The 558906-nt window shown below is 37.5% G+C and overlaps 4 protein-coding genes and 1 pseudogene across 14 annotated transcripts; 2 read left to right on the top strand and 3 right to left on the bottom strand.

The window, feature by feature from the left end:
* Positions 1-18533: 18533 nt before the first annotated feature.
* RFTN2 (raftlin family member 2) lies at positions 18534-86735 on the bottom strand. 3 transcript variants are annotated; one of them, XM_058710190.1, is made up of 10 exons: positions 86611-86735; positions 85123-85327; positions 64536-64719; positions 62950-63064; positions 59060-59339; positions 56805-57008; positions 48570-48691; positions 47208-47311; positions 32075-32153; positions 18534-20072 (listed from the first exon to the last, which is right to left on the bottom strand). In XM_058710190.1, the coding sequence occupies exons 2-10, from the start codon at positions 85259-85261 to the stop codon at positions 19800-19802; spliced, it is 1500 nt and encodes a 499-aa protein (XP_058566173.1). In that variant the 5' UTR covers positions 85262-85327; positions 86611-86735; the 3' UTR covers positions 18534-19799. The 3 variants fall into 3 exon arrangements, with proteins under 3 accessions (XP_058566173.1, XP_058566165.1, XP_058566180.1); XM_058710182.1 differs by lacking the exon at positions 86611-86735 and having other exon boundaries at positions 85123-85573; XM_058710197.1 differs by lacking the exons at positions 32075-32153; positions 86611-86735 and having other exon boundaries at positions 85123-85573.
* A 7776-nt stretch (positions 86736-94511) lies between these two features.
* On the top strand, positions 94512-134727 carry MARS2 (methionyl-tRNA synthetase 2, mitochondrial). 5 transcript variants are annotated; one of them, XM_058710170.1, is made up of 4 exons: positions 94512-96641; positions 97625-97727; positions 100452-100587; positions 134527-134727. In XM_058710170.1, the coding sequence occupies exon 1, from the start codon at positions 94613-94615 to the stop codon at positions 96392-96394; it is 1782 nt and encodes a 593-aa protein (XP_058566153.1). In that variant the 5' UTR covers positions 94512-94612; the 3' UTR covers positions 96395-96641; positions 97625-97727; positions 100452-100587; positions 134527-134727. The 5 variants fall into 5 exon arrangements, with proteins under 5 accessions (XP_058566153.1, XP_058566143.1, XP_058566135.1 ...); XM_058710160.1 differs by having other exon boundaries at positions 100452-100849; XM_058710152.1 differs by having other exon boundaries at positions 100452-100914.
* Positions 115264-159400, bottom strand: BOLL (boule homolog, RNA binding protein). Of its 3 annotated transcripts, none has more exons than XM_058710226.1 (11): positions 159263-159400; positions 155287-155430; positions 152675-152766; positions 150744-150798; positions 148715-148790; positions 145619-145746; positions 138961-139032; positions 136736-136783; positions 135590-135718; positions 133802-133900; positions 115264-117468 (listed from the first exon to the last, which is right to left on the bottom strand). In XM_058710226.1, exons 1-11 carry the CDS (start codon positions 159281-159283, stop codon positions 117445-117447), a joined length of 888 nt encoding a protein of 295 aa, XP_058566209.1. In that variant the 5' UTR covers positions 159284-159400; the 3' UTR covers positions 115264-117444. The 3 variants fall into 3 exon arrangements, with proteins under 3 accessions (XP_058566209.1, XP_058566193.1, XP_058566201.1); XM_058710210.1 differs by lacking the exon at positions 115264-117468 and adding an exon at positions 117689-117770; XM_058710218.1 differs by lacking the exons at positions 115264-117468; positions 159263-159400 and adding exons at positions 117689-117770; positions 158260-158374.
* A 17582-nt stretch (positions 159401-176982) lies between these two features.
* On the top strand, positions 176983-510514 carry PLCL1 (phospholipase C like 1 (inactive)). 3 transcript variants are annotated; one of them, XM_058710083.1, is made up of 6 exons: positions 176983-177344; positions 435871-438345; positions 441153-441356; positions 459776-459851; positions 462181-462290; positions 508818-510514. In XM_058710083.1, the coding sequence occupies exons 1-6, from the start codon at positions 177102-177104 to the stop codon at positions 508998-509000; spliced, it is 3291 nt and encodes a 1096-aa protein (XP_058566066.1). In that variant the 5' UTR covers positions 176983-177101; the 3' UTR covers positions 509001-510514. The 3 variants fall into 3 exon arrangements, with proteins under 3 accessions (XP_058566066.1, XP_058566077.1, XP_058566087.1); XM_058710094.1 differs by lacking the exon at positions 508818-510514 and adding an exon at positions 495681-495784; XM_058710104.1 differs by lacking the exon at positions 176983-177344 and adding an exon at positions 268679-268848.
* LOC131500722 (small ribosomal subunit protein eS25-like) lies at positions 305246-305631 on the bottom strand (annotated as a pseudogene).
* Positions 510515-558906: the final 48392 nt, after the last annotated feature.

The following is a 558906-nucleotide window of genomic DNA, read 5'->3' as shown; positions in this document are numbered from 1 at the left end:
ATTAAAAAAAAATTAATCCATGATTACATTGTTAGCAAGGATAATGTTAGTTTTTCTAACTTGTTTTATTTTTTATTTTTAAAAATTTACATCCAAATTAGCATATAGTGCAACAGTGATTTCAGGAGTAGATTCCTCAGTGCCCCTTACCCAAATTTAGCCCATCCCCCTCCCACAACCCCTCCAGCAACCCTCAGTTTGTTCTCCATATTTCTGAGTTTCTTCTGTTTTGTCCCCCTCCCTGTTTTTATATTATTTTTGTTTCCCTTCCCTTATGTTCATCTGTTTTGTCTCTTAAAGTTCTCATGAATGAAGTCATGACATTTGTCTTTCTCTGACTAATTTCACTTAGCATAATACCCTCCAGTTCCAACCACGTAGTTGCAAATGGCAAGTTCATTTCATTCTTTTTGATTGCCGAGTAATACTCTGTTGTATATATACACCACATCTTCTTTATCCATTCATCCATCGATGGACATTTGGGCTCTTTCCATACTTTGGCTATTGTTGATAGTGCTGCTAGAAACGTTGGGGTGCACATGTCCCTTCGAAACAGCACACCTGTATCCCTTGGATAAATACCTAGTAGTATAATTGCTGGGTCGTAGGGTAGTTCTATTTTTAGTTTTTTGAGGAAACTCCATACTGTTTTCCAGAGTGGCTGCACCAGCTTGCATTCCCAGGGTAATGTTACAGTTTTAAACCCACTAACGGATGTTAAATTCATTGTAATAGAACTAATTTTTTCCCTGGGTATTTTGCCCCGTGATGACAGCTTTTTGCCTGAACGCTTCCTATAATTTTATTTGCACAAATTCTACATTTTGTTTATATACCTTTTGAATACTTCTTAAGTGTAGTTAAAAGGTTTCTTGGTGTTTTTCCTTGCTATGCAAATGTTTTAGTAAAAGTTGATTTTCATTTCTTGGATGCAGCTAATTGTTGACAAAGACACTACCGATGTTGAACACATTTAGGTACTTATTTGAGATGGTCTAAAGATCTAAATGTGGCTTCTGAAAAAATAGGCATTATTAGTGTGGTATACACAATAAAACCAGATAACTGCCAAGTGAAACAACTAGAGGGTTAGATTACTCATCTAAAAGATTTGATTAGGAGCCTCACTCTTAACATTTGGGGACACCTGGTATTTTATGTGGACTGGAAATCTAACTGCTTCATTTGTTTGATTTTTCTGCTATTTACATTTATTTTTATAATACTCAAAGCTTTATATCAAATGGGAGAACCTAATATAATTAAGCAGAGAATACTAATTTTGACAACCTACATTCCCAAAAGTTAAATACAATTGACATCCTGCACTTCTATCCATGAAGTTAGTAAGAAAATGTTTATTATTATTATTTTTTAATGCTTTATACATTGTTTTAAAAGATATTAGGGGCGCCTGGGTGGCTCAGTGGGTCGCATGTCCAGCTCTTGATTTTGGCTCAGGTCATGATCTCAGGGTTGTAGCCACACATCAGGCTCTGTGCTGAGTCTGGAGCCTACTTGAGATTCTCCTTCTGCCTCTCCCCTGATCTCTCTCTCTGTATCGCTCTCTCATACATTTTAAAAAGTAAGAGGTTGGGGTGCTTGGGTGGCTCAGTCGGTTAAGCATCCGACTTTGGCCAAGGTCATGATCTCACTGGTCCCAAGTTCGAACCCCAGATCGGGCTCTGTGCTGACCACTCAGAGCCTGGAGCCTGAGATTCTGTGTCTGCCTCTCTGCTCCTCCCCCACTCACACTGTTTCTCTCTCAAAAATAAACATTAAAAAAAAAATTTTTTTTAAGTAAGTTTAAATCAAGTAGGAATGACGGGATTGTGTCCTCATATTTTTCTATCATATCCCTCAGAGATAAACTGGAGGAGTTAAAGGAATAGTAAAACTCCTAAGATGAGAAAAGGGTGGGTATGGTCACTATTACAAATGAGATCCAATTCCGGTAACTTATTTATTTATTTATTTATTTATTTATTTAGAGAGAACAAGCATGTGCGTGCGTGCATGGGTGCCTGTGAATGAGGGAGGGGCAGAGGGAGAGAAAAACTCAAGCAGGCTGCATGCACACCCAGCTCGGAGCCCAACAGGGGCTCAATTTCAGGATCATGAGATCATGACCTGAGCCAAAATCAAGAGTCAGGTGCTTAATGGACTGAGCCACCCAGGTGCCCCTTCAGTAATTCAATGGAATCCTTTTGATTTTTTAGGGAAATCCCTACTTCTCTGCCCCTGCCCAAAGTTACAGTGTTTTTTGTTGTTAATATAATTTATTGTCAAATTGGCTAACATACAGTGTGTAAAGTGTGCTCTTGGTTTTGGGTGTAGATTCCCGTGATTCATTGCTTACATCCAACACCCAGTGCTCATCCCAAGTGCCCTAAATGCCAGTCACCCATTTTCCCCTCTCCCCCACTGCCCCGATTAACCCTGTTTGTTCTTATGTATTTAAGAGTCTCTTATGGTTTGCCTCCCTCCCTCTCTGTTTGTAACTATTTTTTCCCCTCCCCTCCCCCCATGGTCTTCTGTTAAGTTTCTCGAGATCCACATATGAATGAAAACATGATCTCTTTCTAAGTTACGGTGTTTTAAAACCAGGTGTGCATAGGAAAAAATATATGCTTGCCTTGATTTGGGTAGTATTTAAACCACTTTAAAAATACTTGGTGCTTCTGGTTTTTTTAAACATAATTTTGCAAAGCAAATGCAGATCTTGGATTCTGATCCTTGAGTCAGTGATTGTATTAATTTTTGAAGTCTGCTGTAGTAGATTTAGTGGCTTAATATAAATTTCTTCTCTTACAGTTCTTGAGGTCAGAAGCTTGAAATCAGTTTTATTAGGGCTAAAAATAGGTTCCTGTTTCTTTTTAGAGGCTCAGGGGAAAATCCATTCCTTGCCTCTTTTATTGGCTGGAGGCTGCTGGCAGGCATTCTCTGGCTTGTGGCCACATCATACTACTCTCTCCTTCCATCATTACTAATGCCTGCTCTTCTGTAGTGATCTCTCTGCTTGCTTCTTCTCAGGACATTTGTGATTATGTCATTGGGCCCACCTGGATAATCCAGGATAATTTCCCCAATGCAAAATCCTTAATCACATTTGCAAAGTCCCTTTTGTATACAAATTAATATTCACAGGTTCTGGGATTAAGAAGTGGACATTTTAGTGGACTTTAATAAAGTGGACTTTATTCAGCCTACCACAACAATCTTTCAAATTCATTGTTAATTCTCCATTTTATGTGCTTAATTTTTAATCTGATTATGGTACTTTTTATTTCTTGTATGTTATGTACTTGAGATGAACTTGGAATTTCTGCAATGGCAGCAATCTGACTCTGTAAGCAACCAAACATTCCAGGCCTGTTAAAATTTACCTGGTTTTCCTCAATCAAATCAACCCAAAATGCAAGAGGGTTATCCTCTCTAATGCCACAGTTAAAAGTTCTCGTATTAGTGTCATTATAAAACAAGGCTTTTGAATTCCACCAAATTATAAGATTCAACATGTTTCAAATAGGCTCTCACATTTATTTATTTTTTTTAACGTTTATTTATTTTTGGGACAGAGAGAGACAGAGCATGAACAGGGGAGGGGCAGAGAGAGAGGGAGACACAGAATCGGAAGCAGGCTCCAGGCTCTGAGCCATCAGCCCAGAGCCCGACGCGGGGCTCGAACTCACGGACCGCGAGATTGTGACCAGACCTGAAGTCAGATGCTTAACCGACTGAGCCACCCAGGCGCCCCAGGCTCTCACATTTAAACAAAACAAGGTAACTGCCAACTCTTGCAACAAAGCTGTTTAGAGGGAGGTCAGCTGAGGGCTACCCTCTTTCTCTGTTTTCCTCTTTATGTAGCTTTCATCATCCTCTGTGACCCGGGGAAATGCAGGTGGTATGTCCCAACCCCACTCCTTCCTCTAGGAACTTACCCAAAGTGAATGTTGTTGCTTTCACCAGATTTATCTCCCCCTCAAGAAAATATTTAACAATTACTGTTTATTGATTTGAAAGAAGTGTACCTTTTACCTCACCTCCTACATTTCCCAGTGGTTTCCCCAATGGATGGCATATCAGAGTCATTTGTGAAGCTTTTACAACTCACGTCTTCCAAAAAGAAAATCTAAACTGCAATTGCCTCTATCCCCATACGTGAGTGTGCCCCATACCTGTTGGTCTGGAATCTTTAGGACACTTAGTAGGGCCATCAGGTGTGTGCAGTCTTGCTTAGCATATTCTAGACCAAGGAACGTATTTATCTATTTGGGAGCAACACAGACATTGAATCAGCCTTCATATCACCACTTAATTTGGGTGATTTGCTTAATTTTGGGAACTGAATCTAAAGTAACAGCTCTTGTTAGCACAACCAAAGGGCTCTGTGGTGCTGGTATTAGCAAATCCCAAGGAGAAAGATGAGAAAATATATTTAGAGCTAGAAAAGAACCTTAGGAATTACTGAGTTGAGCCTCCTTTTTCTTGTCCTCTTGTTTTATCGATAAAAAAACAAAACAAAAAACCTCAACAAGAAACCAAGGCCACAGAAATTAAATACTTGTTCAGAATTTCCACAGACAGATAGTGCAGAGCTGGGGCCTCAGATCCCTCAACGGTGTGGAACTTAATGTAGAAAAGACGAAGAGGGGCGCATGGGTGGCTCAGTCGGTTAAGCGGCCGACTTTGGCTCAGGTCATGATCTCGCGGTCTGTGAGTTTGAGCCCCTCGTCGGACTCTGTGCTGACAGCTCAGAGCCTGGAGCCTGTTTCAGATTCTGTGTCTCCCTCTCTCTCTGACCCTCCCCCGTTCATGCTCTGTCTCTCTCTGTCTCAAAAAAAAAAACAAACAAACAAAAAACAAAAAAAAAGTTAAAAAAAAAAAAGACGGAGAAAGGAGAAAAGTTCATCTGATGGGATCTAGGAAACCAGCATCCCCTGCCACATGACTTCTCAGTAGTACAGTACCATAAACATGGGCCATCAGGTGATTGCCATTCTTAAAACACCCAAGTTAAAGTGCATGTTAGGATTCTCTAGCTGGGTCCTAAAGTACTTCTTGGGGCCAGAGCTTAACAAGGCAGTCTTTATCTTAGTCTCTGGGAGCAGGTTAGAGTCAGGGAATTGTGTGAAATTTTTTCATTTAATAGAGTATTTGGTACATCTGAGTGTAGTACACTAAATAGTTGGGAGGTTTGGGGGCTTCCAAAACCCCTGATCTATTTCCAGGGCATATCTTAATGACTACTGTGATTTGGGCTGATTATAAACAGCCCCTTCTCCTGCTTACAATTCTAAATTAAAAGTAGGTCAGTCATCAACTGGCTAAAATCCCATTTGCCTTCAGCTTTCACTAGCTAATTTACAAGTATGCCAAAAGCTTCACAATGTACTCATTCTTCCCAAGGGCTTCCTATACAACCAACCACTAACCTGATGGATCTCTCAAGTTCGACCAAAATGTGCTTCTTTGAGTTAGAATTGTACATTGCAGGTGTTGTCACTTGGCTATAGCCTTCTCTGTTTATGTAGCAAGTGATTTAATACAAAATACGGAAATTCAAATCATCACCCTTCAAAAATTCAGTCTATGATAATCTAGATCCAGTTGAGTGAATAAGCTGAGATGTTGTAAGCTATTAATGCAGAGGACATATTTCATGAGTGGTTTCTCTTAAAAGAAGCCCTTTTTTTCTGGTGAAAAATACATTTGCATCTGTCTAGGTAAATGAATGCAGCATTCTAAGGACTGTATGATCTTGAAAGCAAATTATAAAATAAACTTTAGATAACAGCTATGTAAACATCACAGTTTTTGGAAACCAGAAATGAGACTGCTGGAGAAGAAACAAAGAAAATGTGAGATGTCTGTGACCTTCAAGCATAGAGGAGTAAGTTATAGAAAATTGCATCTTTAACTATAGATATTCAATTTCTCCCTTACTAAATTTGGATTATCTTATAATATATAGTTTTTTAGTTCTACATTCTAGCATTACTTTGAGAAAACTGCCTTTATAATGTTAAAAAAATTTCACTGAGTAGGGGCACCTGGGTGGCTCAGTCGGTTAAGTATCCGATTCTTGGTTTCAGCTCAGGTCATGATCTCACAGTTCATGGGTTTGAGCCCCAAATCGGGCTCTGCACTGACAGCTGGAAACCTGCTTGGACTTCTCTCTCTCTCCCGCTCTCTCTCCCTTTCCCTCCCCCACTCTCTCCCGCTCTCTCTCCCTTTCCCTCCCCCACTCTCTCTCTGTCTCTCTCAAAATAAACATTAAAAAAATTTTCACTGAGTATCTGAAGGTCCTCAGTCTCATAAAAAATTTCAGTGAACAACATGCAAATTTTGTGTGTGATAATACAGTAGTTCTCCCCCACCCTCATCCCCACCGTATCTGTGGTTTCGCTTCCTGCAGTTTCACTATCCTGGGGTCAACTGCAGGCTGGAAGCAGATGATCCTCCCGACATCTTCAGAAGGTCATTAGTAGCCTACTGCTGCATCACAGAGCCTATGTCATTCACCGCACTTCATCTCATTATGTATTTTATCTTCTCGCATCATCACAAGAAGGGTGATTACGGTGTAAGAGGAGACCCCATTCACCTAACTTTCATTACGGTGTACCGTTATCATTATTTGTTAATTGTTGTTAATCTCTTGCTGTGCCTAATAAGTTAAACTTTATCATGGGTATATATGTATAGGAAAAAAATACACTACATAGGGTTCAGTACTCTCCATGATTTCAGGCATCCACTAGGGCTGTTAGAATGTATCCCTTGCAGATAAGGGGGGGCTACTGTAATGGCTTATACTAATGTCCTATCCTGTCTAAAAAGGCTAGGACTTGTCAACAACCTCTGTTAAAATATTTTTGCTTATTCATATTAATAGGAAGTTTTTTCTAACCTATATTCATACCTTGTCCATTTATCAATCAATTTTCTTGGTGGTGTATTTATGTATAGTTATTTTTAACATCTGAACATAGTTAAATTTGTTAATACAACAGGATTTAAAATAACTAGTGATGATTTAGGGGAATTAGGAGGAGAGGGAGTTTTCAAGCATTGCTTGGGGCAAGGGAAATATGGTGTGTGGCAGAATGAGCTTGGTGGTGAGAGCATTATGGGTGGAATGAATGAGGTTTGCTGTTTCTGATTGAGATATCCACCTTTAGGGCAAGGGTGGAGACTAATAAGTTTTTATTATTATAATTCAATACGAGTTCCAGATATAGAGCAATCACTCTGAGAAGAACCCATCAGTACAGAATGGACAGCTCAGATTTAGCAAGATAATAGCAAGTTGAATGTAACTATATTGATCGATGTCACATTTCTGGGGCATGAGGAGAGGCCTGTCTGTGAAGTAAGGGGTTAAGTGGCAGAAGGGTGGGCCTCATTAGAAGGAGTTGCCTCTCAAGGGTGTCTTTCTGGCTGTCAGGGCCCTCCAAATGGAAGGCATCATTATCTCTGCCACTTCTCAGACACCACTCAGTTGCAAAATTCAAGGGCTCACCAGTACCCTAGAGCTTATTATGTACTCACGCAAAAATAAAAATCATTGCTTAGCTGGAATCAAAATGGAGTGTGAAAAGTGGTCAAAGATGTGGCCCGGAAATGTAGTGGTGATGGTGAATGGGATGCCAGGTGGATATCGACAGGACTAGACTTCTCTTGATGTCAGTGTCCTCTCAACCTGTGAGTTCCCGATTGCCTACTCTCTTCCAGTGCCTGTGACATCCTGTATCTACTGATAAGGGCCCATCTGTAACCCCTAATCTCAGGTCCTGACACAGCCATGTGCTACTTTGCATGGTCTGAGATCCTGTGCCCTGAACTTCTGAAGACCTTAAAATCAGAGAATTTTAAGATCTTTGTAAGTTAATAGATTCTACCCTGCACAAGACCAAATAAATTAAAATGTAATCCCATTTCAAATTAAATGCAATTTTTATATTTAAAAATATAAATTTGAACAGCTTTTTGTAATTGATTTTAAGAATTGGGCTCTCTGTTGGTCACTTAGTTACAATAGGCTGTGGTTTCTCATCAGTAATCACACATTCTCTGGGATTTCTTGGAATTGAGAAAAGCTAATTTACACATTATTTTCAAAATTAATGACATTTTTATGAATATGAAAGGAAATAATGTTGCTAAATTTCATATTTTATAGCTGTTTAAATATTTTAGTTTTGCAGTTTTATTTTTTGAGCCATCATATTTTTTTAACTGGTTTCAAACCTTTTTTGGGATCCCTGAAAAGTTCATAGTTCTTCATGTTTAAAATGATCTGTTTATAATTTTCTAACACAAACACAGGCTATTATTAGAAATATTGTCATTATTTCATCAAGTATCATTTGCTTAGGGAAGCCTTCCCTGACCTTGAATATGTTAGGTTTGTCTGCTATATGCTCTCCTAGCAAATTTTGCTTTCTGTAAGAGTTATTTCCTTCCATCAACTACAATTATATGATTATTTCTATTATTATTCATCTTTCTCCTCTGCTACCCTGCTGATCCCATAAGGGCAAGACTGCCTGTTTGTTCTCTAGTCCCTAGCATGGCATCTGACCAAGAATCAATAAATATGAATGAGTGGATGAAAGCGTGAACCTGCAACTTCTTACAGGGGTTCTGTTTCAGGAGGAGGGCTTCATCGCTGACAAGGGCCTGAGCACTGAAAACTAAAAAGCATTCTTAAAATATATCCTCCTCCATCTTTTATTAAAGATGTCTGCCTTTAACAGCACTTGTTCTTGGCTGCTTGGCGTCCGGCCCTGGATATCTGGCTCTTCTGGAGATCCTGGGAACTACCTCATATACTTGACAAAGTAGTGAAGAAACTTTTTTTTTTTTTTAATTTTTTTTTTTTAACGTTTATTTATTTTTGAGACAGAGAGAGACAGAGAGAGACAGAGCATGAACAGGGGAGGAGCAGAGAGAGAGGGAGACACAGAATCTGAAACAGGCTCCAGGCTCTGAGCTGTCAGCACAGAGCCCGACGCGGGGCTCGAACCCACGGACCGTGAGATCATGACCTAAGCTGAAGTCGGACGCTTAACCGACCAAGCCACCCAGGCGCCCCAATGAAGAAACTTTTTATTAGCTACTTAGAAATATATTTAAATCCTTGGGGATATTTAAAATTTAAAGATGCCCTATGTTTATTCTGGAGTTTCCTGGGAGTAATCTTGTTCACCACACTAAAAGGAACTTTTTTGAAAACTTAAAATTAGACATTAAAAAAAAAAATAAGGATTTCAATTTATTGAGCACGTAACTAGGTGTCACAAACTGTGGTAAGTACGTTCCCACATGATCCCACTTAATCTTCATACAATTTAATTTGTTTGTTGCTCTCCCAATTTTACATACAAGTAAACTGAGCTTCAAGGTGGTTGTTCAGTGTATACAGGAACAGGTGGTAGGGCCAGGATATGAACTCAGTCCTGGCTCCAAAGCTCAGGCCTCTCCATTTTGCTATGCCAGCTCATATGTTTCTGAGCATTGCTGCTACCATTTTTGGAACACCCTGTTAGTCCTTGTTTGAGTAGGATCGCATTAGGCAGTATGTGTTGAAATGGAGTGACTTACCCAAATGAGGTATTGCTTTTCTTTGTAACAAGCCCGCGGGTCAGCAGTCCTAGACTAGTGCAGCGGCTCCCAGTCCTTCATCCGTGTCCCAGGCTCCTTCTTTCTTTCTATCCCTTCATCCTCCGGGCCTGCATCCTTAAGGCTAATTCACGGTTTCTCCGCGAGAAGGCTGCTCCTTTCCAGGCTCCACACGCTGGCCTACACTGGGCATTATCAATCTTTTTAAGACTCTGCCAATTCAGTGAAAAGAAAAATGACATCTTTTGGGCGTGTTTTGCAGTATTTTATTAGTGAGTTGAAATCATCACTTTTTTTTGTTATTTATGCTTTTTTAAAACTATTTGTCTTTGTGTTTGCATTTTTTTTTTCTATTTGGCTCTACATCTGTTTTTTTTTATATATGTCATAACGTATTTATTTATTTATTTATTTATTTTAGTGGTTCATTTCTTTAATTGAGACATAATTGATATACAACATCATATTGGTTTCAGGTGTGCAACATGACAATTCAATATTTGTATCTATTACAAAGTGATTGCCACACTACGTCCAGTTATCTACACACAGTTACACATTTTTTTTCTTGTGATGAGAACTTTTAAGATTTATTTTCTTAGCAACTTTCAAATATATAATACAGTATGTCAACTATAGCCATCATGCAGTACATTACATCCCCAGGACTTTTTTTTTTTATATATATATAATTTATTTTCAAGTTGGTTTCCATTGTACATCTGTTTTTTATTAACATCTCTTTGTGTATTTAGAATATTGGCCCTTTGTCACTTGATCATTTCTTGATTCCAGTTTTTTGTTTACCTTTTGATGTTGTTAATGGAGTGTTTTTCTGTGTAAGTTTTAAATATTTAGTCTTGGCATTTACATAGTCTTTTCTGGTTTTGAATTATGCTTTAAATATTTGCTCATATATGTGCTTTTATAGTTTTGTTTTTTACATTTAAATCTTTAATTCATCTGGAAGATATTTTGGAATAAGGAATGAATCTTGTTCATTGTAACTTGGTCTGTAGACATAGCTTTTTACATGAAGATGTGGGGAAAAAAAAGGAGGAATATACACAGATTGTCAGACTGGCTGTATCATTAAAGCTGGACATTTAAAAAAAAATGGAGGGGCGCCTGGGTGGCTTGGTCGGTTAAGCGTCCGACTTCGGCTCAGGTCATGATCTCACGGTCTGTGAGTTCGAGCCCTGCGTCGGGCTCTGTGCTGACAGCTCAGAGCCTGGAGCCTGTTTCAGATTCTGTGTCTCCCTCTCTCTCTGCTCCTCCCCTGTTCATGCTCTGTCTCTCTCTGTCTCAAAAATAAATAAACGTTAAAAAAAAAAAAAATTTTTTTTAAATTAAAAAAATAAAAAAATAAAAAATAAATGGAATCCTAACTAATACTTTTGGAGGGGATTAAAAAATAAAAATTTTGAGGGGCATCTGAGTGGCTCAGTTGGTTAAGCCTCTGACTCTTGATATCAGCTCAGGTCATGATCTCGTGGTCTTGGGATCAAGCACTGTGTCAGGCTCCATGCTGAACAAGCCTGCTTGGGATTCTCCCTCTCTCTCTGCCTTTCCCCCATTTGTTCTCTCTCTCTAAATAAATAAATAAACATAAAAAAAAAGAATAAAAATCTTGAGACATATGGTTTCCCAGAAGAACAAATTCAAAAGAATGATATGTGGTTAAGGAACTAATGTTTTCAGAGAAAATACTGAAATGTTAACACCCACTTTTCTATGTATAGTGTAAACATTAAACTATGCCTCTAGTCTGGGAAAGAAAAAGGAAATGTAAATATCCAAATTTGGTGTGTTTCAGTTTTATATTAATTACTGAAATGAAAAGACATGCTTTAAGAAATTAAAAGTCACTGTGCTAACCACATCTATTACAGTGATGTGAGTGGTTCTCTATTTGAAATTTTAACATGTTGAAAACAACTTTGTCCCTGATTAGCATGCCCATTAAATTACATGTGTGTATTTAGTAGTTTTTTTCTCATAACCAACAAAAGAAATTCTTACATTAGAAATCCTGGACTTCAGGTTTCCCAGATGTCTATTTGGGTGGGTCTTGGCCAACCCAAGCCAGGGAGCCAGGTCTACCTGCCCAAGGGCAGCAATGATTAACTGTGAGGGCATAATGAACACTCGATTGAAACTCGTTGGTCCATTCAAACTTTCTTTCCACACAGGCAAGTCTTTTAATTCCACCCCAGAAAAAGTTCATGAGACAGTGTAGCAGCAGTGCCTCAGGGATTATGGGAAATCACAACACACATCTGGCACCAGGCTTCACCCCCAATGACCTTGTTCCAGCACCAGCGAATGTGGCCGTTTTCTGGGGTCTGCTGGGCCCAGGTGGCCTCACAGCCTCTACCAAATGTCCTTCCAGCAGTGGAACTGCTTCTCCCCATGTGGCCCAAGAACCTCCTGGACTCCACTCTGCTCCTGGGGATTTGCCCTTCCCACCAGAGCACTGCCAGGTATCGAACTGTGGAGTTTCAGACTCTGCACTCCCCCTGTTTACAGTCTTAATGGAATTTAAATCCTCTCCTTTCTCCCCTTTTAGTTCACTCCCTGCGGCTGTTTCCAATTTTCCACTTTCTCTCCAGCTGCTTTTGGGAAGGCGTGTTTTCCCGTATTCTCCCCCCCCCCCCCCCCGCCCCCAGGCTCAATCCTCTCTCCACACGCAAAAGCAGCTCCCTGCCCTCCGCGGCTTCTCTCTCCCCAAGTTCCCCTCTCCACCCCACGTACCTGCTGAATTCTGTGGTTCAGGTTGTGCAGATTGTTGTGTTAATCCTCAGATCAGTTTTCTAGGTGTGCAGGATGGCTTAGTGTTGGTGTTGCTGTATTTCACAGATGTGAGGCACACAAAAAACTTCCATGCTGTTCCACCATCTTGGCTCCTCTTGGGAGAGAGAGCATCTTAAGCAGGATTTGTGCCCAGTGGGGAGCCCCATGAAGGGCTCAATGTCAGGAACCCACGAGATCATGACCTGAGTCAAAATGAAGAGTGGGATGCTCAACTGACTGAGCCACCCAGGCATCCCTCTAATCACTTCTTAATGATCGGTGGACTTGGAATCAAGCCAGATTCTGAATTCTAGTTTCCCTACTTCAAAGCTGTGTATCATTAGCAATTTGCTGTAACTTTCTAAGTCTCAGTTTTCCCATCTGTGAACTGGAATCAACCCCAATTTAGGTGATTGTGGTGAGGATGAAACCACCGGATCTGGTAAATATAAGCCCCTTAACAGTTTTAGTCTCTTCCCTTCCTTTAGGGCTTGACATCTTTTGGTAGAAAATTTTAGAGGCTTTAATACAAATATTTTATAGCATTCTTAATATCCTTTTAACATGCTGTAAGAATTCTGGGTAGAATATGCAGGATCCTTAACTAAATTGGTAGAAAGGATAAGCTTTATCTAGCCATCATACCAGGTGTTAGTCCCTAAGTGAGGCCCATAATGAAGATCTTCTGAGTCATGTGTTTGCTGTTTTATAGTGACCATCACTGAAAGCTACTATTTGTAGTAATCATGTGTTATGTTTTCTGGCTGACTGGACTGGCATCTTTTCTTTCTTTTTTTCGAACTTTTTATTGGATACAATTTCAAACTTACAAACAAGTTGCCAGAAGACTAAAAAAGAATTCTCTCTCTCTCTCTCACACACACACACACACACACACACACACACACACACCACAACTCATGGGGGCCCCTGGTTGGCTCAGTCAGTATACCCTGTGACTCTTGATCCCAGGGTCATGAGTTTGAGCCCCACGCTGGGTGTAGAATATACTTTAAAAAAAAATGAACTGTTGCATACTCTTTATCCAGACTCACCAATTGTTTACATTTTGCCCCATTTGCTTTATCAAACTTTCCATCTCTCTGTCTCTGTCTCTCAACATAGATACACACATACTTTTTTTTTCTGAACCATTTGAGAATAAGTGGCAGGTATTAGTCCCTTTGTACCTAAATATTTTTGTATTTCATAAGAATTTTTTTTACACAGCTACAGAACTATAACCAAAATCAAGAAATTTAACATTGATAACAATATCATGATCTAATCAGCAGTCCATAGTCCCAGTTATGTTATGTAACTTTTGACTGACGCACCAGCCACCCCTCCTCTCCATCTAGGATGCAGTCCAGGGTCATGTATTGCAATTAGTTATTATGTCTCTCTAGTTTCCTGGAATGTGGAACAGTTCCTGTTGTCTTTCATGTCCTTTGACCTTGATATTTTTTGTCTTTCATGACCTTGACATTTTTTTAAACTATGTAGGCCAGTTGTTTTATAGAATGTTTGGGTTCATGTGGCATTTCCTAATGATTTCATTCAGGTTGTGTGTTTTTTGCCAGGAGTACCGCAGAAATGATATTGTGTCCTGTGTCAGGGACATTGGTTTGTTCCATTATTGGTGATGTTAACTTTTGATCATTTGCTTCAGGTCCAATCAGAGTTTGACTTGGCACCATGAATAAACATGTGCACTGTGTTCGGAGGATCTTGAGCCTGATGAGTGCTGCCCTGCCCAGTCCTTACAATACTCATATTTTGCATTCTCATTCCCAAGCTGGAGCACAGTTTCACCCGCGTGAGATGCCGATTCACAAGCGAGTCATGAGAAGAAGAAAGTTGAGCAAACGGCAGTCATTTTGCTGAAAAGAATGGCAGCAGAAACATTTGGGTTTGGGGCTGCAGGTCCCGAAAACAGTTGCAGCTGTCCACCGGAAAGCTGGCTTCCTGGCAGGGCTGCTCGGTGCCTCGCCAGGTTTGGTGAGTTCTCTTGTGTAGGTTTGTTCTTTGTCCTGAAGCTTAGCATTGAGCTTGGGTCTTTAGTCCTCCCAACAACTCTATAAATTCTTCAATCAGCATTTCTTCCATTAAGACACAATTTACACATAGTAAGATGTGCCTATCTTAAGTATATAGTTCAAAGGGTTTTGACAATTGCATATACTTGTGTTACTTTCAACCAAATAAAGATATAGAAAATTTCTGTTACCATAGAAAGTTCCCCTATGTGCCTTTATAGTTGCTACATACCGAGTGTCTGTGTCTCCCTAACGTTCAGATGTTGAAATCCTCATCCCCCGTGTGATGGTATTGAGAGGTGGGCCTTTGGTAGGTGATTGAGTCATGAGGGTGGAGCCCTCATGAATGGGATTTATGCCCATACAAAAGAGAGCCCTGAGAGCTCCCTTGCCCTTTCTACCCTGTGAAGTTACGGCCAGAAGACAGCCGTCTATGAACAAGGAAGTTGGCTCTCACCAGACACTGAATCTGCTGGCACCTTGATCTTAGACTTCAAGCCTTCAGAACTGTGAGAAGTAAATTTCTATTGTTTAAAAGCCACCCTGTCTGTGGTATTCTCAGCCTGAACGGACTGAGTCAATAGTCACACCCTAACCCCAACCCCACAAGCAGCTCTTACTCTGATTTTCGTCACTATAGATTAGTTTCACCTTCTTAAATCTGTAAGTTTATGTCTCTGACCAGATTTGGAAATTTTCAGCAACCCCATTCCCTTTCTCCAATCCTCCCCCCAGAACACTAATGACAGGAATATTACATCTTTTGTTGTTTTGTTATAGTCCAAAGCCCTGAAGGGGCTGTTTTTGTTTTTTGTTTTTTTAAGTCTATTTTCTCTCTGTTGTTAAGATTTGGTCATTTTTGCTCTTTCAGTTCATAGATACTCTTTCTTTTGTCCCCTTCATTCTGCTGTTGAGCCCATCCAATGACCTTTTTATTTTGGTATTGCATTTCTCAGTTCTAAAATTTCCATTTGGGTCTTCTTTATGTCTTCTTTATCTTTGCTGATGTTTTCTATTTTTGTCATTTGTTTTAAGCACATTCATAATTGTTTGTTGAAGCATCTTCATCGTAGGTGCTCCAAAACCTTTTAAAGTTAATTCTGACATCACTATATTGTTGGCATCTATTTTTTGCATTTTTTTCATTTAGTTTGGGATCTTTCTGGTTCTTGGTTTTTATTATTTTCTATTGAAACTAGGTATTTTCATATTATGAGATTATAGATCTTAAATATTTATACCTTCTATGTTAGCTGGCTTTTTTCTGACACTACTCCAGTTCAGGAATGGGAGGTACCATCTACTCAGTTCTGAGTGGAGCTAGAAGACCAAGTTCCCCACTCAACCTCTGTTTGACACATGAGAGGGGTGTTCTTCCCTACTGCTGGGCACAGGTGGGGGGTCCAGTTCTCTATGTGGTCTCCACTGACAACTCTGTGGAAGTGGTCTCATTACCACTGGGCAATAAAGTCCTGACTCTTCACTAATCTTCCTCTGATACCATAATGGGGAAGGAGAGAGATGCCTCATTACTACTGGATGGAGGTGAAGTTCAAGCTTCTCACAGGACCTCCACTAACACTTTGGGGTGAAGGCTGCAGGGCCAGTGGGGATGAAATTATGATTCCTTGCTCGTCTTTCTCTGACATCACCCTAGCCAATGTATAATCAATCTATGCTTCCCACTCCATCTGTACTGGTGTAGGTTGGGGTGAGGTCGTAGGTTTTTCTTTGGTGTTTGGCTGGGGTAGAGTGGTTATAGTTTAAATATTTGCTGTCTTGGTAGGCGTTTGTTAGGGTTTTTTGATCGGCAACACTGGCATTTCAAGATTGCTGGCTTCTTCAGGTCTCAAGTCTGAGATACGTGAGGCAAAAATAAAATCAAGGAACTTGCCACTGGTCATCTTATGTTTGTTTTATGTGTAATGCTCAGGGTTTCAGTTATACATACTTCATGGGAGGAATCTACTCCCATCTTTCTGCAAGCAGAAGTCTCTATATTTTCTTTCATTAAGTGTTTAAGCCTTTTGCCCATTTACAATTGGGTGCTGGGGTTTTTTGTTATTGATTTATTGGAGCCATTTACATATTCTTATTATGAATCTTTTGCCAGGTATGTGCTTTGCAAACATATTCTCCCAGTCTGCAGCTTGCATTTTCATTTATTAAACCATGAGTTTAATGAACAGAAGTTTTAAATTTTGATGAAGTCCAATTCTAGCTACATTTTGAACTAAACTCCTTTAATGCTAAATGAACCAAGGTCAATTTCTGTTGCTTGCAACTAAGAGTATTGGTTGATATAAGCCTACAAAGAATCACCTTGATACTTACACATACCATGATATTAATGCCCAAAACATTTTTGGAATCCATTTTTGGAATTGGCTCCACAAGAAGTTTATGACCATAGCAGAAACCAGGCTCATTACTTTAGAGCTTCGCCTAATATTCCACCATCAAACACCATCTGAGAACTTAATCATATGTCAGAACTGGCTGTATAAACTTTAGGTAATTGCACAATAAATTTCACTCTCAAGGTGTGATAAGTTGCACAACAAATATTAGTTAAATGGACGTGCCCTAAATTCTGGTAGTTTGCATTAAGCTAGTTTTCCTACATACCCAGGAGTATATTGATTTAACATGTTTAGTTACAGACCTTCACCACTGTTAGCACCTATTCCATTTGAATTCTCACTTGATTAGCCTTTTCATACAAGGATACTCTGGGGCCCTGAGGAGTTGAGAGAAGGAAATCTTTTTTAGCCTGATGCTGAAAGAGCCACAGTCCTTCCAGCCCTGAGAGAATGGGAGTGACGAATCAGGGTAGTCAGTCAAGGCCAGGAAAATGAGACAGTCCTCAGCTCGTCCAGAATGAAAGAAATGAAAACACATCTGGTACATTTATATTCAAATATATAAACAACCGCTCCTGATAAAAGATTTGGAGATAGCTGTGATCTGGATTGACTATAGCTCTGCCTCCTGCTTTTATGGGTGTCTGAAGATTCTTGAAAGCCTGTTAATTTTTCCATTTATTTTATACTGAAGGGAATTGTTGTGGTATTGATAGAGCTGCTCATCAGCTCAGTGGTGATTTTTCTGGTGAGTAGGTGTTAAATATTGCCATGAAAGATAACAGGGTGGCATTCAATCCAAATGGGAAAGCCCTAACAGGTGGTTATTGAGACCTAAGACAGGAGATACTGCATCAAGGAAAATGGCAGAACTTCACACCCACATCTATGATCTTGATGTTTTATAATTATAACTTATAGGTATTACAAATTCATATGCCAGGCCTCTAGAATTACATAGTATTATGAAAAGAACCAAATATATAGTTGACAGATAATGATTGGTCGCATCTAACTCCTTAGTCATATAGAGTCCAAGTTTTGTTACTTTTTTTTTGTTTTTAAAGAATAGACTCAAAGCTACTTATATGTATTTTAAATGCTCTAAAACCTTGGTCATTATTTCATTCTAATACAGATTAAAAGCAAACTGTAAAAAAAAAAAAGATGATTAACACAAATTAAAAAACTTAAAAGTGATCGATAAATTCCTGACTTTTCCTTTAAATTTGAAATATAAATTTCTATCTGTGTTTAATATTTCAAATCCCCTCTATATACTGACAGAATGACATAGGAGTGTCCACCTCTTGTAGACCCTGGCATTGTGAAAACTGACGTTTCTGAGAACACTCCCTGTTTCATAACTCATGACATTGTGTGGGCTGCAGAAGTAATGCTTGTTTCTACCAAAAACTTACCAACCCTTGAATATGGGACTCAGGTTCATCTGAAAATTAAAACAAAGAAAACATTTCTGCAAATATTATTAATAGCCATTTCCAAAGAATAATACTAAGCAAAATCTTCTTAAGTTCCTTTATACTTATCAAGATAATGCTTCTGCATGGTAGAAGTGGGATAATTCCCTGTTAATCTTATCAACAATTCATGGAGATTGTCCTAGTTTAGTAATACATGTAATATGTACCTGTCATATGTATAAAATATATAATGAGCATTTGTGTTCAAGAAAACGATAACCCAATAACAAATGACATTTTATTATTCAAATGATCTTATAATGTCAACACCAATGCTAATAAAAATATATAATATGCTAAATTCATCAATGGCAAAGTCAGTTGTAATTCCCTCGAAGATTCCCACATTTCCACAGATAAATGAAGATCCTCTATTATGTAGAATTTTTCATCTTTAACTGTTAAAGGCTGGGAAAGGCAAAGCCATCCCTATTAGGAGAGCAAGAAAAGCAGAGATGGAACAGATGGGTCTCCATACATATGAAGCTGTAAGTACCTTTCTGCTCTTCATATTATCTGCAATTTAAAATAAAGAAATTCTTTCTTTCTATCAAGGTTTCTAAATGTTGAGATTGTGGGTTCTTTTCATATTGAATTTTAAGGGATGCTGCTTTGCTCTATTTCTAAGCTATTGGAAGCAATAAAGTTTAAGCTCAGTGAATCAGTATGGAGTTGGTAACATGGTGACCCTTTTTTTAAAAGCAAAGACGTACAGGGGCACCTGGGTAGCTCAGTTGGTTGAATGTCCAACTCTTGATTTCGGCTCAGGTCACAATCCCAGAGTCTTGGGATCGAGCCCCATGTAGGGCTCCATGCTAAGTGTGGAGCCTGTTTAAACTTTTTCTCTCTCCCTCTGCCCCTCTGTCCCTCTGCCCTATTTATATGCTCTTGCTCTCTCTCTCTCCCAAAAAAAAGACAAACAAAAAGGATTTTTTTTGGAAGAATATTTTCACAAACAGGGGCTTGCTTTGTATATACATGTTATAGTTAAAGACAAAATTTGGATTATTGTTATATTCAGGAAATAGGTATTTCATTAATTAGCCCTTTACATGTATGTGAAAGAGAGGGGGATTGAAAGAGAGAGAGATTGCTTGTCAGCTTAAGTAAGATTTTGACTTCCTGAGAACTTTCTAATTAGGTGAAATACTGGCTAATATATTTAGTATTCTTACCAGGAAATGAATGAAAAGTACATCTTGTACATTCATGAGAAACTGAAGTAGATTATTGGTTAATAACCTAATGAGACATCTGTTTAAACAGATGTTTTAGTTGAGAGAAGTGTAAACATGATTCTAAATTTACAAATACGTTGGTTATTCTTCCTTGTCTGGGAGGTTGAGCCAAAGTTTATGCAGATTAGAGGAAAGCCAGAATCTGGAAAAATTCAAAGTATTACATAAATGCAGATAAAGTAATACAATAAAGTCAGTTGGCAATTATTTTAATAGTTATTTACAGGGCCTTCCATTGCTTTACTTCATTGCTCACATACAAGTGACCTGAGTTACTCCATCTTCCTGGTCAAACTGACCGTCGTCTAATTCCCGTAGGACACTGTCATTGCTGCTGAAGCCGGAGAAGCTGCTGTACTGTGTCGGCCTCCTCTCTCTTGTCCAACACTCTCCAGAAGGAGAGAGGAGGCACTCTGCAGGTGGGTTTCTGCTGTCCATTGGTTGTGATGTGGCTGTGTCCAAACCGATGCTCCTGCTGGTGACTTTGTTCCTGTCTTCACCTTTTGTATGCCGGCTGGCTTTCCTCTGGAACACAAGAGATTGGCAACCAGGAATTAAAAAGAGGGGTGCTTTCCTGTCCTTTTGATCTAGCACATACTGTACTCGGCCTGAAACGTCTCTTCCTTGCTTCTCTTCCAGATCCTGCTCATCTTTAAGGACCAACTGAGAGCCACCCTTCACAGTCTCTCCTCCTCCCAGGTAAGAATGAGCTGCCTCTCTCTTTCACAATCTTTAGTAGCTTCTTGGCACATCCTTCTCCTCACTGACAGATTGGTTGTGTACATATCTGGGCCCTCAGTGATATCTCTGGGAGAGAGAAACCTGTTGAGATCATACTTTGGGGGAACAAAGTAGGGTAGAAATACACTGAAGGTTCTATTTTTCTTCTTGGTGTTAGTTGAGATACAGACAGCAGGAAAAGTGCTTCATTGGCCACCTCATACCCATTTCACACAGGAATAGGCTGCACAGAAGAGTCACAAATAATTCTGATCATGCTTATACTGAAAGAATGCCTGGAGCGTCTTCCTAGGTCAAGCAGACCACTCTCTCTGTCCTGGTTCAAACTACTTCTGCCTGACATGGTAGGAATGCTCAGCAACCAGACCACCTTAAGCTGCAGATGCTTCTGCTGTGAAATATTTACTGAGGGCTGACAATGTCCTTGGTGCAGTTCAGAGTAGAGGACATGGTCTTTGCCAAGGTAATAAGTCAAAATAAGATATCTAAGCCAATAAAAGGAAATCTCAAGAAGAAAACTGTAGCAACTCAACAGGTAGATGTTCAGAATCCTGATGAGATTTCCTTACCAGGGTGTCTTTAATACTGATAACATGACATATTAGAATGTGATCATTTACTCTTAGGAACAAAAATCTGAACAAGGATAAACAAAAAAGAGATAAAATTTAAAAAGATAAAAAAGCACACTGATTTCCCAATTTACACAGAGTTTATTATTTGGAAGTTCATTTATATGTTAGATGGAAATTAAGACTTCATTTTCCTAAACGCAACAGATATAATTATAAAACTTAGGGAAAAAATATAGAAGTCAGATGCCCATGCCCAGGCTAGTCTTATAAAAGTTTATTAACTCAGAAGTTAGTTGAACTGTAATATATAAAATACAGAGGTATATTCTACTGACTTTCATGGCAAATATACAAAGCAAACAAACAGGTTTACTAAATCAGATTTAATGTGCTACCATGGAATGCAACCACGGTCTATGACATTGTTTGTATAGGAACATTGCAGTCCTCAGCATGTTGCATAGAAAGGCGTATGTTGGCAGCTCTTTTTCTTGGCTGAGTTACTGGAGTCCTTGGGCAAGTTTAAGTTTATGGGTCCTGCCTCAACAAGACCTTTCATGGTCCCAAGTCAGAGATAGTTGTGGTGGTGACATTTCCATTGGCCCCCTTGTATTCATCAGATGCAAATATCAGATCTCAAATCCTTTTCTTTTTATTGTTATTGACTAGAAGCATTAAATTTATTTTTTATTTTTTTACATTTATTTATTTTTGAGAGAGAGAGTGCACGCATGAGTGGGGGAGGGGCAGAGAACGTGGGAGACACAGAATCTGAAGCAGGCTCCAGGCTCTGAACTGTCAGCACGGAGCCCAAAGCGGGGTTCCAACCCATGAACTGCGAGATCATGACCTGAGCTGAAGTCAGATGCTTAACTGACTGAGCCACCCAGGCGCCCCAGTAGTATTAAATTTAATACAAGCATTGGAACCTGACAGATCTACTCTTCAGGTACTGGATTTGAGAATGGCACATTTTCTCTGGCATTGGGACACTCATCAGTGAGGAGATAGCCTTTTGGCTGCAAGAAGGGCTGACGGGTACTGCCAGACTGGGCTCCTTTCTCATGCCTGGCTACTGGCTCTTTCCCACATGTATAAAGAATTCATTCACTCTTGAATGACCTTTCAATGCTGACTGAAAGAAAATAGGAAGGCAGGGGTGCCTGGGAGCACTTGGCTGCCTAGATCTTTCCTTCTTCACCAATGCCAGGGCCAAAAGTAAATTTTGCAATAAATTCCTTATTGCATGCCAGCCAATAGAGGCCAACTCTCACATACTCAGTGAGAATTTACTTTTTAAAAAAATTTTTTTAATGTTTATTTATTTTTGAGAAAGAGAGACAGACAGACAGACAGAGCATGAGCAGGGAAGCAACAGAGACAAAGGGAGACACAGAATCCAAAGCAGGCTCAAGGCTCCAAGCTGTCAGCACAGAGCCTGACACAGGGCTTGAAATCATGAACCGTGAGATCATGACCGGAGCCAAAGTGGGACACCCAAGCGACTGAGCCACCCAGGTGCCCCACAGTGAGAATTTTCCTAATAAAATGTGGGTATTATTCAGAATAATAAGATATTCTTGGTAATTCACTTATAGATAAGTATTAATAAGTAAACAGCCACCAAATGTAAATTTCACATATTAAAAGATAACACAATACCTAGCAACTCTAGGTTGCTAGGTAACTCTAAAAAAGATTTCAGAACAAACACTTTTATTTTCTTTTTTTACCACATGACTCTTAATAAATACATCTTCAGCAATGATATTGCCTCCCCTACTCTACTCTCACTCCACATGAAGGAATAGCTTTTACAGCAGATCAAATTGCAATGTTCTTCTAACGTAGACGGTAGGAGTCTGAAGCTCAACCAGTCCTGAGAGGTCATCTGCTTTAACCCCTCATTCTACGGAGGTAGGACCCAGGCCAAGAAGGAAGATAGGATTTGTCCAAGGTTAGGGAGTTTCTGGCCTTGAACTGGAGCCCAAGGATCCTATTTCATTCCCTTCACACTACACTATCCACAGCTACAAATTTATGAGTAGACTTAATGGTCAAAGATTTGTGTGTTTTCCAAATAAAATTTTTCTTCAGTTACAAAAATAATACATGTTCAGTGTAGAAAACTTGGCAAAAACAAAGAAAAAAGCACAACCTACCCACAATCCTATCTTGCAGAGATACCACTGTTAAAATCTGGTGTATTTTACTATTTCTTTCTCTAAATATGTATGTATTTGCTTTATGTCCACATAAATGTATACAGCTCACTTTTCTACTTAGCACTGTATTTTGAATATTTCTCTAAATCAATAAGGAGAAATTTTCCATGCTACATTGCCAGGCTTATTCATATATCTTCTCACTTTTCTCTGATATTTTCACTATAAAATTGGAGGTAATTATACCAACATCTGGATGCAAATGTCATCCTTGATAATGTCATCCTTGATAAAATCCATTAACTTTTGAGAATCATTCTCATTTGCTAAAAATGGGTGATTCATTTCAAATATATGAGACCCAGTGACAAGTCAGTTGATTTTAAGAGTATCCTGCCATTCTGGCTTCCATTTTTCACTGTCAGTGTCTTAAAAACAAAAACAAAAGAATGAAGTCAGAATTACACCAGTAATCATAAGACATGGTCAGTGTTGTGATGAACAGGGTAGAAGAAGAGCTAAAAGATATGGTTTAGAAATAAAAACAAGGAGTGGACATTCAGGACTTCTCTTCCTTGTATGTCTCAGGCTTGGGAGAAGATCTCCCATACCTTGCCTCTGTATGTCTCAAGCTGAAGTGTAGCTCTAGTACCATTTGGAAGAGTTAGAGAAACATGCAGAGACACTACCCCAGCTTGCTTACAGAATTTGTTCCTGGGTCATTCCAGCTTGAGGTTGTCAGAATCATTCAAAACTGGTAAGGAAAGGGGTAGTGGACAACTACCTTTCCAGTCAGTTTTCCTATCCACCTTCTTCTCTGCCGTAGTGTGGGCACATGACCCAATCAGATCCAATCAGAGTCCTTCCCTGGGATTGCTATATGGACTCTAGGATAAAGAAGCTCTTTCTTTTTGATGAAGTGGCCACACTCACCTCATTAGAAGCCCTCTGCACATATGCACCTAGAAGCTGAAATAAACAGATGAAAGAGAACACCCTGGTAATGTGGAATCTCTGGTGTCAGTGCCTGAGGGCTTGGTTCTTATAGCTCTTTTTTTTTTTTTTTTTTAATTTTTATTTAATCTTGAGAGAGAAAGAGACAGAGCGCGAGCAGGGGAGGAACAGAGAGAGAGGGAGACACAGAATCCGAAGCAGGTTCCAGGCTCTGAGCTCTCAGCACAGAGCCCGATGTGGGGCTCGAACTCACAAACCGTGAGATCAGGAGCTGAGCCGAAGTCAGCCGCTTAACCGACTGAGCCACCCAGGCACCCCCGTATAGCTCTTTATTGATGTTGTAAGCTATGCTGGTATCCTTTCCACCTAGAAGCTAGTAAATTCCCTGATATACACACAGGCTAATCTGAGCAGGGTTTCTGTCCCTTACATTCCCAGGGACACCAATAGATAAGAACACAGGTGGCCTAGAAGAGAGCTGTTTTCCAGCCTGAACATTGTCCTGTGGCAACAGGGACCACTCTTTCTCTTCTGCTCACACCAGGAAAAAAACCCATTTACTTTAAGTGGAAAGCATTCCCTAGATGAAGAATCTCGTTAATGATAAAAGCAAAATGCTTTCATCTTGATTTTTGCATAATTTTCTTTGAGATACTCGACGCCCTCTATTTACCTAGCACTTGATTTGATTTCACATGGATTTCAATCAAGGATACTGACAGCTAATGAATTAAGTATGACCCTTATGGTTTTCAAATAATTTCAAATCAACTTCAAATGACTGAAAAAGTAAGAACTAAGTTTAATAATTGTCTCACTGTAAGGTAAAAAAAAAAGTTAATGTGTACATTAATATTTCTTAGTATTCATATATGATTTTATTGTAGCTACCTTGGAAAAGATCTGATTTAGAACATTTTTCTGGCTGCTGCTCCTTCACTTCTTGGTTTGTGTTAGAGAACTGATTCAACAGATGTGTCCAAGAAGTCTTTACCTCTTGAAATCATTCATTTTGAGATATATTTAAAGATAAGAATATTATTTGAATATTATTTTGCTCTCAAGAAGAAAAATAAATTAAAATGGAAACCATTAAAATTAAACTCCTGTCTCCCCAGGATCTATTCTCTCCATTTTTCTTTTAATAACAGAACTCCTCCCGGCAGTGCCTCGCAGTTTTGAGCTGGCCATGTGCTATTTCACCATGGTACCAACTCCCGGTTTCCCAGATTACATTTCCCAGTCTCCCTTGCAGATACCTGTGGTGACATAAATAAGTTCAGGTCAATAGGATGTGAGAAGAAATACGTGACTTGGGGGTCAGTGCCTTAGAAGCATGCCTGGGACTCCTCTTTCCTCCTTCTTGCAGGCTGAACACAGCAACAACTGTGGCAGCAGCCCTGGGTCCAGAGGCAGAAGCCAAATGTGGAGGGCGGCAGAGCTGACCTGTCATGAAGCAGAGCCTCGCCCCACCCTAGAGGACCTGCTCAGCTTCAGACTATGATGACAGAGAGACCCTTCTGTTGTGTTTAAATCATTCCTTATGGGTCTTTTTTTGGTATAGCATCTTAGTAACTAGTTACCAATTAATAATGAATGAATAAGTTGTTGGGTGACTAATGCTTTTCAGCTTAATTTTCCCCAACTTTCATATTAAGAAAAATTTCAAGTATACAGAAAGTTTAAAGGACAGTACAACAAACACCATATACTCACTACCTAATTCTAAACTTGTTGATACTGTGCTATATTTCTCATATATACATATGTTTTTTACAACATCAAAAAACATTCCCGGGGCACCTAGATAGCTCAGTTGGTTGAGCGTCCTACTCTTGATTTGTGCTCAGGTCATGATCCCAGGGTTGTGGGATCAAGCCGCTCATTGGGCTCTATGCTAAGTGTGGACCCTTCTTAAGACTCTCTCTCTCTCTCTCTCTCTCTCTCTCTCTCTCTCGGCGCCTGGGTGGCTCAGTCGGTTAAGTGTCTGACTTCAGCTCAGGTCATGATTTCACAGTCTGTGAGTTCAAGCCCTGCGTTGGACTCTGTGCTGACAGCTCAGGGAGGCTGCTTCAGATTCTGTGTCTCCCTCTCTCTCTGCACCTCCCCTGCTCATGCTCTGTCTCTTTCTGTCTCAAAAATAAATAAAAACATTAAAAAAAATTAAAAAGATTCTCTCTCTCTCCCTCTGCCCCTCCCTCTCTCTCTCTCTAAAATAAAAAAAGAAAAAGTTAAAACAAATTAAAAAAAAGATTTCCTGCATACTAGCTGAAAGCAATTTTTAGCTGGAGAAAATGGAGGGTCGTTAGGCATTTCTAGATTCTTCTTCAATTTCTCCATAGAGTTAGTAGTGATTAATCATCTAGTATTGAAAGAAAAACATTCCTACTGAAAACAAAAGCAACATTTCACTTCTCATGACAAGGCAATGTGGCAAGCCCACTACATGTTTTCTTACTGAATCCTCCTCACAATCCTGTGGTAAGTACCAATGTTGTCCATCTTTTACGGATGAGGACACGGAGGCTTGCAGATTGTGACAGACACACACACACACACACACACACACACACACTATCCCCTGGCATCCTTTTCATGTTTTGTTTTCTACTCCTAAGAACACCACAGAATGGAAACTCTATTCTGAATTAGTGGAAACTAAATACTTTTAAATGACCTTTGTTTCTTTTAAATAATTATCAAAGGGAAGTGGGCTGAAGAATTTAACTGAAATAGAGATTTTTAGGTAAAAAAAAATCAATGAATTTTGAGTATTCAAAATAAACAAAAAAGTTAAGAAAAATATTTTGGAAGAAAAGTTGGGAACATTTTAATAGATGGAGGTAAAATCCTGGTTGGAGTCTTTTATTCTACTGAATGTAAAATAATTGAATTTATTTAGAGGCCTCTCTCCAAAATAAAGAAAAATACAAATAGATGAAAGGAACAAGACAGAAAGACCTTGGTTTATCATCCTGTGTAGCCTTACTTCATAAGAATTTCATTACCCAAGGACAGTCTTTAATGAAGGACAAAGATGTAAAAAATTTAGTCTGTGTGATTTATAAAGCAATCTTTTAATTTTTAAATTATTATATACTAGGGGTGCCTGGGTGGCTCAGTCGGTTAAGCATCCGACTTCGGCTCAGGTCGTGATCTCGTGGTCCGTGAGTTCAAGCCCCGCGTTGGGCTCTGTGCTGACAGCTCAGAACCTGAAGCCTGCTTCTGATTCTGTCTCCCTCTCTCTCTGACCCTCCCTCCATTCATGCTCTGTCTCTCTCTCTCTCAAAAATAAACGTTAAAAAAAATTAAAAAAAATTATTATATACTAAAAGTGTATAGTTCTATAAATTTCAACACTTATGTATAGTTTTGTGTAACTATAATAGGACATGTAACAGTTTCATTACCTCTTGCAAACTCCCTGTGTGATCCCTTTATCACTTCCCTTCCCCAAATCCCTAATTCCTAGCAACCACTGACCTGTTCTCCACATTATATCATTATCTCTTTGAGACTATCATATAAATGGAATATTTTTTATTATTTCTAAATTGCAATATGATTAACATACAGAGCTATATTAATTTCAGGTGTACAAACAGTGATTCAACAATTGTATACATTACTCAGTGCTCATCATGATAAGTGTACTCTTTTTTTAAATATGAAATTTATTGTCAGATTGGTTTCCATACAACACCCAGTGCTCATCCCAACAGGTGCCCTCCCCAACACCCACCACCCACCTTCGCCTCCCTTGATAAGTGTACTCTTAACCCCCCATCATCTATTTCATCCATCCCCCTTCCCCCAGCCTCTCCTCCGCTAACCACCAGTTTGTTCTCTATATATAGGAGCCTGTTTTTTTGTTTGTCTCTTTTTTTCTTTGTTCATTTGTTTTGTTTTTTAAATTCTACTTATGAGTGAAATCATACAGCATTTGTCTTTCTCAGACTTATTTCACTTAGCATCATACTGTCAAGATCTATCCATGTTGTTGCTAATGGCAAGACTTTGTTCTTTTTTATGGCTGAGTAATACTCCATTGTATGTATATACCACACCTTCTCTCTCTACTCATCTATTGATGGACACTTAGGTTGCTTCCATATCTTGGCTATTGTAAACAATGCTGCAATAGATATAGGGGTACATATCTCTTTTTGAATTAGTGTTTTCATATTTGTGGGGTAAATGCCCAGAAGTGGAATTACTGGATCATAATGGTATTTCTATTTTTAAGTTTTTGAGGAACTTCCATACAGTTTTCCACAGAGGCTGCACCAATTTATACTCCCACCAATAGTGCACAAGGATTCCTTATTATTCACATCCTTGCCAATACTTGTTATTTCTTATCTTTTTTATATTAGCCATTCTGACTGGTATGAGGCGATCTCTCACTGTGGCTTTGATGGCATTTCCCTGATGATGAGTGATGTTGAGCATCTTTCCATGTGTGTGTGGGACATCTGTATGCTTCTTTGGAGAAATGTCAGTCTTCTGCCCATTTTTAATTGGATTATTTGTTTTTGTGCGTGTGTTGTGTAGGTTCTTTATATATATTTTGGATAGTAAACTTTTATCAGATATGTCTTTTGCAAATATCTCCTCCAATTCAGTAGGTTACCTTTTTTTTTTTCTTTTTTTTTTGGTAAATTTTTCAGTCTGTAACCTTTTGAAACTGACTTCTTTTTTTTTTTTTTTTTTAATTTTTTTTTTCAACGTTTTTTATTTATTTTTGGGACAGAGAGAGACAGAGCATGAACGGGGGAGGGGCAGAGAGAGAGGGAGACACAGAATCGGAAACAGGCTCCAGGCTCCGAGCCATCAGCCCAGAGCCTGACGCGGGGCTCGAACTCACGGACCGCGAGATCGTGACCTGGCTGAAGTCGGACGCTTAACCGACTGCGCCACCCAGGCGCCCCAAAACTGACTTCTTTTAATCAGCATGCTTTTGCAATTAATTCAACTCCTTGTGTATATAATTATTTCATTCCTTTTTATTTCTGAGTGGTATTTTATTGTATGAATGTACCATAGTTGTTTAGCCATTCACCTGTTGAAGACACTTGAATTGTTTCCAGTTTTTGGAGATTATGAATAGAACTGACATAAACATTTCTGTTCCATTTATATTTCAATTTCTATTTCTCTAGGGTGAATACCCAAGAGTGGTTTTGCTGGGTCATATTGTAAGTGTGTGTTTAACCTCAAAAGAAGTTGCCAATTGTTTTTCCAGAGTGGTTGTATCATTCTGCATTCCTACTAGCTTTGAATGTTCCAATTGCCCTTCTCCTTTACTAGTTCTTGGTATTGTCAGTATTTTTTATTTTAGTCATTCTCAATGGTGCAGAGTAGTATCTCATTATGGTTTTCATTGCATTTCCCTAATGGCTAATGATTTAAATGACTTTTTAAGTGCTTATTTCTCATCTACATCCTTGTTGGTGAGGTGTCCAAGTCTCTACGCTATTTTTTAGAGTTGTTTGTTCAGTTTTTAGAGTTCTTGGTACATTCAAGATACAAGTTCTCTGTTATATATGTGATTTCAAGGTTTTTTTTCTCCTAATCCATGGTTCGCTTTTTCACTTTCTTAAAAAATTCTCAAGCTATCTGGAAAATTTATTAAAACATATCTGTGAAATAAAAAACCAAATTCTAAAAGTAAAGGTCTTAAACTCAAAATGGATTAAAGACCTAAATGTAGGATCTGAAACCATACAAACTTCTAAAAGAAAACATAGGCAGTAATCTCTTGGACGTTGATCTGAACAACATTTTCCTGGATATGTCTCATCAAGCAAGGATAACAAAAGCAAAAATAAACTATTGGGATTACATCAAACTAGAAAGCTTTAGCACAGCAAAGGAAATCATCGGCAAAATGAAAAGGCAACCTACTTAGAGGGAGAAGATATTTACAAATGATATATAGGATAAGAAGTTAACATCTAAAATATATAAAGAATGCATACAACTCAACACCAAAAAAATAAATAAATAAAAGTGTGATTAAAAAATGGGCAGAGGACCTGAACAGACATTTCTCCAAAGAAGACATATAGATGTCCAACACACACATAAAAAGATGGCTCAACATTCACCATCAGGGAAGTAGAACTCAAAGCCAGACACCAGTCAAATTGGCAAGGATGTGGAGAATAAGGAATCCTTGTGCATTGTTGGTAGGAGTGTAAATTGGTGTAGCCACTGTGGAAGACTGTACGGAGGTTCTTCAAAAACTTAAAAATAGAAATACCATTATGATCCACTAATTCCACTTCTGGGCATTTACCCCACAAATATGAAGACACAAATTCAAAAAGAGATATGTACCCCTATGTCTATTGCAGCATTATTTACAATAGCCAAGGTATGGAAGCAACCCAAGCATCCACTGATAAATGAATAGATAAGGAAGGTGTGGTATACACACACAATGGAATATTGCTTGGCCATAAAAAAGAACAAAGTCTTGCCATTAGCAACAACATGGATAGATGTAGAGAGTATAACGCTAAGTAAGATAAGTCAAAGACAATACCATATGATTTCACTTATATGTGGAATCTAAAAAACAAAACAAACAAAAAATTTAGAACACAGAGAATAATAAATACAGAAAGCAAATTGGTGGTTGACAGTGAGAAAGGGGTGGAAGGATGGGCAAAATAGGTGAAGGGGATTAAGGTATAAACTCCAGTTATAAAGTAAGTAAGTCATGAAGATGAAAAGTACAACATAGGAAAGAGAGTCAATAGCATTGTAATAATGTTGTATGGTGACAGATGGTAACTACACTTACGGTGGTAATCACTGCATAATGTATAGAATTGCTGAATCGCTAAGTTGTGCACCTGAAACTAATATAACCTATGTCAACTATACTTCAATATTAAATATAAAATAATAAATAAAAGCTAAAATTAAGGATGAAAAAAAGTAGCTTCAGAGGTCAAGACAGAGAAGATTGCACAGGTGTGTTGCAATATTAGGCACACCCACTTCCAAAAAACTTTTCCTTTACCCTCTTATTTCAGCACCTGAGGCCTACAAATTAAACTAAAAAAAGATAGATTAAGAGGAGAAAAGATTTATTTTGGATGTACATGGGGCTTCACAGAGAAAAAGTGAAAACCCAAAGAGGCAGTTAGACTGAAAGCTTATACATGATTTTAACAAAGGATGATAGATTGTGGAGAAGTGACTAGACAAAGGAACAGGGTTTTGAGCTTCTATGGGCAGCAAATTGTGGAAAGGTAAGTATATGGGGAACCTAAGGGAAGATCAAGGTTATTTTAGTAAGATTTATTTATGTAGACCCAAGTCAGTGCTGTCTCCAGTGAGGAATCATCTCTAGTGATTAGGAGTCTTCTCCTATTCCTGGTATAGGAGAGGAGGACAACTTTACAAATGGAAATTTATGTTACCTTTTTTAAAAAAAGATTTTATTTTTAAGTAATCTCTACACCCAATGTGGGGGTTGAACTTACAATACAAGAGTCACCTGCTCTACCGACTGAGCCAGCCAGGTACCCTTACATTAACTTTAAAAAGGGAAATTTATGCCCCGTTTTTATGAGAAAGGGAGAGGGTAGAAAGTTACTCCTATGTCTGTGTTTCTTAATTACCTTCAGCTCAAAATAATCCTTTGCCAAAGTGGCAAATTTGGGGGTAACATATTTTGATCCCCTTTGGAACTGTCTCATGTCACCTGTTACTGGCACATTTCCTTTGTTGTTATGTTGTTTTGGAGACTATTTCCATATGGAGTCCACATTTCCTCATCTGTATTCACCATTTTGAATTACAACGTGAGTTTAAGGATTAACTGCTTCCATAGAACATTTGGTTAATAAAGCATTGGGACACCTGGGACTCAGTTGGTTAAGCGTCTGATTCTTGATTTTGGCTCAGGTCATGCTCTCACGTTCGTTTGTGGGACTGAGCCCAGTGTTGGGCTCTACACCACCGCTTGGGATTCTCTCTCTGCCCCTCCTCCACTCGAGCCCAACTTTGAGTGTGTGCACTCTCTCTCTCTCAAAATAAATAAATAAACTTAAAAAAAAACATCAGTTTTACTCACTTCTGGTGTTTGAGCAGCTGAATTCCACATAACTGGTCTCTGAAGGAACACAACCTGCTTTGTAGCCAAATTCCCTTCACTGCAAATTAAAACAATAGCATTAGTATTTGCAAATTAGTAATCCTCTATATTTCGTACTTGGCTAGAATATTCCACCTGTATTCTTTGTAAAATAATCTTCTTATTCAAAAATGATTATAAATATGATTCTATATAAATATGATTCTATTTGATTCCTAAGGAAAAACAAGAAAAAATGCCTAAAAAATGAATACAGTCATTACAAAACAAAAATTTATTTAAAAGTTGTAATCTCAATGTGCTAACGTAACTATTTTATCTTCTTTTGCCCCCTCCTAATCTTCTTTATCAACATGTGAATTTCTGCAGATCTGTAACCGCTACATATTTGCATTTCTGTGTTCTATACTTTTCACTGAACACCCTTTCCTTGTTTGTGCACTGGTGATCGTATTCTTAATAGCTTCAGATTATCTCAAAGAATTAAGATACTAAAATGTATTAAGTCTTTCCTATGTGACTGGAAAATTAGGTTGTTTCCAGTTTTTTTGCTACTTTTAAATAACGTTGCTATAAGACATGTATAGTCTTCCTTATTCTTATGACTTATTTCCTTGAGATAAATTCTTAGGAGTAGGATTATTAGGTCAAAAGGGTATGATTTAAGCTTCTTGGTATGCATTGTCAAATTTGCCTTATAAAAAGAAGAGACCAATTTGGGCTGCCACATGTGAGAGATTGTATATACATTTTCAATTGAAGGACTTGAGCCACAGCTAGTTTTATTTTCAGATGCTTCTTTGTAGTCAGCTACTCAGTATTCTCCTTATTTAACTATCATCATGGCAAATTACCCCTTGCCAAAGACTACTTGGGGTTTGTATTTCTCTGAAATGCTTTTCACAGTCTCCATGGATTTATGGGGAGGAGTGTCTGTAGCTAATGTTGCTCAGTTACGACTTTTATTATGCAAAAAACCCAAACAAAACCTCACTATTAGCTGCATTTTATGCTGAGCTCTTTTTCTGGAAAACAAACGCAACATTGAAACTCTGGCCCTAGTGGTATATGTCAGCCCCACACCATTTGAAAATCCCCAGTTTACTGATACTGTTGAATTTTGAGAAACCGCAAAATTTCCCCCAGAGTGTTACTGAGAGACTGCTGCTTTTTTATTTTTATTTTTAAAAGAATGCTTCTGGTCTAATCTCATTTTAGTTTGATCTTATCTTCGATTAGAAGAAAAGATTTGGTATGAAGTACAGTTGACCCTTGAACAACGAGGGGGTTAGGGGCATTAACCCCTCCCTGCCACAGTAAAAAATCCATGTATAACTTTTGATTACCCCAAAACTTAACTACTAATAGCCTGCTGTCGACTAGAAGCCTTACTGATTATATAAACAATCAACACATATTTTGTATGTGGTGTGTATCATATACTGTATTCCTACAATAAAGTAAACTAGAGAAAAGAAAATGTCGTGAAGAAAATTATAAGGAAGAGAAAATACATTTACGGTTTTGTACTATATTTATCAAAACAAACCTGCTTATAAGTGGACCTGTGCAATTCAAACCCATTGTAGTTCAAGGGTCAACTGTATATTGTAACTTTTGAGAACAATCATCAGGACACATGGGTTATGACACAGGCATACAGGGAAGGAACTAGCAGTGTACAGAATAGGCTGTCTGTTTGGGAGGTACAGAATATGCTGGAAAAGGCTGAGGCTTTGGAGCCTAAGAGTTCCTGGGTTCAATCCCAACTGTACCATAATAGCTGATGAGACCACCTAATAGCTGGTAAAATTTGGCAAAATTTTAGGCTCTCTGCACTTCATTTCCTATCATGACTTTGTGAAGGATAGATATGTTGATGTGCATGAACACCTTCACTGTGCCTGGCACTAGAAGAAGTACAACAAATGTGATTTCCTTCTACTTTTTCTATCTGTTTAATGAAATGTAGGGTGGAGTTAAGTGGGAGGGAAATGTCTCAGAATCAAAAATCCCTTCCAGAGAGAAAAGTCAAGGGAGGGAGAGGGTACCCGAGAATACAGAGGACATTTCTGGGTAATGGTCAAAGTGTGTGATTCAGGTAGAGAAAGCCACGAGAGGACCAGGCCTCAAGCTATGGAAAGATGAGAAACCATCAGGGCAGAATTACTCTTCTTGAATAGAAAGCAGGAGAAGGTCAAGGTAGGGATTGTGAGTGACCCTGGAGTGAGTACTTTCCAACACATTACAGGATGTGAATATACATGAAATCTGAATGTCCTAGGGTGTGATGTTTGACTTAGAGCAGGCTTCTCAACCTTTACTAATGGGGTAAAATAGTAAATGCAGAGATAGCTTCTTTGCTGACTGTAATAGGACAGTCTTCACATGCCCAGATAAGGCTGTGGAAGGTCAGCATCTTCCCATCTCTTGGGGAGGTCCTTAGAACAAGTTCTTCGGTTCGAAATATGTCTGAGATTGCTATGTCCCTAGTTTTCCGAGGTCCATTCTGATTTATTTTTTTTTACAGTGTTAAGTTTTATTTTTAAATTATTTTTAAGTTTATTTATTTGAGAAAATCTCTATACCCAACATGAGGCTTGAACTCACAACCCAGAGATCAAGAGTTGCATGCTCTTCTGACTGAGCCAGCCAGGCACCCTAAGGCCATTCTGATTTAAAATAGGTCCTACTAGGGGCGCCTGGGTGGCGCAGTCGGTTAAGCGGCCGACTTCAGCCAGGTCACGATCTCGCGTCTGTGAGTTCGAGCCCCGCGTCGGGCTCTGTGCTGACAGCTCGGAGCCTGGAGCCTGTTTCCAATTCTGTGTCTCCCTCTCTCTCTGCCCCTCCCCCGTTCATGCTCTGTGTCTCTCTGTCCCAAAAATAAATTAAAAACATTGAAAAAAAAAATTTTTTTAAAAATAAAATTAAAAAAAAAAAAAAATAGGTCCTACTAATTATCAACAGTAGTGGAACTGTGGAAAGAGCCTAAATGTCCATGGACTGATAAATGGAAAGAAGGTTTGGCATGCATATATATATATATATATATATATATATATATGATGGAATATTACTTAGCCATCAAAAAGAATGAAATCTTGGGACTGGGTGGCTCAGTCGATTGAGTGGATGACTTCAGGTCAGGTCATGACCTCCCAGTTTGTGAGTTGGAGCTCCACATCAGGCTCACTGCTGACAGTGCAGAGCCTGCTTTAGATCCTCCTTCCCTCTCTCTTTGCCCCTCCCCGACTCGTGCTATCTCTTTCTCTCAAAAATAAATAAGCATTAAAAAAAAAAGAATGAAATCTTGCCATTTGCAATGACGTGGATGGAGCTAAAGTATATTATGCTATGCGAAGTAAGTCAGAGAAAGACAAATGTATGATTTCACTCATATGCAGAATTTAAGAAACAAAACATGAACATATGGGAAAGGGAAAAAAAAGAGAGTGAGAGGGAAACAAACTATAAGAGATTCTTAAATACAGAGAACAAACTGAGGGTTGATGGAGGGAGGTGGGTGGGGGATGGGCTAGAAGAGTGATGGGTGTTAAGGAGGGCACTAGTGACAAGCCCTGGGTGTTGTATGTAAATGCTGAATCACTAAATTCTACTCCTGAAACTAATATTGCACTGTATGTTAATGAACTAGAATTTAAATTTGAAAAAGAAAAAAGAAAATAGGTCCTGCTATTTTCAGAACATCTGTGAGACATGGAACTCCTTTTGGTTTAGAGAATCTAAGCATGGTAGAACTAAGGGACAGAAGCCTGACAGAGCAACAACTATCTGAAAGGGTGAGTGCCTCACAGTCTCAGTGGCTCTGGAGGTAATTCTGTCTGCTGAGCTGGGATAGGATATTTGTCCTGTAGCACAGTTTCTGAAAGGATTTGACTGGTGGTGTCATTACTTGACCAGGGAGGGTTCGCATGCCCTGGATACTCAGAGGACAGGGCTTACATCTCCTATTCCCTACAGCAATTTTCATCCAAAAAGTGTTAGTTAACTGAATAACTTGGTATTTTTCTGAGAGGAATTTAAAACTCTTCACATCCTCTTCCAGACTATTATTAGTGGGCAATCATGCTTTGAGGTCATAGAAAATGAACACGGCTTCTGAGAAATGGCAGATTTTCACAGAAGTGCTGAAAGAGTTCTGGCACAACCTGTGTTGGTCAAGAGCATAAGCTTCAAGGATAAGCTGGCCAAGGAAATGGTCTGCAAAGGTGTAAAACCATCCACTAGTTCTTCCTTTCTGAGGGCAGCAAATAATCCCTTGTGCCACTGTCAGCATGAGGGACGGGTCAGCCACTTCAGGCCTGGAGAGGCTAAGTTCCCTGCAGGCAATGATGGGGAGCAGGGTGAGGTATAAAATGGCCCAGATGGGGGAAGGGAAAGGAGGGTCATTAGTACAGAAGGACCAGGAAAGTATCATGACTCTAGAGGCCAAAGTCCATGTGCGACCTGAGGCATTGGTCCAAACTGAAGGAGATAAAACACAAGGTCGGATCTGTGAGGCCTAGCGGAAAATGTAGTTGGTGGGAGAAGCCAGTGTCAGATCCACGCATCTCACCAGACCGAACCAGGCAAAGTAGAGTGAAAGGGTAAAGCCTGAGTCAGTGTCAGGTTCACACCTAGAATCAGACAAACACCAGAGGGCAGGTGTGGACCTAGAGGAAGCAGGAGAGGCCACCAGTATTGCTGTTGTCCCTGGGACATGGGCTCTTTTGCTCTTTGTCTTGGTATTATGCTCACCTCTTAATGTGGGCATACACTACTATAGGGTCTGGGGAGTGAGCATAAGCGTAAGGAATCAGGCCACAGATGGGAAAGAAAGTGGGTTTTTGACCAGTTCTACAGCTTTACACTACAAAATGTGGGGACACATCCTTTTTCTGTGATATATTTATTGGAGAGGATGTTGAGTGTGGGGGAAACAGCATGTATATGACTTTATTTTTTTTTTTTTATTTATTTTTTTTATTTATTTTTGGGACAGAGAGAGACAGAGCATGAACGGGGGAGGGGCAGAGAGAGAGGGAGGCACAGAATCGGAAACAGGCTCCAGGCTCTGAGCCATCAGCCCAGAGCCTGACGCGGGGCTCGAACTCACGGACCACGAGATCGTGACCTGGCTGAAGTCGGACGCTTAACCGACTGCGCCACCCAGGCGCCCCTTACTTTAGAGTCAGATCAATGCTGGGTTTCCATCTGAGTTTTGCTGCTTACTAGCTATGTGACGCTGAGCTAGTTACTCAGACTTTCTGAGCCTCCCATTTCTCTTCTGTAAAACAGGTGGTCCAAACAATATCTGTGAGGTGATGGAAGTAAAGTTCTTAGCACAGATCCTGGAGCACAGTAGATGCTTTATAAATGTTTCCTTCTCTCTTCCCTACCTTCTTCTATGCCTTTCATATGAAAGCAAAAAGAAGACTTTCCATTTGGGTGTTGTTTAAAGGAGAGACGTTTGCTATGGTATCAACAGACTACTAAGAAAGAGACTAGCTTCCCAACAACAGAAGATCTCATGGACTAAAGTAAGAAGGGTAACTTGGAGGGGCGCCGGGGTGGCTCAGTTGGTTGAGCGGCTGACTTTGGCTCAGGTCATGGTCTCACGGTTCGTGAATTTGGGCTCTGTGCTAACAGCTCGGAGCCTGGAGCCTGCTTCAGATTCTGTGTCTCCCTCTCTCTCTGCCCCTCTCCTGCTCACACTGTCTCTCTCTCTCAAAAATAAATATAGGTTAAAAGAAAAAAGAAGGGTAACTTGGATTTGTGTAGTGCTTTTGGTACACTATTTTCCTTGTTAATGAGCACTTTTGCTTCTTATGATAGCCACCCCCCTTTTTAAAAAGGCTTGATTTTTAAGTAATCTCTACACCCAATGTGGGGCTTGAACCTAGAACCCAGAGATCAAGAGTCACATGCTCCACCGACAGAGCTGGTCAGGTGTCCCTCTTATGATAGCCCTTTGAGGTGCGCAGAGAAGATATTATTTTATCCATTTTATGGATAAGGAAATTGAGACTCAGAGTTTTTAAGAGTTTTGTTTTGGGTCTTCTCTATTTCCCACAACACCATACTATCTCTACAACAAGTGTAGAATGAATTCAGTAAAGCTCTGACTACAGAGAAGAGTGGCCTACTTTAATTCTATTCTGCTGGAACACTTTATAATGAATGGATAAGCATAGACTACTTTGCAAAAGTTCAGATTTTTATGTAGCTTCTCCCAAATGAATAATTCCAGCTTATAATGTGCAGGGGTTGTAGTGGAGAATAGTGAAGAAAATAAAAACAAGTGTTCATTTTCTTCTGGGCCAATTAGATTAATTTAAACAGACCACACAGGTCCCGGTGTTCATATGGTGAGAGAAGGAGAGAGAGGGCAAGTTCTTGACTCTCGGCATTTAAGCACCACATATAAGATGGATCATTGAAAGCTTTTCCTTAAAAAAATTCCCCCTTTGGGGGCACCTGGCTGGCTCAGTTGGTTAAATGTCGGACTCTTGATTTTGGCTCAGGTCATGATCTCATGGTTTGTGAGATTGAACCCCATGTCGGGCTCTGTGCTCACAGCGTGGAGCCTGCTTGGGATTCTCTCTCTCCCTCTCTCTCTGCCCCTCTCCCACTTGTGCTCTCTTTCAAGATAAATAAACATTAAAAAAACATCTCCCCATGAATTCAGTTAAGAGTGAACAGCACTACTTAAAACAAGCAAGCAACAAAAACAAAATTAAAAAGCAGTTCTATCACAGTTTGATAACATCTTTAGTGGTATTTAAGCTTTTAGGTTATTTTTGCAGGAAGTTATTTATAAGGACAACATTGGGCAAAAGATTTAAATAGGTGCTTTACAAAAGAAACATCCAAATGGCCAATAAACATATGAAAATGTGCTCAATCTCAGTAGTAACTAGGTAAATACAAATTAAAACCACACCGACATCATAGTGTATATGCACTAGGATGGCAAAATTTAAAAATCTGACAATATTTTTTGTTGGAGCAATGGGAACTTCATATTCTGCTGTTAGGAGTGTAAACTGCAGCATTCTAGTTGGAAAGAGTCTGGCATTTATCTAATAAAGCTAAAGAAATGCCCTATGACCCAGCAACACCACTTCCAGATCTATTCGCTTGAGAAACTCATGCCCATGTCCACTAGGATCCCTGCTCATGTTCAGGATAGCGCTGCTTGTCATAATCAACCATTGGAGCCAAACATAAAATTCCATTTGTGTAAAATTCAAAAACGGGCAAAACTGAACTGTATACAGTTTAGATACACATGCAAGAGTGATAAAACTCTTGGGCAAAGCAAGGAAGTGATTATCCTAAAAGTTGGGATGTTACTCTGAGTGAAGGGAGTAGATGTGATGGGGAAATACGTGGAGGGCTTTCAAGGTTCCGATATTGTTTCTTGTCCAGTAGAAACTACACAAGTGTTTACAATTATACCCATTTGTGTTTTGTGCACTTTATACTTGTATATTTAAGAAAAATTGTTTTATGAGTACAGGTAATGGTGACATGAAGGAGAATGGTTGTAGATTTACACATGATAAAAATGATCCCTCCCCTTTCACATTTATTCTTTGGTAAAAATCAGTCTTGAATTCTTTGGGTTTGATTAGAAGAGGTCTTTAGGAATTCATTCACATGTACTAACTTTCCCTGGAATATATCTTGCATTTTCCTGTGTTTTTGCTTAAGATTTCCAGAGAAAGGAAATAATTTGTGGTACCCATACTTCAACTTTCTACCTTCTATGCACATAGCAGGCATCACTAATTGATTGATCACTGCATTCTTTTTTGCTGAGCCTGGTTCTAGTCTCAGAATCCTTGGTTTTATAGTGTTCCAGGCAGCCACTACCAACAGTCTAGTGCTGCTACATGAGATGAAACGGAATAGTAAATAGTCCTATTTGCTACAGGGAGTATTCTCCTCTCTAAAACTGCTTTCAGAAGATCTGTTCTTCCCTAAAGTTCCCCTTCAGACACACAGCTTTCGCAGACCTGCCCTCCTCCTTCAATGAAGTCCCCTAGCATATTCACCTGCTTTATATGCAACTCTTCATTATTGCTTCCCCAAAAAAGACTTTTTAGATATTTCTCCCCAAATTCCCCCCAATCCCATTAAATTTTAATCCTAAAGATATGCTGTGTTTGTGTTTATGTACCGTGACCTTTTGGAGGGCCACAAACCACTGTAGTATTTAAGATTTTTTTAACCTCCCCTTATAACTAATTTTCACCCCCTTGGGGCAGTATCACCCCTATTGAGAATACATGCTCTAGACCTCCACTGCAGGACTTGTCATGAGCTGTTCTGCATTAGTTATTTGTAATGGTGTTGCGTCTCAAAGCTGACTATGAGTTCCTTCCTGGAAGCCAGAGTCAGCCCCTAGAGTGAGTAAAATATTGCTGTGTACATATCAGGCACTCAATAGATATTTGAGTTGAACTGAAAGAACATTTTCAAATAAAATGCAAAAATGTGATTCAGTTTGAATACAACTGAAATGGTTCTAAATGAGTGGCTTATCTGTAGCTGTTTAGTCATTTGTGGGATAAAAATACTCTTGGGGCGCCAGGGTGGTTCAGTTGGTTAAGCATCTGACTCTTGATTTTGGTTAAGGTCATGATTTCAGATCTCGAGACCAAGTCCCGCATCGGGCTCTGTGCTGACAGCATGCAGCCTGATTGGGATTCTCTCTCTCCCTTTCTCTGACCCTCCCCACCCCCCCACTCATGCACCCACTCTCTTAAAATAAATAAATAAATTAAAAAAAAAAACTTTTATAAAGAGCTTTCATTTATGATTGTAGAGTTAGACTAGAGGAAACAGAATTGTTAGGTTAATTTGTATTTTCTGATCAGTTTTGTATCATCTAATTAATTAATTAATTAATTGCCATGTTTAATGTTGCAACTCAAAAATAAATGAATAAATTCTTGCTTTTAAAATATAAAATAAAATTCATTTTGGAAGCAAAATTATAAAATTAATTTTCGCATGCACCTTTATAGCTATGTGCTTGGTCACCGTTCCTTTGGCTTATGACCCTGATTTGTTTTTCAGGTATTAATATGAGTGTATTAAAAACTAAAAAGAGCACTCCCACAGTTTAGTTTCTCCCAACCCCCCTGCCTGACAAAATGTCAAAAATTGAAGTTCAGATGAGGAAGTGATAACTGGAAGTATCTACAATAGACAAATTGACTATTTTGAAAAATGTGGCCTTGGGGCACAGTCGGTTAAGGGTCCAACTCTTGATTTCATCCCTGCCTTGGACTCTGTGCTGATAGTGTGGAGCCTGCTCGGATTCTCTCTCCCTCTGTCTCTCTGCCCCTCCCTCCCGCTTATGCGTGCTCTATCTCTGTCTCTGAAAATAAATAAACTTGTTTAAAAAGTGGCCTTATCAAAATGCTGCTCACTGCAAGATTACTATGAGCGTAACTAGGAATTACACCATACTGTTTCTACAGAATTTAAATTAGGAAGGGAAGAGAAGCACATTAAAATGAACTAAACACGAAACCCTAGCCTTTCCCTGACTGTGTATAAATATGCAGCTCTGCTTTGGCTGCCACTTGAGGATTGAGAGGAAATCATTGGTACACGAAAGTGTCTCAAGTGACTGCACAGACTTACTCATGCTTCTGGGCTGTGGCGACCACAAGGCTGTGGAGCCTTTTCTGCAAGGGCTGCAGAAAATGGAAGAGGGAGCAGGACTGCCAGCATCACAGTGAGAAGACAATTTTCTCTTTTTGTTATTCAGATCTTGTTCTTAAGGATCAGATGTTTTTATATTCTCAGAACAGTATAACATGATTCATTGTACCCCCAAACCCCTGCTTTTCAATTCTGTCTTCTGAGATATAAATGAAGGTGTGTATCTTTCTTCTATATTGTATTCTAAAATGCTTTCATGGTCCCTCTGCAAGATTATACTTCAGTGTTTTTCTGAAAGCACATCAGAATTACCGTGGGTTCCTGTTAAGATGCCCCCTTCCCCCATCCCTTTCCAGATGATTATTCAGGGAGAGGGGGATGACCTTATTGGTTTGAGGGAGCCAAACAGAGGGAACTTTGGCTCCCCTTCCATTTTATTCTGGTCATTATTTTAAGGGCAGCAATATTAGCTGCTAGTTCAGCTAATTTGATCCCCTACCAGATTTTTCCTGAATTGTTTAATGTCAATTTTCATGTTGATTTCTTGAAAAGAAAAGGATTGGGCCCATTTGTATAATTACATAGTGATAACGATTAAGAAGGGATTCTGGCAAGTTTTCACAGCTGACAGCAATAATCCTGGAATAATGTAGTGTTATCTGATTACCACATTATCATGTTTCCATGGCAATGTGGCTTTCAGCCTTGGTGGTGTGATATTGCCTAGGATGATGAAGCAACAACCTCAGTGTAAGGACACATTGGGAAAATATTTTTATGTCATCCAATGACATATTTGAGTAATGAAAGAAATGAAGGGAAAATACCTTATCTACAGACCACTCAAGTAATGGTTTAGGTGATAGAAGAGTGGGGAAAAGTTGAAATTGCCAAAGACATGATTGTGTACAAGATGAAAATATTTAAGGAAGAAAGTTTTCACTGACAATGGTTCTAACTCATGTTTTCAGACATGTGGGCCCCAAAAGAAAGGTCATGACAGTTATTTGTTTTTCTGGGTATGAGTATATGTGTAAGCTTATGTATCTTTATAGTGATGTTATTTATTTCTGCTCCTTTACTGACTTGTAATCATCAGTGCTGATTTAGTATATAGTGAATCACAGTATTTACATTTTCTGAAATATCCTGATTTATGACAGGCTGAGTGATCACGCTTGCATAACTGGTTTCAACTTCAGGATTTTGGTTCTGCTAAAGGATTAGTTCCTATAGAATAGTTTGGTTCACATCCCAGACTCTTCTTCTAGACTAAAAATTTTTAGGCTCTATCCTCCACTTGGACCAAGATGAATTGTATGTGGTATCTTCTTTTTTTTTTTTTTTTTTTTGTATTTAAATGGTATTTTTCTTTATATTTAAAGATGACATGACTGACAGTGAGTACTATCTTTGTGTGTACTACAGCAGCTAAGACAAGCATGTGACTGACAGAGATAGCACATTTGGACAAGAACAAGAAGGCAGAGGATAAACCGGTTTTATCAACCATCTTTGTTACTGGATAGTAACAATGAACCTTGACTTTCAGCCTATAGCATCTACCTTGCAGGCACTTGGAAGAACACAAGTTATAAGACATAAAGGATTAAAATAAACATCAATATTGCACAATATTCCTGAGTACAAAAGAACAGTAGACACTGTTTGTTCTAGTGTGCCTTGTTGCAAACGGGTGATTACTGCTAAAAAGTATTTTTCTACTATTTTCATTTATTTATCTATTTATTTATTTTTAGAGAGGGAGTGTGCATGTGCGCACACATACTCTAGACCTCTTCTTTACCACCTTTGGTCTCAATCCTGTCTTCAGTCCCAAATCAACCAGGTGGGGCAGAGACAGAGGGAGAGAGCAAATCCCAAGCAGGCTCCATACTGCCAGCACAGAGCCAGACATTGGCAGCACAGAGTCGGACATGGGCAGCACAGAGCTGGACATGGGGCTTGACCCCATGAATCATAAGATCATGACCTGAGCTGAAATCAAGAGTCAGACACTTAACTGACAGAGCCACCCAGGTGCCCCTGTACTATCTCCCATCCAGGGTAAACAGCAGATTCTAAATGGAGACCTGCTAAATGGTGATGCTGCTTTTTAAACTCATTTTAAACTTCACTCAGGTGAAGATTCCGTCTAGCTTCGACAGTCTTTACTCCTCTTTTTAACGCTGCTGTACAACCTATACGTGCTCAGGTATGTAAGTTTGACCTGCCATAACGCAAGTGCAAGCCTGGTTATATACTAAATTTAAGCTTAACCAGACACAGGCTCCTTCACGGCAGATACAGCTGTCACATCTTTTTAGTAATTGATTGATTTTTTTACTCTTTAAAATTAGTTTGTTTTTTTTTTTAAATCACAGAATATTCCTTGTAGAAAGTCAAATAGCAGAAAATGTATAAAGACAAAGCAGAAACGCCCGCTTTCCCTGTCCCCTACCCGTAGTCCCAGAGCTAATCATTCACTAGAATTTGCTATGTAGCTTTTTAGCCTTAACACACACCATTCCTAGTGACAGACATCTATACTGTGTCCATTTTTTTTTGCTGTTCGAAATAGTCGCTGTTCGAACAAGTCAAATAGCAGAAAATGTATAAAGACAAAGCAGAAACGCCCGCTTTCCCTGTCCCCTACCCGTAGTCCCAGAGCTAATCATTCACTAGAATTTGCTATGTAGCTTTTTAGCCTTAACACACACCATTCCTAGTGACAGACATCTATACTGTGTCCATTTTTTTTTGCTGTTCGAAATAGTCGCTTTATGAGCAGTCCAGCAACTAGCCCTTTTGTTATTTTAATTACACATGAAGATAAGCCTTCACAAGGAGGGTGTGAAAGGCCTACTGTGACCCCACAGCACCTCAAGGGGAACAGGGGTACAGGAGAATCTAGAACAGTGGAGAGGCAGTGGTGTTATCTCTGCTTCAAAGACAATGTACAGCTACTCCTTGTTCCAGTGAGCCCTCTCCTCACCAGGGAAGCCTGTGACTTCATACAGTCTGACATGCAGGACAAGGTGGTCCAGTCAAGTGTGGCTCCGGTTTCCACAACCCTCCCCCTTCACATTATACTCGGTCTCAATCCTGTCCTCAATCCTAAACCAACCAGAAGCAGGAGATGCTGAAGGAGCTTCAGCTTGTGTTTTCTGGCTCAGCACCCAGCCCAGCAGACTTGCTATCTAATCAGTGCCCAAGCAGTCACTCATACTTCAAGACAAAACTATTTTTTTTTTTGCATTTTAATTTTAAATAAGCTCCATGCCCAGTGTGGGGCTTGAACTCGCAGCCCTGAGATTAAGAGTCACATACTCTACCAATGGAGCCAGTCAGGCATCCCAAGAAAAATTTAGGCTCACGAGAGTAGAATCCCTGAGTGAATGGGAGGGAGGAATGATGAATATATTTTTCACTGGGGAAAAAGGAACACGAAAGGTTCAGAACTCAAGAGTACTCTTAGGAAGAGCTAACTGTAATGGGCCAGATGATATCCTAAATTACACACCAATGAGAACCATAAAAAAGAGATGAGAAGGCCAAATACACAAGTTATTCTGAGGGAGAGTGGGGAGTGGGATAGGCCAATGCTTGGGCATGGCTATGAGGGGTAGAAAGGCAGGGAAGAGGAGTTCCTTTCTCACTACCTCCTGCACAATTCTTCTAATGTTAACGAGTTTCAGAGGCTTGTGAAAGTGCAGATTCATGGTTTCACCCTCAGAGCTTCTGACTGTTCCACTGGGGTGGCCCTCCGGCATTTGTAGGTGCATAGGCTCCCCAGGTGTTTCATATTGCTTCGTTTAAAGACCAAATCTTGCGAATTACCACTGTATTGTGACCTGACAGCTATGTCACAGATTTAAACAGTTGGGAACTAATGCTTCAGGATGTTGTCATTCACAACTTGAGTACAGTTACCAATAGATCCCGGAGAAGAAAAGCAGATTAATTGCTTATTTCTAACCCCTCCTTTTAAAGCTTGAGTATCTTTACTCTGTATCAGTCTTTGTCTCTCTTCCCACCTGAAGAAGATGCAGCTTTAATATAAAGCCATGCCAATCAAATGTTTTTACAGTGTGGGGGGAAGTTGGGATACTGGACAGGGGTAGGTTGCAAAACTGGGAAAACCAGAGGAGGCAGGAGGGTGGGTGAGACTGAGAAAGGAGGAGCTGCCTCCTTCAGCTACACCTGACAATTACTCAAGAGTGTTGAACCGCAGTTGACGCTGCTAAAGGGTAAGGCCACGTGGTACTGTGCTGTCCTTGGCAGGTAGTCACTGGCCCAGGCAGGACCACGTTGGCACTCGATCATTTTCTGGAAGCCAAAGAAGGTAGAGGGAACATCTCTGTGTCCAGGGGACAGCAAAGCTCTTTACACAGAAGACTTAATTGGTTTCTCTCGTTCTGTCTCTAAAAAAAAAAGTACGATTGACTAAAGGAGAAAAGGAAAGGTTGGTATTTGTGAAATGATGGCACTTTGGTTCTAATGTAGGCAGTTTATTTTAGTGGAAACAGCTAATGAGTTCGTGCTCCAGGGGAGAGCTCAGCCACCTTACCAGAGGGGAGAGGTGAAGGCAGCAGTGCCTGGGCTCCTGCCTCCCTTGGTTTGCGCGCACAGTGCGGAGGGGGAGGACAAGAGGTCTACAGAGGGGCCTGAGTTGTTCTGTTTGCAGAGTTACATCAACTCAGTCTTCACTGTAGACATTTTTTTTTTTTAAATTTTTTTAACGTTTATTTATTTTTGAGACAGAGAGAGACAGAGCATGAACAGGGGAGGGGCAGAGAGAGAGGGAGACACAGAATCTGAAACAGGCTCCAGGTTCTGAGCTGTCAGCACAGAGCCCGACGCGGGGCTCGAACTCACGGACCGTGAGATCATGACCTGAGCTGAAGTCGGACGCTCAACCGATCAAGCCACCCAGGCGCCCCTAGACATTTTTTTTTTTAAGCTTATTTATTTACTTTCAGAGAAAGACAGCACGAGCTGGGGAGGGGCAGAGGGAGGGAGAGACAGAACTCCAAGAAGGCTCCACACTCAGCAGAGAGCCTGATGTGGGGCTCGAATTCACCGACTGTGAGATCATGACCTGAGCCGAAATCCAGGTTTGGATGCTCAACCGACTGAACCACCCAGGCGCCCCTTGACTCCAGGCATTTTGAGCTGCCCTGAGCTGGGAGTGGGTCTTGCGCCCCTGCCTGGCTCTGCTTGCATGCCCTTGGGGAGGAGATGTTATAGTTTGTACATCTATAACTTGAGGGGATTAGATTAGCTGATCTCCAAGGTCCATGAAATCAGATTAGAAGTTCAGTGAAATGCTTTTTGTAGGCATTAAATAAGCATTTGCTGAATTGAGTTATCTAACAAATGAACTATATTTTGAGTTAAATGAGAGTTTGTAAGGCTACTCTGGCATTACCTGTCATGTCGCAGTATAGGTGTAGGCAACACGCTTGTCAGGAGCCATCCAAACTCAGCCAGAGTGTGCAGCAGAGGGCCATAATCCGTTTTGATTTCACAGCCCTGCATGAATAAGCATAAGAGCTCATAGCCTTAATGGCAAGATGACCAGCAACACAAGTGATTACAATAAAGGGTGATGGGTGTTACAATAAAGGGAGTTCATGCTCCATTAAGTACAGTTTCATCAGCTGCAGTCTTCGTGGGCTTCATTTTCTGCTACTTGCTGCGTTCTAACCATTAAACCAAAGTAGAGACACTGGGGATCAGAGTGGAGAGAGGTTTCCATCTGGTTCTCCAGAGTTTGGGCCTGCCTTCCTTTATGTTCCCTCAATCTTGTTCAGGCATCAGACTTTAAGGTATGGGGCTAGGGGATCTGCGTTTAGAAAAGCTCCCTAGTGATGTGGATCCAAGTAGTTTACAGACCATACTGGTTAGAAACACTGGGCCAGGGGTTGGGAAGTGAGGATAAGAGTAGGAAGTGAAGATCAGGAAGTAAAAGGCGAGTGGGGCTTAGATGCTGAGTTGTTTCCCTGCTTTTTATTCATGTGGAATTGATTTTTACTAGGAGCTTTACCTCTCCCCCCAAATCCTTTTCTCCCCCCTCATTGGGATTTCTAGTTTATTTGAAAATGAGCTATGCCTCTCTGTATGCCTTTATAAGGCCAGAAAGGCACATGTGTCTATGAAACAGCCTGTCAGTGAGGGCCTCATACACACAACACAATATACCTGAATTCAGTCTGTACACCTCAAGGGCAGTCCATTCGGTGACATCTGAATTCAGAGTGCACAACATCAGCAGCAATGTCATCTCTGATTAGGAAGGACAATGCTGTGTGTACATATTTGGCCTGGTGAGAGAGAGAACACCTTTTGGATATTTTTGCCTTTGAAAGTCAATTCACAAGGTAAAATAAATAAATAAATAAATAAATAAAAGTCAGTCACATTGGTTTCTTGGAGATAAAATAGTAGTTATTGACTGAGTTTTTTTTCAGTTTCAACCAGTTGTCATGGCATGTGTAAAGAGAGTCTCAGTGCCTGGGAACTTTATTCAGGATTATAATGCCAAATCCTTGGGAATCTACTGCTGTTTAGGTACAGGTAATTATTGTACTATCTTATCACGGAGTTGAACATGGAGTAAAGGAAATCACCTTTTCACAAATCTATACAGTTTGTTTACGCATTTGTGATAAAATTCTGAACTCTGCACAAACGTGTTTGAAGGATACTGCAGGTATTAGGCAATGAAGATCTTTAACATGTAAAACTAAATAGAAAAGTAAAGCTAAACTGTCAGAAAACTGCAGTTTACCTCAATAACAGTCCATTGTTCTACTACGATGGCATCATTTCCTTTCCTACTGGAACCTGGAACTCCAGAACCTTCTTCTTCATAGATAAAGAATCCTTCCAAAGATTTAGGCAAATGGTCCCCTGTGAGGAAAAGGATGCAATTAAGAAGAGTGGCAAATACTGAGTGTCTCCTAAAATCATCTAAATCCTTAGATAACCCTTTTAGGAAGCTGAAAGAAAAGCATATAAATTAATCAGCACTTGTTTTGGCTGAATCAATAACATCCTCCTCTTTGAGAGTTGTTATTGTTACAGGGTTTTTTGGGGAAGGTCAAGACAATTTTGTACTTCACTGAATTAAAATCAAACTGTAAATATGAAAACTACAAACACAAAAACAAGATAAAATAATATCATACAGTGAGAAACAAGTGGATTTCCTAAGTCTAAAAAGCACTGGGAACTGACCTTCACCCTGAAATCAAATTTTGGTTTCTGACCTATATGTTTATGCACATTATGCACCACTAGGAGAGAAAACATAAAAATGTATATTCTTGAAAATATAGGTGTGATATTCAAACTAATGTGAGGTAAGATTACTTCAAAAAAATATAAACACGAAACAATTCTTTACCTCAATGATGCTTTTAAAAAAATAATGAAAGAATGGTAACAGGAAAATCCTAAACAGAAGTCATTGTCAAAAGAATTCCTGCTGGGAAGGAAGTTTTAAGGGAGGGCCTCTCTGACATTTTCTTGAATAGTTGACAATAACCAGCTGGCGAAAACTAAACTGATTTTATGGACGTTCTTTTGTCTCCTATTTTGCAATAGGAGACAATTTTCCCATGGTCACGTGCTGGCTAAACAGTTTGGTTTTTATACAGTATAATGTCGCATCAAAGTCTCTGCTGAACATTTATCTAAATTATAGCCTACAACATTTTCAAGTGATCTATTAAGCTTAAAGATAAAGAAGCCAAACATAATTTCAATGTAATTTTTGGTTTTGATTTTTATTAACAGGCTATAAGCTTTAGGAGAAAATCATCATCATTATTATTTACATCATTTACAATTAGGGCAGAATACCGTGAAGAATTTACCTTGTTCAGATTGGTTCCCTCAAACCCAGTAAAGTTTAATTTACTAGTTAGAGTTAGTTTTCTAATTACAGTGTATGTTCCACTTCCTTTAAATGTACTTGTCCACTGTCATACCAAAGTGACCAGTGGAAGTAAATCTTTTTATCATAAGTTTACAGCTTCACAAAACTGTCTTTAAAAATATGTATGTCCCAAGTCCTTTTTTAGAAAGGGGGTATGAATTTTAGAAATAATTATATACTGTGATAATTATGTAGTTAATTATAATCTGCTTCTTATTTACTTTGGGATTACAATGTGGTTTTGTGGCTCTGTGTCTGTTTTCTTATTCTCAATATTGGGGTACCCTAGTACTTCTAAATTTCTTTTGGTTTAAAAGACTGAAACCATGGTACACTCAAAAAATGCCACACAAGAATAAAAAAGTAAGACTCACTGCTATGTAGCAACATGGATGAATTTCAGAAACTATGTTGAGAAAAGAAGCCAGACACAAAAGAGTAAATACTGTATACTTCAACATATGTGAAGTTCAAAAACAGGCAAAATTAATCTATGGGGATGGACGTTAGAATAATTCTTTCTCTGGGTGGGAGGATATTGACTGGGGAGGGTCATGAGGTGGCCTCTGGGATGTGGGAAATGTTCTGTACCTTTTTCCCCACCTCTGAATTCTTTCCTCCCCAGCTTTATTGAGCTATAACTGATATATAAAGAGATGCTCTATATCTTGAATGTTTGTTTTTATTCAGCTGTATGCATAAGATTAATGCACTTTTCTATACGTGTATTATACTTATGTCCCTCCCTTCTCACTTTAGAGCTCCCAAGGTCCTGGCCGACCTTCTTAGCTCCCGTGCCAGTCCCCAGAGCCACAGATGAATGAAGCTTACACAGGAGAAAGTATTTAATATCTCCTGAAAAATTCTCCCTAACAGAAGTGGAGGCGAGGCCGGGTGTCAGGGAAGGTCCCATGGGGAGTGGCTGTTTGGGTGCTTGGTGTGTTAAATCTTCCAGGTAATGGATGAGTTGATAATTGTAAACGGTTACTTAATAACTGTTCCCGAACTGAGTCACTTTTTTAAAAAAAATTTTTAAACATTTTTATTTATTTTTGAGACAGAGAAAGAGTGTGAGCAGAAGAGGGACACAGAGAGAGGAAGACACAGAATCCACAGCTGAGCTGTCAGCAGAGCCTAACACAGGGCTCAAACCCATGAACCATGAGATCATGACCTGAGCCAAAGTCTGACACTTAACCTACTGAGCCACCCAGGCACCTATAGAACTGAGTCACTTCTTAACAGTACATATTCCAGAGTTTCCCACCCAGTATGTCTTGGCCCATTGGTGTTCTGAGAACCCCTTCCAGAAGTGCCAAGATATGGGATGCCCCCTCCTGCTCAGAGAAGCTTTATCTTCTTGTACCCATGTGCCTTATTATCTTATCATTTTCTATGTGTGCATAATATGAAAATGAAAAGCATTGACCTGACCCACTGCTTCTTAATTTTTTTAGCCAAATACCATCAGTAGCAAAGGAAAGTATATCTGTACCCTTGAAGGATGGTCTCCAAGTACAGTTTGAATTGATTTGTGGCAAGAATAAGGTTTCTTTAACGTCTTAATGTTTATATCTTAAAATCCATGCAATATTTGCATTCCTTTCAAATATATTATGTAAAAAAGTAAAGTTCTCCAACTCCCCATATTAAGTAATATTGACATTCTATCCTTTGAACCTGTGTACTCCCTAGCACAAGGCTGCATACCCTCAGGGTACTTGGGCCCTGGTTTAAGAAGCACAAGCTTAACAAATTCTCAGGGAGTGGCTTACTTGTCTGGCCATGTGCTCTGACACATTCATTTCAGCTATATATGACAGTAGCATTCATGTAAATGTGAGGAAAGGTAACATTCCATTTTAGTATTTTTGGTCCATGTGTCATTTTTGGCATCAAACTGCCTAGAGGTAGGCCTGGAGGGCACATATGGAGTCTCCCATTTTGTACCTCATTCATGAACATTCTGTCTCCAAAACAAGTCTCAGCCTCTTGACAGCAACCACCCCCCCCCCCCCAAAACGCTTCCACTCTTACCCTCTCTAATCCACTTCCCAAAATGAGGCCGAAGAAGTTATTTTAAGAATGCATATCAGGTCATAACTCCCTCTTTTATTATTTATTTATCTATTTATTTAACTTTTAAAAATGTTTATTTTTGAAAGAGAGAGCGAGAAAGTGAGCCTAAGTGGGGGAGGGGCAGAGAGAGAGGGAGACACAGAATCTGAAGCAGGCTCCAGGCTCTGAGCTGTTAGCCCAGAGCCTGACACAGGGCTCAGACTCATGAAACGTGAGATCATAACCTGAGCCCAAGTCAGACGCTTAACTGACTGAGCTACCCAGGCACCTCCATAACTCCCTTTTTAAATCTTCAGTGAATGACTTGGAATAAAAATCCTGGCAGGATGTTTAAAGTTTTTGCTTAGGAGCACACACTCCACCTAGGTGCCCCCTGCCCCACTTTCTAATTGCACGAAAATGGGCACATTTTAAAATATTTCTGTGCCTCAGCTTCCTCATCTACAAAAAGGGAATAATCATACTAACCCCACAGGGTTGCTGTGGGATTAAGTGAGTTAATAAATTTAAAGTGCTTAGAACAATGCTGGTGTATAGTAAGTACAAATACATGTTAGCTCTTGTTGCATTATTTATAAGATTGGCTGCTGCTTACCACTTCTACCTTGTATGGAGCCATTCTCTCTTCATACCTGGCTCCAGCACACAGACCTTTTCCCTGTTCCTCTTTCCTGCCCTAGGGTTTTTGTACATCTGGGGGTGTTTCCTCTGCCTAGAACGGTCTGCCTGTGGCTCTAGAATGCTGGCTTTCCAGTCTCAGTGTGATTGGTGCCTTGTCAGGCGGGACCTCCTGATCCCTCCTTACAATATGGTGTTAGGTAATGTCACAACACTTTTCTCCAGTTTGAAATTAGATACATATGTTTCTGTACCCGTTACCGCCTGACTGCCTGATGCCGCAGGGCCAGCTTTTTGAGAGTAGGGAAGATGTCCATTTTGCTCATCATTGTAAATCCAGTGCCTGGCATAGGGCCTGGCATACACATATTTGTGGTGAATAAATACATTTTCTTTGTCAGTACTCTACCTCACTCCTCATTCTGATACACCTTGCCTGTCAGCTCCACATAAGCATTTTTTTAATTTTTTATTTAAAAAAAAATTTTATTTTTGAGACAGAGAGAGAGAGACAGAGCATGAACAGGGGAGGGGCAGAGAGAGAGGGAGACACAGAATCCGAAGCAGGCTCCAGGCTCTGAGCCATCAGCCCAGAGCCCGACGCGGGGCTCAAACCCACGGACCGTGAGATCGTGACCTGAGCTGAAGTCGGCCGCTCAACCGACTGAGCCACCCAGGTGCCCCTCCACATAAGCATTTTTATAGGGGTGAAGAGTTCGAAATGAACTTAAGTCTAAAAATTCATAAAAAGTCAAAATGTAGCCTTAAGATGTGGGTGAACTAAAGGTGGGAAGAGACTATTCTCTGAGGATAATGGGGGCATTTGTAGGCTAGTAGAGTACGGGGACTCATGGGTGTATATGTGTCTGTGTCTGTGTCTGTGTCTGTGTGTGTGTTTTATATCAGCTGGCAAAGCTGCTCATCTCAACCCATGCCAACTGCCCACTGGATTCTACACATTCTGGTAAAATAAAGTGTTTTATCTTTGTTGGCTCAATTGGGACCAGTTGGGAGTTCTTTGCCCTATAGTGCAAGCCTCTGTGCGTGTGCAGTGATTCCAGCAGAGGACCGGTTTGGTGAGGACCCAACAATGCTGGAGAATGTCAGATACAGGAAACCATTGCAGTGGGAACCCTCAGGCTGCAAGAACAGCAAGACGGCCCGCTGGGTACCTCTCCTGTGGGGCTTTTCGAAGCAGAAGGCTTTGAGAGTGCGTGGGAAAGGGCACTGAAGAGGAATTTCACAGTCCTTATAACCTCTCCACCGTGACCCCACCAAAGGAGAAAACTTGTTAAAAGTTTTGTTCCCCCTCTCCCTCTTTCTAGAGGAAGATATTTTATGAGATTTGTGGAGTAAGGTATTTAAATGTCTGTGCAATGTCTGGTTTTGTGCTTTTATTTCTCATGGTGAGCGGACTTCTGACAATATTTTGGAAGAGGATGGAAGCAAGACAAAACAAAATACGCATTGTCCCCTATGTGCTTTAGCTGTCAGGCATCAAATGTCCCAGAACAAAGCAACCAATTCAGCCCTGCTTCCTCCGACTTGCTTCTCACAGTGACACAGGCATGGGTCACAATTTCCCCTCTGCAGCTTCCCTGTGTACTCCTAGGGAAGTCCCAAGAGACACACCCAATTGCCAGGCCCCACAGACCGTGGTGGCTCATTAGGGGCTTGGCATGGCCTGCAATGTAAAATGTCTAATGAGACATTCCAGAGCTGCTGAGAGGGAGAGATTCTCCCCTGAGCTCTCTAAATAGCTTCTGAGGCTTTATGAACAAAAGCTCTACAGAGTCTCTGGCTGGCAACTGCTGTGGCTAATTTTATTTTCATCAGGCAAGGCCCAAGGCAGGGATGCCTGAACGAGATTCTGAAAAGAGTATTTCTCGTTTTTCCTTCAGCAGTTAGTAACAAACCAAATTTTGAAATGTCTCCAACTAGACTTTTTGGAAGGAAGAGAAGAGAGAAAGAAATATATGAAGCATAAACTGACCTCCAAGTAGCTGATCCATACTAAAAGTACTGTAGCTGCACACAAGTTGCAGGAAAGAAAACTAACTCCAGAAAATAAGCTCTGACAGTGGGTAAGGCACTGTGGGAGTCATTTTGTACATACTGCATCTTATCAAATTTTTATAGCAGTAAAGTAGGGAGTATTTTTACTCCCCTTATAGGAAACTGTGGCTCAGTGAGCTCACCTAACTTCCCCAGATCACCCAGCTAATAAGTAGAGAACATAGGATTCAAACCCTGGTCTATCTCATCCTAAAGTCCATGCTCTTCTTAGATTTTGCTGTTTCTGGGGCACCTGGATGGCTCAGTCAGTAAGGGCATGAGACTCTTGATCTTGGGGTGTAAGTTTGAGCCCCATGTTGGGTGTAGAGATTACTTAAAAATAAAAATCTTATGGGTGCCTGGGTGGCTCAGTTGGTTGAGCATCTGCCTCTCGGTTTCACTCATGTCATGATCTCACAGTTCGTGGCATCAAGCCTGGAGTCGAGCTCTGTGCTGAGCATGGAGACTGCTTGGGATTCTCTCTCTCTCTCTCTCTCTCTCTCTCTTTCTCCCCCTTTCTTCCCTTCTCTCCCCCTCCCCTGTTTGTGCATATGCATGCACTCTCTCTGTCTCTTTCTGAAAATAAATAAACTTGTGCTTGCTTCGGCAGCACATATACTGAAAATAAATAAACTTAAAGAAAAAAGATTTTGCTGTTTCCGTAAAAGACCACCTTGGAGGAAGTTTCCAATAACCAAAATACTAAGAACTATCTATTGAGCACCTGCTATGGGCTGTGTGCTATGGGCCATATTTCTGAGTAGTTCAATAGGCTAGATCCTTACTCTTGGTTGCTAGTTAAAAGAACTTATTGGACCATGACTCTTGATAATTTTATTTATTTTTGAAGGAGAGAGAGAGAGACAGAGCATGAGTGGGGGAGGGGCAGAGAGAGAGGGGGAGACACAGAATCCGAAGCAGGCTCCAGGCGCCGAGCTGTCAGCACAGAGCCTGACGCGGGGCTTGAACTCACGAACCGCGAGATCATGACCTGAGCCGAAGTCGGACGCTCAACCGACTGAGCCACCCAGGCACCCCATGACTCTTGATAATTTTAAATAATCATCCAAAGTCTTTAGTTCTATTAGTTAAGGTATCCCTGATGTAATAGGCTGACTTAATGATAGTAAAGAATACTGATATCTCATTTGCTTTTTTTGTTCTTTCCTCTAGCCTCATTGAGTTAGTTAATCTTGGTTTTCATAGCCTTCATCCTTCCTAATGCAATTTTCAAGTCTCCTAACTATGAGTTTTTCTTTTAGCACTGATCTCTTTTTTATTTTTATTTTTTTGAGAGAGAGAGAGAGGGACAGCGTGTGTATGTGCATGTGCACGTGGGTGGGGAAGGGACTGAGGGAGAGAGAGAAAGAATCTTAAGCCATCTCCATGCCCAGGGCAGAGCCTGATGCAGAGCTCAGTTGTGAGATCATTACCTGAGATGAAATCAAGAGTTGGAGGCTTAACCAACTGAGCTACCCAGGTGCTCCAGCACCAATTTCTTTTTTAAAACACTTTCCCTAGAAAGTAACTTTTGGAAAGTTTTGTTTGTTTTTGTGATAGACATGAGTGATTACATATCCCATCGTAACTAAAAGAGGAAGACTAGGGAAAGTTGAAAGATAAAGGGAAGGCAGAAAAAATAGAGTAAATATCATTTTCTAAACCAAAGATTATTTTTCTATACAAATTTTAGAGTCAGATATAGATTGGAGTACATGGTTAGATAGTGTCCAAATCTGGGATAGTGTAATAAGTTTGGAGAGTAACTATCAAATGCCACTATAATCCTTTTAACTGGACTGTTATAATACATCTTATTTGGAAAATCCTACTAGTCAATCACACAGTGGTTTGTCTATACCTGATAGTTACAACCCGACAGCAAACATTACATTATAATTCTACCACACACTATGATTAAGCTTTTATTTATTTATTAAAAAATTTTTAATGTTTATTTTTGAGAGAGAGAGAGAGAGACAGAGCATGAGTACGGGAGGGGCAGAGAGAGGGAGACACAGAATCAGAAGCAGGCTTCAGGCTGTCAGCACAGAGCCCAACACAGGGCTCGAATTCACAAACTGTGAGGTCATGACTTGAGCTGAGGTCTGACGCTTAACCGACTGAGCCACCCAGGAGCCCCTAAACTTTTAAATTAAAGCTGCATAGCTGTGTAATAATTGGAATCTAATTCCTAATGAATTTTATAATGAATAATAATGAATAATTCCTGTCCTTTTAGCCATAGATCTTGAGAGGCAAAAACATTTCCACCAACTCTGATACAGGTCAAATTTTTTAGGTATCAATATATTATAATATAAAACATACCTTTAGATGTTTCCCAGCATACAAAAGAATCAATTAAAGACAAGCCTTGTTTATAATAAAATGTAGTTAACTCCAGCCAATCGGCATCAAGTGTACTAATGACAGATCCTTTTCTTGTTACTTTCATTGACAGGATGCCTTCCTGATAGGTCCAGCAGGTTGATTCATCATCGAAAACATTGAATATTGTATACAACTTGTTTTCTGGGGATAGGCATTCAGAAAGAAGAAAGATTATTTATTTATTAATTTACTTATTGAAAAGATTCCTAAACATTTTTTTATTACTCATGTATTTCAGGCATACAGACAAACATGGAGAATAATAAAATTACCCACCACTCAGCTTTATTAAATGTTGACCTTGTGCCATGTTTCCTTCAGATTTGTTTTTCCAGAAAATGAGAGATGGATGTAGTTGAGGCTTACTATGTAGTCTTCCCTAATCCAGTTCTCCCGAAATAGGTACTATAATAATTTGGTGTTTATTATTCTCATGCAAGCTTTTATTCTTTTAATATACTTTTATATACCCATTAATATATGTATATGTATATCCAAATGTCCATCGACGGATGAATGGATAAAGAAGATGTGGTATATATATACAACGGAGTATTACTCGGCAATCTAAAAGAATGAAATCTTGCCATTTGCAACCATGTGGTTGGAACTGGAGGGTATTACGCTAAGTGAAATTAGTCAGAGAAAGACAAAAATCATATGACTTCACTCATATGAGGACTTTAAGAGACAAAACAGATGAACATAAGGGAAGGGAAACAAAAATAACATAAAAACAGGGAGGGGGACAAAACAGAAGAGACTCATAAATATGGAGAATAAACAGAGGGTTACTGGAGGGGTTGTAGGAGGGGAAGTGGGCTAAATGGGTAAGGGGCATTAAGGAATCTACTCCTGAATTCACTGTTGCACTATATGCTAATTTGAGGTAAATTTAAAAATATATAAAAATAAAATTAAAAAAAATAAAGATTGTTAATTAAATTAAGTAGGTAGCATTTTGGATTTAGAATTTAAAAGGGCTAGAAATAGACACTTGATCTAATCAGGTCGGGATGGGAACCAGCGGTTGTTTAAAGGTAGCATTGGGTAGCAGATAGCAAATAGGTCTCTGACCATATCTTCAACAACTCTTGTTCTTAAAATTTTTACACTGCAAGAAAATCAGGGTGATTGTTAGTTAAGGAGCTGGTGAGAAAATAGGAGGGTGGCGGTGGCAATGAGGAAGGATGAGACGATGAATTAGGAAGTGCTCCTGGCTTGTTCATAAAAAGATTGTGCTGACCATGGTTGATGGGTCTCTGCTAGGCTCACGAGATTGAGCACATCTCATTACAACCAGAAAGCCAATGTGCATGTGTGCAGTGTGTTACACGAGTGGGTACAGCTTCAGCACTAACTTAGATCAAAAGGTCAGCCAATAGCAGCTAAATTAATCCAGAATTTATTCTGTGGCAGGCACAGTGCCTTATCTTTTAGCTACTTCTCACAACAACTCCCTTTCTATAAAGAAATTGAGGCAGCCTGACTCCAGAGCTCTTAACAGTAAGGTATACATAGTCTTTGACTTTCTCTAACAGTGCTTTTTAAAAGCATGCTTGCAAAGATATCAGAAAACTCTGAGCAGGCCAAGATGCATGAGGAAGTGGTCTCAATTGCTTGGGAAGAGTTGCTAGTTGGCAAAGTAGAATAAAACTAATGGTTAAAGTTATTTTCGGATGCAGGCACTATTGTTATATTAATTGCTTCATCATGGTGTGCATTTTCATATTCTAATTGATCATCAAAGAAAGTCAATTAACTTCAAGGGCAAAAACCATCCATGAAATGGGAGAGGCCAAAACTAAAATTCTCATACTCCGTTTGCAAAAAACAAACATAAATCAGAACAGCTTTCTATATTTATAAAATCACTTTCTGTATACACGCATAGCCTCCATTTTACAGGGGAGTTGGTGAATGACTAAAATGGAAACCAAGTTTCAAACCAAGTTTCATTATATGGATGGTATTGTATGACCATGCCCGGGACAACTGTTTGAAAAACTGCCTTACCTTATTTCTGGCTGTAATAATTAAAAACAAAATCAAGATGAGTGTAATATATTAGTTTATTCGGTTTTTGTAATTTTAGAAATTTACTTTGTCTCATATTTCCAAAAAAACCCCTCAGAAACTTATTTTTACTAAATTGAAACTAATATACTATTTCTACTCATCTTGTCTATTACCTTCTCCCTTTCTTGATTTAGAATAACTGGGGCTGCCATCTCGGTCCATCTGACACTGTTCACTTTCATGATGAAGTTCTTCCTCAATTCCACTCTCAGATGATTGCCCACTTAATGTTCCTTCATTCCAACTTTTACAGTTTTCATCTGAAGTGTGTCTCAGAGGCAGCGCTGACTCTACATCTTCATCATGGTTGGTTCCGTTGCAGAATTTAAGTGGTGAATAAGGTTGTGATATGAATCCAACAAATTTCATTCCTCTCTTAGCAGCTATATTAATCTAAAAGAGATTGTAGAGCAAGATGTAAAATTCATTTACATTGATCACTTTATCAGTTAACCTGTAGGTTTATTAAGGAAATTCATAAGAAGAAGTAAATTGACCACTAACTAAAGACCCATTCATAAACAAATTAATAACCTGTAACAAAGCACTACTCCTAAGTCTATGTCACAGTATTATTGTGACTTCTTCAAACAGAACTGATACACTTTAGAAATTATGAAAAGAAGCAGATGCTGGGGAGCTCAGTCTGTTGAGCGTTAACTCTTGATTTCAGCTCAGGTCATGAGCCTAGGGTTGTGAGATTGAGCCCTGTGTTGGCTCTGCACTGAGCATGGAGCCTGCTTGAGATTCTCTCTCTCTCTCTCTCTCTCTCTCTCTCTCTCCCTCCTTCTCTTTGTCTCTCTGTTTCTCTCTTTCCCTCTGCCCCTTTCCCTGCTCTCATGTACTCTTTTTCTCTCTCAAATAAAATTAAAAAATAAAAATAAAAGAAATTATGAAAACAGGAATCATATTTTTCTTCAAAAGGTTACTATTTGAGAAGAACTAATAATTCTATAACATGATTTTTGCAGGCCTGTTAACAATGGTCTCTCCCACTGAGGCAAAATTAAAAGCTATTCCAAGAAATCCTCAAAAATAACATGACCAAATACATCTTAATTAACAAAGCAAAAACATTAAAAGCAAAAACATACAGAATTGCTTGCTTGATGTGGGTAAAGAAAAATGTTAGAAGTCTAATTCTTGACAAATGTGTGCATGTAATGCATAGGCCCAATTCACTCTTAGGAAGTTTTCCCATCTATTTATATCTTGATGCTATTGTCTCCTATCAGGCCAAATGCACATGATCAGATTCAATCGTATAAGTTAAAGAATAGGATTCAGAAGAACATTACATAATGCCAGTGAAATAATTTGAGACGTTAAGAGTGGTTATTTTCATGCCCAGCACTTTCCCCTTTCTCTGCTTTTTCTACATTTCTTTGTTCTTTTTGTGTCCACGTCTTTCTCCTCTGTTAAGCTGACAATTCTTTTGAGGGCAAGGACTGTGTCTTAATCATTTTTGTATTGTGCCGTTTTGTACCTACAGGTGCTCTATAAGTATTGGTTAAATAGGTAAAAATGAAGAAATAGCAACATCTTTAATTTGGCCACTGTTTTAAACATTTAAACTACATGTTTTAAATGCTACCCTGGGAGGAGAAGAAAGAGTTATGATGGAGGTTGCAATGAAAAGGGCCGGGAAGAACTGGGGCAAAACCAGAGAGCAATACCCACTCAAAGGGGACAATGGTCACTCAGCTTAGTCAGCGAGGAAAATTCTGGGCAGGACAGAGGTGATAGGTGTGTGGAGCTAAGACAGAGGATAGTGCTGATGCAGTATCATTTACTCCTATACATGGACATGTTGAGATTGTAACAATGCATGAAGCCTTAAAAATAACCACAAATTGTCCTTTATATCAGGTGTCCTGGGAGAGAAGAGGGAGTGGTAAGGGGGCATGATGTTTTTGCAGGTGGATATGGGTAAATTTATTGTCAGTTCTTTCTCTAGGTCTTATTAGTTGATTTGGGTGAAAAAGTACAGAAGGCTTTTTCTATTACTAGAAAGTTTTAGCTGGAAACATTTGGTAGCAAATATAGTGTTAATGTTTTTTTCCAGTTTTTAAATCGGAAGATTGATATTTTTAAATGTTATTTTTACTTTAAAATCCTGAGAAAAACACTTATAAATCTAATTTTAAACATAAAACAAATATTGATCTAAAGTTAAAATGACTTAAAATCTAGCTATTCAACAATAAACTCTTTATGTAAGACAATTGTTCCAAAATAACATTTGGCATTCATCTACTGCTCTTGTTCATACATGGGGCAATGTTCAAATAGTTCATGTGCTATGTTTCCTGAAGATTTTCTCTTCATGAAATAAATCCATTACTCTGATTGCTGAAATAACAGTACTTTCCTGTTTAAATAGATCTTTAACTGTGTCCAGGAAGTCAAATGCAAAACAAGGGCTCTGATGGTGATCTATTAAGACTAAATTAGTAGTTACATTTTGTTTCAAAATAAATTTTCTGGAGGGGATTTATTCCCAGAAAAACAAGTTGAAATCTCCCAGATTAGTAGTAGTAAACAGTATGCGTAGCTTGTTTATTAAAATCTAGTCTCAAAGACTGTTCCTCAAAACCTTATTGAATGGTGACTTTATACGTAAAAGAGAAATATCATTAGCAGCTCTAACTGGCTATATACAAATTATAGACACTCTGACACACAAGACCACTTAAACCTTGGGAACAATACTAGAAACAGTGAGCAAACCTTAGTTTCTTACTTGAAAGGAAATGCCTTAGGTTTTTGGCTATATTCATTTAAATAAAACCTAAACCCTACAAATGTGTCAATGCAACTAAGAGAAACTTTCACTTAAAATCCCATCAATTTAGAACACTTATAAATGTACAATTTTTCTTGGTCTTAATCAATATGCATATAGTGTTCAATTTTTTGTTTAAGTTTCAATTAAGTTATTTTGTATAGACTTTTCTATCTCAACAGTCAATATAGTTGTTACGTTTAGTCCCCATAAAATATTGCATTGTATGGATGTACCATTGCTATCTCCTCAATTTTCCAATTATTGAGAATCTGGCCCCTTTATTCACTGTTGATTAAACTACTTTGTATAAAAATGACTTTCCCCCTTTTCAATTAATTTCTTGGAATAGATTCTAAAGAATAAAATGGTATTTATGATTTTTTTGACCAGATTGATATCCAGAAACACCTAATTTACTACAATGTACTAATTTATTACGATGCCAGTTGCGATATATGAATGTTTTCTTAAAGCTCTTCCAACACTGGATTTAATACCTTCAATTTAATTTCTCAGTTAATATTGGTGAGGTATTAAATCTCAGTTTTATTTTAAAAATTATTAGTTAGGTTGAACCTTTTTCCAAAGGTCTGTAGTTTATGTTTCCTTTTGTATTTTGCTGTCTGTGGATTCTGTCTGTCCATTCAAGACTGGACATTACTTTCATGCATTTGTATTCATTTTATATATTTTTTAAATAAACCCCCCTAAGACACATTTATTGGAGATCCCCCCCACACTGATTCTTTTTTTAAGCTTAATTTTCCTAATATATAAGTTATATTTATATTCTCAAACTCCTCAACTTATTCATAATTCAGTATGTCTATTCTTTTGTTTTCTTCTGTATTTTTTATAGGTAAAAAAATTTACCTCTTTATCTCATTTGAAATGTGTGGAGTCTATTTTACACAGAGCAAATTGTCCATTTCCCCAGCAGTTGTTTTCTGGGATGGTTGTTTTCCCACTTTATTTCATTGGGTTTGTTTCCAAACTTCTTATAGGTGTGTAAATTTATTGCTGGCATTTCCATTGACCTGTATTTCTGTTTCTAACTCTGTATAACTTAGTATGTGTGCTTCAATATGTTTTAACTTCTGGAAGAATAAGTCACTTACCATTTCCCTGTTCTTTTTAAGGTAAGAAAGGAGATTGATGAAGAAGAAATACCAAATATTTCTCAATATCACATGAAAAAATGTATACATTTAGTACCTTTTCTATCAGCTCTTTTGCTATGTCATTTGTTTGTGTCTCATAAGTTAGAGGACATTCCTCAATCACGAGCCTTGGGCGTCTTTGTCCACTGGATGCTGCCGAATGCTTCAGGCTGTAACAGAGAATATACCCATGGTTGGAAGTCAATTGATCATTTTCAGCTAATATGCTCATGTAAAATTGAGAGAGTAACTCACAAATAAGGTCAAGGCAATCTTTTTGTTGTTGTTATTTCAAACTTAATAATGGTGGTCTTCTTAGGTAAAAATACCAGAAAAACAGGTTGAATTTTCTTAATATAAACCTCTATTAATATAATTTCTGATTTGATATGGAAGAAAAAATTCATCAGCGGTTTTAATAAAATTGTAAGAAATGATTTTAGATCACTGTTACACTTGGTTATTGTACAAAAACGTTAGTCAAGGTCCTCTTTAAATGCAAATAAATATTTTCCTGTCTTCTTCCTTTTTTTTCTTTTCTGATCATTACCCCTTGCTTATTCTTAGCCTTGTCAGAGCACTACTAAGTCCATTTGAAATAATGTTAAAAAAGACAAAATAATTTATACATGGTTTATAAGATTTATAATTAGAAGTGTTGCTACTGTGTGATAAAATGACATGTTTATTTAATAATGCTTGGAGTATCTGATCAAATTCGATCTCATGGTGAAAGCTGACGCCTGTACAAACCCTCTCAGACATGTATAAATAGGCTTATACTGATAAGTAGCAGGCAGTGTCCCTTAAAAGCACCTTTCTTTGCTTAGCCCTTTCTTAGTTAAAGCAATCAATTGTTAGGCCATCACTAAAAAGAGAAAACGGTTTTTACCCTGGTATTTGGGATGGATTGATATAGTTAAAGAGTTGGGTGAAAAAACTTAATGTGTTAATCAAAGACATTGATTTGGTTATTTTCGCTCCTCACTGGAAAGGGCAATTGTATTTTGAAAACTATCAAACTTACAAGCTAGGCTGGCAAAAATGGTTGCAGTATTATTTGGGAAAGCAGCTACCAAAAAAAGTGAAAAAAATGAACTAAAATGGATGGTCTTTACACTCCCCCTTTTTTTTTTTGAAAAGGCTGAAGTCTATCAATTTGTGAGAACTCGGCATGTAGGCCTTTCTGCTGTAAACTGCTTAGAAGGTAGAGCTAGTTTCTGTTGCCACTATTATTAAGATAGTATAGGACAGTTAAAAAAAACACTCAGTGAAAGTGGACTTCATTGGTCCAGTCATCTCTTTTAGCCCAGTGACAGGACCTGTAGCTGACAACTACTCCCTCATCTGCTGAAGCTTCTAGGTGCTTCTTGAATCTATCTTCCTTTTCCTTTGTTCACCGACATCCTCATCTAGGACCCATTTGTCTGCAAGGGGCTAAAATCAAGGAAGAGTTTTAAAAAGGAGAGAGGTGTAAGTTTCCTTCTTTCATTCCAGGTTTAACCACTAGAAAATGTGCTCTCAACCAACCCCCCTAAATATCCTTTATTCCCCATCATTACGTTCAAACTTTCTTTTCTTTTAACCAAAGAAAACTGTCTCGACAGCTTCTTAGTCTGTTTCCTTGAGCACTAGGCTTACCTTAACTTCAAGCGCAATAGCACTACCCTGTACAGGTAACTTGCAGGTAGGTGTTTTCGCTGCCCCACAGGTTGTATAACAGGATGAATAGCCCCAACAATATATCCTTTAAGATAGTAGTCTTCAACTTTTGTTACTATATCCGGAATTGAATTTATCTTGATGACTTCTGGGTTTGGCGAGGCTGAAATATCAAATGCAATGAGAAATCGCACATTTATAAAATTGAATTATATGTTACTTCTATTTATGTGTGACAATAATTAATGAATGGAAAGCATATCCATGTGACTTAATCTCAAAGTTACACTAACATGTATTATATGTTTTCTAAATTAATTTCAGAAAAAAGCAAAAGTAACCTTATAAGCTGGTAAATATGTAATATTACCAATATGTCTTATTGATAAGGTAAGAAATGCCTTATATTTACTTTTTCAATTAAGGCAGCTTTATTTTTTAGAATTTCATTTTGAGTAATGGTATTCCATTAATAGATATGGAAGACATACATATGAGAAACAATATTAAGTTGGAGAGCCAACTGTTTTTATAATTCTGAACATGCTGAGATGCATCGTTGTTAAAAATAAAATTCATACAAATTTAAAAATTAAAAGTGGGTGTAATGATATTTGTTAAGCAAAAATTGTCAAGTGCTTTCTTATTTCCAATTACACTTCAAAAGCATCATGTTTTAAGTTTCTTTGGGAAACTAAACATGATTTCTTACGGCACTTATATAAATGCTTGAGTGGAGGAATTAAAAAAGGAAAGGTATCCAGAAGTTCTTTTTAATAAGTAAAATTTCTAAATGTAGAGGAATTTTAAATGCAATAGTGATATGTAATTGAACTAGCCCTTTGAAGCAGGGCAAATCTGTAAAAACTATAGAGTAGTACAATGTGTACAGTTTTTAGTAAAAGGAAAAGGGTGTGTTATTTGGGAAAATGTTCTTAATGTTCAAGCAGAGTTAATTTAAAAAACAACTTTATTTTCTGTAACAATATTTCTCATTTTCTGGAGAGCAGTCAAGAATTAATATCTAGAAATAGACCTGCAATTTGATTATCTCTTGAGTAACAAAACATATGAACTTAATTCCAGGCGTGAGCAGTGCTGGCTGTTGGCCATCTGTCAGTCTGGTCCATGGTGTCCAGCAAAGAACTGTGGCTAATTGCCTGAACACAGGAAGGAGGTTAAGAAGCAGACAAGGAAGAAGGGTCAGAGGAAATCCCCGCCTCCTCTTACATTAGTATCCACATGATGGAACAAAAATCCAACACTGGGTATTCATGCCAATGTCTCAAAAGAAAACAAAACCCTCAATAGAAAAGTTATATAAATTAAGACAAATCCATTTCCTCAAAGTCTCTTTCTCTTTTGGATTTACACTAATTTATTTACAATGTATTTTCTTCATCATTATGTATAGGGAGAAATACCAAAGAGAATGATCCTGGACTTGGAAGGAAACAGCTGGGTTTCATCGTCCAATGGCCCTGTGCTGCGTGGTTGTGTGGCAATCACTCCATTTTTCATTTGGTTTTACTTTTTCAGTATTTTAACTACCAATCCTATTCCCAAACAAAGAAACTGAAAAACTGTAAAACACAATAAACTGTTAAGACTAAGGAATGATACATACATAACCCAAACCTATTTTTAGGATTATATACTAATTCCACAAAATTTTTTCAAAATGAGGCCTTTTTAATGGATCTTGCTGTTTATTATAGGAAGTGGAAATGCCTTACTTAGCATGATACTGAAGAATCTTCATAGTCTGGCCTCTTTCTACTTATTCAGCCTTCACTGTTGTCATCTGTTTTCTTGTAGGTCTTGCTTTGGCAGGCCTGTACTACTGCAGTTCCTGAACCTCACATGCTATTTCATGCCACCAGGCCTTCACTTCCTTTCCTGCTCCCTGAGGCTGGTTAATCACTTCTTCCTCTGTGTGTGCATTCTACTAGTTCCTTTTCAGACTTTATTATAGTTGCTTGTTTATATGTTTGTGTCTGCTATTAGACTAAGAATTCCTTAATGGCAACGAACCTACCTTATTTTTCTTTCTATGCCTAGCATTTTCCTTAGGTTATTATTATGTTAAGTTGGAAATACTGTTCATTAGGGAAACTATGAAGTAAAATTATTGCATAAAGGAGGGAAAGCCATCAAGGTTAGCTGGTAAATTCAGGAACAAATGTACACATTATCTAGGACTTGTTGGAGAGAGACACAACAGGGAAAGAACACACAAAAAGTGTTGCAAAACTGTTACTCTTTTGATTATAAAAGTGAAGGTGGTCAAGAACCTAGTGAGAATCCAACCAGGTAGAGTTAAATGTCATATTCACTTCTGAATGTTCTAGCTTCGGGCCCCATTTTAGGTTCCTTAAATTAATCATATTGCAATGAGAAAATGACAAAGAAAATGAGGTAAAAAGTAATGAGAAGTGGAACCACACTGGATGTAATTAGCTCCACCTTGGAGTGAAATCTGGAGAGAAATTTGGGAGACCTTATCACATACAAAGAATGAGATTGTAGGCTTGGAGAGCTTCAGGATCCCGCTGGGCTTGCTTCCCTTGCTGACTTGGTTGGAGTCACTGTTTGGTCCAATGTTGTCTTACCTAAGTCTACTCTCATACCATTGCTTGGAAGGAAACCCCAGAAGTCAAGAACTGAGGATTGGGAAGAGGCTGACTACTTTAGTTGCTTTATACAAGTAAAATCATACATTACGGTTGACCCTTGAGCAACATGGGGGTTGCGGCACCAACTCCCATGGTCAAAAATCTACGTATAACTTTTGACTCCCTAAAAACTTAATTACTAATAGCCTACCGTCAACTGGAAGCCTCACCAATAACATAGTCAATTAACGCATATATATATATATATATATATATATACACACACACACACACACACACATATATATATATTATATACTGTATTCTTATAATAAAGTAAGCTAGGAAAAAGAAAATGTTATGAAGAAAATCATAAGGAAGAGAAATAAATTTACAGTACTATACTGTATTTATCTAAAAAAATCTGTGTGTAAGTGAACCTGTGCAGTTCAAATCCTTCTTGTTGGGTCAACTCTATTTTTTTGTCTTTTTGTGACTGGCTTATTTCACTTAATACAATATCCTCATGGTTCATCCATGTTGTAGCATATGACAGGATTTCCTTTTTAAGACTGAATAAGATTCCATTGTATATATATACCATATTTTGTTTATCCATTCATCCATCAATGGATATTTGAGTTGGTTCCACTTCTTGGCTATTGTGAATAGTACTGCTATGAATGTGGACATGCTAATATCTGTATGAGATACTGCTTTCAATGCTTTTGGATGTATACCCAGAAGTGTGATTGCTGAATTATACGGTAATTCTATTTTTTAAAAATGTTTATTCATTTTGAGAGAGAGAGCACATGTGAACAGGGAGGGGTAGAGAGAGGGGAAGAGAGAGAATTCCAAGTGGGCTCTGTGCTGTCAGCACAGAGCCTGACGTAGGTCTCTATCACACGAACTATGACATCATGACCTGAGTCAAAATCAAGAGCCAGATGCTTAATGGATTGAGCCACCCAGGTGTCCCTGGTAATTCTATTTTTAAGTATTTGAGGAACGGCCATATTGGTTTCTATAGTGGATGCACCATTTTACATCCCCATCAACAGTGTACAAGTTTTCTAATTTCTCTACATTCTTGCCAACACTTGTTTTCTATTCTTTTTTTTTTAAATAGTAGCCATCCTAATGGGTATGATATTTCATTGTGGTTTTGATTTGTATTTCCCTATTAGTGATGTTGAACATCATATGCTCATTGGCCATTTGTGTATCATTTTTGGAGAAATGCCTTTTCAAGTCCTTTGCCCATTTTTAAATTGGGTTATTTTTGTTCTCAATAAGAGTTCTTTATATATTCTGGATATAATATTTACTTCCATTTCATAGGTTGACTTTTCACTCTGTTGATTGTGTCCTTTGATACACAGAAGTTTTTAGGTTTGATGTAGTCACATTACCTATTTTTGCTTTTGTTGCCTTTGCTTTTTGTGTCATATCCAAAAAATCTTTGCCAAATTCAATGTCATGAAAGTTCTACCCTATGTTTTCTTCTAGGAATTTGATAGCTTAGGCTAATCTTTAAAGACTTTTTTTTTGAAAAGTACAATAGCACTAGATTATTGGTTTAAATTTTTTTTTTAACATTTATTTATTTTTGAGACAGAGAGAGACAGAGCATGAATGGGGGAGGGTCAGAGAGAGAGGGAGACACAGAATCTGAAACAGGCTCCAGGCTCTGAGCCATCAGCACAGAGCCTGACACGGGGCTTGAACTCACGAACCGCGAGATCATAACCTGAGCTGAAGTCGGACACTTAACTGACTGAGCCACCCAGGCGCCCCTAGATTATTGGTTTAAAAAGGTATGCTATGCCTTCTTTCTCAAAATGATGCCAGAAAAATGAAAAACTTTGATACTTTCACATTGGCTTTACATGATTATTTTAGGTAAGGTAAGTTATAAAATGAATACATAAAAATCATGGAAGTATAAGAAATTTTAAAGTTTATTGAAAAAATACTATTTACCTGACAAAAGTGAAACACAAAAGAATGTAGATTGTAGTTTATAACTTAAAATAATATATGAGTGGAGATGAGCATTTCATCTTATGAAAGCGTGTCTTTGTAAATTATACAATTCAATATAAGAATGAGGGATGTGTGTTGGCTTGGAAATTTCTCCTGGCATTTTAACCACTCCCACTGGCCAGGTGTAATTATAGTGGGTATCACAAGCTGTGTGAAGTTGGTTGTTTTTCCATATGGCATGACTAGAGAGAGTGCTTGAGGTTTCAGTCAACAAACCATTCAAGGATCACTTGAATTATAACTGTGAGTTCTGGTTTCCTGGTTGTTGCCTGAAAACTTGCCATTGTTAACCTCTGGCAATATCAAGAGAGCCCCAATCTCAGAATGGGTGTCAGGTACTTCAGAGAAAAGCCCAGGACTCTTTTAAGAAATGTGGCATTTCCAATACTCCTGACATCCCAGAGGAAAAAGTTCTGTGGAAAAAAGGGGACACAAGGGGTCTGAATCTGAAAGTGATTTAGAAGAATTGAGGCCTGAGTGTAAAGAAGTTTTAGGAATATTTTTATTGCACTTAGTGTTCCTTTTTTATGTATGGAGGAGAGATAGAAGGAATAATTGACGTTTATTTTATTTTATTTTACATTTTTTTTTAACGTTTATTTATTTTTGAGACAGAGAGAGAGCATGAACAGGGGAGGGGCAGAGAGAGAGGAAGACACAGAATCCGAAGCAGGCTCCAGGCTCTGAGCTGTCAGCACAGAGCCCGACGCGGGGCTCGAACTCACGGACCGTGAGATCACGACCTGAGCCGAAGTCGGACGCTTAACCGACAAAGCCACCCAGGCACCCCAATAATTGACGTTTAAAAATGTCTCAAAGAGCTTTTACCATTGGTAAGAATTAAAATCCTGAGAAAGTAGTAAGTCATAGTTTAATTTGTGATTTTTTTCTCTCTTAGCAGTACATACAGTAATGGTGTGTTTTACAATCAACAATGTTTTGGAGTCAATGAAGAATGATAATTATATAGCAAAGAAGTGGTTGCAAATACATTGGCTAAGAGAATGAGGATTTGGGGCACCTGGGTGGTTCAGTCAGTTGAGAGCCTGACTCTTGATTTTGGCTTAGGTCATGATCCCAGGGTCATGGGATTAAGCCCGCGTTGGGCTATGCACTGAGTGTGGAGCCTGCTTGAGATTCTTTCTCTCTCTCCCTCTGCCCTCCTCTCCCACTTGTACACTCACTCTTTCTCAAATAAAAAATAAAATAAATTAAAAAATAAACATAAAAAAAAGAGAATGAGGATTTGAAGAACTCTTTGTTTGGTAGTATATATGTTCCCACCCCCCACCCACCCAAATTTGAACAGGGATAAATTCTTAGTTCTTTTCATAGTTCAAAACACAGAATGAGAGAAATCTGATTTAACACATGTTCATTTGGTGGGGGAAGGAGGAAACCCTAGAGACTTTAGCTGCCCACAAATTAATTATAAGTTAGCAGTTAACCTAATGTGATCATAGTCATCTGAAAGAAAACGGTTTCCAAACTGGCTCACTGAATTCTGTGCTGAGCAGACCACCATTGGTATACTTCCTGTTTATTTTCCTTCCCTTTCATATTTATCACCACCTAAATAATAATCAGAATATACTAGTATATTCACCTAATTATCTTATTTAATATCTGCCTCCCTCACCAAAATGAAAGCTTCATGAAGGTGGGGATATTCACATTTTGTTCACCTCTATTTCTTTATACCTAGAACAGCACCTACCACATCAATAGTTAGTTAATATTTGTTGAATTAATAATTGGATTGTGTTCAGTTTAAGGGCCAAATTAGAGACAGACAGTTTGAAGCTGGATTATGTTCAAAAAAAGTGCTCAGGATAGCAAGGGGTCTGAAGACCCTTACAGGTGTTCTTCAACTATGTGCTAAATAAGTGAGGGATAGGATACCATCTGGATATATGTCAAGGGCTATCGCACAAAGAAGCTGGCAGGTTTGACACTGACTGAACAGTGGAGGAGACAGGTACACAGAGGAGTATTCACCCAAACTGCAGGTGGCAGGGAAGAAAAATAGGACTCTGACATGCTCAGTTGTTTAAATCTATGTATGGTAAAGACATATGGCAAAAAATTAGAGGTAAGAGACTTTTGCTCCATGTAACTGGAAAGCAGACTGCCAGCAGCCTCAAAAACCTAGTACTCAAATAAACCCTCAGCTTACCAAAAAAGTTCTCACAAAGCATCCACTTCTTCATGAGAGGCATGGAGCTCCCTTCAGCTCCCCTCACTACCATGTGTGTGTTGGACTGGGGTAGCATATCCCAAACTTAAGTCATTGAGCACACTTTCAGTTTTTGTCTTATCTGAGTACCATCTGTACTTCCATATCATTACAGTTCCTCTTTAAATTTTCATTTTAATCTTAAACTTATTTCAGGGGTTTCATGGGTGGCTCTGTCAGTTGAGAATCCGACTTCGGCTCAGGTCTTGATCTCACAGTTTGCGAGTTTGAGTCCCACATCAGGCTCGCTGCTGTCAGTGCAGAGCCTGCTTTGGATCCTCTGTCCCCCTCTATATCTGCCCCTCCCCTGCCTTCCCCCTCTCTCAAAAATAAATAAACATTAAAAAATATTTAAACTTAAACTAATTTCAAAAGGAATTTATATTTCTCATAGGACTGTAAAAGCAGAATTACTTACCATGAGCAGAAAGTTGTCATACAAATAAATACAGCAAAAACACATTATATTCTAGCTTGATACTGTTATCTACCAAAGATTCTGAGCCACAGCTCTATTCTCTCTTTGTTGAAAAGTAAAATTAGCCATTAGAGATGTGTTAAAGATATATTAACTCCAAGCTGATTGGAAGGCTTAAAAAGAATTGAAAAGAGCACAACGTTCTGAGACTCAATGTTATTTAATTCTGTGCCTGTATGCACAACTTGAAAGCATCTCATATCCAGTGCCAAGTGATTTTGTAGAGGCTTGGAGACCCACTAAGAAGGAGCAAGGACATAACAATAGTAGCAAGGAGACAGAGGACATCAGAGGGAATAAAATGAATTACAAAACTAGATAAAAGAACTATTAAAACTTTACATACAGTCTGGGGTCTCTTAACAGGCTTTCTACACTTCACTGTCCCAAATTGATTATTATAATGAACTCATTCCCTCCATTCTCTTGTTTCAGAACATGGTTTTCAAAGGCAGAGTTATGTAACATATTAAAAACAATCGCCAAGAAGATAGCTATGACAGACTAACATTGGTGCTTAAGGGGGTTCCTGTTCAGGTGGAGAATGTATTTCTTTTTTTTTTTTTCAACGTTTTTTAAAATTTATTTTTGGGACAGAGAGACAGAGCATGAACGGGGGAGGGGCAGAGAGAGAGGGAGACACAGAATCGGAAACAGGCTCCAGGCTCTGAGCCATCAGCCCAGAGCCCGACGCGGGGCTCGAACTCACGGACCGCGAGATCGTGACCTGGCTGAAGTCGGACGCTTAACCGACTGTGCCACCCAGGCGCCCGGAGAATGTATTTCTAAGGAACACCTCATTCTCTGGTGATGTCAATGGAATAAATCCGGGTTTCCAGGTCAACTCCACACCCTCTTGCACTCTCACTAAAGTAAGGTCTTGCATCTCAAAGCAAAAGAAATGTTAATGCATTAAACACACACACACACACACACACACACACACACACACAGTAGTTTTGGGAGGAATAACAAACTGAGAAATCTAGAAAAGTTAGGGAGGGAGAAAAAATTGTATAAATATATTTTAACATAAGTTTATGTGAAGATCATGTTTGTTTTGGGCTCAGTGCCTTACATTAATTATTCAACTGTCTCAAGTGTGTATATTCTTCTATCTGAAGGTCTGTGTCTTTTGATAAATAGCACTCATTAGAGACATAACAATTATGGTAAGTGCTTAAAAATATTTATTAAAGGATCAACAAATGAAAAATTAGGTGTAACATTAACATATTTAATTAACAGAGCTTCAGGGTGCTCATGGAACATCAGTTTAGAAAACAGACTCTAGAATCTGGGTGCAAATCCCAGGTCTGCCATTTACTAGGTACTTTGCACCCATGTTCCTTAGTTTCCTTATCTGCAAAGTGAGAGTAATAATAGGATCCACCCTATAGGATTGTCAGAAGGATGAAATAAGTTAATGTTTGTTCCTAGAAAGTATCTGGCATGCAGTATGTGCTATATAACTGTTGGTTGCTTTGTTAAATAAACTCCTCTCCTTTGCAAAGAGAGGAAATGCAGTATCCTTACTAAGAGCATTAGGCTTTGGAAGCAAATCACCTGGGTTCAAGTCAAGGTTATACCATTTACTAGATCTGAAACAAGTTACTTTGTCTTTCTGAGACAAGGATAAATAATAGTAGTAACTCCATAGAGTTCCTCAATAGTAACTGTAAAACAGGAGCCCAGTGCCTAGCACAAAGTAAACCCTCATAGGTGTGCCTATTGGTGATCCAGTCAGAAAAGAGAGCTTCAAATGAAGTTGCCTTCAGAGATACATCATTGTTGGTTTTTAAAAGCTCCTGAAAGATTGTTTTAGAGATTTGGGTTTATTCCAAGCACATGGCCTGCTCCCATCCTGTAGAATTCTAGAGGTCCCTAACTCAATCACTGGATCAGAGGCCCTAACACATGCTCTAGATCTCATGTCCGTAACTCACCCTGTGGATTAGGCATCCCTAGCTCACACTCCATATCAGGGGTTCCTAACTCACTGACCTATTACACTGAGTTTTGGACTCAAATGCCTGAAGGCTCTAGGCTGATAAAACAAAGAGAGGAGCTGTTCTGGAGGAGGCTGTGGGACCTGGAAAAAACTCAGAACTTCATCCAAAGACAGCAGTAGCCCTGGCTGAGGGGTGCCATATGGGCAGGCGAGCCTGGCTGTTATTGGATCTTCTAATTTTTAAGAAGACCCTCAAATCCAGATTCTTATGTAATATTTGCCAATTTAAAAAAAAAACAACAACAGTTAATTCATATTTTAACACTGTACACACCAAGTGAAACCTGTCTGAAGGCTGAATATGGCCCACGTCTCCTTGGCTTGCAACTTCTGCTCTGGGTCACCCCAGGGACTGCAGACTGGAGCCTGCTCAGGTCCAGGCCAGGCCACCTAGATCATGTTAGACAGTGTTCAGCATCCTAGGACACAGAAGAACGATCTGATTCTTCCTCATTAGTGGGAAGAAGAGAAGAATGGTGATAGAAAGGCTGGAGTTCACTCTTTTTAACAAACTGTTCTCATCTGACATAGAGACGTACTTTAAACATGCCAGCATCATACCCAGGAGCAAAAAGAGGAAAAATAAATCTGGGAATTTTTTTGAGAACTTCCCTTCATGTAATTCCCTCAATTCTTACTAATGTTTTAAGCTGTGCTGAAAGGAGACTAGAAGCCTGATTCAGTCGAGACATGTGAGGAAGGGGAGAGCTAGGCACACAGAGTGAGGAATTTTCATCAGTACTCACCAGAGTGAGTAATCAAATTTCCGCAACAGGTTTGATGTTTGAGGCCAAGACTTTGATTTGATGTCTTTATACTGGGGCAGTAATATCAGAGGTTCAATTACTTTTTTTAAAAAAATATCTTATTATTTTTTTTTTTTAAATTTTTTTTTCAACGTTTTTTATTTATTTTTGGGACAGAGAGAGACAGAGCATGAACAGGGGAGGTGCAGAGAGAGGGAGACACAGAATCGGAAACAGGCTCCAGGCTCCGAGCCATCAGCCCAGAGCCTGACGCGGGGCTCAAACTCACGGACCGCGAGGTCGTGACCTGGCTGAAGTCGGACGCTTAACCGACTGCGCCACCCAGGCGCCCCGAAAAAAAAAATCTTATTTTTAAGGAACCTCTATACCTAACACGGGGCTCGAACTCACAACCCCAAGATGAGGAGTCGCATGCTCTACTGACTGAGCCAGCCAGATGTCCCGTGGCTCTATTACTTTTTAAACCAGGAAATTCAGGGGGAGGTGGTGGTAGTTTTGGCTAGAATTTGAATAGCACAGGTGGTTAGCAGCAGCTGCAAGCCATCCGTCTTGTTCTTCCTAGCTCCCAGGCCACCATCAATTCTTTTTCAGCTCTTTGGGAGAAGGAGCAAATGGTACTGTTCATAGCATTATTGGGTGTGGTTGATTACTGTTAAATTGATGCTACATAATTTTTAAATGCTTTATTATGCTTTACAAGACTATTGTGAATAACTGATGAAAGTGTTTGTAATTGCTTTGAAAACTATATACCAATGCAAAGTGGATTTTTATAACTAAAACTGAAACACATTGAAGGTCAAGCAACATTCTATCACGTATAGTTTTAAAAAATAAAATGTTAATAGACTTTTTAAAAAATAATTCTTTTAATGTTTATTTATTTTTGAGAGAGGGAGGGAGACAGAGCACGAGTGGGGGAGGGGCAGAGAGAGAGGGAGACAGAATCCGAAGCAGGTTCCAGGCTCTGAGCTGTCAACACAGAGCCTGATGCAGGGCTCGAACTTAGAAACCGTGAGATCATGACCTGAGACAAAGTTGGACTTTTAACTGACTGAGCCACCCAGGTGCCCCATTAATAGACTTTTTTACACTCATTTGCTTAAAAGCTTCATAGACAAAGATCAAATTTTAAAAATAGAAAAATTCACCATCCAGTATAAAGCTATGAAATTGCTCAATGTCGAAAGCTTTGCTCTGATGATGTAACTCTATGAAAACTGTCCAAGACGTGTATGTTCTTTCCACCAATTTACTTCTGAAGATTGGTATGTGTTTTTGAAATATTTATGAAACATTGTTTCCTCAGATAAACATACAATGTACAAACACTGGCAGTAATTTTATCATATTTTCAAAAGGCAATAAGACTGTCAATCTCCATAGATATCTAGCAATTATAGTAAAAATTAATAAGTAACATATACCAAGTGCATATTTTGTGCCAGGCACTTATGTGAAATGCTTTACATGCCTAATCTTGATTAACCCTTACAAAAACTTCATAAGGTAGATATTATCATTATTCTCAGATGAGGAAACTCAGGAAGAGAGAAATTTGGTAACTTGCCCAAACTGCTAGTAAGTGGGTAGGCTGTGATCAAACCAGACAGAATGACTCCACAGCCATACACTCTGGTGCCTATAGGAAAGTAAAACTTCATTGATTTGGATCATGTTAATATAGAATTTGTGAAAATTCAGATATGAGCTAGGCTACAGTTTTTGAACTATAATAAATTGTTAAGCAATTTAATGTATGGATATTAAAGGGATATTTGGTTTAATTATCAACATGCTTAAAATTATTTAGAAATATGAACTGCTAGATGAACAATATCCAAATTATGTAAGCTTTTATGTTTTCAATGAAAGATTCCATTTTGGTAGTCACTCTTAGTTGAGGTAATATAACTGTACTTTTAAATATGGCAAAATTCTACTGAACTACATGGTTCATTATTATAGGCAGATATATGAAAGATCAAATTATGACCATTTCACACTCCTGCAGCCTTAATTTCATTGCTGCCTGCGTCATGTGCTACTCTCTATCCGTGCTGTTTTATTAGTGGGCCTCAGACAGACCATGTAATTTTCTCTCATTTCCAAGTCTGTATGTCTTGTCTTTCAGCCTTGTTTGCCTTACCCACACTTTCTACTTAGTTTTCTTTTTTAAAAGAAGCCCAATCATGAACTCAAGCAGGTTCCACAATGTCAGCACAGAGCCTGATGTGGGGCTTGATCCCATGAACTGTGAGATCAACCTAAGCAGAATTCTGAGTCTGACGTCCAACTGACTGAGCCACCCAGGCGCCCCCTAGTCTTTTTTTTTCATCTTTTAAAAATTTGGGGGTAGGGGTTGAACTATCACATACAAACAAAACAAAACAAAACATAACACTATCAACACTTGGGTAACCATCATTCGTTCAAAAATCAGAAAATGGTGGGCATTCCAGAAGTCTCCCATTTTGCCTTTTCCAATCACAGTCTCCCTCTCCCCTCTGTACTACCTTGAGTTTTATGGTCATCATTTCCTTTCTCTTCTTTTAGTTTACTATCCAAGAATGCAGCCTTAAACACTATAGTTCAATTTTGCTAGTTTTTCAAGTTTTATATAAATGGAATCATAAGGCATATACTTTTGTGTCTGTCTTCTTTTTTAGTTTTTATTTTTATTTTCTTTAAAGTAATCTCTACACCCAATATGGGGCTCAAACTCACAACCCCAGGATCAAGAGTCATATGCTCTACTGACTGAGCCAACCAGGCACCCCCTGTGTCTGCCTTCTTTCATTCAACATTATGCCTGTGAGATTCACCTTGTGTAGCTTGTGTAGTTGTAGTTCATTCATTTTCATCGAAGTATAGTTGAGGTTGGCAAAGTACTGCCTATGGCCTATTTTATAATGAATGGTAAGTTGGTACTACAATGGCAGAGCGGAGTAATTGTGATGGAGACCACACGGCTTGTAAAGCCTAAAATATTTACTATCTGGTCCCTTACAGAAAAAGTTTGCTGACTTTTGCAGTATAGTGTTCCATTGTGCAAGTGTACCACAATTTATTTTTCTAGTCTCTTGTTCTTGGATTTCTGTGTTGTTTATACTTTTGGGTTATTAAGATCTATAAAGAACTTATCAAACTCAACAACCAAAAAATAAATAATCCAGTTAAGAAATAAGCAGAAGACATGAACATTTTTCCAAAGAAGACATCCAGATGGCTAACAGACACATGAAAAGATGCTCAACATCACTCATCATCAGGGAAGTACAAATCAAACATGATGAGATACCACCTCACACCTGTCAGAATGGCCAAAATTAACAACACAGGAAATGACAGATGTTGGTGAGAATGTGGAGAAAGGGGAGCCCTCTTATACTGTTGGTGGGAATGCAAACATGGAGGTTCCTCAAAAAGTTAAAAATAGAACAACCCTTTGATCCAGCAATTGAACTACTAGATACTTACTTGAAGGATATAAAATACTGATTTGAGGGGGCACATGCACCCCGATGTTTATAGCAGCATTATCAACAATAGCCAAATTATGGAAAGAGCTCAAATGCCCATCAATTGATGAACGGGTAAAAAAGATGTTGTGTGTATGGAATATTACTCAACTATAAAAAATGAAACCCTGCCATTTGCATTGACCTGGATGGAGCTAGAGTGCATTATGCTAAATGAAATAAGTTAGTCAGAGAAAGACAAATACCATATAATTTCACTCCTATGTGGAACTTTAGGAAAAAAAAAAACAGATGAACATATGGGGGAGAAAAGAGGAGGGCAAAAAAAGGGACTCTTAACTATAGAGAATAAACTGATGGCTACCAGAGGGGAGGTGGGTGGGGGATGGGTCAAATAAGTGATGGGTATTAAAAAGGGCACTTTTTTTAATTAAAATTTTTTTTAATGTTTATTTATTTTTGAGAGAGAGAGAGAGAGAGAGAGAGAGAGAGAGAGAGAGAGGTAGGAGCAGAGAGAGAGGGAGATACAGAATCCAAAGCAGGCTCCAGGCTCTGAGCTGTCAGCACAGAGCCCAATGTGGGGATCGAACTCACAAACCGTGAGATCATGACCTGAGTTGATGTTGGACGCTTAACCCACTGAGCCACCCAGGCGCCCCCCTTTAAAAAAAATTTTTTTTAATGTTTACTTATTTTTGAGAGAGAGAGAAAAAGGGCACTTGTTATGATTAGCTCTAGGTGTTATATGTAAGTGATGAATCACTAAATTCGATTCCTGAAACCAGCATTACACTATATCTTAACTAACTAGAATTTAAATAAAAACTTAAAAAAATATATAAATAACACTTTTATGAACATTGTTATATGAGCCTCATGGTACACATGTGCACACATTTATATTAGGTATATATTTAGCTAACTAGATAATGCCAAAGCATTTGTTTTTCCAAACGGTTGTACCAATTTACTAAAACATGATATTAGCAGTCTTTTAAAATTTACGCCATTTTGGATGTTTTGAAGTAGCGTCTCAGTGTGGTTTTTGTTTGCTTGTTTATTTTTGGAGAAACAGAGCACAAGCGGGGGAGGGGCAGAGAGAGAGGGAGACACAAAATCCGAAGCAGGATCCAGGTTCTGAGCTATCAGACACACAGAGCCCAATGCGGGGCTTGAACCCACCAACTGTGAGATCATGACCTGAGCTGAAGTCAGACGCCTAACCTACTGAGCCACCCAGGCGCACCTCACTGTGGTTTTAACATGCATTTTCCTGGTTACTGATAAGGTTGAGCACAGCATCATACGTCTATTTGATATGGTCATTGGATTAACTAGTTTGTGAATTGCATGTCCAAATTCCTTGTGCATTTTCCTATTGAGTTGTTTGGTTTTTCCTTATCAATTTGCAGTTGTATTTTCTATATTCTGGATACAAACCTTTGTCTAAGTCCCACTCATTCTTTTCATCTCAGATGAGTTGACCCTTCTTTTAAGGAATCTTTCTGGATCCCATCAATCAGGTAGAGGTGTTCTTCTTTTTCTCCTATAACCCTCATAACTCATAACTCATAACTTCTAGCATAGCCTGTATCATAGTGTATAGCGTACATACACATTATAACTAAATGTTTATTTATCAGTGTCCCTCAGTAGGATGCTCACTAGAGTGCAGGTTCATAACAGCAGGGACTAGGCTTTATTTATCTTTATATCCTAGCTCTTAGCTCAGTAGATACTCAATAAATATTAGCTCAATTAATGAGTAAATGTCCAGCCAGATATAAGAAGTATATGTAGGATAGAAAACATAATTTAGATTGTCAATATCAATGTATATGTATTTTCTTTCAACATCAATATTTAGGTTGATCAACTCTGCTATTATCAGAGATTCTCTTCTTTTTCAGTCTAGAATGGGATATTTTTCTCCCCCAGTGGTATTTGTGAGGTTTTATTATTATTCTAGACCAAAATATCTCACCATTTCAAACATAACAGAACTCGTTGTATAGGTTTATTCACCTGGTAGGAATTTGGGCTAGGCACTACAACGGGGATTATGTTGATGCCTGATTAAATTTAGTCGCTTTTATTGTAAGTTCCTTTAATGTAGCACTTTACCTTTGAAAATCTTTTGACTGTTTGGGAAATGCTCAGGAATTTATTAGATTCAGACAGATACAGAAAATTTAGTGGGACCCACTCTTCCTTTCTCTCTTCCTTCCTTCCTCCTTCCTTCCCTCATTTCTTCAAAAAAAATTTTTTTTAAATGTTTATTTATTTTTCAGACAGAGAGAGACAGAGCATGAACGGGGCAGGGCCAGAGAGAGAGGGAGACACAGAATCAGAAGCAGGCTCCAGGCTGTCAGCACAGAGCCCGACATGGGGCTCGAACCCACAAACTGTGAGATCATGACCTGAGCTGAAGTTGAAAGCTCAACCAACTGAACCACCCAGGCGCCCCTTCCTTCCCTCATTTCTGATCCTTTATTCAGTTCTGGTTGATTCTCTAATGCTCTACAGTGCTGCATCTTCATTCTTCTTACAAGTTCTTTACCACTTGAAATTACTGACCACTTCTTGCTTTTTGAAACCCTCCCTTTCCTGTGTTCTCTGGTGTATGTAGTCCTGTCTTCATTCTCAGTCATTTTTACTGAAATTGTCTTCAATATGGCTAAATATGCCTGACAACTCAGCCCAAGATGCTTATACTCTGCTCACGTTCATGATCTTTAAGACTTTAACTATTTCAGTTCCTCCTGGAAATCATCATCTCCAGCTATGTATCTGTAAGAATCTCTACCAGGATGTCCACTGCCCCCTCAAATGGAACATGCCTGTGATGGAACTGCTGTTTTACACACTGACTCTCTTTGGGCTGCCCCTTCCATGGTAAGAGGCATCATTATTTCCACAGTTACTCAGGCTCAGTTACACAGTTACTCAGAAGTGGGAAGGCATCTTGGACTCCTCATTCTTTCTGTTCCTTCAAAACCAGCCAACGCACGCTAGTAAGTTCCTCCTTCATAATGTCTGTTATATTTGCCCCTTGCATTCTATCCTATTGCTGCCCCCCAATATGCAGGTCCTCATGGTCCACTGGTAGCCTTGACCACTACAAGCAGCCTTCTAAATAAATAATCTCACTCTCATCTCTCTTCACTGCAATCTCACATTAATCTTCTAAAAAAACCTTCTCTGTACCTATCAACTACTCGTTCAAAAGCCTTTACAGCTGCTTAATTCCCATAGAATCAAGGAGTCATTCCTTAGCCAGGTCAGAGCATTTCATACTCCACTTATTTCCAACCTTATTCTCTCCTTTTCTCCAACAAAACCTCCCTTAGCTCACTGCTCTAGTCAACAGCTTTTGAGTATGCTTCAACCTCTTAATCGTTTTCTGATAATCTAAGCCCTACTTTTCTTCAGAGTCAGTTAAAGTCCTAATTCCAGTTCTAACTGATCCTACTCAAAATTGATTTTACCTCTTGTATCTTGTATGATAACTTTTCATTCATTAATTCAACAAAGCTTATTGGCCATTGTTCACAGACCAAACACTGTACTAGATAGGGGGATACAAAGGTGGGTAAGAAATAGTTCCTGACCCTGAGGAGTTTAGGGTCTTGTCTAGTTTGACCATTTAGAACATAAAATACTTGAGGGCAGAAACTGTCTTATTCCTCTTTGTATTCCTAGTACTTATCAGTATCTTTTACAAAATCCATATGTCATATGTATTTATTGCTGTCAACAGTAGTGGTAAAAGACAATGAGAGTTTCTTGTTTTAATAATAAGGAAGCAAGTTAGGGACCAGAAAAATTTTCCTTAATATATTTTACATAATTTTACTAGAAATTCAAAGCTACCATCTGTCCTTCTTTCTATTGGGTTTTAGTAAAACTCCTTTAATCATAAAGCTCTATGTGCTTTAAAAATCCTTAAGGCTATTATTATTCAGATTCTTTTCTGGGATTTAAGGATGAAACTAACACTTTTGGATAATTTGCAGAGTTAATTTAACTATTCTATTCTATTAAGAAATTCTGTAACATAGTCGTATACACACTCACTCTCATAAATACACATTCACAGAAAACAAAAATTGTACCAAAATCTCACTAGTGCAGTTGGTAGACCTGGCACAAAGCTAGGAGGGATAATAATAGTTAACTTTTATTAAATGGATTATCTTGTATTATCCTCCTTAATCCTCAAAACAACTCCATTATGTAAGTACCATCAGAATCCTTATTTTTCAGATGGGGAAACCGAGATACAGCAACATTTATAAACCTGACATAGTGAGTGAAAGAGCCTAGATTCAGAATCCAGGAACTCTGACTCCAGAGTCTTATGTTCTTCATGACTATGCTATTATTTCTCCCATAGAGATGTAAATAATGGCTCAAAGTCCCCCTGCACCGCCAGCCTCCCCCCCACCCCCCAAGTAGGGAAGCAAAGAGAGAAAGAAAGGAAGGGAGGAAGGAAGGAAGAAAGAAAGAAAAGAAAGAAAGAAAAGAAAAAGAAAGAAAGAAAGAAAGAAAGAAAGAAAGAAAGAAAGAAAGAAAGAAAAAAAGAAAGAAAAAAAGAAAGAAAGAGAAAAAGAAAGAGAATAAATAAAAGAATGAAAATAAGTAAGTTGTTCAGGATCATTAGCCATCCTAACACAGGGCACTGGAAATTTCAAAGGGTCTCCTTTTGCCCACTGAGACTTTCTCTCTGTCTCATGTCCTCTATTTGGAAAAAACGGAGGAAAACAAGGTAAGAGACAGGCTCATCATGAGCACACACAGCTGTCACCAGACCATTTTATTTCCTGAACAGTTGCTCACAGTGGCTTCTGAGAAATAGGAGGTGTCACTATTCAGTACTTAGAGCAATCCCAGGACAGAACTGCCAGTGTTAAATAGAAGACTGGCATGTTTTAACTACCACCCCCCCCCCCACCCCAACTCACTCCTCTATACACTGGAGTGGCAGGTGGACGTCAGAAACAACAGAATAAAGAAAGGTGGTTTGTGCACTTGGGGTGATACAGAGTCTTGGCTTCTGACGCAAAGGCAAAGACAAAAACAAAACAAAACACAACAAAAAATGTGGAAGAATTGGACAGAAAGGGGCACCAGGAGACTAGGCGCCTCATCCAAATAGGAACCAGATGCAACTTTAAAACTTTAAAAGCTAGCACACTGCTTTCTGTGCTAGCATTTGTAATGTGTGCCCATACTTACACTTCATAGTGTAACACTATTACCTCCACCAAACACCTAGAGTAGAGGTAGTAATTATACTACTTTCATGGAGAGAAGTGCTTCTGATAACAAAACCAAAATCACTTCTGACGAAAGCTGTAGATGTTTCTGATTCAAGCATGACTGCATGTATGCATATTTGTTTGAGACTGCTAACATTGTGAAAAGGAAATAAATCAGAAAAAAAAATTCCAGTTATTTTAAGCCTTATGATCCCATGGTGGATTGTGCAGCAAATCTTAAAGTGCAGATCAAAATGGCTCTGGCCTAAAGTTTATGAGTAGACAAGGTTTTTAGGTTAAGGAGAGTGTGTGTTTGCATCCTATGGATTGACAGAAACTAGTCCTAAAAATAATTGACAAGAACAGTCAATGCAGAAAACACAGCACCACATCAGAAATATTTTCTCAAATGATGGTTTTTGAAAAAGTATAGAAAAAAATTCACATGATTGGTTAGTTCTCTGATTATCACTATTATCTTAATCCACTTTTAACTTTCATAATTAAAAAGAAAATTAAGAATATTGACATTTTCACCTTTGGTAGCCTTAGCCTTAGATAAAAATAGAAATGTGAATATATTGAAAGTATGTGTTAGGATTTTGTGTACGTCCCTGGAAGGGAGTTTGCTTGCTGGCTAGCTCAATTTTTGACAAAGAAAAATGGGCTGCTCTTGCTTCTCGCACAAAGATGCACTGTTCACAGAGGAAACCAAAAAATGGGGAATTTGTGTTTAAGTTGAAAAGAATTTAATACCCAACATGATCATATATTTAGTATAAACTTTCTATTCACTGATAAAATGTGTGGCTTATTAGAATTAAAAGTGTAACTTTGTAATAAGAACTTAAAATACTGATATCTGGAAAGTCTAACAGCAAGCAAGACATTCGAAATTTCATTTTCAGTACCCCATAGTTAAAGATATTGCTCTGGTTTTTAAAAACTCAGTTTTATCCATGCAGTTGTACACCCTGAAGTTCCAAAAGAAGTGAGGCAAAGTATTTGTGAGTTTGAGCTGCCTCTGTTCTTTCCACAGGGCTGCCATCTGGGCTTGTTTATTTGTGTTTCCAACTTTCTGGAACAGGGAGTTTCTCTGTTAGGGACAGGGCACCAAGCAAAGGAAATGTCTTACAGAAAGACTATCTTTTTTTTTTTTTTTCTTTTTTACTGTATTTTCAAACTTCAAGTTTAGCTTGGTTAAAAATATCAAATGACTATTACAATCACAAAATTTTACATAGTTGGAAACCTCAGAATTATCTTAGCAAATACTCTTCCACACCATGCAAATCATATTCCCTACAAGCTACCTTCTTGTGACTTTAAGATCTTTTTCAAGACCCAACTGTCATTAAGGCTATAGCTATTAGGTTGAGAAATCAAACATTTTTATCTATCCTTCTACAAATAAGCATTTGATTTAAAAATGAAAAATAATTCCAAGCAGTTTTTCTAATTTTATAAAGTATATATGAGCCATATTATAAAAAAATGAAGCAAACGAAACAAAAACCTTTCAAAATATAATTAAGAAACAAAGCATTATTGTTAAATTTACACAATCTGTGAAGAATAGTTTAAAAATTCACAAGCAACACTTAAAAAAACTGGTGCCTTCTCTTTGAGAGATTTCATGTAACAAATAAAATAGAAGCAAAAATTACCTTGTAAAGTGAAATCCAGCAATACATATTCGTAAGCAAATTCTGTCTTTGTTTCCACTTGCGGTCTCTTCAGGGTAGAAAATATTTTTCCAGGGCTGCTATCATCAGGGTCTTCTAGCTTTCTAAGTCCGCACCCCATGGCAAAATCTGTAAGGAATTAAATTGCAGGATAGGGGAGGGAGAGCAGCAAATTCTGTTGTTTAAGCTGCAAAAAGAAAGTTACAGACTTAACTGCTTTGATTTTTTCAGCTAAACCATAGATAGTCAAAAAGAAAACATTTGAGTCCAAAGAAAGGAGCTGAAGACATTTTCTATCCATTTTTCTGTAAAGTCGTTGAACCCATGATGATTAAGCCACAGCTCTGGGAGGCTGGGCTTGATCTTAGGAGAAACATGCAAGCTGCTACAACTTAGCGGAGAATTTCCATGCCACGTCAATTTACAGCCAGCCCCCTACCAGAGTTCTGTCGCTCAGGGCACCAACAGTGCTTTGTCTGTCCCAGTTGGCTGGATGATAAAGGAGGTGTCCAAAAACGGAAATAAAAAGGCAAAAGTGCAACTCGGATGGAATTATCTACAAGTAGAGGATATATTCAGGCATAGTGGCATGCAATTCTTTTTCTGTTTTCTTTTTTCCCTCTTTGCTGTGCCCACCCCCTCTTTCCTCTCTGCTACTACCAGAAAAGCAAAAGGAGGGAGGAAGGGAGGGAGGAAGGAAAGAATGAGAGAGAGAAGGAATGAAAAAAAAAAAATGGATTCTCAACATGGTTGGAAACAAAAATCATTTCCAGAAAGGAAGTCAGCTTTAGGAGGAAACTGTTTCTGGAGTCTAAAAGGAGAAAAGTAAAGCTTTTTTTTTTTTTTTTTTTTTTTTTTTTTAAACAAACACTTGAATCTTTAGGTAGCACTGTGGATTTCTTTCCACAGGAAGACTCTTTCCATATACTAATCATATACTAATTAAAACTGCTAAATATAAAAAAAATTAAGATATTTTAGGAGCGCCTGGGTGGTTCAGTCGGTTGAGTGTCCCACTTTGGCTCAGGTCATGATCTCTCCTTCTGTGGGTTCAAGCCCCAGGTTGGGCTCTGTGCTGACAGCTCAGAGCCTGGATTCTGCTTTGGATTCTATATCTCCCTCTCTCTCTGCCCCTCCCCTGCTTATGCTCTCTCTCTCTGTCTCTCTTAAAAATAAATAAACATTAAAAAATATATTTTAATGATAAGATTTTATTTCTCTTATGTGGATAGCATCCTTAAAGTTTAAAGTACTCCACTATTAGCAGGCTTTTGAGAGGAACTGTTAACACTTTTACAGGTCCCAAAGTATCCTTAATTAAAAAAAAAAAAGCAACAAAACTGACAACTTGATTATTCAGTCTTATAAATTGCCATTTACCTGAAGTCAGGAACAATTTATAATGGACCAATTGTAATGAGTGTTCACTGCACATTACCATGTACAGCTCAGGTAGTATGGTGCACTCACCAAAGCTGGGAGCCCTGGAATCAGACTGCTTGGCTTCAAATCCTGCTTCTAATGCCTACTACAGACGTGATCTTGGCAAGTTACTTGATCTCTTCAAGTTTCAATTTCCTCCCCTAACAAAATGCAGTTAATAATAGTACTTACTTCATAGGCTTGTTATGAAGGTTGAGTGGAATAATCTTATTTCATATCTTAACACTATGCTTGGCTAATAGCACAAAATAAATTTGTTAATGTGCTTCCATTATAAAACAGTGTTGAAAATAGTAATAGCAAGGAAGTGTTTCTGCCACAACTCTCATTATTTACAGAATAAACCTGATCACATATCAGACTCTAGAGAACACAAGCCTGTAGAGGTTTTTTCAATCATATTGAAGAGTGCATATCAAGACTCTCAAAGGGGGGGGAATGGATGAGTTTGTAGATCACTATGACCTCTTGTCTCTTCAGTCTGCCTACTTGTCTTTCAATAGTCACTTCTCAGAAGTGATTTTAACAGAGGAAAATTCTACCATTCTTCATTCTCATGGATGAGCATGGTTGGTGGTAGGCAATTTCAATTTGGCTAAGAAGACAGCAGACTCTCACCCAGTTTGACTCATTTCACTAGTCACAGTGCTTTCATGCCTGTCATTTCTCATGTCCTCTTTTGTATGGTGGGCTGTGAGCTACTGGGTGGCAGAAATGGAATATATGAAGTTCACTAGTCCCTGGTGCAGTACCCAGAAGATGGCTTATTAAGTACTCATTATATTTACTAAATGCCTGCTATATTCCAGGAGCTGGCTAGGTACACAAGATGACTAAACATGGCTTCTCCTAAAGAAACTTATGGTTTAATGGAGAAGACAGACTTATAAACAGATAATTTCAATATGATTTGGTAGCTGATGAGATAGAAGTATGCATATGATGCTACAGAAACCCAAGAAGGGGACTCTAACTCAGCTTGGAGGATGGTATCTGACCTGTCTTGAAGGATGAATATGCATAAGATAGATAAAGGTGGGGAGCATGTGCCAGGGAAAGGGAAAAGCTTGAGCAATGTCACAAAATCATGAAATAGCATGGCATGAACTTTAAAGAACATGAAGCAGTTGCAAATTACTAGAACATAAAATTTGAAAGACAACTAAGCTGTAAGAGAGGCAAGAGCTAAGTTGTAATGGATCTTATGTCCCATACAAAGGGAATTTGGACTTTATTTTGTAGGCAACAAAGGAGAATTAAATAATCAAGTAGAAAATCAAAGGAGTAGTTTGAAACAGGCAACTAACATCACTTTGTATTTCTAATGGATCACTATGGCTGTTTTGAGGAAAATGGTTTTAATGGGAGCAAGAATGGAGGGAGACCCAGTCAGGAGAGTATTGCAGTAGTCCAGTTGAGTGCTGACAACTTAGATGAATGAATATGGGACATCATTATGTCCTTAAATACTTTTTAAAATCTTTTAGTAAAAAAAACCCTATAGTTCCTTTAGTTCATTATTTGAGCCATCACTATTTTTTTTCTCCAAAAGTTGAACAAAATAAAATTTTATTTGACACATCATTATCACCTAGAGTCCATAGTGTACATCATGGCTCACTACTGGTATTGTACATTCTATGGGTTTTGACAAATGTATGACATGGACCCACCATTATAGTATCATACAGAATAGTTTCACTGTCCTGAAAATCTGTGCTCCTCCTATTCATCCCATCCTTACTTCTTATTTAACTCTGATGCATCTGGCAATTGTAATATAAAGGGTAAAATATGGATCAAAGTCAGTTTTTCCCACACTGACATTCAACTGTCACAACTGCATTTGTTTTCCTAGATAATTTTTTTTTTTTTTTTTTTTTTTTACCAATCATGTTTCCCCAGGCTTGTCATACATATATTGAGTACCTATAGTAATTAGGATAAATATTTGGAATAAATGTTTTCTATCATTGGTCATTTTTTTCTGTATGGAATTATGTTTTCATTTCTGTATTGCAAATAGGGCTTCTCCAAGTGCAGACTCTTATGTGGCTGTATATGATGAAGATATATTATCAATTCTTGTCTATGTTCTAGAATGGGCTCACTTAGTCCTTGAATTAATGAGTGAACCTTATAAAAATATTCTCCATAACTGATAGCAAATTATTTTCATAGTTACTATGCAAGTTTAGATCACCTAAGCTCACTAAAGTTTTAAAGCTTCTAAGAGATAATTACATATTATCCAGTCCATGCCTTACAAAATCTTTCCATAATAGTAACTTTTAAATCTAATTTATTTTATGTGGCCCTGATCCAAAGAAGCAAATTCAAAAATAATTCAACAAGTTTTTATGGAGCACTGACTACGTATTTAGGGCACATGTAGACACAAAGATAAAAATACCAATTTATGTCCTTAGACATCATAAGCTAGCAGGCTAGCATTGAATTTTAACCTAATGCACTGCTAGTTTCATAATGTAGTCAAATTTCCTAAGTAATTAATGACTTATTGAAAGCACTACTTATTGAAAGAAGTATTTTTTTTTTTTTAAATTTTTTTGTCAACGTTTTTTATTTATTTTTGGGACAGAGAGAGACAGAGCATGAACGGGGGAGGGGCAGAGAGAGAGGGAGACACAGAATCGGAAACAGGCTCCAGGCTCCGAGCCATCAGCCCAGAGCCTGATGCGGGGCTCGAACTCACGGACCGCGAGATCGTGACCTGGCTGAAGTCGGACGCTTAACCGACTGCGCCACCCAGGTGCCCCTGAAAGAAGTATTTTTAAAAATATTTTTAAATGCTTATTTTTGAGAGAGAGAAAAAAGTGGGGGAGGGGCAGAGAAAGAGGGAGAGAGAATCCCAAGGAGAATCCATGCTGTTAGCACAGAGCCTGATGTGGGGCTCGAACTCACAAACTGCGAGATTGTGACCTCAGCTGAGATCGAGAGTCAGATGCCTAACTGACTGAGCCAACCAGGCACCCTAAAAAAAGTCTTTCTTTAATGATTAGAAATGCCATACTCATCACATACTTAATCATTGTATAGACTAAGATTTTATTTTTACTTTTAATTTTTCTCAATAGTCTGGCTTCTTCATATTACATATTTAAAAATTTTTAATGCCTCTATAATCTTTCACTGTCCAGCAGTTCACAATATTATTATTCTTTTAAAAAAATTGTTGACTACTCTTAACTGTTCATTCTTCTAGATTACAAGTTTTCAAACTATGTGTGGCAGAGCTCCCTGGTTCCGAAGAGGTGTCAGTTTTGGAAGAGAGGGGGCTTTGATCATGAGGGGAGGCCAGGCAGGCAGGGCTCTGGGTCCATCACACCACTCTTTCTTCAAACAGAATAGTGTAGATTTTGTCAGTTTCATATACCAGTAACAAACAAACCCCCATAATTTTCAGAAAAGGAAAACAGGTACATTACCAATTAACTATGTTGTTTCTAGGAATAAATCTACTGAATATAAGCCAGACTTGTATATGTAAAACTATGCAACTTTACTGAACAGCGTGAAAGGAGAGGCAAGTAAATGGAGAGATATACATATACATTTTTAGGAACACTTAATATTGTAATTATCTCTCTAGCTATTCCTTGACACCTGTCATTGAGCTGTAGATTTAATGCAATGGTGACCTTATCCCTAACAGATTTTTCGCATGGAATCCCTCAGGTCAATTTAATTTGATTTGATTTTTTAAAGTTTATTTATTTATTTTGGGGGGGGGTGGGCAGAGAGAGAGGGAGAGAGAGAATCCCAAGCAGGCTCTGCACTGTCAGCATACAGCCTTATGTGGGGCTCAATTTCACAATTTGTAAGACTCTTCACCTGAGCCAAAATCAAGACTCAGACACTTAACTGACTGAGCCACCCAGGCATCCTCAAGTTGATTTTAATATATATGTGGAAGACAAAAAGACCAAGAATGTCTAAGATACTTCTGAAGGAGAATAAGGAGATATAAAAACTATATATTAAGACTTATTATAAAGCTATAGTAATTAAATCTGGTTTTTAGCAAGGTATAGACAAATTAACCAATACAACAGAATAAAAAGCCCAGAAACAGAAACCTGCATATGTGGAAATTTAACATATGAGGGAGGTGGCATGGCAGATCAGTGGAGAAAGTGGAGCTGGGACATTTGATTATCTATATGGGGATGAAATTGGATCCCTACCTCAATTTTACATGAAGAATTTGAACATCAAAAGAAAACTTTACATTTTTATATGAAAATATGGATAAATATTTATTCTGACGCAAGAGTACTAAAAACTATTTTTAAAGCAAAAAGATAATCAGAAAATAATCATCATTAATCATAAAATAACAATCATGGGGTGCCTGGGTGGCTCAGTTGGTTGAGTGTCCGACTTCGACTCATGTTGTGATCTCGCAGCTTGTGAGTTCGAACCCTGTGTCGGCTCTGTGCTGGCAGCTTGGAGCCTGGAGCCTGTTTTGGATTCTGTATCTCCCTCTCTCTGCCTCTTCCCCAGCTCATACTCTGTCTCTCTGTCTCTCTCTCTCAAAAATAAATAAACATTAAAAATTTTTTTAAATAAAATAACAATCATTAGATAAATTTTCATAAATCCTACGATATTAAAATTAAGAATTTCTATTAAGTGTAATGTGAAAGGACAAGATACAATTTGGTAAATGATATTTGTCAAATATCAACCAATAAAGGAACAGCATCAAGAATATATAAAAACCTGAAAATAAAGAAAAAAAAAGCCAATAGACAAACAGACACAAAATATAAATAGGCACTTCACAGGCAAGGAAACATATATGGTTAATAAACACACACAGAGATGCTTAACTTCACCTTCTATTTGGGAAATTGCAAATTAAGACCACAGTGAGATTATATTGTATTGTGGTAAAATACACATAAAATTGATCATTTTAACCATTTTAAAGTGTATAATTCAGTGGCATTAAGTACATTCACAATACTGTATGATAATCATCACTATCTAGCTCCAGATTTCTCTCATCACTTCATGAGGGAAACCCATATCCTTTAAGCATTCACTCTCCATTGCGATTTTCCCCCAGCTCCTGGCAACCACTCATCTCCTTTCTATCTCTATGCATTTATCTATTCTGGATATTTCATGTAAGTGGAACCTACAATATGTGGTCTTTGGTGTCTGGATTATTTCATTTACCATAATGTTTTAAAGGTTTACTTATGTGATAGCATGTTATCAGTACTTCATTCTTTTTTATGGCTGAATAATATTCCATTGTATGGATATGCCACATTTGTTTATCCATTCATCAGATGATAGGCATTTGGGGTATTTCTATCTTTTGGCTATTGGGGATAATGTTTCTATGAACATTAGTGAGATAATGTTTTATACTTATTTAACTGGCAAAAAATTAAGAAATAGCTAATATCAAGTATTGGAGAGACCTCTTTAATTGTATGTTGCTGATGGGGGTGTAATTTGCTTAACCATGTTGGAAAACAACTTGACATTATCTTGTGAAATTGAACTTTCACATACTGTATGATCCAGAAATATTACTCCTAGATACATACCTAGAGAAAGTTTAGCATGTAAGTACCAGAAGATTTATACAAGAAAGTTAACAGTAGTACTATTCTTTTTTTTTTTTTTTTTTTTTCAACGTTTTTTAATTTATTTTTGGGACAGAGAGAGACAGAGCATGAACGGGGGAGGGGCAGAGAGAGAGGGAGACACAGAATCGGAAACAGGCTCCAGGCTCCGAGCCGTCAGCCCAGAGCCTGACGCGGGGCTCGAACTCACGGACCACGAGATCGTGACCTGGCTGAAGTCGGACGCTTAACCGACTGCGCCACCCAGGCGCCCCCAGTAGTACTATTCTTAAGAGCAAACAACTTGAACCACTCAGATGTGCATCAATAGGCATTTCTTTTAAGGAGTCTGCTATAAAGGGAAGGAAAGTAATGGAGGAGTAGTGGGGGTTGAGAGTTTTTTTTCCTGATTAAAACAGGAGAAAAATTACATATTGCATATGCTAAAGAATTAATGCCATGGAAAAGGGGTGTGGGGTGGAGAACTACTGGAAAACTTGGTTTCTCAGACATTTAATCTGAATTTACCTCCTAGTTCTGGAGGGTGCTGTATATACCCTCCAGTTTTAGGTTTTACCTATTCTTCACTTTCTCTTCGTAAACTGCTAGATCAAATAGAGCATATCAACTAAGTACTCAAAGAATTATCTGTTGTTCCTATTGTAACATCTATGGAGAATTTGATTGATCCACTTTCCATATCACCACATAAATAAGATCCAACTCACCAAACGCTCCCATTCATAAATTATTCTCCAAAATGAAGTAACTAGAGTTATAGAAAGAAACATGGATTGGGGCGCCTGGGTGGCGCAGTCGGTTAAGCGTCCGACTTCAGCCAGGTCACGATCTTGCGGTCTGTGAGTTCGAGCCCCGCGTCAGGCTCTGGGCTGACGGCTCGGAGCCTGGAGCCTGTTTCCGATTCTGTGTCTCCCTCTCTCTCTGCCCCTCCCCCGTTCATGCTCTGTCTCTCTCTGTCCCAAAAATAAATAAAAAACGTTGAAAAAAAAAATTAAAAAAAAAAAAAAAAAAAAGAAAGAAACATGGATGAATCTTAGTAACAAAATGTTGAGTGAAAATGGCCAGTGGAAGAAGACCACATGTAGTATGATATCCTTTTTTAGACTGTTTAAATACAATTAAAATTAACTTGTGATGACAATAATGGAAAAGTACAGAACTTAGGACAACGATTACCTCTGGGAGGAAAACAGAGAGAAAAGGAGCACATAGATCTAAATCATTGGTAATCTTCCAGTTCAGTGGTTCTCAAACTTGAATCTTCATCAGAATCACCTGGAGAGCTCATTAAAACCTAGGCTGCTGGTTTCCACCCCCAGAATCGGTGGAAGGGTTTGTTTGGGTGTGGGGCCTAAAACATGGGTTTCTAACAAAGTCCCAGGTGCTGCTAATGCTGTTCTTCTGGGACCACACATAGATAACCACACCTAGTTCTTAGGTTGGGTTGTGGGTTCACTGGTGTTGCACTGCATTTTGTTATGAAATGAATGTAGTATTTAAATTAAATGGGGAAAAAAAAAAAAAGATAGTCATAGACCAAAGCAAAGATGAGAGTGTTTTATGAAGCAAGGATTAATATTAATCCAGTTCTGGGCTCCAGAAGCATTCACCCAAAAAGAGGTAGAGTTCCACCACTAAACGCAAACTTGGCAAAACACTGCTTTAGAAGTGTTGCTAACTACTTTGAGAAATAAAGTTGAAGGTTGATTCTTCCTTACCAGTGACAACAGCCTTCTTTCACTGTTTCACTTCTCTGGATCTCAATAATCTTTGGCACGTAAGATATCTACATCCTTGGTTGATTCAAGATTGTGTTTAGAGAAAACATTTCCCTTACTTTGCATGTTCTTACTCTTCCCTCAAGTGCCCTAGGTAATTATTTTTCTTACTTTCTACCTCCCTCTTCCAGATTTATTGTGTCTAGCTGCTAGGTTCTGAGATAAAATTTAGATATTTCAGATCTCTACATTGAGCAGGGCATATGTAAAGCGCATACTGTTGTGTCCAGCAACGTGCCGGCCACTGACTGGGTTTGAGAAATGCCTGAACATAAAATTCTTGCCTCACAAGCAAGTCAGCCTAGAGAGGAAAAAAGATCCACAAATATAAAATTACAACCCAAAGCAAGGCGCATAGGACGTCAGAGAAAGATTTATCTGCTTTCAGAACCTCCCCTAAACCCAGCTCCTTTAAGCTTTCTCACGCGCTTCCACTTTCACCGCCCCAACGTCCAACGCGGGCGCAGAGAGGAGGGGCGGGCGGGGCGGGAGAGGGCCGGCGTTACAGACTCCACCTCATTGGCTTTCCGGCCGGCCGGAAGCGGCGGTGCACTTCGGCTGCGCATGCGCTCCTCACACGTGCTTCCAGAACGCCCCCTCCGCTGCCGCGGCTAGGTCGGCATCATGGTGCAGATTTCTGCCCTGCGGCTGCTAAGACGGCCGGGGACGAGAGGAGTCTCGCTCCTGGAGTACTCAAGTCCCCGCCACTACAGTTCGGGCCCTCTCCGTGCCCGCGACGATGCTCGCGACGCGCGCGCTTTCTTCACGACACCCATTTTCTACGTGAACGCGGCGCCGCACATCGGGCACCTGTACTCGGCGCTACTGGCAGACGCCTTGTGCCGCCACCGTCGCCTCCGAGTTCCCAGCGCCGCCGCCACGCGATTCTCCACTGGTACCGACGAGCATGGCCTGAAGATTCAGCAAGCAGCAGCCGCTGCGGGCCTGGCCCCGACCGAGCTGTGCGACCGAGTCTCTGCCCAGTTCCAGCAGCTTTTTCGGGAGGCTGGCATCTCCTCTACCGACTTCATCCGCACCACCGAAGTCCGGCACCGGATCGCTGTGCAGCATTTCTGGGGATTGCTGAAGGCCCGGGGTCTGCTCTACAAGGGTCTCTATGAAGGTTGGTATTGCGCCTCCGAAGAGTGCTTCCTGCCTGAGGCCAAGGTCACCAGGCAGCCGAGTTCCTCGGGGAATTCGTGTCCTGTGTCTTTAGAGAGTGGGCATCCCGTAGTCTGGACCAAGGAAGAAAACTACATTTTCAGGCTTTCTCAGTTCCGAGAGCCTCTTCAGCAGTGGCTGCGGGGCGACCCTCAGGCAATCACCCCTGAGCCATTTCATCACGCAGTTCTTCAGTGGCTAGAGGAGGAGCTGCCAGACCTGTCAGTCTCTCGAAGGAGCAGCCACTTGCATTGGGGCATTCCTGTGCCCGGGGACGAGTCGCAGACCATCTACGTATGGCTGGATGCCTTGGTCAACTACCTTACTGTAATTGGCTACCCAAATGCTGAGTTCAAATCTTGGTGGCCAACCACCTCTCATATCATAGGCAAGGACATTCTTAAATTCCACGCTATCTATTGGCCTGCCCTCCTCTTAGGGGCCGGCATGAGCCCACCACACCGCATCTATGTCCACTCACACTGGACGGTCTGTGGCCAAAAGATGTCCAAAAGCTTGGGCAACGTGGTGGATCCCAGGACTTGCCTTGATCGCTATACTGTGGATGGCTTCCGATACTTTCTTCTTCGGCAGGGCGTCCCCAACTGGGACTGTGATTACTATGATGAAAAGGTGGTTAAGTTGCTAGATTCCGAGTTGGCAGATGCTTTGGGAGGTCTCTTGAACCGGTGTACTGCCAATAGAATAAATCCTTCTGGGACCTATCCGGTTTTCTGCACTACCTGCTTTCCCAGTGAGCCAGGGTTGGTGGGGCCGTCAGTTCGTGCTCAGGCAGAGGACTATGCTTTGGTGAATGCAGTGGCCACTCTGCCCAAGCAGGTAGCCGACCACTACGATAACTTTCAGATCTATAAAGCTCTGGAGGCAGTGTCCAGCTGTGTCCGGCAAACTAATGGCTTTGTCCAAAGGCATGCACCATGGAAGTTGAACTGGGAGAGCCCAGTGGATGCCCCCTGGCTGGGTACTGTGCTTCATGTAGCCTTGGAATGTTTGCGAGTCTTTGGAACTTTGCTCCAGCCTGTCACCCCAAGCCTAGCTGATAAGCTGCTATCCAGGTTGGGGGTGTCTGCCACAGAGAGGGGCCTTGGAGAGCTCTGTTTCTTGCCTCGATTCTATGGACATCCATGTCCTTTTGAAGGGAGGAGGCTGGGACCTGAAACTGGGCTCTTGTTTCCAAGACTAGACCAGTCTAGGGCCTGGCTGGTAAAAGCCCATAGGACCTAGAAACTTAGTTTTTAAATTGGCTTGTGGTAAAAAAGCAAATGTGTTATTTTCTTATTTTGCGTTTTTAGGAAAATTATGCTAATGTTTTCTAAAGTGTTGCATCATATGAGCACATAAACAGTGTCACTGTGATAAGAGGTTTGTAGCCTTTCAGGTGCCTCCCCTCCTAGTCTTCAGTTCTCTGTGCCCATTAACCACTATCCTTTGTACACCGGTGTCTCTAAGATGTCTCCAGGGTCAAAGATGGGTGAGAGACAACTTTGCTGATACTATTCCTTCTCATTGTGCCTCCTTCCAAACCACAGTTAATGTTATTTGCCCAGACTACCTCTTATGGCTTGTTTTCCATTGGCCTGGCCTCTGCTGGGCAAATTAGTGAAGATTGGGGGTTGGAGGCCCCCTACCTCAGCTTTTACATAGTAGTCCTACTTTGTTATATATGTTGGGTTTCCTATTAAAAATAAACAGGTTTCTTTATTAAGCCTTTAAAAACCAGTGTCCTAGACAAGATGGTTTTTGCCCACGTTTATATTTTCATTTCTTACAACTATGACTCCCTACCTACTCTGTTAATAGTCTGATAGTTGTGCTTTGTAACATTACACTTCAACCAGTAGATGGCTCTACAGTTTCACATATTTGATTACCTAACATTGACATTTCAGAATATTTAGGATAAATTTGTTTTCTGCTAATTTGGCAGAATTTAAAGAAAAATTTTATTGCTTTTCTTAACATAAGGGAAGACTGTAACCACTGCTGTTTTACATAAAGCAATAAAAAAAGATCAGAATCCTGTTTTTTCAAACTACTAAAAAAGGACATTTACTCTATTAAACGTTTAGTAAGGTAATAAGTAAATGTACCAAATGCGTTTGGACTATCCGTGATAAATTATAAAGCTCTCGAGTTGGTTATGTTAAAAATTTTAAACTTTAATAACAGGTTTACAGGTATGATTTAAAAAATTTGTAAACAGCTCAAAATGGTTATATTTTCTTTTTATTTCTGAATCATAATTTTGTTACCACATACATAATTTACCTTATGTGATCTCTTTTGGCAAATCAGAATCTATAATACAATATAGACATTGTGGAATAGTTATAAATGTTAATACATATACTTTCAAGTACTTTTTACCGATTATTTCTTTTGCTGTCTTAAGTTATTAAAGTTTAAAAGTCTGTGAGTACCTTATTCAGATCTGTTCTGTTGAATTTGTTGAAGGTGATGGTGAAGGGAGGAAATGATCAATGCTCCAAGAATCTCAAACTGGATTTAGGGATCTCTCCAAGGCTCCGTAAGAGAATATCACAGAGAAGATGTTGAGGTATCAATTTATTCAATGACTACAACACAGTAAGCCAGCATAATACTTCATAGGTGATTGGATAGCTAGGCCAAAGTTTAAAATGAGAACTTGCCTTGAAATATTCATTCTCATCATGGTAGCAAGCAGAGAGAGCTCACTATGAAGTCAACTATTGTGCTGGTAGTTCCCCCAGATTTATTCTAGGTGCTACTATTCAGCTCCAGTTTCTGTTTATTAATCAATATGGTGAGAGATTTCTGGTTGCTTGGAAACATTGCTTAGAAAAGAATGCTTGAAGGCATTCTAAAGGTGGAAGGACCGTTTCTACAAATGTTCCTTCAGACCCTCCTCTTCATAATGGAAACCTGGGCTTTCCACATGACATAGTCTAGCTATCTTCTGGGATTGGTAGGGCAGATTACTGGGGTGTAGGAGGGGTATAATCTCTCCTAGGGCTGGATAGAGCAGAGTGGTAAAAGAAATGAGATGTGTTTATATGAATGAACAAAAACAGATTTGGAAAACCAGTGGTATGATAACCTCTGCTGTTGAAGTGCCTTGATAGCAATTTTTCTGTTCCTATTATGAAAGGACATTCACTTCCACTTGAATGATCTTTCCTATGGCCTAGTGCTGGTCAATACAGTGGATCTTGACTTGCTGGGTGTTAATGGAGTTCCTTTTGTGCAGCTTGTCATTTATAGAGGCACTTAACTGGCTACCAGGATATTTATGGTACCACAGGGCACAAGAAAATAGAGAATCGAAAGAGGAGAGGGCATAATTAGTACAGATACATAATTAATAAAGGATACTCTGAAGAAGTGGGGATCTAAGTTACTCTGTGGTAATATGGAAGATGAACCAGTTGGATTCTCTGTCAGGGGCAAGGTATGTAAAACAAGTATCCTTTGGGTACTTAGTTGATGTGTTCAATTTGATCCAACAGTTTAGGAATGGCAAGTGGAGGAAAGGTGAAACTTAAAACTGAAGAGATGGCATCTTATGCATCCTTTGACAGAACAGAGGTTTCTCCCAAACTACTACCTTGAGGCTCCTAAATATTCATTTTGGGGTTCTTGGGGGCATAGTTGCAGAAGGGGATAGACCAGGTGTTCACAATGTATCATGTTAAAGTAATAACGTAGCTGTCAACTCAGCAGGCTACAGTCCTATCAATGAAGTCATGCAAGAAGTTGTGGTCAATGTATATGTTAGGTGCATCACTGTATATTGGAGAGCCATTCTACAAGTGAACTTAGAGCTTAGGCACCTCAGAAGTCATAAGACCTGTGGCTATATATGGAGATCAAGAATAGGCAGGAAGAACAAATAGATACCATCTCTGATTTCACTGATATCTCAAAGTTATTCTGGAAGTAGGCCTCATTATTTTTCTTAACGACCTATATGACCCCTATAGGGGCTGAGAAGAGCCGGATAAGTTGAATATTAAGTTGATGCCAAAGTACTCATGAAGGCCTAGGCTGGAACATGGACACAGGTCTTTTTTTGCACAGTTGGACCTGTGGTTGGGACATAGCTCTTTATTTTTAATTTTTAAGTAAGTTCTACAACCAATGTGGGGTTTGAACTTAAAAGCCCAAGATCAAGAGTTGCATGCTTTGACTAAGCCAGCCAGGCACTCCAGGAAATAGCTCTTTAGATATGGGAAGTTCCAAAACTGAAGTAAAGCCAGTAGTTGGTTAGGTTGGGTGGGCCTCCATCTAGGATGCCTTATGATCATGATGTAGCTTGAGTAGCAAGTGGCAGTATGAAGCATTTAGCAGATTACTCCTTGGGCATTATGTAGGGCTGGTTTCTTAGATCTCTGACTGCCCTACCCCTGGTAAGTATGTAGTTGCATTGTTGGCCTACATTAGTGTAACCCGAAGTTATGGGGGAGGCCATGCCTCTTGACTGAGACTTGGTTCATAAAGCTGCTATATGATGATCTAAAATAGTCTCCTGGAGGCAATTCCCCACTATCCATAGTTCTACCAAATATAGAACAACTGTTCTGGTGGGTGAGATCAAGGTTGCTGTAAACGTTGGTGGGTCCTTGCCCTCATCTTTTGCCTGAGTGAATAACATCAGTGGACCTAAAAGGGTGTGGATGTATTGACAGCCATAAGTCTATTTTTGCAGCAAAGGTTTACGAGTTCTGAGAGCTTGGAGGGAGCTCCACCATAGATTTGGGTAACCAAGAGCACAGGTTAGGGGGATCAGTCTTAGAAGAAAGGCTTTGAGTCCCTTGCGAAATGAAACCAGTATGAAATATGTCATTTCAGCACAACTCAGATGGTCCTGACCCTTCCTCTTACAGGAAGGAGCTTTAGATAGCATTGGTCATCTTTTATCAATAGGAGCACACCAAATTTGGGGGTTAATATTGCTGGAAGGGCCAAACAGTAACAACCAAGCTAATTTAGATTAATTAATGGGGATTTTAACCTTCTTAGAGAATGTCTTATTCTTTTTTGAGACTGAGGATAAGAGAAGCTCAGCCTAAGCTACTTTCCTTTATCACCAAGAACTACTTTGAGCTGAGGGGAAGGGACTAACCAGTTTAAAGGGGAAATTGCTGCTTTCTCTTAGTTTTTTGGTAGTCCTAGGTTACCTAGTATTATAGATTCTCTGAATTATGGGAACCACCTAACAGGGAATAGTTGACCATATTTAAAATACCCTGCTTAAGATTATGTCATATTAATCAGTTTCTACTTATATTTTCATGACAAGGGAAGGGAATTGGGAAGAGCTACACACCAGGAGGTTCTTCCTATAGCATTGACAACTAGAAATAATATACTTTCTACTGCATCTTTTCATGAATAGCTATTGGGAGTTTTAGCCATACTTGGATCTTCAAAGTAAGGTAAGGCTAAGTACGGAAGTTCCATCCTTGGCTGTTAACTAAATATCATTTGGTTTATGGCACAGACTACTCACCATAGATTTTAAAGTCCACAGCTCCTCACTTAAGAACTGGAAGGTATGAGATGTCAGGATGTTTCAGGAAACCAAGTGTGCCATCTGCAAGAAGAAAATTATAGCTCCAAGGAGAGATGAGCCCTGCCTTCAAGTCATGAAGAATATTTTGGATGAAGCATCTGCAGAGGGCCTGGAAGACTCACTGGGTAAAGCTGGAGGGACAGCTCTAGGAATAACTGGAAATGGATGATACCACCTTTCTTAGTGTATGGTATGGGAAAAATGGTTCTATCCTCTCTATACTACCATTCCTAACGTCATTCATGCCTTGTGCATGTATCCCTCATTAGTTGATAGTCACTGGTTTGTGCGATTTAACATGAAGATGTACTTTCAAAAAGTAGTTTATTCTGATTTATAGATTAGAATTTCTGTTTTCTTAATACATTCAATAAAAATATGACCAACTGCACATTTTTTCTCCAAATATTTTAAAAAATGTAGTAACTTTTATGTTGGAAAACATTAAGATAGTTTCAGTAATTTGGCTTTCCTTGAACTAGTCTAGAAGAGTCTGCTGGTTAAAAAGCTATAAATACTAAAAATATAAAGTTAATAAGCATGTTACACATTTTAGGTTAAATCAGTACAATAATACAAATACAATGTATTTCTTTCAAACCACATGAAAAGAAATGTTAAAGAAAATTCAAAAGAAGACAGGAAGGAGAAAAAGGGGCAAAGAAAAATGAAAAATATGGTAAAAGAAAACCCATAATAAGACAGTAGAAATGATTATAATTACAAATATCTCAGAATTGTAATGAACATCAAAGGATAAACCTTCTGTCAAAAGACAGCCATGTTCATTCTTTAAAAAAATTTTTTTTTCAATGTTTATTTATTTTTGAGAGAGCGTGAGTAGGGAAGGGGCAGAGAGGGAGACACAGAATTCAAAGCAGGCTCCAGGCTCTGAGCTGTCAGCACAGAGCCCGATGTGGGGCTCGAACCCACAAACCGTGAGATCATGACCTGGGCCAAAGTCGGATACCCAACTGACTGAGCCACCCAGGTGCCCCAGCAATGTTCATTCTTAATAAAAAGTTAGCTATATGTAGTTAAAAGGCATATACTTACAAGAGAAAATGAGACATGAAGAAATACTGGGCATATAAATAAACCAAAAGAAAGCTGGTATTGTATTATTAATAGTAGGCAGTCTATATTGAGAGGGGAAACCATTACTGAAGATAAAGTGAGGCTTAATATAAAAGGAATAATGCAGCAGCAAGTTATAACAATTAGGAAATTGTATGATCTAACAACATATTCTCAAAATATAAAAGGATAAAATTAACAAGAAATGTTCAAGTCTGCAAAAAAACGAAATTGCCATTCATGAGTTAAAGAAACTAGGCAATGAGAAAGTAAAAACTTACACTACACATCAGCACTTCAGTCTGTAATGCTCACTACCACGTGTATCATTGCTAAGTGTAGAAAAATAAAAATTTTATAGCAGGTAAGGTTTTGTGACTCTAAAACCTTGACTTTTTCCATATATGCCTCTGTGAAAATAATAACTTGCTTTTTGAATAGATATGTCAGCAAATATACCTGTTCAGGAAGTCCTCTCTTTGGATTATTAAAAGGGGAGAATCCCATGGCTATAATTTTGCCAAAAATTTTCATTGTTAGTTCGGTAATAAGCAAAGGTGAAAGGAGAGAACCAATAGTTCTGTGTTCCTTAATTATGTTCTCTCATTTACTTTTCTCATCAACTCTGAGGTATTTTTGTTTCTCTGTTTAGCTGATGAGAAGTTGAGGCAGAGATTAAGTAACTTGGCCAGGGTTATAGTTTGTAAAACAGAAGAGCCTAGACTCAGATTTATCTTGATGCCAGAGCCTCAGCACCAACACCACAATCAATCACTGAGTATATACTGAGGGCAGTGTATTACGGGGAAGAGGAAGTAGTATAATCAGAACCAAAGATTTGAAGATGAAAAGTCTAAAAAAGACCCCTTAATTGAAATACAGCAATGAGTGTTTCAAGGTGGGGGATTATTCTTGATAGCTAGATTATGAAATAGATGAGTGCCAAAATAGAAACTTAGAAAAACTACTTACCTTTATCGTGAAATATTTCTCTCTTGCTTTCAATAGTTCCCTTTATATCCTAAGCCTGCTTATGTGTGCTGGTATAAATTTGTTAAAAATTTTAATAACTCTATAGTCTGTATTTTTTTTCCTTAAGATTATTTTGTTCCTCATTTTCAGAACAGTGTTCCAAATTCTTGAATCCAGTAGTTCTCCTCTAAATGAAAGTTATGCTTTCATAAATTTATGAATCTAAGTATTTTGAAATAACATTTTACAAATACTTTAGATAATACATTTATCTCTAAACATGAAAACATATCAATACTCAAAAGTTTTATTTGACTTGACTTATAGTAACAAAGCCAGAGAATTTTATTCAAGCTCACAAACACTGAAACTTTTTCATTTCATACATACAGTTTTAATATAAATGAACTTATGAAAAGACTCATCTATTTACTAACAATTTAAGTTCTATAAATTTACTGAACATTTATTACTGTATTCTTATGACATCTTTCCTAATAAGCCTGCAGAAATCAGGTTAACTGACTCCACAGTTATTACCAAAGCAAATCCCACTCTAACTAAAATGCTACATATTGAATAATTCCTGGTAAATTATCTCATACATGACAGTCAAGACATGTTCTAACTTCCCCTAATTAGAGATTTTGTTATGAACTGCACAAAATGTCATGTTTTACATTTTTAATGAAATGTAGCTATTATGTTGGACATGGGCTACACCTTGAAGTGTGATGAAACCTATTTTTATATAGGTCTTTAAGCTATCATCTAAATTGTATTTAAAAAAAAAATTTTTTTTAACGTTTATTTATTTTTGAGACAGAGACAGAGCATGAATGGGGGAGGGGCAGAGAGAGAGGGAGACACAGAATCGGAAGCAGGCTCCAGGCTCTGAGCCATTAGCCCAGAGCCCGATGCGGGGCTCGAACTCACGGACCGTGAGATCATGACCTGAGCTGAAGTCGGACGCTTAACCGACTGAGCCACCCAGGCGCCCCTCTAAATTGTATTTTTAAAAATGTATAAAAAAGTATTAAGGGCCTTGCTAACTTGGAAGCCATGAACACCTACATCTCTGTTCTATGTTTTAAATAATTTCTTCAAACTATGTTTAAATTCAAGTTACAAAGTCCCAAGTTAGCAAGGCATGATGGGTACTTCTGCAGTATTTTTTGCATGGTAGCTTATGACTTATTAACATAATCAGACTGGTACATTATAAAAAATATCCTATATAGCATTTTTCAGATTATCCTTAAAAATCACTTACTAAAGCAATTTATAAAGGCTTTCATAAGGTAAAGAATCTTCAATCCTGGTAAAATGAATTTATTGCATTAACTTTTATATTTAAGTTTCTGTAAAACTTACTTTATGGGAACTCCCTACATTTTTAAAAAGCAAACCTTTTATTCCTGAGTTCAGTTTCATTTAATAATTCATTACTGGAATGTAATTAAATAAGTCAAGTAACGATGTGTAAAAAGCTTATTTTGGTATTATAGAAGAAAACCATAAGTACTAAAATGAATTACTGAAACTATGTATGGTTCATTGTGTGAACATTGATGGTTGGATTTTTACACCATTTTAAAATATGGAAGGAGTATTTTTTGCTGAATATAAAGGAAAAATTGTAACGTTCATTATGACACTGTCTGACCTAGAATTAAAAAGTAATCTAACAATTAATAATCCTCAGTTAATAATCCACAAACTAGAAAGATTTTTTTTTTAATTTTAATGTTGCCCACATAAAAATCAGCCTTTATTACATAAAAATAAGGTAATTAATTCAAAACAAATTTTAAATAAAACATTTTGGATGTAGCTGATACCATAAAATTAGTTTTCTAGCCTAAGGAGAATATATAGGACTTCTTCCTTTTTCCATAATTTATGGAGACCATCTAAAAGTACAGCTATCCATTCAGGGGCACAAAAACCAATATAAATATATAACTGTGTGTAGCTAAGTGTAAAAAATTAGTAAATCAACCTGATCTTAGAAAAGCAAAGGAGAAATAGTGAAACTTATTGTTTAACATCTTAGAAAAGCAAAGGAAAAATAGTGAAACTTACTGTTTAACTAGAAGGGGACTAGCCAAAGTCAACCAAGTTATCAAAACCCATCATTGGTAAGTCTGTAGAGGTAGATGTTTTAAATATTCAACATGTGAAGGTAGGTTAAGTTTGAGCTCAAGAGTTTTAAACAAGTCATTGTCTAAAGATAGACACATAGTTAGGGCACGGGCATAAAAATCTAACTGGTAAACATAGGATTGTTGCTTAATTTATTTTCATTTTTCCTTTGGCATAGACATTAGGATATTATATGTGTTCTTTTAACTGAAAGCTATTCTCACAAACAGTTGGATATAGCCTGAATAAAATAATCCTAAGGTTAACGTAGAGTCAGCATTTGAATAGCGCAGGAGGAATTTACTTGTATTAGTATCTTTTAAAAATAATTTGTATTGTAGGTCAGCTACTAATAGGGATTTTAGAAGATTTCTTTTATGTGTGGTGAAAAATATGTTCTGTAAGTGGATATTGTATAGATTTCTTTGGTATCAGGTTAAAAAAAAAAAATCCTAAATGGGATTAGCAAGAAACACATTGAGAATATTAAAATCATCTCAAATTGTTGATGTGTACTTTAAAATTTTTATCCTTTAGGTGTTTTCTCCAAAACACGTAAAGGAAAAAAAATTCATGTTTTCGGCAATACTTTATGTTAATTAGCATTTCCTTTCTTTGTTATCATTGGTCATTTCAGAATTATATGAGGCTAAGGAAGAGGGTTTAGTTTCCATACCTTTGTCCATTTTTATATCCTGACTTGCAGGAAAAAGGACCTTGATAGTTAAGAGCTAAAATTTATCTCTTATATGGTATTAAATCTGTTTATGCTATTATTGCTATCTTACATTCTCTATAAAATAAGAGCCAAATATCACAACCTAAGCAAAACAGAATTTTTTTGGGGGGGGTACATTAATGATTTTTGTACCATCTCCATTTTTCTGTAATTTATATCTGGAGAGAAAAATAAAGTAATACAATCTTTATAGAATTGAATGAATGCACTGTGAAAGTACATCAGTACATTTTGGTAAAGAGCACAGTTACCTAAAATAAATTAACTAAGAAAAACACTTCAAACAGAAATTTGTTTTTGAAGGAAAATGCGATTACCCTTGGACTCTTGAAATTTACAAAAGTTTTAGAACAAAAATGCTTTGGTATATACTGAATTAGCCTGAATAACAAATACAGGATTAAAATGAAAATGCCAGACAAGTGGAATATTAAATAGAATGTGTCATGTTATTTTTGACGAGGGCTCTATTTGTAGAATACTGGATCTTAACATATAGCATGTTACTTTCAGAATAAAGGTAGCAAAACAAAAGTATTACCAATAGGTGGAGTGGCCTTAGTATGTGCCAGAGTAATTAATATATAACTATATTATTACATTTTATTCCTCCACCTGAATATTTTAGCCCAGAAACATTTTAGCAATATACACAAAAAGTAGATACATTAATGGATAGTTCATTATCCTTTATGAGGCAGGATAAAAAAAGATGATATAATTGGATTATCATCTTCCTAACATTATAAGAAGGTTTTGATATATAATTCCTACTCTTTTACAACAGAAGTACAAATTAGCTTTAGTTTTTGGAGAAGATGTGAAATTAAAATAGTGAAAAAAATAAGACTCTTATTCTAATATTGTACAATCAAATTTCAATAAATGCTAGAATAAACTTACATGTAGTTAATTTAAATGTTGCTTATTTATATAACTTTTAATTGTTTTATTATTAGTCTAGCCTTGTATATAAGGAATATAATGTTCTTAGAGAAGAAAGTTGGGATATACATTAAATAGGCAGCATTTAAAGAAGAGTTGGCCATTTTTTTATTTTAAGAAGGTCTACCTATTGCTGCATTTTTTAATTTAAAAAAACTGAATTCTGTAAGAGCAGATAGTCATAATATCTTTGTATTCAAAAGGTGAAATATAATGTTATGGGTAAGTTTTATTCAAATTTAATGCTTTGAAAGGCTAGAAACGTCACAAACTAAGACCTGAATGAAAGATAAAAGGGAATAATGACAGTGTTACAGTATTAAAGGAAGAAATATGTACTGAATCTGGGGTGACATATGCAGTGAATGCTTATACTTGCTAAGATGCTGTAAGAACCCTTATACTTTTGGTATGGATGACAAAAGAGGGTCAGAAATATAGAGAGAGATACATTTAAGTATATTTAAGAATAGTGTCTACTCTGGTCATAGTAACTGGTATAAAATAAGTGGTCATAATAGGACAGGTTTCCAGATATTATATATATAAATTATCTTTACATGTATTAATATCTGTCAAAATTCCTAATGTAAATCTAGAGTTTGAAATGTTTTATAAAAAATATTTTATGTCAGTAAAATATACACTAACCAATATATAGAAAAGTCAAAATAATGTGGAAGCTAAAATCTTCTACACACATTATCTCTCTAGCAAGAGAGTGTTTTTTTTTTTTTAATTTACCATATTACAACAAATGGCCTGTTGCTATTGTATATTCTGTATATGGCATGGCTATGTCTACAGATATGAAACATCTAGAACAAATCTGAAAAATCCAAACATCAAAGGTGTTTTTAAGTGCTTAGACATTATCATGTCGATAATATAGCCAGATATGACCAAAGTTTTCAAACTTTACCAAGGTATTTGTTGTTTTATAGATACAGCATTTGTTCTATTTACTAGAATTATAAGTCTATCTTACTTAAGTGTGTGTAAATTCATAAGGGAAGCCATAGTTTTCTCCTGCATCTCCAATATTTTGGCTACTAGGATTTCTTTAATGCCCTTAAAAAAGCAAAAGCATTTAATGTTAGGCATATCCAAACCCCTCACATTTGTTGTCAGACCACACATAGGGCTAATTGTTTTCTATTATTGGATAAAATAGTTATCCAAGACTTTACTTAACAGAATCAATTAAGGTGGAGTAAGAATTGAATGCTCTGAAATCTTTCCTAGGATGAAAGTGTGGTGTTCGAGAATATCAAGGTTTCAAACCTACAGATGAAGGTTGAGAAAAGCTTCTTCTCACAGAATGTAACCTTGGTTCCTATTAAGAGATTTAAAGAAAACTAGGGTTTTAATGCATTTTAAATGGCTCTTGTAAGTAAGGGAAAGATTTAAAAAATACTAACTGGGCCTGGATTCTGAGGAGAGGTGTGCTTTAGGAAATTCGCACTATTAAGAGTATGTAGGCTACCTTAAAACCTATTGCTGGACAAGGAGGAAACCTAGGGCAATAACGAAGACTCACTACAAAGGATCTGAGAATGGCCATATCTAATGGTATTTTCTCAATTATTAGGTTATATTCTTTTGTGTCATTCCTGAACCTTGGTAAAGATATGTTTAAAAGAAAAATTTATGTACTCAGTGATATATAAAATTAGAGTCAGAAAGGCACTTAAGCCTATGGTTAAGAAAGCCACTATCCAGAGAAAATCAAGGAATTATTAATAAACTTTTATATTAATAGAGTAACATTTTATTCTGTTAAGTAAAATATCCAATGAATGGACTCTGTGTTCCAACAAATGATTTTTATTTGATCCACTGCTGAATATAATGATTTTTAGAAGATACTGCTTTGCTCAAGATGGTTGAGAATAGGAAGATTTCAGCTAAGGTGTTTTTATAATGAGTAAATGCCTACTTCAGAGTGTCAGTGTTTAGCCAAATCCTTTTGCCTAAAAAATCTCATCTTTTGTTCTGTCCTCTTCAGATTATCTGAGTTTGAATGTTGTGATTCAAGAAGAATGCATGCATCAAGCCTGAGTTTATCTAATAAAGCTGATTAAAACTTTGGAAGTAGCATGAAGGCTAACCAGTTGCCCAGCCTGAATCTGACAACAGAAAGTTAATGCCAAGTTTTGAAGTTGTTCTTCTAAATACTTAAATAGCAGCTTATATGTAGTTAAGGGAAATGAACTGAAGCTTCTAAGATAAAGGGCAAAACTTCTCTAAAGAGGCACTGTTGATTATGTATTGTGTTTTCCCTAATTTGGGCACAGATGCCACTCTACTGACCTAGCAAGACTCTGAGCATGTATACTAACAATGTAACAACTTGCCAATGCTAGAATAGGTTAATTATTAGGAGTAAGTCATAAAAACAATGAATAATTTTACAGCGTATGAAACCTAGGTGCTCCTAGGGTTAAAAATGTTTTTAAAATGTGGGGTTACTGAGAGTTTATTCGTATCACTTTAGGATACTTTGTGAAGGTACAAAATAGTCTTCTAACCAGAAAAGGACCATTTATAAAGTATTGTAAAATATGTTAGTTATCAAAATCAGTGTTTGAGAAAATTCCCTGTAATGACATCAGGCTGTATTTAACTTTAGGCACTGTTACAATTTTTGAGCTAAGTTGACTTTAGTAGGCAATTATGATTATGATCCATTTATCTTAGAAACACACACATTTTATCAGTATAAAGAGTGGCATGAGTTTGGCCCCTTGGATTAGGATGTAAAAAAAGAAAACTTGAATAGCCCTTTCTCAAAATAGCAAATAATACATGTAGGGTCTATACAAACACTGATAAATGCCTACACTGCAGTTATTAGCAAGAAAATGGGAAGGCAGAAGCAAAGCAACCAAAGGTTCATTTGTTTTTGTTGGTGGACTTTATGCTTCCAAAAACATGTGGAAATGTGTTACATTCCCAAAATATAAAGAGTAGGTGGCTCCACTTATAGGTATCTTTTGCTTATCAGAGGGATTAAAGTTTTCAGGGATAACTTAAAAGGCCTTTCTTCTTACCTTGTGTTCCTTCTTATATTTCTCCGAATGCTGAATTACACAGCACATTTGAAGAAAATTTTTGATTAACATCTAAAAATTAAATTCTATGGCAATTCTGTTTCTCCCTTTTATTAGGAAACTTCATACTTCAGTTACTTGATAAAAGCATGATTAAACAGTTTCGTGTTTATCAGAATTTGTTTACTTTAGAATTGAAATATTTTCTGATTCTGAGTCTGAGATGCTTAAGGGAGTAGAATAGACATTTTGTGTCTAAGATTTAATTTGTGTAAGATTTAATTTTAGTGATTCAATGAAAGATGGTCCATAACTCTTAGAAGGGGCAAAAATTATTTCTGAAAAGTGTTCTCTAAGGATCTTCCCCTCTTAGTTCCCATACTCCCCAGAAATCATTTGCTTCCGTACTGGTGTAATTTATTAGTAATCAAAACCCTGGGTTCTACCACTTAATAGTAATGTCATTTTGGGCAGTTCTCTTACTCTTTCACAGCCTTACTTCTCTTATAAAAAAGTTGTCGATTATTTCTCAAATATATTGAGTGGACAAAATAAGATAATATATGTATTGTGCTTATAAATTATAAAGTGCTATAAAAATAAGTGTTATTCTTGCCTTGGAAGAATACAGTAAGCACAAATGTGATATACTAAGCATGACTTTATAGCAAATTATTAACAGAGTTAATACAGTTTTTATAAGGAATATTATGGACTTTAAATAATCTTCAATGACTAAACCAAAGATTTTCTTGAGAATTACCTCATTATTCTATACCAAATTTAGTTTCAAGTTACCAATATTTTAAGACTAATATCTTAAGAATATTCCATAGTTTTGGGGCGCCTGGGTGGCTCAGTCGGTTAAGCGTCCGACTTCGGCTCAGGTCACAATCTCACGGTCCGTGAGTTCGAGCCCCGCGTCGGGCTCTGTGCGGGCCTGGAGCCCGTTTCAGATTCTGTGTCTCCCTCTCTCTCTCTGACCCTCCCCCGTTCATCCTCTCTCTCTCTGTCTCAAAAGTAAATAAACGTTAAAAAAAATTAAGAATATTCCATAGTTTTATTAGACGTTATAGTTTTCAAGTTGATATGATTCTGTGGTTTCGTGTTTGTAACTTGAGAAAGGGTCTTATCCCTGAACATATTCATTGAACTTATTTATATAGTTGTATCAACGGCTAAACCAGAAATCATAAAGCTTCAAGGGCTAAAGTAATAGAGTAATTCAGGCCTATCCTTTATGGCTTAATCCCTTTCAGACTATACTTTTTTGATCTCAGTGTAATGTTACATTCATTTTATAATATTTTAATAGGGTTAACAACATTCCAATTTCCCTGGGACAGTCTAGTTTATGCATACTGTATTATTAGAATTTTGGTTTTGAAAAATAGTCTTTGAATAGAATGGTTTATGGGTCTGTTAATATGATAAACTTCTTTGTTGGTTAGTAAGTATATACTTCAAAAATTAGATCATTTTAATTATTTTTAGTGCCCCTTTTCATTCTTAAGTGTACTGATTTAATTATGAATATATCACTTCCACATATAAGAAGAACTTGGAGCCCCTAGCAAAGTCAAGAACTTTCTGACTCCTATAAGGAACAGAAGTGAAGCAGAACTTAGTATGGGCCTTGTCCACAGTGAAACAGGCTTGATTTCTGTAAATATAATCAAATCAAGTCAGTCTGCTCCTTATCAATGAAGTTGGGAGTGCAATTTCAAAGGAAATAAGTGCTGGAGAATAAGGACTCCTCTAATTCTGAATCCATATAATTGTGTTTCAGAGAAGGTTAAGCTAATATTCATATTGGAACTTGGCAAATCTCTGAGTATGTAATTATTTCTGAGAAAAAAAATGTAGTTACATTCTCACACATGACTCTATTCAGATGGACCCTAATTACAACTTTGTCTTATTAAAATATAATGAACTGTACATTATTAATGATAGAGACAAGATTCTTTTGAACTGCATGACTTGAGATTAAATCATGTCAGTGAAAACTATTGTTAGCTACCTTTCCTACATAGAGTGAAGATGTTTGGTTTGAAGGATGTTTAATAAAGAAAGAGCAAGTGGATGATTTCATATGAAGAAACGACCATTAGAATGAATTTTGGGTTATTTCCCCAAATAATTTATCACTTAGAAGAAAATAGGAAAGCTAAATTCTTGTATTGGGTATACAGCATTTATGAAAAGGTGACAGTGATTTAGAAAGAATTTTCAAGAAGCAAGTGGATGATTAAGATGAGTTGTATAGTGTTAGGTTTACATCCGAAATCAGAGAATCCTTAAAATAAATTTTTAACTTCAAAAATACAAATCTGCTGAAGTTCAACACAGAATGTTTATCTTTCATTATTATTTAGGGTTGCACCTATAAAATCCTTTGAGGAAACAGGATAGCCTTTTTGAAATCAAGAATAAGATATAGAGAGATGTACAAAAAGATGTGTATTAAGTAGCATTCTCTATAGTTGCATCTGATCTTTAGGAATTAGACACAAAGGTAAGTAACTCTTTTCCTGATCGTCATCTTTTAAAATTTCCTTTTATAATCTTTATTTTAAAGCAAAAGAAATTGAAGATTAAAGGATGTAATATTCCACGTTAAGCAAAAGCTATCTTGGCTCTCTTCCAAAATGCTCACTCTGTTATTGGGAACCACTGTGAGAAACGTGGAACTTTGAGTACCAATGAGTTCAGAAATAAGAGAAGGACAGAATCTGTGAAAACTAAGGATTATACTCTCTTAAGCATGAATTAGCTACTTTTAAGCTGGATTCCTTAAGCCAAAACATCTTTCTCCACATTGCCTGATTTTTTTTCATGTTAGATTACACTGTTGGAAATTCTATCAAATCAGATTGTTTGGGTTAATAGGAATTCTCTTTATTCCTGTTCTTAGGCAAGTCAAGGCCAGGAAAGATCCTTTTTTTTCCTCTTGCCATTATTCCCCAAATCTAGAAGTCAGGTTAGTATTATTAGGTTTATATATTTAGGCCAGTATAGATAGCTGTTATAGGAATATGCTGTGAATTTAAACATCATTAAATATGTTGAAGCTGGGAAAAACTCTTCCAAAATTAAGTGTATCTGATTGCATTTCTTTTCTTTCAGTTTAGAGCCACATGTGAAAATGAAACCATAAATAATGACTACACAGTAAATATCCTTAAACCCTACCATTTTAAGTACAAGAAAGTTAATTGAGTTGGGTGGATAATAAAAGAGTCAGGGTCTCTAAAAATCTGGAGAAATTCTATACAAAATACAAAATAGAGGTCCCTCAGAATGCTAATAGCCAGAATGGGGGAAAACCAGATGGAGGTCTTTCTCTTTGTTAGCACACTCAGGTCTTTGTTTTTGTTTTTGTTTTAAGTGATTCAAACAACAAGGACATGGTACTTGGAAAACAAGTTGGAAAGTAGATATTAAGATGAATACACAGGGAATTCTTTCCAGATTGGAAGAGGACAACTGGTAGACTTAGGGAATTCATGGGACAGGAAGAGTATAGTTGGAGATTTAGCTTGGAATTTACCAAAGAGAAAACTCCTTTTTAAAGTACTGAAACCCATCAAAGACAAAGATCTAGAGGAAATGCCACAGAACTTGATAATGGTAAGGGGAAGAAAATGCTAAGAGCTTTGAGACACTTTGAAGGCTTTATACTTTAGAGGAGAATCTTGACTCTCTTATAAAACAAAATAGCAACACAAAAAATTATCATCTTCTCAAAAGCATTACTTTCCCCAGGAAAGAAAAATTCTGAGAGATGTATTTTATCCTCTTTTTCATAAAGGAAGACATAAAGAAAAAAGTCTAATCAAAGGACATTCTTATTAGAAATCCTCTCTCTAGGCCTACGGGTATACTGGGATCTTGTAGGACGTCCAAAAGTGTGAGGATCTAGGGCTCTCCAAATTTTCTCTGATGAGAAACAAAAACCAGTCAGTAAAAGGGTTGAAGTGAGGAAAAAAACTTTAGCAGGCAAGGAAGGGGAGGGATTTAGTTCCTAGGTATAGAATGGCAGCTTTCCACAGCCTTGTTTTCCAAAGGAAAAAAGTACACCAAGATGTTTGATTCATATCCTCTTTAGAGAAGTACTAAATGACATTGACTCGTGGGTATATACCTTGACAGAAATGCAAAACTGAGATTAACACATACTAGCCTCACTAAAATTATGTACCAAAATATTAGTAAATAATCAAGTATTGGCTTCTTTTAACTAAGAAATACGCATCAAATGAGTAAAACTGACAAATCAGTAGATGGAAAAATTTTTAATTACATGTTTTAAAAACAAGTCAGATGTCAAAATGGTATCACTTACTAGCTTAAATAAAATGTTTTAATGACTATTCAGCCTGTTACTGTGTATCTTTACTTCAATACAGTCAGGCTTGGTAATATATTAGTTGATACTATTTTAAGGAGCATAACTAAAAAGAATGATAAAACTGGAAAACTTTAATCTGTTAGTTTACAAATTTAAAATTGATGACTGTTATTTTATTTCTAGATTCTGACAGGTCATAAAGTAGGTATCAAGGTAACCATGAAACTAGTATAACAGAAAACTGAAGGATTATATTACATGGAAAGGACAAAAATGACAATGTGAAATAAAACAAGTGGTCTTGAATGGCACTTGATTTTTGAGAGGAATCATGAGAATGCAGAAAGTATCAGTAAATTTATGCAATACATAAAAGCAAAGAGACAAAAACACCTAGAGCAGGTGAAACAAACAGCAATAACTGTAGCTGCTAATCAGAGAGTGGTACTAAACATGGAAGAACAGAAGCTGGTAGCATATTTTTTTAGGAATTTATGCACTAGGAATGAAAACACTGAATAGAGTTGAAAGAAACAGCACCAATTATGATTATTATGCCCATCTTTTTTGAAAAATTTGCTCCTTTCTACTGAAGTCTATAGAGATTTCAGAATAAATTTTAGTCAAAGTATAGGTCTAGGGGCCAGCAATTTACTATTTTAACAACAGGGCATGTTGAAACATGATATCAAAGTTGGATTGAATGCCCCTGTAAAGTCTTTTCTAATCCTTTGATTCTACATTTTAATACTATCCAAGCACTACTTCTGAGAGAGATACAAAGATTTTTTTGTGTATGTGGCCCCAATTCATTATTTTTCTTTTTTTTTTTTTTTAAATTTTTTTTTTTTTTTTTATAATGTTTTTTATTTATTTTTGGGACAGACAGAGAGCATGAACGGGGGAGGGGCAGAGAGAGAGGGAGACACAGAATCGGAAACAGGCTCCAGGCTCCGAGCCATCAGCCCAGAGCCCGACGCGGGGCTCGAACTCACGGACTGCGAGATCGTGACCTGGCTGAAGTCGGACGCTTAACCGACTGCGCCACCCAGGCGCCCCTCATTATTTTTCTTAAATACACCACAAACCCATGAAACACACTCCTACATCTGGGACTTATGTATAAATTTGTTTGAAAATATTGTACTGTCATTATTGGCAGAAATTTATAAAGTATTGTTATAAACTAAATCATACCTCTTTTTCTAAGCCATTCTTGTGAAATTGGCTGACAGGAAAGAAATTAAAGTCTGTATTTTCCAAGATCCTTTATTTTTTGACATGCTACCATCTTTCTATCTCTGATTATATTAGAGATTTGGGGAAAACAGGTTGCAAAGTTATTTGTGATTTTGGTACATGTGATGATACTAATATTTGTATTATCCATTTCACTCTAACCCAGTGAATTTCCTCAGATGTCTTCAGATTGGCCTTTCAAAATAGGAACTAAATGGAAACTTCAAATTTATCTATAGATGATATAATACAAAAAAGAGAAAAATAAAATGGCTTTTACCTAGTTATATAAGGAGAATTTTTATCGTCTCAATCTGGTTTTAGAAATAACCTGTTTGGGCTATCAAACTAGGTCGTAAAGAAAGTTGATGATGTCCTCCATATATTCTGGTTGACAGTGAATTCCACAGTTTTAATTAGCTTCACAAAATGAAGCTAAATTCTAAGAAAGTGTGTATATGAATTGTATGTATATATAATGTGCATGTGTATATAATCTATATATGTGTGTGTGTGTGTGTGTGTGTACATAGTATATGTGTGTACGCAGATCTCTATAGTTTTGTGGAAGAAACACACTTGGGTATCAATTATTATCAAAATTCCTTATCCAATAATACATCATTAACTTTTATTAACAGTCCAGGATTTGTTTAGCATCATGTTAAACATTTTGAAAATCAAGGAGAGTGCTATTAAAATATCTCTAACATCAGTGGTCAATCATTTTTACTTACAGAACAAAAACTTTTGAAATTTCATTGTGGGACTTATTAGTCTATTTATATTTCTAAAAACAGAATAATTAATGTGCATGGGATACTTGTAGGCTAATATATAATCATATAGTCCTACTGTTTATTATGGTTTCAAAAGAAACACCCTATTTGACTCATCAGGAAAATCTTTGGGATCTAAGTCTTATTATTTCTGCTTATGCTGTTGAACATGTAATACATTTGGGCATAGAAAAGGAGAGAGGAGAGATAAATTAGGGTAATGCCAGTATTTATGGATTTTCCTCTTCTCACCTAAAATTAGGAAGTCAAGTAAAAGAATTGCAAATGAATGTAAAGTGGATTTTTTAATACTATTACAGAAATTACAGTGATGAAAATAATTTGTTCTGTAACTTTTGAACAATGGCTTTTCCTCCCTACCTATTTTCTAATTTTATAATAAGATTGGCTTTAGAATCAGAATTTAAAGTTTTCCTTTGGTGTAAGAAATAGCTTTGCTTTTTATGAAAATAACTGTCTTTTAAAATATTAATAACATATAATTGAATATATTGGTAACATATAAGAATAAAAAGTCAAAATATTAAAGCAGTAGAGGATACCAAAATATAGTGGGGTATCAGTCAGTATTATGGGATGTCAGAGGTGAGCCCTTCTTTTATCAAAACAATTCTACTAGGTGAACCGTATTATATAAATTTGGGTACCAAATGGCTTATATTATAAAAGGCTTCAGCATTATCACAAATATTAGAGTAAAAATTTAATATAGTCAAATTAATCATATGAAAAGGTAAGAAAACTGATCATGTTGAAGTGTTTCTAATATTTGGAAAATGTTATAAAAAAAGTATAAATATTACTCAAATTTTGAAAACCATGGCAGAAGCAAAATTAAATAAGGAATAGCAGTAATAAATAAAAACTCAGTCAAAAACATATTAAATGATAAAATAGCCAGTATTAGAACTGAATCATTAAGATCAAATGTACTTATACCACAAGGCATGAAAGTATTAAAAATTCTATTAGCATTAGAGAGGACTCTTATCCTAAATACTAAAATAAATAGTAATGACTATTAAACATTACTCCTAAAAGATTGAGAGGAAAAGAAATAACACAAAGCAGAGAAAATGAAAGACACCTCACTATTCCCAATGTGGTTATTATTTATGGAATGGATAAAACATGTAGAAAATTCACTACAGTTAGATTAACACATAAACAAACCAACATGCCACAACTACCTAAATAGTTTTGTAGAACAGCTGAAAAAGCAAATTTCATCGAATTTAGACAGCTTATAATGGAATAAATAAGTATGGCGAGGTATTAACTAACCCTAAGTGTCACAATGGGCAGCTTCTAGACCGTTCGTTGAAGCTGGATCTTGGCCACACAAGGATCATTGGACAAGAAATCAGTTGAGCTGGACTAGAGCTGCCCAGTTGTCTTAATAATGAATGCTCCACACTGTCTGTTAAGTAAAAAGAGAAAATATAGATCAGAAATGAACAGGAAAGAAAAAGAACAAATTAGAGTAAATGAATGTAGGACATCAATGAACATTTACACAATACTTGCAGAACATGTGTACTAATTTTATTGAGTATTAAGAAGTGAGAGAAGTTGAATAGTATCAGTCCTCCAACTTTGTTCTTTCCTTTTAACACTGTGATGGTTATTCTGGGTGTTTTGCCTTTCCATATAAACTTTAAAATCAGTTTGTCAATATCCACGAAATAACTTGCCGAGATTTTGACTAGGATTGTGTTGAACCTGTAGATAAAGTTGGGAAGAATTGACATCTTGACAATATGATGTCTTCCTATCCATACACATGGACTATTTCTCCATTTATTTAATTCTTTGATTTCTTTTATCAGAGTTTTATACTTTTTCTCATCTAGATCTTGTACACATTTTGTTAGATTTATACCTAAGTATTTCATTTTTAATTTATTGCTGGTAAGCGGAAAAGCAATTGACTTTTGCATATTAACCCTGTATCCTACAGCCTTGCTATAATTGCTTATTAGTTCCAGAAGTTTCTTGGTCAATTCTTTTGGATTTTCTACATAGACGATCATGTCATCTGCAAACAAAGGCAGTTTTATTTCTGCCTTCCCAATCTGTATACTTTTGTTTCCTTTTCTTGTCTTTCTGCATTAGCTAGGACTTCCAGTACAGTGTTGAAATGGAGAAATGAAATGGACATTCTTGCCTTGTTCCCCATTACTAATTTTAATACATTTAAAAACACCTTTGAGTCCACCAAGTATTCACACAAGAAAATTTTTTTTTAATGTAACATTATATTACAAGTAAGTTAGGATTAGGAAAAGACTATAGGCTCAGCTGAATGTAATCTTAAGGGTGGTGTTACTAACTATACATACAGCACTTCAAATATTATTTTTCAAGTGTAATGTTCAATAAATGCTTGGTGAAATGAACTACTGAGAATGAATTGTTACTTAAAACTTGTCATATGGTAGAGTCCATATGACATGTTTATGCAAGGGCCAACTTATTTATGTGATTTATTAATTAGCTAATGGCCCATAGTTCATTTAGATTCTGCCAGATTTGACAGTACCTACAAATATGAGTCAGAAACAGTAATGTATAGTTTTTATCCATAATAATTTAAAGTTTTATTTTAGCTATAGTTTTTATTTCAATCTCAATTAAATCTTTGTCAAGATTAGAAGGGTAAACAAACTGATTTGACTTTGACTCTTTTTAAAGAAACTTTCTTAAAGAGCATTCAAAAAAGGAAAAAAAACCCCAACAGATAGAAAGTGAAAATAAATGAGTTGAGGTAACCTGCAGGTAGTATACGCACAAGGAAATGATGTAAATTGGTATATATGAAAAAGACCAAATTGACAGTATAAAAGAGAAAATATATCCTATAAATATTTTTCAAGTAAAAATTGTTTTAGCCAATTTTTAAATTTTTTTTTTTCAACTTTTTTTTTTTTTTTTTATTTATTTTTGGACAGAGAGAGACACAGCATGAACGGGGGAGGGGCAGAGAGAGAGGGAGACACAGAATCGGAAACAGGCTCCAGGCTCCGAGCCATCAGCCCAGAGCCTGACGCGGGGCTCGAATTTAGCCAATTTTTAAAGTTGAGAGAGGAGGGTTTTAAATAAATCCTGGTTAAAATTTTCAGAATGACATAAAGGTCTTTTCCTTAAAGGTTTACAACATGAAACAGGAGGCTTTTTCCATCTTGCAATGAAAAGCTAATAGAGTTCAGGTTAAGAACATTTCATTGCAGAAAGAATGAAGGAAGATAAGGTGGTTAGCAGTTTACAAATACTTTAAGATCCGTCCCTAATGTGTTTATTCTGAAGTTTTAAAGATCAGCAACAATTACATGCTTTTAAACAACACTGTTTCATGAAAGGTATAACTAAAGTCTGAAGTACTCAAGAAAGAATGGCTAAGTGAATGTATAAGAGATTTCAGTGTATTTTATCTGATTTAGTTGTGGGAGAAAACTAACTCAAATTGATAGAAACTTATCTTAAGTCTGAGTAATGGAAAAGTAAGCAAAAATAACTGCTTTGGTAATGCAAAGCTATAGAAGACATTTCTAAGTGGACCACTAATGTACAGCATTACTATACTGTGACTATAATGTAGGTAACTATAATTAATAATACTGTATTGCATATTTGAAAGCTGCTGAGAAAGTAGATCTTAAGAAATTTCTTACCACAAGGAAAAAATTTGTTAAGTATGTGAAGTTTTGTGGATGTTAACTAGACTTACTGTGATGACCATTTCATAGTATATACATACACTGTACACCTGAAACTAATGTTATATGTCAATTATATCTCATTGCTATTTCTGTCACATATTACTTTATTGTGTTGTTCTCAGATGTTTTGTGGTTTTTGCCTTCATAAAATTTTCTCCTGAGATCATCATCAGCTAAGATGTTTGGTAATATTTACATGCGTGGGAAAAAAAAATGGAAGAGTAGAGAGTGGTCTTAGCTCATGCTGTGGTTTAAGAAGGAGTAGGCGTTGTCTTGCCCAGGACAGAGAGCCCTTAGGCATCACCATCATCTAGGCTATAACAACCTTTTGTTGCCATTTCAGTAGGCAACTCTGCCTATTAGGGGTCAGTCTCTCAATACTTCTGCCCTGCACAATGCTCTCCTTTCTTATACATAATTCATTATAGTCAGTGACATTTGTCCAGGACCACTTTATTGAATTTATAGAGATTTATGTTGTGACCAAAACATTACCAACTTTTGTAAATGTTAGAAAAGAAATAGCTTTCTCTTTGCAAGGCACAAAATTCAATATGTATTATTTATATATATGTCTTTAGATCTTATTTATCCAAACATGAGTTATGATTATGATATTAAAGTTTCCTATCACAGCTGTGTTTCTTTCTCTTGGTATTTCTAGCAGTTTTTACTTTGTATATATTTTTTAAGTTTTTTAATTTTTATTAAGTAATCTCTACACCCAAGATGAGCTTGAATTTATGATCTTGAGATCAAGAGTCGCATGCTCTTCTGACTGAGCCAGGCAGGCAACCCTACTTTATAGTTTTGATGTTACATTATTAGACTTACTTATTCATTTTAGATTTAACTTTTTATCACAACAAACTAATCTTCCCTGTCTTGTTTAATGCTTTTTACTTTGAAATTTACTTTCTTATTAGTATCATCTTGGGTTTTTTCCCTACTATTGTTCACATTTGCCTGATATATCTTGGCTTGAAACAATCTGGAGTACATAGCACTTTTGAAATTAATTTTTATTTTTGTTAAAGTAACTATAGGGGTGCCTGGGTGGCTCAGTCAGTTAAGTGTCTGACTTTGGCTCAGGTCATGATCTCATGGGTTGTGAGTTTGAGCCCTGCATCAGGGTCTGTGTTGACATTGTGGAGCCTGCTAGGGATTCTCTCTCTCTCCTTCTCTCTGCCCCTCCACGCTCATGCTCTCTAAATAAATAAATAAATAAATAATAAGGTAATTACATACTTAGTTTTAAAAATCGAATAGTGGTTAAAGGGAAAAATGGCTTCAACACATTCCCCCTCCCCTGCCACTCCACTCCTGTCCCACTTCACTTTTTCAGAGATGGCCACATTCATTTGTTTAAGTTGTTTCTTCTAGTATTTGTTTCCCTATTTCTATCTACATTAACTGAACAATTTCATTATTTAACGACTTCTTTATGGTAGATAAGGATTTTAACTCTTTTATATCTTTTATTACATCTTTTATTGCCTTGCCCATCCTTTTTATAATCATAAGTTTTGCTTAAATTTGTTAATTATTATTTTTTTTTCTAAATTTTTTTTTTTAACGTTTATTTATTTTTGAGACAGAGACAGAGCATGAACGGGGGAGGGGCAGATAGAGAGGGAGACACAGAATCTGAAACAGGCTCCAGGCTCTGAGCCATCAGGCCAGAGCCCGACGCGGGGCTTGAACTCACGTACTGCGAGATCGTGACCTGAGCTGAAGTTGGGTGCTTAACCGACTGAGCCACCCAGGTGCCCCAAATTTGGTAATTATTTTAATTATTATGCTTAAGTAAATATTATTCACTAATAAGCCAAGTGGTGCATTATAATTACATTTTCTTTCTTGAACACCTTTTGGGTTTTCACTGATTTCTTCATTTCCCCCATTCATTTAGTTTTATTCAGACCTAAAGCCAAGTCTCTCCATATCTTTAAACAGCTCTGTAAGATTCTTAATACAAGTTTCTACACAAATAAAACTTATTTTTCCTGCAGAGAACAATCTAATTCTGGACTGATTGCTCTTTAAACCATCTAAACAGCCATCATCCCAAGACCTCTTTTTGTTGTCATCCTTAGCCTCTGCCTTGCATTAGATGTTTGTTTCATTTTCATTTTCTGCTCTTTTGTTTTTATCCCATGTCTTTTCCTAGTTTATTCTCTTGTTTTGGTGAAATACACATTTAGTAGCACCCCAAGAAAGGATGCACGTGAGGTAAATTGTTTGAGACTCTACTGTATGAAAATATATTTTTTTCATTTATACTTGTCTATTATAGAATCCTAGATTAAAACTTTCATTAAATATTTTTAAGCTTTGCTCCATTGTTTTCTAGCTTTCAGTGTTGCTGATTCTTAGTCTGTGATCTATTTTCTCACTTAGGTTTATTTTTTAAATCCCTGCCATTCTGAAATTTCAGAATAATAAAAATAAAATTCAGAATAATGTGCCTAAACTGTGAGTCTTTTACAGCAATTGTGCCAAGTAGTTGGTAGGCCCTTTTATTTATTTATTTATTTATTTATTTAGGGCACAAGTGAGCTAGGAGCTGAGAGAGAGATAGAGAGAGAGAGAGAGAGAGAGAGAGAGAGAGAGAGAGACATTCCCAGGAAGGGCAGAGGGAGAGAAGAGAGAGGGAGAGAGAGAGAGAAAGAGAGAGAGAAAGCCGGGCTCACCTGAAGCAGAGTTCATGTTTTACCCGATGGGGGCTCATGTTCATCTGATGTGGAGCTCGAGCTCACCTGATGCAGGGCTTACCCGATGTGGGACTTGAATTCATGAACCTGATGCAGGGCTTACCTGGTGTGGTACTCAAACTCACAAACCATGGTATCAGTACCTGAGCCAAAATCAGATGCTTAACAACTGAGCCACCAAGGCGCCCCTAGGGCCTTTTAATCTAGAGATTCTTGTCCTTAACTTCCTAGGGAATTTTCTTGTGTTAACTTTTTGCTAATTTCCTTCAAACCATTTTCTTTTTCTGGAATTAATATTTGACTTCTTGGATCAACCTAATTTTATCTTTTTCTCTATTATCATTTACCTCTTTTTTCTATTTTCTGAAAGCTTTTGATTGTAATGTTTAACCCTTTCACATTTGATTTATTTCAGCTACCTCATTAGTGTAAAAACTAATAAAATTTGAGTAAGGTATATAGTTAGGTTAAGAGGACATATTAGTGTTCATTTTCTCTACCAATGCCCTCCAGTCAAAGAACAGGAGGATGAAGGATATACAGAAACTCTATTATTTCTATAACTTTTCTGTAAATCGGAAATTACTTCAAAATACAAAGTTAAAAAAAAAAAGTTAAAAGGGGCAATATGTTTGATAAAAATGAAGTGTTTGCTAGGATCTCTATGCATGGAACACTTCTTATTTTCTCTTATTTTTAAGTGGATATTAATTATAGTTTGATATTTTCTTCTGCTTTCTGCATTATATGTTTCTTTCTGTTTATTATGATCTCTCATTCTGAAGGTTTTCTTCTAACGTGACTGCATATCCATATTTAAGGAGGAAGCACTAAAATCCTAATGGGAAGTTCTTTATGCATGGATAGTTTTATCAATGAGCTTTACTGTTAGGGATTTCATAGGGCCAGCTAAGTTTTTCTCTTGTTAGAAAGCATGCTTCTGTTAGACTCCTGGATCTGCTTATTTAGGTAATTTACTTCTCATGCTTAAAGTGATCAAGGTTAATAGTACCAGTAATCAGATATACTGGCATCTTGTATCCCTTGAAATGATACACTGAGAAGGGCACATCACTTCTGTGATATTTTTTTTCCCCAAATGCATAACTTCTATTTTTTTTTTTTAGGTTTTATTTTTTTTAAAGTAATTTCTACATCCAACGTGAGGCTCAAATTTATAACCATGAGATCAAGAGTCACGTGCTGTACCAACTGAGCCAGCTAGGCACCCCTGCATAACTTCTATTTAATCAAGAGAAATTACCAGACAAACTCATATTGACGGATTATCAACAAAATAACTGACCAGTACTCTTTAAAAGTATCAAGGTCATGAAAGACAGGGAAAGACTGTAAATTTCACAGATTGGAGGAGAGTAGGAGAGATGACAAATTAATGTAATGTGGGATTCTTGGGTTAGATCCTGGAGCAGAAAAAGAACATTTGTGGAAAACTGGTGAAGTTTAAATAGTGCTTGTAGTTTATAATATTGTACTATTGCTAATTTTTGTTTTTCCTAATTGTTCTATGATTACATAAGTTGTTAAATTAGGATAAGCTGGGTGAAGGGATACATAAACTCTTATTTTTTGCAACTTTTCTTTAACTCTAAAATTATTTAAAAATAAATGGTTAAAAAAAAGTTAAAAGGACCAGGATGTTTGAAGGAGAGAAATGGATATTTCCCAGCATATTTATACATGGATTATCTCTCATTAATTAGGCTTGAAGGATGGTGAATCCTTTTTGACTTTTAAATTCAAACAAATCAAGGGTATTTTTATTTTTGTTTTACTATTAAAATGTGTGTTCATTCTTTTTGTCTTTTTTGTATTCCTTTTGAGAGTTACTCCTTTTTTGGCTGGACTTGTGTCTGTTCTCTCTATTCTAGCATTTTATTTTTCATCATTTTATCCTTCATGTTACTTTCCTCTGTATTCTGGGAAGATTTCAAAAAATTCTTTCTACATCAAGGAATTATTTTTATGTAGTAATTACTGGTCCTTTACAGCCGAGACAAATTTGATTTTTTCCATCATATCAATAGTTTCATATGGTGTCTTCTTACACTGACTAGCAACCATTTCATCTCTCCTGTTTTTCAGTCTGTAATTACTAGGAACATGGGATATGTTTTTATAACTTTATTTAATTTCCTCTTGTATATATGTTCTTATGCATATATACATATATATGCTATTTATCCTTGCCTTCAATGTAGTGCCATATACAAAAATATTTTCATGGGACCCATATAATGTATACTTTTCTGTTTAACTTATCCTTGAATGTAGATCTATCCATGAAAATTCTAAAAGATCCATTTCATGAGTTCTTGTTTCTCTTACCGTCCTCTGTCCCATCTCTTAGGTTTGTAGCAAGAAAGAGGCTTGGTACACATACAACCTATGCAATTTCTAGTGCCTCTAGATTGGTAATCTTTTTTGCTTCTGGTGCCTAGTTCTCTGTTGAGTAAAATAATTTATTCTGCAGAATGTGAGACTATGTATAGTTTGACTTTGTACAGTACATAAAAATTTATACCCTCCTGTATGTTCATAGCTGCAAAGCACAGACTTTTCCTGTTCCTGCCCTCTACAATGCAGTGCTTTACAGTTTTCATCCTCTACTCTGAGGACTTGCTGAATATGTGGAAATTTTAGTCTCTAAATTGCTTTATGAGAAGTGTTAATGATACCGAAATGACGAAATGTTTAGGAAGAAGATAGTAATGGAATGATTCTGTAAAGTAAAGGTAAGTTGCTAATTTTTAGTTTAAGTGTACGTTATGGGTCTCTGAGCTAGAAACAGACAGTGGTAACAGGTCAAGTCCTTTTCTAATTTACTCTGGAATCACTGTGTCTTTCTAAAAGGTAACATATAATACATAAATAGCTGTGTTTCTCATTCAAGTCCAATTGGTGCTTTAATTAGAAGAAATTCCTCAGGGGTACCTGGTGGCTCAGCCTGTTAAGCATCCAACTCTTGATTTCGGCTCAGGTCATGATCTCACAGTTTGTGAGATCAAGCCCTGTGTTGGGCTCTACACTGACAGTGTGGAGCCTGCTTGGGATTTTCTCTCTCCCTCTTTCTCTGCCCCTCCCCTGCTTGCACGTGCTCTCTTTCTCTCAAAAATAAATAACCATTCTCCCTTCAAAATGACAAAATGAAGGAATTCACCCCAAAAGAAAGAGCACGAAGAAATGACAGCCAGGAATTTAACCAACACAGATATAAGCAAGATGTCTGAACCAGAATTTAGAATCACGATAATAAGAATACTAGCTGGAGTCTTCTGCTGAGATAAAAGAAGTAAAAAATAGCCAGAATGAAATTAAAAATGCTATAACTGAGCTGCAATCATGATGGATGCAGCGGCGGCAAGGATGGATGAAGCAGAACAGAGACTCAGCGATATAGAGGACAAACTTATAGAGAATAATGAAGCAGAAAAAAAGAGGGAGATTCAGGCAAAAGAGCACGATTTAAAAATTAGAGAAATCAGTGACTCATTAAAAAGGAACAACATCAGAATCATAGGGGTCCCAGAAAAGAAAGAGAGAGAAGTAGGGGTAGAAGGGTTATGTGAGCAAATCATAGTGGAAAACTTTCCTAACTTGAGGAAAGACACAGACATCAAAATCCAGGAAGCACAGAGGAACCCCATTAGATTCAACAAAAACCGACCATCAACAAGGCATATCATAGTCAAATTCACAAAATACTCAGGCAAGGAGAGAATCATGAAAGCAGCAAGGGAAAAAAAAAATCCCTAACTTACAAGGGAAAACAGATCAGGTTTGCAGCAGACCTATCCACAGAAACTTGGCAGGCCAGAAAGGAGTGGCAGGATATATTCAGTGTGCTGAATCAGAAAAATACGCAGCCAAGAATTCTTTATCCAGCAAGGCTGTCATTCAAAATAGAAGGAGAGATAAAAAGTTTCCCAGACAAACAAAAATTAAAGGAGTTTGTGACCACTGAACCAGCCCTGCAAGAATTTTAAGGGGGACTCTCTGAGGGGAGAGAAGATGAAAATATATATATATTTTAAATATATATAACATATACATATACATTTTACACACACACACACACATATATGTGTGTGTGTGTGTGTATATATATATATATATATATATATATGGGGGTATATATATATATATAAATACCAAAAGCAACAAAGATTAGAAAGGACCAGAGAACACCACCAGAAACCCCAACTCTACAAGCATCAAAATGGCAATAAATTCATATCTTTCAGTAGTCACTCTAAACGTCAATGGACTCAATGCTCCAATCAAAAGACATAGGGTAACAGAATGGATAAGAAAACAAGATCCATTGATATGCTGTTTACAAAAGACCCACTTTAGACCTAAAGACACCTTCAGATTGAAAATAAGGGGATGGAGAACCATCTATCATGCTAACGGTCAACAAAAGAAAGCCGAAGTAGCCATACTTATATCAGACAATCTAGACTTTAAAATAAAGACTGTATCAAGAGATGCAGAAGGGCATTATATCATAATCAAGAGGTCTATCCACCAAGAATACCTAACAATTGTAAATATTTATGCACCAAATGTGAGAGCACCCAAATATATAAATCAATTAATCACAAACATAAAGAAACTCATCGATAGTAATACCATAATAGTAGGAGACTTCAGGGGCGCCTGGGTGGCGCAGTCGGTTAAGCGTCCGACTTCAGCCAGGTCACGATCTCGCGGTCTGTGAGTTCGAGCCCCGCGTCAGGCTCTGGGCTGATGGCTCGGAGCCTGGAGCCTGTTTCCGATTCTGTGTCTCCCTCTCTCTCTGCCCCTCCCCCGTTCATGCTCTGTCTCTCTCTGTCCCAAAAATAAATAAAAAACGTTGAAAAAAAAAAATTTTAAAAATAGTAGGAGACTTCAACACCCCACTCACAGCAATGGACAGATCATCTAATCAAAAAATCAACAAGGAAACAATGGCTTTGAATGACACACTGGACCAGATGGACTTAACAGATATATTCAGAACATTTCATCCTAAAGCAGCAGAATATACATTCTCCAGTGCATATGGAACGTTCTCCAGAATAGACCATATACTGGGACACAAATCAGCCCTAAGTAAGTACAAAAAGATTGAGATCATACCGTGCATATTTTCAGACCACAACACTATGAAACTCGAAATCAACCACAGGAAAAAATTTGGAAAGGTAACAAATACTTGGAGACTGAAGAATATCCTACTAAAGAATGAATGGGCTAGCCAAGCAGTTAAAGAGGAAATGAAAAAGTATATGGAAGTCAATGAAAATGATAACACCACAACCCAAAACCTCTGGGATGCAGCAAAGGCAGTCATAAGAGGAAAGTATATAGCAATCCAGGCCTTCCTAAAGAAGGAAGAAAGATCTCAGATACACAACCTAACCTTATGCCTTAAAGAGCTGGAAAAAGAACAGAAAATAAAACCCAAAACCAGTAGAATACAGGAAATAACAAAGATTAGAGCAGAAATTAATGCTATCGAAACCAAAAAAACCAGTAGAACAGATCAATGAAACCAGAAGCTGGTTCTTTGAAAGAATTAACAAAATTGATAAACCACTAGCCAGTTTGATTAAAAAGAAAAAGGAAAGGACCCAAATAATAAAATCAAGAATGAAAGAGGAGAGATCACAACCAACACAGCATAAATAAAAACAATAATAAGAGAATATTATGAGCAATTATATGCCAATAAAATGGGCAATCTGGAAGAAATGGACAAATTCCTAGAAACATATACACTACCAAAACTGAAACAAGAAGAAATAGAAAATTTGAACAGACCCATAACCAGTAAGGAAATCGAATTAGTAATAAAAAATCTGCCAAAAAACAAGAGTCCAGGGCCAGATGGCTTTCCAGGGGAATTCTACCAAACATTTAAGGAAGAGTTAACACCTATTCTCTTGAAGCTATTCCAAAAAATAGAAATGGAAGGAAAACTTCCAAATTCTTTCTATGAAGCCAGCATGACCTTGATTCCAAAACCAGACAGACACCCCACTAAAAAGGAGAACTATAGACCAATTTCCCTAATGAAAATGGATGCAAATATCCTCAACAAGATATTAGCCAACTAGATGCAACAATACATTAAAAAAATTATTCACCACGACCAAGTGGGATTTATACCTGGGATGCAGGGCTGGTTTCATATCCGCAAAACAATTAACGTGATTCATCACATCAATAAAAGGACAAGAACCACATGATCCTCTCAATAGATGCAGAGAAAGCATTTGACAAAATACATCATCCTTTCTTGTTAAAAACCCTCAAGAAAGTAGGGATAGAAGGAGCATACCTCGAGATCATAAAAGCCATATATGAATGACTCAATGCTAATATCATCCTCAATGGGGAAAAACTGAGAGCTTTCCCCCTAAGGTTAGGAACACGACAGGGATGTCCACTGTCACCACTGTTATTCAGCATAGTATTGGAAGTTTTAGCCTCTGCAATCAGACAACTCCAAATCGGCCAGGAGGAGGTCAAACTTTCACTCTTCATAGATGACATGATACTCTATATGGAAAACCCAAAAGATCCCACCAAAAAACTGTAGAATTGATTCATGAATTCAGCAAAGTTGCAGGATATAAAATCAACACACACTGGGGCGCCTGGGTGGCTCAGTCGGTTAAGTGTCCGACTTCAGCTCAGGTCACGATCTTGTGGTTTGTGAGTTTGAGCCCCGCGTCGGGCTCTGGGCTGATGGCTCAGAGCCTGGAGCCTGCTTCCGATTCTGTGTCTCCCTCTCTCTCTGCCCCTCCCCCGTTCATGCTCTGTCTCTCTCTGTCCCAAAAATAAATAAATGTTAAAATAAATAAATAAAATAAAATAAAATAAAATAAAATCAACACACAGACATCAGTTGCATTCCTATACACCAACAATGAAACGACAGAAAGAGAAATCAAGGAATTGATCCCATTTACAGTTGCACCAAAAACCATAAAATACCTAGGAATAAATCTAACCAAAGAGGTGAAAAATCTATATACTGAAAACTACAGAAAGCTTATGAGAGAAATTGTAGAAGACACAAAAAAAATGGAAAAAGATCCCATGCTCCTGGATAGGAAGAACAGATACTGTTAAAATGTCGGTACTATCCAAAGCAATCTACATATTCAATGCAATCCCTATCAAACTAACACCAGCATTCTTCACAGAGCTAGAACAAATAATCCTAAAATTTGTATGGAAACAGAAAAGACCCCGACTAGCCAAAGCAATCTTGAAAAAGAAAATCAAAGCAGGAGGCATCACAATCCCAGACTTCAAGCTATACTACAAAGCTGTACTCATTAAGACAGTATGGTACTGGCACAAGAAAAATAACCATTAAAAAAAGAAGAAGAAGAAATTCCTCATAGGCTGGCAAATAGTTAAATATTATTAACATTAAATATTTTCATGAATAGCTATTATACATTGGAATTAAATAAAATGAACATTTAATTTAAAGGTGAACTTAAAACTATAATTTCCCCAGTTTCTAGTATTTCAATTAATCCTCATAACAAATTTATTGGACACATATTAATGCAAAAATGGAAAAACACTGTAAAACATAAACACTTCATAATTTTCTACTTATACATTTCTTACCCTGGGATCTGATACTGATCTTAAAAGCATAATAGTTCAAATGCCCAGATACACAAAGATTTTCCTTTTGTTTTTTCCTGTAGTCTAGCTCAATGGGCTAATTTTGACATTCTGTGATTTGCTTTATTGACTTCCAAACTCAGTTATGTATAAGATGTGGCTCTGCTGAATTAAAAAATGATACCCTAATTAATACCTTATTCATGGGGCGCCTGGGTGGCGCAGTCGGTTAAGCGTCCGACTTCAGCCAGGTCACGATCTCGCGGTCCGTGAGTTCGAGCCCCGCGTCAGGCTCTGGGCTGATGGCTCGGAGCCTGGAGCCTGTTTCCGATTCTGTGTCTCCCTCTCTCTCTGCCCCTCCCCCGTTCATGCTCTGTCTCTCTCTCTGTCCCAAAAATAAATAAAAAACGTTGAAAAAAAAAAAAAAAGAATACCTTATTCATCTAGTAGTTTCTATATTGGTAGTAGCGTGTGCCTTACAGTCAATGAGTGATTTCTAGCAAACAGTCTTTTACAGCAGTTAGACCTTTGCTCTGAGCCCTGAATAAGGTCTCTATTTTATTGATTAGATTTGATGCTTCAAGATAGTTTTGACATCTGAAATTGCTACTTTGGAATATATCCAGTTAACACCCTTAAAATTATAATCATTAGAGCTCAAATTATTCTTTTTTAAAAATTTTTTTTGGTAATGTTTTTATTTATTTTTGAAGGAGAGAGACAGAGAATGAGTGGCGGAGGAGCAGAGAGAGAGGGAGACAGAGAATCTGAAGCAGACTCCAGGCTCTGAGCCGTCAGCACAGAGCCTGATGCAGGGCTCGAACCCACAAACTGTGAGATCATGACCCGAGCCGAAGCCGGAAGCTCAACCGACTGAGCCACTCAGGCACCCCGAGCTCACATTATTCTAAGGAATATTTCTACCTTTTTCTTTTAACTCATCAAGGTATTTGGTACACCAGAGAAAATTTGCATAATAAGAACGAAGGCTAATGTTTCAAATGTCAATATTTTAATATTAGTGTACTTAATATGTTTTAGGAAAAGATCATCAACTAATGATATAACAGTTGTGTATTAAGACTTCTATGTTATAATACAAATGTACTATAAACAACAGGAGATAATTTTCCATACAGTAAAACTTGAATATTAAAGCATTTCTATAGGATTGTATAGTTTTAGAAAACTATGGGAGTGTTTTTAGAGTTTCTGTCCCTAGGTGGGGTAGCATTTTCTATTGAGGGCCATCAAATCACCTAAAGAAAATTATTGGGCATAAAATACACAGAACATTAGACCTTAAAAAATAAAAACTGGAAATATAAAACTGTATACAATAGCCCTGTGTTTCAGTTTTGACTTTTAAAGTTTATTAAATTAAACTTTCTTTTTTTCCTCATCTCTAACAAAAGAGGATTTTTGGGTTTTCTTCCCCATCCCTCTCAACTTTGTATCTCTAAGTATAAAAGGTTAAATTCCACTGATACTGAGACATTGCATTCCTTAAAGCATTTCATACTTCAAAACCTCTGAGTAAGGATACGTTTACAATTGATGGCAATGTTTTTTTCCTTCATGGTGATAAATAATGGTGTGTCTTATAATCCATGATGTTGCAGATTCAATGAAATCTGATACTAGGTTGTGTGAGACATGATGGGTTTTGGAGTAAGCTAGTTAAGCATAGTTCATAGCTCTTCAATTCTTCTCTAATCCTTAAATCTTAATTTGAATAGGACTAAAACATTCTCTAGGATGCATCCCATGTGATAACCAGAATTATTATAACCCTTAATGAGACAGATTAAATTGAAACAAGTCAGTAGTTTTCTTCCCCTTTGGCCTGTGGCATAGTAAAGCAAAGATCTGCATCAGGATAGAATGGGGAAAGTTCCTTCTAGCAGCATTTCTTTAGACATGAAGAGACAGGTTACTGATTCCAGTTTTAGGCTTATATATGAAAAAAGAGAAGATACCTACCTTTTCATGACTGTTATGATTTATATGCAACATAAATGTACTTTTTATGTGACTAAGGAGTAAGATACTAGTTTCTCTGTATAACTTCTTTCATTTCTTATTCATAGATTTAAGAAAATGTAGAAAAGTGTTTACTCTTAAACTAGAGGAATTAAACTTTAAATTAGCATGTGTAACATTAGGGGTGCCTGTGTAGCTCAGTTGGTTAAGTGTCTGACTCTAGATTTTGGCTCAGGTCATGATCTCACGGTGTGTGAGTTAGAGCCCCACATCAGGCTCTGCACTGGCAGTGTGGAGCCTGCTTGGTATTCTATTCTCTCTCTCTCTCCCCCTCTCTCTGCCCCTGCCCAGCTAGCGCTCTCTCTCTAAGTAAATAAACAAACTTAAAAAAAAAAAAAAGAATGTGTAACATTAACATTCTTTGGAAATTTCTTCTAGTACCACTCAAGCAATAAAACTTCAATCCTGTGTGTTTATATATATAGTGTATATAATCAGTAACTGAAAGTAATTAGTACTTGCTTAATATGGCTAATCTCTTTCAGCTATTCCTAGAGAAGTATATTAGGAGAAAATGTTAACACCAGAGGAAATCTGTTTTAGAAAATTTTGATAGTATAATAACTCTATAAATAAAGTTTAGGAACACTCTAGGCTTTGACACTAGGTCACCATTATGGTTTTATTTCATGTGTACAGTACAGTAGTAATAGCAGTGAAAGGATGCAGTGAGTGGTAATGGGATGAGGGGATATGAGAGAGTGGGGAGGCTCCTTAAAGTAGACTGTCTTGGTACCAAGTTCTAACACATGGGATGGCTCAGAAGCATAAATATGACTGTGAAATAGCTAATCTCCATCATTTTGTCATAGAATATGCCTACATTCCTTACCAAAGTACACTGCAAGCAAGATTCATGTTACCATCACAATAGTTAATCAATCTGTGATTCTTCACTTAGAGATGTAGTCCCAATTCCCCAAGTAATGATGAAGAGTTTCAATAAGAAACTTTTATTGAAGGTCATAAGGGAATAAGAAGAATTTAGTTGAAATATATTGAATATATCCATGCATCTAACTAGATTCCCACTCTTTGGCATGCATCTGATTTAGGATGCATGAGCAGTTCCCAAACTAGCTGAATAGATTGTTAACTGTTTTTATCTCCCATATAAATGCCACATTCCATTAACACACATAACCAAAATCTGAGTATATGAAATATCTAGGCAAATTCAGTGAGACAAAAAGTAGATTAGAGGTTACCAGGGATTTGTAGGGAGAGAATAATTGGAAATTATTGCTTCACGGGTACAGATTTTCTATTTGGGGTAATGAAAAAGTGTGGAAATAGATAGTGGTAATGGTTGCACGGCATTGTGGATGTAATTAATTAACACTTAGGTGTACACTTAAAATGGCAAATTTTAAGTTATATGTATTTTACTACAGTAAATAAAACATTTTTGACCATGTATGGTTTATAACTTGTTCAAAACTAATAAATAAAAATTATAATTTAGAATTGTACATCCTTCACATGAAAAAGTTCATTAATTCTGTTCTTCTGATCACAAATGTGATCTAAATATCCAAAGTTGTTCCTTTTCAGAAAATAAATTTGAAAAACTTGAAATGACTGAAAAAACACCAAAAAATCAAAACAAACTTCTTACTTTAATTGGCTCAGGCTGCATCACAGGTGTAGGCATAGCGATGGCACTTGGAGCATAAACCTGGTGATATGTTGCTTGAACTCCATGATCAGAATATGGCTGTTAACAAAAAAGGAAAAAAAAATTATTGCCTTTCATTTATTAATTCAAAGTATTTATTCAGCGTTACAATGTACAGGAATTTTGCTACCTAATAGAGGAACACAAATGAAAAACACACTCTCTATCTTTAATTAATTTATAGACTGATTGGGGATAGCTGAGTAGCCAAAATTACCATAAATCCTATGAAACGTATAGGAGAAAAGAAAAGAACTACTTGATTTAGCTTAAGAAAGTCAGGGAGGTAGTCAGGAAGTTTTCTAGTGGAATTGATGCTTGAATTTGAAGAATTAGGGAAAGAAGATGGGAATAGTATGTACAAAGACAACTAAGAACACACCTCACTTCTCCAGGTATGCAAGAAGAAAAAGCAAATTATGTACCAGGGAGAAAATCAGGCTGGCTTCAAACTTCTTAACACCAGAGAAGAGTACACCAGAAGTTCTATAATTAAATAGTGTTGTTAAGGGTTGAATTGTGTTCCCTCAAATCTTCTGTTTTGAAGTCGTAACCTCTATTACATCAGAGCGTGACCTTATTTGTAGACAGGGTATTTATAGAGATAATCAAGTTAAATGGACATTAAGGTGGAACCTAATCCAGTATGACTGCTATCCTCACAGAATCGAGAAATTTGGACACAGAGACACAAAGATAATGTGAAGACACAGGGGAAAGATGGCCATCTATAAGTTAAGAAGAGAAGCCTGAAACAAATGCTTCCCTCATGGCCCTCAGACTGAACCAATCCTGCCAACATCTTGGTCTTCAACTTTGAGTCTCTAGAACTCTAAGACAATAAATGTCTGTTGTTTAAGCCATAATTTGTTGTACTTTGTTCTGGCAGTATGATGTAGCTATTTTATAGCTAGTGTAACTGTCTTTCAGATTTATAGACAACAATATTCAACAAACAAGTATGTAAGAAATCTCTTAAGAGAATGTAACAACCACAAGCTTTCTTTAACAATGAGTTCTTGAAGAGTCAGTCAACCAGGTGATGGAGGGTAAGATGAAAAATGGAGAAATCCTAGAAGTAGTGATAGTAACATTAAGATCCAATTGTGGAAATTATTGTTCCAGAATGTCATCATAATGTTATAAACATTAGTAATATAAAAAAGTAATATAATACACTCTAATTGGGAGGTGGGTGTTAATTTTCTAATCTTTCATAACACTGATTTAAAACATACCTGTACAGTTCCTGGCACATAGGTGGTAAGGTAAGTAATGATTTGGAAATGTAGTTTAAAGACACTGAACATGATATTTACAATTTGTAGTTATGAAGTATTTTTGATTTACATTTTAAAGGAAGATTTTTTTAGATTATTTTCTTCTTTAATTTTTATATGCTTTTAATTGACAGAATGTTAATAACAATACAGATTGACAGGCAAACCAAAAGAAAGAGAAGTATTTGGTACCTTACTCTTTCAAGCAGATCAACTCAGAGATTAGCCTAGTACAGTGAACAGCTAATTTCAGAAATGGTTCAGAACTAGTTAATGAAGAAGTCTAAGTTGGAGCATTCTTAGATATTAAAGAGGAAAAGATGTGAATAAATCAAAGAAAAAAGATATGCAGCTTCCATGAGGGTCTTAAATATCTTTAGAAAAGAAAAAGAAATACAATATAACGATGAGGTAGTTATAGGTAATTTACTTTGAGACTAATACATACCTCTGGAACTGAGGCTTCCATCAGAGACAGTGGAGGAGGGACACATCCACCATCTTGTGCGATTTCCACCGGTTGATAAATAACCTCAGAAGGTTGCAGGTATAAGAATGGAGCAGAAGATGCAGGAGACTAAAACACAAAGCCATATTTCCAAATCAAATATGATTCCAGTTAAACCAAATAACTTACCCAACAGATGACAGAAATATTTGTTTCATAATTTGCTGAAGTTCTTTTCCAAGAATAGAAGTATCTTAACAACAAATAAGGAGTTCTTGGTTATTATAAATTCCAATTGTGTAGATGTGATCAAAGAACTTTATCACTGGTAAATACTAAAGTTTCTTAATGCTTCACAACCTCATTTATAAATTCAGATAATAATGATATTAAGATCACTATTGAAGGTTGTAATAATATAGCTTACAATGTTTAAATTGGCACAGATACCTATTCTCAGCTTTGTGACTTCACATGGGAATGCAAAATGTCATTAAATAGTCTTTTTGGTGGTATACTGTTTGTATCAAAAATTGAGAAATGGAATTTTACTAAGGAGCATAGTCAAACTGAAGAAAAATTTGAAGTAAAACTGGAAAAATGCTACATTTCCCCATAATATTAATAATAAAAAGTAGGGGCGCCTGGGTGGCTCAGTCGGTTAGTCGGCCGACTTCGGCTCAGGTCATGATCTCGTGGTCCGTGAGTTCAAGCCCCGCGTTGGGCTCTGTGCTGACAGCTCAGAGCCCGGAGCCTGTTTCAGATTCTGTGTCTCCCTCTCTCTCTCTGACCCTCCCCCGTTCACGCTCTCTCTCTGTCTCAAAAATAAATAAACGTAAAAAAAAAATTAAAACAAAATAATAAAAAGTAATTTTGCATGTTTATATAAGTACTCACTTTTTAATAAAATGCTTTCACTAACACGATCTCATGTGATCTTCACAAAGATCAGGTAAACAAACTTACAAAGGTATGGTATCATTACTTCCATGTTACAAATGGGGAAGCTAAGAAATATAGTAATTAAATAAACTGCCACAGGTATCACAGTTACTAAATAGAAAAGGAACATCTCAAATCTAGTTCTCCTGACCTTAATATTCATATAGTCTTCATAAAAATACAATTAAAAAAGTTAATATTTACCTGAGGAACGCCCCACTGCCACTGTCCTGGTAGGCACTGTGCAGGGGCCTAAAATGAAAAACAGAGACAAACCCACCCACATTATAAACAGGGGTCAAAACTGGATACCTACATGCAAATAGAATGAAGTTGGATCCCTACACCTCAAACTATATACAAAAATTAACTCAAGTTGGGTCAAAGATCTAAAAATGTAAGAGCTAAAACTATAAAACTCTTAGAAGAAAATATGTGTAAATCTTTGTGGGTTCGAATTAGGCAATTAAAAAAAAAATATATGACATGTAGCATTCTTTCTCACCCCCTGACACTTTAAAAGCACTGGGTTGAGCTTTTCTTCCTTGACCCTAGATAAAAATTAGGACAGAGCACTTCTTGGGGTGTGGCAGATTCCAAATGCGGACTCTCTAGTTAGGTAGTTTACTGGATTCTTTGGTGATCTCCCTGCTGAGAACTTCTAATTACATTTCTAGCCCTTGATTCTAGAAGTCTATTTCACACATATTCTTTCTTTATTGGGGTCATCTTAAAGTTTTTTGAAAAGGGTCTCTTCTGTGAGGTTCACATCTTGCTCTTGGGACATATAAACCTTTCTTGTTGTGAGTAAAAGTTCAACACATTCCCACTGTAGCCTTCTCTCCAGGCTCTGCCTCCAGAGGCTAGTTCAGCTGCTTCTTTGAACTTTTTCAGTCCAAAGTCAGGTGCATTAAGCTTTCTTAGTCATTCTCTGATGTCCTCTTTACTTGGTTGAGAAGAAGGGGAAATGCCATAGCATTCTAACAACTCTTTTATTCAAGAAAACCTTGTTACCAATCTCCCTCAGCAATCTCAGCTTTCCCTCATTGTGTTCAAGGTGGACAATAAGCTAAGGGTCCTCAAACTGGTTTCACAATATTTGGCTGGTTGTGGTAAAAGCTGTGGTACCTAATGTTTTGTCTTTGAGGCTTCTGCTAAACTTTTGAGGCAGCTTAGAAAAAGTGATACCACATATGTATTTTAAATATATGCCATTAAGTTATTTTCATATTTAGTAAATGAAGGAAATACTTTAGATATTTTATATTTAGCATGCTAATAGAATTGATAACTTTATTTTAAAATAAGCAATATAGCATAATAATATAATATACACTAGAGTGCCTGGGTGGCTCAATTGGTTAAGTGCTAGACTTCAGCTCAAGTCATGACCTCATGGTCATGTTTGTGGGTTCGAGCCTCACATCAGGGTCTGTGCTGACAGCTCAAAGCCTGGAGCCTGCTTTGGATTCTGGGTCTCCCTCTCTCTCTGCCCCTCCCCTGCTTGCACTCTGTCTCTGTCTCTCTCTCAAAAATAAACATTAAAAAAATATATATATACATTAACATATGATAATATAACAAATTTAAATAAATTTAAATTTTAAATTCTATCTAAAATAACCCTCCCTCCCAAAACTGAGTCTAATACTAAAAAGAATTCCAGTAAACTTAACACTTGATGTGGGTGTATTTTAAAAGTTAAAAAAAAAAAAAAAAGAAAGAAACAAATTCTCTTCCAATATTCCAGAAGTAAGAAAGAATGTGATTTTATTTGTGAATGCTATAGATCAGAGGTTGGCAAGTAAAGGGCCAGAGAGTAAATATTTTAAGCTTTGCAGTCCATAATATCTCTGTTAGAACTACTAAACTCTGTCATTGTAGTACAAAAGCAGCCAGAGACAGTATGTAAACAAATACAAGATATGTAATACAAATACAAGATATGTAAACAAATCTTTATTTGCAAAACACCAAAATAGTCTGGCATTATGGATCACTTATCACCAATCTCCCACAGAATTAACAGAAGAGTGTTGGTTAACTAAAAGAGGCTTATTTTAATATAGATTATGTTAAATATAATAGCAAGGAAGTAATATAATGTTAACAATAACATTAAAAAATTAGCCTGTGACCCTGAATGTGTTATCTGTATGTTGCTTTGGGAATTTCTAAAGACTTTTGAGATTAAATGTTAGCCAAATGGAGCAAAACTGACCTCATTACATTTGGTTAAATGAAGCAAACATTCTACCTTCTTGTATGATATTGTTTAGTTCCCCATAAGAAAAAAAACCCCACTGTTATCAAGGCTTAAGTATCTCATTTTAATTACTAGAGTTATTGCATGAGAAAGAATACAATGAAATTTACCCAAAAAGGACTGAAGGTATTACAGAGAATTTTAATTGTAATTTCATGTTTACCTGATAGTGATACGCAGGTTGCTGATAAACTGGCTGAGCTACCATCACAGGGGAACTAGATACAGAACGTGACTATAAGAGGAAAAAAAAAAAGTGAAAAATTATTTTAGGCCTAAGCAAAATTCTTTAAAATAGTTTTTACAAAATTTATCCCGAATTGTTACCTAAACCCAGTCAAACTGTGGTCTATGATTGGAAATGTCATTTTTCTATCTGTTATTGATAGAATTACCAACCCCACTTAAGTCTACTAAAATCATCACAGTAGTCCCACTTTTATTTGGTTTCATTTCCATGGTAATGCTAAAACCACCACCAGAAAAGTTGTTTCGTCCAGACTATAAAAATATGGTTCTAAGAGAATTTTTTAAAAGAAAATGGCAGCTGGACTTAAGGTGATGATGCCTATTTCCATCATGAGACCAGCAATAGATAATGTTAACATATAGAACTGAATGAATAATCACATCCAATTTTGCCACTGATTTCCCACTACTTACAAATAATTAAATCTTATTCCTTTGTTATACATTTAATTAAGGCAAATACATTTCTTATTGAAGCATTTATCAAATTCTGTTTTATTAATTTGACACTTAAATGAGTTAATCATCCGGGGTGCCTAGGTAGCTCAGTTGGTTAAGCGGCCGACTCTTGATTTTGGCTCAGGTCATGATTTCCTAGTTCGTGGGATCAAGCCCCACGTCCAGCTCTATGCTGACAGTGTGGAGCCTGCTTGGGATTCTCTCTCTCCCTCTCTCTCTGCCCCTTCCCTGCTTGCTTTCATGTGCACATGTGCTCTCTTTCTCTCTCTCTCTCTCTCAATTAATAAACATTAAAAAAAAATAAATGAGTTAATCATCCAATAAACTTCAAGTGATTTCTCTATGTTTGAAAAAGTACACATAACACTTAATTATTCAAAGTAATAGAGTAAACCCAAAATTAGGTTATTTAAAATCAGACTAATAAAACAGGCAAATTGTATTACAAGATAGTTAAAATAAGCTTTAATGATAGCAGTTAAAATTCAGTTTCCAATATGGGATCTAACTTATGTTGTTTTATTTTAATTCTCACTGTACCACCCCACCCACAAAATGAAAAAAGTATCATTGTACAATTTTCAGACTATCATGTTAATAAAATTGTAAAGAGATTAACATTAGAAAATAATAATGTAATTTACTATATTAATTTATTTAATTTCTAATAACAAAGGGGGAAAAATCTCAGCAGACATAGAAAAAGCATTTGTTAAAATTCAATACCCCTTATGCTAAGCGAAATTAGTCAGAGAAAGACAAATAACGTATGACTTCACTCATATGAGGAATTTAAGATACAAAACAGATCAACGTAAGGAAAGCATAAAGAATATAAAAACAGGAAGGAGGATACAACATAAGAGACTCTTAAATATAGAGAACAAACAGAGGGTTGCTGGAGGGGTGGTGGGAGGGGGAATGGGCTAAATGGGTCAGAGGCATTAAGAAACCTACTCTTGAAATCATTATTGCACTATATGCTAACTAACTTGGATGTAAATTAAAAAATAAATAATTAATTAAAAAATAAATATGTCTGGGGTGCCTGGGTGGCTCAGTCGGTTGAGCATCCGACTTCAGCTCAGGTCATGATCTTGCAGTGTGTGAGTTCAAGCCCCTCTTCGGGCTCTGTGCTGACAGCTTGGAGCCTGGAGCCTGCTTGGCATTCTGTGTCTCCCTCGCTCTCTGCCCCTCCCCCACTCATGCTCTCTCTCTCTCCCTCTCTCTCTCTCTGTCAAAAATACATAAACATGGGGCGCCTGGGTGGCGCAGTCGGTTAAGCGTCCGACTTCAGCCAGGTCACGATCTCGCGGTCCGTGAGTTCGAGCCCCGCGTCGGGCTCTGGGCTGATGGCTCGGAGCCTGGAGCCTGTTTCCGATTCTGTGTCTCCCTCTCTCTCTGCTCCTCCCCCGTTCATGCTCTGTCTCTCTCTGTCCCAAAAATAAATAAAAAACGTTGGAAAAAAAAAATTAAAAAAAAATACATAAACATTAAAAAAATTAAAAAAATAGATATGTTTAAGGAAAAATATTCAATACTCTTTCATGATAAATTTAATACTCTTTCTTTCTTAGCAAACAGAATGTAAAACACCTTTCTTAATTGATCAGGTGTGACTTTGTCCCTCTAGGGAACATTTGACAATACTTTTGGTTTTTATAGATGTGAGGAGGCTAGGACACTGCTAAACATCCAATGTACATGACAGCCTCCAACAACAAAGAATCATCTGGCCCCAAATGTCTGGTGCTGAGGTTGAGAAACCTTCGTTAAATCTAAGATTATCTTCCAAAATCTACAGTATATGTATACAAAACTTAATGGTGAATCACTGAACTTGTTTCCTTTTTCAAGGACAAGGGCATGTTGTTATATAAATACTGTAGCAGAGACAATGCCAGTGCAATAACTCAATGGGAAAAAAAATGAGAAAAGAGCAGAAAAAAATAACTATACTGAATAATAAATGATTGTCTATATAAGAGTTTTGAAGGATTACTGATAGAATATGAACACTTAAAAATCAAAAGCATTACTACCTATGAGTCTCAACCTATTAGGAAATGTGATTAAAAAAATGTCATTCTTAAAATCAACAAAAACCATAAAGTACTTAAGAATAAATCCAACAAAAGATGTACTAAACTATTTCCTGGAGAAAGAAAATTTTGTGGATAGATGGAAATAAAAAACCTAACGAAATGTTTGTGGATGTTAAAATTCAGTATTATACACAAATTAATCTACATATTTAATGCAATTATAATAAACACCCAACAAAGGCTTTTCACAGAATTGAACAAGCTGGATTATAACATTTATATTTATAAAAATGAAGACTTAAGGATAGATGAGAGACACCTGAAGAAAAAAGTGATAGGGTTGCCCTACCAGATTTTAACTAGTTCTAAAGCAACAGGACCTAAAAGAGAATTGGGCAGGGCAAACAAATACACCAGTGGAATAGAACTGAGAGCCCAGAAGAAGACCCCACTCCACCTACACTCCAGAAATGTGGCATTTCACAGAGGATTCATTTCAAAACAGTGGAAGATGATGAATTAGTCAATATATGAACTCCAGATTTAAGATCTAGATGTGAAAAACAGCAACACTATAGTATTTTACAAATAAAATATAAAATATCTATATTTGAGTAATAAGGAAGTGTTTTTTTTTAATTAAAAAATTTTTGTTAATGTTTATTTTTAAGAGAGAGAGAGAGAAACAGAGAGAGAGAGAAGAGAATGAGCAGAGGAGGGGCAGAGAGAGGGGGAGACACAGAATCCAAGCAGGCTCCATGCTCTGAAGCTGTCAGCACAGAGCCTGACGTGGGGCTCGAACTCACAGACTGTGAGATCATGACCTGAGCTGAAGTCAGATGCTCAACCGACTGAGCTATCCAGGCGCCCCAGGAAGTGTTTTGGTTTTTTTTTTTTTAAACAAGATACTAAAAGATGAAGCCATAAAGGAAAACATTAATATATTTTTTAACATTAAAAGAACTAGCATGTGACAAAGACAAAACTTATAAAGTTAATGGACAAGCCACAAACTAGAACTCACAAAATTCATACATGAACTCAAGAAAAAGACAATAATCCCCAATGGAAAAAAATAAGTAACCCCACTGGACAAAGGATATGAAGAGGCACCTCAGAGAAGAAAGTAGAATGGCAAATAAATACATGAAATGTTAAATCTTACCAATGATTAAATAAAAAAACAACATACTATTTCATAATAACATTGGCAAAAATGTAAAATTAAAGGGTTGGCAGATTATGGAGAAATTGCAGCTTTCATAAACTGTAGCTAAAGTGTATATTTGGAAAGCCATTTGGCAACATTTAGTCAAAGATGTTTATACTTTATAATGTGAAATTTTACTTCTATGCATATATTGTAGCCTAGACCAAGTTAGTGTGGTAGGGACCCCTCCCTAAGGAGAGAAAAAAAAAAAAAAAAAGAGAGAGAGAGAAAAGGAAAAAAAAAAAAAACACAAAAAACAAGGTAACCTGGCTATGTGTCTATGTGACAACATCCCTCATGACGTTGTAAACTGAGAACACTTAATCAGACTACATGTGTGTGTATGTTACCATATATGGGAGACAAAGAAATAGAAAATGCATAAAAAACCTATGCTACATGATGTTTGGTGCTCAGTTTTTTGGGTATGAACCCAACTGATTGGTGGTGGCACGAATAAAGTTGCTTTCTGGAAATTAAAAAGCCTCGGTGCCACGACTCTGTGTGAGAATCCTGCTACAGCAGGAGAATACAGAATTTTTCCAGTGGTACGTAAGCATGAATAAGTTTAAGAGTATTAATTTTTTTTCTTATAAGTTTATTTATTTATTTGGAGAGAGAGGGAGAGAGAACGTGAGTGTGTGAGCAGGGGAGGAGAGAGAGAGAGGGTGAGAGAGAAATCCCAAGCAGGCTTCGCACTGTCAACACAGAGCCCTACGTGGGGCTTGTACTTACAAACTGTGAGATTATGATCTGACCTCAAATCAAGAGTCAGATGCTTAACCAACTGAGTCATCCAGGTGCTCCAAGAGTATTAATTTTTATGTACTCCTTCCTGATTTGATCTGTGAATGTGTCTGTGTACTATGTGTCTGTCTTCTTTTCATAACTCTCCTTTCACAATTACCCTTCTCCTTCACAATGAAAGACACACTTCTCAATCATCCTGGATCTGTTATAGTGCTTTGTTCTGGAATATAAATACCAACAGGGCATGAAACAATTCAAGAAGGCAATGCCCTTAAAAAATAGGAGATAGCAAAGCAAAAAGAGTTTATATAAGAAATATTAAAGAGGAGGAGTGCCTGGGTGGCTCAGTTGGTTAAGTAACCGACTCTTGATTTTCACTCGGGTCATAATCTCAAGGTTGTGGGACTGAGCCCTGTGGCAGGCTCTGTGCTGACAGCTTGGAGCCTGCTTGGGATTCTTGCTCTCCTGTCTCTCTGCTCCTCCCCTGTTGTCTCTCTCAAAATAAATAAACTTAAAAAAAAAAAGAAATATTAAAGGGGAGATGGTCCCTTATTTCATCGAGGGAACAAAATAAGTTACATGATCGTCACAGGAATACATACTAACTCATTCATTTGAACTTAAACATTATAAAAATATTAAAGGTCAGAATTTTCTAATAGAAACAAAGTTTTATTTGGCTGACTAATTTTGTTAACTGAGTTTTAGAGCAGACATTTTCCATCCTTTTTTTAAAAAAGATTTTTTTTAAGTTTATTTATTTTTGAGAGAGAGAGAGAGAGAGAGAGAGAGAGACAGAGAGACAGAGCGTGAGAGAGAGAGAGAGAGAGAGAGAAAGAGAGAGAGACAGAGCGTGAGTGGGGGTGGGTGGCAGAGAGAGAGGGAGACACAGAATCTGAAGGAGGCGCCAGGCTCTGAGCTGTCAGCACAGAGCCTGAGGTGGGGCTCAAACTCACAGACTGTGAGCAGTCTGGGGCTCACTGGGGCAGAGCAAGAGAGAGAGAGAGAGAAGTAAGGCTTGATCCCATGACCCTGGGATCATGACCTGAGCCAAAATCAAGAGTCAGCCCCTCGACTTAGTCTCCCAAGCACCCCACAACACTTCTTCTTAAATGAAATATACAGCTACAAAGTTTTATAAAAATGTATCTAAAATAAATCTATAATACTCCACAATATATAATATTCCTACATTATTTAAAATTTCAGGGGCTCCTGGGTAGTTCAGTTGGTTAAGTGTCTGACTTTGGCTCAGGTCATGATCCCACAGTTTGTGAGTTCAAGTCCTGTGTCAGGCTCTGTGCTGACAACTCAGAGCCTAAGGCCTGCTTCAGATTCTGTGTCTCCCTCTCTCTCTGCCCATCCCTTACTCACACTCTGTCTCTCTTTCTGTCAAAAATAAGCAAACATTAAAAAATTAAAAAAATAAAATTATGACAAATTTAAGGTGTCAACTTAAAAATGAGTGAGAGACTATTTATAATTTTTCAGAAAATTTTTAGAGGCTGTAGAAGAAAAAACTTTGAAGACCACTTTCCTAGACAAACTCTCACACAATACATACAAGAGCTAGATGTTCACTGCACTCTTGATTACAGAAAAAAAACTTAAAATGTCCATCAATAGGGGAATATACACTGATATAATGGAATATTATAAAATATTAAAAGTGAATTAGATATACTAGCATCAGCATGGTTTAATCTCTAAAAAATAATGTTGAATAGAAAAACTAGATTATTTACATAGTGTTTAAAAACCACCCAAAGTAATACTACCTATTGTTTAAGGACACCTACATGTGTAGAAAAACCATAAAATGATAGGAAAGACATTCTGGTTATATATTCTGGATATATCTGAGGAGAAAAAGAGAGTAAGAATGTGGGGGCAAGGAGACTTTACCTGAATTTCTCATATTTTATTTCCCCCTATTAAATGAACTTAAGTAAATATGGCAAAATGTTAACATCTGTTAAATTTAAGTGGTAGCTACATGGCGATTATATTATTATTCGTGCTTGTCTGTGGTTGAAATATCTCAGAAATAAATATTTTACAAAATCAATAGAATAGATGGAAAACCTTCTAAGATGAAAATTACTTACAGGCCAAGGTGGTGGAACAGAAGTTACCTCTGGAGTATGAAAATAAGCAACACCATTATGATAAGTGTAAGGATATCCAGTTGAAGTTGTTAGATACATTGTTCCAGCTGCAGGCATTATACTGGAACCTAAAGCAAAGATTAAATAATAACAATAACTAAAATGTTCAATTTTCTTTTAAAATGGTAATTTCTGAACATTTGAAAATGTTTATCTTAACACACCTATATAGTTATGGTAAAAATTGAATGTTGCAAATTAAAAAAAAATTCCATACGTTAAAGTATCTTTGAAATATATGTTTTCAAACTTACTATCTTAGAGCTTTTATTACTTTAAGGTGAATAAGAGAAAAAGAAACAAGTTCAAAAAAGAATACTAAAAATTCATTAACTTAGATTTTAGTACCAATGTAACAAAACACAAAGCTTAACAATTTAAATTATTATCAGCAAGGCCATTATTTTTATAAATATAAATTATAAAGTTAACTGAAGATTATAGACACTATAATAAAGTTCCTAAGACCTTAGTAAGACCTTTTATTAGTAAAAGGCCAAAGATGATGAAATCAGTGAGGTTGGAAAAGATTCCATACTTTCCTGAAGGGATTTTGGTTCTACCCCACAAATTCTTTGGATCTACTCTCACAAGAATTCATTGACACTGTAACTCTTATTCTCTAGCTTCCCTTTGCTGTAACTGCTGCTGCTGCAAACATGACCATAAATCTTCCATGTGGCTAGTTCTGGGTCCCCATCTCTTTTCTCAGATCAAGTTATTACACTCCTCCCCCCAAATTAAAAAATATGTATGTTTTTGTCAGGAGAACACTTGGAAAATTTATATAAGCCAAGTTAGATTAAGTACTTGACCAGCAAATTTATGTAAATTACTGGAACTGGCAATCCTTCTTCCAGTATATCAGTGATTCTCAAAACTTAACATACATTAGAATCACCTAGATAGCTTATTATCCAGGGCCACATTTGCAGAGATTTAGATTCAGTAAGTCTGGGATAGGGCCTGAGGATCTGCATTTTGACAGATTCCAAGTGAACTGTTACTGGCTGCAAACCACTGTGAGTAGCACTGGCCTACCATTTTAAGCAGCACTACTGCTTCTCAGCCTTTATATTTTCACTGTATTTCATCTAGAGTTGTTACTGCTTACTTTAGTGATTCTTAATCCCATCCTTTTGAGAATCTGATGAAAGTTATGGAGTCTTTTCTCAGAGATATATACTGAAACAAAATTTTGCACACAATTCATGAAGTTCATGGATTTCCCTCCAAAGATAATCAAGGAACCACAGGTTTATCTGCTAAATGAATGAATGAAGTCAGTACAGTTACAGGGCATTGAACTTGGGTGGTGATACAGCCAAAAAGAAAAAAGAAAAAAATTGGACATACCGTATTGAAGTTAGGCTCTGGTGGGAAAGATAGTTATTAGGTAACTACACAATTAATCAATTAAGACAATTTTGATAAATACATTAAGACGTAGTGTAGTCTATTATACTAGGTAGTATGAATGTTCCAATTGTATTTAATTTGTGAGGAAATGATGTTTGGGCTGAGCTTTAAAGAATGAATGGGATTTTAATGGAATGGCAAAGAGCATTCTAGGTAGTGTATATTAGGAGTACGGTATGTTCTGGAACTGAGATGAGGCTAGATGGCTAAAGCATGGGAAGAAAAATAAAGGACAGTTCAAAAATAAGCAGAAAATAACTTAAGATGTGCACTTTTGAAAGATTACTCCGGCTTCCCTGTGTATGATAGGTTGGAAGGTACCAAGACTGGATTCAGAAAGACCAGTTAGGAGGCTTTTCCAGTGATCAAGGCAAGGAAAGTGGGTAGCTCAGACTAGAATGTTGGTAATGGAGATGGGAAAAAAAGCAACAGATCTGAGAAAAAATTGAGATAAGAATCCCCTGTATCTTGAGAATCTACTTTTATACTTAATATTTATTTGCAGAAAAGTATAATGAGCTTTGGAGTCAACCTGTCCTGGATTTGAAGGCTAATGCCACTATTTGGTTATATAGTTATTTAACCCTATACTTTTCAAATTCACCACCTGATTGAAAGCATTCAGCATAGTGATTCATGGTTTTGTTTTTTTTTTTTTTTTTTAGCAACTTGTGGGTCATAATATGAACATTACTACTTATACCTACTGCTGGTGATAAAAAATGGTTACTACGTGTCAACAGCTTAATTCTTAGAACAAGAAAGAAGTATTAATCTACTGAGGACACTTCAGTTATCTTCTAAATTAACAAATAACTAAGTCAAAATTAAACTTGATTAACTTCTAAATTAAAATAGACCACCCAAATGAGTACAACTATTAATTTGTTAACAGATGTACAATAAACATCTAATGTTTTACACATCCCAGTGGACACTAGGACACAGCTAAGGAAGAATAAGAAAATTCAGTTGTGAATTTTCTAGCCAAAGACTGTTATAGAGTTTAATAAATATTTAGGTAAAAAGCAAACTGTAAAGATGCCTAATACAATAAATAGGAAGATTGAGAAAAAAAGAAGAGTAGAGTTGAAAACCTTGCAGAAATTTGAGAAAGGCACATAATTTAGCCAATTATTAAAGCTTTAGGAATTGTTCCCTCTGATAATTATGACACATCTAGTTGGGTTATAGTACCTACCATGCAACTAGAGTTTCTGATATTGGTTCTTTATTTTTATTTTCAGTATTTTAAATTTAAATTTCTAATTTTAAATTACTTTTCTAATTATAAAAATTTCCAATTCATAATGCCAAATTACTTCTAATTACCTTTGTAATTTTAAATTATATTTTTATTTTAGAAGAGTTTTCCTTTAAAGATGTAATTATATGTAATATATGTAAGCACCATTATTTATGTAAAATTTTCCCTACCCCCTGAAAATCTAACATACATTAATTTGTAAGAAATATTCATTTGATCACCAACTTTGCTGAAATAACTTTATTAAATTAAAGAAGTCTGACCTTCTAATTAAATTCTAGAAAAAGTCTAATATTTCAAAAAAGAACCATGTAAAAATACTGGAAAATGCATTAGTTCTCAATACATACGAGGAATTCCTACTTGTTGTTTTCTTATTGCTGGACCAATGTTCAGTTTCTTATCTTTATAATTAAGTTTTTCAGCCTAGAATAAAAAAAATTTTTTTATTATTTTGGCACTACTGTTTTATAAAACCAATAGTGAAAAACTAGTGAGAAACATTTTTAAAATTCAGACTATAATAGTTTTGAAAGCAGCAAAGAATACTGGAAAGGACAAAGTCTTTGAATATTAAAGATATGGGTTTGAATCTTGGTTCCAATGCTTTGACCCTAGTTCTTTAATGGGAATACAGTCAAGCTTCTACTCATAGATCCCATATTTGGGAATTCACCTATTCATTAAAATTATTTGTAACCCCCAAATCAATACTTGTAGCAATTTAGTGATTACTAGTGGACATGAGCAGAGAGGTGAAAATTTTTAATTGCCTGACATATATGGTCCCAGCTAAGGTCAAACAAGGGAATACTCTGTCCATTCTTGTTTCAGCTCTTACGGTGAAAACAAGAGTCCGTTTCATGTTCTGTTTAGTGCCATGTTTTTTGCATTTTTGTGTTTTATGTTGGTGATTTCGCTATCTTTTTTATTTTGCTATTTAAGATAGCCCTCAAGTGTAGTGCTGAGGTACTGGCTAGTATTCCCAAGCACAAGAATAATGTCATTTGCCTTATGGAGAAAATATGTGTTACATGAATTTAATTCAGGCATGTGTTACATAATGCTGTTGAACAGGAGTTCCATGTTAATGAATCAACAATATATATTTAACATGAAGTCTTTAAACAGAAACACACATAAAACAAAGTTATGTATTAATTGGTTAATGCAAATAACGTAGGGGCATCTGGGTGACTCAGTTGGTGAGGTGTCCAACTTCAGCTCGGGTCAGATCTCACAAGTTCGTGAGTTTAAGCCCCGCACTGACAGCTCAGAGCCTGCTTTAGATTCACTGTCTCCCTCTCTTTCTGCCCTTCCCCTGCTTGTGCTCTCTCAGAAATAAATAAACATTAAAAAAAAGCAAAGAAGAAAATAATGTAACCAGAAACTTGTGGGAACCTAGTCTTGTATTTCTTCTAGGAACAGCAGTCCAATATTTGCCAATTCAGTGTTCATGGTGACTTTAAAGAACATAACTAGTATGAATAGTGGGGATCAGCTGCATGTGATTTAATATATAATTCAAACTATTTTTTTCCTTAAAAAATTAACTAACATTTACCAAATTTAGTTATTACACTGAACTGCAGGCTATAGACTTTTTGTATGAATGTTCTTAGTTTATATAATGTTTTTCACAAGAGGGAAGTAATCTCAGATAATTTCACTCTAGTGTTGTAGTGTTTGTAGGAATTCAAAGTGCTATCAACTAACACTTGAGAAAAGATATATCCCCGAGTTCTTAGTTTAAGCAAATAAAGTAAAAAATTATATTACAACTTGACAAACAAACACATGCAATGATTTAGAATTTGCTTTTCTATTGATAAAAATCTATGCTTAATCTTTTTTAAAAAGATTTTTAAAAATATGTTTTTAAAAGTAATCTCTACACCCAACCTGGGGCTCAGACCTATAGACCTGAGATCAAGAAATACATGCTCCACTGACTCAGCCAGCCAGGCACCCCTGTTTAATCTTAAAAAAAAGCCAACAACTTTTTTTAAAAAAAAAATTTAGAGAGAGAGAGAGAGAGAGCAAGAGTGTGTGAGCAGGGTAGTGGCCAGAAGGAGAGAGAGAGAATGGCGAGCAGGCTTCACGCTCAGTGTGGAGCCTGACGCAGGGATTGATCCCATGACCCTGGGATTATGACCTGAGCCAAAATCAAGAGTTGACCACTCAACTGACTGAGCCACCTAGGCGCCCTTAATCTTTTTTAAATTCAATTTTTTTGGAGACCAATGTCACTCTTAAGATGCAAATAAGTTAACATTTTTTTTCTAGCAATTGATCATTGTACTGGAATGCTAATACTAAAACAAATATCCTAAAGGATTAGTTTCAAAAAAGGAAGTTGAATACATTAAGAGATCTTACCTCTTGTAAAATTTTTTGTGCATCTTCTTGTGTTTCAAAAGTGATGAAACCATACCTAAAAAAATGCATTAATTATTTTCTTTAGAACATTAGAGTTATACTAAGATTATTTTTTTTTCTTTTAAGCATGGGCCACTGTAGTAGTGAGCAGTTTTCTAAGGTGCCCAGCATGCAAAATTTAAGAGAATCATTCACAGCTTAACACTGTCACCTCCTCTTAGAGTCAGGACACTAAAAAAAAAAAAAAACCAACAAACCAGGATCTTCAAACAGTTTCATATCTGACTTGTATATAAATCAGGAAAGCATGAAAGATTCAAGTTCTGGCTTACAAATTAGGATGCAATAAATTTTGGTACAGAGACATAATCACCTTTTAAAATAATAGAAGTTTGGCTTAAATAGGAATCAGAGTAGGGAAAAAAATTTCAACTCAAAATTTTTTTAAATTGGTAAATGTTTATTTATATGGATGTATTATTATTAGCACATCTAAACTGATAATGCAATTACTAGTATTTCCCAAAGACAAATAAAAAATATGTACATCCCAGACTTTCTACCTGCTGTTTGCATGCATAATTGTTACCTCCAGAGTACAATTCATATAATATTCAAGATACAAATATATTTTGAATGCAATGTCCAAAAAGCCAAAACAGATAGACAAAAAGATATGAAAGAGATAAAACAGTATATCCCCCTGCCAAGCATAATTTCTACTTAGGTAACTTAAGGAAACTAGAGTAGTGTTAAATATCTTGACTATTTTCTTCAATTCATAGTTACTGTATTATACAAAAAGTTTCTTCCTCTACCAAAGAATTTCTCTTTTTCTATTTGCCCAAACATTAAACAAGGATTAAGGAAATACTTTTACACTAAATTTTTGATAGAACACATACACCACCCAGTGGAAAAGGCATAAAATACAGTTTACATATCTATGTTTTTAGTGGTAAAAAGTGGATATTACCAAAATATTGCAAATTCTATTAACCAAATACAAGAGCTACAATTTCACTTCTTCCTAATACTATTTGTCAGTCTGAGAAGTATCTCATTTGTTTAAAAATAACATCTCTCCAGGAACCCATCTCTTCCAAAGTGCTCACTTGACATTCTTACAAGTTGCTTCCCTCTAGTAGAATTTTCTATCTACCTTGTGAGTCCTTTCTCTTATGTATGTCCTGCCTCTCTTTCAAGAAAATGGACATAATCCTTCACTGATCTCCACTTTTTTTCTCCCATTTTTTTCCCATGGATATTTTATTTTATTTTTTAAAATTTTATTTTTTATTTTTTAAAATTTACAGCCAAGTTCTGTCTTACCCATTTTTAACTTTGCTATCAAACTTAAGTAAGTACACTATGTAAACTACCTCTTCTCTGAGATTTGGCTTTTGTATAAACCAGTCCACTGCAATGGCTCTAAGGTCGTTAGCCATTTCTAGACAAATCCTCCTGATTTCTTCTCAATTTTTATTCTCTTTGATTTGGCAATTAAAAATCATTCTCTTTAGAGTTATATTTCTCAGGTTAGTTCCTTATCTCTGTGTCTAAAGCAGGCACACAATTCCAAGAGCATCTGATTCCTTTAGCTTCTGGTTCCTTAGCTACTGGACGTTAGTTACCCAACATTAAATGCTTGCTACATAACATTGAATAGTTCCTCAGCCAATGCAAGAATAGCTTCCTAACAAATTAAGGAATATTATAGTGTCCTCCCCCATGCCAAAATACACACACACATACACACACACACACACACACACACACACACACACAATGCAGATTAAAGGCAAGAAGAAAGAAGAGAGCATGAAATTCTCTTTTTAAAAAATGGAATCAAAATAAGTTAGCATACCAAATCTAGTAAGCCAATAAAAATACAATTGTTAATTCTATGTACTATCTATAGCAATACTAACCCTTTGGACACTCCAGCTCTGTCATTTACAATCTTCACTTCTTTTACAGACCCATACTGGGAAAAAAATTTTCTTAAATCGTTTTCATTTGTCTAATGGCATAAAAGGAAAACACAAAAAATTGCTTTTAATAGCTTTTAATGGCTTTTAAAATATCCTCTAATTGCTAAAAAATGAAACAAGTCTTATGCTTGTTTTGGAGACAGAAAAGATTGTAAACAAATAGTAATATAAACGTAAGAATGCCTCTCAGCATAAAAACAGTATATAAAACCACTAAATTATTAAAACCAATGTAAATACATTGCTTTATGCAGTAACTATGATGTTAGACTATTATAATCAATGAAAAAAATTTAAGCTGAATTGCTTTAAAAACAAAAAGAAAGTTCACTCATATTTAAAGGAATTCTTGTTGGCCAGTTAAAAAAATAGCTTGAATTAGGCATGGCTATAACTATAGTAAGGGCATATTACTATTGGTTTTTGTGGCTCAGAGAGGCCCATGGTCATGGCAGTGGAACTAAGTTGTTGGTGCATACCAGTCCCTCTATTTTAATCAGCAGTCTCCAGGAACAGTAAGGTCTTAGGAAAGGAATACATTTCTAAAAGTACTTGAACTCAATTTGTGATGTCAATGAAGTAGCTACAAGATTTAGAGTTTTTAGATAGTTTATCTGTACTCAACATACATTTCAGCTAAATAATGACATCATAATATTCAAAATAAAAATTTGAATCATCATTGGACTATTATACACAAGATATCTACAAAGATGGTTTTAACTGCAGTAGTCTCATAATACACTCATTTTATCTTTTCCTACAATATTCACACTAAATTCACTGTAATTTCATTTTCTGGTTCAGGTATAACTACCCCATGGAAACTTTAAATATCTTTAGAAAAGAATTTCTTTATATACACAGAAAAAGGCATTCCCAACAGCAGTGCTATGCCTCTTATATACATTATCAGGTTTTAGTTGGTAGCCTACAGCCTGGTAAATTGGATGATGACAAATACTGAGATAATCTTAAGAATAACTAAATTCCTCTTATTTCAATAAACTCAAATGGAACCAATGCCAGAAGAATTTCTGTTAGAGATTTGAAAACAATTCAAACTATTCTCTGATAGAAGAATCACTAGTTCAATTTTGCAGCTCTACTTCCTAGTTGAAAAATAAGGAGACAAAGTCAAGATGATTAAGTATCAAGAGGGATGGGCTATAAGCTTCCAAAAAGAAGAGTTTTAAAAAGTTTGACACTGTTTGCTACTACAGAAACCCATCCAGGAACCCATCTCTGGATGGTTCATTTCCTCGTTGTCATTTGTCTATGGTTTTGGAAACGGTATAAGTATCAGGGAGGGAACCCTAGCCGTTACCTTAAAGGTACAACTGTGTTCTCACAATGGTCTCTTAAGTTCATAACGTAGCTGATAAAATTCAATAACCTAGAATAGCCTAACCATATGAATATTTCCATTTATTGATAATTTATTTAAAAATATACTGTTTATGATATAAATTAATTCTGAACAAAAATACTCAACTCGAATATTTATGGTCAGCCATTAATATTTTTCATAGAAACAGAAAATCTTTTTAAAAATTAGCATTTCATTAAAAATAATTTTTATTCATGTTTAGTGAACCAATGACATACTTGCTTAAAAATCATTATTTTGACAAATACACAAATACAGTATGTGTATCATTTCTCTTGAGAAGAAAAAAAGTATTTTCATCCAAATTGCAAAAGATTGATTATAGGGAAATAGTGAGTAATAAATGTCAAATTTATTTGACACATCTTTGGCACAAAGATTTTTTTTAATTAAGAAAGACAACTATCCCTGTAATTTTCAATATATAATATGGAAACTTGGAAATCTTTCTACATATCCACTTAGAAGTAAGGATATTCCACTTAAAATAGCATGCAGACCTTTCCTATAGGTGTTTACTACTACCTCCCAAATGGGGGTGCTAAAACATCTCACAAACTAAGCTTCTTTGAAAGAGTGGAATGACTGATTACATTATTAAAGTGTATTAATGTTAAGATGTTTTATTCTGACATTTTTTTTTTGTGATCAGATTCTAAATTAGATGGCGGAAAGCAATTTTGATGGAAGTTTAGGAGGTTATTCAATAGGAACTTGAGAGTAAAGTTGGGATAAAGAAACAAATTCATAGGACTAAATTTTGTGTTTTTTAAAAAAATTGCGTTTTCTTTCGAAATTATTACCATGCATTATTTTTTTTTGGAGTATGACATAATAAAGTATAATTAGTGTGGTATGGTGAAATAAGGAATATGGAACTATGAGTCAAAATAGTGGGATGCTAGTCTTCACTCTGTCACGAAGAAGCTAGGAGCCTACAGATATATCAGTGAGCCTCAATTTCCTTGTATGGGAAATTACACATATTCTTTTTAACCAACACTGGTATTGAAAAGATTCTTTATAGTAAGACAATGTGAAACCTACTAATCATTATGGAAATAGCAATTGTTATTTTTGCAGTTGTACAAAAATTTTCTGAGAAATAAAATAACTTCTAATGCAAAAAATACACTATGTTACATGCATAAATAGGTACCTTAAAGTCAATTCCTCCTACAAAGATGCGATTAGGGATCACTGTTCCATATCTTGGGGCACTTGTTGGGTTATTCAAAGGCACAGGTGATACAGGATTAGGGGATGGAGATAATGAATCTGTTTGCGTCTGATTTGATGTTTGCTGTAAAATAAAATTCTTTTAAACTTTTAGCATTGGGTAGAAGTTTGATGCAGGCTGAAAACAATATCTTTCAAAAAGATGAGTCATTTAGACAAAATGTAATATTTTAGACTTTAATTTTAGTCTATTATTATGATTATAATTAGAACTAATACTTTTTTTGGAGCAATAAAAATATGGGAAATGTAGAATCTACTCCACTACAGAGAAAATCTTAATTACTTAAAATGTTTCTGTGAATTATAATTAAATATACAATTTAAATATTATAAATATTGAGGAATATTAAACTCAAAAAACAGAAAGAGAAAAGCAGCCCTGACAGCTGGGAACTGGCTTTGTTCTGGTGTTGTTAGGAGTTGGCCTCGAACTCACAGCTAGGCTGTTCTGGTTGTTCTCTTGTTAACAGGCATTAGGCAAAGTTACTCTGTGATTGTGACGGATCACACCAAAAACAAGACCATTCCATAACCATGTCTGAACGCTGACAAAAACAAAAGCATTGTCCAAACCATAAGAATGTCCAAACAGCCCTCTATTCTGGCTGATATGTATAACTGCTCCATCTTTATCAATCACAGCTTTGGCTTCAATCTATTTTTCTTGCCTTCTAGATAAGAATTAGCAGAATTACTCCCACTTTCTGACAACATGCATCTCACAGTAAAGCCGTTCTTCCTTAAACCCTATCTAAAAAGAGCTTAACACAAGTCTAAATCCCATAGTAAGTTCTTTTCTAGCACCCTCTTACCAAAAGGCTCCATGGTGCATGCTCTTCCTTGTGGCAACAATTCAATACACCCAACTTTAGTGAACTACAGTATGTTCCTGGTAGTCTTTGGCTAAAGGGCACTGACAAGTTGATAAATTCTGACATTCAAGTTCACTGTTTTTTAGCTCTAAAGTCAAAGTTTTAAATGCACTTGTCAATTTGAAGATTGAACTGATTTTGTAAAGAAAAGAGAAATTTACATACCTATATCTCATAGGCATAAATTTTTATACCGAAGATTGAACTCAGTACATACATGTTCATAATTCTAAGTTGGGGGCCTAATTTAGATTCTAATTAAACATATATTAACATATATGCCTTTGCACAATGGCAAGATGGTAAGCTCTTAACCTACATCTGAAAAAAACAAGACTTGAGAAGAATTTTGATAGCAGTTTTTTTTTTAATTTTTTTTTTTTTACGTTTATTTATTTTTGAGACAGAGAGAGAGCATGAACGGGGGAGGGTCAGAGAGCAAGGGAGACACAGAATCTGAAATAGGCTCCAGGCTCTAAGCTGTCCGCACAGAGCCCAATGCGGGGCTCGAACTCACAGACTGTGAGATCATGACCTGAGCCGAAGTCGGTCGCCCAACCGACTGAGCCACCCAGGCGCCCCGAGGATAGAATTTTGAAGAGAAACCAATTTAAGCACTTGCTTATTATTTTCCTTCTGGGAACATTAAACAGGCTTCTCAGACAGTCTAACGTACTAAATGAGTATGCCTCAAAAATCTTCAAAAATCAATTCTCTGAGAAACAAATACATGAAAATAAATTTCCAACACAGATAATGAGTTGTTCTTTTTCATACTTGCTCTCCTGTCTCACTTAATTGGCCAATAAAACCATGATCCCTAAGTCAATCCTTCAAGATATACAGAGAAATGACTAGGCCAGTAGTGACTACAGGGCTACAGGCTGGACCTCATTGGGTTCTATTCTGCATCTAGTGTTAAGGGGGAACAACACAAATTCCTAAAAAGGGAGTTCATAAAAACACCTATTAACCCACAGAAAAATCATCACATTTAATAACTGCTATGTTGTAGTTTCCAATTAAAGAAATTGGGGAACCAATCTTAAAAGCATTCTCTCTGGGCATTTGGAGGTTATTTGTAACTTCAGTCACTTTACTTCTAGGATGTAGTGCAGAGAATGATGATTTTGGGATGCTTAGTTTTATTTTTCAACTGTGGATTTGCATTGCTAGAGATAATAGCATAGCTCTAGTAGATACAATCTTGTCTGTTTACAGATTGTAAAATTTTAAAAATCAGTTTTCATGAAATTTTCTTCTGAAAAACAAGTTCGACAGATGAATTCATTTGTTCTCCAATTTGTTTAAATAAAAGTCAATTCCATTATTTTTCACAGAGAAAGGACATGAACAAAAGTGAACAGGTGCTTTATTTCCAATCTTGAGAAACTAGTTAGATGATACCGAGAAAGGAAAAACATCAACTTTTTATATCCTGTTCATTTCATTCTCATTTCTAAGGCTCCTGCTGTACTGTGGGTTCCTACTGCCTTATTTTTCTTCTTACCACTTATCACTTTCCAACATACTATATAGTTTACATATGTTTATTGCTTACCACTTTCCAATGTAGTGCAATGTTCATATGGGAAGGGATTTTGCCTATTTTGTTCACTGATCATTTAAAGTGGGGATGGTACATAGCAGGTGTTCAATAAATAATTTGTTGAACAAACGAATGAATCACTTCTCCCTGCTCATGATATCCCAACCATTAGGCAGAGGGTTTAAGAATACAATATGAAAAGAACCTAGAAAATATCTTAATGTTAGTAGTGACAAGGCTTAAGCAGAAATCTCTCAATTCCTCAGAGAAGGTTGGCGATGCACTGAGCTAATAAAGCCTCAGATTCCACCGGCAATAATTTTGCAAATGTATGAAAAGCACTTAGGCAGGTGTTGTTAGATTAGAAGTAAGGGTTCTTAGTTTAGCAAAACTTCCTGCACTAAAGAGTTTATTAAAAATTTCCTTCAAAGTAATGTGCCCTCACTGCCTCCATCCCTTGAGAATTAACCTCGAAATCTATCATCCACTTTGCCAGCGAAGACAACGGGAAGAGGGCAGGCTAACCGTCGCAGTCAAGGCCTCGAAGCTCCTTCCCCTCCGAGGCCAGCAAGCTGAGGCGCTGGAGGATATGGCCGCTGCGACAATTTCCTCGGGTTCTCTCGGGTCATCGTGAACTTGGGCACTGACACGAGGATCCACCCCCTCCCCACCAAAGTGCGGGAGGGAAAAGAAGGCTAGCCAGCGAGAAATTTTGACCCGCAAACCCGCCAGCAGCAGTGGCTGGAACCCTCAACGGCACCGACCCGACGGTGGCCTCGAGCGTCGGCAACAACTCGGCACTCACGTGGCGCGCGCTGATTGGCTGCCAGCGGGGCGGGGGCGGGGCACAGTGGCACCTCGCCTCAGCGCCTCGGCTCCTCAGGCCTGCTTCGTCTCCCGCCCCTCCCCCACCCGGCCCTCAGCGTCTCGGGCGCACACCCGGTATTAAAGTGTCCGGGTCCGTCCAGGGCCAAGGTGCCCCACCCCTCCCTCCAGGTCTCTCCGGCCTTCCGGTCCCCACTGACTAGCCAGGGAGAGGCGGTGTTAGCCGCCCTGGCAATCCCTTGCGGTGGGCGTCTGGGCGGAGTCCGGCCCGAGCAGGCGTCAAAGACGGGGCCGAGCCCAGTTTCGGCGGGAAAGCTGTTTTTCTAGCCCAGCCCCGCCTGTTGTACAGGACCCGGCCACCCGCCGCCTCCTGAAACCTTCCGGCCATTTCCGAGGTCCCCAGCCAGCCTACACCCGGTCCTGGCCCGGTGGTCCCACCTTCCCGACCCCACCACCCGACCCGACGGGGCCTGCAGGGAGGCCGCTCTTCGCGGTGGTCGATGGGGCATCCTGTCCACGTTTCTTCCCGAAAAAATAGCGGGCGTTTGGGCCCTAGACTTCACAATTCCAGCCCCTCAGGAAACGGAGTCCACGTTGCTCCTTCCCCTTGCTATCCCGGGGCCGGAGGCCCTGACTGCCGTACTCACCGCCCCGGACTCGGTCTCCATCTTCCTCTACGCTCTTCAGAACCCAGGGGAAAGGATCAGAAACCTGAAGTTTGAAAGCACCTTCACACCAAGGAAGCAACACCACGTTTCCCGACGGACACTCCCCCTGGCGGCGACGGCGGCAGTGGCAGCTGCAGGGGCGCAGGCTCGGACCCGGGACCTGAACCTGCCACCCGGTAGGGGGGGGTGGGGAGGAGCAGGCGAAGTCGCCTCGGGCGGCGGGGCGGGCGGGCGCAGCAAGCCGGGGAGCGGCGCGGGCGGGCGGTTTCGGCTGTGGCCCGTGGTCGCGGAGCTGGGCCGTCTGGGGAGGGAAGAGCGTGCAGCAAGTCGGGGCGGACGTGTGGTGTGCAGACGAGGGCTCGGCTCTGGGGCCACTCTCGCCTGCTTTCGGACGGCTGGGGAGGAGAGAGCGAACGGTTATGCAAAGCACCATGCACCGCACACTTTCCTCTCTTCTCCCCTTTGGAGGAAAGTCGGCGTCTGGGACTGGTGGGTTTCGAGAGGTTGACGTGACCTCAGGCTTTACTAAGCAGCAAGAGGCCGGTTGAGGGGTGACTTCGGAAGGCTGGTGCAGGGCCAGGAGGACGGTTTCCAGAGTCAAACTCTGACCCCCCGGGCCTGACGCGCCAAACTCGGGGACTCCCGAGAAGCCTGGGACTCCGCGCTGCACCTGTTGTCGCCGTCACTCATCCCCGCTAGCGGGCGGGGCGGCGCGGGCGCTTGGCCGGGACCCGCCGCGCAGCCCAGTCTGGGCCTAGGCGCCCGGAGCAGCTCCCGCGGGCCCCTCGCGGCTGAGCACCGCCCGGCCGGCCGCAGCAACAGCCTTGGGAGCCGGTCTGCGACGAGGCCACCCGCTCGCCAGAGGGGGTGAGCACTGTGCGGCTTGACTGGAGCGGCTCTGGCGGCCTTGGGATAGATAGCCTTTGAAAGAGTACTTTGTAAAAAATATTTGTGAAAGGTAGCTGAGAGTTCTGTATATCGCCGCTATAATGCATAATGTAATATTATACACACATATATATGGTATATAAATATATAAGCGGTATATAATATATAATCAAGTTGTAAATAATTACAACTAAGTAAACATGTAATAATGCTGATGATTATTGCACCTGCCATTTATCAAGAATTCATTTTGTGCCAGTCACAGTGCTTTATAATCAATATCATTTCATTGTTCTCACAGAAACCCTTCAAATAGATACTACTGTATCTATAGATACAGAGCTAAAGCTATAAGAGAGTTAACTATAAGAGCTAAAGAGCTAAAGCTCTTAAGAGCTAAAGCTATAAGAGATTTAACTGGGATCTCTCTGACGATTCATGAGCTTAACATTAAAAAAATGAAAAAACAATTTTAATGTTTTACTTATTTTTGAGACAGAGAGAGACAGAGCGTGAACGGGGGAGGGTCAGAGAGAGGGAGACACAGAATCTGAAACAGGCTCCAGGCTCTGAGCTGTCAGCACAGAGCCCAACGCAGGGCTCGAACTCACGAACCATAAGATCGTGACCTGAACCGAAGTCGGATGCTCAACCGACTGAGCCACCCAGGCGCCCCTAAAAATTTTTTTTTTTAAATATTTATTTATTCTTGAAGGAGAGAGAGAGCGAGCAGAGGAGCGAGACCCAGAATCTGAAGCAGGCTCCACCGCTCTAAGCTGTCAGCACAGAGCCCAACTCCGGGCTTCAGCTCATGAGCAGTGAGATCTTGACCTGAGCCAGAGTCCGATGGTCGACTGACTGAGCCACCCAGGTGCCCAATGAGCTTAACCATTTTGACATGTGCTTTTAAAAAGTTAGCAGTAACAACTGTTAAAAGTGACATTAATAATAACTTCTGTACTCTCTGTTATAAAAGTTTGTGTTATTTTACTTTAAAGATAAACGTTTAAAAATATGCAGTATGGCTTAATTTGTAATCTGTACAGAGATTAGCTCTTCATATTATTTACCAAAAATAAAATGGGAAGCATAATTTTTTCACTGAATACAGTTATTCAGTCATTAGTTTTGCATGCAATTTAAGCTCATTTTAGGTTTTAGTTTCTGTGGAAACAGAAAAGACAAACCTATTCAAATTAATACTCACATTCTAGAGCAAAATAGTTTTGCTGTTCAATAACAGAACTGATTTTGTTCTTTTTTTTTTTTCCCCAATAGTAATGATGGGTGTGAGTAGTTATTACTATCCCCTCTTTTGCCCAAGTCTTTAATTGGCTGAAAACCCTTCCTTTTGAAGACTGTCTTCACCATAAAAGGTGGTCAGTGTGTAATACACAAATTAATCAACACAATTTAGGGGATATTAACTGTATTTCAAGGCCCCTGTTAGGTACTAGGGGGATATACTGTATTTACAGTAGATAATTATTCTGCTTCTCTTTTCATTGTTAAAGCAAAAGGAATTTTTGGTTTTAAAATTTGGATAAATCATGTAAAAGTATACAATTCAACTAGTAGACATTATAGAGTTCCTATTGTGTGTAGGACCTAATATTAGGCTGTATGTTATGGGAGATAGGAGGATGAAGAAGATCAAATCCTCATCTTGCGTGTTTTTCAATCTAGAAGGGGAGAAAAGACTAGTTGCTCAAAAATAGTAATGATACCTAAATGTGCTTATAATTAATAAGACATAAGCAGAACAGGATAAGTGACATATGAACTGTGATCAAAGATCTATGGGAGCATAGAGGACCATATAGTGGAGCACAATGTCCAGGGCTGGGTAAAAGCTCCATCAGAACTGATATTCTGGTCTGGGTGGGAAGGTGAAAGGAAAGATAATGAATCCCTGTTATCTATTCAGCATTAGGCTAGGCTAGGCACATTCTTTTTTAATCTTTTTAGTTACCATTCTTGCTCGCTTTCTCTCTCTCTCTTTGGAAATCTAAGCCTTGGAAAGGTAAAAGTGACTCAGGTAGTTACATTGTTAGTAACTGGTAGATACAGTTTTCAAAACTTGGTTCTATTTGACTCCATTTGCCCATACATAGTGTACTCTGCCATGTTATTTATACCGTGGTAATGACTTAGAATTTTATTCTGGAGACTTTGCAAATAAAGAGCCATTGAAGGTTGTTGAATCAGGAAGTTACAAAATCAGAGCCAAAATTTATATTCTCAGATTAGAGGAACAGTTTTTAAAAGACTGGAAACAGAATTGAGTTAGGTGCATACTACTCTAGTGAAAAATAATGGGGATCTAAACAAAAGTAGCAGCTCTGAGAATAAAATACTGGGAAAGGGTTAAGGAGAAACCAGAGAAGAACTGAAACTTGGACGTGGTGATGATGGGGAGGGATTGGTGAGGATGGTTCAGAAGTCTCAAGTTTCAAATCCTGGAGATGTCATTGACAAAGATAAATATAAAAGTGCAACACATAACAAATTGCAAACCTAATATCCCATTTGCTTATATTTTCGGCCAGCATCCCAACATCTCTCATCTTTTTGTTTCACACAGTCTGTTAAGAGTATAGTTCCTGTTTCAGAGATTTACCCAAAGCTGCCTTCCCTCTTGCTTGCCTTCCATTACTGGCAGTTTTCCCATTACTGCCTCTTGAGTCTTCTAGCCACAGATTCTAACTCCTAATATCTATTTTAGGCAGTCCTTTTCTCAATAACCCTTTGGATGTGTGCTCTAACTTATAGGCCTAGAAACCATTTGTGGGCCTCCTGTGTACCAGGCTTTACCCTAAGGCAGGGTCTATGGCTATGATGAAGATGTGGTTCTTGCTCTCCAACAGCCTGTGGTCTAGTGCCAGAAGGAGCTAAGTAAATAGAAAGTTCATACATTCAATGTGCTAAGCGTAGCAGTAGAAGAGTTGCTAAGCGCAGAGATAGCCCAGACCAGGAGTGACTTGGTAGAAAAACAACATGAAAAGTCATGTTTAGAAGATGCCTCTACTTCCATTTTATTTCTTTCTAGTCCCAAGTCTATTAACCTGTTGTTGTGTTTTGGAGGATGATCAGATGCTTTCTTTTTCTCTGTGATGATTGGATATTTGAAATGGGAGAGGTGAGGGATAGGATGTTTATTTATTTATTTATTTATTTATTTATTTATTTATTTTATTATTATTATTTTTTAGGATAGAATTTTTAAAAATCTGCCTTAAGGAAGCAAAGAGTCCAGTGCAGATCTTCTTTTCCTTTACAGAGTGTAATACTTACATTTAGAGAGGGTGTTACAGAGCTAGTCTAGACTGAAACAGTAACTGATTTATTGGAAAATTCCTTATAAAATTCTTTTATTTGGTTATGCTGTTTACTTTGAGCAACTATTTAGATACAAGAGTATACAATATAGAATTGACTGTTCAAGATAAGGTAGGAGCTCAGTAAATAGTTATAAAATAAGAGACTAAATGAATAGGCACCCTCTCTCCACTTTCCATTTTATCCCCACCCCTTACCATTTTACTCTTACTTCTGAAATAAGAGTGAAAAACAATCATTGTCAGAGAATCTTTTTCTCGATCTACTTACACAAGTATGGTTTAATAATTATGCACGTTTTCGGTTGCTTTTTAGGGGAAGACCTTGTGTTTGGAACATCCCACCTGCAAAATCCTTTGAATATTCACAGATATTTCCTTAAGAGCAAATGATACACCATTTACAAAAATAAGACCTGTGAAGTAAGACTTCAGTGTAAGAATGATTGTCCTAAACTTACTGTCCACTTGTAGATTCAGGCCTTTGCCTTGGCTTGCCCCTTTATTTTACCTTTGCTTGCTCTCACCTTCTGACCACCAACTGCTGTTTTTTTTAACCTCTTTCCATTGTTATTTCATCCTTAGACTTTATCTTTCTGGGAGGAAAACATTTTCATCAACCCTTTTAGGGTCCCTGGCTGGGTCTGAAAATTAAACTGACAGTGATTAACAGGAGAAAAGCATACAAATTTTACTGAATTTTTACATGTACATGGGGGTCTTCATGAGGGAATGAAGACCTAAGAACTGGCCAGAGTAGGAAGCTTTTGCATCTTTTGGACAAAGAAACAATAAATTTATGAGTAATTGACAAGACAAAAGGGTTTAGGCTAGAGATAGTAAATGGTGAAGAAATAACTAGAAAGATAAGGGTTAGTTTATCAAGGTTAGTCTGAAGTTCCTCTGGTGCCCTGTCTCTGGGCTGATAAGAGTCTGTCTCCAGTAAAAGAATTTATTTCCTGTCTTTAGGCAGAAAAGGGGGAACTTTTTCTATGTTTACTGCTTCTTAATTGCTTTCAACCCCAAATAATTAGTATGTCAAAGAGGCATGTTTTGGGGTGACATATTCTGGTTTCCTTCATATGCATGAGGCGTTTTCACAGGTACTATCATGACATCTCTTAATTCATGTTTCTCCTACCCATAGGCGTCTTGGCAATACTTCATGTCCCTAATGTCCTCCTATTCATGACGTTTCAAACATCTTTGTGTAAACATTTCTTTAATTGTCACTTGTCCACTCCTCCAGCAACTATGTTTTTGAGTAGTGAGCAATTGTTGCCTTGGTGCACTCTTATCTTTTGAATCTAAGAAAGGCCACCATGTACCGTTGCATTGGTTACTCAGTACATAAGGGTATCTGGCCAAAGGACTAGCAGGCTAAGATCCAGCTCTTGCTGCTCCACTCACAGAACCATGTAGCCACAGGCCCCTCCATTCAATGGGAGTGCCTTTTTCCAATTCATAAAAAGATGCTGAATGTACTGGTGGCAGTCCTACCTAATTATAGCTCCTGCACCATAAGATGGTATCAAGAAACACTGGTTTATGTTCATCATGTTTTACTATCATATTCTTAGACATCGGTGACTCCTTGACATTTGGGAAAACTTTTCATCTTGGTAAATGCTGCAAGTGGGTTCCTCAGGAAACAGACTGAGATTTGCATGCAGTGGTTTTGGGGAATCTTGAGTTTGGGAACAATACCTGAGAAGAAGGAGGGAAGCAGGGCTGGGCAGAAAAAGTTGAATTGTGATTTTTGCAACAGAGTCCCAGCAATCCTAGGATGACCTTCAGAGTTGTTCCTAGAGACCAGGGTTCCCCTCCCCACTGCATCCCATATCCCCAGGTACCCATCCATAGACATTGGATACAGGCTGCTCTCAGAGAGAAGTCAGGACTTTAGACAAGATTCTCTTTGGCTGAGGGCAGTTTCTGGAGAGGGACTCAGCTGAGAACAGCCCACACTCCCAGCATCTGGTGGAACAATGGCTCGGTCCTCAAGGGGGATTTGGGCAAATGACAGCATATACAAAAGTGAGTTCATAACCATCGAATGACTTTTTTTCTACAATAGGGTTAAGCAGGTTTTTAACACTTGCTTTGGGTTGAAGGAAAGCATGACAAAAACAGAATAACTCCAGGAAAAATTCAAACTTGTTTTTTCTTAGAGAGGGTACCTCAGAGATTGCACGTGGGACAAATACCAGGAGCATGGATCTGGTAACCTAAGACTGTGACATTGAAAGTTTAGGTTGCAATTGTGTTTAATGATTGCAGGCTAAAAAACAACTTTCTATGAGTTTGCCTTCTGTTGGTTCTGTGCTCAAGAAAATATCCGTATTGGTCATCATTGGGGAAATATAATTAAAACACAAAGTCATTTCCCAATTCAGAAAACCTCTCCACAAAGATATAGAGACAGAAACCAGTTTCATCGTTAAGTAAGCATGAAATCTGTGGTGCACACCTCAGGCAATTGACTAAGACATTGCAAAGACACAACAAAGAAAGGAATCTCACCCATTTATATTGCCAAGCAGACATAACCCATTGCATCACACATAGTTCACCGTAACCTTACCTAGTGATTGGGGTCACCATCTTATTGGCTTTAACCAGAGGAAAAACAAACTTCTCATATCTTTATAACAGGAGGTAGTTTTGTGAACTGGAGCAAGGCAAGCACCAAAGTTAGGCTCTTATTCTTACTGGAACTGGGAAATAGAACTATCTTTCTTAATGTTTGCATTTCAAAAAGATGGTTTTTGAGGAAACATTCTTGAGTTGTGATACTGGCAAGATGCCTAGTTAGCCATTATAAAGGTTTACATACATGTGAAAAAGAGAAAGAAATTCTAGAAAAAAAAATTGGGGGGGGTGGGGAGATGGGGAAGTCTTTTTCCTTATTTCTACCGGGAGAATTAAGCCTATTTTTTTTTTTAAAGAATCTCTACACCCAACATGGAGCTCAAACGCACAACCCCCAGATCAAGAGTTTCACGCTCTACCAATTGAGCCAGCCAGGCACCCCAAGCCTATTATTTTTAATCTGTATTTGCTCTTACATTATATATCCGGATCTCTTTAAGGTTGGGTCTTCCCGAAGCACTGAAACATTTTAGAAGCAACTAAAATTCAAAGCTATTATTTAAACATCTGGAGTAGGAAGAGAAGTGGAGTAGTCAGGAAGGAAACCAGGGAAGTAGACAAGAGCCATGGCCACATGTGCCAAAAAGCCTACATCCTATTCTGCTGGTACTGGGAGGCCAATAAAGCTTTGTAATGGGGAGTCAGACTTGTAGTTTAGGTAAATTCCTCTAGCTACAATGTGGAGGGAGTATGGATATTTGAACATGCTATAAGGTCACTATAATCAAATTAATATGGTATTGAATGGGAATCAGAACAGATAACCTGGAAGCAGATTGAAGTACATGTGAGAATTTAACCTATGACAAGAGGAATAATTCAATTCATTGAGAAAAGAATAGATTATTTAATGAAGAAAATAAAAGCAGCCCAGCATCTTATTTAAAAAATTTTATGTAAATTCTTGTATATACATATAAGATAAATTAGAAAATGCAGTATAGAAAGACCAAACATGTTAAAAAAAAATAAAATTCTTCTAAGAAAATGTAGGAGATTACACATACAACCTAGGGGTTGGAAAGTGCTTCTTAATGCTGAAAAGAAGAGAGACATATTGGATTATATGAAAATTAATGTAGATACCATAAACAAAGTAATAAACAATAGTTCTGGAAAAAATACTAAAGCAGATGACATAATAAGGATAACATCTATAATATACTGGTTGGGTTCTCTGAGAAGCATTTGGAGTTAGAGGTGAAAAATTAATTGGAAAGTAACACATGTGGAGGGACAATGGAGGAGCAGGATTGGGCAGGAGGAGTTCAGATACAGACATGACAAAATCTCAACCAGCCCAAGGGGCAGCTGGAACAATGATTGCCTGTTGGAGGAGTCCTGCCATATTGGAAATGGCTAGGGTCCACTGGCTGGAGATTGCCCAGAGAATAGAAGAGTTTGCTCTTAACTATCAACACCTAACCAATTCACTGGCAAGGGGCCACCCCAAGAAGAACATGACCTTGGTTCAAAAGTTGAGGTGAACCCTGAGTACTTGAACAGCTGAAGGCTGTCAGTGAACCATATGCCTTGAAGCAGGAGAGTGAGCCCTTTACTGAAGCAGGGTCTCAGTGTGGCATCTCTGTGTTTGCTGTAGAACTCTTACAAACTAAGAAAAAAAGGCATTCAGTCCAATGGAAAATTAGGCAAAGCACATGTGCAGACGGTTTACTGAAGACTGAGTCCAAATGACCAAAAATGTTTGAAATGATGCTTGGTAATCTGGAAAGTAAAATTAAAATAACAATGGAATCTAATTTTATGCCTATAAGACAGGCAGAAATTAAAAAGAACTACAATACGTATTAAGAGGAAACGTATTCTGATTCTTTGGGAAATCAATCTAGCATTATCTATTAAAATGAAAAATACATACATCCTTAGACCCAAAAATGCTATTCTTGGGAATTTATCTGATGGAAATTAAACAATTGGTTCATAAAAATGTGTACAGAAATGATAATTACAATGTCATTAGTAGTGGTGAAAAACTAGAAATAAGCTGAATACACCAAATAGAGCAATGACTAACCAAATTATGATATATCTATACCATGGAATATTTGCATTTATTTAGAAGAATGAATGAGTAGATGTTGCAGATGAGGTGGTGGAATTCTTACCAGGTATTGTTGAATGAGAAAAGGAAGATGCAGAAAAGTATGTATAAAATATGTCTTCCCACCTCTTCTCTTTTTAGTAAATCTAACGATGACAAACACACATGCTTTCTCTCTCTCCCTCTACACACATACACACACACACACACACGTATACTAAAGCTGAAAAGATGCGTTAACTTGGCAACTCAAGTTGTTAATTTGAGTTACCTTCAAGGAGTGGAAGAGTTGATTTGGGTGGAGGAGGAGAGAAGTGTTCAAGACAGGTAAAAGAAAAAAAATTATACCAAAAGAATATGCATATGCTCACATTTATGCTGTCATTTCTAAATCTAATAAGAAAGGCAGAATCAGGGGTTTACATAATTTATAGGAAAGAAATAAATAGAAAAATATGTCATAGAAATAGAACAAACTATACACAATTTTTGGAAATCCAAAATTTTTTAGTTTTTACTAGTTTAGTAGATGCCAGGAATGTTTATTTGCTGTATAAATCAAATAGTATCCAGTCATATGAACCAATAGCATTGTTGTAGAAAACATAGGGCTTTCAGTGAACTTATGTATCTGTATCAGTCAGGAGAAACTCAGTAATACTGCAGTAAAAGAGCATCCCAAAATCTGAGTGGCTTGCCACAGAGGTTGCCTTCTTGTTCGTGTTACACATCCATCGTAGATTGGCTTGAGCTCTGCCCCATGCCATTTTCACTTAGGATCTGAGTAGTCTTTGGTAGAGGAAAATAAGATCATGGTTAAGCATACACTGGTTCTTGAAGCTTCTGTGCAGAAGGGGCTCTTTCACTCATCTTTCATTGGCTAAAGCAAATCACATGGCTGAGCCTGCTGTCAATGGTACGAGGAGGCATAAACTCTTCCACAGGGAGAATTAGTGAACATCCCCCTGAGTTTGAAGATTGTCTTTAAATTTTTTTAAATGTTTATTTATATTTTGAGAGAGAGAGAGAAAGACAGACAGAGTGCGAGTTGGGGGAGGGCAGAGAGAGAGGGAGACACAGAATCTGAAGGAGGCTCCAGGCTCTGAGCTGTCAGCATCAGAGCCTGATGCGGGGCTGATGGGAGGGGTGGGGGGGGTGCTGGAACTCAAGAGCCGTGAGATCATGACCTGAGCCAAGTCAGAAGTTCAACTGACTGAGCCTCCCAGGCACCCTGAAGATTATCTTTAAAACAAAGAGTGTTAATGAAGTATTTCCATGTGAATCATACCTAATGGATGTCATTAATGATTGGTGAGTAAGGAGAATTAAGATGAGAAGTAAGAGAAAATACTTTTTTTCTAATTAAATAAATGCTATTTTTTTCATCTACTGGGTGTACAGGTAAGAAGTACTCCTTTTGACTTTAGTTCCAATCACAGATCACACACCATTCTTTACATTTTCAGGAAACAAACAAACAAAAACCCGTTTAATCTGTACGTTGAAGACAAGAAAAATTAATGTAGATAGAAGGAGTAAGATTCTATTTTATCCATATATTTTATTTTTCTGAAGTTCAGAATTTATAGCAGTATGTTGATGAGAAATATAAAATCTATCAAAATCAGAAAAATATCCTTTCCTTTAGAAATAAGTCTAAAAATATTGATGTTTAATGCTTTTCCTCTGGAGTTTAAGTATTGCTCATAAGGAATCTTCCAAATGAATTCTGTCTGCAGCCATCGGTTTAGTTACTAAAATCCCATTTTAGTTAGGTGAAAATTTAAAGAAAGCTCTATAACCTCTCATTACACTAAATGTAGTATTGTCCAATGTTGCTTATTATCCCACTTTACAGTTTAAGTTAAATTTGAGTTCTTTGCTGCTGCTTAATATGTTAGATGATTCCTGCAACATGCTTCCCCCCATCTTTCAAAAACAATTGTGATATCATCTGAACATTTTCACCAGTACATTTTATATAGAACAGAGAATGGCAAACATCCCAAGTGTAGTTTAGCAGCTGTTGTTCCTCCTCTGTGGGTAAGGGAGGAAGCAGTTGTATCCATGGTGACCTATATGAGTCAGTGAGGGTGGGAACTGGGGGATTTTCACAGGGGTTAATGACCGAGCAAATGTTAGCAATCCAGCTTTCACTAGACATTTGGCCTCAAATGGAATTTTTTTTTAGGGACTCACATTCTATAACTTTTCATTTTGTAAAGCAGATAAACTTACATTATGCTTAATGAAAGAACTATTCACCTGAAAACTTACTGGGAACTAAAACTTACAGAAGAGACTGTACTTTATTCCTGTCTTCTATTTTAATTTAGAGCATGCATTAAAATTTTGTTTATTTAAATATTCCACTCTGCTTCTTCCTCTTAAAAGATTTGAGGTAGAATGCCACAAAGGCATATCAATAGGGTTAACCCAATAGGTGTAAGGCTGATGATACATCATGACCAAAAGGAGTGGTTAGGGAAAGAAATATGATTCTTCATTCTCTTCCAAAGGGTCTTAAGATGCTAAAAAAAATTAGTAAAAAAACCCAAAACATTTATATCTTGGCATAAATTGGAGAAAACCCCCCTACTATATGCAGATGAAGTAGATTTGGGGTATGTACCTGGATGGGGAGAGGAGGAGGAACCAAACCTGTATTTACCCCTGAATCCCAAGTGTTAGGCATTGTGAGTATGTTTCATTTGAAGAGGTTTCTAGTATAACTTCACACCTGGAAAAGATCCAAGTTGTCAAATAAGATAGAAAAAGAAGAGAAACAAGTTTTCATGTGGGCCTCGTTGGTGCCATTCCAGTGGTAGTTTTCATAAATACCTCTGTGGTTTCTGCATTAGTGGGGAACATAATGATGATACGAGTTCCATCTCCAGGATCTATGTCAAAGTCAGTTAATACATAGAAAATAAATCAACACTGCCTATCTCATTTTATTTATTATTTGTTCAACACTGCCTATTTTAAAAAGACATTTGCCTTCCACATACAGACTTTCCCAGATGATTGGTCTGGGGCTCCTAATACTGTATCTTAGCCTCATTGTCTGCATGATTCCAAAGAGGGCAGTGTTAATGGACAGACATCCAGGCATCCTGCTTTCATGAAGGTAGTAGAGGTTTCCCAACATAGGAAAGAAGCAGCAGCCATCAGACATTGAAGAACATTGGCTGTAATTCAAGGTTTCTTAAATGTATTGCTTTTCAGTACTTTGAAGATTTACTAATGTGGGGAATCTAGATTTATTCTAAATAATTTGTAACTTCTCATTTTTGTAGGGCCATTATCATGACATGGATTACTTGTACTTTTAGATGAAATTAGTTGACTTTTACGTTTTAGTTACAGAAATTTCCTACTTACTTGCTAACATAAGGGAGAAAAGATATACCTTTGAAGAAAAAAATAAACCAAGAATTTTAAGAGGGCATATTGACTCTGTATATATTTACTCCACTATAATATTTATATTACAAATTACCCTGCAAGTTGTTTTCTTAAACCAGCAAATTGAAGTGATTACAGTGTGTATTGGAGAGTGTTATGACTGAATATAAAGATATATGTAACTCAGTTGAAAATCCCCCTACTCATGTTTAGTGCATCTTTGAACTTATCAGGAGAATTGGCTCTTAATGTCAAAATATTTTTTTTTACACATATGTGAACAAGAGAATAAATGTGTTTCCTCACACACTGATGAATCAGTAAGCCTCACCCTCTGTCAAGATGACATAGAGGTAATGCTGATGTTATGAGGAAAGGTTGTCATGTCTAATGTGATGTGCAGGAGTGGCTCATCAGAATAAGTGAAGTCTGCAGGACTTCACTGAACTTGCACCCTATGAGAGCCTCATACAGCAGGAAGAGCACAAGCTTCGAAGTCATTGACTAGGACTTAAATACTGGTTCCACTTCCTGTTGGCTCTGATACTGAGCAAGCTAATTGACCCTTTTGATTCTTATCTGTAAAGTGGAGATCAAAATACTTCATAGAGGATTATCAAGTATATAGAAAGCAGGTGTCAGTTCTCTTCCGCCACTGTGATTTCCTGGTAGTGTATGGAAAGTCTTAATATTCTCACAGGATTTTTCTTAGGCCCAGGGCTCTGTGGTGACTTCTCTGGGCTGGAAGAACTACATTGACATATCTGGTCATTGATTCTGGACTAGTTGGTTAGGTTCCTATCAATTGTCTTTCAGTCTAATTCTAGATTTCAAGTTATTCTGATTTATAAGCATCCTTTGACTTTTGCAACTGCTTGCTTTGGGTATGCTCTGATTTCTGCCCTAGGATGGAATTCTAGGATCCCAGAGGATGAGAAGTCCTATAGTATGGGCAGTGACAGAGCCTTTAAAAAAAGAATCAGGTGTTTCTGGGTGGTTCAGTTAGTTAAGTGTTGGTTTGTCTAGGTTTTGGTTTAGGTCATGATCTCATGGTTTGTGAGTTTGAGCCCCACGTCGGGCTCTGTGCTGACAGTGTGGAGCCTGCTTGGGATTCTCTCTCTCTTCCACTCTCTGCCCCTTTTCCACTGGCATTGTGTCTGTCTCTATCAAAATAAATAAACTTTAAAAAAATTAAAAAATTTAAAAAAATAAGATGTTTTTTATTTAGTCAGAGGATTGCAAAGATGAAGATTCTGTCCATAAATATTTATTGAGCACCTCTTCTGTGCCAGGCATGGTTCTGGGAGCTGGAGATAAAGCAATGAACAAGGTCTTTTGCACCTAGAGATTACATTCTCTCTCCATTTTAGTGGGGCAGAGATAGGAGGTCAGTATGACAGAATATATAAGTAAACAATTCCACGGACAGGACAGTTTATTCCCAGTGATAAAATGCTATCAGAAAGCAAAACAGAATAATATGAGTAGGATGATATGTATGTGGGGTTGAGGGAGCAACTTGAGATTTGTGATCAGAGAACACCTTTCTGAGGTGGTGACTTTTGAACGTTTTTTTTTATTTTTTATTTTTTTATTTTTTTTGGGACAGAGAGAGACAGGGCATGAACGGGGGAGGGGCAGAGAGAGAGGGAGACACAGAATCGGAAACAGGCTCCGAGCCATCAGCCCAGAGCCCGACGCGGGGCTCGAACTCACCGACCGCGAGATCGTGACCTGGCTGAAGTTGGACGCTTAACCGACTGCGCCACCCAGGCGCCCCTCTAAGGTGGTGACTTTTGAATTGCTAATGAATTATTCTTATTCACATCCCTTCCCCCACCCACATCCCCACCCCGACTCCAGCTTCCAATTTGCCAGTCAAGTGATTGCTGCCTTATTTGGTAAAAGGTTGAGAGGCAAGAATTGTGGGTGATATTAATTTGGCTAAGGGTGTTTATTAATGGTGAGGGAGGAATGTGTCCATGGCTACTGACTTAACCAAATCTGGCTTAACCTTTCTCTCAGTTTTGGGAGTGGGGCCACAGAACAGAATCTGTTGCCAGGTAGGAGCAGATTCAGTGGAGTTCTTTTTTTTTTTTTTTTTTTTTTAACTGTAAATATGAGTATCAGGAAAAGCCTATTGAGCTTATGATAGAAGACAATAGTATGGGGGTGCCTGGGTGGCTCAGTCGGTTGAGCGTCTGACTTCAGCTCAGGTCATGATCTCATAGCTCATGAGTTCGAGCCCTGCGTTGGGCCCTGTGCTGGACAGCTCAAAGTGTGGAGCCTGCTTCAGATTCTGTGTCTCCCTCTCTGCCCCTAACCCACTCGCATTTTGTCACTGTCTCTCTCAAAAATAAACATTAAAAAAAACTTTAAAAAATAAAAAAAAGAAGACAATAGTATGAAAGACTTGTTAGACTAGGGTTCAACTAGTTTCTCAAAGCAGAATGAATTACCTAACAGCCTTTATGAACAGATGCTCAGAGCAAAAGATTTAGTACGAGGTGTGTGTGTATATGTGCGTGTGTGTGTGTGTGTGAGAGAGAGAGAGAGAGAGAGAGAGAGAGAGAGAGAGAGAGAAGGAGAAAGGGCTGAGACGTGTGTGTGTGTATGTGTGTGTGTGTGTGTGTGTGTGTTTGCCTTCACATGAGGGTGACAGAGAAGGCTGCTAAGCATCTAGTTGAAACAAAAAATTTTGTATTCTTACATGCTACACTTTCTGGCAGCTGCTTCTGCTCCTCCTCCTCCTCCACCTCCTCCTTTTCCTTCTTTGAAGACTACTGACCTTAAATGTTAGTAAGGTGACACTAATTTTAATACCTTAAAAAACAAAATATTGGGGCACCTGGATGGCTCAGTAGTTTGGGCATCTGACTTCGGCTCAGGTCATGATCTCAAGGCTTGTGAGTTCAAGCTCCATGTCAGGCTCTATGCTGACAGCTCAGAGCCTGGAGCCTGCTTCCGATTCTGTCTCTCTCTCTCTGTGTCTCTCTCTCTCTTTCTCCCCCTCCCCCACTTGTTCTCTTTCTTTCTCTCTCTCTCTCTCTCAAAAATAAACATTAAAAAATTAAAAAAAACCCAAATTCTTATCAGAATAATATACAAATCTTTAGGGTGGGAAATCTTTGTAAATGATACTAATATTGTAAAACAAGATAATGAGTAAGATAACTGCTGTTTACATTTCTTGGAGGACAATCCAATAATGGAATTTTTACTAGGGTAACAAGGAAAAATTAAGCTCTGAAAGTAACTTTATAAGATAAAAATAAAAGATAGTAATAGTTGAATATCAAAGAAAAAAATGATAGCCTAAAATAGGTTATATTTGTAAGGATAGCAAGTAAAAATATTTCCTGTGCAAGAAAGGTAAGAATTCCCTGAACTAATGGAGATGAAGGACAAGTATGGTTGTTTTAAGTCTGGGGACCCTTTTACTTTCTGAGTAATAAAGGCAGGTCACTTGAAAAGGAAACTTTGAGTTTCCCTTCCCGTAAAGCATTTGCTATTACAGATGCAGTTCTTAGAATCTCACTAGAGGGTGGTGTTGGTTCTAAAACCAGAGGTTGCCAATCTACAGTATGTTCATTACTGGGCTGCATTTATATTTAAAGAAAAGGTAAACTGGGGCTTTCTCAGTCTTACCTAAAAGTTGACAGATGTCAAGTCTGAAACCTCCCAGGGGCCTTATCCAGTTCTGGCTGCTTGCAGCCCCAGAGGAGCCAGATAAAGTAGCTGAGATTACAGGAGGAGTTAAGTGGTAGATTCTAATTTCAGCTCCTGCACTAAGTAGTAGACAAGAAACTAAAGCTTCCTGGGCCTTCGTCTCATCTGTAAAACGAAAAGTCTGCCCTAGATGATCCCTTAATCTCCTTGCATCTCTAAAATTCTGAAATTGTAATAAATTCTCGGTCTAAAACCCTGAAGAATTTCTCATGTCCTTGGCCAGACAAAGGAACAAGTATCTCAAATTATCAAATTATTAATAATTAAAATATAATTTAATGTTATACATGAGGTTTAACACGGAAAAGCCTTTAAATCAACTTGTCATCTTCCGTCCTTTCGGGGAAGCTCAGAGCCATCTTTTACATCTACCTGAGCATTCTGTGGTAAATTTCAGTGACAATGCATCATCCATAGGTGTCTCTCTTCTTGGTTGCTAACTTGCTGGAAAGGAGCAAAATATGTTTATATAGGATTATCTAGAGAGAGAAGGTTGAACCATAATCAAATAGGGATGTTTCAGGACAGAGACGAAATCCCCCATCTCATCTTGTACTTGGCCAACTTCCATCATATCCTATCTGTAGCTTTGCTAGGGGTCGCTCTCCAAAGGGATTTAGTTGGTTCAGTTTCCTATTACCCTCACCTCTTCTATTCCCATTACCCTCACCTCTTTTTATCTGATTCCCTTTCCTTGTTGTGTTTTTTCACATTGTAGAGTGAACTGAAGATCATTTTATGGAACCTGAAGCAAATTACCCAACTCCAAAGTCTCAGTTTATGTCTGCATGGATTTGACTTCAAAGGGTTGGTGTAAACCCCTGATGGTGCGAAGCTGCGCTCTGTCACCTCAAACACTTTGACGTTAGGGCTCAACACCTCCTTTTCTCCAAATTGCTTTGTTTTGCCAAAGGTTTCCTTCCCCCGCCCCCTCCCCCAGCCCCGGATTTTGTTGCATCTGCAGGCTCATTTCGAACATCTAAACTTCCTAAAATGTACACGGAGCGCCTGAGGGTGCGCACACGCGCGCGCGCTCACACCTTCGCTCGAGTACACGAGCTCTGCTGGGCCGGCTCCCAGTTACAGAACACATTCTTCCATTCTTCGCGCTTGGGCACACCCCTTTGCAGTGGGGATTGGTCGGGCCGACCCCTCCTCGGCGACGCTAGGCTCCTCAGAGGCCCAGGCGCCTGCCAATCCCCACGGGCTGTCAAAACAAGTCTTCCCTCCCTGTCACAACAGAGCGGAGTGGAGGCCGCCGCCGCCGCCGCCGCCGCCGCCGCCGCACTTCCTGGGGCCGCTGCGCCGCGGTCCGCGGGCAGGTGGCGGGTGCGCCGGGCCGCGGTCGTCTGGCTCCGGCCCCCTCAGGCCGCGCGCGTCCCGGCCTCGGAGGCCGCCCGGCCAGCCGCCGGGGGGCCTTTTGTCTGGCGCAGAGCAGGCGTTCGCATCACATTTCGGACACCTCCCTCTCCTTTTCGCCTCTCCTTCTCCCTCCCGCTCGCATCTCCTTCCCCATTCCCGCCGCCCTACCCCAGCGGACTGCCGGCTTCCTGGACCAAAGCCCGCGGACGTCTCTACCCAAGCGATGTCTCCTCTCCAGAAAGTTGCCGCCGCCGCCGCCCCCGGGCGGTGAAACAAAGTGTGGCGGGGCCGCCTCCGGGTGCAGGAGCGCACTCGTGCCCAGAGGCTGGACTCCGCTGCCGGGCGTGCCGTCTCCCCCCGAGAGCCCGATTCGCCGGCCATGGCCGAGGGCGCGGCGGGCAGGGAGGGTCCCGCGCAGCCGGACGCAGCCGGGTGCGAAGACGACCCCCGAGTGGGCCCGGACGCCCCCTCCGGGGACGGAGCGGCTGTGGCCCCTGGGGGCCGGTGGAGGGATCGTCGCAGCGGGGTCGCGCTGACGGGCTCTGCAGGGGCCCCGGCTGACAGCGAGGCTGGCCTCCTGGAGGCGGCGCGGGCGACCCCCCGGCGCAGCAGCATCATCAAGGTGAGCGAGGCCGCGCCACCCGGGGAGCGTGGGTGTGGGTGGCGTGTGGGTCGGGGATCCAGGCAGGATGTACGTACGGTTTGTCCGGAGGCATCGCAGGCTCGGCATTGTTTTCTCCCACCTCCCTCATTACCAAACCTTCCTTCCTCGTCCGGAGGTTCCCAGACTCAGCTCTTGGCCGTGAGAAGCAGAAGTGACTTTTTTTTCCCCCCTGACAGCAGAGGAAAAGTTCCACTCTGCGTCTTTGCGTTTTGATGGATGCTTTCCCTCATTTTCTCTGAAAGCTTCACTAAACCGTTGATGGAAGGAGGAAGGGAGGATTCAATATAAATGCAAACCACAGGATGGTTGTGCACTGCTCTCCAGAGAAAGGTTAGCTTAATCCCCCCTCCACCCCCCCCCCCCCAGTAAAGGAAATGCACAGTTAACCCTCAAGTGAAAGAAAAAACAAAAACAAAAACAAAAAACAAACAGCTTCCTCCCCACCCCAAGAACAACCCTCCAGATTCCAATGATCCTGAAATCCCAAGAAGCGTGAACTTTCCCGGTAGACAGGCAGAGTTTTCAGTGGACCCTGTGACCAAGTGGAGAGCGATGGTGGAGCCCAGAGTTTCTGCACTGCAGAAAGCGCCAGCACAAAGCAGTCAATAAATACCCCGAGCATCATCCCAGGTCTTTGTGGTTACCACCGCAGGAAGGGAAAATGCTTCCTGACCGCTCGACCACCAGACAATATTTCTCTTCATCTATTTGGCAAGAAATTTGTAAGCCTTTTCCCTGCTTTATCTCTTTCTGTCTTCCTTCCGCTCGGGGCTTGCCTCCTGTTAGAGATTTCATCTTTTGGGTGCATGACATGTGGTTACGTATCCTGGAAGTCAGAACTCTCCCTTAGGCTTTGGAAAAGGGCCTCAGCATAAACGAACGTGAGTAATCATATGCATGTGAGATCAAAATTGATTTTGGTAGAGTAGCCAGTATGAAATTGTGTGTGTGTGTATTGCCAAAGATGAGACTGAAAGATGGACTTGAAACTACTTACTATTCAATTTACTTGGTGTGCTAATACATTCAAGACCATTGTTCAGGGTTGAGCTGTGTAACCAGCTCCTAATGCCCAAGCCCCAGCTCCCCTTGCCAGTGTGGGGAGACTGTGCCCACAGTACATCCACCTAGCTCCTAGTATTGTCTGGGCTATTCCCCAACACTGACACATGGAAGTTTAAAATGAACAGGAAGATTTCTATATAAAAAGAAGAGTGGGTGGTAGTTGCAAATGACTTGTAGTAGTTTCTGTTATTCTGTGCCTTTTAGATGATTTGAAAAGGAGTGTTCCATTCCGGGTGTGAATTTGGATAAAAAGGGAGTGATCACTTTTTTTTTCTTTTAACCCACAGGTCAGAAAACATATTATTCTGAAACTTAAAAAACAGCACAATTAGGAAACAATTACATTTTGGATTCTAAGATATTGATACTACATGTGTTCCCTGTGTGTGAAAACAAACACCACAAGATAGTTTAAAATATACCATCACAAAAAGTGGGCTCTATAGTGTTGTAAAAAATAAAAGTAACAGAGTGTAAGGAATATATAAATGCTTGCAACTAAATTGCAGTTTCTAAATTGTATTATGTTCTGGTTTATATTCTCAGAAGGACCCTTGCTGAGTAATTGTGCCTTTTTGGTTTTGAGATTTATTTTTGTGGCAAAAGAGGGAGGCAACAGAATATCAACTTGATCTTTCCCCTATTTAATAGTAAAATAAGCATTTAATAAATGGTTTTTATAATTAAAGGTACTAGAAAATAAGTAAATTGGTATTATTTTAAAGTAGGTTTTATTGAAAAAATAATATAAGCAGATGAGAAAAAAAATCAAATGTTGCAAAGGAGCATGAAGGGAAGACTCCCAGCCTCTCCACACTCCCACTTACATAGTCCGCCCCCATAGCTGTTAACACTTTCTTAAGTATCCTTCCAGAAATATTCCATGCATATGTAAGCATATGTATCTGTATATATCTGTGGTGAACTATTGACGTTCTTGATTTATATAATAAAATTTAACTGAAGTTTATAGGCCTCATATTTTCAAATTTGCTTCAAGTGCTTTTGATTCCTAGTGGGTTGTCCAAAATCATTCTGATGTGTCAGTTAATTTTCAAGAATAACCTGGTGGATCATTGGTGAGCATGGGTCCTTAGGGTCTGTTCCCAGAGGCCTTCATTCTCTTCCAATGGGGAAAGAAGCAGGTGGTGGGGTTCTGTTCCACACCATCTCTGAGATCAAGGAAGGACCTTTCTGTTGGCATCTGTTGAATCTGCTGCCCCATGGTTTGTTCACTTTAGCAAAGTAAAAAGGAGAGTCTCTAAAAACGGTCTAGATCATATAATAAATATGTAGCACATATCCTATATTGAGAGAAAAACACATTCTTCAGAGTTTGGCCAAGCATTCTTTTTATTTAGCATTAAAACATACGTAAAAAATAAAGGCTGTAGTACATTTTATGTTAATCAAACTATTAAATGCAGTTCCAAATAGCCTTAGTATTGTGATAATTGATATTCATGATCATAACTCTGAGCCACTGGAAGGTTGTAAATCATCAAATATTAAATTATTTTCAGCTCAACTTAGAATATTCTCTATTAACTTGAATATTAGACAAATCAGAATAGTGCATTCCTCTATCATACCAGGAAACAGACTGTCTTGTATATTAATAAAAGAAATGTCTTGTATATTAATAAAAGAAATGTTTTCAGTAAATTTGCCCTCTCTAATTTGTGAAAACATGATTTTAGTTGAGAAAACAGTTTCCTTCTGAGCGGATGAAAACAATAACAACAATTGTCTTTACACATCTTTGTAGCGTCTACTATAGCTGTTTTTCTACTATAGTTGTGTTTTCTCCCTTATATGCCAAGTCCTAAGTTTTAAAAAATTTAACGGGGGGCTTAAACTTGGTTTTCTTTAATCCATCCATTTTTTGCCCGTGTTTTTCTGTATTATTATTTTCGACAGCATTGACATTGATAAATGCTTCACGTTTTTGGTAAGTGCATTGTTGAATACCAGTATCGCAATAGACTCCATCTTAACTGCTTCTTGATGACTTGGGGTTGAAAACGACAAGTTATTTACATGCAAGTTTGATTATATAAAACAATTATGTACTATTCTGCATATGAATATATTTCTATTTAAGATATGAGACCATTTTTCTATCTAATTTTTGATATCAAACTTATAAGTTTAAAATATTTAATACTGTCGATTATAGTTTATAGCTCTTTAACTCTGCAATGATTTGGAAATAGAAAGCAGCATATCTCATTCCTTATAGTAATGATGGGAACTGAAATACATACATGTTTTCTAAATAGCTGCTTTTTCTTCCATTGTATGTAACATATTGAAGGGTTCTATGTTTTCTTTTCAATTCTACTAAAATATAAATTCTCTAGAAGAAATCATCATTTGGATGTCATGGACATAGGTGTGTTGGATGAAGATAGGAGATGGGAATGACGTGCTGATACCTGAACTGAAATCGTGAAAGTAATTGCTTTGGTATTTTTTGTGTCTCATTATTTTATGTCATGGCCAGTCTTATTCTGTCATGTTCATTTTGGGGCTAGTGTGGTGGGTTTCTGAGCTGTAGCCTCAAAGATGTGCCTTGGGTACCTGTTGACACATATCAAAATTATGGCTCTCTTCCGTGGGGCAAAAGGAGTTTTATTTTATTATGAAGTATTGCCTACTGTGAGTCAGGTACTGTAAACTAGGAGCTTTCATACATTATGTCACTTGATCCTCACAGCAAACCCTCTAAAGTAGAGAAGAAGGGTGCCTGGGTGGCTCAGTAGGTTAAGCATCTGACTTTGGCTCAGGTCATAATCTCGTGGTTCATGAGTTCGAGCCCCACGTTGGGCTCTGTGTTGACAGCTCAGAGCCTGGAGCCTTCTTTAGGGTCTGGTCTTCCTCTCTCTCTGCCCTCCACCACTTGTGCACAGTCTCTATGTCTTTCTCAGAAATAATAAATGAAAGTAGAGAACAGAGGCACAGAAAACTACTGATTCACGATGTGGAGTTAGGATTCATACCCATGTCTGGTTAACTCCAGGGCTTGTGCTCTTATGCTGACTCTCAGAGGCAGGAAGGCCACAGTCTGAATACTTTCTAGGTTCGAAACAACATGAACCTGTTAAAAGAGTGGCAGAAGAGTCTGAATCTTGGGCCCTATGGCTTGCAGGGGAAATTTCCCTTTCTCTGCTCCCCCCACTTCCCAACCCAGAACACCTAGAGATGGATGGCTCTAGAAAGGGATTGCAGACCTTCCTGTCTTTAGTCATTTTGTGAGGCCTGTGCTGTATTTTAAAAGGCATAGCAATTTGGCAGATGTCCTCCATGTTGCCAGTACACATCTGTTGTTTTACACCAGGCTGCTTCTCCCGTGCCCTACATGTAGGTGAGGTTGTGAGGGCTTGTATTCTCTTTTAGACTGATACAGAAAGGAAACAAGTACCTTGGGCATAGGAAGATGCATTATTCTAGGAGAGTGATGAAGTAGGGGCTCTGAAGCTAGAGCTCTGAAAGCATTTTGTATTACAGTTATGAAGGGTAACTAAATATGATTGAAAAATAACAATTTTAGGCACACTATAAGCTAAACAGGCTTCTGTAGATGAGCTTGGGAATGAATCAGCATTTGTAGACTTATTTCTTTCTTTGCCCATAGAAGTATGTGTTAAAAGTTCCAAATAACTAACTTATGAGTACATTTTGGAAAAACAACCTGATTGTAGAGTGGAGCTGGTCAGCCTTTACTATAAGGGGTGCCGTGCGCATGCCCTGGTGGCTTTAGTTGGAGGTGCCCCTCCTAAGGTATGATTCAGCTATATTAATAGTGTTGAACCTCTTAGGTTGATCTGGTTTATTATCCCAGCAACTTCAGTCACAGTGTTTACTTCCTCTGAAATTGCCATAGAAACATGGACACATTTCACCTTAGAAGTGGTTGCCTGTCACTGTGGTCCCTTTCTGATGTGATTGCTTATAATGCCTCTTAAGAATATTAGGAATAAAATTTGGATAAAGAGCTTTGTCCTGTTTTGAGGAAAGGTTTTAGAAGTGCCTATGAATTAGTGTTTGCTATTGCTGTGTGAATTCACACTATTTGTTTTCCTTCTTGGAAAATATTTTAAGGTTCAAAAAGTATAAGTTAACTATGTAGTCATTGAGAGGTTAAATATACATTGCAATTTAGACTAAATAGTTTTTTTCTCAGCCTTTTCCTTTTTATAGTAGAGAAAACAGATAATTAAATTTTGTACTGTAAAATGTCAGTTGAACGTATATTGCCAAATAACACCTGAGGCACAGCAGGGCGCCTTGAAGAGACATTAGGAGACAGCCAGCTTTACCTTCATTGTGATTGAACAAAGATCCATTATTGCTTCTAGGTAATGCCAGAGCAACTGGTCAGGCTGGCCTGCTCTTCCATCACTTTTGTTCAGCTTGAATAATAATGAAATAGAATCCCATTTTCAGGAGTGATGTCCAACCTGAGACGTATAAGATTGTACATTTAAAACAGCTGCCCAATTGGGGCTCCTGAGTGATTTAGTCAGTTGAGCGGTGGACTTTTGATTTTGGCTTGGGTTATGATCTCACTGGTTGGTGAGTTCAAGCCCCACGTCAGGCTCTGCGCTGACAGCATGGGGGGCCTGCTTGGGATTATCTGCCTCCCTCTCTCTCTTCCCCTCCCTTGCTCTCTCTCTCTCAAATAAATAAACATTAAAAAAGAATAAAACAATTGTCAAACTTAAAATGACTTAACAACAGTACGAGGGAGGAGCAATTTTTTGTCTCCCATCTTAGCACCAGTAAATGAACCATTGGTTATTAGATGGGAAGAAAGAAAAATTTGATTGAACTTTCTATCTAAATCTAAGGTAATAAATTAGTAAATCTTATTATAGTAAAACCTGTCAGTTCTATGAAATCTTATATTTTGATAAGTGTTTTAATAATGTCAAGAGGATTTATTTGTAGTTTCATTGAATTTTATTTATCTCTGTATCCCGGTTCCTATAAAAGGGTACATAGACAAAATTTATTGTGATTATTGAGTATGCTAAAGGTGATAATAAAAATTAGCACCAAATGGTCAACTTCTATAACAACAGTTTTTTGTTTTAAGTTGTCACCAATGTACTATGCATTTGAGCTAACACTTGATGGCAATAAAATCATAGTATGTGAAAATATTGGAGTAGTTCCTTGGATTTAAAATTAAATTGGATTTGTCCTTTTGTTTGTAGCATCTTATATGGATGTGTTTAAGAGAGATATAATCTAGTTCATTTTCTATTGTACCATTTTAACTCACCTCACTAATACTAGCATTACTTTGAGAAAAGTGGGTTTGAACATGGTGCGCAGAAAGGAATCATTACTTATGTTATCATTAGCACTGTAGGAAGAAGAAAGGCAGGTTAAATTTGAAAGTAGAACAATCCATCCGAAATGAAACAAAACAACATGAAAACTAAACTATTTTAGAAAGTGTGCTTAGTTTCCAAAGATGTCTTAATTTCTATAAGTGTATGAAAGTGTGTAGTGATTATAGGCAAGGATATTGTGCTTTTCCTTAACAATACAATGTTGTATTCAAAAGATTAAAACACCTTTGAAAGATAATTTCTGCTTTGCTAATTGTTTCATGCTGACCTTTCAATTCTTTCAAGAGCCTTTTAAAAGATGCTAAGTCTGTACTAGACTAAGCACAGGAAGTATGTACAAATTGGCAAACTTGTATTATTGTGTGGTACAATGTGAAGGTTAGAAATGATCATGAGGTTGTATTCAGAATACCTTCTGAAGTATTGTGGGAGATAAATGCACAAGGAAGGCAAAAAGAGGCAAAAGAAACACTACCATTAGCTAGGACTGAGATTTCAAAGCAGAACTCTAGAAGGTTGGAACTGATCATGTTGTAAGGGCTTTTCCCTAAAACACAAGTGATTTCAGACCAAAGCAGGCCAAATAGCCTGTGTGCTCAAAGCCCACACCCTCCATCCTAGATCTGACAGCCAATGATGAGAATGGGAGGCTCAGGAGCACAACTCCCAGGGCCAAAGAGTAAGGTGGCAGCAGAAGCAGAATGTGCTAAGGCTTCCTTGACCCAGGTTGGGTTAGGGTCTGGCTTGGAAAAGGGCACCTGTGTTGGAAGAGCAAGTGCAAATGGCAGCGTTCTGTTCTCCTTCAGGTCAACACTTGTTGGGTTCAGGACAGAGAGAGACAGGACACCATGCTATGTGCACGCTGATTTTTTTCTCCTTTGAAAAATTTCACTTCCATAAAACATAGCTCGTTATTGTCCTTGGACTTGCAGTTTCTTAATTATTGCAACTAATTTTTGGAGGAGGAGGTAGGGGTTGGGACAGAGGCGGGGGGGGGGCGGGGGGGTAAGGGACAGAGTTTGTGCTCCCCCTAGAGGCTGACATATAAGATACAAAGACATCTTCAGCATTTGATGAACTATTTTGAAATATTTTAGAATGAGTCTATGCTATAATTAAATATTATACATTTAGAAATGTTATTAGTAATTAAATAGATTTGTTTTTACATTTAATCTAATAGATAAAACATCTTGAATAGTTGTGACATCTTGAAGAGATTTTCCTACTGAGACATTTTCTTTACAATAATAACAAAAGCTTACATACTGTATTATAGTCCAGCATTGTTCCAAGCACTTCATGTGTGTTAATTCAGTCAACCCTTAACAATAACCATTAAGTAAGTATTTATTATTATTATTTCCATTTTTATAGATGGAGAGGTAAGTGACTTGCCCAAGGTCACATAGGTAGTAAATGGCAGAGCCAGGAAATGGACTCAAATAGTCTAGCTCTACAGGTTGCTTTAATCGTTATGTTATACATCCTCTTAAATCATACTGATTTAAACCTTAGACACTGGATGAAATGGCAGACATTTTATGCTTACCTTAGAAACTAAGTTTAGCTGATAAATCTATAAAAAGTGATTCTGAAAACAATTTTGGGAAGTTGTTAAAGATTGAATACATTTTCAAAAATACATTTTTGAAGTTTCATAATTTTTATGTAAAATACCTATAACTTTATGTTAGTATTGCATTCCACTTTACCTTTAGAGGAGTGGGCTCCTATTAGCATATTTTTACTCTTTGAACAGAATTAGCATATTTTACTGTGAGACAAGAGTTTATGATCCAACTTTGGTATAAATTATACAGACTAAGGATGGACTGTTACTTAATCACTTGCAACTTGATATGATTTATTTTATAGTTTGATAGTTTGTCTTCCAGCATCAATAAATCAATAAGGAGTATTTGACTTTCTAACCCAAGGAAGTTGAAATTTTGTTAAGTGGTAGTGGCTATGATGTTGTATGATTGAGATTTCCTTCCAATTACATTTGAGGTAGTGTTGTTCCTCACCCATAGGAGGGACCTGGCAAATATTTGTGGAATTTCATTAAACTTAAAGTCTGTCTAGTCATTTCATTTTTTTTTTTTTGAGGGGGGATAGAAATTCCGGAGTTACCATGTGGGAAATTCAAATACATAATTATTTCAAGAAATTACTGTGCTTATGGCTGCTTTATTGTGTTAAAGGTAATGAGTCTATTCCACTGTTCAGAGATATAGTACGGTGGCCAGATGATACCCAGAGGTTTGTCCTCATCATTTGGAGACTGGCTAGGTATTAAAGGCACAGTCAGCTCTTTTGTTGAAACACTCATATGTTAGTTTTTATTATCTATCTGCGGTTATGTTAAATCCTTGAAAAGACATTGGACCTTGGCTTTTTCTTCCTCTTTCACTCTCTTTTCCTGTTGCAGCATTTGCACTATGAGATATTTGGTCCCATTCTCTTAAAGTGGATTTTTTTTTTTGAAGGAAAAAAGAAAGCTTTCCCCAAACATCTGAAACTTAAAATAATTATTTTTCCTAATACTTCCTCATGTTCAGATAGTGTGGGATCAAGCTAGTTTTGTGATAAATGCAGTGGTGTGTACATTGTGTGTATATGTGCACACACACTTGTGCTAGACACACTGGAAGTCAGAAGCCTCAATAGCAGGTGACCTTTTGATCCTATAGCTGTCTGTGTTCTAGACATCTGGAGTGATGGTCTTTTTTTTTTTTTTTTAATTTTTTTAATGTTTTTTATTTTATTTTTGGGACAGAGAGAGACAGAGCATGAACGGGGGAGGGGCAGAGAGAGAGGGAGACACAGAATCGGAAACAGGCTCCAGGCTCTGAGCCATCAGCCCAGAGCCTGACGCGGGGCTCGAACTCACGGACCGCGAGATCGTGACCTGGCTGAAGTCGGACGCTTAACCGACTGCGCCACCCAGGCGCCCCTGGAGTGATGGTCTTTATACAAAGACATGTTTGTCACAGAAGTAGCTGCATGGACTGTGAGAAGTCATACTCAGAAGTGTTAGCAGTTAAGTTTGACCAGACATTGAGATTTCTGGGGTTTGAGAGAGAAGAGAAAGAGAAGGATCAAGGTGTGTTAGAGGGGAATGGAGTCAGATGGGACCATATTTATAAATGGACAGGGTAAATAGCTTAGCAAGTGTCTTTTTACCTGGAGCATTCTGCCAGAACTTGTATATTTGGAAATTCAGATTTTTTTGATTTTGAAGGCTTTTAAAATTTTTCTGGGAAGCTTTTAACTAACACCTCACACCTTAAACACCTACCAGTAATTTCTGGGCACAAAGCCCTTTGAGCTGAGAGATTCCTGGGAAGGATCTAGGAAGGATTGGTCTGGGTTGTTGGGCAGAACGTTTGGCATTAAAGATGAGTTTTGTCTACTTTTCTAGCCCTAGCCCCAGTAAAGTCCAAGAAAATTCTTCATTGTTGCATCCTCAGCATGACAGTTTCACCAATACAGAGAAATGGTTCTGACAAACAAGTTAATATAGAAATTAGTGTAACAAGATGGAAGCAGCTGGGAGCACTGGAATTAACCATCACAGCTTAAAATAAAATTCCAACAAAGGTCTAGCTTCAGGAGACCGTGAACTGCTGTGTTCAGGCACCAGGCTTGGTCTTATAGTGTGGTTTTCACTACTGCCCTTGCTCACCCCTCTTCCCCAGGCTAAATAAGAAGAGGCCTGAGAGGGAGGAGGTAGCCTTGGAGGGATGTTATGGTTCCTGAAAAGCCTGCTCCTTCCACTTTCCTCATTGTTGGGAGGAAGAGCTCATGACCTTTTTCTGAGGCTGAGAAAGAAAGGACTCAAGAGAATGTGTAATGGTGGTGGCATCTAACAGTCCCCCTCTCTACCAAGTCTCCCTATAGGTTGGGACTGATGCTCATCTCCCCTCTGGAAGGTACTGAGTTATACCATCAGATCCCCTAATGCTGTCCCAGGTGTGGAGAAAGGGGACACGATGGAAAATGGCCAGGCCTCTTGCTGGTGTCCTACCCAAAGAAGCCATCTGGGGTAGAGGGACTCCTAACAAAATGCTGGGGCAGGGACTGGGTGAGGTGAGAGGTAGAGGTCAGTGTCCAAGTCAGACCTCTGATGATGAATATGGAGGAAAGGAGACTGTGGAGAAGCAGCAACTCCAGAGAGTCTGCATTTGTATGCCTCCCCACAGAGAGAGCCAAGGGTCAGTTTAGTGTTAACCTGAGGAGCAGAGAAAGCCAACCCAGTAGGGCCTGCAACATCCCTCTGGGACTATCTATGGGGAGACCTTGGCCTCTCCTATCCTTCCTCCAGCCAAGCTCTAGTAGGGAAGTGTCAAGAGGAAGAGAAAGGGAGAAGTGGGTTGAGTAGACCCACCCCCCACCCAGCTCCAACCACTATAGCCACCATTCTAGCTTGCCATGTGGGCAATGAGGCAGAGAAGAGGATTTTGAATTGAATGTGAGGTTGAAGTTTTAAAATGAACAGGACTGAGTTTTTAAGAACTTGAAAGGACCCTTCTAATAATTGGGAGAGATTGAAACATTATGGAATCTGAGTGAGCTATTAGTAATAACCAGAGTACCCAGGGACAAAGGGGGATCCAAGATGGTATAGTTGGGAGGAAGCAGTTGAGGGGAAAATGAAACTCACATGTTCACATTCTACCAATTTGACACTGTTTAATTGTCAATTACATTATTATAGGATTGGTGAGCTTAGAGATCATTCTCTAACTTTGCCCTTTCATTTACTAAGTATGGCTGTCCACCATCTCTTCCATTTATCCAGGGCACCATTATAGAGAACTGTTTGTGATACCATGGATAGAGAATGGGGGATTTTTTAAAGATTTCGTCGTGTAGAACAATTACAGGTAGTAATATAGTCAAAATCCTATGTTATCTTTAATTCTTTTTTTTTTTAATATTTATTTATTTTTGAGACAGAGAGAGACAGAGCATGAGCAGGGAAGAGGCAGAGAGAGAGGGAGACACAGAATGTGAAGCAGGCTCCAGGCTCTGAGCTGTCAGCACAGAGCCTGATGCAGGGCTTGAACTCATGAACTGTGAGATCATGACCTGAGCCGAAGTCAGATGCTTAACCGACTGAGCCACCCAGGCACCCCTCTTTAATTCTTATGATAGCTTGGCAAGCTCTCTTTATCATTTCAACCTTAGAGATGAGGAAGTTGAGGCTCTGAGAGGTGTGGAAACTTGTTTTAGGTCTCACAGCTATTAAAGTGGAGGGAGGGGAGAATTTTTCTTCCCTATTTTCTTTTATCCTCCAAACCTGCAACTCCAATACTCCAAATTCCCACAGCCAGTGATATAAGAACATACTGATCTGATTGGAATGGGGCCAGGCAGAAAACAAAGTTAAAGGTAGTTCAACCTCACATCGTTCTGCAATAAAGGCAACCACCATTTATTGAGCTAGGTGCACACACATTCTTTCACTTAAGTTGGAGTCAGAGGGATCTAAGAAACAGCAATAGATCAAAGGTGATTGTTTTGGCACACCTCCTAGATTGGGGGTTTGGGTTTCTTACTCTTTAAAACCTACATTTTAGAAGTCCTAAGTATATTGGTGCTTAAACAAATTACCACAAGCTTAGTGGCTTCAAGCAACTCAGATTTATTATCTTATGGTTCTAGAGGTCTGAAGTCTGAAATTTGCCTCCCTTGGCTAAAATCAAGGTATTATCAGGGCTGTGTTCCTTTTTGGAAGTTCTGGGGAAAAATCTGTTTTCTTGCTCCCTTTAGCATCTAGAATCTGCCCCCCTTTTTTTTATTTTTGGATCATAGATCCTTCCATTTTCAAAACCAACGGTGGCCTGTGGAGTCTTTGATTTTCTACCTTGTCCCCTTCTAACTCTTATGTCTCCTTCTTTTACATTAGAGGATCCTTGGTATTACATTAGGCTAACCCAGACAATCCAGGATAATCTTCCTATTTTGACGTTGGTTGATGAGCAACCTTAATTCCATGTGTAGGCTTAATTCCCCATTGCCATGGATATATATTCACCTGGAATATATTCACAGGTTCTGGGGAATAGGACATAAACATATTTGGGAGTGAAGATTCTATCCCATCCTAGTTTCAGAACAAGGTAATGACTATAGTGATGATTTTATCCAACTCCAGATTAATTTTATTAGATTCTTTAAGCAAAAAGATAATTTGTCAATAAATATGCATAGTTCGTTGGGTTTTAAAGAAAAACAATTTATGGATTTTAAGAACGTTTCCTTTCTAAGTGCATCTGCAGTTTTACATGGTCTACTTTTTTATGCTTAATTTAAAATAGAGCTTTCATAGCAAATTGAACTGAAAGAATCCTTAGAGTTTACTTCATAATAGTTGCATTTACCTCTTTGCAGATTTGGTTATTTACCTCTTTGAGACTTAGGTTACAGACTTCCTCAAATTATAAAGCAAATTGGTGGAGAACTGCTTCCTATGATCTTACAAGATTTAAAAAGAAGAGGATTCAGGTTTCTGGATTTATTCTTAATGTATCCTTCACAACAATTGAAGGATGATTTTCAGGTTGTCACAACATTCTTGTGTGTTTGATTTGATTCTGAGTAGAATATACCTGAGACTCCCTAGGAAAATAGATTCCACTTATCTCTATATTTGGGCAGCTATCCACCTCTACCCTCATTGTTAAAAGTATAAAATTTATCAAATCATAATTGAGACAAAAGAGATGATGTTGTAGACAGAGGAAGATCTTCTGTGGTGAAGATGTGGGTAGTTTTGTCAGAGAATGAGACTTTGTTTTAATTTTTTCCTAAAGAGGTGTTTTGATAAGTCCTGGTGGCTAGTTTGTAAAATCAACTATTTATTTTACCTTTTTCAACTTTAGTGAATAAGATTCACTAGAAGAATCATATTGTAGACACTGTTTGTAACACGTATACAAAATACATACTGACCTGGGCCTTGGGTCATTCCTTACTGTGCATGTATTGTCAGTGTTAAGTCCAGCCGTGTGGCAATGTAAGGTGTGAAAATAAGAATAAAGTCCATAGTCTCCTGAGTGCTGCATATATTAAAGTGTAATTTCCATGCAAACTAACACCATAGAGAACCAATTGCTGTCTGGTTTCATAGATAATAAGACTGGCTTATGGAATGCTTTCTATTGTATAAAGCCTCTTAAAAGCCAGAAGAGAAAGACAGTACTCTTCAGTGACTTTGGGATCAACTGAGGACATAAAATCTTTATGTAGTGGGTTTAGTGGCATTAAACAAGATAAAAAAAAGCTGAAATTATAATTTTAAAAATTCCTGGATGTGGATATTAAATATTTATTTATGTAAAATGAAAACACTGCACAGGATATTTTTGTTGTTCTGAACTCCTTCAAGAAAAGTCTGGAGGAAACCAAAATGTGACTTAGATCCTTTAACAACTATGACTAATACCTTACTATCTTTTAAAAATTTGTTTTTTGTTACAAAGTACAAAACTTTGCTCTGAGGTTTCTTATGGACATAAAAGCTTAACTTTGTGTTTATCTGATTATGCCTTAAATCTTTCTGAACTCTTATTCATGGTTTCGATTTTGATTTTCGGTTTTTACAGTTGAAAATTATTTGAATATTTTATTTTAAAGTATTTGCTCTTTCTTTTTTTTTAATGTTTATTTTTGAGAGAGAGAGAGAGAGAGAATGAGAGAGAGAGAGAGAACAGGGGAAGGGCAGAGAGAGAAAGAGAGAGAGCGTCTTAAGTAGGCTCTGCACTGTCAGCACAGAGCCTGACAAGGGGCTGGGGCCCACGAACTGCAAGATCATGACCTGAGTCTAGATCAAGAGTCAGATGCTTAACTGAGTGAGACACCCAGACGCCTCTGGTTTGAACATTTTAAAGACCCACTAGATGACTAAGGTAGATTATTTATCTTATTCCTATAAGGATCTTGGTGCTATGACCCTCAAGGGATTGTCTTTGTAGTTTTTTTCAAGTGTTTTTCTTCTTCTATCATTTGGGTCTTTTCCTTCCTAAACTATTCTGTCTCCAGCTTTCAGAGTGTACCATTGGTGGTGGTACCCAGCCCTTGAAAGTATTGCTTGCTTTAGATGGTTGGTTTGTTCTATACTAGAATTTAAAATTTCACTCTAAGCTTTATTAAAGGTAGAATTTTGCTGAGAATATTTGTACACAAATATCTGAGCCTTTGAAATTAGGGAGTTTACTTTCCATATTTATAAATACTTTTTCATTGCTAGGAAGCTAAATTGCTCAAACAAAGAGATGCAAACATGTAGTGGCTTTAAGAAGGTGGAAGCTTTTTTTTCTCTAATAAGGAACATCCCACCAGTAGGCAGGTTAGGTAACTGGCTCTGCTCCATAAAGTAATTCAGAGATCCAGGTTTTTTTGTCTTCTTTTGGAGCCATCCTCTAGCATGTTTGTTTTCTTGTACCTTTGATTAGATTGACCCACCACCATCCCACCCTCCTTCTAGCCTATAGGAAGGAGGAAAACACAAGTGGAGGGCAAGTAGCTTGTTTAAAGGAAGTGACCTGTAAGTTGCACATATCACTTCTACTCATATCCCATTGATCCATTATTATTATTATTACTATTATATAAATACTGGTTAGTTAACATATAATGTTGTAATGGTTTCAGGAGTTTCAGAGAATTTAGTGATTCATCACTTACATATAACACCTAGTGCTTATCCCAAAAATGCCCTCCTTAATGCCCATCACCCATTTAGTCCATCCCCCCACCCACCTCCCCTCCAGCCACCCTCAGTTTGTTCTCTGTATTTAAGAATCTCTTATGGTTTGCCTCTCTCACTGTTTTTATCTTATTTTTCCTTCTCTTCCCCTATGTTCATCTGTTTTGTTTATTTAATTCCACATATGAGTGAAATCATAAGATATTTATCTTTCTCTGACTTCTTTCACTTAGCATAATATGCTCTAGTTCCATCTATGTGGTTGCAAATGACAAGATTTCATTCTTTTTGGTTGCTGACTAATATTCCATTATATATATATAAAACATATAATTTTCCATTATATATATAAAATATATAAATAAAATATTCCAATATATACATATAAAATATATATTACATATATTATAATATATAATAAAATCTATAATATATAATTATATATATAATTATATATAAAATATATAATTTTATACATATAATATATAATTTTATATATATAATGGAATATTAGTCAGCAACCAAAAAGAAAAAAATATATATATATTTGGGATATAAGGGAGTTCAACATTACTCTAATATGTTTTTGGATTCACATTGTTTGATTTGGTTAGGGCAACTAATGAGAACACATGAGCTATGTGTTCATTAGTTGTATGAAATAATCTAACTTCAAAATTATGTCTCACAGAGTCAACTTTTTATCTTGACTTGCAAATGCATATGATATGTGAATCATAGAGAAACGCCAAACAAGAACAATATAGTATATCTTGAAAAACTACTGTGTGCCACACACTGTGGGAAAGAATCTAATGGAGTATCTTCAGTGAGCCTTTGGAGGTCATCATGTACAGTTAATCACACTAGAGCTAGAGCCCCTGTACATGCATAGATCTTGGCCTCTAGTCAGCAGGGAGCTCCCTCTCCCCAAGGGAGCCAATCGCATTTTCAGGCTGCTTTTGTTGTTTGCAAATATTCGTATGTTGAGCCCAAATAAATTTCTTCTCTGATGCATTTCTTAGTCAGTTTATCTCAGGAACTAGAAAGAGTAAGTTTAATTACTCATGTGACAACTTTTGACATATTTGAAAGGACTTAGGTGGCTGTTTCCTCCCACACTCCCACCATAATGATAATTCCTGACACTTATTGAGTGCTTACAGTCTTACTGTTCCAAGCATTTTCCATGTATTAACTCACATAAGTCTCACTAGAGTTATGAATTAGGGACTGTCTATCCCATTTCATTGATGAGGAAATTGAGGCACAGGAAGGTTAAATCACCCAGATTCACCCAGCAAGTAAGTGGCATGTTCTTCTTTACAAGTATTTTGTTTAAAGCATTGTTCTTAGACCACAACACTGGTTGCTGTGCTAGTTTCACTGTGGTTAACTATATTAGACTTTCACGTCCCTTTTTCTGGATGCTATATTTCTATGAATGTAACCACGAGGGGAATTTTCCTTCTGAGGAAAAAAAACAAAAACCATATATTTCCGTGATAGCAGGTCAGCAAGTTGTCTTTGTTTTTGTTTGTTTTTTGTTTTTAATTTTTTTTAATCCTTCAACATTTTAAAAAGTTTATTTATTTATTTTGAAAGAAAGAAAGAGAGAGAGAAAGAGAGAGTGAAGGAGGGGCAGAGAGACACACAGAGAGAGAATTCCAAGCAGGCTGTGTTCGGTCAGCGTGGAGCCCGATGTGGGACTCAAACTCACAAATTGCGAGACCATGACCTGAGCCGAAACCAAGAGCTGGACGCTCAACTGACTGAGCTACCCAGGCACCCCTCAAGTTGTCTTTGTATTCTAGAGGCTATGTTCCTGATTTTGAAAGGATCTGGTGGGTTGACTGAACACAAGCTTGTTGGCAGCTGCATTAAATTTAATATGCTATGTATTGCCTTTGTACTTTTTTTTTTAATGGGGAAGTAACTGGTAAAAAAAAAAGTTAAGAAACATTTCCTTAATAGCCATGTGAAACAATGGAGATGAATTATGGATTAAGTGAATGGCTGGAAGCTTCTACAATTAGGTGCTAGGTTCAGGAGGTAATGTAACAGTGCCATTCAAGGGTATGTCCTAGAATTAGACAATCAGGATTGGAGTCCTGATTCTGTGTTTTTTTAGCTATGTGGTGTCAGGCAGGTTACCTAATCTCTTTAGCCCTCAGCTTCACCATTGTAGCAGATCCTACCTCATAGGGTGTTTGGGAGGATTAAGTGAGAGAATTCATAAATTGCTTAGCAAAGTAGTTGGCACATGGTAGATAGTCAATAAATGTTAGTTATTATTATTTAGAAATGGAAAAGAAAATCTGAGACTAGTGTTGAAGTAGGAATTGTTAGGACTTTTCATAGATATAAAGGAATCAATAAGTAAAAATAATTCCAAAGATTTTGATCATGGAGGTCTTTGAATAGAGTGGTATTTTTGACTTAGGGGCAAAACTATTCTTCTAGCTATTGTGTATAATCTAATTGGGGTTGGGATGGTCTTCAATGTCTCTGCTCATGTGTTTGGAGTTGTAGATATTTTTCTGACTTTTTGCAGCAGAGGATTAAGTTTGTGTGAATGACTAAAACTTCCTCAAATTCTAGAGGAAAAGAATGAGCTACATTTGAGTTTAGTGTAGCTCCATTTAGTTCAGCAAATGATTTTTTAAGTACCTATTGCATTCGATACACTGCTGTGTGCTCAGTTTTGATCATTCTCTTGTCTAAAATCTCATTTTAATGAACAGTAAGTATATAATGGGGCTCCTTTTTTTTTTGCTTCAAGTTGATTTAAATTTGATTTATTTTTTATTTTTATTAAATTTGTTTTTAACGTTTATTCATTTTTGAGAGACAGAGCCCAAGCAGGGTGAGGAGCAGAGAGAGAGGGAGACACAGAATCTGAAGTAGGCTCCAGCTCTGAGCTGTCAGCATAGAGCCCGATGTTGGGCTCCAACTCATGCACTGTGAGATCATGACCTGAGCCAAAGTTGGATGCTTAACTGACTGAGCCACCCAGGCACACCGAGTTGATTTAAATTTTAGAAGAAGTCCCTTATAACCCCATCTTGGCACTAACTCAGCCCAAGGAATACCTGAAATTTGGTAAAGGTAGGTATTAGAAATAGCTTCCTCATGAATTTAGCTGAACCGGTTTCACCTTACAATTCAACTAAATCTGCTTTTTATTGAACAAAAGACCTCTGCTAATTACTTCAGAGTCCTTTTTTTTCTCCTGGAATGAGGCTCATCTTGGGAAAGTTTGTGAATATATACAAAATGTGAATGAAAACTTGAAAGTATTAAAAAAGTCATGTCTGACTCAGACTCTGGTTTTCTCTTCTGTTTTCTGTGTTAGACTGTGAATTCCTTAAAAGCAAGAACTCTTTCAAACTGTTTGGTTTGTGGTCCTTGGAAGGCACCACAAAAGGAGAGAGAGTATAATGCTTTGTAAAGATGGGGACTTTAAATAAATAATGACCAGTCTTTAAATAAATCCTTAAAATTAAGGACAGAAATGAACCATAACATTGGCAGCTATTACTCAATTTATTGTGAGTAATAGTATGGTTAAGGGGCAATGCTGTTTGTTTTTTTTCTGCAGGCTTTTCAAGCAAGGCTGCTGAGAACCCAAGGAGCTTCCTCCTTGTCTTCTGTCTTAGGTGTGGCCACTTGCCAGGTTTCTTATGGGTGAGGTGCAAGTCAGTAGTTAGAAGATATGTAACATTTTCTGCCTTCTTGTGTTTATTAGATTTAAACCACAGCTTCCTTTATTATTATTATTATTATTATTAGGTATGTTTTTGTTTTATTGACATATAATTGACATATGATATATTAGTTTCACATGTACAACATAATGATTTAATATTTGTATATTGTAAAATGATCACCACAATAAGTTTAGCTAACATCCATCACCACACATAGTTAACAATTTTTTTTTCTTGTGATGAGAACTTTTACGATGTACTCTCTTAGCAAGTTTCAAATATATAATACAGATTATTAACTATAGTCACCATGCTGGACAGTACATTACTAGGACTTACTTTATAACTGGAAGTTTGTACCTGTTGACCACCTTTACCCGTTTCATCCCCCCCCCACCCCCACTACCCTACCTCTGGCAACTACCAATCTGTTTTCTGTATTTAAGAGTTTGACCTTTTTTAAGAATGCACATATAAGTGAGATATTTGTCTTTCTCTATCTGACTCATTTCATTTCCCATAATGCCCTTGGGGTCTCCATCCATGTTGTCTAAAATGGCATAGCTTCCTTCTTTTTTATGGCAGAATAATATTCCATTGTGTGTGTGTGTGTGTGTGTGTGTGTGTGTCACATTTTTTTAATCCATTCATTCATTAATGGATGCTTAGGTTGTTTCCATGTCTTAGCTAATGTAAATAATGCTTCAATTAACATAGGGTGCATGTGTCTTTTTGAGTTAGTATTTCATTTCTTTTAGATAAATACCCAGATTTGCTGGTATCCACATCTTCCATTATTAAGACATCCTGAATATTTGGAATTTTGGCTAGAATTCTTGTGCCAACCAATGGATTTAATCTGAAAAGTTGTAATAAGAACTAAAGATAATGTATCGCTGCTGAATGACCTTGGGCCCAATTCTAGCACACCTACCAGTAAACTTACTTGAGGGGCCAGTGTTCCTGAAAGTTTAAAGGCTGTAAGCTCTTTTAGTAGAACATACAGGCAGTATTATTTAAGCTGATCAGCTATTACTTTGATTTTGGCAAAAAGAAATAAATTAGAACCTATCCTATAAACGACTGGGAAATAACAGCATCCTTTGTTTATTCTTAGTAGTTTCATCTCACTAATTCTGACAAGAGAGACCACATTTTAGATTTTTCTCATGTCCTCTATAGCTCCTACTAAGTGTTAGGCACAGTCTTGATTTCTCTTCCCAGACTGAATCAAGATCACTTATTCTTTTCTCTTTTTATCCTCAAAGAAGTCTTCACCTGAGTTAATGTAGTCTACTATTGCTAGGTTCACTTTACTTAATAGGTACTTAAATCTTTGGGAGTCAGCTTGGAAAGAGAAGGGGACACAGACTTGAGAATTTGATCTGGGATCTTGGAATCTCAGCTTTGCTACTTAAAGATTGTGTGATCATGAGCAAGTTTTAAAACTTTTTCTAAGCTTCAGTTTCTTCCTTGGTAAAATGGAAATTATGATGCCTGTCCTTCAAGTTTGCTATAAGGCCTGGAGGTAAGGAATACAACATGTCTATGTAGATATATTTAAGATTTATTTTAGGCTGTGCCTAAAAAAGAAAAGACTTGACAAGACATTTAACTAGCAGCTCCTCTAATAAAAATACTTACCATTGGATAATAACGAGAAGTCTAGAATTCTATAAAAATTTTTATAGCACAGTTTATATGCTTTCCCAGCAGCTTGGTCAGTATTTCTTTCTGAATGGCTTTTCACCCATCCTCACAACAGCAGTGTGCCAGTGTCAAAAGAAACAATCCTATGGGCTGCCACCATCTCTTAATCAAGCCATGTATGGCATTCATTCAGTCAGATTATCCTTCTGTTATAAGATGCTTTGCCCACAGTCATTTAAGTTAAGATGTGTGAACGTGGGCCACGCATGTGTGGCATCCGAGTCCTGCTACCTATACCTCATTTTGTGAATTATAACTAAAATAAAAATAAAATTAATTTTTTCAGCAATTATATGTAATGGAATTTCTTAGTTGTGACAAATTTTGTCTCTTTCATTCAAATATTGAAAATTAATCTGATATATAATACCTTATATGTCAGGGTGGGGAGGAATGTGGCCCTAGTGTCTCATTATTCAATGTTTTATATTATTGTATCTTTAAACATATACTTAATATCACGGCCGGGGTGCCAAGGCCACTGAAATTTGACTCTACTAACTGGCTTTTTTGGCAATGCTCATCAATTTTTTTTATGCTATAATACATTTGGCAGAGTTATTTTTAATGATTGATTCATTCAACTGTTCATTGATGCTTCTGCTATTTGTAACAAGAATATGCTTTGAAATAGAAATTTGAAGATGATGGAGACATACTTTTACCCAATTTATTAAAACTATAATCTCATATAGAAAATATGTATAGATCCCAGCTCTAAGATAGGGGCTTAAAAATGCTCAATAAATGAATAAATGAATCTAGGCCTGTATATATGTTTGCTGGATATTTCCACATTCCTAGATTTGCCCTTTTCTGTGTTGCGCATCTCCCCAGTTGCCCTTGTAGCAATCTGGACATCATCTTTGTCTCCTTCTCCCCTTCCCTTTAATACCCAGTTTGTTCTCACATTCTATTGGTTTTACCTCCTGAACCTGCTATCTACTCTAAGTTTTAGCTACCTCCATGCTTGGCTTCTATCACCATAGTGTCTTCTTAGCTAGGTTTTTGTCCCAACCACCTTGTTTTTCCTAATCCATTCACCATAATAGTAGCTAGAGTCTCATTTCTAAAAGGCAAATCTAATTGTATCATATTCCTGCTTAAAACTTTTTGATGACTTCCCACTGCCGTAGGAATAAAATACAAATCTCTTTACATGGTTCAGGAGGCCAGGTATATTGTGGATCTTGTTAATCTTTCCAGCTCAATCTCCTACCATATCCTACCTCTCACATTCTCTTCTATGAGATGACACTATGTTAGATAGCATAGTGCCCTGCCCATAGCTGCTCAGTATACATTAGCTATTCTAGTTATTCTTAATGTGTCTTCTCTGAAAGGGGAACAACTGGAAAAATGTTTTTAGGAGCGTTAAAGGGAAGGGAGAAAAGCTCAGAGTTGACAAGAGGATATAATAAAATAATCTAGGTGCTGGCTACTAATTGGGATGGATACTATGATAGAGATTAAGAAATTGTTTAATCCATTAAACTTTTGAAAATTATTTTTTAGGGGTTATTTTGAAAAATAATTTAGTGTAGCATATAAAAAGGACTCTGCTGGATTTTAAATTTATTGTTTCCTGAGATTATGATCTAGTTTAGCAAAGTTGCCAGGTATTCACTCTTCAAGACTTACATTGTTTTCCAGTGTCCCCAAATGGTTATGGCACTGTTGTTAAGTGTTTAGTTGGCTACAGAATTTCCTTAAATTGTGATTTTTAGTCAATGGAATATGATGACTCACAAGGAATGTAACTGTTTTCTGTCTTAGTTTACTGATATTTATCTTTATGTGGTCAAAAGTCTATGTTTCTGTTACTCTCACAGATTACCAAATGTGTTGGTGTATAAGGGAGGAAATGAAATGTAATTTAGCTAACATTTTGTGTCTAGCATGACAAATGTTATTAATAACTTGAGGTTGAATCATTTAAGGTCATGATTTAGAGACAAAGACAAGTTTTTCCCCACTGTTTTTCTGTAGTATTATTATACTTTGGGTTGAAAGATCCATTTTCATTAGTTTAAATAGATCTTTTGAAAATATCAATATTTTGGTGATTTAATGGCACCTTTTGCAAGAGATTGGTTGGTTTATCTGATGACTATTGTCAAATATCTTTGGAATAATATAAATGCTACATAAAGGATTTTCTTATACTATTGACATGTTTTGATGATGAAAATTACCTTTGATGATCAAAATTACTGTCAGAAAACTGACAGTAAAACAAAACAAAACATTTTATTTTGTACCTTTGAATTTTTAAATTGGATTCAAAGTTTTATTTTTTTTCTAACTGCATGTATATGTTTGATTAGGTAAAATTGTTTATCTGGCATGGGATTTAAAAATTCTTAACACTAGATTATTATCACTTGAGTACGGATTTTTGTAAAACATTTAGTAATGGTGATTTGGAAGGTTAGAATAAGTCTTTTAAAACTTGTCATCACTTTGCAATGTCAGGAGAGCCTTTGTAAAAGTATCCACATCGTGATGTGAAATGCACTTGTATGGGCAGAACATTGATTGCTGTGATTAATTTTATAATTATGTACATAATCCATAATTGAATGTTGCAATCATTGCTATTTGAGTAAAAACTGTTATGCCCTCTTAAGAAACATATCAAGAGTAGATGGAAAGTCTTTAACTGTCCTGAAACAATACTATAAATGGTTACCACTTTCTTTCAAAAGTTAGTAATCCTATTGAATTCATTTCAGTTCTCTACATAGCCTGCCAGCTGATTGTATAATTACATGCCATATAGCACAAAGCATGATTTATGATACTATTGTTATAGTGTGCTTACTAAATAGAAGAATGAAAAATTGAAAGTAAAGGATAAGTAGAAGTACTCTAGTAGGGTTGTCAAAGTATAGGACACCCAGTTAAATCTGTGTTTCAGATAAACAACATGTAAGTTTTCAGTATAAGTGTTCTATTCAAAAATTATTCCTTATTTATCCGAAATTCAAATTCAACTGGGTATCCTATATTTTTATTTGTTAAAACTGGCAATTCTAGTTGTAGATGATTGGGTAAAATATGTAATAGTAAAGAAAAGATTTTTCTAATGGAACAGAATTTTTCCTTAAAATTCCTCAAAAATCAAATAAAAAATATTTCGGTCATCCAACTGGCAAGTCAATTTGGAGCTTGCATTTGAACCCAGGGACTTATCCTCAAGAACCATGCTCTGTCACTGTCTTTCATATACTAGTGTTGTTATTAGTGAAATTAAAAGTAATTCTGATGTCCCACTTTATTTCATTCTGTATTATACCGAAGTTTTGCATCATTAAGGTCATTAAATATGTATTTATTTTATATTAAGAAATTAATTTAGTTAATAAATTGAATTATTTTCTTTTCTAAAGTTAAGTATTTTTGACTTGAGAATTTTCAAGAAAAATGTAGATTGTTGCTGTTCTCTTTTAAGTGGTGTTCATTAGTTTAACCAAATGTTTTTGTTTGCTGTATGATTAATGGTGCTTTGCTTTTAATTTTCTTGTTAAGACCAGATTACAGTGTTTGCACCAAGCAACTGGGAAGCAGCCATGATTTGATGCTGCACACTGTTCTGCTTGTTTCTTTAGCTTGGCTAGCCTGTCTTTTCTGCTGTAGCCATCAATCATCCAGTGCTCTTTCCATGCTTTAGGACACATTTTCTCCCCCCCATGAGTGACAGTGGTTGCCTTTTATGACTTAGCCCTCATTAATAATTAGGCATGTACCACATATGAGATCTTGCAATAATTCATGATCTGCATTCATTCATTTATAAATATAAATGCATAAAATCTAACAGTCATAAAAGACTTAGAGCTTGAACTTCTTAAATACAAAGATGAAAACATTGCAAGCTATACTCATTAAAAATAAGCTCTGAATTGGGGCGCCTGGGTGGCGCAGTCGGTTAAGCGTCCGACTTCAGCCAGGTCACGATCTTGCAGTCCGTGAGTTCGAGCCCCGCGTCGGGCTCTGGGCTGATGGCTCGGAGCCTGGAGCCTGTTTCCGATTCTGTGTCTCCCTCTCTCTGCACCTCCCCCGTTCATGCTCTGTCTGTCTCTCTCTGTCCCAAAAATAAATAAAAAACGTTGGAAAAAAAAAATTTTAAAAAATAAGCTCTGAATGAAATGATTTAGGCTTGATTTTTATTTTTTAACATCTTTTTTTTAAGCTGTAATGGAAACTTTCTTCATAAGAATAATCAATAGTAATGCCAATTTAGAATATTGAAGCGTAGAGAAGGAGATAATTTGATTAAATAATAGAAAAACAGACTAGGAACTATTTAGAAAGATGATAAAGGGCTTAATAACTAATTAATATGAACACAGGGATATTGGATTACAGCAGTAAATGGACTAATGTTTTTCTGAGTTTTTTTTTCCTAGTTTATATTTTATATTTTAAAAACAAACCTTGTGAGGGGCGCCTGGATGGCTCGGTTGGTTAAGTGTCCAACTTTGGCCCAGGTCATGATCTCACCTCTTGTGAGTTTGAGCCCCACAAGACTGTGCTGACAAGCTCAGAGCCTGGAGCCTGCTAAGGATTCTGTCTCCCTCGCTCTCTGCCCCTCCCCCATTCACACTCTGTCTCTCTCTTTCACTCTCAAAAATAAATAAACATTAAAAAAACCCACAAAACTTGTGAAATAACCTAATGAGATTCTAATAGTAGTATAAAAATATCAATTGCAGTGATAACAATATTTGCATTTAAAAATGTTTATCATTATTTCAACCTGCACTTCAAATTATTTTTATATATCCCATCATGACAATTATATAACTGAAACATCCGTGATTTTTTTTTTTTTTTAGGTTTTATTTATTTCTGAGAGACAAGGAGAGACAGAGCACAAGTGGAGGAGGGGCAGAGAGAGAGGGAGACACAGAATCTGAAGCAGGCTCCAGGCTCTGAGCTGTCAGCATGGAGCCCCACGCAGGGCTCGAACTCATGAGCTTCTAGATCATGGCCTAAGCCAAAGTGGGCAGCTTAACTGACTGAGCCACCCAGGTGTCCTATGAAATGTCCATGATTTTAAAGTCTTCTGAACTCTGTATTAAACGTATAGATTTGTAGGAAATCAACAAAATGGGTATGATGTTGAATGCTGTATTTTTTATGGTGGTAAAATATACATAACAAATTTACCACTTTAACCATTTTGAAATACACAGTTCGGTGACATTAAGTACATTTACATTATTGCACAACCATCACCACTGTCTATCTTCTGAACTTTTGCATCATCCCAAATGGAAACTCTTCACCCATTTAATGGTAACTCCTCATTCCCTCCTGCTCCCAGCCCCTGGCCACCATCCTTGCACTTTCTGTCTCTGATTTTGTGAAGGTCATTCTTAATAGTGTTAAAAATTGATACCCACTATTAATAGGAGGTGCATGAGAAAATGGGAAAAATCTGGGACTGTAGTCATACCCTTTCTGCCATTTTCCAGTTTGTCATCTGGATTAAATTGTCTGACTTCTCTGAGTATCAGCTTCCTCACCTTCAAAATGGAACTAGAGGGGCGCCTGGGTGGCTCAGTCTGTTAAGCTGCCGACTTTGGCTCTGGTCATGATCCCATGGTTACATAAACACTTAAAAAAAATTGAAATGGAACTGGTAATTTTTGTGCTGTTTTTTTTGGGGGGGGGCAAAGATGAGATAATGTATATAAAGCATCTGCTCATTTTAGGCATTTAATAAATAATATTATCACAGATATAGAATGTTCTTAAAATATTAATTCATTTCAGTGACTTCTGCAAGAGCTCGTAAAAAATAGTTTAATATTAGGGTGTTATGAATTCAGATCTACTTACTTCCATCTGGTTTCAATAGGTTACAAATGACTTTTTTTTTACCTTGGAAAATAGAAATTGCAAATTATTGCATATCACAAATTGAAATTTTTAAAAAACTTTTTAAATGTTTATTTATTTTTGAGAGAGAGAGAGAGGGGAGCATGAGCGGAGGAGGGGCAGGGAGAGAGGGAGACAGAATCTGAAGCAGGCTCCAGGCTCGGGAGCTGTCAGCACAGAGCCCAAATGTGGGGCTAGAACTCGAACTATGAGATAATGACCTGAGCCCTGAGCCAAAGTGGGAAGCTTAACTGACTGAGCCATTCACGTACCCCCTCAAATTGAAGTTTTAAAAAGTGTTTTAATATATCTATAAAAACAAAATTTTTAGCTATTGCCGGTTGAAAAGTAAATAGTGAGTTAATTTAGGTACTTTTGGTCGGTGTTTTTTTTTTTTTTTTTCTAAATCATTTTCTATTTTTCCTAATCAAATTATCCTGTTTGAAAACAATCCATGTTCTTTTGTCTTGTTTATTATTTGTCATTTCCATCTTAGAACATATAGAAAAAATAAAAGGAGGTTTAACTTAAGTTTGCCAAAATGTTGTTAGTTCTGGTAAAGATTTATAAAACGGGTCTTCTGTATTACAGGAATCAAAGAATATGTTAAACTGCCCAAATAATCAAGTTGTACACACTAGACAAATTCCTATATTGTTAAGTTACATACTTAACTATTTTTAAGTATTGACAAATAGTTACTTAGCACCTTTTTATAGTAAAGTATTAAAGAGTGGTTTCTATGAAGGATTTTAAAAAGCTTAAATTATGGTGTCTTCCCTCAAAGGGTGTACAATTTCCTTGGGAAGGGAGGCCACCGGTGCATTAAGGTTTAAGGTTTTAGTTCAGTAAGTTCAGGGGCATGGGTTTTGAGAGAAAGATGACAATTTAGGCTCTACCCATGTTGTATCTGAGTTGAAGACAGAATATCCTAATTTAAATGAGGCTCTGGGTCTCATAACAAAAGATGGGAGAGGAAGCTATGTAAAAGGTTTATACACATTAATGAAAAAAAAAACAATGTTGACACAATTTATAAACCTCACTCCCTAAGTAGTAAGTACATTTTAAAAGTGTTCAACAAACTGATCAAGTTTAATAGTTTTTAGTTTCTACCTCTCCCTGTGGTCTCCACTTGCTTAGCCATTTTCTCAAAATCACTGGCTTCTTAAAGGTAGAGGAATCTGTTTGAAGGGCATTGGGAATATAATTAAGATTGCACCCCAAGCTCAGTGCACTTCAGGCTGCATATCTTCATCATTTCCTCTGGACAGATGGATGCCAAAAATCTAACTTGGCTGCATTAAGGGGGGAATGTAAGGATGGGAGATGGAGAAATAGAATTGAGGTGGGTAGACGAAAAAAGGCTTGCAGTAGTGTCCAGGGGATGAACCATTGACTACAGACTGAGCCAGCCAGGTGCTCCTCTCCTAGTTAGAATGTTATGCAATTTAGCATCACCAGGGAAGGGAAACAGTAGCAATATTTCTGTTGGAAATGGAGGGCTTCTTTACTCAATTACATTTTTCAAAAGTTGTTATAATCTGTGACTTTTTTAAAGAACAAAATGTCATTAGTGAATTGAATACAGCCATGGAATTAGTAATTCTTGTATTCTTAAATTTGCATGTGATGCATAAGGTTTCTTTTCTGAGTGGCTTAAATTGGTAGATTGAGTTAAAGGTGAAAATACCTTGTATGGAAACTGGTCTTAGAGGAGACAGTTGTTTTTGAAGAAGCTCACCCCAGGATCTGTGAATGTTTTAATTCTATTGTTACTTGCAATGCTGGCCAGTCATCTTTCAGGATTTTAGTTTCCTGTTGGTTCTCTCAAAAGGTAGAGTTTGATAAACTGCCTTTTGCTTTCTTCACTTAGATAAGGAAAGGCCCATGTAATTCTACATTTGAAGAGCTTTTAGCTTCTCCAAAGAAATGCACTTAAGCAACTAATGAATCTTGAGAGTCCTAATGTTTTTCATTGTTAATATTTAAATTTTACTTCCTAGAGGCAGAGAAATCTAGATAGCAGTTATTTCTTCGATTTTAGCCTTGGGAAAGGATAATGTTGAGATTTTCAGATGAATGACTTTCTAACTTGAGACGTATTGGGTCACAAAGAATAGAAGTATGCTTTCAGTTTCTTCTAGAAAAAAATTCATGAACTGAAAAACTCTTAAAAAGCCTTCTGTTTATGCTAAGTACTTCTATACCATTAGGACCTAAGTCTGGGGACACTGTTCAAAGGAAATATAAACATATGCATCACAGAATGGTTGACATTTGACCTAAAGGGCTGAGTAGCAGTGGAGCTTCTGCTGGGTACTCTTCCTGTTTCAAAGGGGAGGATGGAATTGGCAGTACAGGAACTGACTTGGTTCTACATGGATATGTCAGTAACCTGAGCCAGAGGTGGGCCACATCCTGACCCACAGTAGAACCAAGGGTTCAGTTGTAATTGATCTGTGAATAATTTCTTCCCTGATTCATCCGAAGAGGCCACTAAGAATTCTCTTAGGAACTTACTTTATCTTCAAAATATGACAACTAGTAAAACTGTAAAAATGACCAATCCATTGTTTTGGTTCATATACATTTAAATAGAAAACCATTCAGTATTGCCTAATATATCCATTCTCTTCAGTTTGAATCCCTAATGCTGTTGTCAACTTTTATAAAAGATATGTTGAATACCACATTATTTCTTATATCTATTTTTGAAGACAGTCTTTTTCAACACTACCCTAAATACTTAAAAAGAAAAACATTTCACTAACACAGACTTATTATTTATAATCTACCTGTCAATAGTGTACAGGGTAGTTTTATGAAAAACTTTGAAAACAACCATGAGAAATAGTACAGTCACAGAGTTCATGTCAAACGGACTTAACGCTCTAAATTATAATTCTAACAAGCTACCTTAATATGATATTCAAGAACACAGTGCATTATGGAGTAAAATGTTTAAAGAAGCAAGTTTTATATTTCATATCTCTAGGGAGTCCTTTAAGCCAGTTAGACTATTCAGAAAAATTACTCATATATTATTTTACAGAATTGCATTAGTATGTTCCAAAGCTGCATTTTCTTTTTCTTTTCCTGTGTGTGTGTGTGTGTGTGTGTGTGTGTGTGTGTGTGTTTAACTTTTGTAGAGTACAGCTAGAAATACTATTAGAGATGAATTCTAGGAAAATAAATATAAACAGAAACACTGAATTTATTTTTCTTCTCTACAAGAACTGTTTAAAGCCTGGCAGCAGAAGACCATTCTCTGTTTACAAAATATTATAATAAAAATGCAAGGTCATCTTTAAATACAAAAGACTCTAGATTTTTATGGAAAGAATGTATCTTAAGAAAGGTAAATTAAATAGTTGGCTAGAGGGGAAAGGAAATTTCCTTATTTCACCCTGAAATGTGGCAGCATTTTGAAAACAGAGCTTGAAACTTCTGGATGAATTGAAGATAGTTTGGTTCACCTTCTTCAGAAGCTTTTCTGCATCCAATTTACTTTTCCCATATCACATCAGTAAGGTATTTCATCTTCAGAGATTTTGCAAAACTTCATTGGCTGATTAAAATGCAAATAGCAACCTTTTGGTGAGAAAATAATTTCAGTTTTGTCAGCTTAAGAGATCTTTCCACATACACCATCGGTGAGATAAAATATGTTTTATGTTTTCAAATCTGAATTTTAATGTAGCCTTGTTCATTCGCTTCTGTTTGTCAATTGAAGCCCACTCTTTCAAGATACTTTGCTTTGTGTATTATGGGAAGACTGAGGATGGGTGAGTAAGAGATTCTGGCACAGCTCAAGCTGTTCAATTTTATTTCAAACAAGTTCCAATGAAAGGGAGAGTCCCGATAAAGAAATTCTTGTAAAATGTATGCAAAGTAAGGAAGGAAAGGATAGAGGCTCATATGTATATCTGGATCCAGAGACCATGTATAGATAGGTAGAGAGGTAGCTATATGTATAGATCTGAATATACAGATAGATATAGAGATAGAGATATATGCATAGATGTAGCTATACATACAGATTCATAACTGTTCAGTTCAAGGCAGATAGGTGAATGTTTAGGTGCTGCATATATAGGCTATAAGAGATTAAAAAGCAGTCAATTTTATTGCCTTGTTTTCAGATTTAAATCATTTAATGTTTGTAAAAATTTCATAAGATAAAAAATCAAGATATAAGGAAAGAAAATGACATAGGAGCTCTAATTCCTGCCTTTGAGGAAGAGTATATAGTTTAGTCAGAAGAATGACAAATATGAATAAGAGAACATCCCCTAGACCTCAAGGAGCTGACAAATTCAGTAAAGAGCTCAGTATAATTGGGATTAAAGGTAAGATATTTTGTGATGCATTTAGTGCTCCACAATTTACAAAATAATTATTTCCTAATTTAATTTTACATTGATAAGAAAGAATTAGTGCAAATATTTAAGGCAAAGAAGAAAAGCTGCATAAATGTAGTGGTTTGATGATAAATGTTGGCAAAGCAGAGCTATATATAGATGCTAGACCCTCAGAGATGTTTTATGGGTTTAATATATTGATGATGAAAAGTAGGTCCTGTTCTTTAGGGAAAGATCTCCGGAATTGTGCAGTTGTACTGCTGGTATGAGGCTTATGGCTTCTTTTTCCACATTTTATAACTATGAAGTAGAGGGCTGGGTCATTGAGCAAATGTGTGTTCTTTGGTTTGCATGAATGGTATGTACTTTGAATTCTCAAAATAGAACTCCAGTTTATTTTCTCAGTACTCCCAGTGAGAAAAGCTATATTTCTTAAATATGGTCAGAAAGTACTTGGGGAGGAATGTTTACTGAAGGAACCTGTGATTATCTGCAGGCACCAGCATAAATACATTTCCATTCCTGAGCCCAGGGGGATAATCTCATTAAACCTGTGCAACATTCAAGTCAGTCTATTTCTTAATGCTTGTTTTAATATTGCAAAAGTAACAAGTGAACATGAAAAAATTTGATATAATGTAATAATATAATATAATATAAATATAATAATATAATATGAGTAAGCCCCAGATCCCCAGTACTGCAGAGGCAACTACTGTTACCAGTTTCTAGTGGTCTTTCACACAATGGACATATATAATTTTATACTTTTGTAAAACGTTTTCAAGTTAAAAAATTTTTTATTTTAGAGAGAAAGAGAGTATAAGCAGGGGAGAAGGGCAGAGGGAGAGGGGGAGAGAGAGAGAATCTTAAGCAGCCTACATGCCTAACATGGAGCTTGATCCCACGACCCTGGATTCATGACCTGGCTGAAGTCAAAAGTCAGATTCTCAAATGACTGAGCCACCCAGGAGCCCCACAATGTATATTTTTATTTTTATAGTGAGAATGAATTTTATTTTACCTCTGGACAACATAATGTAACTATAGTTCCCCAGAAATGCAGTCAGTAAATGATCTTTCACTTTTCCTTCCAAGGCAACTTTGAAAAACGAGTTTTCAGGAAGGGGATTAAGCACTCTGACCAAAGAAATAGATACTTCAATTTCTGTGAATTTCTGTGAAGACACATCTCCACTGATACTGACATTTGGAAGAACTACAATTAATAGTCATTTTTCTCCTCCTGCTGAAACATGGGAGTTAAATGGTTTGGCTCTGATTATTTTTTTTAATTTCATTTTTCATTTTAAAATAAACATTTTAGACTGCCAGAATTCTTCTCCTCACTCACAGGTCTCTCTCCCCATTGTACTTGTGCTGAAATGACAGGCTGCATTTAAGACAGTAGAAGAGTTGGCAGTATCTGTCTTAGAATAAGCTTTCACATGCAGCTTCAAACACCTTTGTGGTTTGGGTTGTATTTTGACAGTTGCTAGGTAGCTTGAATCAGAGAGTGCAGCTGTGCAACTTAACATGATTTTTCCTATCCCAGACTCTAAAGAGAGCTAAATGAAGTGAAACTATAAAAAGACTTCTAAAGTGTTAAAATTGACCAAACTACTTAGTAGTCACACAATAGAACAAAATGAATGAATTCTACTAACACACATAAATGTATTAAAGTATACCAGGGAATTTAGGTCAGATCAAAGTAGGTAGGCTCAGTGTAAACAGATGAATTTCTGAAATTTCTGAACTGTTTCATTGAAAGGAAAACACTGGGTTTGGAGCACGCAGACCTCTTGGCCCAGGTGAGGGTTTGGCACTCATTAACCATGAAATTCCACGTGAACATGCTGTTTGTGATGAAGAATCATGGAGAGAGACTAAGATTTCTGAAAAGAAAGAGTAGAAGAAAACGTAGAAATCCAAGTCACCCAATAAAATGAGAACATTTTAGGATTTGAATCTCAGAAATGGGTTCTTGTGAAAGGAGGTAAAAAGTGAGCTTGTTGAAGCCTTCCCATTCTGAGGGTTTTTCTTGTTGATTTGACAAGGACTAAGCTGAGGTATGTTTGATGTAAATGGGGACAATCATTTGTTACAAACTGTAATAAACTGCTGTTGGAGAACAGCGTTCACAAAAGAAACAGAGAAGGAAAATAAACAAACACTTTGTGGAAAGTTATCCAGGGCAGAGCCTGCAGAAGGGCGGATTGAGAAGATAAACCAGAACAAATGGCTATGGAAACAGACAAGGTCAACACTTTTCAAGGCAAGCAGACCGTCAAACCAGCTAACACCAGACATGCTGGTTTGGGCCTGATCCTTGTGATGGTGTTTGGAAAGCCAGATCTTTACCCGGAGAAATAGAAGGCCATGGACACGTGAGAAATGCTGCCTGCCCTGGGGATAGAGCAGGAATCAAGAGAAGAAAAATTCCTTTCTTAACTAGTTAAACTAGTGAAACTAGAGGTAATGGCTCCTGCAGTCAAACAGTATACTCGTAGGTCTGTGTATCTCTGTGTTCTGATATACTTTACAAGGTATCCTTTATGCCATAGGTGCTTCACTGAGTTGATGCTGAAGATTTGGTATTGAGGGAATTGAAGGCCAGGCTCTGTTCCCAAGGTCACAGTCCACAGAGTATAACCCTCTTCCCTGCCACTTTTAATCCCTGGATGATGGTAGCAGGCAAGAGAGAAGCAAATGCAGGGACCCGTAGGTTTGCCATACTGTTGGCATTCTTCCATATATGTGATTTAAAAATTACAACAAAACAATAATAGATAAGAAAATAGCTTTATTTGTGGGGAGAGTCTTTCTTAAACTTTGCCTTGAATTTTAAAGATATTTGCTGATCTCCATCTGACTAATTATGAGATGTCCAGTTAATACAGAGTAATAGAGATTTAAAAATATATCAGTATTTTTTCCCTCCAATTTCAAGAGTAATACAGGCTTAATGCAAGAGATTTAGGAAAACATAATAGTAGAAGAGTGACATTGTAAAGTACAATATTTTTTTCTTAAAATATTCCATGGTGGGGTGGGGTAGGCTGGGAAGAGGGGAAGAAACTTCACACGGCGGGATTCAGGAGGGTTCAAAGAGTAATAAAGAAGATTGGACACATCTTTTAGGGTGTGTGAACTGGCCTTAAGTCAATTCTAGCAAATGTGGAAAAATCTGCCAGAGGAAGACCTCTCCAGAGGGATCATTAAAATGAGAGTAGATTATCATTTGAGAGGCTGGTTCAAGTTCTCTCACTGCTTCTGAAGTGCCACTGACTGTTGAAGTACATGCATATCTGACGTTACCTTCTCACCCGAATTTTCATTGCTTCCATTAGACACAAACATGTGTGCACATATTGGCTGCCAGGAAGCCTGGCCCACTTACCAGGTAATGGCATTCCCTTGGCAAATAATTTAACCTTTCTGAAGTTTAGCAGTTTCTTCATTAGCAGCAGCATGACAAGATAGAATCAGATTTTCTCCAAGGTTCCATTCAGCTCTAACCCTTTTGTTCTAGGGCATTGATCTCATTCTCTCTCTCTGTTTCACCCCGTCATTCCCTTGCCTTCAATGTAATTAAACTTTTCTCAGTTCAGACAGTGAGCTAAGTTCTTTTCGAAACATATGAACTTAAAGGAGTGCAGGAAAGATTTGAGAAAGTATAAATCCTGCCTGGAATCCAGAATATGTGATTGCCAAATTGTCTTAATATATATATGTGTGTTTGTGTGAGATAGAGAACACTTACAGAAGATGGGAACTGATGAACCAGCTGACAATTTTTAGTAGTATTTGGAATGAGAAAAACTAGTATTGTACAGTACTTGATGAGAATATGGGTCTTATAAAGAGAATAAACCGGAAGGCCATATGCATATTGACAGTAAAGTAACTCTACTGAGTTACTTTTTGCTTATACTTTTCTCTCCCATCTGATCCTGAAGAAGATACGTCATACTGTCTATATAACAGCTATACCTAGCTACTCACGGTCTTCCTCATGTGTTCTATTTGAATATAATTTTTGTGATGTGAAGATAGGGTTTCTGGAAACTTCAGACTTTGGGAGCATTTCTAAATACAGAAATTAAAAAAAAAACACAGATGTTTTTGGTAGTGAAGTGGCTTATGAATATTAAGTGACAAACAACCTACAACCTGCCATTTTTTTCTATGGCACACTGATGGAACTGTTGTTTAACTAGTTGCAGTGGAAAACAGTGTTGTGCCTGGCAGCAGGGGTCTTTATTTGAAAACACACATGAAACAATTGGTGTTTATGAGAAAAATGTGGTGCCCTGAACCACCATGTTTAATGTCATTGCTCTGGGAAATGTTTTCCATGATCCAAGTCATAACAAGAAAGACTTTTCCAGTGCTATCTAAAACCTGGGTATGACTGAGAGGTGATAGAAGAGACAAGAATGAGGGAAAGTGGTGAAAAGCAGCAGAGGCAGTGGGGAAGAAAAGACAGTGGCTCCAGGGGGAGCAACTTCACGTCTCCCACCCCTTACCTGGCAGTCCTGGTTCAAAAAAAGGCATGTCAGGGGAGGCCAGGAGAGTAGGAGGGGTTACAGCTTTGGATGAAGTTCAAAGGGCCTTTAAACCTACACAAGGTGAAAAAGGAGAACTGGCACCTGCCTCCATTCACCTGACTCCCTTTCCCCTAAGTTCTGACAATTATATATTAGGAGAGTTTCTGCACTAGTGTGAGGCCACGTGAAAAATCGCTCATGGCCTGGCATTTGGATTTGCCATTAGCAATGAAAGGTGAATGTAGAACAACTTCCAAATGACACTTCCCTCATGTGTAAATAAGGATAGTTGGCATTTGATTTTGCTGTGTATTTGGAAGCTGTAGCAAATGCAGTGAATGAATTCAGTGATGGCTTTGGCCGTGTTTTTGATGTACTGGGTGGTGTTCGTTGGAGGTAGGAGAGACATAACAGCGTGTAGAATGAGGGCAAAAATGTCGTTCAAGGCAGTGTGCTTCTCAGTTCCTGGCAACCCCCCCCCCCCCAACCCAGCTGCACAGCTGCCATGTGGCAGGGAAGGGGAGGAGAGGGGGCAGGGAGAATGCCGGGGGATGGCACCACTGAGTGCAGCAGTCTGCCCTGCTTGCCAGACCGACACATCAGCTGCAGAGTGCCCGTCCTGAGTCTGGGTGTCATGGGGCTACATACTCTTCTACCACCTTTGTAATTGTTATCTGCTTGTTATGCCTTTTGAATAAGTCTTCGTATATGTAGGGATTAAAAGGTAGGTGGCACTTAATAGGCTCACTCATCTACATTGATGGTAGAATAGAAGAGGAGATGAAAGTCTGTAACCATCCTTTTAAATCAGTTTGCTTTCAGGATTAATGCATTGCATTGCTTCTTTTCATTTAAAAATTTCATCATTGCATTGACTGATTTTTTTCTTCAATATTCAGATACATAGAGAATGCTGGTGAGTGCAAGTCACTGATAATTAATATTATGATTCTAAGGTAGTGGGGTTGTTGGTAGCTTTGGCCAAACTCGTTAAAAACCTCTTTTATTTTGGCCCTGAGGTTGAAACTAGTTAGTCTGTCTAGGAAACAGAACTGTGCTTCAATCCCAGTGCAGCCACTAGGACAAACGTTAAAAAAAAACAAAAAACAAAAAAAAAGACCTTAAAAAAATTTTTTTTTAATGCTTATTTATTTTTTGAGAGAGAGAGAGAGAGAGAGACAGGGCACAAGCAAGGGAGGGACAAAGAGAGAAGGAGACACAGAATCCAAAGCAGGCTCCAGGCTCTGAGCCGTCAGCACAGAGCCTGATGCAGGGCTCGGACCCACAAAGTGTGAGATCATGACCTGAGCTGAAGTCTGGTGCTTAACCAACTGAGCCACCCAGGCGCCCCCCAAAAAAACCCTTTTAAAAAAGTGTGGTAGAATAGGCATAACAAAATTCACAATTTTAACTATTTTTAGGTGTATAGTTCTGTGACAGTAAGTACATTCATACTGTGGCATAACCATCAACACCATCCATCTCCAAAACTGTTTTATCTGAAACTCTGTGCCCATTAAACACAGAGTCCCTAAGCCTCCCTCCCTCCCTCCCCCAGTCCCTGGCAATCACTATTCTGTTTTCTTTCTTTATGAATTTAACTACTCTATAAATACCTCATTTAAGTGGAATCATACAATATTTGTTCTTTCGTGACTGGCTCGTTTCACTTAGCAAAATATCTTCAGGGTTCATCCATGTTGTAGCATATATCAGAATTTCCTTCTTTCTTAAGGCTGAATGATGAATTCCATTCTAGGTATGTATCACATTTTGTTTATCCATTCATCTGTTGATGGACACTTGGATTGTTTCCATCTTTTGGCTATTGTCAACAATGCTGTTGTGAACATGGGTGTACCAGTATCTTTTCAAATCTCTGCTCTCAATTATTTTGCATATATATGTATATGTGTGTGTGTGTGTGTGTGTGTGTGTGTGTGTGTGTATTCAGAAGTGAAATTGCTGGATCATATGGTAATTCAATGTGTAATTTTCTGAGGCACTGCCTGTCTTAGTTTGGGCTGCTATTACAGAATATTAGAGGCTGGGTATCTTATAAACAATAGAAATTTATTTCTCACCATCCTGGAGGCTGGGAGTCTGAGATCACAATGCCGGACAGTTGGACTCTTGTAAGGGCCCTCTTCCTGGCTGCAGACTCCTATCTTAGTGTTCTCACATGGTGGAAGGGGAGAGAGAGCTATCTCTTTGTGCTCTCTTTTATAAGGACACTATTCTCAAGCATAAGGCTTCTACTTCATGACCTAATCACTTCCCAAAGGCCCACCTCCAAACACGATCACATTGGGGGTTAGAATTTCAACATACGGATTTTGGGGGAACAGAAGCATTCAGTCCATGACACTGGCAGACTGTTTCCTAAAACGAGTTTAATCTTTCTGAGCCTCACTTTCTCTTTCATAAAATAGGAATAATAATCCTTCCTCTGAAGTGGGGTAAGGTTAGAGACAATATAGGTGAAACTTAAGCATCATTTCTTGCCTCAAGAGACTATAGCAGTGATAAGTGTATTTTCTGCCCAAACCTTGCTGTTTATCACCTGTCTTTGTTCTTGCTGCCTCACTATAATATCCTCTCTTGCAGGCTCCCTCCCACTTACTCACAAGACTAGCTCAGGAACTGAAGTTACCCTGTTTCTCCCTGAGCTGTGTTACATGCTCCCTTTCATTCTTTTTATAGTTTATAATAATATAAAATGCTACCTACCTTATTGTATAAGGATTGCCTCTTCATTCCTCCATCTCCTGCTTGTAGATTCATTTAATACATACTAAAATATTTACTATGTGCTCGGTGCTGGGGATTTAGCTGTGAAGGACATATATAGAATCTCTCTGGACTTATATTGGAGCTCTGTCTGGACCAGTATCTCAGGGTGTGGTCAAAAAGACCACCTGCAGCAGAATCATTTGGAAATTTTGGTGACTTACTCTGGGCCCTGGCAACTGAAATGTTAACGTTCACTGGGGGTGAATGCTGGGAGATTCCATTAAGGTGGGACCTTTGTCAGTTCAGCACCTCATTTTTTTTAAATTAAAAAAATGTTTATTGTAAGAGAGAGAGCGTGCAACCGTGCGCGAGTGGGGATAGGGGCAGAGAGAGAGAGAGAGAGAGAGAGAGAGAGAGAGAGAGGAGACAGAATCCCAAGCAGAGTCCATGCTGTCAGCACAGAGCCTTACTCCAGGCTCAGTCCCACAAACCATGGGATCATGAGCTGAGTCTAAACCAAGAGTCGGGTGCTTAACCAACTGAGCCACCCAGGCACCCCAGCAGCTCATCTTTAGCTCTGAGCACAATTCCTGGCACAAGTAGGTATGCAGAAAATTTTTGTTGCAGAAATAGGGTATTCTGAACTGAAATGAGGTTGGAACAATATGGGCTTCTTATGCATTAGGCATGGCTAGCCACAGTGTGGGGTGTGGATTAACTCTACCTTTTCCTAACGAGTGAAGCACCAAGTCAGTCCAGGAGTTCTAAACATTTATTGATTTCTTGCGGAGTGGGGCCTCTCTCTGCCTCAGCCTAGTCTCTAGATTTCTAAAGGAAGGAGATGGGCCATTTTTACCTTAAATTACCTCAGATTCATGTCAGTCTTTTAAATGCTAATGCTGCTTTAGCTCCCAGGGAAAAAAAAAATCTTTTAAAATTAGCTTTTATTAAGCGTTACAGTCCTTGAAAAGGTGTATCTTGTAAGAATTTGAAATTAAGTTGTCTAGATGACACAAATTATGTTGAAATTTATATATGCAGGAATTGTTTATATGCACCTAATATAAAAACTTGTATACGGGGATGACCCCGTATAGTAGGACTTGTAGACTACACTCTTTTGCTGAAATGTAGAAGAGACAGGTTTATTTTTGAGCATAAGTGTGAAGGAGAAAAGGTGGGTAGATATGAATTATTTAAAGGCCTGAAATTACTAGCAGTCAAGATCTACTTGAGTTAATTATGGAGTGGCTCGATTGGATGCCATGTCACTTTTTTTGGTATTAATAAAATGCTATGCTTTCCTCCCTCTTAGGTTTCTTGGTTTAGAGCTTAAGTTGAATACCATTCTGAAAATTACTTGTGTTTAAGATAAAGACACAACTTTTGCAGCCAGTCTTATGGCTGTGAGTATTCTTTTAGATAATGGAATTGGCCAGGCACTAGGATAAATATCTCTATGGTAGCTGAGACCCTCTTTCAGCTAATATCCTGGGAGCAAATAACTTAATAAAAACTCAGAACTATTCAGGTCAGTTAAGCTGATTTCCTTATTTAGTTTAAGGAAAATGTGGAAAGAATTTTGATAAACTAAGCATTGGACTAGGAGAATAAGGTCTTTCCTTGCATCAGTGCTTCTGATTGGCACCTGACATTAATTTCCTCTCATTTGAAATGCTTACCCCTTCTTCTCCATCTGACTAAATCCTCTCTTCACTTTAGCTTTCTCAACACTGCTATTTTTTTTTTCAGAGCTGAAGCCACTTAATCTTCACCTGTAAGTTCTGCCATATTTTAGGTTTTGGTAACAATACTGTTTTTAGTCAGGGATTTAATCTGGTTGTTCACAAGAAATCAATTTTCCATTGGTTTTGCGATGGCTTTGTCTGATTCTGATAATAGACTTTTTTCTTGTTCCTTCTGACCAAAACTTTTCTATTATTGCCCTCCTTCCACCTTATCTGGTAGTCTAGTTATTCTGGGCTTCGGTTCCTACTTGGTTTCTCTGGAACTGCCTAGTTGGTTGGGTTTTAATTTATCTGCTAATACATCCTGCTAATGCCAAGAGTTTAGTTACTCAGACCTTTATCTAACGCTACTGGTTGCCTACATAGACTTGTCGCCTTGATGTTCTTCACTCAAGGACAAAATATCTTCCCACTGGGTCAGTCTATTTAGTCTTCCTCAATATGGCTCATACTGCTTCAGCTGAGTCCTGATTTGGAGAACCAATGCCTAATTCAGTGGCTAATTTGTCAACAGCTCTGCTTCTGATCACTGAACCATAAACGTCCTGGATAACCTCTATTTCTCAACCAGTTGTTTCAAATGGCACAATTTGACAATAAAATAATATCATTTCAGAATGTTACTTAGTAGGGGTATCTGTTTTAGTCTAGCTGTCTATTTTTGATCTAAACGAGAATTCAGTCATATCTAAGCAAGAGTCACCAACAATTATCTCCCATTGCATAAGCCTTACCTTCTAAGGTGATTATGAACTCACCTTTCAAAGCACAGCAAGCAATTTGGATTTGGTTGATTAATTGTACTTTTCATTGTATTGATCCTGGAGAAAATGCACATATACACAGTATTTTGTATATAAATTTAGAAGTTCATAGACTCCTTAGAGGTTAATAGGCCCAGCACAATAGGCCATGGTAATGCTGTGATGCAACTTTCCCTTACTCTCTTGATGGTCATATAAACCATGTAAAGGCAATCTATAAATGAGATGGAAATGGATTTTCTTGATTAAAGGTCTCTCAGGTGAAAAAAGAAGATGAAAGTTGAAATATGTTAGAGGAGAATGATGCTAACATTTCTTTAGCATTATATGTTCTTGGATTTATGCTATTTGGCTTATTGTTACTACAGTGATAGTTTTATGAATGTTACTTTTTAAAAACAATCTCTCAAAAGCTACATATGCATGGAAGGAATGTAAAAAAATAAGAAAAGCATTTATTTTGAACAGAATGTTATTGTCAAAACATTTTTCATTTATTGTATATATGCAGTTACAAATGACATAAAAATGAATTTTTGGCCAGGGACCAAAGATGATGTTTTATTTAAATCATTTGGAATTTTATTAAAGTTTAGATCTGGAATATTTTAATTGGACATTGAAGAATTATAGCTAGCCCAGTGGCTTATATAACATATAAAATATGAAAACCTCTTTAAAGGACATTTCATTGATTTGTTGCCAAGTTTCTATAACAAACCTAGAGATAAAGATTTCACCATTATTTGCAGTATGACTTAGCATTTATTACTTACATTAAACTGTTCTTTAAACTATTTGTCGAAATACATTTTGTCGAGGCTGTTTGAAGTTTTTTCAAAGTGGTCCAACTTTGAGAAGGTTGTAGATTTAGCATTCCCATACTTTAAAAGTATTTATTGAAAATTGAACATTTAAAAAAAAAATCACTCTATAAGGATAAAGGAGAAAGTCAGTAGTAGATTCATAGACTTTTACAGCTGAAGGGACTAGAAAGGTCACCTGGACCAACTGTCTCAGGTGGAGACTCAGAGATGGCAGGTGGCTAGTTGAAATCTCTGACCCCTTCCTGCATTCTTTGTGCTACATCAGGCTGCCTGGCATGCTCTTAAATCACCACGAGTGCAACCTCTGCAGAGAGCTGCAGCTATTTTCCTCAGCAACTTTATTTTTCTCCCAAGGTTAAACCTTACAGAGAAACTTTGTTCTCCGATAGGAATAGGTACATTGAACAACTACTGCATAACTGGCAATCAGGACTTCTGACCTTGACACTGAGGTGCAAAACAAATGGTCAGCTGATTGGATTAGCTTACTGAGGTGAAAAGCTAGGAATTCAATGCAAACAGCCTATGTAAATGTTAAATGAGAAGAAATCTGGTTTCCTGGTTGTAGTAATGATTCACCAAATTTTAGTGGAGGTCATTTGGAAGGAAAGGGAGTAGTGGTAGATATAGCTGGACAAAGAAGGATTAGAAATTTTTAAAATCTGGCTTCATTTAGGGCTTATTCTACATAGGCAAGTTTGGATATGTTCTTGTAGGGACTTGATATAAATAGATCAGGCATGAGGAGACCATTCTAGGAAATGAATAGAGAGGTGCAGTGGCAATGGCATATACCTGGTAGGAGAACAAGATAGCTGTACTCAGTGTTTTTGGCACTTTATAACTTTGCCTATGAGGAAGTTGACATCTAGTAATTGATCCTGAAAGAAAGGAAGCTGAAAGAGTCCCCGATTGTTTAGGGCATTCACTCTGCAGTTTCTTCATCTAATCAGAGAAGGCAGGTCCTCCTGCCCCTGCTTCATAAGGCTGTTGAGCATACTTCATGGAATGAAAAATGCTTAGATGGGCTCTTTTGGAGAGCTTTCATTTCCATGGGCATACTTGGGGATACTGAAGTAGAAGTGTTTTCAATTGATATAGAACTTGGTGTGGAGTAGATCACAAGGTAAAAATGAAAACATAGAGTAGTGCAAAGAGCTCATGTTTTGGAAACAAAAGAATCTGAGCTCAGATGCTGGCTCTTCAGCCCACCATCCACCCGTACCTAAGACAAGTGACAGCCACTCAGAGCTGTAGCTCCTCTTTGCAAGATGGATTAGTAATGTTAACTGTTGAAGTGAATTTCCTGTGAAATTAGTGAAACTTAGTTAATGAAACCACCTGGGAAGGGCACCTGCCATGTGTTCCCTTGTCATAAGTTTTTAAAAAAAATTTTTTTTAACATTTTATTTTATTATTTAGAGACGGAGACAGAGCATGAGCATGGGAGGGGCAGAGAGAGGGGGAGACACAGAATCCGAAGTAGGCTCCAGGCTCTGAGCCATCAGCATGGAGCCTGACGCGGGGCTTGAACTCACAAACCGCAAGATCATGACCTGAACTGAAGTTGGATGCTTAACTGACTGAGCCACCCAGGCGCCCCGGTTGTCATATGTTTTTAAGCCTCTTTCTGTTCTGATTTATCCTCTATCACACTTCCCCTTGTGTGGGGTGGCATTAGAGTAGCTATGGACATTTTTGGGTATAGTGCTAAATATTTATGTCCTTTGTGCTTATCATTTTGTAGTATTTTCTTATTTTTGTATACTCTGTGCTATTTTTCTTAAGGAGAACACTCTAAATTGCATCAACTTTATGCCTCACAAAACCTGGGTTTGCCCTGGTTCACTTCATAGGATTCTTACTAAGAGTACATGAAATAACCATGTAAAGTACTGTATCAGTTATTTATTGCTGAAAGCAAGTCCCCCCCCACCCCCCCCCCCATTTAGTGGCTCAGAACAACAGCAGTTGATCAGAACTTTGGCCTTGGCTTCAACTGGGTGGTTCTTCTGTTGGTCTCTCCTGGGCTCCATTCTATGGTAGCAGTCATTGGTGGCTTGGTAGGGACTGGATGGTCTAAGATGGCTTTACTCAAATGTCTGGCAGTTGTCTGGCTGTCACTTGGATTACCTTGTTTCTCCTCTGGGGCCCTTCTAGCTCAGAGCTGTTCATGCGTCACAGCATTCCAAGAGGGCGAGATTGGAAGCTGCAAGGCCTACAGCTCTCAGAGCTGCTTATGTGGCATTCTACTTGTGAAAGCAAGTCACAACGTCACCCAGATTTAAGGGGTGGAGAAATAGACTCCACTCCTTGATAGAAAGAGCTGCAAAGGATTCGTGGCCATTTTTAATCTACTGCAAAGTCTGTGCCTGAAATAGAAGGTGCTGATATATGTTAGCTTTCTTTTCTTCTTCCACTTCCAACTTTGCTTCTCATTTCTGCTAAAGTAAATAAGCATTAATTGAGGAGAGACTTCCAGGGAAGAAGAGAAGGAATAAATGAGGCTTCTACCAATGTGTCTGAGATTTAATTTTGTAAATTCTATTTTTCCCCAGTTTTATTGAGATATAATTGATATGTAGCACTGTGTAAGTGTAGAGTATACAACATAATGGTTTGACTTATATATATCATAAAATGAGTACCACAGTAAGTTTAGTTAACATCCATCTCCTAGGAAATACATATATATGATGGAATATATATATTATAATATAGTTCTCATCACAAGGGGGAAAAATAATATAATATATACTTTTTCCCCTTGTGATGAGAACTCTTAGAATTTATTTTCTTAAAACTTTCCTGTATATCATATAGCAGTGTTAACTATAGTCATCATGTTGCACGTTATATCCCTAGTACTTATTTACCTTATAACTGCATGTTTATGCTTTTTGACCATCTTCATTCAATTCCCCCTCCTGTAAATTCTTAATCTGTTATTTAAGTTAGATAGAATTTTAAATCTATTCATGCCTTTTAAAAAATGCTTAGAATTTTTATGGTGTTTTAAAAAACTTTTTTATTTTGAGAGAAAGCAAGAATGTGAGCTGGGAAGGGGCAGAGAGAGATGGAGAGAGAGAATTCCAAGGAGGCTTTATGCTGTCAGCTCTCAAAAGCCATGACATAGTGACCTGAGCCAAAATCAGGAGTCAGATGCTTAACCAACTGAGCTACTCAGGCACCCCTTCGAATTTTTATGGTATTTTAATAACATATTTATATGGGACATTAAATGTCTTGCTTTTATTCAGTTTATATCGAAGAATTTGCTAAAGAAAGTTTAGTTTTGTAATGTAATTGTATTAATAACTGAAATACAGAAAAGTGATATATTTAGCAGTTTATTAATAAAAGTTTATGACACTCTTCTAGTTTGGTGGAGTTGTACACATGGCATTAGAACAATCCAATAAAGCAAAATTCTAGGATATTCCTCTGTAAGTGGTGGTTAATTGTCTGCTCATTGAGTAATTAAACCAATCAGTCTAATGATAGATGCTGTGTTTAATGGTTAAACAGCATCTATAACTTTTAAAAGGCTATTAAATGGTTGTAAGAGTCAACTAAGTCCTCCTGAGGATGTATGATCATAATAATCATTATCACGACTAAAAACAATCATTTGGAGAATGAGTTTGAAACACTTGGTTTTTATATAGTTGACAATAATGTTGCAACAATAAATGTTTCTCTTATGAAGACTAACTTGACTTTATGATTATTGAAGAGATAGTAATGAGTGAAAAGATATACAGAAATAAAAGGAAAAGGAAATACAAGCTTTAATTAGTTGTCTTTAGTTTCTTAAGTTGCAAAGGACAAAAAACAAAAAATGGGAAATTACTCATTCATGTGAAGGGAGAGTCAAGGGGAAGACATTTAGGTACAGCTGGATGCAGGGGACCTCATAGGAAATCAGGACCCAGTTTTTCTCTCTACATGATTTGTGTCTCTTTCATCTGTGTTGGTGTCAGTCTCAGGCTTGATATGGGAACAATTTGGCTGTAGTAGTTTAAATCCTTGTATCCTCTTAGGTTTAAGTACAGTGGAAAAGAGTGGTTGTTTAGGAAAAGCTTCAGAGATTAGTTCTGATTAGTTGTACTGGGTTTGGTATGAGTCACGTGTTTGTCCATCCCCAGACAAACTGGTATGACCAGGAGGATGGAATACATTAATTATATCAGGCCTCTCTCATGCTTCACATGCTTTTCTTTTGGAGCTCATTCCAGCAGCACAGACTGAGGTTGAGAAACAGTAGATCCTAAACAACTGGGGGCTTGCTAGAACCAAGATAAAGCTATGATGGCAAGCCAACAAGAGCTAAAGTCTATTACAAATGTAATGTGCATATTCCTGGCAAATAGTAGAAACTCCATAATATGTTTTGAATTAGAGATGGCTGTAAGCAAAGAATATTTTAGGTACTTTTTCTGTGTAGCTATTTTGCTTTCATGTCTCTGCAAAGTAGATACAGATAAGAATTTTCACTTTTATCCCAAAGCATTTACTAATGGTTATATTCTTTCCACCTGGTTATTTAGCAATAATAGTGTTCCTATTTTACAGATGGAAGACACTGTATATGATGAAAAGGCTTGATGCTATTTATAAAATGCAGTATTGGACAAATTTACAGTTTCTTTTTAAAATATTTATTTTGAGAGACAGAGAGAGAAGGAGACAGCAGGGGAAGGGCAGAGACAGAGGGAGAGAGAGAATTCCAAGCAGGCTCCATGCTGTTTGTACAGAGCCCGATGCAGGGCTCAATCTCACCAACTGTGAGATCATGACCTGAGCCTAAGTCCAGAGTCAGAGGCTTAGCCAGCTGAGCCACCCAGGTGCCCCAGTGTTGAACAAATTTAGAAGAAAATGTTTTCTCCATTAGGAAATTTTATAAACTGTGTTTAAAAAGTACTCAAAATAGATAGCTATATTTATTATATTGACTCAAATAAATTTTTAAAGATAGTCTGTGACAGTTTAGTCTGATACCAGATAGCTATGTAGGATATATTATTCCATGCCTTTGGAAAGCTTGTTGTATACAATTTATAGAACATTTGGACACAATTGATTAGAATAGATTCTAATTTATTTTAGCTATTGGTAAAATTCAAGTCAGACATGAATCAGCTTCTGCCAACTTGGCTTTAGAATTTTTTTTAATGTTTTTTTTTATTTTAGAGAGAGACAGAGTGCAAGCAGGGGAGGGGCAGAGAGAGAGGGAAACAGAATGGAAGCAGGCTCTAGGCTCTAAGTTGTTAGCACAGAGCCCAACGCAGGGCTTGAACCCATGAACCCTGAGATCATGAACTGAGCCGAAGTTGGCTGCTCAACTGACTGAGCCACCCAGGTGCCCCTGCCAACTTGGCTTTTTAAAGAAGTTTAGGGGCTTTATACCATATGTATCATGAAATTGCCTTTTCTATTGTCACAGATTACAGTGTAAGTAGGTGATATATAGTCAATCATCTAAACCAGGACATTGATGTGAATGAACAGGGAAAATTACACTGGGAGACCAAGTGTAATCTAGACAAACCAGGGCTTATAGTTGCCTTATGTATAACCAGTATAATTTTTATTAACTGTGAAGTTAATATTAGATTCTATATATGAGAATCAGAAAAGGAAAACAACTTGTTATATACAAGGGAACCCCAATAAAACTATCAGCAGATTTTTCTTAAATTTCTTTTTTTTGAGTTTATTTATCTATTTTGAGAGAGAGAGACAGCATGAGCAGGAGAGGGGTGGAGAGAGGAAGAGAGAGGGGGAGAGAATCCCAAGGAGGCTCTGTGCTATCAATGAGGAGCCCGATGCGGGGCTTGAACTCATGAAATGGGAGATCATGACCTGAGTTGAAACTAAGAGTTGGACACTTAACTGACTGAGCCCCTCAGGCTCTCTTATAAGCAGATATTTTAGCAGAAACTTTGTATGCCAGAAAGGAGTGGCATGATATGTTCTAAGTGCTGGAAAAACAAACAAACAAACAAACAGCCAATCAAGAATACTCTACCTGGCAAGGTTGTCATTCAGAAATGAAGGAGAGAAAAAGAATATTCCAGATGAACAAAAACTAAGAGTTCATCATCACTAAACTGGTCTTGCTAAAAATGTTAAAGGGACTTTTTTAAGCTGAAAAGAAAGAGTGGTAATTAGAAACAAGAACACATATGAAAGAATAAATATCATTGGACAGGTAAGCATATAGTAAAGGTAGTGGATTAATGACTTATAAAACTAGCTCGAAGGTTGAAAGACAAAAGTAGTAAAAATAACTATGATTACAGTAATGAGTTAAGGGATACACAAGATGAAAAGATGTAAAATATGACATCAAAAACATAAAACACAGAGGGAGACAGTAATAATGCTGACTTTACAGTGGGATCAAACAAGTTGGTATCAACTTAAAATAAATTGCTATAGATATAAGTTGTTATATATAAGCCTTACGGTAACCACAAGGCAAAAACTGATAGTAAATATACAAAAGATAAAGAGAAAGGAGTATAAGCCTACCACTGAAGAAATTTATGGAACCACAAAGGAAGAAAGTGAGAGAAGAAAGGAATAGAGAGGAACTACAAAAAGTTAAAAATTTTAACAAAATGGCAATAAGCACATACCCATCAATAATTACTTTAAATGTAAATGGACTAAATTCTCCAATCAAAAGACATGGAGTGGCTGAATGGATTAAAAAACAAGACTCATCTATATGCTGCCTACAAGACTCACTTTAGATGTAAGTCCACACACAGAGTGAAAGTGAAGGGATGGATAAACATATTCTATGCAAATAGAGACAAAAAGAAAATTGGAGTAGCTATACTTACATCAGATAAAATAGATTTTAAAACAATAAAGGACACAATGAAGATCATTACATTATGATAAAGGGATCAATCCAACAAGAGGATATAACATTTATAAATATTTGTGCATCCAACATAGAAGCGCCTAAATATATAAAACAAGTATTGACAGATTTAAAGGAAGAGATAGCAATACAATACTAGGGGACTTTAATATCCCACTTACATCAATGGATAGATCATTCAGACAGAAAAATCAATAAGGAAACATCAGCCTTAAATGACACATTACACAAGATGGCCTTAACAGATATTTATAGGATGTTCAAACCAAAAGCAAAAGAATGCATATTCTTCTCAAGTGCACATGGAACCTTTTTCCAAGGCCATCAAAACAAATTTTAACAAAATTTTAAAGGATTGAAATTATATCAAGCATCTTTTCTGACACACTGGTATAAAACTAGAAATTAATTACATGAAAAAACCTGGAAAATTCACAAAACATGTAAGGATTAAGCAGTGTGCTACTGAACAACCAAAGGGCCAAAGAAGAAATCAAGAGGGAAATAAAAAAAATACCTTGAGAAAATGAAAATGGAAATGTAGCATACCAAAATTTATGGGATGCAGCAAAAGCAGTTCTAAGATGGAAGTTCATAACGTATATACCTACCTCAAGAAACAAGAAAAGTCTCAAATAAACAACCTAACTTTACACCTCAAGAACTAGAAAAAAGAAGATTAATAAAGCCCAAAGTTAGTAGAAGGAAGGAAATAACAAAGATTAGACAAGAAATAAATGAAATAGAGACTAAAAACGTAATAGAAAAGATAAATGAAAGTAAGAGCTGTTTCTTTTAAAAGATAAACAATTATTTTTTGTTTAAAAAACTATATAAATCTTTAAATAGACTCACCACGAAAAAAAAGAGAGGACTTAGATTGAAAAAAAACCTCAAATAAAGGAGATGTTACAACTATAGAATACAAAGGATCATGAGACTACTATGAACAATTATATGCTAACAAACTGGACAACTTAGAGGAAATGGATAAATTCCCAGAAACATACAACTTACCAAGACTAGATCATGATGAAATATAAAACCCAAACAGACCAATTACTCAGTTACTAAATAATAAACAAACAAACAATTACTAAATAAGGAAACTGAACCAGTAATCAAAAATGTTTCAACAAATAGAAGTCCAGGAGTAGACAACTTCACTGGTGAATTCTACCAAACATTCAAAGAAGAGTTAACACCAATCCTTCTCAAACTCTTCTAAATATTAGAAGAATAAAGAACTCTACCAAACATTTTTTTGAGGTCAGTGTTACCCTGATACCAAAACCAGACAAAGAAGCCACAAGAGTATTACAGGCCAATATTCCTGATGAACATAAATGCAAAAATTCTCAACAAAATGTTAGCAAACTGAATTTGCCAATACATTAAAAGAATCATATACCATCATCAAGTGAGATTTGTTCCAGGGATGCAAGGATGGTTCAACATTTGCAAATTAGTCAATATGATAAACCACATTAACAAAATGAAGGATAAAAATCATATGATCATCTAATAGATACAAAAAAAGCATTTGACAAAATTCAGCACTGGTTTATGATAAAAACTCTCAACAAAGTGGGTATAGAGGGAATGTACTTCAACATAATAAAGGTTATATATGACAAGCCCACTGCCAGCATGATACTCAATGATGAGAAGCTGAAACCTTTTCTTTATGATCAGGAATAAGATGGGGTGCCTGGGCGGCTCAGTCAGTTAAGTGTCTGACTCTTGATTACTGCTCAGGTCATGATGTCGTGGTTTGTGAGTTTGAGCCTGTGTAGGCAAGCAAAAGAAATAAAAAGCATCCAGGGGCACCTGGGTGGCTGAGTTGGTTAAGTGTCCAGCTTCAGTTCTGTTCATAATCTCATGGTTTGTGAGTTTGAAGCCCACATTGGTCTCTCTGCTGTCAGCACAGAGCCTGCTTTGGATCTCTGCTCCCCTCTCTCTCTGCCCTTCCCCCACTTGTGCTGTCTCTGTCTCTCTGAAAATAAATACATAAAAAAAAGAAATAAAAGGAAAAAGTAAAAGTGCCACTATTTGCAGATGACATGATGTCATAGGTAGAAAACCCTGAAGACTCCATCAGAAAACTTTTAGAATTAATAAATAAAGTGGCAGGATACAAAATTAATACTTTTCAAATTTGTTGCATTTATATTCACTAATAATGAACTATCAGAGAGATTAAGAAAACAATTGAATCAAAAAGAATAAAATACCTAGGAATAAATTTAACCAAGGGGGTGAAAGACCTGTATATTGAAAACTATGAGACATTAGTGAAAGAGACTAAAGAAGACACAAATACATGGAAAGATATTCTGTGCTGATGGATTGGAAGAATAAATATTTTCAAAATTCCCATACTACCCAAAGCAATATATGGATTCAATGGAATATCTATCAAAATTGTGTTTTTCATAGAAATGGAACAAACAGCCCTAAAATTTGTTTGGAACCATAAAAGATCCTGAATAGCCAAAGCAATCTTGAAAAAGAACAAAGCTGAAGGCATCATGCTTACTGATATCAAACTCTATTACAAAGATATGGTAATTAAAAGAGTGTGGTATTGGCATAACAACAGACCCATAGATCAATGAAACATAATGAGAGCCCAGAAATAAACCTAGGTGTATGTTGTTAATTAATTTATGACAAAGGAGCCAAGAATATACAAGGATAAAGGACAATCTCTTTAATAAGTGATGCTGGAAAACATGCAAAGAATGAAACTGGACAATCTTATGCCATACACAAAAATGAAGTCAAAATGGATGAAAGGCTTGAATGTAAGACCTGAAACCATAAAACTCCTAGAAGAAAGCATAGGTGGTATGCTCCTTGACATAGGTCTTGGTGATGACTTTTTGAATCTGATATGAAAAGCCAGTGCAAAAATAAACAAGTGCCACTATATCAAACTAAAAAGCTTCAGCATGGCAAAAGAAGACATCAACAGAATGAAAAGGTGACCTACTGATTGGGAGAAAATATTTGCAAATTATATATCTGATAAGGAGCTACTATTCAGAATATATAAAGAACTCATACCAAACAATCCTATTAAAGAATTGGCAGACTCTCTGAATAGACATTTTCCCAAAGAAGATATACAGTTGGCCGACAGGCATGTGAAAAGCTGTTGTATATCATTAATAATTAGGAAAAATTAAATCAAAACCACAATGAGATATCACCACACACCTGTTAGAGTGGCTATTATCAAAAAGATAAGAAATAACCACTGTTGGCAAGGATGTGGAGAAAAGGAAACCTTGTACACTGCTCATGAGAATGTACATTGCTGCAGCCACTATGGAAAACAGTATGTAGGTTCCTCAAAAAATTAAAATCACAACTACAGTATGATCCCGCAACTCAACAATTCAACTTCTGGTATTTATCTGAAGAAAATGAAAACACTAATTTGAAAAGATTTATGGTCATTGTTCATTATATGCTCCATGTTCACTACAATATTAATTCTAAAACTAAGTTATGGAAACAATCTGATTGTTCACTGATGGATGAATGGATAAAGAAATTGTGGTATATATATATATATATATATATACACACACACACACATATATATATGTATTCATGCTCTGTCTCTGTCTCAAAAATAAATAAACGTTGAAAAAAAGACTTATAAATAAATAAATACTTAAAAAAACATAAATATAAATATATATTTAAATATATAAATATAAATATATATATAAATAAACAAATACTTAAAAATAAATATAAATATATACATTTAAATATATAAATATATATAAATAAATACTTTAAAAATAAATAAATAATATATATATATTTTTAAAGTATTTATGTGTAAGTTTTTTTTTCAACGTTTATTTATTTTAGAGACAGAGAGACAGAGCATGAATGGGGGAGGGTCAGAGAGAGAGGGAGACACAGAATCTGAAACAGGCTCCAGGCTCTGAGCTGTCAGCACAGAGCCCAACGCGGGGCTCAAACTCACGGACTGCGAGATCATGACCTGAGCCAAAGTCGGACACCCAATCGACTGAGCCACCCAGGTGCCCCATTTATTTGATAAGTTTATTTTGAGAGAGAATGTGAGCGGGGAAGGGGCATAGAGAGAGGAAGAGAGAGAATTCCAAGCAGGCTCTGAGCTGTCAGCACAGAGCTCAACGGGAGGCTTGATCTCACGAACTGTGAGATTATAACCTGAGCTGAAATCAACAGCTGGGTGCTCAACCAACTAAGCCACCCAGGCGCCCCTAAAGATTTTACTTTTAAGTAATCTCTACAGCCAATGTGGGACTTGAACTTACAACCCCAGGATCAAGAGCCACATGCTCTACTGACTAAACCAGCCAGGCTCTCCTTTAGGATATCTTTTTAAAATAATGAACAAATGTTTTACATTTTTATGGAGTCAAATCTATCAGTCTGTTTCTGTATGACAAATTCTGCTTTTACATGTGTGTTGAAAAAGGCCTTTAAAATTTTTTTTTCTTGTTTATTTATTTTGAGAGAAAGCTAAAGGGTGAGTGGGGGAGGGGCAGAGAGAGAGGGAGAAAGAGAATCCCAAGCAGGCTCCTTGCAGCCAGCACAGAGCCCAACACAGGGCTTGATACCAGGAATTGTGAGATCATGACCTGAACCACCCAGGCACCCCTAAAATTAAAAAAAAAAGATATACACTTACCTATATTTTTTCTAGCTTTAAATGCACACACACACACACACACACACACACACACACATACACACATACACACACTTTTTACATTTATCTCTAGAATCCATCTGGAATTTACTTAGGAGTATAATATGAGTTAGTTATATAAATTAGTCTTCCTCCAAATAGGTAAATGTCAGCCACAGGCTATATAATGAAAAATTCATCCTTCTCTTCTGATTTGAAAAGTGAATTCCATCATATGTTAATTTCTTTTTTTTTTTTTAATTTTTTTTACGTTTATTTATTTTTGAGACAGAGAGAGACAAAGCATGAACGGGGGAGGGTCAGAGAGAGAGAGAGAGACACAGAATCTGAAACAGGCTCCAGGCTCTGAGCTGTCAGCACAGAGCCCGACGCGGGGCTCGAACTCACGGACTGTGAGATCATGACCTGAGCCGAAGTCGGCCGCTTAACCGACTGAGCCACCCAGGCGCCCCAATTTCTTATGTATAGTAACTGTACTACTACTTGTTGCTAGGTTTCCATTTAGTTCCATTGATTTTCCCAACTTTTCTACTATCTAAAATTGCCTATTATCCCAATTTTGAAAAGGAAGTCTTGTTTTGCAGCATGGTTAGTGGGGAGAGTGAGGGTTTTAGAGAGGTCCTTTAGAGAGGTCCCTTTGATGAGTGGGGCCCAAGATTCCCACCTGTAAAATGGGAATAATAGGTATCTGTCTACTTTGCAGGATGCCTGAACATCATGGATAATTTTGTTAAATGCTTAGTGTGTAGATACTATTCTTATACTACTTTTCCTAAGAGAGTGCTCAGACACCTATAGGTGTTTTGCCTTTTCTGTTTGGCTTACAAGGGCCGATCAATCTGACCTTCCTCTATGCCTATGACTCTGTTTCCGTTGCTTATTCAGCATGTCATCTTACCATGTGGCAGGCATGTGCCAGGCACCATTCTAGAGTCTAGCAAGAAGTGATAAAGAAGGCAAAGGGGACCTCTGCCTTTGTGGAATTTACCTTTTAGTGGCATAGATTAAATTAATTAAGAATATTTCCAACTGGGCTAAATACCACAGGAAGACAAAACAGGATTTTATGCTCAGAGTGGTCGACATCTGAGCTAAGATCTGAATGCAGAGATGGGGGAGCGTCGCCAAGATCCAGAGAAGAGTAGTCCAGGCAGAGCGAACAGGAGGCACAAAGGACTGAGGCAGGAACAGAAATCAGACCAGAAGGACTGGAACAGAGAAAGTGATGGAAAAAAAAAACATAGACGATGGACTCATAGAGACAGATAGGGGCCAGATTTTATAATTTCCCAATCTGTATCCCAGTCCCCTTTCAGACAGTCTTCTCACTGGTCTCTACCCAGTCAAGCCCCCACGAGGCCTTTGCTCTTGCTGTTTTCCGTTTAACTGAAATGTTTTCTCCTTTCTGTGTTTCCAAATTCTGTCCATTCTTAAAAGCCTGGCTTAGGTCTCATTTTGAATGAGCATAGCCCAATTGGTCTCTTTCTTGGATTTCCTGTTGCTCTTTTGGTCCTATTCATAGTTTTATGTATGGTTTCCCCCTGCTTTCCCCGGCCCTATCTCTACTGGCTAAACTGTGATCTCTTTGAGAGTAGGGAGGGTGATCTAACACTTCTTTTGTGTCCCTCTTTAAATGTTTGGTATAGTGTTGGGAATGCATTGGACACATCTTTTGATATTCTAGATCGAAGTTTATCATCAGTGAATATTTCTTGGGTTTACCCTACTTAAATCTTTAAAAACAATTTTGATGAAAAGAAGCTCAAGTATAGATGGAAAACACTAATGAAACATATCAACAGAACCAAACTTCATACTTCAGATGATATATTTTAATATTTTAAATATTTATTATAAATTAACACTGACAAAATTGAATAGCTGGACAGAAATTTATGATAGCTTTTCTTAGACTCAACGCTAAAAATATCTTGAACATTTGCGTTGGCTGAAAATGTTCTGAAAAAATGTCAGTTTTCATTATTTTTTTAAAAAAAGAATCTGTAATATTTCTTAGTACTTTCACATTGAATTAATTTGTCACTCATTCTAGTGGACAAACAAAAATAGCTAATTTACGGGAATGTTGTCATGGCAGATGCTGCCGGCACCCACCCTTATCTCTGGGACCTTTCATTCTGCTCCACTGGGCTTCCAGCTGTCAGCATCTGCTTCTCTGTGTCTGAGGGTTGCCCCCCAAAGGCCACTTTGTCCATGGTCAGCAGGTTGGTTCTGGGGAATTAATATTCCTCCTTCCTCAGTGGGCCTCATCCTATAACTCTCTGGGGCTGGCATATAAAATACCCCAGCTCCCTTACTCTCAGATGAGATAAGCCTGAGACTGTTTTGCACCATTTCCCAAGGTTTCCTTGGGGAATTCACCTCCAGGCACCCACCCTAATAGCTGATTTGAAGGCTCACTCTTTATTAGGTGCCTTCCCTTTTTTTTCTCTCTTCCCCACTTCCCTATCATTGTCCCCTACACCTCCCGAATAAACAGTTTGCACTTGAATTCTTGTCCTGGTGTCTGCTTCTAGACAACCCAAACTAAACCACAGCATTACACACTACCATGATCATACTTCCAAGCACCTTCTAGATTAACCCTGTGGGGTTCATGGTTCAGGAGATCTCAAGTGTTTTTCATAAAAGTCATTGTTCTTAAAGCTAAAGAAGGCCTTGCAGGATCAATAGTGTGCACTAATGGATTGGAGGAGTTATCTAGCTTGACCCGAGATGCATTAACAAACACAAGAAGAAGCCTCTGACCTGAGCCTGGAGAGTTAGACTCCAGTTAGTGATGAACCTTCCTTATGCTATGTCAGCATTGCTCTGGATTTGCTGTGGAGCTAGTCTGGAGAAGAAGATTTCTGCAATGGCTTCTTTCCCTCTTGCCTGACTGATGTTGGTAATGATCTCTTCGTATTATTTATTCCTAAATCCAGTGCCATATACACAGACAGTGAACACTTGTTGATTAATGGGCTGCTATGTGCTGAACATTGTGCTGTCAGGAACTATATCAAATTTTGTGATGTCAGTTACTCTTAAAGTCTGTGGGTCTCTTTTGGACCATAAAGCTGCTGGTCTTTGTTGCTGTTACATATAGAACATTGTCAAATATTCCAAGGAGTCCTTGGCAAGATTAGCTTCTAATTATTTATTTTTGAAAAGCAGAGATAAAATAGTAGTGAAATAAGTACTACTTCTGACCTCTGTTTGAACTCTCATTAGTTCTGTGCAAAGTCTTGTGAGTGGGAACCTTTACATGCTAAGGAGATATTCCAGCTTTCAGTGGCAGCAGTCTGGCCAGCTGTTGCTGACACACCCCAGTCTGCACCTCGCTGTTCTGGCTGTGGTTTGCTGGAATGCCCAGGGTAGTAGTTAGGTGAAAGCTATCATCCTATCATCCTCTCCCCTGCTCTGCTCAAGGATTTCCAGCATGGCTCACCATGCCCAACCAGATGTCCTTATCACTGATTCCTTAGAGATGTCAATGTCACACTGATCTCACAGAAATGCTCATAAAATATTTGAGAATTGCTGTATGCCATGAATTGCTTTTCTCAGTTTGGAGTCATACCTCTTTAACTGCTCTTAATCATTTTAGTGTATGAGTATACTGTATACTTTAAATATGACAATGATTGATCCTATAGGTAAAATACCAAATGACAGTTGAAAACAAGGGACAAGGATTTTTATAAATGACAAGACTCTCTGTCCCATTACCACTGCATTATTCATTAGAAATGGGTATTGCCTTAGCTATTATAACTCCTTCTGGAAGTTCTGCGAACCTTTTGTGTCTAGTCAAAACTCTATACTCTGCATATGCTGTTGAATATTGCTTCAAGTGAAAGAAGTGTTCATTATCTATTTTTCCATTTAAATACATTGTAAGGCATTTACTGGCAAGTAAATTGATTATGGCAGCATCTTTCTTATCAGCTGTTGCTTATCTGCAACCTCAACTAGGTGGAACCTAGCCAAGAAACAGGTAAGAAGCTGAATTTATCTTGTGAGATGACCTATGTGATATCCTAGTGTCTATGCAATACCTATTCTTGCATACTTTATTCACTAAAGAGCCCTTTGAAGACCTCCATGCAAAATCTTTTCTTTTGTATTTTATTTTATTTATTTAAAATTTTTAAATTTTAATTCCAGAAGAGGTAAAATTCAGTGTTATATTTGTTTGAGGTGTATAATACAGTGATTCAACATTTCTGTATATTACTCATCAAGATAAGTGTACTCTTAATCTCCTTCACCTATTTCACCCATACAACACCACCTACCTCCCTCTGGTAACCATTTGTTCTCGATAGTTAAGTGTCTGTTTTTTTTTGGTTTGTCTTTTTTTTCTTTGTTCATTTGTTTTGTTTCTTAAATTCCACCTATGAATGAAATCATATGGTGTTTGTCTTTCTCTGACTGACTTATTTCACTTAGCATAACACCCTCTAGGTCCATCCATGTTGTTGCACATGGCAGATTTCATTTATTTTATGCCTGAGTAATATTCCATAGTATGTTTCCAACACATGTTCTTTATCTATTTACCTATCACTGGACACTTGGATCACTTTCATAATTTGGCTATTATAAATAATGTTGCAATAAACACAGAGGTGCATGTATCTTTTTGAATCAGTGTTTTCATATTCTTTGGGCAAATACCCTGTAGTGGAATTACTGGATCATAGGTTAGTTCTATTTTTAACTTTTTGAGGAAACTCCCTATTGTTTTCCACAGTGGTTGCACCAGTTTACATTCCCACCAACAGTGCAAATAATGGTTCATTTTTCTCTACATCCTCACCAACACTTGTTGTTTCATGTGTTTTTGATTTTAGCCATGCTGACAGGTGTTAAAGTATAGCTCATTGTGGTTTTGACTTGCATTTTTCTGATGATGAATGATGTTGACCACTTTTCATGTGTCTGTTGGTCATCTGAAATTTTTTTAAAGTTTTTTTTAATGTTTATTTAAACATTATTTTTGACAGAGAGAGAGAGAGAGAGAGAGCGAGCGAGCAGGGGAGGGGCAGAGAGAGGGAAACAGAAATCGAAGCAGGCCTCAGGCTCTAAGCACAGAGCCCGACATAGGACTGGAGCCCTATTTATTAGAAACAGCCCTGCCTGTTTTTAAATTAGGTTATTTGTTTTTTTGGTGTTGAGTTTTAGAAGTTCTTTATATATTTTGTATACTAACCCTTTATCAGATATGTCATTTGCAAATATCTTCTCCCATTCAGTTTATTATCTTTTAGTTTCATTGATTGTTTGCTTTCTGTGCAGAAGCTTTTTATTTTGCTGTAGTCCCACTAGTTTATTTTTGCTTTTGTTTCTCTTACCTCAGGAGACATATCTAGAAAAATGTTCTTATGGCTGATATCAGAGAAATTACTGTATGTGCTTTTCTTCTAGGATATCTGTTTTCAGGTCTCACATTTAGATCCTTGATCCATTTTGAGTTTATTTTTGTGTATGGTATAAGAAAGTGTTATTTTTTTTTAAATTTTACATGATTTTAACAGGTGTGGTCTAGTTATATGATTTTCTGGTTAGTAGCAAATGTGAAGAAGGAGAATAGATAACCAGAAAAAAAAAACACTAAGAGATTATACTTTGTTAATGTTTAAAGTAGATTGTTAAGTTTAGTGGAAGAATGGATTTTATTCAAATATAATTGTAAAACCAGTAACAGTTGTGTTGGAAGGCTTCAAAGTGACCATTTATCGAATACCTGTTAACATGACAAGCAATGCCATGCTCTCTTTACTAATGTCTTCTGTCTTTGAGATAGACATTGTTATTGCAATTTTAGAAAATAAGAAAACTGAGGCTCACCTGAGTGAAATGGTTTGCTCAAAGCCAAGTAGTAAGTGACTGAACCAGAATTAAACCTAGTACTGTCTGATTTAAAATTCTCTGTTGTTTCTGTCATACCAAGTTACTTCCAAATGGAAACAACTGTTGTATTTAATGGAATTATTTTTTTTAAGAGAAATACCCTCTTTAGAAGGATTTAATGGTATCCCTCTGACTCTCTTGATTTTATATCTTGTCTTTTTTTGCCCCTGAATGGATATATAGAAATCTTTGGTTTCTGTATGTATAAACAACTTTCCCAGTTTGTGCAGATTCAATTCGTACCTCTAATAATACTGTTTCTGGCCTGAGACCTGATGCTTTTTGACTCACGGAGGTGTATACTCACCCTTTGAATATGGTAAGGGATTGTGTGAAGGAAGGGACCTCCAGGAAAGCATCAGAACTCTTTTCAACATAATGGTGGCAATGGCTACTGGTGGTAGAGTGATTAAAGAGAACCAATAGTTATGTAAATGTAGATTCTTTGCTGAGCCATCACGGAGGCAGAGAGCAAAATAACAAAGACAGATGTGACTGATGAAGTTTTGATGTTATTGTAGTGCTTGGTTTTAATCTCTCCTCAGCTTTTAATACTATTGATTTTTATCTATCATGTGAAACCGGTGGTGACAACCTATAGTACAAGGTATGCTGCAATAGCAAGTTTCATGGTGAGACTTACAGAGGTCGCATGAAAGAAAACCACATTATTTTCTAGCTCTTATCTGATTTAGTAAAAAGATTTGGAACATACATTTTTTTCATGGTATTATTTATCATAAATCATAAGTGGTAGGAACCAAACTTTGTCAAACATGAAAGATAATAAAAATTATAGTGTGGCTGGGACACCATGAAGCACTATAGAGCTTTTGTTTTGTTTTTCTCTGGGGTTAACTGATTTTAGTACTTCTACTGAACTTTAGTTAAAAATGAGTTAAAAAAAAAAAAAAAAAGCTAATTAGAGTTGGTTTATGCCAGAATTAGGATCAGGAAAGCATGAAGAAATTGGAGTAAACCTTAAAGGGATGACTTCCTATTTTTAGAATCTTTGATCTGTTGTGACTTTTGATGTGGTCACTTACTACCATCAATCCATTTGATTCCAGAAGGACACTATGCAAGAAGCACTCAAGCACATGTAGACTCCAAACCTCTATCATGAGCCACATTGATCTTGTATTTTAAGTTTAGCATAAAATGTAGGCTGGGGTTCTATTTAAGTTATTTATTCTGTATTTCCTTTTACTGGCGTTGCAGCCCCACCTTTGACCTGTTGAATCAGAATCTTTTGAAATGTCTATTTTAAATATAATCCCCAGGTGAGTCTCATGAATGTTTCAGAACTGCTGCATAGGCCTCTTGAGTATGATAGCACCTCCCAAATATGTGGCACTTTTTAAAAAAAAAATTTTTTTTTTCAACGTTTTTTTAAAATTTATTTTTGGGACAGAGAGAGACAGAGCATGAATGGGGGAGGGTCAGAGAGAGGGAGACACAGAATCGGAAACAGGCTCCAGGCTCCGAGCCATCAGCCCAGAGCCTGACGCGGGGCTCGAACTCACGGACCGCGAGATCGTGACCTGGCTGAAGTCGGATGCCCAACCGACTGCGCCACCCAGGCGCCCCTAAAAAATTTTTTTAATGTTTATTTTTGAGACAGAGAGAGACAGAGTGCAAGTGGGGGAGGGGTAGAGAGAGAGGGAGACACAGAATCTGAAACAGGCTCCAGGCTCTGAGCTGTCAGCACAGAGCCCGATGCGGGGCTCGAACCCACGGACTGTGAGATCATGACCTGAGCCGAAGTCATATGCTCAACTGACTGAGCCACCCAGGCGCCCCAATATGTGGCACTCTTATGCTTCTGAGAATGTTACTATATTTGTTGGGAGGGAGGAATGAGAGAAAAGTGTCAACCTGAAACACACGGCACTTTGAACCTCTTTATTTTATTTCCAGATAGAATATTTCCAAACGTTTCAAACCCAACTGTCTTGGCCTAATTGTGTTTCTTTAAGATTCATATTTCCTTACGTTATAATAGAGTTCTTTCTCCTTAGGTATGGGATTGAGGTGGAGTGGATGGGCATGACACTCTTCCTAGAGCAGAGATTCTTAAACAATATTAAAAAAAGAAAAAGACCAGCTGCCCCTGTACCTTTCCCCCTCTCTCATTCTGAGCATTCTGATTCACTATTTCTTGTCTCGGTCTTGCATGTCTTTGTCTGTTTGAGCTGCTATAAAAAAGTGCCTTAGACTGGGTAGCTTATAAACAACAGAAATTTATTTCTCATAGTTCTGGAGGCTGGGAAGCCCAAGATCAAGTTGCTAGCAGATTCCAGGTCTGTTGAGAGCCCTTTTCCTGGTGTTCAGATGGCCATTTTCCCTCTGTACCTTCACATGACAGATAGAAAGCAAGAGAGCTCTCTGGGGTCCTTTTTATAAGGGCACTAATCCCATTCCTGAAGGATTCACCTTTATGATCTCATATAATCTTTATATCCCAAAGGTCCCATCTTCTAATACCATCACATTGGTGGGTAGGGTTTTATTGTATGCATTTGTGGGGAGCACGAACATCCAATCCTTAGTAGAGCTGTTTTTCTAGAGATTGGAGTGTGTGACCAAGAATGAACATATTGTATTTTTATAAAATTCCACATTTGGTCTGGTGCTAGAGACGGGAGTACTTTCCTGGATCTACCATGAAACAATGAGGTTTGACACTTACCCTCAAGTAGAATAAGGAGACACATTCAAATTTCTGAGCCCTAATTTAGACTTCTTCTGGAGACTTAGTTGAGGTATGTGAAGGGCCTATGGAGCTGCAAACTCACTGGCTTGACCCCAAGCAGATTTCATATTGAGTCTGGGAAGAAATCCCTGGCCTTCTCCATAGCCCTGGCTTCAGATGTCTGTTGGACCCATTCTCTAAATGATGGTCATAAAGAGAAGGGTAGCCTCCTGAGGCCATAGGGCAGAAGTTCTGCTGTGCTTATGGGCACCAGAATCACCTGAGGAGCTTGGCAAAATGGATTCCCAGACACAAACCTGGATCTCCTAAGGGTGGTGTGTTTGTTTCCTAAGGCTGCCATGACATATTAACCAGAAACTTGGTGGCAGAAGTTTATTCTTTTACAGTTTTGGAGGTGGAAATCAAAGTTTCAGTAGGGTTGGTTCCTTCTGAAGTCTCTGAGAGAATCTACCCCATATCTCTCTCCTTGCTTCTGGTGGCACCTGGAAATCCTTTGTGTTCCTTGGCTTGTAGATGCATCTTTTCAATCTCTGACTCTGACTTCATATCCCCTTTTCCTTTGCGTGTCTTCTGCCCTTCTTGTCTAAGGGCCACAAGTCATTGATTTATTATATTCCCCTCTCCCCCCAATCCAGGATAATCTCATTTTGAGATCCTTTATTAATTATATCTACAAAAACCCTTTTCCCAGTTAAGATCACACTCACATCTTCTGGGTGGACGTATCTTTTGGGGGTCATTATTCAGCCCACTACAGGTAGTATCTAGGGGCCTGCATTTAAACAAATTTTCTAGTGATTCTGACACTGATGCTTTTAGGACAACATTTTGAGAAATGGTGGAATGGGCATGTCAGTTGCTGGGACTTCCCAGGATGGATTCTTTTGTACCATAAATGATTGAAAAATCAAATCATTGTTGGAGTTTTCTATGATAGTAGCCCCCAATTATTAACTGCTGTTAAATGCTTTAATGTACATGATTTTGTTTAATATTCACAATACTCTGAGAGAGATATTATGGTCTCATTTCAAATGGTTAAGGAACTGCCAGCCACTTACTTAGTAAGTGACAGTGTGAGGATTTGGACCTAGTGTTTTCTGATAGCTAAGCCAGAACCCTGAATCATTTTGCTATGCAATCTCTAAACACTTCATTCATTTTAGGCATAACCTCCTCAGGAAACCTTTGCACTCTCTCCCCTCACCCCCCCCCCCCCAACAACATAAAAACAACAAAATCTACAACCTAAATTAAGTTAGGTCCTTAGTGGCCCCTTCCTCCAGTGCTCTACATGTGTAAGTCTCTGATCAGTCTGGTTGTCTCCACTCAGTTGACAACTGGAACTACAGTGCAGATGTGTCTGACAAGGAAACCTGTGCTCTCCCCTCTGTACAACATCACCCACCACCCCACCAAGGCCCTGAGAAGCTCTTAAGCCAGGTCAACCCTATGACCTTTCCAAGCACTTGCCTTCAGTAGGTGAGAAGCTGGGACCAGTGCTTAGATCCTCTGACTTCCCGTTTGCTCAGCTGTGCCTCAGCTTTGTTGCTGTCAGTACTAAATTCCAGTCTGTCTTAAAAGCATTTTGTGAACAACTCTTTGACTAATATTTACAATGCAGGAAGACATAAAATTAAAAAAATGTCAGTTGACCTGAAATAGTTTGCTGGGTTTTCTTCCCTGGCCTAATGTAAGAGCTTTCTGCTTAGTTTATCAGGTTCTTTGGTGAACTTAGTTTAGTTTAGGTAGCAGATTTCCTGCTCTGTGCTAGCAGAGGAAGTTCTTTGAGTTAAATTCAGCAAAATTAACATCATACCAACCACCTAATTAATTCCTTTATGCGAAGTCTGGAAGGCAGTTAGGGTCTTGAATCTCTTTTCCTGCCTGCTTCCTCTCTCTCTCAGCATTTATGTTCTCTCTCTGTTTTACTTAAAACTGTTGGTAGACATCAATGCCAACCATACCTGTACACCAAACATATGATTGGCATCCCTTGTTGGGAGCTATGATGCCCTCGTGGTTAAGGGCTATGGCACAGATCCAGGTTTGATTCTGGTTCTACCATTTACTAGCTTGTGACCTTGGGCAGGTTATTTGACCTCAAAGCTTCAGTTTTCCCATCTGAGAAATAGGGACAATGATAATGATGGTGATAATACTAATACCTACCTCACAGGATGACAGAAGATTAGATGAGGTAATCCATATAAAGTAGTTGGCATGTAATAAGCTCTCAGTAAGTGTTAGGTACTTTTGTGATAACTATTATTATAATAATTATTATTTTATCATTGGTGCTATTGTTTAAACTCTGCTTTCTCTGTTTAAAATATATATAAGATGCATTTGAAAAATATTTCTCACATTAGAAAAGAAGCCAGTGACCATAGGATGATAGAGTATAATTATTTGGATAGCAATGAACATTGATTAGGCTCTCAATAGAAGTCAGCATCATTCTAGAGCGTCTCATGTATGAGCTCATTTAATCATCCTAGTATGGTAAGAACTGTTACTATTGCTCCTTTTTCTTTTTTTAAATTAAAAAAAAATTTTTTTTTTTAACATTTATTTATTTTTGAGACAGAGAGAGACAGAGCATGAACGGGGGAGGGTCAGAGAGAGGGACACACAGAATCTGAAACAGGTTCCAGGCTTCGAGCTGTCAGCACAGAGCCCGACGCGGGGCTCGAACTCACGGACCGCGAGATCATGACCTGAGCTGAAGTCGGCCGCTTAACCGACTGAGCCACCCAGGTGCCCCTATTGCTCCTTTTTCATGAGGAGGAAACAAGCACAGAGAGATCAAATAACTTGTTCAAAATTTCTACAATGTACCATGTTACATTGTACTCCACTGGTTACAGTCACTCCACTGGTTTCAACAGAATAATAGAGGGGGCACTTCCAAATTACTTATTTTTACTATAGAATTGTTTAATGTGGAGTTTGTTTGTTTAATAAAAATTGTTCACTACAAAAATTCAAAAAACTTTTCTATTAATACACACATAACAAACACATGTCCTTTGGGGATGGTAAAAAGCCTTAGTATCCTAACCTCTAGGTGGGGGCCTACAGGCATGGAGTGATCTTTTCTCTCCGGTGGCTGACGAGGGCACGTAACCAACATGACCTCCATGTGCCAGTGGCCAGTGGAGGAGCAGCAAGGACCTTGCAGTGAGACTGTGCCATCAAGCTGTGGGGGTCAAGTTCCTAAACCTTGTGGTGGAGAACTCCCTTGCTTGGAGAGGCTCTTCTGGGCTGTTGCTGCTCATAGCCAGGCTATAATTGGCCTCTGCAAAGTAGCAAGCATGTGGGCTCTGCTACCCCCCCACCCATCTGGCTGTGAGTTTTACGCATATGCAAATAATGGAACCCTTATTTGTGGCTATCCCTGGGACTTATGAGTCACAACTCATGCATCCATATGGTCTCCAATGCCACACAGCTAGGGTTGGGGGTTGGGGAGTAGAGCATTCAGATTCAGGCAGTCTGTCTTCATTACCTCTGAGCCTTACCACTGTATCAGATCACCTTTCTTGAATAGGAAAATCTTAAAAAATTAAATAAATAAAAGACCTGAATTGGTGTTTCAATCTTTGCCAGGTTGTTGGCACACCACAATCAGGGCTTAAATTGTGATGCAAAACATTCTGGACAAAACTTCACTAGACTGAAAAAATGAAAACAAATCTTTGAAGTTCAATGCCTTAGCATTTCTAGTTGTTTACTTATTTGTTTGTTTGTTTCTTATTGATCTCCCAGTGTAGTTCATTTCATTTTCATACTCAATTGCTAACTGATAACACTTTCTTCTTGCAGGAAACAATTTTTATATGTGCTAGCATTGACATGAATAAGATGATACTATTAATAGCATCTAGATTGGTTCTGTAACCAAAATGTAAGCATAATTTCAAAGCAAGCTTTTGAAATTTTACTTGTAAATTTTTTTGCCCCTTTCAAAGATGGAAATAAACGGGAAAACCATTTATCTGTTGATTTATCCAAACATTTACACTTTATTCAGTGGGGAAAGGAAACTAGGTTATTTCTGAATATTGTGATTTGAAGACTGATAATTTATGAAGATACATTAAAGAAAAAAAGTAAGGTATAATAGTTAAAGTTTAGAATTTTTAGAATATATAGATAAGCAAGGAGAAGAAAATAAGATAAGAATCTCTTCACCCAGAGAAAACCATTGTTAATGCTTGGTTTTTAAAAATGAAATGATTTTTTAGAAATTATATTTATTACAAGAAAATATATTGACAGAAAATGAGACTATCTGTTTAGACTAACCATGATAAATTTTTCAAAACAGGTCTGAGGCCTACAAACTGCTAAAAAAATTAAGAAAATCTTACCTGAATTTAAAATCAAAAGCAAAGCAAATTAAATATTAGAGATTTCTTACATAGCTGTCTTAGATTTAGATTAAGCTAATGATTCAATAATGAAATTTTGTGTTATGTAGCATAGTTTTGTGTTGGAATACAATTTGCATACGATATGCTGAGGCTTCCTATGCGTTTATAGTACATAGTATACTTGTGCCTGCTTTCTAAGATTTGGAGTATAATTTTATTAATTTAAATTTATAATAGTCAAACAGTCTTTAACAGTAGAATAGATAAATAGTGGCTTACATTATTATATGAAATACTATGCAGCAATGAAAGTAAATAAACTATAGCCATGAAGAACAACATAGATAAGTCTCACAAATATTATGTTGTCTGAAAGAATCCAGACACAAGATAATACATGAGCTGTGTGACTATATTTATGTAAAGTTCAAAAAAATATGTAACTAACCTACAGTTGGGGTTATCAGGATAGTTAGGAAATCAAGTATAGTTAGGAAATCAGGATAGTTGTTACTTTGGGAGGTAGAAGTGATTAGTGATTGGGAAAGGCAGAGGGGGACATCAAAATGATTCATTTGTTGGTCTGGGTGGTGCCTATAGGTGTATTCACTTTTAAAAATAACTCATTGAGCTTCATTTACATTTTGTGTACTTTGCTGTATGTATGATATACTTCAATATAAAAATATCAATAATTATTAAAGAAGTCATATTTATTTGATGTCTACTCTTTGCTGGCTATATAACATTCAATGGTCATATCATTTCTTCAGGGAAATTGAGCTACTTTACTGTTATTCATTCATGGTTTCCAGAATGCATTGGGGTTAAAAAAAAAAAAGTAGAAATGCAACCATTTGTATTTTCTCTATTGCAATAAAATTTCCAAGTTATTCAAATATTTTCTAGATAGTTGATAAATTTTATTAATTTTTGTGCACAGCAGATGTGTGAGGCTGGCATTGCTGTCTCCATTGTTTAGATAAGGAGAGTAGACACAGGGAGGATGAATGTTTGGCCAAGCCTGGAGTTGGAATGCAGTTCTTTTGACATTTCTCTGTGCTGTCTGATTATAGAGCTCTGCTACAGTCATAGATATCTCAGAATTTCCCAAAACCCTGGACTCTCAGGGAAAAAAGATTTCCATGAGCACGTACAGGCATGAAGTATAAAAATATTTTTGTAGATTAAATTTACATTTGTATCTAAGAATAATGAACAAGCACATAGCAAGTGTGGGAAAGGTACTTCTTGATTCAATAAACATTTCTGAGTATAGGATATTGTGCCCACTTCTGGGGGGAACAGACCCAGGGGTATGAGCATAATACAATGTGATAAGTGAAATGATGGAGGTTTACACAGGACTTGGAGGACCACAGAGGAAGGGCCAGAGACCAGCTTCATATGAAAAGAATATCTGGGAAGTCTTATGAAGGAAGGGATGCTTGAATCTAATCTTAAGTATATAAAGTTGTTTTTAAAACTAGATAGATCAGTTTGATTTCCTACGTTTCTCCCTTGTGATATTTCCATTTCCCAATTTTAGGAAGCTTTAGATTCTCAGAGAACATACATGTTTCTGAATTTGAAAAAAAAAAAGAAATACCAGATTGAAATTTCATTTATTATTATTACTTTTTTAAAAAGTGTATTTATTGTGAGAGAGACAGAGAAAGAGAGCATGAGCAGGGGAGGGGCAGAGAGAGAATCCCAAGCAGGCTCTGCACCATCAGCATAGAGTCTGACGCTGGGCTTGAACCCATGAACTGTGAGATCATGACCTGAGCTGAAATGAAGAGTTGGACACCTAACTGACTGAGCCACCCGGGCACCTCCCAGATAGAATTTTAAAAAATGGCAGCTGGAATGTAAGCTTCTTATTAATACTATGTTTTCCCCATAGGATCCAGCAACATTAAGGTCATTGTGGAGCTGGTTTTTTAAAGACTTAATTTTTTTTTAAGTTTATTTGTTTATTTTGAGAGAGACAGAGAGTACTCCTGTGTGTGAAAGCAGGGGAGGGTCAGAAAGAGGGGGAGAGAAAGAATCTCAAGAAGTTTCCATGCTGTCAGTGCAGAGCCTGACTTGGAGCTCAATCTCATGACTATGAGATTATGACCTGAACCAATATCAAGAGTTAGATGCTTAACAGACTGAGCTACCCAGGCACCCCCAAGACTCAATTTTTAAAAGCAGTTTTAGATTCACAGCACAACTGAGAAGTTACAGAGATTTCCCACTTATCCACTTCCCCAACACTTGCATAGCCTTCCTTGTGATCAAAATCCCCCACCAGAGTAGTACAATTTTTACAATTGATGAACCTATACTGACACATCATAATCTCCGAAAGTTCATAGTTAACATTAAGGTTCACACTTCGTGTTGTACATTCTATGGGTTTGTACAAATATATAATGACATGGATTCATCATTATAGTATCATATATTTTACTCCCCTAAAAATCCTCTGTGTTCTGTGAGAGGAGCTAATTTTGGTAGGAATAATTTCTTTAGTTTTATAACATATTTGCTTTATTTGTCAGCAAATCTAAAGTGCTGAGCTGTTTGGTTCAATATTGTTCAGATGTTTTATTTAGGCCAATTTCTAATACCATCAAATCATACATACCAAAATTCAACTGCAAAAAAAATTCAGTTAAGCTGCATAGTGCCTTTTGATGGTAATAAATTTTAAAAATAGGCTATGCCATAGATTTCATTTATAGGCATTTAAATGAGCTTAAAGTTCCCAGAGGAAAAAAAATCTCATGTATATAACATATTGCCAAAACAGGCACTCTCCCAAGGTTGACATTTTTGTTTTTCAGATCTGATGTCTGTATCATCTTATTCTTTTTATTAGGTTTAGTACATGATCTCTTGTTTGTAAACTGAGGTCAGACCTAACCAAATCTCAGCAATGAGATTCAGTTACAGAAAGAGAATATAATAGCATCAAAACCTTTATTCAGAAGTGTTATTTTGCATTTCCCAATAGATATATCCTTACATCTCTAATGCCATTAACTAAGATGGCTCTCTGAAATATTTTATTTATACCGCTAGAGTAGTTAGGTAATAAACAGGTAACTCCTTAAATCCTGTCTCTTTTTTAGTAGGAGTGCATTGAAAGTTCAGGTGGGAGAGAGGAGGATGATAAAGCAAAAGACTCTTGAGGGCTCTGTGTTTATTCATGGATTTTGAAATTGTTTATGCCATTAAAAATAAAAGTAAAATGGAAAATATTGGCCCATCTTACATGGTAGGTGAGGGAACTATCATTTGACAGCAATACTCTTAAACTTTGCACCTTCCCATAACACCTATATATTTGTAACAACCTAATAATACAAAGGAAAAGCACTTATGATTTAATAGATTTGGGTTGTCTCTTTAATTCATGAGTCTGCAATAAAAAAGCATACATTTTAGCAAGTGAACGGTAACCTATTCTTAGCCAAAACAATAGTCTAATTTATCTGCTTAGGCCTGATTGCTTTAAAAATGATTATAATTCTCAAACATGAAATATATATAAACAACAGAGAAAGTGCTTGCAAATATACTGCCTTAATTTCTTAGAGCATGTCCCGAAATAAATATTCTTGGGAGACTAGCATAAATTAAACAAAAATGAAATTATAGTGGTTTTGCAGTAGAGTTCTTAAATGAGGGCCCTCGGGTAGACTTCTTCAAGGAGTCCTTAAATTCCTTGAAACTGTGTGCAAAATGTGGTAAATCTAAGCATTTTTTTTCAGGGGCACTTGGGTGGTTCAGTAGGTTGAGCATCTGATTCTTGATTTTGGCTCAGGTCATGATCCCAGGGTCATGGGATCAAGGTCCGCATTGGGCTCCACATTCATGCTCTCTCTCTAAAATAAAATAAAAAACAAAAAACAAAGCATTTTTTTCAGGGGCAGGGTGAGTCCTCTACTTTTATTAGGTTCTTTAAAGAGTTAAGAACCATTGGTTAAACCAATGTGAGCAGTGTGTGTGTTTATTAGAGATAGTAGGTAAATAGTTGGAAAATATAACAAGCCTGTAAAATACATCTATGTATATGGCAATAAAGGTACTTATGTTTCTGGGAATGCAATAAAATGATGCCTATGTTATTCAAATGTCTGCATAGATTACTTTATTCTCTGGGTTGAGAAGCAAAATTTTATTCTCCTCTGTGCCATGTTGTCTTGTCTTGTAAACAGTGAGAAATAACATTGTTCATTATCAGAGATGTGTGCAAATCAAAAGTTTGGACTTTTCTGGTTTATTCTTGTCCTGTTACCACACTTTGCTTGTACAGCATCACAGACTGGATGATGAATAAAGCAAGGGCGACCTGGGAGCAGCAAGCATTTTACTTGTCAGTGAGAATGAGCTTTTTAGATTTTGAATGGGTTACTTCATACCTCTGAGAACAATTTGCAGCTGTTAAATACATTTTGCTTTTTGTTAAGAGCAAAGACAACTGTAATTAAGGTCAGCCTATCTTTTGGGATATAAATGTGTTTTAATGGATTTCCACTTTCTTGGGTACATACAAGCATGGTTTATCTTTTAACTCAGTGATAGAAGCGCTTTAGAAAGGATTTGTAATCCTGGATCTGTGAAAAAAAAATTGTGTGTTTGTGTGTGTAAAGTTGGTTAAAAAAGAGTATGGTAGAAAAGTAGTGTCTCCCTTAGGATCAAATTAAAGTCTCCAAAGCATCTTTAATCCTCCTTTGACTAGACTCCCACAGTGATCTCCAAGACTGCATTACCAAGTTGGCGAAGGGAGAGTCAAGGAAATATTTTACTTCTTCCATTCTCCATAGTTTCCCTGAGATCTCAAACTGGCAGCCAGCTGGCTGAATCTGCCCACAGACTTGTTTTATTTGGCCCATGCAGTGCTTTTAACATTTTTTGCCAACATTTTAATAGGAAGGTTTCACATTTCTGGCTTGTCTTGAGAAATCATAAGATAAGGGAACAATTGGCTAGAGCTCAGGGACAGCCAATCCCCAACCCCCTGGGCCACAGGGGGTTCTTCTGCAGCCCTTTCAAGTATCCCTACTCTGGCAATGCACTTGTGTGGTTATTTACCTGCTGGACTGCTGGAGGCATCTGAGTTTGAGACTGGTCTAAGGCTGCCTTTGAGACCACCTTAGTTTTCTGATAGGTTTTGTATAATAGCTATCTTCTTGATCCTCAAGAGCCTTATTATTTATTGTAACCTTGACACCTGTCCATCATATCTAATAATTTTCAGGTTCAAAGGATTTAGAGTTCCTAATATGGGCCTAGGATGGGCAGTAAGTACAGATAAAGAGAACATAAATACCTAAAATGCGTATCTTCCCTAACAAACATCCGATTTCTGTTGTTGTCTACCAAAACTGGCTGGAAGCTCTAATTTTAGTGGTGCTATAACTAAATTGTACTTGTTGTTTTTGGAATTTCATCATGAATTTTTTTTGGTGTTAAGAAAAATAGTTGAATCATTTAAAAGTCATTGAAGCATGTAGATTCCTAGGACATTATAATTTCCTTATGCTTTGAAGTACAATGGACAAAATCCTGAGAAAAATTTAATAGATTTTGGGTTGTCTCCTTAATTCATGAGGCTGCAAATTTCTAATTTATAAACTTTCAATTATTTTGGTCAAAATGAAGGGGTAGGAAAATTCGGGCAGCCTTTCTTTCCAGTTTTTCCAAATAGCCCTTTTTGGTGAAGACAGAGAAATCTTGCCAAAACTCCTATTCAACTTATTGGAAGGCTAGCCTTTATCTTGTTATCTAAAGTCTATGCAAATCATTTAAAAAATTTAAAAATCCCAGTAAATTATGAAGATTAGTTAAGATAGAGGGTCGGGAACATGAAGTGTTTAGTAATGTAATGCATGTAAAGGTAATTAGTATTTAATTTTTGAAAGAAAAAATAAAAACTTTCCAAGTGTAGTAACTTGGAACAGTTGTATCTCCTTCAAAACAATTTGGTTTTTATATACTGCTGGAATAGCAATGCAATAGAAACTTAATAGCGTAAAAACTCAGGATTTGAATGTAGAAATGGGTAAATGTTTTATAATGAGAGAAAAAATTATTGTCCAAGTTTAGGAATAAAAGCTCCACAGAACAATCAATGTCCAAATCAGTAACATTTTTTTAATATCTGTAAATCACTTTGACAATACTTATTTATGAACAGAGAAGTGATTTAATGATTATGAAATTAGGTGTCTTGATTTTTTCTTTTTCTTTCTTTCTTTCTTTCTTTCTTTCTTTCTTTCTTTCTTTCTTTTTTTCTTTTCTTTTCCTTTCTTTCCTTCCTTCCTTCCTCCTCCCTCCCTCCACCACCCCCTGTGTTTCTTTTCTTTTCTTTTCTTTTCCTTTCTTTTCTTTTCTTCTTTCTTTCTTTCTTTCTTTCTTTCTTTCTTTCTTTCTTTCTTTCTTTCTTTCTTTCTTTCTTTCTTCTTTCTCTTCATACAGACCACCAAGGGACTTTGAGCAAACTACTTTAATTTGCTAAATTTCCCTTAATAATGAAATTTTTGGAAATGTGGTAAAATGTTCTGAGTACAATTTATATTATTTCTGTGAATTTTTAGACTGATCAGAGGATACATCTATTTTTTTGTGAAAAGTAAAAACAAGATGCCTTAAGAGAGTTGATTTTTTTTACTGCTTTTTCATTTTTTAAAATTATATTATTGTTTTCCTTGTCTTCAGATATTCTAATGTGCAGTCAAAAACAAAAGAAAAACATTGGATTCCTTTCCCCGTCTATTAGGGTAAAGGCAATCTATTCCAAAAGAACTACAGGTGAGAATGTGCCTAGTTAAGGTTTTATCTAGCAGATCTGGGGGTGAGCATGAAAAACATTTATAAATAGAAGGAAAATGGAACATTTATGGTATATGCAATTTATTTATTTATTTATTTAATTTTTTAACATTTATTTTTTTGAGACAGAGAGAGAGAGCATGAACGAGGAAGGGTCAGAGAAAGAGGGAGACATAGAATCTGAAACAGGCTCCAGGCTCTGAGCTGTCAGCACAGAGCCTGACGTGGGGCTCGAACCCGTGGACCACGAGATCATGACCTGAGCCGAAGTCGGATGCTTAACCGACTAAGCCACCCAGGCGCCCCGGTATATGCAATTTAGTCTTGCTTTGCTCCTTCACTCATGAAATGTTAATTAAGTACATTTATAATCTAATTCTAGTTTGTCTTACAAGGACTAAAACATGGACTTTGTCCTTGAAACTCACTCATATAGCTCCCTTTTGGGAACATCACCTGGGAATGTATTCAAAGTCTAGGTACCATGGTCAAAAGCAAACATGTACCAATGCCTGACTGTTTTTGGATTCATATAGGTACCTTATTAGTGCCTCACAGTTTATTGGTTGGAGTAGAACCATATATAGTTTACTTATTTACTTATTTTTTAAATGTTTATTTATTTTTGAGAGAGAGAGAGAGAGTGGGGGAGGTGCAGAGACCGAGGGAGACACAAAATCTGGAGGAGGCTTCAGGCTCTGAACTGTCAGCACAGAGCCCGATGCGGGGCTCGAACTCATAGACTGCAAATTCATGAGCCAAAATTGTATGCTTAACTGGCTGAGCCACCCAGGCACCCCTCTGGTTTACTTATTTATGGTGGTTTATTTCTTTAAAATTATGTACATCTGAAATGTGTAAATGTGCACATTTACCTTTAAAAGTAAAGGTAAACCAAGCCGAATCTGGAGCTATAATAGGAAATTTAGATTGCTAGAGAACCCTGTGGTTGTCCTTCAGAATTATTGGATTAATGATTCCCTGCCAGTCTATGAGCTCCCCAAGGGCAGGGACTGTGATTATTTATCTCTGCAGAACCTCCAACTCCTAACACATTTATTTCTTGGCAATATAGAAAATGTTTGCTATATCTCGTCTGCCTGACAAGTGGTTGGGTAGTCAGCTGCTCATATGTGTAGGTCTCAGCACCGAGTGAGGACCTGTGTGACTTTAGGAGAGACAAGGTTAACTCAACAATCATGCAAAGAAACATGAAAGTCTTGCCTTACTAATCAGATTTGCTCTCTTTTGTAAGGGAGACAAGCCCTCTTTGGTTTTGCAAGCAGATCACAATTTGTGAACTAGCCTGTGATTTTCAGCCCTAGGTAGTGTCTCTTTTGTTTGAATTCTTATGCATCTAGTTTGGACAAGCTTCATGGCTTTTCCTGTATACTACTGCATTGCAGCAGTCTGGCCAGAAGAGCAATGCCTGTGTGTGTGTGTGTGTGTGTGTGTGTGTGTGAGAAACCTCATTTTAAGTATCACTTTGCCACCAACCATGTGACCTTGGCAAGTCACTTAATCTGTAGACTTCAGAGCACTTCTTTCTGGGAGTTGTCTTGATTTTAGAATGCCAGGCTTCAGATTCATAACTGCTCTGGCCCCTTTAAATTCCAGTTGGCTATTTGAGTGTATATATTCATGTTTCTATTAGTCTGTAGGCTTCTGGAGGTCAGAGGCCATCTTACACATTTTTTGTGTGTGTATTTAAAACAATTTTTTTTATCATAGAGAACTTTGAACACACATAAAAGCAGATAGATCAGCTTAATGAGCCCCCTAGGATTCATCCACCAACTCCAACAATCTATCCATCAACTTATGGCCAATCCTGCCCCCATCATGTCCATTTTCTTACTCTTCTTTATTTGGAAGCAAATTGTAGATATATGTCATTTAATCTGTAAATATTTCGTATTTGTGAATTTTGCCTTTCAGGCATCCTAACACAGAGCCTTGTACACATTACATGACAAGATGATAAATTTTTTTAAATGTTTATTTATTTTTGAGAGAGAGAGAGAGAGAGAGTGAGCGAGCATAAATTGTGGAGCGACAGAGAGAGAGGGAGACACAGAATCTGAAGGCTCCAGGCTCTGAGCTGTCAGCACAGACTCTGAAGCGGGGCTCGAACCCACAAATCGTGAGATCATGACCTGAGCTGAATCGGATGCTTAACCAACTGAACCACCCAGGCACCCCAACAGACTCTTAATAAGATGATAAATTTTGAATAAATGAACGAGAATGGCCTGGGAAAGTGGAAGAAGTTCGACTCCCCAACCCACACCCAAGATCATATGTATTTTAAATATTTAATAGAATTTGTTAACCTTCAATTTCTCAGAGTAGAGGGGGAGGAGAGGCCAAGACTTCCAGTTATTGGAAATCCTTTTGTGGTTGGAATATTTAAGGACTTCTTTACCTATTACAGGTAATTATCCTTCACTAGGAACCCTCCATTCTCCAAGAAGTGAAGGTACATGCCAAAGATCAGCAAAAAGCCATCCAACTTTATGGGTGCATCCTGAGGAATTATCTTAGCAGTAATCGGTGGTACATCCTAAAGGACTGACTGTGATTATCTAATTCATTGGGGACCTGAAAATTCATAGGAAGGACTTCAGCTACTTCTCTTTATTTTACATTTTCTATTACCTGTTTCCTAAGCCCTCCATATCTCCTTCAAACAGCCTCTACCCCCCTTTGTTTTCATTATTTTCCAAACAATGCTCATGTCCTCATGGGAGTTTTGCTCAGAGCATTGAATTAGGCACAATACATTTTAGCCAAAGTGTGTGTGCTTGCTTTGGATGTATTACTCTCAAATGTGTAGGCAATGTAGTTTGTGTAACACCACGAATAAAACAAAAGCAAGAACAAAAAGGCAAAGTAAAAATCCCCCTTTGTATACACTAAAAGACTTGACAAGAATGTTCAGAGTAGCATTATTTATAATACTTAAAACTGCAAATAATTCAAATGTCCATTAACAGAATAGATAAATAGAATATTATACACTAATTAAAAAGAATAAACTAGGGGTGCGTTCCTGGGTGGCTCAGTTGTTTAAACCTCTGACTTCGGCTCAGGTAATGATCTTGCTGTTTGTGGGTTTGAGCCCCGTCTCTGGCTCTGTGATGACAGCTCAGAGCCTGGACCCTCCTTCGTACTTTGTGTGTCCCTTTCTCTCTGCCCCTCCCCTGCTTGTGTTCTGTCTTTCTCTCTCTCAAAAATAAAAAAACAGTAAAAAAATAAAAAGAATAAACTATGGCTATCTGGAACAATATGGGTGATTTTTACCTATATAAAGTTAAGGGAAAGATTATTGTGTTGTTCTGTTTATAACCAGGCAAAGTGAATCTGTGGGGTCAGAAGTCAGGATAGTGGTTAACTTTATAGGGGGGATAGGGGATGACTGGAAGATCATGGGGAAGATTCTGGGTACTGGAAGTGTCCTGTAACATGAACTGGGTGGTTGCCACACAAGTGTGTTCAATTTGTAAAATTATATCAAGTTGTCTGTTTAAGATCTGTATACCTCAGAGTATGTATATTATACTTCAGCGAAAGAATAAAAGAAGAAAAATCTTCTCTTTTGACTACTTAGGAATATCTAAAGTTTAAGCCAGTCATCTACCTGACCTTATAAGAAACAAGATTTGCCTCAGTAGTTTGATTGTTTCTTTTATAGAACAGAACTGGTAGATTGAGATTGAGAAAGAAGTGATAGATGCATAATGTTTTTATTGTACAAAACATCTGTTTCTCTGTTGCATGAGGTAATCATCAATAAACTGAAACTGTGGTCAAGATGAACTGCTAGTCAGATCTGCCAGTGTTGAGAGCTCTGCAGGCCTTATCAGTGTTATCTTACAACAGGCATAATTAATGGGTCACGTAAGGGAAAGTCTTGATTTAGTATTGGAGTATGTATTAGAATCCAGAAATACCTTAGTATGACAAGAGAAATTCAGAATGAAGTTCAACATATATTTAATTGCAAGACAGTGCTTCGGGGTACCTGGGTGGCTCAGTTGGTAAGTGACTTCAGCTCAGGTCATGATCTTGTGGTTCATGAGTTGGAGCCCCGCGTCGGGCTCTGTGCTGACAGCTCAGAGCCTGGAGCCTGCTTCGGATTCTGTGTCTCCCACACTCTCTGTCCCTCTCCCCCTCTTTCAAAAATAAACATTAAAAAAAATTAAAAAAGACAGTGCTTCAATATATGTAGCATTTAAATAGCATAAATAAAAGGAGCATTTTAATACAATAGAAATAAATCCAGAGTTGAGTGGATCAGGTGAATGTGGTTAAACATACACTGCCTTTAAAAAAAAAAGAGTAAAGCAAGCATGATACAATACTGATGTCATGTAAATAGTAAAACTTTTATATAGGTGATTATTCTTCCTTATATCAGACTGAATAGGGCTATTTTGGGGTACCAAGTGCAGAACTGATTCTAGACACGATTGTGCTTTTGGAAACATTTGACTCTGGTGCTTTCTTTCTCCTTTTCTTTTTCAGTACAGGATGGTATCCTGTCAACATATAAACTTTAAAGTCAGACTGCCTTTTAAATCTTGCTTCTATCTCAAGCTGTTTGACTTTGGGTAAATAACTTCTTTGACATTTAGTTTTCTCATCCCAAAAATGGGGACTCAACCTAACTGGGATATTTAATAGGCATATCCTATCTATCTTTACATCTCTGTATAACTTAGGATCTTGTTTGGCCACAGGATCAGAAAACTCAAAATAATTATAAAAACACAAGGATTAATTCCACCTAAAAGAAGCCCAGGGATAGGCAGTCCAGCACTGGTGTGTCTGCTCCCTGAAGTCAACAGCCATTTAGGCTCCATTTAAACTCTTTAATCTGCTATATTCAACATATAAGTTCCATTCTGAAGGTTATCTTATGACTCAGATGGCTGCTGGAGCTCTGTCCATCTTTCTCGTTATAGGCAGCAAGAACAAACTTGGAGCATGGGGCAGAAACAGTTCAATTTCCAGCGGAGTTAGCTCTCTTGCAGTTGTCCTAGAAGTCCTATAAATACTTATTTAAAATTTTTTCTTTTATGTTTATTTATTTTTGAGAGAGGCAAAGCACATGTGAAGGAGGGACAGAGAGGGAGAGAGGCAGAATCCAAAGCAGGCTCCAGGCTCCAAGCTGTCAGTCCAGAGCCCGAGGTGGGGCTCGAACTCATGAATTGTGAGATCATGACCTAAGCCAAAACCAAGAGTTGGATGCTTAACTGACTGAGCCTCCCAGGCACCCCTAGAAGTCCTATAAATACTTCTACTTATTTCTTACTATCCAGAATTTATTGTCCATCTTTCACTTAACAGTAGAAAGATGGTGGGAAATGTAGTTTTTTGACTGAAATGAAATTGGGGTTTGATTACTCATGAAGAAGTAGAAAGTGCATTTTGGATGGTAATTAGGGGGCCTCAGCTACAATGTTCACAATGGAACGCTCCTCCCCTCCTCTCCCTATCTTTGTAAATGATACCACTGTCCTCCAGATAGCTTAATCTGAGAATCTAGGATTAATTCAACTTATTCCCCATATCCTAATTATCACCAAGTCCCACAGTTCTGAAATCTGAATCATCTCTCCATCTCCACCATAAAACCCACAATTCAAGTTACCATTATCTCTCATCTGAATTCTTTTTTTAAAAAATATTTATTTATTTTGAGAGAGAGAGAAAGAGAGAGAGAGAGAGAGAGAAAGAGAGCGAGCACATGCTTACATGAATGGGGGAGGGGCCGAGAAAGGGAGAGAAGAGAGTCTGAAGCAGACTCCACACTCAGAGTGGAGTCTGACACGGGGCTTGAAACCAAGAGTCAGACGCTTACCTGACTGAGGCATCCAGGCATCCCTCTCATCTGGATTCTTTCAATTGTTTCTTGAATAGTCTTTTTGCTTTTTGTCTTGCCTCTCTGCAAAACATTGCCCACACAGTATGATTTTCTCAAAAAATAGGAGATCATATCATCCTCCTGCCTAAAGCCCTCTAAGAGCTTCCCATCCCAATAAAAATAAATGTCACCTTCTTACATTGTCCTACAAGGCCTGTCTCTCTATGCTCATTGTCTACCCCTACCCCCAGGTTCTCATATTCTGATCATAGTGGCCACCTTTCTGTCCCTTGAATGTACCAAGTATGTGCTATCTCAGACTTCTGCCCCAGGACATTCTTCCCTATTTTTGTATGGCCAACCCCTTACCATAGTTTGCATCTCAGCTCAGATAGCCCTCCCTCAAGTAGGCCTTCACTAACCACTCAGCTAAAGTAGTTCCTTTTAGCCCATGTTGAAGCATCCTCTGTCTTATCATCTAATTATATTAATTCTACCCTGCTCTGCTAGCTAGACAAAAAATATGGTCATATGCTGAATTGACCATGGTGTGGGGAAAGAAACATTCTCATACACCATCTGTGGAGAATGCACTGCTTAAAACCTGTTTGAAGAGCTATTTACAGTATCTGTTAGAACTTAAAACTATAGTTTCATGAGGGCAAATCAGTTCTGAGGATTAAATCCCTTAAAGTCAAATTCCTCAAACGGGTGTATCCAAATTTCTGGAATAAGACCTCAGGCTTAGTCTAGTGGATCTTCTTGGAGTATCAATTTTATTTGAGGTATGGTGAGAAAGCAATATTTTTTCTATCAGTAGAAATATAGACATATTAATAGTTTGAAGGCCTTCTAGGTCCCTGGGGGACTGAGCTCAATATCTTTGACATTAGGGGAAATTTGGTGGAGAGGTTCTAGAAACACTGCTTCAAGGTGTCACCTCTTGGGTGAATATTTGCATTCTAATAGATAATTCTTTAATTCATCATGAACTGTCTATTGAGGAACTGTGCCTACTGGGTCTAGCAGTAGGTGCTGGGCAATCAAAAGTCTTCCTTAACTGTACATTTCTATTTTCTCTTCCATTGGCAAAATGCTTTAACATACATTATTTTATCTAATTGGATTTTTACCTTGGCTAAGCTGAGTGTAAGCATGGAAACTGCCTGCAGCCCACAAATAACTACTAAGCATGAACAGGATTAAACACTTCAAACAGTATTACATTGTAGAAAACTGAAATGTAAGTCCTGCTCCCAAATCAGACTCTTGAATGCTCATTTCCCTTCTCTATAGGGAATTTCTTAGGTATCTTTCCAGAGATATGTTAAGCACTCACATCCATGTCTTAGGGTATGATCTCCTCTCATTCTTTTTTTTTTTTTTCCTCTCTCATTTTTTTTTTTCGTACACACATGAGAAGTATACAATACTATTCTTTTTTTTTTTTTAAGTGTTTTGCATTTGAGTATAGTGTTCTATTGTATGAGGTACACCAAATAGTTAATTACTTCTCATGGATGGATATTTGGATTGTCTTCAGTATTTTGCTGCAATAACCAATTTCTCAGAAACATCCTTCACATGATGAACATTTTTTTCTTTCCCTACATAAATAAGATAAATAATAAATAAGTTCCTAGGAGTAGAATTGCTGTGTCAAAGACTGTATGTTTTTAATTCCACTAAATAAAATTGCCCTTCAAAGAGGTTTTAACTGGTGTATTTCCCACTGATGGTATAGGAGAACAATTTTTTTTCCCCACACTGTGATTATTTTAGTATATGACTAATTTTTAAAGTTTTATTAATAAGAAAGTGAGAAAAAAGTTTAATTTTACCTGCAATTCCTTAATTGACTGAGATTGAGCCTTTTTACTTAAATTATTTCAAACTGATTTGCGTTGAATTTTTTTCATAAACTCTCTATCTTTGTCTCCTCAATTTTCAGTTTTGAGTTCAACTCAAACTTTGAGTTGAAATTGAGTTCAGCTCAATTTTCAGTTGAGTTGCTGGTCTTTTTTTTTTTTATTTTATAAGCCATAACATATATTAAGAATAGGAAATTAACACTTTTCTGTCACATAGGTTTTAACTATGGTGTTTATGAACAGCCATCTACTTTAAATTAGGTGAAAATATGCTTCATTTGAAACATTACATATTTATGAACTGGCAGAATGTCACAGACTGAGAGCAAAAGATTCAGAAGAAAAGGTCAGGAGGTTGAGTCATGAATCTGGTGATTTCTAGCCTTACGACCTTGGACAATTACTTAATGCCAGGGAATCTCAGTTTCCTCAACTATAGAGTGGGGATGATCAGAATCTTACTTGATCATAGAGTCATGAAGATTTGATCATGCAAATGAAAGTGTTCTATAAATGTACTCAGAAAATTTTAGCTTTTATTTCTGGTTTGATAACTGAGCTGTTTTGTACATTAGAATATATTTGGGACAGTGGGATTTCTGCCTATAGTTAATTTTTTTTTTTTTTTTTTTGGAAAACAAAACTAATTATCATTATGTCTCAGATATTTTTCTGCCTTTAGCTCATCTCATGATTCCTGTTGATTTAATAGTTAGGAAAGGCAATTTTTTTTTTCTCTAGTCATGCATGGGACTAGAAAAATATGGTTTAATAATGCTAATGAGTAGTAAAGGATGATACTAATATTAAAAAGTGAAATAATTATGTTAAAATGGTAGAATTATCTCTTCTTTCCTTTTTTAAAATCTTGGTAGAAAAAATCTAAAATGCAGTTCCTTTATTTGTGGCTTTCATATAAAAATACAGTATTTTAAGGTTAGATATGTGTGGCAAGAATGTGTAGGATTAGAGCTTAAAAAGTTTTGATCTGGAAAGAACTGAGACATCATCTAGGCCAATGCCTGTTTTTACAGATGAGGAAGTCAGAAATTCCGAGAAGCAAATTAAGTAGCTTGAGTCATGTGGTCACTGCAGAACAAAAGGGGAGAACTCATTCTGTCTCCTCTCTTCCCGCTTTGAGACTTTTTCACTATCTTGTGATATTTTGGGTGCATAGGTTGTATGTCTCTGTGTGGTTTATGACAATAGCTGTACTTCTAAACTTGTTAAACGAGTAGCCATGTTTCTTGAACCTAAGGGGTAATAAGTTATAGTCATATTTTGCCTTTTTGGAGAGATTATTTTGAACTAGGTTAAAAAAAAGCTGGCTTTAAAAAATTCTTATATGTCAATTTATTCTGAATTTTAATATTCTAGCAAGCCTCTGAAAGGTTTTTTTCCTCTTTATTTTATGTTTTCATGTAGTAAGGACATTTAAGGAGAACCCAAATAGGAAATGTGTTCAAGTTATTAAGCTTTAATAATACATATTTTTCTGTTGATATTGTTCAAACAGAATATATGTTTAAAACACTTACAATTAGTCCAAACTGTAATATCATTCTCATAATGACTAATACAATTATTTTATTTTTTCTTTGTAAATCTTTGTTTTGCTTTTGCTTTGAGGTAAATGTTGAAATAATGAAAAAAAATACCAGATTGACATGTTCTTCCAGTTGTTGGAGGTGTGATTTTAATTCATTTTAGTTATTTTTCTTTAAATAATCTTCATTTCATGTAAAATATTAATTGAAATAAATTTTGTTTGGATGTTTTTCTTCTACTGGAAGAAAAAAGGCTGGAGGCATCCCTCCATCCTGCTTATTCACCCTTCTCATAGTAGAAGCAATTTGGTGATAGTAACTGAAAGTCATTGACATCAGCTAGCACATCCAGTTTTGGTATCATGCTGAATAGAGTAAAACATAGTATTTAACAAATTCATCTTGGACAGTGAACATTCTGAAAAGTGAGAAAGAGCCAACTGGGAAGTGAGATGGGGTTGGAAGCTGATTTTCACAACTGAAAAATTGACAACAGATAGTTTCTTTATACTGAGACTAATTGATATTGTCAAAATTGTTTCTACTGGAAGGCATAGTTTTTATTAGAGAAGTGTTATATAATAAGATATTAAATATTTTTCTAAATTCCAGATAATAGGAGGAACACTGGGGAGAGCCAGTTGCTAAGGGCTACCCATTTCCTACTTTCTCCTTCTTAGCAACAATATTGCCAACCTTTGGATTGTTGCCAACCTTTGGATCATTGCCAACCTTTGGAAATCCCTGTCCTTGGAAGCTGAATAAGTGAAGCTATCATTTACTATAACAACATTCATTCCCTAAGCACTTAAAATGTATAATAGCTTTAAGAAATGTAAAAAAGTTACACATGCTAATTGTAAAAAGTTCAAATGATAGATATAAAGAAGAGAATAATGTTTTTCATAATCCCACTACTCAGAGATAACCACCGTTAACATTTTGGTATATATTCTTCCAGATCATTTAATATTAATGTTTATAATTTGCCTTTTTAGCTTTATATATCCTAGGTATCCTTCCAATCAATAAATAATCAGTATCATCATTTTTAATGAACACATAGCATTCCACTGCATGGTCGTACTATAATTAATTTAGGTAGTTTCCAAATGACGGAGCCTAAGGTTGTTTCAACTTCTTTTTTCCTAGTTTAAATAATGCTTCAGTAAATCAGCAAATAGTGAATACTTACTCTGCCAGACAATGTGCTGGATGTTAGGTATACAGGGGTACATAGTACATATTTCCTCCATTCAAGGACTCAAAGGGGAAGCATGCATGGAAACATGTAATTGCAATACTTTTTAAGGTGGATAACAACAGACCTGCCTATGGGGCCGGTGTGAGTACTAAGGATGGAGTGACCCTTTCTTTTTTTTCCCTATAATTGATTTTCTATAATTTATATCCAAGTTAGTTAGCACATGGTGCAATAATGATTTCTGGAGTAGATTCCTTAAGCCCTTACCCATTTAGCCTATCCTCCCTTCCCACAAACCCTCCAGCAGCCCTAAGAGTCTCTTATGTTTTGTCCCCATCCCTGTTTTTATATTTTTGCTTCCCTTCCCTTATGTTCATCTGTTTTGTATCTTAAATTTCTCATATGAGTGAAGTCATATGACATTTGTCTTTCTCTGACTGACCAATTTCGCTTAGCATAATACCTTCTAGTTCCATCCACATAGGTGCAAATGACAAGCATTCTTTTTGATTGCTGAGTAATACTCCATTGTATATATATACCACCTCTTCTTTATCCATTCATCCATTGATGGACATTTGGGCTCTTTCCATACTTTGGCTGTTGTTGATAGTGCTGCTGTAAACATTGGGGTGCATGTGCCTCTTCGAAACAGCATACCTGTATTCCTTGGATAAATACCTAGTAGTGCAATTGCTGGGGTCATAGGGTAGTTCTATTTTTAATTTTTTGAGGAAACTCATACTGTTTTCCAGAGTGGCTGCACCAGTTTGCATTCCTACCAGCAGCACAAAAGAGATCCTCTTTCTCCGCATTCTCATCCTCGCCAACATCTGTTGTTGCCTAAGTTGTTAATGTTAGCCATTCTGACAGGTGTGAGGTGGTATCTCATTGTGGTTTTGATTTGTATTTCCTGGATGATGAGTGATGTTGAGCATGTTTTCATGTGTCAGTTGGCCATCTGGATGCCTTCTTGGGAGAAGTATCTATTCATGTTTTTTGCCCATTTCTTCACCGGATTATTTGTTTTTGGGTGTTGAGTTTGATAAGTTCTCTATAGATTTTGGATACTAACCCTTTATCTGATATGTCGTTTGCAAGTATCTTCTCCCATTCCATTGGTTGCATTTTAGTTTTGCTGATTGTTTACCTCACTGTGCAGAAACCTTTTATTTTGATGAGATCCCAATAGTTCATTTTTGCTTTGGTTTCCCTTGCCTCTGGAGATGTGTTGAGTAAGAAGTTGCTGTAGCCAAGGTCAAAGAGGTTTTGCCTGCTTTCTCCTCAAGGATTTTGATGGCTTCCGGTCTTTCATCCATTTTGAGTTTATTTTTGTGTATGGTGTAAGAAAGTGGTCCAGGTTCATTTTTCTGCATGTCGCTGTCTGGTTTTCCCAGCACCACTTGCTAAAGAGACTGTCTTTATTCTATTGGCTATTCTTTCCTGCTTTGTCAAAGATTAGTTGGCCATATGTTTGTGGGTCCATTTTATCTTTATTCTGTTCCATTGATCTGAGTGTCTGTTTTTGTGCCATGGAGTGATCCTTTCTGCTTGAATGTATTAGGAGAAACTTGACCAAGCATGAGAGACCTAGGCTGACAGGATGGGCAGATGTTTCCTAAGAATTACCATGGAAAACTGGTTAAGATTGCTTCTTCCCAGTTTTATCTTATAGAGAATGTGATCCATAAGGTCAAGGGTGCAGCTCCAGGTGGTTCTGTTGCAAGTGGTCTCTTTACACATTGAGAAATAGTCACAGAGCATGTGAAGAGGCTGAGGTGGAATACCAAATTGGAAAGGGGGTTGCTGTCAGATGACAGAGGACCTTGGCTATAGAACTAAGGGCTTTAGACTCTTTGGTAGGTGATGGGAAATCATTGAAGGTTTTGAGTGTCATTACTAGAACTGTGTTTCAGGTAAACTAATCTGACAGAATATTATGGAAGTGTTTTCCCAGCTCCTTGTGTAGAGGTAATGAATACTTCTTGGTCTGCTGTGTTTTTTTTTTTTTTTTTTTTTGTCAATAATAAATCAGATCCAAATGCTGGCTGGACAAGGATCTGTGTTTCTCAAACTTTAATGTGCCTCTGAATCACTTGGAAACTTGTTAAAATGTGGGTTCTTGATCAGTAGGTCAGGTGGGGGAAGTGCACCGAGATTCTAGTTTTCTTTCTTTCTTTCTTTCTTTCTTTCTTTCTTTCTTTCTTTCTTTCTTTCTTTCTTTCTTTCTTTCTTTCTCTCTTTCTTTCTTTCTTTCTTTTTCTTCTTTTTTTTAAGTTTATTTATTTATTTTGAGACAGAGAGAGACAATGCAAGTGGTTGGGGGGGTGGTGCAGAAAGAGAGGGAGACAGAGAACCCCAAGCAGTCTCCCACTGTCAGTGCAGAGCTGGATGTGGGGCTCGAACCCATGAACCATGAGATCATGACCTGAACCGAAACCAAGAGTCAGATGCTTAACCTACTGAGCCACCCAGGGGCCCTGAGATTCTGCTTTTCTAACAAGCTCCCAGGTGATGTTGATGGCTATGATCTGTGGACTATATTAGCATAGAAGATGTGTTCATAGAGGGTTTTTAATCAAGTGAGGATTTCCATTTTAGTCTTTGCATGTGAGTGTAACCGTCTGATCTTAGGGCTTCAATACATTCACTTTGCAATCTGTCATGGTAATAGCTCCAACAGTTATATTTCAGTTGAACCTCTTTATCAATGCAAATAACTTCCTGTTTACTCATGATTTACTATGTGAAAGCTTTGTAGAGCCAATCAATATATGTATTTAACTCAGTCAATTTTTGAGATAAATCTTAAGCTTGTCAAATAACTGGAAAATACTACTGGGTTTTCACAGAGCCAGTGGTTTGAAGTTGGTTAATTGTATTGATTCACAAAGCCTTTGTTGCTTTTTTTTTAAATTTTTTAAATGTTTGTTTTTGAGAGAGATAGAGAGACAGAGTGCAAACAAGGGAGGGGCAGAGAGAGAGAGGGAGACACAGAATCCAAAGCAGGCTTCAGGCTCTCAGGTGTCAGTACAGAGCCTGATGTGGGGCTTGGACTCACAAACCATGAAATCATGGCCTAAACTGAAGTTGATGCTTAACGGACTGAGCCCCCCAGAGCCCCCCCCCCCCCCCCGCCTCTTTTTAAAAAGTTTATTTATTTATTTTGAGAGAGAGAGAGCAAGGAGGAGAGGGGCAGAGAAGAGAGAGAGAGAATCCCAAGCTGGCTCTGCATTGTGGAGCCTGATGCAAGTCTTGAACTCACTAACTGTTAAGATCATGACCTTAGCCGAAATCCACAGTTGGATGCTCAATCACCTGAGCCACCCAGGCACTGCTTATTTAGTTTCCTTAATCAAATTCAACCAACAGATGAATTAAAGAGTAAGATTTAGAATATCTGTAACTTTAGAGTACGTCTTTTGTTTGCCTTGACTACGCTTATCCTGTCATTGGATTTGAACGCCTTCTGGTGTGTGGATTCTGTGTTGGCTAGAGAGGTAGCATAAACATCTTCTAGGGAAGAGCAATTAAAAAATTTAGTAAGTAGTATCTTGTTTACTGTTGTTCAGTAAAGTCAGTGCCACAGTATATTTGCTGTAGGATTTGTGGGTAGGGGAGGTGGCAACTAAATTTACACAAGAATCACACAACTTTTACATTCATGTAGCACTTTAGAGTTTATTCAGAGTCAAGTCCTTCATTTGATTCCCATAACAATCATGTGTGATGGGCAGGGCAGGCCTCATAGTACCCATTTTACAAATGTGAGAAGACGGCTCAGAGAGGTGAAATGATTTGCCCAAGGTCAAAACTAAGCCATTGTCAATGCCTGGTTTAGAGTTCCATGTATTATCCATCTCAGCATGCAAAACACAAACTCAAAGTTAGATGCTTAAATGCTGTAGGTTAGCTGGGATTAAAGTAGCTACTTACTACTGACATTGTATGTGTTAAACACATGTTCAACTTGCAGGAACAAAAAGCTTGACTTAAAGTGGCTTGAACAAATAAGGGTTCAATGTTTTCATATAACAAGAATCCTGGAGGTAGGCAGTTACTGGTGCTGGTTCTGCTCTTCAATGATTCAGACTCTTTCTGACTTTTTGCTCTGCTGTTCCTGTATTTATTGACTTTTGTTCTCATGCTTAGCACATGGTTGCAAGATGGCTGTTCTAGCTTTGGGTAGAAAGCGGATGGAGTATGTGCAGTGGGTGTGTGTGTTGGGGGGGTGGATGCTAGTTTCATCTATTCCTCTTTTCAGGAAAAATAAGTTGCCCAGAAATTCTACTTAAAAAACTTCTGTTTAAGTTGGCTAGAGAGTTGGCCCATGTCCCTGAGTCCCCTATACCCTCTTCCACCTTACAAAGAGGCAGGAAAAATCAATGTTTAGCCTTGTCAACCTTAAGAGTAGAGATAGACAAAGGGAAAAGGTAGTCTGCAATGGGTTTTGAATGAGTCAGCCTACAGTGTCTGTCACAGTCTTACTGTAATTCCATTTGGAACAAAGAACATTGAGTGAACATCCCTATACATTCCTGTGACTGCATGAATTTTGTGATGTTTGTTTCTGAGTGCTAGGCAGCTTTTTCCTGATCATCTCCTGAGAAAGTCAAATTTAAATAACACCCGTTTCATCTTTTTTGGTGTAATTACTTTGAGTGCGGGTGTTGGTGGGAGGTTGGGTTGTTTGTTTCTGCTTAGCAGTTCTTTGCTAGCATATCTATTTCGTGAATTATTTGTGAGTTACACATCTACTTTATCATCCTTTGTCAACATTCATTTTCTGCATGCTTGTAAATTAATAAAGAAGAGGAATCAACATGTGTTTCTCATCTCTAAGAATGGTTATATAGGATCTGTAGGACTTGCATTAGGTTGCTTGCTTAGACGAAGTGTAAGCCTGTTCAAGAAGATACCTTAAGTTGCAGCAAAGTGATAGATAGCACTTATTACTTTTTCCAGTTTAGTGGAGTAGAAAGAGAAGATTTGGAGTCAGACGGACTAGTGTTATAGTCCTGGATCACCTCTGGAACCAGTCCCCTCAGTGAGGGTAACACTGCTCACTCAGAGCTATGGGGATTCATGATGTGACCAATATGATTGGCAGCACTGTGGGGCTGGGTTAGAGAAGGTGTTTGTTGTGTTTTAGGTCCCCTTTGTCTTTCTAGTTCCTTGGGTCCCCTATAATACCCTGCCTTGTTAAACTTGGAAGCAGTTTATCTATTTCCCTTGATAAAAAGGTTTAGTGTTTATTTTTTACAGAAAGGGGAAGTAATTAAAAAATTTTGGCCCAGTGGACTTCCCTTCTGATTCAATATGCAGCCATCATATCTAATGAAAGAACGGCAAGTACCCAATTAAATATCACAGAGTTATCACGTTGAAGAAAAGATATTCTGTAGCCAGGATAAAAGTGCCCTCAAAATGGAATCCATGCCCTCTTTCCCTACTCTTCTTTCTCTTCATCCTGCCCTTCCTTTATAAGCTATCTTGAGTCAGAGAAAGCAAAAAGTGCCATTCTAAGATGCTTTTGAAAGGAAACCGCTAATTTGGACGTCTGAATCTGAAGAGAGAATATAGGTAAATCAAAGATCATTTTAATTTTTCTTTTTGTTGTATATTTCTCATACATGTGTCACCAAATTTTCATATACAGAAATTCATCTAATTCTTGGGGCATTAGGGTGCCTCAGTTGGTTGAACATCTGACTCTTGATTTCAGCGCAGGTCATGATCCCAGGATCATGGGTTGTAGCCCCATGTTGGGCTCTGCGATGTGTGGAGCCTGCTTAAGATTCTCTCTTTCTCTGTCTCTCTCTCTCTCTCTCCCTCTGCCCCCCCACTCTTTCTTTCTCTCTAAAATTAAAAAAAAAAGGAAATTCATCTATTTCTTAGTGAAGTCTACTTTCTGACACAGTGGTTTTATGGTATTTATGAAACAGGTTATAAAATGTAATTAAATTCTGCCATCCCTTTGGTTTGTTAGTTCTGATGAGCATTTCAAAAAACTGCATTATATTTGAACAGTGTAGTTTGAAAACATTTTTTTTACCCAACTTTGGTAAACAACCAGTAAGCACTTCAGTAATAAGTTGGATCACACCATACAAAGGTTGTTTGTATTTGGTAGAATCAAAGTGTGAGACTTTGTAATTTAGTGTCATAGAACAACCATGAGAATGACATGTGAAATATAAGCAGTGAGTAAGAAGGCATGAGGGAAAATGAAACACACCAGTGAGTCCTAAGGTGTGGCAGCTTAAAGCTAGTTGGGACCATATCCTGCAATTCCTATTGACTTGGTCATTTTTTGGTGACACTGCCACAAATAACAAAGTATTTTTTTTTCAGTAATCGCTGTCCCTATTCAAGGATTATATATCCTCCTTTGTTTTACAGGCCAAAATGAATTTTTGAAATGGCTAGCTGAGATTAGAATGATAAATTTGAGGAACAGAACAAATCAAAATAGGTCTCAAAAAAAATGGAACCTATGACTTTGACCTAGTTGTCTCAGGCTTTCACTGAATGAAATGAGGCAGATTATAAACCGTACACTGTTTAGTGGAGGCATTTGTATTCTCACAATCTGAGTTTTAAATTGTTGACAGAGATTATTTTATGTGGTGTTCAAATATACACTAAAATGAACCCAAGTGTAATATACACTTTAAAACTGTTAATCAGATTAAAAAACCCCTTTATTATGGGACATGTAGGATATATGCAAAAATTAGTAGAATAGCATAAATAAAGCATAAAGCGAACCATGTAGAGAACACTCATGTACCTACTCCCCATTTTCAACAATTTACAGCCAATTCATGCCATATCTTGTTTCATCTATTCCTCCTTCCCCTCCTCCCCTTTTTTCGATCCATATTATTTTGACACAAATCATATAATTTTATCCATGAATATTTCAGTCTGTGACTCTGATAGATAAAGACTATTTCCAATATTAAACAGTTTAAAATGGCTTTTTTATATGGTAGAAATGTAAAACATGAGAATGATACTTGGCAATGCAAGCTGGTGCAGCCACTCTGGAAAACAGTATGGAGGTTCCTCCAAAAAGTAAAATAGAACTACCCTATGACCCAGCAATTGCACTACTAGGTATTTATCCAAGGCATACAGGTGTGCTGTTTCGCAGGGACACATGCACCCCAACGTTTATAGGAGCACTATCAACAATAGCCAAAGTATGGAAAGGAAAGAGCCCAAATGGCCATCGATGGATGAATGGATAAAGAAGATGTGATACACACACACACACACACACACACACACACACACACACACACACAACGGAGTATTATTCGACAATCAAAAAGAATGAAATCTTGCTATTTGCAACTACGTGGATGGAACTGGAGGATATTATGCTAAGTGAAATTAGTCAGAGAAAGACAAAAATCATATGGCTTTGCTCATATGAGGACTTTAAGAGACAAAACAGATGAACGTAAGGGAGGGAAGCAAAAATAATATAAAAACCGGGAGGGGGACAAAACAGAAGAGACTCATAAATACGGAGAACAAACTGAGGGTTACTGGAGGGGTTGTGGGAGGAGGGGATGGGCTAAATGGGTAAGGGCATTAAGGAATATACTCCTGAAATCGTTTCACTATATGCTAACTACTTTGGATGTAAATTTTAAAAAAATAAAAAATAAAATAAAAAAACCCCATGAGAATGATACTTAGCATCAAGCTTATTAAATTTCACGTCCACATGTTTTTCACACATCTATGTCCAAGCTTATTTTCTGCAAACCACCACTTTTGCTGCTTAATGTTTAGTGGTTGTTGTATAGATGTAATTTAGTTAAAATGTTAAAACAGCTTTGAATTTTTTTCCTTTCATTGGTGACTTTTTTTCCAGATGGAAATTTTTGTCTCCGCTGAGTAGTTGATCTTGTTTTACATGGAAATATTATCTCTGAGGATGGTTCTACATGACCTCTGATGACTCCCCATGAGTGCTCTTCTGTCTTGAAACCACCCCCCTGTATTTGAGAGCAGCTGGAAAGAAGATAAAAATCCCTAAATTTAAGGTTTGGGATTTAATACAGTTATGCCATTTTTATTTGGAAACTGTATATTGCTTTTAATACTTTCTGATCAAACTATGATGAATACTTGATCATTTTCATAACACTTTTGGAAACAGGATTATGATGCTCTTGTTTTTGGCTAACTGTCTTATGTGCAGTATGTAGCTGTGTTGGATTAGAGGATTTGATTTGACATGTATGGATTTGCAGATGAACATGTAAGGACATACATTATAATGAAGTTTTATTTTTGTAGAGAAGAATGGCGGTGCTGTTGTGAGTTTGTAGTTCAGATTGTGGTTTCTGGTGTCTAATTGCCCAGAGTTTGAGTACCTGCTCCACCAACTAACAGCCATGTGGTCTTGCCTCAGTCACACAACTTCTTGAAGCCTCAGTTTTCTAATCTGTAATATGGAGATAATAAAAATACCTCCTATATTTTTCTTTTTTTGCATATGGGTTGAATGAGATAAAAAGAAACAAAAATATCATTAATTTTGGCTTAAACTCAATTGAGATATATATTTGTTTCTGAAACACTTTTTTTTTTTAATACTGTGATTACTTGTTGAAAGACCTAAAACTTGAGGATTATTGGTTTCTGGATGTCAGGTGAATGTGTATTATGAGTTAAAAAGTAGTAAGAGGCAAATTTGTTACTCTGAGGTTTGCTAGCTACTGAATATTTTCTATGAGAAGTTCCATACATTTCAGATCTTTAGTTCCTTCAGTTCTGGTGCTGCATATACAATGTTGCCTTCCAAAACATGTCATGGGAGTTGAAGCTGATCTTTGTCATCTTGGAAGTGGCCCTAGTTTGCCTTAAAACTCGTTTAGATTCACTTAAGAACCTCTTACACATGTTTATATTTTTGGTTTGTGCCTTATGTTCTAGCAATGAGTTCAACAGGTTTACCCTCTCTGCAGAGCAGTCAGGCGCTTTAGCTGAAAAAGCTTCTATCCACTGTGAGGAGGTACAGTTTAGCGGCAGTGTTCTGGCATTTGCTCCCTTGGAAATAGGCCTTGCTGGGTTCTTTCTACCCCACAGGGATTGATATCCTACTCTGAATCCCAAGCCTTTGATAAGTAGAATTTCTGTTCTTGGCTGGCTTGTGGGTCTGTGGGACCTTTAGCCTTCACTTTGCCATGGGCTAGGTTACCAGGCTCAAGGGCCTCAATAGGTCAGAGAACTGTAGACACACTGAAACCAGGAAGCAATACTGAAATAGAAATTGGAGAGATGTCTACCTGCTGCTTGGAGTTGCCAGATCCCATTCTTGGGCCCTGTGAACTTATAGTTCGTCACTCTCTAAGTATACTTTGTTTTATTTTTGTCAGGTTGGCATTTCACACCCCAGAGATGCTTACTGTGTCATTTGCAAAATTTGAAACATCAGATTACTCAGTCTCTTCTAGTCCATTTATAAAATGCACAGCGAGGCTGGTCTTGGCATCACTCCGAGAACCCTCATGTTTTCCCTTCTTCCATCTGAGAAGTACCTGTTTGTCCCTAACATTGTGCTCTCATCCTGCTTCATGTTCTTGTAGAACACTTCCCATATATCTATAATTTATTAAAATAAGGTGTGTGTGTGTGTGTATGTGTGTGTGTGTGTGTGTGTGTGTGTGTGTGTTTCCTTGCTCTATATTCAAACATCCTGGGCTTAAATCTGAGCTCTGGAACTTATAATTTGGTCACATTTACCCCTCTCAGCCTCGGTTTCCTCAACTGTAACAGAAGGATAACAATAGTACCTACTTCATGAAATTGTACATACTGTTTAGCACAGTGCCTGTCATCCCTTGTGGACTCACAAAAATATTACAAGTTTTATTATAGTCATCCCCACACCAACATATCCTCTCTTTTACCAAAATAACACAGCATGTTTCTGTCTCCTTTTGGTCACTTTCCTATTTGCCCTTCAGTATTTATTGAGTGTATAGTGCATAGCACAGGTACTGTTTTCTAGGCACTGAGAATAATGTTGAGCAAAACAGAGTCTCCACTGAAATCAAGATTTGGCTTCTACTATTTTGGTAAAATTGCATCAATAAACATCTCCAGTGAACTTTTTTTTTTGCCAAATCTACAGGATTCTTTGGTCTTGTTTTTATTTGATGTCTTCTAATATTAAAAACTGTTAATTATTCCCTTTAAAAAATTCTCTCTTCCCTTGAATGCGTTGATACCCTGTTTTCTTTTGAGTCTCTTCCTAATTTTCTGACTCTTCTCTTTGACCCTGTACCTAATTTCTTCAACTGCTCTTTAAATTATTCCCTTGTTTTCTGTTCCCAATTTATTTTCTTCTCTCTTTCTCTTCTCAGAGATTATGAACTGATGTCCTACTCACAAATCCAGTATGCTTTTGTGCTTTCTTGGCCTGAACAGAATTTCAAAAGCATTTTTAATGAGTTGTTAACTTACAAAAATTGAGAGATTTCATATAACAATTTGAATTTTGAAAAATTTAAATTCACTTGCTTTTGAAGAAAGCACATCTCACCCCCCCCTCCCATAGCTTCTAGTACTAATTACATGTTATGAGACCAACATATTTTTCCTTATACTTGATGTTCTGTAGCCATCACAGACTTAATCTGTTCAAAATTGAACTCATTATAAATTTTGTTTTGTCTTTTCTAGTGTAGTTAATAGAGTGCTAACTACTGAAGCATTCAAGCCAGAACCTGATGAGTGAGAAGTCTATGGTAGGACCTACATCACCTAACTTGGATGTCCTTCCCACTATACTTTGCTATCATGGCTTCCCTGGTTCTTCTCATGAACTCTATCCACTGTGTTGCACCATGGGATTCATACTGGTAGATCTCTAGCTCCCTGACATGCTTCTTATTTTAAATGTGATTTATGTGTCCTGGTTATCACATTAGTAATTTTAGCCTTCATTTGATTCCTTTAAGAATTATTTATTATTTCAACAAATATTTATTGAGTGCCTAATAAACAACCCAGGTACTTTTTCTAGGCACCAGGGATAGCATATTGAACAAAACAGATCCTCTGCTTTCATGGAGCTTACATTCTGGAGGAAAAAGACAATACATAAATAAGTATAAAGTTAGTAGTGATAAGTATGATGAAGAATTCTTAGAAATTTATCTAGTAATTTATATACATTTAGGTCGTCATTTTATTTACTTTGACAAGAATAAGAACAGGACTTTGGAGGAACTGAATTATTATCTCACAAAGTCATAAGTCACATCTAAGATGGTCTAAATCCAGGATCTGGTTTTGTCCATCTGGAACTACTTGAATGCCTGATAGTACTAAGCAATAACTAATTTTTGAGCATAGTGTAGTTTAGATTATTTTTCATGTCATATGACCATTTCTACTGGGAAAGTCATTTAAAAAATAGTCGACTTAAAAACAGAACAAACTGAGGGTTGATGGAGGGTGGGAGGGAGGGGAGGGTGTGTGATGGGTATTGAGGAGGGCACCTTTTGGGATGAGCACTGGTGTTGTATGGAAACCAATTTGACAATAAATTTCGTATTAAAAAAATAAAATAAAAAATAGTTGAAAGCTTATGAACGTTAATTAAGTGAAATCTTTAGCTGGTGTAATCTGATGAGCTGTATTTTCCTGATTATTGCTATTCCTTGACAGACCAAGCAAGCTTCTGCCTCAGGCTCTTGGCACTTAAGTACTTACTCCCAAAAATGTTCTTTTTTTTTAAAAATTTATTTACTTTTGAGAGAGAGAGAGAGAGAGAGAACACAAGTAAGGGAGGGGCAGAGAGAAAGGGGAGGCAGAGGATCTGAAGCAGGCTTTGCACAGACAGTCTTGAACTCATGAACTATGAGATCATGACCCAAGCCAAAGGCAGATGCTTAACCTTCCAGGAGCCCCTATACCAGGAATGTTCTTCTAGGTTTTTGTAAGGTTTGCTTCCCACTTTACTCTTTATCATGCTGCCAAAACTAGCCCTTTCTAATTTCTTACCCTGCTTCATTTTTCTTTATGGCACCAAACACTTCCTGATATACATGTCTGTTATTTGTATCCCCCACTAAAATGTAAGCTTACTGAGAGCAAGAATTGTGTTTTGATCATTGCCATATTTCTTACACCTAGAGTAGTGAATGGCATATAGTAAGTGGTCAATACATATGCACTAAGTGAATAAATAAATGCAAAAGAGTTTGCTGACTTTGCAGAGGAAATGTTTTAGAATGTAGTAAGTAGGACAGATTAAATTATAAGTTTAAGTGAAATGTAGCTAAAGATCAAGACTGCTTTCATAAGAAGAGTAAGGCAAATACTGATTAACATGAAATGGAATGGACCCCTGGAGGAAATGAAGTAAATCTTATTTGGAGAAATTTAAAAAAATGAGAAAAATGAATGGTTTGGCAATTTAGTGTTATTCATATGAATACATTGTCCAAGAGTACAAATATTCAGAAATATTTTAGTGCACAAGATGCTGTGGCTCTCATGAGTATGTGCAAGAACAAACAGTCCTTGGACTTTGGGATCATTGTCTGACTTAGCTTTGATACGAAATCTCTGAAGAATCTGGGCAAGATAAATTGAGCAATTGGTGTCTCATTTTAGTTTTTATTACTACCTCTTAGTCTTCTGTGCTCTTATTGGTAAGTTTTTATGTCTCACCAAACTCATATTTATTGGTTGCTTACAAAGTAAAAGGGTTGCCATAGATAACTTTTTTCAAAACAAGAGAAATATTTAATTTCCAACAACCAGTAAAACCTAAAGGCTGGAGAATGACTGTTTGAAGGTGCAAGAGAAAGTTGATTGAAGTGGATATCCTGTCACTACATTCAAAGTTTTCACATCTACAATGATTTTTCTCCAAAGATTATAAACATTCTTTTTTTTGTTTTAAAGCTCTGTATTGCCAGCCTCTCTTTTACTCCACTTTATCTGCTGGGATTTTGAAAAAACATTCTCTAAACTAGAGAAACAGAAAAATGGATTAGGTACATACACATTCAGATGTGATGTCTTTGGAGGTTGAATCTGTGACTGGAAGGTAATTTACCCAATAATGAAGGTACATGTTTCTAAAGAGTATGCCATTCCTGGTAGGAACTACAGACAGTAGTAATTAAGCTTTTACTAATCAGAATCTATAAAGTGTACATGAGGAGACTTTAAATCTATTTTACTCATCATTATTCAGTCAGTACAGGTTGAATACTTATTATGTGTGAGATGTTATAAGGTATACAAAGTTGAGTAAGAAATAAGTTTATAATCTAACAGAAAGGATAAGGCAAATATACAATTCATTCATACTAATAAATGAATAAAATAAAAGTTTATGAGTTGCATAAGACAAAGGGATTCCTCCTAGTTAAGATTTAGAAAAGGCAAAAGGCAGGCAGTGGTGTTGTGCTGGATCTTGAATAAGATTTTCCGATGAATGGATTGGCAATCCATATGAGCAGAGACATGGAAGTGGAAAATTATGGGTTGTGTTAAAGCAATAGCAGTATTCCAGAAGAGGCAGAAGGGGATGAAATTGAGTTAGGGTGGAAAATTTACCTGTGATAAGAAAGAAGGATACTTCCAATTTAGAGAGAGAAACACAGACCTACTGGGTGAATCTTAAGAGCAATTCGAGGTAGAGGAGTAGAGGAAATCCTTTCTTAGCTTCGACCTCTTTAGATTAGGGGGCAAGGTCATCTGTTGAGGAGGAGGGGGATGGAATTTATCTTTGGATCCACTTATTCCAAGAACTTTACTTCAGAGGCATGTCTTGAGAGGTTATGGCTTTGTCCAAGGAGACTGATTATATAGGAAACTAGAGTCCAGGTTTTATGATTTCAACTCCATGTATTCTTTCTTGGCAAAATTCAAAATCCCCCTAAGACCTATATACCAAAAATAATTTTCTAAGTTAAGCATTTCTCATCAAGTAACTTTGATCTGAGAACGTGATAATTCAAGCTATAAAAGAAATCAGATGAATCCTTATAAATATCTCTTTTTAGAGGAAAACAAAGGAGATTTATTGCTTTCAACTGAAACACTGCAACAGAAGCACTGTGTGTTAAATAAGGACAGCCTCCAGTCTGTGGCTCAAGAGACTACTGTGGTCTACTAAGTAGCCCCATTTTCTTTATGATCACTTTGTTTTTGTAGGCCTGGTATCTAGATATCCTGGTACAACCAAGAAAGAGAACTTTGGATCTCATACTCTTAAGGATCTACAGATCCTAAAATGGATAGTTCCAAACAATGTATTAGTTTTGATTAGCTTCAAGGGTTTTGCATACTTGGAAGTTAGACATTCAAAATGATTTCTGGTCATTCATGCCACTTGATCATCCAAGGATGGGGTGGTGACATCAATGTTTCTTGGACATCAGACAGCATGGCAAGTTTGGGGTTGACAGATGTCAGTCTCATGTGTGAATGCAATGTTGCATCACTGGCATCACAGGAGGGCTTGGAAGAAAACAAGGAGTTAAGTTTATAGAGGAATAAGGTTTGGTAGACAATCTTTCCCTCCTTTTTGTCTCTGGCAGAGGCAGTTCTCCGATAGTTTTATAGGCTGAAGGACTATTTGCACAAATATAAAAATGAACTTACTGGAATGAAAAGCAGAATGGACGTACTACCTTTGTCATTTAAAAATGACAAATGCTAGGCTTTTCTATGTGCATGCATGTGTGTGTTAAGAGACTGAAAGTCTCCATGAGATATTCCTTGGGCCAGCGTATGGGGAAACATGGGATTGACTCCTGGGATTGAACCTCTCTGATTCTAAGTAAGCCAAGACTCTTTGCAAGAGTGGGTGTTTTAGGTTCTGAGATTTCCCAAACAGGATTTCAGTTATGAGATTTAGTTTTAGAGACGGACCTTAGCATCCAGGGAAGGAGACTGCTGATGCTGCTGTTGTGTTACTATTGATCTAGAGGAAACTGCATTTTGTACAAAATTTGTGTCAAAAACCTGTAGATACGGTTTATGAGATTTTACAGTCTGTGGGGCAGTTAATCTAAACAAATCATTTATGAGAAGGACTCCAAAGAAATTTTCGTTAATTAGTGGGCCAACCGATGTTAGCATGTTTTGAAACTATTTTTTTCTTAGTATCAGTCTATGTTAGTTAGGAGAATTCATGTTTGGGGGTCTTTCCTTAAAGGACCAGATAGCAAATATTTTAGGATTTACAGGCTGTACGGTTGCTATTGCAAGTACTTAATGTTAGCTACTGTATTAATGCAAAAGCAACTACAGACAATACGCAGACAAATGGGCTTAGTTATGTTCCAATAAATCTTTATTTATCAAAGCAGGTGGTGAGCCATAGTTTGGTGACTGTTGCTCTAGTCCCATGACTGTATTTTACTAATCCCGGAAATGTCTGGCTAAAGGTCACACAATGGCAGAATTGGGGCAGAAATCTACACATCTTCCTTTCTACTCCATTAAAAATTTAAAAAATGGTCTTAATTATTAGGTAATTACAAAGTAATATTCATTGGATATATAGAAGGTGTAAAGAATAACAATAAAATGAACATCTGTGTTACTATCACAAAGTCAGTTTAAGAAAGAGGACATTACCATTTCTTTTGAAGCTCTGTGTGTGCTCCTCCCCAGTCCCTTCCCTTTTTCTCTCCACCCTAGAGGTATTCACCTGCCTGAATTTGGGGTTTTTTATTCTCGTTTTTCTTCATGGTTTTACCAATATATTTATATCCTTCTTGTAGTGTTTAAAAAGTCATTCTAAGATGGTTTTATTTCATTTCTCTTGTGTTAGAAAGTTTAGAAAAAGATAGCCACATCTTGCTTTGTGAATAGTTGTACATTCTCTTTGGGTTTATTCTTGGCAATATGCTGAGAAGGTCCAGGGAGCCAGAGTAGAGTCCCTATATTATTTAATTTTAATTCATTTCGTGGCCAAATCTTGGGTTTCTTGCACTGAGACGAGAACATCACGGGCTGACAGACAAGTGTAGGAGTTTAGTGGCTGTCTACTCCCACCCCCTTCTTGAGGAAATTGCTGTGGTAAATCAGGGCTGTTTCTAGGAATGGTAAGGTCTATTTAGTCTGACAGTGATTTTATTTTTGAATTAAATGCATATGATAGTACCATAAATTTTCCAAGTTATAGAATTTGGAGAAATTTTGTTAATAAAAAATTTTGCTTTTGTGGCACATAATAATAAAGGTCAATCTCAAAAGTAATATTTGGTTAACATTCAAAACCATAGTTAATTCTATTTGCAAACATTGGATATGTGAATATTAGCTATTAGAATGGTTTTGATGGATACATTTCCTTGCTTTCTAGGTACCTAAAACATTTTCAGAATCTAATTTTTAAGGTGTCTTTGGTGACTCTGAAAGCATTTTTGAATCTCCTTTTACAAATGCTCTATTTCTTTTCTTTTCCTTCTTTTCTTTTCTCTTCTTTCTTTTTCTTTCTTTTTTTTTTTTTTGGTACATCTGTAGATAATTTATCTGGCTCACTGTGGGTTATTTTAAGGGCTAGTACAACATTTGAGCTAATCCACTCACACATCTTTGCCTGGTCCCCTCTGTGAGATGATTGGTTAGTGGGTTATATTGCTGGCCATTGCATGGGGTAAAAAGAACTGGAGTTTTGCCATGAGAGGTTGGCACCATTCTCCAATGTCTCTTTCAGTTACCTCAAAATATTTTTTTCAGATTGCCATCCCAATTGCAACTTCCCTAGACTATCATTTCATAGTTCAATTACTTTAATACCTTCCTGTCTGGCCTCCTTGCCTCTTTATCAGTGGTTCTTAGTTCTGGCTGCATATTGGAATCACCTGAGGTTTTAAAAAATACTAATGCCTGGTCAATCCCACAGTGACTTTGATTTAATTGCTCTGGGGTACAGTCTGGGCAAATTAAAATCATATTACATTAAAAAAATAAAATCATATTACACAAAAAATAAAATCATATTACATTTTTAAAAGCTCTCTAAATGAGTCTAATGAGCAACTAAGGACAAGAGTCACTGCTCTCGTACAAGAGGATCATCTGTTTTATTTTTATTTATTTATTTTATTATTATTATTATTATTTTTTAATACGAAACGTATTGTCAAATTGGTTTCCATACCACACCCAGTGCTCCTCCCAACAGGTGCCCTCAATGCCCATCACCCACCTACCCCCCCCCCCCACTTCCCATTAGCCCTCAGTTTATTCTCAGTTTTTAAGAGTCTCTTATGGTTTGACTCTCTGTTTTAACCTATCATTGATGTAAGAGATGTTTGGGAGGGAGAATGGATAGAGCTTGGGGAGTGATGACATGTTTGGGATGAGGAAGAGGGATGTGCATAGGATGTAGCTTAGGTTTGGGGCTAGTTCAATAGATGAATGATGGTGCCATTTACTGAGATAGCAAAAATAGGCATGCGCTTAGGAGAGAAAATGATGATTCAGTTTTGGATTGAGAATTTGAGCAACCCAAGAGACATCCATTTGGAGACAAGAAAGAACACTTGAAATATTAGAGCTGACCAAAATTGCAATAGGAGTTTATTCTTTATTGCTAAATATATTAAAGACTCTCTGACAGATACTTATCAACTTTTGCTTAAATATTTCGAGCAATGGAGAATGAATGACCAATTCTTTCTTTGAACAGCTAAAGTAATTCAGAAGTCCTTCCTTATACTGATGCCAAAACTGCCTTGCTCCCAACCTCTATCTAGTAATCCTGTCTCTGCTTCTGGAGCTGTTTGTAACAAGTCCACTTTCTCTTCCATACCTCAGAAGAAATTTATTCTTAAATGTTCTTTTCCTTGGGCTCAAGGTTACCAGTTCCTCATTTAACTGCTCGAAATAGCCATACTTTCTAGCATATCTTCTTACCAAGCCGGCTAAAACATGAATGTTAATTAAATACCTTAAACTTGATTAGTAAAGGGAACAAGCATTTCTTGATCAGTCTTCATCTACTGACATTAAATATCATAATTCTTTTAAAAAAAACCTCTATGTTTGCAGTGTAGAAGAGGTGATACTCTTTTCTGAAACATGTGTTTTTCTTTCTTTCTATACCCCATTACATTTAGACAAACAATTAGGTTTAAAGAGAAAATTTATGTAAAATGTGCTACACTTTGTTGAATGAAAGATCACTTATAACTATCTTAACAGTTTATCTCAGTGTGGAAAAACACTTGACCTCTTTGTTTCAAGAGTGAAGATGGTGGTCATTTAAAGGTCTGTAAAGTTATAGGAAAGTGTAGTCATTTAAAAAAAGGCCAAACATGAGATTTTTGCTATTCCTCTCATGGCAGATTTAATCTTCGAGGATTAATGTGGCATTCAGTTTCCCACTGCTTCTATTCCAGAAGGTATGCACACATTTGGATAAGTGATCTCCCTTTTCTTCCCTTGGAAGCTGTTTTGAGCTTGGAATTTGCTGTTTAGATCATGATTCATACGTCAGAGAAGAATTAGAGAGTCTCCTTTAGGTACTTGGCAGAGCCGGGACGTGTTTCCATATATAGCTGAAAAAAACCTTTGTCACCCATTCTGGCTTGAAAGAATGTCATTAAAAGCTCATTCCTGAGTTCTTTTTTGCCAAGGAACAGCAGTGGGCAGTGAAAAGTTTGTGCCTGGAAGCGCTGAGGTTTGCTCCAATATAGAGGCCTGGCTCTGTGTTCTGAGAACCTTCCCTAGGTGTCCTCGGTCACTCTGCTCAAAGCACTTACATGTACATCTGTGGGTGGCAGTTGTTGATTCCTTCCTGGCCCACTTCCTACTCATGGCCCTGGGGAAGCCCCATGAGCAGGCTTTACAGAGATGAATCAAGGCAGTGCCTCATCTCCTGAGTCATGGCCAGAGGCTCCTCACTTACTCTCTGAGGATGGGAGCTGTTTACCTCAGAGTTGCCTCTCTGAGAGGATATTTGGAATTTTGGATGGTGGCCTGGAATTTTGGAGAGTGGAGTTCTCTAGGGAAAAGTTATGCTGGTAGCAGTCAGCTTATAAAGTTTATACTGTCTGCCCTTTGATAAGGGTCATATGATGTAGTAAATATTCTTTGGGAAAATGGAAAATCAAGTAGATCTTCAATTCTGTCTTTGCACATACTGAGACCTCCAGGCATTGGTATGGGGAAATGAGAAGGGAGCTCTTTTTTTACCCTTCCTTCCATCTCCACCTCCTGCAGTTCTAGTAGTTTTCAAGCTCATATTCAAGTCAAAGAGAAACAGACCTGTGTTTGAATCCGGGTCCTTACCCAAAGTATAGAGTGTTGGTCAGGTCTTCATTTGTTTTTTTTTTTTTTTTTTTTTAAATTTTTTTTTAACGTTTATTTATTTTTGAGACAGAGAGAGACAGAGCATGAACAGGGGAGGGGCAGAGAGAGAGGGAGACACAGAATCGGAAGCAAGCTCCAGGCTCTGAGCCATCAGCCCAGAGCCCGACGTGGGGCTTGAACTCACAGACCGCGAGATCGTGACCTGAGCTGAAGTTGGACGCCTAACCGACTGCGCCACCCAGGCGCCCCATGTCAGGTCTTCATTTGTAAAAGGGGCGTTAACAATGCCTATTGCACAGGGCTTTAGGTGAGGATTAAATTGGGTTAGTGGGTTAATGTATAGAAAGTGATTAGTAAATCTTCTCAGGAAAGCAAGTTTTTAGTCAAAAGGACATGAACTTTGGAACCATTCACATTCGGGTTCTATTCTGTTCTGTTCTTCCCTAGCTGCATGATCTTTAGCTGAAGACATCTAAGCATTTACATTCTGTAATCCTCACCTTCATTCTATGTACAGCTGTATCATACTCAGAGGACTGTTTCAAGATTCAAGTGGACCACCTTGTCCATCTTACATGGGCAGTAGTTAGAGGGCTCTCAACAAATGTCAGCTTCACTTGTCATTCCCCTTGTCCAAAGGCCTTTCCCAAGCCCTCCCTCTATCCCACCCCTATTCTTTGTCTTGCCCTTTTTTTTTTTAATAATCTTACCTCATAACTTACTTTATTCTGTTTCTCACTACATGTCTCTCTCTTCTCTACTTGATGGCAATTAGTTGGAAACACTCTTCATTTCTTTGTTTCAATAGATCTCAGATATTGAACCTTATTTTTTTTTCAGCCACCTGGAAAAATCCCCTTAAATTATCTTAAACTTGAATTCCAGCTTAATTCAGAGTTAATTTCTAAATCTTTTTTGCCAACTCAAATATCCTACAGTAAATCACTAGAGAAGTAAATAGCTTTGTGTTCAATGTAATATGTATTACACTTGGTATTTACTTCTAAGTCCAGTAACTTAGTACCTTTATGTCTTTATTGTTGGTCTGCAAAACTGTAAGAGAGGCTAGAATAAAAACTACCCAGAAATAAAAGCTTTACATTTTGATGTAAAATTAATGGACATGGTGTTCATTTAAAACAAACTAAATTTGTACACACTGTAAAATAAATCATAATCCAGAATGTTGATATCTTAGGTACAATGCATCTTATTTGAAAGCCCCAAGAACACATATTTGTGATATTGATTCAGTGATCTTATTAATAATAATTTAGCAATTTGGAAAAGAGAAGTTTTTGAGAGAATATCCAAAAATCAAATTTTTGACAATAGTGGGAAAAAAATCAGGTTTTCTTAGAGGTGATAAAAGTTTAAATACAATTTAGAACTGTATGACAGTATATTTTATTTGCCTTTTGAAGATCATCCAGTGTTTGCAGGCATCATGAGTATTAGGTAGGCAAAATTTGGGAATTTCTGTTATTCTTAACCATGCCCCTCTTCCTCCTCTTCTTTCTCTAGCATCCTACTTAATTTGCATGGAATGCAGAATATCCCGAATCTGGTATCTGAGCACTTTTGGGATATAATGTTGATTGGGACAACAGGTCAAGAGTAGTTTTCAGTAAAACATTGGGCATTTGCTCAATGACCTGTAACATAGCCTGTGCCTTTGTCCCAGCCTCTAGTATCTGCTGCCCCTGAGTTCCTGCCAGAACACACAGAGAAGCATTCCAGACCCCCCTAGAATGCATTCCTTACATGCATAGCGATCTCTGGAAAGTTATGCTTTTGAAGAAAATGGAGAGAGGTGTTACGACTTCATAAATCCTAACAGTTCCAGGGCTATTTCCTAATACCAGACCCTGTAGGGGCCTCATTAAAAATAAATTTGAGTGGCACCATTGGGGACTGCTGCAGGGAATATTGAAGCTATATTCATTTCCTTGCTATCACATGGAGTGTGATATTGAAGAAGAGGGTACTGTCTGAACAATCAACTTGGTTTTCTGATTAGCCAAGGGATATTACAACATTTCTCTTTTTTCCTGGACCTCTTGATTTTGGTTTGGGAAAGGTCCTTTGACTTCAACAATGTAGGCTCAAACACATTGAGGTGAAACGATGGGAGCAAAGCTGAAACTGTGCATTTTAGCATAAAATACAGGAAGTGAACAGCTTTCCCTGTGGTGTGACTTCATGGATCTGCCCCACTCTTTCCTTCTGATGGCAAAGTTCGCTTATGGTTACTAGGCAAAAAATGCCTTGTGAAGACTGGAGAGGTTTTCATGTATGTTTAATCATACTTGGTTCTTCAAGTATTACTTTGCCAAGTTATAATCCCACACCCTAATGAGGTTGCTAATTATGTTCTCCATCAGTGATATTTAGCTGTAGAAAAGACTGCTTCATAGTTAAAGCTTTCTTAGGATAAAGTGCAAATGAAATATAAGAAGCAGCAAACAGCAACCAGTTTGCAGGGGTGTTGCAAAGTGACCTAAGCCAGTGTGTTATGTAGGACTATTAGGTTTATTTATGTGTTTATGTATTCATGTATTTATTTACTTAGAGTGAGGTGTAAGCACAGAGCCTGACTTGGGGCTTGATCCCACAAACTGTGAGATCATGACCTGAGTGAAACCAAGAGTCGGACGCTTACCCAAATGAGCCACCCAGACGCCCCAGGTCCTTTTTGATAGATAGCAACTCCGGTAGTTAGGGACGGGCAAAGGGTAGCTTCTCCACTACACTACCTAACCAGGTTACAATGCAAGTAAGACTTGACCAAATTCCATCACACACACAGACGACTTTTAGATAAACATTTATTAGACAACTCGTTCAACTTGTTGATGAAGTTGCAAGAAATCAGGGAAGAAATGCTTTGTCCACACATTTACTCAAGGCAAAAAGACAATGTTCTAGGGGGAGGATTCAGTTAACTCCTCTCCAGAATCCTCCAAACCTATGGCTGAACACAGTATTGTTCAGGGATCAGTCTTCAGTGCCATCTTGGAGGGCGGAGGTGAAGAGTCTTCTAGGTTCCTATGCCCTTTTCATCCAAGGATGGAGAGTGTCTCTAGTATTTTCATGCCCATTCGTATATCTTGAATATCACAAATTTTGCCAGTGACATTCCATTCTTCACACCCCTTACACTAAATAATAAGACATTGTTTTTACTTATGAAAATTCATTTCTAACATTCATTATGCTAATTAGTAAAGCCTCTGCTTACAACCAGATGTAAAGAGATTGGAAGTATTTGTGGTAGCCACTGATGGTGTGGCCTTTCTGATTAAATGTTAGCTAACCTTCCCAGGAGTGTGAGTCCCTGTTTAAGGGTAACTGAAACACTTTAGCTTCAGGTAATTCACACATTCATAATGTTAAAGCATTTGAGAGCAAATTATGAACCTTGTGAAATGGGGTATAAGGAAAAAGAGAAAAGCGAATAAAATATCTGATTTATATTTTTGTGCAAATGCATATGTCCTATTTGCTTTTGTATTATATTTTTATGTTGACATATGTTCCCAGCACATGAAAGAACTATTGTGAAACAGATTTATTAAACGAGAACTCTGTGTGTCTCAGGCTGACTTCTTAAGTCAATTAATTAAAAATACTGAGTGCTTACTCGGTGCAGGGGATAGAGATGAAAGGGGCTGTTCTTGCCCTCTGCCCACTTCTACAGTACAGATAGGGTCATGATGTAATGCAATGGCTGTACAATTCCAGGAGTCACCACTTGTTATAAGTGAACCACAGGCCCTGGTGTAGTACCCAGCGTGTTGGAGGGGCAGCACAGTGGCTGAGCACAGCTTGTTGTTTCCTCCTAAAATCTCCTGGAACATGATGCCTCTTGTTGGAAGTAAGAGTTGGAGAAAGGAGCATTTGTTGAAAACATTGTCAGGACATGGAACTCTTCCCAAGGAGCCAAAATACCATTTAGAGTTCCAGAGATCCTGAATTCTTGTTTTGGCCGCACTCCCTAGCTTGCAGTTCAAGTAAGAACAATCCCATATTTTTAATGAGATTGAAGTAATTAATAAACTGGGAGCTGAGAGGAGTTTATTCTCCAACTAACCTGCTAACTTTTTTTTTTTAATGTTTGGAAATGGTAATGATTCACATGATTAAAGCTGATCTTAAGGATCATCCAGTGAAGAAAAGTCATGGCAGCTTCAACAATGCAGTATAGAGCAGCAGGATTTGCATGTACACAATCCCATTTTACAGAAAGCCAGGAAGTCTGAACCTTACTTCCTGACCATAAATATGGAGAATGAGTTCAGGGGGGATTTTAAGTGTCAAGGATGAAATAAAAAAGAGAAATAGTCAGAAGACACTCTTTTCAAGAACTCTGTGGATGCAAGGAAGTTTTTGCCCAAACTTAAAATATTACTTTCTAGAAGGAGATTAAAAAGGAAAAAAAAGCCCTGGTGATGGGAGGGTATGAAGTGTCCAGTTAAGTGGTGCTAAAATGCTAAGCAGAGGAAGGTAGAGAATCTTTCTTCTTCATAGCATGTGCGCCTTTCACAGAAGTGGCTGTCTAATCCTCAGTGAGGATTTGAGACAGCCTAATACTGATTTCCAGCCCAGCAGCATTCACTTCCATGAGGTGCTGATACCCTCTTGGGTCTGACAAGGGGGGCAATTTCCCCTTCAAGTCAAAGCTCCAACTCACATGGCTAGAGGGGTTTGATGGTGAGGAGGCTGGGAGATATTGATGGGTCATTCTTTTGCCAGTGATGCTTCCTGAGGTATCTTAGTTTCTATAATTTCTAGAATTAGTATAAGATTTTTCAGAGGACAATGGAGAAATGGCTAAGTTAGTATCAAACAATATAGCAGCTTTAGTTGCTATAGCTGAGGAACCTTGTAAGCATAGGTCTGTGCTGCTTGTGTTCATATAATTGCTGTGACTTGGAAATGTTGAAACCTTCCTTTGTGCTAAGCATGACATCTTTGAGGCACTGACTGTACCTCTCTGCATCTGACTCAGTAGCAATACATTTCTAGCATTAAGATACATTCTTTTGACTATTCATTAATTGTTTGTGGAGATGAGTGGTTGTTTCGTTCCTGTTTCATAGGTAGTGATGATTTTAAAAATAGTTTTCAAAAATAACTGGTCTGGTGTCTGAAATGAAATATTTTAAGATCTGGGAACAAATAGAAATTGTTTCTAACTTTTTATCTTTTAGTTTCTACGTAGTGTGAATTTTCCATAACAATTAAGATCACAAACTTTAGACTCAACCTTCCTGATTCAAATAGTGGCTCAAATTGCTTACTAACTATGAATTGGGGTAAATTTCTTAACGTTCCTTAAGTCTCAGTTTCCTAATTTATGGGACAGGGATACTGATAGTATCTACCTTTTAGGATTGTTGTGAAGAATAAATGAAATAATCCATGTGTTGTACTTAAAGTATCTGGCATATAGCTAGCACTCAAAACATATTAACATCATCATTGTCATAACACATCATCATCATTATTATCATCACCAGCTGAAGCAGCTTAGAGGACAGGAACAATAATTGTTAACCGTGTAGGAGTGAAGGCCAATTCAAACTGCATATTAGATACTGCCCCAAACTAGGGTGAAGAGAAAATCAAGGGTGGGCTCTGATACTCAGTGCCCAGGAAAATAATGTATACTAAAAAGCTATTGCTGAACAGATACTTCACTAAAGAAGATATACAGATGACAAATTAGCATATGAGAATATGCTTGAAATCATTTGTCGTAAGGGAATTACAAGTTAAAGCAACAATATGATGCCACTACACATCTTTTAGAATGGCAAAAATCCAAAAAAAAACTGACAATACTAATTGCTGGCAAGGATGTGGAACAGCAGTAACTCTCATTCATTGTCGGTGGGAGACAGTCTGGCAGTGTCCTACAAAGCTAAAAATGGTCTTATGCAATCCAGCAATTAAACTCCTGGGCATTTACCAAACTGATTTGAAAACTTATGTCTACATAAAATCCTACATGTGAATGTTTATGGTAACATTCATTATGTTTATGGTAGTTTTAATAATAGTCACCAAAAACTGGAGTCAACCAACATGTCCTCCAACTGGTGAATGGATAAACAAACTGTGGTATATGTGTACAATGAAATATTGTTCAATGGTAAAAAGTGAGCCATCAAGCCACAAAAAGACATGGATTAGTCCTTAATGCATATTGGTAGGTAAAAGGCTACATACAGTATGATTCCTATTATACAACATTCTGGAAAAGGTAAAATTATATTGACAGTAAAACTATCAATGGTTTCTAGGAGGGAGGGGCTCAGGATTGAATAGGTGAAGCACAGGGGATTTTTCAGGCTGGTGAAACTATTTTGTACGATGCTGTAATTGTGGACACACGATACTGTGCATTTGTTAAAACCTATAGAAATTTATAGCACGAAGAATAAACCTTGATTTGTGAAAAAAATCATTTAAGAGGTCAGGGGACCTCAGGATTGAATGCAGAATGTGACAAAACAATCTAACTGTATTACAAATGTGTAAAACAACTTCACCAAAGGGAGTGATGAAAAAGGGTGCTGACCGAAATAACTTTGGAAATGAGTGTTTAAAGCTAGAATAATTCAAATAATTAGGAGGCTAATGGATGAAGGTTGGAGACCTCAGTATGAACTCATGTTTAGCTTAGTGTAGATAAAGAGGATACATCTAGTAATATTTATAGATATGTATATATTCATGTGGGTTAATTTATGCACTTGTATCTCCTTACTCTGACAGCTGAGAGTACCTAGAAACAATGACATGTGGTAGGAACAAGCACACCTAGTGCCACATCTTGGTTTCTTTTTCTTTTTTTTTAAGTTTTTTTTCAGTGTTTTTATTTATTTTTGAGATAGAGAGAGCAGAGCATGAGCAGGGGAGGGGCAGAGAGAGGGGGAGACACAGAATCTGAAGCAGCTCCAGGCTCTGAGCTGTCAGCACAGAGCCCAACGCGGGGCTCGAACTCACGGAGTGTGAGATCATGACCTGAGCTGAAGTCAGACTCTTAACTGACTGAGCCACCCAGGCACCCCCAGATCTTGGTTTCTAATACCACTCTCCAATAAAAGGAACCAGGGCTCCTTAGAGAGATGGGTGGTTCTAGGACTGGGCAGGAGGTATACAAGTGGGGCCTGTAAGCATCCTGTGGTGCCAGAAAGTGAGGAAGGGCCCAAAACAAAACAGAACAAAACAAAACAAAACACAATGACAACAACAAAAGCAAGTGGCAAAAAAATCCCAAAGCATCAACAAAAAAACAAACCCACAATGATGGATTATATCAAAGGGACACAGGAGCCAACTGAAAGACTCCCAGTTGCCAAGCTAGAACTGTTTGAGCAGCAAAAGAAAATAAAGTAGTATTGAGTTATAATCCATAATATCAATATCTATGAGTCCATACTGATATTAAGAGAACAGTATGGAAAGGAGGGTAAAAGTGACTTTATAATGAAGTGACCTAGAGAATATTAACCAAGTGATCAAGGTCAACATCAGCAGTGAAAGGTCACTTGATAGTATGTATTTTTTATATGCTGTGATAAAAATGGTACTTTGCCTCTGTAATCTTCCTTCTCAAAACCTGTAACTCCAGTGTGATCATGAGAGAAATATCGGTCAAATCCCAATCAAAGGAGATTTACAAAATGCTTGACTAGTTTTCCTCAAAACTATCAATGCCATCAAAAGCAAGGATGTCTGAGAAAGTATCACAGCCACGGGGCGCCTGGGTGGCGCAGTCGGTTAAGCGTCCGACTTCAGCCAGGTCACGATCTCGCGGTCCGTGAGTTCGAGCCCCGCGTCAGGCTCTGGGCCGATGGCTCGGAGCCTGGAGCCTGTTTCCGATTCTGTGTCTCCCTCTCTCTCTGCCCCTCCCCCGTTCATGCTCTGTCTCTCTCTGTCCCAAAAATAAAATAAAAAATGTTGAAAAAAAAAAAATTAAAAAAAAAAAAAAAAAAAAAAGAAAGTATCACAGCCAAGAGGAGCCAAAGGAGACTTGATATTAAGTGTAATGTAGTATTCTAGATGGGGTCCTGGAACAGAAAAGAGACATTAGGTGAAAACAAAGGAATTGAATAAAGTATGGACTTCAGTTAATAATAATGTATCTGTAATTAGTCATTAACTGTAAAAAAAAATGTACCATTCTAATGTAAGATGTTAATAGATGAAATTGAATGTGGGGTATATAGGAATTCTGTACTATCTTCATAATTTTCTATAAAACAGTTTTGGAAATTAAAGTTTATTATAAAAATAATTGGTTTAGTTAAAAGAATTTTTAAAAAGGTAAAATCATGACTCTCATGCAGATATAAAAGTTAGAGTGTTGAAGATTTTGTTTAACTCATTATGAGGAAGCCAGGATGATGCTATAACCATTTAAAGAAGAATCTAAATATCAGACACGTTTATAAAGAATATTGAAATGAATGTGCAAATGGAGGCAAAACTAGCCTTTTTTTACCATGAGAGAGATAAGTCACATTTTTTTTAATTAAAAAAATTTTTTTTTATTTTTGAGAGAGAGAGAGAGAGAAAAAGAGACAGAGCATCAGTAAGGGAGGAACAGAGAGAGAGAGAGAGACACAGAATCCGAAGCAGGCTCCAAGCTCTGAGCTGTCAGCACTGAGCCTAACGTGGGGCTTGAACCCACAAACCATGAAATCATGACCTGAGCCAAACTTGGATGCTTAACTAACTGAGCCATCCAGGCACCCTGGGAGATAAGTCAGTTTAACCTCTACTGGACAAGACAGAATTTACAAGTCTATAGACAAGAATTATTTTCCATTGCAGTTATCTGCAGTTTACAGAGTTGTTAAGTAACACCCATAAAATCAGAATCAGATAACCCAGGGGGTATTTTCTAGACAACGCACAGTTGTTTTCCCTCTGGAGCATTTTCCCCACATACCATTTGTCATAACAGTATTTCTTTTCTTTTTTTTTTTTTAATTTTTTAATGTTTATTTATTTTTGAGACAGAGAGAGACAGAGCATGAATGGGGGAGGGGCAGAGAGAAAGGGAGACACAGAATCGGAAGCAGGCTCCAGGCTCTGAGCCATCAGCCCAGAGCCTGACGCGGGGCTCCAACCCACCAACGGTGAGATCGCGACCTGAGCTGAAGTCGGACGCTCAACCGATTGGGCCACCCAGGCACCCCAACAGTATTTCCACATAACTCAAAAATATTGAGGTCATTCTTGGGGGTTCCACCTTCTCTCCAATTCTAATGTTATTCCCTTTGTCTTTGAAACCTTTATTCATTAACTTCCTTTACGATTGTCATTAGTTCTGTTCCAAAATATTTTGGCTCTCAGCCTTTTTGGCACATGGTAAGATTGCAATTCCCCTCTCCTTTGAAGTTTGGCATAGCCATATGACTTGTGATGACCAATGAAATGAAAGAGGAAATGACTTATGTTCTTTCCTGGAGGAAGTTTTAAGAGCTGATGTGAGATTTGTCAGATTTCCTTTTCCTGCTTTCATTAGTGAGGAAATATGTGTCTATTTTCTGTATACCTCCTGTATGCCTAATTCTCTGAGAGACTATGAAGAGCAGAGCTTCCCTGATGACCTGTATTAGACTTGCAGCATAAATGAGAAATAAACTTTTATTATGTTAAGTCACTAAAAGAAAAATGGTAAGTTCTTAAGTTAAATTGCTTAGGTTTGAATCTTGGCCACATCATTTACTAGTTTAATGATTGTAGGGAAGCCCTTTAACCTCTCTATGTTTTAATTTCCTCATGTGTAAAATGAGGATAATAATGTCTATGACGTAAGATCATTGTGATGACTAATTAAGATAATATATGCCATCTCTTGACACAAAGTTAATAACAATTGGGTTCTTGTTTATCCTTTGACCTTTTTGGTTCTGTAACTCAAAATTTGTTATTGGTTTCTCAAATTGTACTTTTGAATGTAATATATTAAGTATCTTGCTGTTGAGAATAGTACAGCTATTCCTATAGGGGAATGTCATAGAGACAACTGTTTCACTAGCTCTCTCAGAATGCTCCCTGGGAAGCTTGCTTGTATCATCTTTCCTGCTAGTGCTTTTTATGTTGAGTGGTTTGTGAAACGTGAGGAAACTGGATAGCACACTCCAGAATGAAGTGCTACATCAGCGACAGGCTGAGGACAGACCACCTGAGGAATACTGTGACTTCTTTCTCGGAATTGGAATTATTACTATTTTTCTAGTTCCTGAAACAGTATCCTTACCGTTTTTAAAATTATTATTTACCAAATGGCTGCTTCACTTTCTTGTAACATTTCTGCTAAGTAATTAAAATTAATGAAATGATTATAAGGTAGAGAAAATATAAAATAAAATATGATAAAATATCTAAGGTTGCTCACATAGGTTATGCATATTCAAATTATTATTGTGGACAATGTATAGTATCAAAAGATACACTTGCTCTGGTCTTGTGTCCTCTGGGAGAATATATATATCTAAGAGTGAAATGAGTTGACGTATTTTCTATAAATTTCTTGCAGCCATTTTCCAAAATTGGAAGAATATCCAGCATTATTTGCAAGCCAATTTAATGTTCATTGCAAACCAAAGCATGTAAACCCTTTGTATTTTGATTTATGAGCAGTTTAATTTCCCAGCTTAATGAAAAAGGATATAGAAATGAAATTGAAGGTGTATTTACTCCTTTAGTATCTAGTGGTTATATTTCTTCAGAAAAGTTGGTTTATATTGAATAATACCAAGTATTTTACTTAGTCCATTTGGGCTGCTCTAAGAGACTACCATAAACTAGGTGCTTACAAACAACAGTAATTTTCTTCTCACACTTCTGGAAGCTAGGAAGTCCAAGATCAAGGTGTCAACAGATTTGGCATATGGTGAAAGGTAACTTCCTGATTCATAGAAGACTGTCTTCTTGCTATAACCTCACAGGACAAAGGGGCAAGGGAGCTCTTTGGGGCCTCTTTCATAAGGGTAGTAGTCCCATTCGTGAGGATTCTGCCCTCACTACTTAATTGCCTTCCAAAGGCACCTCCTACAAATACTATCACATTGGGTATTAGGTTTCAATGTATGAATTTCAGGGAACACTCAGATTATGGTAGGCAACTATTATTTGTTGAGTGTTAAAATGGAGTGGAACTCATGAAATACAAAAATAAGAGGTACCTTTATCAATCAGGGACCTTTTCAAAGTTTGGGGGGTGAAAAGCTTTTGGATGTGGTAAGAATGTATGCCTTGATTATCAGTATTGACATGCAGAAAATGTACACATATTTAATCTTTACAAATGTAAGCTTCTAATAAAGACAATTAATTAAACAGGTAAAAGTTGAAGATGAAAATATAAGTAAAATTTTAATGAATAAACAAGTATTCCTTTAGCTTATGCTCAGAGAAACATACCTATACTTCCCAACCAAGATCTCTCCACTTTTGTCACTTAATTTTTATGCGTGCTCTACTCTTGTTCCTACTTGTGTACTTTTGATTGATGAAATGCACTTCTTTGAGCTTAAGGTCTAATAGAAATTGTGTATCTTTTCCAAAATATTGGCTGACTTCTCTGGCCCACACTGATATTTCTCAGAATTTCTACAAATATTATACTTTGTATTTTATAATCTAACAATTATGCAGTCTTGCATTATTATCTCTATATTTTATGTGTCTGTATTTTTTCCCCTTTGCATTTGGGCTGTGTTATTTAAGGAGTACAGCTTCTATCCAGAATTCTGGACACTGATGGAGATATCAAGTATAGGATGATGGATAAATTCTTAAATGCTGGGGAATTGAAAGCAGTTGTGTTACAATGCACAAAGATGTTTTCAGCTGGAATCTTCATTGATATTGACAGTGAATGAAGTTATGATATATTCATCTTTAGATTTATTTTTGATTGTGGTATATTCTAACAACAACAACAATAAGAGTAGCAGCTAAAATTTATGTAGTGCTTACCTGGCCATGCAATATGTGAAGTATGTTACATATATCACTCTGTTTAGTCCTTACAACAACCCCATGAGCAATACTATTATTGTCAACACTTCACAGACAAGGAAACTGAAGCACGGAGGGCTTATGATCTTTACTGAAGGTCCCACAGGGCTCGGACTGATTCCAGAGCCACACTGTCAAGCACTGTGCTGACCTGCCAATCACCATGGGGCAGGTGGGAACTCAGTTAAACATGCTTTTCATTTTGTGGGTCATAAGTACAAAAATATTCATATTCTGAGGACTTCAGTGGTTGAATGAAAATTTTGAGTACTTACAAATTAAACATTTAGGATTTCCATAATAAATGGAGATGATCTAGGATTGAACATAGAATAAAGTGAAAGGAATATCCATTTCTAGCTCTGGTTTTCCTACCAATTTGTTGAATAAATTAGGGCAGTAGGCCATCCTGAGATGAGCATTAAATAGCTATTTTTAAGATGGAAAAGTGGCTTATCAATAAAAAGATTAAGAATCCCTCTTGACTTTTCCTGATAGACTTTTGTGAATAGTGATGTAATTCTTAATAATGTTAATAATTTATAAAAAATGAATTTATGAATATACTGGCTAAGAAATTATGAACAACACATGCAGTTTCCCACACTGAAAACACTTAGGCATTTAGAAAAAAATCTGCAAATATTTGAGTGATAAAGTAGGAAATATGAAATACAGTTTTCAGTGTTGTGAAGGATTTGTTTATATGCTAAGAAAGTATGTTGGGGGAAGTTTTAAAAATCATTTGGCTAAAAACATCAGTTAACTTGAATTTTGGGTGGGATAGCTAAATTCTAGCCAGTGGATTGCTTAATCAGTCATCAGTGTTCAGCTTCTGGGAAGAAACTTCTTCCCAACTGAATACAGTAGACTCTTGGCTTTCCCAGATTTAAAATTTTTGGTTTCCAGTATTTGGGAATGGACCTTAAGCTCAGCAATGCAGTGATTTACAATTCTGTCCAATTTTAAATATGACATTGAGAATGCAAGGCTAGTGTGTTGGAGACACTCACAGCCAAGGACAGTCTGTAACCACATCTTCTAAGTGTGTATTTTATGGAGGAAATCATATGCTCTTTTGGTAACTACAAAAGCCTGAGGATGTCCATCACTAATGTTAATGGTCTACTAGTTCTACTTCAGTAACAATTTTTTCCATTCACTCACTCACTCTCTCACTCACCCACTCACTGAGACTGCCTCTGTGCCCGCAAAACCTCCAGCTAAACCTTTCCCACACCTTTGCCATTAGTCTCTTCTCATTTTGATTTCTCTTCTAACCAATGGCCTGATTTTTCTGCTCAGTCTTGAATGCTCTTAAATATATTTAAAGTTGTTTCTTTCATAACACATCCATTTTCTTTCTTTCTGTATTCCAAACACTTTCTGAATCAAAGTCAATATTATTTTGAAGGTCATCTTTCATTGTATTCAAACTATGTTGTCTGCCTATTATGATTTTTGGTTTGTCTTTGCTTTCTCTCTCATCTTCATGAATCTTGTTTTCTCCTTCATCTTTATGGATCCTTATTTGCCACTTTGTAACATAAGTGAGCTTCCTGTTCATAGTATGTCAGCAAATAACTTATCAAATTTCTGTGGACATTTTGTGATTTATTTTAACCTCTAAAGAGCACATGGAATAAACAATATGAGGACAGCAGTGCCACAGAGCCCCCAAACAACCCCTGTGGGAGAGGTCAGAGTTGCCTTCAGATCCTGCCATGAAAACTCAGGAGTAAGTGGTGACATCTGAACAGAGAACATCAGACCATGTCAAGCATAGGCTGAACCCACTTCTGAATATTACACTGTCATTTTGCCTTTCCTAAACACAATCACATTTCTGTTTTCTGATCCTAGTTTCTTTTTTTTAGGATCTTTCCATGTTAACATTCTTCATCTTTTTGTGTAATGTTTCTCAAATGACAAGCATTCACAGTCATGTATTTTGTTTTAAGCTTTCAAACTCAAATCGTAATTAACTTGATACCTTAAAAATTTGTCTAACCTAAATATATTCATTTGAAGCTTCCCTTTCTGATCATTACCATAAATAAGAAACACACTATCAATTGCTGTAAGCATAAATGAGATTAAAGGAAAACAGTCTTTTGGGGTATCTGGGTAGCTCAGTCAGTTAAGCCTCTGGCTTAATTTCAGCTCAGGTCACGATCTTGTGACTTGTGAGTTTGAGCCCTGCATTGACGTCTGCACCGAGAAAGGAGCCTGCTTGGGATTCTCTCTCTTCCTCTTTATCTCCCCCTCCACTACTCACACACTTGTGCTTGCTCTCAGAATAAATAAATAAACGTTAAAAAAATAAAACATTCTTTTTGTATATTCTAGTATTGGCCTGTGTACTTGCTAAACCTGAGCTTATTCTCTTTTTATTTGGGAAAGGGAGAGCAGGAAGTGTCTGGTTATCAGTTGCTGTGAAACAATTCACCTCAAATTTAGTGGCTTAAAGTAACATTTTCTTACTACCTCTCATGGTTTTGTGGGTTGACTTGGGTCATCTGTTCTCACTTTGTGGTCTCTCATGAGATTTCGGTCAGCAGCTGGGAGAAGTCATCTAAAGGTTTGTTTGGGTGGGATGCCATGATGGCTCTTGGTCAGCTGGGCAATAGATGTTGCCTATTTGCTGAGACTTTTTCTGGGACTGTTTACTGTAGTGTTTACCCATTGCTTCTTCATGTGGTATGTCCTTCTCACACATGACAGCTGGGTTCCAACAGTAAGTGTTCAAAGAGGTCTAGGTAGACACTATGGGAGCTTCTTATGACCTAACCTCTGAAGTCCCATAACACCTTAGTTACTTTCTATTGGTTAAGAAGTCACTAAGGCCAGGCCAGATTCAAGGAGGAGAATGGCAAATCATTTTTAATCTATCACAGCTTGTAGTAGAGTGGTGTTAAAAACTGGCACCAAACTTAGATATTCTCTATGATGTAATCAGTATTGAAAGTAAATTGAAAGGGGAATGAATTTCTCCCTATGTAATTTAATGTTATGAAATTCTGACTCCATTCATCACCTAAACTCATCTTGCTGCTGCCAATAGCAGTGAACCCCTCCCCAGTATTCACCTTCTAGTGTGTGTCTCGTGCCTTTGAGATTTCAAGTATTAGTTTGTTGGTATGTCCTCACATTCTCATTCTGAGGGTAACCTTCTGCCTTTTGTTAATGGTAGCAATACAATGTAGAAAGATAGAAAGCCAAAAGGAGCATTGTAATGAACAATATTAGATTTTTTGAGGCAAACATCCAGATATATGTAAGTCAATGTAGAGAACGTCTTTACAAAAATTCTGGAGAAATAGCTACACTGGTTTGTAGATTTAGAAACTTCTTTGGCTCATTAGGAAGGACTATTTGAGAGGAGGGACTCTCAGTAGACATCTTTCTTCATGGGTCAGATTTCCGGTTCAAATGTGTGTGGGTGAAATATCAATATTTTTCCCCAGGGGATAGGTGGTGTGGTTCTGCTTCTAAGATGAAATAATTTGAGCACCAACATCTGTGTGTATTTTGGAAAAATTTAATGTTATGCAGTTTGTTGGGAATAATAACCTAAATACTTATAATCAGCATTAGTGAGGTTATGGAAAACTATTTTAAAAACTGATAAACAGGGGCGCCTGGGTGGCGCAGTCGGTTAAGCGTCCGACTTCAGCCAGGTCACGATCTCGCGGTCCGTGAGTTCGAGCCCCGCGTCGGGCTCTGGGCCGATGGCTCGGAGCCTGGAGCCTGTTTCGGATTCTGTGTCTCCCTCTCTCTCTGCCCCTCCCCCGTTCATGCTCTGTCTCTCTCTGTCCCAAAAATAAAATAAAAAATGTTGAAAAAAATTAAAAAAAAAAAACTGATAAACAAATAAGGTGTAGTTTTTTTCTTTTTTAGGAAAAGCATATAAAATAACCAATTTTTTTTTGAGAAATGCACAAAGCTTAAATTTGGAACCAAAGGTCATTCATACCACTTGATGGTATGAAGTTTTTTTGACTTGGTGTATTGCTCTATATCTGCATCTAGTTATTCTGTGCATGTATTTCAACCAAAGATATACAGTTTCAGAAACTTCCTTTCATACAAGTGTAAGGTTTTCCTTTAGCATTGCTCAGTAAACATGCTGAATGATAAATTAGTTCATTTTGAACAAGCAATTTTTTCTAATTTATATTATCATTCAGCACAAATGGCTTAACTGTCAAGATCAACTCTCCTTGGCTCTGTGCTCAATGGCATTAAACAAGCAAATGTTTATTTGGTATTAAGTCCTAACTGTAAAGAGCTGTTCAGACTTTCAGGCAGTTTCTGATACAAAAATTCTCTCTTGACTCCAGTAGATTTTTAAAAAGGCAAGATAGATACTAGTCAGTTCTTGAGATATGTTTTAGATAAATATTTGAGGTGCTCTGATTGGACTCCATGCTAACATTATTGTTGCTGGGACAGTTTTTAGCTCTGAAGTTTTCTGAAATGGGTTATTTTTTTAAAGTTGTTAAGCAATGAAAGGGAACTCTCTCTCTTTCTGTCTCATAAATTACAGTAGATTCCACAGTTTGAAAAGGATTTATGAGAACAATATGATGAAGTGTTAATGAAGGAAATGTATCCTTGAACTTTCTTTTGTGTTTGTGTGTGTATGTAATCACTGATGAGTCACTCTCTCTACTTTTGCTTAATTTCAAGATTAAATTCATTCATAAACATGATATTTATAGAACTGTTAATAACAGATGTTGCAACAGTAAATGAAAGAAAGGATCCACAATTAGGTACGCATCTGGGTACAACAATGCAAAAATAATACAACTAGAAAGATATCTGAAGAAAATATACCAGCATGTCAATAATCTTAATATGCTTAATATGTTTAGATGATATTTTTTCCCTTTAGTGATTTTTTTTCTTTATAGCTCTTTGTAATTTTAACTTTTCTAGAATGAGAACATTTTAGCATGGACAAGTGTCAAATAACTAAATGAGATACTGTAATTGCTAATGTTTATTCCTCATCTTGATTGTTAGTTTTAAAATTATGTTCATGAATAAACAAATAAAGAAAAAGTTTCTAGATCATTCATGTTCTGGCTTCATTTGTGCCATAGTGACATTTTTTATACACACTTCCCCCTTTTTAGTTTATACATTTACGTCAGTGGTCTTATAAACATTCCCGGGGAAACAGCTCCACCCTCCAGGTGATGAAGCAGTATGTTCCCCTCCTGGTGTGTGCAAATGCTTCCCTCTTTCACTCTTCCTTCTGTGGCCAGGAAGGTTTTCATTTTTCATTTGGAAATGATGCAGCTCTGTTGTTAGCAGACCAGCAGAAGCAGGCTGGCCCATTTCTGTGACTCACAGAGGCTCATTGGGATCCTCAGCAAAAATTCCTTCCCTTGCTCTTGTCAGCTTTCAGGAGCTTCAGAGTTTAGGTAGAAGGGATGTGAGTGATTGAAGGATATTTTACAGGAATAATTGAAAGCTGAGCATTATATATATATATTTTTTTAATTAAAAAATTTTTTTTAAGTTTATTTATTTTGAGAGAGACAGAGACAGCATGAGTGGAGGAGAGGCAGAGAGAGAATCCCATGCAGGCTCTATGCTGCCAGGCAGAGCCCGACGTGGGGCTCGAACTCACAAAACTGTGAGAGCATGACCTGAGCCAAAATCAATAGTCAGATGCTTAACCGACTAAGCCACTCAGTTGCCCCTTATATACTTTAATTCTGGAGTAGAGGATGGGAAAGCTATGCATTTGGATTCCGTACAGATGCAAATTCTCATGAGTAACCATGGAAAAGGTAAAAACAATGCAAAATAAATGATACAGAAGACTTTTTCCTTGTGCTTCTTCCATCTTTATTACTCATTCTTTGACTTGTATCATCTCTCATCCTTTCTCTATCATGTAAGGCTAGAGAATAATGGAAAAAAGAGAAAACAATATACTTCATACAATCCATTTATTGAATTAAACCTATTGCCTAAACTTGTTCCATTGCTATTTTTGTCCTGTCCCGTTGAGTTAGAGAGAAGAGGAAGTCATTCCCAGGGGCTGAATGTGCATGGAAGAGTATGCAGTAATTTGTGCAAATTTATGCAAATGACTATTAATCATAGAACTTCTGGAGTAGAGAAAAATTCATTACTACTACTTAAGGTAAAAGCAGTAAAAGTAATTGAAAGTAGTTCAAAATGGAATATGTGCTACTTAGGTTATTTTAAGCAGATTATGCCTTTAGAAGAGAAGATAGTGGCTTTCTAGCATATAAAACTTACCACACATCCCAACCTCCCCATAATCCCCATTTTAGAGAATTCTCTTAAAAAAATTTTTTTTGAACATTTATTCATTTCTGAGAGAGAGATCTTGAGTGGGGGAGGGGCAGAGAACGAGGGAGACAGAATCTGAAGCAGGCTCCAGGTTCTGAGCTGTCAGCACAGAGCCCCATGCAGGGCTCAAATTCACAGACCACAAGATCATGACCCGAGCCGAAGTCTAAGGCTCAACCGACTGAGCCACCCAGGTGCCCCTCCACCTCCCATTTTAAAGAGATGCCTTTAAAAATATCAGTCAAGGAGAATCTTCAATTACTACATTGCTTCAAGAAACCATACAATTTTGGTTGTTAGAAACACTACCCCATTTATCAGTTGATGGACATTTAGGCTCTTTCCATAATTTAGCTATTGTTGAAAGTGCTGCTATAAACATTGGGGTACAAGTGCCCCTATGCATCAGCACTCCTGTATCCCTTGGGTAAATCCTAGCAGTGCTATTGCTGGGTCATGGGGTAGATCTACTTTTAATTTTTTGAGGAACCTCCACACTGTTTTCCAGAGTGGCTGCACCAGTTTGCTTTCCCACCAACAGTGCAAGAGGGTTCCCATTTCTTCACATCCTCGCCAGCATCTATAGTCTCCTGATTTGTTCATTTTAGCCACTCTGACTGGCGTGAGGTATCACTGGCGTGAGATATCTCAGTGTGATTTTGATTTGTATTTCCCTGATGAGGAGTGACGTTGAGCATCTTTTCATGTGCCTGTTGGCCATCTGGATGTCTTCTTTAGAGAAGTGTCTATTCATGTTTTCTGCCCATTTCTTCACTGGATTATCTGTTTTTTGGGTGTGTTTTTTTTCGGGTGGGAGTTTGGTGAGTTCTTTATAGATTTTGGATACTAGCCCTTTGTCCGATATGTCATTTGCAGATATCTTTTCCCATTCTGTCGGTTGCCTTTTAGTTTTGTTGATTGTTTCCTTTGCCATGCAGAAGCTTTTTATCTTCATGAGGTCCCAATAGTTCATTTTTGCTTTTAATTCCCTTGCCTTTGGAGATGTGTCAACTGATGAATGGATAAAGAAATTGTGGTTTATATATACAATGGAATACTACTTAGCAATGAGAAAGAATGAAATATGGCCTTTTGTAGCAATGTGGATGGAACTGGAGAGTGTTATGCTAAGTGAAATAAGTCATACAGAGGAAGACAGATACCATATGTTTTCACTCTTATGTGGATCCTGAGAAACTTAACAGAAGACCATGGGGGAGAGGAAGGGAAAAAAAAAGTTAGAGGGAGGGAGCCAAAGCATAAGAGACTCTTAAAAACTGAGAATAATCTGAGGGTTGATGGGGGTGGGAAGGAGGGGAAAGTGGGTGATGGGCATTGAGGAGGGCACCTGTTGGGATGAGCACTGGGTGTTGTATGGAAACCAATTTGACAATAAATTTCATATTAAAATAAAATTAAAAAAAGAAGCACTACTCCAACAGATGTGGTCTTCACAAAATACAACACATGCAAATGATGTGACTGAACTAACCCTCAGGTGTTTTGCATTTGAGTTGTTTAATGCCATATCTTGAGAAAAAAAAATGTTTGGATTCTTTTACATATGACTGTGTGAAAATTAAGGGGTTAAAAATAAAATGAAATAACTGAGCCTTTTATTTTTCTTCCTAATAGTTTATTGTGTAAAGAGACTTTATTTTCCTACCATACCTTATTATTCAATACCTTCCATTTCTTTGTACGCTTAGGAAAAGTGATGTATGTTCATAGATCTTAATTTATTGATTTGTATCAAACAGCTGCTTGTATCAGTGGTCAGGCCTGCTGAGCTACAAAGTACAAACATCAAAATTTCTAAACTCTAATCCAGTAGGTAGGTCGTCTGCCTCCATAATTTTTAGAGAACCATTTTGCCCTACCAGGACACATCTGCAATGTTTGGAGTTTTATTATTTACATTTGTAACTCACAGAAATTCTTACATAAGGAGAAGTTCTTACAAAGTTCCTCAAGGTTTGTGAAAGTTTTTTTTATTATATCTGGAAAAGGTTTATTTGGTTTATTGTATCTTCTGTTATCTCCTTTTCAATAAAATGGTCTGCTGAATTATGTAGAAAGTTACTCTTTATAATATTCATGCTTTACTCTGTATCAAAGCTTTGAGAGAGCAGAGGCTATGGACATCAGGGTTATGGGGGACAGGTTGGCTGGAGATTGGCAGGGAAAGTAAGGGAGGCATTTGGGCCAAGTCACAAGTCCCATTCTGTGCTTGCTCTCTAAAATTTCACATGGGTAAATTCTGGCTGGAATGAAAATAAGGGCCACCTTGACAGGTAAATGAAAGTGTGAGGTCTCAGAAGGGAAGATAGAGACTAGGCAGACAATGTCTGTTGCCAGCAGCCATGCCCAGGCTCTCTTGTCCCTAGAAAAGTGTTTAGACCAGGCCTGTGGAAGTCATTTTCATTATATACTTTCCTGTTACCTCACTCACTGCAGAGCAGCAGTTTGGAATAGTTGCTATAATTTATACTACTCAGAGGATATTTCATTGTTTGAAAGAGAAAAGAGGATAAAGAATTAACCTGGACTAGACTTACAGGGGGCTCAGCTGTTGCTGTGGGCAGCAACTTATAAGGCTGGTCCTTAATTACATTACTAATTTCTCCACCCACATTCTACCCATTCTTTTCTCTTTCATGGCAGAAGCTACCAGTACCTTCACACAAATGGTCCTGGTGGGGTTTCTGTCTTCCTGCTCAGAGATGACCTTATTGAGTATGATTTCAGGGGTATTTGAATGGTCCTTTTGCTCTCCTCCAACTGACCTACCTACCAATTAACCAACAAACCAACTCACTGACCGATCTTTTTACCATGGAACAGAGCCCTTTATTCACAGGTGTAAAACCACAGGTGTAGAAGTATAAATGACTATGGTAAAATTCTTTCTTGAATGTTTCTGCTACTACCAGGTTGGTTGAATAAGGCAGGGGAAACAGAGAAGTTAAAGGTGTTTAGGGAAGTTACTGAAACGAGAGGGCGATGGTCATTTTACATGTATATTCCCAATTTTGGTTAGGGCTAGACTATTAAATATCTCTCATGGATCAGAACTATGCTATTTTTAGAATGAATTCTCTTGAATGGTGAATGAGTAACACACATGTGACTAAAGACTCCAAAAAATCCCAAATTCTTTGTTTTAGGTCTGGGAACCTCCCCATACTTTCTCTCCTTAGGCCATTGCTACTTATATTGATTGCAGGGCCCTTTCTCATTTCCCCATTATATAGACTCACAGTCTGATGAGATGTGGTTATTTTCCATGCTCTGGTCCTAAGAAAGAGGGTTGTACTGAGAACTTAGGTATTTATTTTCTTTAGCTTGTGATGGTTTAGCAACTGCTATGCTGAGACACCTCTACCACACTGGATTCAGTTATTCTCCATTTCTAGATACTTTTACTTTCTTGATAACTCACTGTTGTCTGTGTATGTGTGTGCAGAGAAGTGTTTTTAAAACAGTTTCATTCAAGAGCTATTCCTTAGTCCCCTACTATGGGTAAGACACTTTCCCAGGCATTACAGGGATTTGGAGTGAGGCATAGACTGGCTTTGAGTTAATATATTTACATTTTTTCTTTTTTGAGAGAGAGAGAGAGAGAGAGAGAATGAGCAAACAGGGGAGGGGCAGAGAAAGAGAGAGAATCCATGCTGACAGCGTGGAGCCCATTATGGGGCTCTCCCATGAACTGCAAGATCATGACCTGAGTGAAAACCAAGAGTTGGTTGCTTAAATGACTGAGCCACCCAGGCATCCCTTGAGTAAATATTAAAGTGGTATGAGGCAATGGGGTTAGGAATGGTGAAGAAATAGAAGATAGCATTTTAAAACATTTGCTGTGAGTGTTAAAAAGAAAGGAAGATCCCATCTGTTAGGGAAAGTATCCTGATTTGCTCAGGTCTGCTGGTTTTGTTTTGTTTTCTCTTTTTCCTTCTTTGGTGAAGCTTAGGATCAATGTATAAAAAGTGAAAAATTAATAAAGGAAATATTTTAAGGCACCTGCTCCTAGGAACAAAGCATGTATGAGTGGAACAGTTACTGGCTCTTTAAAGGACTTGCCCTTGACTTAGAAGATAACTTTTTAAAAAATTAAGTGAATGGGGTTGGCACCATTACTTAGCTGATTCTTAATTATTCAGGAACTCATTATCTAGTTGGAGAATTATCTAAGTTGCCCTATTTTTCTCCTCCTTTTATTTTTGCCTCTCATCTGGTCTTTATGTCCTTTTTACGTGTTAATCCCTCCATGGCTGGTAGGAAGAAAAATAAAAAAGATCAATTGCAAATCTTTAGACAGATTGGTTAGGGAAAGGCTCTGATGTTTGGACAAAATGAGGATAATTGGTAAATTGTCTATTTGTACTGGTTCATCGTCACCAGGGTAATGACTGATGGAAACCAAAGAAGCTGGGCCTGCTGAACAACTTAAAATCAAGGTGTAGGAGGAAGGTTCTTGATGTTCATAGCTTTTCCTTATTTTAATTTTTTTTAACATTTATTCATTTTTGAGAGACAGAAAGAGACAGAGTGTGAGTGGGGGAGGGGCAGAGAGAGAGAGGGAGACACAGAATCCGAAGCAGGCTCCAGGCTCTAAGCTCTGAGCTGTCAGCGGGGCTTGAACCCATGGACTATGAGATCATGACCTGAGCCAAAGTCAGATGCTCAACCCACTGAGCTATGCAGCCACCCCGGTTTTTCCTTATTTTACACATTGTCCCAATATCCTGCATTATATAATGATTTTGTAAAGTCTTTATACTTTTTTTTTTTTTGAGTAAGTGCAGTATTTAAATTTCATAGCCTAAAATAAACTTCCTGGAAGAGTAAGCTGGGTTAAAATGGTTATAGCTGCAAGGATACATGCTGTGATATGCTTCCAGAAATCTGTAAGACAACTATGAAAGTATTTTTGCTCTAATGCATCTTAGCCAATTAGAGTTTACGGCAGCTGTCATTCAATATTAGTGGCCTATGGTTAAAAGATGAATACTTTAAAATGGATGCATTTATGGTCCCTTCTCTTGTCTCAGAATAAGTGATTTGGCTTGCCAACAAGTGGTTTTTGTTAGGGTCCCTTCTAGGATATAAATGGATGGGAAGTGGTCTTCCAAGGGATTTCTTTCTTCAGCTCTTTTAAAAGTAGTGTTAGCAAGGGATAATAAGATAAAATGCTTAATGGATCCCTAAACCCACTTTCACTGAGTTCAGGGACATTTATAAATGTACAGCTGGGGAGTGTTCTTTACAGCCAAGAAGATTACTGTTCATGCTTTTGACTTTGTGAAGGCAGCACATCCACCATACCTCAATGCCTTTCCCATAACCACAACAATCAAATCAGAAGTTTCTTTCTTATATTCAAAAGCACTATTGAGATGATTGATACAATTTGAACGAGTACTTTCAGAGGAGAGAGGCAGAAGTCAAAATTCTGTCTTCTAGGGGCACCTGGGTGGCTCAGACGGTTATGCGTCCAACTCTTGACTTTGGCTCAGGTCAGGATTTCACGGCTAGTGTTCGAGCCCCACTTCAGGCTCTGCTTTGACAGTGGGCACTTGCTTGGGATTCTCTTTCTCTCCCTCTCTTTCCCTCCACCACTCATGTTTTCTCTATCTCAAAATAAATAAAAAAAATTCTGACTTCGGGATAAAATGTTAGAAATCCCCTTTCTCTCCTTGTCTGAATTCCCTTACTAGCTCCTTTTATAGATTGTGATCACCTAGTACTCCATGATGTTCCCTGCCATATTGGCATCCAAATATTGCAGAGATTTTTTGGATAAAGATATTTTAGAAATAAACTTTAGACAGAATTTTGAAAACATGCATAAACTATACACATTAAAATGAAAGATTAAATGGAAATCAATCAAATGTTTGACATAAGGATTAAAGAATGTATTAAAGTCAATTAACCCCAGAAAGAAAAGGCTACAAAACAAAACCAATGGAAATATCAGAAGAATTATGATTTTTCCTTGTGGAGAAAAGATTGACCTGGTGCCTCATACTGTTCCCTAAATATTTAGGATGGTATTTGGATGGCTGTGCTTGTTTTGTGCTTTGTACTTGGGATAGGTTGGGCAATGATCCCAAGGCTAATGATGAAAAGAAAAGTTACTTTCAAATCACCTCTGGAAAAAACTTGTTTGAATTTCAGACTCATCCCTTCAACTCTGATGTGACAACTCCATGTTTGTGTCTCACAGATACCTCAAGTTTTATATGTTTAAAGTCTTGGTCTTCCCCTAGAAATATGCTTCTCTTCTAGTCTGCATGAGTAAATAATGCCTCTATCATCTTATAACATTGGGAGCCATTTTTGATGACTCTCTCTACATTTAGTGCATCATTAATTCACTTTGATTGCACTTCCAAAGTGTATTTCTTCTAAAAAGTTTTTATTTAAATTCCAGTTAGTTAACATACAGTATATTAGTTTCAGGTGTACAATATAGTGATTTAACACTTCCATACAACATCTGGTGCTCATCACAACATGTGCACTCCTTGATCTCCATCACCTATTTAACTCATCCCCCCAGAATATACCTTTACTCCACCAACTTCCCGATTGTACCTCCATTGCTAGTGTTAGTCCAAGCCACCAACTCCTGAGCCTGGACTTCTGCAGTAACTTCCTAACTGATTTTATAACTCCCACATTTTTCTATCTCTTTTTTTGATTTAATGAGGTTTTTATTTTTCAAAATGTATAGTTGGTGGGATCTGTTCACGCATCTTCACCAGTAGCTGGGATATCTCCACCATTGGTGTTTCTGGTGTAAATTACTTGAGCTGTGTGCTTTGAAACCAGTTTAGTGAGTCCTTTACTAAGGAGCTCCTGAAGGGCTGCCCTGGCCAGGGAACCTTGAACCATTAGTCTCTGAGAGACCATGGCTGGGGTTATAAGCTTATAGTTGGGAACTTCCTTACAGAGTTTGTCATATGTCACTTTGTCAAACAAGACCAGATTTTTAAGCTTGTCCTGAACTTTGCCTTTGGACCACTTCTTCTTTTTTTGGCCTTGCCCTCAGGTTTGTTAACTGGGTCTTTGTCTTTTTTGTCCGCCTTTCCGGTATCTTTCTTCTTCTTGTCATGCTTGGGTGGCATTGTGAAGCTTGGAGAGCAGCGACCACTCCTGCAGCCTCACTGAGATGTCAGACACAAAAAAGCTAACTTCCATGTTTTTTTCTTCTTCAAACTCTTCTCCACACAATGGTTAGAATATGGTACAAGCCATGCCACTGTAATGTGGTATCCCCAAAACAGAGTGTTTCAGCAAAGGTAGACATTGAATTCTCTCTCAAGTAATATTTGAGGTGGGAGTTTTCAGCTAATGGGCTGTTCTACTATTGTCAAAACATCATTTCTATTTTGGGCCCCAGACTTCTACCAGCAGGTAGGAGGGAAAGGGCCAGCGGAACACATACCTTGTCTTTTTAGGGAGACTGCCTGGAAGTTTGGAGAGTTTATAAAACTTCCTGAAGGCCACACAGCTATTTGATGGCAGAGCTGATTGGATCCGAGTTTTGCGTGACTCAGAAGCTGTGAAACTACTCTTAGGGGGAAAGAAAATGTATAGCAGTTGCCTTCTAAATTAACATTGAGCCTGTTAAAATTCATATTTTGAAATAATTATGTAAAGTTTTCAATGATATAGAGTATGGCAGTATGAAGAGTGGAAGGATAAATAGAAATAAGAATATTTGAAAACCGTATCTGTGGAGATAGGAAACAAATATACCACCACCATAAGGAAAAAAATATTCACCTTCCGCTGATGGTGTTAGAAACAGTTGAGAAAGAGAGTTTCTCTTGTGAGAGTTCTTAATTGCAAGGAGCAAAGCCCTCAATAAAATGAAAACCTTAATTTTCTATTCTTATCTTGGTTGCATTTACTAAATAGCTTTAATAGGAAGGTGTTACAAAGTGTAAACAGCTGCTCTCTCAAGCTAACATCAAGTGGAGAACAGGTGAAGTCAGACTTCAGGATACCTAAAGTCATGGCGTTAGCCCTGGATGCTGATCCCTGGCTACACCCATGCCTGTGAGATCAGAATTCTGAGGATGGGCCCTGTTTTAGTTTGCTAAGATTGCCAGAACAAAGTATTACTGTGTAAGTGGCTCATGATTATTTATTTTCTACAATTTATTTTCTCATGATTCTGGAGGCTAAAAGTCAGAGATCAAGGTGTCCGAGGGTTAGTTGCTTTTGAGGACTCTCCTCTGGGCTTGTAGATAGTATTCTTTTCCTCCCTGTTCCTTCGCATGGTTTTCCCTCTGTACTGGTCTATATCCTAATCTCTCCTCACTTTCTTCCCTATTCTTATAAGGATTAGGGGCCCACCCTCATGGCCTCATTTCACCTCTTTAAAAAACTCATCTCCAAGTACATTCACATTCTGAGGATCTAGGTGTAGGACTTCAACATATGAATTTTGGAGGGACACAATTCAGCTCATAACAGGACCAAAGAACCACTGTTTTTAACTCCTGCCCCAAGTTGTTCCAATGTGCAGCCAAATTTGAGAGTCCACGCCCTATGTAGGATTCTCAAACCTGGCTCCATTAGAATCACCCATGTAGGTTTAAAAAAGTAAAACAAAACAAAACAAAACAAAACAAAACACCAGTACTTAGGCATCACCCTCAGAGGACTGATTTGATCTGTGTGGGCTGGGGTATTGTTAGTTTCTAAAAGGTCCCTGGTGACTTAAATATGTAGCCAGGTTTGAACACCGCTGTCCTAATGTACGTGTTTCTTAACTGTGTAAATAAAAGCATATCTTATCTTTCTTTATTTTTTCCTTTGGAAATTCATAAGAAACAGTTTCTTTTTGTGAAAGATGTATGTGCAACATAGTATTCATGTCTAAAAAAAGAGCTAAATATTTCTAAGGTGCTATAGTTTCAAATGTCAAGCACTGATTTTATAATATAGTTTTACATTAGACTTACTGTTTTTTTTTATGCTTAATGAACACAAATCAAAGCAACTTGGGTATGTCACTCAGAAAGCCAATGAAGTTAGGTAACTGACACTTTAATGATTAAGATGACTAAAATGTCATAACTTTTATCACGGATTTTTTTTTAATGTAGCTTTTTTGTGCTTTATTCTTTTTTAGATCACAGAATTTCCCTTCCAGCAAATGCAATGTTTACAAAAATTTATTATTGAAATATAGTTGACATACAGTATTATATTAGTTGCAGGTGTACAACATCGTGATTTGACAATTCTATATGTTGCTCAATGCTCACCACGATAAGTGTTATTACCATCTGTCACCATACAACGTTATTACAATGTTATTGACTATATCCAGGGCTGTACTTTTCATCTCTGTGACTTATTTATTTTATAACTGGAAGTTTGTACCTCTTAATCCCTTTACCTATTTCTAGTGAGGAAATTTCTTGATTAAAGAAGTGATGGTTTTCAGCTTTCAGAAGGAGGTTGGATTTTCCTTTCCAGATGATATCAAAATCTGATAGAAAGTCATTGATTTACTCAGGCCAATTTCTGTGTTTTGAAGTGAAGCCACTTATCTGGCATTTTTCATTAAGGCTTGAAAACAGCTGGCTGCTTCCCAGAATGCAGTACTGTGACAGAGATTATTTTATGAAGTCATGGATCAGCTTCCTTTGTAACTTGCTTTAGTTGATTATGTGTACATTTCTTCATTCTCTGGGCTTAAATGAAGGCTGCACTTGGGTGAGGAAACAGTGTTATTGTTTCAATGATAAAAGACCATTTCTATCTTGCTATGTTCCATTGTCTTTCCCATTGCACCTTAATAATATTTTTGGTTTCAGTTTTTTTTCTGAACGTCATTTTTAAATACTATAAATACTGTGCTTTGAATTATGTAGTTTTAGAAACAGTATTTAAGATCATAAAACATCGTTTGAACTATATAAATATACTGTTCCAGGAGTGTAGTTCGTTTTTATTTGTCCTTTCCCTCTTGATTTCTGACAGAGAGATCTGGGAAAGTGAGCTTTTTTTTTTTTTTTTTAATTTTTTTTTTTTTTAATTTTATTTATTTTTGGGACAGAGAGAGACAGAGCATGAACGGGGGAGGGGCAGAGAGAGAGGGAGACACAGAATCCGAAACAGGCTCCAGGCTCCGAGCTATCAGCCCAGAGCCTGACGCGGGGCTCGAACTCACGGACCGCGAGATCGTGACCTGGCTGAAGTCGGACGCTTAACCGACTGCGCCACCCAGGCGCCCCCTGGGAAAGTGAGCTTTTAACGAAAACAAAACAAATTAAGAAAAAAACCCTACTGTTATTACAAATGTACAGTATGTAATCACTTTCTAAAGTTGTGGGGTACCATGTCTGTCTGAAACAGAAAGAATTCTAAGGGCTGAGACTAAACTAGACTTAAGTATATCAGTAAGTGTAGACACCTTTTTTTAAGAGCACTTAAGAGCGTAGCCCTAGAAATTCATTAGCAAAGACTCCCAAACCGAGGAATCAAATAGTATGTTTTTCTTTTACTCAAACTGGGGACTGACCTGGGACACAAGTGCCCACATAGAATGAGGCAATGATTGTCTCAATGAAGGGAGCTACTTTTGGTTGAAAATTGAATAACAAAGAATGAGAAATGAGGTTTTGTGTTTCGGTTTTAATCATTTTTGCCGTGGAACCAGGAGGTGAGATTTGGTCAGCAATTTAACGCTGCTGTAATTCTCAGTTGTTGTGTGGATTATTAGCCCTCACAATTCTACTTTCTCTCTTCCTTTTGCTGACAGAGGAAATAACAAAACCCCATAGATAATGGCTCATGACAAACATTTATACTTTGGCTTCACTTGTGCCTTTTAATACTGTTTTATCTGTATCTTGGGGATCACTATTAAGTGGCTTCCAGACTTAACTACTCATAAAGATCTCTTGGGAAGCCTTTAAAAATTGATCTCCCAGTTTCCTCCTGGACCTGTTGAATCAGAAATACTGAGTATGAGGATGTGGAATCTTTGTTTGACACCCTTCCTGAGTGATTCTTGATATGGCCAACCTTTTCCTTGTCCAGGAATGGTCTCTGGGGACTCATGGTGGTCCAATTTTGGAAGATGACTGTTCTCAATTCCTTCCACTCTTCTAAGTTTCCAGTCCTAACTTCCTCATCAGAAGATGACTGGGTCCTTCCTTTCAGTCAAAAAGTAAGGCCATTCTGGATATATTCCTCATGTTCCCTTTTGTTTCTCTCAGAATCGTGTCTCTGGTTATTGTCTTCCTTTGAATTTCACAGGAAAGAGCTCCTGGTTGAAAAGTAAACTCCACTTTTGTTTTTCAGTTTATTCATTTTCAATTAAAAAAAATTATTTTAGAGAGAGAGTGAGAGCGTGCAAATGGGGGAGAGGGGCAGAATGAGATCGAGAATTCCAAGCATACCCCACACCCAGCGTGGAACCTGAAGTGGGGTTTGACATGGGGCTCGATCCCATGACCCTGGGATCATGATCTGAACTGAAATCAAGTGTGGGATGCTCAACCAATTGAGCCACCCAGGTGCCCCTATCTATTTTCGTCTTTAATTTCCCTTCATACCACATCTGATCCCTCTCTCCCTTTTTTAAATTACATAGTTTCTCTTTGCCTTTGAAGAACACAGATTTTTCCTATCTGGAAAATTTTTGCCCCATAATCCCTGATACCATTGAATTTCTGTCTTTTCCCCACCAAAATTCCAGAAAGACCAATGTAGTTCTTCCTCGCCACTAAGCTTTGGGGCTCTTGTTTCTACCATTCTACACCTCCCCCTGCCTCCTCAGTAATTTCCTCTAATTATGAAATCAATTTTCTTTTCTGGAAGTTAGATTGGCATTTCAAAGCAGGAAATAAAAAGTATGAGGAGAACTATAAGGAAATTTTTTTTCCATCTTCTTTAGAAAATGAAATTAGAAATACACAAAGGATACATAACCTATCTATTACAAACATTTGGTAAGTAAGTATAGTTGTACCAATAAAAATTCTGGCCTCCCTTAAAAGATAAGATCAGAAGATAAATCTGTCCAAATTTATCCTTGACATATCACAAATTCTTTTGTCTAATGGTTCATAACTAAGGCTTTGATTATAGTACCTCGTGATGGATACTTAGATAGTTTATTGCAAGATGTTTTAAACAGACCTCTCCCAATTTGGAAATTTTTTTGTCTTGTATAATGTAGGCATCTCATTATTACTGGAATATCAGAATAATTGCCACATTCTCTGGAGTTGCCCATAATTTATAAACTATTTTATTTTTCTTTATTTCCTAATTATTTAAGTTAAAAATTATGGTGAAAGTATTACATAAAAATTATTAAGTCAAATAACTTTTATAGTGCATATAACAAAAAAAACGATATTCTTTTTTCTCTTACCACCTTGTTTCACTTAATAGAAGAACCATCTCAGTGTTTTTAGCTGTTTATTCTGGCATTTACTTCCCTATTTGAAAATAATATGATTGATTTTCATTGATTAATCATTTTTACTCTCTTCTAGGGTATTTGAGGATCCTTAGTTTTACCTCCTCTTTAAGTTCAAAATCCCACATGAATTACTGTTATTTCCAAGCATCTGAAATGTGATTAACTTCACTAAATAATTTGGTTTATGTAGTAAAGTAAAAAATTTACTTCCTCCTTACATAATTTATTATGTCTAAATTTCTGTATTTTTTTTTTAAAGTTTATTTTGAGAGAGAGAGAGAGTGAATGAGTGCAGGGGGTGGGGGTGGACAGAGCGACGGAGAGATTCCAAGGAGGCTCTGCGCTGACAGCATGGAACCTGATATGGGGCTTGCACTCACAAACCATGAGATCATGACCTGAGCTGAAATCAAGAGTTGGATGCTTAGCCTACTGAGCTACCCAGACGCTCCTATTATGTTTGAAATTTTAGTTACATCTTTTCCCAGTATCTTCTTATAACTATGTAAGTGCTTTCCACAGTTGAGTGATCTACTGTGTGATTGCATTTCTTTTCTTATTTTTGTTGTTATTTTACCTGGAGTTAATAATTGCCTCATTTTTTTCCCTTTAATTTTTCTGGAATGCTATGTCTTCTAACACCCTCTAACAGTTCTGCAAAATATCTCTCAGTACAGTGTTCTATATGCTCAAGCAGCCAGATAATTTACCAACTCCTTTTTTTCCTGCTTCTTGGAGGCCCTCTGCCTCCTGCCCCAGTGCACACAGTGCATGGGGTCTGAGGCACAGCTATCATTCTGGGATTGCCTACTGTGTCTCTCTATGTTTCCTAAATCCACATTGTCTTTCTTCTTATATATTTTTTTGTGTTTGGAAAGGCATATCCTTTAGTGACCTCTTGAAAAAGTGTGTTTGGAAATGAATTTTTGGGCTTTGCATGTCTAAGTGGACTAATTCACTGTAGGATGATCAGACAAGTTAGTCAGATCTTTTGTTGAGGGGCCCACCCACTCATAAAATAACATTATACATAAATCTTTTCTCTTGGGTAGTTCAGTATCATCAGAGAAGGATCTTCAGTCACTTGACAAGGGGAATGCAACCTGAATACTAATGTTCTGGAGTTGAAGGAACTCTGTGATCACTGTACAGATTTTCAAATATTAGACCTGTTTCAGCATTGGACGTTTCACTTGCCCTCTTTTGTGACTGCTGTACCTGAGTCTGAAACCCCACTGTCCATTTTCTCTGGAAAATAAACTTCGGATTTCTAGTGGGTGCTGAATTTGCGAGCGGTGGTATGCTGGTAGATGTTTAACAACTAGCTCTCTGAAAAAAATCAAAACAGAACAAAACACGGATTTATTGAATTTGCCAGCTTCTCGCAAATGCTCAAACTATAGTTGATTTCAAGCTACCAATGTGAGGTCACTGCAGAGTTCACTCTTGCAAGCTGGTACGAGCCAGCTGCAGCCCACCAGTGATTGAGAGTTTAAAAATCCCTTCATTTTAGCAACTGCCGTTACTTTCATCTTCCAAAGTACCCAGCATCTCCATTTCATAAGCATTTCCAGGGGCAAATTGGCTTGCTTCTTGTAGTCATTGGCTTGACTTTTCTCCTCTCTGCTAAAATGTTTCCTCCATCTGCTTTCCATCTTCAAATGTTGGACTATAGTCACTTCTTCATTTCACTAAAGTTGGAGTTTGTGTTTTTGTTTCCTGTCATCTTTGTGGTTTTAGAATTTTGAGACCAGAAGGGAGCAAAAATGCCTTTACTTTGCCATCAGGAAACCAAAAGTTCTACTCATTTTTCTAAATAAAAACTAGAGTTACAAAATGACACCTGTTGTTAATAGTATTTTTAATAATCTGGTCTAAATCTTTAAGAACCTAATTCATAATATAAGTTGCTGAGAAGTAATTTTTTACTTTGCTACATAGAGCAAATTATTTAGTGCAGCTCTGTAGTACATACATTTCAGATCAGGGCATGCTTGAAGTTAAGCAATTTGTGGTGGGATTTTGAACTTAAAAGATGTGAAGGAATGTGGGTTAGTGGAGAGAGAGATCAAGTGTTGAGTTAGTTACCTTGTGTTGGACTGTCATAGGTCCTTTATCAGATATTATAGCCAAAGGCAATATTGAGCTCTGAGGAAGGTAATTTTTGGGAGAGGTTGGGTAAGGGTGGGGATGGGGGCATGTTTATTCAATTTCCAGGTTAGAAATACAGAATTAGAAATATACAATATCCTAATAAAATGTGTATACCTTTTAGATGTTAATAGCAAAACCATCCTGTTAGTTTTTTTTTTTTTTTTCTATTTTATGGTCAGCAGTGATCTGTGAGCCAGAATAACGTAGGGGTAAAGCATAGAATCCTCTGTGTTTCTGTCTCAGAGTGTGACTCTGCCAATTGCTAGTCACGGGATTTGAGCAAGTTTCTTTATCTCTTAGTGCCTCAGAATTCTCATCTATAAAATTAAGATCGGAATAGAAACTCCTCTTAGGCTTGTTTTGAGGTTTAAGTAAGTTTACATTAAGGCAGTTATAATGTATGAAGCATAGTAAGTGCTTGATAAATGATAGTTATAATTAATGTTACTGTTGCTCCTGGGACTAGTTGGCATTGGTTAATACCTGTCTACTTGCTTATTAAAATAAACATTAATATGCATTAATGTCACATTAAAGTCATAATGCACACACATTTCATTGGAATGTTCTTTTGTAACTTCATCACCCTTCCAATAATTTAGCAGACATAAATGCAGCACCAACTATGTATAATTTTACTGGGCTAAATGCTGAGGTTATAAAGTTTCCTAAATGGACTTGTTATTTGGACAAAAATTAATATTAGAACCTTTCCTCATTCTTCACAGCAAAATACACTCCAGGTGGATCAAATAGTTAAACCTAAAAAAAAAATAGAGCAATAGAAGTACTGATGGGAGATATGACTGAGTATTTTAATATATTTGGAGTAGAAGAAGCTTTTCTATTTACTGACATAAAATCAGAAACATTAACACTAAAGATGGGTACATTTTACAAAATAAAAATTTAAGTTCTGACTGAGGGAGGAATCACCAAAACAAAGTCAAGAGTGAAATGCAAACTGGGAAAAATAATGACAGCACATATGATAGATAGGAGTAAATTTAATTGCCAATTAACTGGAAAATGGCAGACAGCCTAAAAGAAAACTACAAGAACAGGCCACTCACAGAAAAAGATGTTACAAATGTAAAGATATGCAAAATAAAGATATGCAAGGTTGTTCACTAAAATTTAAAGAAATTTAAATCAAACAAAAGATATTTTTCATTTATTGGGAATAGTGGTGTGGGTAGAGTGGGAGGAGACATATACACAAACATAAAACCACCATTTCCAGAGTTCTGAGTCAAGAGAGAATAGACTTTGGGTGGTGAGATTATTTTGGCTTCTGACTTCAGTGCCCAGCCCCCTCCTTACCTCTTTCAATATACCTTCTTGAGTGCTCATTTCTTCCAGTTTTGTTTCCTTGGAAAAATGCGTTGGCAGATTACCTGAGGTTTAACGAGGCCTTCCAGCTGTGCATTAGTCATAGGTAGCGATTACTTCACACTCCTATGAGCCAAGCATGTTCAACATTTTAAAAAAACCTCCCTTCTGAAGAGCTAGAGTTGGTTGATGTGTGGCCATGTGGTTTGATTTTGATATTGTTTTCTGAGACCTTCTGCTGTAGATCCCTATACACATCGTCCTCAGAGGCACTGTTTCTAGAGAAAAACAAACCCTTAGAGCTTCTAGGGGAGAAAGGGACTAGATTGGTTTGTTTGTGGGTTCATTTATTCAGTAAATATTTGTTGAATACTTAGTATATGTCAGATAGTATTCTAATCATTGGGCATGTAAGAGTGAACATAAGTTTTCATGGAGCTTATTTTTAGAACGGGACAATTTAAAAAGTTAAATAAAAATTTCAGATGGCTGTTGTGAAGAAGGTAAAGTCAGGTAAATAAAGAGTAGAAGGATGTAGGTGGTCAGATAAATATATACATATGTACATGTATTATGCACACACTATAATAGTGCTTCTCAAACTTTACTGTATATCAGAATCAACTGTAGGGCTTATTTATTGTTATTATTTATTATTTATTTTTAATTTATTTAACAAAGAGAGAGCACAAGTGGAGAGAGAGAGAGAGAGAGAGAGAGAGAGAGAGAGAGAGTGAGAGGGAGAGAGAATTCTAAGCAGGCTCCACACTCAGCGTATGGCCTGATTGTGGGGCTTGATCCCACAACCCCGAGATCATGATCTGTGCTGAAATCAAGAGGTGGACCTCAGTCAACTGAGCCACCCAGGCGCCCTACCTGTGGGACTTATTAAAACATTAAGATTGTTGTGCTCTTTCCTTCAGAGGTTTTGATTTCATAGGGGCCTGATATGGGACCTGGGAATTTACACTTTTAACAAATTGTGAAGTGTTGCTGCTATAGAGACTATACCTTGAGAGCCACTGGTGTAGGTTATTTGGTGGTCCCAGAAAGCCTCCAAAGAGGTGATATATTTGGGCAGAGACCTGAATGATGGGAAGGAACCAGTGAGATGAAGATGGTCAGTGGTGGGGGGTAGAGGGTGGGAATGAAGAGCTTTCCAGATGAAGCAGACAAACTGTGGTTTGAAGAAAGCCGAGAGACTAGTGAGGCTGCAGGGTAATGAATGGAGGGGATGGAGGCAAGAGATGGAATCAGAGAGGGCAGACCGTGGAGAGCAAGGCTGAGAATGATAGATTTAGACCCTTTGTAACTGTATAAAATTAAGATTTTATTTCAAGTATGATGGAAAGCCATGGAGAAGTAGAGGACATAACTAGGTTTATTTTTTAGTGCTAGAATGGATTTTGTAAGAGGTTAAAAGTGAATGAGGAGACCAGTTAGAAAGTGTTACGATTATCCAGGATAAAAGTGATATTGGCTTTGTTTAGGCTATAGTGGTGGGGATGGTGAAAAATGGAATACAGATGGTGGATGGGATTTCAGGTAAAACAGAAGGGACTTGCTGGTGGATTGGATAATGAGAAGTGAGAAAGAGGGAGCAGGCTCAACTATGATTCCAACGTCACCTTTCAACTAGTGAAAGGTGACACCAGTAACTGTGAACATTGGAGTAGAAACAGATTTGGGGAGAAATAAAAAAGCTTTTATTTATTTATATTTTTTTAATTCAAAGATGCCTTTAAGAATGGTGAAGAACCAGATATTTTTAGGGAAAGAGAGTGGGAATGAGGGTGAACCCATGCCTTGTTCCTTTGACAGGTCTGTTGTGATAGCTGACTAGGACAGGATTATTGTTCATGTGGATGTCACATACATCTTGGAAGCTGTAGCTTCTGTAATGTGTGGCTTTTTAAATGGGTGAATAGAATCATGGCAGGAGCTTTCTAGAAAACCGTAAGCTTGAGCTGGTGGGCGCATGGTAGGCACTCAATAAACATTTAAAAAAATTTTTTTAATGTTTTTATTTTTATTTTTGAGACAGAGAGAGACAGAGCAGGGGAGGGGCAGAGAGAGGGGGAGACCCAGAATCCGAAGCAGGCTCCAGGCTCTGAGCTGTCAGCACAGAGCCCGATGCGGGGCTTGAACTCATGGAGTGTGAGATAATGACCTGAGCTGAGCCACCCAGGCGCCCCAATAAACATTTGTTAAATTAATGAATGAATGAGTGAACTGGGAACTTTTATATATCAAGCCTATTTATCATTCTGATGGGTGATGTGTCTTCAGATTTCATTATGTAGGGAATATCAAATATCCACTGGTAAAGATTATGTCTCAATTAGATTATCATAAAATATTTAACTGGTCAGATGAATCCAAATGGGTAGAGGGTTTTTGGTGTAAGCAGTGTTGTGTTTCTTGTGATACCTAAGGCAAAGAGTCAGTAAGTTGGTCTAAGACCTGTCTGGATTTCTAGTTCCATGTCTGTTTATCTTTTTGCTTTTTCTCATGAGCCAGTGCCATCTATGGTTTTAGCAGAATCAGACCAGATTTGGAACCTGGCTTCACAGAAAGATCTCCTGTTTCTCTGTAGGCCAATATGAAGAGAGGTTTCAGGGCAAGAACTCCTGTAAACCAGCTTGGTGCAGTGTGTAATATGGGATCATAGGGGACTTAACTGAGATTTCAGAGATGATCAATATCTGCCTATAAGTGCCTTTTCTGATGAACCAAAAGTCAGAATTTGTTTCTGAAAAGGAGAGTCAGTTGCCATAGGTAGAGAAATCAGAGAAGAGGTTGAGAATGGTTGTCAGACTGTATTCAGATGCCCAAACTTGTGAATGAGCAGATGGCCCCTAAATCATGGAGTGGATAGCTTTCCAAACTCATTTCTCCTTACTAGCTCCATTCGGGACCAATGATTCCACTTTAGTCTTGTGAAATGGGAATTGCAAGTTAAATCCAGTGGTGCCTGGGTGGCTGTCAGTTAAGGGTCTGACTTCAGCTCAAGCCATGATCTCATGGTTCGTGGGTTCAAGCCCTGTGTTGGGTTCTGTGCTGACAGCTCAGAGCCTGGATCGTGCTTCAGATTCTGTGCCTCTGTCTCTCTCTGCCCCTGCCCCATGCACACTCTTTCTCAAAAATAAACATTATAAAAAATAAAAGAAGTTAAATCCATATCTTAACTATCATCCAAGTTCTTCTGAAGGGAGGAAAACTGTAATAATAGCCTGATGATTCACTTAGGGACATAATTGAAGCTGGAGAACATGTTGGAGGCTAGACCCAAGGTCACAGAGGAGAAAGGGTAAGTTGACATCCTGCTATAAGGAAGGGAGTTGATTGCGCTCTTTCCAAGCAGGTAAATAGAAAAAGAGAGGAGAGAGAAGTTGCAGATGCTGCAAAGCTAGGTGAAGGGACCTGTGGAAATAGTCCAGTGGTAGGATGGCCAAAAGATAATTTAAGAAGAGATGCTCAGTGTTTAATTTGAAATAGTTTGCTTTGCTCTCATGTAAACTCCTTTTACGTCTCCCTTTAAATAATTGACAAAGTCTCTTGTATTCATGGAAGCTTAATGTGAGTGGGGTATTGGGTGGGGAACTCAAGGAAGCTTGAGTTTGGCATTGGGTCTAATGGTGGAGGGAAGACAGGATGTAGGAGTTGAAATGACCTCAAGAATGCAAGTTCTGTCCCATCTGCATCCTCTACACACCTAAGGAATCCTCAGTAATTTGGGGCAGGACTTTGGTGAGAGACCCAAACCCCAGGTGACTCTTGAGTTGTAAAATTTTGGATAGCAAAGATGATTTCTCTTGAAAAATTTAGAATTTTTGCTCTTTTAAAGTGATTTGGACCCCATAGCTCTTCTTCATCTTTACTAGATGTTTCATTAACCCATGTTCCTGACTTATGGTTTTTTTTCACTATCTGCTTCTCTAACTAGTGCAGTCTCTTTTGTCTGATCTACCTTTGTTTTGGATCTGGCTCTTTCCCTCACTCTTATGGCCTTGTGGGAAATGAATTATTCACTTCTGTACCTGGGTAAGGGACTGTTGTGCCCTGCCTAGCACCTGAACCCGGAAGACCTCTGATCACCCAGGAAGGAAGAGCAGACATGACTAATATTCTGGAAATTGTTTTCCTAAGTGTGAGTATGGGTAGACATTTGTTTTTCAAAAGTCACGTATGCCATGATCACATGGATTTAAACAGGTAAGGCTTTATGGCACTTTAAATGATATTAAGAGATCATTTCACTTAAGAGAGAAAAAAGGCAATAAAAGATTCATTATTAGCCATATTGTAAACCCTAGAGCCAATGCCTTGAAAATACTTTGTATACTGCTAACATCAAAGTCAGCACATATGCTTTTGGAGGAAATAATTAAAAATACTAATATAAGATAGTTTAAAAAATATTTTAATACTTCTACTAAGTCTATTTTGCTACTTCAGAATTTGCTAAATAGAAGCAAGCAGAATTTTAAGCTAGGAATGTGGTTTATGTGTGGATACTGACCTTTTGACCTCATTCTAACAGTTGCTTAATATTCTCCTCTAATGAAATTGTTTCCAGTAATAAAATTGCATTGCAAAAACTTCTTAGGTTATCTAAGGCCAAAATTAGACACCTAGAATAACAAGAAAATAATTCTTGCCTGAGGACTGCTCTAGACAAGAGAAGCATGGTTGTGAAATCATTGTAAATGCATTTCTTCCTGTAGAATTTGCTAGGAAGGAGGTTCATTATGTTTCAGCTAAGAGTCTGGAAGTGGGAATGGTGGAAACAGTGGGCTGAGAAGATCAGGGATACAATAAGTTAGTTGACTTGAACGGCTATACAATTTATGGTCCGTGGTTAAGTTTGGTGAAGGTTTAGTAAGGAAATGACAAACATATGTTTTCATACCATGCTGACTGTTGAAAAAAATTGCCTATAAATACCTGTAGTGGTCTGCCCTTGTTGTCTATCCAACACCATCCTCAGTCTTTCTTTTGGGAACAGCACCTTCTTACCTTTGGAAATGACTCAAGCTTCATTCTAAAAGTGTTCCTTTGGGTTGGGGAATTTATAAAGTGTGAAACCAAGGAGATTCTGATGGCCAGGTTTGCTGCCCAAAGGAGGAAAGCAGTCTACAGGGAAAGGGTCAGTTTGCAGTTCTTGCAGTCTGAGTGTTCAGTCCCTTAATAACGAAGGACACTTTAGTGTGCTTCCTGTATATTTTTACTTTGCTTAAACTGATCTAAACTTTGTTTCTGTTACTTAGCAAAAAGAATCCTGATGAACACATAGACGCTATAGGTAGGAAAGATGCTTTATTAAAGGCTGGAAGGCTGGCACCAAAGTAACTCTGAGGTTTATAACCCTCTGAATTAATTGGTTGTTGGACATGACTGAGGAACATAGACTTGGGTTGGTAGAAGTTCCATTGGTTAAGTGATGGATTATTTTCTGATAAATATTTAATGGTCCACAAGACCAGTCAAGGGACCTAAAGACTAATCAGTCCCTTTTGGTTGGTTAGAACAGTTGTCCAAACTCATTTTGTTTGTGTGATGAGTGTTCATGAATGACTGGGACTGATAGGACCCTATCACTGTGTCCCCTACTTGAGCAAATAGGTCCTTTCTGAAGCCCGAGTCAGGACAGCTTTGGAGTATACACTTGACAATATGGTCAAGTAGTGAAAGTTGATGCCCTGTCTTAAACCTTCCCAGTTCTTTTTTTTTATTTTTATTTTTTTTAAACATTTATTCACTTTTGAGAGACAAAGAAAGACAGAGCATGAGTAGGGGAGGGGCAGAGAGAAAGGGAGACACAGAATCCAAAGCAGGCTCCAGGCTCTGAGCTGTCAGCACAAAGCCTGATGTGGGGATCATGACCTGAGTTGAAGTCAGATGCTTAACCGACTGAGCCACCCAGGCCCCCTAAACCTTCCTAGTTCTAAGTCCATACCCTCTTGCTCATCGGCCAAAGAATTTAATAAACTATTCTCTGTTGAAGTGAAATTCATTGATAAAGGCTTCTTTTGTTTCCCTTTCCAGTTAGTACTTACCTTTAAATGCACCGGAGCAAGCTAGTTGTGGATTTAATGTACTATGGTAAGAAGAGGGGAGAAATGACATTTTTGTGGAAGCACCACCCAGTTACCAGTAGGAGAAGCCATTACATTTATTAATGCTGGAATTCTTCCTAGCAGTGAGTCTCCATAGAGCATAACCACTCTTTGTAAATAGTATTTTATACCATCTATTCTGATGTGAATCCTACATTATTGCTTTTATGTGAATGAATCATACTTCCACATAGTACAATAATATGTACCATTTGTAGAGAGCTGCCATGTGCTAGATACTGCTGGTGCTTTCACACACTGTATCTCATTGAATTCATCTTCAGAACAATGTTATTTTACAAAAGAGAAAAACTAAGCACAGAGAAGTTAAGCAGCTTGGCTAAAGTCATAAGTCTAATGAGAGGGCATAACTCAGAAGACACACACCAATGTTGCATTTTTTAAATTGGACTCCTTGCCTGTATGAGTTACCTCCTTACCTGCCTTTCTTAGGTGGGGAGTGGGATGTGGTTGCCATCACAATCTCAAGGGAGAAGAAGGCCTTTGGGCAGCTTGCATGGATCATGATCTAACCCAGCTGTGGAAGAATCTTTTCTCTCTCTCTCTTCTTTAAAATTTATTTTATTTTGAGAAAGAGAGGTGGGGAGAGGGGGAGAGAATCCCAAGCAGACTCTGCACTGTCAGCTCATATCCTGACATGGGGTTTGAACTCATGAACTGTGAGATCATGACCTGAGTCAAAATCAGGAGTAGAATGTTTAACTTACTGAGCTACCCAGATGCCCCAAGAATCTTGATATCAAGTAAGGATCACTAAATGTTACACATAGACTGAGTTCAGGTTGATTATCTCCTATTTTTATCAGAGGGTAATTCCTTGGGGTTTTTGGGAAATATTACATGGTACCTTATGGTGATTGAGTTACTGATTGAGAATCTATGGGTCTATTAATAATGTCTTATGATTCTGATTCCTAGAGGTATGTCAGATGTAGTTCATACCTGAAAGTTATAAATGGACTAGATTATACTCTTGCTTAATATGTTAATATATTAATAATTGACATCTCACCAGTAACTCCATTTTAGAGGCATCTGGATTAATGTACTGATACTCTCCTACTAAATTGAATTAGGTCTTTAAGGATCAAAATCTTTTCTAAATATTTTATTGTATTTTCGAAGTGTTTTTAATAACACTTTGTATATTCCAGATTTTTAAAAAAAATTTTGTTCTGTTTTTTCTAACTTCCTAAGTAAACACCAGTGCCATTGTAGGGTAAATCTGCATGAATCTTGACTGGTTCACAATCTGGAAATAGTATACAACTCCGTGAGGGGACAAAACTCAAGCTATCTTGCCCTATGTGTATATGGCTGATCTTTTATTTTTCTGCCTTGACTGTGTCCCAGTATGTAACACTGGTGTTGGTACCCCATCATTTGGGTACATGAATAGTTAGAAATAAAGGTGTGTAAGAGAGCTTTGCTATACCAGATGTAGGACCTTAATCCTTACTTTTCTAGACCTTAGAATGAGGTGACTGAGAGAAATTATCTGCAGGTTTTATTCCAACTTAAAAGCTGGAATTTTCTAATGCTGGAGAATTAGAGATTTGTTTTCTGGTGTCTGACCACAAAGCCTTTTGGAGGTAGAATAAAACACCACAAATTATGTTGTTCACTGTGTTGGGATAGAAGTTGAAGGCAGGAAGGCGTGCAGAGAGCCTTGATTTAGTTTCTCAGATGGCTTGCCCCCTGTTTCCTTCAAAATGATGGGCAGAGATTTTAATGTTTATCATGTTTTGACAATCTGTGATTTCTTTTATAAGCAATCATCATAGTGGATGTCAAGAACTATGTGGTAATTGACAATTATTCTGTGGTATCACGTAATATGTGTGCATCTGGGAATAAAGGTTTTAGAGAATTTTTTGGCTAAAGTATGGTTACACTCAGAAAGGAGGAGCTTTGTAAGTGAGAGCAGCTCCAGACTTCTATAAATTTCATGTTTAAGTTCATTAATGGCAGGGACTGTTTTTGGTATTCTGCAATGTGCACTATTCCTTTGTCTTTCTATATGCCAATTATGGGAGAAGGTGATAGTGGTGATTTATTTTAATTTAGATGCCAAAGAGTATTGAAATAACTTTTTTCTTTGAGAAGAAACATTTCAGAAATGTTTTAAGAATTTGAGAATGGTGGGGCGCCTAGGTGGCTCAGTCAGTTAAGCATCTGACTTTTGGTTTTGGCTCAGGTCGTGATCTCACAGCTTTGTGGGTTCGAGTCTTGCATTGGGTTCTGTGCTGACAGTGTGGAGCCTGCTTGAGATTCTTTCTCTCTCTCTCTCTCTCTCTCTCTCTCTCTCTCTCTCGAGAGTGGGGTCCCTCCCCCACTCATGCTGTTTCTGTCTCTCTCAAAATAAATAAATAAATAAATGTAAAAAAAGAATTTAAGAATGGTATGTCAAGAATTACTATACTGAAATTGGGAATAGTTACTAATTATAATGGGAATATATATACACACACACCTACACTCATTTTCTAGGTGTATATGCTAATTAATATCAGAACATTCTACATTTTAGGAACAGATACCCTTACCACTTCTATTAATCTTTTCCTTCCCATACCTACACCCATTAGCTTAATTAAGGCATTTATCACCACCCTTCTGGATTATTTTAAGAGTCACCTTGCTTTTCTCCTGGCTCTCACTCTTTTCTAAATACCACTCTGTACCAGATAGAGCAAATCAGCTACAATCAGATTAAAGCCTTAAGTGGCTTCCTACTGTCTAGCAAATAAAATCCAAACACTTGTAGCTTAGCAGTGAAGATCCTTGAAAGCCTGCGGGGAGTCCAACCTTGTTCCCTATAACTCTCCAGCCAGTATTCTATGTCCTAGTGGATTCAACTACTTGCTTTACTTTTTGTTCTTGTGTTTTTTCCTTCACAGTCATTTGCTTGTGCTGCTTCTTTATATATTAGTCTCCTAATAATCTCCTAATAATATAGTCTCTCTTATAATCAAGTCAGGATTGACTGTCCAGGCCTTCTCAAAAACCTAAGTCCATTCATTCCTTCTAATTCACTTCCATGAAAGTAATCTTTCTTTCCTTTAACTCTGCTAGAATACTGAAACTCAAACATTATGAATATTCCTTTGTGTTACTGTTGTTTCTTATATACATGTTCTTTATGTTATGTCCTTTGATTATATTCTAACTTTTGGGGGCAGAGACCATGTCTTTTGTTTTTTTTCCTTGAACAGTACCTTGTACAGGGTTGGCCATGGTAACTGCTAGTTGAATGAGCCAATGGATGAAGGGTTCTGGTAAAACCCCTTCCCTTGCTGTTTCTTTATTCTTTCTTTGATTTAGAAATCTCTCACTAATGTGAAGTGTGTGTGTTTTGTGTGACACTGGGTACGTGTAGATGTGTTAGTCCATCCTTAGGCTGGTAAATTGTGACCACTGGTGTTCTCGTGCTGAATCTAGTGCTTAGATTGCTGATGTCCTCACATATTCTGAGATCATCTCCTCTATAGAGAACAGCCACTTCACTTTTGGCCTATCTGCCTCTGTTCAAATGGGAAACTCCCTCCTGGAGAGCCCTTCCTTCTGATTCAAGCACTAAATGGAAGAATAACATTTTTTATGCCCAAAGCCTTATTTTGCCCACATCCTTATTTTCTTGGACATATTCCCTCTCTTCTAAGTCAAATATTTCAGTAAATGTTGGTTTCCCTTATTTTTATTTTTCACCTTCAATTAATTCCTTAATTGTGCCACATAGGTTCTGCAAAATATTTCCCATATTTTAAGTTGTCCTAAAGCAGATCCACTCTGTTAAAAGACCGTTTTTAATCTTCTCAAATTCAAACACAAAGAGACTCAAATTTCTATCCAGTTCTAAATGATCAAAAAGACTTCCATATTTCTGCCCTCTCTCAATTGTCTCTTGTATGGCTTCCCTTTACTTGTGTGCTAGCTGCTGTATTTGGGTAGGTTCAGTTTATTAGCTGATAACTGCTCTCTGGTTAAGAGTTTGGTGGGATAAAAGGTTAAACTACAAGTGAATTGGACTTTTTTGGGGGGAAGCATGGGGATCACTTAAATATTCCACGAGTCCATATTCTTTCTGGCCTGTTGTATGTATATTCTTCTTTAGATATTGCATGAGAATTTGCTGGTGGAGGAATGTTGGATCAAAGCCATTATATTAGTGTGAAAATTTAATTCAAGAAATAATTTATTTTGAATAACTATTATGGAGGCTTTGTGAGCTAGGAGCTAGAGAGGTAAAACATAAATAAAATATAGCATCAACCCTTACAGAAATAGATAAGAGATCAGTGGATCTCAGAAAGACCATACAACTTAAGAAGATTTCTCTGTCTTCACACTACATGGTGCACATACACAGTAGACTCTCTGTTACATGTTATAGTCAAATGTGGTATTCAGGCTAATCTAATGTTTTAATATCCAGAAAGCTACTGTAAATGTTATATGCAAATCACCAAGTTACAAAGCATTTGCGTAAAATGAAACGCTCAGCATCTAACCACACCGATCTTTGCTTTAGAAAGTATATCAAGATCTTAAAGTGCCACTATGATCATCACTATAAATATTGATTAGCATGATATTGAAATTGTGCCAAAATACCTGTGATGAGAGAGTTTACTAGTAATAACTGCCATTAATTAAATGCTAATTATGTGTAAGTGTTTAGAACCTTTCTTTGTTCAATCCTCACATCATCTGTATAACTGGCCCAAGGTCACTCACATAGTAAGTGGTGGGGTTGGGCCTCACACCCAGGGAATTTGCCTTCAGAATCCATGTTCTTAACCACTAGTCTGTATTGCTTCTTAATTACTTTGGTGTTTTCAAATTTTGGTGTGCATAGGAATAATCTTAAGGAACTTCCAATTCGCCGATTCCTGGAGTCCCATCCTAGAGACCTAGATTCAGTAGATCTGAAGTTAGGCCTGGAAATCTGCATATAAGCAAGCACCTATATGATTCTGTGGTGCTGCAGTTACACTCTGAGAAATATGTGTTGTCTGTACTGTCTCAGGATTTAGTAATGTATATACAAGCACATAGGCATATCTGTAATGTCTTTTCTCACTGCACCAGGATTACAACTCCAGTACCGTATACTGGAACATATTCTAGCCAGAGTTAGAATAATTATTTCCCCTACCTGTCCTGAAACTAGTTATGTGACTTTGGCCAAAGTCATATATCTATATATCTATATATCTATATATATATCTATCTATATATATATATCTTATATGAGATTTATTATAAAGAATTGGTTTATGGATTATGGAGGCTGGTGAGCCTATAGTGTGGGCCAGCAGGTTTGGGACCCAGGAATGCTGATGGTACAGATAAAATCCAAAAGCAATCTTCTGGAGAGTTCTCCAGAAATGTTCTGGAGTCTTCTGGCTCAGGGAGGCCACTCTTTTTGTTCATTTCAGGTCCTCAAGTGATTGCACATTATGGAGGGCAACCTGCTTTACCAGAAATTCACTGATTGATTGATTTCTTTTTTTCTTTTCGTTTTTTTTGTTTGTTTGGGGGGGGGGGGGAGAGAACGCATGAGCGAGGGAGAGGGACAGAGGGAAAGAGAAAAAATCTCAAGCAGGCTCCATGCTCAGTGCAGAGTCCAACACAGGGCTCTATCCCTGACCCTGGGACCATGACCTGAGCTGAAATCAAGACTCTGATACTCAATTGGCTGAACCACCCAGATGCTCTCTAAACTCAGTGATTTAAATGTTAATCCCGTCCCAAAACATGGTCCAAGAGGCCACATAAAATTAACCATCATATTACTCAATTTCTCTGGGTTCCATAGGTAAAATCCCTTTGATAAAATCATCAGGGAACTGAACCAAGTGATCATAACTATATAAAAGTGTCTCTAAATGAGTGACCAATGGGACACACCCTGGCAGCTGATGCCTTTAGTTTGGCTCAAAGTTGTCTTATCGAATATTTTTAAAAATTTTAATTACTGGTAGTTTCTAACAAATTTCACATGAAAATCTGTATTTCTGGTTGCTTCAAAAAAATCAATGATTTTGCAACATTGCATGGCCACAGTGTAGCTGAGTCACAGATGTCACCTGTAGGAGGATTTTGCTACCTCCTTGTATCTCACTCTCTGTATCTCACTCTCTCAGTCCACGGATTTAATTTCCGTGAGCTGCTGAGCCCCTATAGGGATTTGAGTTTTTGACCATTGCCTTCCTAGCTACTAAACATTTGTTGCAGCTCCACCTCCCTGATTAAATATGACAAAGGGAGAAGTTGGATTTCTGAAACACATGAAAGCTTATGCCAGGAAATCACTATTTCTTCATCGTGTGCAGTATGGTTTATCACCTCTCCCAGGGTTACCTTCTCTGGGCTCCACAGATCACTAACTTCTTTTGAATTAACAAAAGGGATGCTTTTATATTTTTGTGTACTTTCTTGGTAGGAGATGTTAGAAACTATGAAGTGGGTTCTTCAGTCACTGAATGGCATCAACCAGATTAAAAAGACAGAGGAACATTGATATAAAAAGAGAACCTGCTACTTTTGTACAGAGTTGAAATAGTTTAGGAAGCAGTTTCAAATGTGTAGGTTATCTTTCCTATAGCAAGACTGGCTTTATAGGAAAAAGAATGGGCAGTTGTTTAATAGTGAGATTTCAAAGGTATAATAGCTTCATAACTTCCCCAGTTGCTCTCTGAATGCTGAAATTACTTCAACCAGGACAAAGTCTTTTATTTCATAATGGTAGAGAAAGCAGAAACCTTTGAGAATAGCAACACAAGGCCTAAGGAACAAAGTGGTGATATTAGATCCATATTGCAAATACATTTTGATAGGGGACTAGGGAAAAGATGAAACCCAGGGGCCTTGTAGGTCTGAAAATAGTTGAGGGAGAAAGAGTACAGTAAAGAATTTACTCTACTGATTGTTTAGTCTTTTTCTCCCCCCCCATATAAACATGCCTGTGGCCACTTTTTTTCTGACAAAATATGTATAAATTGCCTTTAAGACTTTGAAAATTAATTCCATCAGGCATATGGTTTGCAAACATGCTCTCCTTTTCTGTGTTTAAAAAAATATATTTCAGATGTATAGCATTATTATTATGGCTTCTCTAGAAGTCATCCTTCATAAAAGTAATTCAGGAATGTTAGAATCTTTGTCAGTTTCTTGGCAAACAGTATTCGATTCTATATTCATACTCCATAGGACACACAATTTTAGAGGTATTCTGGAATGTTTCCAAATTTTATTTTGGAACTCAGCACTTCATTATCTTTATTAATTCTAATCAATAATAGTTTATAATAGTCCTGAATATGTTAGCTGTAAATCGCTACTGTATTCCATTCAGCGAGAATGTTCTTGCTCTTCTTTTTCCCAGAGTATATATTTGAATGTTGACTTTTGTGTGCCAGGCTTTTTTTTCTGATACTTGGATTCCTGTGGATAATTTGTAAGAAGATCATCCAGAGAGAGAATGCCTAGGTTTTAATGTCTAATGTTAGATTTTCCACTTGGGAGGCAAATGCTTGCCTCCTGATTTTCCATCTTAAGAATTTCCTATTACTTTTCTTTTTTCTTTCTATTAATTTTGAACATATTAAGGTCATCATTTACTCTATCCAGTTGCTTATTTTCATCTTGAATTGATTTGTAGTTTTCTTACTTTTAAATCCACCTAGTAGTTTATTTCTAAGTCCCTTTTCCTTAAGTCATAGAAAGAGAAATATTATACTTAGCAAAAGTTTTATGCTTCCTATGCTGTCTTTTGGAGTAATTTTAGAAAATTACTGACTATAGCTCTTAGAAAATTGCTTATTATGCCATTCCCTTGTTTGGCTCAGAGACAAAATAAGCTTAGGTCCTAGGGCCGTGGCAGTTTTTTCCCTCTGCCAGATAATAGTCTCTATATGAAACTTCAGACTTCAGGGAGTTATTTCTGATCTTCAAGGATAGGTGATAATGGTGCTTTCTCTTGGCTCAAAGGCTGGGATACTTCCTGCTTTCCAATGCAGGTAAAGGGTGGAAAGTAGCAAGAAATATATTCTATTTTGGAAAAACAAATCAATGGACTTAGAGGAAGACTGTATGTGTTGAAAGTAGTTATTGTATTATAATTGGAAACATGAATAATTTGTATTTGAATAATAGAAATGATTAAACTGTCCTTGGAGTTTATATGGCATATTATATAGTAAAGTTTTTTTTAAATGAGAGAAAAATAAATTGTACAGGAATCCCATGTTATCAGAATAGCTTGCAGATTTTGTTCATAATGCCTCTATCTTCAGTCTTGTCCTCCTCCTTTTAAAGATATATAAACACAGACTAAAAGATGGTATGTATATTGATGAGTCATTTAAGGTGACAATGGAAAGACCACCCAGTGGACCCATGAGCAGACTGATGATGGTCAGTGTCACCACCTTCAGTTTGGGGCGTTTAAAGAAAAGGAATATACATATGGTTTGTCTGTGTTAATCCCTTGATTAATCACAGGTGGGTTATCCATGGTGGTTTTTAAATCTCTGGTTAGTTTTTTCTGTGGCTCAGAGTTCTTTTTTTTTTTTTTTTACTTTTTTTAATGTTTATTTATTTTTTGAGAGAGAGATTGACAGAGTGTGAGCAGGGGAGGGGCAGAGAGAGAGAGAGAGAGAGAGAGAGAGAGAGAGAAAGACACAGAATTTGAAGCAGGCTCCAGGCTCTGGGCTGTCAGCACAGAGCCCGATGCGGGGCTCGAACCCACGAACCATGAGATCATGACCTGAGCTGAAGTCAGATGCTCAACCTGTGGCTCAGCATTCTTGTGAACCACGTGTCATTGTGTGCCAACTAATGCCAATTAATTTCCTGTACCAGCCTAGGCCCTCGAGTTGTTTCAGTCTGGGACAGAACCAGACTTGGGGGAGGAGATTCCTGCTCCAGTGTGGAAACTAGAGGGGTGGATTGCTGAGCAGGTGTTGACATTGTGGAATGTCTGGTCCTTGCAGCCTTGGGAAAACCTGCTGTTGTACTACGTGGGAGAATCTCCCTTTATGTTAGAGGTTTTGTTCACTTTCTGTTCACTCTTTGATAACTGTCCTAAGTTTAGAAGCGACTTGGGTGTCATTACATACATACTGGAAACTAGAATAAATTCTAATCTGAGTAGTTAGAACTGAAATAGTCTGCTCAAAGGTAGAACACATTTCATTTGTTCATTTGTCCATTTCATTTGTTCGTTTATTTGGGGGGTTTCTCTAGTGACTGCCTGATGACCTACATACATGTTCATTATCTACTTGATAGTTCAAAAGGTGGTCAGAAACGTTATGTCTCTCTCATGATCCTAAATGGAAAGGTAAGAAACCCAGAGGAAAAATGACATCTTCCCTCTTGGCTTATTTTTAATATTAATATAATGTCAGTGTTTTTTAAATGCTGAACTTTGTAATGCATGTGTGCTTTGAATTATTTTGTTCAATGTAGAACTGTGGAAAAATTACATGCGTACTCATGTCACTCAACGGCCTGATCCATCAGAGCTGGAAAAATTACAGTCATCTTGGGTGACTTTGAGTTTCTCCCTTGTTCTTATAAGGCTCACACTCTTCCATACACTAATATTCTCTAACAGCTTCCCACTGGTAATGCGTGTCTGGCTAAGTGACTTCTAGTGAATGTAGCTATTATTGTGCTTAATTGTCTTTCACTTATTATTCCAGTGGCGTACTACGACATCAAGATAACTTAACAAGTCTAATTTACCCACGTGGATATTGCTTTTGTGCTTTACATTGTGCTCTAGAATTTCAAGGCTCTGAAATTATTTTCTAATTTTTAGGGGTCCAAAAGTCAAGTTGTTTTCTGTTATCTTCTTTAATTTTCACAAGTAAATTGTGTTAAGTTGGATGGACCCCTGGTCTTTGGAGAGCTAAGCCCAAGTGGTCACATAAAATCCAGACTATCGAGGCCCCGAGAGGCTAATCCAGAGGTCCCCTCAAGGTGAATGTGTAGCATTCAATTATCAGAGACCTCCTAATAATGCTAATAATGAGAACAATTGTCATTTTGGGGGTGCTTACTAGGTTTGGGACTATATATATTATCCTAAGGTAATAAATTGGGAAGGTAGGATACAGTTCAAACTCCTTTTCTTTCTTTGCATTGAAAGGCTTTCTGCATATCTGTTCTGCTGTCCTCTACTATTAATTTTCTGGTCAGAATGGTCTATTTATAGTTCTCTACAGACATACCTTGCCTTTTTAAAAAAAACACAGATTTATTCACATATAGTTCACATAAGCATGCAATTCACCTCTTTAAAGTGTACAACTCAATGGTTTTTAGTATATTTATAAAGATGTGCAACTGTGAGCACAAGTTTAGAATATTCTCATCACCTACCCCCCCCCAAAAAAAAAAAAACCATATCCATTAGCAGTCACTCCCTTTCTTCCTTCTGCCCACCCTTCTATAAGCTACTAATCTACTATTAGTCTCTATAGAGTCACCTATTTTGGTCATGTCAAGTAAATGGAGCCATACCATATGTGGTCGTTTTGTGACGGACTTCTTTCACTTAGCATGATGTTTTCAAAGTTCATCCATATTGTAACATGTGTCAGTACTTCATTTCTTTTTATTGCCAAATAATATTTTATTGTATGAATATGCCATATTTATCCATTATCCATTTTTCAGTTGATGGACATGTGGTTTGTTTCTACTCTTTGGATATTATGAATGTGCTTCTATGACTATTCATGTTCAAGTTTTTGTGTGGATACATGTTTTTATTTTTTTGGGGGGAGGGTATATATCAAGGAGTGTTAATCCTGGGTCATATGGTAATTCTGTGTTTAACCTTTTGAGGAAGTACTGGACTGGTTTCCACACCAGCTACAGCACTACAGCACTTTACGTTCTCACCAGCAGTTCCTAAGGGTTCTAATTCCTCCACACTCTTGCCTTTATTATTATCTTGCCTTGTTATTATCTGTTTTTTGATTATATCCATGCTAATGGGTATGAAATGGTATCACACAGTAGTTTTTATATGTATTTTCCTGATGACTAACGATGGTGAACATCTCTCCATGTGTTTATTGATCTCTTGTGTATCTTCTTTGGAGACATATCTATGTATACTCTTTTCCCATCTTCAAAATGGATTTGTGTTTATATTTATATTTATATTATTGAGTTATAAGAATTTTTTTATGTATTCCAGATAAAGGTCCCTTATCAGTTATATGAGTTTCAATATTTTCTCTCCTGTGGGTTGTCATTTCAGTTTTTTAATGATTAACCACAAAAGTTTTAAATTTTGATGAAGTCCAGTATATCTATTTTTTCTTTTTTTTGTTTGTGCCTTTGTTTTCATAATTAAAATGCCATTGTCTAATCTGAGGTCATGAAGATTTACCCCCTCCCCCCTTTTTCTTCTAAGGGTTTTATAGTTTTATCTCTTACATTTATGTCTTTTATCTGTTTTGAGCTAATTTTTGTATATGGTGTGAGATAGGGATCCGACTTCATTCTTTTGCATAGGTATGTCCAATTATTTCAGCACAATCTTGCATTTTTGAACTTTTATTTATTCCCAGAATGCTCTTCTATCTTCTTCTTGGCTGTTGAAATCCTTCGAGTCAGCTCACCTTCTGCTTCCTATAAGAGGTCTTTTGACCACCTTAGCTTAAAGTGATTTCTCTCCTTTTAACTTGTCATCTTTTCATGGGTATGTACCTTTTCTCTCTGCATAACTAGGGCATGAAACTATATCTTATACCTATCACTTGACCTATGAAGTGTCAATTATCAGTGTCCCCTATTGCCACTGTAAAAGTCAGTGGAAGGCTGGAAGAGTAATCGGTTTTGGCCCTCTAACTCTGACATCCTTAATAGTTTCATATGTGACTATATTTGAGTTGTAGGAGGTAATCAGAGGTGTTATAGCTTTATGATGGTGATATTCTATAGATTCTTATGACCTTATCAACAATTATATTAAGTACATTAAAAATTCTAGTACCTACTATAATTTATTTATTTATTTATTTATTTATTTATTTATAAATGTTATTTACTTTTGAAAGGGAGAGAGAGGGAGGGGAGGGACACAGAGAGAATCCCAAGCTCACTGTGGAGCCTGGCACAGGGCTTGATCCCATGACCATGAGATCATGATATGAGCCAAAATCAAAAGTTGGAGGCTTAACTGACTGAATCACACAGTCGCCCCATGTCTACTGCATTTTAAAGAACAACAATATTGATATTATATAAAGTTTTTAGGATTTAGTAAATAACTGTCTAATATTTGCTTTTTGTGTGAAAAGAATTCGGGCATAAGGTCTGTTTTCATCAAAAATTCTCTGTTATTATGAACATCTAATATGCTTTTACCTTAAATGATTCACAGAATGAGATGCAGTTTTTGTAACATTGTAGATCAATGGATATTCTGCAAATTGGTATTTTTTTTCCGAATTATACATTGGTGACCCTGCTATTTCCAGGTTTAATAGAGAATTGACTGTCATTTGGTTTCTCAGTGAGGATATAGTTTTGGGAATAAGGTTATATTTCAGGAGAAATTCTGTAAGTTGTTTTGAATATCTAATATGCTCCCTTTAGTGACTGATAGAATCGGATGTGTCTTATGTAACATATGGCAAATCAGTAGATATTCTACAAGAGTAGATTTTCTATGGTTTATAATACTGAATCATCCACCTATTCAGACATATGAGAACAGGTTTTCCATGAGGTATTCTTGGGAAGGTGGAATCCATGGGTTCTACTTTCCTTTATACTTTTATTTATTTTTTTAATTTTTAAATGTTTTTTTTAATTTATTTATGAGACAGAGAAAGACAGAGCATGAGCAGGGGAGGGGCAGAGAGAGAGGGAGACACAGAATCTGAAGCAGGCTCCAGGCTCTGAGCTGTCAGCACAGAGCCCGAGGCGGGGCTTGAACTCACAGACTGTGAGATCATGACCTGAGCTGAAGTCAGATGCTTAACTGACTGAGCCACCCAGGTGCCCCATTCCTTTATACTTTTAAATCCAGTAATCTTACAACTCTGTAATATATATAAAATATCCCCAGATATAGCTAGTTCCTTTCCAAATGGCCAGGGAAAGATAGAAGAGCAAGGAGAAGATCTCGTAACCAAACAGTCTTTCAACAACTTCACTAGATTTTGCTTAGGAAATTGAAATTGTCTTTTGGTACTATGCTTTTTCATTTGCATTTCTTGTTCTGCTGGAGGTTTCCAGAATATAGTGCGGGGTTAGTAATTGCACGTTACTTCTTTCCCTACTCCTTTTCTGAGCTATTAGAATGGTCTGGGTGATCTGATGGCTGTTTTATTATTTTGCAGTGAGTGGCTTAAAAGGATAATTTACACAGAATTACCCTTAAAGTGCATGTGTAAGTTTAATATATGTTGTACTCTGCATTTTTACAGGATGTGTGCAGTGGCAATTTGTACTCTGTAATAGAGAAGAGATATCTAGTTTCTCAAGGCTAGACTCTGAGTTAATTAGGTGGAACTGTCTTCCAGATGTGTCAGATAGTTAGTAACTATTTATAGTTGCTGTTCTTTTGGTACCAGAAGTAACTTTGCTCTCCCCTGAATTCCCTTAGCATTTTATCTGTCCCTTACTGCTCTCATCACCTTCCACCCCCTGTTGTAGGTTAGCTCTAGCTATCTACCTTTTTTTATCTCCCTGCTTCCTTTTCACATAGTTTGACTCATGATGTTCACTTAATAGATGTGGTAATACTGGTGTTGGGAAGCAAATATTCCAGCTTTTAGCTCTCTGAGCAGGTGATAGGATCACACCTCCCACCACCTTTGGCTACGTGACTCGCTTTGGCATAGAAGTAATGCATGTCACTTTCAGGGGAAAGTATTTAATAGCCAGTGTTCAACTCCTACTTTTCCTTCCTCTTAACTATGATTGTATCTTGGGATGGAGCCTGAGTCCCTGAATGACTTGGAAGACCAGAGCCCCCTGCTGACCTGCAAAAGACATGTAGCTTAAGTAAGAGATATATTTTTGAGGCTTTAAACAGCTGAGATGTTGGGTTATTTTTTTGTGCACATCATAACCTAGCCTGTTCTGGCAGATGAAGTAAACCTGCATTTCCAATACGAGAGCCACCAGCCACATGTGGCTATTGAACCCTTGAAATATGGCTAGTCCAGTTGGAGATGTGCCATATGTATAAAACACATACTGGATTTTGAATACTTAGTATGAAAAAGGTATGTAAAATATTCCATTAGTGATTTTTAAATGTTTACACGTTGAAATGATATTTTGGGCATAGGGGATTAAACAAAATATATTATTAAAATTCATCCCACCTGTTTACTTTAAAAAAAATTATACATGTGATTGCATTATCATTCTCTTGGACAATGCTGCACTGAATGATAAACTTACTGAAGACACAAGCTCTATCTTTCACCCTTATTCTCTCATAGCATCCCATAGTGGTCTGGTATATGGGATATGTTAAATAAATATAAGTTTAATGAGTGAACTATGTCTCCACTTATATTTTGTTTAACATTAAAAAATAATGCAATATTCAACATGAAGCTTATTTGTATTTTTGTGTTTAATAATTTCCTCTTTTAATTCCTTTGGCTAAAGAATAAAATCTCTTTAAATCAGGAAATTTAATGGTATGTTTTAATGTTATGTTTGTGTTATGTTAATGTTTTAAAATGTTGCACACTGCAAAAATGCTGGGCTTCTGGTCATTAAATACATGACCTAATCAAAAACTTAGCATGGTTAATCCCAATGGCTAGCATTTTTTAACATTGCAAAAATAACCAAGAAGTCCCTGTCTGTTTAGTCATATTGTGACCTTTATTTATTTACCAATGTCATCCATTTTCATTATTTACATTATTGTTTTCCCCTTTGCATGAGGCCTTATGCTACAAATCAAAAGGAAACAGGGAGAAGCAGAGCAACCTTGAGGGCCTTTTGCCACATCAGATGTGGATGACCCCTCACATGAGGAAGCAGGGCTTTCAGGTTCTAGATGAATGAGACAGAAAGCAAAATAAGTGGTGCAAGGAGCCCTGGAAAGTAATATGACTTTAAGAAATAAAGGGTGGAGCATAGGAAATATAGTCAATGGTGTTGTAATAGCGTTGTATGGTGACAGGTGGTAGCTTTACTTGTGGTGAGCAGAGCAAAAATTAGATTTAAGCTTAAACGTAGATTTGTGGAGTCACTATGTTGAACATCTGAAACTAACATAACATTGTGTGTTAACTCTACAAACAAACAAACCAAAAGTGAGATGAAACTTTTAGTGAAAAAAAAAACCAAAAAAAAACAGGTGGAGAAAACAAAGTAACAAAGATGCTGGAAAAAATTACAAGCACTTGTAAATTATAGCTATTGGCATAAGAGTAGAGGGAGTTATGGAAGGCTCCCTCTTCCTACTAGGCTGTTCCATTGGCTAAAGAGGCACAGGGGAAGGAGAGATAGACGCCTCCACCAAAAGACTGTAGGATAAGCAAGGACATGTCCACACACCAATTTATCCATAATTTGCACAAAACTCTATGTTATGTGTACATGCATAGAAAGACATATGACACGGTGGTTACCAAAATATTAGTGGTACTTTACTTTCTGGGTCATGGCTGAATTTCAGATAATTTTACTTTCTTTGTTATACATTTGACTTTTTTCCCAAATGGGCATTTTGTATCATCAGTAAATAACCTGATCAGCATTTTTGCATTTATGAGTAACATGAAGACAGAGTTTAAGGATCCAATCAGAAGTTGTCTATATTATTTGTATTCCATTGAAACAACTGTCAAGTTATTATAAATAAAAAAGAGGAGTAATTAGAAGTGTATTAAGTATATGTGTTCATTTCAATTACCAGAGAATATTTAAATATACCTATTAATAGGTATGGTATACTCTTCTGTGAGTTAGGCTTCAGTTTCCTTCCTAACTGACAAAGTGAAATAGCTTGTTCAGATTATGGAAGTGTCTTATCTGAAAGTGAACATTTATTCAGAAAGAAAGAAAATGCTTTTATAAGATTATAAAGGATTTGGGAATTATGCCATGAGGGCACATGCTGAGTAATGTCAGTTTTTCAGGCAGGGTGCCAAGTTTTGTCAAAGAAAGGCAAATATGGGATTTATTTTGCAATATCTGGAAAACTTAGAACTCTAATTTCTTGGAAAATCTTTCCAAGATAAATTTAATGTGACGGCATTCTACTTCAAAAAATTACATATAGCAAGAGGAAAGGAAAAACAAAGTACAACAAGATGTTAGATGAGAAAAGGAGGTTTTTCTTCCCCCAAAGAGATTGTGACCTTGCTGAATTCAATTATGTGTCTGACAGCCTCACAGAAAACATCCTTGTAAGGTTAATTTTGCTGAAACTCCTGAGCAAGGGTAAAGTAAAAAAATGATCTTTTACCATCAGTTCACTTTTCTTCATCTTTAAAAATGTGCAAAAGATGAGGTGTTATGTGTTCAAAAGTGTTCTGAGTCTGTGGGGGATCCTGAACAAGTCACTGAAACTTTCTTGGTCCCATTTTTCTCATTTGTCTAATATTTAGTCTTTGGACTATACAACATTCCATGTTTTCTCCTAGGTTTTATTTTTAAAAATAAAATGAAACTATTTTATGATTTTTGATATGTTTATATACTGTCTGATGTATATCAGTAAAAACTTTTTTTTTTAAAAATTAAGGTCTGGTTCTTCTATGATATAAAAAGCATTGTTCTTCTATGATATAAAAAGTTGGTGAGTTTATATATAGCATTACCTAGAACTATGACTTCCCCCAAAGTCCCTTTGAGGTTTCCACACACTTTGAAAGCTTGGTTGCCACAAGGGTCATGGTGATTGACAGGGAGAATTCAACTGATACAGGTTCATGTCTGTATCTGTAAGATGGCTGTGCAGACTTGGAGACTTCAAAACATCCTCTCCATTGCAGGATAAGTATCCCTTGCCCTCAAGTCTTCTTGGAGCCATCCTGCTGATGGTGACTCTGCCTGCCTTGGGTGGGACATCTGCTCAGGTTCTCGGACCTTTATTAGGCATGTTCCAGCTGCTCTGAGAGGCTCCTAGACAGAACAGTGCATGTAAGTGTGAACTATGAAGCTGCAGCAGGCAATGAGTGCATTTTGCTCTGTGACTGTTTCCCTCCATTCCTCCTCATCAGCTTTGGAGTTGGTGGGGGTCAATCCAGCAGATTTTTTTTAAAGTTTATTTATTTATTTTGAGAGAGAGAGAGTGAACAGTGGAGGGATAGAGAGGGTAGAAGAGAGAGAATCCCAAGCAGGGTCCACACTGTCAGCACAGAGCCCAACGCAGGGCTTGATTTCACAAACCAAACTGTGAGAGCATGACCCAAGCTGAGATCAAGAGTTAGACACTTAACCAACTGAGCCACCCAGGTGCCCCAATTCAGGAAATTTTTGAACAACTTTTTAATTGAAGGTGAATTCTAGGTGACCTTGTGACTTGACTGTCCAAAGTAGGGTGTTTTAAGCCTATATGATGTGTTTACTATACTCCCAGTGAAGAAAAATTGTGAATGGTTTATTCATTTATTCTACATTTATTGAGTGCCTACCAAATGCCATCTTGGGGACAACAAATATGAAAAAGCAAAATATAATGCAGTAAGGACTAGGAGATACTAATTAAGGAACTAATTAAGGATTCGGACAACTTCAATGAGGAGGTATTATTTTCTCCTTGGTGAAAAGAAGGAGCCAGCCATGAAAAGGCCTGGTGTTAGGATATTTTGGGCAGAGGGACTAGTCTCTGGAAATGTGGGGACGAGTTTCATATGTTCAAAGAACAGAAAGAAGGCCAGCATGGCCAGAGTGCAGTGCGTGCTGGAGAGAATGACAGGAGTTGAAGTACAGAGATGGGTGGGTGTGAGGTCAGGTGAGCCTTGCAGGGAAAAGTTTGGATTTTATTGTAAGAGCAGTAAACTGGAGGGTTTAAGCAAGAGAAGGACACCTTCTGATTTCTGCTTTTCATAATTCCTCCATCTGTTTGGTGGAGAATGGATGGTTGGAAGAGTATGCAGGATTAGGGTATTAGTAATCCAGTATTCCATGTAAGAGATGATGGTGACTCAGACACGATTAGCAGCGATTGAGAAGGAGAGAAATGTCATGGCTTTGGGACATGTTCTGGGGGAATGCCCATGAGGTTTATTAATGGATGCTTGTAGGAGAATAAGGAAAAGCATGAATCAATGATGATTCCTGTGTTGTGGGCTTGAATAAATGGGTGGATGATGTGCCATTTACTGGAGACGGACTGGTCTGGAGGCATATGGAAGAATTCTGTTTTTGCTGTAAAGTTTGAGCTGCCCATTAGATATTGAAAGGGAGATGTTAGAGAGGTCACTTGAGACCTCAATGTAAAGACTCAGACTGGAGACTTAAATTTGGGAATCATTGGCACTGACTTAGTATGAATTGTGAAAAACTAGATAAAATTGTAAACCAGTCCTATAATTTATCTTGGGTGTGTGCTATTTTCCAGTCAGAAAAAAAAATCTTTCATAAAATGATATGGTAATTATTACTTATTACTTAGGCTTTTTGTAGTAGTTGATTATCAGGCAGTTAGAATAACCACATCACTTTTATCTGATAATTAGAGTTAATTTGCAAGTACTGATAATAGGCTGACTCACTGAATAAACAAAATACAGAGCACAAAGTTTGTCTTTTACAATCATGTGTGTGAAGTTCCTTTTCATGTCTTTTAGGCTTGGGTTGCTGAATTCTTGAGCGTTTAATTCAGAATTTTCATTCTTTTTCATTGCCAAGCCAATGGCTTTATTGTATTGTGTTCTTCTGGTGAAATGCTGCTGGGGAAAATTATTACTCCTCCCCCACCCTCATCTGAACAGTACTTTTTTTTTTAAATTTAATTTATTGTCAAATTGACTAACATACAGTGTGTACAGTGTGCTCTTGGTTTTGGGGGTAGATTCCCGTGGTTCATCGCTTACATACAACACCCAGTACTCTTTCCAACAAGTGCCTTCCTTGGTCTCAATGCCCATCACCCATTTCCTCCCAGTCTACCCTCAGTTTGTTCTCTGAATTTAAGAGTCTCCCATGGTTTGCCTCCCTCCCTCTGTTTGTAACTATTTTTTTCCCATTCCTTTCCCCCAGGTCTTCTGTTAAGTTTCTCAAGTTCCACATATGAGTGAAAACATATGAATGGTACTTTTGAAAGCTGGTTGCACTGGCAGGCCTCGAAGCTTGGAAGCTAGCTGTGATTATAGAGATGCTTCACCTTATTGAGAATCTACCAAATGTCTGTCAAGGTGCTGGTTGTTTTGCATAGGTTGTCTTGAAATTTGATTAAGCCCCTTCCAATGTAGGCATTTTTATTTCCATTTTAATGGTGAATAAACAAAAGCTCAAGGTCACCTGGCTAGCAAATGGCAGGGTCAGGACTAACATCTAAGTCTGTCTGGTTCCAAACTCATTTATAGTTTTTATTCTGCCAGGCTGTTAAACTACCAAAATTCCCCTTAGTTTATTCTCCCAGTCCTGTTTTCCCCTATCAATTCTTTTATATCTTTCTGGCCAACTACCCAAGTAGCTACCACCCACATTTCCTGTTTTAAAAATGATCACGGGAGATGCACATGCCCACCCCCTGATACTTCTGCTTTCTATCTATAGATTTCAGCCCCTGCCATACCTGCCTTCTCCTCAACCATGCCCTTCTATTACTCTTTAGTATTCTATTAGTTAAGCAGACTTCACATTCTTTAACCTTTCCCTTCAACATTTCCCTATACTCTTGCCAAAACTCAGTCTTGGCTTTATTCTAAGTTATAAGTTCCTGAGCCAAATTCGTCACTAGTGGTCAGTTCTTCCACTTTTTCTGGCTCTCAGACTGAGGAACAGAGGTCAGCAAATTTCCTGCTTCCCATCACACCCAGACTATTGTTTTCTCATTGTCTCTCAAGAACTTGTGTTTTGAACTGTCCTCCATCCTTGTATGCCACACTTTTTCCATCTTATCTTCAACTCACACCTTCTGATTGTTTCTCACCCCATTGAGAGTCTGCTTTGGCTGACTTCCTCTCTTTCTTCTAGCATCCCAGGAACCTAAATAACTTATCTACTGTTCCAGTCCCTGTCTTCACAGATCTTTGGCCTCTGGACCTTAAGCAACTTTATCTCTGTGACGTTCTTGCTCCTTATAGGCACTGCCACACTTCTCATCTGAAATGGTCTTCTCAGGTGATATTGCTTATGGTTCTACCTTGTCTCAATCTTCTCTCCTATTAAATCTTGGCTTTATTTTCATTGTCAAAGCTCCTTGCCCCATCTGTTTCCTTGACATGCCACACTGGCCTCTCCCACCTTCCTATGCATAGGGACTTTTTGATCCACCATTTAAACTCAGGTCTTGCTAGCTTCATGGCTTTCAGGCTCTGGTCTCATTTTACTTGCCTTGCAAATCTACAATTCTGAGTAGACTCCACCATCTGATTTCTATATTCCTGAGCTAAAAAAAGTCACAAACCCTGATTTTTTTTTTTTACAATAGGAAAATTTATTATAGCATTTTAGCACATAGTCAAAATTCCCATGGTTACTTAAATCAGTAACTCAATAACGTCATCAAAGACCTGGGATCTCTCCCCGTCTGTTGCTTCTATTAGGTTAGCTTCGGTCTGACTAGTTATCTTCATGATTGCAGGACAGCTGCTATAGTTCCAAGGACCATACAGAGATAGCACTCAGCAGAAAAATTGGTCTAATTGATCTTGCCACAATTATCAACCCATAATTAGACCTCTGGCTCTATTGCAATCTCATTGCTAATTAGCTCCCACATGTGTTCCCCACTGGGACTAGTCTGAGTTTTTTCAAACCCCAGTCTTATCAAGCCTTACCTACTTCCTTTTTTTGCCTCAATATTTTCTCCCACTTCTGTTCCTATTACCAGTATCCTTTGGTCCCATCCATTCACTCCATATTATCTACCCCTGATAATAATTCTTCCTGAAGCATGGTGCTGAGTATATTACCTTTTGCAACCCACTTGCAGTGGATCCCTTGAGTTTAGACTCCTTTGTGTGACATTCAAGGTCCATCATGGCTTGGCCCTATACCACGTTTCTAATTTTAACTTCCATTATTCCTGTTCATATACCCAATGAGCCAATCAAACTGAAAATTCCTGACCATTCCTTCAATGCTCCCAGATTTTCCCACCCCTATTTTTGTTCCTTATTTCTGAAGAGGACGTCTCCTCAACTCTGCAAATGAAATTAGTACATACTTTAAGGTCTAACTCCATTGTTATTTGCTATCAAAGGTTTCCTGATTTCTCTCATTCCCAGCAAGAAATTATAGTCTTTTCTGAATTTTAAAGTTGCTTATCTTTGGCCATTCTTTATTTTGTATGATTATTTTTATATACCTCCATATCAGTTGCTCTATAGCCCCAGTTTTCAATATTTCCCACTGATATCATTTGAACAAATCTTTAAGAGTTTGATGGTTTAGTTGTTGTTTAGACTTTTTTTTTCTGGCCTCTGATCCTAGTATCTGTTGTGTGCTTAGAGGACATCCGGCTTTGGGGCCCTCTGGGACTGTACATAATTTTGCCTGGAAAAAAGACCAAACACTATAACAAAAATTGTTCCCCTGGGCATTTAGTTCTATCGATATGAGGTTGTTTGTGTCTTTTCAGTTTAACAGAGTGTTTTAATTAAGAAACATAGCAAAAAAGATTTTTTTAAATTTTTTATTTTATTTTATTTTATTTTTTATTTTTTTTTAAATGTTTATTTTTGAGAGAGAGAAACAGAGCGTTGGTGGGGGAGGGGCAGAGAGAGAGGGAGACACAGACTCTGAAGCAGGCTCCAGGCTCTGAGCTGTCTGCACAGAGCCTGATGTGGGGCTCGAACCCACGAACCGTGAGATCATGACCTGAGCTGAAGTCAGTTGCCCAACTGACTGAGCCACCCAGGTGCCCCAAAAGATTTTTTTTTTAATGTTTATTTATTTTTGAGACAGAGAGAGACAGAGCATGAATGGGGGAGGGTCAGAGAGAGGGAGACACAGAATCTGAAACAGGCTCCAGGCTCTGAGCTGTCAGAACAGAGCCCGACGCGGGGCTCGAACTCACGGACCGTGAGATCATGACCTGAGCCGAAGTCGGCCACTTAACCAACTGAACCACCCAGGCGCCCCAAAAAAGATTTAAACAAGTATCATCAGGTTAACATTGAGGTACCCAGTTTTTAAAAATATCATTTTATTGTATTGATCCTACCTTTAAAGTACCTGTGAAATCTATCTCCTCTCCATTCATACTGCTGGTGCCTCATTTCTGATGCCCACCACCTTTCTTTGCCACTAGATTCTTCCCACTGCTATTTGTCCATAGCAGAGTTGTCTCCATCCTAAACAAATCTTGTGATGCCATTCCTCTGCTTCTACACATTTTCTGATTCTCGTCACTTCTAGGAGTAAGTCCAAATTCATTTGCAGGACTTTAAATTCCCTTTAGATACCCAATTGCCTTCCTCAGGTTCATCTCTTGCTGCTTACTTAGTAGTATTTCCTGTCTCAGCTATTCTGAGAGTTTCACTCTTCTCAGAAAAGCCCATGATTTTCTGAGGGCTGAAATATCCTCATTTCTTACCCTGGCCAATTCCCATTGATCATTTAAGGCCAGTTCAAACACCACCCTGTCTGTGAGACTTTTTCTGCCATCCTCAGAGAATGGATCTTTTTCTGTACTAGTCATTCATTCATTCATTCATTCATGTATTAAAATCCAGGTGGTGAGAAATGCTGGTATACAACACAGAAGTCTTTATTTTAATATTTTAGGTTTTTATTTAAATTCTAGTAATTAACATATAGTGTAGTATTAGTTTCAGGAGTAGAATTTAGTGATTCATCACTTACATATAACACCCAGTCTTTAAATATGGACTGTATGAGGCTATACAAGAAAATCTATATACAAGAAAATGCATATACAAGAAAATGTATAGGGAACTGTGTAAGAAAATGACAATATTGAAGGAATGGAGGGGATAAAATGTGAAAAACTCCCAATGCATTAGAAAGAAATACTAAGACTTAATGCCTGATTAGATGGGGTGGAATGCAGAAAGTGGAAGAGAATAGAATAATCCCCAAATTTCTATCTTAAGTGACACAGTAGGTATATGAGCATCCAAAGAGATAAGAAAAAATAGGAAAGAGCATGTCAGGTGGGTAGTATGAGTTTAGTTTTGACATACCTCTAGGATATCTGAGTGGACATGCTCAGCACACAGTGGGATATGTGGATTAGTCAGTGTGGGCTGCCATAACAAAATACCATAGACTAGATGAATTAAACAACAGAAATTTATTTTCTTACTGTTCTGGAGGCTGGAAATCTATGGTTAAGGTGCTAGCAGTTTGGTGTCTGGTGAGAGCTCTCCTTTTGGGTTACAGATGTTTGCCTCAGTATGCTCACATGGTCTTACTTTGGTGTGTGCACATTGATAGAATGAGCCAGTGAGCTTTCTGGTGTCTTTTCTTACATGGACACTGATCATCTGGGATTGGGGGCTCACCCTTATGATCTCATTTAATCTTAATTACTTCCTGAAAGTCTCCATCTCCAAATACAGTTACAGTGGAGCTAGGGCTTCAACATAGGAATTTGTAGCGGGCAGGGGAGGCACAAACACTCAGTCAATAACATATATAGAAGTCTAAAACTGACAAAGTAAAAAGATAATGAACATTAAGGGGTCCTGTATATTTCTACTATCCTTTTGGCTTCCTATTTCCACTTCTATTGATGCCCACTTTGCAAATTTAAGTGCATAATACCAGAGAATAGTTAGGATTTTGCCGAAGGACAATAGGGAAAGCTATACTTTGAATAGTCTTTAAACTTCATCCATGAAAACAACCTAAATTCAATGGATCAATGAATAAAGAAAATGTGGTATATACATAGGATGGAATACCATTCAGCCTTTGAAAAGAAGGAACTCATGCCATATGTGACAATATGGATGAACCTAGAAGACATTATGCTAAGTGAAATAAGTCACAAAGGACAAATGCTGCAAGATTCCACTTATATAAGGTATCTAAAATAGTTAACTTTGTAGAACAGAGAGTAGAATGGTAGGGGCTGTGGGGAAGGAGCAATGGGGAATTACTATTCAATGGGTATAAAGTTTCAGTTATACAAAATAAGTTCTAGAGATCTGTTGTACAACACTATGCCTATAGTTAACAGTACTGTATTATGCACTTAAACATTAGTTAGGAAGGTAGATCTCATGTTAACTGTTCTTACCACAATAATAATAAAACTCTCTTTTGTGCTAAGAAATTAACCTTTTTCTATTTTTTATTTCATTTTGTCTGTTTCATCAGGTATTTGGCCAACTCGTGGAATTCTCCTGCAGTTTAATCCAAATTTTATAGCTCTATAAAATGTAGATACAGTTAATAGTACATAGTCTATAGTTCATAGATCTTAAAAGTTTGAAACCTACTGACCATTCTGGGTAATAATCGGTTATGGGACTCTTACATGTATAAACTTTAATATACCACTTCATATATTAAGTGGACTTTACCATTGCTTTGCTTCCTTTGTGATACGAATGTGAGGTAGCCTGAGCTGTTGAGAAAGTAGCTGTGGTCCAGATGTGAGTTGAGTGACTCACCCAGGATACTACAAACCAGGGTGGGAGCCTGTATGACCTTGCTTCCATCCTTAGCTACAAGCCAACTGGCTTCTCTTAAGAAAAGAAAAGCCGCAACAATTTGTTGATCCAAGCCTTTTAAATATCATTATTTCTCCATTCATTATTTTATTCCTCTAAACTTTAAGGTATGATCTTTCTTTTAGATAAATGCTGCTTAATTTTAAAGAGGAAATATAAAAAATTGGTTTATAAATTAACCATTCTTGATAGAATAGAGTTTAGTTTATCATTTAAATATTTTAAATATTTTCCTTCCTCATTACACTTCTGTTCAAATGAGGAGGTAGGGAGGGGAGTGATTATTTGCAATGCTAAGCTTCTCTTAGGTTTATAAATTGGCTTGCTGAGGAACTTCTTGCAAGAGTGAACTCATTTCATTTATAGTATGATTATAAATATATAGGTTAATATAGCTTTTCATTTATTTGAAACGTACTTAACAATATCAGGTTGTTTGAGGCTGAAATAAGCATTTTCTGTAAAAGACTTATTAGCACAGAACCTGGCATATGGAGAGGATAGAACTAATGTTAGGTGTTTTTACTATTATGATTGCCAGACTCCGTGTTAGGCACTGAAGATAGAAAGAAGATAAAAGGACACTATAACGAGATTAAAGTCTGGTATGAGGCCTGCAGGGAAGGAGTTGGAATTACCATTGTTCTCTGAGAATAGAATTTTGGCTATTTTGTAGGTTGGATCTAGAGCCTTCTGCCAGCTTACACTCCAGGTCTGTGCATCTACTCTCACGAAATAGGCAGATCTGCAAAATGCACAAAGGATTACAGGGGATGAATGAAGCGTAGTATTTTTACATGGCATGGCATTAGACACCAGCATTCTCTAGTTTAAAAGCTCAAGTATGCTTCCCAGGCTTTGATTTCACTTTATCTGTTGCATCTTCCCTGCCCCTTCAAGGGGAGAGAGCATAGCTGAAACACAACTACCAGTTGTTATTTATGTCAAGCTTCATCTCTTTGATTATCAAAGCACAAATCTTGCTTTGCTGAAGAACTTTTTAGATTTGTTTTTATTAGTGTAGTGATTAAGCGGATCTGTGGAAAATGGGTACTTTCCAATTTCTTGGAAGTCTAAACATGTTTTAATGGTTTGTTTCAACATGTTTTACTTTCTATGTTTCAGTAGCTTAAGGCGTATTACTGATTAGAAGACAAAGAAACTTTTTTTGAATTACTTTATTAACCTTACATTTACCACTTATGGTAATTTATAGTTAGAAAATTTGGTTATCTTAAAAACATTTGAAACTAATTTTTCTTAGCACCTAAAATGGTAATGTTCAGATGTGTCACAAAACTTTCAATCATAACTGGCTTTGATTTCCTAACAAGTTAAGGTACAATTACCTCCTTAGAAATCAGAGCCAGTAGTTTGGATTTTACAAATGATGAAACTAAAATCTATTGAAAACATTTTCAATATTAAGAAAATAAATTTAAAAAAATCTATTTAAGTATATTTTACCAGATGTTCAATAGAAAGAGTATCATGTTCATGCATTCTTCCTGCTAAATGTTTGGATTTTTAAATAATAGGGTTCTTTCTTTCTAATAGTTGTCTCCTGGGTGGTCCATAATACTGACTTTGTTAGATTTGCAAAATTGATCTATATTTCAAACTTAAGTGCAGGAAAACGCAAAACATGTTTCTAGTGACAATGTTTATAGAAAGAGAGTGAGAAGGCCCAGTGGAAATTCCAGAAAATGATTTATCTTATCTAGAAAAATTAGAAGTGGTCCTGTTATTACTTCATTGGCTTCTTCTACAAGAGAGTGTGTAAATAAAATTTTGCAGGCCTAATTGAAAATAAAAGGATAGTGAATGGAATTTAGCTCTGGTAGTCCTGTTTTATTAAAGCATGGCTTGTTTCAGCTAAAATTTTTAAAACATCTTCATTATGAACATTCTTTCATGGAAGCTTAATGGAAGAGTATCTATATCTCAGGTTAGCTCAGAAATTTTTGGAGGCATTCAGTAATTCCTAAGTATCCCACATAGATAGCTGCATGCTTTGGTGGAAGGGCGAGGTAGGATCAGAGAAATCTGGGATGAAATCCTGGCTCTGTCGCCTACCAGCAGTGTCACTCTGACCCAGCTGATTAAGCTTGCTGCATCTCAGTCTCCTCACTTATAAAACGGGGAGCAAAATAACCAACTCCTAAGGTTGTGTTGAGAGGAAAGTGAAATCCATTATGTAGAGCGTCTGGTAGTGTTTTGTTAGTTTTACTTGGCATCTTTTTTCATAAAAATAATTCTCCTTCCAAACTTTGATATTATCTGATATAGAATATAACTCACAGAATGAAGTGAATGGTCTAAGTCAGGGGTTGGCCAACCATGGCCTTCTGCCTTTTTGGTAAATATAATTTGACCGCAGCATAGCTCCATGCATTCATTCATTTAGGTATAGTCCATGACTGCTTTTGTACTACCAAAGCAATGTAGTTGCAACAGAGACCTTGTGGCCCATAAAACCTACAATATTTACTGTCTGACCTTTTACAGAAAGTTTGCCAACCCCTGCTGTAAGTTGTTGTCAAGAGATTGCTTAATTGATATGATGAAGTGTCATGGTTTGGGCAAGTGGGAGGATCCATTTTAAGTGAGGTACCATGGGAGTAGACTACAGTATTACTTAGCTATTCCTAGGGTTAAGAGAAATCTACAGATTATCTGTGATTAGTGCTGAAGTCTCCTGGAATAGTTGGGAATAACAAATGTAAGCCTTATAGAAGGGGATTTGGATGAGACTGAAATTCTTCTCATGATTCAGTTTCAGAGTAGAGAAGAACTAGAGACTGCTATCAGATCTCATCATATGGTGTCCTTTATCAGCCTATTTCTATGAAATTGTTCAGAGCTCTCATTATACAGTTTGGATTCAGTCATTCTCAACATATCCTTGTGTATCATTCTAAGACCTGAATTGTAAGATTGCTACCAAGTGTCTGAGACCTTGAATTGAGTGGATTTTTCCTGGTTATCGGAGTGGGATTCTCCAAGTGCTGGAGTGGGCCAAAGCAGGTAAGGCTGTGTGTGCTACTTATTACCTGAAGGTTCAAAACTACTTTCCACTTAATTCAATAATTTTGATAGATTTAATATCAGAACAATTGTTGGCCTCTACTGGAATTTCTGAGAAGTACCTTTCATTTTTCACAGTAAGTTAGATTTGGCTAGTCTCAAAATCTGTTTTTTGTCCTGAGTTGATCTTTGGGAAGTTAGACCATACAATAATCACTCCTGAAAGCTGTTTAGTGCTTTAGAGTTTACCAACGGCTTCCATTTACACAATTTCACTCAAATATCACCATCACCATACAAGTTAGAAGGACTGGAATTATCCTTCTTTTGTAAATGATGAAAACTTCAGGTTCCAGGAAGTTAAGCCAGTTGCCAAAAGCCATATAGCTCTAAACGGTGAAGAGGGCCTTGAATTTGTCTTCTGACTTCGTATCCTATGTTTGCTCTACCACGTCATTTTGTCTGATGTTCCCTCTTAAACAAATTTATTGAAAAATGGGTAAAACATAAAATCCCATTAGTTTACAAAAGAGACATCTAGAGAAGAGAACATAGTGAATTTCATATTAGAAAGCAAGAAAGATCATCTGAACCTGAGGTTGTAAACTATTGGCCCATAAGTCTTATTTGGTCTGCAGATATATTTGGCTTAGCCTATATGATATCGGCCTATATATGGTTTTATTAAAAAAAAAAAAAAGACACAGTGGGGCACCTGGGTGGCTCAGTCGGTTAAGCATCCAACTCCTGATTTCAGCTCAGGTCATGATCCCAGGGTTTTGGCATCTAGTCCCTTAGGATTCTCTTTCTCTCTTCCCCTCTGCCCCTCTCCCCTGCTTGCACACACTCTGTCTCTAAAAATAAAATTAAAAAAAATACATGGAATTAGCTATCGATTAATAGCACAAATAAGTCCTAGTTTCCAGATCTTAGGAAGATCTGGCTGTACTGGACCCACATTCCTATCTGGCAATAGACTAGATTGAAACACTGAAACCCTTGCCTCCTTTGGAGCCGATCATCTGCTTTCCAGGTCTCTCTCACTCTGTCTTGTCTTCCCAGCCACCCTTGCTTTCATCATTTATAATACTTATCTGGCTCATTTAGGCATTTGAATTTGTGACCACTGATAGCATACTCAGTTTATGAAGGAGGAAATTAAATTTGAATAGTAGGGCAATTTGGTGGCACCAAGATTAGACCTTGTTTCTCTCAGATAGAGCCCTTGGGCTCTCTGGCACCATGTCTGTATTATTACTAAATTATTACTAAAGAATAATAGAACAGCAAGGGAATAGTAATTAGTTAAGAAATTATATATACTTTTTAATCCATTAATAATGTTTAATGAAGGTCTACTATATGTTTTATATTTATGTTCTATGAGGTAGATTTCAAATTTTTTTTTTTATCAGACTATGGTTTGTAGCTTTCAGTTAAAAAAACACGGCCATGCAAATTGCAGGAATGAACTTCATTTTTTTTTTTTTTTTGTATCGGAGGAGTTGGGGAGAGGGTGCATTTTTTTTATTGAAGTATAATGGGCATGTAACATTATATTAGTTTCAGGTGTATAACATGTTGGTGTGATATTTGTATACATTGCGAAATTATCACCACAATAAGTCTAGTTACCATCTGCAGAGGGTGCATTTTGAATGGATTTGGTGGAGACTAAGTTTCAGTTTTAGAAGCAGAAGTATGTTTTTTCCCTTCTGTGTGATGGAAGCATCATCAGGCATGTAATAAATGCCTCCTTAGTGGAAACCCTCAAGATAGACAATAGTGTATGTTAAAGAGAAACAGGGAAGAGAGGCAACTATATGTACAGGAATTGTGGGTATGTACTGAGAGACTGGAAAGAGAAGTGCAGGCGGGGGCAGACTGGCATGCTATCACAGGAGGAGTCTGCAGGGGCTGAGAGAGTGTAGGCGGTTTAAAGGAGTTGATGGTGATGCGTACCCAGTGATAAGAAAAGGTGGCAGGTATACAAATGGGTTGAATGAAGCGTAGTGTTTATCATTTATTTTTTTCTGAAGTGTAATTTCTAGGATGGATTATATAGTTTAAATCGAAAGGGATAAATTATATTCTATTGAGTGAAACAACTAACTGGGGAACTTGCCAAAGATAACTATAATAAACAATGGATAGTTGACATTCTTGTTTGAGTGAACCTTTAAAATCCATAAAACAAATGTTAGATGAATATATTTCTGGATAGTTATGATTGCTGTTCTTGTTATTCATTCATTCATTCATTCATTCATTGTTTATGAAAATTTGCTATTTGATAAGTAGTGGGGAATATCCAAAGATGAAATCATTACGCCATGCCTTTGCTCTCAACCTAGCTGGGGAGTTGAGATAGGAAGATAGGAAAAATGTTATATAAGACAAGCCCGCATGAGTGCATGTTTTGGCTGTTTAGGGAAAGAGACACCACTTTTCCTGGCTTGATCTGGAGACTTTTTAAGGGATGAGGACTAGGGATTTGAAGCAGACCTTGAAGGATGAGTAGGACTAGAAATGGTAGAAGCTTCTTTAGAGACGGGTAGTGGAAGAACAAAGGCCAGATGGCAGAGAGCAATAAGGAGACAAACGTGACAGAAACACGTGAACTTCCTGGCAGAGTAGGAGAGAGCTGGACAGGGTGGAAGGTGACAAATTGTAAAGGGTCTTGACTCCCAGGCTAGAAACTTGCATTTTATTTATTTATTTATTTATTTATTTATTTATTTATTATAAATTTTTAAATAAAAATTACTTTATATAAAAATAATGTTTTTATCTTTGAGAGAGAAAGTACTAGTGTGGGAGGGGCACAGAGAGAGCAGGCAGAGGATCTGAAGCTGGCTCTGCACTGACAACAGTGAGCCTGATTGTGGGGCTCGAACTCAGGAATTAAGAGATCATGACCTGAGCAGACGTTGGATGCTCAACTGACTGAGCCACTCACTTAATTACCCAGTCAGCCCAAAACCTTGCATTTTATTTATTTAATTTATTTATTATTATTATTATTTTTAATGTTTTTATTTTATTTTATTTTTTTTGAGAGAGAGGGAAAGAGACAGAATGTGAGTTGGGGAGGGGCAGAGAGAGAGAGAGGGAGATGCAGAATCTGAAGCAGGCTCCAGGCTCCCAGCTGTCAGCACAGAGCCTGACGCGAGGCTCGAACTCACAGACTGCAAGATCATGACACGAGCTGAAGTCAGATGCTTAATCCAATTAGCCACCCAGGCGCCCCAAGAAATTGCATTTTAAAGATATGGTTTCCATAGTTGACCAGGGGATCTTGATGCCAAGATTATGGTATATATTAAACAGTGTTTGAAATGGATAACTCTGTAGAGTTTGTAAAATGCCTTTGTTAATAGTTGCAGTTTAGAAGACATTTTGCTCAGGAGAGAATCCAAACCTTCCTAAGGAGAAAGAAATCCCCAGACTCTCACTTGGAGTTCACTTGGAGACTCTCCAAGGCATAACATAGGATGTGCAGACTGGTACACCACACCAGGGGGAAATGTACAGAAGAATGTCTGTCAAGAGCAGATTATAGCTGGAGAATCCTATTTTGCGAAAGACAGTATTGAGTCTGGAATGTTGTTTTATTTTTAGTTCTGTATATGCCTATGGAAGTCACCTTATATTGGAGTCCTTATAAAGCCTCTCATGTTACAGGACACTCACTCAATTATCTCATTTGGAACAGCAAAGTACTATTTGGGGAAGACACATTACACTGCAATGACCTCAATCAGTGCTATTTTTATTTGCTCATAGAGGTATGCTGACATGGTGGGTAAAAAAGGAGGCAAGGAAATTTAATACGCTTTCTGTTATTATTCCTGGAGGCATGAGTTTGCAATGGCAGGTGCCGGATGTAATTCTAAATTGCCTTTTAAAGCCATATAGTAGGTATTTATGCTGTGGACATCATGAATATATGCCTCAGGACAAAAGATAAACAGCTCCCTAATTTAATATGACTAGGAACTCATGGCTTGTAATAAAATTTCCAGAAAGGGTAGATTCAGAAAATGTTTCTCTAGCACTGAGGCAGATGTGAAGATGTACTTTTTGGAAAACTGTTTGATGTCTTAAAGTTGGGGTAGAAATGGAGAGTCTGGAGAAAATTGTTTCATGAAATTTGCAACATTCCAAAATTAATAGTTAGTTTTATAGGATGTGTTTTAAAATATGAACAATTAATCATACAACCATTAGGCTTGAACAAGTATTATTCATGGAGGGTAATCATAAAGCAACCGAATTTTTAGTCATCCACTGTTCTTTTAAATTTATTCGTGCTCCTACTTATTCTTCTTGGTCTTGTTTGAAGTTTAAATATTGCCTCATGACTCTTCCAGTCATTTCCACTTCCTCTGGAAGTTTATGAAACACAGTCTCTGTTTAGTAACTAGTGTATCCAATCCAGGTGTTTATCCCAGACCTCACATTTTCTTGAAGTTAAAGCTTCACCTGTTTTCCCAGTGCAGGGCTGTTGCAGATTGTCCTCTCTAGTGGGAGATGCACTGAGAAGCTTTTCTCTTTCCCACTCGGTGCTTCTATTTCTTCTCTTCTCCCAGCTTGCTAACTTTGAAGCATAGTGGGGTATGTAATCAAAGAGAAAAGATTGGAGCAGAAAAGTACTCATTATCTTCTGTGGGTTCTGGAAATCTTTCCATCACTAGGGATCACTTATCTATAATTTTCTTACATGGTGAAAGCATTTCTTCAGGATGGTCCCTCAAGATGTTTTGGTCATCTTTTAGGCTTCTGGCCATATACCTACAGTTCCTTTTGTTGAGGCCCCTCACCTGCTTATCATCTCAGGCATTTTAAGTACACAGTTGTGTGGCTTTAAATACACCCACACTGTGGTACATCTATACCACCATACCTCCCCAGAACTTTTTTATCTTTCCAAAATGAAACAGTGGACCTATTAAATACTCACTTCCTATTGCCCCCTCCCCCATTTTACCTTCTGTCTCTATGAATTTGATTACTGTAGGTGTCTCATATAAGAAGAACCATACAGTCTTTGTGACTAACTTATTTCATTTAGCATCATGCTCTCAAGGTTTATTTCTGTTGTAGAATGTGATCGAATTCTCTTCCTTTTTAAGACTAAATAGTATTCTATTGTATGTATATGTCCTATTCTGCTTATCCATTCATATGTTGGTAGACACTTAGGTTGCTTCCACCTTTTGTCTGTTATGAATAATACTGCTATGAATATGGGTATACAAGTATCTCTTCAACTCTCTGCTTTCACTTTTTTGAGTATATGTTCATAAGTTAAATTGCTGGAACATGTGGTAATTCTGTGTTTACTTTTTTTAGGAACTGCCATGTTGTCTTCCGCAGTGGCTGCATCATTTTACAGTGTGCACCACTAATGCACAAGGGGTCCTCACCAACACTTGTTATTTTCCACTTTTATTGTTACTGTGTTTGATAATAGCCATTTTAACGGATGTGAAGTGGTATCACATTGTGGTTTTGATTTTTGATTTGCATTTCCCTAGTGACTGGTGATGTCAAGCATCTTTTAATGTGCTTATTGGCCATTTGTATAGCCTCTTTGAAAAATGTCTATTCAAGCCCTTGGCTCATTTTTGAATTGGGTTGTTTGTATTTTTGTTGTTGAGCAGCAGCATCCTTGGATAGGATTGAAGGTGACCTATTTTCAGGTCCTGTGTGTTGTATCATCAAAATCTTGAAGGACGGGGTGCCTGGATGGCTCACCTGAGCCATGGCTCACCTGGCTCACCTGGTTGAACACCTGACTTCAGCTCAGGTCATGATCTCACAGTTCGTTCAAGCCCTGTGTCGGGCTCTGTACTGACAGCTCAGAGCCTGGAGCCTGCTTTGGGTTCTGGGTCTCCCTCTCTCTCTGCCCTCCCCTGCTCGTGCTCTGTCTCTCTCTCTCAAAAATAAATAAACTTAAAAAAAATTAAAAATAAAGATCTTAGAAGGACATAGATGGCACACTCCAACAGGAGAACTGAGGAAAGTTTGGTGAGGTGTGTGCAGGTTTATGGCACACCAGTAAAGTATGTACAATATCCCTTGTTAACAATTTAGAACCATCATTGCCCCTGGGCCTGGGGGGACAAGGGGGATGAGTAGTGACAGCCTAGAGAGAACCATATCCATGGGAAAGGATGGCCCAGCAGGAGCTATGGGCTTCACTCCAGCCTCCATTAACTTTCAGCCAGCAGGGAGGGAAATGGAGAAATAAATAGCCCATTTTATCCCTCTTCCCTTGCTCTGATCTCTTGCTGTTACCTTTCATTGGCCAGCCCTGTCCTACAGCCTGGTTGATGCAGTCCACAGAGGTCAGCCTTTAGGACATGAAACAGGATGGTTAAATGTGGAGGCTGGATCTGAATTGGTAAACAAGACATCCAGCTCATGTGCGGCGTTCCCATATGGTCCACAGGACCTTCTATCTATCTTTGGAGTACAGTTAGTTCTCAGACCAGAGTCCCTCCTTTGCTGCCCCAGGCTGCTTCAGTCAGCCTCTTGAATTCTCAGGTGTGTGAGTCCATTGCCATTTCACCACCTCCAGGAAACATGTGTTGCTCTAAGTAGTTCTGTTGAAGTTGCTTACCCCAGACTTGAAGTAAGGGGTAAGTCCTACCCTGGCCTCTTTCTCTTGTGGGGAGGATAAGGCTCTCAGTACACCAACAGCTTTCTCCATATATTCTCCTTTGCTTTCCAATCACCTGCCCTTTTATACCCTCCATGTAGGTGTGGAAAGGGGTTAAAGCCATGAAAGTGTGGGCCGTGCATAGTGATCTGACTCCTCTTTCCAGAATATAACAGCTATGGTTTAAGGACTTCAGAACCTGGGACTGAATTAGTTAGCTATATTTTAACATCCTGTTACAAACATCATATTCAATATGTATTCCTAAAAGTTTGTGTATTTGGGTTAATGTAAACACATTTTTTTCAAGTTCTCTCAGTGGGAAATGGGGAAGACTGCTTTATATTTGGGATCACTTTATCACTTTATACTTGGGGATATAAGGTACGCTTTATTTGGAAACTTTTCTGATGTAGAAACACAGATCAATTAGGATAGTTCATAATTTCCATGACATTTACCCTAGTATATACTTAGCTGTGAACAGCTAAATCCAAAATTAAGTAAATCAAAAAAGATTTCAAATTTAGTAAGGTGCACCTAAGTGAAAAATAAGTTTCATTCTAGAAATATTCTTGTTCAGTTCCTGGTAAGTTCAATAAATATCTTCCTTGGAATAAATAGTTTCACATCTGATTTGTTTATACTTTTAATTTGTTCTAACTGTGAAGGCCTAATTTTAATTGATTTTAGAATGAGCTTTAAACCATTCTTCTTTTCACATTTATGGTCACTCAAAGCAGATGTGTTCTGGGAACTGGTTTCCTTATCTCGGCAGAATAGTAGTGGAGAAGAGTATCCAACATCTGCACTCAGAAACAAGGCATTAAGCTGTCATTTCTTAAAGTATTCTCTTAATACTTGCCCCATAATTTTCAGGTTTTAAATGAGTTCAGGAGAACTCTGAAGACTTAACTTGTGACATATATCTATGGCTCTAATAAATTACAAATATTAAATTTTGTCTTCTGGTGCAAATGTGTTGTCACTGTGCTCCGTTTGCACTTGTAACTTCAGCCTTCTTTATAGTATTGACATAGTTTCATGTGCTATCATTTTAAGTAAAGACTTTCCTGTTTTCTCTTGTGAATCTTCCACGAATGGACCCAGTGGTTCCTGGGACCTCAAGGGGGAGGGAACAGGGCATTTTTAGGGCAGTGAAACTATTCTGTATGAGACTGTAATGGTGGATTTTTGACATTATGTATTTGGCAAAATCTAATACAACTGTACAATGCAAAGAATGAACCCTAATATAAACTATGGCCTTTAGTTAATAATAATCTATAAATATGGGTTTGTGTACCACACATGGACAAATGTACTACCCTAATGCTAACAGCAGGGGAAGCTGTGTGAGGGAAAGGCAGTATATGGGAACTCTGTACTTCCTGAACAATTTTTCTGTAAATCTAAAACTGCTCCCCAAAAGTCTGTTATTTAAAAAAAAATTGCGTGTGAAGATTAGTTACATGCATAGCCACTTTACTTTTGTAGAATCTCTTTGGTGAGCATACTTGTTTCAAGCTTACATAATATAGTTAAAAAAATGACTCTCTTCTCAAAGAGAAATAATCAGTTGAACAAATCGGTAGTTATCAGAATGCAGTCTGTAGTACATCCTGTTTTTCTAACTTCTCCAATTTAAGTAAAACAATCCAAATTTCACGGAGGAAGGGAGGATGCTACTTGGTTTTAAGGCTGCATTAACGCTGTTAGGGTCCCCTCAGAATACGGGAGGAAAGCCTTCAGCACATATACCAGATTCTAGCATTGAGAGAGGGAGAAAGTGAGAGAGAGAGAAAGAGAGAGAGAGACCATTTTATTGCTTATTTTATTACTTGCAGGAGACTCAACTGTAAAATATTCTTAGTGTAGTTATTTGTGCTTGCTGAATACCAAGTAGTCACCGTGTGCCAGGCCATTCCAAATTCCTTCTCTTTTCTGGTCCAGATATGGCAGCTGAGTGGCTTCTTATGGTCTGCTGAGGTCAGCCTCCAATTATCAGAAGAGATAGGTGATGACTTTCCCTTCTTAGTCTGCAACTGATCTGTGTCCTTTGATATGTCACACGCCTCCAGTTCTGAAACAATGTGTAACAGAAATGGTCATTTGTTAATGGAGCTTGTTCTCAGCACTGGATGTTCTCAGCGCTGATTCACACCCAAGAGAGGCCTTTACTTGGCTGTGCATATGCTGTTTCAGATAGAACATTCTAGTAGGCCAGGGACTTGAATCTCTTCAGTTTTATGTGTGAAGGGAATACCTGGTTTCTTGAATTCAGCTAGGTTGGCTTGAATCTGTTACATTGTAGGTTTGAAGAAGCATGCCATTCCTGATTTTCATTTCCCATTTCATGAACCCTCAGAGTAGAGCCATTAAGGACTGGAAAAAAAAAGGAAGAAAGAAAGCCTTCCATTAGTCTGATGAGGTTGTACCCCTCATGCAGTGAAATTTCAGGAGCTGCAAGAAGGGTCTCTTTGCTCCCCCAAAAGTACGCTGAAGTCTGGTTCCTTTAATTTTATAATTAATAATGCATTTAGTAACACTAGATCAAGGATGATCTTATGTTAAAATGTAAATATTTCATGGGTATTACTCTTTTCAGTCATACTCTTTATGGTGAGCTGCTAAGAGCTCAGATACTTGTAAGGCAAAGAGAGGAGAAAGATTGAGGGTTTGGTGGCCTGATTTGGGTGGGAAGGGTGGAGCATGACACTGAGGGACACAGACAATGAAAACTCAGGCCAGACGATAAATGGTCCTTGTTTATTCGGTTTTCCCTTGGAGTTTTCTTGAGAGGAATTGAGCAGGGTTGGTACATGTTGTATGAGAGATTGTGTGTGTGTGTGTGTGTGTGAAAGAGAGAGAGAGGTGATATGTTAAGGGTACAGTGGGAAGGTTGGGATAGGAATTGGTAGCTTTATTATGGACTAGACTTAAGTGAGACCATTTGTTTTGTCACAGTCATACTTGTAGGTGTGAATTTATAGCTGCATGCCTCTTTAATTTGGACAGATGGAAATGTGCAGAATTGTAGTTTCAACTGTGCAGAATTCTATAGATTAGATGCATAGGGCATCACAGCCCTAATGTATTCATAACAAAGAAATACCCACTCTGTTCCTTTGTCAAGTTATACCTCAAATACTGAAAGTATTATTTCCAATAACTTCTTCCCTGTCATTAAATTGATGACAGTTTTATGCTGGAAGTAGAAGCTTTTTGTGCACCTATAGTGTTTCTTAAATTACCTATAAGAAAGGTGGTACCAGAGTAGTTTAAGGAGTGAGGCTTTGGTTTTGTCCCAGTTCAGTACATTATAATTGCAATGCTATGCACTCCACAGATACTAGTGAGTGCAGAGGTAAGTGCTTAGTTTAGAGTTTTGGAAGAAAGAGCTAATGAGATTCAATGTAGCATTAGAAATATCTCCTTCTCCCTCAGGCCAACTTTGTGAGCCCCAGGTTGATAAAGTAAAGCTATAATAGGATTATGTACTTTTCAGAAGTACTTTGACATTTAATATCCATTTGTGGGGTCTTTTGTGGTCATAGAGGCCTAATATATTACATTTTTAAGGGATCAGAGGAGTTATATGGTTTAAACCATCACGTTTTGAGTGAGGAAACTGATGCCCCTAGGTGACTTTTTTAAGGTCACAGTACTGGTGAGCTAGAGAACAACCAGCTATCACTTTATTTACTTTGCTCTTATTTTGGAGATTTTATTAAAAAGAACCATTCAAATTTTCTTTTAGGCCCATATTGATGAGGTCTTAGTGTTCTAATTTGGTTATTCATTTGAAAATATTTGTTAATCTTCTATTATGTGCTGGGTACTGAGCTAGGTACAGAATCTATATATATATAGTTGTGAAAAAAACATCCATGGTTTCTGCTCTCATGGCTGCAACTGACTTGTGGATATTTATCCTGTAGAATATAAATCATCATAGTAAATTATTTACTAGTAGCTTACCATCTGCTAGGCACTAAGTTACACAAATATAAAAGCAGGAGTTGAGTGCTATAGGCATCCTCTTAGAATTATTTAACTCTAGGAGAACTTTGTAATAGAGACGCCTCTAACACTAACCATGAGGCGTTGGTGAGATCAGACTCCACAGGCATGATGGGTTGTACATGGTATGGGGTTAATTTTGCTCTGCAAAGACCATGAACTGAGAATTAGAAGACTGGGGTAGTAATAATTGAGCTACTTAAGCTGACTCAGATAAACTAATTCACATTTTATAGCCTTAAGTTTCCTCTAGACCCAGCAAACTTTATTAGTAAAAAGTTGGGCTTTGAAGGTAGAAAGGTGTGGTTTGAGTTCTGGTTTTTCTGTTTACTAGCTGTGTAACCAACTTATAGAGGAATAACAGTCTTCTTGTGGGGTTGTTTAGAGGATAAAAATGAAGTAGCCTACATAAAGTCTGTGATGTTTATTCCATTCCTACCACACCTTCCACCACATAGGATTGTGATTGCCCTGGAGACAGCAATGGGAAGGAATACCATAAACAATGAACCATCAATGTTATAGTGCTTATTGAGGAGGATTTTTGAAGTGTATGTAGGTATTTTAATATAAGCTTTCTTTGAAACTTAACATGTATGCAGAAAAGTATACACATCATTAGTGTAGAACTCAATGAATTTTTACAAAGTAAACATACCCAGGTAACCAGAACCCAGATGATGAAATAGTACATCCTAGAAGGCCTTGTGGCACCCTCACTACCTCACAACAAAAATGATTATCTTGACTTTTAACTCATAGATTAGTTTTTCCTATTTTGGAATTTTCAGAATCTGAAAATTTGTTTGGGCATGTGTTCCAGTTGGTAGTTCTGCCTTGTGCTTTGTTAAACATTTGATTACCACCTCTACTTAATGGGAGTTATGCTTTGCAAGCAATTATCAGGATGCCAGCCTTCTATCTGAACTATCTACCATTCCTAAGCCAATCAGCCTGCTCCAAGGAGCAGGTGTATATACCAGCTAGCCTTCTAGATTTGGGGATTAATGGATAATCTTCATTTATACTAGATACTAGATGAATTACACAGAATCATAAGAAAGTCATAAGATTTTAACAATCATTGCTTTGAACTAACAACATGAAATATTGTTTTTATAAAAAACATCTTTTAAAAAAATTAAAGATGTTTATTTTTTTTTAAAGTAATCTCTATACCCAACATGAGGCTCAAATTTATAACCTGAGATCAAGAGTCTCCTTCTCTACCAGCTGAGCCAGCCAGGTGCCCCTACAATAAACATCTTAATGCAGACCTCTACTAACACTTACTAATCCTTTTATGGTTCTTTATAGCTTAAAAAACAAGGGGTAGGGCTTACCATCTTGTGCTAACTTAGTCTCTGCTAATTCAACTAGTCTCTGTCAAGGAAGGTATCTATAATGGGGTGGGGGTGGGGTAGGGAAGGTAGGTCTAAACAGTTTTGTACTTAATAGGCAAATTAATGAATAATAGAGATGCTCCTTATGGGACCTAGGCATTAAAACCATTCTTTTTTTTTTTTTTTTAATGTTTATTTATTTATTTTCAGAGATAGAGAGAGAGAGTGATAGGGGAGGGACAGAGGGAGAGGGAGAGAAGGAATCCCAAGCAAGCCCCATGCTGTCAGCACAGAGCCTGATGTGGGACCCCATCTTGCAAATTGTGAGATCATTACCCGAGCCAAAATCAAGAGTCAGACACTTAACTGACTGAGCCACCCAGGCACCGCTGAAAACCATTCCTGAAACTGCCACATCTTGAAGTTATCTTCTGGAATCCTTTATTGGTTCAGTGGGTTTAGTTGTAATGTGGGACGTGATAGCCAAAAATGTATACTCTTGCTTCTAGCTTTTAGACTCTCTATTCAAGATTGAAAGAGATCTATTTCACCTCATCTACCTTATAATATTACAGATAATTTCCCTGGGGTATTTTATTGGCCCAACTTATGCTTGATGTTTTTATCCAATGTCCACTCTGTCATCATTGGTGGTTTGCAGAAGAATATATGACCTATGCAAAAAAACTTCTTACTTTACACTCTTTATATAGACCTATGCAAGCATTCCCATAGCACTTTTGAACTGGAGATGGAACCACTACAAAAGTGCTGTGGTTGGGAAAGTTTGGACTTCTGATGAGTTCAAGTGATTCTTCAAGACCTCTTTCTACCACAGGCACACAACTAAAGATCCTCATTAGAGACTCCATTAAAAAGAACTTGACCTAGTCTATGGCTTAATTTATATGTGTGATACTTTTTCTGAGAGTGAAGTGATTAATATTAGTCAGTGCATGCCCGGGACCAGAAAGTCTTGTTCTAATAAGTTATTAAACTAACCGGGTAATTAAAAATTAGAACTAAAATGTCATTTCACTGCTGTATTCCTATAAATTAAATTAAACTTTAAGCATTATTTAAGGCTTAAATGTAATATATTTGGCTTTTTTTTCTAAAGGCATGGCTGGAAGCTGGGCCTATTTCTATAAATGTTCTGCTCAGTAGCCTTTGGTGGAAACAGTAGATTTTAAACATTTGGCTCATTTAAATTACTCTTCTTTTTGCTTTCAAAAAAAGATTGAAAAAGGTTAGAGGGAAGTTTAGTGGATTAGTCATTCAATTCCTTGATGGATCATTCACATGTACCAATGCCAGGGAACATTTAACTGATTAAAATGTTCTGAATGAATTTGTCATTTGAGAGTACTCTTTGAATGAATGTCTTTATTATACTGAATGTATCTTACTGATGTTATTTAGGCTTGTTTCCAATATTCATAAGAGGCTCTGGCTGACTTATCCATAGAATTATATATCCAAGTCAAGTGCATTCTGTATGTGGTTAAAGAACCTTTGTGGCTCTTGAAAGAATTGCAAGGATTTAGTAGTCATTATTGTTTTTAAAATCTAGAGTGGTCATGTTTAAATGATAAATTTAAAAATAAGATGATTAATTTTACAACTTCTTCAATCATTAAGCCTTAAGTATTAGAAAGGATAGATTCTTTAAGAAACCCCTAATCCTTAACATCCAAGTATTTAAACATATATCAGCAGCCTTCATCTTATACGCAAACAACTAAACTTGCAGCATTGTTTACCAGCAAAAGCCTCTTCTGCATCTTTTTGTATAGGGTTTCTTGAGAGAGAGTAGATTTGCCATGTCAGACTGATTATTTGAAATCAAAGTTCTGTTTCCAATTTCAGATTCGTAAAAAGGTCCAGTGTAGCCAGTGAACATAAAAGTACTTACTGCTCACTTAGCTGTAGAACATGAAAGGAAATCATGAGGCCATTAACACATCTAGAAATAGTCCTATTCTAGCTTTCGGTTCCTAAGATAGCTTAGGATAAAATATTCAGATAAGATAGGGTAGGATTGTGAGTTTAAAAATTATTTTCTTTTTTAAACTTTTCTTCCTTCCCGCCCTCACTTCCACCCCTTCTTTATTTTTCTTTCTCCTTCTCCATCTTCACATTCAAGATCTTCCAAGTGCTATGTTGGGAGAACGGTGAAATACACACTTTATCCTTGCATATGCAATGAGTTAGAAAGATGGGAAATTATAGCAAATTCATCAGCAGATTTCAAAGGTGAAAGTGCCCTTCTTGTACTAGGGTTTGACGTGACCTTCAGCAGAATGTGCACACTGTTGATGGGGAAAGGAGAGCTCTCCTTAAGTGGCTGAAATGCAGACTGCACTTTACTTATACCCCGAGAGTCCCTTCAGGCAAGTGCTCAAGAAAGATCTTTATTTCCTTCATTTTTTTTTTCTTTATTACAGAATATTTATTGACTGCCTACCTTATGTTAGGCACTGAGCTAGGTCCTGGGGTCCTATCCAAAAGATTAAAATGATGAAGGAGAGGTAGAGGAAGACATTAATTAAAGACTCATAAAAAGAGCGCCTGGGCAGCTTAGTCAGTTGAGTGTCCAACTCTTAATTTTGGCTCACGTCATGATCCCAGGGATCATGGGATTAAACCTTGCATCAGCTCCATGCTGTGCATGGAGTCTGCTTGGGATTCTCTGTCTTTCTCTTTTTCTCTCCCTCTTCCTCTACCCCTCTCCCCTGCTCACGCATGCCCTATCTCTCTCTCTCAAAAAAAAAGACTCATACAAATATCAAGATACACAATATGATGGAATGTGATGGAAAGTATATGTGATGTCATGAGAATGTGTAACAGGTGTGGGAAGAGGTCAGGGAAGCCTGAATCTGATTAACTGGGCAAAGGAGGCAGAGAAAAAGGCCCCAGGCACATACCCTGAGGAGGGAGAGTCAAGGCTAGTGGCCAGGAAAGTGGACTGTTGCACAAAGCTATGCCAGAAGACGTGGGGGACTGAGGGCCTCTTTTCAGCTGGGCAAATGTTGCAGATTTCTTTAAGACAGACTGTTCCTTTTCTAATACAATGGGAATATTTGCATCTGTATAACACAGCCCATGTGTGTATATAATAGCTGCTTAATAAATATTTATTGAAATAGGAGAGCTGATTAAGGCACTTAGGCCAATGGTTGAAGGATGCTTTACACATTCAGAGATGATTCCTGGGTGACTAGTTTAACAGTTTAAACAGTTTAACAGTTTCTCTCTTTCAAAGGAAGTAACATAAAAAGACTGGGGTTGCTGATAGTGGGAGTGAGATGTCTCATGACAGAAAACATAAGAAAATTAAGTTAGTGATGATATGATTCAGAAGTAAGTTATTAGCATTATTTTTATCAAGGATAATGGCATTGATTTTATGAAGATTGGTCATTTTCTTTTCCTGTTAAGTATCGAGGTGTGTGTGTGTGTGTGTGTGTGTGTGTGTGCGTGCGCGTGTGTGTACACGTGTACATGCATACTTGAAGCCAAGGTAAATTTTGGTAAAAGAGGGTAGGGTTGCCAGATTTAGTACGTAAAATATTAGATGCCTATACATTTGGATTTCAGGTGAACAAAGAATAACTTTTAGTTTACATATGTCCCAGTTCCCCAACAAGATGGGCATTTTCCTCTAAGAACTTTAGGGGTGAGCTGTTCCTTTCCCCATATTTTAAGCCATTGAACATACAATATTTATGTTTATTTATTCTCAGCTCATTACTGCCACATATATTTTTAGAATCTGAATTTTCCCAACAGTCTGGAAACTTTCGTGAGGGTTTAGTAACACAATGAAGGATCCCTTTCCTGGGAAACCTGCTCACTTATAGCTGAGGCTCAGCCTCCTTGCTTTAAGCTTCTGTCTCTCTGGTGTTACTATTTCAAGAATGAGGCTGCAACATTTTACTGAGTGTGATGCCCTTTGGATCATTGAAACTGAGGGCTACAAAGGCCCCATGAAATGATCATTAATCTGCCTTTTAGAAACTGAACTGTGACTCAAAGACTCTTAACCAGTTTGGAAAGACATCTGCTGCTACTTCTTAGGAAGATATTAAGTAAGCAGTGGGCACCTGCATAGCTCTGCAATACCAAGCAAACAGTTCACTGTGTGTAGATACCATGAAAGAGAAACAGATCCATGAAGAAAAGATTAGAAGGTAATCTACACAATGAAAACAACTGTTTCTTTGGATGGCAGGATTTTAAGTGTACCTCAATATTGATAATGATGATGATGTTGATAAATGAAAAAAAAAAGGATCTGATTAGGACACATAGAAGCAGCTATCCTATGCAGAAGAGTCTGTTTTTCTAAAGAGGAAAGTAGAAATTTGAAAGCTGGGATGTTGATATGAGGATTGATGTGTCCGATGAAACACTGTCTATAAAAATGCTTTAGGAGCTATGACATATTTACACCCCTACAATTTAAAGGCAACACATCATTAGAATTAATAAATGCCCTAAAGTGAGTAAGGTTTTTTGCTTTAAATGTTAGGACATTTCGAATGAAAATGGTAAACCATCAAAGCCAGCAAGTGGTATTAAATTTTTCTGGTTCTTATTTTCTTGATGAGGCTCAGAGAAGAGAAATGATTTGTTTTAAGATCACCTACCTGCCAAGAGCCTGGTATAGAATCCAGATTTCTAGATAAAGTCTCTAGTTCTCTTCCTTCACTTCCTTCACCTGCTTCACTTGGCCTTTACCTGCTTCACTTGGGCCTCAAATCTGTGTTGTTGAAATGTTCATACAAGGAACTGGTTACTTAGCATTTTCACATACAGCACAGATTATAGTCCAAAGGCATTACATGGTATATGAGATTCCTGAGACTGTTGTAACAAATTGTCATAAATTTGGTGACTCAACACAATACTAACTTGTTTTCCCAAAGCTCTAGAAGCCAAAATCTGAAATCAAGGTGTCAGCAAATTATACTCCTCCCAGAGGCTCTAGGGGAGTATCTGTTCCTTGTCTCTTCCAGCTTCTGATGGCTGTTTGCATTCCTTGACTTGTGGCTTCATTACCCCAAGCTCTGCCTCTGTCTTCACATTGTCTTCTCTGTGTGTATCTTATCTCCTTCTGCCTCTCTCTTAAAAGGATACTTGTGATGGCATTTAGTCCCGGCAAGATAATCCAGGATGATATCCTCATATCAAAAACCTTTTATTCACATCTGCAGAAACTACCATATAAGATAATAATATTATTCATGGCTTCTAGACAACTGACATCTTTTGGGAGTCATCATTCAGTCCACTATATTCAGTAAATAAAGTAAAAGTCCTTGGAAACCTAGAAATTGAACAAAAAAAAATTGAATTCCTCTCATTCATCTCAGTTTACTTCTGATAGCTTACCAACTGCTTAGGTATGTTACAAAGTGGTTTTGGAGGTCGAAAACCCATACAGAATAGCTAGAATTACCAGTCACAACACTAACAACTGATATACATGTATGTAATTCAATACCTGCATTAAAAATACTAAACTGACAATATTACAGGCAAAACGGAGCCCACTGATAGGAAATTTCAGTGAAATGGTGCAAAGAAAAGATGTTAATTAAATTATCAGTATTTCTCAAAGCAAAGAAAACCATTGCATTAGTGGAATGTTAGCCCTCTCTTTTATGAGTCAGTTGTGTCAATTTCATCAAGAACCTTAAAAAAATACGTTTAGCACCTGGATGTACTAAGGATTTGTATAACTGTTTTCATCAGGCAGGTGTCTAAAGTTCAGATGGCCCTCATCATCCTCCACAACCATTGATATTTCCTAATTTATATATAATTTACACTCTGCTTGCCTCCAAGAACTGTATGAAGTGGCTTATCATGAGAGATGTATGTAGCTAGCAGTAAAATTTCAAGCAGTTATAGACAGAAGGGGAAATAAATATGCCTCCTAAACCTACGCTAATACATTAATCGAGAATGAGTACTAACACTTATTTCTAAGCTTCCTGGCAGACAAGACAAAAGAGATCTCCAATAATATAACTTAATACTCATTATTTGTTTTTACTTTTACTGCTTCTCCCCATCCCAAGCTGAGATTGTTACAGAAATGTTAGTGATCACCTCCAGTCTTAGTTATTATCTCCAGAAACAAAGTTATTTTTGATTTACAATCACAATGCACTCTTCCAATTTTTGCATACTATATATTACATTTGCTTGAATAATTCTTTGGGCCTGCTTTTAGATTTTATGTGGTGATATTAGAAATCACTAGGTGATAGTAAGGGCTATGCTTGAATGATACCGTCATCATCGTCATCATCCTTTAACTGTGGACATTTTATTAGGATCGGTGCTTTCCCTTCAGGTCTTTCTTTGTTTCCAGTTGAATCCCATTAATTGACTCAAGTCACCCCTTGAGAAAAACTTCTTACCCAGAGACTCTACTTTTGTCTATTGCCATGTACATAAATACTACACTGGCAAGTGGTTTGCTGTTTTATTCAACCGTAGCTTAACTACAAATCTGATGACTTTCACCAAGAAAATCTGAGAAAGCATTCCATAGGTAGTCTGAACTTAAGGCAAATATGGGCAGTGATTAGACAAATTATAGATAAATGGGTAAGGAAGTTGTGAGAATGTGTGGGAGATGACTCATTATTAAATACCAGGAAACCAGCACAGTTGGGGAATTAGACATCTATGTGGGCTTAATGTATCATTTTATATAACTGAACCAAATTAAAGCTTTGTGTGAGCATTAAACTTTCCTCTCCTAAGGCTGAATACTCTGAGGATTTGACATAATAGAATTACTAATTTTCAGACCAATAGTTCACACTTCTACTGAGATCTTAATGTCATTTGTGGCCAGTTGAGCATGTGAGGCTGTGAAGCAATGAACTCTGCTTTCCTTGTGGCCACAGTTTTTGCCCCTAATTCCTGGCCTATTTCAACCTGTGTGTCACTGCTCCCAGGCTGAATTAGGTAGAACGTCACGTCTAGAAAAGCATCTCAGGACATATTTTATATCAATGATTGGTTAACAAAGTAAGCTTTTTATTTTATAGGAAGCAGCACAGTTTAGTATAGTGAACCTATGAGGACATGCTCTGGCTTAACGATTTGTTGGCTGTCTTAGAAAAGTTTGGGTTTGAAAGAAAAGTGGTATTTGTTTCAAAGGAATGGAAATGCTCAGGGTTTAACTATAGTTTATTAGTTAAGAGCTTAACTCTGGCTCAAGTGTGAGACTGCTTGAGTTCAAATTCAAGTTGCTCAATTTACTGTCTATGTGACTGTGGTCAAGTTAGTTCTCTAATCATGAGTTTACTCATCTATCAAATGGGCATAGTGATAGGACCACAGTACACTTGGTTCTGATTAGAATATGTGCTACTCTGTGTAAAGCAATGATGGGAACACTGCCTGGCATATGAGCAGCTCTCAAAGGTATTAGCTCTTCTTGTTATTTTTGTTGTTAATTTATCTTCATTATTATCATTGGGAAATTTTGTGCTAAATAATAAATGATACTGTTTTTTTTTTGTTTTGTTTTAGAGAAGTTGTGATAGCATCTGTGGTGAGTACATAAACAATTCTTGCATTTCTCCAAGTGCTTAGTTCATGTAAATGAAAGATTCATGACTCAGTTCAAATGTACAGCAGATTAGTCTTTGCATATAATTCACATAACACCAGCTCCTATATGTAGCCATTGTCTTAATCTTGATATCTGGGGGCGGGGTGGTGTACAGAGTGAGGGTCTACCTGTCCTAATTGCTTTCCTTTTTATTTCATAGGTTGATTACAGGAGTTTTTTTTCTTCCAAAGATTTTTGAACCTCATGAAATTTTATATAGCTATAGCCAGCAAAGTTATCCTTGTTGCTTTTTGTGGGGTAGTCACGACTCATTTTGTCTTAATGTTTCAGAATTATTGTCTGCTTTACCCTTGGCAGTTACATGTTTGGAGGTTCAGAAGAAATAAAATGAAGGAATTCTTATTCCCACCCCACTAGAAACAGGACAGCCAAAAAGTGACAAGACATATATCTTGTTTTCCTTTTCATTTCATCAAATCTGAAATCTTGGGGAGATTATGGCTCATGTTGGGCATGTTACTGCTCATGCATGCCTCTCTCTCTCTCTTTATCTATCTACTTACCTAATCTATATCATTGTTTTAGGTGCACAAAGAGGAGTTTAATAGGACTACAAAAGTGGAGTGAAAAGGGTCTTTGGAAGGTATATTTACAAGACAGAGAAATAGTAACTACTTAGTAAAAGAAATATAAAACATTATGTCATATGGCATCATTTTTTACAAATTATTCGCATTTTAAGCAATCATTTGAAAAATCAGAACCCAAAATTTATTTGGCTTCGATCTAGTTTGGTTTTGGTGAGCAATCCGTTAACAGACGTTAAGAAATAACTAAGTAAGAGATATATAGACTGTGTTTCTTGGTGTGGAAATTATTTATTAAACACATATTTATTGAGCAGGCTGGATACTATTTTAAACACTGGTAATACAAGAGGTGAATAGAATAGTGTATAGTCCAATGGGGGAAACAGACAGTGCTAAGTTAACAAATAAACATATATATATATATATTCTCTCTTTGAAGGGAGACTTATCTTATATCTTTACCTGACATGATCTTTCCAAGATTATGATGGATTTTATGTGCTGGAAAACATTTATGTGAAATGTACAAATGAGTCTGACATGTGGATTATTATTATTATTATTATTTTACTTGTGAAATTGCCACTCTTCCGTGTAATATCAAGTAAAATAGTGACACAAATGCCTTGCTCAGTGGGGAGGCAGATGCTTCTGGGGAGGAACAGATGAATAGTTCCAGTTGGTAGCAGCACACTTGAAGTTTTGGTTGATCAGTGGAGTCTTTCACTTCTAGGGTCAAGGTGTAACAGCCAATTAATAGGAGCACAGGCTGGGAAAAGTATAAAAGATCTACATGCTAGTGTTACTTGTGCTGCTCACGAAAAGCAAACCGGTTTTGTGTGACAAAGTTGTTCTCCCCTGACTTGAAAGCACTAAAGATTTGCTCCCCCTGGAGCTTTCTTGGATACTCCTCCCTTCAAGTCCCACATGGTGATCTTCTTTCTAAGAAAGCCTTTTATAAGCTGCATTTCTCTATGCCATGGTAAGCACCAGAGGCAATGGCCTAGTGGAAATGTTTTGGAGTCATAGATAGTTCTGAATTTAAATCTCAGTTATGACTCTTTCCAGCTGTGTGACTTAAATAAGTTATTTAACTTCCTGGACTCAGAAATAGGGGAGAATAAAACCTTCCTTGTAAGATTTGTGAGGAGTAACAACATGACCATAAGTAAGGTGTCTTGTACTGTGTCTGGCACTTAGCTGGTTCTGCTTAATACTTGAGGCTTGACTCCAAAAGCAGTTGAGGTTACAAAGCTCTGTATGAGGTTATTTCATGTTGTTTCATCTGTAGGTATCATTTCCCCCATAGTGTGGTGAGAATCTTGAGGGCAGGAAACATATTTTGTGCTTCCTTTCTACCTTCCATTGCACCTTGCAGAGTTCTCAGCACCAAGTCAGCACTTAATCAATGTTTATATTGCCACTTCTGGATGTCTTTCAAAAAGCTACTTAAAATTAGGGACCCTAAAGTGTTTTTCATAGTATGCTTGTAGATTTTGGTGATCAGGGGGAATGGGGGGGAAGACAATGGCACTACGTGAAATCAACTCTTAGAACCATGATGGGGAGTAGGAAAAGAAAATGTGCCATATTGTTTGAGAATCCCTATGTGTAGCCAAAATTGCATAATGTATTTTATTATGATTAAAACCACAATGAAATATGTGATATCTATTTAGCATGCTCTAAAATACAATGGGGGGGCGCCTGGGTGGCGCAGTCGGTTAAGCGTCCGACTTCAGCCAGGTCACGATCTCGCGGTCCGTGGGTTCGAGCCCCGCGTCAGGCTCTGGGCTGATGGCTCGGAGCCTGGAGCCTGTTTCCGATTCTGTGTCTCCCTCTCTCTCTGCCCCTCCCCCGTTCATGCTCTGTCTCTCTCTGTCCCAAATAAATAAATAAATAAAAAATGTTGAAAAAAATTTAAAAAAAATAAAAATAAAAAAAAAAAATAAAATACAATGGGAATTCACCTTCATAAAGAACAATAGTCATGGGGCCAAGACCTTGGATTCTGGCCAATTTTAAACATCTGCTTCCTCCTGACACAGTCTGGAATTATCTTAAGGGATTCAGCCTTAGAACTGGGCTTGGGAGCAAAGGGCTTAGTTTAGTTTTGTCTGAGGAGACCCAGGTTGGTTGAACATGTAGGATGGCTGTGCCCTTTTTCCACTAAATCTGCACAGGCTGTACTGTGTCCTAAGGTGGAGTTTTTCTAGGCTCTTTGGTCAGCATTTTAGTTATTTACCGTAATAAAGGAATCTAAGAAAAAACTTCCACATAGTAGATCCTCTATACCATTTTTAATGAATGAAAGGTGGGGGTGGGGGAAAGATGTTCTCTGTGTATATCTTTATGTAACAATAACGTTTTCAAGGTGATTTTTGCCTTTATTCTAACACAGTGTAAAGATAGGGACAGACCCCTGCAGGATGAGGTTATTTCATGTTTCTTCTGTAGGTATCATTTCCCCCATAGAGTATTGGCTGTTTTTCTCAGCTCTAAGGAAATTTTAGCTTCTGGCAATAGGGACAGATAATGGTGTTCTTCTCTTCAATGCTTTAGCAATAATGTAGTTGTCCAAAATGCTAAATTTTATTCTGCAAAGTTATAATCCAAAATAGATTTTAAAGTTTATATGTATTCTTTGAGCAACACTGGTCAGACATTCATTCATTCAACATTAAACATTTATTTAAGTGCACACATATGCTGGTCTACGTTGTGTGGGAGTTTTAAGGATCAAAGAGATGATATCTTTGCCACTTAAGACATTACAATTATATGTAGACGTATAATTTCATTTCTTAAAGCAATTGATGGTGAAGAATTACTGTGAGTGGTAACTGTTTTTTAAAAATTTTATTTATTTATTTATTTATTTTTAGAGAGAGAGAGAGGCAAAGAGAGAGGGAGACAGGGAATCCTAAGCAGGCTCCACACTGTCAGCACAGAGCCCAACTTGGGGCTCCAACCCCCAAACTGTGAGATCATGACCTGAGCTGACATCAAGAGTCAGATGCTTAACTGGCTGAGCCATCCCGGTGCCCCTCCAATGAGTACTAAATAGTTTTACACTAATATCTCCTTTAGATGGCATCATGAGAAATTCTGAACAGATGGATTTCCCTAATTACATAATTCCATTATTCCTAGAGGCTTTAACATAATTTCTAATGATAGTACCATAAATGATAGGACTACCAAACACAGTTTTCAAGATTTCTTTGTGGTTCTTTTTATTTTTAGGATATTTTCCACTGAGATGTATAGTCAAAATTGTTGGCATTTTAAATTGAACTTGATACACAATTATATGCGTTTGTTTCAGTTTGTTTTTTATTTCTTTAAAAAAAATTTTTTTTTTAATGTTTATTTATTTTTGAGACAGAGACAGAGCATGAACGGGGGAGGGTCAGAGAGAGTGGGAGACACAGAATCCGAAGCAGGCTCCAGGCTCTGAGCTGTCAGCACAGAGCCCGACGCAGGGCTCAAACTCACAGACCGTGAGATCATGACCTGAGCCAAAGTCGGACGCTTAACCGACTGAGCCACGCAGGCGCCCCAGTTTGTTTTTTATTTCTAAAGATTGCCTTATTTTTTCCTTTTGATTTAACTTTGTTTTTTAATTATCTAAAAACTTGTACATGGTTCTATAATCAAAATTATAAAACAAGGTACAAATAGAGAAATCATTCTTGTCCATTCTCTATACCTATTTAAAAAACTATTTTTAAAATTAATTTTTATTTTATTTTATTTGTTTCGTTTGTTCCTTTTGATAAATAAAAGCTAATATACACATACATATAAAAATAAAAGATAAGTATATGAATATATATGTATACAAATTCATAAATCCTTTCCCATTGTTACACAAATATATTAGACACACTCTTTTGGACCTTGCTTTTTTCACCTAACAATAGATCCTGAAGATCACTCCATTTCTTTTTACAGCTGCACAGTACCATATTATGTGGTGACTTAATATTTTATTCATTAGGTTGCCTATTGATAGACATATGGCTTGTCATATCAGACTTTAAATAATATTTCCCATGTAGGAAAGGAAATATGCTGATCAGCTGATCAGTATGTCTATCCCATAGGTGGTTATGTTTCTCATTGCCCACAAATACTTAGTGTAAATCAGTTTGTATGAGTTTGAATATCATTTTTTCAGTGGCACAACTCTGAGGAAAATACTAGACCCCCAGACTTTTGTATCCGTGCAACCAGCTACTAAGACACAATGCTCTGCAGAAGACTTATCCCGGATAGCTTGGGAAAATCCAGTCTTAAGTGTTTAGAACCCAGAAAGGAGAATGTTTGGGAGTAGTTATTATCACTTAGGACTTCTCTTTTTTTTTTAAATTTTTTTTTTCAACGTTTTTTTATTTATTTTTGGGACAGAGAGAGACAGAGCATGAACGGGGGAGGGGCAGAGAGAGAGGGAGACACAGAATCGGAAACAGGCTCCAGGCTCCGAGCCATCAGCCCAGAGCCTGACGCGGGGCTCGAACTCACGGACCGCGAGATCGTGACCTGGCTGAAGTCGGACGCTTAACCGACTGCGCCACCCAGGCGCCCCAGGACTTCTCTTTTCTGAAAATCTGAAAACTGCTAGGTTATGAAATTTTAAAATAGGTTTTAATAACCTGCTTAAGTGACGTTTTCATGAGTCATTGGACCAAAGTTTTGTTTAAATTGAAACTTAAGTAGAGTTTATCAAATTTGTGATGAGATCATTAGTTGTTTGGTTTTATTTATGAGACTGTCATTATTAGAGCTTCTTAAAGAAACTCTGCTGGGCAGTGTCTGAGATGTTGGTGGAGGCAACCGTGTGGATGGTGGTGGGTGTGGGTTTCAGGGACTCATGCAGTACTTGCCACCGTGTCCTCTGGGGAACAAACATATACCTGGGAAACAGAATTCCGTGACCAACATTTGAAAAATTTCGAACTAAATTTGAAAAATTCTGGCTTAGACAGGTTTCTTAAAGGCAAGGTTTTTTAGGGTCTTTAATAACTAATATATGTGTGATTTCCCAAGACAGATATAAAATGTTGCTTTTCTCATGCTATTTTCTTTATGGATCTTTTTTTTTTTCTTTTAATGGAGCAAATTTTAGAAAATTTGGTGTAACAGTTAAGCTTTTTATAGTTATGAATGATTCAGAGAGTGAGTTGGAGGGAAAGAGAATCAACTGAACAGGGTAGTTATCATTCCTGTGTTGCAGGGGATAAAACTGAGGCTCAAGTGTTAGTGATATGCCTGTTGTAGGTTGAAGACAGCTCATCACCATATGTACAGATCTGAGGAAATAAAATATCTAGAAAGTTTAGTGATTTTCTTAAAAATATCAGTTGCTGTGTCTAAAGTTTTTCTAATCTCACTAGCACTCTTATTTTAACAGTAAAAAAATTTTGGGGGCACCTGGGTGGCTCAGTCAGTGAAGTGTCTGACTTTGACTCAGGTCAGGATCTCATGGTTCATGGGTTTGAGCTCTGTGCTGACAGCTCAGAGCCTGGAGCCTACTTCAGATTCTGGGTCTCCCTCGCTCTCTGCTCCTCCCCTGCTTGTGCGCGCACGTTCTCTTTCTCTCTCTTGCTCAAAAATAAATAAATAAACAAAAAAATAAATTTTTTTTTTTAAAGTCTAAAAAATGTTCTAGGCCATGTATAATTTCAGTAGAATGAGATCGGGATTGCCGCCGGCCTTCCTTTTTCTACATGAAATTTTAAATGAACGTATACATATCAGATGGTGCTTTCTGTGTTTCAGATGCCTTCTGGTCAAAACCCTGATAGGATTTATCCTGTTTTCAATTTAGTAAAAATAAGAAATTATTTTTATCCTTCAAACAGTTTCTTTTTTCCCCACTCTGAGTATTTCCAATTCCTTATTCCCCCCCCCCCGACTAAAGTAAAACTAGTTATCCTTCATGTGACACAAAGAGAGAAAGGTCATAGTCATCTTCTTATTACACAAACCTTCTGTACCTCATAGCACTGTTGACCTTTTTCTATTCAGAGAGAAGGGTATTAATTGCCTGCTCACCAAGTTTCTAAGCATTTGATGTTCAGAGTTGTTATAAAAGCAAATTTGAAGTTTCATGGAATTGTTTTCTTTGATTGAAGTGATGGGCTCCTAATGTGGCTTCTACCTGGCCTCTTCCTACAAACGGTTCTATCTTGGAACTTGCTTTTACTTTTTACAGAACATACATTTTAAGTCTATTCTAAGAGAAGAGATTGCAAACAAATACACAATGATTTTCAAACATTCTACAATTGGATACAGTTAGGTTTAGAGAAATTGAATAAATAAATGAAAAAAGAAATGAGTGACAGTTTTTAATTTGGTATATTTACAGCATAGCAATGAAGGAGTAACTAGCTTTACTTCATTATTCACACCATGGTCATGAAATTTAGCTGGTGTTTAACTCTCTGATGTTTAGGCTAAGACTAACTTAATTTCCTAAAGACTTTCTGTCTGGAGGAAGGTGATGCTTCCTGTCTGGCTTTTCTGATGGTCTCACAACTTAATTATTTCTGTCATGTCCCATTGCTTACTGCATGTCATTGTAAAGGTCCAGCACTAGAAAGTGCAGATTAATTTTTGTCTGTCTTATCAAGTTTAGGAGATGTAATTATTTTAGAGTATAATTTAAAAATTCTCACAAGCACATAACAACTCTTCTACTGGCACCATTAGAAATTAAATACTTTCTGTGGCCAGGATGAGAATTACATTAGGTTTGGGATCTAAATTGCTTTGGTGGTAGGCAGTTTTATGTGTTGTTGTTACTGTACCTTTGAGGAACAATCAGAACACAGGATGAGCAGTATTTTAGACAAATAGATAGAGGGATATCCCTTGTGGGTCAGTAGCTACACTTGGCATTACCAAATGGAGACTTGACATCGCCAGATGGAACCCTTTTCTAAGTATAGGCTAATGGAAGCCCCCTGTAGCCAGTGCTGGAGTGGCTTATCACTCTTCCAGTCTCGTCTCTTTCTCCCTTGTTTTTGTTGAGCTAGGGAAGGGGAATACTGCCTGGTGATGGTGATGGCATCTCACTTTGTCCTCCAAAGTTTTGGATTTCAAAATTACTAATATTAAAAGGCTTTCCTCAAACTGGGGGCAGGAAGACAAAAGAAATTCAGAAGAGAGCAAAGAAGGTGGAAACAGAGTTATTAATAGCCTTCCCCTGATTGTATGGGATTCATATGGTTATCGAATGTATATGTACAAATGCAACTTACTGGCAATAATATGATGATAAAAGTGGTAGTTATCACTTATTGGGCACTTGCTATATGCTTGATGCCCATAGTAACTGTCTTAATTCATTATTGTAGTTAATTTCCTTGACTGCTCTATGAGGAAGTGCACTGTTACTGGAGCTTAGAGAGTTTAGTGCAGCAACATAACCACATTTATAGAGTTGGTGATTTGCAGAGGCAGAGATCTGAACAAGGTGTTTTCTACTCTATTTTCTCTGCTTTGACCTAGGAGGCATGTTAGGTATTTGTACAAGAACTAGTGAGTGTTGTTATAGAGACCATAGACTTGCCATGTTCCTAGGGCACATCTGCCAAAGATTTCCTCTTTTGCTTCGTTTCACATTTTGTTCAAGGGTTCAAAATTAACAAATTTAAGTAAAATATCAGTTCGTTAATAAGGTACCCTAAAACATGTTTGAATAAAAGCCCACATATAATGCCTTAGTTGCTTTAGTAATGTAATGTTAAATAAATATTTTCTACTTTTTGTGATTGTATCATTATTGAATTTTTAAAAATATAATTTGTTTTTAACATGATTTAACATGATTGGCTCATCTCCTGGGGGTACAGTTATCAGAATCTTTTGAGTAAATGGGTATGTAGTTTCGAACAACATTTTTAGTATTATAATTGGTTGTTTTTAAATTATGATGTCTACTTTATTTAGAAACATCAGGAATGTTAAAGGAAGGGAAAATTTTATATTTATCAATTCTAAGGATTAACTATTCAGCAGTAATTTTCTTTACCTCTTCTTACACAACACTTTTGGTTTCTATTACTGTTACTTATATTTATGTATTATTTTCCCCCTTGAATTGGAAGCTCTTTGAGTTTTGTTTTGTTTTGTTTTGTTTTGTTTTCATATCATGGGCCCTCGATAAATATTTGTGTCACAGATGGCTGAATGTTTACTTGTTACTATTAAACTTGTGCCTCTCAATATGTTGGGTGACAATCAGAAACTGATGATAATTATTGTATTAAAAACAATCTAAGAGCACACATCCATCCTATGGCATTGTTATGTAAGGACAGAACCAACAGATTTAGGTTCTCTCTCATTCTTTGGGCATGTAAATGAATCTGTAAAACTCAGTGGAAGTGAAGCCTATTTCTGCATGTGTATTTAGAGAGACAAGATATTGATTCTCCTCCTTGGAAAAAAAAGAAAAGGTGATGACTAAAATTTTTTTGTGATCTCTATGACAGTTTTATCACATATATCTCCAAAAAAACTAATTATTTTCTAAGAACACATCTTTCTGTGTGCTAACAGAATATGAAACCCTATCAGTTGCTTTTCTTTCCTTTTCTTTTGTCTTCTTTTTTTAAACCAAAAGCCAAAAGAAGTCAGTCTTTAAATATTTGGATGTTTTTCTCTGAGATAGGGCTGTACTAGGCAAATACACTGGCGTTAACATTTCTAAAGCAGGCTCAAAATAAATGAGATTAAGAAAAAACAAAACAAACTCCTTCCTATCTTTATGTGAATTGTCATTTTAATTAAAGCTGTGTGTCATCAGTGACAGGAGATTGCCCCAGAAAGATAAAGTCAGCCTGTGTCTGTCTTTGTCTTTCATGAAGGCAAAAGGAATATGAAAGAAACCAAATAGCTAGATAAACTTGCCATTACAATTAAAAAAATAATTTGCTAAGCATGAGGTGAATTGCATTATTAGTTGATTAACATCCTTTTCTTTAGATTATTACATTTCCTAATCTAATTTATGGGTGGATTTCCTGGTTTGGGGGCTTAAGCTAGTTTGTGCTAGACTCCTCTCACAGGCTGTTTTATGGAGATAAAGGAATCTGGAAACGGAAATCACTTTTTTTGTGGCTTTTGATTTGAATTTTTATTTATTCAGGTTAGTACAAGGTTGTGAGATCAAATAAGAACATACTTGAAAGAACTTTATAAAATGTAAAGTATTACTTGTTATTACCTTAATTATTATTATCTGGACAACAAAGTAAAATGCCTGCGTTTATTTATCCCCTCCTTCTGACCCACATTGTTCTCCTAGGAAATTGGGACTTTTCTTTGGTGTGTTTACTTAGAAGCTAAGAACTGTGACTTGAGGTTTGCTTTTCAAGGGGCCTTAGTCCAAAATCAAACAAATACAGGATCATCAGGTGGCACACAGAGAGCAACGTCATCATCCTTCTCAGTGCTTGGGCCAAGTTGAAAATGTGCTTTATTGTGGAATAGGTAAAACTTGAATCTTGTTAATGGAGAAGAGAAGAATAATTTTAGTGATGAAGGCAAACCTGAATCTGAAGCTCACAGATCAAATGCAATCAGAGAAGCAATGAGGACTATTCAGTGCACTTAACACACAAAAATACCAGGAGCAGCATTAACATCTTTCTAAGGCCTTGTCATAGTTAAACCCAGTCATCTGAAATGACTTCGGTGACTTTTCTCCCCCCAAAAGTTCACATTCCCTGCTGCAGGGAGAGCCCTATTTTCCAAAGAATTGCCCCATTACTGGAGAGAACCCAGACAGAGGGGCCTGGAACTAACTGGCTTCAAGACTGCTCCAAATGAGAGCACCGTGAAGATGGAGATTCAGAGATATCAGGTGTTCTTAAATGAGACACATTGTACTGGTGTTGTTTCCTCATAGGAGCCACTACAGTGTAAGCCCCTTGAGGACAGCATGTGAGTTTCTGTATTTCCATCATACATACCCAAGTTTCTTATATTCACCACATACATATGGTTGAATGAATGAGTACCCCTATGTCCACACTGCCAGCATGTAGAACTCTTTATCCAACCTCATCTTGCTTCCTTTGTGCAACATTGGACAAACACCTTTCCTGTTTGCCACTATTCTTCTTAACTTTCCTGATTGTCCTTTTACATGATGTATTGCTACTTCTTCCTTTCTCTGAGTCCCAGTCCCCACCCCTTCAAGCTGGCTATTGCCTATGATTCTGTTCCCAGCCCTCTTCTTTAGATTTTTTGTCTGTCTGTGCATTAGAATCACCTACTGCTCTGACCCTGCAATAACACTTGTGCATGAGTGTGTGCATGTGTGTGTGTGTGTGTGTGTGGTGCATACTTTTGTGAAATGTTGGTAAGTTACAGACTTAATGTCCCTTTATACATCAGTGTATATTTCTAAAACCAGAAACATTCTTTCATATAACAATTATCATGATCAGAAAATTAACATCAATAATACTATCTAACCTACAGACTTCCTTCAAATTCTGTCACTAGGACACTAATGTCCTTTATAGCAAAAGGAAAAAAAAAGCCACAATTTTTGTGGTCTAGGAATTCAATCCAGGATCACAAGTTGTGTTTTATTCTCATTTTTTTTGTAGTCTCTTTTAATTTGGAGTTCTTCAGTATTTCTTTGTTTTTCATGACCTTGACATTTTTGAAGTGTACAGGCCAGTTATTTTGGGTTTGTCTGATGTTTCCTAATGATTAGATTTAGATTTTACATTTTTGGCAGGAATAGCACAGAAATGATGTGCTCTTTTTAATGTCTCTCTCAGGGGCACATGATATCTACTTGTGACATTATTTGTGGTCACTTAGTTGATGTGTTGTCTGTCATATCTCTGTGCTGTAAAATTATTCTCTTCCTCTTATATTTAATAGCTGTCTTGTGGGGAGATACTTTGAGACTCCAAGAATAAATACATATTGTGGATAATGAAAAGTCAGGTTTCTCATTGTTGGAAAAGGGCAACACGAATGTAGAAAGGTAGACGTTTAGAATGAACCCATGTGGTGTTGGATTGGATTAGAGACAATAGTATGAACTCCTGGTTTTTATATCTATATAGATATGTCCTTCCATCCATCCTCCTAGCTCTGTCCTCTGAGAGGATAAATAGGTAATAATAACTTAGTAACAATGGGCACAACTAATATTCTATCTTGTTTTCCAAATGCCATTCTCCAATAAAAACTGACCAAGGAAAGAACAAGATAAGCCTGGAACAGCTTGTTTTACCAGAAAGTAGGGAAGTGAGCAAGAATGATAGAGGCATGTCAAAAGGCCACAGGAGCCAGCTTGAAGGGCTACTCCCACTGAACATAAAAGTAATTGATGGTAAACAGACAGAATAAAATAAGAATTCATGAATCTGAACACAAGCAAACAAATAAATGAGAAAGGAAAGTTATTCCTTACAACAGAATTCCAACAAATAAATGTAGGAGAAATGACTGAATGAAAATCACCACGAGTCAGCTACCATAGTAACTTCTTGGAGGCAAGAAACATCAATGGATTCTTCCCACATTTAATAATGTTAGGTATGCTCTTCCTGACTCCTCCCACCCATTCAGCATACGGCGTTCAGCACACGATTATGTCAAATCTCTTCATAAGCTGGCCTTCCTTCTGCCCATCCTGTCATGTGCCCGAGTATCTAAGACAAGAAATAAATACCCTGCTTTCTCACTATTGATTAATATCTTATCCCATTATTTAGGTTTTCCAAGAAAACATTTAGCTTATATTATATCAGTCCATAACAAGATAAGAGCTAGAGAAATTCCCTGGAAACGTCTTCCCCTGACAACTAATGCAACTGTATTTTCAAACACACCATTGGGGAAATATAGAAAGGTAAGAGGGGGCTGTCTGTCTGGAAAGCAGTCAAAATGGAATCTGTTGGGGGCAAATAAAACTTTCTGGGCCTACTCTCATATCTTAAGATACATTGGTAGGCAATTTCTTTGGCCTTGGAGAAAGGTATTAAGAACTGACCTAAGATGATGGTCATGCGTAGCCCTTAGTGTTTTTAAAAATTTTGTTTTGTTTTGCTTTTTTCCCTTTGCTTCACAGTCATCAGACACAGAATGTGAAGGAGTTTCAGGAATATTTTAACCAGTTTTTTGCTTATAGTTTCCTTTTTATGTATGCACAACAGTGGTATTTGATAATGTGTCTAAGTAGGTCTAAAAAAGCTTTCTCGAGAAGTATAAAGAAAAATTCTAAGTGATTAGAAAGTGAGCTGTAGTATAGTTGGCAGCCTATCTTATTTTTTAATGGTGCATAAAATAATGGCTTATCTTACAAGTGATGGCATCTCAGATGCTATTAAAGCTGATCTTTGCAGCTTTTGTATGTTGGCTTTTCAGCCAGGGAGAGACGAAAGAGCAGGCAGGAAAGAATATTAAATATATAACAGTAATACTATTTATTGAGTAGCTACTATAGGCCAGTGTTATGCTAAGTGCCTTATGTATATCAATACATGTAATTCTCTCCAAAAAGTCTGAGAGAGAGAGTTATTGGTTCATAATTCACAAGAGATTTGAGGTATCATCTACTGCAAACTTTGCTACTATATATATATATATATATATATATATATATATATATATAATAAAAGTAAGTCTCAGACTAAATACTTCTATACACAGAAACATTTACTAAATAAACACTTATTAGCAAGCAAGGAAGAAAGAAAAACAAAACAGTTTATATGGCTTGTTTTATGCTTGTTGGGAAGCCCCAGTTCTACTACTTTGCGTAAAGCTTACTTCATGCACATAAAGATTCAGAAGCTGATTTCTGTTACCCTTATTACAACTATTGGGCAACCTCAAATCTTTTTAAACCAACAGGTGGATACAAGGTCATGTAGAGATCAAGTCTCAGGTCCATCCCCATGGGGAGAATCTCTATGAATGGTTGGTTATATTCTGTTCACACTAGAGTAGAGGGTGTCTCTAAAATATTTTTTGTTGCTCCACTATTCTTAACTGTCTTTAATTTTAATTATAAGAGTCTGTTTCTATAGTCTAAAAATTAATCAGCCATTAGATTCACCAAGTAAAATACATTGCTAACTTTCATTACATTGATGATCAGGGTCTTAGGTGTTAATATAGGTAATAGAAATCCTTAGACTGTAATAAAAATGTGGCTAATAGAAGTTTTTATAGTAGTTGCCTCTAGAGTGTTCTCTTTCCAGTTAGATGTGGGCTGAATGTGGAATCTTGCTTAGGGCAACCTACTACTGCAGAGTTAAAAATTGAACTAACTAGCATGTGCACAATATCACACTGCCCATGCAGGAGTTTTGAACATCGAGTACCTACGTTGTAATGGAACTAGGGGAGGAGGAGATGGTCTCCTACATCCTAGGATGTACCTAGGAATCCTAGTCCCATGAGGTCCTTGATGAAAACAAAGTCCTTGATCAAATGCACTGGGAAAAACCTACATTCTGTAGTACCATCGCAGAAATTAAAAATGCACATTAGCGGGGCGCCTGGGTGGCTCAGTCGGTTAAGCGGCCGACTTCGGCTCAGGTCATGATCTCGCAGTCCGTGAGTTTGAGCCCCACATCAAGCAAGCTCTGTGCCACACATCAGGCTTTGTGCCCCACATGGGGCTCTGTGCTGACAGCTCAGAGCCTGGAGCCTATTTCAGATTCTGTGTCTCCCTCTCTCTGACCCTCCCCCGTTCATGCTTTGTCTCTCTCTGTCTCAAAAATAAATAAACGTAAAAAAAAAATTTAAAAAAAATGCACATTAGCTATTAAGTGGTCACTTTCCTGCAATAAAGGAAACTGCTTAGCTTTGTTTGACCCTGCATTTCCCAAACTTAGTAGACCACAGAGTCCTGTTGTTCATTGCATCCCTGAAATTAGTTTTCCTTGGGGCACACTTTAGAAAATACTGCTCTAGAGATTATAGAAGACACTTTTTTTTTTTTTTAACGTTTACTTTTGAGAGAGAGACAGAGCATGAGCAGGGAGAGGGAGAGGGGGAGACACAGAATCTGAAGCAGGCTGCAAGCTTTGAGCTGTCAGCACAGAGCCCCATGTGGGGCACAAAGCCTGATGTGGGGCACAGAGCTTGCTTGATGTGGGGCTCGAACTTACGAACCATGAGATCATGACCTGAGCCGAAGTCAGATGCTTAACTGACTGAGCCACCCAGGCACCCTTAGAAGAAAGTTTTCTTAACCAACACCCACTCAACTGACATTCCTTTCCTAAAACTTGAGATAGCAGTCTCCTCTCTACCATGCTCTCCTATCACTGGAGTTGTTTGCTTACAAAGAGTCAATTGAGTTTTTTTCCAAAACCTAGTTATTCCATTTGTAATTGTAATTACAATTACATAACTTAATTAAATATTACATAATCCTGTGACTTGTGAGTATAAATATAAAGAGTTAATTGTTTCTCTGAAAAATAAATTGAATGCTTCAGAAAGGGGACTAGTTGCAAGTATTGTTAAATTAGATGATAGGAAGATAACTATTAAAGATTTGGGAAAAAATAATAAAAAAATTATTTTTAGATTTTTTTGCAAGTATCTTTTAAGTTACTGATGCATTTTAAAGACTGAAATATATCATTATTCAAGAAAGATTAAATGGAGAACATAAATTAGTGGAACCATACTCAAGTGTAAGGCTTTGAGTATGGTTCCACTAATTTATTACATAAATTAAATTTTTATTATTTCCTGATTTTACTGAATTTTTTGATTAAGTGACTAATTACAATTTCTGTAGGTGTCAGATAAAAGGGCTGTATCCTAGTGAAAGAGAATTGAAGAGTTTTGTATATACCCTATGGTATGTTTTTAAATATTTAAGACAGATTTTGTCCATGTCTCTCAAGCTAGTCTCAGTTGTCTTTAGAACCTTCTTTACTTGCTACCTTATTATTATTATTATTTTTTGGCTTTATTGCAAATCCATGGGTTTGCTTAGTGCCCATAATGCTGTTTAAAAATGAGGGTTAAATTTTAATTTCTCTCTGGGAGTTATCCATACATATACACATGTGCATCTTTTTGAATTCTGTCCTCTGTTTTTGGTTTCTGTGGGGACAAATTTTATTTATCTTATTTATGTATTTTTCAGTATTATTTTATAGTCAAAGTTCTTGAAAGAATGTGCAGCAAATTACATTTGATTTCTATCTGGATTCTCTTAGGCTTGGTCCCATGGCAGAGCCTATAATTTAAGTTAAGGTTATGTTGCTATTTAAGAATTTTTAGCATCTGTACTCATATGTGCTATGCAAACAAAACAATTATTCTATTGTGGACCAATTTTTTCTTCTGAAATGTGTAACACAACAGTTATTTTTCTAGTTTAATTAGGGCTGTGTTTGTATAAAGATCTACAGTTTATAAAAGCAGTGAAGCAAAGACAATGTGGAAAAGAAAAAGAGAAAGTATTGCCTGATTCTTTCATTAAAGAAAAAAAAGGGGAGGATTCAGACAAATTTGGAATTCACTCAGTTTTTTATCTTATATTTTTTTTCACAAGTACCAGACATGGAGCTGTAAGATAGTAATTTGTCAAACCACATATTAAGCTGGTATTTGATATGAAAAGAATATTTCCACCCAGTATAATATTGCTTTTTTAAAACATTAAAAACCCTTATATTAGGGTGGTAATTGAGTGAATACTTTACAAAAAACCCTGTGTGCTTCATTATGACACATTTCCTGTGCATTTTTTGGGAGGGCAACCATGTCAGAATGTGGAGGGACCGAATAGAGGTATAGAGCCATCTCTTTTCACTCCGGAGTAGTAGTTGGTATGAATGTTTTGGTATCTGCAGGTAGTTGTTTTAAACTCAATATGGAAGAATCGGGGTGTCTGGGTGGCTCAGTTGCTTGAGTGTCTAACTCTTGATTTTGGCTCGGGTCATGCATGATCTCATAGTCATAAGATCAAGCTCGGTGTTGGGCTCAGCCCCGGACAGGGAGCATGCTTGGGATTCTCTCACTCTGTTCTTCACTGCTCACACTCTCTCTCAAAACAAACAACAAACATGGAAAAATTATTTTATTTTATTTTATTTTTCAATATATGAAATTTATTGTCAAATTGGTTTCCATACAACACCCAGTGCTCATCCCAAAAGGTGTCCTCCTCAATACCCATCACCCACCCTACCCTCCCTCCCACCCCCCATCAACCCTCAGTTTGTTCTCAGTTTTTAAGAGTCTCTTATGCTTGACTCTCTCCCACTCTAACCTCTTTTTTTTTCCTTCCCCTCCCCCATGGGTTTCTCAGGATCCACATAAGAGTGAAAACATATGGTATCTGTCTTTCTCTGTATGGCTTATTTCACTTAGCATAACACTCTCCAGTTCCATCCACGTTGCTACAAAGGGCCATATTTCGTTCTTTCTCATTGCCACGTAGTACTCCATTGTGTATATAAACCTCAATTTCTTTATCCATTCATCAGTTGATGGACATTTAGGCTCTTTCCATCATTTGGCTATTGTTGAGAGTGCTGCTGTAAACATTGGGGTACCAGTGCCCCTATGCATCAGTCCTCCTGTATCCCTTGGGTAAATTCCTAGCAGTACTATTGCTGGGTCATAGGGTAGGTCTATTTTTAATTTTCTGAGGAACCTCCACACTGTTTTCCAGAGTGGCTGCACCAGTTTGCATTCCCACCAACAGTGCAAGAGGCTTCCCGTTTCTCCACATCCTCTCCAGCATCTATAGTCTCCTGATTTGTTCATTTTAGCCACTCTGACTGGCGTGAGGTGATATGAGTCTGGTTTTGATTTGTATTTCCCTGATAAGGAGTGACGTTGAGCATATGGAAAAATTATTTTAAACTGTAGTGATTTCCCTGCCTACACTTCATTGTAAGCAGCATGGATTATTTCCTATCAGAGCCTAGAGACATTTTAGGAGGCTTTTTGATATTATGTTGAAATCTTGTAGTTAGTGACATAATTTTCTATCACGCCTTTTGTGGAATTGATACATAATGACTTCTCAGAATTTGTTTATTATTGTAACAATTGAATCCTTTCTTGTTTTTCAGTACACCTCCATATACTGTTTTCTTTTTTTTTTTTTAATTTTTTTAATGTTTAGTTTTGAGAGAGAGAGAGACAGAGACAGAGACAGAGACAAAGAGGGAGATGGAGTGTGAGTGGGGAAGGTCAGAGAGAGAGGGCAGAATCTGAAACAGGCTCCAGGCTCTGAGCTGTCATCACAGAGCCTGACGTGGGTCTCAAACCCATGGACTGCGAGATCATGACCTGAGCAGAAGTTGGATGCTTAACCGACTGAGCCACCCGGGTGCCCCTGTTTTCTTTATTTTGTAAGTCCATGAAGGAGAGATGACTTCTATTTTTGTACCATTGTAACTGAACTCTTGAACCTCCCCTTCTTAGGGGTTTTTCATGTTTCTGATCATTTTGTTGTGGCTACCAGATTTCTTTTTGCTTCTTTAGGGTTGATTTATAGGATCACAATAGTACTTTGAGAAACTTGGGGAGCTTTTATGATGTAGGAAGAGTAGAGATTTTAAATGTTAAATCACATTGCTCGTTCACTCATTTGGTAAACATTTATGAGTCAAATAACTGCTAAGAACTAGAGATACTAAGATGAATGAGAGAACTTTCAAAAGTTTGCTCAATATTCCTTCTCAGTTGCTACTATCTAGAAAATGTATAGTAAGTACTATACAAAAATGTAGCTGAAATGGAGAAACAAGGTTGTTTGCTAGAATGGGCAAACATATCTCTTGATCTCCATGAAAACCATGAGGGTGACATTGAGATTAGAGTTACAGAGAGGGAATGGACATTGTATCCTAAAGAGTGCTCCAGAAGTAATATTTGCAGTAATATTTTCTTCAGGTGTACCTCCTTTTTTGACTCTTATCTTGTAATAGAAGTCATAAGACATGCTGATGATCCCAGCATTGAGGGCTAATTGAGGAACACAGGGGAAAATAGAGGCAAAATGGGACAGGAATTTTATTGGGTGAGCATTAGCTTATTTGAAAAATGGGCTTTTGGGCTTCATGTTTTGGACAATCAGCATAGTGGTTTGTTTCAATGATTATTTCATAGGAGGTAATATTTGTAACTTTTGCTCTCTTGGAGAATGCAACCATTGTAATACTCTGACATGGTGTTGAGGGCAATAAGTAGGGAAAGGAAGCCTCTTTTCATCTCTGCTCCAAGGTCGGTTATTGGGCCTTCCTTGGCCTGGTGGAGACAGAGGGGAAACAAACAGACCCCTAGTGCCCAGCAATGGTGTAATGCTTTCAGACTACTGCGCCATGGTGGGTGGAATTTCACTTTCTGGCGAGGACCTGAAGAGGTTTATGAGCTTTCCTATGAATTGCTTTCTTTTCCCAACTTCTGAAAGGTTGTCCTCATTGAGGCCAAGAGGAATGAGGCAAAATGTGGCACACCTTTCTATTCTATAGAATAGAATTTCTATTCTATAGGCTCCATGATGAGTCAAAATGATGAAGCTGATGGCTTTCTAGTTGGAGATAACATTTTAGGTTGTCCTCTCAGCAAACAGGATAAGGAGAGGGCAACAAGCAGATTATAAGGATTATTTAAAATCCTGGTTGGTAGGGAGTTGGGGGTTTTGTGTCTCTTGCATACGTTGCACCTGGTTTGAAATCTTCTCAGTACACTCCCAAAGCTGCTGTGTGGCTGGCAGCGCTGTCGGGTGGAGATCTCTTAATCCCCACACAGATCAGCATCTCTCCAGAATAAATCACTTGTCTTTTTCCTGCCTAACGTTGCAGGGGATGGCTTAGAAGGCTAACCCTCAGATTTGAAAAGTCTGCAGATTGCTTCTCTACTTGACAATCTTGAATTTTACTTTGCTGTGCTGGTCTTCTTAGTTTTCTCCAAGGAAATGGATTATATTTTGCTACTGAAGTGCAAATATAATCATTGTTATTTTCTTGTCTTGTGGAGTATATTTTGACTGGAATAAGTAGATAATGTACTGTTTTCAAAGTACCAACCACAGTGGTTTTTTTATTTTAACATTAAGTAATTCATGTATTATTCTTTCTAGGCAATTATAGAATTTTTTAGTTGCTCAGTAGTTTACTAAGCACATATATTTTCAGCACTGTGCAAGGAACTGGGGCAGACAAAAGAAATCTGAGGCACAGTTCCTATCTTCATGTAGGATAGTATTTGTAAAGAAGTGAAACTGAGTCAGAGGAAACAAAGAACAATTAAATGGCCAGCTGTGTAGTGCTCTCTATAGGAACCATATGTAATTTAAAAAAATGAATATAGATGAATGAATAAATGAATGAATGAATTGACAAAAAAGTGTTTGTTCAAGGAAGAAATCATTGTGGACTGCAATCTGTCATGGAGTAGCAGGGATATGAGCAGAGCCACAAACGATGAATAGGATTTGGCAAATAGAGGGAAATGGAGGAAAGATGTTTGAGGTAAAGAGAGCAAAGGTCCGAAGGTAGAGGTGAACATGGCATATGTTTGGGACAGTGAGAGAAAAGGCCAGGCTGACCGGAGGACAAGCGTTGTATGGGAGGAATAAAACATAAAAATAAAGTTGGGCGTCTCCCCTTCTTCCTTGGTGAGTGAACCTGAATTTTGTGCCTACCCCCAAGCGATGAATTGTGATTGGTCTAATCCACTCATGGAAATTCTATTCCCTACTTTCCCAGTCTCCTTTGCAGATAGGACAGCTCTGGACCTCACTCTGGCCAAGCTAAAGAATGCTGATGGTATTTCTGGAAATGTTTTTGCTCTCTTGATAAAATGTTGGAACTCTCTTTTCCCCTCTTTCCACCCTTTAATGAAGATGGAAAGCCTAGAGTCATGCAGCAACTAGGTCCCATGAGGAAAAGGCTGAGAAGTATTCTCTCTGACACTGCTGAAGTGCTTTACCCCACCAACAGCTGTCTGCTTCTAGACTTCCTGTTATGTGAGAAAAACCAACCTATGTTTATGTAAAACACTCTAAGTCATGGGTTTTAAAGTTATTTGATATTATTTTAAGAAGGTTAATCGGTAATAGTGTATAAAGTGAATTGGAAGGGAATAAAAATTGAGGTCATTATCATAACATTATAGGCCTGAGGTAAAGAGGTTTTGGACAAGATTTATGGCAAGGGGAGTAGGAGACAGACAGACATCTCAGAGAAGAAGCAAAAAGATTCAGTACAGATTCAGCAAGGAGATAAGAAGCCACATAACTTTGAAGTTTCTAAACAGGAAGGTAAGTGGGATTGCCATACAGCTTTAGGGATAGGCAAATGATGATAAAAATGAATTCTCTTCTAAAGTATGTAGAGTTTTAGTTAATGATGGGACATCCAAGTGGAAATATTTAGAAATATAGCATTTGAGTTCAGGTGAGTCTATAAGGTAGCTATGACCTCAGGCATGGACAGAAAGAAAAACATTCGATGATGCCTCCAGTTATGAATTGAGAGGAAGAAAAGTGGTTAGCTGTATAACATGGAAACAGAAAAAGGAGATAACACAGGGTTAGAAGATTAAGCAGGATGCAGTGCCATCAAAGCCAAGGGCACATAGTGGGCACCAATAAATGCATGTTTCAGGGAGGAATGAGGTTGTCATCAGTATCCAATGCCCTAGAGAGGTCAAGGAAGATGAGTTCTGAGGAGCAAAGTGAATCTAGTAAAAGTAGGACACCAATGATCTCTAAGATTTACAAGACAGGGATTTCTACAGACTTGAGGGCCATATATCATCTGCCCAGATCTGCAAAGAAGACGGGGCAGTGATTGAAGGGAAGGGAGTAGAAGCTCAAGGTGATAGAGAAAGATCATTCATTGAAGAATTTGGGAATTGAGAAGAAGGGCTGATCCTTGCAAGGGTAGTAGACTTAGCAGAAGCACTGAAAACCAAGAGAGAAGAAGTTAGTGGAAAGGTCCAAACACAAAGCAAAAGTAAGGCCATAGGTGGTACTGGAAAGAGGCTCACATGCTCCTCTGAAGTTGGAGGCAAGGACGACAAGGCAGCTGTATAAACTAGTCTGTGGAAGCAAATACACTTTGGTCCGTCTGTCCCCACAGGGTAGGTGAAGTCAGGTATTAAGAGCTGGGCTGGTGGAGGGAAGAAGTGGAGGGGGGCCCTGGGGAGGGAGGAGGGTGAGAAGGCTAGTGTGCCAGCAAGAGGATCTCCAGAGGACAGAGAACAGATCTGAAGAAAAGTAGGAGAGTAAGGGGGGGGGGGGGCGGTGGTGGTCTGAGAAGAGTAAATGCAGATCTCAGACTTGGAGTGGGACCTTGAGATGGTGAGACTCAGGCATTGCCTGTTAGTGGCCAGACATTTGTTACACTTGTAACACTTGTGACTTGTTATAAGTAGAGATTTGATTCTTGTTCTAATATTATCATTTTTTGTAGAAAACACATAAGCAAAATTATATGGGATTTATTCATTATTATTATTTTTTAATGTTTATTTATTTTTGAGAGAGAGAGAGGGCGAGAGCACAAGCAGGGCAGGGCCAGAGAGAGAGGGAGACAGAGGATCTAAAGTGGGTTGTGTGCTGACAGCAGCAAGCCCAATGTGGATCTCGAACATGTGAACTGCGAGATCATGACCTGAACCGAAGTTGGATGCTCAACGAACTGAGTCACCTGGGTGCCCCTTATATGTCATTTATTAAAAAATATACTTAGAAATACAATTTATGCTGAGTGTAAGGTACAAATCTAATGGGCTTTATCTCACTTTGGTAAGACTTTCTCAATATGTAATAAAAAGTTATCTGTGTTCCAATCGTGGCAATATTTTGCCCGTCCACATATTCATCTATATTCTTCTTGGACTCAGCATTGGATTTCTGACAGTGTTTGTTGAAACCTGCCATCCATCCATTCACAGCAGCTTCTCCTAGTAATCTCTAAGGAACACAATTTTTAAACGTCCTTAAAAAAAAGCATACTACTCTAATGAAATGGCAGATGGTGTGTTGCATGATTTCCTAACCGGCGTTACTTCCACACTGTAATTGAACTATATAAAGAACTTTGCTCTCAACTCAGGAGGAATCCTGTGAAACTCAAGTTTTTGTTAACTTATAAAAGGATCATTTCTGTAATACTGGGATTGACTTTCATATGTGTGTGTTCTAACACTAGTTTTATTATGTAAAACTACACATAAATCTTGAGAGATAAAAATGATGGATACAAATTGTGAGGACTACACAACATCCTTATTTTCTTCTAATTTTTAAAAGTGGGGCATTATCATGGTAGACAATTGTAAAAATAGGGAAAAGGAGAAAGGAAGTAAAATTTGCTCCAACTTCCTGGAGATAAACACTATTAGCTTATTTTTTGGTGGTGTGAGTACCACTTTTTTCCCCCTGAAACTGGGATCATATTAAGCATACTTCTGTTTTCTACTTTGGTAGATCAATTCACTTCTAATTTTAGTTTCATTTTCTGAAAACTCTCAGGTCAGCGAGAAAAGGTGTTCAAAGGAAGTAGTATGCAACATAAGAGTTAACAGAAGGCACAATTTCTGTGCTTGTGTGTGCAGATAGAGAACCTGACTCATTTGTGACCTTCACTAACTTTCTATCCAAAAACTGTGGTTGCAGTGAGTAAAGTCTCCATTGCCCCTAATCTTCAGAAGATAATGATTTAACCTTTTATGATTTATATTATGTCCTTTTCAGGATTAACTGTAAGTATAGAAAAATCTTAGTTTTATACCTTGATTATAGTTATTTACTTACAGCTTAAAATATATGAATTAATTTTCGGTGATAAGTCTTTTTATGTTGTGAGGTTATTTTTCTTTTAATATTTGTATATAGTTTTTGCATTACATTTTCCAATGGAAATCAAATGTCTATTAGAGTGAATGAACTGAGTGGTCAAGTCAGATTTGCTTTAATCTTCCAGGGATTTTTTAGTTTTATTTAATACTGTAGTCTTATAAGGGTTATGTGTCGTAGGAATGTAGAGAAATGAAACATACTGCATTCTTTTAGACAGAAAGTTAAACTGTTTGTAATTAGGATATACTATCCTAATTTTTACTACATAGGATATTTTTACTGTTACTTTAACTGTGGTAATATTCATTTGTCAATTCATCTTGTTTCATAGACTTTCCATTTTGAAACAATGAAAAGGAATAATTATTTTGCATGAACTTATATTTAATAAAAGCACTTGAGAAGTAACCAGAAGTAGGAGAGAAAGGATATGCATTCTGGAGTAATGAATTTTAATTACCAGAATTCAGTGGGTCAGTCAAAGACTCAAATGTTAATTTTTTAATAAATAGACATTTATTTAGGAATTGATTTCTTTGGACTCAGAACATAAAAACAATTGAAAGTTGTCAATAGTAGTACATAGTCACCTGTTTGAGTTTAGCTATCATTATTTCCAGAATAAAATACTCAGGAATAAGGTGAGATATAAGGGGGCACAAAATCTTGGAAGTGAGCCCTACCAGAACACAAATGTACCACTTAATTTCACAGAGATCTTTATTGAGGTATATATGTGTTACCACCCTTAATTTCAATTTAGTGACCAGTCAAAACCTCTTGTTGGGTTGAGTTTGAATTATAGTGGTGACTGGTGGAGTGTTTATATATCATTTGTCTCTTTTGATGTCATATTTTAAGTTTGAGGTCAGCAAACTATGCCCCACAGGCCTAGTCCAGCCTACAGTCTGTTTTTATAAATAAAGCTTTATTAGAACATAGCCACACTCATTTGTTTATGTACTGTTTATACTGTAATGGTAGAATTAAGTAGTCTCAACAGAAGCCATATGGATGACAAAGATTAAAATATTGACTATGTAGTTTTTTATGAAAAGCTTGCTAACTCCTAGTTTAAGTCAAACTTTTCCCTTGTAGTATTCTTCATACTTCATACCTGACAGCATATTATTGTTTACTCATCAATATGGAATCAAATTACCAAGATGCTAAGGGAAATTAGAAAAGAAGTGAAAGGTCTGCATCCTGCCTTGAACTTTTCAGACAAGACATGTATGAAATAACCAGAAAAAATATGACTCTTTATAATCAAGAACTAACTTGTGTGATGGTAGCAAAAACCCTCCTACATTCTATAACATAAATATATGTGAATTGAAAGTCATTTAAATCTGGTCAGAGCCAGAGCTTTCAAAACTACAATGTGAGCATACTAATATATTAGGGTATTTTTTGACTTCGTGACTTAGAAGTGGGAGCACTAACTTTTTGTCACAGTTATGTGGTTGGGTGTAGGTTAGTCAGAGTTCCAAAGGAGTCTGTGGCTTTTCTAGAAATTATAGAGTCCGGAAGGATGATGTACTGTAAGGCTTTCTTCAGTATGGACTAGGAAAGAAGTAGTTACTTCTGGATAGTTCTGTGGTCAGTGTTTAGGGATGCCCTCACAAGGGGCAGAACATAATTTTAATAAGGATCTAGGTGGAAAGACTTGGGATCAAAACATACCAGATTTCTATCTTCAAAGATTAAATGGAGCTGACAGAAATAACCTGGCACACAAATAAACATATGTGGGGAAAAGAGTGAAATTGGAAGGGGCACCAGAAACAATTATAAATTGGTCTGGACTTACGTGCAACCATGAGCAACACAAGATGGTGTAATTATAATTTGTTTCATTTACTTTTAGTTTTGTACCTTGACTCTCTTGCCTTATGATAAAGCAGGCCCCAGCTTTAGACAGTGAAGTATTTCTGTTCTATATTGAAATGGCTGTTACAGGGAAGTTAAAATCAGAGAGTAAGATACCCACTCAACTTGCATAACTCTTCCATGTGAATGTTGGCAGATTAAGAACCTTCTATAGTAGAACTACTTTGTCACACTGTACCAACTATAAAATGCCATAGAAATCAAAAGAAAGGAAAGGTCAGTTGGTAGCCTGGACCAGCTGGGAAAAATGTGGTGGAAAACATTGGATTTGATCTCAGTTTTGGAGATAAGTATGAATTTGGTTTGACAGAGAAACAGGATGGTAACTCTGAGATTTAAAAGAGCATGGTTTGGGGCGCCTGGGTGGCGCAGTCGGTTAAGCGTCCGACTTCAGCCAGGTCACGATCTCGGGGTCTGTGAGTTCGAGCCCCGTGTCGGGCTCTGGGCTGATGGCTCAGAGCCTGGAGCCTGTTTCCGATTCTGTGTCTCCCTCTCTCTCTGCCCCTCCCCTGTTCATGCTCTGTCTCTCTCTGTCCCAAAAATAAAAATAAAAAAAAAAAACGTTGAAAAAAAAAAAATTAAAAAAAAAAAAAAAAAAAAAAAGAGCATGGTTTGTGTGGAAGAAGAGCTTGGATGGAGCGAATGGTTTGTGCCTAGAATTAGTAGATTAGTTGAGTAGTAAGAAAGGTGGAGAGAGGTGAAGGTGGGTGGGTGGCAGATCATACAGGAACTAAGGTCCATTTTGGTCAGCCTGGTTTCTGTGATTCCATTGCATTATCGGGGTGCATGTTTAGTGCTCAGAAGCATTACCTGAATATAGCAAGAGAGGTCAGGTGGTGTGAGTAGATCTTCGTGGTTTGGGAATCACTGGGATTGTTTTGTCTGCTCCTAGTTGTAACTGATGGCAAATCACATTCCCAGAGAGAAAGAACATCAAGTGACTAAAATACAACAGCATAAATCCTCACTCTTAACAGGAAGCACCTGTAGCTTCTGGTCCTCTGCTGTAAACCTTTTATAGAAGATAGGGTATAAATACTAAATAAATAAAATTACTTCCTGATTTTATTTTACTGTACACCTCGTTAGACAAAGAGAACAAAGAAAAGATAGAACCCTTTCTCTCATTTTCTCCAGTGGACTTCCCTGATGAGTGTTGCCTTTTTAATGAGATCGATGGCAGAGCAAACTTTTCAATGTAGTTTAGCCATAAATTCTCCTAACAGGGAGGGGTGCTGTCCAATACTCCAGGGCATGGTGGTGGAGTTGGCCCAGACTACGGAAGCAGCAGGTGCTTACAGGCCCAGAAATGCCCCGCTCATTAGGACTGTTGTAAATCACAGCATCTTTCACGCTTTTTGAGTGAAACTTGGCACCTCCAGTTTACTACTGTGTGGTGGTCACACCGTCCCTGACTGCAAAAATATTAATAGATGGCACCTTCCACACAATGAAACTGGGCATGCCTGCATCAGTAATGATGGACTAGGAGCCTGAAAGATTCTGCAGAGAGGAGAACAAGAGGATACCAAGGAAGCTTTCTTTTCATAACTAAATACTGGTAAATAGAAAGAGTTGATGGGCACATCTATTACCCACAGTGTCACTGTATCCTGGAAGAACTTATATGAAAGTTGTGAGAGAGGCCTTGGCAAGAAGGACTGTCCCAGCACCTGAATCAGCATGGGCCTCGTGGGCTGGGCTGGTTGGGGAGGGCGAGGATTGAGATTTGTGACTCACAGGCTGGCCTCCTGTCATCTTCAGTCTGTTGTGGAAAAGGTTCTGGCTCACACTGGTTTGGTTGAGCCATGGAAATGATTCTCGCTTAATATTCGGGGCCTCTGTCTGCCAAAGCCTGTTTGTTTTCCTTCTTTTTTCTTTATGGCTGTCATTGTACACAGACAGTGGTAGATGAGATTTGAGACTTAAGGAAATAGACTTTACTAAAAAAGAAAAAGTAACTCTTTTCAGTTCCAATAGCATGGCTAATATTACAGAGCCTTTATTCCTCCTGCATCTTGGGAGGTGGTGGGTTGTGAGGAGCAATCGGGGGAGAAAGAAAAAGAAAAGAAAAAAAGATGTCTTATATTTGAATGTATAAAGTGAAGATCTAGGAAAGTATCATTTTGGGAACCTTAAGACTGATAAAAAGAAAAGAAGACAACACTTAATAGAACTCTTTCAGTGTAAAGTTGAATTTTAAAGGATTATTTTGTCTGATGTGTGCCATGGGAAGAAACATAAATCTGATAGCATTCCTTGGACTTCAGTGGTATTTAAGTGAAGACTTACATATTCCAAGTATTATTCACTTGTCCAGTTTGGTTGATATGAAGTGATCTCGAACTAAAAATTCCTCTCTCTAGCTCTTCCCCTAAAAAGTCTCTGTCTTCTTGTACCATTTTGCTTTCATTTGCCACTTCTTCCCTAATTCTTCCTTTATTTTCTCTCAGATGCCAACAACATCTGGAAACTCTCTCTTTAGAGGCTTCTGTGATCCTAGATCATGCAGTTACCCAGTCAACACCTTTGTGAGCTAGTTTTGATTTTGAGAAATTGGTGTTCTTCAAATAGTTTTATTTGAAAGTACTATGCAATATAATTCTATGAAGGGGAAGCATTTTAACATGGTACAACCACAATGTAGAGAGTGGAAATTAAGTTGAATGAGTTCTATCTCTTTCAAGTTCAGATTGCTAGATTTTTCTGGCTTGGACACAAAATGAAATCAAAATTAAGGATCAGGGATGACAAGAAAGCTATGAGGAGAAAAAGATGGGCCTTGGGAAGGGCACGGAATAATGGATACCAAGAGGAACAAACAAGACGAGTCTTCACATAGATGGAAAGGCATTCCATATGTAATATGGAGACATTAAACATACAGTAGATTTTTAAAAATACACTTTTCATTTTGAAAAAGTTTTATTTTTTTATTTTTGGGTGTTTTCTTTTTGCGATATTTTTAGCTTAATAGAAAAGTTGCAAAGATAGTATAGGTAGTTCTTGTATAGACCCTTTACCCAGCTTTCTCTAATGTTAACATCTTATAGTTCTATATTTTTAATGGTTATGATAAACATGAGTCTGTGGTTTATAGATGTCACTATTTTCTTATATTATTAGAAAAAAAATTAGAAGTAAGAAATTTTCTCCTCAAAACATCATGTTCTTGTTTACACTTTGAGACTCTGTAATAGCTTCTGGGGCTTCTAGTGCCCATAAGGTGTGGTCTGTGAGATTTGGGGAGGGAGAATTGTCTTTCTCACTCCATGACAAATCTTCTGACTTTCCACAAGAGTAAAGTGGGTAAAGTTTGTTTCGGGGCTTTTATCATTCTGTTTTGGACCTTTTCCGTTTGTTAATGGTAACTCCTCCTCTGTTTTATAATTAGACTGAGGCTCTCAACATCTCTTCTTTCTCCACTGTTAAAACCTGCTCGTAGGAAAGACTCTCAATTGGATTCAGACCAAGACAAATTAAAAAACAAATGTGACAATAGCTTAAAGAAACTGTCCTTCTTCAGAGCTATTTACATTTTAGCAGGGATGCAAAGTTTTAGGCACAAGCTTCCTAAATTTAGGTATGTTACCATGACATAGTATCCTGGAAAGTTGCTTCTACTAGAACTTTTTTTAGGGGGAAAAAATCTCATTTTTATAATAAAATGCACATGAAATTATGGTAGAGTATAATGTAAAATTCATGCAGTTTTTAAAGTAAAATTTGTCTTAAATTGGGACTTTTTGGTGGTCTCTGACTTCAGACCCTAGAGATAGTTCACTCTACCTTGAATTATATCTATTATGTTGAAAAGAAAAATTGAAAAGCTACTGCCTTATGCTAACTGATCTAAACTTTGGAAGTGAAATTTTAGCACCAACCAGTACAAATACCCCAGTCTCTAATAACTCATCTTCCCTTTTGATGAACATTTAAAAATGATATATACACACCCAGAGTCCGATTAACCCTCTCTTATCAGATACCATTGAATGTGTATATTTCTGCATTTGATAAACATTTTTTAAATAAACAAATGAATGAAAAGTTGGGGTATTATTTTGCAATGTGGGGCCTTTCCTGTTTCCTGAAATCCCACCCTGGAAGTATTCACTTATTCCAGGAAAGCCAGGCCCTGCTAATCAATCCCTCTTGTTCTTCTGGGTCTTGGCCTGGCAGGGGAGAACGGATTGACCAGTGCATGAAATGACTTAAGGTGTTGGGGGCCCCTTAGTAAGATGCAGTACTAAACTCTTCATTTCTAGTTTTGGAGAAGTTGGGTGCCCTGAGATTAGAGTTATAGTGTCTATTTATTATTTAGAAGTAATCAAACACTATATCCCTTTATGGTGTAAATGTTATAGCTGAAGAATAGCCAGCAAGAGAAGGCAGCAACGGGTGGGGAAGAAAAAGGGGTTTAGAGTTGGAAAGATCAAGGCTCAAAACTTGGCTGTACCATTTGCCCCAGGTTATGGTACGTATCCTCATGAGACTTAATTTCCTAGTATGGAAGGTGAAGACTATCAGTTATCCTCTGTGAAAACTAAATAGAGTATAGTTAGCTCATGAGCTGGTCCTTGGCCTTTTTGCTATTAGAACTATTCCTTGTCTCCCACTCTCCCACTATCTATGACAGAGGCTTCAATTCCTGCAGGCTGATTTCCCAGGTCTGATTCCAGCCACGCGGAGGTACTGGTTGGAGAGGAGAGAGTGCTGTAGGTGTGTTTGCTTTGTGCCTTCAGCTTCTGCAGGACAGGCCCACTGTGGTTCCAGCTTTTTCCATGACTCTGGCCTTGGTGCTAGGAACACCACCTACTCCATTTGTCCTTCCAGCCAGGAGTATTGCTAATCTCTGGGTTGCCTCATTGTTCACTCTTTGCTTCTCAGCTCTTCCAGCACTTGTGTATCCATTCTCTGTATTAAATTCCCTCATTTTAAACACTTGGAATGGTTTCTATTTAGCTCAGTAGATGGACCCTTATTGATACAGCCCATTGAAGTAACCTGTGAGCTGAGGGGAGCTTCAGCTAGGCTGGTTGTGATAGGAATAGAACAGAAGGAGAGATGTGCCCGAAGAAGAGGAAGGAAAAAGGGCAAAACAGTGACCGACTAGGTAGAAGAGGTGAAGGTCAGGAGAAATCAGGCAGTTCAGATAATAAAGACTGCCACTGATGGAGACAGGCCATTGGAATGGGAGCTTCTTTTGAGGGTTTGGTGTAGAACACGCTAGGGAAGAAACGTCATGATGTCACTGTCTCTGCACTCTGCCTTTCACACTTAAGTGTACTGCAGCTGCAGGGATATTTATGGAGTTGTCTTTCTCTCTTGGGAAAGGGTAAGGGGAGAAGTTCAGAGGGAAGAGAGAAGGGCAGTGTGTGGCCCAGAAGGGAATGCCCTCTGGCACCTTGCTGAGCTTGGAACGTGTCTCTCCAGCATCATGACTCCAGCCTCACCACTGTAACCTTTTCAGGGACTAGAACAGGAGGCTGGCTGCTTACAACCCATTCTTTGCTAGTTGGGCAGCAGCTCTTCCCCAAAGGGACTTGAGATGAGCAGGCTCTTCCTCTTGCCAGTGCAACATTTGCAAGAGGAGTGCTGTGGGAGGAGATAAAAATTGACTTCCACATGGCCTGCAGACATCAGGAGACATTTTGGGGACCATTTTTAGGTCCAAACTCAATAATCTAAACAGCAGATGCTTGAGTTGTGATTTCCCCATGGGTTAAGATAGTTCATAGTGGGGACAGTCAACATTGCTGCAGCAGGCTGGAATCCACTTCCTTAATGTAGTATGGCATTATGAGAATGATCTCTGAGGGAGAGAACCAAGTTCACATCTTCAGGAACAACGTCTAGATATATTAAGAAATGACCTCAGATGAAAAACAAACAAAATCATTCTGGCAAATCAGAGAGAGCACATTACATGGCATTCATGATGTGTTTTATACGTGCATTGGGAAAGAGGAGAGTCTAATAAATGGAGACAAACAGGAACTCTCTTCTCAAACTTACTTTTCCCAAACTTTCTTCCCAGATACTTTTCAGTCACGTTGTGCAGGTCGAAGGTTCTGGGAAGAAACGGCTAGTACTCTGACCTGCCCTCTGCAAATATAACATTTCCTGTTTTGTAGGAGCTTGAGGCTGAAAAATGCACAAACCAACTGATTTAAACTCTTAAACTCCTAATACACGCAAACCTCAAGGTTGAAAGCTGTGTGTGTGTGTGTGTGTGTGAGAGAGAGAGAGAGAGAGAGAGAGAGAGAGAGAGAGGAGGAAGAGGGATTCCAGATGTTCTTGGAGTGTCATATTATATCTAAATTCCAGATAATCTCCAGTTAATTGAATAATTGATTCAATTAAATATTAAATGCATCAATATTTTATATTTCCCCAAACTAACCTTTTATTTTCTATGGCCTTTTTCAATTCTGAGTGAATTTGGTTTGGCTGAAGAAAACCATTCTTGTTATGTCCTTTAAAATGTGGTGAGGTGAAGCAGGGTACTCCTTGGACTGATGTTCACATTAATAAAGCCTTTTATTCACAAGAACTTAGATAATATAAAATTGAAATTAACTGCTGACCTCAGGGAGCAAGCAGATTTTTTGGTAAGGATTCTATAGCCACCTTTACATTTCTTCCTTCCTTTTTAATAAATGATGAAAGCTGCAGTGTTATCATAAAATCACATTTATTTATAGTGATAAGGATGAAGCTAATCCCTGTTTCATCACTCTGATCAGCGGTCACACAAACACAATGGAACCTGACATGCTGGCAGCCTCTGCTCATTACAGCCTTCCAACCAACCTCCAAGCTCATGGCTGGGAGTCAGATGGGGTGGGCTGCTTCCAAGTAAGAAAGAAAAATAATTGGTTTTGGAGATAAAGGGATTACTAAAATTTCCATATGAAATTTCTACCACCTCTTGGCTTCCAATGGAATAAGACTTATACTAAGATGCCTGTGTTTCAATTCTGAAATTAAAAGTTCAGAAAAATGGAGAATATTATTAGAGACAACAACAATCACTTCCATAGCAGTTTCTTGTGTTCATGTTGTTTATCCCAATGACCTACTAATTAAAAACAAAATAACTAGGAAAAGTCTAGTAACAAAGTTTTTCATCAGGGAAGTTTTTTGGCTAAAGCATTGTTTCGTATCCTTACAATTTCAAGCTGTTTTCCCACCCAAAAGGGATTGATTATTTTTTCTAATTGATGTAGACATCAGGGGAAAAGCATAATGCGTTGTTTAAAACAGTGTGGACAAAGGCAACTTTTCTGGCCATCTGGTCTTTAGAAACAAACACTCTGCAGTCCAACAGACTCCGGCTTAACTGTTCAATGATCTCTTTTTTGATCTACAGTTGAATCTCAAGTCATCTCTGCTGTGTGATTGTGGGCAGGTTACTTAATCTCTCTAAGCCTCACTTTCTCCATCTGCAAAATAGGAGTAATGAAAGTACCAGGAGGACCTGTCATGAGGGAAAAATAAGGAAATGCATGTAAAGACCTTCCATATTAGAGAGGCTGGCACATATTAAGATTCAAGCCATACTAGCAGGGTTTTTTAATTTGTTTTTTTAAATTACACGGTCTATTTGCTTTTGTGACTGTTAGCATTTGGCAGTCTGCTTACTGTGTTACTAAATTTTGTCTTTGTAGAGCAGTCCCTGAGTGATGGTTGAGATCAGGTTAGATAGAATTGTGAAGTGTTGTGTGTTGCTGACTCATTTGGACCCTTGGATATCGCATTAGGTACCTCTATAACTTTAGCAGCAATGACAAAAAATAAATCCCATTTCAATCAGTGTTACAATCCTTGGTTTTGACTTTTTGCATAAAAATAGGATTTTATATTTGAGGTTATAACACCCTTTGAGCTGCTGAGTGAGACTGCACCTGGCTTGTGTGTGTACCATGGTGAAAATCCAGGGGCAAGGTGGGGGTTGCCTTTCATTATATTTTTAATAAAACTTAGCAAGTAGCAGAATTAAGCTTGTTAATCATTTTAACAACTCTTTTTCTTAATGGAGATGAGCCTCTTTATATCTTGGTAGTTAATACTTTGTGGTTCTAAATTAGGATCCTTGATGTGATTGTACTCTTCTCAAACATTATTAAGACTCATTTTACAATGGAGAGGCTTGTAATTCAAGCAGTTAGGGGGGCAAGGCATTCTAGGCTTTTGGTGGCATTGAGTTGAAGGAGAGGATGAGCTGGTTGGGATATGGCCAGGACATGCTCCCTAGTGTAGGGACAGGTAGGGAGGAAACTGTCATTTTTTGACTGTGTACTAGAAGCTTTGCCTATATTGTTTCACTTAGTCTTCCCAGTGCTCTTTAAGGCATGCATTATCATGCCCATTTCATATGCTCAGAAAGATAATTTGTCCAAGGTTATATAATAAATAGAAAAGCAGTATTAAAAGAATACCAGTTCTGTTCACACAGTGTATTCTGTGAAAGCCTATGAAGATGTATACTTGTAATTTGTGCACTGTTTTGTGCATATGCCACATACATTTCAATAAAGTTACTTATCAAAACAAATAGGTCTGCCTGGCTCAAAGTCTATGCCCTTTTCTCTCTATTGTGCTGTTTTCAAAGAAGCATGTTGATGGATGGAACCCCAAGGAATTTCCCTCCATCAGTTACAGCTGGTTGTGGCCAGAAATAATGACTAGAACTGGCTTTAAAGACTTGGATATTTCCAAGGGAAGATACACTCAGAGGAGTGCCGTATCCTAAAATTGAAGATGTGTATGCGTTAGATTTAGAAGAAAATTTCGAATGATGTTCTGAAAATGCACTCAGCTTTTTGCAGAGTCCTTCACAATAGTGAAAAAGCAACAGGAATCCCTGAAATATACATCAAACAGGAGTTAAATAAATAAATACTATGTGGTTTTAAAAACTGCTTATTTTGAATGATATTCATGATATGTGGTGGAGTGAAAAATGATCATGGAACTGCATATATAGTAGGGTGACACTTTTGTAATTTTTTTGTTTATATACTTATGTTTATATAAGTGCCTGGAAAGATGTTTGCTAAAATACCAGTAGTGGTATCTCTCTGCATTTTGTAATATTGGTTGAAATTTACTTTCTTTTTTTATGTCTTTCGATATTGTTTGACATTGTTTTCCTACAATTCTATAAAACAAATTTTGCTTTATTTTTTTCTCAATATTTATTTATGTATTTATTTATTTATTTATTTTGAGAGACAGACACAGAGTGTGAGCTGGGGAGGGGCAGAGAGAGCGGGAGACACAGAATCCAAAGCAGGTTCTAGGCTCTGAGCTGTCAGCACAGAGCCTGACACAGGGCTCGAACCCACGAACTGTGATTCAGGACCTGAGCCGGAGTCGGAAACTTAACCGACTGAGCCACCCAGGCACCCCTTGTTTTAATTTTTAATAAAATGATACTTTAAGCAAAGCCTGCATCCTGAATTAAATATATCCTTTCTCAAGTTGTCACCTTCAGGAGGAAACACTCAATTTACTGTGTGAGTTCTGACACATTAAAGCAATATTATATTACCATATAGTCAAACCAGAGAAGAACATTTTCAGGAGTAAAAAGATGTATTTTGTAAGATCAAACACATGGAATTACCAGACTGCTTGGCTTGTTTAAGCCTTTAAAAACATTAAAATTTATAAAATATTTTAATTATATTCTATGTTCTACTTCCTTCTTGAAAAATAGTTGTTTTACCTACCCAAATATATGTCTTGAAAAGCTCAGTTTTGAAAATTCTCCATTCTCTTTAGATTTTAGTGTAATGATCAAGACACATGATTGCTCTATTTTGTTTTATTCCATTTTACTTCATTCTAGTGATTTTCTTCCTTCAATCAGGCTAATGACAGAATTGAAATCATACAGATTACACATTCATGCAAAAACAGATAAGAGAGCAAGATACGACTTTCCTTTTTGTCCTTTTCTGTAAGATTCTCAAGAACTAGCATAAGAGAATCCTGAGTACATCTCCATGTGTTGTTAATATATGGAAGTTCATTACCTATAAACCCCAACACATATTGTGAGATCTGGCCAAGTGCAGATAATTACTACCCTCTGAACAATTAGCAGTCTCAACAACATTCTCTCCTTTAGATAGGTAGGTGCCCCAAACTGGAATATTCTCCTTCCCACTTATCTGAACCTGATGAACAGAGACCAGCTTACGCCTTTTGGGCCACAGCAAACTCTCTCTTTTGAACACATATAACTATGAAAATGGGCAACGTGATCTAATAAAATTCTGTTTGTGAATTGATTTGTATGAAAAGACTTAGAACGTGTAAAAAGAGGGGTGCCTGGGTGGCTCAGTCGGTTGAGCATCTGACTTTGGAATTTGTGAGTTTGAGCCCCACATTGGGCTCACTGCTGTCAGTGAAGAGCAGAACCCGGTTTAGATTCTCTGTCCAACCTCTTTTTCTGCCCCTCTCCCGCTCGCACGCTCTCTCTCAAAAATGAATAAATATTAAAAAAAAGAATGTGTAAAAAGAAGACCAAAGTTTGTACTTAACAAATTTCACTTATTAAAAAGAATGTATGAAGAATTAGGATTTTTTTTTTTCTGGAAAATCTAGCTGTTTGGCTTTGTACAGTGCCAGTAAAATTGGCTTTTTGGTACTCTTAAAAAAATCATTATCAAAATACAGTTAACATACAATTTTATATTAGTGTACCACATAGTGATGGGACAATTCTATGCATTAGTCAGTGCTACTAAGATAAGGGTAGTCACCATCTGTCACCATACAATGTTATTACAACATTGTTGATTGTATTCTCTATGCTGTCGTTTTCATCTCCATGATTTATTTGTTTTAAACTGGAGGTTTGTATCTCTTAATCCCCTTCACCTATTTCAGCCATCCCCCTCACCCAACTCCTTTTTGGCAATCACCAGTTTGTCTTCTGTATTTTAGAGTGTTTGTTTTTTGCTTATTTGTTTGTTTTGCTTTTTTATATTCTACATATAAGTGAAATCATATGGTATTTGTCTTTCTCTGCCTGACTTATTTCACTTAGCATAATAGCCTCTAGGTCCATCCATGTGGTCACAAATGGCAGGATTTCATTCTTTTTTTATGGCTGAGTAATATTCCATTGTATATATACACCACATCTTCTTTATCCATTCATTTGTCGATGGACACTTGGGTTGCTTCCATATCTTGGCTATTGTAAATAGTGCTGCAATAAACATAGGGGTGCATATATCTTTTTGAACTAGTATTTTCTTTTCCTTTGAGTAAAATACCCAGTAGGGGGATTACTGGATCATATGATAATTCTATTTTTAATTGTTTGAGGAATATCAATACTGTTTTCCATAGTGGTTGTACCAATTTACATTCCCACCAACAGTATCCTTGCTGAAACTTGTAATTTCTTGTCTTATTTATCCAATCTAGCTGTTTGGTTTCTGTAGTACCAGTAAAGTTGATTTTATATTGTATTTTATGTTGTATTTTTGACATATCATGAGGTAGGAAAATATCCTTAGATAGAACTATATGAGAGGCATTTTCTCTTTTGCTTAAATAAGGCATTTTGTTTGGAGAGAAAGGAATATTTTACTTCCCAGAGAAAGAAGAAACCTTAAGAAGTTTATGCATATAGTTGGAAGAAAGTAGCTCTAATTTTGAGGGAGGAGAAATTTGAGAGAGGAAAGGGAGAATGAGGCTGGAGCCAATGAAACAGCTGTCAGTTAATTCCCCTGCTTCCTCTGCCCAGGACACCTACCCTCAGAATCTTAAGTAAAATCATGAAGTTTATTTATGTGTGGATTTCAGAGGAATCTGGGAAAAGTTATGAATTCTTTGTTTTGCATGCAGAGATTTTCTAGAATAGAGGTAATGTAGGCAAACAGAGACAGGCGACAGAAGGATGTGTGAGGGCATTCATGTTGCAGGAATTGAATGTAATATTCAATTAGATATATTCATTTATACATTTAATTATATAATATTCAATATATATATTTTCATGCTGAAATGCATGTGAACAGGAGATCTTTGGGCTGTCATGGACTGTAGAAATGAATCTAGGCGATCCTAAACCCCATTTCTGAGGGTGTCAGATATGCAGGGCTGGGAAAGAGTGTCTGCTCACGATGTTACAGGTAGGGTATGTATCCTCTCAATGTATACATGCAGGAGTAATGTGCCACTGAGAGCTTGCAAGCCTCTGATATCCTACTGGACTTGAGTATTTTTTTTTTTTTTTTTGAGAGAGAGAGAACATGAGGGAGGGGCGGGGGGGGGGAAGAGAGAGAGAGAGAGAGAGAGAGAGAGAGAGAGAGAGAGAGAGAGAATCCTAAGCAGGCTCTACTCCCAGTGTGGAGCCCAACTCAGGGCTTGATCTCACAATTGTGATAGACAGATGCTCAACTGGTTGAACCATCCAGGTGCCCCTGGATTTGGAGTCTTTTTAAAAAGATCACTAGTCAGCTTTTCTTACTCGTCTTTCCTTAAAAACGAAGAAATCAGAGATTACCAGGCAGCTGAAAATGCACAGAAATAAAGCCTTTGATGGTCTGTCAGTTCATTTCCTGCCATCTTTACAACAGAAAAATGTATTAACCTTAAGCAACTAAGGTAAGTATAATGGACTGAAGTTCAATATTCAACAGAAATTCATTATCTAATTTTGATAAAGATGCATGGATTAGGTAGTGAGTTGAAGTTGTTTCTGTGTAAATAATCACTACAGATGTTAAATTTAGCATAGACATGGAAACTCCTGGGTTTGGAGAATGCAGAGTATTGTAATGTTAAACACTCCCACTCAAATGAATTGCTTGTTGAGTTGGTCTCAGATGTATTTTCCTGCTGAGTTGCAACAGTAGCTGTGGATGAGTCGGACAGCTCAGTCCTACAGTTCACCATCATGCTGCTCATTTGTCCATGGAGACGGCTTACGAGAATGCATGAACACATATACATGCTCTTGAAATCTTGACGGAGTTCATATTTTTCTTCCTCCTCACCCCCAAATCTTCATAAAAACTTTTTGATTAACACATTTCAAGTTATGTTTCGAATATAAATAAATTAGGTTTAATTGATAAGAGCTTTGTACCTTTACATTGCTTTTTTTTTTTTTTTTTAAGTTGAATTTATTGTTGTAAGATAGTGGTAGATTTCATTTTCTGAGGTGACTTGAAATTAGTCTTTCTCATGTCACCTTCTTTAAAGTGCCATTAAGTAAAATGAACATAAGATTGTTTCAGGATCATTGTACCAGTATTGATGAATCAAACATTAGGGTTATTAGCGGAAAGCATTTATCAACACTATTGGGTATAAAAGACCCAGACCCACTTTTGAAAATACATCGGTAGCTCTATGGAACTTTCCATTTAACTTTCTTAGTTAAGCTACTTTGGATTTAAATGAGTATCAGTTGGAAGTATGGACTACAAAGTTGACCTAGTAAGTATAATGATTAGCATTGGAAATGTCCCACTGTGGAATTCTAGTTCCATCTGCTTGTGAAAAAAAAGGTTAGGGGTAATTATAATTAGGAATTCAGTGTGTAGCAGTGGATTAGATGTGAAAGGAATGATTGTCGGAACCCACTGATAATAGGGAGGGGGAATAAGGAATGTGAAAGTTTCACCTGTAACCTATGCAGTACGCTTTGTTAATTAGTGACTCTTAATGTGTTTATATCCTGCTGATAGAATTTCTCTTATTCCTTGAATGCTGGGCTGTGAATAATGTTTCCTGGTAGAATTTTTACTATCTACACATCTTAAAGGGATATTACTCATTCACATCCTCTATAATGGCCCCTGACAGTGAAGGATAGTGGGGGTGGGGGGTGAGGTGGGGGGAACCTCCGTCCTATTATTGCTTTAGGAACCATCAAAACTTTCCTCTATTTCAAATGCATTATTAGGTTAATAGGTATGTTGATTCTTTCTTTTTTCCACCCCATACATATTGTGTGATACTGAGGGAAAAGGTATTCTACCCTATCTGGCATGACAGTGCTTAGACTTGAATAAATGACAGCTCCCTTTTTCATCATTTGAGTATATTTAACAGCTACAACCCATTAACCAGAAATTTGAATTATCCAGAACATGGTGAGGCACTGGAGTTTACTGCTTAGGACCTAAAAGCGGAGGTTTAAAGTAAGCCCCAAACAGCCATTCACATTGTATTTATAAGTTTGCCTTAGTTACACAAAACTATATTTTTGTATATGTGAAATGGCAAAGGTTATCCTTTCTGGAAAATTGTGTGCATTACAAACAAACAAACAAACAAACAAACAAACAAACTTTTAGCTACACTGGAAGAGCTCCAGATTTATAGAAGACTGTTGTGGTGAACTTCCTTAAGGCAAGATATCCTTTATAACACAATAAAAAAACATTTATTAATTTCTCCGCATTTGAATGGATATTGGGCTTTTCTTTCTTTTTTTTTTTTTTTTTCCAACGTTTTTTATTTATTTTTGGGACAGAGAGAGACAGAGCATGAACGGGGGAGGGGCAGAGAGAGGGAGACACAGAATCGGAAACAGGCTCCAGGCTCCGAGCCATCAGCCCAGAGCCTGACGCGGGGCTCGAACTCACGGACCGCGAGATCGTGACCTGGCTGAAGTCGGACGCTTAACCGACTGCGCCACCCAGGCGCCCCGATATTGGGCTTTTCTTAAAGTTGCCTGCAATTATATGTAGCTATTAATGTCTGGAGTCCTGAAATTATATTAATTCTCTAGAACTGCTTATCTAAAGTAGTATTTACTAACATTTTCAAATGGTGACTCCCTATTACTTTACTTGATTTTGTAATACCCTTCTTCTTCTTCCTGAACTAATAATAGGATGTAAAATGTTGAAAAAATATGGTTTCAATATACAGATATTTTTAACATGGAACTATCACATAATTACATGTAATATCTACTTTAAAAAAAGTATACAAGGTTAATATCCTGATTTGGTGCAAATTTCTCTGGCCATGAGAATAAATTGGGGGTGGCACTTAGATATCATTTGTTAAAAATATGTATTCCTGGGGGCGCCTGGGTGGCGCAGTCGGTTAAGCGTCCGACTTCAGCCAGGTCACGATCTCACGGTCCGTGAGTTCGAGCCCCGCGTCAGGCTCTGGGCTGATGGCTCGGAGCCTGGAGCCTGTTTCCGATTCTTCTCCCTCTCTCTCTGCCCCTCCCCCGTTCATGCTCTGTCTCTCTCTGTCCCAAAAATAAATAAAAAACGTTGAAAAAAAAAATTAAAAAAAAAAAAATGTATTCCTGGGATCTACCTACCTGCTGAGTCAGATGGGTAGGACCTGGGAATATATTATCTAAATGAACAATCTTAGGTAATTCTTGTGGTCAAGTGAAATTGGGACCAATGATGTTATGTAGGAAAACTTTAGGGTGCATCAGAATCACCCTTGTTTTATTAAAACTGAAATTTCTAGACTCCATCCCAGATTCAGTGGGTCTTGGGTAAAGTCTGAAAATCTGCATTTTTGACAAATTCCCTGGTGATGCTGTTGCTGCTGGTTCAGGCACCATGCTTTGAGAACCATTGATATAGTGGAAAGAATATAGATTTGAGACCAGATACATTTGGGTTCCAATCACATTTATCAGCTGGGAAGCTTTAGTATAGCTATTTAATAATCCTTACCTTTTTTCCCCTTCTTTCTCTATTTTCTTTTTTTTTTGGCATATACTTAAATTTTAATAAATTTATATATACATTACACACACATATAATACTGGGGAAGTATAATATAATTTCACTGGTTAAATATGGAGTACACATAGAAATCAAGAAACAGGCAGAAATGAGAGTAAGAGGAGGCTGATAAGTAGGTAAGAGGGAGGGTGCATGCTCAGCAAAGTAGTAACAGTATCCTGGAATAACCAAATTCTAGTAAACAACGTAATTTGAGTTCAACTCAAGAATAAAAAGTGAATCTATATTAGAAGTCCAGCTGACCAGTTAATTTTATGAGAAGAGAAAGTTCATTTAGCTGTATGAGTTTGATAGCGTTGATTCATTTGAATGCTTTGTCTGAATCATTGCTGTCGAGATTGTGAAGTTCAGATACTGAAGAGAAGAAAATAATGTTGAAATGGAGAAACCAGTCATCTTAGAGCTGTTTCCCATGTCAGCTGAGGATAAATAATTGCTACCTGCTCCCCTTATACAAATGAGTCGTGACATATTTGTAAATTCCGTTGTGTTCTAAGAAAGAAATATGGTCATCACATTAAGGGTTCAAACACCATTATTTAAATATGGCTACTTTGTTCCATAGCTTTCCATGGAAGTCAAACATTTAAGAAACATTTTTTTTTTTCTGATGATATGCAAAATAAAAGCCAATTTGAGTGTCAGAGCCCAATGTCCATGTAGAAGCTATATATGGAGACAGTATTTTCATGGAATTGAACTCCTGGAGAATCAGTTAAGAAAGAAAAAGGGCCCATGGGGCGCCTGGGTGGCTAGTCAGTTAAGCGTCCGACTTCAGCTCAGGTCACGATCTCACAGTCCGTGAGTTCGAGCCCCGCGTCGGGCTCTGGGCTGATGGCTCAGAGCCTGGAGCCTGCTTCGGATTCTGTGTCTCCCTCTCTCTCTGCCCCTCCCCCGTTCATGCTCTGTCTCTCTCTGTCTCAAAAATAAATAAACGTTAAAAAAAATAAAAAAAATTAAAAAAGAAAGAAAGAAAAAGGGCCCAGGAGTCAGATGCTTGCATTCAAATCTTGCTTCTACCTCTTGGGCAGGGCCCTCAGCACAGTGCCCACACCCTAGTAAATGCTCAATAAGTGAATAATAATCATAGCATGCAGCTATGGAATTTCTATAAGCTTTTATTCAATAAATATCTGTCTAGTGCCTCCACAGTGCCAGGCATTATCCCAGGTACTGAGGACATCTACTCTCAGGGAACTTTGGGAGATGGGCAATGAACTTGTGAATAAGACAGTTGCTATAATAATATTAGATGCCAAGGATGGAGCAAATGAGCAAAATGAAAATGAAGTCCCTATCTTTGTGAACTTCCATTACAGCACCTTACAATTAAGTTTTGGGCACACTATTCTGGCTCATTATAGGTAGCATAGCTTAGATTTCTTGACTAGAATTTCCTGCTTTAGCCAAACCATCAGGCTGAGTTCCTTAATGCAATGATTTAACAGAGTTTAGCTTGCAACTTAACAAAAATTTTTCATCTTTGTCTTCTCTTACGCATTAACAGTTTTGGTCCATGTCACCAGAGCAAGTAATGGTGAATTTCCTATGTTTTTATTCTCTATTTGATGTAGCTGTAATTTAAGTCAGACACAATTAAAGTATTATAACTAGAAATCTAAAATTTATGTTCATTTTATTAGGAGTTTTATTTGTAATTTAGTAACTTTCACTTTACTGAGGATAGATTTTGATTACAAAATCTAGGAAACTATTGATTCCTACTAACCTCATCATTTTCATGATGTTATGTTTGAAAATTTAAGTGAAATTTGTTTCCTGGGCCAAAAGAAGTGCTATCTTAGTCTTGTCAAAATATGCCAAAATTGTGTTAATTATTAACTGTGACTTTATTTCTTCTATAAGATTGTAAATAATTCAAAGAAAACCTGGATGAAAGTCTTTATGTTTTTTAGACAAGAGAGCAGCCATTTGCCTTCAGGTATGAGTTGTCGGATCACATCATTATAAGAGATGTTTGGCAGGGAAGATTATAGAGGCAGAATCATTAATGGGCTGGGCAGATTTCTTTCTGGCCCAAGGATGAACACCAGTTTTTCTGTGACACAAAGAAGACATTGCTCTACAATCTATCCATCTGGAGCATTTTTAGCATGGTAAGTAAAATACTTTAGATGGATAGATTCACTTGTGGACATGAGTGTTGAAAACTAACAGAGCCCCATGGGAGCCCAATCAGAGTGCAAAAGCCAGCATAGTGATCACAAGAAAACACAATATTAAAAACTTTAAAGCTTAACGTAGGTCTGCAAAACTATGATGGAAAGTAATTTAGGGTTGTGATGAGAGTTGGAATAACTCCGTACATAAGTGAGATACAAAACCAGTATCATAAAAGATATGTAACAAGAACTATTCTGTCTAGGAGCCTTGAGACCTCTTCACTATACTTAGTACTGGTGTGATCACTAATGATTTGTCCAAGTAAGTAAAATGCTTGTTTAGAAGGAACCTGAAAGCTTCAGAAACTAGGAATCATGAGGAAAATGAAAGGCATTAAGCTTTTTGAAATGCAAAATAAAAGTCTGAGGGGCAGCAAAGATTTCTTCTTTCATAACGTATGTGCGCATGCACACTTGCCCATTATGCGGACCCTGCAGTGTTGGGGAAGAATGGAATGCTCAGAATCCTCCAAGATTAGAAGAGAGAGATATGCTTTCTCATTTGAAGGATGGAGGAAGTGACGCTAGGAGAGAAATTTTGCATCTTCATCTCTGGTGGTTCTCTCTGGATTGCTTTAAGTGTCACCTTGCAGAAAACCTCTTTAGGAAAATTTCTTAGAAAACTTCTTTAGTTTTAGAGTCTAGGAGTACTCTGAATCCAGAGTTGGTAAGACTCATCACTTTCCTAGTCCAAATGAATAAGAAAGTCAGAGCTATTTCAAATCCTGATAGTGTAATTCTTATGGAATTCTCTCTAATAATTACTTGATCAATGTCAGTTCAATGAAATTGCTTTTGTATTTAGAATCTTGGTTAAAAAAAATTCAGTATTTTTCAGAGTAGTATTTATTTAAATATTTTTTATTTAAATACATATTTAATATTTTTGGGAGAGGGATGGGGAAGGGCAGAGAGAGAGGGAGACACAGAATCTGAAGCAGGTTCCAGGCTCTGAGCTCTCAGCATAGAGCCCAACATGGGGTTCGAACTCATGGATGGCAAAATCATGACCTGAACTGAAGCCTGAAGCTTAACCGACTGAGCTACCCAGGTGCTCCAGAGTAGTTCTTTCTAAAGCTTCACCAAATATTTGGCTTCTCAATGACTTATTATTTTGTCACCCTATTAATGTATGTTTCTGTTGTCATTCAAAAAAAGGTTGTATTGTTTGACTTGATGCAAGGATGCTGATTGAGCACCTGCAAATGTTTGCTTTATTGGCATTGTGAGAGAAGAGAGAAAATTATTTCTTTCACTGACAATGAATTACTGCATCTGTTTGTGTCTGTTAAATAATTTAATAGAATTTATAGGGCCTGTTTTCTGTTGGCTGAACTGTAGGCAAGTATCGGTCTCTGCCTCATCTTAGATACACTTAAAAGAAAGCCATTTTCTTAATTTGTCTTTTTGCCAGTTTAGATGTTGATAAGATACAGAGTGACCTTATGTGATTCTTGCATTTAAGTTGAATGTATCTTTAATTTAAACTTTAGACAAAGGGAAGATTGTTACATAGCAAAAAAGGGTGAGGTACAAAGATTTCTCCCACACATGCATAACCTCCCCCACAGACTGGTATATTTGTTACAATCTATGAACCTACATTGACACATCATCACTCAAAGTCCAGAGTTTACATTAAGATTCACTCTTGGGTGTTGCACATTCTAAGGACTGAGACAGATGTGTGATAATAGGTATCCATCATTATAGTATCACACAGAATCTTTTCACTTCCCTGAAAATCTGTGCTCTGTCTATTCATCCTTCCCCTACCCCCAACTGCTGGCAACCGCTGATCTTTTTACTGTCTTCATAGTGTTGCCTTTTCCAAAACATCATATAGTTGGGATCTTACAGTCTGTAGCCCTTTCAGATTGACTTCTTTCACTTAGTAATATGCCCTTAAAATTCTTCCATGGTTTTTCATGGCCTGATAGCTCATTTCTTTTTAGTGCTGTCTAATATACTCCATTGTCTGGATGTATCACAGTTTTTACTTTTCTATTCCTCTACTGAAGGACATCTTGGTTGCCTCCAACTTTGGCAATTATGAATAAAGCTGCTATAAATATCCATGTGCAGGTGTTTATGTGGGCCTAAGTTTTCAACTCCTTTGGGTATTTGCTAAGGGGTATGATCACTAGATCATATGGTAAGAGTATGTTGAGCTTCATAAGAGACTGTCACAATGTCTTCCAAAGTAGCCATACCATTTTGTATTCCCACCAGCAGTGGAATACTGTCACTCTACATCCTTGCCGGCATTTGGTGTTGCCAGTGTTCTGAATTTTGGCCATTCTAATAGGTGTGTAGTGGCATCTCATTGCTGTTTTAATTTGCATTTCTCTTATGACTTGTCATGTTGGACATGTACTTGTGTGCTTGTTTTTCATCTGTGTATCTTTGGTGAGATGTCTGTTAAGGTCTTTGGCCCATTTGTAAATAGACTGTGTTTTTTCTCATTGATTTTTAAGAGTTCTTTGTATATTTTGGATAATGGTCCTATATCAGATGTGTCTTTTGCAAACATTTTCCCCCAGACTATATAACTTGTCTTCTCATCCTCTTATATTACTTGTGTGTTTAAATTACCTACTTGTTTTTGTTATATAACAGTAATAATTATATCAAATTGCTAACTGTACTGAGTATTAAAAGATTAGGTATTATTACTGAAAATTTCAAAGAATTTGATTTGTTTAGCAGAAATCCTGAGGTTAGTGATATCAGCATAAATTCATGATAACCAGCAACTGAATGGACCCTTGGCAATGTCTGACAGTCATTTCTCTAGTGAGTTATTCTCCTGCTCACCACAAGGATTTTCACTGTATCAGTCAGGATACCTTCGCTTGCAAGGGTCAACAGTCCAACTGGAATACTTACATTCTTTGTATTGGAGGTATTGACTCCGAAAATGATGTCTGGGAGTATCTAGCTGAATTCAGGACAACAAAAATCATTGGGACCTCTTTTTCTTTCTATCTTTTAGCTCTGTGTTCTTCAGGTTTGCTTCCCAGATGTGATGAAGGTGGTTCCAGTGGTTCCAGACTTACATCCTACCATGTGAGGAGCCCCGGAGGAAAAAGCATGCATTTTTTTTCCTCAGGGGCTTCTTCTTTCCCAGTGGTTTCAATGAAAGTTCTGGGGTTGGGTTTCACTGGGTTCAAGCAATGACTAATGCAAAGGTGATGAATGCTTTAGTTGGCGAGACCTCAGCATTCCCACTCCAGGATCTAGGTTGTTGGTGAAAGTAATGGGGGTGGGAAGGGAGAGGAAACTGGTGTCAGCTCCATCTCAAGATCATACAGTAAGAATGGGGAACAGTGGTTCCCTAAGGAAAACACTGTTAATAGAAATGTGAATGGAGGATGAACCAGTAAAAACAAATGAAGGTGGCTCTTCTCCACTCTCGTAAAACCTCTGATTTTTAATACTTCCTTCTCTATCCTCAACAAAAGACTTTGCCTTATTCTTTGGAGATAAAATAGAAGCCACCAGATTGGAATTCCTCTTTTTTACCACTACTCATTTCTCCAATCTACTTCTTTCTGTACTCGTCCTCTTTTTCCCTCTTGTTACAATGGAGGAAGGATTTCTACCAGCAAAGCTGTTCCCTTATATGAGCCCTGGATCTGGTTTTCTACCTCTTCTCAGTTATCTTTCCTCCACCCTCACATTTTCCTTATCTTCAATTGTTCTCTCTTTCCCCTTAGTACAATAGCAAAAACAAAAAAAAAAAAACCCTTTGATTCCTATTTCTCTCCGGCCATTGTTCTGTCTCTTTGTTTCCCTCCTCAATCACACTCTTGTATTCTCTACACATTTATTCTTTAATCTACTGCTTTCTACTCTCTAGATCCACCAATGATAATGCTCTAAGTATCACATCCATTGGACACCTTTCTTCATCCTGTAAGACTTCTTACTGGCATTCACTACAGCTGACCACCCCTTCCTTCTTGCAATGTTCTGCTCTCTTGGCTATCATGACAACTTACTCTTCTGGTTTCCTCCTACAGCTTTGGGGTTCATTATCTATCTTCTTTGTAAGCTTTTCTTCTTCTAACTGATCTCAAAATGTACTTTCACAAAGGTCAGTGTTAGATATATTTCTCTTTTTATTCTTTGTAAGTTATCTCATCTAGTCCTATGCTTCAGATATCACAGATAATCTGACTGTTCCTGGTGCCCAGATTTATATCTTGAAGCCAGATGCCTATCCTGGGATCTAGTCCCATTGTGCAACTGCATTCTCAACACCTCCAGAGCCACTCATAAATCTGTTCCTTCTCTAGGCTTTTCTACTTCTACAAATGGCTCCTATGGCCTCTCAGTAGCTCAGACCAGAGCTCTGGGGGTCATTCATAGTAGCCCCATCTTCTTCCCAGTGCTCCGAGTCCACTGTCAATAAGTCTTCAAATAAAACTGTTTCTCTTGTTCCCATCTCAGGTCATTATACTCTGGTTTCTTCTGTATTCACCATCTGAGAGGTACCTCCTTAAGAGTTCTGTATTCCAAATCCATTCTCTAACAGCTAGAGATATTTTTTTGAGTAGGAACTTTCACCTCTCTGACTTAAAATCTCCACAGAATAAATCCCAGGTTTTTTAGAAATGGCTTTCACAGCCCCACCTGGTCTGCCTTCTGCCTGACCCTCCAGCTTCATTTTATTTTTTCCCTTCTGTCACTGTGCATTTGCTACACAGGCCTGCTGTTAGTGTAGTTTCTTCAGGATCTTTCCTTGTTTTTCTTCTGCACAGAGTGTTCTTCCCACACTATTTGCCTGGCAGTCTGCCTAGTTTAAATGTCAGTTCCTCAGGAGACCTATAAGACCCCAGTCCAATCTAAATTAGCCCCCCTACCTAAAATATTTTCTTTCAGTGCATTTCTTATAATCTTTAATTATATGTTTGTGTGGTTGTCCTCTAAAATATCTTTCTACTACAAGTGATCTCATAGTACACCTACTACCTAGCTGAGTCCATACCTGCTCACCTAGATGAGTTCCTGGCACAAAATTATGGCTCTATAAATGTATGTTGAAAGAATTGAAAATATTCCAAAATTATGAAGAATTTTCCATGCCATATCCTCTTTTTTAGGGGCATTGTTGCCAAGTAATATAGCACTGTTGGGAAGAAATAACTAGAATAAGTGACATTCCCCTTTATCCAACATTCAGTGAGAAAAAAATAGCTAGAGTTGTAAAACGTGCATTCCTTACCATGGCGAAGGGGTGAGAAAATACTCTGCGAACTAGAAAAATATAGTAGTAAAATGCAGAGGTGGTATGAGCCCATAGATATAAATTCAACCAAGAATAGGAATATCTGGGATTGACATCCAGCTCTGCCACTGATTTGTATGTTTTTGGCAAGGTATTGGGTCTCTTTGTGTCCTGGATTTTCTCATCCTTAAAATCTTGTGGAGACCTCATGAAAAATAAATGTGGAAGCCCTTTGAAAGGTATAAAACTTGTTAGAAATGTGAGATGCTGTTACTCTCCTTATTTTGACTTTCATTTATGAACATAAAGCGACTTTACTTGGAAGTTGTTACAATGATAATGAACTCGGTCACTCTCATAGGTAGGACTATCTATGACTTTCTCTCAATTTATAAAAGTTGTTATGAAGAAACCACCTAGGGATGATAATATGAAAGTAAGTGTTGTGAATTCATTATGGATTTCCTCTGTAATTCTTTGCATGCTTTCCTGATAGCAAGGCTAATTAAATTTAAATATATTGGGGTGTCAAATCTCTTTTTCTAAGAGATTAATTAGAGATTAGTCTCTAAGCTATTTGTAAATTGCCATGCTTTTTCACTGTAAAGTGTTTAGTAGAATTGCTGTTTTAGGAAAATGATTATATATTATAAATAATTTTATTTAGTATTTTATTTCTCTGTCATTCTACCAGTTTTATAGTAATAAATGATTTTAATGTCCTTTTTCACTGATAATTTAAATGAGATTTAAGAGATGAAACATTATTTTGAAACACGTTGAATTTAATTGACCCAGCACAGCTTGGAATTTTTGCTGCCCACGATCCTTTTATGATTAAATACTAAAGAATCTGTAATGTGAATACTTTTCTTTTCTTTTTTCAACATGGGATTCACACTCCCTAGGATAAAATATCTTATCCTTTTCAGAGAACATTAGTAGACATTTTAGAAATTTATCCTCTTAGGAGTTGTACATTTCATCAACAAATAGGAATTTGAAGTCCTTTAGTAAAACTGATGACCTAATATAATAATAATAACAACCCCCCCCCGCCCCAGACAATTCGCTGTCTCTTAAATATCTTTGTGCTCACACAAACTGATAGCCTAGAGAACAGTATGTGTTAATATATAGAGTCCTGCAAAGGCTGTGATGTTCATCCCATTTTTAAAACTGCTAAGATGAGCAAGTCTAACTATTTCCAATTTTACAGGGTTTTGTAAACTCTAAGTGCCATGAAAACAAGCCACCTGGCAGTTTTTTAAAAACAGTGAGCCAGTGCTTAAGAATATGCATCAGAATTGTTAGTATTTCAACTGAATTTGGCTCAGATATACATGGGATATGAGAGCATTTCTAGTCTAGTTACCATTTTTTAATTTTCTTATGATTATATTCTCATGCTGCAAATTGCATTCTCATGAGGCAGCCATTCTGGTGGTGAGTGAGCAGATTTAGTATGTTTTAATATATTGACAACCAGTATTTTTTCCTGAAAGTGCAAAAATGACTTGGAAAAATACTTATCATTTTAAGTAGCATTCAAGGTAGAATGTTGAGTTCCCTAGTTGAATTTCCTAAGGTTCACAAGTCAAATGTAGAATTACGTATAGTTGGTAGATAAGTGTTTACGTGGCAAGGATAGACAGGCATTACTAAATGTGTTGGCATAAGGAATCTCTATTAAATTATAAACTTGATAGCTATAATTAAAGGATTAAAGGAATGTAGGTTCAGTCACAATGAAACATACATTTTGTGCATCGTAATATATTTTCTGAAGACATGAGAGTGTGTGAAAGAGGACATAATACAAAAGTAAATTTGGAATCACGTATCTAGACAAGAAAATAGAGGGTTAGGCTAAGGCTCGCTATGGAGAATTTTGAAGGCTACCCTTTGTACCTGATGAAAATGGTTGACATTTTTATAATTACCATGTGTGCTCTGAAAGATTAAAGTTCTTGTAACCTATATGGAGTTCTTGCTGAATCCAATTTCTTCAAAATATATTTAAGTCCTAATTTAATGCAGCAGGTTCGAATCTCATTATGGATGGAGTGCATTTAATTGAAATCAAATTGATTTAAGCAACTAGTCAAGAAATCCCAGCATAATCCCTTTTCTTCCTCTGGGAACATTCATCTACTTATATGTGTTCTCAAAACTTAGAGGTAGCAGAAGTTTGATGTAAGAAGAGACATACTGTATATTTTCATTTAAATTGTTTAAGTAGTTATGAGATTAATTTTATAGATACATTAGAAAATTCAATTGTGTTTTGGATATTCTTTTCACCAAGGCTAATTAGAGTCAGTAGTTCTAAAATGTAAGATTCTAAAATAATTTCCAAATCACAGATTTATCTTGATACTTAAAGGATATTTTGTTATACTGTAATAGGGATGCATTGACCAGTCTCAAGAATAATACACATTTAAAATATTATATTTAATTATGATAACATTGGTGTAATATTTTAATAAAAATAAGCACATGCACTTTGAAATTATCACTGTTTTAGTTATACTTCAAGTGAGTCTTAAGACTGATATCATTAATTATCTCTACAAAGCATAACGTTCTGATAAGTAATGAGGTAATTATAGGTCTAATGCTATGGAAATGTCTTTAACATGTTCTCTCATAATATATGCTAATGTATGTTAATTTTAAGTAATTTGAGCAGTACAGAGAAAACTAATTCCATAATTTTGCTAGAGATAACTACTTTTACCAATTGGCATATATCCTTCCAGATTTGCCATGTATAAATAATGAGATCTCAGACTGTAAGTACTCTTCTGTAATGCCTACTTTTTAAGTACACACACACAGATTATCCACTTATAGATCTAGGTCATCCATTATTAGTGCTGCATAGAATCCTGTGGCATTAATGTACCATACTTTATTTTGCCAGTCCCTGCTAGAGATAGATGTTATTAGTTTACTAATAATCTTTTTGATATCATCAACAGAGTGGCATTGAACCCCCTGTATTTATATCTGTGCTCATTTGCTCAAATGTTTTCTTAAGATGAGTTTTCAAAAATGATATCGCTAGATCAAAGTAGATGCATCCTTAACATTTTAAAACATATTGCCACATTGCTTTCCAGAAAAGTACCAATTTATGTTCAACGTAACATGGAAAATTCCCATTTTCCCATAACTTCACATCTTTAACCTTTGATAGTCTGACAGGAAAAAATAATAGTTTTATTATTTATTTGCTTAATAAAATTTTATTTATTTATAAAATGTGTTTGAACATCTTTTTGTATAATTTTGAAGCAGTCATATAATTTTGTAAATCTATCTTTTCCAAAATTAGTTTGGGAACACTTTTGTAAATTAAAAAACATATAGCAAATATTTTCCATTTTGAGGTTTTGTTTGTTTTTTAATTTGGACATGGTTTTAAGTTTTTATGTGGTCAATTTTATGAGTATTTTACTGTGTGTTTTTTGGCCTTGATATATTTGTTAAGAGATTTACCCCCCTGCCAAATAATACAAACAAATGGTTACATTTTTTTTCTAGTACTTATATTTCTTATTTAATCTTTATATAAAATTATTTTTTGACTTGGCATAAAGCAGAAATCTATATTTTTTTGTTCAAATGGATAGTGAATTTTTTTAGCATTAATAATTGAATAATACTGTTTCCTTTGTTATTTGAGATGCCACTTCCACCCCTACCTCTTGAAATAATCCGTTTGGGCTTTTTATAATAAGTTCATTGTATTTGTCTGTGAATTAGTGGAATTTTGCCAATGTTATCTTTCTAGTTAGTATTTTTTATATTTTTATTTATTTGATCCTTCTTTTTTGACTTTAAATGAAATAAAAACATATATAATTTTTGCACATATCACGTTTATTCTTGGCTTGATTATAATATCTGTTGTTAATTTGAGTGGGAGTTGCCTCACCTCTACCCACTCATGCCATTACCTTTGGAAGCAGGCTTGTATATGAGGCAGCTATTAATTTTTTTATTTAAAAATATTATTTTTTATTGAAATATAACTTTTCAATGGATCATTTTGGATTTCTAGGTAAATAATTATATTCTCTGCAAGTAGAAATGATCTTTCACCTCTTTTACACTTAATTTCTTATCCTGGCCTTATTGCTTTGGCTTAAATATCCAATATTATGTTCAAATATAGAGCAGATAATAGGCTTTTTGTTTTGTTTCTTTTTTATTTTAATAAGAATGCTTCTAAATCTTTACCAGTTGGCATGATATTTCCTTTAGGATTCTTGCAAAATAGGATTTTGATCAAGTTAAGGAAGTTTTCTTCTCTTCCCATTTTACAGAGAGTGTTGTTGGAAATTAATGTTGTATTTTATCAGTTGCCTTTGGGGAATTTATAGGTATAATCTTATTGTTTTTCTCTCTTAGTCTATTTATTTATTGAAGTACATTGATGGCTTGCCTAATGTTGATCCATTCTTACATTCCTGGAATAAACTTGACTTTCTGAAGAATTTCTTGCTCTTTTAATACATTGCAATGTTTTACTTATATTCTTAACTAAGATGTATTGATAATTCTGTTTTGGAATTGTATCCTTTTCAAAGTGCTTTAGCATGCTTTATTTCCTTTGATCCTTGAGATAGCCCTATGATCAGGCTAGAAATTATATTCTTTTGACAAATAAAAACATTAGATATAGAACAATAGACATAGAACTTTTTGCACAAATTTATGAATGTAGATGGAGATGGTGGGAGTAAAAACCATTAGTCCCTAATCTAATGCTTTGGAGAGAAGAAATTTAATTATTTCAGTAATTTCTATCAATAAGGTACTTAGGGATACCGAGTTTTATTATCTCGAATAAAAACTATCCTTACATAGTTTCCTTTTACATTTTTCTAAATTAACACAGTAATTTGTTCCACTTTGACCATGGTGCCTTCACTGGGTTTTGGGAGGGCATTCACCCCAAGATTCTCTCTGCAATGCATTTTCTGAGATCGGCCATCTGTTTGTGCACATGGACAGATGCTGATGTTCAGTTAATCAGAGTCATACAATAAGGATTAAAGTGTTAGATGGTTCTAACCCATTCCGGAAGTTATGGATAAAACTTGAAACCTTTAATCCGATTCATCTTGATGTTCAGGTCAAGTTGTCAATTTGAGCCAAAGCTTTTATATCTCTAAGGTCATTAATCCTGAAAAGCATATTCTATTATTACTGTAAGAGAGAAAAAATATTAAGGATGTGTTTGCACATTGCATTGGGTCATGAGAATTTTTGCTTTATTTGTAATTCAGGGATATACCTTATAAGAAGCTTAGAGATTTCTTTTAGGTATTTATTGCAGAAAAATATTCATTTGGGAAGTTTAGTGTAATTTAAATGTAAGTTTTAGAATGTATACATATACAGATTTAATACAAATGGAAGAAGTGGTCCATTTGCTTAAATATACATATATTTATTAAACAGCAGACTAGACTTCTCCAAGCCCAGAAAAAGTAGAATTAGACTATAAATGAATTGTTTAAGTTTGAATAAAATTTTATTAAGTTGACATTTAATCTCCATGTCCCAAATTGCACAAATTTACAAAATTAAAAAAAAAAAATAAATTCATTGTTTTTAAATCTCCTGTAAGATTTTTTTTTCTTACTGAGAAACCTATATGTATCTGTTACTATATGGGACAATGCCACTAATTCCATCTCTAAGAATACTATTAATAGTTATATGTTTTATACATACTTTAATTGGAATTTGTAAATGATACATAGAGTCTGAAATCTTGTGCTTACCAAATATTGCACTAAAAACTATGAATTCCTGGAAGTTGACCATTTTTTAATTCTATTTTTGTTAACAAACTTTTATGATCTGAAGCAAGGCTGATTATATCTATTTCCATTTAAGATTATATAACTCTAAATGGTTTTTAAAAAAAATTTTTTTTAAACGTTTATTTATTTTTGAGACAGAGAGAGACAGAGCATGAACAGGGGAGGGGCAGAGAGAGAGGGAGACACAGAATCTGAAACAGGCTCCAGGCTCTGAGCTGTCAGCACAGAGCCCGACGCAGGGCTCGAACTCACGGACTGTGAGATCATGACCTGAGCCGAAGTCAGACACACTCAACCGACCAAGCCACCCAGGCGCCCCTAAATGGTTTTTTTTTTTAAATTGAGATACAGTTGACATATAACATTGTTTTAGTTTTAGGTGTACAATGTAATGATTTGATATGTGTATATCTGAAATGATCACTAGAATAAGCATAGTTAACATCTATCACCACACATAGTTACAGTTTTTTTCTTGTGGTGAGAACTTTTAAGATCTACTCTTACTAGCAACCTTCAAATTCTGATTTGTTTTGTTTTTGTAAATCTGTTTCTGAAACTCAGCTCTCCTAACACCTTATGATAAATAATGGTAGGACTCACAAAGTAATGATATACTTTTTGCTTTTAAATATGCTTTGTTCAGCCTGGGTGGCTCAGTCAGTTGAGCATCTGACTTCAGCTCAGGTCATGATCTCACAGCTCGTGAGTTTGAGTCCTGCGTCAGGCTCTGAGCTGAGCCTGTTTCAGATTCTGTGTCTCCTTCTCTCTGCCCCTCCCCCCAGCTCACACTCTGTCTCTCTCAAAAACAAATAAACATAAAAAAAACATGTTTTGTTCAAATTCAGATGATTAGATGTAATTCTGAAGTGACTAAAATCAATGTAAATAATATACTGGTTCTCATATTTGATGGTAAATATTTCCATTAAAAGTTGAGAAGTCACAATGGAGAAACTATTCTGTGAACTGGTTATTTAGCACCAAAAGGAAAATGGAAAATTTTGTCAGGAACGTTTTTGAAATGAACTCTAAGAACGTTCCACTACTGTTGGTATTTTAATTTTTCAGCTTAAGTAGTTTAAATATGCAACATTAGTTGAAATAAAAAAATTATGCATGCATAATTATGCATTTAAAATTATGCATAGATTTGAAGGCCTAACTAATTATTTATCAGTTTCTGATGGATATCCTAGTTAAGCATCAAGTTATACACTTATACCTATGAAATATCAGGGCATTGCATTTAATCTCTACAATAAGACACTGAAGGAGATGCATTAGATATACATTTTAAAAGTATACATTTACATATTCTTCATTATAGAGATTTCCCTTCTTTAGGGACTGTGACATACTGCTTTCATAAAGAGCACCTCCCATTAATCCTCACACCAGAAACAACAAAGTCAGTGCTGGCATAAATTCAGTCAGGATTCTGGGGCCCTGCTCTGTGGGGAGTCTCGCGAGAAAGGACAGAATCCTATGTCAGTCTCCAGGCCCACTTGGTTCTTGGCACCTCTGCTGAGAGCTGCACAGGCTACTGATCAGTTACAAATGTAGTGTTTTTGAGTATGAGGTGTACATCTGTCTTGGAGGAACAGGACTGAGAGCAGCATGTCATTCCTCAGAGACCACTGAATAATTGTTACATCACCTTTATTGGTGCCTACTTCACTTTGTTCATATTGGTGCTTCTAAGGAGCGTAATGTAACATATTCTCCTGGGATTTATAATAGGCAGAACCGTGCAGTGTATGCAGCAGTTGGGGTTAGGAAAGAGGTCATGTTTTTGACTAGAAAAATGGAAGTGTTAATGCTCCTTGTAACTGTATACAAAGTTGTGGGCCCCGAGGATGCAAGCAGAGATTAGCAAGAGTTAACTGAGAAGCAAGGCCTTTTCCACGAAAACAGTTGACACTATAAAGGAACATCTATGCTGATGGACTTGAGGGGAAATGAGTTAAGAATAGAAAGTCTGTCAGTCAGTGAGGTTTCACAACAAACAACTGCAGGGTTTGTGCCCTAATGCTGTGAGGGAAAGCAGAAATGGTAGGAATCCATGAAACTGCGGAATGAACTGAACGTCTGGAGACATGGGCTTCCAGAGCTGTTATCTGTCTGGCTTCCCTGTGGCCAGGTATCCTCAACTACATGGACTTAATTTCTGTACAGGTGAAAAAAAAGTCCAAACAGGTGAAATAGTCTTTGATTTTACCGGTGAGTGTTGATCTGCAATGAGCTGGCAGTGATTTTTATTAGGTTTTTATGGTCTTGCTTCTTGAATGAATCACAGAGATGAAGCATATAGAGAAAGGTACAGAGAGAGGTGTTTCTTCACCTTTACTCCACTGTTGTTGAATAAACATCACATAAGAAAGTTTATTTCAGATATTTAATAAACAACATTTTAAATATATAAATCAGGATATGGTGTTCTTTAACTTTTGACTTGGAGAGGATATACTGTTATGCTTACTATTCTTTTGAGTCAATTTCTTCCCAGTTTGTGTTAAAAATTTCAAACCAAAGCCTTTTTAGTCTGAGACAAACATTATTGTTGAGAGGAGGATAAAGAAACCTTTGTCTCAAAACTGAAAATGATAGAATGTGACTCCTTAATCCTGATTTTGCAATTCTGGTTATTTTAGCAGGCATTATAAAATTGTTACTCTACTAAAATCCAGTACTATTCTGGTTAATTAATAATATGCTTGCCAGTGTGACTATTAGAAGTTACAATAGTCTCTCCCTTGTCCATGGGGGATAGATTCAATGGATGCCTGAAACCACAGGTAGTACTGAACCCTATGTATACTTTGTTTTTACCTACACATGCATACTTATGATAAAGTTTAGTGTATAAATTAGTGGGAGATTAGCAACAATAGTTAATAATAAGGCAATTATAACATCATACTATAATGAAAGCTATGTGAATGTGGTCTCTTAAAATATCTTATTGTGCTATACTCACCTGTCTTCTTCTGTGAGAATGTGAGATAAAAAAACACCTATATGATTAGATGAAGCAAGGTGAATGATGGAGGCACTATGATGTAGTGTTAGGCTACTCTTGACCTTGTGACAGTATGTCAGTAGGAGGATCATTTACTTCTATACTGTGGTTAACTGAAACTGTGGAAAACAAAGTTGCAGATAAGGGGACACCCTACTAGAAGAGCATGGCAACAAGACCTTGTTGTCATTAAGCCCACTGAAGTCATCTTCTGGGTTCCTGCTGCAAACTTGGAACAAGTCTTGGCAAGGTCTTTCTAGCACATCTAGGAGTAACAGAGTTCTAGGTAGAGCTATGTAATTTAGGATTTATTGGAAGAATAAATATTGTCAAAATGTCAATACTACCCAAAGCTATCTACACATTCAATGCAATCCCAATCAAAATTGCACCAGTATTCTTCTCGAAACTAGAACAAGCAATCCTAAAATTCATATGGAACCACAAAAGGCCCCGAATAGCCAAAGTAATTTTGAAGAAGAAGACCAAAGCAGGAGGCATCACAATCCCAGACTTTAGCCTCTACTACAAAGCTGTCATCATCAAGACAGCATGGTATTGGCATAAAAACAGACACATAGACCAATGGAATAGAATAGAAACCCCAGAACTAGACCCACAAACGTATGGCCAACTCATCTTCAACAAAGCAGGAAAGAACATCCAATGGAAAAAAGACAGTCTCTTTAACAAATGGTGCTGGGAGAACTGGACAGCAACATGCAGAAGGTTGAAACTAGGCCACTTTCTCACACCACTCACAAAAATAAACTCAAAATGGATAAAGGACCTGAATGTGAGACAGGAAACCATCAAAACCTTAGAGGAGAAAGCAGGAAAAGACCTCTCTGACCTCAGCCATAGCAATCTCTTACTCGGCACATCCCCAAAGGCAAGGGAATTAAAAGCAAAAGTGAATTACTGGGACCTTATGAAGATAAAAGCTTCTGCACAGCAAAGGAAACAACCAACAAAACTAAAAGGCAACCAACGGAATGGGAAAAGATATTTGCAAATGACATATCGGACAAAGGGCTGGTATCCAAAATCTATAAAGAGCTCATCAAACTCCACACCCGAAAAACAAATAACCCAGTGAAGAAATGGGCAGAAAACGTGAATAGACACTTCTCTAAAGAAGACATCCGGATGGCCAACAGGCACATGAAAAGATGCTCAACGTCGCTCCTTATCAGGGAAATACAAATCAAAACCACACTCAGATATCACCTCACGCCAGTCAGAGTGGCCAAAATGAAGAAATCAGGAGACTATAGATGCTGGAGAGGATGTGGAGAAACGGGAACCCTCTTGCACTGTTGGTGGGAATGAAAATTGGTGCAGCCGCTCTGGAAAGCAGTGTGGAGGTTCCTCAGAAAATTAAAAATAGACCTACCCTATGACCCAGCAATAGCACTGCTAGGAATTTATCCAAGGGATACAGGAGTATTGATGCATAGGGGCACTTGTACCCCAATGTTTATAGCAGCACTCTCAACAATAGCCAAATTATGGAAAGAGCCTAAATGTCCATCAACTGATGAATGGATAAAGAAATTATGGTTTATATACACAATGGAATACTACGTGGCAATGAGAAAAAATGAAATATGGCCTTTTGTAGCAACGTGGATGGAACTGGAGAGTGTGATGCTAAGTGAAATAAGCCATACAGTGAAAGACAGATACCATATGGTTTCACTCTTATGTGGATCCTGAGAAACATAACAGGAACCCATGGGGGAGGGGAAGAAAAAAAAAAAAAAGAGGTTAGAGTGGGAGGGAGCCAAAGCATAAAAGACTGTTAAAAACAGAACAAACTGAGGGTTGATGGGGGGTGGGAGGGAGGGTAGGGTGGGTGATGGGTATTGAGGAGGACACCTTTTGGGATGAGCACTGGGTGTTGTATGGAAACCAATTTGACAGTAAATTTCATATATTAAAAAATAAAAAAAAAAAAGGATTTATTTTCCATGACATATAATATATTGAGGCGCCACGTGGAGGTTGTATTTGTCTTTCTTGTTAAATAGCAATGCTTTTAACATTATTTTTCCTAATACCATATTATAGATTTTGAACATTTCAGTGCTTAGTTTGCCTCTCATCTGTTTTTAAGTATCTCGGTAAAGGCTCTAGTGTTAAGGATGTAACTTAACTGTACATAATTACTATAGTACTTTTTAAAAATATTATCTTATCTGTTCTAATGCCCCTTTGTGGTCTTGGCTGTCAAACATTCTTAATGTTATTTAGAGCTGTTTATTTATTAAATGTTTGTGGATTTTATTTATTTATTTATTTAGCTCTCTGCCCAATGTGGGGCTCAAACTCACAACCCTGAGATCAGAGTCACATGCTCTACTGACTGAGCCAGCCAGGCGCCCATTTTTATTTATTTAGAATAATTTGTTATAAGCTTTTCTCTAACTATCAAATTTGATAATTTTTGTCTTTGTTATACTCACTTCATCATTAATAAGCACCTGTATATTAAAAGAGTGATGGAGCAAAAGCATTTATTCCAACATTAGTTTTGTGATTAATGATTTTTCAAAGAACCAGTCACTAGGACAGTGCCTAGCACATAGTAGGTACTCAATCTTTGTATCAGCAAATGCCGTATTTTGAAATAATATATGGGACATGCATAATGAGAGTTATACTTGCAGAAAACTGTGGGTAGAAACCTTGCAGCAAAAGAGCTTAAGATAATTTTTATTGAGCCATTTCTTAATGAGTTCTGAGTGAATGATTTCAGGGATATTTAGCACAGTGGAAATTTCTCTGTCAACGAAGGAAGTCAATGGTACTAAGAATGTAACCTGAAATGGACTTTCTACACTCTATGCCCATGTTTGCCTATAGAATATCCAATTATTTTTGCTTTCAAGTGAGGAGAGTCATTTATGAGATGTCATTTTAGAAAATATTTAGATTGTCACTGGCTTCCTATAATTAAGGTAGTTTTCTATCCCGGCCACATTGTATACATATCAGAGTAGGTTTCCTAAAAAAGATGGATTTAGGGTATTTTATTAAATGGATTACCTTTTATAAATGAAATACATGTTAAATACAGACATAAAACATAATTTGGCAAGAGATATGTGCTTGCATACAGTTAGCATTCCCTTTAATTGATTCTGTTGAATTATGAGGTGTTGTAGAGAATGAATATTTTCTTTATGGATAATAAAATAGCTCTTCAGCCCTTTACCAGCTAGGCTTAGGGAGCCACCAGGGAGAGCCAATGATTCACAGAGCTTGGGTCAGGATTCAGACACTTCTCAGTGGTGATATTAGGACCTCTACCCCCCATTGTACCGCATAATGACTTTAGGTGGGTCATATGGTGTTAATCATAAATAAGTCGTGTCACTTGTTGGTAACTTCACATTAAGTAATTCAAGTTTACTCTGAGAAAATGGAAATTTTAATGTGGAATAAATGGTATAATTCTACAGTTGCAGCCTTCCCTTACCTGAAGCTTGAAGGCAACAGATGTGAAGATACCATCTGTCCTACCTCCTTGAATTTTACGTGGAGAGTTAGGCTTTGTATGTGGAGGGTGGGTTTTCTCTAGACTAACTGCCAAACATGGATGTGGATTTGGGCATAGGCCCATTGTATAGGTTATATTAGATATAATGTATATATTTTACATGGATTCCATTTCTTGAGCTATCACCAATACAAGTTAATAAAGCATTTTTGAGAATAGTCTTCTCCTGGATAATTACTGTTGGCCTCTGTCTGTTGTTCTAGTCTCATTGGGAGCCATTTTACTCCTCAGTTATACTAGAGTCATCCTGGCCTTCTTTCCCACCAAAGAACATTTATACCGGCTCCTCTCTGTTCCTTGCAGCCCTTTGCTCTCACCCCTATCACTGTCCTCACCAACTTGAAGGCAACATAAGATGTTCTCTCATCAAAGTTACCAGCAGACATTTTAACAGCTAAATCCAGTAAGCCATCTTAATGGCTTATTTTCCAGCCCTCACTCCTTAAAGTCTATTCTTTGACTTCTGTGAGAGGTCATGCTCTTGGTCCTCTTATCCCTCTACCTTTGTATTTTAAGTCTTCTCTGCCAAGTCCTTTCACATAGATGGCCCACAGTCATCTAAAATCCACCATGGCCAAAGTAAACTTTGTTTTCCTCCCATTTCACCTTGCCTGGTATTCCATATCTCAGCAATATTTCCACTCACCTCTCACTTAAATAAAAAACCTAAGAGTCATTCTAGACCCAGTACAGGACTTTCAGTTTTACCACCTATTTCATGATACTTCTCACTTCTCTCCGTTCCTTTTGTTAGTGACCTCAGGCAATTGCCATCTTTCCTTTAATGCTTCAAGTCACCTACTGCTCCAGCTTCAGTTTTGTCCATCTAGTGCACATCTGGAGTGATCTTTCTAAGATAAAAGTTAGGCTTTCTCAGTTTGTTCAAACCTCTACAATGTGCTTGTCCCGAGGATGGAGTAGGAATACCTATTATTGTTTGTTAAATGAATGAACAGAGAATGGAAACCTGAGGCCTCTCAATATCTAAGGTTGAAGCTCATTTGGATTCTAGATTATATTGTCCACAATACTTTGAAGATTTCATGTATTGACCAAATCTTTTGTTTCTGAATTTTGCTTGTAAGTTCATAAAACAAAAACGAATAGAATGGTGTTATAGTTCACAGGTTGTCTATAAGAACAAGATAGAATCCCTGTGGTGAAAACAGGATTTATGTACCTATAGTTCTGCTTATCTTTTAGTTATAATCGATTAAATTTTTGTATAGAAACTTTCTTAAGAGAGCTCTTCAAAAATAAGTGTTTTCCCCCTCATACTAAAAGAGAGAAATGAATGTCACTTTAGTATCTGCATTCACATACCTGGATTTCCACAAGATGAAACAAGGATTCCTTCTAAACAGTTTGACAACTGGTGTTTTGATTGCTATTCTTTAAGGTTTATAAATTTGTTCTGTTTTAACAAAGCATCATTTTGAATGTTCACTTAAAAACAACTTGCCAAAAAATGAAAAGAATATGTGATGGTATAATCTCATGTTTAAACATGCTCATCAGATGAGAGGTAGCCAAATGTAGATATGATGTTTTCTTTACTCTTAAATTTGTATACAGTACTTTAGTGTACTCTTTTGTGTGGTAAGATGTATATAACATAAAATTTACGACTTTAACCATTTTTAAATGTTCTGTGGCATTGGGTACATTTACATTTGTGTGTTGCTTTAGTACACTTTTTTAAAAAATATTATATTGAAATAATTCAATAGTTTCATTATTGAGACCCCAAACTGGTTGCACTGAATAAGCTGAGTTGCCTCTGTGGCTCATCAGTATGGTGCTGAAGAAAAATGATTTTGCTTGTTGATTGTTTCATAAGGAATTTGCAGTGTATCCAGCCTTGTTGGGGTCAGAGAGCAAATGCCAGTGGAAACTTATGGAAATAAGTATTGTATTATTTTTTAAAAATATTTTAAAAAATCTCTTGTGAGAGAGAATGAGAAAGAGAGAGAGTGTGTGTGCACACACAAGTGGAGGAGGAGCAGAGAGAGAGGGAGAGAAAGAATCCCAAGCAGGCTCTGCACTGTCAGCACAGAGCCTGACATGGGGCTCCATCCCATGAACTGTGAGATCACGACCTGAAACGAAATCAAGAGCTGGATGCTTATCCAGCTGAGCCACCCACGTGTCCCTGTATTATTTTAATAAAAGAATAAAACATTTGCCTATTACCTTGCTGGTTTATGAGACTCTTCTTGATTCTGATGATTAAATCCTTTATATAAAGTATAATTAATTTAAGTAGATCCCAAATATAAAGTTTTATCTTGAAATGTTCAGAGATCATATAAACTCAACTTGGTTTGGTTTATTGCTTAACTTGTTTAAATGTGTTCCCTTCCTGTGAAATGATAATTTGGAAACTTGAACATAGGATATTAAACAATAGGAAGGATTGAGTTCACTGCCTAATTCTTAGCCCCTGCTAGAATAGGAGGCTAAACTTTAATTTAGGGGACAGAGGCGTCATAGTGTGCTATTCATCCTAATAAATTTTGTAAGCTGGTCTAAGAGAAATTTGGGGGTTAATAAGTACTTTGGCCTCTTCCTTTCATTGCAGAGTGAGGAAACTTAGCTTTAAAAATAAATGGAGGGGCACCTAGGTGGCTCAGTTGGTTAAGCGTCTGACTTCAGCTCAGGTCATGATCTCATGGTTCATGAGTTCAAGCCCCAAGTCGGGCTCTGTGCTGACAGCTCAGGGCCTAGAGTCTGCTTCGGATTCTCTGTCTCCCTTGCTCTCTGCCCCTCCCCTGCTTATGCTCTGTCTCTCTCAAAAATGAATAAACATTAAAAAATTAAAAAAAAATTGGAAAAGTCTTCATTCTTTATAATAATCTCCTTATAATAATGACCTTATGACCATTGGATTCAATTCAGTCATCTAATGAGCTAGAAGATGACAAGTGTACACCTAAGTGACACCAAACTTTGGTTTCTCTTAGAAAGTGTCCAAAGCACCTGTCTTTCATATATATATATATATATATATATATATATATGTATATATATATATGCAGTACATTTTCTCTCATTCCATCATCAAATACTTTTTTGTATTTATCAACAGGACGGTCTAATATCAACATTTCAAATTCTTTCATTTGGGAATATCTCCTGACTGTTTACCTGAGTAGTCCCCCCTCTCCACCACCAATCTGTGAAGATCTTATTAAGGGAAACACAAATGTGGGGGTGTAGGGCTTGGCAAAGAGACCATGGTGGTGATGAAGCTCAGAAGGAGATTTGGGGTCATCCATCCTTCCTGTGCTCTCCATACAACCCCTCCCACCCCACACCAAAGCTTTGCAGAGCTATGGCATAGCATGACCACTGAAAATACAGAGTTAAAGAAATATCAGAGTCCTGAGACTTTTCCAGCATATTTTGAATAGAAATAATCTTGGCTGTAGTCAACAGCAGACAAGCTAATTATTTGTTCACATGTGCTTTGGCCAGTGTTTTGCTCATTTGGGGGCTTGTAATAACTTTGGAGTTTGTCCTTCGTGAGATGAGAACCTAAGATGATATCTTTTCCACTGGTTCCAAGTTATAAGGCATTTTGGGGTAAATTTTGTAACTATGTAGGAATTGGAGGTCAAAGCAGGAAATAAGCATTTGGAGTGGGTCATTCTTTCCTGAGCTAGATAGAAAACATTTATCTCTTGAAGGCTTATCTTACTAGGAGAGAAAGTCTTGATTTAAGGAGATATCACCACAAAGAGGAGAGGCTTATAGGAGAAAGCTCTTTCCACAGCAGTACTTTTGTTCTCATAAACAGTGGCTCAAGTCAAGAGTGAAGTGTTAATAGTGCTTTTGAGGTGTGGAGCCATACCTGGGGTGTAGGGACTATATACATGCATTTTCAGCAACACTGATTTCCCACTGAAGGTTTGTTAGAGACTATTAGAGGTATTATAACTCTGTTGACAATAATCCTGCTTAGAACATGATCTGCTCATATAAAAATATTTTTTTCTGTGAAAGGTCTCATTAGCTTAAAAATCTAGGCAAACGGTAGCTTTAAGAGCTGAGTCACAGTCTACCTTACTGTCACAATTCAGTTTCCCTCTATTGTACTTGGTAGATTAGTCCCATCTGAGCAGTGCCATTAGGTGCCTGCCTGCACGGTGTGGAAACACACACACACACACACACACACACACACACACCTGAAATTTCTGAACATGTGGGTTGTGATGAATTTAAATGTTTTCTAATAGTGCAACTACGTCTAAACAGCTGAAGATTTATACTTGTTTTTTAACTTAAGGATGAGGAAATTGACTACTATAGGATAATTAAAAATCACAACTCTCTGAAAAAGCATGAGCTAAGTTGTTAAATGCCAGGGCATCAAGAAACAATATTCTGTAATCTGTACAGATTTTTTTTATTCTGTAAATAAATTGGGTAATTTATATCTTTGTCACTTGAACATCAGATAAGTATTTGAGTTAATGAATCATCCCACCAACATCCCATAACTAAATCAAATTTTGTTTTCTTTTCACAGGCAAGGTTTTAGTCAATTGAATAATAAATCATCCTGCCTTTTTTTCTGAATCACAGGATAGGGAGGCTCTTACAGACAGGATCACAATTAAATAAGCCCTCAGAGGAGAGATTCTACCCTGTTTTAAAAGAAGGCCAGGGAAGGAGAGAGTCCTGACTATTTTGGTCAGACTTTATAGTGCTTAAAATAGTAATATCATGTGTCTGTTTTTAAATATTTTCAGTTTATCACTGAAGATTTGTCTTAAATGCAGAGGTCAAGAATGAATCAACTTCTTGATAACCCCCAATATCCTGGTCAGATCCTGCAGTGACCAGGTGTATGAAGAAATGTTCCTCTTCCTTCAAAAAGAATCATCCAATAAGCACCTACAGTTTACAAAGAATATTCATGCACACTTTTCCTTTTGAGTCTCACAACAACACTATTATATGTAAGGATTATTGATTCCTATTTAAAAGCTGAAATTAAGAATCAGGGAGGCTAAGTGACTTACCTAAAGTCATATATTTACTGAGCAGAAAATTACAGCTTGAGACTAGTTATTTTTATGTAAGGACAATGCCTTTTGCATTTGACGCTTTGCTGCTGTTTTGCTATGCTTATAAAATCAGTCACTGTAAACATGCATTTAGGTGCTTTTGTGTAATTAGTTCCTGGGAGAATTATATGAATTGGTGATCTGGTTGGGAACATTATCAACTTCAGTCTGTGGTCTGAACAGAGGAAAGTATAAAAAAATATCCAGTTTTAAGTGGCATTGGTCAGATGCTCAGTGTAAAGGAATTGGGAGTGATAGATATAGTGGACAGTCTGGGACTAAGATGATATCTGTTATGTTACGAATACAAGGATTGGACCTGTAATTTGGGAAAGACAATATGTGAGAAGGTCAAGATATATCCAAAAACAAAGTAGCCACAAGAAATAATTAACCTGCTTTAGGCACACTAATCTGAACATAGAAAGTCTGATGCCATCAGCACTGTGGTTCAGGGAAGTGTCGCAAAATGGGCTGAGGATTCTGTGAGACTAAGATGCAGAGACACTTTCAGAAAGAGGTAAAATGCAAGGTGCAAGTGTTCTCTGTGAAATTCTATGGTGAAAGGCTTGAAAATTTAATTTACATTGGAAGAACCTTAAGAGTTAGTGGAACCATTAAGATTTCTGTTTAGTTCTGAGCTGTGGCTACTAATAGCTTTATATTGAAACACAGGTGCTGATTCTCATAAAGTTCATCTAAACTGTGTACCTCAGTCTACAAATTTGATCAAGTGAGAGTCATCTGTTTGTCATTGGCTTCCAATCTGACTTTCAAGAAACTTCCTTCCTTCAAAATAGTTTGAGGGGAAAAAGCGACTTTTAGTTACGGTATATTGTCAGTCCTGGGGTGCTTGGGTGGCTTAGTGGGTTAAACATCCGACTTAGGTTCAGGTCATGGTCTCACAGAGCCTCTGTGTTAGGCTTTGTGCCAACAGTGTGGAACCTCTTTGGGATTCTCTCTTTCCCTCTCTCTCTCTGCCCCTCTCCTGCTTGCACTCACTCACTCTCTCTCTGCCTCTCAAAAATAAAAAAAATAAACACTTAAAAAAGGCATATTGTCAGTCCTTTTTGATATAAAGCATATTAAGGTGAAAATCTTTTATTTGAATTAGTTTTAAGTTTAAAACTTAAATTGTTGCAAAGTATAAATGAAGAAAACTTTTTTTAAATTTTTTTTTTCAACGTTTTTTATTTATTTTTGGGACAGAGAGAGACAGAGCATGAACGGGGGAGGGGCAGAGAGAGAGGGAGACACAGAATCGGAAACAGGCTCCAGGCTCCGAGCCATCAGCCCAGAGCCTGACGCGGGGCTCGAACTCACGGACCGCGAGATGGTGACCTGGCTGAAGTCGGACGCTTAACCGACTGCGCCACCCAGGCGCCCCAAGAAAACTTTTTAAAGAAATCCAGCATTATTTCTTTCACATATCTATAGGGACTTGAGCTAGGCTGTCAAAGTACCTACATGTAGTGGTTCTTAGGGAATCTGCTTTAATGTACAAATGAGTGATTTGTAGTTAACTTAATAGTTGCTTTTATTTCAAAGAACACCAGGCATTTGAAAAATAAGTTTTTCTTTCTAAAGCTAATAATATCAATTTTCTTGGCAATTTGTCTTTTTCTGGAACTGTGAAAATGTGAATTTAGGCCAGCCTCTGTCCAAATAATCATAATATCTGAATGGAGTCTGAGGAGTTCATATACTGTTACTGAATTTTGTCTGTTTTCTAAGGGAAAATTGATTCCTTATTTCCAAATTGTTTTACAGGATCCTTCTAACCAAAAATGTGGCGGAAGAAAGAAAACCGTGTCTTTCAGCAGCATGCCGTCAGAAAAGAAAATCAGCAGTGCGAGTGACTGCATCAGCTTCATGCAAGCTGGCTGCGAACTGAAGAAGGTCCGGCCAAATTCTCGTATTTACAACCGTTTTTTCACTCTGGACACAGACCTCCAAGCTCTTCGCTGGGAACCTTCCAAGAAAGACCTAGAGAAAGCTAAGCTTGACATTTCTGCCATAAAAGAAATCAGACTGGGGAAGAACACGGAAACATTTAGAAACAATGGCCTTGCTGACCAGATTTGTGAGGACTGTGCCTTTTCCATACTCCACGGGGAAAACTACGAGTCTCTGGACCTAGTTGCCAATTCGGCGGATGTAGCGAACATCTGGGTTTCAGGTTTGCGGTACCTGGTTTCTCGAAGTAAGCAGCCCCTTGACTTTATAGAGGGCAACCGGAACACGCCGAGGTTCATGTGGTTGAAAACAGTGTTCCAAGCAGCAGATGTTGACGGCAATGGGATTATGCTGGAAGACACCTCTGTAGAGTTGATAAAACAACTCAACCCTACCCTGAAGGAATCCAAGATCAGGCTAAAGTTTAAAGAAATCCAGAAGAGCAAAGAAAAACTAACCACACGAGTGACAGAAGAGGAATTTTGTGAAGCTTTTTGTGAACTTTGCACCAGGCCGGAAGTGTATTTCTTACTGGTACAGATATCTAAAAATAAAGAATATTTGGATGCTAATGATCTCATGCTCTTTTTAGAAGCTGAACAAGGAGTTGCCCATATTACCGAGGATATGTGCTTAGACATTATTCGAAGATATGAACTTTCTGAAGATGGCCGTCAGAAAGGGTTTCTTGCAATTGATGGCTTTACCCAGTATCTGTTGTCACCAGAATGTGACATTTTTGATCCTGAGCAAAAAAAGGTTGCTCAAGATATGACCCAGCCATTATCTCACTACTACATCAATGCTTCTCACAACACCTATCTCATAGAAGACCAGTTTAGGGGGCCTGCTGATATTAATGGGTATGTTAGAGCTTTGAAAATGGGCTGTCGAAGCATTGAACTCGATGTAAGTGATGGTTCAGACAATGAACCCATCCTTTGTAATCGAAATAATGTGACAACACACCTTTCCTTTCGAAGTGTCATAGAGGTGATAAACAAATTTGCCTTCGTTGCTTCTGAATACCCACTCATTCTTTGCTTGGGAAATCACTGCTCCCTACCCCAGCAGAAGGTAATGGTTCAACAAATGAAAAAGGTCTTTGGCAATAAGCTCTATACCGAGGCACCTTTGCCATCAGAAACCTACCTCCCATCACCAGAAAAATTAAAAAGAATGATTATCGTCAAAGGAAAGAAATTGCCTTCTGACCCAGATGTTTTAGAAGGAGAGGTCACAGATGAAGACGAGGAAGCGGAAATGTCTCGAAGGCTGTCAGTAGATTACAATGGGGAGCAGAAGCAGATCTGGCTGTGTAGGGAGCTCTCTGATTTGGTCTCTATCTGTAAATCTGTTCAATATAGGGATTTTGAACTGTCCATGAAAAGTCAAAACTACTGGGAAATGTGTTCATTTAGTGAAACAGAGGCCAGCCGAATTGCAAATGAATACCCAGAGGATTTTGTAAATTATAATAAGAAGTTCTTATCAAGAATCTATCCAAGTGCCATGAGGATCGATTCCAGTAACTTGAATCCACAGGACTTTTGGAATTGTGGCTGTCAGATTGTGGCAATGAATTTTCAGACTCCCGGTCCAATGATGGATCTTCACACGGGCTGGTTTCTTCAAAACGGAGGATGTGGTTATGTTCTAAGGCCGTCCATCATGCGAGATGAAGTTTCTTACTTCAGTGCAAACACAAAGGGCATTGTACCTGGGGTGTCTCCTCTAGCTCTTCATATCAAGATCATCAGTGGTCAGAATTTTCCAAAGCCCAAGGGAGCTTGTGCCAAAGGAGATGTCATAGATCCTTATGTTTGTATAGAGATACATGGAATTCCAGCAGACTGTTCAGAACAAAGAACTAAAACTGTACAGCAAAACAGTGATAACCCTATTTTTGATGAAACTTTTGAGTTTCAAGTAAACCTACCTGAGCTGGCCATGATCCGTTTTGTCGTTCTAGATGATGACTACATTGGGGATGAGTTTATAGGACAATATACAATACCATTTGAATGTTTGCAGCCTGGATATCGGCATGTTCCCCTGCGCTCTTTTGTGGGTGACATCATGGAGCATGTAACCCTTTTTGTCCACATAGCAATAACTAATCGAAGTGGAGGAGGAAAGCCACAGAAGCGCAGCCTGTCAGTGAGAATGGGGAAGAAAGTTCGAGAATATACCATGCTCAGGAATATTGGTCTTAAGACCATAGATGACATCTTTAAAATAGCAGTTCATCCTTTACGAGAAGCCATAGATATGAGAGAAAATATGCAGGTAGGAAAAATTCCAAACTTTCCCCCAACCTGCTCCTACTTCTTCCTACCCTTCTCTTACCAGGGAACATTGTATTTTACTTGTGATCTGATTACAGAAAAAAATTATCAGAAAGGTTGTATAAACTCAAAAACCACCAAATTAAGTGCTACCTGTGAAAGCAGATATATTTCATGTATCTGATTATAAATGAATGCTATGTTAAATTTGGCCTGAACTAAACAAGGGAATATAAATGCTTTATACATCCATTAGATATCCCTACCACATAACCAAATAGATATATGGCGTTGTGTATATGAAACGATGTAAAAAGAATAGACTATAAAATATTATATGTATGTACAATATATAAAATATTATATATACGTACAATACTAGTTACAAGTATATATGTAAAATATTTGCAGATATGAACATGAAAGGGAAGTTGAAGTCATATAAACAAATATAATGCCTATCAGTTTATTTTAGTTAAGTGTACAACAGCAATAATAAATTACTCCCATTAGAAAACACAACTAAACAAACAATATTCAGCACTTGAACATGTTGAAAACTAGGTAGCCTTCTCTTAGAAATGTGGTTAAATTGAAAGTTGAAAGACCGTGGATTCTGGCTTAAACTCTATCCCCTTATGATCTTGAGCGAAGTTTTTCAGATCCCTGATCATCAGTTTTGTCCAAATAAGGTAATGAAAATAGTAATACATCACAGAATTATTATTAGAATTAAATGACAGTATATGTAAATTTCCTGGTGCTGACATGTGGGAATTCAATGTTAGTTTCTTTCCCTTTATTAATGTTGTAATCAGAGATGGTTGCCAATTTCTTTCTTCAGTACCATTGAATGTACTTATTCTAGGCTCATATTACTTAGAAACCATCAAACAACAAATACTGAGTTCCTGCAATACTCAAGGAGGTTTTGGTTAGCAGAAGTCGCAGTCTGAGAGCAGAACAAAAGAGGAACATTTTTCAATGCACCTAATTTGCTCCTTTAGCTAACATTCGAATAGTAATTCTCACCCCAAAAATCCCTACTTTCATGACAGAAAACAAGCTAGAAGAAGTTAGGTGATTTCCCAAATATTGCCGTTAGTAAATAGGAATGTTGGGCTTTAAATCCAGAATCGCTGACTACCAAAAATCATTCATGGTTTTTAGTCAGGTGATGCTGAACCTCAAATCCATCATTTGGTGAAGACTTTATTTTTACATTATTTCACAGAGAAATTCAACATAGACAAAGTCAGTTTAAATAGCTAAAATGGGGGGCGCCTGGGTGGCGCAGTCGGTTAAGCGTCCGACTTCAGCCAGGTCACGATCTCGCGGTCCGTGAGTTCGAGCCCCGCGTCAGGCTCTGGGCTGATGGCTCGGAGCCTGGAGCCTGTTTCCGATTCTGTGTCTCCCTCTCTCTCTGCCCCTCCCCCGTTCATGCTCTGTCTCTCTCTGTCCCAAAAATAAATTAAAAAAAAAAAAAAAAAAATAAATAGCTAAAATGGTAGAAAATAGTATGACACATAAATGACATATAAACACTTAGATGGTGAGCATTTATTTGAAGTGGTTGCCTTAGCCACTGTTTTAAAAATAGGCTCCAAATATTAGCATCTTCTACATGACTTTTTTCTGACAGAATTCAAAGCTATTATAAATCCTTGTTTCAGATTAGTTATGTCATTTCTACATCTTATTTTGTATGTTGCAAGTAGATTTTATTTATTTCTATGCAATTCTTTTTTTTTAAATTTTTAAAATTTTTTTTAATGTTTATTTATTTTTGAGGCAGGGAGAGACAGAACATGAACGGGGGAGGGTCAGAGAGAGAGGGAGACACAGAATCTGAAACAGGCTCCAGGCTCTGAGCGGTCAGCACAGAGCCCGACGTGGGCTGGAACTCACGGACTGCGAGATCATGACCTGAGCCGAAGTCGGACGCTTAACCGACTGAGCCACCCAGGTGCCCCTCTATGCAATTCTTAAAAATATATCCTTTCCACATATTATGTGTTTAAAATACATGTTAAGCAGAGTTGGTTATAAATAAAGTTTTTTCAGATAGCATTGATAATTTATATCATCCCAACACATAGTCTTTTGGGTTAAGAATTGTTTGGAGCCTGATCAGTAGAAAAATGAAATAGTATCATTGTCACTAAATTCGTTTGACATAGAATAGATTAGGTACTGCTCCCTGTTAATAAAACACAAAGTAGGCATAATTCCTATTTCAAATGAATTTTAAAAGCCTGTATCATGGACAAATGTAGCTATACATGAAATTTGTTTCAGTATGTGCACCTGTCAGGTGCATTTCTGATGCGACGACAAAGAAATACCATTGATGGTTAGTCGAATGGAGGATGGTGAGTAATTACAGCCTGCTACCTTGAGGGGAAAAGCTCACAGAAGATGCACTCCAACGTACAATCATGGACTTATTTTTATGATCATCATGATACAAATCAAGTAAGATATTCACAACCAGCCAATGCTGATTTGTGTGAATATTCCAGTGCTCTGCTTTGAAAAGCAGTGTGTAGCCTTGGTTCACAGTCTGCTTTACTTTATGGCATAATGTGGCAGTTGCTAAAAATTGAGAAAGATGAGGTGTAATCATGGATTAGCTCTGTGTGTCATCTCTGCACATTACATTTTTGGTTGATTATAATCCAGTTTCCTCCAAACATGTATGCATTAAAGGGTATACTTTTAATGAATATACTTTAGTGTAAACCTAGAAGTGCTGGGGGTGATGTGTCATGTGGTCAGAAGTATAATTCCATGTTTTCTTCCCCACAGAATGCCATAGTGTCTATTAAGGAGTTGTGTGGACTTCCTCCGATTGCCAGTCTGAAGCAATGTCTGTTGACCTTGTCCTCTCGGCTCATCACCAGTGACAATACTCCCTCAGTCTCTCTTGTGATGAAAGACAACTTTCCTTATCTGGAGCCTCTGGGGGCAATTCCAGATGTGCAGAAAAAAATGTTGGCTGCCTATGATCTGGTAGGAAATTGTGACTCTGTATTTCTTACCTGAATGTGTGTGTGTGTGTGTGTGGGAATCATCTGGCAGGGGCTCCTTTGTGTAACTCTGATGAATAAATAACATTGCAGGTGGCAGACAGAGCACACCCACTCAGCTTCCCCTAGGTCCCAGTGTAGACCTCTGAGGCAGTGCTTTGAACCCAGAGCCCCACAGATTACAAATAGAAATTCTCTGCTTTAGCAAGGAATGAATTATTGATAAAGTCTTCAAAAGCACAATTTTTGACCATCTAAATGATGTTAGCCTGCAACATAACCATTTAATTGTATACCTATAGGAAATGAATTTATGCTTCTCACTGCTGTATGATGTTTGAGACAAAATATTTCTCTGGAATTTATATTTCTAAGATGATACTATTAAATGATTTTTTATGACTATATAATGGAATTTATGTAGCAATTAAATGTAAGGATAGTTATATTTTTGCATCTCCTAATTCCATAAAAAACTAAGGAGCAAATGAAAAATTGGAAAAATTTGTAACGTATATACCAGATAAAGTGTAAACTATCCTTAAAAATCAGTGAGAAAAAAATGGGGAAAAAATCTTATGTCAATTAGGTTTAATTTCACCTTGATAAAACAAACAGTGCAACACAATAATGGCTTAAAAATACAAAGTTTTAGGGGTGCCTGGGTGGCTCAGTTGGTTAAACATTCGACTCTTGATTTTTTGCTCGTAATCTCATGGCTCATGAGTTTGAGCCCTGCATCAGGCTCTGTGCTGACAGTGTGGAGCCTCCTCGGGATTCTCTGTCTTTCTCTCTCTACCTCCTGCCCCTCTCTCAAAAATAAATAAATAAACATTAAAAAAAATACACTTGTACTCCTTCAAATAAAAATCTGGACCCAGCCTTCCAGGATGAAACTTCTATAAAGCTCTTAGGAACTTAGGCTCCCTCTACCTTTCTGCTCTACCATCCCTGCAGTGTGACCATTATTCTTCTGGTCCAAAATGGCTGCTGAAGCTCCAGCCATAAAATCTGCATTCCAGTCATCAGAAATGATGAAGAGGAAAAGAAAGTATATCTTCTGCCTTTAAGGACATTTCTCTGAAATAGCATAGATCATTTCTGCTTATATTTCATGAGCTAGAGTTAAAACAGACACACTTAGCTGAAGAGGAGGATGGGAAGTATCTATGTCAAGGGGCTATGTGCTCAACTAAAAGTTATCTCTTCTGATACTAAGAAATAGAGGGAGGAGAGTTATTAGGGAATAAAAATAGTCCCTTTTTAATGTTTATTTTGAGAGAGTGAGAGAGAGTGTGTGTGTGTGTGTGCACACGTGCACACGCACATGTGCACACACACACACACACACACACGAGCAGGTGAGGGAGGAGCAGAGGCAGAGAGAGAAAGAGAGAGAGAAAGAGAGAGAGGGAGAGAGAGAATTCCAAACAGGCTCTAACTGTCAGCACAGATCCCGACGCAGGTATCCCCACAAACCATGAGATCATGACCTGAGCCGAAATCAAGAGTCCACGTGACCGAGCCACCCAGGTGTCCCACAAATATTCTTTACTTCAGAGATGAACAGGCAGTTCATGTATCTCTTCCTCCTAAAAAAAAAAAAAAAAAAAGACAATGAAAACCTAAAACCATATTTAACCTTAAAATGAGTTTTAGGTTAAAGATATTAAAGAAATGTAGTGAGATAGTCCCTCTCATTGGCACTAAAAAATATCATACCTCTGATAGAGAATTTAAGATAATGGATACTCTCACCCATCTACCTCTACTGGGAAAACAAATTGATATAATCTTTTCGGAGAAAAATTTAGCAATAGTATTGAAAATGTTTACCTCATTTGATTTATGTATTTCTTTCCTGGGATTTATTCTAAAGCAATAATGATATGTGTAAACATTTATGTTTAATAATGTCAACATAGAACTATAGTTAAATGAAATATAGTAAACCAAGATGTACGCTCTTGAACCCACTAAAATCATGCATTAGAAGAATATTTAAAGGTATGAAAAACTTCTCATAACATATTTTGTGAAAAAGTCTGGTTATAAAAATATACGCTGTAGGATTTATATTGTATTTACATGTATACATATCTACAATGTCAGCAAAATATTCATAGTAAGTATTTTTAAATAAAGAGAGTGAACTTTATTTTCTTATTTATGCTTTTCTAATTTTTATTCTCTATTTGCCAAACTCTTTACAAGGAACCCAACTGATTTTCATAATTGAATAATATTTTATCATTAAAAAACGACTAGAGGATAAACATTTGGGATACACATCCTATAACAGAAAAAGAAAAAACCCCATAGAATGCATTCTCCTTCTGAATTATCATACCTCTTATAAACTGTATTCCATGACTGCTGGGGGAAAAGTTCACCTATTACCTATATCTCATTTTTCATGAAATCAGTTTTTTCATCATAAAAGCAGGGACTGAAAGCTATTCAGTGAATAGGTATAATTGCCATTTAAGAGGTGAAATTAGGGTACTAGTTGCCATAGAGACAGACAGTGGAAATCACTTATTCCTCCAATTCTCTGTGAAACTAAGAAAGAAAAATCATTCCCTGGGAGGGGAGCCTATTCCCCTGGAGCTGGGCTTGGAAAAGGCAGCTTACAAAAGCACCTGGACTGTGGTTGGCCAGTTTCCATTTCACATCTCCAAGTGTCCGATGCTGTTTTGTTTTTTCAGTTTTATCTGTGGGAGCTAAATCTGAACATCAACCTTTTCTCATTTGTATTTTTAAAATGCAATTTGTAATTACAGGCTTAGCATGGTTTTCCAAAGCTTAAAGTAAAAGTTGGAGTAGAAAACAGAAATACTTACAATGATGTATTCACTTATAGTTCCCTATGGAAATGATTTATGGAAATAATTTTGAGTGTAAATATCCCTATGCCAAATGGCAAACTCAGAAGACCTTGCAAGTAATTGAAAATTCTTTTGACAGCTCTGCTGGGTTATTTCTTTTAGGGAGGAAGTGGGTAGAAACAGATATAAATAATGATGATATTAGCCTCGAACGTGAAAACACCATTTTTACTTTCTAGGATCTGCATTGTATTGGTTGGCACCTTCAAGCTCTTGATATATTTGTGTTAATATTTATTTTAAAGAAGTCTTCTAAGATACTCTGCAGATCCAGAATGATCATTTAAAACACATAAATCTGATCATGTCACTTTCCTGCCTAAAATCCTACATTGGCTTCCCATTAATATAAAATTAAAACTCCTTACTGTGGTCTATAGGGTCATTTATGATCGTGGTGTATAGGGTCATTTATGATCAGGCCTTGCATACCTATTTCACTTCCCTCTCCCAGCCTCCTCTGCCTCTCCCAGCCTCACCCCCACAGTCTTTCTTCTGTTCACTCCCCCCAGCCACATGGGGTTTCTTTCTGTCTTCAATCAGGTCAAGTTTGTTTCCATCTCTGGGTTATTTTATTTGTGGTTCCCTCTGCCTGGAATCTTCTCTTGCATGAATAGTTGCTTCTTATCTCTTAATTTTTAGTTCAAATGTCATATCCTCAGAGAAGTCTTCCCTGGTAACTGTCCCCACTTGTTGCTCTGTCACATAACCTTTTGTATTTCCATCATCCTACTTAGCAGTAATGAAAAATATTTTGCTTGACTTTTTGTTGAATTTCTGCCCTCCTTTCCCCTTCAATTTGAATGTATACTCCATGAGGGCCCAGACCCTGTGTGTTGCTTCCTACAGTTACCTCCCTCATCTAAAACAGTGCTGGCATGGACTATATTGCCAATTAATGTTAGTTGAATAAAAAACAAATAGAAGCATTTATTGTTGGTAGAAACAGTATAGTTCTGATGCCATAATTGGTGGGTTTTATGGTAAATCTTTAAATCTCCTTTGTTTTACCTCTATGACACCACTGTAACCAAACTGTTCTCTGTCTTATACTTGTAGTTAAAAAACCCCTACAGACAAAGACAAAACTACAGAGACTGTAAAAAGATCGAGGGGCTGGAGATGGGCCACAGGGTGGGGTGAGGGAGGGAGGGATGAATAGGTAGAGCACAGAGGATTTTTAGGACGCTGAAACTATTCTTTTTTTTTTTTTTAAGTTTATTTATTGTGAGAAAGAGTGAGAGAGCATGAGTAGGGGAGGGGCAGAGAGAGGGAGAATCCCAAGCAGGCACTGCATTGCCAGTGCAGAGCTCAATGCGGGGCTCCAATTCATGAACCGTGAGATCATGACCTGAACTGAAACCAACAGTCAGGTGCTTCACCAACAGAGCCACCCAGGCACCCCCACTGAAACTATTCTATGTGATACTATAATAGTGGATATATATCATTACACATTTGTCAAAATTAATACAGCATATAACAGAGTTAACTCTAATGTAAAGTATGGACTTTAACTAATAATACTGTGTCAATATTGGCTCATCAACTATAATAAATGTACCACATTAAAGAAAGATGTTAACAGTAGGAAAATGAGGATGGGCTCAGGGCGTTTATAGGAATTCTATGTACTTTCAGCTCAGTTTTTATATAAACCTAAAACTTTTTGTAAAAATAAAGTCTAAAAAAATCCTTTACAGACTATTAATAAAAAAAAGTTGGATGACTAAGGCTGAAGATAAATCCTGGGTGGTGGTGGTGGTGGTAGGGGGGGCACGTATTCCAAAATGAACAGCTTGTATGTTCAACTTAGACTCAAATCACTTAAATATTTGGATTTCTCAAAAATGGTAATGAATTATATAGACGCTATCCAAGAGGAAAAGTTGTAACTACTAAAAAAAACATAGAATACATTTACAATAAAAAAAGACCTGAAGTCATTTCTGAACAGATACAAATTTGGCTTATTTCAGTATCAAAAGAAACAAATCAGGCAACAAGTAACCTCCATTTACTGAAAGCCAACCTGAGTTTATCAAACTATCCTATTTATCAACGGGAAATAAAATGAAAATATTTTAGAAAACATTAACCCTGAGTTCCTCTGCATAGATTTTTCCCCCCTGAATTTAGCTTTTCCCTAATGACCTGAGATGGCTCTATTCCTTATCAAACACTGGCTAATTTAGTATTTGGAAATATTTCTTCTTGAGGGTCTTAAAGATTCAGTCTTAAAAGTCATTTTAGTATTAACATTGCAATTATAATTCTATTATAGTATCTGTGTTGATATCAAGAAATCAAGGGGCGCCTGGGTGGCGCAGTCGGTTAAGCGTCCGACTTCAGCCAGGTCACGATCTCGCGGTCCGTGAGTTCGAGCCCCGCGTCAGGCTCTGGGCTGATGGCTCGGAGCCTGGAGCCTGTTTCCGACTCTGTGTCTCCCTCTCTCTCTGCCCCTCCCCTGTTCATGCTCTGTCTCTCTCTGTCCCAGAAATAAATAAAAAACGTTGAAAAAAAAATTTAAAAAAAAAAGAAATCAAATACCAAATATATTCATAGTAGAGTAGGCTTGTTTACATGGCGTAATTTCAGAAGACACCTTCCCTCCCATTCTGTATCTTATTTAAAATATAGGTTTTCTATCTGGTACTTGAAATTCCAAAATTATAATCAATTCCTTTGGGTTAAGACTTTTTATTCTCTTTTAAAATGCCAAAAAAAAGGGGGCACCTGGGTGGCTCAGTCGGTTGAGTGTCCGACCTTGGTTCAGGTCATGCTCTTGTGGTTCACAAGTCTGAGCCCGCGTCGTGCTCTGTGCTGACAGCTCAGAGCCTGGAACCTGCTTTGGATTCTGTGTCTCCCTCTCTCTCTGCCCCTCCCCCGCTAGCACTCTGTCTCTCTCTCCCAAAAATAAATAAACATTAAAAAAACTAAAATGGCAAAAAAAATAGCTATGAATAATAATACAGTGGGTTATCAGTAATTTGTGGCTTTGAGTGAACGTAACAGATCCTGTCCTACAACAAATTTTTATCTGGGAAAAGGAAGAGATCTTAATGACAGAGTGTTCCCCAAGTCTGGGTTAGCTGAGGGTGAGTTTGCTCAAAGAATTACAATTTTTCCTAAGAACAATGCTGTTTACAATATCCCTTAATACTCTGAATAGGGATGTAAACATCTCTATTTCAGAGTAATACTCTGAATAGGGATGCTATAAACATCTGTCTGATATTTTGGGCAGCTGAAGCAAAGGTGATTTTCCTGATAGCAAATACATGTCCCAGCCAGAGGTGGGATATGACAGCTTCTGAAAAGCACTAAAGCAAACTGGGAACATTATTAATCAATTACTTAGGCAAATAGAATGGGTTCTAAAAGCTGAAGGTGGAATTGATGCCTCCTTCCTGGACTAAAGATCCACAGTGGAGGGCTATTGGCATTAGGCTTGCTACATTGCCATTTCAGTGGTCCTGTGGTCATCAGGACAGATTTTCAGAAATTGTCCCCAGGATATAAGTGAAAGCCAGAGCACCACTTCTAAGTGACCTGTCCCTTTATTGCACTGTGATTTTTTTAATTAATTAATTTTTTATTTTTCTTGCCCAGGTCTCTGAAAGAGTAAGCTTCACTTGCCCACTGTGGATTTTCCCTTTCTCTAAGAAAATTGGGGCTCCTGGGTGGCTCAGTTGGTTAAGCATCCAACTCTTGATTTTGGCTCAGGTCATGACCTTACTGTTTGGAGACTGAGTCCTGTGTCGAGCTCTGTACTGACAGTGTGCAGCCTGCTTGGGATTCTCTCGATCCCTCTCTCTCTGCTCCTCCCCCACTCATGCGCTCTCTCTCTCTCTCTCTATTTGAAAACAAACAAACAAACAAACAAAATATCCACTCAAGTAGGAAATATAGAGTCACTGTCAAGTCTTTTAAGGTTGCTAATGCAATATAATTATGTTTTACAAATAAAAATGATGTAAGGTTTTGTTGTTGTTGTTGTTGTTGTTAGAAATAGTCTAATTCTTGGGGCTGTTAAAAATGGAATTGGTTACCTAAAGAGCTGCCCAGTGTTAGAGCCAAGCATGGAGATATTTAATTTTATAAACATTGACTGAGTTCCTCCCATGTGCAAGCCACTGGTTTGAATGCTCTGGAAGGTATAGCAGATGCTGTGTTCCAGCAGCTTACAATTAGGGCAGGTGATGTGGTAAGGTCCATCCCAGGCCTATGAGTCTGTGGCTGGTGATCTTCTTTTGTTCTTTATCATTTAACATGAAGTTGCAACAGTGGGCAATTTCATTGGAAAATACTTTATAATTTCAGTAGGACACTGTCAAAATTAGTTTGTTTTAATAGATATGACTTTTTTCTCTCTACAATAGTATTTGTATGCATGTCGATTTCATATTATTTTTGAAACCCATCTTTAGCCCCAACCTTAATATTTTACTCTAGTCACATTGCTACATTTGAATACAGAACATTCTTGGGTGTCTAAAGAACCAACATCAAAAATTTCGTAGGTCAAAAACTGGTTCATCTTCTTATTTCCTAGGTATTCATTTACCATCTCCAGACCACTATAAAAGATACCACCTTGCCAATCATCCTCAGTTCCTCTAAATCATTTCGAATGCTTTCTCTCTGTTAACTCCAATAAGGTCTTTTAATTTATAATTCAATATTAATGAGATCCATTGCTTTTTTTCCTCATGTTTTTCTCATGTGTCCATTTTCTTTTTTTCTTTTTTGAGGGAGAGAACAAGAAAAAGAGAGAGAGAGGGAGAGAGAGAGAGAGAGAGAGAGAGAGAGAGAGAGAGAACATCTTAAGCAGGCTCCATGCTCAGTGTAGAGCCTGATGTGGGGCTTGGGATCATGACCTGAGCCAAATTCAAGAGTCTGATGCTTAACCCACTGAGCCACCCAGGTGCCCCATGTATCTATTTTCTTATATTGACTTAGCCAAGGTTCTTACCAGACTCTCTTCTTCTCCTACCTGAATTTTTCAGTAGGTTGACTAGTCCCTCATTTAGTCTCTACCTTTCCCTAATTCAACAATTGGAATAATCCTTTCAAATTCTATTTTTGAGCTTTTACTAGACTTGCAAAATCTTTGCCCACCAGTGCTGGCTGTTTTGCCAATCTCATTTCCCATTTCCTTCTGTTTGAACCCTCTCCTTCAGTCAAGCTGATGTATTTCCCACCTCCTTTTTATTTTCCATCCTTTGTATCTCCTTTCTATATCACCTAGAATGCCTTCTTAGCCTTAGTTCCCTCTCCATCAATCTAAGTCCAGCCCTCTGTCCTAACTTCTCACAAAATTGACCTTATTAAGAAAAAAGTCATTTATTGAATTTATTCATAACATTCAGTACATACCAACTATAAAGAACTTTAGTAGATTTTGTACAATACAGAGATGAATAAACAGAGACAGTTATCAGCACAAATAGCTATTTGTAAAGCATGATGGGTCTTTGACTCTTTGACAACAAAAAACAACACTTTCAATATATCATTTTGTATAAGTCATTAAGCTTTTGATTAGTCAACTCAATAAACAGGTCTTAGACACGTTACTGTGCAAGTTGCTGAGGGGGAGAAATGGTATGAATCAAAATTTCTATCCTTGAGAAATAAAAAATCCTGATGAGAAGGCAGGACTTAACGCCTTACAAAGGCAGGAACAGTGGGCTGCCTGGGTGGCTCAGTGGGTTTAGTGTCTGACTTCAGTTCAGGTCACGATTTCACGGTTTTTGAGTTCAGGCCCTGCGTCAGCTCTGTGCTGACAGCTGGGAGCCTGCTTTGGATTCTGTGTCTCCCTCTCTGCCCCTCCCCACTCACACTCTGTCTCTCTCTCTCAAAAGTAAATAAACATTAAAAAAATTTGAAAAGGGGGGCAGGAACAGAGACATACAACGTCTACATAGTGGAGAAGATGATGTTTTATGTCCTGAAGTGGATGGAGTCTAAGGAACTTACGTACTACGATGGACTTTTCAGTGACTTGTAATACACCCCACTCGTGTTTCCACTCCATGCCCCACAGAATTTTATTTGCAAAGAATTTTTTTTTGAAAAACGTTCTGTCTCTCTAGAATGTTTTTATTTTCACTCACCTCTCCCTTCTCTAAAGAAGCCCTAGCCTTTCTGTCCAGGGTCTACTCCAGAGCACTGGGGAGGTAATTCAAGGATCTATGGCCCTTGTTACTCATGGGCAACTTATTTGTACATTCTCAGGTTATGATAGAACCTTCGTAAGAAGTAGCAGATACAAATGAGAAGTCCCTATCTGCAACTAATTTCAAAAGAAAAATGCTGTCCAACCTTTATATGATTTTTTTCTTCAGATAGCTGAATTTTTTCTTTTCTAATGTTCTGAACTGTCTACTTTTTCATGAATCATCAAGAAGTATTTGCTTAACATATTTGGGCTTTTTCAGTGTTTTAAATTAATGTGAAAACTTTTAGGTAATTAGTGTTTTGAATACAACATTCAGAGGCGGAATACTTACAGGAGATTGAAACTGAAAAATAAGCCCAGAGTATTCTCTGAAGGTGACTTCTGTGCTGAATTATTTAACATTAACATAAAAGTTAAAACTTTACTATGATAAGAGCAACAGATTTTCTGACGATATAAAAGAAAGCAAAAACAATCTTGAGAACGTGGGTCAATGGTTATTTAATCTTCTACTAAGTCAGTCGGGGGTATGATTTGGAGAGCAGTTGGTTTTGTTAGCATGATCAGGAATCTAGCAAAGAGAACTAATTGCTATCTTTAATTACTCTTGTAATGGAATCAATATGCTGCCAGGTTATCAGTTAAGCCAAACATAATGGGTTGTCAGTGTTATTACAAAGATACATTGAGGCTCAGGAAAGGAAAAAGTTGTGGTATGTCTCTCAGTATAGTTTTACTTATTGAAATCAATTGAAATTGAAATTAGGTAAGTCACAGATACTCTCCTATCACTCTCTCATTGTGAAATTTGTGTAGAACTTTATATTGGTTTGCTTTTCGAAAAGCTAATTGTGTACTAATAGAATGCAAAAAAAAAAAAAAAAAAAGAGCCTGCTGGTAGGTGCTCAAATAGAGCTGCTTATTTAAAAACAAGGTATCATATGCTCAGTGCATTGAAACTTCTACTTGTGGGTGTAGCAATGTCTTCTGATACATTTTTTGCATATTGGGGGAAGTGTCAACATCTTGAAGGTACATTTCCACTTGGTACCAGCATTCCAAGGACACTGGACCTCAGAGGTGAATCAATAAGCTGTCTACGTCACAGGCTAGATCTCTGTGAAATATTGTGCATGCATCCTCAAAGTGTGCTTTGCATTTCTGAAGACTCAAGTGAAATTCTGGAGATGGTTCACAATGGTTAGTAACCTGACAATTTTTTTATGAATGAACTAAAATTTAAAATTTAATCATAGTGTGAGATAAAAACAAACATTTCTAATGATTATTCAAGATATAGCTGACAACTATATTATGGAAATAGAACATCTGGAGAAAAGAAAAGGTAAAATGATCCCCCTATGCAGACAGCAGCTCCCTGAAGTAGATCTTATCACTGTCGTGGATGTGGAGACAAATGTTTGGCCTGCTCCGTGTGAGTTCTCTTGTCCTGTATCATCATGAATGAGGCTTGAAAATGTAATATAGAGTTAATCCCAGGACAGAGAATACTTTGTTGCATACATCAAATGCAGTGGACTTCCAGTAAGCTTGCAAATGTTCTGGCCTTATATGTGTATCTGTTTCACCGAAATTAACAGTCTCAATAAGATTGACTTTGCTTAAAATCAACAGATGCCAATTTATTAACAATCCATTGGATTTAAAACTTTTAAAGAAATTAAAAATTGAAGGAAATTGTGTTCATTCTAGTTGGCAAATATATATGTAAATATATATTTGATTTTAAAAGGTATCAAGTTTGATAAAATTTAAGTCTTCAAGTTTTTTCTTTTTCTTTTTCTTTTCTTTCTCTTTCTTTCTTTCTTTCTTTCTTTCTTTCTTTCTTTCTTTCTTTCTTTCTTTCTTTCTTTTCTTTTTTAGAGTAAGAGAGCCTGAGCTGGGGAGGTGCAGAGAGAGAGGGATAGAGGGAAAAATCCCAAGCAGTCTCCAAACTGTCAGGTCAGAGCCTGATGCAGGGCTCAGACTCACGAACCGGGGCATCGTGATCTGAGCCAAAATGGAGTCAGAGGCTTAACTGACTGAGGAACCCAGACGCCCCTCAGTCTTCTTAAGAGGAGAGAACAAAATAGGTCTAGAGCAGATTGGCATATTCTTAAGTGATTAACTTTCCAAATTTGATAACTCCTTCCTGAAAGAGCAGTAGATGCCACTGAGTATATTTCTCTCTAGGTTTGATAGGAAGAATATCTATGTTGGTTGATGCCTGCTGCAAATTAGACGTGGAAGGAGAAGTAGTCAGGGAAACATGTATTTTTATGATACTTTACTTGGTGAATTTTACTTTATTAACGTTTATCACAAATTTGTACTTGCAGTAGAAATTCTGCACTTTAATATAACATCAGTATCACAAAGCAACTCATAAGCTTAGATCTGCTCCTCATGAGCCTCGGTTCTAGTCTAAACTATTTCACTGACCAGCTGTTTGGTTTTAGGAAAGCCCATGTAGGCTCAATTTTTTCTCTTATAAAATGGTGTTGTCCATAATAGATGGTCCTGAAGGTGACTTGTAAATATAAAGTTCTGTGGTTCTAAGAATTTGAATATACTCAGGAGAAAATTGGAATCTGTGGAAGGTTTATGAGTATATGACAAAAATTGATCTTTTTAGTACCATTCAGTGGTTACATTGACTCTGCAATGATCCCAGGCAATTAAATTCCCTATTTTTAAAAGTTGTTTAAAAATTTATTTTGAAAGAGAGAGAGAGAAAGAGAGGGACAGTGTGAGTGGGGGAGGGGCAGAGAGAGGGGATGAGAGAGAATCCCAGGCAGGCTCCACACTGTCAGCTCAGAGCCTGACGTGGGGCTTGAACTCATGAACTGTGGGATCATGACCTGAGCCGAAATCAAGTGTTGGATGCTCAAATGATGGAGCTACCCAGGTGCCCCTAAATTCCCTATTGAGAAGAGCTGGAAGCACAGTTTATTCACACAGGTAGGACACTTTGGCCCATCCCTGAGTAAAAGCATTACTATCCCCCTTTGGTAAAATTTCTATTTTATTTTATTATTTATTACTTTCTTAATGTTTATTTTTGAGAGAGAAAGAGAGACAGAGCACTAGTGGGGGAGGGGCAAAGAGAGAGGGAGACACAGAATCTGAAGCCGGCTCCAGGCTCTGAGCTGTCAGCACAGAGCTCAACGTGGGCCTCGAACTCATGAACTGCGAGACCATGACCTGAGCTGAAGCCGGACGCTCAACTAACTGAGCTGCCCAGTTGCCCCTAAAATTTTTATTTTAAATAAATGATTTTGGTCTTAACTGAAAACACACCGCTGATTAGGACACATCTAATGCTTAAAGAAATGCTAATCTCTGTCTGAATAAGTCTTCTATTCTTTTAGATTCAAAGCCATGGTAAGGAAATAAGATCCATGAGGCGATATTCATGTGACAGAACCAAAGAAAAACTCTTTGTATTACTACAACAGACAGAGGCAACTGGGAGCTGAGGCTGAGACCTCCATGTAAATCCAGGATGCTGCCAGATTCTATCAACTGAGTCAACTTACCTTTGGCTGAATAAGTACACTGACTACCCAGCAAGGAGATTCTATGAGGACATGCTTCTCACCTTCTCTCCTTAGCTTTTGCATTTTACATTTCATTTCTGTCAGGATCTGTAGAGACCTAGGAAGGAGATTAAACTCAAATCAACCATTTTCCCTTCTTTACAACTTAGATATAAAGCCAGGGGGAGAGGTTGAAGTTGTTGATTTAAATTTGGTTTGGAATTATTGGTATATTTTGGCCATCTATCTTATTTGTTTTCCCTACAACTACTAACTGAAAGTTGACTGCAGAAAATAGAATAGAATTATTTTTCTAAATACAATGGAAGCTGTTACCATAGAGAAAATGATCAAAAGCTCTTATGAGAAAAGTCCATATGAGCAATGATATTAAGTTCTGGGAATATTGATGATGAGTATTTTCAGGGTAATAGTTAGGACTTTTATTACTAAAGGATTTCAGGTTATCCTGTAGGAATCTCATTGAGATATTCTGTGTGGAAAATTAAATCACACTTGACTATCTCACTACAAAGTGATCTGTTAGACAATGGGAAATACAAACTTCTTACACTATGGGGTGAACAAATATTTATTTGGGGGATTTTTAAGATAACTTGAATCATAGAGTTTATTGAATGTTTTGGTCCTGGTTTATTTTACCTTAAATAAGTAATAATGTTTAAAAATGTATTTTATAATACTTGAGTAGTGTATTTTCTATAGGTATAATCCTATTAAAAGGATTATTTGAAGGGGAATTCAGAACATATTGGATTATAGAAAAGTGGAGAAGCCTAGAAAAAAAGACTAGAGATAAAAAGAGAAATAAGAGTTCAAAAAGATAATTATAGGTTTGAGAAGTGATCAATAATAAATAAAATACTTTCTTGTGTGTAAATGTGTGGGTAATTGATATGTAGAAGAAATAAGGATCACAGAGTTAAATAGGGAAAAGGTGATTCTGATGTATCTGGGGATATAAAGGTAAATGAGTAAATGATCTACTAGAATTACAATTTACTGGAGAAATGAAGTGTGAGAAATAATGTAAGTAAGCAGTTAATTGTAACTTGATATAGAAAATAAGACATTCTGTAAACAGACTAACAAAATAGAATGTTCTTGGGATTTGGAGGTGAGAGGTGGAGAGGAAGGGAAATCAGGACACCAGTGGAAGAGGGGGGCACTCGAGTGAGTTTTGAGGCTGATGGGATTTTGACCAAGGGAGATGGCTTATTCAGAAGACTTCCCTAATAGAAAGAAATCTGAGGAAGGAGGAATAAGTGGGGTGTGTTTGGAGAAGTGTGAGCCACACCTGACCTGGGAGAATTGGGAAGCCATAGGGGAAGAGGCTGCTGAGGCAAATAAGAAGACTCAAACTTGGAGTTAGAAAATTTTACATCATCTAACAGGCAAAGGAGAAAATAACAAATCTGGGAAGTAGCTAGTGCTATGCTTTTGGACAATGATTCTGGAAGTGATATTTGGAAGGAGTGAGGTGGGAAGGACCAGAACCTGTCAGTAGCCAAGAGGGATTCAAAGCCATCTTTTGAGTGTCTCCAAGGGAGTTTGGGGCGCATTTGGAGAAAATAGGAGATCTACACTTTTTGGCAGGAGTAGAGGTGGGAATGGGGTGAGGCAGGGAAAGTAAAATGGAGGATAACAACATTTGAGCTGCCTCTGGAAGGATAATTAGAATTTGAAAGATGGCCCAGAGAGTGAGAATGAAGGCTTAAACGAGGAGTGTTGTGATAAAGAAGGAAACAAAGGGATAAAAGTGGCAGGTTAGGCAAGACTTGGTGACTGACAGAATGTGGGAGCTTACCTTCTGGATGTAGTAGGCAGAGTGTGCTGGTGATCTGAACCTGGGTGTCTGGAAGAGACAGAGAATGCTGGAAATTACAGATACAGCTATCTGATAGTAAGCATCTCCACCTTATTTGTTCTCTGCAGAGAGCACACTCAAAGGAGTGACTAAATGAGTAAATGAGGGCTTTGGTTATAAAAGTATGGGTATGGGTTAGTAAAGCATCAGTGGGCGGTGAGCACCACAGGTATACCAACAGTAGAGAGCTGTCATCACTTGCAGACCTAAAGGAAAAGGGGAAGGAGCCATTCCTGGCACTCAGTAATATGGTACCTGCCAGAACAGGGCCACTTGACAGGAGCTGTGGCCTTGTAGAGAGGAAGCTATGGAGCCACAGTCTGGCAGGGAGGGGATGATCAAGGAGTAACTGCCCTAAACCTCTCTCCTCCCGCCTCCTGTCCTGATCCCTTGCCGGTTGGTCCCATTGGCCAATCCTAACAGGAATCAGAGGCAAGGGAGCCTGCTTGATGTTGCCCACAGAGATCAACTTCCCCAGCCCAGAGCATAGAAGAGAGGGGATCTAGAGAGCCGAATAGAGAGGGCCCAGCAAAATGTAAGCATATGTAAGTTGAAATATTACAGCCATATGTAAGTTGAAATATTCTGGAAGAAACTAATAAATGAGTGCTGTTGTCAGCCCTCACCTAAGGTGGAATTACCTTCTTCTTCTTACCTCAGTTCCCACCTTAGAGATACTTGATCTTGATTTGGCAAGGGGGGCAGGATCAATCTGTAAAGCTTAATTTCCTTGCTAGTTTTGTGGGTTAAATAAATGTGAATAAAAGTCCTCATTGTTTCTCCTCACACCTCAAAGGATTATCTTGTGCCCCCCCCCCCCCGGAGTACATGTACCTCCCTACTTTGGAAACCACTGCTATACACCGTTGGAGGTATGAGTCTGGAATTTAGGAGAGAGCTGAGCGTTGAAGATGTTGGCTTTGAAGGGATCTGCATGAATACAAATCTCATAGCTCTAAGCACGGATGGAATTGCTAAGAGGAGAGATAATGATGAAAGGAAACAGTGGAGAGCTTAGGCCAGGCAGCTGGGAGGATTCCTACATGTATGGATATAAACAAGGAGAAAGAGGTAGTACAGAAGTCAGAGAAAGAGCAAAGCATGAAAAGAACCAAGGTCCCAGAAATCAAGGAGGGCTGATCAGAGGTGTCAGCTGCTGAGTTGGGAATGAATGAAGACCAAGGATTGGCCAGGTGTGGTTGATCATGAGGCCAAGGTTAAACTTTGAAGGTCTTGGTGGAGTCTTGCATGAGTCAAAACAATGAGTGCGGGCTAATTTTTAAAGGAAGGATTAATGAGGACAGCCATTCAAAGGCCAATAGAATATTTATTATTGTTTTTGTTTGCTTACTTTAAAGTAGGAGATGTCATGTGGAGAAGGGAAAAAGGTGGGAGAGAGGTAGAAATTTTGGAAAAAAAAAAGAAGGAATCATTAGAAACAGATTCCTGAGGGAAGCAGTAGAGATGGGTTTGAAAGTCTAGGTAGAAGGGGTAGCCATGACAAAGAGGATACTTCCTTCTCAGATTGTTACAAAGAGGCTATGGTGTTTTTGGATGCAGAAATTATATTCCTTTTATACTCAACACTGAGGAGATACTTAGTAAAATACTGCAAAGAAAACTGGCCACAAATTAATAGTTTCTTAAAATCAAAGAATATGTTCTCTACTGAGAGCAAAACCAAGGGAAATGAGTGTAAGATGTCAATCAAGATTTAATAAAGGAAACTATCAATCCTGTTACTTTTTTGAGTTTTTCTTAAAAAGGGCAAATTTGAATCTGGTTGAAATGGATTGATTATGGGCATGCTCACACATTTTTTTTTTTTTTTTCTGACAGGCTGGGCCAGGTGACTTTGGAAATGTTATATTTTATTCTCAAAAAGATTGCAAGTATTTGAAGGCATGCATTCTCTCCTGGAGTATGGGCAGGGCAGACAAAATCAGAGGGGTGCTATTTTTTTCATGACAATAAATGGATGCCAGGAAACTGCAATTTTAATTCCAGCTTGATAATTAATTAGTTCTATTTTTTGGACAAGAATCTTAACTTCTATAACTCTTCACTTTCTTATTTTCTAAAACCAAAATTAAGGGGGTGGCCATGATATCTAAGATTCTTTTGGTCTTAAAATTAAATGGTTCTAAAAATATATATCATATTACCTATTTTGCTTATGGTAAAGTCACAAAATATGTCCATTATTTATGAATGTTTCCCTTGCTTGAATTTCATGAAAATATTTTGTCTACTACTTAACTATTGCAGCATATAACTTTTGAAAGTATAATGAACCTCAATTGATGTTGCATGCATGGATGCTAAGCTTAGAAAAGACTGGATCAGATTGCCCTCATATTTAATCTTTTTCTGCTTATCAGTTTCATTCACTTGGAAGCTTTAGTCAGTTAGGCCACTATTAGTCATTTCGTAAATTGTTATTCACTAGCTTTCCACTTCCTTTTGAGAGTTGAAAGAGTTAATGCAGTTAAAATGTTTGACTCAGTCTAGAACTTCTTGGGTATCTATTTTTATGGTTTTGATGGTCAATTTAGCTCTCCAAATAAGTTACTTTCAACTACTACTTTAGGCAGAAAATATGAGTAATTGAATTTTGTTTGGTTGAATTAATTATCCTATTTCATTCATGCATTTGAGTAGACTTCCCTGCTAGACTCTGAGCTCCATGAAGCTAGAGATGTGTCTGTTTTTACTCTTTAATGCATCATATCCCATGTACTTACCACAGTGCTTACACATAGTGTCTGCTCAGTAGATATTTCTTAAGTGGATGATATGATTTTACTTCTATGGAGTTGTTAGGCATTACAAATTTGTGATTCAATATTCTTTTCCATTTAAAATTTGTAATCATGAACCACTTTATATTTGTCAGTGATTATACAAGACTAATCTGTTCAACAGCAGTTAATTATGAAGGATGTCTTACCCCAGACCTTCATGTCCACTTTGCATTCTGCCTTAAAGTCCCTTCAGAATATTCAGACACACAAAACACAGAATAGCCAGATGAGATGGGACAGCATTTATTGGGGGTAGAAGAGTGGCTGGAAATTCAAGAAGTGTTAGTTTGCCTCTTGGTTGCCTTTCTTTAGTCACTTCTTCAAAAGGGCCCCCAGGCCTTGTCATCCTGATCACAACTTCTTTACTGATTATCATCTTCCCCCTTCTTCACGTACAGATTTTTCTTTTCTCCATCTCTCCAATAGTTGCCTTATTTCCCCTAGTTCATTCAGAAGATTAATTATTCCTTGGACATTTTTGCTTTCTATCCAAACGTAAAGGTCAGGGACAACCATTTCTGTGTTATTGCCTACAAGCTCTGTTGAATAATTGGTGTCTCTGAAATCTGACCCACTCCTCATTCTTGCCAGTGGAGCTGGAGCCCTTTTAGAGGGAGGACCAGACCTCCACCATTTTGGGGCCACTCAAATCCAAGCTGCTAACTTTACTGATGTGTTCAGTAGTCCTTTAACTCATTACTAGGTGATGCCTTATTCTGATTCTTGTTGCTATTGTTCCAGTACCATTTGCCTTATTGTTGCAGTTACGTTTGGAGTGAGGCGATGGAATAGAGGTGTTCCTGAATGTGATCTGGGGCTGAAAGAATGTGTATACGTCTATTTAGCAATTACTTATTTGGCACTCATGATGTGCCAAGCATGTTACGTGACTGAAGCAATTATAAGGTAGGTGCCTCTAGTGGTAGTGCTAGAATGAATGGGGGTTGGAGCAAACGTTATCCCTCTGTCTCCTACCTCTTGTGGTCAGGGCTATGGTTCCCCATTACTGCCAGCATCAGGAGAGTCTCTTTGTGTGTTGTCTTTCCAATGAGTCAGTTTAAGGACTGCTAACAACCACCTTTTTTTATTTTTGTGACAGATGATTCAAGAGAGCCGGTTTCTCATAGAAATGGCAGATACAGTCCAGGAAAAGATTGTGCAGTGTCAGAAAGCAGGTAATCCCCCCCCCCCCAACTCCTGCCCCATTTCATTTAGAAACTTAATGATAATTCTTGGTAGATTTTTCAAGTTTCCATTTTTACTCTTTTTTTTTTTTAATTTTTTTTTTTTCAACGTTTTTATTTATTTTTTGGGACAGAGAGAGACAGAGCATGAACGGGGGAGGGGCAGAGAGAGAGGGAGACACAGAATCGGAAACAGGCTCCAGGCTCCGAGCCATCAGCCCAGAGCCTGACGCGGGGCTCGAACTCACGGACCGCGAGATCGTGACCTGGCTGAAGTCGGACGCTTAACCGACTGCGCCACCCAGGCGCCCCCATTTTTACTCTTAAAATTCAAATATTTTATGCCATAGTTTAGCTATAAATTTGAGTTAAACTTAAGTCTTTGTTTAGTACAGAAGAAGTCTTGGTGACAGTAGGTGGGTTGTATGTACATAGGGGGGTAATGTCTGAAGATGTCTAGAGAGGTGAGGGGTTCTGAATCTACTTTTGTGGTTTTTACTACACATTGCTCCTCAAGAACCACCTCATTTTTACAATTTGAACCATAATCCTATTAATCTTCTAGGCTTTGGCCTCATTTATTAGTCATCCTTTTAAATTTATTCTTTGTTTAAGGATAGGATGGATCACATCTCTGTGAGAGTACCCCTTTGTTGATTTATATTCACCTTCATCCATACTCTATACTTTTGTCTTTCTTGGATTTATATTCTCCTTGATTCCGATGCACAATAATTAGGATGAAGATGACAATAATGACAATTGCTTGATATATTGGCATATGATATACTGTGCAAATACACTATGTTGCTTAGTCCTTATAACAACTCTACAAGGTAATCACCATTATATCCAATTTGTAGATGAACTATCTGAGATTCTGAGAGATTGAGTGAATCACCCAAGATGCCTATTAACACAAGGTAGAGCTGACCTTTGAACCCAGACCAGACTTTAAAAATGGTGCTCTTTGCTGACTTGGTCCACAGACTTAACTGTTTCTGTTGACAAAAAGCACAGAAATAATCCCACGTACTTATATAATGCTCCTATATGTGAGGCAGTACTTTGAGAGCCTTATATGTGTTGACTCATTGAATCTTCACCACCATCCCTTGAGGTAAACACTCTTGTTATCACCATCTCACCAGTGAGGAAACTGGATCACAGAGAGGACTTGTTCATGCTTATGTAGCTAGTAAAGTAAGTAAAGCCAGAGGGTAAGCCTGGCTCCACAATCATGCTCTTACCATGTGCTATATTTGTGATGTTAACACTAAGAAGGTTAATGTGGTTTGGGGCTACGTTAATAAAAGTAGAGTAATTAGAATAAAGAGGGTGGTGGGCTACTTCAGCCTTGTGGGCTGCTACCCTACCTTGTGTGGGCTGCTTCAAGCCCACTTTGAATATGATGTTCCTACAAGCTCTTCTGGATGCAATGCAATATGCAATATGCAATCTTCCTGGATGTCATATTTAAAGAAGAGACATTATTAGTAAAGCTGAACCATGCTAGAATGTTCAATCTGGAGGAGAGAAGACTCCAGTGGACTTTATCTAACATCTTTCTTCAAATATTTAAAGGGCTGCACAGTGGAAAAGAGGTTGGACCTAGCAGGTCTGGATCTAGCTAGCACCAAGGTTCCAGGGAGAGAGACTTTGGCTTGACATAAGGTATAGCTTTCCAAAGATGGCATAAGCTGTCCAGAAGAAAGTGTGATTCCCATCTCTGAGGATAGTGATATCTTTTATAGTATTCAAGCTTCTTAAGAAATAGTTGAGCTAAACATAATTTTAAGGTCATTCTCAAATATGAAACATTTAGGTATTTCTAGGAACTCTATTTACAAAACATGTTTTTATTTTTACTCAACATTTGTCGGTTAACCTTGTTATCCACATGGGCTCCGGGATCTACTGTCAATCTATGGAGATGGTTTATAGGGAAAAGTAGAATAAGTTCATCTATCACATATGGTTATCAGTTGCACATTACACTGTTTCATGTAAAAACCAGGTAGAAGACAAACAAGACATATGTACCCTCTTGGAAGAATTTGGTTCTTAACTTCCTTCTTATGTCTTTATCTATGCCTCCTGGCTGTTTCAAAGGTTATTTGGTCTAATGCATCCATTATTGTTAGTTTGCCCCTAAGGACAGCCATTGGTGGGGATGAACAGAATGAGGAGGAACATTCAATTCAGGGATTTCAAAATTATAAGAGAAGGGCAGGCATGGGAAATAATAACATTTTTCATAATAAAATGTTTTTCTGAAATAGCATCATACTAAGAATTCTTACATGTTCTCTTTTCAAAGGGATGGAATTTCATGAGGAACTTCATAATCTAGGGGCGAAAGAAGGCTTGAAAGGAAGAAAACTCAACAAGGCGACTGAGAGTTTTGCCTGGAACATTACAGTATTGAAGGTAAATGAAATTCCCAGGGACCTTCTTTGCCTTTATTATTCTTCTCCTCATGTCTCCAAAGTCTAGAGAAACATCGGTGGTTAAATGCAGTGATTTGAATTTTTAAGTAATATGTGGCCTAAATCACCAGGTTCATGCTCTAAGTGATGGGGAGATTGACATACTTTTTGCCCTAATAGGACAAACGAGGTTTGTGGTGGAGACAGAGGACAGAACGACCTAATTCCACTGCCTGGTGGCTGTGCTTGTGTGTTTTTACTCACATGGACTCTGCTGTTCATGTCAATATAACTGTTCTTGTCTGTGGCAAGAATAATGCCAAATGTTGTGGGAGAAGGATCCAGCACAAGTGATTTGGAAGAGCTTTAAACCTCAGAATATCTGGAACCATTTAGGATTATTTTATTTTAAGAACAGTTTCTATAAATATATTTATTTTTGCAAATAGCTTTGGAAGTCAGTTTCTTGAGATTATGATTTGCTCTGCTGAAAATTAATTTTAGGAGTTTGAAGTAAAGATGCCACTTTTCATATTTTCTTATGTGAAAGGACAGATGATTTAGGCAGTTGGAATAATTTATTCCTGACAGTGTGTTGAGAAGAAAATAGCCACAAACGTGATTAATTAAAAAAATTAATCATTGCCAATGTATAAAGAACATCTACTATATGTCATATACTGTTTTACAAGCTTTAATAAACTAAAATTTTAATATGCACAACAACCCAATACTACTATTCTCATTTTAGAGGTGAGAAAACCGAGGCATTAAAAGCTTAGGTATATTACCGAAGGTCACTCCACTAACAAACAATGGAAGTGGAGTTTGAACCCAGACAGCTTGGTGCCAAAGAGATATGTTTATGAGGAGGTGCCAGGTGAACTGTAAGACATGTTACAAATGTTTCTTAAAAATTCAGTTCACAAATATTTGCTAACCTCCTACTATGTACTGGACTTTATTCTAGGTATTGAGGGTCCACGGAGAGTGAAAGAGGCACAGACCTTGACCTCATGAATTAACAGTCTGGAGGCAGGAGGCGGGATGAGGGAAAATAGGCATTGTTTGCTTAATGAGCAGGGAGGAGCTATAGCGTTAATATGAAGAGGGGCTTATTTTATAATATTAGAAGACAACATGTCAGCGTGAACCCTGACTCAAACACTTTCTGATCAGATATTTATGTGGTCTTGTTAATGTGCCAGTCACTGAGAAAGGGGCTATGGATACAAATATCAGAAGAGTAATACCTGAACTCTAGGACTGGTGTACCAAGGGAGACAGACATATAACCAATAATGGCCATCAATTATTCAGCACTTAATATGTGACAGGCGCTCACAGCTAAGTAGTTTATATAAATTTTCCCTTTCCTCTTTGCAACAAAGGTGTGCCCTTGCAGCAACTCTTGCTGACCCTGGTATGCCTCTATCCATCTCACAGATGAGGACATTGAGGCTTAGCAACGTTTAAGCTTCTTGCCTTCATCTAGTAAATGGCAAAGCTGAGATTTCAACTCATGTCTGTGGGTCTATACTACACTGTCCTTCTGCTCCCCATAAAACTCAATCCATGTGACTGAGTCTAGGCAGCCTAGTGCAAGGGTGAGGCAGGCTCTGTGTGCACATTGCCTGATAGCTGTGAGGCTTTAACCAAATTGTATGATCCTTCTGAGGGCTGACAATAATATTAGAGTGACAATAATATATATATTTTGAAAGTTTATTTATTTTGAGAGAGAGCACGTGCATGCAAGTTGGGGAAGGGCAGAGAGAGAAAGAAGGAGAGAGAAAATACCAAACAGGTTCCAAGGTGTCAGCTCAGAGCCCGATGTGGGGCTTGATCCCATGAACTGAACCATGAGATCATGACCTGAGCTGAAACCAAGAGTCAGATGCTCAACAAACTGAGCCTCCTACATGCCCCTAGAGTGACAATAATATTAATACTCAGGGTTTTGTGAGAATTAAATGAAGTAATATATACAAAATGTCTAAGTCACAGTGCATAAAACTAGACACTGTATACACACATGTGCATATATAAAGTAATAATAATATACATAGTTATATGTATAATATATATATATGTGTGTGTGTTATATGTGTGTGTGTGTATGTATGTATGCTATTTTGCCACGTGAAGATGACATTGGAGGAACAAGTTTGTTGTTTCTTATTTTATTTAGAAGTCTTTTAATAATTAATTTTTAAATTGAGATTTCTTATTTCTGTATTAATCTGTGACTTAAGCCCATTCACTGTTCTGTGTTTATTTGGTTTAGTGACAGGGGCTGGTTGCTAGATCGGGCTGGGCAAATACTATACATGCCATTCTAAGACAGATCTTTTGAAACATGACCAATATTCTACTATTGTAGCTAATGTACTAGCTGCTAGCATTTCAGCTTGAGTGCTAAGAACTTAAACAAGAATAGTGAATTTTTCAAAACTTTTAATATTTCCTTTCCTTCATTGCATTTGGTGGGCTTGTTAGGCAGGTGCTCTTTCCACAGTGCTGAACAAATGACCTTGGAGTTTGAATTTTTAGCTGAGGGACAGAGACTAGGCTCTTTTGGAGACTGTTTAGTTCAAGGATGCCTCTCTGAGAAGATCCTCCTCTCTAAGACTCTCCCTTTCTTTTTTTCTTTTTAAATGCTCATTTATTTATCTTGAGAGAGAGAGAGAGAGAGCGAGAACGAGAGCGAGAGAGAGAGAGAGAAAGAGAGAGAGAGGAAGCAGGGGAAGGGCAGAGAGAGAGAAAGAAAATCCCAGCAGGCTCCGTGCTGTCAGTGCAGAGCCCGATGCAGGGCTCAGTCTCCAGAACCACAAGATCATGACCTGAGCAAGTCAAGAGTCAGATGCTTAACTGACCAAGCCACCCAGGCACCCCCCTCCCTTCATTTTTTGTATCTTGAATGTGAAACTCTTAATTCCTGCTTTGTTCTCCAGCCTTCCTGTTGATTTTCCAAGCTTCTAAAGTCTTCCAATAAATCCCCTTTTTCTTAGTTTTCTAGATTCAGTTTACATTGCTTACAACTGGTTGAATAAGCAGTAACCAAACTTTTGAGACATAAACAGTGAATAGGTAGAATATGGCAGGGCCCGCTATAAAGTTGTACATTGCCAACAGAAAAAGTTTCCTTACATGCAATTTATATAAGTACTCTCTACTAACTAGAGGAAGGAAGTGGGGATTGATGAATATTGGTTGAATATATGGGTTCGTGAAGCTAAAAATATTTAATTCCAATGTACTTTCCAACAAGTAGGGGAGAAGCTGAAAAAAATGAGAAATGTACGTCTGGGAAAAAGGTTGTTGGGACCAAGGAGTGGTGGAAAGGAGCATTGGCTTTAAAGTAAATTGAGCTGAGACTAAAAAAGTAATTCTTTAGTTTATGTTTTCTGAAATTCAGTATTACATTGATACGATATTAATAAATGAAGGAGAAGCTAGAGAAAAATTGGCAGAGACAAAGATAAATAGCTCTGTAATAAAATGAATATGAATTATACTTAGTGTCTATACTTTCCAAGCCAGAGATGAGGACTTAGGATCCAACAAGAAAGCTGAAGTCAAGATGGTCCTGGAAACAATCCATGTTTTTATTTTTCCTTCCATTCATATTTTAGTACCATACATGGGTCCAGAGTAGGGAGTTGCTTAGCATATCATTTGCATTTCCCCACACTTTGGCCATATGCCAATAGCCGACTATAATATTTTCCTCCTATCCATTTCTTTCTCTTTCACTGCTGAGCACAGAATCAAATTCTATATATAGCCGTTATATTTATTTGGGGTGATGTGATGATACATGTCTCAGTGACTCAGTCTTCAGTATATTTTCTAGATAATCATTGGACCAAGATAGTTGCATCTCATCCTACCATCAGACATTAAGAGTTACTTCCATCTGTCTTTTCTCCATGCTATCCTTCAGAAATGAGTGTTATTTGGTTATTAACATAATATTAAAATCTTACAATGGAATTTTCCCTGTTCTTTAAGTCTTCCAGAAAGAGATGCTACAATTTCACTGGCTTAGTTAACCTATTGTAGTAAATTGTTATTAATTTTTGAAGTGTTTCACTCATGAGAGTTTTGAAGTTCTTTTGGAAGAGAGATATGAATTTATACTATATGTCTAAGAAAACACAATGTGTTATTATGTGGAATCCATTTAAAGTCTTGGACTCCATCCAGAGTGTCTTGACTCCTCAAGTATAAAAAGAACTTCATTGTAAGGCGGTCACACCTGTAAAACTGAAATTAGAAAGAACCCTTGAGTAGCATTTTAGTGAGCTTTCCCAGTATATATTTTTCTAACTTGGCCTGTTAGGCATTTTAAGGAACTAAATTCAATTATCTTTACATTTTTAAAAGTTTGATGAAAAAATCAATTTTACCAGGCTAGACATGTGTCAAGTAGAAATATATAAAAAATAATATTCAAAAAATATAACTAGTAAGCATTTTATTGTAAAGGAAAAATTATGAAGTTAGGTGGTCACTAGAGCTTAAAAAGGAATAAAAATATTAGGAAGTGGCTGACTTCTTATTGTTCATAAATTTCATTGATTACTAGTTGAATGACATGTATTAAATAAATTATGATGAACAATTACTTCATCAATGAGCACTTGTATTAATTAATATGTATTTATACTTTCTCTACATAGATTTACAGCTTGTAATTTAATGCATTCCAGTGTGTGCCACACAAAAAAATCCAGTTGGAGCATCTGGGTGGCTCAGTTGGTTGAGTACCTGACTCTTGATTTCAGCTCAGGTCATGATTTCTCCCAGGGTCATGGGATTGAGCCCGTATTGGGCTCTGCACTGAGCATGGAGACTGCTTGAGATTTCCTATCTCTCTCTCTCTCTCTGTCTAAAATAAAAATAAAAAAACAGTTCTTTTTTATAGATTTATATTCAGTAGGTATGACCAATCTTTTCTGCCTGACTTGTTGGCTTTTTATTATTGTTTAAGCCTTTATTTCTTCTGCTTTTTCTTGGCAACATTTTCATTTTTCTTGGGAAGAGCAGAGGCTGGAGCTTTTCACTTCTCCTTGGGTACTTGTGTTTCTAATGCAGGCAGATTCTCTTATTCAGGTCCCAAATTTCAGGCTGTCACATCTCTGGGAAATATTGCTGAATAAGGGCAATTAAGTGGATGTCAGTGCGGTAATACACTTTCTAACAGAGCCTGCAAAACCACTTGAAGGCTTTGCTCATTGTTGAGAGACAGGAGAAAGGAAATAAGATGATGGGTTATTGAGAAAAGAAGTATGAGAGGTATCCATCTCTGAAAGACTGAATGATAGCAAGAATGGAGTCACCCTCAACCAAATGACCACTTAAAATCATTCTTTGTGACTCTGTGTGTGTGTGTGTGTGTGTGTGTGTGTATGTGTGTGTATCAAATCAGCCTCTTCTGGTATCCATAGTGACCATATATCCTGGAGGCTTCTCTGAGGTTATATCAAGAAGGGACATGTCCAGTGTCCTCTATGTTGTCTATTGAGAACCTCTCCAATGGTGTTTCTGGTAGCTGTTGGCTCTTGTAGTAGAAGCTAGAGAAAGGCTAGCTTTCCTCCTGAGGCAACTCTTTGAGAAAAGAATGACAGTTTATGAAGTCTAGAAACAGACTCCCAGTGACAACGATGCATTAATAATAAACTATTCTTCATATTGATAATACTACCAATTGTTAAATAACCTAAAGCAAAGGAGTCAAGAGTACAGACTCTGAAGCCAGACACTTTCTACCTGTGTGTCCTTGGAAAAACTTCCTTTTGTCTCTGTGCTTCTGAGTCAATTGGGATATGCTAGATTGTGCTGTGGTAACAAAAATGTGAAAATCTCAGTGACTTAAAACAATAGCTTGTTTCTTGCCTCTACTGTATGTCCATCACAAGACATACACAGCAAGTATATTTTAGGAACACAGGCTAATAGGAACTGTATCTAATACTTCTACAATCCTAGAGGTAGGGAAAAGCACAAATTGGTTTTAAACACTTCTGCCATATGTTCACTTCTGTCATAGGTCTGCCATATGACACATGGAATCATAGTTTCCTTCTATTTATATTTGAATGGCCAAAACAAGCCACATGGTCAGATCTGAATTCAGTGGAGTGGGGCAAGTGTATACTTCCTCAAGGAAAGGGAACAGATTTTGGTGAATATAATGAGGTTCCTCAATTACACCCACTTCATAGGATTATATGAGGACTAAATTGTAGAGGCCATTTTTAGGCAAACAGCCTTGAGCAATGGAATGTAGAAAGGGCCCACAGTGTTCCCCTGGCTGAATACAGACTGGCCATCAGGTGACCCACCTCAGTATATCCACAGGCCCTAACTGACCAATGGGCTACTTACAACTAGGCACAGCTACCAAAAAAGGGAGAATTCCATGTATCGCCATACCTCTTCCTCTTCTCCCTTTAAAACCAAACCCCACCCACTGCCTCTCCTTTGCTGTCCTGCCTGCCATTCCCTTGTGTTGTATTCAATAAACTTCTATCGCCTTTGTTTTGCTTCAGGTGAATCCTTTTACCTTCCGCATCACCAGCTTCCACTCAATCACCATCCCACACTTTGAGGCCCCCATCTGATTTAAACACCCCATTTAAACACCACATAAGTGAATTAAGATATATAAAGTGGTGTATGGCATATAAAAAGTGCTGTATAATTGTTATTTTTATTATTAATAATTAGCATTCACTGCTTATAATAAGCAGGTAAGTGATTTTCACACAACATCTTAAGTCATTTTAAGGGTAATGCTGTGAAGTTAGTGGTACTACACCCATTTTGTAGATAAGAAAACTGAGGCTTGAGAGGTTAAGTAACATTCCCATTGGCGTACAGATACTGAGTGAGGGAGCAAGAATCTAAATCCAGAGCCCATGCTGTCAGCCCACTATGCTATATTGTTGGAATATTAATAGTACCATAATAATGATATATTAACTGAGTGCTTTCTATATATCAAGTATTGTACTAAGTGCTTTATGTCTATTATCTTATAGAGAGTAAGTGTCCTGTCCGCATAACATGAGAATTCCAATCACCTTGGCAGTATATTCCCACAGTGCAGAAAGGTACATTGAAAGCGTGTAGCTTTAGACCACCAATTCTCCTTGTTCTGACATTATACTCACCAAGCAACTCTGTTGTCAGTTTGGCTTCCCAGGCATACTTTTCTGGTGGAGACAGAATGGATTGACCAAGTGACAAAACTAGTCCTATCTGCCTGGAGGTCGCATTTGTTTTTGTAAACGTGTCAGTTAACTTCCTTCATTACCAGTGCATCTCCTATGAGTTTGGGTAGCACGTGAATTAGCTCCCCAGATGTAATTGAACACTTGGACAGATACCACTGAAATTAGGAAAGGAAAACAAAATGACAAAAATACCAAAGCAGAGGGCCTGACCCTGGACCCACCCTGAGAACCCAGCCAGCCTCCTCCTGTTTCTCTTGGACCAGGTTCACTCGCTTTCAGTCTAGATGTTGCCAGCCTCCACAACTTGATGAGGTAGAGGAAGTGCCTCCAGCAAGAGCTTTGCAAAGGCTATAATCCTATTCATATTCCTTCCTCAGCCCACTCCTCTACACCCTCAACTCTATCTCTCAGATGTTCACTCTGTCCTTTATCACCTAAGCCATTAGAGCAAAAGTCCTGGAATCTTCTTCCTTTGAATAGCAAACCTGAGATGATTTGGAAATGAGAGGTGAAGTCCTTATAGGTAAGGACTCCTCAGGCTTCACTGAGAAGAAAGGAGCCTGACAGGAATATTGAAGAGGCTGTAAGTCATTAATCTTGAGATGTGGACTTACAAAGAGTTTTCAATAAAGCTTTTAATTCTGTTAAGTCTAAGGAAAATATTTTGCAATAATACATACAAAATAACAAGATTTGGGGCTGTGAGTTCCTGTCTATTTTATCTTAAAATTGATTATCTGAGAGTTTTGACGTATAGGAAGTTGGACATGAGTTTAAAAATCTTCAACTAATATAATTTTTAAACATTAGATTATCTTCTCTGGGGCTAGGTTTTCTCACCTAAAGATGAGATCAGGTTTTATGATAGCTAGAGTCCTAGGTCTTCACATTTTATGACTATATAGTATTTTCAATCTTTTTCTGTGCTGAACTACATTACATTGCTTAAACACACTGATCCTTTTGTCACTAAACTTATCAATAGTGTAAATCTCTCTACTTATATACCCTCTCTTTTATATCTTACTCCTCCTCCTTTGTTTTATTTTTAGCGTATGACACTATGAGACCCTAATTACACTCCATTTCTATTCTTACTTCACAATTTCTCACTGTAATCTCTCCCACTGCTATATTTTCCCTTCCTGATTGCGCTTTACAAATAAGATGATCTATTCTTACCATCTTGTTGGGAATTTTTGTTTTCCAAAGTTTTTTTTTTATTGTGCTAAAATACATAGAACATAAATTTTGCCATCCTAACCATTTTTAAATGAACAGTTCAGTGGTATGAAAATGCATTCATAGTGTTGTGCGACCATCACCAACATCCATCCCGACTCTTTTCTCTTGTAAACCTGAAACTCAGGATCTATGAAACAATAACTCTCCATTCCTCTCCCTCCCCAGCCCCTGACAACCACTGTTTGATTTTATGTTTCTATGATTTTTGACTACTCTAAGTAGTCATATAAGTACCTCATATAAGTGTGATCATACACTATTTGTCCTTTTTTGACTGACTTATTTCACTTTGCATAATGTCCTTAAGGTTCAGCGATGTTGTAATAAATTCTTTTATACAGCTAAATAATGTTCTGTTGTATACATTTTGTATGTGTGTTTTACATTTATTCGTATGTTTATTTTTATTTGTTTTATTTTATTTTTATTTTCATTCCAGTATAGTTAACACACAGTGTTGTATTAGTTTCAGGTGTACAATATAATGATTCAATAATTCTATACATTATTCAGTGCTCATCAAGATAAATGTACTCTTTAATCCCCTTTACCTATTTCACCCATCCCACACCCACCTCTCCTAATCATCAGTTTGTTCTCTACAGTTAAGAGTCTGTTTTTTGGTTTGTCTCTTTTTTTCCCTTTGTTCATATGTTTTGTTTCTTAAATTCCACATATGAGTGAAATCATATGGTATTTGTCTTTCCCTGAATGACTTACTTTGTTTAGCATTATACTTTCTGGATCTATCCATGTTGTTGCAAATGACAAGATTTCATTCTTTTTGGTGGCTAAGTAATATTCCATTCTATGTATGTACCATATCTTCTTTATTAATGAGCACTTGGGCTGCTTCTGTATCTTGGTTATTGTAAATAATGCTGCAATAAACATAGGAGTGCACATATCTTTTCAAATTAGTGTTTTCATTCTCTTTGGGTAAATGCCCACAAGTGGAATTATTGGATAATATGGTAGTTCCATTTTTAATTCTTGAGGAAACTCCATACTGTTTTCCACAGTGGCTGCATCAATTTACATTCCCACCAACAGGGCACAAACATTGCTTTTTCTACACACCCTTGCCAAGACTTGTTTCTCATGTTTTTGATTTTAGCCTTTCTGACAGGTGTGAGGTAGTGGTATCTCATTATGGTTTTGATTTGTATTTCCCTGATGATCAGCGATGTTGAGTATCTTTTCATGTCTCTGTTGGCTTTTTGTATCTTTGGAAAAATGTCTGCTTATGTCTTCTGTTCATTTTTAATTGGATTATTTGTTTCATGTATGTGTGTTGAGTTGTGTAAGTTCTTTATATACTCTGGATACTAACCTTTTATTGGCTATATCATTTGCAAATATCTTCTCCCTTTCAGCAGGTGATCTTTAGTTTTATTGATTGTTTCCTTTGCTGTGCAAAAGCTTTTTATTTTGATGTAGTCCCACTAATTTATTTTTGCTTTTGTTTCTCTTGCCTCAGAAGACATACCTAGAAAAAATGTTGGTATGGTCAATGTCAGAGAAATTACTGCCTTTGTTCTCTTCTAGGATTTTTATGATTTCAGATCTCACATGTAGGTCCTTAATCCATTTTGTGTTTATTTTTCTGTATGGTATAAGAAAATGGTCCAGTTTCATTCTTTTGCATGTTGCTGTCCAGTTTTCCCAATACTTTTTTTGTTAAAGAGATTATCTTTTTCCTTTTGCATATTGTTGCCTTCTTTGTTGAAGATTAATTGAACATAAATTGTGGGTTTATTCCTGGGCCCTTTATTCTGTCCCATTGATCTGTGTCTATTTTTCTGCTGGTACCATACTATTTAAATTACTGTAGATTTGTAGTATATCTTGAAATCTGGGATTGTGATACCTCCAGTTTTGTTTTTCTTTTTCAGTTGCTTTGACTATTCGGGGTCTTTTGTAGTTCTGTACAAATTTTAGGATTATGTGTTTTAGTTCTGTGAAAATTGCTGTTGGTATTTTCACAAAGATTGCATTAAATCTGTAGATTGCTTTGGATAGTGTGAATATTTTAACAGTATTCGTTCTTCTAGTCCATGAGCATGGAGTATCTTTCCATTTGTTTGTGTAGTCTTCAATTTCTTTTATCATTGTTTTATAGTTTTCAGAGTACAGGTCTTTCACCTCCTTAAGTTTATTCCTAGACATTTAATTCTTTTTGATGCAATTGTAAATGGGATTTTTTTCTTAATTTCTCTTTCTGCTACTTCATATTAGCTTATAGAAATGCAATTTATTTCTGTTTATTGACTTTGTATCCCATGACATTACTGAATTCTATCAATTTTAGTAGTTTTTTGGTGGAATCTTTAGGGTTTTCTGTATATAATATCATGGCATCTATAAACAGTGAAAGTTTTACTTCTTCCTTACCAATTTGGATGCCTTTTATTTATTTTTCTTGTCTTATTGCTATGGCTAGGATGTCCAGTACTATGTTGAATGCAAGTGGTGAGAGTGGACCTCCTTATCTTCTTTTCTGATCTTAGGGGAAAAGCTCTCAGTTTTTCACCATTGGGTATGATGTTACCTATGGGTATTTCATATATGGCCTTTACTATGTTGAGGTATATTCCCTCTAAATCTACTTTGTTGAGGGTTTTACTGTGAATGGATGATCTACTTTGTCAGATGCTTTTTATGCTTTTATTGAAATGATCATATGGTTTTTATCTTCTCTCTTATTGATGTGATGTATCATGTTGAGTGATTTGCAAATATTGAACCACTCTTGTTTCCCAGGAATAAATCCCACTTGATTGTGGTGAATGATTATTTGTAAGGTATTGTTGGATTTGGCTTGCTAATATTTTGCTGAGGATTTTTATACCTATGTTCATGAGAGATTGACCTGTACTTTTCTTTTCTTTTTTCTTTTCTTTCTTTTTCTTTTTCTTTTCTTCTTCTCCTCCTCCTCTTCCCCCTCCCCCTCCCTGTCCTCCTCCCCATCATTCTCCTCCTTCTCCCCCTCCCCCTCCTCCTCCCCATCCTCCTCCTCTTCCCCCTTCTCCTTCTTCTTCTTCTTCTTCTTCTTCTTCTTCTTCTTCTTCTTCTTCTTCCTCCTCCTCTTCTTCTTCTTCTTTTTCTTCTTTTCATAGTGTCTTTACCTGGCTTTGGTATCAGGATAATGCTGCCCTCATAGAATGGATTTGGAAGCTTTCTTTCCTCTTCTATTTTTGGAATAGTTTGAAAAGAATAGGTATCAATTCTCTTTAAATGTTTCATATCATTCACCTGTGAAGCCATTGGTTCTGGATTTTTGTTATTTGGGAGTTTTTTTTTATTACTGTTTCAATTTCAGTTCTGATCATGTCTCTTCAAATTTTCCATTTCTTCCTGACTCAGTTTTGGGAGGTTGGATGTTTCTGGGAATTTATTCACTTTTTCTAATTTGTTCAATTTGTTGGCATATAATTCCTTATAATGTTCTCTTCAATTCTTGTATTTCTGTTATATTTTTGTTGGTTGTCATTTCTCCTGTTTCATTTATGACTTTGAGTCCTTTCTCTCTCTCTCTTTGATGACTTTGGCTAAAGGTTTATCAATTTTACTGATCTCTTAAAAGAACCAGCTCCTTGTTTCATCAATCTATTCTATTGTCATTTTAAGGTTCTTTTATTTAAAAAAAAAGTTTATTTATTTATTTTGAGTGAGAGAGAGAGATACAGTGGGAGAAGGGCAGAGAGAAAGGGAGAGAAAGAATCCCAAGCAGGCTCCACGCTGAATTGCAGAGCCCAACATGGGGCTTGAACCCATGAACTGTGAGATCATGATCTGAGCCAAAATCAACAGATTATCAGCTGACTGAGCCACTCAGGCACCCCTGTTTTAAGCTTTTATTTCATTTATATCTTTATGTTTTTTCTTCCTTCTACTGGTTTAGGATTTGGCTTGTTTTTCTTTTTCTACCTTCTTTTGGTATAAGGTTAGGTTGTTTATTTGAGATTTTTCTTCTTCTTGATGTAGGCTTGTATTGCTGTAAACTTCCCTCTTAGAATTACTTTAGCTGCATCTTAAAGATTTTGGACCATAGTGTATTCATGTTCATTTGTCTCCCTGTACTTTTTTATTTCCTCTTTGATTTCTTGCATGACTCATTCATTGTTTAGTAGCATATTATTTAATCTCCATGTATTTGTACTCTTCCAGATTGTATCCTTATGGATGATTTCTAGTTCCATAGCATGTGGTCAAAAAAGATGCATGGTATGACTTCAATCTTTTTGAATTTGTTGAGACTTATTTTGTGGCCTAATATGTGATCTATTCTTAAGAATTTCCCATGTGTACTTGAAATGAATGTGTATTTTACTGTTTTAGGATGGAATGTTCTGAAAATACCTGCTAGATCCATTTGGTCCAATGTGTCATTTAAAGTCCCTGTTTCCTTGTTGATTTTCTGTTTGGATGATCTATCCATTGACATAAGTGGGGCGTTAAAATCCCCTAATATTGTATTAATATTATTGTATTACTATCCATTGCTTACTTTATGTTTGTTATTAACTGCTTTATGTATTTGGATGCTTTCATGTTGGTTGCATAAATATTTACAATTGTTATATGTTGTTGGATTGTTCCCTTTATGATTATATAGTGTCCTTCTTTGTCTCTTGCTACAGCTCTTGTTTTAAAGTCTGTCTTGTCCAATATAAGTATTGCTACCCCAAGTTTCTCTCACTGTATTTATTTTTTTTTTAATTTTTTTTTTCAACGTTTATTTATTTTTGGGACAGAGAGAGACAGAGCATGAACGGGGGAGGGACAGAGAGAGAGGGAGACACAGAATCAGAAACAGGCTCCAGGCTCTGAGCCATCAGCCCAGAGCCTGACGCGGGGCTCGAACTCACGGACCGTGAGATCGTGACCTGGCTGAAGTCGGACGCTTAACCGACTGCGCCACCCAGGCGCCCCTCTCACTGTATTTATATGATAAATGCTTTTCCATCCCTTCATTTTCAACCTGCATGTATCTAAAGAAGTTTCAAGTGAGTCTCTTGTAGGCAGCATATAGTTGGGTCTTGCTTTTTTATACATTCTGTCACCCTTTGTATTTTTATTGGAGCATTTAGTCTATTTACGTTCAAAGCAATTATTGATAGGCATGTACTTATTGCCATTTTGTTACTTGTTTTATGGTTGTTTTTGTAGTTCTCTGTTCCTTTCTTCTATTGCTCTCTTCTCTCACAGTTAGTTGGCTTTCTCTAGTGATATATTTGGATTCTTTTCTTTAATTTTTGCATATATATTATTGATTTTGATTTGTGGTTACCATAACATCTTTGCATATAGCAGTATATATTAAGTTGATGGTTGCTTAAGTTTGAGCCCATTCTTTACTCTTCCCCTCACATTTTAGAATATGGTGTCATACTTTACATCTTTTTATTTTGTGAGACCCTTGACTTATTTGTATAGATATACTTAATTTTACTCCTTTTGTGCTTTCTACTTTTCTTACTCCTGCTTATGGTCTTTCCATTCCACTCGAAGACTCCCCTTTAACATTTCTTGTGGGTCTGGTTTAGTTTTCATTAATTCCTTTAACTTTTGTTTGTTTGGGAAACTCTTTATCTCTGCTTCAATTCTGAATGAAGGCCCTGCTGAATAAAGTATTATTCGCTGCAGGTTTTTTTTCTTTCAGCACTTTGAATATATCATGTCACTCCCTCTGGCCTGCAAAGTATCTGCTGAAAAATCAGTTTATCACCTTATGAAGTTTCCCTTGAATGGAAATGTTTTTGTTTCTGTTTCTCTTGCTATTAAAAAATTTTTTTAAACGTTTATCTTTGAGAGAAAGAGAGAGAGAGAGCAAGGAGGGGAGGAGCCGAGAGAGGGAGACACAGAATCTGAAACAGGATCCAGGCTCTGAGCCATCAGCACAGAGCCCAATGCGGGACTCAAACTCACAAACCATGAGATCATAACCTGAGTCAAAGTTGAATCTTAACCTACTGAGCCACCCAGCCGCCCCTTTTTGCTGGGCAAAAATTTTTGAGAATTTTTAAAATTCTCTTTTTATCATCATTTTTTTTGCCATTTTAATTACTGTATGTCTTGGTGTAAACCTCCTTGGGTTGATTTTGTTGGGGGCTGCTATGCCTCCTGGATCTGGATTTCTGTTCCCTTTCCCAGATTTGGGAAATTTTCAGCAGTGATTTTTTTTTTTTTTCAAATAAACTTTCTTCCCTCTTTTCTCTCTCTTTGCTTTCTGGGATCCCCATAATGCAAATGTTATTATGCTTGGGGGTATCGCTGAGTTCCCTAAGTCTATTGTCATTTTGTATTATTATTTTTTTCTTGTATCTTTTCATCTTGATTGCTTTCCATTTCTCTGTGTTCTAATTCACTGATCTGTTCTTCTGCCTCCTCTTATCTACTATTCCATCTAGTGCATTTTTAATTTCAGTTATTGGGTTCTTCATCTCTAATTGGTTCTTTTTTATACTTTCTCTTTCTTTGCTGAAGGTCTCATTGAGATTCTCCACTCTTTCTTCATGTCCAGGGAGTATCTTTATAAACATTACTTTAAATTCTCTATGAGGCTATTATCTGCATTTTGCTTAAGTCTCTGTGATTTTGTTGTGTTCTTTCATTTGGGACCTATTCCTCTGTCTTCTCATTTTGTCTAACTCTCTGTGTCTCTTTCTTTGTGTTAGGAGAGTCAGTCATATCTTCTGCTCTTAAAAGTAGTGGTCTTATGAGGAAGAAGTCCTTTAGTGCCCTGCACTGTCCCCCGTTAACCAGAACCAGGCACTTCAGGGCTGTCTTCTATGTGTGTTGTGTGCACCCTGCTGTTCAGACTGAGCCACTTTCTCCTTCATTTCAGTCATCTGCAATTGCTCTCTTTGTCTGTTATGGGCAGGATTTTGTTCTTGTGTTGTCAATAGGCCAGTCTGGGACTGCCTTGGGCTTGAGCATAGTCAGTATAGGCACTTGCCAAGGATGCAGTAGTGCTTTCCCTGTGTTGTACCTGAGAATCTTTTGTTGGTAGGTGACCTGCAGTCAGACCAGATATCTGCCACCAGCCCACTGCTGAAGCTGAAGTCTTTTCATTGATTCCAAAATTCTGCCTGTATCTTGATTCTTGAGTGTAGTTGCCAAAACAAACTGAAAATAATGGTGAAAATAAAACAAATCAAAATAAAGATATGCTACATCTCCTCAACTTGGTCTTGGGAGTTCTAAAATGTCTGCCTCACTCATTTAATTACCACTCATTAGCATCATAGCTAATTAGTTATTATATCAAATCTGGCAATGAGTCATACTGTCAATTTTAAGTGAACTTAATCACTCATTTTCTAAAATAATAATCTGCAGCAACATTCTATGTTCATGTGTATCCATAAAATTTGACAGCTTGTAGTTGCAGAGGAGGATGTTGAAAGGTTGGTTTTTGAGAATTTTCTGTTATTTAAAGCTGAAAACCAGAGAGAGGATTATATAGTATACAATATTTGCTGTATTAGTGTTACAAAGAGCAGTATTTTTTAAAGGAGTCTAATTAATGCATCTATAGTAATAAAGTCACAAATGTAAACCATGATTTCAAACAGCTCTTGTCAACAATATAGGACAGTTCAGATGGAATACTAATGCTTCTTAGCAATAAGCAGGCTGATTCCATGGTGTCCAAATTTCTGCCTTGGGTGGCTGCATCCCAGCTGTGCTGCCCAGGAGTTTAGTAGAGATAAAAGCTAGGCTGTTGACATGATTATGGAAGCACAGACCACTTTACTTGATCTCCAGTGGAACTAAATTTAGTGTCTCTCAGAGGTACATTTTTTTTCCAGATGAAAGCTGCATTTTATAATGATTTTGAATAATTCAGAAGTGGCAGGATCCTAATGAATAGATGCTTCATAGACCAGAGGACTTGGTTCCAACCTGTGAGGTTGGAACGGTGTTACTTTTCTTTTTTTTTTTTTTTTTTTTTATTTATTTTTGGGACAGAGAGAGACAGAGCATGAACGGGGGAGGGGCAGAGAGAGAGGGAGACACAGAATCGGAAACAGGCTCCAGGCTCCGAGCCATCGGCCCAGAGCCTGACGCGGGGCTCGAACTCACGGACCGCGAGATCGTGACCTGGCTGAAGTCGGACGCTTAACCGACTGCGCCACCCAGGCGCCCCAACGGTGTTACTTTTCTCACAGGCAAACTTTCTTTGGAGAAAATTTGTTTCTTACACACAGTCTTTGTCTAGGGTGAGTTTTAGCTAAGGTGAGTTTGATGCCTACAATGATGTAAGTGGGAAAAAAAATATTGATAACAAATGTGTTTCATTCTAGTTTCTTTTTAAAATTTTTTTAATGTTTATTTATTCTTGAGAGAGAGAGAGAGACATTGTGCAAGTGGGGGAGCAGCAGAGAGAGGGAGACGCAGAATCCGAAGCAGGCTCCAGGCTCTGAGCTGTCAGCACAGATCCGGACCCAGGGCTCGAACCCATAAACTGTGAGATCATGACCTTAGCCAAAGTCGCTCAACAGACTGAGCCACCCAGATGCCCCCATTCTAGTTTCTTATAGCCCTTTCAGTTTTTCAGACTCAAGCTCTTCTTTCTTTCATGTTACTCTAGGGAGAAGCTGGGATACATCTGTCTAATATCCTTATTCTTAATTCACATCAGAGCAACATGAGCTTACTTCTCTGAATGTGTATGCAAGTGTGGTGTGTAAATTTTCAAGTAAAAACAAATCCAGATTTAAGTAAAGAGAGATTTTATTTGAAAGGATTATTGCAGTAAGAGGAAGGGGACCATTTCAAATAAATAGGGAGAATGTTCCTTCCATAAAATCTGTAAGCTTCTCAAAGATCAGGCAAAAAGGATTTTTTTTTTTTTTTTTTTTTTTTAACTGGGAAGACCAAACAAGGCTAGAAAGAACTGGGTATGGGAGAGTGAGTGGCTGGGTATGTGATCCTAAGAGGCTATTAAAGGGCTGTCTGCCAGCTCAGGCTGCAGGAGGGGTAAAGTTCAGGGGCCTGAAGGAAATAGAGAAACCTAATTAAAGTTTGGCCAAGTCAGGGAGGTAGGTATTTTGTCCAGTTTGGTTAGGGAGTACAAACAGTTCAGCTAATCATTTCTTTTTTTTTTTTTTTTAATTTTTTTTTTCAACGTTTTTTATTTATTTTTGGGACAGAGAGAGACAGAGCATGAACGGGGGAGGGGCAGAGAGAGAGGGAGACACAGAATCGGAAACAGGCTCCAGGCTCCGAGCCATCAGCCCAGAGCCCGACGCGGGGCTCGAACTCACAGACCGCAAGATCGTGACCTGGCTGAAGTCGGACGCTTAACCGACTGCGCCACCCAGGCGCCCCCAGCTAATCATTTCTGAAAGGGAATATGGAGGGTCTGTGTTTGACCTTGGGATAAGTAAACAAGGAGAGCACCTATGAGTCTTATCTAACTCATAATGGGGAATGGTAGTTGTTTGCAGTAAACCATTTCCTGGAATAAACACTAAATGGTGGGAGATTTCTTAACGACCCTGTTTTCCAGGAGCACAGGACTCAGGTAAAGTTTAATATCATCAACATACACACCTACATATGTAAATATGTATATTAAAATGTTATATGTGTTTGTAGATATATATGTATATATATGCACACACACATATATATACATATCTGTAAATGTAAACATGTAAAGAACAAGTTAGGTTAAGAATGATGATATTAAATGTTACTTTTTAAAAGCCATATTGAAAAGAACATGATGGGCAGCAAGAAAATTTCTCTCAATCCAGAGGTGGTTATCTTCCAATTTAATTAGACTTCTCTTATTTCAAGTAGATCCAGTGTGCTCAAATAAACATCATGTATAAGATTACATACCCATAGTAACAGACCAGCAGGGAGGGGGTGGGTGGTGAGGGGAACCTGTTTTTCCTTCTTATGTCCAAATCCTTGTTAAGTGGTTTTGCATTGTTAACTACTCCCCATATATTTGTGATACTTTAAGCATTTATAATAAATCAAAGCACCTATTCACCAAAGCAGAATAATTACAAATAAAATTTTCCTTTTAAAGAAAAATTCATGGCTTTATGAAAAGATTAACTATAGATTTTTTTGAAAAAGAAATCCCTTTGGATTCTTAAAAGTAAGGTTAGATTCATAAAAAAATTTACACATAACTGTTTAGAAAACTATTTGAATAACTCAAGAAACATTCATCATTATCATCATAATGATATTAATGCTTTGAAATAAAGTAACTTCTGGAAGGAGAAGACTTAGAACTGAGTCCCAGACTTTTGCATTATTAGATGATTTTATGGAAAGGTTATCAAGTCATTAGGTAGAAGCCGCTTGCTTTCAGAGGCAAGCAAGAGCATAGGTTTCTTTCTAGCTGAAGAGAATCCTTTGGCATGCAGGAAGATACACTAACCTCTTATGATTTGGTCTGTAAATCTGCCAGGACAAAGCGATGTGTTCTAAAAATAGCCAAACTCTTTGAGTATTTATTTAAAAAACACTATTCTCAATGGACTTTTGAGTCAATGGATTCGGGGATGAAAAGTTCTTAAATTGCTCTACAGTGTATTCCAGGATAAAAAGATTGCAATCCAAATCTCTCAGAGGTAGTAGCCCTTAATCATCTAGAATATTCTAGATTTCCCAGCTGTCTGCTACTAAGCAGCTGGCATTATGGAACAACTAGAATAAAATTGATTTGTGGACCCTGTTGCCTGAGAGGCATTAATCTCTTGGGCTAACAAGAAGTTCCTTTATCAATTACTGACAAATTTAGTTGCAGAAAGTTGAGCTTTTTTTCTTCAACATACATTAAGAGATATATTTCTAATAGACCTTTAAAATATACCAGCTACCCAAAAATTCTGGGCTGGGTTTTAGCACTTAATTCTGATTGCCTTGGGTCAGAAATACGGGTTTGTCGCACTGTAATTTTCTGTTTCTCCAGATTTAATTGAACTTCACCTTTTTTTAAGGCAAAAAATATATATTTTATATAAATAAAATAAATACTTATATAAATATATAGAGAGGGAAGGTTGAATGTTTTAGAGTATTACTTGTGTTCCCTGGTGGTTCATTATTATATCAGTAGTTTATTCCTTCATACTGCATGGGTGAGTACATTTTGAACATCTGATACAATAGCCATATTGACAGTTGAGAGCTATAGACAATTTATTTGCTGGTGAAATCATGGCTGGTTGCACACCACTTCCTCCATTCCCTTACCTTCCAGATGGTTCTTTACACTTACTATACATAGTGAGGAAGCAGCTCTTTTGTTTATTGTGGATTTGATATCAACTAAGAAACTGACATCCAAAGCTGCTAGAAATGAAGCTGGCATGTAAATGCTTGTGTATGAAAAGTGTATTTTAATAGTAACTATGTCCTAATATTAAATATGAATAAATGAGACTAAAGATTCTTAACAATGTATATTGTATTCTCTGAGTCAGCCCACAGTGTTTTCATGCAATCTGAAACCAGAGTGGGAAAAAAGCCAGCAACTTCCTTCCTGTTCTCTTTTATCTATAATACGTTTTTGCCTGGGAGAGGAAGAATGTCATTGAAAGGAACAATTATATGTATATATAGTGTGTGCTTGTGTGCTATGTTATAACATAGCCCTGGCTCTTATATTAAACAATTCCTTTATTAGCCCTACTCATCCTAAGCTTTGCAATAATGCGTGAAGATACAATAACAACATTGGAAAAGCGATGTCTTCCTCTGAATTTTTTGTTATTAAAACCATTCTCAGTTGTTCTTGGGAAAATCATATAAATGTACAACAATATAATAATTATAAGCACTGCCAGGATAGAAATTCCATTTCTGAATTCTGGAAAGTACTGTCTTAGCTACTAAATTGCAGTTGTGTCACTCAGACAATGTCATTTCTGGGATCCTTCACTTAATAACCACTAATTTACAGATTATTGGGTTTGTCTCAGAAAGTGTAATTTTGTCCTAAAACTTCCTCCCCGGCCAGAGAGAGAGGGAGCAAATAGTGGAGTGATTACCACTGTTCTTATTCTTTAAATAACTGCTCCTGGGAAGGTCATTTCCTTTGGCTCCTTTGTCAAGGACGCCCAGGAAGTGTTCACAGGACACCTTGAACTACAGCTGACCTTGATAATTAATTACGAGACTGTGAATTTCATTGAAGTTAAACACCAACACACCAAAAATGATCTTACTGTAGCTCTTCGATTAGACATTTCTACAGCAGTGCCATTTCTTGTCTTGCAACACACAGTTGGACAATCTGATCCCTGCATTGGGCTGAGCTGCCACATCCTACCATGTGAGCTGTGTACTATGCACTCTAGGGGGTGCCATTTCCTTTGTGTCTGTGCCCTCTGCATTTGTCTTAGAGCCTCCAAGAAGTTGCCAGTCCAAGTATTTTTCTATCTCTCGCCTTCTATTTTCCATGAAGGGTTTGGGAGTGTTTTTAAGTATTTATTACTTATGTTAATTACGATCATTGTCTACCGCAGCGATTTTCCCTGCTGAGGTTTCCACTTAAGAGAAGTTTTCAGTAACTTCAAAAGGATCCATGTGCCGTGCCTAGTCTCCTCATGAGCCCATCATTGTTTTGTATAGTGGAGCACAGTAGAGAAGCTCAACAATCCAGAGTGTTCCGGATTTCAGAAGAGGAAAATTTCATTTGTAGCTGAGCTTGATCTTAGTTAGATCTTTTTTTAAAAAATTTTTATTATTTTATTTAATGAAATTATTTTTCTAATATTTACTTATTTTTGAGAGAGAGAGAGAGACAGAACACAAGCAGGGCAGGGGCAGAGAGAAACACACACAGAATCCTAAGCAGGTTCAGGCTCTGTGCTGTCAGCACAGTGGGGCTCAAACTCACAAACTGCAAGACTTGAGCCAAAGTTGGACGCTTAACCACCTGAGCCACTCAGGCACCCCAGTCTTAGTTAGATCTTAACTTTGACTGGTTTCAACAATCAAACTTACTTGATTCAGTTTGTCAACTCCAGATAACGGAAAGAGAAGATGTTGAGAAAATAATAATAATCCAATCCACTTTTCAAGTTGAATACAAGCTTCTTGTGAAAGAAAATTTAATTAAGATTTTTTAATATTCAGAAAAAAAATGCTTAGAAAAGAAAAATTTAAGAGGATTGAAAAACAAATGAATAAACAAACCTTTTTAATAGCCCAAGTAGAGTTGAATGAGAGAAATGTTTTGATGTCTGTCAGCTATAGGAAGTCATTCCAAATTCTTGGCCTGGATAGGTGATCCTCTGTGATGGGCCTTTTTCTTAGCTCTGTACTTTCACATCTCCACATCCACGGTTCTGTGGTTCCTGGCACACATCGGGCAGTTTCCAGATTCTGTGCCTTCTCACATGCTGTGCCTACTGATAGTAAGGTTCTTTCCCTCCTCAGTCACCTAACTAGCCCCTCCTCCTTGCTGAAATCTAGCATATGTTATCTATTACCTTTCCAGGGAACCTTTTTCTGCTCTTTTCTTTCTCTCCATGTACTCCAACCTCCAAATCTCATCAAAACCAGATAATCTCCTTTTCAGTGCAATGTCTATAGCTTATACACAATTTCATCCCTATGGTCCCCACCCTGACTCACTATAGCATAATGATTTTTTCCCATGTCTTTTTTTTTTTTTTTCATATGAGATTGTGTTCCTTCAGTGTGGGGACTGTGCCTTAGCATGGTGCTGGGCTTAAGCTGTGAAAACAGGATTACAGAAGCTAAACAATTTGTTCAGTGTAGCATAAGTCACTAGTAAGATGCAGAACTAGATGCAAACTTTGATCTGTGTGACCCCAAAGTCTGTACTTCACATCCAGAGTCATGGTGTCCAGTGTCACCACTTGATGCCTGTGTGCCACTTGGGAAGATGGGTGCTTCTGTGGTTCTTGGCAGCTGCGTTTTCTCATGGGTTGCCATTTAGTCCTCTTCCTTCCTCCTTCTATCTCTGGGGAGTTTCATTCTCCCTGGCCTAAACTTACCCAGGCTCATCTTTCCTACCAAGATATTCTGTCTTCACAGAACAAGGCAGGCACCTACATGCACTAAATGGTAATTTGGGTTTGACCTTTCCTCTCAGTAGGCCCAATGCCCACCTTTATTTTTTCCATCTTCCCTATTCCTATCTTTTGCCTTTCAGACAGTTAGGGACTATTCGCAGGGGAATTTATAAAGTTGCACAGGTTTCCAGACCACTGCCTCAGCTCCCTTTTCAACCATTGTCCTCAGTTTACATAGTGTGTGTGCCATGTGTGCAAAAGCACACAAATATCCTGAGTATATGTCATATACAATTTTTGGTGGCCCTGTTCTACACTTTACCATTCTAGTGCCCACATTCAGTTTCTCTCTTGTTATAATAGACACTGTATATGGTATGTGCTCAAGGTGTATTTGTTTAACTGAATTATTTGAATATAAACCTAGAAAAGAATAGTAAAAATTGCCCTGGTGTAGGAACACTTCAGTTGTTACTGCTTTTAGTTGCTCATAAGAGGACTGAAAAAACATACTTCAGTTGTCTTCAGGTGTCTTATCTTTTTTTCCAACATGGTTCAGATCATTAACATTCCAAGTGGCTGAACTTCAGATATTTTTATACGATCTTTTTAAATAATCTGGGTAACTTTCATCCTTGAGTTCCTGCCTCCCTTTGTGAATCATCACCATCTTCGTCACTGTCACTTTTAAAATATTTATCAAGAGCTCATCTTACACTTAGTGCTATAAATATATGAAAATGCCTTGAGAGTTCCCTTTCCTTGCTAAAATTCACTTGCCAAATAGGCAAACCTTCTCCCTATGGTCTTAGTTATACTTCTGGAAAAATCTTATCCTCCTGAGATCATTATTTGTATTCAGTAACTTAGAGAATTATTGAAAAGCAACCTTTGTACACCAAAACAAACTGGGACATTTTAGGGAAAATGAGAATATTCACTGTAAAACTGGAAATCAAGCATATGGGTGATTAGAATTGAGGAATATGATTCTCTTTAAAATATTTTAAATGCAGACTGCACTTTAGCAACAGCAACAAATAATAAGAGCCAACAGATATAAAATGCTTATTCTTTGCTGACACTGTTCCAAGTACTACACACTTATTAAACCATTTAATTGTAATAGCAACCATATGATGTAGGCCCTATTATTTCTGATTTATACATGAGTAAACTGAGGGACAGAAAGGTTAAGGAATAGCTAACCTTTAAGAAAGCCAACTAGCTAATGAGTGACGGACAGAATTAAACCCAGGCACTGTGAACTGGAGTCCTCATCCGTAGTATGACAAGACCGTCCCACCTCTTACATGTCTATTTCATATATAATGTATGAAAAAGTGTGTGGTAAAGCCATACTTTATAGTGATCATTAAAGTCCTAAGCTTACAAATATATAAATGCAGTGGGGGTCCACAGATGGGCAGAGAAGTGTTTGTCATTCTTAGTACAGTAGGCAAACCATCCCCAGATTTTAAACACAGAGGTTTCTAGTGTGGTTGGACATAGATAATAAGTTATCCTGAGACAGAAATGTTGAGAGAGGGGTGACTGTTATGGGCTGGATTGGGTTTACCCAAAATTCACGTGTTAAAGTCCTAACGTCCAGTATCTCTGAATGTGACTGTATTTGGAGATAGTGTCGTTAAAGAGGTAGTTAAGTTACAATGAAGTCATTAGTATGGACCTTATCCAACATGACTGGTGTCCTTGTAAAGAAGGGGAGATTAAGCAGACATACACGGAAGAAAGCCCATTGAGGACACAAGGGCAAGAAGGCTATCTACAAGCCAGGGAGAGAGATCCCAGAAGAAACCAACCTTGTCTACATCTTGTTAACAGACTTCTAGCCTCCAGAATTGTGAGAAAATAAATTTCTGTTGTTTAATCCTCTTGATTATTCCTGTGACTGTTACACTTTGTTATCACAGCCTTAGCAAGCTAATACAGTGACTGTATTAGTTTGGGCTGTTACAACAAGAATACTGTAAAATGAGTGGCCTCATCAACAAACAGTTTGAGGTCAGAGTGTCAGCAGGTCAGGTTCTGGAGACAGTCCTCTTCTTTATTTCCTCTTATGGTGGAGAGAGAGTGAGCTTTAGTTCTTCAGCCCTTAGAATGGCACCAATCCCATCATGGGGGTTATACCCCTATGACCTCATCCATACCTAATTACATCCCAAAGACTTCACCTCCACGTATCATCACACTGAGGATTAAAATAGCAACATATGAATTTTGAAAGGACACAAACATTCAGTTCATAGCAGTGACCCAGGACAAAAAAAAAAAAAACTTATGAAAGCTAAAGTTTAAGGAGCTTTCTAATATAAAACTCATCAGAAAAAAAATCCACATTTTTCTTTCTATTGATTGTTGGCTGATATATATAATTTGATTAGATTGCATTTTTTTATGTGAGGGGCGCCTGGGTGGCTCAGTTGTTTGAACATCTGACTTTTGATTTTACCTTAGGTCATGATCCCAGGGTCATGGGATCAAGCCCTGCTTTGGGCTCTGCACTGAGCATGGAGTCTGCTTAAGATTCTCACTCTCTCTCTCTCTCTCTCTCCCTCCCCTCCCCTCCTCCTCCCTTTCCTCTCATGCTCTCTCTGTCTATAAAACAGTATTAAAACAAAACAACACACACACACACACACACACACACAAAACAAACAAACAAACAAACAAACAAAAAAAGAATGCATTTTTATGTGAAGTGGAGCGTCCATGGTCACAATGACTTGTTCTCCATGCGGGCAGATAGGATGATCTCCTTAGTGGTGCAGTTGGAAGAATTCCACCAGCCCACATCTTCATCTCTTATCAAATATATACATTATCACTTCACTGGATCCCACTGCATCCAAGATACACCCATTATTACTCCACTGGCTCCTGCCTCCCCCAGCTATACTTGTTGTCATATTACCTGACCTTGAAATTGCTATTAACATCATGGCCAGTCCTTTGGGTTTTTTTCTTCCAGAAAATTTTATTATAAAAGGGCCTGAGTAAAAGGTAGGGGGCAGTATACATACTGGTTATGAAAAGGTGGGCTAGTTTTGGGGTGAGGTGGTTCTTCCTTGCTAGAATTAAACAGTTGGACAATAAGATTTTGCTGGTGGAGTGAATGGCAGTGGTCCTGGGAAATTCTAGGCTGAAGTGAATGTGTATTCAGTGGCACCCAATTTATTCTTTCATTCAACAAACGCTTTGGATCCCTGTTGAGCAAGACCCTTGCTAAGCTGCTGGGAATATAGCTGTGCACATGATGGAATCAGCCTCTACACTCAAGAAGCATGTGTTCTTGTAGGGGGCACAGATGTTAAAAGGTGCAAGCCATAATTAGTTATTAAGTTGTAATTGTGGCAAGTGCTATGTCAGGAGAAAGGCTGGAGAGAGTGAAAAATAATTTCACTTAATTCATTACATTGCTAAAGGTTGGCATCATTTTTTAGCCTTTGTTGTCTAATGTGGAAAAGCTAGCTACAGGTATCTATTAAAATAAAAATAACTAAAATGAAATAAAACTACATATTCAGTCCACCAATGGTACTAGTCACTTTTCAAGTGCTCAGTAGCCACTTGTGCTGGTGACTACCATATTGGACAGCAGAGATGTAGAATAGTTCCATCATTACAGAAAGTTTCTTTGGCAAACACTATCTGGGCCATAGAGGTATACCAGAATTATGAAGTAAAAAAGGGAATTCTTAACTGTTAATTCCTTAGAGACTAGAAGATATATATATCTATATATATCTATATATCTATGTCTATATCTATATCTATATCTATATCTATATCTATATCTATATCTATATCTATCTATGTATCTATCTATCTATGTATCTATCTATCTATGTATCTATCTATCTACCCAAACAGTCCACTTTTGGCTTCAGGCCACAGTGCAAATCTCATCTTAGTCTGGCCTTCAAAATGAGAAATGGGTCTTCAATTTAAACTACAGGCAGATTTTCTTTTCTCTTCGTATTATGAATGTTGAGGTTTTGCATTCTTTGAGCGTTCATTTTTGTATTTATGAACAATTTGTCCATAGTAACTAGGGGATTTTTCATATTTTTCCTTTTATTTAAGAGAAACCTGAGTATATAACATAAACATCCTGTGGTGTTGTAGATAGGAAGAGCGCTGGAAACTGTTACTTTACAATAGTGTAGTAGCACTTGGAATGTTCACAGCTGGGAGAGCTCATCTCAACTTCAGCATAGTCTGTCTCCATTTTTCCAAGGACAAGAGAAAAGAGGAGAGAATAATATGTGGGCAGAGAAGAAAAAATTAGCTGTGGCGGTTTAATACGCTTGAAGTTGGTGTTACTGGAAAACTTCATGAAAATAATGCGACCTGAAGCTGAGGATTAGAACAAATATTATATCATGGTGGGGGATGTGCTTTGGCCGCCACACCTAAAGGTCACCCTTTGAAGGCCGCTGAGACGGCTGCCAGGATCCATTGATTCCTCTGTAGTACTGAAACATCTCCTGGCAGGTGTCAGCCTGGCTGCTTGAACACATCAATATGGAAAGTTACAGAGTAGGGAAGAGTGGCCCATGGGATCCTACTGGGTGGTTAGAATGCTTCAGTGTTTGTTCTGAATAGACATTGTGTGAATTTTTACTTAAGCTGCATAACAAATATGGCCATGTGGAATAAACAAATATTGACAAATGTAGTTTTCTTACAGGGATATCGCTTTTTTTTTTTAAGTCTTTAGGGTAACAAAGTTTTAAAATCCTGTCTGGGTGTATACAGTACCTTTAATTCATGTCTAGTGAGGTTGCTGTCTTGTTAAGTAGGTCATTTCCTTTAATGACGTGCTTTCATTCTTCTTGTATAAGTTGCCACTTACCCCTAAGCTCCAGCCACAGCAATCCCTCTGCAGTTCTCCAGATATCCCCTGGTCTCTCCTGCCTTCTTAGGTAATTTTGCTTAGTGGCTGATATTTTGGATATTTTTTTCCTCCAAATGTCTCAGAAAACATGGAAAGATGGAAAAAAGTGGTCGTAAAATGATCTGCTTCCCCAGCCATGAAGATTTCCCAAGGGGCTGCATGAAGGGAGCTGTTTCTTCCTTGGCCCTTCCCTCATTTCCATTTCAGTCCCAAACCTGAGATGTTAGCATTCATTCTGCACTATTAGCAAGTTAAAAATGATAGAACTGTTTCCTAAGAAGGTTAGCAAATGAAGGAAGCTGGTTTTAAGTGTTATTTTGGTAAGTGTGTGTGTGTGTGTGTGTGTGTGTGTGTGTGCGTGCGCGCGCACGCGCGTGCGCGTGCATGTGGGCTTGTATTCTTAGTCTCTTTGTATCCTCATAGTTGTAAAACTGACTTTTGTCCTCTCCACTTTTATTTCTGGTGGTGTTTATGGCACAGCAGGATGGAGAAGGGCTAAGGGAAGTATCTATGGGGTGGACTCTTTCAACTGCCCTTCAACTCATATATCTTCCTTACTGTGAATATTCATAAATGCATAATGGTAACATTTCCCCCATGCTGAATCATTGCTAATAACCCCCCATCAAGTAGAGGAAAGATCTTTATGTCTTAAAACTATCAACAGATTACTTGAACCTGAGAGCTTTGTCATATTAGATTGAATGGTATGTGTTAACATTTTCAAAACAGCAAGTATAAAGATACTGCCTTATACATATAAGAGGCATTGATATGTTAACCTATTTATTTTTGATTTTATAAAATAAACCTTATTGGACATTTTAGAGTTATAATTTTTTCTCCATTTGCCAAATTGTAAAAGCAAGTGGCTACATTTTTTTTTGTCTTTGAGGAGGCATGACTAGTTCAGATGTCGCTAAGATACTTTCCTTCTGTGAAAATCATTTTCTACTGTGTGAACATAGTGTTCGCTTCTAATTTAAAAGCTTACTTATACAGGTTAGTGTTACATTAATGTTTTTTGATGACTTTTTAAGTTTTCAGAATGTCTTTGAGGTTACTTTTACATACCTAGAATGATTGAAGTGTGAATTTACATGGAAGCAGATGAATAAACCAAATAGTTTTCGAGGGACATTTCTAACCATTGGAGCACAAGCTTTTTGTGGACAGACAGGAACTCCCTAAGCCCAAAACAGGGGAGCCACCTGGTGGACAACATGAAATTCTTCATTTTGTGGAGGTAGTTGTACATGCATGGACTATGAAATCCCTGCTTTTATACTTTTTAATGTAGGTAGGTTTACTTATATATTTAAGTTAACATGCTTTATACTTTTAATTGATGAGTGCCTTTCTCACTTCGTATAGTTAAAAGGGCCCTAAAAGAAGGAGAAAGAATATTAGGATACTATGAAAATCAATTTAGAAGAACAGTCAGTTCAAGAAGTAGAGGTTTTTAGTTATTCTATTTCATGTTTTGTCTTTTTCCTTTCGCAATTCATTGTTCAGCCAAACTGTGTTTATATATATAAAATGGCTTTTTTGAAAGACTTTCAGCTCCCCTCTGGCTACTCTACTTCCTCTCTCTTCGCCGACACAGCCAAACTTCTTAACAAGGTTGTTGACACTTGCTGAATCCACTTCCTTACCTCCCACACAGTCCTTAGTCAACTTTAATATGTCTTCTCTGCTGACACTCCATTAAATCATTCTCACCAAGGTCACCAGTCACCTTCTTGTCACGAAATCGTGTGAACAGTTTTTAGCTTTTATTTTCTCTACTTGGGAACATTCTGCATGACTGGTCACTCTTCCTTCTTGCATTTCTGCTTTCCTTGAATTTTGGGACACTGCCCTCTCCCTGTCTTCCTCTTATACCTCTGGCTCTTTCTTTCCAGTGGTTTTTGTAGATTACCCTTCCTCTCTGTCCTTCTACTAAATGCTGGTGTTTCTTAGCGTTCTAGCCTAGGTGTCCTTCTCACTCCATTCTCTCTCCCTGGGTCACAGTGTCCATGCACATGGTTTTTATTACCCTAGCTCTGCTGTCAAATTCCAAATGTGTATATTTGGTCCACAGGTCTCTCCTAATCTCTAGATGACCTCCATTTGCCACCCTTCCTTCCAAGCTACCCTTCAGGCATTGCACTGGGGAGGTCTTTCCACCACAGGGAGGTCAGCATGTCTCAAACTGTGCTCATCTCCATGCACATCTACCACCTGCTCTCAGTGACACCATTGGTATCTCTACTTGAGTGAATAAATGAATGGATGAATGACAATTCAGAGTTATCCATGCAAGCATCCTGGGAGTTACTCTTGATCTTTCTCCTAAACCTCCACCTCTAAGCAATTACCAAATACTGTTGGGTCAACCTCTGAAATATATCCCTGAGTGATCTCCATTCTCATAGCTATTGCCTAGTTTTTTCATTCATCACCTGAGTTAGTGAAAAATCTTTCATTTCCCATGTACACTATCCCCCTCTGCAGCACAGTAGCTCAAGTGACCTTCCTAAAACAAAAATCTAATTATGGCTAGTCTTTGTGTTTAAAGCCCTTCCAAAGATCCCCATGGTGCCTCCTGCAAACTTCCCAACTACCTCTAGGGAGCTCTTTGTGACCTCTTTCCTCTCCAGCTTCGTCTCTCACCTCTTCATCTCTCCAGCGTCCTCTGCCATGTGCTCCTCTAGCCACACTGAACTTTTTCAAGTTCCTCGATGGCACCAGCTGTGCTCTCATGCCCAGCAGTTATGGGAGCTGTCCCTTCTGCTTCAAAAGAGTGTCTTGTATTCCTGCTTCCGGCGGGGGGTGGGGGGGGGTCCCCACCCTGTTGTTTACACTGCATCAGGGGCACTTTATCTGTGCTTCAGCTGTTAGCTCAGGTACCCAGTTTTCAGGCTGCCTTCTGATACCTCCTTCTCCAGTCCCTCCATCCTCAACAGGATTAGGAATCTTTGACATGTGATTTCCACCATACCCTGCTCTTCCCCATAATAACACTTTAATCATTTCCTGACCTCTTTCCCACTAGAAGTCTCTTATTTAAAATAATTAAATGATAAATTTTAACACCACAATTTTAATCTGAGCCCTAATTAATAAATGACAGACTTTCAGTATATACGATGAGCTCAAAGAACATCTCCTCCAACCCCCTTCTTTAATAAAAAGGAAAGTGCAGCCATGGGAGTTAGTGGTGATATCCCCAAGGTCACACAGCCGATTCCTAATTTGTTCATCATTCTTTCCACTGCCGACATCAGTTGCAACCGCTGTCTTTTCTATCCTTGTGACTGATTCTGGCTTTCTCTATCAGAAGCTTAGAGAGCTTTAGCTGCGATGAAAGTGTGGTTTAAACTGTATTGTGCCTTGATCATCAACCAATCAAATGGTGTGGTTCAAATTGTGATGGGCCTATCATTTTTCATTTAAAGTTTTTTTTTTTTTTACCTGAGTTACAGGGAATAGGGGCTCATTCAGGCTTCATCGGGTGAGAAGCATCTATGTGACAAGGCAGGAAACATGTCTTCTGAGAAGAAGAGAAGCCACAGAATGGACAGTCTCACAGGGACTTGGGCTGGAAGACCATTGCATTCCAAGCAGCCTTTAAGGGACCGTATTTTTTTCTCCTCTCAGGAGTAAGAATTGTGGATTTTCTCTCTAGTGTGGTGGCCTTGAAAAGGCTCAGCTCTCTCTTCTTTCTTGCTTTCCTCTATATATTTCCTAGCACCTCTTTCTGACTAAAGCTCTTTAAATTTCCCAGGTCACCTTCTAAGAGAGTTAATCTGATTACTTTAACTAATTGCCATCATTGCTGCCTGGAGTCGTGCCAGCTCAGAGGTCACTGGCCAGCTATTAATTGGCCACTCTTGGGCTACATGTGAATGCTCGGTCCAACCAGCTGTGGCCAGAGTGGCAGGCTATAGTGCAGAGTAGGGCCATCCCACCTCAAGGTCAGCCCAGGACTAGTTTCTTTAGCAAGTGTCTGTGCACATGGTCAGGCTCACACAAGGCTTGTTCTGGATTTTCTACATGGTGATAATTTAAAGTTCATTTTTAAAATGTGCACACTTTTTGGTCTGCATATCAAGTATTGAACTATTGGAACTGAATATGAATGTTCTCTCCCACTAGTTTCTGACAGTTGATTTTCACAGTCATCTGGGAAGAAACCTAAAGACTAGACAGGAAGAGCATTTAGGGAGGTATCAGCCTGGCACTCATAAAATTGAATGGGTTTGGTGAATATATGATGAATTTTTCCAGGTATATATATTTATAAAGTTGATTTAAAAATGAGAAGGTAAGAATGATGGTATCTGAAATTCAGAAGAAATGTTTTGACAGGTGTATGTGATGATTTAATGGTGCATTTTCCATAAGGTGGATGGGATGATGCTGTGGAAATGCATGTTGTTCAGAAAAGTGGTACTCACTGTTGTGAACTTGCTGTTGAATTTCTCTGTGAGCTCTGCCATTCATGCTTTTGCTCTACTGTCACAAAGCTGGATCATTATTTTCAGAGGTGCTAATAATGTGTGAACCTTGATTGGATTCTGGATTTTAAAAAGTTGCCTGAGATATTTTGGGACATTTGGGAAAATTTAATATGCATTTCATATCGGATGAAATTGCTGAATGAGTGTTAATTTCATTGGGGTAATAGTAGTATGTGGTTATGTCCTTCTTTTCATGATGATATGCCTACTGAGATATTTAGGGTGAAATATATATAGATGGAATAGATAAATTGACTAAGCCAAAATGATATAGTATGAACAGTTGGTAAATATGGATGTTATTATTTCAACTTGTGTCTAGCATAATTTTTAGTATATTTATTTATTTTGAGAGAGAGAGAGAAAGAGAGTGTATGAGCAGGGGAGGGGCAGAGAGAGAGAATCCCAAGCAGGCTCTGCACTGCCAGTGTGGAGTCCGATGCTGGGCTCGAACTCACAAACCCTGAGATCATGACCTGAGCTGAAATCAAGAGTCGGAGGCTTAACCGACTGAACCACCCAGGTGTCCCCGTGTAGCATAATTTTTAAAGTAAACAACACGTTGGAGCAAAATATGTTGCTAGTAGTTTGGTGTTGTGGGTGACTTGAGTTTGAGATCTGAAAGTTGAGTGAGTCTTAGATTAGGGAAAACAGGTCTTGAGATATTGGCATTTCTTTGGTGTAATGGTAGTCTGGTGTTTTAACCAAATGCCCTGCGGGATTTAGGGCACCGACAATGAACACCTCATTACTGACCAAACCTCCAAACATTCCTTGTGTTGGAAGCCAAGTTGGCCACTCCTCGATTTAACTATTAATAAGAAGTAGCCATTTCATCTGATAGCTGCCTTACCTTCATTAGTTAAAAAACGACCCATTGGGTGGAGGATGCAGGGCAGTTGCCCCTTTAATAGTGTCTTGCTGAAAGCTATTTGGCCACTGCAGTTGACACAACCTAGAATTCCTGCCAGCATAATTGGGTGCCTAACGGGCTGCTGGATGGGCTAGCCCTGCACATGTCATGACACACTCCTAAAGGGGACAGTTTCAGCCTATTTAAAAGTGTTAACGGTTTGAGGACACGTCTAGACCAGATGCGGTATGGCTGTCATTGGGCTGCAGGGAATGCCATGCACATTGAAAGCCGTGTGAATGGTGCCCTTCAAGTTGTGCAGCCCAGGACCAGATGGCACAAAATACCACTTGTGTGCTGAAACCCTCAGGACTGTGGAGGTGGTTAAGCAGCTGAAGCCATTTTGTGATCAGTTCACTCTGTGGCCCATTGTTATTACATTTACACTCTTATTCTAGCATTTTTGCAGATTTATTTTTTGGATAGATGAAGTAGCCGATAATTTAAGCAATGTAATCAGTAATTTCTTACAGTGAAATTCCAAGCAAATAGAATGCATTTTCAAAGTGTTCTTTTTGTACTAGTAACTATCTCTATAGTCTTTGTCTGCTGTGGGGTTTGGAGTATCCTGCATCTTTCAGGCTGCTGTGAATGATCTTTTTGAAATGGAAATAGTATGAGCTGGGTAAGTAGAGGTTGCTCTAGAAGCTCCTTCTGTGTTTGGCCTACAGCACTCATGACACTATGAATTCCGATTTCAGGGTCATTTACTATCCAATGAAAGTTAATTTGAGGTATCGGGAACTTTCAAACAGCGTTTGTTTTTTGTGCTGATGACCATCCATTACTGAAATTTCATTTGAAATGCAATTAATTATCTTTGTCACCTTGCTAAAGGTTGATACGAATCTTCTGTCCTCTCTTATTAGATCTGTTGACACAGAGGCAAATGATCACAATAATGGGAAGGAAAGAGCAGAGAGCAGGAGAGTCAACAGGCAGTGGCTTCTTACTGTTTTATTGAATGGTTCTTTTGTCAAAATGACTGCAAGAGAATTGTCAGTATGCCAGTCTCATCACACAAACCTAAATTCATGAAGTTTTCTGCACTTGAGTCATATTTTTAAAGTTTAGCTCAGGGGTCTCTATTATTCAGCTCACTGGTGTTGAAGCAATTTTGTTGACATTTTCTGTAAGTGGATTAGGCTCACAGTCATTGCCCAAAGCAGACAGATGGCTTCTTACACAGAACACCCTTGCAGGAACCTATCTTAGGGTATCTTCAGAAATATAATGGGTCTGTCACAAGAGATAATGTTTGTCATTAATTTCTTTTGGTGACAGATGACTTCAGTTCATTTTTACTTTCTCACCTGCCTTAAACAAATTGGCTGTTTAACATTTTTTTTATTCCAATAGGGAGCAGTGCTTCGATGTTTTACACTGAGCAATGATGTGACCTCTAAATTACAAACAAGGAAATAAGCGTTTGCACGGGAGAGGGTGATACATTCTGCGGTTTCCCAAGGAACGTTCCCCCATCAATGGAATTATTACTCTTTTAATTTTAATCATGATGGGGTCTTTCACAGGTTATCAGTCCTGCATTTTATTCTCTGCAACAGATTATTCCCTCTATTTTGCCAACTTGTCTTTTTTAAGTTTCAAAGTGGTTTTTGTTTCCTCTCATTTTGTAAGGTAGAGACAGTACAGTAGATATCTATAACATTGTCATTATTGATAGCAAAATATTGCATTACTGAAACTTTAAAATTTTCTGTTTATAGGATAATTATAATGCTAACATTCATTAGAGTTTGCCACATATTATCCTAAATAACTCACATGTATTGTGAATACAATTCTTAGAGCCATTTTATGGATGAGGAAACTGAGGCACCAAGTGACTTTGCTCAAGGCCAAAAAGCTAATAAGTGGTTGGAGCCCAGGATTTGAATATAGGTAGGCTGACAGTGGCGGTCACACTATATATTCACCTACAGAATAGCAGTATGGTTACAATTCAAAGCCTCTGGGCCAAACTGCGATTATATGAGAGAAATGTGGCATCCTTAGAATCAGATGTATTCTTTCATCACTCCTGGAGTTCTGGCTCTGCTCCCCAATTTGTGTGTGCCGCCATCTCGGCCAGCCAACGTATGGGGGAGGTTTTTAGGAGCTCGTGGATACTGCAAGGAGAATCAGTATCCCAGGGAGCTGAGAACTAACAAGTCCTCACATTAATAGCATCCTTTAAAATGTACAGCTAGTGCCTGTAATGAATTTGATTCTCCCATAATCTTCTTTTTTGGATCTGATCATGATGATATCTTTAAAATGAAAACCAATTATCTTCTCCACACTTCTCCCATTCATGAGTCTTCTACCATTGCTTTTATATTTCACTTTTCTGAAAATTTGGCTCAGATTAAAATTATTAAATTCTTGCAAACGCCGTATATACCTTGAAGGCAAAAATCAGACGTCAAAGTATCAGCACAAAGGAAGTATTTATGTGTGGGACATTCATGGGGTTTTATCACAGGATTTTTTTTCTTATTTACTTATTTAGGATTTTTTTCATTTTTAAACCAAATCGCTCTTAAGCTATTTTTTTCTTCTTCCCATTTCTAAGATCTATTAGATCACATGTACAACATATCATGTAATGTACCTCAATGCAAAGAAAAATAATACAGTGAAGAAAAAGCATCTGTTGGCCTGGGAAGCAGGCAGTATTAGTTATTTCCTTCATACTTCTTTTCTGTGTGAACTTAGGCAGTATATTTACTTAGTATTCTTCACCTGTAAAGTTGAAAAAAATGATAACTGATCTTCAAATATCTCAAAATATTCTCAAAAATGTGAAGTAGTTGCCAAGAACTCTTACTTAGCAGAGGAAAATGATACTGTCACTAAACGATACTTCATTGAGTGTTTTCCACTTTCATTGTTTTTTCTTCAGTATAAACCCAAGGAAACAAAAAAATTCTACGTTGGTAAAATATAAGAGAAAATGGCATGTATTTGGCCATTTTGGTGCTATGTCACAGAGGCAGTATCCTACTAAAGCACTCTCCCATCCTATCTCTCTCTGTGTCAGCAAGACTATAGGAGGATTGAGGACTCAAGGCAGGTATCAAAAGATCCTTATATCATATTTCACTTGTTATAAGATGCCAAAAAAGAAACGAAGATGCTTCTGTGTCTCAAATTGTTGCTCAGATGTGTCTTAAACAGGAGAGACTTGTTTGATCCCCTAGGCTACATGTTCTCACCACATCACCTCCCTGTAAGCGCACGGCACCACTTGTGATTAGACATAATTTTATTTTTGTGGCTTTTGGATTTATGCTTGTATCCCTAAGTTAGACCTCAATTCTATGCGGGAGGAAAGGGCATCTATGCTTACCATCTTACCCAGAGTCTAGCCCTGCAGTTCTTAATGCGGGGGCACTTTGGAAAATTGAGGAGGTGATGGAAGAATTCTCTGGAGGTATTTAGTGGGAGCAGCCAGGAATGCTGGGTGTCCTGCACTGTGCAGGACAGGGCAACATAAAGAACAGTTGCCCTCATCTTGCAAGACTTTAAGTCCTGCCTTACTAAATCATCTAAAATCAGAGTACTTTAGTACACGATATTAATCTTTTTACAAGAAGTTATGTGAAAGGCCCAGTATCCGAGGAAAACATAGTTACTGAGAGGCATGTCTAAATGAATGAGGATATTGTTTCTAAATTATTGAATAATTTATTCACTCTGGGAATTCTGTCTACTTAATTGTATGATTGCTATACAGTAAGCAATTTTGGAACAAACTGGGAAGTGAGTTACTGGTTTTAATTTGATACTTTGTTATTATTGACAATCCATGGTAGACATCCCACAGTGTCCTGTGAAGTAGAAGCTGATATCATCAATCACAAGAAAAATATCCTTTGAGATACCTTTGAAGATTTGGCAGCTCTGGTAGGGTGTATGAGTATTATTTATTTGCTCACTTGTGGACTATCAGACTTTTTCTCCATGGTGAGAGTCTGTACTTGTCTTGGTATGTTATCCCTATCTTAAAAAATTTTTTTTAATATTTTTATTTTACTTTTGAGAGAGAGACAGAGTGTGGGCCAGTGAGGGACAGAGAGAGAGGGAGACACAGAATCTAAAGCAGGCTCCAGGCTCTGAGCTGTTGGCACAGAGCCTAATGTGGGGCTCGAACTCACGGACTGTGAGATCATGACCTGAGCTGAAGTTGGATGCTTAACCGACTGAGCCACCCAGGCACCCCATGTTATCCCTATCTTAATTAAAGTTATTTTCCTTTCTTCTTTTATTATATGCAAATAAGTGTGATCTGTTGCCATTATTTGTTTTTATGCTAGTGTCTATCTGGTGCATCTACACTGTCATTTTCCTATATTCTTTGTGTGTGTGGAATGGCATCTGATCTCTTTGTTTCTCTGTTGAATTTAATGAATTCATATTAAGTAAGTTCAGGCCCCTGCCTACTTCATTATGGTTTCTTGTGTGCCTGCCTGTTTAAATATTATAATACATATTATTTTGTTTTAAATGACCATTCTTTTATTTCTCTTTACAGTGTAGCTAGGATGCTATTTTTACTTCATTTTTAATGTATATAACCAGCTTATATTAGTTTTGACTTTCATTGTATGATAGTAAAGGGAGCCTTGCAAAATATTCGTTTTAAAGAACCTTGGTTTTGACAGAGCTGGGACCCACAAGTCAAAGACAAAATGCCTTGTGTATAGAATATGTTTAATAAATATTTGCTTGATGAACAAATAGATGAATAAGGCAAAAGTGAAGACATAAATCTTTGTTGATAGTTAAGGGAGACTACCATGGCTCCTAAATCAAAGGAAGGAGGTGGGTGTGTCTTTGTTCACACACGCAAAGCTGAGAACGACATACAGTAGGGACAACAAATGGGAATTGGAGGTATTGAATTCTATACTTCTTAAGTTCTGGTCAACAAGTGCATCTCAGTGCAATAGATTTTATTGAGGAATGCGATGTTACCCATCACGAATGGCATATGTTGTCAGCACTGTTGCTGCTGGATTGTTATTACCATTATTATTATTATTACCACAGTAATTTAGTTAACACATTTATCAACTCACATAGTTACCTTTTTTTTGTGGTGAGAACTGTTAAGATTTACTTTCCTAGCAACTTCCAAGTATATAATACGGTATTGTTAACTGTCGTCACCATGCTGTATGTTAAATTTCAAGAACTTACTCATCTTGTAATTGAAAATTTATACCCTTTGACCACCTTCACCCTTTTTCTCTATCCCTTGCCCCTGGCAGCCATCAAACTAAGTTTTGTTTCTATGAATTCTGTTTTTTTTAAGGTTACACATAAAAGTGAGATCATCCGGTATTTGTCTTTCTCTGTCTGACTTACTTCATTTAGTATAATGCCCTTGAAATGTCTCCATCTTGTTGAAAATGGTAGGATTGCCTTCTTTCTCATGGCTGAATAATATTGCATTATATATGCAACATCTTTTGAAATGTCATTAGATGCTATATATAGTATATGAATAATATATTAAAGAAGATGTATATTATATACATATATATTAAAGATACATATATATTAAGGAAGATATATTAGAAATCTATTCATTTGATGGACACTCAGATTATTTCCATGTCTTGGGTATTGTAACTAATGCTGTAATGGGCATGATGGTGAGAATATCTTTTCAAGATCCTGATTTCATTTCCTTTAGATATATACCCAGAAGGGGAATTGCTGGATTATATAGTAGTTCTATTTTTAATATTTTTGAGGAAGCTCCATGCCCTTTTACATAGTGGATGTACCAGTTCACCTTTCCAGCAGTGCACAGATGTTCCCTTGTCTCTATATCCTTGCTGGTGCTTGTTATCGCTTGTCTTTTTGATAATAATTATTTTGATATTAGTTATTCTAACAAGTGTAAGGTAGTTTTGAGTAGCATTTCCCTGATAATTAATGGTTGAGCACCTTTTCATGTACCTTTTGGGCATTTGTATGTCTTCTTTGGAAAAATGTTTATTCAGGTCTGTTGCCCATTTTTTAATCAGATTATTTATTTTTTTGTTATTGAGTTGTTAAATATTTTGAGTGTATTTCTATATACTTCTATATATATATATATATATATATATATATATATATAGAAAGAGAGAGAGAGAGAGAGAGAGTTCTTTATGTATTTTGGATATTAACCTCTTATCAGCTGTATGGTTTGCAAATATTTCTCCCACTCAGTAGGTTGCCTTTTCATCTTGTTGATTGTTTCTTTTGCTGTGAATTGCTGTGAAGAGCGTTTTAGTTTGATGTTGTCCCACTTGCTTGTTTTGGCTTTTGTTGCTTGTGCTTTTGGTGCCATACTGTTTTAATTACTGTAGTTTTGTATTATAGCTTAAAATCAGGAAGTGTGATGCCTCCAGCTTTATTCTTTCTCAGAGTTGCTTTGGCTTTGCAACCTTTTGTGATTCCATGTGAATTTTAGAATTGTTTTTCTTGTTCTTATATTAATATTGGAATTTTGATAGGGATTGCATTGATTCTATAGATGATGTTGGGTAGCATGGGTATTATAATATTAATTCTTCTAGCCCATAAACATGAGATATCTTTCCATTCATTTGTGTCTTCTTCAATTTCTTTTATCAATATTTGGTAGTTTTCAGTGTGCAGATCTTTCACTTCCTTGGCTAAATTTATTTTTAAGTATTTTATTGTTTTTGATGTTATTGTAAATTGGATTGTTATTTTTATTTCTTTTACTGATAGTTTATTGTTAACCAATAAACAACTGATTTTTGTGTGTTGATTTTGTATCCTGCAACTTTAATGAATCCATTTATTAGCTCTAACAGTTATTTGGTGTAGTCTTTAGGGTTTTCCATATATAAGATAACGTCTTCTGCAATAAGAGAGAATTTTGCTACTTCCTTTCTGATTTGGATACTCTCTTTCTTTCTTTCTCTCTTTCTTTCTTTCTTTCTTTCTTTCTTTCTTTCTTTCTTTCTTCTCTCTCTTTCTTTCTTTCTGTATTTCTTTCTAAAGTTTATTTATTTATTTTGAGAGAAAGAGAGAGAGCAGAAGCAGGAGAAGGGCAGAGAGAGAGAGAGAGAGAGAGAGAGAGAGAGAATCCCAAGCAGGCTCTGCGTCATCAGGGTAGAGCCCAATGCGGGGCTTGATTTCATGAACTGGGAAATCATAACCTGAGCCGAGACCAAGAGTCAGATGCTCAACTGAGCCACCTAGGCTTGCTTTCTTGCTTTTCTTTCTTTCTTTCTTTCTTTCTTTCTTTCTTTCTTTCTTTCTTTCTTTTTCTCTTTTGTTCTCTTTTTCTTTCTTTCTTTTCTTTTTTTGCCTAACTGCTCTGGCTAGGATTTATAGTACTATGTTGAATAGGACTAGTGGGAATGGGCACCCTTGTCTTGTTCCTGATCTTAAAGGAAAAGCTTTCAACCTTTCACCTTGAGTATGATGTTACTTGTGGTCTTGTCAGATATGGCCTGCGTTATATTGAGGTGTGTTCCTTCTATAGTCAGTTTGTTGAGAGTTTTTATCATGAAAGGATGTTGAATTTTGTCAAAAGATTTTTATGCATCTATTGAGATGATTGTGATTTTTATCTTTCATTCTATTACAGTGATGTAATTAAAATTATTAGTGAGTAGTATTTAAATAATGTTAAATGACTTCCTTTATATATACACTAAACAATACAAAGATAATTTCTTCTATATTAAAAACTATTTTTTAAAAAACATGGCTAATGTAAAGGTCTTATGCTTAAGATGCAGTTACCATTTTGAAGTAAATGGGGTTCTTCATTCCTTCAACATTCAAGTTAGTCAAGATTTCTTGATGAGAAAGATATTGTAACAATGGAGGATGTTATTTGAAAAAGAAATGTGGAAAAAGATCTTATTTGCTAGGTCTTACATATGCTTTCAAATTTAACTTTCAAATATAATTTTCATTATGTTGAATTTCAACAGATTCTAACTTCAAATTTTTTTGTAGTCTTTTGAATAATTGTGCTTATTAGACATGTCATGCTGCTTTAGTTTGCAATGTTGTCTTCTCTTTGAGAAGTACAAGAGAAATACCTCTGTCATGACATCACCACATTTTTGATCTGCTATTTTAATTTCTTAAACGAAGGACATTGTAGTAGTTATTTCTACCTCATTGGAGCAAAACATTTGACCTCTTCAGATAATACAGAAATTCCCCAAAAGCATGGTTTTTGAACTAGTAAGGTGGTAATAGGGCACCACCTACCACTACATGGTTTTGTCCAACAAATGGTAGCTGGAACAAATAAAGAGCTATTAATTCCACCATACTGTCTATGGTTGACTTTTACTATAGTATTGTTGTCCGTGGCTATTGACACTAACTGTAGGTGTGGACCCCCACATGAAAGAATACCAGCGTATTGAGTATGTGCTGAAAAATACCCATACAAGTCTGCCAGGAGACAGAGCTACATTTGTTTATGTGTGTGGATGTGTATGTGAGAGCTTCTTTAAATATTTGTGGTGTGCTCTGAGATGGCCCATGCATTTCCTTCACACGCGACACAGACACTAGTCGTGATGTTCTCCTGCTCTTGTATGCACTAATAACACAAGGGATAGTGCAGGTCATGGGAAAAATGGGTGTGGAGGAGTCATGGATGTCTTTGGTAAGTTATTCTGCCAGATTGTAGCCAAAATTATTTTCAAATTAGTGTTGGGGAGGGGGAGGGAGCTGCCTTTCTTAGTAAGAGGAGGAATAATACAAATCCTAAATATCTTTTGATAAGTAATAAAATGCATTGCTAATAGATAATTTACAAATATATAACTACTAAGTTTACTTGCATTTAGAATTCCAGCCCTTTTTATGATTGTGATATAATGAGATAATCTATGCAAATTTGCTTATAGTTCATATACTAAGTGTTCAATAAGTGTTAGCTTCTGTTTTGGATTGTGATGATATTTTATTGTCAACAATAAAGTTATTGGCAGTAATAAAAATTGTAGTGGTATTGTACAGCAGCCCCATTTACAGTTTAAATTGCATCAGATATTTCTTGACTTCCAGGATTTTAATTGCAATCTAATACAGTTGCAAGGATTTGGTTATGACTGCTTAATCTCTCTTTTTTAAAAAAAGCTAATTAATCATCACTAATTTTTAGATTCAAAACCTCTATAGTGATCTCTCTATGGTTTTCTGTGATGCCAAGTGTTACTGTTTAAATGTGCTGGGATTTCCATGGACTCTTAATTTTGAGAGCCAAATAAATGTGGAGGCTGAATTGTGGCTATTGCCCTTGAGACTTTCGATAGTCCTATTGTCCCATGAGCATCAGTCTGCCTGAGATGCCCTCTATTACTCTTACTTTTCTTTGGGTTCAATCAGTCCTCTTTTTTTCTGAAGCATCCCTAACATCAGAGGAGAGAAACCACAAATTGCTATGAGATCACTAGAATATTCAAACATCAGCAGCAGCTTGACATTTCTTTCAAGTTGAGTGTTCAGTGATCAAATTGTACATTAATTTTACATTTCAGGCCATAACAATCCCAGATTTGTTTGAGTATCTAATAATATTCAGTTTATATAATTCCAAGTAAAGTTCTCTTCTCTCCTTTTTCCTCCCCTCCCAAGACCTGTGTTTGAGGAAATATTTTGAGCATATTTCTTTAGAAACGCCTGTTACAATACTCCTTAAATACATACTACACGCGAATACCTTCAAATTGATTAGCTGATCTGAATACCTAATACATGTTGTAGGAAATGATACACAGGACAACGACGTTTTGACAGAGGAGATACTGTATAAGTTGGCTAGTTAGAAGTTTGAGAGGGCGTGTAACAGAGTAAAGAGAGGGATGCTAGTTGGCCAGGGGAAATTGCTGCACATATAAAGGGAAAAAGCACTAAAAAGGAATGCCAAGTTGGGAGTTGTTAACAATAAACTTCACTCTTTAATACAATAGTATAAGTCTTTCTGGTCCTGATATCCTAATAGGGAGGACTCCAGGAGCCGCAGAACAGAAAGATGACCTTCATTCCCCCTTTTTAAAATAATAGGGGACAAAATTTTTATGTAAATATTTCAATGTAAAATCTTTATAACTTGGTCTTTCACTTTGTCTTCTTCTGTTAGTTAACAATTAAATTTCTCTTTCTATTTTTTTCTTCTTGTATCATTCAGCCAGGATGTGTCGTCTCCTGGTTTTTAGGAGATGATGTAGTTGTGTTTTCGTGCACTGGCACAAACTGTTTTCTCCAATTGGCCATTGTTTTCTAGAGAGACTGACTTCTGTGTACCAGAACCGGCACAGTCTGGCATTTGGGCCTGGATGCCACCTCTCAGAACTGATGAAATGCCATTCTGGCTGATTAATTAGATATGTTTCACAACCTGTTGCAGGATAAGGGACGTGAGAGCATTCTGCATTAGTAGCTTGAGAATTTTGAGATTTTTCTCCTTCTCTTACAATTAGGAAAGATGCCAATTTTGCTTTTGTTGTAATTTTAAAATGCTTTGTGAAAATTTCAAAACTAAAAGGAAAATGATGGGGCGCCTAGGTGGCTCAGTCGGTTAAGAGTCCGACTTCAGCTCAGGTCACGATCTCCTGGTCCGTGAGTTCGAGCCCCGCATCGGGCTCTGGGCTGATGGCTCAGAGCCTGGAGCCTGCTTCCGATTCTGTGTCTCCCTCTCTCTCTGCCCTTCCCCCGTTCATGCTCTGTCTCTCTCTGTCTCAAAAATAAATAAACGTTAAAAAAAAATAAAAAAAAAAAAGGAAAATGATGTCTTAAAAGTAACACTGAAAATGAGTCTGGATATGATCTCTTCATTAATACAGTTTGGTTTTTAAAGGAATCTTTCAATTTGTAAATCCAGTAGCAATACACATATCTCTGTAAAACAGACTCTTGCAGGTGCATTTAAAAATGTTTTTGATGTTTATTTTTGAGGGGGGGGGGTTGCAGAGAGAGAAGGAGACACAGAATCTGAAGCAGGCTGAGCTGTCAGCACAGAGCCTGATGCGGGGCTCGAACCCACAAACAGTGAGATCATGACTTGAGCTGAAGTCTGATGTCCAACTGACTGAGCCACCCAGCCGCCCCATTGCAGGTGCACTTTAAGCAAATTAGTCAAATTTATCTGTTAACATATGTACAGTACCAGGGTGTTCATTATAGTAGTAGACTGCGATACTCGCTCTTTCGTATCACCTTATAGCATAGTTTACTTGTGATTATTTCAATTACAAACAGTTTTTCAACATATTTTCTTTAATCTTTAAAACTGTGAGGAAGGCAGAAGGATATTTTCTTGTTTATAGAAGAGAAGCCCAAGGAGAAATTGTTGGAGCTGAAAGCAAAACTAAGATAATCTGACTTGTGTCCCTGTCAGCGTGTCCTTGGTATACCTGATCTTCCTGACTCTAACTGTCTCCTCTGAGTTCTGTCAGACTTGCCACGTGAGCAGTGATTCTCTTTATATCTGTGTTGTTTTCGTGGGTAACAATAAATAGGAGGCTTTCATGTGCTTTGTAGAGTGCGCAATTTTCCTTGAAGAGATGTCATATCATGTAGTGCTTGAGACTGCAGACTTTGGAGGGGCGCCTGGGTGGCTCAGTTGGTTTAGCACCCGACTTCAGCTCAGGTCATGATCTCACAGTTCGTAGGTTCAAGCCCCGCGTCGGACTCTGTGCTGACAACTCAGAGCCTGGAGCCTGCTTCAGATTCTGTGTCTCCCTCTCTCTGTGCCCCTCCCCCACTCACACTTTCTCTCTCAAAAATAAATTAAAAAATTTTAAAAAAAAGACTCTAGAGCCCACTGCTGGGCTGTATTTGAACCCCAGCTCTACCACTTAGCAGCTACATGATGCTGGGAAAGGTGACTGCTCTGGGCCTCAGTGTTTTTTCATCAATAAACCGAGAATAAGAAAAGTGCCTATGTTCTTAGGGATGTTGTGACAGTTGAATGAATGAACATATGTAAAGCATAAAAAAGAGTGCCAGCACAGAGTAAGCACTTCACACATTATTATGATTACTTAAGAATTGCATTTTTCAGAGTGGACGTGACTTTATTTTGCAGTGTCCAGAGGGGACTCATTATGTCTGCATTAAACAGAACCGACTCCCCAAATTCTGCTTGTGTAGTGAATATTTTTCCCTTAGAAAATCCATCTCTATCCGACAGAGTGTTTATTTGCTTGCCTTGAGTCTTAGTCTAAAGTATAAATATGGTGTGTGGAATAGGGCATTGAACCAAGGTATGAGACAGGGACTTTAGTCCCAGCTCATTTACCAGCTGTGACCTTGAGTCAGTCACTAAACCTCCTCAGGCTCAGCTTCTTTTCTCCTCAGAAGAAGGCTAGACTATTAGACTTCCGAGTCCACTTATCAAATCCCTTTCTGTGATTGAGGTGATCGGGGCAAGTCCACTTTAACAAAAATATTAGGCAAAGCCCTCCTTATGCATCCCATTTAGTTAAATCCTGTTATTAGAAGGATTTAGCTATTATTACATAGGTAGTATTGGGAAGTGCCTGTGTAGATTTTGGGGAATTAAATATTCTAAGGCATTTTAACACAAGTTTCCTCATATAGCCTAAGGAAAAACCATTCATCAAATTAAACAGCGTATCATGGAGCACCTTGGATAAAATAGGTGACGTATCCTTTGGCCGAATCTCTGCTTTGTGGAGCAATCAGTGTAAACTCCGCTTCTTCCCACATTGTCCTTTGCAGTTCAGGGTCACCTTACCAGGCACTGCAGTGAGAATGGAGAGGAGAAAGAGAAAGGACTCTTTTGTCTGTGCACCGGGGGAAAAGGTGCTGGCTTCCCCACACTTGCTCCTTCAGGCTTCTGAGCCAGCCTCAGCTTATACATCGATCATTATAATGAAGAACTAAAATGAGAAATAAAAATAAGGAGAAAAAGTCTTTCTTGAGCAGTGATGTAACTGACAGCTGATGATTTCCTGTGATCCTCCTTTACTTTTTGTTTTGAAGGACATGCTGAACCTCTGGAGCCTTTTTTCTCCATCAGCCAGATGGGAACACTGTCCTTAAGGGCAATGTGGGTAAAGACAGAAGGAATGTGGGTAACTAATAACTTATTAAAAGACAGATTGCAAGGATAACCCAATATATAAACCCCAGCTCGCCAAGCATGGTGGTGTGTGATTTACGTCACAGAAGATGTTTGGGTTTGTAAACTCTTGTACACTGAGGGGCTGATTTAACTTTCAGTTCTTTGAGGAAGAGCTTCCTTCCTTGATTTCTCCCAAGCCTAGGAATGCTGGGCCTGGGTGGGACAGGGGTTGCAGCAGTGTGCAAAGTCTTAGACCATGGTGAGGGAAGGGTGGATTGTCCTCAGTAATTCAGAGGAACCCCCCACCCTCTCCCTGAGGTTGCTCCTTATTACAGGAATCTCAAGGGGGTGCTGTCAACCACAGAGCTGATCAGGATCAGGTTGAGGTCCTTGGCTTAAAGAGCAAAGACCGTCAACAGTGCTAGAAAAGAACCTGGGGATAATGCCTTGAAAAAGTGAGCTCTCAGGGTCTGGGTCTGTTTCCTCACTGAGTAAGAGCACTAACATATAGAGTGATATCACTCAGGATATGCCTGGTACATAACTTTTTTCTTTGGTGTATATTTCTACTTGTTTGCAGGGCCAAGGAGATCTGTTGAAGAATGCCAAGAATGAAGCTGTAGAAAACATGAAGCAGATCCAGCTGGCGTGCTTGTCTTGTGGACTTAGTAAGGCACCTAGCAGTTGTGCCGAGACCAAGAGCAAACGCAGCCTGGAAGCCATAGAGGAGAAGGAGAGTGGCGAGGAGAACGGGAAGCTGTGACCCTGAGCAGTACCGACACACTCACCCATCCTTCCTCTTGAGGACTCTGGTTTTTCTTTCTGGTTTTCTTTCTGTAAGCTTTTTAGAAATTCACAAAAAGGTACCCTCTGTGGGGTGTTGGACATAGACAGATATTTTCACAATGTCAGTATTTTAATGTAGTTAATTTATCTAAGTTAAAAGCTTTAGTAGCAGTGTTTAAAATTCTGAGATGAGTGTACATACCCATGTGTGGATGTGAGTGGGAGTGTGTGTGTGTGTGTGTGTGTGTGTGTATGTGTGTGTATGTGTATGAGAGAGAGAGAGAGAGAGAGAGAAAGAGAGAAAGAGACAGAAAGTGAAGTGAGAGAAAAAGAGAGGGAGAGAGATTGAGATCCTGTGAAAATCTACTCTATGTTGCATTATTCATTTAGTAAGTTATTATGTTATCATTTGGGGGCAAATTTGTTAATCTGAAATTCTAAAGAGCACTTACTATAACCTGTTGCTGTGTTTAATTTTACTTCTCTACCTTCTTCATTTAATTTAGAGATCTTAACATAGGTTATTATCAAAGGAAGCCAAATTTACCAGTGCATAGATGTTTTGATAGACTAAATATAGATTAGAAAAATTCCTAAGAATCACAGTAGAAATAAAAGTGAGTGAAAGATTAAAAAATGATCAGAATTTCTAAGAGAATCAGCAAAATCATTTCTTCACTTAGAAACTCTTTAAACTATTTATTAAATAAAATCAAATTTTAGAAAGTTTTTTTGTGGTTGTATATTAAACATGTATGATTTCAGTGGAAAAGCTGATCATAAGTGAATTTATACCCACCTACATGGAACTCTGAAACACAATGAGAGCTCTGTTGTAATTAGGACTTTGATGTGACCTTATTTTCAGTTATGAAATGTCAAGATTGAGATTTTTAGGAAGGCCTCATTCTTCCAAACTGGGAGTCTAGCATTCATCTATAACAGACATGAGCAGCTAGGAGGTCTTGGTTTTTATTAAATATAATTTATTGTACTAAATTTAAATTTAAAGACATTGTTCAACCACATCATCATGTTGAAATGACATAAATTCCGTGGGTCAGATAACATCTTTGTGATGATGTAAGAGCTAACTTGTTACAAAATATGATATAATTTTAATACATGAACAAAAATATACATACAAAAGAAGCAAACTAATTAGGGTACATTTATAATTGCATCCAGATAATTTTTACCCTTATATCTTCATAAAGAACTTGAGTGTAATATGTTTGTTACTTCCACCAGAACTAAATGTTCTATGGTTATGAAAATATATTTATTTAAAACATTGCTTTTATTTTGAAAAGCTTCTTAATTAATTTGATTAACAAATACGCAAGTTTGGGGGAAACTAGGGAAGATAATTGTTAAAATTTTTGCAATTATAAGCATCTTCTATAGCTACTGTGTTAAGTTTTTTTCTGACTTCTTAACACTATTATGTTCATGTTGCACATTACTGAAAGTAAAGATATGAAACAACAATTTTATGGTTCTCTTTTATTATGAATTCTTTGAAAAGAGAAAAATAATGAAAATGAGTTATTATATTAAAAATATCTCAAAGGTATGATATTTCCATGAACCAAATGTGAAATTTCTCCTTGGGTTTAAAACTGGGTGTTTAGCGAGGTTCATGAGCTCATTTTAAGGTAGGTTTTCAAGGGTACTATAATTGCCTGGAAAAATTTCTTTACACTCCATTATATTTAACCTGCACAGTAAAAGGAATAGTGGAATGTAGTATCTAACCTCCTTATGACAAAAAAAAAGAGGTGATAGAGACAAAAACAAAATCCACTTCACATCAGCTAATTGGTTGGTTTCACCGGTGGACCTCTTCACCTCCCTGAATTCCATTCAGAGAAGTACATGCCTTTACTGGTGGTATGGAGAGGTGGGAAGAGAAGACAAAGGGTAAAAACTCTCGAAGAATATTATTGATTTCTTAATTTGAGGCTCAAAGCTAATCCTTAAAAGTGGCTTCCCTAGTTTATTCCAATTGTCCTAGAGCTCCACTTACAGGAGCTTACTCAAATGTTCTTGGACTGTTTTTGTTTTTAGTTTAAATAAATTGAGTCTGGGGGGAAAAAAAGTATTTCTGAGAACATGATATGGGTTCCACCTCATCTAATGCTCCCTCTGGCAATGGGTTGTCTACCAGTCTCTACTCCACTGCATTGGGTCTGATTGCTAGCCAGGGAGTGAAGGGTGGGGCAGGGTGGAGCTTCAGATTTTGAGAATAGAGAAGTTACAAGGGAAACATATTTCCTATAATGGTCTTGCCTCTGGATGGAATTATAGAAACAAAGCAAACTTCTTACATTATTACATTCTACCAGTGTCTGTCTTCTTTCCAGACTTGCACTGTAGTAGAAAAATCCTCCTTCCACCTGCTTAGCTTTTGATGATGCTAGGAATGTAATGGTAGATATTAATTCAATTTTTGTTTATTAATTTTTACATTACCAATGTGATATGAAGCAGAGATGGTAGGTGTTATCACTGACAGAGCCACTGATAAAGTGAATGGAAGATTTGACTTTAGATTCTGGTCTGTCTGATTTTATGTGGAAGAGTATTTGTTCAGTGGTTTTGATTTTTTAATTTCTCAAAATTTTAAACTAAACTATCAACTCTTTCCTTTATAACCACCAATGAAAAGAATGTTATTGTATTCTTTGATAATAAAATACTAATGATCAATATAAAAATACAATAATACAGATATATAAAAAAATCACCCACTAGTAACATTATGGATTTATATCCATTCAGACACTGTTTAGAGTTTATGCATCTAAATGTACTTTCATTTTTAAGAAAATTGAGATCACATTATATAAAGTGTTTTTTGTAACAGTCTTTCCACACAATAAAAACAATACATCATGGATCTCTTTCTATGTCAATGAATATATCTGTACATTGGAACTCTCAGCCTTTGAATGGAATCTAGTCCACAAATAATGTATTTTATGTGGCTGCTGAATCTTTTTCAAAAAGTTTTAAACAATAGACAACTTTTAAAAATCATGAGATTTCACATAAAAATTTAATTTTCTACTTCTAAGATTGGGTATTCTGACAACACTAGACGTCCTTCTGCACCTCCCCACATGTTACTTGTCATGAATTAATTGGAGTTGGCCTCTCCAAAAGAGGCATGTGCTGTCCAGTTTGCCAAAGAGCTTCTTCATTCGTTTATGTTACATCTTGCCTCTGTAGATGTCTTAGGTGGTGATTCTTGATCCAAATTAGTATTAGTGTCTTATTATGTGGATTACTATAATATATTAAACAATCCCCATTGTTAGACTTTTCTCTCCTAATTTCTTGTTATGCAAGCATTGCAGTGATGAAAATCATTTTTTCAAAGTGGTACAATTTTTTTCTTTAAGACAAATTTCTAGAAGTGGAATTTTTGGGTCAAAGGTTATATAGATGATTTTTAGGGATTTTGTGATACATTGCCAAATAGTCTCCAAAAAAACTTGTTCAATTTAAATTCCCACCAGGAATTTATGAGAGTGCTCAAATCTTGGCTAATACCAAATGTAATTATTGTTATTTATGTCTTTGCCAATCTGCTAGCTTAAAAAATCTTATTTCTCTTTATCCTCTACTCTCTAGTGAGATTGAACACATATTAGTATATTCATTAACTTCAGATAATTTTATATAGATAGTTATAATTTTTCTGATTGCTTTTGAGTGGGATGGTAACTTTTAATCTGTTTATTATTATTTTTTTAAAAGGCATTTACTTAATAAGAATATTAACCCTGTGTTTTTCATATATGTTGCTACTAATGTCTTTTGATATACATATACCTAATTTAATCCAAGCATGATTTTTTTTCCTTTATGATTAGTGTTAAGACATCTTTGCTGACCTATGCTTGTGAAAATATTATCCTATATTATCTGCTAGTATCTTTCTTGGTTTACTTTTCACATTTAAACCTATAATCCTCCTAGAATTGCTTTTTGTGTATAGTGTAAGGTAGAGTTCTAATTTCTTCTGTTCCCAGAATGGATAATCAGTTGACCCAGCCCATCTACTGTAGATTGTTTTATGTCCATGACTCTGTAATGCCACCCTTGTAAAAATGAGGCACTTATATATGTGTGTGACTCTTTCTGGAATCTCTGTTTGGTTCCATTGGTCTGTGTCTGTCCTGGCAACATTACTGTACTGTCTTAACTGTGATAGTTTTTTTAATGTTTTGATTATCAGAGAGAGTAGGCCTCCCTACTTCTCTACCTCTTCATCATTTTCTCGATTATTTTTGGTTCTTTGCATTTCCATATATCAATTTCTATCAGGTACCTTCTGGAATTTTTATTGGTATTACATGTATATATCATGTATATCAGTCATATATTACACGAATATATCATTTGGGGGAGCTTGGACCTTCACATTATTGAGTATTACAGTCCATTCACAGGATGCATTACTCCCTTTATTCAGGTCTTATTTAATTTCTCTTAATACAATTTTATGGATTTCTGTATGAAGGTCTTGCACAACTTTCAGTAGGTTTACTCCTAGGTATTTGATTTTTTTAAGCTATTAGAAACAGTAGCACTTTAAAATTTAAATTTCCAAGTTGTGGTATATAGAAAATACAGTATATTGTTTTGTAATGATCATGTATGGAATGAACTTGATAAACTAATTGTTGATTTTAAATTACCTATTAATTCTTTTAGATTTTGTAGGTACATAATCATGTCATCTGCAAATAATGACAATTTTATTTTTTCTTTTATGATCCTTAAGCATTTTACTTATGTGTCTTATCTGTTTTTCTTGATTTGTCGAACTGGTTAAAACCTCCAGTACAATATTCAATAGAAGTGATGTTAGTAAACATCCTTTCTTATTCCCAATCTTGGAGGAATTTTGCACTATTTCATCATTATGTACAATGTTTACTCAAGGTTCTGGTAGATTCTATTGGGTAATTTAAAATTTTTTAAATATAAATTTTGCCATTGATATATAGATAAAACCATAAAACTCTTAGGAGAAAATATGGGAGAGAATTTTGTGAACTTGAGTTAAGGTTATGAATTTTAGACATGACACCAAAAACACAAGTAACAAAGGAAGAAATAAGATTGAACGTCAGATTTTAAAATTCTGTACTTCAAATGACACCATAAAGAAAGTGAACAATTTGCAGAATGAGTTTGCAACTAGTATATCTGTTAAAGGATTGACATCCAGGATACATAAACAATCACTACAACATCATAAAAAGACAACCCATTCTAAAAAAAAATGGACAAAGGATCTGAATAAACATTTCTTCAGAGAAGATACACAAATGAGCAATAAGCACATGGAAAGATGCTCAGTAGCATTGGTCATAAGGAAAATTTAAATTGAAACCACAATGGGGTAGCATTTCTCATCCAGCAGGGTAGCTATAATAAAAAGAAGACAGATAGTTCAAGAGCTAGTGAGGATGTAGAGAAATTAGAACTGTTATACACTATTAGAGGAAGTGTAAAATGGTCCAGCTTCTTTGGAAAAGAACCTGGCACTTCGTTGAAAGATTAAACATAGAGTTACCATGTGACCAGCAGTTCTACTTCTAGGCATATACCCAACAAAAATGAAAATATATGAACATAAATGTTCATAGCAGCATTATTCACAACAGCAAAAAAAGTGGAAACAATCCAAGTGTCCATCAACTGATTAAAGGATAAAAAAGATAGCATATCTTTAAAATGGATTGTTCAACAGTAAAAAGAAAGGAAGTACCAATACATGTTACAACATGAATGAACCTTGAAAACATTATGCTAAGTGAAGGAAGCCAGGCACAAAGGCCACATATTGTATAATTCCATTTGTATGAAATGTCCATAGGAAAATCAGTGGAGACAGAAAGTGCACTAGTAGTTGTCAGGAGTTGGGAGAAAGTGGGGTGAGGAGTTACTGCTGATGGGTATGTGGTTTCTTTTGGGGGTGATGAAATGTTCTGGAATCAGATAGTGGTGATGGTTGCACCGCCTTGTGAAGGTACTAAAAACTATGTAGTGTAAAAGGGTGAGTTTTATCTTATGTAAATTATCAGTGAAAGGGTTCTTTAAAAAGAAGAAATATAGAAAAGAGAGTTTACATAATGAATTGAGCACCAGTGAATAGTGAAATAACTCCAAAAGTCTGACATAAGAAATTGGAGTGGAGGAGAAGGGTGGTAGAAAATATATTTGAAGGAATAATGACTGAGAAAACTTACTTTTAATGGAAACTATAAAACTACAGATCTAAGAACCTTCAAAAAAATCCCCAGGACCAGAAACATGAGGTGAACAACCAAGGCATATTATAATAAAATTATTCAAAAGTAGCGATATTGAGAAAGTCTTAAAAGTAGACAGCAAAATAAGACATGTATGAATAGTACATAGAAAATTAGCACATTTTTTTAGTGTAAACCGTGTGAGATGACAGTGGAGCAACTTTAAATACTGAAAGAGAAGCCAACGCTTAATCATTCAAAAATAAAAGTGATATGAAGAATTTCAAAAGATGAAAGAATTCATCGCCAGCACTCCTGCACTACCAGAAATGTTAAAGGAAGTTATGACTTTGTTAAATGATCATTTATTAGGTAGAGTCCCACAGTGTTGGATGGTTCCACAGAAGGCCACAAGGAAATTGAAATAGAGAAGTTTGTTACCCACAAGTCTTGGAGAAAGTATTTGGTATGCCTTAAGGGGCCATGGGGAGGTCAAGGCAGGGAGCAGGCAGAGAGAAAGTGGGGGCACCCAGGGTGCATGCCTTTATTAGGACCTGAGGTGGAGTGCTTTGGGGTTCTTGGGCTAAGTAAGGCTGGATTAGCCAATTCAAAAGGTTTTGGTAAGCTTTGTGGGGGTCTTATCTACAGAGCACACAAGGAGAAGGCCTGGGGAGGTGGAGAGACTGTGGGGTAGTGATATCAGAAGTCTGTGTACTGTGGGCTGCTAACCAGGGTGTACATTCAAGAAAGGGACTGGTATCACATCAAGTCCCCCACAGGCCTCTTGGCCACACAAAATGGGTGCGGAGGTGGCAATATTATAGAGTAATTTCATTAAACTCTCAACAAAATTCCTCCAGAATGGAAGAGATGATGCCAGATGAAAACATGAATCTACACAAAGGAATAAAGAACACTAGAAACAGGAACTGTAGGGTAAATACATTAAAAAGTGTATTACTTAAATCTCAAAGCGATAAATGACTGTTTAAACAAAAACAACAAGGCAATGTGGAATTTGTAAACGATATAAAAGGATAAGAATAGCACTAACCTGGAAGGAGAGAAATGTCCCTGTACTAGGTGTAAAATAGTATGATATCACTTGAAGGCAGATTGTGGTAAGTTAGAGTATACTCTAAGCCCTCAATCAACCACTAAAACAAGAAAGCAAAGAGCAATAACTAGTAAGCCAGCCAAGGAGATAAAATTGAATCAGAAAAATATTTGATTAATCCCAAAGAAGGCATAAATAGAAAAAAAATAGGAGAGAAGAACAGATAGGAGAAAAAAAAAAAAAAACAACTAGCAAGATGATTGTCTTAAAGCCTAACTATGGCAATAATCACATTAAAAGTAAACTTTATAAATACTACAAGAAAAGGCAGAAATTATCTGATTGGATAAAATAAGACTAAACAATCTGCTGTCTATAAGAAGTACACCTCAAATAGAAGGGCACAGACAGGTTAAAAGTGAAAAGATGGAGAAGGTATATCGTCCTAATATGAATCAAAAGAAAACTGGAATGACTATATTAATATCAGATGAAGTAGCTTTCAGAGCAATTAATGACACCAGTGATAAAGAAGGTCATTTCATAGTGATTGAGGAGTCACTTCATCAAGAAGATGTAACAATTCTACATGTGTATGCAACTGATACCAGAACTTGAAAATACATGAAGCAAAAACTGATAGAATTGCCAGAAGAAATGCATAACCATACAGTTATAGTCAGGGTTTTCGATATACCTTTCTCAATAATTGATAGAACAAATAGAAAATCATTATGAATATAGGAGATTTAAATCATATCATCAACCACCTTAACATAATTGCCATTTATACAACACTATACTCAACAACAGAAGCATACACACTTTTTTAATGTGTACAGGAAAATTTACCAAGATAGACCATATTCTGGATCATAAAACACGTCTCAATAAGGAATTTTAAAAGAATTAAAATTATACACAGTGTGTTCTCTGACTACAAAGGAATCACATGAGAAATCAGTAATAGACCTTTGGAAAATCTCCAAATATTTGAAGACTAACTGAAGCACTTCTATATAATTCATTAGTCAAAGAAGAAATCAAAAAGGAAATCGGGTGTTATTTTGAATATGTGACAAATCATGGAATCACACTAATGCCATTCATAGGTGGAAATTTATAGCAGTTAACATCTGTATTAGAAAAGAAGGGGATATGAAAACTTTAGGCCTACAAATTCTATAACTTCCTTGGAAGACACAAAGTGCCAAATCTCAAAACAATTATATGAGTAAAAGAGGTCAGACAAAAAGTATATACTGCGTATCCAATAATATAAATGTTTGGAAATGCAAACTAATGAATAGTGACAGATCAGTGGTTGCCTGGGAACAGTGGGGAGTGTGGGGTTACAAAGTGTGCAAGGAGGATGTGTATGTTCATTATCTTGATTGTGGTGATGGTTTCACATGTTATACATATATCAAAACGTAATCAAATTGTGTGCTTGAAATATGTGGAATTAATTGTGTGATATTACACCTCAATAGAGCCCTTAAAGATACATGACGGTATCTCTTAAATTAATGATAATTTTGAGTAATAATAATAATAATAATAAGTAAACTTTACTCCTGCCTGTATGTTTGCTGTTTCTTTTTTTTCTTTGTTCAAGACTTTGCCTCTGTGTATATAGTGAGTTTGCAGAGTTAGGTGTCTTTTTAGCTTATAAAAACTTTCTTTTTGTATTTTCCAGTGTGTGTGTGTATGTGTGTGCCTAGAAACGCATTTTCTTTGTGTCACTACTTTAGTTTTTTGAGGTGCAGCATTTGGCCTTATCATCATCATATCTTTCCTTCATATTTTCTGTAATCATGTTATTTTTCTGCACTTGTCTTTGAATCCTGGGGGGTTTTCTTGTGACTTTCCTTTACAACAACATTCCATTTTATATATTGTCAATATTGCTGCTTAATATTCAATCACATTTTTCATTTCAAAGTATTTCTTCTTATCTCATCTGGCTCTTTGTTTAAATTCCTGCTTGCCTCTCAGACAGCTTTTTTCCCTTATGATCTATTTTCTGATCCCATCATTAGTACCTAGCACTTACCTATCTTCTATGTCCCACATACTGTGCTACATGCTGACATGCATAAGTTCATTTAGTTCTCAAAACAGTCTTACAGATTGCTATTATTATCTCCATTAAAAACGGGCAACTGGGGCTTAGAGAGTGTTCAGTTACCTATTGCTACATAAGAAATCACCCCCAAACCTACCCTTTTAAAAAATGGAGCCCATTCATTTTGTTCAACTATCTGCAATGTAGGTAGGCTTCAATAGGGGTACCCATCTCTGTTTTACTCCGTGTCAGTTGGGATGATGTGAACGCCAGGGGCTGGAACCATTTGAAAGCTTGTTCTTGCCCAGGGCCAGTGGTTGATGCTGGCTGAGACCTAAGCTGGGATCTATAAGTAGCCTCTGCATGTGGACACAGAGTGAGTGTCCCTTGAGAGGGCCAGCCAGGATAAAGCCATATTGCCTTTTATGACCTAGCCTTGTAAGTCACACCACACTATACCCACTGAAGCTATGATAAATGCATACCCGGTATCAAGGAGGAGGGTGTGAAAAACTTTAACTATTGATCAGGTGTGGTAAGGTTCTGAAAGAGCACGTGACCCCCGAAATGTTGCTGTTGTCCTCTTTGGAAATTTTAATCTCTCACAGAGAAGTTAAATGTTTTTCCCAAGGTCATATGATGATAATGAAGGAAAATGACTTCTTATAAATCTTATTTCATAGAAATTATAATAAATTTCCTTGAGTAAAACTTGATGCTATCTCAAATGTTCTTAAAAGTGTATGACCTTCCACGACTTATGGTCATGTCCCTTTATATTTTAGCATTTGTATTATAGCCTTTTATGTTACAAAATACTTTTTTATGCATCCATATTGATTTTCTTTTCTTTCCTAATTACTCTTGTAATAATTTATTCAAACATTTTTTTTCTTAAGAAATGGCATGGGTTTATTCTTGCTAGATTTCACTTTTAGCTTGGATGTTATTAAAACGGTTACTTAAAATTTAAGTGAAGAACTAAATTTTTTATCTTAATTGCAGGATCTAGTGTTACTTATTTAGTGATCTGGTTACCATGGGGTAAGGATTTGAGACTTAGTAAAATCTCAGGTATTTTAATTCCTACTGAAAAGACAACTTTGTGGTAATAAAAGGGAATGGTTTTACATGGCTTTTACTGATTTCACTCCTAAATGGTACAGTGTTTTGTTTTGCAACAGTTTTATGTTTTGTGATAGGTTTTGTAATCCTCATTTGGCTATTGGGGAAACCAAGACATATTGCTTTGTTTGGGGGACCCTAGAAATTATAATTATTGGTTCCCAATTTGGTGACTTTTCATTCCTCTATAGCTATTTTGCAGTCCCTTGTCAATATAAAGGAAACTTGAATAGTAATTCATCCAAAATATGTTAAGTTCATAGTCAATTTCAGCTGAAACCCAGGAAATTCCAAGGATTCAATGGTGAGGTTTTCTTTCTTCACATGTTTTCATCAAGGTGAACATGTTATTGGCATCTTGGTGCCATCATCCATAAATGGACTTCCAGGCTCTAAATCCTTTGTAAATTCTTTAAATTTCCTTAGGCCCTAATTGGAATATATATTTGGATATGTTGGAATATGTAGGTGAATATGTAATATGAATATATATATATATAATATTTTTTTATTTGGAGATTGGTAGATTTGATGCTACTGTATTGACATTTGATGTCTGCATTTGTCTATTTACAAATATGCCATATAAATATTGTCATCTCTTCCATACAATCTCTTTACAAGATATAACGCATAAGTGTTTAGTTTTTAGGGTTGCTAAAACAAACAAACATACTAACAGCTCCTGGCACAATGCTTAATAGTCCTTTTTATCTTTGTTTTATTTATGCAGTCACAGACTCAAGCATTTCTCAACAAGGAATTCATAATTACTTGTTGGGTAAAACAAACCATTGACATAGGAATGAATAACAATAGCTTTTATAAGAATATTGTACAGCACTTCTTATCTCTAAAGAAAGCAATGTGACACAGCTGAATGGAAAAGAATGCTATTCAAATAAAACCTCAAGGGCATCGTAACTGTTCAATGGTTAGAAATTTTGCTCACTAGCTAATATTAATGTCCTAGATTCTTAAAGTTCCCTTTATCTGTTTTACTTAGATGTAGCTGCTGCTAGTCAGCACATATAGCATAAGTAATTTGACCTTGCAAGCTGAAGAGTCCAGATTTTAGACTTTCTGCACAGTGTCCTTCGTCAGTGTATCCATACCCAGGTCACCATGTGTGTTGATTTTCCTTTATAAAATACAATACTGTCAGGAGAATGTAAAATCCTAGCACTTCGGCGAGAAGGCCTGAAAAATATATTGGATTTGCAATATTCTAACCTCCTTGTCATCATGTTTGGGTCAAGGTGCTGTGGATAGTATCCATGAGGGCCTTTATTCCTTTGGCAGAGCAATATGGTGACACAAGGAAAAAGATCCAGGTTTGTAATCATAACCTTATATTCTGAATTTCCTCTGTCTTTCTGTGCAGTCTTCCTGCTGATTTCTCACCACACCCTGTATGTTTTCCCATGTTTCTATGATCCCATGTTTCATTGGTTCCCCCCTGTGCTCAAATTTCAAGTATCCTCTCAAACAAGAGAAATACTAAGCTTTTTGGAAAATTTTTTAAAAATCTCACTCATAGTTATCACACAAAGATAAATCACCTAATATTCTGGGTTTGTTTCCCCACAAAATCAAATCCACTTTTATCCTTGTATTACTTTCATTTGATTTTGACTCTTTCACCATTCCTCCTTCTAATTGGTTAATTCTATTTTTCAGAGAAGCTGTGTTTCAGAGCCTGTTCTATAGGCCAGATGTTCCACAGCAGACTACCCTCCATTGTGAAAACAAAGGGCTTTCACACTGAAGCCGTGTATTTTAGCAGTCACCGAATTAGGAGGATTTTCTTCTCCTTTTTTATTCTTGGTTGAAATATCACACTGGATTTCATTACTATCAATTAATTTCTCTTTTCTGTCAATTCAGTTTAGTTGTGAGGAGGAATTCAACATGACAATTTAAGGAATTGTAAGTCTACTGTTTAAAAATAAACTTGTAAAAGAATATGCTTTTAAAATTGGTTTCTATGTTTGTTCAGTTGTTAATAGTGTCAGATTTTACCCTAATTTTTTCAGAGAACATTTTGACACCTCTGAGATTTAAAATAAATTTTCAAGTAAGAAAATATTATTCATTAATTCTTTGTTTCTTGAACAGTTTCTAAATAATTGTGAAAAATATATTCCACAGATAGAATAAAACTTTATGGATTATGAACTCATTTTTCAGTCAGTGACAAATAGATTATGTTCTTTCCTCAAGGTATGTGCAAGGAATTATAAAATGGCAATACATCTCTGTTGCAATTTACAAAATAATGCTTTATTTTCTTTTATAGTTTTAAACATGTGCCTGAGGTTATTTTCTACCATTATAACTAGAAGAAGCTTAAAATCTAATTAGCATGTAAAAAAAGTTTTGATTTCTCAACCCCCCACCCCCTTACTGCCTGTTCTTCACTCAGTCTTCTGGCTAGTACAGAACAGCATGGCTGTCTCCCGAGGAGCTTAGCCCCAAATCCCAGAAAGCCATCTCCATTCCATTCTTTCACACTCTTCTAACCAGTCTATAACCAAATCCTGTTAGCAGCTCCAGGAATTTTCCTGCTTTCTTTTACCTCTATCACCTACTATCCACCATTGTCTTGCCAGGATTATTGAAATAGCTTCCAACAAGACCCTTTAGTGTATTTTTCTCCAAAGTAGTCAGAATGCATGAAAAAAATACATGTATGTATATGCCTATATGTGTGCAGATGTATATGTAAGTGTATACTATATGTGATATACATATACAATATACATATGTATATATATGTATATAATTGTGCCATGTGTCCATTAAAAATCCTCAAACAGATTCTGACTGCACTTAGAATTCAAATCCACAAGCATGATCCTCATGACCTCTCAGGTCTGACTCCTGCCTACTCACTGCCTGCTAGGGACCGCATGTTTACGTCCCCTCAAAATTCATGTGTTGAAACCCTAATTCCCAATGCGATGGTATTAGGAGGTGGGTCTCTGGGAGATAATTAGGTTTAGATGAGATCATAGGGTCGAGCCCCCATGATGGAAATTTTTTTTATAAGACAGACTGAAGCTCACTCTTTCCCACCACGTGAGGACATAACAGGAAGACTCCTATAGAGTGGGAAGAGGGCCTCCACCAGGAACCAAATTGGTTAGCACCTCAATCTCGGACTTCCCAGCCTCCAGGACTGTGAGAAATAAATGTCTATTGTTTAAGCCACCCATTACATGGTATTTGTTCTAGTAGCCTGAGCTAAGACCCAGCCCTTATCTTCTGCCCACACCTCTGCCACTATATTCCTACCTCTAATTCACCAAACTTACTGCACTGGATCTTTTCTCTTCTAGTGACTGGTGTTTTTCATGTCATTCTGATCTCAAACATCAACTTTTTATTTATTTATTTTTAATATTTTTATTTTATTAAAAATACTTTTTTTTTTTTACCATTTATTATTTTTGAGAGACGGAGAGAAACACAGCACAACCAGTGAAAGAACAGAGAGGGAGACAGAATCTGAAGCAGGCTCCAGGCTCTGTGCTGCCAGCACAGAGCCTGACGTGCGGCTCAAACCCACAAACCGTGAGATCATGACCCGAGTTGCAGTTGTACGCTTAAATGACTGAGCCACCCAGGTGCCCCTCAAACGTCAACTTTTTAGAAAGACCTTCCCTGACCACATAATCTGAAGTAGTGTCCCCAGATATTCTCCAGCCCATCACTGTTCACATTTTTAGGACTGTGTTTATTTGTTGATTTCTTTGTTATTATCAACCTTCTCCAACAGGGATCTCACTTGTCTTATTCACCATTATATGCCTGGCTTCTAGCACAGTGTCTGGTGCATAGGAAGCACCCTATAAAATGTCTGTTTCATGAAGGCTATAAAGCAACTGGCACAACATAATAAATTAACAGAAATTGCATAGGGAAATTATGTATCATCTGCTTCAGGAAAATCTTTGAATGCTACTCAAGGATTCATACTGAAATTCCTTTATCTTCCCTGAGATCTTTTATTCAGGTCCAATAATTCTGCCTCTTAAAATTGAAATTCTTAAATACACCTGCTGTTTCTATATAGCCTATCTCTATGAAAAGAGAGCTGATCCCTTATGATATGATTTCAATACAGTGGAGTGTACCTTCTATAATAAGAGTAGCTGGTGTTTTTCACAGTTATTTAAGCAAACTAATATAATCTCCTTTGTCTTGTTTTTGGACGTGGTGCCTTGAAAAAATGGCTCATGTTAGCAAATTAATTTATTTTAATTGGCTGTAAGAGTTAGCTCTGAGCTTCCAGATAACTTGGGCAAAAAGTATGGCAGAGTGAATAATAAAGCTCTCATATAAAGCAGAGAAAGATAATAATTCATTAGTAGAAAAAATTCAGAGCTCTGAACCAAACAAAAGTCTTAATTCAATATTATTTTGAACATTTGTTATGTATTAAGTACATTTATTGAGCACATTATTGAACACCTATACTGTATTACTAGGTATCATTATTTCACTGATGTGAAATAAATGATAAATTATAAATTATAAGACACAGCATAATTTTATGTATCATTTAGAAATTTAAAAATTCTGTCAATTCAATAATAGGATAACATCAATTAAAAGGCACATCCTGATTAAAAAGTAGATATTATGGGCAAGGATATCATCGGAGAGTTTACAGTCAAATATGGGAAGCAGAGATATAGTTAAGTAAGGTCATATACTGTTTGATAAGGCAGCAATAAAAATATACGCAAAGAACTTTTTTTTCTTGGTGGTTCACTTCTCTTCCCTGGAATCAGCTTCTAAATAAACTACCTACACACAATTCCTATCTTAGGCACTGATTTTCAGAGAGCCTAAAATAAGCTAGTTGATATCAGGATTAGCTCTAGAAAGTAGACTTTTAGGATGTGATTCTAGAACAATCACTACTCGTCAAATAGTAAGAAGTACCTATTGCTGGTAGTAAGTGGATGATTCCTCATGATAACCTATGGCATGCTGAAGGATCACAGCAAAAAAAAAAAGTCACCTGCTATAGATTTGGATGGGTTACAGATGGGAGGTGAAGTAGTTGTTCATGTAATAGTTCGCACCTGAATGTTAAGGGGTATTGGTCATTCAAAGGATTATAGCACTGCTGTGGAAATCTTCAAGAAAAAAAACGACAGGCTCAGTTCAGCCAACTGTTAACTCAGAGTAAACCATAAAAGCCAAAGTTTCTTCATGGCAGCACTTAAAGAGATTCTCTTCTCATGGGGTCACAGAGAAGACTAAGTTGAAAATCATGCCTACTCAGTGCCTACTCATACCTAGTTAGGAGAGCTAACGAGAGACTGAATGCACACGTGTGACGGGCTTCCTATGCAAAAATGTGATTCCTGATAAGGACCACTTGGGGTGGGATCATTTGGTTGGATGAGTTCTAAAAAGCTTGAAATTCCAGATCCTCTAAAGGGGCTAGTGTCGGTAGCCTCTTCCCCTTGGTATAGGGTGAAAGGAAGCAGTCATCCCTTCTCAGAGTCTATTCCTCAAAGACCTGACCTGAGGATGATGTCTTGAAAGAAAACACTTGCCACCCTCCTGAGAGCCACCCTCACCTTGCCTCATTCCTCTAGAACAGTAAGTAAAGTAAGGTCTTGTTGTAGCCCAAGAGGGGAAGTGAGTTCTCCAGGAGAATATAGTTTACTCACTGAAAAAATTGGCCAACATACACCAGAAGAACTCATGTGGAATTGAGTCTTAAAAGTATCGGATCAGGGAGAACAGAACATAAGGCTTGACAGGAAGGTTTACATTCATGTGGCAGACTTCTCCCATAACACAGGTTTCCTGTAAAGGGAAGGACTTGGAGATGGTCAAAATATGCTGCTGGATGGCTCCTTGAAGCATGGGTACATCAATTCCTACAAATACGGCAGAAATGTCTGGTGGGGTCAGAAGTGTCAGGGAGTCACTGGCTTTCTCTTAGTTCAACCAGAGCAGCTCTGCTCCAACTGCTTTATCAGTAGGACTTCCACAGAAAATTTAATTTGATAAGAGAATTCCTATTGCTGTAAAAAAAAAAATGGAAAAACACTAGATTAGATGTCTTTTGCACTCTAACATGCCATAGGATCCTGGTAGGTTGAGCTGTGGAGTCTGATGACCTAAGGCCAAATTCATGGCTCTATCTTTTCTTGGCTGTAAGACCTAGGGCAAGATGTTTCACCTGATTCAGCCTCAAACTGATCTGTAAAATGGAGCTAATGATGCTATCTACCTAATATAGTTGTTGTTTTAATATAGAAAAAAAGCATGGGGGCGCCTGGGTGGCTCAGTTGGTTAAGCATCTGACTTCAGGTCATGATCTCATGGTTCATGAGTTCAAGCCCCACGTCAAGCTCTGTGCTGACAGTGTGGAGCCTGGAGCCTGCTTTGGATTCTGTGTCTCCCTCTCTCTCTGCCCCTTCCCCACTTGCTCTCTCTCTCTCTCTCTCTCAAAAATAAATAAACACTAAAAAAATTTAAAAAGAAAGAAAAAAAGCATGATATTTAGCACAGTACCTAGTACATAGCAAATACTTGATACTTATAGAAATATAGGAATATCTAAGAAATAAATTCCTTTAGCTAGCTATACATATTTAAATATATTTTAAACCATGTAGTATTTTTATATCAAAGTATTTAATATCTGCATTCTAAATAGAGCCTTGTAGAATAATAATAATAATAATAATAATAATACATCAGGTTGACTGTAAACACTTGTCATTTCTATAAGTCAGTAATGGCTGAAGATTGGAAGTTTGGGTTGTTTGTACATAATATCTGGAAAGGATGAACTTTGCTAAGGCACAGGTTCATGGGGCGGGGAGAGTTGGCCAATGATAACCCAGTCCCATGAACAAAGCCATCCCTTCATGATGATCTCTTGCACAGCCCCCATGGGCTATGGAGCAGGCCAGCTTTCATCTTGATTTAGGAACATGGTTTCATGGTAAAGAACAGAGACAAAGCAAGCCAGAATGGCTTCCTGGTCAGTTTCTATTGCAGCATAACCAGTCAGCTAAGTCCTTGGACGCTTATTTAAAACCCAAATAGGGGGCGCCTGGGTGGCGCAGTCGGTTAAGCGTCCGACTTTAGCCAGGTCACCATCTCGCGGTCCGTGAGTTCGAGCCCCGCGTCAGGCTCTGGGCTGATGGCTCGGAGCCTGCAGCCTGTTTCCGATTCTGTGTCTCCCTCTCTCTCTGCCCCTCCCCCGTTGATGCTCTGTCTCTCTCTGTCCCAAAAATAAATAAAAAAACGTTGAAAAAAAAATTAAAAAAAATAAAAAATAAAACCCAAATAGGACAAAATGTGCAAGCAGGTAGGCAATGGTGTCACTACTCTGGTACCTACGGTTCTGTGATCATGTGAACTACAAGGTTTAGTGTCACATTGCTTGGGGCAGAGTTAGTGACATGCAAAGGAGAAGTCTCCTGGCATCTTAAATGACAGTTCTGTTATCCCTGTTGTATTTCAGGATTTAATGGTATTAAACTTGAGGTGATCTGTTGTTAATTTCTCTCATTTTGCTTTTCTGCAGTTTGTGTACCAGCTAAAAATAACAATTTTCAGATAGAGATCTTATAATGCCTGAGCCACATAATGGAGTACTCATATATTCTTTTAATCTTGCATTTTCCCTTACCTAGAGTTTTACCAGGTAAAAACATGAAAATGAGGTTTTTGTCTAAAAGACATCCTTTCCACTAAACTCATGTGGTCCCAGGAAATGTCACAGAATCTTTGTATTCATTCCCATGGCAACAGGCAACCCTATCACCAAGGACACTACTAGCTTTTTTTCTTTAAGAAGGTTTTCTCTATATTGGAGATTGAGAGCTATCTTCTTTATTAGTATTTATTTTTGGATGCATTGTGATGCCTTATGAATACTGAAATGACTTTGTTAGGTATACTTGAGATGGGAAGGTAATCAATACCTCTTCACTTATGAAGCAAACTGATTACATTAAAGGACTTTAATACTATGTGATTGGAAGCTTTTGTGTGGTGAGGTAGAAGAGACACAAAAGGAATGGAGAAAGAAAAAATCAGATTAGGCACTGCTGACTGCAATGCACACATAGACACAAACCTACACACATATGCTCACACACACACATCAACAACAAAATAGACACCGGAGGCTAATAAATGGCTACTCTGTATATTAAGCTTTGAAACCAAAGGGTTTATTTTCAGTCATCTTGACTGTGAAATTTGTGTTGGAGATGAAAGCCATCATCAGTGGCATCTTTTCCACCAAGTGCCTGCACTATTAGGGATACTGGCAAGGGTCACTGGGGTATGACTGTTTTTATGTCTCTGGATCCTCATTATTTTATCACATTTCTCTGATGTGACATGAGGGAAGTAAATTACTGGAGACATTGCTAGATATAATCTATTAAAAGATTCTATTCCATAGCTTGTGAAATGGAAATGAATTAGGAAAGGTGTACAAAGGAGAGCCTTAAAATACCAATGCCTCTCCCCTCCCCCCAACTCCCAGAGACTGGTCTAGGGTAGGACTCCTTTAAAAAAAAATCTATAAGATTTCAATGTGTGACCAAGCCTGACTAGCTTAATCACCTTAGAGACCATTAGCATTTTATGTGACAAAAAAATGTTTCGTTTTGCATCATATCACTCTGACATACGATGCTATGTTCCAGTTTTAATCAAGACACACAGGGTGTTTTTAAATATTTCACATTATATGTGTAAAGTCTCACTAAGTATTCTGAATTAGCTTGGTTAATAGGAGAGGTTCTACTTCCCCTTGACAGAAAGGAAAAGTGAGTCATTGTGTAACTCAGTGACTCCATCAAGTTTGTCACACACAAACTGATAACTAATACTTTAAGTTTTCCATATCATTTATCAACATCAGGCAAGCAGATCCTGTTCCAGAAACCTGGTAGCAAACGGGTTAGGTATAGGTGGCAGAATGTGAAGAGCAAGTTTGGGCCTGTTAAGGTTGACTATCTTTCCACATACTGTTTCCCAAGGCTGCTGTAACAAAATACTACAAATTGGGAGGCTTAAAACAACAGACATACACTCTTTTGCAGTTCTGGAGGCTAGAGGTTTGAAATCAAGGCTTCTAGCCCTCTCTGGCATTCCTTGGCTTGTAGCTGTATCTCTTTGCCTTTGTCTTGATGTAGCCTCCTCCTTTGTGCCTCCTCTGTGTCTCTGTTCCAAATTTTCTTATTTCTCTTATAAAGACACCAGTCATTGGATTTAGGGCCCACTATAAATGTGGCATGACTTCATCTCATGATCCTTAACTAATGACATCTGTGAAGATCCTGTTTCCAAATAAGCTCACATTCTGAGGTTACAGGTGGACATGAAAATTGGGAGACATTATTCAATCAATCTATTCTGCAACTGACATTTGGAGACACAAGTCCTTTCTCAGTGAGAAAACTGTCCCATGTGTCTTGAGAAAAGATTGGCACAGGACAGTGGGAACAGGCAGTTAAGAGGCAGCCTTTCTGGGAGCCCTGACAAAACACAGGCAGATCCCGAGGAAGGTTTTTGGGAGAACTTCTGTGGGATTCTGAGTGAGAAACAGAAGTTAGAGAAAACTCTTTCTCTTGAGGCAATTAGTCAATTATGTATAATAGTATAAGAAGGCTTGTTTTCCCACCTGTGCAAGTTGGTTCAATAGGAGTTTATTGGATGCTTTTCATAGGCATAATGCCTACAAGCTTTGGGTCCATCAGAAAAAAGCTGTAAGCTCCAACTGGATGAGTTGACCACCTGGAGTGTGAAGTAAGCTTGTCTCCTGCCAGAGAAGCTAGAAAGGCTTACAGGAACACCTGTTTACTTGTCAGCTAATGACAAGGGTTTTAAACAAAAAAGAACCAATACCCAAAGGAAACAGGCAAAGATTTTGACCAGGCAAAGAGAAACACCCCAAGGAGTTGAGCTTTACAGTTAGTTGGAGGAGGTTCTTTCTATAAAGGATAGACCACATGGAGAAATGATAGCCCTTGCTCTGTAGCATATAGGAAAGACTCACAGGTGTTGGTAGGTGGGAAGAAATCTGTCACTATTCCCACGAAGAGCTGCTTCATACAGACAAGTGTTCGCTGGAAGGTAATGGACGTGGAGAAGGTGGAATTGCCTTGGCTAGTTGGAAGCACAGAGTCTGCCACAGAATTGATGGTACAGAGACAAACTCAACAATGCATAATTTCACCAACTGGCAACTAAGGTTAGGTAACTAACTGCAGCAATGTTTCAGAGGGAGTTGTAGTAGCTTATCTGGTCTAGTAGAGCTCAGATGCATATCAAGTGTGTCTGGGTCCAGTGCTCTAAAATTTTACTTTTAAAAGTTTTTAGAAAGAAAAAAATGAGAATGCAATGTTTTTAGAAATACCTTGTTCTTCTATTAGGTTATCTAGAAGTCAAGCAAAATAGATTGTTTCTATGTACCTGTGATAGTCTCCTCAATTTCAAGTCATTTGAAGTTAAGAAGATCTCCTAATCTATTCATGTGTACCATGGTTCCCAACGTATTTCTCTTCACACCTCTTATCTCCTTATATTTTTGTGCTTGGACTATACACCTTTTGCTGAGCTGACTCATTTGTACACAAGTTCCCATTTGCCTATAATGGCCTTCTTGTTAGAGAGGAGAGTAAACCAAATGAAATAGCTTAAGATAATGGTGTTAGTTTGGACAGTACAGGTTTTTCCACTAATGTATTTAATTACTATATCAAGATTCAGAGTTGGTAGTGATTATATTTTATTCCTAATTAAAATAAGCTCAGGGAAAGTATATTGAAAGGATTTGGTCCAATTAACTTTGGAAGTTTTCTGTTGAATAACCTCAAAAGACTTTCTAACTATTGAATATGCAAGGTGGGGGCACTTTGAAGTTTGAATATGCCTGGTGGGGATACTTTGGTTTCTTCCTACTCTAGTCTGTTGGAATGTCTATAGATGTCAGGCTTCCTCAGCTTATGGGTACAGATGGAGGCCACTATAGTGAAACAATCCATCTCTTTCTGCCTATTGCCCTCTCCGTTGACATAGGATCTATAGTCCTACTTTGAAAACCTCAGTTATTTCTGAGCACCTCAGGGAGCTTCACACATGTTCACAAACATCTTTTTCATGTGGTCCCCCATTCTGACCCTTCTCCAAGAATTTGTTCTTGGGGAATACCATGTGACCTAGTCATTGGAATAATAGCACTGTCACAGTAGTGCATACAGTGGTTGTATCTATTGAGTATGGATTTCCTTCTGGACCAAAACTTAGTTTGTGTGGCGTGGGCTATAGTAGAAGTTCATATTTTTCTATCCAAAAGTATTTTGGCTACTTAAAGAAATAAGCATTATATGCTGTAAGGTGCTACACATTTGTATGAATTTCTTAAGCTCAGTAATTCATTCAGTATTTGATACTTTCATATTTAAACTTGGGGCACCTGGGAGGTTCAGTTGGTTAAGTGTTGGATTCTTGATTTCGGCTCAGGTCATGATTTCATGGTTTGTGAGATCAAGCCCCAGGTTGGGTTCTGTACTGATGATGCAGAGTTTGCTTGGGATTCTCATTCTATCTCTCTCTCCCTCTCTCTCCCTGACCCTCCCCTGCTTGAACATGCATGTGCTCTCTCAAAATAAACATTTAAAAAATACTACTAAAAGAAAAACTTAATTAAATTTAAAATAAAAAGAATAAATTCAACATTTAAGATATGGTGGTATCTGAAGGCAGGTTGAATTCATGTCTGGAGGAAAGCAGAATAGCTAAAAATCCAACTGTTGATTCTTCTCCCAGTATTTCTCAGCTCTCCTTTTGTAACTCAGTTGACAACTTTCCTTTATGCTACTAAAGGGATTTCTAGAGCTGTGATGTTAGATTGTAAATTTTCTCTTACAAAGTCATTTTATTTATATTTGATCTTTATTATGTTCTTCTGGAATAGAGCAGGCCATGAGTATTAGCCTTCTTTTGTATTTGATGACACAGGAAGGCACTTGACTGTCCAAGATGATACAGCTCTCATGAGGTGAAGTCAGGTTTTGCATACAGATATCCTGTCTCCAAATCTGACACGTTCCCTTAGGTGGCTTTTAGTGGGTGGGAACAAGTGTCCTTTTTCCTTTGTACTCAGGGGTACATTCACCCCTCTGTTTATAGCAGCATTTTTCACAATAGCCAAGATACAGAAGCAGTTCAAGTGTCTGTCAATTGATGAATGAATAAAGATGTGGTGTGTGTGTGCGTGTGTGTATGTGTGTGTGTGTGTATACACACACATATACAATGGACTATTATTCAGCCATAAAAAAGAAAGAAATCTTACCATTTGCAATGACATGGATGGAACTAGAGAGTAACATGCTAAGTGAAAAAAGTCAGAAAGACAAATACCATATAATTTCACTCATGTGGAATTTAAGAAACAAAACACATGAGCAAAGGAAAAAGAGTGAGAGACAAACAAAAAACAGACTCTTCACTATAGAGAACAAACTGATGGTTACCAGAGGGGAGGTGATTCAGGGGATGGGTCAAGTAGGTGATAGAGATTAAGGAGTGCTCTTGCTGTGATGAACACTGGGTGATATATGGAATTGTTGAATCATTATATTGTACACCTGAAACTAATAAAGCACTGTGGGTTAGCCATAAAAAACTAACTTTGAGAGACTACCATGTGCCAAACATCAAACAGTTCTCCACAGCTGCCCTATAAAGTAGATACACTCACTATTTTTTATAGATGAATTACAGATTCAAATAGGTTTAGTAACTTGCCCAAGGCCTCATCTGGGGAGTACAAAAGTCAGAACTGAGATCCAGGTCTTCTTGGTCTTTCCACTACGTCACAGTTGCCTCCTACACGTGTTTAGAGGGACTTGGACAATAAAAGGAGATAGGATACAAGTCATCGGAAAAAAATTCTGTCCTCAAGATAAGAGTAGATAGTAGGGTCCTCATGTGTGTATGTAAAGGTAGACCCTGGGCAGGCCTGATTCCTAGTTGGAAGGGTCATTACCTACATTGTGTGACTTAGGAATTCCTGACAGATTCCTAAACAGACTTAAAAATGTTTCCCCCACAAACATTCTGGCGACTGTGCCTTGGAATCCTTTTAAAAATCCATATGCTTCTGGAAGGATATTACATGTTAGATTTAATTTGCTTAACTAGAGATTAGGAAAGGGACGGCTCTCTGCCATGCACTCTCCCTTAAGGTGGTCAAGTTTAAAAACCACACAGCAGGTGTATCGGAAAGGGTTGGTGTGTAGGAGCTGACCAAGGGCAGCCTAGGTGATGTCAGGCCCAACAGAGGAAGAGAAGCAATTAACCGCTGGGGCCCCAAGGCCCTGTGTGAGGCTGTGGAAGAGACGAATGAAGAAAGGGGGTGGGTATGAGAGGCCATTTTGCCTATTTTACCATTTATTCTGCTTCCAGCCCTATATACACTTGTCCCCCAACTAAATTTCCATGAAAATTCCAGAACTTTCCTTCATCATTAAAAGCAATTCATTTTATTTTCACAGACCAGAATTTCAAACATTCTGTGAATTCTGATTCATTATTTCTCCACACTCAATAAACAGTATGATTCAACAGCAAAACATTATTGCTTGATTAATAACAGCACACTCCTGACAGTTCATTTTTGAGAAATACCAACTCCTAATTGTTATTTTTTTCCTTGCCTCTGTAGCATACTAACATTTTGCTATTGATATTTGGCAGAATCTTACTACTGCTGCAACTGTTCCCCGAAATTCTCCTATTGTTAATCACAGAGCTGGCAGCCCCCTCTCCTCCTGCTGCTTCTGCAGACACTCATTTTAAGCTTGCAGCACCATAAATAGGATTCTCAGCCCCTGCTGGCTGCCTCATTATCTTCTTCCAGTTTCTTACTGCGTTACACCTACAACTGGTCAAGCATTCCCATAATTAATGTATAGTTCCCTACTTTCTCTTTCTGAATACCATATGCAGTTTCTTCCTGATGGGTCAGGTATGTGGTTTTCCTTTGTACTTTAATTTTTAGCTCGTCTTAAATCTGCCACTCTACATCAACATGCACAAAGTGACAAAGCTTTGAAACCTTGGCCAGCACATGAGAAACAAAAAAAGATAAATCAGTGAAGTTGATCTATTTGTAATTAAGGGACTCAATTTCTTTCCCCCAAATATGGGTTTCCTGCCTAGGAAAATGGCAGAAGAGACAAAACTTATATTTTGTATCCTGATTTTTTTTTCATAAAATTAAAAAAATTGTTTTAATGTTTATTATTTTTGAGAGAGAGAGAGACACAGAGAGTGCAGGGAAATGGCAGAGAGAGAGGAATACACAGAATCCAAAGCAGGCTTCAGCCTGTGAGCTGTCAGCACAGAGCCTGATGTGGGACTTTAACTCTCAAACCATGAGATCATGACCTGAGCTGAGGACAGATGCTCAACTGACTGAGCCACCAGGTGCTCCTAAAATTTTTTTTAATGGGAAATAAGTATACGTAACTATTCTAAGTTATGCTGACTCTACAAGGATCAGGTTGTGGACACGACAGCAGCATACCGAGCCATTAGCTCATTCAGGGTTAGCTTCAGTTTTGGAGATGCCAGCCCATGTCACACCCTTTCCTGATCAGCCTGCAGCTAATGACTGAGCCAGCAGGAGGAGAAATTACCAACCATCTGGACCTGACTTGGGACCTCTCTGAAGCAGGGATGCTCACTCTAGAGCACTCTTCCAAGTTGGCCAAGGTTTTTCAGGGTCTCCATCACGTTTGATTATCCCCCTGCCCAGTCCTGTCTCAGTCCTGTCTCTTTGCCTTTTCTTTCACAGCTGTTGATCTCAGTACCTGCTTCCCAACACCCCGGCCTATGACAGACACTATTTATTATAAATAAGTGTACATGCTTCTGGCTTTTTGGAGCTTCAGAGATGACCAGGCCTCTAACTGTATTCTGACAAGCTCCACTGAGGCCAGGCAAGGTACTCAGGGTCTAATGGGGCAGCTGAAGCCAGATGGGGGCAACCACTGTAGACCCATTGATGGGGAGGCCTGTGGAATCTGGCTCTGCTGTCTGCTAAAGAGTCCTGTGAAGAGGCAGCTTGTGTCTCCCTAACTAGCTCCACACTAGAGATTAGAGCCTGAAGATGAAAGGACTGTAGGCTATTTACAGCCTGGTGTCACTGGGGGGGGCTTTTCATGGTTTGGCTCCTGCCTGTCTTGAGAAGGATGCTGGAGTAGTGATTAAATCTATGGACCTTGTACTCAGGCAGGTCTGGGTTTTTAACAGCTTCATTGAGATATAATTAACATACAATAAACTACACATTTAAAGTGTTTAACAAGATAGATACACACCCATGAAACCACCAGCACGATCAAATGAGCATAACTGTTGTCCCTAAAATTTTTTCTTATACATTTGTTATCCTTCCCTCCTGCCCCTCTCTGCCCTAACCCCTATCTCCAAGCAACAACTGATTTACAATTTGTCATTATGGATTTGCCATTTCCTAGAACTTTTGCATCATTGGAATCATTCAGTATATACTTTTTTTCCCCCCCGTCTGGCTCTTTTCAACATAATTAATTTGAAATTCATTTATGTTGTTGCCTGTGTCAATCATGCGTTCCTTTGTATTGGACACTAAAATTTAATTGTGTTGATTTACATAGTTTATCCATTTACATTGAAGGACACTTGGGTGTCTAGGTTTTGTTTTTTGTTTTTGTTTTTTCAACTACAAATAAAGCTGCTATGAACATTTGTTGTGTGGGTGTATTTTGATGCCTTTTGTTTATTTCTCCAGGAAGAGATTGACAAACCTTTTCCGTAAAAGGACAGATGATAACCTAGGCTTTGCTGGATGTTTAATCGCTATTGCAGTTTCTCAATTCTACCTCAAGTATGAGAAAAGCCATTACAACATGAATGAATGTGTTTCAATAAAACTTTATTTACAAAAATATGAGACTCTTGCTCTAGGCTAAATACTTAAAAGTGGGATTGATGGATCATAGGGAAAGAATATTTTTAACTTTATAAGAAACTGCCAAACTGTTTTCAAGAATGGCTCTACTATTTTGCAATCTCACTAGGAACATATGTGAGTCCTAGTTGCTCCTAATCTTCAATGTTTTGTATGGGCATTTGGTTACTTATTGAAGCCATTCTAAGAGGTAAACAGTAGACTTTCATTGTGGTTTTAGTTTATGTTTTAAATTTACATTAAAATCATAAAAGTAATTTGATAATTTTCTATTTATATTTAAAGTTTATATGTATATATTTTAAAATATTTATTTTTATTTTTGAGAGTGAGGGAGTGCATTAGTAAGGGAGGGGGCAGAGAGGGAGGGAGAGAGAAAATCCCAAACAGGTTCCACTCTTAATGCAGAGTCCAACATGGGGCTCAATCCTATGACTGTAAGATCATGACTGAGCCTAAGAGTCAGATGCTTAACCGACTGAGCAGCCCAGGTGCCTGCCCCACTTTTTTTAAATTTAAATTTTAATCTTAATTTTGTTTTTGAGAGAGAAGATGAACAGGAGAGAGGGGCAGAGGGAGAAAGAGAGTGAATCTTAAGCAGGCGTTACACTCAGCATGGAGCCCATTGTGGGCCTTGATCCTAGGACTCTGGGATTATGACCTGACCCAAAATCAAGAGTCAGATGCTCAACCCACTGAGCCATCCAGGCACCCATAAATTTATGTATCTATAAAAATGTGCTTATTAACCATTAGTATATTTTTGGGTCCCTTTTTTTTTTAAATGAGCTGTTTGTGTTCTATTTGTTGCATTTTGAGAGTTCTTTACACGTCTTTATGCATATAAGTCCTTTATCAGATATGTGATTTGCAAATATTTTCTTTCACTCATTAACTTGACTTAATTTCTTAATCTTTCACAGAGAAAAAGTTCCAAATTTTCATGACATCTGATTTGTCAATTTATTTTTCTGTTACGGACTATTCTTTTATCATTATAATTAAGAACTTTTTGCCTAGCTAAAGGTCACGATGATTTACTTCTAGATTTTCTTTTAAAATTTTTATAGATTTGTATTTCACATGTAGTTTATGGTCAACTTTGAGTTAATTTTGTTTAACTTGTGAGGTCAAGGATTCAGCATTCAAAAGGTTAGTTGAAAAGACTAACCTTTTTCCATTGAATTGCATTTGTGTATTCGTCTAAACTCAATTTACCATATTTATGTGGTCCTATTTTTTAACTTTGTATTGTGTTCTAATGATATATGTGTCTACTTTTCACCAATGTATTACTGTTTGATTACTGAAAATTTATATTAAGTCTTAAAATTGGGTAGTGTGAGTCCTCCAAATTTGTTCCTTATCAAAATGACTTTGGCTGTGATAATGGCTTTGCCTCCTAACATGCATTTTAGGACTGGTTTTTCTGCATCTGAAAAAAAATTGGGATTTTAATTGGAATTGCATTAAATATATAAATCAACGTGGGGAGAATTAACATGTTACCTATGTTGAGCCTCCCAATCTATGAAGATGTTATATTTCATATTTATTTAGCTTATCTTTGATTTATTTCACCAGCATTTCATAGTTTCCCACATACTAATGCTGCACACAACTTGTTAGATTCACACTTAGGTCTTTCACTTTTTGGAGCTAATGTAAACAGTACTTGAAAAAAATCATTTTTATCTTCCAGTATGATGCTGAAAAGGAGTAGGTCACATAGACATCCCTGTCTTGTTTCTCATCTTAGAAAGCACTGAGGTCTTCACCATTAACAGTAATATTGGCTATAGGTTTTTGTTAGTTGCCCTTTATCAGGTTAAGGAAGTTCTCTTTTATTCCGAATTTGTAGAAGTTTTTGATATTTTAATCATGAATGCATGTTACAGTTTTTGAAAGCATTTTGTCAATTAGTACTATCATGTGGCTTTTTTTTAAGTTCAGTTAATACAAGGTCTTACATTGATTTTTGTGATGTTGAACCAACCTTGCATTTCTGAGATACACCCCACTGGGTTGTGATGTATTGTTCTTTTTACACATTGCTGGATTTAATTTGCAAATATTTTGTTGAGGATTTTGTCATATATATTCATGAGGCAGAATGGCCTATGGTTGTCTTTTTTTTTTTTTTCACTATCTTCACCTGGTTTTGGTAATGCTGCCTCATAATATGAATTATTTTCTGGAAGAAATTATATAGAGTTGGTGTCATTCACCTTCATTTTTGAAAGATATTTTCATTGGTAAGGAATTTGAGGCTGTCCTTTTTCTTTTCTATTCTATTCTTTTATTTATTTCTTTTTTTTTGTGTGTGTGTACTTTGAAAATGTTGCTTTACTGTTTTCTACCTTGCATTGTTTCCCACAGGAAATATTCCATGATTCTTATCTTTGTTTCTCCTTACATATCTTTTTCTTTTTTTTTTAATCTTTTTTTTTAATTTACATTCAAGTTAGTTATCATATAGTGCAACAATGATTTCGGGAGTAGATTCCTTAATGCCCCTTACCCATATAGCCTATTTCCCTTCCCACAACCCCTCCAGCACCCTCTGTTTGTTCTCCATATTTAAGAGTCTCTTATATTTTGTCTCCCTCCCTGTTTTTATATTATTTTTGCTTCCCTTCCCTTATGTTCAACTGTTTTGTATCTTAAAATCCTCATATGAGTGAAGTCATATGATATTTGTCTTTCTCTGACTAATTTTGCTTAGCATAATACCCTCTAGTTCCATCCACATAGTTGCAAATGGCAAGATTTCATTCTTTTTGATTGCTGAGTAATACTCCATTGTGTGTGTGTGTGTGTGTGTGTGTGTGTGTATATATATATATATATATATATATATATATATATATACACATACATACATACATACCACATCTTCTTTATCTGTTCATCTTTCAATGGACATTTGGGCTCTTTCCATACTTTGGCTATTGTTGATAGTGGTGCTATAAACATTGGGGTGCATGTGTCCCTTCAAAATAGCACACCTGTATCCTTTGGATAAATGCCTAGTAGTGCAATTGCTGAGTCGTAGGGTAGTTCTATTTTTAATTTTTTGAGGAACATCCATACTGTTTTCCAGAGTGGCTGCACCAGTTTGCATTCCCACCAGCAGTGCAAAAGAGATCCTCTTTCTCTGCATCCTTGCCAACATCTGTTGTTGCCTGAGTTGTTAATGTTAGCCATTCTGATAGATGTGAGGTGGTATCTCATTGTGGTTTTGATTTATATTTCCCTAATGATAAGTGATGTTGAGCATTTTTTCATGTGTTGGCCATCTGGATGTCTTCTTTGGTGAAGTGTCTAATTATGTCTTTTGCCCATTTCTTCACTGGATTATTTGTTTTTTGGGTGTTGAGTTTGATAAGTTCTTTATAGATTTTGGATACTAACTATCGGATAAGTGTTTTGCAAATATCCTCTCCCATTCCATTGGTTGCCTTTTAGTTTTCCTTCACTGTGTGAAAGCTTTTTATTTTGATGAGGTCCCAATAGTTCATTTTTTCTTTTGTTTCCCTTGTCTCTGGAGATGTGTTGAGTAAGAAGTTCCTGTGGCCAAGGTCAAAGAGGTTTTTGCCTGCTTTCTCCTTGAGGATTTTGATGGTTTCTTGTCTTACATTTAGGTCTTTGGTCTATTTGGGGTTTATTTTTGTGTATGGTGTAAGAAAGTGGTCCAGGTTTATTTTTCTGCATGTTGCTGTCCAGTTTTCCCAGCATCACTTGCTGAAGAGATTATATTTATTACATTGGATATTCTTTCCTCCTTTGTCAAAGATTAGTTGGCCATACATTTGTGGGTCCATTTGTGGGTTTTCTATTCTGTTACATTGATCTGAATGCCTGTTTTTATGCCAGTACCATACTGTCGTGATGATTACAGCTTTGTAATACAGTTTGAAGTCCGGGATTGTGATGTCTCATGCTTTGGTTTTCTTTTTGAAGATTGCTTTGGCTATTCAGAGTCTTTTCTGGTTGCATACAAATTTTAGGATTGTTTGTTCTAGTCTGTGAAGAATGTTGGTGTTATTTTGACAGGTATTGCATTGAATATGTAGATTGCTTTGGGTAGTTTTGACATTTTAACAGTATTTGTTCTTCGTATCCAGGAGCATGGAATATTTTCCCATTTTTTTTGTGTCTTCTTCAATGTCTTTCATAAGCTTCCCATAGTTTTTAGCATATAGATTTTTCACCTCTTTGGTTAGATTTATTCCTGGGTATTTTATGGTTTTTTTATGCAATTATAAATGAGATAGATTCCTTGATTTCTCTTTCTGTTGCTTCATTATTGGTGTATAGGAATGTAATTAACTGATTTCTGTGCATTGTTTTTATATCCTGCAACTTTGCTGAATTCATGACAATCTAGACTATAAAATAAAGAGTGTAACAAGAGATGAAGAAGGGCATTATATCATAATTAAGGGGTCTATCCACCAAGAAGACCTAACAATTGTAAACATTTATGCTCCAAATGTGAAAGCACCCAAATATATAAATCATTTAATCACAAACATAAAGAAACTCATCGATAATAATACCATATTAGTAGGGGACTTCAACGCCCTACTTACAGCAATAGACAGATTATCTAAACAGAAAACCAACAAGGAAACAATGGCTTTGAATGACACATTGGACACATGGACTTAACAGATATATTCAGATATATTCAGAACATTTCATCCTAAAGCAACAGAATATACATACTTCTCCAGTGCACATGGAACATTCTCCAGAATAGATCACATACTGGGACACAAGCCCTCCACAAGTACAAAAAGATCGAGATCATACCATGCATATTTTGGGAACACAACACTGTGAAACTTGAAATCAACCACAAGGAAAAATGTGGAAAGATAACAAATACTTGGAGACTAAAGAACATCCTACTAAAGAATGAATGGGCTAACCAAGAGGTTAAAGAGGAAATTAAAAAGTACATGGAAATCAATGAAAATGATAACACCACAGCCCAAAACCTCTGGGACACAGCAAAGGCGGTCATAAGAGGAAAGTATATAGCAATCCAGGCCTTCCTAAAGCAGGAAGAAAGGTCTCAGGTACGTAACATAACCTTACACCTCAAAGAGATAGAAAAAGAACAGCAAATAAAACCCAAAACCAGCAGAAGACAAGAAATAATAAAGATTAGAGCAGAAATCAATGCTATTGAAACCAAAAAAAACACAGTAGAACAGATCAATGAAACCAGAAGCTACTGAAGAAATTTAATTAGTAATCAAAAATCTCCCAAAAGACAAGAGTCCAGGGCCAGATGGCTTTTCAGGGGAATTCGATCAAACATTTAAGGAAGAGTTAACACCTATTCTCTTGAAGCTGTACCAAAAAATATAAATGGAAGGAAACGTTCCAAATTCTTTATGTGAAGCCAGCATTACCTTGATGCCAAAACCAGGCAAAGACCCCAGTAAAAAGGAAAAACTATAGACCAATTTCCCTGATGACATGGACACAAAAAATCCTCGACAAGATATTAGCCAACCAATACAACAATACATTAAAAAAAATTATTCACCACGACCAAGTAGGATTTATACCTGGGATGCAGGGCTGATTCAGTATCTGCAAAACAATCAGTGTGATTCATCCCATCAATAAAAGAAAGGACAAGAACCACATGATCCTCTCAATAGATGTGGAGAAAGTTTTTGACAAAATATAGCATCCTTTCTTGATAAAAAACCCCCAAGAAAGTAAGGATAGAAGGATCATAAAAGCCATACATGAAAGCCCCAACACTAATATCATCCTCAATGGGGAAAAACTGAGAGCTTTCCCTCTAAGATCAGGAACAAGACAGGGATGTCCCTCTTACCACTGTTATTCTCCTTACATATCTTTTAAAATCTGTATTCTTTTAAGATTTCTCCTTACCACTGATTTTGAGAATTTGATTATGATGTGTCTTATTAAATTTTCTTCAGGCTTCTTGTGCTTGAGAATTTTTGAGCTTCTTGATCTTTGAGCTATAGTTTCATCAAACGTGGAAAAATTTCGGGGTGCCTGGGTGGCTCAGTCAGTTAAGTTACTGACTTTGGCTCAGGTCATGATCTCACAGCTCGTGAGTTTGAGCCCCGTGTTGGGCTCTGTCCTGACAGTTTGGAGCCTGGAGTCTGCTTCAGATTCTGTGTCTCTGGCTCTCTCTGCCCCTCCCCTGAGAGTGCTCTGTCTCTCTCTCTCTAAAAAATAAATAACCATTAAAAAAAAGTGAAAAAATTTTTGACTGTTATGTCTTAAAATATTTTCTCTCTTTCTGCCCTTTTAGGACATTAATTATCCATATATTTAGCTCCTTGAAGTAGCCCCATGGTTCACAGATGCTCTGGTCATTTTCTTTTCAGTCTTTTTTTTTTCTTGGTGTTTCATTTTGGATAGTTTATATTGCTATGTCTTCAAGTTCACTAATTTTTATCTTGCGGTGTCTAATCTGCTGTTAATGCCGTCAGTGTGTTTTTCATGTCCGATATCTCTTAAATGTTCAAATGCATCATCTTTACGTCTTCCATGTCTTTATTTAACATATTTAACCTTTCCTCTAATTTACTGGATATATGGAATACAGTTACAATAACAGTTACAGTGCAGTTACAATGCACAATGTAATAATACAATGATGTTGTTTTACTATCCTTATCTGCTATTTACTGTTTATATAATTTCTGAATTAGTTTTGATTTTTTTTTTTTTACTGTGGTTGTAGTTTTTGCTTCTTTACATGACTGGCTTTTTGTTGTTGTTGTTTGTTTGTTTGTTTGTTTTTTTGAGCGAGAGAAAGAGAGAGTGCGAGTCATCACATGACTTGACCTCAGCACTGTCAGATCATGACCTGAGCTGAAATCAGGAGTCAGATGCTTAACAGACTGAGCCACCCAGGCATAGCCAATAAAATACTAAAGAAGTTAAAGGGACTTGAGCTAACCTGGGGAAAAATTATGCCCAAATATTTCTTTGTGTAATTCTTCATGAAAATATTGCTTTTCTATTTATTGTCCTCTTGTGATATGATCAACACATAGACACACCCCTATCATCATAACTATAAGCACCCTGAATTCTTCTTTTTTAAATAACATTTAAAAAAAAACATTTGTTTATTTTTGAGAGACAGAGAGAGCAGGGGAGGGGCAGAGAGAGAGGGAGACCCAGAATCTGAAACAGGCTCTGGACTCTAAACTGTCAGCACAGAACCCCAGTGCAGGACTCGAACTCATAAACGTTGACATCATGACCTGAGCCAAAGTCAGACATGTAACCAACTGAGCCACCCAGGTGCCTCAAGCAACCTGAATTCTTAAAGCACAGTCCCTTCTATCCTCTATAGGACAATATCTCAACTACTGTGAGACTGTCCTTCATAACAGTAATAAAAAATGGTAATTAGCATTTGTATATGGTTATGAAAAGGGATTGCATACATTTTTCACATAGTCCCATTTGAGCCCCTGGGAGGCAGGCAGTGTGAGTGATTTTATCCCCAAAGCAGGGATGAGGAATGGAGTGTCTTGGTCAGTGAGTTGCAGTGCCAGATCAAGTACAAGCTATTCTGATTCCAGCCACAATGACTTCCCCATGGGGGTGTTTTTTTCTGTGAGAGAATAAGGAGTTATAACTTCCATACTATTTTGCTCTCTCTCTACTGTAAGAAACTGTGGTTGAATGATGGTACCTCTGGAAATGATCCTTTTAAAATTGCTGTCAGTTGTTGTTAAATGTTACTACTTCAAATTGGCATGTTAATCTATCAATACAAAACCTACTTTCATGTTTAGCTGATTGTGTTTAATATGTAATGTGCTGAGCCTAGGATGGTTTTATACCTTTGGAAAGATTGAATTTATGAGATGGACACACAGGACAATTTTATGCTGTGTAGTATATTTTGCTTTTTAATGCAATAGTCACTTTTAAGTATCACCTTTTTTTTAAGGAATACTGCTTTTTCAGGTCTATTAATTATCTTGATATGAACTGAAATACTGTTCATTTGAAGAGAAGGCTAGGCTGTAAATTAGGAAAATCTTTTCTGTGAACTTTTTACCTTCATTTATTTCCTCTGATCTATCATTTCATCATTTTGGTTAGGAAACAATTTATATGTACTACAGGAATTCAGAATGATTTTTTTTTTCTCCGTGGACTAGAATACCAAATTCTGCTTTCTCTAATACCATGTGTAAGAGGGAGAACTATTAGCAAAAGTAAATTAAACCCTGGTTTTTGCCTTCCTGTGGATTATCTCCTTTCACTTCCCATCACCCATCCCAAGAACAAGAGACCTCATGGAGGTTGAGCCCCCTCCCTTCCCCTGTCCCCACCTCACCTTCAGTTTGCTGGATGGAGTGACTCAGTCAGAGAATACAACGCTTGATCATGGGTTGTAAGTTCAAGCCTCACACTGGGCATAGAGATTACTTAAAAATAAAATCTTTAAAACCTAAATCAAAACAAAACCAGTTTAAGTGTTTCTAGTTCATTGAGATGAATTAGCATGGGTTTTCCCAAAAGTAGATGGGTTTGATGATTGGATGAGGTAGAAGTGGAGAGACCCAAGAGACAGATAGTCACCTTCAGAGAATAGGGAGGTGATAGGGGCTGGGGGTTTCCTTGAGTGGTAGCACCATGCTCAACTTGCATGCAGTGGTCTCATAAGGGATGGCTGTGGCACTGGACACTAAGTGCTGAGTTCCTGAGGGCAGCAGTGAGGGTCTCTATGGCCAAGCCTGCTGTTGAGGAGAAGGCTGTGGGAAGCAGTGCTACAGTCCTCAGATCATAGGACTTGAGGGATAGGAACAGGCCAGGCACAACATAGCAGTATTGGGGAGCAGAGGGAATGACAGCACTAATGACAACCACCATGAATTACCAAGTCCCAGTTCTGTTATGTCATATTCATTCATTCATTTATTGTCCCCTAGTTAATTTCTCATTATTTGTTGTGTGTGTAATGAATGGTTTAATCAGTTTGTCTGGGGGCTATTATTAAATCTCCCAGATTCTTACATGATACCAAAGAGGACTCCAAAGCATGTCCAGTTCCAATCTCTTGCCACTCTGTGCTTCCTGTTTGTGTATCAAACATTAGCAGCAGCATCTTTTTCTGTTGTTGTTTTCTAGCAGATACCTGCGTACAAAGAAATTTGTTCATAGCTTCTAGATATCTGTGTAATTTGGAATGCTTTTGGCCATGTTCTGGTTTTCTATTTCTGCTTAACAAAAATAGAAAATCAGAAAACTTTGTGTTCTTTCTATTTTTTTTTAATGTTTATTCATTTATTTTGAGAGTGAGAGAGTGCACATGCAGGGGTGGGGAGGGGGAGAAAGAGAATCCGAAGCTGTCAGCATGAAGCCCAATGCAGGGCTTGAACTCATGAACTGTGAGATCATGACCTGAGCTGAAATCAAGATTTGGATGCTTAATGGACTGAGTCATTCAGGCTCCCCAGAAAACTTGATGTTTTAAGACAATTTATTATCTAGTTGATGGGATTCAGCTGGGTGCTTCTTGTTTAAGATCTTTCATGTGGTTACACTGAGATGATTACTTTGGCTGGAGTCATCTAAAGCTTGATGACTGAGCAGTGGGAAACTGATACAAGAAAGAAACAAATAAGTAATTAAAATACACAGTAGGGGCTCCTGGGTGGCTCAGTTGGTTGAGCGTCTGACTCCGGCTCAGGGCATGATCTCACAGTTCGTGGGTTCGAACCCCGCATCAGGCTCTGTGCTGACCGCTTGCTCAGAGCCTGGAGCCTGCTTGGGATTCTGTGTCTCCTTCTCTCTCTTCCCCTCCCCCACTCACACTTTGTCTCAAAAATAAATAAATGTAAATAAAATAAAATACACAGTAGAAAAAATGATGTAACAACTTTAGAACACTTTACATATAGTTCAAAGTCCTTTCCATATCTGTTATCTCATACAACAATACATTAACTCTACTCTGAGTTTTAATTAGACAACTAGGCAAGTGTAGATGGTGGCTAGATTAAGACAGACATTTATAGGAGAGGCTATTATGAAGGAAGAACGTGATTTCTATGAATGTAAAAGAGGAGGAAGGACTCTTACTCTGAGAGAACAGCACGGGCAAAAATTCCAGACAATGAGTGTATGGTAAGGGGGTCTAGCAACTAGAAGAAGGGATACCTGGAATACTGTATAAGGGAGATAGTTTATGAAATAGAAGTGAAGTTTTATGATATTTACTCATTGGAGAAAGACATAAACTCATTTATTCACAATTAGGAAGTCCTGGCTAAATCTGACTTGTTCAGAGGAACATAATGGACTACAAACCATGTCATCATACATGTGCCATTTATCATGTTACTGAGTTGACAATTTGACTGGTTATTCAAAGTATCAACAACTGCTCCTGGCTGGAAAAAGTTGCTTTTTCTCAATTCATCAGGAACAGGTTCTTAAGTAATATAACAGTGTCACATGTTATTAGAGACCTAGGATTAGATACTAAGCCCAGCACAGGAGGTGAAAATCCTGAAGTGTCAAATAATCTTTGAAAATCCCTTAGGAAGTTCTCATGGTGGAGATCAACATACTATCTTTTATAGATCCAACAAAATGTTTCTATAATTCAGAAACAGATAACGCATCTGTTTAGATGACTTACTCCGAAAACAAAACAAAACAAAACAAAATCTTAGATGTTTGAATAGAATAGCTCATCAAGATGTTCATATTGTGAGAGGCATGCGAGTACCAAGTGGCTAAGGGAACAACGGATTCACATTTCCCTCTTGGGGAAGCTCAGTAGATGGAAAACTATTTGACTATTTCTCATTCTTGTTCTCACACTTCCTCCTACCCCCCACATTTCCTCTTCCTCCACCTGACTTACTCCTTGTTGTGGAGCAGAAATAGGTGAATGTGTGGATGTTAAGCACGTACACTATTGTCCATGTGCTGGTTATAGAACCCTGACAGGGCCCCCAGCTATCTCTTCTGTTTGGAGAGCCTGGGCTTAATATCTCGAGGAAAATCTTGGAAGACTCTTCATCTCCCTGCCTCTTGAGTCTGACAGGCAGCTAGCTTCTCTTTCTTTCTGTCCCACTCTGGTTCTTCTCCAGAACCAACAATGACTGGCAGACTGATGGTATCTTTAGGCCCCAAATGGGCCTCCAGCTGCTAAAGTGGCCACAAGAGACCCTAAAGTGCCTTTGCAGTCAACAAGCGCTTTCTGAACTCTTGGTGGTGCTGTGCTGTGTGACAAGGACATTGTGGAAAACAAGATTTAGTCACAAACCACATCCAATCTAAAAACTAAGAGTTTAAACCCTGTCACCCAGTCTCTTCACCTTAGTACACACATAAAAAGTTATATTTGTCTCACATACTTGGAGCTGTGCTATGTGGTAGCTTTCTATAGATAGGTTTAATAAAAATCTGTCAGCAAAATAAGAATTCATGAAGCTAGGAAATGTGCAAAACGACCGTGGCAAAAGCATTTGTCAAGCATAGTTTTAAATGTTATACGTTTGGGGCTGCACTAGGAGCAGTGAAGGCTTGAGGAGCCACCACCCGGTTGGGCCGGCTCGGTCTGCCTCCTGCCTGCAGCTGCCACAGGTCCGGCCGGGGTGCACAAGCAGTTCCCCAGAGTTACCCAGGTAAGGCTTGGGACAGCGTCGGGGAGAAGTGGAGAGGGCCACACTCTGTGCTCTGAGTGGCCGGGAGGACCCTGGCCCACGTGAGCCCACCCAGTTAGGCCCCCCACTGCCTGCCTCTGGGCCTTGTGTACTGGGAGCCCGCCCCCCCACCCCCAGTTCTCTGCCCATTGCCTGACTTGGTGCAGCGCTGCAGGTCCTCCCAAGTCCCCGGTGTCAAGCCTCATTGGCGGGTGCGCTGCCGCGTGCAGGCTGCACCATCGCCTGAGTGTGTAGGCACCCAGGTGGTATGGCAGGAGATTAAGTAAAGTCATTTCTTTCCTGAGGATCTTGCAGTGTCAGTGTGCCCTGCTTGACCAGCAGTCTGGATAAGTAACTACATAGTATTTACCACTTAGCTTAACCCCATGTAGATCCCATGGTATGTATGTATGTTTGTACCTGTTTTACTGATGGAGAAACAAGGCATAGAGAAGGTAAGTAAGTTATCCAAAGTAGTAAAGCCATTAGTTAATGGTGGAGGAAGAATTGGACACTGGCAATTCATCCTTAGGATCTTAGAATAGATTTTAAATCCATCATTTAATAATTCATATATTAGGGTAATGCTGGCTTCATAACATGAGTTTGGAAGTGTTCTATCTCTCCCCTTCAATTTTTTTTGGATATTTTTAGGACAAGCATTATATTATATTTGCATGTTTGGTGGAATTTACCAGTGAAACTGTCTAGTCTTGAGCTTTGGTTTGTTGAAAGGTTTTGGTTACAGATTCAGTCTCCTTACTGGAAGTTGATCTATTTAGATTTGCTATTTCTTCATGATTCAGTCTTCGAAGATTGTTTCTAGGAATTTATCCATTTTTGTCTAGGTTGTCCAATTTGTTGTAGTTTTATTGTAGATTCCAACCAAAATGAATCACTGTCCTTTCCAAAGCAATCAAGTGACCATCCCTTGAAGGATGGTGCCATATTGGGAACTTAGCATAAGTTTCTGTTGATGGCAGCTGGACATTTGGCAGCAGCAGTAGCTAATGCATCCTTGGAGCCCATGTTATTGGGCCTAAATATAGCATCTATTCCTGCCATTGTGACTCCTCTGTTCATGTACCCATTGTGGCAGTACTCAGGTGACCAATGAAAGGAACTAACCAGTGCCAACTGGGCAAGTCATTTTGCTTACTGTGAATTTCGCCCCTAGTCTGTAGACCAATGAAAGGTGCCCCTCTCCTAGTGTGCCCCATACCACCGGGCTCCTAGAAAAATTCATCGTTCTGGCAAGCTCTTGAATCTTCAGAGTTTATCTTTTATCCTAAGGTATATATATATCTTACCAAGATGTCTGGGACACTTTTCGCTCTGATTGACCTGGTGTATTTATATAGTGGACTAATGTGATATTCATGCTCATATCTAGGCAGACTATATTTTGACTCATGGTCCACTATATGGTCCATTCTGGTGTACATTGCATATATGTTTGAAAAGAACATTCATCTTACAATTATTTATACAATATTAAGCCAAATATATTGTAATCAAGTAATATGATTGCATGTTCAATTGCAAATCACTATGTATGACTATATCTTTTATATCTATATATCACTACTGATATTTTTTCTAGGTTCTCTATTCATTACTAAAAACAGGGTGTTAATATTTGCAACTGTGAATCTGCATTGGTCTATTTTTCCATCTCATGTATCCATGTTTTTCTTAATGTATCGTACAGTTCTTAGATTCATAGCCATTTAAGATTTATATATCGAAGAATTAACGATTTTCTGATTCTGATATGTTCCTATTTATCTTGTGTTATATTCTTTAAGCCAACCATGTCTGCTATTAAGATAACATACCATACATCTTATGCTTAGTGTTTGCTTATTATTCAGTTCCATCTTTTTTACATTCAACCTAGCTGTGTCTTTGTATAAAATGCAGACTCTTGAGACCACAGAATAGTTGCATCTTACTTTTTTACTTAGACAGTCTCTGCCTTTTACTTAGAATGTTTAGTTCATTTATATTTAATGTCACTATCTATATAGTTTGGTTTGATTCACCTATTTGCAATGTGTTCTGTAGTGGTACTACCTGGTTTTGATTTTCTCTTCCTCCTTTTCCTGACTTCTTCGGAGCCAATCAGATATGTTTTATTATCTGACTTCTTCATTTATCTGACTTTTTAACTATATCTTCTTTTATTATTTTGTAGTAGTTTTTCTAGGGATGATGATGTGCATATTAACTTACCAAGTTTGCTTAGATTCAGTATTTTTCAATAGCAAATAAGATGTTAGCACAATAGTGAAATTTCATTTATCCCCTATCCCTGGTGGTATTGTTTTCATATATTTTACATGTGTTTATTAAATAACCCTACAATATAATGTTATTTTAAAATTTTATAAATTTTTAAATGTTTTAAAATTATTTAAATTTGTCATCACTCTAAAAAACGTGCAATCATAAGTATATTGTGGCACATCCATTACCTATTTACGTGGTTGCATTCTTAGACTTTCTTCTAAAATTACACCTACAATTCTGTAAGTTTTGGAGAAACACATAGGATTCATACCACCCTCAGCCTCCAGTCTGGGCGTTGTCCTGAAGCCCCCTGTTGCCCATCTCTATGGTGGGCTTTGGTGTTTGTCCTCTTTATGGGTTGTTTACTTTTAATTCTTTTAACCTTCTACTGGTAGGGCTGATGAAGCCAGCTCAGGCACACCCCAGGCTCTCCTGTCTGCATCTCACCTTCACCTCTGTCCCCTTCCCTGCTGCAGGGTTTCAGCCCTCACCTATTTCTGCTACTTTGTAGGACCTGTGACCATAGTGGTGGGTGCACACACTGGTGGGGGATTGAGCATGGGAAGATTAATGTCTGTGTGAGTAGGAAGGTATTAGGAGCTGTCAAAATCCTTTATTTTCCATTTCCTTCCATGACAATAAAGACATTGGATTCCACTGTTGCAAGCCAAGACTACTTCAATGTTTTCGTCTACCTTTCTTACAGCACTTGCTTTTGGAAATGAGAAAATGGCTGAGATTCTCTTTCAGTCATTCGTGTCCATTTCCATTAATGCTATAGTCTGAGCAATAAATAACTCTTGGCTGTTCTCTCTGTCAGCTTTCCCAATATCCTCTGGCTTTTAGCACATCTACAGTTGCCTCTGGTCCAAGTTACTAGAAAGAGATTTCCTCAGCATTCTATTTCCCCCTCAGTGTTTATTCTTACTTTAAATTCATACACCTGATGCTGCTGCTATAGTCGACTATATCATACTTTCTTATATGGATTATTGTAGTAGTTTTCTATGTGGTCCTCTCCCTCTCATTAGCCTTAACTTTCTCTCTCTGTACCAAGCCATCAGCCAAATTTGGCTTTCAGAAAAGGAAATCTGATCTAGTCATATCCCTGTGTGTAAGATAAAGGCTTCCCTCATTTAAATCTTTGTTCAAATGCCCTGTCAGAAAGGCCTTCTCTTACTACCCAATCTCAAATAGCACCAATCCCTCATTCTATGTCTCCTTATACTGGCTTATTTTCCTTCTTACCACTATATGCCACATAACATATGTTTGTCTGTCAACCCCCACTAGGACATGAGCTCCATGAAAGGTTTCTGTCTTTCTACTGCTGTGTGGAGGCATGTAGTATGTGTTCAGTAAATAGTTGTTGGTTGATATATGTAGAGTGAATATAAGATAAAAACAATTTTCACAATCGATTTGCCACTAATATTGAGTGTCTCTAGTCCTGCTGCATTCCACCAGGCCCCACCCCCCATACTTCCTACCTTCTGTATACAGAATATGCCATGGCTTTTTGGATATCTGTAGTGTAGGGTAAATTTTCTTTTTGCCTGGGCTTGTCTTCCCTTCCTCAACATCCCCAGTCAAACAAATTTGGAATCCCTTCCCATCATTCAAAATGAAGCCCAAACATCACCTCGCTTCTAAACACCTTCCTCAGCCTGCTCCACAGCCCCACCCAAACACTCTCATTTCTCCCACCCTGGCAGAATTCTCCTCTAATTCTCCTTTCTTGGTCTTCCTTTGGCACTTGGAACAGAGTCCTCCTTTGATATGGAACACTGTAGTTATCTGTTTATTTAGAAGGCAGCAGAGAGTTCTGGTTATATGAGTATGGGATCTAGACTTTGCATCGCTAAGGTGTAAATGATGGCTTCATGATTTACTGTGACTTTAGGCTTATTGCTTAATTTCTAAGTGTGTTCATCTATTAAATGAGAAGAATAATGGTAGCTATAGATAGAGAAGGGCCCGGTACATAGTAAGCACTCAATTACTGTCACCGTTGATAATGATGGTGTTACTCTCCTCTGTGACTGTAAGTGCATTGTGGGCAAAATATTTTCTCTCCTGGTGTTTAGTAAAGCCTGTGTCTTCAAGGAAACTAATTAATACTCTTTGTTTCTATTTTCATCTCCTTCTCCCTCCCTTATCTTCCCCCTTTTCTTTTTACCACAAACTATTATTGAGTATCTGTTAGGGTCATCTACCAAGCTAGATATTATTCACATAGGTATAAAAGGAATTCTATTATGGTGCAAAAGTTATGTTGAAAGAGGTAGAAACAAAATTTGGTGCTTTGGGAATTGTCTGTGGATGTGATACCACATGAGCTAAGTTTTGAAGCACAACTAGAATACTGACTGAAATCATTTAGAAAGTGATAACTGTATTATTTTGTAATAACAGTTTAAAGGGCATATTTAACATAAGGGAGTAAAAATACCATAGGCAAATAAAATTTCATGTTCAATATCTTGGGTCTCTAAGGAAATCTAATATTATTGTAATTTAATTCCCACTGGTTCTGAGTATGTGTGAGACTTTATTTTTGATTCTAGTTATGGCTAACGTCACACAAACTTTTCAGCAGCTGAAGGATGAACTGGAGCTTCTGTTTTTTTCTTCCTCCCCTTTTCTTTGTCCTTGTACCTATTCTTAGTCTCCAAAAGCTCTCAACTTAATTTACCCAAGTACTTTTGTCATCTTTAGAAAATACACTCTGCAGTCTCCTTATTTATTAAAATATTTAATAATTCGTATATTTATTTCTCATCTTCATTAAGTACACATAATTTTTAAATAAGTGGACTCTTCTGTATAATGGGAATATCTTTTGTGTGTGTTATAGAAAAAGCACAGACAGGAATGTGTCTGTCACATATTTGCAGTTTGTTATGGACAAATACATTGACCTCTCTGAACATTGATTTCCTTATTTGAAAATTGAGGCTACTCATACTTACCTCACAGAGTTCGTTTTTTAGAGAATAAATCTACTCATAAACATGATGTCCTTTACGTACCTGACTAAGCCTTTAACCTGTGGGATTTAATGCTATCAATAGGTAGATAATATCAGAATTGAGTTGAATTGCTGGAGAATCGCTTGGTGGGGCGGGGGGAGGGGACAAAACCTGCATGTTGTAATTGGTGACCAGACTCATAATACCCTTAAATATTTTTTTATTTTAATGTTTATTTTGAGAGAGAGAGCATAAGCAGGGCAGGGGCAGAGAGAAGGGCACAGAGTATCCAAAGCGGGGGTCATCGCTGACAGCAGTGAGCCTGATGTAAGGCTTGAACTTGTGAACTGCAAGACCTGTGAGAACATGACCTGAGCTGAAGTTGGACGCTCAACCAACTGAGCCACCCAGGTGCCCCCATAATACCCTTTATAATAGTATTAAATAGTAATAAATCTAACAGAATTTACTCAGCCCTCTATTTTTATTCTCCATTTGCAGTGTTTTATATGGATCTAGAGAGCTTTGATTTATAGAACTGTACACAACTTAGGTTGGCTCAAACAGAACCAGTATGTAAATGTCGTGGAATCTTTGGAAAAGAATGCCTCTTTCTTGGAGGATAACAGAGATTGTTGGATATAAGCTTGGAGCTCCATGCCCTGAATAGAAGACTTTACAAAGTTAATACAGAAGAAGCAGAGCTAAGGGACAGAGAGAGAGAAAAAGACTTGTTAGCTAAAACCTGATATTTGAGCCGAAACCTGGATCCATCCAGCTACAAACTGCTCTTGAGTTGTTCAGTTACACAGGTCAATACATTGATTTTATTTCCCCTTAAGCTGATTTGAATCAAACTTCTGCCACTTATAATCAAAAGATGTTCACCTATAAATGCATCAATAAGCTTTGCTGGATATAAAGGACAAAGTTTGGAAAGGAATGTTTGTCCTCCTGAGGAGAATTACTCTTGCTTGTTCTGTGTATTGCCATTGTAGGTTCATTTGAAAGAACAACAAAAATCACCTTTCACTTTCAAATTATCTGTATTACAGCCCATTTTGGATACATGATATCCTATGATTAGGAGTTTATTACTGTTATTTATTACTCTTTGTTTTTAGGTTGTACTTTCCAAATTTATTTATTATATTTTTATTTGATTTCACTATTGTATTTTGTTAGGTTATATTATTCATTTGGGTTTCTGTTTTATTCATTATGTTATTTATATTTTAATGGATGACGTATCTTGAAATTAACCTGCATAGGACTCTAGTGTGTAAAATAAATGAGAAGAGAGGTACTTTGGTGACTGAGAGAATGGTGGGGCCTAAAACACCTCCATCTAGACCTGGGGCTCCACTAGACATTGTTTGAAAAATACTGGTTTAAGGCTCTGAAATCTTCAGTTTGTTCCTCCCCTTCCCCCCTTCCCTTTCCCCCTATCCTTTCTCCCCTCCCCTTCTCCCTCCTACCCCCTCCGCCTCCCCTTTGTCTGAGTCAGATAACCATATGTTTTTAAAAGTCATGTAGAATTTAAAGATATGCTTTAAATAATGATTAATATATTAAAGCTAAAAATAAGTTTGAAATCAATGAGAAAATTACTATTACTACCTTCCCGAGAAGCCGTTCCTGGCTTGACTCTGCCACACTCCTGGTCCCATTCCCTAATGAAGAATAAACCACTTGCAACATTTTTAGCTGTTGCTATTGATACTACTTGCACATTTCTAAATGAAATGCTTGAATTGCCACTTCTTTTAATTGTTCATTCTAGATACCATGCATTGAATTCTAGTAGACAAGAATTTAGCTTTTATGTAAGTATCACTTCCAATTATTTGCTATGCATCTTCCCAATGTAGTTACAACACAATTATTCAGTAGCCAGGATTTATTTGAGTTATTTTGGCTATTTAATGGTATTCTCTGCTAGTCAGAAAATGCATTATTATTATATATTTTTTATAACTCTTTCCTTTTCCTGGACTTGTTCAAATTTTTTCATTTGCTTGGTTTTCAAAATATACCTATTACTAGTTATCCCCAAATTCAAGTAGATCTGTCAGTCCCTGTCAATACAATTTTCCAAATGGTCAATTAAAATAATCTTTCAGTTTTTTCTCCTTTATACTCTCCTACCCCATGATCTATCCCTCCAGAGTCTTCTCTTCTTTTCCATTCTATAGTGGATGCTCTTATGATTTGCTTCACAGTTATCCTGAAATTTCTCTCACCATCATTTTAGAATTTATCTCTCTGTTCACATGTGCTGGATCGCTTATACACTGAATCTTTCATTTTTTCCCTTCTATATTCATTCTATTTGCTGCACAGATTCCTGGTAGTTTTCTATAAGAAGTGCACAGAAATTAACTTACAAAATGTTTTGCATGTCTGAAGTTACTTTTGTTCTGTTACTTAATTGATAATTTGGCTAAGTTTAGAACTTTAAATTGAAAATAATTCCCCTAAGACTTTTTGCATTGCTTCTAGGGTTGGTACTTAAAAGTTTGAATAGACTTGCTCTTTCCTTGTGGAAATATTTAGAATCTTGTCTCTATTTCTTATTGTTGGTAGGTAATTGTCCATGGATCTCTAGCATTTCTGCATGTCTTGTGAACTAAGGCATTGATAGCCTTTCATAGCAACTATTCTTTCAGAGATGTTTGTATAGGCAACAGCCTTGGAAGATAAAGTGTGTCTTTAACAGAGGACCTGTTTGTTTTTTATCCAGCATAACAAAAACAGTGTCTCCCTTTGGTGCAAAGTTCAGGCAGGTTTCTTTGAAGCCTACTATAAAAGAATGGAGTTTCCCAAGCTCAAGTTTTTTTTTAAACTTTTTAAATGTTTTTATTTATTTTTGAGACAGAGACAGACAGAGCATGAGCAGGGGAGGGGCAGAGAGAGAGGGAGACACAGAATCCAAAGCAGACCCCAAGCTCTGAGCTGTCAGCACAGAGACCGACGCGGGGCTTCAACTCACAGACTGTGAGATCATGACCTGAGCTGAAGTCAGAAGCTCAACTGACTGAGCCACCCAGGCACCCCCCAAGCTCAGGTTTTCTTAGCTGTGACACAAACTCAAAGCATGTGCAGCATACACCTGGATGCTCTGCATTGTCCCCTTGGGACTTGGGGAGCAAGGAGAACCATGTGACTATGAAGCTTATGTTGTTTGCTGTGTTGTAATAAAGCTCCTTGCCTCTAACCCAGAAGTCTCATGTCTTTTGCCAGAATCTATGAAACTGTGGCAGGCAATCTTGTTTGCTTGCAGTAACCAAGAACCTTCATGGTTATTGACAGTGATAATTGGCTGTGAGCCTTTTACTTTATTTTAAGGACACTCGGAGCTTTTATATTAGGGTTCTCCAGAAAAGCATAACCAAAAGCATCATTGGGTGATGACCGGAGTGGCTGGGGAAATAGGCCAACTAGTATCCAAAGAACAGGTCATCCCAATTTCTTCATTGGTAAAATCATCCTTTGCTGATGTCCATTTGTGTGCATTCACATGGGATACACATACCTTCATGTTTTTGCCTATTCTGAGAGGTCTGTCTTTACCAGATTTTCTTGTCACCACTTTTCTAACCATGTTCCTTCCATGTCCCTGACCACTTAGCCAAACTATGTGCTAAAGCCCATGAATTGGCATATAATCACACATATGGCCATTTCTCCTTCCAAGCGAAGTGAGCAATTTCTGCCAAGAAGATTTTCCCTTACCACTGTTCTTCAGTGATGTCCCGGGAATGGGCTATAGTGCTGCAGCTCTCTACTTTCGAGTGGCGCCTGCATATCCTGCACACCTGTATACCTGTAAACCTTCTCTTCCTCTGTCAACCTCTCATAGGGAACCCCACAAAAAGCCATAGGTGCAGGCTGTGAGAGAGAAAGCAGGAGTGGGGATCATGGAAATTTGGGCCATTTCTTCATGTAACTTGTCTCTTCAGGGCTTGCTCAGACCTGATTGGTTCTCCAATTTTTCTTTTTAATTTACTGTATCCTATTTACATGTCTTTGTCTTTATGTCCCATGTTCTAGGTTTCTTTGAATTGATCTTTCAGTACTTCTTTATTTTATAAATTAAGCTTTTTATTTTGAGATCATTGTAGATTCATGTCCAATTATAAGAATTAATACAGAGAGATCCTGTGTACTCTTTACCCACTTTTCCTCAGTGATAATATTTGCACAAACTGTAGTACAATCTTATAACTAAGGTATTAAAACAGTTAAGTGGAGAACTTTTCCATCACTTCCTAGTCTCCAACCTACAAGCCTCCCTAGTCTGGGCCTTTTATAGCCACGCCCACTTTCCTTCTCCACCTCATCCCTAATCCTTGGCAACCACTAATCTGTTCACCACTTGTATAATTTTGTCATTTCAAGAACTAATAAATGGAATCATATGGTATGTAACCTTTTGGAATTGGCGTCTTTAAATTAGCAAAATTTCCTCAAGATTCATTATCAGTTATCTGTTCCCTTTGAGACCTGAGTAATATTAAATAGCTTGTTTGTTTAACCATTCAACTGTTGAAGGACATCCAGGTTGTTTCCAGTGTTTGGCTGTTAAGGATAAAGTTGCTGTGAAAATTCATGAACAGATTCTTGTGTGACCATAACTTTTTTATGTTTGGGGTACAAATGCACAAGAGTGCTATTGCAAGATTGTATGGTAGTTGCGTGTTTAGTTTCATAACAAACTATTAAACTGTTTTCCAGAGTGATGTACCATTATGTTTCCATCCATGGTACTGAATGAGTGGTTGAGCTTTTCTGCATCCTCATCAGTCTTTGATATTGTCATTATTTTTTACTTAATCCATTCTGATAGATGTATAATGACACCTCATTGTGGTTTTAATTTATATTTACCTGATGTTGAATGATGTTGAATATCTTTTCATGTGCTTCTTTGCCATCTGTATATCTGCTTTAGTGAAATGTCTGTTCTTGTCTTTTGTCCATGTTCTAACTGAATTGTTTTGTTTTGTTTTGTTTTGTTTTTTACCATCAAGTTTTGACCAGTATGTATTTTGAACTTTTTATTTTGGCTTTCTCTGTTTTGAAGAGATCCTTCTCATCTGATTCTAATAAGGAGATCTTGATCTTTTTTAATGGATACAATGGCTTTTTATCTTTCTGAGTATTACACAGAATTTTTTTTTTTTACACAGAATTTTTTTAAAGAGTTTGACATCTGAATTTTTTTTTATCTTTGATATTCCTTTCATTTGTTTTACTTCATCATTTCCCTATTGAGGCTTTCTTCAAATATCCACTGATTTGTGGTTTAGGCCTGTCCCTCATACCGTGGAGCCTGCCACAAGACTGTAAGTGGAAGCCTATATACCATATATCTAAATATTTAGAAATTGTAATTCCAGCTAACAAACTGTTCAATTCTCCTACCTTGATAAGTATACTTTCAAAATTGTGACAATAATAATTTTGTAAGTATGTAAAGCTGGTTTTCATTTGACTGGAAATCATTAAAACATCAAAGATGATTGAAGTTAATTATTATGGTTCATGTATGGGTGTTCTATAGATCTGTAGATGTCTGGACAAGTAATTAAATAAAAACATAACTTTTGAATTATTATATATTCTTCAAACTATTTTTTTTGCTTTTATTTCAGCAAATATACTAATTATGTTGTTATAGTGAAAATTTTTGCATAATTTGTTTTTGCCAGTAATGATCTAAAAGAATTAAAAATAGTCATAATTGTAGTCAAAGTGTATACAATTTGAACATATTTTCATCAGAAAATGTAAGTTAATGTAAGAAAGTAAAAATTTAATTTCTCATGTATATTGCCAAATTCATTTTTATTCAACATATGTAGGATGCAGATGTTTATAGTGTACTGCACTGGCTCTGAGATAAGTCTAAAGTGAGAGGCATCATGTGTTCTTTAATACATTGAGTTTTTTGTGCTTATGCTACGTGGGGATCTTTAAATGGAAGGCTAGGGAAGAGGCCACAGAGCTACTCTTTTAATGAATGGAAAACCACTCTGGCTTTCCATCTGTCACTTGAGAAAGGCACTAAAAAGACATTTTTCTGTGTGTAATAGTGGGACTTTTCAACTTGTAGGTTTCCCTTTGTAGAGAACAAGCATAAATCTGGCCTTTTGTTGGATTCTCAATGGTCATTACTTAGATGTCTTCTCTATAGGTAGGTCATTTTCTCAGAGGATAATTCTCCAATCCCTTCTGGCTGTTAGAATTCTTAAGTAGAATAAGTGAAAGACCTGGGATTTGGAGGTGGAAAGAGCTCTTTTTCAGACTCCCTCACAATCCTCCTGAGTTCCACGCTTTACATACCCATCTTTCACAATGTTTATTTATTTTTGAGA

The sequence above is a fragment of the Neofelis nebulosa genome, chromosome 2 (assembly GCF_028018385.1).
Source record: "Neofelis nebulosa isolate mNeoNeb1 chromosome 2, mNeoNeb1.pri, whole genome shotgun sequence".
In the NCBI taxonomy this organism is placed as follows: Eukaryota; Metazoa; Chordata; class Mammalia; order Carnivora; family Felidae; genus Neofelis; species Neofelis nebulosa.
Note: the sequence above shows the minus strand (reverse complement) of the source record. Positions and strands in the feature narration are given on the sequence as shown.

Bases quoted from the DNA above. Each gene is read 5' to 3' on its own strand.
- MARS2 (XM_058710170.1), top strand. From the start codon at position 94,613: ATGGTGCAGATTTCTGCCCTGCGGCTGCTAAGACGGCCGGGGACGAGA.
- RFTN2 (XM_058710190.1), bottom strand. From the start codon at position 85,261: ATGGGGTGCGGACTTAGAAAGCTAGAAGACCCTGATGATAGCAGCCCT. The intron at 57,009-59,059 runs GTAATAGACAAG...GCCTATCCCCAG, and splicing joins TAAATCAAGAAAGGGAGAAG to AAAACAAGTTGTATACAATA. The intron at 20,073-32,074 runs GTGAGTAAAACT...CTTGTGTTCCAG, and splicing joins CAGCTGCTCAAACACCAGAA to AGGAAAGCCAGCCGGCATAC.
- BOLL (XM_058710210.1), bottom strand. From the start codon at position 159,283: ATGGAGACCGAGTCCGGGGCG. The intron at 135,719-136,735 runs GTAAATATTAAC...TTTGTGTTTTAG, and splicing joins GGCAGTGGGGCGTTCCTCAG to TCTCCTGCATCTTCTGCTCC. The intron at 117,771-133,801 runs GTAAGAAGTTTG...CTTTATCTACAG, and splicing joins TGCAGCCTGAGCCAATTAAA to GTTCAACACAATCCTAGTCA.
- PLCL1 (XM_058710083.1), top strand. From the start codon at position 177,102: ATGGCCGAGGGCGCGGCGGGCAGGGAGGGTCCCGCGCAGCCGGACGCA. The intron at 177,345-435,870 runs GTGAGCGAGGCC...ATTGTTTTACAG, and splicing joins GGCGCAGCAGCATCATCAAG to GATCCTTCTAACCAAAAATG. The intron at 459,852-462,180 runs GTAATCCCCCCC...CTCTTTTCAAAG, and splicing joins TGTGCAGTGTCAGAAAGCAG to GGATGGAATTTCATGAGGAA.